This window comes from Oncorhynchus tshawytscha, linkage group LG25 (assembly GCF_018296145.1).
Source record: "Oncorhynchus tshawytscha isolate Ot180627B linkage group LG25, Otsh_v2.0, whole genome shotgun sequence".
NCBI classification, from domain to species: domain Eukaryota; kingdom Metazoa; phylum Chordata; class Actinopteri; order Salmoniformes; family Salmonidae; genus Oncorhynchus; species Oncorhynchus tshawytscha.
In genome coordinates, this window is record NC_056453.1 from 27,668,429 (window position 1) to 28,245,144 (window position 576,716).

Below are 576,716 nucleotides of genomic sequence, written 5' to 3' on the forward strand. Positions count from 1 at the left end.
GCCGGCTCTGCCCACTGGATCATCAGTTCCAGCACTTCCATCTGTATCATTTGTACCAATTCTACCCTCTCTGCATCTGGACCTTCTATAGAAAGCCTTCCAACATTGCTGGCCATGGCTAGCCTGCCAACTGTGCCAGATGTTCGAGCTGTAAGCCCCAGGCTAAATGAATGTAGTTCTCTGCTCATTATTCAGGACAGGTAAATTGCAAGCGCCCCTGTTTGTAGGTTTCTCCCCAACAAACCATCCATCAGTGGGAAGACTTCAGTTTATGTTAGTGGTTGAAGGCATTTAGGAAGGGGGTGGGAGGCAGATGTGGCTTTCATGAGGCCTTAGATTTCAACCTCAGATGTGTTAGAGTGGGTTTGCAAGGACAAATATATGAAACTTATATAATAAACATTTAGTAAACATGAGACATGGCCATTTGTGGAAAAACATGTTAATGGCATAAACAGAGTCGAAAAATGAGCTTCATCATCTGCATCGTTTAGGTATTGGGCGGATTGGGGTATGTTTTGCTGTGGTGCCCACTAAGATGGCATCTGCCAGGGTTTATCAGCATGGCCTCCATGTGCAGGGCTGCACGCGGCTTAGAGCCTCCTGACAGATGGTGAGAACCTCCTGGTCTGGACATCCTGCATGGGACTATCTTCTACTGCATGGCAACCATTGTCCACTGTCCAATGACACCAACGTAAACAACAACTGGACATGGGTTGTTTTTGATTATCCAAAATGTGGCGTGGGTTAGTGATATAATCAAAAATAATAATAATTTGCAAATTCAGGTCCTTTGCAAATGATTACAAAACAATGACACTAAAATGTGTCTAATTTCTAAATCTACATTTGAATGAGAATAATAAAAACACTCAAAAAAATATAATCCACTGTTCCATTTCGCAAGCATATTTCTGAGAGAATTGCCAAGAGACATGCTCTCAATCACGCTGTCGATTCCACATGGCATTTTTCTGTGACACTGGTGGAACTTACTGTAAATACCCTCTCAGTGGGTTATACTGTGAAGGCTCTTCCCAAAGGTACCTCCAGAGAGGTCAGACCTCAACAGTGTGCTAATTCCATGAAAGCTGATGACCATATGGAGGGCATATACCCTCTGCTTTCTAACCACACCTGCAGCATTAAACATACCTCCTCTACATGATCTTAATTTGATCACCCTTTTGGAGGAGAAATAAAACACTAGTTTGAGTTTTAAAAGGCTTCTGAAGTTTGTAGTTTCCACTTGGAAATTTCAGACTTGATTTTCCTTACGAAAAATGTATCAACCCCTACGAAAATGTCCATTAATTATAATCCACATAATTATTCACATTTCCTGTTGCTGCAGGATTATTTTCCTGCTGAAGTAAACTGGCTCAAAAAAATAATATCTGTAGACATGTTCTCAAAAAACATAGTGATGCTTCAACTAATGTGCAACATGAAGAAAGTTTTCCATTTAAATACTTGGATACAATGCTTTCGGGAAGTATTCAGACCCCTTGACTTTTCCCACATTTTGTTACGTTACAGCCTTGCTCTGAAATGGATTAAATCGTTCCCCCCCCCTCATCAGTCTACACACAATACCCCAATAATGATGATGCAAGAACAGGGTTTTAGAAAAATTTGCAAATGTAATAAAAAATAAAAACTGAAAAATCACATTTACATAAGTATTTAGACCCTTTAATCAGTACTTTGTTGAAGCACCTTTGGCAACGATTACAGCCTTGAGTCTTCTTTGGTATGGCTTGGCACACCTGTATTTGGGGAGTTTATCCTATTCTTCTATGCTCTCAAGCTCTGTCAGGTTGGATAGGGAGTGTCGCTGCACAGCTATTTCCAGGTCTCTCCAGATATGTTCAATCGGGTTCATGTCCGGGTTCTGGCTGGGTCACTCAAGGACATTCAGAGGCTTGTCCTGAATCCACTCCTGCATTGTCTTGGCTTTGTGCTTAGGGTAGTTGTCCTGTTGGAAGGTGAATCTTCGCCCCAGTCTGAGGTCCTGAGCGCTATGGAGAAGGTTTTCAACAAGGATCTCTCTGTACTTTGCTCCGTTCATCTTTCCCTCAATCCTGACTATTCTCCCAGTCCCTGCCACTGAAAAATATCCACACAGCATGATGCTGTCACCACCATGCTTCACCGCAGGAATCGTGTCAGGCTTCCTCCAGATGTAACGCTTGGCATTCAGGCCAAAGAGTTCAATCTTGGTTTCATCAGACCAGAGAATCTTGTTTCTTATGTCTGAGAGTACTTTAGGTGCCTTTTGGCAAACTCCAATCAGGCAGTCATGTATCTTTTAATGAGGTGTGGCTTCCATCTGGGCATTCTACTAGATCAATGGAAACAGGATGCACCTGAGCTCATTTTAAATTCTCATAGCAAAGGGTGTGAATACTTATGTAAATAAGGTATTTCTGTTTTTTATTTGTAATACATTTGCTAAACCTTCTAAAACCTGTTTTTGCTTTGTCATTATGTGTCATTATTTATTGTGTGTAGATTGAAGAGGGACATTAATACATTTTAAAATAAGGTTGTAGCGTAACAAAACGTGGAAAAATGGAAGGGGTCTAAATACTTTCGGAATGCACTAAATAACAACTGAAAAATATATATAGTGTTTAAATATGTTGAATCTACAACAGTATTTTGTGGCTTTGCGTCGTGGTCATATCGTCCATCTACATCAACCAATGGATGGCCTACATCTTTTCTCTTGTCTCTCTCTATACCACAATCACAGTGTAAAAGGTAGTGCCACTATTGTCAATATTGTTCTTTGGGAAATCAACATTTTGATTAAAGTTTTATTTGACTCAAGAGAGGTTATAACACAGACAAATTGTTGTCTGGCAACTGTGCTCCCTCACGCCTCATGCATAGGAAAACAGATATTTGTTTCCAAGTTTGCAGTAAGACTTTGGGAAGATTCCCCTAGCTTCCCTAAGGACACTGTGGGCCATAGGAAGAATGCCTTGAGGGGGACCAAAGACAAACAATGCAGGCTTCAAGACAGAGACAGAACCACCACAGAGGCGAGTGGTGGTGGTGGTGGGAGGAACGGATGTTATCCAGTTGTTGAAAACTAAACACAGTCTGGATGTCCAGATGTGTGCACCACAGCCACTATTCCCCAGTGAGAGGTCATGATGGCCCCACCGGAACCGCAAAGTCAACAATGTTCCCAAAAAACAACACATGATAATAAAGTATTGAGGATGTGAGGGACTCTGGGGCGTTCCAGCTGTGTGTTAGTGTATAGGGAGTCTTATCCAGCCGTGTTGACTCAGGAGACTGACGGAGGTCCCACAGCGGTGCCGAGGCAGCTGGGAGACCCAGGGGACTGGGAGTCGGGACAGCACAGTTCTCCCTAGTGACCCCCCACATGTCCCTAAAGAGTGGAAACTGTTCATTTTGCTCTGCCAGGGGTGGCGGTGGAGGACACATACCCTTTAAAGTGTCCATGAAAGATAGAAAGGTCAGAGCCGGTGTCATTATAAAAAGCAGCGATGTGGACATACCATCTTTCAAAAATCTCACTCACTAGGTTGGCCTTATGTTTTCCTCTGTTGTCATTATCATAGCATTATGGAGTCTTTAGCTCTGGATCAAGCCCCCATGGTGAGGATATGCAATACAGTTCATTTATCTTCATTCTCTTCCAGAGAAGAAGGTATGCCTGCCTGTGCCCGCCATCACCCAAGTATAACCTTGACACATGGCTTGGTTCCCAGACGTTGCACCATTGACTAGAGGACCAATGTGTGATGAGATTTGATGGCACCCAGTGGCACAACAGCATGTAGCTGAAAGCAGTGAAAACGGGAGTCACGGGGAGAGCATACAGCAGCCCGCTGCCTCAGGATCTTTGTGGCACCACTGGCAAGATGACACTCCAAATGCCTCCTTCATGTAACAGCTGCATTGGCCAGAGGCAGACACAGAGAGGTCGACCCTCTGGTTTGTCCAGAAGACCTGCCGCGGGCCACTTTGTCTGGAAACGACTCCGTTAATGGAAGTTAGGTAACATTTATAATATGTCAAGATTGGTGTAGTTTAGCAATACATCTATCTTTCATTGATTGGTGTCTCCCCACAATCATATTGTGCTGATATGCACCATATGCAGTGGCTATATGATTTGTTATGTTTGATTTGATGTGTCAGTGTGCCATGTGAGAAATAGGGAGTATGTAATATGCCAGGCTTACTAACAGACGCTGTCTTACATTGTAAAGCTCACGTCATAGCAAACATATAGAGCACAGCAATCTGTGGTGAACGTAGTAATAACAGACACAAACATATGTTTAGATGTTTTAGACAAGTACTTACTGTATGTATGGGTTTAATCTCAAACCTAAATGATGTAACTAAATCATTACTCTCATTTATGATCATCCAAAAGATAGGACGTTTGAACGTTTGCCATCTGAAAGTATTTGAACCGTTCCAACACGGAACTAAATTGAGGGCAGAACAGAGGAGAGGGGGCTGCAGCTGCAGTCAGACCCAACCTGTGAAGGCCAGATTGTGCTGGCCTTGGGGAGAGCAGGGGGATGCAGGAGGACAGGGACAGCTTGAAAAGGAATAGAGACTCTCTGCAGTGGAGACCTGAACCCTTCTGTTTCTCTGGCTCTGGCCAGAAGTGTCCCTGTCATGTACAGCGTGTGTGCACACACACACACACACACACACACACACACACACACACACACACACACACACACACACACACACACACACACACACACACACACACCCTGGAGTTACCTTCCTGAGATGTCCATCTCTCCATCTCTTTTCTCTCTTGTCATCTAGCTAGATCTGAGCTTTCTGATTAATGAGTATCTTGGACAATCATTAGTCTTAATTAATGCCTTTAAAAGTGATCTCACGGCCTGAATACTCAGGTCTGACGTTCAAGGGGGATTTAATGTCTAAGGAGGTTGGCTTGTTCTTACCTGTGCCAATAAACAACCCTGGGCAGCTACTGCATTTCAAAACAATATACAAGAGTTAATTACAACGTGTACTTGAATTGTCACAAGTGGAAAGAATCACATCCCCTCTTTACCTATACTGTATGTATTTGCATCATAGGTCGGTATCAAAACACCTCTAAAGAACCTCAAGGGCTGGTATTCTGAGAGAAGTACTTCATGTTTCAGAAAATAACCAACTAGTTAACCATTTTAAAGAAATTAAGCTATAAGCTACATTCCATATTCTATGAGAAAAAACATGTTAGGAAAACAAGTGGAATTCTCCTGGTGCTGTCTGTTCATTAAAGCATGCTGTCAAATGTGTCCCACATGGTCCTTATCTCTACCTCCAACCCAGCCATGACACAAACATACACACACACTACCCAGCTAGCACATTTGGTTCCTTGGAAGTTGTGAGAACTGTTTTTGGTTTCCCATTGGTTCTGGGAACGAAGCCATACATTTCCTGACTGGTAAAACAGATGATGTTGTTTTCTCTATACATGGATTGTCACACCAGAGGCTTTTATTCTCTATTTTGGTTAGGCCAGGGTGTGACTAGGGTGGGCATTCTGTTCCTTTTTCTATGTTTTTGTATTTCTTTGTTTTTGGCCGGGTGTGGTTCTCAATCAGGGACAGCTGTCTATCGTTGTCTCTGATTGAGAACCATAGTTAGGTAGCTCTTGCCCACATGGGTTTGGTGGGTAGTTGCTTTCTGTTTTGCACCTGACGGAGCTGTTTCGGGTGTTCTTTTTGTTACTTTGTACTTAGTGTTCAGTTCTATTTAATAAATGAACACTTACCATGCTGCGCCTTGGTCCTCACCTTCTTCCACCAACGATCGTTACAATTAGTCCACTGCGCCTCCAGGATGGAGCAAGCATGCCATGTCATTTTTTTTAACTCATAGAAAGCTGTTCATTTTTGTCTATTCAAACAGACCCCATTTCAAAGGAAACAAGAGCTAATTAAGGCACAGCCAACACACCTAAACACATGATAGAGGATAGAGTTTTGTTGATGCTGTTCTTTGAACGTTACAAGTGTTTTCTTATGGTTTTTATGGAAAGTTTTATTCTTAGTGTTCTGAGAACATGACTTTTGTAACGGTCGTCGTATGAAGGAGAAGAGGACCAAGGTGCAGCGTGGTATGTGTCCATATCTTTTAATAAAGAACTTGAACACTGAACAAAAACAATAAACTGACAACCTAAAACAGTTCTGGCTGGCGCAGACACACAACAGAAAACAGAAATTAATCACCCATGAAACACAATAGAAAACAGGCTACCTAAATATGGTTCTCAATCAGGGACAACGATTGACAGCTGCCTCTGATTGAGAACCATACCAGGCCAAACACAGAAATAGCAAATCATAGAAAAACTAACATAGACAACCCACCCAACTCACACCCTGACTAGACTAAAACAAAGACATAACAAAAGAACTAAGGTCAGAACGTGACAACTTTAAATAGAACAATGAGGAAACCTGCAGAAAACGTTATGCTAAAGTACTGAAATTCCTACAGCACAACATTGTTTCTTAATGTTCTGAGAACATTACTTTAAATATAATCATGAAGAAGCCTGCAGAAAACGTTATAATGAAGTACTGAAATTCCACAGAATGTTGTTTCTTAAAGTTCTCTGAACGTTCTGGAAATATGACTTTAAATAGAACCATGAAGAAACTGAAACTGAAAGTACTGAAATTCCCCCCAGAACGTTATCCCCTCTCAGAACGTTATGTGCTAGCTGGGTAGGGTTTAATAGCGGGAACTGGGTTACTGAGATATACAGAGATTTCCCGCCCAAACCCATTCTCGTTTCCCGGGATAAATAATGGCGAGAAACTGGTAAATTATAGGCTGATAAATTATTTCAATGAACAGCATGACGGGAAATGGAACTGTCTATACAGATCAGTGCTCAGAAAGATGGCCATAGCCTACCCTTCTCAACAATCTCTTGAATATATCACAACTGGTGAGAGGATATGCCGAGAAAGAGAACGGTAAATTAGCCAAGATGCAAAAATACAAAATATGCACGTGCAACATATCAACTCTCTGGCTTCATTCATTTACCTTGACATTTTAGTCATTTAGCAGAAGCTCTTCTCCAGAACGATTACAGTTAGTGAATTCATCTTAAGATTGCTAGGTGGGACAACCACATCTCAGTCATGGTAGGTACATTTTACCTCAAAGTAGCTATCAACAAAGTCAGTGCTAGTAAGGGGGAAAAAGTGTTAGTTCACAACGAGCTTCTTTTTTTATAGGGTGAGGGGTGAGGAGGAGGTGCGAGGGGGGAGCTGTGAGGTTATTTAAGACACTCTTTGAAGGACCTGTGCTGTTTCCTGTGTGAGGTAGGGTCGTATTCTACGGATGTTGTAGATCATGAACCTTCATGAGTGAGTCACTGCAATGTTTGCAGAGAACTACCAGGTGTTAACCAGTGTCACGCCAAGGTTCTTTGCACTCTGGGACGGGGACACTGTGGCGTTGTCAAATGTGGTGAAGAGGTCTTGGGAGGGAGGAAGAGCAGCTCCATCTTGTTGAGGTTGAGCTTGAGGTGGTGGATCGACATCCAAACTGGGATATCTGCCAGGCACACAGAGATGCATGTCGCCACCTGGGTGTCAGAAGGGGGAAGGAGAAAGGTAGTGAGTGTCATCCGCATAGCAATGAAAGGAGAGACCATGTGAGGATATGACGGAGCTGAGTGCATTGGTGTATAGAGAGCCCTGGGGGACACCAGTAGTGAGAGTACGTGGTGCAGAACCAGCTCCTCTCCACGTCACCTGGTAGGAGCAGCTTGCAATCCAAGAATGTGTAGGACAGAAGAATGGGCAGGACTTTACTAGTCACAGGATTTCATCTGGAGAGAGAGGGGAGAAAAAGGTCAAGGTGTAGGGTAGTTCTGTGTGAGTGGGAACAGTCGGCTCATTAGGTTGAGTGAATGAGAAGCGGATGTTGTCAACCTTCTTTTCAAAGTAGTTGACAAAGTCGTCTGAGGGAGGAGGGAGATTTTATTTTATTTTATTAGGATCTCTTTTAGTCCTCATTTGGACTAATCTTCCAAGAGTCCTTAAACATTAAAATACAATTTATAATACGATCACATTTTCACATAAAACACACGGTTACAAACAGACATAATACACTGACATATTCACCAGATAAATACTTTAACAGTCTAAAAAGAGATATTGATTCTTCATCTACTTTAGTCCAGCACAACTTGGCTATGTATTATATTTAAATGGTTTTAAAGTATTGTTTAAATTTATATTTTGAAAGGTTTCTGGTTTGAACAGATAAATTATTCAATTTCTTTATTGCTCTAAATCAAAATGTTATATTGCCTATTTCTCTTTTCTGTCTGGATAACGCATAGACGGTGGACAATCCATTCCTGGTATTTACTGAATGTCTGTCTCTTACCAACTAAATATTGTTGTGAATAGAGTTTGGCCGTTTTAAATGGTGTATATTTTGAAATCAAATTAGCATGTTCTTTTCAATTATCTTGTTGATTGATGACCAACCAAGAGCATTGAACATGACTACAACAGAAGAACCATATCTCCACCTTAAAACAATCCTTGCTGCTTTGTTCTGTTCAATTGATATAGGTGGACTGTTTCCTGTCAGTTAGATATGACTGTACCCAATTCAAAAATGATTGCATTATGGTTTTAAGGAGGTAGCATGGAATTTTTCTTAGGGAAAGATTTACATGCCCTACGAGTCGTCATGACGTAGGGAAATGTGGGCTATCCCTATCCCGACCATTTTTCATTTTGTCGAGTCTACAGGCCTATGTAAAACTATATGAAATGTATTTGAATGTCTTTATGAATAGGCTATTGCTATTTTAGATGACTTGAGAGCCATTTGTCTGTCTAAATCAAATGTGGAATTTCCTGCACAGCCAAACCTCAGGACGTTGCTCCAATCGGCAGGCTACACTGTACGGAACTTCCAATGAAATGTTCCTGAAACCGCCATTAGACCCGCCTGCTACAAACGTTTACTGTCAGTAGGAAAACTCCCGTGCGGTGATACCATATCGGCTTGTGCCGTAGTGAAGTCTACTGACACCATTTGTAGACTAAAAGAGCAGCTTGTTTGGAAGAATGGGTGTTTACATTATCGCTCAGTAAATTCATTTGCTTTGTAAAAAAATCTGCAAAATGATTGGCAATATCAGCATAGGCATAGGCATAGGCTGAGATGAACTTGGCGCTCTTGACCACGTATTGGCAGTTCCAAACGCTGACAGAGACCAAGAATTCCACATGGGTTGTACGAGCAGGGCACACTAAATTAGAAGGGTTGCAGCCAGGGGATGTTGAGTGTCTGTAAAGCTTACAGGGAGAGGAGCGAACAGGTATAGAAAACACATAGTTGACAAAGCTGCAAAAGAGCAAAACGAGATTATCTGAAAATTACTAGGTAAAATACTCAAGGGAGAGAGTGGTGTTGAGCCTTCCTCTCTTTGCTTCCTTGAATAACTCCGCAGAACAACTTGGCAGAACTGTCTTTGTTTTGGCGATAGTCTTAATTTTGAAGACGAAACTGCTGCTGACACTGCTGCCGCTGAGAAAACAGGGGAGACTGAAGTACTAATACTAATTGCTCATTTCCTAGCAAAGGTTGAGAGCACACCTTCCATAGTCTCCCTCCAAGACAGCCAATGATTACTAAAACAACAACAGTCACAAATTGCCCTGCCCCTTATTCCTGGTTGATGTCCCAACAATCAACTGCAAGTTATGAGCACTCAGAAATTCACACACCAGGACCAGGAAGATAGACAGCAATTCAAGTAGCTGGCCCTAGCTAGCAAAAAGGCAGTACTAGACAACAACAGAATAAGACAAAAATTATTCTTATTACTCCTGGAGATATCAGGAGTCCTCTAGTTATAGATTCAAACGTTAGAGCAGTCATCACAACGCTAGCAGTCTACCATTTATTCAACATAATGTCCCCTATAGAAAACATCCCTTCGGCTACGTGCATGGCTTCTATAAATATAATTGCTTACTATACAGTGCATTCGGAAAGTGTTCAGACCCCCGGACTTTTTCCAGCCTTATTCTAAAATGGATTAAATAGTTTTTTTCCCTCATCAATCTACACACAATACCCCACAATTCGCCTCAGTCTGAGGTCCTGAGCGCTCTGGAGCAATTTAAAAAAAAATCAAGGATCTCTCTGTATTTTTCTCCACTATAGACCACCAAGTGCTAACAATCAGTATCTGGATAATATGTGTGAAATGTGTGAAATGCTTGATAATATATGTGATATCAACTGAGAGGTACATTTTCTGGATGCTTTAAATATTGACTGGCTTTCATAAATCTGCCCACTCATGAAAAAGCTTTAAACTGTAACCAGTGCCTGCAACCTGGTTCAGGTTATCAGTCAATCTTCCAGGGTAGTTACAAACAGCACATGAAGGAAATCATCAACATGTATTGATCATATATTTACTAACGGTGCAGAATTTAGCTTGAAAGCAGTATCTAGATCCATCGGATGTAGTGATCACAATATAGCAGCCATATCTAGGAAAACTAAAGGTTTTGTAGTGATTCCTATGTAGTTGACGTAAATAATATTTGTTGGTATGTAATAAGGAGCAAACAGACACTTTACTTGACACATTTATGAAATAGCTTTTTCCAGTTACTATTAAGCATGCACCCATTAAGAACATGACTGTCAAACCTGTTCAGTCCTTGTGGATTGATGAGGAATTTAAAAATTGTATGGTTGAGAGGGATGAGGCAAAAGGAATGGCAAATAAGTCTGGCTGCACAACCGATGGGCAAACATATTGCAAATTGAGAAATCATGTGACTAAACTGAATAAAAAGAAATACAAATCTACACTATGAAACAAAGATAAATAACATAAAGAATGATGGTAAAAAAAAAGCTTTGTAGCACCTTAAATTATATTTTGGGAAAAAAGGCTAACTCAGCCCCATCATTAATTTAATCAGATGGCTCATTCATAACAAAACTGACTGACATTGCCTACTACTTTAATGACTTTTTCATTGACAAGATTAGCAAACTTTGGCATGACATGCCAGCAACAAACGCTGACACTACATATCCAAGTATATCTGACCAAATTATGAAAGACATGCATTGTAATTTTGAATTCCGTAAAGTGAGTTTGGAAGAGGTGAAACAAATATTATTGTCTATCTACAATGACAAGTGACCTCGGTCTGACAACTTTGATGGGAAATTACTGAGGGTAATAGCAAACAATATTGCCATTCCTATTTGCCATATTTTCAATATAAGCCTACTAGAAAGTGTGTGCAACCAGGCCTGGAGGGAAGAAAAAGTAATTCCGCTACCTAAGAATAGTTAAGCCCTCTTTACTGGCACAAATAGCTGACCAATCAGCCTGTTACCAATACTTAGTAAACTTTTGGAAATAATTGTGTTTGACCAGATACAATCATATTTTACAGTCAACAAATTGACAACAGACTTTCATTACGCTTATAGGGAGGGACATTCAACAAGCACAGCACTTACACAAATGACTGATGATTGGCTGAGAGAAATTGATGATAAAAAGATTAGGGGGCTGTTTTGTTAGAGTTCAGTGCGGCTTTTGACATTATCGATCATAGTCTGCTGCTGAAAAAACGTATGTGTTATGGCTCTACACCCCCTGCTATATTGTGAATAAAGAGTTACCTGTCTAGCAGAACACAGAGGGTGTTCTTTAATGGAAGCCTCTCCAACATAATCCAGGTAGAATCAGGTATTCCCCAGGGCAGCTGTCTAAGCCCCTTACTTTTAACAATCTTTACTAACGACATGCAACTGGCTTTGAGTAAAGCCAGTGTGTCTATGTTTGCGGATGACTGAACACTATAAACGTCAGCTACTACAGTGACTGAAATGACTGCAACACTTAACAAAGAGCTGCAGTTAGTTTCAGAGTGGGTGGCAAGGAATAAGTTAGTCCTAAACAGTGCCTGATTTTAGCATGTTGGTGGGGCAAAAAAATAAAAAAGTGGGATGCATGCCGGCAGAGCCAATACACAAAACAACACTAAACTATACATTAATTGCACTATAAAAGTGACAAACGGTGCCCACAAACTGTTAGGGCCTACATAAAGTTGCCCCAACAGCAGTCCCAACATCTTACCACTGCTACACCTGGCTATCAGCGGAGCCTTGTCTGGCAGCGAAACAGTTAATTCAGCCTCATTTACTGCCTTTAAAAAAACCATAGCTGATACGGCTGACTTGCTTATACAAATGTGGTTTCTAATGACAATTGAGATGTACAACTATGGCATAAGGGGAAAACAAGCAGATAAGAGGCAATCTGTCATTTCGATTAAGACATTAATGAGCGAGCTAGGACGGACATAGTCAATATAACTATTTGTTTAGCACTTTTGAAATGTACAGCGACAGAATTCAGAACATAGGCCGTTCTTACAGTGTTTTCCCTGTACACTAAGTCAGAAGCTTAGGATAAATAAAGGGGGCATATAAGCAGACAATGAAAGCTCTGACAATATTTGATGATTATATTTCTCTAAAACAGGTTATAGGCTACATGTGCAGCACCAAGTCAGAACAGTAGGCAAAATTAAGAGGGGTAAATAGACCAAATTATTAGGGTGAGGCATATGGGCTACTAACATCTTACTACACAACATACACTTAGTATTACTTTCTTAGCTACAGTATACACATCTCCCTGGCATATTACATAATTTATTCAGCAGCATACAATACATTTTTGGACTCACCTTGTTGGGCTGTGCTCACTTGAACAGGAAGGTGGCACGTCGGTCCTTCTTAGGCAAGTTTTGTCATCAAAGTTTGTCATTCTCTGGATTTATGGTGCTTTCAAGACAACTGGGAACTCAGAAAAAACAAGTTTGAATCATGATGACTTCATTGATCTTCAGGTCGTGGCTCTAGAAAGATGGCCGGATTTACAATTCCAATTTGAATGACCATTCAAAACGTATTTTCCAAGTCGGAGCTCATTTATTCCCGACTTCCCAGTTGTCTTGAACTCACTGATGTCAAGTTTTCGCAGTTCCGAGTTAACAGTTGAATGTTTATAATTTTAAACTTGGAAAAGAGCCCCTTAATCCCAGATTTGGGACCACACAGCCACTCCACTGAATAGCAGGCTAGAGATTACTTTGCAATGCTTGCATTGCAGTTGCCACTGTCACTGATTCCTTCCAAACCACTCATTGTTGAATTTGCGATTTCCAACTTGTTGTGTAAAGTTTATGTCCAATGGACGATGAGCACCGATAGGTTTTATCTATAATTTCTCTTCATTATTTCTCTTCATATGACAAGGATTAAAAAGGATATGCCAGTAGATTGTTGACTTGATTCATAATGATCACTGCTAGCTAAGATTTTGAAAGTATGATGTTGACAATCAAAGCTACTGTACATACTGTATAACGTGATTCAACGTAATTTTATCTGTGGCCAATGACCTTGTGTCACGCCCTGGCCATAGAGAGGCTTTTATTCTCTATTTTGGTTAGGCCAGGGTGTGACTAGGGTGGGCATTCTAGTTTCTTTATTTCTATGTTTTCTGTTTCTATGTTTAGGCCGGGTACGGTTCTCAATCAGGGACAGCTGTCTATCGTTGTCTCTGATTGGGAATCATTCTTAGGCAGCCTGTTTTTCTACCTTAGTTGTAGGTAGTTGACTTTGTTTGTGTCCTGTATAGCCCTAGTAAGCTTCACGTTCGTTTTTGTTGCTTCTTGTTTTTGTTGGCGACATTATAATAAAAAAGAAATGTACACTCACCACGATGCACCTTGGTCCAGTCATTTCCCTGACGACGTTCGTGACACCTTGAGCCTTCTTGGATGGGTACTTCTAATGTAACTGTATGGCAGCACCCAAGGGGCTAGATCTTTCTAGCTCTACCCTTAGACTTGGCGGTGATGTGGTGTTCCCCATGCCAAAATAATATGCAAAACAGGCAACTGCTCCAACTGCCCTGAATGAGGGGTCACTACTTGTCCTAAATATTTCTAAAACTAAAAGCATTGTATATGGGACAAATCCTTCACTAAACCCTAAACCTCACCTAAATATTGTAATAAATAATGTGGAAATTGAGCAAGTTGTCATGGTCAAAACATATTGATACAGTAGGTAAGATGGGGAGAAGACTGTCCATAATAACGCACTGCTCTACCTTCTTAACAGCACTATCAACAAGGCAGGTCCTACAAGCCCTAGTTTTGTCACACCTGGACTACTGTTCAGTCATGTGGTCAGGTTCCATAAAAAGGGACTTAGGAAAATTGCAATTGGCTCAGAACAGGGCAGCCCGGCTGGCCCTTGGATGTACACAGAGAGCTAAAATTAATAATATGCATGTCAATCTCTCCTGCCTTAAAGTGGAGGAGAGATTGACTTCCTCATTACTTGTATTTATGAGAGGAATTGACATGTTGAATGCACTGAGCTGTCTGAACTACTACTCTATTCCATATCAAGAAACTGATGGAAGCAGTAAAATTGTATTTAAATAAACAGATAAAATTACACCTCATTGAACAGCGGGACAGTGAAGCAACACAAACATAGGCACAGAGACATACATATACACACACACAACAACATACACACGTGAACACATTCATTTTGTATTGTAGATATGTGGTAGTGGTGGAGTAGGGGTCTGAGGCCACACAGTGAATATATTGTAATGTTTTTAAAATTGAACAACTGCCTTAATTTTGCTGGACCCCAGGAAGAGTAGCTATGGGGATCCATAATAAATACAAACACAAATACAAATCTTTCCCTCAATCCTCACTAGTCTCCCAGTCCCTAGTCCTGAAAAACATCCCCACAGCATGATGCTGCCACCACCATGCTTCACCGTAGGGATGGTGCCAGGTTTCCTCCAGACGTGAAGCTTGGCATTCAGGCCGAAGAGTTCAATCTTGGTTTCATCAGACTAGAGAATCTTGTTTCTCATGGTCTCATGCTCCAAGAGGGCTGTCATGTGCCTTTTACTGAGGAGTGGCTTCTGTCTGGCCACAGTACCATAAAGGCCTGATTGGTGGAGTGCTGCAGAGATGGTTGTCCTTCTGGAAGGTTCTCCCATCTCTACAGTGGCACTCTGGAGCTCTGTCAGAGTGACCATCGAGTTCATGGTCACCTTCCTGACCAAGGACCTTCTCCCCCGATTGCTCAGTCTGGCCGGGCGGCCAGCTCTAAGAAGGATCTTGGTGATTCCAAACTTCATCCATTTAAGAATGATGGAAGCCAATGTGTTCTTGGGGACCTTCAAAGCTGCAGAAATGTTTTGGTACCCTTCCCCAGATCTGTGCCTCAACATAATCCTGTCTTGGAGCTCTACGGACAAATCGTTCAACCTCATGGCTTGGTTTATTTTCTGACATGCACTGTCAACTGTGGGACCTTTCCAAATCATGTCCAATCAATTCAATTTACCACAGGTGGACTCCAATCAAGTTGTAGAAATATTTCAAGGAGGATCAATGGAAACAGGATGCACCTGAGCTCAATTTCGAGTCTCATAGCGAAGGGTCTGAATACTTATGTAAATAATATTATTATTTTTTAATACATTTGCTGAACATCCAAAAACCTGTTTTTTTATTTTACCCCTTTTTCTCCCCAATTTCGTGGTATCCAATTGTTTTAGTAGCTACTATCTTGTCTCATCGCTACAACTCCCGTACGGGCTCAGGAGAGACGTGCATCCTCTGGAAAGTCATGCATCCTCTGATACACAACCCAACCAAGCCGCGCTGCTTCTTAACACAGTGCGCATCCAACCCGGAAGCCAGCCGCACCAATGTGTCGGAGGAAACACCGTGCACCTGGCAACCTTGGTTAGCGTGCACTGCGCCCGGCGTCACTGTTGCGCGATGAGACAAGGATATCCCTACCGGCCAAGCCCTCCCTAACCCAGATGACGCTAGGCCAATTGTGCGTCGCCCCACAGACCTCCCGGTTGCAGCCGGTTACGACAGAGCCTGGGCGAGAACCCAGAGTCTCTGGTGGCACAGCTGGCGCTGCAGTACAGCGCCCTTAACCACTGCGCCACCCGGGAGGCCCCAAAAACCTGTTTTTGCTTTGTCATTCTGGGGTATTGTGTGTAGATTGATGAGATTTTTTAATACATTTTAGAGTAAGGCTGTAACATAACAAAACATGGAAAAATCAAGGGGTTTGCATACTTTCCGAAGGCAGTGTATGTGCAGGCTACACACAGGCTCTCGACGCAGTTATGGTAGACAATGTCCAATCTCAATTTCCATCTCACATTCAAATCTCCACTAACATGTATTATGTGGCACTGGCAGTGGCTCAAATATGAACTGTTTCTAATCACAAAATGGCTGATACACTGTTCCCACAAAAAAAACGCTTCAGGAAATAGACATTTGCAACATTGTTTCATGATATTATGCTAACAAAAGTGGGAGCACGGTGGGATACTGGTCAGATTCGTCGGCAATTGATCAACTGTTGAATCTCCGCTAACCTAGGCTTGTTTGTTTAGCAGAGAATCTGATGTTCCCTGTGACAGTCACCACAATAAGCAGGTTATCATGAAGTAAAAACAGCCACAACCTTCCCAAATTCCCCCAATAACCAGGTGCAAATGGAGAGAAAAGGGTCAACAAGCTGCCTGACATCTTTCAGTCCAAGGTCGACTAAAACACATTTTCACTAGACATCATAAAATTTTACCAGTCGGCCAACAGTGTTTCATAGGCCTAGGCTATCTACGCTACATGAACGAAATTAGCCCAAAGGCCAGCAGATGTTGATATTGAGTCATTTCATCTTACTGTCCAAAGGAAATATATGCAGCCGACAATATACTAATTTCCCCCGTGGACCGGTTCGTACATAAAACATTCTCCATTCAGGATGCAAAGGCGTCGATTTCCTCCTTAACTCGATTTAATGTTGAAAAGGAGGGAAAAAAACAAATGTTCCACCGTCATGGTAGGGTGGCTAATGCTACCCTAGCATTCTAATGCTACCCTAGTTCAGACCAAGGGTGCTGCAACCTGATTGGCTGAACGCGAACAGCCACATTCGTGACTAGCAATTAGGTGGTGGAAAACGATGTTCCATAAAGAAAGTACGCATATTTTCCAGTTTTTTTAAACACTTTATTGACAATAAATCGAGTTAAGGAGGTAATCGACGCCTTTGCAGTCTGAATGGAGAATGTTTTATGTATGAACCGGTCCAGGGGGGATACGAGTGCATAGCTGGCTCCATACGTTCCCTTTGGACGGTAAGATTAAACAGCTCAATATCACCATCTGCCGGCCTTTGGGCAACAACAAAATAGTGTGGTGAATTTCCACTTACAATATTATAATGTCCAATTTTTTTTGCTGGTATTATATGCTTTTAAATAGCACTTCTGGTTTGAACAGGAATACCGGGATGCCCGGTAATTTCATGCAATTTTCTCAGGAAGCAAAATTGGTAGACTCTCGGGAAAATATTAAACTCTAACACACACACTCTGCTGTCCCATTACCACGCCAATGCCGTGGCCCACCGGGACGATGCCCAACTTCGACCTATGGCCCACTGTGCCCACTTTGCTCTCACCAACCTGGACCCCCGTTTCCCTGTGGGTGGGAGGGCACTCTGCCAGCTGAACCCCTCAACATTCCACAACAACAGCAGAGCTAGAGCTCAGGCGGTCTGCCAGCCAAGGGGCCCCAGTCCAGCCATGCCCAGGGAAGCTTTATCTCTCTGCCCTTTCATGTCTGTCCAATAGAGGGGTCACTGGGGCCCATGTGGCCCTGGATAGAGGGAGGGAGGGACCCGGTGAGAAGGGGGACAGCTGCAGACAGACAGGCAGAGGGAGCAGAGCAGCTGTAGCCACAGTTAAAGGTGTGCAGCAGGAGAGCTTTCTCAGAGGGGAGAAAATATGGTCAGAATTGTCAATTCTGGGTCAGCTAACAACAGCATTCAAGTGATAAATGTGGCCCCAGAGTGATAGAGGACAAGATGAAAATCTAAGTAAAGTGTTGGGCAATTCTACAAAAATGGAATTGCGCTGAGACAAAAAAAAATCACTTTAATATGTACTGTATCCCAAACAAAAAACACTGATTTCAAAGTTTAACAAACCATGCAACTCTATGCACAAGGACTACTTTTAACATGTTTTTATTTTACAAAAACACATTTACTGGAAGAACTTTGCCAATGCAAAATTTGGTAACAGAATTTTAGTAAAATCTCCCTCAGTTTTTTATGTGACCACGTTTTCCAAAAATATCTGCTCTAAAATTCTAAGATGTCTGCTGAAATAATTGGCTGTCAGCTATGACACGACACCTTAACTTTGAAAACATCTATTTTGGTTATTGAATTACAATAAGCGAAGTGGATTTACACCCGGTAACTGAATTGCGGTAACAGATTTCATCATGGGTCCCTGCTCTGAACTATACAGAAATGCATAATTATGGATATGAATGTCATTCTCTTCATGGTGATGTATCCTAAAAAGGTGCACAAAGGTAGAAATATGCAACATCCTCCTTTGCATATTCGGGTATTATTCTACACCCTGGCTATTATTTTATTAAGTAGTACTTTCAAGTATTTTTACTCAAGTAATTTACACCACTGTCTACAGTACAGTACAGGACTGTACTGTACTGTACTTTACTGTACTGAGCAACACTCTACGCAACTTTTTAAAACTTTACTTTGCTGTACTGTGCTCTACTGTACTGTACCATGCTCTCCAAACTTGTGAAACATAGACGTCTATGATTGGTTCAGATTCGTACCAAAAAACGATGTCTGTGGGACGTTGAAATCAAGGCCAGGACCAAATGACAATTTTTCAACTACTTTTCAACGTCCATGGACATCTGGTGTTGGTCGGTGCTCAGTGGGTAAGGATGCTGGTTACAGGAAATGGAAAGTGAGGGGGCTCATGGGCAGGTCAATAAGAGCCTGGAAAGGTGACATTTACTGGAGAGAGAGAAGAGAGAGAGGCAAATAGAGAGAGGCAGGGCTTGTCCAGGCTTGCTTTGACCACCAGATGACAGAAAGAGAAAGAAAACAGTTATGAGCAGAACATGCCAGGGAGGACAGTAGCAGGTGACCCTAAGAGCTGAACATAACAGTTTGGCAGTGGAAGGGAGGACTTTAACAGGTGACCCAACTGTGTTTTGTGACTACTGTGATATCCTATTGTATCCAATTTAATTTGAATAATTCCATTAATGATTTTTTCTGAAATTCTATTACCAATATCGTAACATAATTCATGTTTGAATCACTTAATAACTCATAAAATTAAATAGATACCAGCAAAAAAACTAGAACTAATTGGTATGTCTACCTTTACTTGTGTCACGTTCTGACCATAGTTCTTTTGTGTTTTCTTTGTTTTAGTGTTGGTCAGGACGTGAGCTGAGTGGGAATTCTATGTTGTATGCCTAGTTTGTCTATTTCTATGTTTGGCCTGATATGGCTCTCAATCAGAGGCAGGTGTTAGTCATTGTCTCTGATTGGGAACCATATTTAGGTAGCCTGTTTTGTGTTGGGTTTTGTGGGTGGTTGTTTTCTGTCTTTGTGTCTATGCACCAGATAGGACTGTTTCGTATATTGGAAGATATTGGAAGGTGTAAAAAAAAGTGTACCAATAGGGTTTAACAATAATATGATAAATCTACTCCATTTCAAATATGCTACATGTCCCAAAATATTGCACAACGTCTCTCTATATGCACAGAGAGAAAAGTGTATAAAAACAGAATTATGTTTCATTTACGCACACTTATCTCGGGTCAACAAGAATTTACAATTTGGTGTAATTTGTGTGTTTGTGTGAAAAAGATTCCCTTTTGAGTGGATGAGGTATTATGAATTTATGTGTGTAAACATGTTTGTGTATGTGTGTGTGTGTCAGCATTTTCATGTGTGTGCACGTTCTTGTGTGTGCACGTCTCTGTGTGTGCGGGTTAGTGTGAGAATGTGTTCACATCACATGTCTGTTTGTGTGTAAGTGTGTGCAGGGAGGAACACCCTTAGCCCCTGTGTGGTGGTCAGGTTGAGCTCCCCCCTGAGCAGACGGATGGCAGAGGGAGGGCGTCTGTTGAGCCCATAGCCCTGTGAACACACAATACAGTGTGGCACGCTCGCCTCCAGCTCCACCTGTGTAACAGCAGAGCCCCAGCAGGCCTCTGCCCCCTATACTACCTCTGTGTCCTTCCCTCTGCCATCTGGGTCAGTCAGGGAGCCTGGGCCTAAGCCACAGTCTGACCCCCCACACCCCAGGCCTCACGTGGAGTTGTGAGGGGATGGAGTCAGCCTCTGGGACCCAGTGCCCACAAGGCTTCCTCTAGCGTACCTGACTGGGACAGTTCTAGAGCAGCTGCTGTCTGTAGCCTATATCAAGCTCATCATCACCACCTGAAAACAAAATTGTTGGACCAAATCATTCAACTTACATGGTCTCATCTACATATGAGATTGAGCAGAAACTTTGTTTGAATAAAAATATTTAGAATATACAAATAAGACAACCAAGTGTGGATTGTAAATATAAATATATTACATTTTTTGACAGTTTCTATTCATCTATGAATCATTGCTATTAATGGATGAAATATGTCAGGAGAGAAAATAATTACAGACTGATAAAACATTGAATGAGAGATTAAGCACCTACCATATCATCTAAGTTAACTTAGTTTTCTATACATCCCCTCTATGAATGAAATCAAGCCTTCATAATATTACAGAATAATAGGCACTAATTTAGGCATGACACATCAGTAGTAACTGTAATAAGTAACTGTAACTGTAATAACAATATAGTAGTACTATGTAATGACATGGTAATATGTGATTACGCATCTTAAACTTGCTTTCTAGTAGAGTGATAGATCTATAACCCACATTTCTATGTGAATTTAGTGGGGCCACACAAAAAGTTACATATTGGCACTTTAACTCTAAGCATGGTGCAGTTCAATCTTTCACCACATGGGTGGCTGGTGTACTAGTTTGCACTAATCTGAATAGAATTGTATTAGAGAGAAATCAGATATGAACTGCAGGCAGCTAAGGTTATAATATCATGATGAAACTGAGACAGAACAGCAATAGTGATTACATCCAAATGAAAAATATGTTATTGTACATGTTAAATATGAAACAAAAAGACAGAAAACAAAAACCAATGTACTTCTTGAAGAAAATAATAATAAATAAAAAACTGGGATATAAATTAATGAATGAATGAATCAGCTATAAGCTATAGTTACTACTCTTCTAACCTTAGAAATACCCCCTCAAGCTACAATGGTAAACTATAGCAAAATATACCAAAAGAGACAACCACACAGTCGGTGCAACACAATGTAGAACTTCAACAGAGCTATTTCCAGATGTTAAGGTGAAACAGATTGATCATCTGTTATTGTGAATCAGATCAGTTTATGTTGTTTTCACTTCCTCTATGATGTCTCCTCACATGCAGGCACGGAAACCTCCACTACAGAAACAGCAGAGATAAATATAATATAATTGAATAGCTCTATAGTAACATTCTATTATATTATTATATTACTTATGGCAATTGCAAAATCGTTGTTGTAGATTTTGTCGCACTTTGTGAAAACTATGTGTCCAACTTTCTAACTACGTCCAACAAGCGAGTATCAGATGCATATTAACAATGCATATTAACATTACATTATATTTCAGGCAAAGCAATGATCATCATTCATGATTTCACATATTCTTTCACTTACCCTATGTACCTTAGGCTACACGACACATTACATAATGATGGAATTGCATAATCCTGTATGAAATGTTGGGGATTACACTACAGCATAGTAAAAGGAAAATAAATAACTCAGTATGTGTGTGTGATATGGGCTGTGTTGGAAATATACAGAGGGATGCGCCTCTTATCCAAGTACCTGATTCTCGCGAGGGTTGGCTTAGCAGAGAGAAACACGGAGGAGAGTGAGCAAAATAAGGAACAGACAACCACCCAGCCTGCCTGGTGTACAGAGCAGACGGGGACAGGGATAGACAGAGCCAGGAAAGCCGTCCGAGAAGTGGCTGGGCGTGACGTCACGAGTTTTCGGAACGTCAACAACAACCTGCAGCATCAGAACCTGCCAGCGGCGGTTCCCATTGGGCGGTTCCTGGGGTAAGAGGAGTTGCTGTCGCTTTTTTTCTGCCACCACAACATCTCTGTATTGTTTGAAGCCATTCCAGCAGCGACACAGTTCATCCTCTCGTTGTGTTTCCGGCCAAAGCGGCTTCTCTCTCATTTATTCACACGCGCACAAGAAAAGCGCGAGCTTAAAAAAGTACAGGCACGATAGGGGAACCCATTGCTCTCCCCACGACTTCCCGCGCCAGTCAGGTAATATCATTATGACAACAACCATAGTTATGCTACAAAACGGTTGAAAATATACTTCTGATACTGTGTTTATGTGAAGTTAGTAGTATTCAAGAATGGTGGAAGCTATGTCCACTGACAGCTAACGTTAGCCAGAGAGTGTTTGTAGTGCTTGCTACGTGAAGATGATGCTGATGCTGCAACGAGGCTGGGAGTGCGAGACAGTAGACAGGAGGGAGGTGGAGTGGTCTGGGTCGGGATCTGGCCTAGAGTGTGTGCTTTTTCTCAGCATTGCTTTCTGCCCCCCCTCCAATTAAAACAAAAAAACTATAAATCTCGAGGGAATAAATTGTTTACGTCAGGCATTAAATATTATATACAGTCAAGTATCTGAATAGTTTGGAATAATGTATGCATGCCTGTAAAGTCGATTCTTAATTCTTTAGCTCATCTGCTAGCAAGCTATTGGCGTCATGCGTTTGCTTGACAGCTCTTGAGGTGAGATGATGCAGTTGCTACTGTTGTGCTGGCAGGCAATCATTGGGCGCGTTCAAGGAGATTTGTGAAGTTGGTGTCACCGCCTTTCAAAGTGTGTTGCATTATGGGGATACAAATAGTCTGACTTGCGCCTACATGTTGACTGCATTGCAGTTGCTCCTCACCAACTTCAACCTGGAGCAATCGCCTGGGTTGTAAGGAGGATCTATTTTCAACCAATCGTTATGGTGTTTTTGTTTGAGCCAGCGACGAAACGGGAACAAACTTTTCCGTGATTCATATATACAGTGGATATATACAAATAAATAATATTTAAGACCTCTCATCAATTGATTGTACAGACATATGATTTCAGTTTGAGTGTGTGATATGGGGGTTAGAGACATGTTTATTTTGAGAACTACGTTGACACTGCCATGCATCTGAGCCTTGCTGTTGGAAAACCACAACAGTGTCCGACTTTCCACTGTCGCAGATGCACCTCCCCCGACCTCACTCATCGACTTTCGTCTACAGTGGGCTGCATCAGCCTAAACAACTGGAACATGCTAATTTTCAAAAAGCAGCCACATTGTTTCCATGAACCCTATGTCAATTTGATACTTTGTGTGCAAACAATGTTTACTAAAGCTTTTGTTTGTTTGTCTGCATTTCTGCAGCACTCTATAATAATTCAGACTGATATAATTCAGGATGTCTTGACCCACTCAACTATGTGACACTGTCACTTTATAAGGAGGACTAACACTGCTGCCTGCTCCTGTTTTTACATAAACATTTGGAGTGAAGATGGCTTCCCCTAGAGCCCTCATATACCCCTACCACTGCCCATAACTACTGGTACAGTGATAGGCTTTGTCATTTTATGACAACTAGGATTCTAATGCAGCCTCCGTGTAAATCATACAGTAGGCTATATGAGTTGACAAGTGATACTGAGGTAATTCAGTATCTGACAAGATAAGAGGAACTCCTGGAATCCATCAGACATCAGCATCCTCCAGCGTTCAATCACACCTTTTCATTTCCTTAATTTCAAACCAAAACACCGGTCTCGCTCTCTCTTGTTACTCTCTGTGTGATCCTTATGAATTTTCATTCTCCGTTCAGGCACTGTTCTGCTCCTTTGGTATTATCCTAATCCATGTCTAATTCAAAAGGCACAAATACAATAGTATGTTTAGTCTTGTGGGCTAGTCTGTGCAGATGATAATGGCAATAGATTTGTATTTGATAGACAACTAATTTTGACTTGGCTTTACTTCCATATCAGTTTTTTTTTTCTCCAGAGTTTCTTAGGAGGGTAAATGCCTTTGGACAACAGCTGCTGTCCTGGGTCTGTTCTAAGATGCTTGATGCTAAAGGAAGTGGAAGTTAGGAAGTGTGTGGCTAGGCTTAATGTACTAAGTGCTTCCAGAAGCCATCTTGGGTTACAGAGCAGTAGGCCTAGTTTTTATCTGGATTCTTAAGTGCGCTGCAGGAGTCGTGTAGAGCAACATGATATCCCTCCGCTAAGGAATCACTTGTACCCTTGACCAGGGTCTTGTTCATTAGGCAGAAATGGGAGCATCATTTAAATGCATTTCAGAACCACTTCAAAAACTATTTGATGCATCTTAAGGAGCTTATGCAGTCTGTTGATAAACAAATTAAAAACATGCCAGCCAGGGCATGTGTATACTGTTTGTTTAGATTATACTTTCTACAGAATACAATAATTCTAATCAAGGCTTTTAGACATAGGTCAGCAATTTGCATCTTTCTATAATTTCAGCTGTCTGTCATGTTCTGTATTACATTAGTGATGGGGAAAAATGTATACGGTTACATATCGAAATATTGTTGGGGACGATATATCCTATAGTTTTGACTAAAGGTCGACTGATTAATCGGAATGGCCGATTAATTAGGGCCGATTTTCAAGTTTTCATATCAATTGGAAATCGGTATTTTTGGGCGCCCGATTTGCAGATTTGTATTTATTTATATATATATATATGTATATATATATATTTTTTACACCTTTATCTAATCTTTATTTAACTAGGCAAGTCAGTTAAGAACACATTCTTATACGGCCTAGGAACAGTGGGTTAACTGCCTTGTTCAGGGGCAGATCGACAGATTTTCACATTGTCAGCTCGGGGGATCCAATCTTGCAACCTTAACTAGTCCAACGCAATAACGACCTGCCTCGCTCTCGTTGCACTCCACAAGGAGACTGCCTGTTACGCAAATGCAGTAAGCCAAGGTAAGTTGCTAGCTAGCATTAAACTTATCTTATAAAAAACAATCAATCATAATCACTAGTTAACTACACTTGGTTGATGATATTACTAGATATTATCTAGCGTGTCCTGCGTTGCATATAATCTGACTGAGCATACAAGTATCTGACTGAGCGGTGGTAGGCAGAAGCAGGCGCGTAAACATTCATTCAAACAGCACTTTCGTGCGTTTTGCCAGCAGCTCTTCGCTGTGCGCCAAGCATTGCGCTGTTTATGACTGCAAGCCTATCAACTCCCGAGATGAGGCTCGTGTAACCAAAGTGAAATGGCTAGCTAGTTAGAGCGCGCTAATTGTCATTGTGTTGCTGTTTTGAGCCCAGGGAGGAGCGAGGAGAGGGACGGAACCTATACTGTTACACTGGCAATACTAAAGTGCCTATAAGAACATCCAATAGTCAAAGGTTAATGAAATACAAATGGTATAGAGGGAAATAGTCCTATAATTCCTATAATAACTACAACCTAAAACTTCTTACCTGGGAATATTGAAGACTCATGTTTAAAGGAACCACCAGCTTTCATATATTCTCATGTTCTGAGCAAGGAACTGAAACGTTAGCTTTCTTACATGGCACATATTGCACTTTTACTTTCTTCTCCAATACTTTGTTTTTGCATTATTTAAACCAAATTGAACATGTTTCATTATTTATTTGAGGCTAAATTTATTTTATTGATGTATTATATTAAGTTAAAATAAGTGTTCATTCAGTATTGTTGTAATTGTCATTATTACAAATGCATTTTTTTAAAAAATCGGCCAATTAATCAGTATCGACTTTTTTTTGTCCTCCAATAATCGGTATCGGTATTGAAAAATCATAATCGGTCGACCTCTACTACATGCTATCCATTTTAGGGACACAATGACATCAGTGCTCTCACTTCACTAGAAGATCTCCCTTCCTGGCATATGACAAGATTCCAACAGCGATTTCATTTCGGAGAACTGCCCAGATGTATGAGTAGTACTGTGGTGGTGGGTTCCTCCAACAGCAGACAAAGGGTGGCTCTGGTTCTGGGGGCCGGCAGCCACAGGCAGATTGAGTGGGGCGCCCAGGGGACCCTGGCTTTCTTATATGGCACATATTTTACATGGAACATATTGGACTTTTACTTTCTTCTCCAACACTTTGTTTTTGCATTATTTAAACCAAATTGAACATGTTTCATTATTTACTTGAGGCTAAATTGATTTTATTGATGTATTATATTAAGTTAAAATAAGTGTTCATTCAGTATTGTTGTAATTGGCATTATTACAAAAAAAAACAAAAAAAAAACGGCAGATTAATCGGTATCGGCTTTTATGATCCTCCAATAATCGGTATCGGCGTTGAAAAATCGGTCAACCTCTAGTTTTGACAATATCACAATATTATTTGTGCGCTTAGTTAGCTGTACCTGCACCAAAACTCCAGTATTTCTCCTTCATAGTTTGTTCTTCATCTAATTTTTAGATATGGAGCCAATTTGTTTTCAGGTCTTTTATTTCCACGACTGATTAAAACATTGTTCTCCTGGTTCTCTCTTGTCCCTCTGCAGCAGACATATGGTGAGCAACGTGTTTGGAACATCGAAGCGCAATACATACTGTATCGGCACCAAAGTATTGTGATATTATTGTATCGTGAGGTCACTGGCAATTCCCAGCCCTATATAACACCATGACTTTTCTTTTATGTAGGCTATGGGAATGTGGATGGTCTGTCTGGGATAGTAGGCTATTTGCTTAATAGGCTCTCAATGGGAGGAGGCTGCGGGCAATTCCACTGTAACAGAGTGATGCTGAGACAGTGCAGATGCAAAATTTGGTAACAGAATGACTGTACAAACCATCATTCTATTACCCAACTTTGCATTTGCACTGTTCTTCAGGTAGGCTAAATGTGTTTTTGTAAAATGTTCTGTGGAAATTGTTAAAAGTAGTCCTTGTGAATAAAGTTGAACTTTGCAATCATTGTTTTTTGTTTGACATATATTTTAAAGTGAAAACGTAAGTCTCAGCATCACTCTGTTACTGTGGAATTGCCCATTTGGCTCCTGAAATAGATTTAGGCTACTTAATCCTTCTGTAGTGATTCTTGGGGGAACAAGGCCTGTCATAGTTAGGGTTGCAAAATTCTGGGATGTTCAATACATTCCCTGGTTTTCCCAAAATCCCGGTTGGAGGATTCCCGGAATCAGGAGAGAATAGGCAGGAAATCCCCAGCCGGGATTTTGTGAAAACCAGGGAATTCCCAGAATTTTGCAACACTAGTCAGTGTTTGCATGATGAAGCATTATGTTTTTGCACACTATCTATCTAGTTTAGAGAAAGAAAACATTTGAGTAAATTCAATGTTGTTGTAAATCCCCCAAAACGGAATCAAGCCAGGCATTAGCCAAATAAGTGTTTTTTGTCCAGAAATGCTTGGGTGCTTGTATCATTCTAGATATTCTTTATTTCCTACATTTCAGCAGCTGTGAATTAATTTACGTGTACCTAGCCTATATTCTTGCTGCTGTACGCTCCAGCCTCCAGGGCTGAGGGAATTGTAAATGCTTCATGGTGTATTTTTGAATGGAATGAGGCGTTTCAGATTCTTTTTCTGCTTGTATCCTCTAGGTCCACCCCCACAGTGAGAGTCAGGTCAGCCTCTCACTCTATAGTTTACTTAGTAGCTCTGATTTGAAAGTGTTTTATTTGTAAATGTGTTGATGGGCAGTGGGCACTAATTGGCCTTTCATATTGCTATGGGAACTAAGTACAACCCAGTGTTGGAGGTTACATAGTCACTATTGGCTCCATGTGTATGGCTCCATGTGTTCAGTGCCTTGTGAAGATAATTTAAGTAATTTTTTTACTAGTACAGGGCACCCTGCAGCCTGTAATAATAATATACTGTACTTCTAGAGATTCTGGGCCTATATGTCTACAGAATCTCTAGGAAATTAAATGTCTTCTGTCTGCTATTACCATGTCTACAAACTGGCCTGTTCCTCAGGATATCATTGATAGTCATTCATGGTGTATAATGTCTGTTTGATTCCCTTGTGGCAAGTGTGTCTAGTAGTTCACACTGGCCTTATCTGATGCTCACTGCATGCTCTGCAGGCATGTGCTTCATGAGTTGATTTTGCTGTCATCTCACTCATTGGCTGATTCCTTTGTTTTCTTCAGTGGATAGGACCTGTAGTGTGAGTGTTGCCTATAAAGATAGGCTAGGTATGGATTAGTCTAGTGGGTGACAGTACAGTATTGCCCATTGGAGAGTGATCACAATCAACTGGAGTTCAGTGAATTTCCCTAATATTGGTGTGCTGTTCATTTGGATTCAGGGCTGTTCCCTGACATGGCGAGATTGATTAATGGTGTATGGCTGGCTGATACCGCATACTACTGCAAATTTATCAAGTACTGATACTCCCTTCAAAAACTATTTGATGTAGTGCCATTCTTACGTATTTTATTCCTGTTGTTACTATTTTTTAATATTTTTTACTCTGCATTGTTGGGAAGGGCTTGTAAGCGAGCATTTCACAGTAAAGTCTACACTCGTATTCAGCACAATGCAATTGGATTTGAGTTGATTTGGCTGGCTCTTTCTGGACCCTCCCTCCGCTCCCCTCTCCACCAGGGCTGCGAATTGGCAGGGACCTCACAATACAATATAATCACGATTCTATAGATATTGTGATTCAATACTGAGATTTTATTGCGATTCGACGTTCCAAATATATTGCTCTCTATATGTCTGCTGCAGAGAGACGAGAGCCATGAGAAAACGAGTTTTGATCAGTCATGGAAATAAAAGTGCTGAAAAGATGTTGGCTCACTATTTACAAAGAAGATGGAGAACAAGCTATGGAGGAAAAATACTGGAGTTTTGGTGTAGGTACACCACACTATCTCAACGTTCTCCCTCTGACTACATTAAGACATTGAATTCAGCGTTGTTGGTTTTAGCAGAGCTGAAGACTGTTCTGCGGTGACAGGCTTACAACAGCAGGGCTGGGGCTTCGTCACACTGGATCTCAGCTCGCCACCGTGTCTGTCACTCAATCTGTCTGAGGCGGAGGGAGGGTGCAGGGGAACATAGTGGAATGGTGGCCAGCAGCACACAATGCTGCCTCTGCCACACATGAAGAGCCAGGCATGATATCGACAGTCAGCTCTCGGTCCTTCTTCCGCCTCTCTACTACTATAGACTAGTACTACACAGACTTGAGCTATCAGACAGGCTGAGTCACCACATCCTCTATGACTCCTTTTATTATTTTATGTGCTCTGTCCTTTATACTATAGTCATTCATTGACAGTCATATGAAATCCAGCAGCGTTCTGTGCAATGCAATGATTGGGAAGCTCCGTAACCCATAAGGCTGTGGCTGAAACCCCCTCCAGCCCCATCATATACCCATTGTGTACACCCCAGTGATTTTATAGGCTTCAATGTGAGACACAGCCAGCCAATAACAGATCTTTCTGGGAGGCTCCATCTCCAAGTTCACTTTTATGTTTGGGTGATGCCAGGGTGGGTTCATCTTTTATAAAACACGGCACACAATTTGATCTGTTTTTCTCCCTATAGGACTGCTGTTATCTGGTGTGCTGCTTTCACAGCTCAGTCCAAAATACATTTAGAATTCTAACCTCACTCATTACGATGCTAACAAACGTTCCCTAAGCAATAGGCTATTACTTCAAGTGTTCAGCACAGCAATTCGGAGACAATGAAATTGAAATATGATCTATTGTCTTGAAATGCAATCTATACATTTTCACGGATTAAAGAGCCTCTAAGGCCCCTTTGATTATTATAAGGAGGCATTATTTGATATTGATCTCAGGATAATAGATTCTGTTATACCACCTAGGAATTTGAAATGAGGCATGCATGCCTTGCTGCCCCTCACTGAACATTTTCTTATGATATATTTTGGTGGAGGATGTTGGCAGTTGTAAAGTACTCTAAGGATACAGTACTCTGGTTGCATGGTGCTACAGTATGGTGCTACAGTATGGTGTTACAGTATGGTGCTACAGTAGGATTCTAACACTCTGATCACAAGGTTTCAGTTCACCATCTGTACAATATGAAGTATAAAGTTACCTGTGTGATTTTCACCTGTAAGAGATTCTGTCAACCAACAGCTACTGCCAAGCGGCTAACGTTAGTACTGCGCGGACCCTGTTAGCCTAGTACACAGTGTCTTTACAAATGACTGACATTTTAAAGGTTATCTTCATTGATGCCTCCCCTCCCTTGCCTGTCCCGTCAACACTCAGCCAGAATCTGGACCATATCAACAGGATAATAACGTAAATATCTGGACGAGGTGAGCAGGGTTCTCACTAATGATTATAACACCCTGCATGTACTGTACATTGTATTCAATAAGGAGGTTCATTTCACTCACCTCGTCAACTCATTGTCCACTCAGTTAGTCGGGTTCATTCATACAATTGGGGTCAAAAGCACCTTTAGTAAGACACAAAGTCAGATACAAGACATTTGCTATCTGGTTTGTCCGGTTTGGTTTTCCAAGAAAAAAGGGACGTTCAAGGGAAGTGCTGGCCTGGGTCTTAGAACATACAGTGCCAAGAACACAAGATTGGGGACAGTATATTAAATCATGCCAGTACTTGTGATAACCCGAGGCCTGCATATCTCCACTCCAGCCAGTGTTCACTTTGAGGACTACATAATGTGTATGTTACTCATGCTGCTGTAGACTGTCTCGTACACACACTTCCAGGTCAAATGTTAGGCTATATTGTAATGTACTTGGTGGCTTCAGTAGTTTTAAAGAGACTGTAATTGTTAGTCGGCAAAGTATTGTGCATTATACAGTGGGGCAAAAAAGTATTTAGTCAGCCACCAATTGTGCAAGTTCTCCCACTTAAAAAGATGAGAGGCCTGTAATTTTCATCATAGGTACACTTCAACTATGACAGACAAAATGAGAATAAAAAATCCAGAAAATCACATTGTAGGATTTTTAATGAAATTATTTGCAAATTATGGTGGAAAATAAGTATTTGGTCACCTACAAACAAGCAAGATTTCTGGCTCTCACAGACCTGTAACTTCTTCTTTAAGAGGCTCCTCTGTCCTCCACTCGTTACCTGTATTAATGGCACCTGTTTGAACTTGTTATCAGTATAAAAGACACCTGTCCACAACCTCAAACAGTCACACTCCAAACTCCACTATGGCCAAGACCAAAGAGCTGTCAAAGGACACCAGAAACAAAATTGTAGACCTGCACCAGACTGGGAAGACTGAATCTGCAATAGGTAAGCAGCTTGGGTTGAAGAAATCAACTGTGGGAGCAATTATTAGGAAATGGAAGACATACAAGACCACTGATAATCTCCCTCGATCTGGGGCTCCACACAAGATCTCACCCCCGTGGGGTCAAAATAATCACAAGAACGGTGAGCAAAAATCCCAGAACCACACTGGGGGACCTAGTGAATGACCTGCAGAGAGCTGGGACCAAAGTAACAAAGCCTACCATCAGTAACACAATACGCCGCCAGGGACTCAAATCCTGCAGTGCCAGACGTGTACCCCTGCTTAAGCCAGTAAATGTCCAGGTCCGTCTGAAGTTTGCTAGAGAGCATTTGGATGATCCAGACGAAGATTGGGAGAATGTCATATGGTCAGATGAAACCAAAATATAACTTTTTGGTAAAAACTCAACTCGTCGTGTTTGGAGGACAAAGAATGCTGAGTTGCATCCAAAGAACACCATACCTACTGTGAAGCATGGGGGTGGAAACATCATGCTTTGGGGCTGTTTTTCTGCAAAGGGACCAGGACGACTGATCCGTGTAAAGGAAAGAATGAATGGGGCCATGTATCGTGAGATTTTGAGTGAAAACCTCCTTCCATCAGCAAGGGCATTGAAGATGAAACGTGGCTGGGTCTTTCAGCATGACAATGATCCCAAACACACCGCCCGGGCAGCGAAGGAGTGGCTTCGTAAGAAGCATTTCAAGGTCCTGGAGTGGCCTAGCCAGTGTCCAGATCTCAACCCCATAGAAAATCTTTGGAGGGAGTTGAAAGTCCGTGTTGCCCAGCAACAGCCCCAAAACATCACTGCTCTAGAGGAGATCTGCATGGAGGAATGGGCCAAAATAACAGCAACAGTGTGTGAAAACCTTGTGAAGACTTACAGAAAACGTTTGACCTCTGTCATTGCCAACAAAGGGTGTACAACAAAGTATTGAGATAAACTTTTGTTATTGACCAAATACTTATTTTCCACCATAATTTGCAAATAAATTCATTAAAAATCCTACAATGTGATTTTCTGGATTTTTTTTTTCATTTTGTCTGTCACAGTTGAAGTGTACCTATGATGAAAATTACAGGCCTCTCTCATCTTTTTAAGTGGGAGAACTTACACAATTGGTGGCTGACTAAATACTTTTTTGCCCCACTGTAAATGCATATCGCGTTATATAGGCTACAGAACCTTGGAAACCAGGGTGACATTTCATTAAGTTAGCATCATTTGCACTGCCAATACCACGGTAGCTCTCTCAATGGGCATCTTTGGTCAAATTGACTTAACTAGATACCTAAAGACCTGTTGTGTGACTGTACATCTAAAAATGTCACTGAAGAAAACGAGAGCCAAAACAAATAGCAAATGCATCTGCAGAGGAATTCTGCCAAACAGTTTAGCTCTACTGTTTCCTGTAGCATGTGTCAGTAATCCTGTGTGATTTTGCGATGTAGTGAAGGTGTGAGTTACTCTACTGTGACAGACAGTCAGGTGTGGGAGAGAGAGTATTGGGTGGATTGTGCATACACCGGCTCTGTGGTAGACACTCGGTGGATCATGTTGATGCGGCTCTAGCTTAATAAATGACTGTGGGTCTTCCGAGTGTTCACCACAAACTGCCGTCAGGAGATTTGCTCTAAAAACCATTGCTTGACTTGGATTGAAATCGGTTCCGGTGCTCATTTTGGGTGCCGGTACTGTTTACATTTAGGTGCAGGAACTCCACAATACTTTTTGAGCTAAGAGGAACAGGAGCTCAAGCAGTAGAACATTTTTAGGTGCTGGTACTCAGCTTGGGTGAGCTCCTACCTAAGTCAAGCACTGCTGATAACTGGCACTTTTGTGGAGTTGTGTGTCATTTATTCCCCAGCCTGATATGACAAGGCTTTTCTTAGATGTGTCAGCAGGTCTGATCTGAATGCTGATGCTAGGCAGAGCTCCACAGTGGAATACACTAACTTTGATTTATTAAGCTAGCCTAAGGTGAGTCTTTACACAGTACAATGTGGCAAGGCAAGGTTCTATGGCACCACAATTGAAATGCTTGCAGGTTTGATTCTCTCTGGACTGGCTATCGGATTTGGTTGAATTCCTTGTACATTTCACAGTACTCTTCTGGTCCTTGATGTAACATAGACATTCAAAAAACTATTGTCTGTCAAATCCTTTCTTTGCAAATTAAGTAAACAGGAAGTAACAGGAGACCATGATACATTGATGCATTGTTGCACATTTTGGGGAATATTCAGAGGTGGAAACTTTCCGTGGGAATTAACGGGAATACATGGAAATTAACTGAAATATATCTATACAAATTAATATTAATACCATTTAAATTGAGATGTTTTTTTTATATTGGATACATTTACCATATCATATGGAGACAGAAACATAAACCTTTTACCTTATCATAAGTAGACATAATAGAAATTTAAAAAAACAATTTGACTCTTCACATGGGATGATTTCACTGAACAACAAAAGAAAGGGAATATTGAATGATTCCCAATGATCCACCGCATCTCCCAAAAACGTTTTCAACATACATCTGTAAAATGATAGTCTAGAAACTAAAGCTTTGGTTGTCTTCCTTTCAGGCTTCCATGTCTTCTTCCTGGACCTCCTCAATGTCCCCCTCTTGAACATCAGACTCTGAGGCCTCATCTTCACTGTCACTTTCCAACCCTGTTGAGGATGGCTCGTGGTCAGGCTCAAAAAGCCTCAAATTTGCCCGGTTGGCCACCAATTTTTTAACCCTTGTATTGGTCAGCCTGTTGCGTGCTTTGATGTGTGTATGTTCCCAAACAAGGACCAGTTGCGATCTGAGGCAGCTGATGTTGGTGAGATTTGGAGTTTGATGGTGGCAACAGGGGAAAGAGCCTCAGATCCACAAAGTCCTTTCCAGCAGGTGGCTGATGAGCTATGTTGGCACGACTGCCATATTGCATCTCCATCCCAAAGCCCTTGCTTGGAAGTGTCCTTCGCCAGACTGCCAAGAACCTTGCCCTCATCCAGGCCAAGGTGGCGAGACACGGTAGTGATGACACCATAGGCCTTGTTGATCTCTGCACCAGACAGGATGCTCTTGCCAGCATACTTGGGGTCCAACATGTACGCTGCGGCGTCTATGGGCTTCAGGCAAAAGTCTTCACACGTTTTGATATATTTCAGAACTGCAGTTCCTCTGCTTGTAGCAACAGTGAAGTGGGCAGGGCTGTACGGATTTCTTCACTTACATCTGCAAGCAGAGTCTGAACAAAATACATAATCCGGGAGGATTCTCTTGATGGGGCTGTCCATATTGGCAGACTGTGATATGGCCATTTCTTGGAGAGACACTTTCCCCTCCAGGAGACTGTCAAACATGATGACAACACCACCCCAACAGGTGTTGCTGGGCAGCTTCAATGTGGTGCTCTTATTCTTCTCACTTTGCTTGGTGAGGTAGATTGCTGCTTTAACTTGATGACCCTTCACATACCTAACCATTTACTAGGCTCTCTTGTAGAGTCTATCCATTGTTTACAGTGCTATGATGTCCTTGAGGAGCAGATTCAATGCATGAGCAGCACAGCCAATTGGTGTGAAGTGAGTGTAGGACTCCTCCACTTTAGACCAAGCAGCCTTCATGTTCACAGCATTGTCTGTCACCAGTGCAAATACCTTCTGTGGTCCAAGGTCATTGATGACTGCCTTTAGCTCATCTGCAATGTAGAGACCGGTGTAACTGTTGTCCCTTGTGTCTGTGCTCTTGTAGAATACTGGTTGAGGGGTGGAGATGATCTAGTTAATTATTCCTTGCCCACGAACATTCGACCACCCATCAGAGATGATTGCAATACAGTCTGCTTTCTCTATGATTTGCTTGACCTTCACTTGAACTCTGTTGAATTCTTCATCCAGCAAATTAGTAGATAAAGCATGTCTGGTTGGAGGGGTATATGCTGGTGAAGAACATTCAGAAATCTCTTCCAATACACATTGCCTGTGAGCATCAGGGGTGAGCCAGTTGCATACACAGCTCGAGCAAGACATTCATCAGCATTTCTCTGACTACGTTCCACCATTGTGTAAAAAAACCCATCTTCAGAAGGACCATGAACTGTTGCTTTGTCTGTCACCAGTGCAAATACCTTCTGTGGTCCAAGGTCATTGATGACTGCCTTTAGGTGTCTGATTCATAATTTTCACCCTGAATAGTAGTAGAGGGACTTTTGTCAGAGGTTGCTTGTTGTGAGCGCTGAGGGAATTTTATGCACTTGGCCAGATGATTCTGCATCTTTGTTGCATTCTTCACATATGATTTGGCACAGTATTTCCAAATGTACACAGCCTTAACTTCTACATTAGCTGCAGTGAAATGTCTCCACACATCAGATAGTGCCCGTGGCATTTTCCTGTAAAGATTAGGAAAAAAATCGTAAAAATCCCCAAAAACAATTCTATGTACAGATAAATAGTTAAGCAGTTAGATTAAACAACTCCTTTGTAAGATAAATGTTTTACAAATAAAATATGTATGGAAACGGGTGAATTAATACTCCTCAGTTAGCAGGCTAAGGAATGCTAAAACCCACATGGTAGCAAAAACTAACTAGCAGAAATTGTTAACAAGTTCAAAATGATTTAAACACACTTTGCTGTAGGCTACTATTTACAAAAAATCATGTCATGAAAAATATGTTCACCCCACCCAGTATTGTAATGAAAATTTACCATAAAGCATGTAATCCTTGGCTCAGACAGTGTAGTAGTGTGGGCTCAATAGCATCTCATTAGTGTGCAAGATCTTGAGAATACATGTGATGGAAGAATGCACTGTGCATGCAGAGCGTTGCAATTCCATTGAATTGGGGATAGTTTAACAAAAATATGCCACAAGACCTAGAATTGCCTTGTGTGTATCCCACAAAAAAAGGTTCACTGTTATAAGCTTTTTTGATGAATTTAAGCAAAATTCCCCATATTCCCTGGCTTAACGTCCCATTGTTCTTAACTGACTTGCCTAGTTAAATAAAAGTAAAATAAAAATAAAATAAAAAAATGCAAAATTTCCAGAAGAATTCCGCGAATTTACCAGAAAGTTTCCGACCCTTTGCAACCCTAGTTATGACACACACATAAAATAGCATTTGTGTATAGTTTAAGGCTATGACATACTGTCCTGTGTATTATGTAGCCTACGTTTACAGTACAGTAATCCAATGAATTAATATTGTCTACTGGTCAGACACTTCTGAATCCTTGAACGTCAGAGTGACCACTGCTTCTAATACTGTTTGGAACAATGGTTATGTTGCGCCTCCAGTGAAGACCAGGCACACTACTGTAGCAGTACTAGAGATCGTCACGTGACTCTCTGAGGCTTCTGTTGTAGCTGGTCATTAGGTCGATAGGTTAACTGGCGCTTTGAACTCCTCGGTGTCGAACAAATTTGATTGAACAATTTAGTGGGTCTGTAACGTTTTGAGAACATGCTGTTTTCAGAAGTAGTAAGTAAGTAACCACTCTGGCAAAATCAATACTGCTCTAGTGGTCTTGGGAAATCAACTCCTGCTGTTGAACATTAAACACATAACCTAGTTAAAGGGATACTTCAGGAATTTGGCAATGAAGCCCTTTACTTCTCCAGAGTTAGATGAACTCATGGATATAATTTATATGTCTCTACATGCAGTTTGAAGGAAGTTGCTAACTAGCATTAGTGCAATTGCTAACTAGTGTTAGCACAATGACTGGAAGTCTATGGTAACTGCTAGCATGCTAGACTTCCAGTCATTCTGCTAACCCTAGTTAGCATTGGCTTACGAATCGAAGTTCCTTTTCGATAAGATGATAGCTTAGATAAATCAGACTTGAGTCTCCAGCTGGAGACTTGAAGAAGAGGCTCACTCAACAGCCTATTCGATGGAAGTTTTGAAAGGTAGCATAGGGTCATTGACAACAGTGTTATTTTTAGGAATGGCATATCGTATCCTAGAGTTTCAGGTCAGTGATGTGCCCCCACAGCCCACACAAGCCTCTCCCCGGCCACTACAGCCTCCATCCTGTTCTCCTGGCTTCTCACCAGAGGCTCCAGCTGCCCACCCACCACCCCCTCCAATACTACCACCGTTTATGAATGAATCCTCAGGCCTTCGCTCAGATCAGATGAGAGATGAAGTAACTGAGTGTCGTACTGTTTTACTCAGGTTTTTAATTTAGCCCTCTAGTTAAGGTGCGGGGGGATTTGAACTCTAATAAGGAAGAATGTTTCCTCTGAGTGTGCTTACTAGTCTAGTCATTAGTGGAGTAAAGTCAGCAAGGTATTAGATTAGATAGCATAGGTGAAAAGAGACACTTTGTTTGTCTTTCCTGTTTGTCTGTTTCATCAAATCCAGGGTCAGCTTGATCTTCACCCTGTTAATCCTTGAGTCTAAGCTGGGTGAGGGGGGGATTGTTTTAAGATGGTCATACCAAGGATCATTTAGCTATTTGATTTTGAATTGTAGGACCCACTTAAGGTATAAAACATTTATATCTATTTTTTGGGGGGAGGAAACATATTGAATTTGGCCTTACTGCTATTTGCCCATAGAAACGCATTGAATAACAGCTTCCTACATGGATAAATAGATAGTCCAAAAAAGGATCAAAAGTAAGTTTTGTTCTGAAGTGTCTGTCCTATACCTGAGAGATAAGAAAGATCAGGAAACTATTTTTATGTATTTATTACATGTATTTAACCCCTTGTACTTCCATACATCTTTTTAACAGGTACTTGGCTACCTTCAGATTGTGTTCGTGAGAGTCTCATCTTTCATTAGAGGGGTCATTAATAGTTTGTAGGCAAAACCGTTCGTTTGCTACAGATGTTTCCTTGAGAATACCTTTTTTAAATGTTATCATGGTCTGACAAACACGGTGGATTGAGATGCAGCCCAGGCCAAACAACTGATCATCTTAAACTGATGGATTTTGATGGGGATTTTTTTATTATACCAATTATATTTCTGCAGGGGCGCGGACATCGACTCTATGGGGTTAATAGCATAATCAATACCTTTTTTGATGCTTGATTGACTTTGTTTTATCTTATTGGCCATTTAGACTAGAGGGGACATTTAGGTTAGATGTTTGTCACTTTCTTTTATCCTGTTTTGAAAGAATATACGGATATAAAAAGACCAATAAAGACAGGAACATTGCAATATAGCTATTTAATAATAAACAGCATAGGAATGTGGTCCAGGGAAGAATAGGAAGTATCAACAGGAGAGTCCAACTGCTGAGGGGAAAACAATGCAACAAGGGAAAAGCAGCTTTGGTGGGATGGAGGGATGTTATTTGGCTTCACAATGACTGCTGTTTGTCATGTCAGATTGTGTAAGAATGAAGGGGGAACGACAAGGAGAGAGAGAGAGAGAAAATAATCCATGTATTATTTCCCCCCTGTTACTTCCTTCCAGGCTGAGTCACCACTGGAGAGTGGGAAGGTCTGGAGAGAGAGAACGAGAGAGAGAGGGGAGGGGAGGGAGAGAAGAAACAACCACGAGAGGAAGAGAAGACGCGACACACCACTTGTATGTGAGTGTGTGAGAGAGAGCGAGAGCAACTGAGCGAGCTGCCGGGAGAGCGCGAGTAAGGGAGGGCGAGAAACACCGCCGGCGTCGAGGCTGGGAGGCACCATGAGCGATGTCACCATCGTCAAAGAAGGCTGGGTGCAAAAAAGGGGTAAGTAGTACCTCTCCTCTTATGGGCTGTTTTGTAACCGACTGGGATGAGTGAGAGTGAGAGAGAACATGGAGATGTGTGTTTGAGAGTGAGAGAGAGAAAATGAGTAAACACATGGATGGGTGATTATTCTGTGTGTCTCCCCAGAGACAAGTCTCTTTATTATGGTTGGCTGGCTGCATTACGCCAGGGCATGGCTTCAGTCTGATTGTGTCTGAAGAGAACAGTGTGTGTGGGTGTATGAGAGGAGGGGAAGTGGGAGCACACAGCATGTGTCTGTAGTATGTACATGGTTTTCTGAGTGTCTGTCTGAGCTTAGCTTGCTGTGGTTGCGTGTGTGTGCGTGTGTGTGCGTGCGTGTGGTTGCGTGCGTGTGTGTGTGTGCGTGTGTGCGTGCGTGCGTGTGTGTGTGTGTGCGTGCGTGTGTGTGTGCGTGCGTGTGTGTGCGTGTGGTTGCGTGTGTGTGTGCGTGTGGTTGCGTGCGTGTGCGTGCGTGTGGGTGTGCGTGTGGTTGCGTGTGTGTGTGCGTTTGGTTGCGTGCGTGTGCGTGCGTGTGTGTGTGCGCGTGGTTGCGTGTGTGTGTGCGTGTGGTTGCGTGCGTGTGTGTGTGTGTGCGTGTGGTTGCGTGCGTGTGTGTGCGTGCGTGTTTGGCTGCTGTTGTTAAATGAAGGGGAAGGAGTGCCCCAGTGTTGATGTTGCAAGGCTGTTTTACTCCGATTTGACTTGGTCTCCCCTACTGTGTGTGGAATAGAGGCAAAATTGTATTTGCCTTAAGCTGTTGTCTGCTGCCGGCTTCTGCTTCTACTAGACATGAAACAACCTCCCTTGTCCCTGACTCAATGCTGGTGTCCCTTTCTGGTCCTAGTCCTTTAGGGGTGCTGTGCTGAATCTGACATAAACCCTGAGGAGAGGAGAGAGAATTAATTTAATACAGTTCATTAATTAATCAGTTAATTTAATAAAGTTTGTGTTAGATTTAGTTTTTAAATATTTCAGCTTTTATTTTCATTGTTTTTTATGATCTTTTTCCTGTGAAGCACATTGCGTTGTATTCCATGTCTGAAATGTGCTGTAGAAATAAAGCTTGATTTGATGTTATGCACTTGGCCTGTTGCACAACAGCTCTGACATGTGAGGAGCATGTCATCTCAGGGTCGTGGGTCACTGGCCGGTTTCTCTGTTGAGATCTTTTGATGAAGATGGACAAGACATCACCCTTGGTCTACACTGGTCTTGGTGCCTTGCTCACTCTCTGTCTCGGTCTCTGTCTGTTTGATGGCCTTCTATTTCCCCTCAGTCTGTGCCCTGGGTGGGTGCCCTCTCTGACAGATTGTGAGTGTTCAACATTTTTCTCGAACCACCTAACAATTCTCAGTGCTGTACTAAATTAGAGACAGCCTTAGTTTGCCTTACATCCTTAGTTTGTGTGTGTGTGTGTGTGTGTGTCTATCCAAGCATGTGAGCAGCAATGGCACTGGCTGGCTCCAGTCACTCTTGCCACCCCATTTGGTTGAATTATGAGCCCCTAGTCCATGTCTGACACACTTGAGTTGATTTAGAAGACTCCAGGTACACTCCTCCAGCTCCTGCTCTCTCATTGAGCTGCTGCCTAAATAGATTTTTATGGACAAAATACAAGTGGTGAAGTGGATGGTCAGTGGACCTTAATGTCTGATGTGATTTGTGGGGTTTCTGACCCCTAGGGCTTCTGCTACAGACTACAGACTTATTATAATAGCATCTCTAGCTGTCTTGGTCCTCTGTAGCTTAGTTGGTAGAGCATGGCGCTTGCAACGCAAGGATAGTGAGTTTGATTCCCGGAACCACCTGTATGTAAAATGTATACACACATGACTGTAAGTCACTTTGGATAAAAGCGTCTGTTAAATGGCATCTATTCTAGATGTGATGAGACACAGTCTGTTCTGGGGTTTTAGGCCTGCAGCACAGTCACATTGTGTTCTGTCTCTAAAGCTCCCAGAGCTCATGTCTGTCTATCAAAATGGAATGCAGCTTTTTAGGAGGCGTCTGCATGCAATTTTCCAGACCATAGTACAGAACCATTATTTCAATGCTTTTGTGGTCTTACACAGTGTCAAGGCTTGCAGTTTAAGTGCTATTTGATGGTATTGAAGTATTGATTCACTCAAAGCAGAATTAGCCTAAACCAAGAAATTAGCTTAAGGACAAAGCTTGTTTTTCATCAGACATGATTGAATCAAGGCTTTAAGCTCTGCAAGGGATTCCAGTGAAATGCATTGGGGGGGGGGGCAACCAGAGGCACGGGTGGGAGCGAGAGTACTGTTGAGTTATCTGGGAAATGTCTGAACCTTAGAGCTTTATAATGCTAGCTGTGCAGAGGTCATGTGAGTGTGCAGCCATTGCATCGGTTTCAATGCAAATCACACGGGTAGGTGAGTGAAAAATAATGCAGTGTATGACACAACACCGTTTGAGCACACTAGTAAGATTAAGCATAATCACACCGTGTGTGTGTGTGTGTGTGAGTCAACTTCTCGGGGCCTCCCAGATGTGCACATGCTCCAGCGCTGTCCATTCCATCCCATATAAAGCCATGTGGGAACCTGGGGGATCCGTTCAAACTTCCCTCCCTCCCTCCCTAGGAGGGGAGGGGCCACGCCTTCCTCCAGCCATGCAGCCTGCAGATGGGGAGACGAGAGGAGCCTCGGCCCTAAGCTGCCTGGGAAACAGAGCACGTTTTGTTGGGCTTGGACTCCGGCCAACATGACCTTGTTCACCCTCTCTTTCTCTGCCCCTCCCTCTCCTCTCTCCATCCTTCGCTCATCTATTTTCCCTCCGCGCTCTGTCCCACTCCATTCTAACCGCCTGCCTTCCTGCTTGTGTTTCCCTTGCTGCAGTAAAGTTATTTTGTCCCTGGCCTGACACAGGCTGTGTCTACTGGGTGAGTTTGTGAAAACAGAGCTGTGATACAAGGGGAAAGGGGGGCGTCTGGCGGTGACATAATTTCCTGTTTACGGACCAGCTGAATGGGTCTCTCTGAGAGGGGGCCAGCTGAAGAGAGGATGATTGACCAGCTCCTCTGTCCTCCTCCCTGCATTACATCCCTCCATCCATCCATGCTCTCACACTCAATTCACTAAGTGCTGATTGAACTCTGGGCCAATGATGTCCTCATCCCCTGGAAGCAGCAGATCGGAGACGAAGGTAGAACAATACACTACTAGGCTCTATTCAGTCCAAATCTGTAAACGGGTTTCCCTGTTCAATCAAAAGCAGCATTCTTCCATGTGTGTATTATTGCAACCCAAAGTGAATTGTTTTCAGCTACTTCCTGAAATCCGGTCACTGGGTTTGATGGAATAAGTCCAACTGCTTCTGGGGCTCACTTAAAGACATGTATTAATATAATTTGATTGCTTTTGCAGTGTGGATCTCCTAGATATCTTCCTCACAGATCTACATGGATTCTCTCTAGCATATGGTGAAGCACAGAGGGAAATGGATGGCATCTGCACCATTCAGATAAGCATCCCACATGGCCCCCTTGGATTGGTTCTGGATGGCGTGTCTGTGTCATCATCTCTGGTTAAGAGCAGACCTCCCTGTCCCTGTGTGTGTGTGTTGTGTGTGTGTGTGCATAATGAGTGCTCTGGGGCTGCTGGGATCACATGGCTGCTCTGCTGCGGTCTCAGTCAGAACAGTGATGGAACACTGTGTACTGCAGGGGTTATGACTGGGGAAAAATGGGAGTGGGGGTGGAAGCTGTGCGGAGGCATGAATGAAGCTCTGTCTCACGCTCTCTCTATCTCTCTGACTCTGACCTTGGTGGTACCAGCTCTGCTGACTGTGCTGTACCTTCAGTCACCTCTGGCAGGGAGAACCCATCTAACCCCACACAGAGCAACACTTCAGTGGCCATTGCACCACTCCTCTGGCTCCCCTCTCTCCCCCTCCGCCCAGGCCTCATGGTGGGGTGTGGTGCGGTGGGGGCTGCTAGTGGGAACTCCCTGGAAATCTCCTCCATGACTCAGAAGAAAGTGAGACACAGACAGCAGCCAATGTGATGTGACCTGTCTGGTCTGTTTCCATAATTTGCTATCAACTTATCACACTTATGGTACATGTCTAGCTGCTCCTCCCCTCTCCAAGAGCACTAGTAGATAATACAGTGTGGCTTCACTACTATCAGACCTGTCTGCCTCCAGTCTTCTCCTCATGATGGGCCCCAGCGTGTGTCTGCCTGCCTGGTAGCGCGTTCCATCTACGCATATTAAGTGGAGGAGTGCAGCCTCCACAGTCACGACTCAGCCTTTCGTGCGTGTCTGTGTTATGCATCAAGGACACACACGCACACAGACAGACTTACTGTATATACAGAAAATTGTCTGTCTGGCTGTCTCTCTAGCTGGCTGGCTGTCTGTCTGGCTGGGAGAGGTCTTGCTTGCTGACTGGCTGGGTGGCTTGCTGGCAGTCTGGTACGTGACTAGCTGGCTGGGAGAGATCTTGCTTGCTCACTGTCTTTCTGGTTGGCTAGCTGTCTGGGTGGCTGTCTGGTAGAGTTCTTACTTGCTTGCTGTCTGGAGAGGTCTTACTTGCTAGCTGACTGGGAGAGGTCTTGTTTGCTGGCTTTCTCTGATTAGCTGGCTGACTGGCTGGGAGAGGTCTTGCTTGCTGACTGGCTGGCTGGCAGTCTTGTCTGACTAGCTGTCTGGGAGAGGTCATGCTTGCTCACTGTCTTTCTGGCTGGCTGGGAGTGGTCTTACTTGCTGGCTGACTGGGAGAGATCTTGATGCTGGCTGTCTGTCTGACTAGCTGGCTGACTGGGTGAGGTTTTGCTGGCTGTCTGTCTGACTGGCTGGGAGAGTTCTTGTTTGCTGCTGTCCAGGGAGGGGTGCAGGCCAGAGGAACAGGGTTAGGGTGCTGCTGACTCACGGCCCAATCCAGAACCATGACTGCTGTGTGTGTGTGTGTGTGTGTGTGTGTGTGTGTGTGTGTGTGTGTGTGTGTGTGTGTGTGTGTGTGTGTGTGTGTGTGTGTGTGTGTGTGTGTGTGTGTGTGTGTGTGTGTGTGTGTGTGTGTGTCTGGATGGCCCAGGGCCGGCCTTCTCTAATGATTGTGCTGCATTATTATTAGTCATCAGCCTGCTGACTGATGTGGTCCATGTGTTCTGATCCTCAGATAGTGGATCACATAGTACTAGACTCAGTGCTCTTCATGTTGCTCTACCCTCATCCATCCCTCAGTCCAAACTGCACTCTGTGTGTGTAAACGTCTGCTGCGTGTCTTGTCTGTGTGTTGAGCCCTGTCTGAGCAGGAGAGAGGAGGACTAGGGAGGTTGGGGTGTGATGCATTTAGACTCTAAATGCTATTGCCATGTCTGTGTTGAGGGTTGAAGTGCTTGATCTTTACCAAATGTGATGAAAATGCCCAGCATGTGTTTACTCTTACTTTGTACTTGTAACCTGTAGCAGGTTACAGGATCAATATCAATATGACATGTAATTTAATGTCTGTAGGCTACATGTTTCAAACAGACCACCATAGTCCCTGTGCCCAAGAAAGCGAAGGTAACCTGCCTAAATGACTGCCGCTCGTTGCACTCACGTCGGTAGCCATGAAGTGCTTTGAAAGCCTGGTCATGGCTCAGATCAACACCATCATGCCGGAAACCCTAGACCCACTCCGCTTCAGATACCGCCCCAACAGATCCACAGAGGACCCGATCTCAATCGCACTCCACACTGCCCTTTTCCACCTGGGCAAAAGGAACAGCTATGTGAGAATGCTGTTAATTGACTACAGCACAGCGTTCAACACCAGAGTGCCCACAAAGCTCATTACTAAGCTAAGGATCCTGGGACTAAACATCTCCCTCTGCGACTGGATCCTGGACTTCTTGATGGGCCGCCCCCAAGTGGTAAGGGTAGGCAACAACACAGCTGCCACGCTGATCCTAAACATTGGGGCCCCTCAGGGGTGTGTGCTTAGTCCCCTCCTGTACTCCCTGTTCACCCATGACTGCGTGACCAAGCACGACTCCAACACCATCATTAAGTTTGCTGACGACACAACAGTGGTAGGCCTGATCACCGACAACGATGAGACAGCCTATAGGGAGGAGGTCGGAGAACTGGATGTGTGGCCAGACCAACAACCTCTCCCTCAATGTAAGCGAGACAAAGGATCTCCCTGTTCAATCCATGACTGCGTGACCAAGCACGACTCCAACACCATCATTAAGTTTGCTGACGACACAACAGTGGTAGGCCTGATCACCGACAACGATAAGACAGCCTATAGAGAGGAGGTCGGAGAACTGGAAGTGTGGCCACACCAACAACCTTTCCCTCAATGTGAGTAAGACAAAGGATCTGATCGTGGACTACAGGAAAAGGAGGGCTGGACAGGCCCCCATTCACATCGACGGGGCTGTAGTGGACTGGGTTGACAGTTTCAAGTTCCTTGGTGTCCACATCACCAACAAACTATCATGGTCCAAACACACCAAGCCAGTTGTGAAGAGGGCACGACAATACCTTTTCCCCCTCACGAGACTAAAAAGATTTGGCACGGGTCCCCAGATCCTCAAAAAGTTGCACCATCGAGAGCACCTTGACTGGTTGCATCACCGCCTGGTATGGCAACTGCTCGGCATCTGACCGTAAGGCACTACAGAGGGTAGTGTGTACGGCCCAGTACATCACTGGGGCCAAGTTTCCTGACATCCAGGACCTATATCCTGGATGTCAGGAAGCTTGGCCCCAGTGATGTACTAGGCTGTGTCAGAGGAATGCCCAAAAAATTGTCAAAGACTCCACAATCACCCAAGTCATAGACTGTTGTCTCTGCTACCGCACGGCAAGCGGTACCGGAGCGCCAAGTCTAGGACCAAAAGGCTCCTTAACGCTTCTACCCCCAAGCCATAAGACTGCTGAAAGCCATACATTGACCCCACCCCCACCCCACCCCTTTGTTTTTACACTGCTGCTACTCTCTGTTTTATATTTATGCATAGTCACTTTACCTCGACTAACCTGTACCCCCGCACATTGACTCGGTACCGGTACCCCTTGTATATAGCCTCGTTATTGTTATGTAATTTTCTTATGTTACTTTAAAAAAAGAAATCACTTTAGTTTATTAAGTAGATATTCTTCTTAACTCTGTTTCTTGAACTGCATTGTTGGTTAAGGGCTTGTAAGTAAGCATTTCAAGGTAAGGTCTACACTTGTTGTATTCGGCGCATGTGACAAATAAAATGAGATTTTTGATTTGATTGATTAAGGCTTACTGAATGAAAAGCATGCTTTGATAAAGTTGGCTTTATTAGTTGTAACAGTCTAATGATAATGGAAGAGTTATTACTGGCCATACACGAGATAAGTAACAGAGCATTCCTCCCAAAAGGAGCCTCAAAGTTAGTTTTTTCAGAGAAACACTCTCTACTTTTTAATTAGCAAATGGTTGTTTTCATCTAGATAGTCAACATAATTTCCCATTATCTCCTTTCTCTCCTCTCTGAATGAGACTGTAACTCTCACTGAAGACATATTTCACTGTCTGCAGTCAACACATTTATCAAAGTAGTCAGAACAACAACAGGGACGCATCGAGCAGCTTAAATTACTTCATTAGAACATTCCTCTCCCTCATTAAACATTCCTGGAATGTTCTGTCTGCTTGCTATCATCACTGGCACTCAATCATCTTCCGCCTTCCGTCATACCATCCAGAGAGTCTTCTCACTCATTCTCTAGATCCAGTATCCCCCTGCAAGGCTAACATCCACAGCAAAGACCAGCTTAAATTTCAAGATGGTACATGCTGGTCTATGCTGGTCATGCTGGTGTGACCAACATGGCCTAGCTAGTTAGGCTGGCTGACCAGCTGGTGATGCTGGTGACCAGCTCATGCTGGTATGCTTGTGACCAGCTCATGCTGGTACTGGATGCTGTTGATGCTAGTATGCTGTTGACCAGTTTATGCTGGTATGCTGTTGACCAAGCTGGTCTATACTGGTCCAACATAGTCTAGCTCAGGGATGGGCAACTTTGATGGGAGTGGGGCCACAAAAAAGTGAACTCATGAGGGGCCGCAGTGGCTTACGTGTCTGAAAACCCGCATCCATACCCACACATGCAGTCAGAACCGGCCCTAGCCTTTTGGGGGCCCTAAGCAAAATTTTGTTGTCCCCCCCCATTTGACCATGATTACTACAAATGGATATGGTCTAGTGGCCAGCTAACATACCAATCTAAAAATGTTTTGCTTTAATGGGCTAATTGAGTGACAGTCAGTGACTGACATAACGTAACTGCTGATGCACAAACAAATTTCGAAATTGTGCCTTGTGTATCCTACTATTCTAACTCTAAACAGTAAGTTGAGAGCAAGACTGAGTTCCCTTTTGTTCCGTGGGCCTACAAAAGGGGGGGCTGCCAGTTACCCATCCCAGGACTAGCTGGTCAAGCTGGTCTGGCAAAACCACACCTATTATCATATTTCCCAGCATGCTCTATTGCAGTTAGATTTTTTAAAATTGTTTGTTTCAATATCTTTTTGGTTTGTTGTGTTTTTGCATGTACATTGATTTGATGAATTATTCTTATTCCACACAAAGATAAATAACATACATTTTGGTGGACTTATTAGTTGGACTTATTGCACACGGTACTGAAATGGTTGTTCCCATTTTGATGGTTTAGGTAGTCTTATTTACTCCTCTTTCTAACGCTGGCAGTCATTCTGAATACAGATTGTGGGCGAATAAACGTTTAAATAGTTGGATAACAACATTTAATAGGAATAAAACATCACTTTGCAAGCCAGCAGAATGTGACTTGCAGGCCTGTTTTGGCCACTGTATTAGGGAAAAACGAAGCCCTCAAATGAAGGCCTTATGATATGTCATGTACTGTCTTTAAATAATAAAGCACTTTGATGCTGGTCACCAATGTCCAAAACCCATCGAAGTCACCAGCTTCGGAACCAGCAAAGGCACCAGCAAAAACACAAGGCACCAGCGAAAACCCAGCGAAGGCAGGTGACCAGCATAATCAGCCTATTCTGGTCTATGCTGTTTTTTTCAGCAGGGATGTTCTATAGCAGGGCTGCCCAACCGTCTTCCTGGAGATCTACCGTTCTGTGGGTTTTCAGTCCAACCCTAATTTAACACACCTGATTCTACTAATTAGCTGCTCAACAAGATCTTAACTAACTGAATCAGATATGCTAAATTAGGGTTGGACTGAAAACCTACAGGAAAGTAGATCTCCAGGAAGAGGGTTGGACAGCCTGGTTCTATAGGGTTTCATTGGTATGTCTTACCAGGCCCTTGTTTCTCTGCTCATATGCTGGCTCAAACTTGGTGTTTGGTGTGAAGAGTTGCAGGATCATAGAGTTCACTCCTGTAATGATGAGCTCAATGTCAAGAGTCTGATGACTCAAGAGTCAGGAGGAAAGAGAAGGAGTGAGTGGGGGAGAGAGACCACTCAGCCATGTCTGTCTGTGCTCTTTCCCCGTCCAGTGCTCAGGTTTCAGGGCAGACAGGACAGGACCTCTGTTCAGGGTCTTATCAGGGACGGACATCTTGGCTAGTGTGACCGTGTCAGCTGCCACCCGCTTGAATGTTGCCATTGAAGGGGAAAAGGAGCAGGGGGTGGCCCATACCTATGGCACTGTTAGGCTGATCCTCGGTCTGGGGGGCAAGGCTTAGAGGCGAGCTTTAGGAATGGAGGCTGGTTTGACTCAAGATGTTATTACTTTTTTGGTTCAACCTCTGAGAAACACTCTTGGTATTGATTGGCTTTGGCTAAACTCATGGGTGTCGATCTGAGAGAACACGTTATACCCCGGAACGGGTCTCTTGCTTGAAACTGCCTTTTACACAAAGCTCAATGACTTCAAATGGAACCATGAGTAAACCTGTAGGAAATGTTTTACTGAAGCAGAGAGGGAATGTTTTTTACTGTTCAACAACGTACAACTGTCAACTGTGTTAAAATATGCTTAAAATGATTAAAAGGCAAACAAGTGATTGCGTTGAGTTGTTTTTGGGAAATTAACATAGACATGGTTTTAAAAAGGTAGTGGTAATATTAAATTCAGTTTCGAAATTTGTAGGCGCCTTAACTTAACAGCTCAACTTAACTTACCCTGTCCTGCAGCTCAACTTAACTTACCCTGTCCTGCGGCTCAATTTAACTTACCCTGTCCTGCGGCTCAACTTAATAACTTACCCTGTCCTGCAGCTTACCCTGTCCTGCGGCTCAACTTAACTTACCCTGTCCTGCGGCTCAACTTAACTTACCCTGTCCTGCGGCTCAACTTAACTTACCCTGTCCTGCGGCTCAACTTAACTTACCCTGTCCTGCGGCTCAACTTAACACCCTGTCCTGCAGCTAACTTACCCTGTCCTGCAGCTCAACTTAACTTACCCTGTCCTGCTGCTCAACTTAATAACTTACCCTGTCCTGCGGCTCAACTTAACTTACCCTGTCCTGCGGCTCAACTTAACTTACCCTGTCCTGCGGCTCAACTTAATAAATTACCCTGTCCTGCGGCTCAACTTAATAACTTACCCTGTCCTGCGGCTCAACTTAACTTACCCTGTCCTGCTGCTCAACTTAATAACTTACCCTGTCCTGCGGCTCAACTTAACTTACCCTGTCCTGCTGCTCAACTTAATAACTTACCCTGTCCTGCGGCTCAACTTAACTTACCCTGTCCTGCGGCTCAAGTTACCCCATACCCGGGTTGTGCCAAGATACTTTTTTTGCAGAAGCTATGTGTTCAAAACTGCGATGTTTACATGAATTTGTATTATTTTCAGGGATACACAGCATCCTGAAATATATGTAGATCTTTGTCAGAAATAAAATGATATTTCCCTTGATACAGTGATGCTGCCACTAGGCACCATGGCAACTATAGAACCATACAGTATAGAAGTACTGACATTTCCCAAAATGAATGTTGGTTCTTAAAGTTCTCAGAACTTTCCCAATGTCAAACCATTTGGAGAACATTCCTAGAATATTGTAATTAAATGTAACCATGTGGGAAACATTCTGTTAAAGTAATGAAATGTTTTTTTGTCAAGTTCTTTAAATGTGGTGAGAGTATTCCAAAGCTAAGCAAATATCCTGCACCATTCCCAGAAAGTTGTGGGAAGGTTCCATGCAACATGTAACATTTGACATTGTCGTCATTTAGCAGACACTCTTATCCAGAGTGATGTGCAGTTAGTGCATTCATCTTAAGGTACCTAGGTAAGACAACCATATATCACAGTCATAGTAAGTACAACATAGAAGTGTTTTAAATACTCATAGGACAACAACACTCTCACCAACCTCTAAGAAACATATGGTTCTTAGAACATTTTGTGCTAGCTGGGTTGTAGAGCATTTGGACTCTGCCGGTTTATGCTGCATTGACATACGTATGGTGTCTTCCATAAGCCTATCCCTACCTAGCCAATCAGAGCTGTTGTGTTGTAGACTCACTCTGTGTTGTGGGTGTGTAGGACCTCCTTTGTTTTTCATCCGAGGATATAGTGGCCATGCTCATAAATATGTAATCAGCTGTGAGCCATTAGGAACATTGGGATACCATGCTAGAAGTCTTCATGGTTGATGCCACACACGCATGCAGTATCTGCTGACCTGAACTATCAGTTTAGGCAACAGATACTGATCAGTCGTGGTGATGACGCGTTTGCCTTTATCAGTGGAACATCCGAACTATACGCTCACTTTTCATTAAGTGTTCAATGAATCTTTCATGGGAAAGTGTCCCACTCCGGCATCAGTATGGAAGAGTCAGACGTGTGCACGCTGTTCTGTGAGGAGCAGTTGGTTGGGATCATACAGTATACTGAACAAAAATATAAACACAACATGCAACAATTTCAACTATTTTACTGTGTTAAAGTTCACATAAATAAATCAGTCAATGCTATTCTGTGTTGAATGGTTAACAAAGAAACAGGTCCTCCTCATACGCTTAATTTAGAGTAATTAATGTAACTTTAGTTGTTCTACAAATTTTGGGCTATATGTTTTGATTTTTTTAATACATTCTAATTCTGCATGATACGACTCTAACAATGATTTGAAAAAAGTTGCATGAAAGGCGTGAGCTCTGTTTTTTTGTGCAGGCTTTACACACTTCATCAGCCTCTCATTCACAATTTGACAAGCACTTGATAATGCCTCAAACTTTCTGGCGTCATCCCCTTTGTGTGGCCATAATGCCCCTTAAAAAAAATCCATGTCTTTTGCTGCCAGTGGCTGTTGTGCCCTTGGGCTGAATATAATAATTATAATTCACTTCTCCCTGAGTGCTGTGTGCTCCAAAGCACCTCTCACTCATATGGCTCTCCATCACGTGATCGGGTCTTTCTCACAGGCTACAAGTGGAGACCGACACATTGGGGATGCAACTGCACGCATCTTTATCCAATTCTGAGGTGCATATTGAAGATATTGGAAGAACCGTCCACATTTACTTTTCGTCAGCCAACAAGATGAGTAGGCCTAACGAACAGCAAAAGCACTAGCCTACATTAATCTACTATCCCCATAGTATAAAAGTTGACCTATTGTGTGCAATAAATAAATATTTCAAACATAATCTGGGACAGTTGTGGAATGCGATAGATCCCAAATTAATACAACCACTAGCATCAAAAAACCTAATTTACGCAATGAGGCTGACGCACCAGATCAGAACGTTAGTTGTGATACAAACCTTATCAAAACATATAGGCCTATGGGCTAGACTACATGAGGTGTGCGACTATGATTTGAAAAAGTCACAAAAAAAGGCATTGTTTCTTTCCTTACGCTGGGCATCATTCACAAGTGGTAATATATCATTCACAAGCGATAGGCTAATATTGTCACCCATCAGACTATTCTTTATTTAATCTTTACATATACTATTTAGTATATGTGCAAAATTTGTTTTGATTTAGAATGGACCATTATCAGGCACCTGTCTCGAAACAGGGTTATGGGAAAAAATACAGGTCATCTATGCACGTAAATAGCGAATGGAGGATGCTTTTTCCATGATCATTTTTACTCCTGTTGTAAAGAGAAGCAATGTGCTTAATATTAGGAAAGTTGAGAAATAAATATTGTAGGCCTAGCTCATAGAAAGCTGATGGGATCTTTCTCTTTTTAATAGAGGCCACCATTGTTTTCTCACGCAATTGCCTATTCTATAGAAATGTTGCACATCATGAGTTTATGGGCTCTCATGAAGTGTTTCATGAGATTTTCGATTACGTTTGCATTGATGTCAGGGTGGTTAGAGGGACAATAGAATGCTGAGTACCAGGCAGTTAGCACATTTGGTAGGCTACTAATGACCAACAGCAACAGAAACCTAATTGATCACGTGGAATTTGACTGCCTTCATGACTTGTGACCACTGGTGTTTTGTGGTAATATGGTCACCGTAATAGCCCTAGTTACATGTGGTCTGCGGTTGTGAGGCCGGTTGGACGTATTGCCAAATTCTCTAAAACAACATTGGAGGCGGCTTAAAAAAAGGGCCCGACAGACAGGGCTGCCGTGCTTCTAGCTCTTAGGAAACTTTGCAGTATTTCGTTTTTTTATGTGTTATTTCTTACAATATTAGCCCAGGAAATGTTTCATGTTATTACATACAGCCTGGAAGAACTCTTGGATATCAGAGCGGATCAGATCCTTTGTTCATACCCTCCAGTGCATTGTAACTGATTCCAGAGGCTGTTCCAAAACACCGCCGGTGGAAAAGAGGTACTCGGAGCGGACTTTTAGTCTGACTCAGGAGGTGTGCACACCACCTACCGATCTGAGCATATTACTCGCTAATGTTCAGTCTCTGGATAATAAAGTTGACGAGCTCAGAGCGAGGATTTCCTTCCAGATCGATATCAGGGATTGTAACATACTCTGTTTCATGGAAACAGATGGCTCTCTCGGGATATACTGTCTGAGTCCGTTCAGCCAGTTGGGTTCTCAGTTCATTGTGCAGACAGGAATACATATCTCTCCGGGAAGAAAAAGGGCAGGGCTGTATGTTTCATGGTGTGATTGTGATTAGAAGTAGACCGATTATGATTTTTCAACGGCGATACCGATTATTTGTGGACCAAAAAAAGCCGATTCTGATTAATCGGGCGATTGTTATATATATGTATATGTATGTATATATGTGTATACCTATATATATATATATATATATATATATATATATATATATATATATATATATATATATATATATATATATATATATATAATATATTTGTAATAATGACAATTACAACAGTGCAGAATGAACAATGAACACTTATTTTAACTTAATATAATAAATCAAATAAATCAAATAAATTTTGTCTCAAATAAATAGTGTGTCTCCTTCCTGAGCGGTATGTCGGCTGCGTGGTCCCATGGTGTTTATACTTGCATACTATTGTTTGTACAGATGAACATGGTACCTTCAGGCGTTTGGAAATTGCTCCCAAAGATGAATCAAACTTGTGGAGGTCTACAATTTTTTTCTGAGGTATTTGGCTGATTTTCTTTTGATTTTCCCATGATGTCAAGCAAAGAGGCACTGAGTTTGAAGGTAGGCCTTGAAATACATCCACAGGTACACCTACAATTGACTCAAATTATGTAAATTAGCCTATCAGAAGCTTCTAAAGCCATGACATCATTTTCTGGAATTTTCCAAGCTGTTTAAAGGCATAGTCTACTTACTGTATGTAAACTTCTGACCCACTGGAATTGTGATATGTTGAATTATAAGTGAAATCATCTGTCTGTAAACAATTGTTGGGAAAATGACCTACCTACCTACCTACCTACCTAGAGGGACAATAGAATGCTGAGTACCAGGCAGTTAGCACATTTGGTAGGCTACTAATGACCAACAGCAGCGTCAGAGCTTGGAGAAACCTAATTGATCACGTGGAATTTGACTGCCTTCCTACCTACCTACCTACCTACCTAAATACATTATTTTTTAATATACCTTTATTATTCCCCGCAAATCCTACCACCCCTCCCCCAATTGGAGTAAACTAAGAAACAATAACAATAACACTTACGCTTCTACCTTCACTTTACACATATTATACAGATTTTACTGGCACAATCTATTTTACAATAGTTATATTATATTTTTGTTCAGTATTTGAACTGGAGACAGCATCCAAGATGGCCAACAGTTGTTTTCAAAGTGTGCTTCTATTACTTAACCCTGGGGTCTTGGTTGGGACCCTGGGGCCTTGGCCCTCACTCACATTCATCATAGTTAGGCTGTCAGATGACTGCCATGTATGTAGCACATCTGACTACCGTATGATGCTGGACTACATTCGACTAGGCAGGCAGGCAGGCAGGCTGTACTGCTAACAGCCCAATGAGAATATGCAAAGTCAACTAAGTCTTCAGCGGATGTCATATGAGGAAGAAGGGAAGAAAAAATATCCTGTCATCTTTCCCTTGTTTCATGTGTTCTAACTTTCTGTGTGAAGGTAGTCCTTTCTGTGTGAAGGTAGTCCTTTCTGTGTGAAGGTAGTCCTTTCTGTGTGAAGGTAGTCCTTTCTGTGTGAAGGTAGTCCTTTCTGTGTGAAAACAGCTATGCATCTCAAGCTTCCCCTCAACTGCTAATCTTCCGGCAGCAGACCGGAGAAAAGCCACATTTTCAATGGCAGAGAGCTGCTGCTCATTTCTATTTGGAAGAAGGCAGGGCAGAGAAGTGTTTGCATCTGGCAGGTAGGCACTGGAACTGGAACCCCAGAAAGACCAGTCATTTCTAAAGGAAGGAAGGAAGGCATTTAGGCTCCTGTTTAATTCAACTTTTTTTTTTAAACCATAGATTTTCGTCTGGGACGAGTTAGGATGGGACATTGATACACCAGGTATATGATTCGATATGATTTTAGAATGGTAACCCAGGAGATTAATGGCTGTGAGGGTTGAGGTGAGGCTTCCTGTCGAAGGTCACATCCACACTTTCCCACATTAGCACTTAGGCTACACAGAGTTCTAAACTGTATAGGCCTAGTATCTCAGAAAAGGAAATCCTAGATGCATATTATCGATGTCTCTAAGACATGCTATAATGAGAGGCAGTAGGATGTTAAAATACATAAACCAAAATGATGATCCATACTTCTCTTTAATCATGGCCAGAAGATGCACTATAGCATGTGTAGAATAAATGGATGTGTGGGTGGGTGTGTCTATGCATGGGAATGCCACTGAGCTTGCCTGTCAGTACAAACCCCTCAGCAGTGTTGAGACATCAGTGATGAGCGAGTGGGTATTGGGCTGCTGTGCACCCATCCCCTCGCTTCCAGCTGGACGGCCATCTTGGCTCGGTGAGTTCAGTGAGTTCAGTGCTGCTGGAGCCGAGTGGATCAGGTGGCAGTGCCAGACCGCTCTGATATCAATCACCCGCCGCCGCTGTCTTTGTGTCGCCCATTTCTCTCCCTCTCGGCTGCAGCACAGAGTAGACAGTCAAAACACTCGTCTCTTTCTCCTCTTTCCTTACCTCTCTGACTTTCTTCCTCCCTTTCTTCTTTTGCATCTCTCTTTTATTCTCTTCCTCTCTCATTTACATACAACAGTGATAAACATGCGCACTCACAGCCAGCTTGCGCCAGCCACACTGACAGACACTGGGGGCTTTTGTAGTGAATGACATCCACACCCACATCCAGGAAGGGATACAGTGCGGTTTAACAAACTGTGTACATTGTTGAGCAGTGACTCACTCACTTCCAACTGTGTGGAGGCAGTCACCAACAGAATGTTGTATCCTTCTATCTGTGACAATCACAACAAGGCCCATACCCATCTATGTAGGCCCTTGTGACAGACCTACATTAAAATGTTCCTGTAAATTGAGTTCCTGGCCAGTACGTTCTGAAGATTTGGTTCTGGGTGCCAAAACTACCTCTATACTGTCTGTGATGGTTAGGGACACATTTTGAACCACACATAATGTGCATTTTAAGCTGCATCTTCACAACCCTCACAAACTCTTTTTAAGATGTCAAAAGGGCAAAGCTTAGACTTAAAGCCCTGACAGGTCAAAGGGACTGCCTACTGGTGACGTGATGACCACCTTCCATCCACTTCAGCTGCATTAGAAAGCTTCTTTTGACTGATCCCCTTGTTGTTCCCTGTTTTTTTGTACACAGCATTTTTAATCATCCTCTCACCAGCTCCATTCCAGAGGTGATGCTCTCTCAGGTACATCTAGGGGAGGTATGTAGGTAGGAAACCAGGTAACCTGGCGGTCACAGCTTTGGGCCAGTAGCCTAAAGGTCACTGGTTCGAATACCTGAGCCGACAAGGTGAAAAATCTGTTGAAATGCCTTTGAACAAGGCACTTAACCCTAATTTACTCCAGGGGTGCTGTACTACTATGTCTGACCCTGTAAAACAACACAATTCACCGCACCTATCTGGTGTATGGAACAATAAAACATATTTAAAAAAAACTTTGAACCTTATACAGTCAGTGCATGTGGCAGTAAAGCAGCCGAATCCCTCATTACCTAGTTAATGTTCCTAAAGGCCACAGAGCCCAGGATGTTAATGTGATTATGTGGAGCTCAGGGCTAGTAATCTAAGATTGTGACGTTATTGAGGCTGCTTACCCTGTGTGTGTGCTTTACGCAAGACAAGCTTTCTCCCTGCAGCCCATCCCCAGCCCTGCCGACGCAGCACAGCTTCCAGCCACTCCAGACGTCTCAGTCACAGCTTCCACAAGCCATGTTGCCTCTGTCATCATGCCACCAGCCACACTAAATAATGTTTAGCCCCCACTCCTCTTCTACTAACTGGTAATAGAACTTAGATATTGTTCTTGACATATGTAGAATTGAATAATCACAGAAGGCTGTGGGAGAAAAATGCCTACAACTGGCTGACATTAAGTGTCATCCCTTTAACGACAGTGGAGGATTCAGGTCACTGTATTCCTGCTGGTCTCTCTCTCTCTCCTGTATCAGCCTCTGGCATTAAATCTACATGGCGGGTGCTCTAAAAGGTTAGTGCTCCATAAAAGCAGCAGGGAAGGCCTCTCTTTTTAAAGGGCGACAGAGAGGGACAGGCTGGCCCGGCCGTCGTCATCAACATGCAGACAGTGGTGGGCCACATCGATTGATGGTGTTGCTCGGCTCGCTGCCGGCTGGAAGGGTGGATGAGCGAGACAGTGGTAGCAGAGGCTGCCGGGGAGGGTGGGAGGACAGAGGAGACGAGAGGGGAGGAATGGGGAGAGTGCAGGGCTGGATACGCGCCCCACCACCAACCAGCGGGCCTGTCAACTTGTTTACGCACCAGCTGAACTGATGACCAGAAGCAAAAGGACTGGCTGGGCTGAGACCACTGCTGCTTTAACGTGACGGGAAAACACTGGGAGTCTAGCAGGCAGGCACACACACGGACGCTACGTACACACACACACACACACACACACACACACACACACACACACACACACACACACACACACACACACACACACACACACACACACACACACACACACACACACACACACACACACACACACACACACACACACACACACAGGTCTGCCATACATCATCAGTCAGGCCTGGTGGGGGTTGTTTGGAGATCTTTCAGGGTCACCCAGGATGGAAGCACCTGTCAAAATAGGGATGTTTTCTCATGTTTCTTCAGCCAAGCGTCACCTGAAGTATGAAGGGGATTGGGGACCTTGGACATGACTGGTATTCACACAAACTCTGCATTGGTGCAATGTCATCAAGCTTTGCCTTTACAGCCAATGTACAAAGTAAACATTTCCTTGGTAATACTTTGTTGGTTACATTTCTTTGTGTCTCCCAGTATACTGAAAGCTGCAAAGAGGGTGTTTCAGTGTTGTCTGACAGTTTGGAGAATCCATAAAGGGACCCGATATACAACCCAGGGATGTTGAAGCTAGAGTCCTCAATTGAAACAATAATAAAGTGGACACCCTGCCTGTGTTTTGGTGAAAAGCTGAGGAGAAAGCCTGGAGAAATGGAACCACTCTTAAATTCCGAGACCAAGCTATGGATGCAAGGGCTGTTATATCAAATGCAAGGACTGTGATATCAAAATTATAGATATAACCATGTTTTGAGGCTATACAGGGTTTGTTTACATATACATTGTTTACATTAACATTAAAACAAGCTTATATTTTGAGTTCTGATGGGGTACGACAGTTGAACTAAGCTCCTATGGCATTTATATGTTATATTATTCAAGAATAAATTGATGTATATCACTAATTTAACAAAAAATTGATGTAGTAACTATGGATTTTAATGAGTTATAGCTGTTCTGTCTCCTCTGTGTAGGAAGTGCTGCTGGACAGGAGTTACAGCTGTCAGTGACATGCTTTACAGCCATAGCCCAGCCTAGAGCATAGCCACCTGCATCTCTGTAAGCCTTAAGGGAACATGTGATCTCATTATGTTGAACATATTTACCCTCACATCCCTTCCTGCACTACAACATTATGCAATATGTAGACTACTAGATTAGTGTGTGGCAGTGTATCACAACCCCCCCATCGTTGTTTACCTACAGTCATTGTAAGTCAGTTATTGTGAAGGCTGTCTCATGTTCTGTGAAATTGGGTCTTGAGTGACCTTTAGAGAAATTGCCTTTGTGTTTTAAGCTGGTCGCATCAGAATTAGCTAAACTGGCTACCAAGCTCTGACCCATCTCCCGCTAAGACAAAATGGGGGGTTTCCCCCACACTTTTCTCACCTCCGTTGAGGTGTCATTTCCTCACCCAGCTCACCCCTCAACTCAGCTAGCCTTCCCCTCCATTCCCACACCCTCCTGGAAAACCCATCAGAGAAGGGGAACGCTGTGACATTACTGCTGATGAAGCTTCCTCCGGTCTGTACATTAATAGTATCACAGTATCAGCATCACATTACATGCTTTACATTATTCAGTATCAAGGGGAAATGGAGGGACGGTATCCTGCTGGGATGTGACCAGGAAATGACAGTGTTAACTGTCTTAGCCTGTGGTGCTGAAATGTTCTGAACACTACTCCCTCTGCCAACAATAGAGGGGGAGGAGAGAGCAGAGCTGTCACTCTTCACTTCCTGTTAAGCAGGAAAGCCTGTATTTGTTCCCTCGGCCAGTAAGCCCTAGCTAATGAAAATGAATGGCTGATTATGAAGGCAAATGATTCTGTACAGACAGAGGGATTGTATGTGCTCGCCTTTGAGTGTTTCACATCTTGTTCTATCTTTTCATAGACAGTTTCTTTATTTCCCCTTTTAATTTAATTATCCATGTACTTTCATACTTATGCAAGTTATTTTAGAGAGGATATTTGAGTTTATGATGTTGTCGAGGAAACCCATTGAGATTGTCCTCCGTTGCAGAATAAATTCCTAATCTTTTCTGTCCGTGATGCCTTCCGGAAGTAGCCATACAACAAATGACCACGCTCATTATTTATTTCATGGGGCCTAGTGAATAGATAGGGCTACAGCAAAACTTGAAATACATAGCCTATGCGATCCCATAGGCAGCGTGGTTTATAACAGCCAAATTCAACAGGTGAACAGACAGTTGATCTTTTACATTGTGTTCTGTATGCAACTACTGTAAGTATCCTAATCTAATGTCAATGTTTTTCAGTAGGCTAGTCAATGTTTCAGAATTTGCAGGTAGTCCAGCATATATGAAGGTTGTAGGTAATGTCAATGCAAAGCATTGTTGAATACAAACATTCTGCTGACAGGTCCACAACAATTAGCCATGGTTTTCTTTCAGAAACTGGCAGTCTTTCGCCAAATATGGCATGCATTTTTACCTCAGGTCTGATTTATAACAGGAAACATGCATATGTATGGCGTGTGCCAAGTTTTATAAATCTCAATCCTTTTAGACGTACAGTACCAGTCAATAGTTTGGACACATCTACTCATTCCAAGGTTTTTCTATTTGTGTCCAAACGTTTGACTGGTACTGTACGTTAGTGGGGGCTCCTCAGAGGAATTTCCTAAAAATAAAACCAGTGAAACATTAAAAGTCAGTCTTTTTAGATAAAACTATACTGAATATATTCACATCACCAAATGATGGATTAAAATAGGTCTACAGTAGCCTCAACAGCACTCTCTGGAATAGCACCTTGGTGTAGATTGAGGGCAGCTAGTTTCCATCCTCCTCTGGGTACATTGACTTCAATACAAAACCTAGGAGGCTCATGGTTCTCACCCCGTTCCATAGACTTACAAAGTAAGAGTAACTACTTCCAGAGGACGTCCTCCACCATATCAGAGCTCTTGCAGCAGTATACCATATTGTACTATATACTGATATTGATGCATGGAACTGTTTGTTTTATTTTACCTTCTAGAATTGTATTTCAATGTTTGGTTTGTTAAATGTGAGCCGCAACTCCGGCGTGTATAATGTCAGTTTGTATAGTTCACTCTGTTTTCTACTTGAGTCATTTCCCTTTCCTCCTGCTGCTGCATGCCAACAACCACACCAAGCCCTTCCCACTTTCGCCCAAGGAGTTAGCAGTTGCTCGACCACGGAGTCACGAGCACTTTCTTGATGTTCACTCTGCATGGTCAGGTTGATGCTCCAATGTTGGTGTTACGAATCCCTTTTGGCCCGACAGTCTAGGGGGGATGGTAATGAGACCCGTAACATAACTCATGCAAATTATTATTGTGACAAAGTAAGTGTGAACGAAATAACCACGACAACAGAAATCTACCGTCAAACTCCAGGTTTATTTATAAACACACGGTAATGGGGGAGCAGGAAAAGGGGCTGAGCTGGACCCAAGGAAAGAAACAATAAATATACAAAAACACCCCTAAGCTAGACTAGCCTAATTTAACAGCTAACTAACTAACCAAAAATACAGTGGGTGGTCCGCCCAGTTCTAACTAGTGTATTTAACAAAGTTCACCTACGGGTAGTGTATGCCCATGGGCGACTTGTCTTGGTTTCCCCCTTTTCCCACCAGCAACAAACAAACACCATAAACAATACTCACAGGTGATGACAAAGTGCTATGGAGGTGCTCAAAGTGAGAGTGAAACAGAGACCTACAGACATGGCATTTACAGAGAGATTGAGCTCTAGAGCAAACAACTGATGGGGTTTTTAAACCAAGGGAAAGGAACTGTGATAGGGTAGGAAACAGGAGGAGGTGTGTCTTCTGATTGATGATTGATTGTTGTCTGATTGGGGAGTGATGATTTTCACCTGTGAGGGGAGAAGGAGAGAAAAGAAACACAGGATACACACACAGGATACTTGTATCTGTAACACTCCCACCCTTAAAAGAGCAACCCTAGGGGGGGGGATTGCGACCACAGTATTAATGAATACTCACAACAACAAAGCAACAACCTTGCAAAACATACAACAATTATTACACACGTCTCCAAAGCATCTGCCAACACATTATCTGAACCCTTTTTGTGACGGATCTCCAAATGATAATTTTGTATAATCAGCGCCCAACGCATAAGGCGCTGGTTCTGGTTGTACATTCGGTGGAGAAAAACTAAGAGGTTATGGTCAGTATATACAATCACGGGTAGGGCACTGGAACCAATATATACTTCAAAGTATTGCAGAGCCAACAACAAAGCAAGAGCTTCTTGTTCTATTGTCGCATAGTTTGTTTGACATTTATTAAATTTACGGGAAAAATAACAAACGGGATGATCCACTCCACTCTTGTCCTGCTGCAGTAGAACAGCACAAGCACCTCTGGCACTAGCATCTACCTCAAGTTTGAACGGTTGTTCAAAATCTGGAGCAGCAAGTACAGGTGTACTACATAAGAGTGCTTTCGCTGATTCAAAAGCTCTCTTACAATCAGGGGACCACACAAATGGTCTTGCCGGAATAAGCAAATCGGTCAATGGAGCAACTACCGCAGAGAAATTTTTACAGAAGCTACGGTAGTAGCCAACCATCCATAAAAAGCGGCGTAGCTCTCATCTGGTGGTAGGTGCAGGGAATGCAGTTATAGCCAAGACCTTGGCATCAACAGGGCGCACCTGTCCATGGCCAACCTCTTTACCAAGATAGGTAACAGTAGCCTTCCCAAACTCGCACTTTGCCAAGTTCAGGGTTAGAGAAGCAGCTGCCAACCGTTCACATACTACCCTTAGCGAGTCAACATGATCTGACCACTCAGACGAATAAATCACTAGGTCATCAAGGTATGCACTACAATTAGGAACGCCAGCTAATACGGAGTTAACCAGTCGTTGGAAGGTGGCTGGTGCATTTCGCATCCCAAAAGCCATGACTGAGTACTGTAGGAAGTTGTCTGGGGTCACAAAGGCAGAAATCTCAGAAGCACGTGAAGTTAACGGAACCTGCCAGTAACCTTTTAAGAGGTCTAACTTAGTTACATACTTAGCAGCACCAATAGTGTCGATACAGTCATCCAGTCGGGGTAACGGGAACGAATCTGGCATTGTGACAGAATTTACCTTTCGATAATCTGTACATAACCTGGACGTACCATCAGGTTTAGGAACTAGAATGCAAGGAGAACTCCAAGGGCTTGAACTTGGCTTAGCCAGGTCATTCTCCAACAAATATCTCACCTCATCCCTCATTATCTTCCTCTTGGAAGCGTTGATACGATATGGGTGTTGCTTGATAGGTGTAGCATTTCCAACATTAATGTCATGTTCCAACACATTGGTGCGAGTAGGAACGTCATTAAAGAGACATGGAAAACTGTGTAGTAGCCTCACAATATCATTAGCCTGTCCATCCGTTAAATGAACCAGACCTGACTGGATAGGCAGCAGCATTTCTGAGTTGGGTAATCTAACACACTGCTGTTGAGTGTTGCGCAACTCCAATCCATCATCATCATCATCAATATGACAGTCCACTATGATAGCAGTAGTAGCAGAGGAGACAGCAGTACCTTCCTCTGTTTTTGAACTATCTAACTGTGTGATTGGTCGGGTGTGATAAGCTTTCAACATGTTAATGTGACACACACGAGATTGGCGTTGTCTATCAGGAGTTTGAAGCACATAGTCAGTTTAACTTATTTTCTTTTCAATTAAATAAGGACCAGAGAAACGAGCTGACAGTGAAGATCCTGGAACAGGTAAGAACACCAGTACTTGGTCACCTGGCTGTAGTGGACGAGAAACAGCCTCTTTATCATAGTGTCTTTTCATGCTCCTCTGTGAGGAAGACAGAGCTTCCTTTGCGAGAGCACAAGCTTGGTGTAGGCACTCACGAAAGCGACTAACGTAGTCCAACACATTCTCATCTCTGGTACACAACTCTTGGGACAAGAACTGTTCTTTAAGGACTTTCATTGGTCCTCTCACTGTGTGACCAAACACCAGTTCAGCCGGGCTGAAACCTAGAGACTCCTGCACAGTTTCACGAGCAGCAAACAAAACTAGAGGAACTCCCTCATCCCAATCTTTCTCAGATTCCAAACAATATTTACGTAGCATAGACTTCAGTGTCTGATGCCATCTTTCAAGCGCACCCTGAGACTCTGGGTGATAGGCGCTTGACACACGGTGCGTAATTGACAAGGATTTTAACACCTACTTGAGGAGCTTGGATAGGAAATTGGTACCTTGATCGCTTTGTACCACCTTAGGTAACCCGAATGTCGTGAAGAATTTTATTAAGGCTTTACTCACTACCGGGGCTGTAATCCTTCTCAGAGGAATGGCCTTGGGGTATCTTGTAGCCATACACATTATCGTTAACAAAAACTGGTTACCCGATTTTGTCTTCGGTAACGGTCCGACACAATCAACCACCACATGCTCGAATGGTTCACCTATGACAGGTATGGGACAAAGAGGAGCGGGAGGAATAACCTGATTTGGTTTTCCTGTTATCTGACATGTGTGGCATGTCCGACAGAACTGAGCCACATCTTGTTTTAAACCCGGCCAAAAGAAATGTCGAAGGATCCGATCATAAGTTTTTGTGATTCCTAAATGACCAGACCACTGGTGATCATGAGCAAGGGATAACACATTTTGTCGAAAGGCTGTAGGAATCACTATTTGGTAAACAGCATTCCAATCTCCATCCGCGTCAACATGGGATTTCCATTTACGCATGAGGAGATTACCATCAATGAAGTAAGCCACGTTCTTCATCTTTACATCTTCCAATGAGACAACACTAGAAAAACATTTAGCAAGCTTGTCATCAACCTTTTGGTTAGCAATCAGCTGCTCACGAGTGACTGGTAACTGTATTGCCTCAGCAATAAGTTCAACGTTCTTTGATTCTTTCCTGGGCTGTTTGTCAGAGGTGATCAGCTTCTCAGAGGTATCACACAATCCATCCTCTTGATCATCCTCTTTGAACAGAACAGTGTTTGACAAATCTATCACGTCACCCTCTTGTAGTGCCTGAGCACGAGTGACAGCACAAGCGTGGAACACATGTGGATAACTCTGTGCCAACTCATTGGAGAGAAAGTGGTCACCTTTATCCAATACTTCCAATATGGGTACTACCTTTCCTCCGGCAATATCGTTACCCATTATAAAAGTCACACCTTTCACTGGCAACAGGACGTACCCCCACTCTGAATATTCCACTGATTAACTCAGAGTGTACTTTCACAAAGTGCAATGGCACTGGGACAAAACCCATTTCAATACCCTGCACTAACACACTGGAACCACAGTATGTATCGTCAGATAAGGGCAACACATCAGACAATATAAACGACTGCGCCGCACCAGTATCTCTAAGGATTTTAACCGGACGCTGAGACGCTTCGTCATTCGTTAGGGACACAAACCCATTGAAAATTAATGGTTCATAACTGAGGTCGGGGACTGAGACTTTCAAACTACAGTTACCCTGAGGCACCTGTTTTGTTGCAGACCTCACAACCGTACGAATTAGAGCAACACCTGTTGGTGGCTTGGCATGAAGAGGCATCCCTTGTTTGCGTTTAAGCAGGAAGCAATCATTAATCATATGTCCTACTTTATGACAATAGAAACAGGGACGCTCATTCTTCTGGCGTGCTTGATATACTACTGCTGGCCGACTAGGGCTAAAGGTAGGAAACTCAGTGGCTCTACTTTCAGTTTGAGCCGAAAACAAACTCTTGTGCGTCAACACAAACTCGTCTGCCAACACAGACGCTTCTGCCAGGGAGGATACTTTCTGTTCGTTTAGGTAAACTACAATGCGGAGAGAGTTGAAATCAGTTACCTTACTAGCAGCATGCCATTTATCAAACAGATTTCCCTTGTCTCTAGCAAATTCCACATAAGTCTTACTAGAAGACTTTCTATGAGACCTAAATCTCTGTCGGTATGCCTCAGGCACAAGCTCATAGGCACGAAGAACAGTAGCTTTGACCACTTCATAATTCAAACTGTCCTCCAGAGGTAGCGCTGACAAAACCTCTTGGGCTTTACCAGTTAATTTACACTGAAGTAATAGGCACCATACCTCTTCAGGCCATTTCAATGCTACGGCTATACGCTCAAATACACAAAAATAGGAGTCAACCTCTGACTCTCTGAACAAAGGTACTAAGGCAATCTGCCTACTAATGTCAAACGTGTTTGAGGACACAGCAGGTGAGGACGGCTCACAAACAGGCACAGTAGGAACGAAGGCTAGCCTTGCTGTCTCCAGTTCCATCTGGCGCATTTTGAACTCCAACTGCCTTTGTTCTCGTTCTTTTTCTGCCTCAATTTTACACATCTCCAAATGCCGTTGTTCTCGTTCTTTTTCTGCCTCAATTTTACACATCTCCAACTGGAGAGTCTCGCCTAATTTGGGCTCTCTTCCACCTCCAGTTGGAACTGTGCTAAACGGACATCCCTCCTGGCATCACCATTTGACAGTGGGGAGAGTGGATCAAAACGGGAGAATGTGGCTGGTGTTTTAGCCTCTCCCTCATTATCAGACACCAATGGGCTTACAGGAGCAGCAACATCCCCTACAGGGGTAGTAGACTCAGGCAGCGGTAACACAAGCACCTGCTCTTCCAACAATTCATTTAATACTAGCTGTTTAACCTCCGCCTTAACTAAACTCTGCGGAATCGATACTGAATAATGGTCAGCCAAGGTCATTAAATCAACTCTACGACATTTATCAAAAACCTCCCACGAAGGGTTATCCAAAAAGGATTTCAAATCAAAAGTAGCCATCTTAAACTACTTCACAAGAGCCAAAGAAAATAGCAAACACTAATGCTACTTCAGCTATGACGCTCAACACTGAACTATACCACTACAACAATCTACATGAGTGGCATGGGTGTCAGTTATGACAGATCCCGGATGAGCCCCCACTTATGTTACGAATCCCTTTTGGCCCGACAGTCTAGGGGGATGGTAATGAGACCCGTAACATAACTCATGCAAATTATTATTGTGACAAAGTAAAAGTGTGAACGAAATAACCACGACAACAGAAATCTACCGTCAAACTCCAGGTTTATTTATAAACACACGGTAATGGGGGGTGAGCAGGAAAAGGGGCTGAGCTGGACCCAAGGAAAGAAACAATAAATATACAAAAACACCCCTAAGCTAGACTAGCCTACTTTAACAACAGCTAACTAACTAACCAAAAATACAGTGGGTGGTCCGCCCAGTTCTAACTAGTGTATTTAACAAAGTTCACCTACGGGTAGTGTATGCCCATGGGCGACTTGTCTTGGTTTCCCCCTTTTCCCACCAGCAACAAACAAACACCATAACCAAAAACAATACTCACAGGTGATGACAAAGTGCTATGGAGGTGCTCAAACAAAAGAGAGGTTAAGACACAAAGAGAGAGTGAAACACAGAGACCTACAGACATGGCATTTACAGAGAGATTGAGCTCTAGAGCAAACAACTGATGGGGTTTTTAAACCAAGGGAAAGGAACTGTGATAGGGTAGGAAACAGGAGGAGGTGTGTCTTCTGATTGATGATTGATTGTTGTCTGATTGGGGAGTGATGATTTTCACCTGTGAGGGGAGAAGGAGAGAAAAGAAACACAGGATACACACACAGGATACTTGTATCTGTAACAGTTGGTGACATGCTGATTTCCACAAGCGTTCAATACACTATTAGTTTGTGTATCTTACTGTCTGCAAACTACTATCCTGTAGTTTGTCTTTACTTAGCAAGGTGTTGCTAATGCTAATTGCTAGTTAGATGGCTAGCTACCATGCTAAATGTATTAAGAGTCAAAGCAAACATAGCTAGCTAGCTAATACTGACTGGTACCAGTGCTGGCGTAGGCCTAGATAATCATGTTTGTGCAACGGTATCTTATCAGAGAGGAATAGGCAAAGCATGAATATGTTGGCCAACTAGCTAGCTACATGAAGTGAGAAAACATGTAATGTAACATCTAATTAGTGACACCTGGAAACACTGACCAACACTTGGGTTCCTACCCTGTCAATTATTCCTCCTTGGTTTATTAATTCATTGTCATGTCAAACAAGAATCTATTCAAGGTGCTGCCCACTATGTTCCAACTATAGAATTAGCATACTCGTTATATTTCCATGATTCCAACAGTTCATCAATTAACTAAGCCTATATTTTTTGGCCCATATCATGCTGTGTGGCACAGTGTGGAAATAGTAATAAAAGTGCAGGAAATGCAGAAATAGTTGAAAATGGTGAAGGTGATTTTTGCTTGGAGTTGGATTGAACAGTATAAATGGAGAAAGCCCCTTTGAAATAACTTATAGGGTCATGAACATTTAGAACATTAAAATACCGTAATTCCGTCAAAAATGTTAAAATATCGTGATACGATATTTTGTCAATTTCGCCCAGCCCTATGTCCGCCCAATCAAAGGATCAGAGAATGAACTTATACTGAAAGCCTAAGCTACAGCTAGCTAGCACTGCATTGCATAAAATGTGGTGGGTAGTTGACTCAAAGAGTGAGAAAGAAAATAGTTGAACAGTTTTAAACAAATTAATTTCTTAAATGAAGGAGCGAGAGAGGGAGGGAGGGAGAGAGCTAGTTTTATTTCATTGTATTTAAAAAAAAAACGTACTTAGCTAGCGAATGCAGCTAGCTATTTTAGCCTACTCAAACACCTCAAACAAAGAGGGATGCTATGTTAGCTATCTGGTTAAGGCTATCCAAAACTGGAACTCTTCCAATTCAAGTTAAGCTTATGGTTTTATAAAATTATTGCCACCAGGGCCCACCGGTGTAACTGCTGAACTGCTTACTGTACTGCATGATTGTAGCAGGTTTACTAGCGCGTTAGTTATAGTAGCTGTGTTGACTATGACATAAGCTAATATGGTGACAACGATGTAGGCTGTCTGTAGCTGTTAGCGAGTGATCAGGGGTGTATTTATTCCTCCGATTCTGTTGAAAAACCTTTCTTAAATGGAGGCAAACAGAACGAAAACAGGGATAAACATACTTGAATTTGTCCAATAGAAACACTTGTTTGCAATTGTTGGACTAATGATCACACCCTAGATCAGCTAGATTCTTCTCTCAAACTGTGCACCTATGTTGTAAACTTTAATTTATATGCTAGGTTGTAGCAACCTCATGATGGGCATATGGAAAATTTGAGTATAATGTAATAGCCTAAACCCATCGATGTTACATTGAACTGGGTGAATGGAATATGAATGACAGTCATCCAATATGCTGTAATAGAAATAAGGCCATGCTCATATTTTCTTTTTGGGTCCTCCCTAATTTTAAACATCACCGACTGCCACTGAAGTACGTATTCTTTTCAGAAATGGCACAGGCAGATATTTAGTGTGAAATTTACGCAACGGTTATAAACGAGGCCCCAGGGGTGGTGATTGTCACTGTAGCGTGAGCTAGAAGAGGTGCGGCGTGTCCCGGATTCACCCTGCTGTATTCCCCAGCCAGTCTGAGTCGACAGCGGCAGAGGGAGGCAGACGCACAGCGCGGGGACAGTGGCGTGAGGCACGGACTGCACCGTGCACGACTTTCCCTTGCCAGTCCCCTCAGAGCCAGACAGACGGCACTTGGTAGCCGAGCAGGGACCTAGCTGGGATTGTTATTGTCCTTGAGGTGTGTTTCACAGACAGAAAACAAAACAATCCTCACGTCTGCTGTTGTAGCGCAGGATGGGAGTGTTGCGGCAGAGGCAGTGGCACCTGAATGTGAATGAGACCTCAGAATAGTAGCTACCTGGCACTCACCCTTTCTCACAGAAATCTGTCACTAGGTATACAGTCTGGCAAAACGTTTAACAAGGCAGCATTTTACAGACAAACTGTAGTTCATCAGTGGTTCCCTGTGTGACTTATCCACACCCCTCTTTGTGTTCTAAGCCTTAGTGACAGTACATAAAGGACATGAAACTACTGTACATAGTATCCAAAACCACTTCCAGTACTGTCAACATTGACAGTGGCACATATTGATGGACCCACCCTCTATTGGCAGTATGTTTTGAACCTTTCACCTCATTGAACACAAGTCATTAGATTGGATTGTCTTTAGTTTGTTGATAGCTTTTGGGCACAGGGAGCTCCTGGCCAGGTTACCGCCACCCCTCAGACACTCCAGAAATTCCTAGTCAAAGGGGGTGAAGCGGGAGGAAGCGGGTCCATTAAGCAGCTAGAGAGGGCAACAGGGCCACCACCAAATCCATCCCACAGAACGATGCTCTGGGGAGCCCCACCTCCCTGCACTCTACCACTCTACCAATTTCATATCTTGGACAGAGGGAGAGAGGGTGGGAGAGAGATGTAGAGGAAATGAAATGCACTCAAGCCATCTCATCTGTAGGAGGGAGGGAGGGAGGGAGGGAGGGGGGGAGAGGGAGATAGGAAAGCATGTGAGAGAGGGATAGAGAGGAGAGAAGTCTAGAGAGAGGCGGAGGAAGTGCACTCATTCTGAAAGCTATCAGGAAACTGTTTTCCCCCTTGCTGCCGGAGATGAGACGGAAGCTTTCAAAAAACATTTTACTATGTCTGTTTGAGTGGAGGATGTTTTTTTCCCCAGCTCCTTTGTCTGGCGTTTAGACAGCATGTTTCTATTTTCTTGTTTACTCGCTAGGCAAAGCCATTGTAAGGTTTGCCACACTGCTTTTGCGTTTCTGTAACAGAACTGATTTTCAGGCTAAGTAAAGCTAGGGTTTGTCTTCTAAAAAGGCTTTCCCTCAATTGTACCTGTCTCCTAGTGTATACTGTGCCTATGTACCTGTCTCCTAGTGTATACTGTGCCTATGTACCTGTCTCCTAGTGTATACTGTGCCTATGTACCTGTCTCCTAGTGTATACTGTGCCTAACTATTCATCCTCAACTCACATGTCTTCTTCCATCACACATTTATTGAAGTCCATTCATTTGTTTAGGGGGAACTGGCCTATGCTAATTTTACAATGAAAAGTAGTAGGCCTAGCGTTTGCCAATCACATTGAGCTTATCTTAGATTCAACACTGACACCAACCATTCCCCAGTACAGTAATGGTAAACCAATACCACCCTCTCTCTTGCCGTTTGAGTTACTAGTCCCAGCATATTAACCCTGCAGCGCTTACAGTATAGTACAGTGTAGCGTTGACCCTGACTATCCCTGACCAGGCAACATGTTTCCATCCCAGCAGGTAGTGGGCCCTCACACAGCGTCAGGTAGCCCCCCCCCCGAGAGTGTTAAACTCACTCCACCGTAGGGCTGTGACGCTCTTGGAATTTGAGGTTACGGTAATTGGCCAGGCCAATGTACATGGTCACTGACATAACTGTTCAGGAGGAGGTCACAAGGATGCTTGTTCTCTTATTTACATGGATATGCTTCTTAATAAAAACCTCCTTGAAACAAGCCATTGTACTTCGTTATTATCATGGCATTTCATTAGGATTATTCAGGTTATTACTTAGAAATATAAAATCAACCAATGAAGAAATACCAGGTTGGAGAGCATTTGTCCCATTTTTGTATTGACACATATAACGGAGCATAAAGAACAATTCAACACAGATCCTATTTCGACACACAAAGCCATTCAAATGAAGTCCGATGGGTTTCCCCAAAATATTTGCATAACGTCCCAAACCCCTAATGATGCGGTCATTCGATGTCAGTGGCATTGACATCTGCTCTTCAAAGAGAGAACAGCGTAATGAGGGAATGTAGCCTAAGCTACTGAAAACAGACCTTTTGTAAAATGACATCATGACCTTAACATGTGATTCGTTTTAAAGAGATGGAGTCCAGACAGGATAATTTAGGAAACTTTCTGAATGCACATGCCCATAAAACCACCCGTCAATCAAAGCCACCAGTGTATGTCAGACACGAGCAAATATTTCTCCTTTCCTTAAAACATATTGAAATATCTTGGCCTACCTTAGGCTTTCCTGAAAGTAGGCTATAAAATAATGAATTGACAAGGAATGTATGAAGGGGACAGCTATGCTATAGTATGAAGATGAAATTGACAATTATTAAAATACACACAAACCATGTCCATAGCCTATTTATCAGCGACGCTGATTATTGACGGAGATGTTTTTTCAAAATACTGTGAGGAACTATTATAATTTGAATGAATGTAAAACCACTTAAAGGACTTTGTTGACTTACTGTGTGAGGTGAACAAAAAATGACTGAGAAGCCCAGCTGGGCACTTTCCTACATTTGACATTCGCAAAGCAGGACAGGAGCTTCTATGCAGGCTGGTTTCTTTGTCAACATTTAACAGGACAGAGAAACCAGACACCTGCTCATTGCTCACATGGAGCGTGTAGGTCTAGATGATGGTATGAAATAAACCAAATCTTGTTTCTCACAAGTGTAAGAGGTTGGTTTACTAAGAGAATGGGAAAGTACTGTAATTAATACATGCAATTAACCAAATATAATGTAACCAAATGAAAGGGATTAACTGTAAATTGCCTGTTTTACAAATAGTAGGCTAACACATGGGCATTCATAAAAGGGCATTGCGGGCCGACACTGTATTAGGGTTGGGCGGTATACCGTATTTTACGATTGATGCACAGACCGGTTTGGGTTTTTACTTTACCTTCTATAATGGTATTTGAATGTTTTTAGTTTGTTAAATGTGATAGGCTGTGTGTAGTAGTTTACTTAATGGAGGTGTACCTGTGGATGTATTTCAATGCCTATCTTCAAACTCAGTGAAATCTCCCTGTCACAAAGTCCCTCCCTGTCACACAGTCCCTCCCTGTCACACAGTCCCTCCCTGTCACACAGTCCCTCTCTGTCACACAGTCCCTCTCTGTCACACAGTCCCTCCCTGTCACACAGTCCCTCCCTGTCAAACAGTCCCTCCCTACTCCACAGTCCCTCCCTGTCACACAGTCCCTCCCTGTCACACAGTCCCTCCCTGTCACACAGTCCCTCTCTGTCACACAGCCATCTCTGTCACACAGTCCCTCCCTACTCCACAGTCCCTCCCTGTCACACAGTCCCTCCCTACTCCACAGTCCCTCTCTACTCCACAGTCCCTCCCTGTCACACAGTCCCTCTCTACTCCACAGTCCCTCCCTGTCACACAGTCCCTCCCTGTCACACAGTCCCTCCCTGTCAAACAGTCCCTCCCTGTCACACAGTCCCTCCCTGTCAAACAGTCCCTCCCTGTCAAACAGTCCCTCCCTACTCCACAGTCCCTCCCTGTCACACAGTCCCTCCCTGTCACACAGTCCCTCCCTGTCACACAGTCCCTCTCTGTCACACAGCCATCTCTGTCACACAGTCCCTCCCTACTCCACAGTCCCTCCCTGTCACACAGTCCCTCTCTGTCACACAGCCATCTCTGTCACACAGTCCCTCCCTACTCCACAGTCCCTCCCTGTCACACAGTCCCTCTCTACTCCACAGTCCCTCCCTGTCACACAGCCCTCTCTGCTCAAGGTTAATCACCACATGTGCCCCTCCGCCTCAATTTGTATGTTTTTATATTTCCTCCTATAGCGTGACATTGTCATGTACAGAGACTGTGAAGTGTCCGAGGGCAAGAGGGCAGGCAGGGAATATATTTTTAGTCCTAGCAGCCCACCAACAGGGCCCAGGCTGCTGTAACTAGTTGTATCTGTAGCTGGGTATATGTGCATTTGGCTGCAAGGCTGACAGAACTAATAATGTCTCTGTAAGCAGCCCTCTCATCATCATACCTCTCCTCAGACACTGATGGGCCTTCTGCCCACAGAGTCTCCCAGCACCACTCCTTCCCTCACCCATAATGCAGCACTCCCAGCCCTGGCTTGTCCCTTTTATTACATTTTGTCTATTGGCCAGGCTTGACTCTTCTGTGATGGCCAAAGCCATTCGACTCATTCATTTATGGTGCTTTGGCAGGGCCTGACCCGCACTCAAACAAGGATCAATTCATGGATTCTCATCGCCCACATAAACAGTATTGTGCTAGTTAGTGAACCTGACATTCTAATCTCAAGTTGTCGTTGCCTATAATGTCATACATATGTTTGAATATACATTGGCCTGGCCAATGGCTGCAAACACCTATTTCTGTGAAATAAAACAGTCCCTGCTTAGAAATAGAAATGTGTACTGTAGTACCCTACAGTATCTAAGGGTGTGTGTGGTGTACAATAAGGTTTCTGTTCTCTCCTGACATTGTGCCGAGAACGGATCTATATTTTCTGGTTTCTGTGCTGTGCTTGTCAGGGAGTCAGCTTCATGATAGGGACAGTAACCCTAGTCACAGCCTCTATAGGCCAGAGGTCATGTTGGGTCATAGGCTGAGGACAGGGAGGAACGGAGCAGGGAAGGAGAGAGGACAGGAAGGGGTAGATGTAGGAGTGAGGGGGAGATGACGGGGAGGGAGAGATGGAGCAGGGAGAGGGCAGGGAGGGAGAGAGGACAGGGAGGGATGGAGGAGGGGGAGAGAAGACAGGGAGGGAGAGATGGAGAGGGCAGGGAGGGAGAGATGGAGCAGGGAGAGGGCAGGGAGGGAGAGAGGACAGGGAGGGATGGAGGAGGGGGAGAGAAGACAGGGAGGGAGGGAGAGAGGACAGGGAAGGAGGGATGGAGGAGGGGGAGAGAGATGACATGGAGGGAGGGGAGAGAGGACAGGGAAGGAGGGATGGAGGAGGGGGAGAGAGGACAGGGAGAGACGGATGTAGCAGGGACGGAGAGAGGACAGGGAGGGAGGGAGAGAGGACAGGGAAGGAGGGATGGAGGAGGGGGGAGAGAGATGACATGGAGGGAGAGATGGAGCATGGAGAGATACGTTCATGCTCTCAGGTTCCCTGAAGAAGTTGTTTCAGAGACCACAGATGTTTGCAGTGTAGCAAACAGTGTAGTGGAGCAAAAATCTCCGTTTTTTTGGACCACAGGAGGCTGCTGGAACAGAGCGAATAGAATGGTATAAAACACATGGATACCAACTAATTCTGCTCAAGCCATTACCATGAGCCCGTCCTCCCCTTATTAAGCTGCCACCAACTTCCTCTGTTCTGGACATCCAGTAAGTTAACATTTTAGAACAACACAGTCATAAAACATTCACCACCAAGCGAGTGCACTGGTCCCCTTTTAGAAAGAGAGGAATGCCACAAGATGTCATGTAAAACATCCTACCTTCTCTCAATGAATAGTGTAACAAGATGGGATACTCAGAATTGTAGATTCACATAATTGTAGGACATACTCTAAAACATTCTTACTGTCTCTCATACTGTAGCAAAGAGTTATTTTCCTCTGTGTTTTCACGCACCATAAGCAGATCCTCCCTTCTGGGTTTTAGGAGGGTGAAGTGGCACACTCTTCTCAGGTGAGAGGAGCTAACTCTTTGCTATGAGTAGCTCACTGTCTGCAGGCTGCTATTTTTAGCTGGGATTATTACTACTTACTCCATGACTCTTTCCCAGGCAGCCGCTCACCCAGTGCTGAGATTGAAGTGTGTAGCATCTCGTTCTAACCGGCTCTGCCTCCGTGTGTGTACATCCTTAATCAGGAAGTCTCTAGGAGGAAGACGGCATTATGGATTAACACAAGGGGAATGCTGCGACATAAGCTGTCCTCCCCTCGTCGGCTAGCACAGCATTTCCACTACCCCCTGTTTCCACTGCCTCGTCAGAGCAGCGCGTCGACTGCTAAAAGATTATCTTGATGATAGACAGCCAAGGCCGCCCGCTCATTCAACAGACACAACAAAAGCTATAGAAAGCTAGCCCACGACTAATCTTGCAAACCCAGTATGAGAATCTTGCGTATTTGCGTTGGATCCTCAATTAAATTCTGGGGGCAGATGTTAAGATAAATATACTAATGCGACTTGTGAAGTATCAACCCCCCTAAACTTTCTGTAAGTTTCAGGCAATTCTATGGCAAAATGCCCCCTCTCCTTCCAAAATTCGAAAGATGCAGGCACCTGCAGAATTGTGATTTGTCCAAATGATCAGTGATGAAAAAGCAGCATACCTAAACAAAGATCCTTGTTAGTTGTCGCATCACACAGTCTGTTGACAGACGCTATTACCATTGATATGTTACGTGTGTCTGTCCACGAGAGCCATAACAGATGCCATAACCACTGACGACTTGGTTTCCTCAATCAGTTGTTCTTTTATCCTCTAGCTAGCTAGCGAACTTGCCCCTCTAATCCTCCTGCTTTACTAAACCTTAGATTATTCAGTCAGGGTGGGGGAAGTCGCCCTCCTCTCTGACCCTGGGGGCCCACCACCCCGCATGGTGTCCCCAGCTGCAGTACAGGGGGACTGGCTGTTTATCTGGGTCCCCAGCATCCAGCACTGGTTTTGGCAGCGAGTGCGGCAGCTGCACAGCTGTGGCGGGCTGTGGGGAGGTGAGTGTGGTGAGGGAGGGCAGGCGGATGGTAGTCGTGCGCTGGTCAGTTGCTTATTCACCCGTCCGCAATTGCTAGTAACCCATCCGCAACCGCCCGACTATATGCGATAAAGATCTGAGGCCCGCACCCGACCTTAACCCTTTAATATAGAAAAAAAAACACTCTAGGCTACAGTCAGATTTTTTGGAAGAGGGTAGAGGAATTTTCTTTTGCCTGATTTAGATATATTTATGCTTATAATTTCCAACATTTTGGTAGACTATTTGTTAGCCTACAATTAGCTACATGCAGCTTCACTTCTGTCACGTTGCCCTAGAAGACTAAATAAACCCTTGCTCACCAGAATAGTCATACAGTTTTTTACAATCACTTTGGCACTAATATCAGAACCTTGTGGTCATTTTTAAAAACTCTAGACCCAAAACTCAAAACGGTCATCACTCGTAACACAGGCTGTCCAATGTTTAAAACCTTGCACATTGCATTGTGCATTCATATATTTAAAGAAACCTTGCACATTGCATTGTGCATTCATATATTTAAAGAAACCTTGCACATTGCATTGTGCATTCATATATTTAAAGAAACCTTGCACATTGCATTGTGCATTCATATATTTAAAGAAACCTTGCACATTGCATTGTGCATTCATATATTTAAAGAAACCTTGCACATTGCATTGTGCATTCATATATTTAAAGAAACCTTGCACATTGCATTGTGCATTCATATATTTAAAGAAACCTTGCACATTGCATTGTGCATTCATATATTTAAAGAAACCTTGCACATTGCATTGTGCATTCATATATTTAAAGAAACCTTGCACATTGCATTGTGCATTCATATATTTAAAGAAACCTTGCACATTGCATTGTGCATTCATATATTTAAAGAAACCTTGCACTTGCAGAATCATTAGTTCAAATAACTCATTTATTATGAAATACCATAGAAACGTGAATTCAGATCACCCACACACAAGATACCGATAGTTTCACTGTGTAGTTGTTCGTACATTCATTAAATATTGTAGTATGCGCTGGCCAATAAAATTCCGACCTCACCTCATTGTCTTGGCCAGGTTGAAGCCTGCCTCATCCAAAAAGAGGAATTTGTGATGGTTTTCATCAGCATCCAGCTCCATCACCCTCTAAAAATACATTTTGGAAAGAGAATTACTGATTACAATGATGTAGAATTTTTGGGCAATTTTTTTCACAACAGGCATCTTGAAACTGAACACGCCTGAATATACTCAGTCCTCAGTTGCGTCACTCTGTCTGCATTTCTTTCTAAAGTCACACGGTATAGCTGTTCTTGAGACACCTGGTGCCTTTTCAGCATGTGGGCAATAGTCAGCAAACTGATGGCTTCCACATTGTTCAACATGTCGTCATTGTCCAAGATGTGCTGGTGAATTTCTGTAAGGCGAATATCATTTTGGCCCGAACCAAATTGACCACAGCCATTTCTTGTTGGTCAGTCAGAATTTTACAACTGCCTCCCCTAAATGGCCTAGTCTCAATTCTGTTGGGAAAATTACAGTCGGAACACATTTAGTCACATCACACACTCTGTGGTACACATTGGCATGCAGTATATAGTAATTTGACAATTGAGAGTAACCTAAAGTTTAGTGCATTCTGAAGACTTACCGGTTCTCATTGCGGAAAGTTCTGATGATTGAGGTCACGGTTGATCATCTGAGGTTTGGTTGAATCATTGTAGCTGCCTCAGTCATTATCATGTCATGATTTACAACATTACATGGTCTACAACTATTGCTTGGATTTCATAGGACATTCTTTGCTGTCGCTGCCTCTGTCTTGATCCATGGCCTTGTCCTCTACCACATTTCCCCACAACTCTCAAACGACGCACACGACCACCTCTCAGAAGGGGTGCTTGTCCCCTGCCATTTCTTTGACCACCATGTCTTCCTCATCTTCCTCCTTCCACTGCTTGACCTCTTGTGACCTGGATCACCTGCTGGCTCTCTGTTATTGCTATGTTGTTGTAGGTGGATACCACTCATTTCACTATATACTCGTACCACAATATGATTTCAATCATCAGTGGCCACTTTATTAGGTACACCTGCATGTTAACACAAATAGTCTGCTCCTTCGAACAGCGAATCATGTGGCTGCCTGCAACTCAATATATAGAGTATATAGAGTAGAGAGCTTTAGTTGTTTTTCGACCAAACAGAACGGGCAAGATGCGTAATCTAAGCAAGTTTGACCATGGTATGATTGTTGGTGCCACACATGGTGGTTCCAGCATCTCAGAAACAGCTGCCCTCCTGAGATTTTTGCGCACTACAGTCTCTAGAGTTTACAGAGAATGGTGCGATAAACAAAACACATTCAGTGAGCGGCGGTTCTGTGGACAAAACACCTTGTTAATGAGAGAGGTCAGAGGGCAATGTCCAGACTCATTCAAGCTGACAGAAAGGCCACAAATGCTCAAATAACAGCCATTTAAAACAGTGGTGTGCAGAAGGGCATCTCTTAACGTACAACACCCGTGAATAATTCAGGCTGTTGTGGAGGCAAAAGGGGGTCCTACCCAGTACTAGATAGGTGTAGCTAATAAAGTTGCCGGTGAGTGTACAGTAATGTCAAATCTGAAAACATGGTCTGGAAAAGTGGTACATGGGACCATGGAAACAGTGTCTGATAAAGAATGATGATGAAATATCCATAGATAATGTGGACCAATTGGTTCATGTTCCACAGTAATTGGTGTCAGTGGATCTCATTATCCTGAAACTTTCATGATCTAAACATGGAATATTGTTTGTCAGATTCCATAAAACTCTGCATTAAGAGTAACGCAACAGTTACTTATCATTTTGAACAGTTGCGTCAATTGATAGTTAGATCGTTGTAATGAAATGAATAGACAGTCATCTCAGATGTAATGTGTGAATTGCATTTTGAAATGGTAATACTTTGATGTTCAGTTTTCATTTTGAACAGGTGATTTTAGTTCAATGAACAAATTATGTTAGCTTTATGTGTATTGTATCCAAGCAATTGGAAAAAGTGTTAAGAGTTTTTTGAAAAGTTTTGTGTCTAGAGTTTTGAAAAATGACAGCAAGGTTCTGAAGTTAGTGCCAAGGTGATTGTAAAAATGTGTAACTCGATAGAATGAATGCTTCAGTCTAGTTTACATCTGGAAGGTTCTCTGTCATCTCTGCTTCCTTCACGGCGCAAAGACGTTTAGGTGACAAGGGAGAAAATGAAATAACTCTTTTCTTTTTTCTTTTCTTTTACGGGAAGATTTTCTGTGCAACATTTCCAAATGACATCAGTTTGACCAGTTGTAAGGAAATGGAAAGCTCTGAAAATGACCCAACATATTTCTGATAAGATTTAAGCTTGGCTTGGATGCATATTTTATCTAGTTGAAATACTATCAGGTTTTATGATGCTGATAGATACCGTCTGTAGAGGTGCTGTCTTTAACTGCACATTCACATTCTCCCAAGAGGCTGAAAGAAAGAAATCATATTCCTCCACTGCTGTTCCAGAGTCAAAATGTAGCCTTCATTTTACTGCAAGAAATGCTGAATTCTGTAGGAGTTAATATTAAGGCTATGTGAGAGGTTACACTCCGTGTCCAGATTTCAGTTTCTCTTTAACCCATTTGAACAGTAGACTATAGTTCCCTTTACGTGCCATAGGCCTATTTGAAGTCACCGTTTTGTAACTGTCGAATTTGTATAGAATTAGACATTTATTTTTTGAAGGTATTAATTTCTCTTTATTCAACCCGCTCAGGTATATAACCATGGGGAATGCGGGTTATGAGTCAACGCGCGCATCACTAGCGGTGGAGTATGGAGTCCCAGAGGGGATAGAGAGAGGGCAGGGCACAGCCCCCTTTAGGAGCTGAAGGGTCTCCACTGCTCCCTACTCCTCTCAACCAGGCCCCCTTCCCCATTGTAACAGAGCTCCTCCTGGTAACAAAGCTGGCCGCAGGGCACACAAAGCCCCCAGATGGCACTCAGAGATGGGGACATATCAATAATAATGGAAACCAAACAAAAAGGCTGGCCAAGCCAGTGTGAGGATTAGGGCGCTACTTGGCCCTCCTTTACCCTGCCCAGTGTGACTGCGTCTGGAAGGGTGTTAACCCCCCTTTGAGTGGGTGGCAATACATCTGCACTCAGCCATGTCCTCATGCCAAGTGTATGGATGAAATGCCTGGTACAGTATGTGTGCATTAACAGGGGGGGGCACTCATAATCCGGGCAGACATTTGATCCATTTAACAATTGAATACTTGGATAAACAGTTTAGTTAAAAACAGGCAGATTATGAAAATGAAGGAAGTGTTTTTGACACCATTAGCTTTGATCCATTCTTCATCATCCATCCTTTGTTCTGTTGATGCAGATGGTACCAAGTCAGAAGTGAGGGAGGCGCCTCCTCCAAGTTGAAAACACACAGTCAGAAAGGAAAGATGAAAACACACAAATGTGACCGGATCTTCTGTCACCATAGAGGGGACACAAAGGGGGACCAAGAGGGGCGGGGTGAGGGCTGGCCAGGTGGCAGGTGGAGCTCCCTGGGGACGTGAAGCCGATCTCGTCGCAGCACGGAGGGGCCTCACCCCTCTCCCTCTCTTTGTCTCTGAGAGATAGGTTATTTTCTTCCTTCTCTTTCTTCTCTTGTCTTCCAGTGGATTTGTTTCATACAGCTGGTCTGGCCCTCATCGTTAATGAGGGAGTGACTGGAGCCACACAGCTGCCCCACTCCCACACCACAACGACAGGTCTTATCTGGTATAACTAGCACCAATCAAAGAGCATGTAGCATCTATGAGGGGCACATTCATATCTGTCTCTATAACCCCACAGCAGAGAGAGGCTGGTAAATAGACTAACATCTCACCGGTTTAATAGAAATTGACAATGAGCAATAGTTCATATTCCCTTGACGGAAATTCTTTTTTTTGTTTGTAATTATCTTAGTATTCATATGAATGCTAATGTCAATGCTAAGGTACTGTAAGGTTAATGTACCTTAGCTGATGTGCTTAGTGTGTCTAGTACGCTATGTTAGACTTTACTTGACAAACCTCTCTCAAATAAGCTCTGCTTTCCCATCTGGTCTAACATCTACTGGCTGGCTGACTGGCTATCACCAAGTCCATTAATCATCGCCCAATCTCAGGGGAAATATTTCACTTAAGTGACTGAGCCCAGAGTACATTCATATGCAGACAGACAGTCACACATGGCAACTGTACTTGCACACGTATCATCTCCTAGCCATACAATTATTGGAACAGTGACCAATGAGATTGTGCGTGAAGCAAAACAGTAAACTAACTTTGTATATTGCTTGTGTCTAGGGCTGGCAAAATTACTGTAGAACCATGTAACCGACAGTTATGGATGAAGACTATGAAAATAAAATAACCCTCAACCATTTAAAAATGTACAGTACCAGTGAAAGGTTTGGACACACCTACTCATTCAAGGGTTTTTCTTTATTTTTCTACATTGTTGAATAATAGTGAAGACATCAAAACTATGAAATAATACATATGGAATCATGTAGTAACCAAAAAAGTGTTCAACAAATGAAAATATATTTGATACTTTAGATTCTTCAAATAGCCACCCTTTGCCTTGATGACAGCTTTGCACACTATTGGCATTCTCTCAACCAGCTTCACCTGGAATGCTTTTCCAACAGTCTTGAAGGAGTTCCCACATATGTTGAGCACTTGTTGGCCGCTTTTCCTTCACTCTGCGGTCCAACTCATCCCAAACCATCTCAATTGGGTCGAGGTCGGGTGATTGTAGAGGCCAGGTCAACTGATGCAGCACTCCATCACTCTTCTTCTTGGTCAAATAGCCCTTACACAACCTGGAGGTGTGTCACCAGCAAAGCATCATCACACCACCTCCTCCATGCTTCACGGTGGGAACCACACATGTGGAGACCATCCGTTCACCTACTCAGCATCTCACAAAGACACAGCAGCTGCAAACAAAAATACAAACATTATCAACTCATCAGACTAAAGGACAGATTTCCACCGGTCAAATGTCAATTTCTCGTGTTTCTTGACCCAAGCAAGTCTCTTCTTACTGGTGTCCTTTAGTAGTGGTTTCTTTGTAGTAATTTGACCATGAATGCCTGATTCACACAGTCTCCTCTGAAAGGTTGCTGTTGAGATGTGTCTGTTACTTGAACTCTGTGAAGCATTTATTTGGGCTGCAATTTCTGAGACTGGTAACTCTAATGAACTTATCCTCTGCAGCAGAGGTAACTCTGGGTCTTCCTTTCCTGTGGCGGTTCTCATGAGAGCCAGTTTCATCAAGCGCTTGATGGTTTTCGCGACTGCACTTGAAGAAACTTTCAAAGTTCTTGCAATGTTCCATATTGACTGACCTTCATGTCTTAAAGTAATGATGGACTGTCGTTTCTCTTTGCTTATTTGAGCTGTTCTTGCCATAATATGGACTTGGTCTTTTACCAAATAGGGCTATCTTCTGTATACCCACCCCTACCTTGTCACAACACAATTAATTGCTTCAAATGCATTAAAAAGGAAAGAAATTCCACAAATTAACTTTTAACAATGCACACCTGTTAATTGAAATGCATTCCAGGTGACTACATCATGAAGCTGGTTGAGAGAATGTCAAGAGTGTAAAGCTGTCATCAAGGCAAAGGGTGGCTACTTTGAAGAATCTAAAATCTAAAATATATATATAACAACAAAAGAATTTGTTTACTACATGATTCCATATGTGTTATTTCATAGTTGTGATGTGTTCACTATTATTCTACAATGTAGAAAATAGTACAAATAAAGAAAAACCCTAGAATGAGTAGGTGTGTCCAGGCTTTTGACTGGTACTGTATATCTTTATTTTTTATTTTTTATGAACCGCTGACTGAAGACAGGACTGCTGGGCATTTGTGCGGTTGAGTCAGTTTCTGAGAACACATGGACTCTTACCAACGTGATTAAGCGTTGTTGCCCTTGCTAAAACAAATGGAATGTATTTTATGTTATGACAGTTGAGTTGAATCAACAAATCAACCAACTTCCTGCTTTTACTTTTTTTACTTTTACTTTTGCTTTGCTCCTATGGGTATACTCGCAATGGCCGCCAGTCCACCCATTATGGCATCATTGACTTGAATGGGGACGGCCGTTCTATTCATTATATTTCTATGGCAGCACATACAAGAAATTAGAAAATGTGCGTCTTTAAATGTATATATTTTCTATTTGAACGGTTATTACGGAGACAGCAGACATTTGGCTGGCCAATTACAATCATCCACAATTCCATGACCATCACAGCCCTACTTGTGTCATACTCCTAAAGAGGTAATTTTGACATTACCAACGGCTTTATGGCTCAATGACTTCTCTTCCGTGTACATGACAGAGAACCGGAACCAACGGTTGAGTGGTGTAATGTTGAAATGTGTTGTTGCAACCAAGACACTCCTTGCCTCTTGTTTCTCTCTCTTCCCACTTCCTACTCGAGCGGTCTCTTCTGGGCACGCTCCCCAGACCTGAACCCAGAACTTCACTGGCTGATAGACAGGAAGTGAAAGTGCCATGGGAATACCAGCCTTTCAGGAGCGCTGAGGAGGAAGTCAGGACTAAGTAATAGCAACAAAACACAACAAAGCCTTTTGTACAACACTAGGGAGGTGACAGGAGAACTAATGTCAAGGTAGTAACATGGTGCTGTTCAACTGACCAAATGTTGTTATGACACCTAGGCACATTGTTGGTCCTCATCCATGTTTGTATCTTCCTGCTTGTAGGATGTGTCCTTGCTGTGCTAGATTAAGTGGAGGACTGAAAGATAGTTTGAAAGCATCTTAATGGTTCAAGCTTCCTGGTAGCACAACTGTCCTGACATCAGGGCTTAGACAGAATTGTAAAGTGTAAATAAGGACTGTTTTATGTTTGTGTACAAGTGTGTACCCTTCTGACGACCCTCCCACTCTGTCTGCCGTATTCTCTCTTTGTTCTTGTTTCCTTATTAGGATGCCGGTGGGCGGAGTTGGGAGGGTCGTCAGCTACATGGGAAACACCTGGGCCCGGTGTGAAAGTGACTTAACAGATCAGACAGGTCATGATGTGACCCAGGAGACAGGACAAGGGACAGTCAGTTCTATTAATAGGGAAAACCTGATCATCCTGACTGGATTAAGTCAGTGTAATGATTCTACCTACAATGATGGAACTGCCGGAGCAAGGAGGTACATGATAGTTCATACAGTGGGGCAAAAAAGTATTTAGTCAGCCACCAATTGTGCAAGTTCTCCCACTTAAAAAGATGAGAGAGGCCTGTAATTTTCATCATAGGTACACTTCAACTATGACAGACAAAATGAGGAAAAAAAATCCAGAAAATCACATTGTAGGATTTTTAATGAATTTATTTGAAAATTATGGTGGAAAAAAAGTACTTGGTCACCTACAAACAAGCAAGATTTCTGGCTCTCACAGATCTGTAACTTCTTCTTTAAGAGGCTCCTCTGTCCTCCACTCGTTACCTGTATTAATGGCACCTGTTTGAACTTGTTATCAGTATAAAAGACACCTGTCCACAACCTCAAACAGTCACACTCCAAACTCCACTATGGCCAAGACCAAAGAGCTGTCAAAGGACACCAGAAACAAAATTGTAGACCTGCACCAGGCTGGGAAGACTGAATCTGCAATAGGTAAGCAGCTTGGTTTGAAGAAATCAACTGTGGGAGCAATTATTAGGAAATGGAAGACATACAAGACCACTGATAATCTCCCTCGATCTGGGGCTCCACGCAAGATCTCACCCTGTGGGGTCAAAATGATCACAAGAACGGTGAGCAAAAATCCCAGAACCACACGGGGGGACCTAGTGAATGACCTGCAGAGAGCAGGGACCAAAGTAACAAAGCCTACCATCAGTAACACACTACTCCACCAGGGACTCAAATCTTGCAGTGCCAGACGTGTCCCCCTGCTTAAGCCAGTACATGTCCAGGCCCGTCTGAAGTTTGCCAGAGAACATTTGGATGATCCAGAAGAAGATTGGGAGAATGTCATATGGTCAGATGAAACCAAAATATAACTTTTTGGTAAAAACTCAACTCGTCGTGTTTGGAGGACAAAGAATGCTGAGTTGCATCCAAAGAACACCATACCTACTGTGAAGCATGGGGGTGGAAACATCATGCTTTGGGGCTGTTTTTCTGCAAAGGTACCAGGACGACTGATCCGTGTAAAGGAAAGAATGAATGGGGCCATGTATCGTGAGATTTTGAGAGAAAACCTCCTTCCATCAGCAAGGGCATTGAAGATGAAACATGGCTGGTTCTTTCAGCATGACAATGATCCCAAACACACCATCCGGGCAACGAAGGAGTGGCTTCGTAAGAAGCATTTCAAGGTCCTGGAGTGGCCTAGCCAGTCTCCAGATCTCAACCCCATAGAAAATCTTTGGAGGGAGTTGAAAGTCCGTGTTGCCCAGCAACAGCCCCATAACATCACTGCTCTAGAGGAGATCTGCATGGAGGAATGGGCCAAAATACCAGCAACAGTGTGTGAAAACCTTGTAAAGACTTACAGAAAACGTTTGACCTCTGTCATTGCCAACAAAGGGTATATAACAAAGTATTGAGAAACTTTTGTTATTGACCAAATACTTATTTTCCACCATAATTTGCAAATAAATTCATATAAAATCCTTCAATGTGATTTTCTGGATTTTTTTTCTCAATTTGTCTGTCATAGTTGAAGTGTACCTATGATGAAAATTACAGGCCTCTCTCATCTTTTTAAGTGGGAGAACTTGCACAATTGGTGGCTGACTAAATACTTTTTTTGCCCCACTGTATATATAGCCTACTGTTGGTCATTTGTTGGTTTGTTTTCCATACCCTGCTAAACAACAGTAAGTTTACATGGTGCCAGGACAACAACCTCTCCCTCATCATCAGAAAGACATAGACCACAGGAAATGGAGGGCCGAGCACGCCTCCACATCACTAACAATCTATCATGGTCCACACATACCAGCACTGTCATGAAGAGGGCACGATAATGCCTCTTCCCCCTCAGGACACAGAAAACATTTGGCATGGGCCCTCAGATCCTCAACAAGTTATACAGGTGCACCGTTGAGTGCATCTTGACTGGCTGCATCACTGCTCGGCATCCGACCGCAAGGTGCTTACCGCCCAGTACATCACTGGGGCCGAGCTCCCTGCCATCCAGGACCTCTATACCAGGTGGTGTCGGAGAAAGGCCCTAAAAATGGTCGAAGACTCCAGCCACCCAAGTCATTCTTTTTCAATAAGGCCAATCAACAGTTGTAGTAATGAGTCTTCTTGAATAAGACAGGATGAGTTGAATACACTCTTAGGTTCTAGATAGTACCTTGTCATTTCTAACAGGATTGTTTGGCTTTCCCCATAGGAGAACCCTTTGAAGAACGCCATTTTGGTCATCTTTTTCGAAACCCTGGGTTCTACCAGGAACCAAAAAGGGTTATCTTATGGGGACAGCCAAAGAACCCTTTTGGAACCCTTTTTTCTAAGAGTGTAGATTCAGTATGAGCTAAGGTAAACGGTCATGTTGAGGACAGGACACCACACTGATGTACAATGTATCCCGATGCTCTCCACTCTTCCTTTGCTTTTTCATACAGTAGGCTGTCAAAAAATGACACTATACAAGACTAGCCAGCTCAATGAAAAAATAGTGCCTTCAAGGAAAGAGGAAGTCTCTTCAGAGCAGTATGTTGTAGGTTGAACGAGGGGGTGTGTTTATTTAATGTGTCTCAATGTGAGAGTTTGTGGCTGGGGATTGGGAAAGGAAGGATGTGTGTCTGGCAGGCTCTAGCTTGTGTTCCAAATGGTACCTTATTCCCTATATAGTAAACTACTTTTATCACAGCCCATAAGGCTCTGGTCAAAAGTAATGCACAATGTAGGGAATAGGGTGCAATTTGGGATGTAGTGCTAGACTCGGGCCCCCGATGTGTCTGTAAACGGCCCAGACAGTGACCTTTTGAGTCTCGGGCTTGTCTGATAGTGAGTCAAGGCTTCACTAATTGGTATGCTGGGTGCTGGGCCGGAGCACAGTTAAGCATTTTTCTAGCAGGACAAAGGCAAGGATTGTTTGGGTCCGAAGCAAGTCTTCATTGTGACCCCCCTTCTCTTCTCTCATCCAATCCCCCTTAAAAAAAAGACAACTGTCTTAGTGTTCGGAGAGTTTCACCATTGGGATGCAAATTTGGAAGTCTATGGTGCCACTAACCCGATAAAACAAACATTTCTTTATAGGCTTCCGTCATCGCTTCCTGTTTTCACCCGGTTGCTTCAGTACTAGGCAACGACTGCCTACTGTAACAACCAAGAACAACAGCGACAACAAACTCGTGACTTTCTATTTTTCTTTATGGTTTGAAGTGTCTGTCCAACTGTATTGTCACATTCGCTGCTTCTGCCAAGACGATGCACTCTCTTGTGTCATTGCTCTTGCTTTTACTTTATGGTTTGAATAAGTGTGAAGTCCTGTGATATATTGGTCCAAAGTCTAAAGGGCTTGTCTAAGATTCACCTCTGTGTCAGGCCATTGAGGGCAGGTTGGGTAGTTGGCACTTGCCTACTGCCTACCAGCAATGTCAGAATTGGATGGACACAGTATTTATCCATCCCATTCACAGACAAGCTTTAAAGAGGGATCAGATATGGACATGTGTTGCGGGAACCACAAAGTGCACAGCTGTTTGAGTCTCACAAACAGGACAGCCCCATCTGAAGCAAAGGAAGTAGGACAGACTTTATTCCACCATATCCCACTGAGACTGTAGTTCCTAGAAGGAGGTAGATGTCCTGAATGACTTGGAACATTTAGTCTGGGTTGATTCTTGGGCTGTGGCAGTCATGACATTTTGTTCGCCGGTAATGCAAATGACTGCCGGTCTCACAGTAATTGACTGATAATTAACAAACATGTTTAGCATCTCTGTGCCTCCACTCATATAAGCTGCTGATGTTTGATTTAAAAAATAACCTTTATTTAACTAGGCAAATCAGTTAAGAAGAAATTCTTATTTACAATATTGGCCTACCCCTGCCAAACCCGGACGACGGCCTAACCCTGCCAAACCCGGACGACGGCCTACCCCTGCCAAACCCGGACGACGGCCTGCCCCTGCCAAACCCGGACGGCGGCCTACCCCTGCCAAACCCGGACGATGCAATTGTGCTCCGCCCTATGGGACTCCCAATCACGGCCGGATGTGATACAGCCTGGTCTTGAACCAGTGCCTTAGACCACTGCGCCACTCAGGAGCCCATTTATGATGTGTGCCTTTAGAACATCTACATTTTAAAAAGTCTAATAAATCCATTTAATATACACCATCACAACACATCCATTATTTTTAAAATCGTTATTTAACTAGGCAAGTCAGTTAAGAACAAATTCTTATTTTCAATGACGGCCTAGGAACAGCGGGTTAACTGCCTTGTTCAGGGGTAGAACGACAGATTTGTACCTTGTCAGCTGGGGGATTTGAACTTGCAGCCTTTCGGTTACTAGCCCAATGCTCTAACCACTAGGCTACCTGCCACCCCATTATATAGTTAATTTAGCAGAGAAGAGATGTTTATCCATCCCATTCCTGTCACAACTTCTACCGACGGTAACTCCTCTCCCTGTTCGGGCGGCGCTCGGCACTCGGCGTCGCTGGCTTACTAGCCGCTACCGATCCCTTTTTCCTTTTCTAGTTTTGTCTGTGTTCCTTTTCACACCTGGTTTCAATTGCGTTTATTTCTGTGTGTATATAGGGCACCTGTTACCAGCCTTAATTCGTGCAGGATTAGACTTGTGTGTATTGCGCTCGATTGTATTTGATGTTTGTTGTTTTTCACTATTACGCACGTGTATGTAAAGTGTCGGAACTGCGTTTGTTCCTCCGTGCATTTGCACGAGTTTCTGAGTATTCGAGAGCGTAGTTTTGGGATTTTTGTCTGTGCGTTTTGTATTGGTGGACTATATTATTAAACACGCTTCTCAGACATCCCTGCTCTCCTGCGCCTGACTCCTACACCTCTCACCGAGACGCATTTTATCACAGAATCCTGAACCAAGATAATTATGGAGTCAGCAGGAGCGGACGCACTCCCAGGGTCCGTGGAGGAGCGAGTTCAACACCACACGGCAGTGTTACACCAACTGGGGACCGCCATGGATCAGGTGATGGCGACGATGGAGAGATGGGAGAGAGGTGGCCTTCCCACACCGTTATCAGCCACACCCCAACCAGTACCACTACCCTCTCCTTCATTGCCTGAACACAGTGGGATTCGACTCGCCCTCCCGAGGGAGTACGATGGGACGGCGGCCGGGTGCCAGGGCTTCTTACTCCAGATGGACCTATACCTGGCGACCGTTCGTCCGGCTCCTTCGGGGGGTGAGAGCGTGAACGCCCTCGTCTCCTGCCTCGCAGGTAAAGCCCTGGAGTGGGCCAACGCGGTATGGAACGATCCTGACTCGGCGAGGGACCACTACCCAGAGTTCACCTGCCGCTTTCGGGCCGTGTTCGATCACCCACCTGAGGGTCTGAGGGTCTGAGGGTGAACGGCTGTTCCATCTGAGGCAGGAATGGAGGAGTGCTCAGGATGGAACGACAGGGCCTTGATCGATCACTATAGGTGTAGTTTGCGTGAGGACGTCCGTAGGGAGCTGGCCTGTAGAGACACCACCCTGTCCTTGGACCAATTGATCGACATGTCCATTCGGTTGGACAACTTGCTGGCGACCCGCGGACGTCCAGATCGGGCTCTGTCAGTTCCATCCCCCAGCTCCACCACTCCAACACCCATGGAGCTAGGAGGTGCTTCAGCGAGGGCGACCGGAGGAGGGGGCCTTTCCTGTGCCAGCTGTGGTCGCAGAGGGCACACTGCTGACCGGTGCTGGGGGGGTCCCCCCGGGAGTCGAGACGCCAGGCCGAGCACTGCCCGGACACCTCAGGTGAGTCGGCACCAGGCTCACCCAGAGCCCCCTGTTGGTCACATGTATGTATGGATTGTTTTTCCTGAATTGTCCCCTCTTTCCCGGCATAAGGCGCTAGTAGATTCAGGCGCGTCGGGGAATTTTATTCACCGCGGTTTAGCGAACAGGTTAGGGATTCCCCCTGTTCAGCTTGACAAACCCTTCCCAGTGCACGCCTTAGATAGCCGACCATTAGGGTCAGGGCTAGTCAGGGAGGCCACGGCTCCACTGGGTATGGTTACGCAGGAGGGTCATGAGGAGAGAATTAGTCTCTTCCTCATTGATTCTCCTGCGTTTCCGGTGGTGTTGGGGATCCCCTGGTTGGCCCGTCACAACCCCAGGATTTCGTGGCAACAGAGGGCTCTACAGGGGTGGTCGGAGGAGTGCTCAGGCAGGTGTGTAGGAGTTTCCATCGGTGCTACAACGGTGGAGAGTCCAGACCAAGTCTCCACCGTGCACATTCCCTCAGAATATGCCGATTTGGCTATCACTTTCTGTAAAAAGAAGGCGACCCAATTACCACCTCATCGACGAGGGGATTGTGCGATAAATCTCCTGGTAGGTGCTGCACTTCCCAGGAGTCACGTGTATCCCCTGTCACAGGAGGAGATGGTGGCTATGGAGACATACATATCGGAATCTCTGGGGCAGGGGTTCATTCGGCCCTCCATCTCACCTGCCTCCTCGAGTTTCTTTTTTGTGAAGAAGAAGGAGGGAGGTCTGCGTCCGTGCATTGACTATAGAGGTCTAAATTCCAACACGGTGGGGTATAGTTACCCGCTACCTCTCATTGCCACGGCGATTGAGTCATTTCACAGAGCACGCTTTTTCACAAAACTGGATCTCAGGAGTGCATATAACTTGGTGCGTATCCGGGAGGGAGATGAGTGGAAGACAGCGTTTAGTACCACATCTGGCCATTATGAGTACCTCGTCATGCCGTACGGGTTGAAGAATGCTCCAGCAGTCTTCCAATCTTTTGTGGATGAGATTCTCAGGGACCTGCACGGTCAGGGTGTGGTGGTTTACATCGATGATATTCTGGTCTATTCCGCTACACGTGCCGCGCATGTGTCTCTGGTACTTGGGCGACTGTTGGAGCATGACCTGTACGTCAAGGCTGAGAAATGCTCGTTCTTCCAACAGGCCGTCTCCTTCCTTGGGTATCGCATTTCCACATCGGGGTTGGTGATGGAGGATGACCGCATTGCAGCCGTGCGTAATTGGCCGACTCCAACCACGGTAAAGGAGGTGCAGCGGTTCTTAGGGTTTGCCAACTACTACCGGAGGTCTATCCGGGGTTTTGGGCAGGTGGCTGCTCCCATTACGTCACTGCTGAAGGGGGGCCCGACGCGTCTGGGATGGTCGGCTGAGGCGGACAGGGCTTTTGGTCGCCTGAAGGCTCTGTTTACTTCGGCTCCTGTGCTGGCGCATCCGGACCCCTCTTTGGCATTCATAGTGGAGGTGGACGCACCCGAGGCTGGGGTTGGAGCCGTGCTCTCCCAGCGCTCGGGTGCGCCACCGAAGCTCCGCCCCTGTGCTTTCTTTTCTCGGAAGCTCAGCCCGGCGGAGCGAAACTATGACGTGGGGGATCGGGAGCTGCTAGCTGTTGTCAGAGCCCTGAAGGTGTGGAGACATTGGCTTGAGGGGGCCCAACACCCTTTTCTCATCTGGACTGACCATCGTAATCTAGAGTAGATTCGGGCAGCGAGGAGACTGAACCCTCGTCAGGCAAGGTGGGCCATGTTTTTCACCCGATTTAGGTTCACCATCTCCTATAGACCAGGCTCCCAGAACACTAAGGCAGACGCACTGTCCCGACTATATGATACGGAGGAGCGGGCCATTGATCCTGCGCCCATCCTCCCGGCTTCGTGTCTAGTGGCACCTGTGAGGTGGGAGGTGGACGCAGACATTGAGCGAGCATTGCGTGTTGAGCCTACTCCACCATAGTGTCCAGCGGGACGGGTGTATGTTCCGCTGGAGATTAGAGACAGGTTAATTTGGTGGGCTCACACGTCCCCCTCCTCTGGTCACCCGAGGATCGGTAGGACGGTGCGATGTCTTAGTGGGAAGTACTGGTGGTCCACTTTAGCCAAGGACGTGAGGGTTTATGTGTCCTCCTGCTCAGTGTGCGCTCAGTGCAAGGCTCCTAGGCACCTGCCCAGAGGGAAGTTACAATCCCTTCCCGTTCCACAGCGGCCTTGGTCACACCTGTCGGTTGACTTCTTGACCGATCTGCCACCATCACAGGGCAACACCACGATCCTGGTCGTTGTGGATCGGTTTTCTAAGTCCTGTCGTCTCCTCCCTTTGCCCGGTCTCCCTACAGACTGCGGAGGACCTGTTTACTCACGTCTTCCGGCACTACAGGGTGCCTGCGGATATTGTTTCTGATCGGGGTCCCCAGTTCACGTCCAGGGTGTGGAAGGCGTTCATGGAACGTTTGGGGGTCTCGGTCAGCCTAACCTCTGGGTTTCACCCGGAGAGTAATGGGCAGGTGGAAAGAGTGAACCAGGATGTGGGTAGGTTTCTGCGGTCGTATTGCCAGGACCGGCCACGGGAGTGGGCGAAGTACATCCCCTGGGCAGAGATGGCCCAGAACTCACTCCGCCACTCCTCTACAAACCTGTCGCCCTTCCAATGTGTGTTGGGCTATCAGCCGGTCCTGGTACCATGGCATCAGAGCCAGACCGAGGCTCCTGTGGTGGACGATTGGGTGAGATGCTCAAGGGAAACCTGGGAGGCCCCCACGGGTACCTTAAACGGGCTGAAGGGCGGCAGAAGGCCAGTGCTGACCGCCACCGCAGCGAGGCCCCGGTGTGTGGGTCTGGCTCTCGACCGAAACCTGCCCCTCCACCTGCCCTGCCGGAAGCTGGGTCCGCGGTTTGTGGGGCCATTCAAAGTCCTGAGGAGAATAAACGAGGTGTGTTATAGGTTACAGCTCCCCCCGTATTACCGTATGAACCCCTCGTTTCATGTGTCTCTCCTCAGGCCGGTGGTGGCTGGTCCGCTTCAAGAAGATGAGGTGCGGGAGGTCCCTCTGCCCCCCCTGGACATCGGGGGGGCGCCGGCGTATGCAGTTCGGTCCATACTGGACTCGAGGCGTCGGGTGGGGGGTCTTCAGTACCTCGTGGACTGGGAGGGGTACGGTCCGGAGGAGAGATGCTGTGTGCCGGTGGAGGACGTACTGGATCCACCTATGCTAAGGGAGTTTCAGCGCCTCCATCCGGATCGCCCTGCGCCTCGTCCTCCGGGTCGTCCTCGAGGCCAGCGTCGTCGCGTCGTCGCGTCGTGTTTGTTGTTTTTCACTATTACGCACGTGTATGTAAAGTGTCGGAACTGCGTTTGTTCCTCCGTGCGTTTGCACGAGTTTCTGAGTATTCGAGAGCGTAGTTTTGGGATTTTTGTCTGTGCCGTTTTGTATTGGTGGACTATATTATTAAACACGCTTCTCAGACATCCCTGCTCTCCTGCGCCTGACTCCTACACCTCTCACCGAGACGCATTTTATCACAATTCCATTATTTTCTATTCTATGATTTTATAGTAAGAAGAATCCGTAGCGGTGTATGGGTACTGGGGAAGCCAAGCCTCTGATAATTGCGTTGTTTACTCTATAACCTGTTAATTCATATGCCCTGCGACTGTGAAATATAGACTTAAAGGCTGAGACAATAAGAAGACAGTGGCAGAATAAATCGAACCACACCTTTTGTTTTATGACAAAACCAGATAGCAAGCTCTGTCCAGTGAAGTCCAAAATACATATTGCATGTACAGTAACACAGTTACATGACCTACAGCATGGTCAAGCAAGTTAATGTTTCCAACATTTTCGGACTACTAAACAACTATTGATTTAGAACCTCGGCTTAGTCTAGTACAGTGACCACTGAAAGATACGAAAAACAATTTAGTCCAATCAACATAAGCTAAATATGATGTGGCTGTCCAGATTTCTGTATGCGTGTGTGTGCACGTTCATGCAAGTAGAAAAACATGTTGACTCACCTTACTTGTAGAGAAACACAAATGCCATCCTCTCTTTCATGCTCACTCTTGTCATACAATGCACGCTTTAATTTGTTGTTGTCCTAGGTTACCTGGCTAAAATGCTTGCTCACTAGCCTGACTTCCATTCATGGGCAACGTTAGCTAGTTAACATTAGCCTTCTACATCTAGATACATATCAAACTTCCATCTTCTCAGGCCAGTGGCATGATGTATGAATGTATGGTTGGATCAGAATCGCTGTTTTAATCATTGGCCAGTATGGAGGTTTAAGTAAAACCATAAGTCCAAATCCCTCTCTCCTTCCATTAATAATTAAGGGAACGTCCCATTTTAGCTAGCTGGCTAGCGAAAACACCAAGAGATGCAACAATTCACGTTTTTCTGTCAATGACGTATGCTCTCAATGGGATTTGATAGGATGCTCGCTGGCTTCCCTTGCCTTCAATGCTACGGTTGGCAACAATGTCATACTCGTTTGGACCAGACAGCATCAGATAGATGGTCTACAAGTAGAGAGACAGAGGGGCGCTGTTTCGCTCGCTCGGATGCTTTCTCCTGTGAGATGCATTCAGCCTCTTTTGAATTGATGGAAAATTATGGAACACCGAGAGACGAAAGCTAATTTATTGGTACATTTTTGGGGGAAGCTTGGCTTCCCTTGGCATCCATGAATACACAGAGAAGAATACAATTCGAGTGTGCATATGAAGTGGCTATGTTGAGCGTGAAACTATAATTAGAAATAGATTCTATACACTAGATTTAAAGTTATTTGGCAACTTTAGTTGTGAATGATGCAAACCTTAGACTGTCAAAACATATATGGCCTGCATGATGCAGCTGCAGTGCATTCGAAAAGTATTCAGACCCCTAGACTTTCTCCACATTTTGTTAAGTTACTGCCTTATTCTAAAATGGTTTCAATTGTTTTTTTTACCTCACCAATCTACATACAATACCCCATAATGACAAAGCAAAAACAGGTTTGGGGGAATTTTTGCAAAAAATTATCAACTGAAATATTACATTTACGTAAGTATTCAGACCTTTTACTCAGTACTTTGTTGAAGCACCTTTGGCAGTGATTACAGCCTCGAGTCTTCTTGGGTATGACGCTCCAAGGTTGGTACATCTGTATTTGGGGAGTTTTTCCCATTCTTCTCTGCAGATCCTCTCAAGCTCTGTCAGGTTGGATGGGGAGTGTCGCAGCACAGCCTTTTTCAGGTCTCTCCAGAAATGTTAGATTGGGTTCAAGTCCGGGCTCTGGCTGGGCCACTCAAGGACATTCAGAGACTTGTCCTGAAGCCACTTCTGCATTGTCTTGTGTTGGAAGGTGAACCTTCGCCCCAGTCTGAGGTCCTGAGCTCTCTGGAGCAGGTTTTCATCAAGGATCTCTCTGTACTTTGCTCCGTTCATCTTTCCCTTGATCCTGACTAGTCTCACAGTCGCTGCCGCTGAAAATCACTGTGTTCTTGGGGACCTTCAATGTCGCAGACATTTTTTTGGTACCCTTCCCCAGATCTGTGCCTCGACACAATCCTGTCTCGGAGCTCTACAGACAATTCCTTTGACCTCATGCATTGGTTTTTGCTCTGACATGCACTGTCAACTGTGGGACCTTATATAGACAGGTGTGTGCCTTTTCAAAATCATGTCCAATCAATTGAATTTACCACAAGTTGTAGAAACATCTCAAGGATGATCAATGGAAACAGGATGCGCCTGAGCTCAATTTCAGATCTTATAGCAAAGGGTATGAATAGTTATGTAAATAAGGTATTTCTGTGTTTTATTTTTAGTAAATTTACACACACATAAAAAACTGTTCAGTATGGGGTAATGTGTTTATAGAGATGAGGAGAAAAAAATATTTAATCAATTTTAGAATAAGGCTGTAACGTTAAAAAAATGTGGAAAAGGGGAAGGGGGCCAAATTTGTGAAACCAAATGAAATCTGTTCGGGAACATCAATAGTAACATGCTTTCATAACAAAACATATTTAATTAAACTGTTGACAGTCCTCTCTCTGCGTGCTCCAGAAAGGAATGGAGAAAGGAGGAGATGGAAGCACACAGTGGTGAGATATTCTGTAGCTAAATGTAATGTCAGCCTATTTAATTATGAAAATATAATATAAAATACAAATTCACTATAATTGTAGGCTTGCTAGCCTACTCTGCAAGCCGTCCTGCAAAATCAATGAACCAACCGCATCGCCTAGGCCTATATGTTCTCTCCTTGCCAGAAGATACCGACGCTACCGATACGCTTGTGTAAACTGAGCTGTACTGGGATCAGAAAGCTATCATGATTACATTAAGTTAATGTACAAAACGGAAGCGTTTATCCCGCTTATACCACAGTTACCAAAGAAAACAATACTAAAGCACACATTTACTGGTTTAATTCTTATAATTTTTAAATATTTTTATAAGCAAATTCATACTTCATCTCATCTTCTCATCTTTGGTTGCTAGAGACGCGACCCAGTCATTTGTTCGATTAGTTCTATATTTAAGGACGCGACCCAGTCATTTGTTCGATTAGTTCTATATTTAAGGACGCGACCCAGTCATTTGTTCGATTAGTTCTATATTTAAGGACGCGACCCAGTCATTTGTTCGATTAGTTCTATATTTAAGGACCCAGTTGCTCGTTCTATATGTTCCGTTGCCATGCTCACCAGCAACGTTCTTATCCCTTGCTTGCTTGCTAGGTAGAAGACTAGCTACGGCTAACACAGTCACAGCCTCTGCAGACAGATTAACAGCAAAGTAGCTGCATTTGCATTTGTTTAAACTGTTTTCTATTGATATTCATTTGGATACATCCATGACAATGAGCTAATGATGCCCAATTTTGCCTGGCAAAGTGCCTTCTCGTCAGGACACTTGCCGTCACTGTTCATTATGAGATCACATTGCATATCAAACACTAGGCTAGAAGCTAGCTAAATAGTTTGTTGCCAATATGACAACCAAATAAAACATTTCAATTGCTGGAAATAGCTGGTCAAACTAGAAATGTGGGAGGATTTGACATCATAGCGCCACTTACGTCATGACTACAGTAGGGCCCAGAGAAATACATTTTCATCACTCACTACGTTAGGTCATCAGATGTTCCAAAAAATTATGTTTATGAAAAAAACAAATCAGTAGCTAGCTAGCTACGTTTTATTCGTTGGACCTGCGCTTATCCAATTTTGGTTTGTGGGATTGTTGGTTTAGCTTTCTGTAACTTTGTTGCAAGTACGGTCTGCATGTGCATGTGCACATGCATATTGCGTCATGATTGCAAGGTTTCCAGGTATCTTTTCCAACTGTCCCATCATCTGGTTTTAATGTCCATTCTAGAATCACCTTCTAGCCAATCATAAACGAGTATTCAACAATGCTGTGGTGTAATTGTTGTATAATGGCACAATCATTATTTTAATTCAGGCTTGTTTTTCAGGCTTGGGCTCATATAAAGGCCTATGCGTATGCATAAGCTCTAATATGCATATGGGTGTTCTACATGCAACCTCTTAAATGCTTTGAATGAATCATCACCTTAGAAAGCACTGTCCATTTCCTTGTGTTTGGCTCTGAAACAATATCCACTACGTCTATGCTTTCTACTCAGTTTCAACCTGTTATTGACTCATGACTGCTGGTGTAGCGATAATACGGTCACCCCAACAGGCCTAGTTGATTCCATCCTGTTTGACTTTAGATCTCCTTAGGCCACCAAGCGTTAGCAGGGGGGGGATGCTTAAATTGTAGCTCCTTGGCAAATTACAATTATGTCTATAGTACACCACAAAAAGTCCAAACATGGTTCTCTTTTATATAGGCCTATATGCACAGGCTATATGATTTCTCTGTGCATTACTGGACTATTTACATCAACACAATCTCTGTTTGTGACAGTTGTTATCAGAAAGCTCTTTTCCATCTGACACTTGTAGTTATGCCTCCAGGATATACCAATGTACAGTTATTTTAGAAGTGGGAAAGACCCAAGACCAATCAATCAATCAGTCAATTTATCATGTAGAAATCCCCTTCCATGCCCTTATTTTATAAGCCATGACTGGACTAACTTGTGTAGGCTGTCAGAATCTTTTAACATGGTGGATTAATTATTTAATGGCTTTTTGGGCAAGAGGGCAGTGGACGCAAGAGAGGCACTGAAGGGCTCAGCAAACACTTGCGCACGCCCCGAGTGTGTGGCCATTGAGGCAGCACGCCAAGCGCACGTACGTCAGGACACAGGGTCAATGTGCTTTTAATGGCTCTTAAGTGTAAGGAGACAAGCAGGCTTTTGTGGGGAGAGGGCCTGAACAACACACTTGCCTCTTTTCTTCAGGAGCTTTGTCAGGAGCTTTGTCTGTCATGGTCGGGTGGATGTGGAGAGAAGTGTGTGTGTGTGAAGGAGAGATGAGTGTGACTGTGGAAAATGGGCACTGGGCAGTTTGCTCACCTACCTACGGACACACAAACACGCACTGATTTGTTCTCCCATGTATGTACTGTATATAGTTTCCAGTTCTATGATGATTCTTTACATTTCTCTAAGCATCTCTCTCTTTCTCTTCTTTCTCCGGCGCTGCCTCTTCACCCTCACCAACTCTGGGCCTGTTCATAAAGGTAAGTGATATGAACATATATATTTCTGGGTGAAGGTGATTTCCCCTGGTGCACCTAAAACCCCTTCATAGCCTAGCAACCCGTCACAGAGATGTATCCATTCACATCCAGTCCACAGCTCATCTGTTGTAGTCCACAGCTCCTCTGTTGTAGTCCACAGCTCCCCTGTTGCAGTATCATCCAGTCCACAGCTCCTCTGTTGCAGTCCACAGCTCCTCTGTTGCAGTATCATCCAGTCCACAGCTCCTCTGTTGCAGTATCATCCAGTCCACAGCTCCTCTGTTGCAGTCCACAGCTCCTCTGTTGCAGTCCACAGATCCTCTGTTGCAGTATCATCCAGTCCACAGCTACTCTGTTGCAGTCCACAGATCCTCTGTTGCAGTATCATCCAGTCCACAGCTACTCTGTTCATTCAAATGTGCTGAGGGACTTTTTAAAAATAGTTTCCTCGTGTTATTGCCTCGTTCTTACTGCTTTGTCTCATCTTGAGTAGGGCTCAGTTCAGTAATAGCTGTGGAATGGGGACAAGCTGAGGTGTATTGTGGAGAGAACAGGCTGTTCTGTGCAACAGAGGTGATGGCTGTGCTCTGTGAATAAGATAGGAAGACTATGTTCCTGATCAGACACTGCATGGTGGTGTTGAGGTGCCTTGCCCTGGGAATATAATGGCACGACAAAATGCCTCACTTCTCCACCACTAAATCTTGTCCCAACTCATGTCAGCAAGAACTATAGGCAGAGAGGAAAGGTATTATGTTTCACGCTATGGGTACTCTTACTTCAGCCCACTATTGATTCCTCTGTCATACAATTCTCTACTGATTCACACATATACACACATTCACCACATAGTCACACATGGCTTTCCGTTGTCAGCCGGGGAGAGATGACTGTGTAGTAGACTGACCCCTATTGGTTGCCAATCATATGAGGGAACCAATAGGTAGACAAGTCAATTTGACACATATTTCGTTGCAGGGCTCTTTGACACATAGATGGAGGGGTAATCAGCAATCAAACATAGTTCTGTCAATACACATTTTAACTTTGGAGCGACAGAATGTAAGGAAATAGGAATTATGGTCTGCCATAATCATTGCTCCACAATCACCTCGTATCTGGTTTAATGTAAACCATGCTAAATATTATCGGTATAGTACAGTCGATATGACATAACTGAATACAGGCAGGCTCACTGGGCAGGTTCCCTGAGGTTGTCCCCTTTTCCTCCTCCACTCTCCCGTTAGTATCACCATCAGCACATAGACAGAAGCAGGCTTTCCTCTGAGCACGATCCCCCATCCATAATTCATACATCCCCCCTGACTGCACGTCTCAACTCCTAACACAACTTTATACAATGGCAACAGGAGCGCTCTCCTCTCTGCAGCAGCAGCCGCCGCCGCCGTGGCCCACTGGCTAATTATAGCTGCCGCAGCTGCTTTCAGAGCAGAAAGGCCTCCCTAACAGTTTGCACTAGGGTGGGGGAGAGAGGGAGGAGAGAGGAGGGGGAGGAGGTTGTGAAACGGAACACCTGTTTGTTATGGGGAGAGAGGGCCTCCAGATGACTGCTGTCAAAGCCCCTGGATCCAGGGAGTGGGGGAGGAGAGAGAGAAGGGGGAGTGGGGGAGAAGGATGGTGTTTACTCTGGCTTCCTGGTGAGTCTGATGAGGTCTTTATTTATTACAACTGCACACTCATCTACAGTGTTGGACTAGTAACCGGAAGGTTGCAAGTTCAAACCCCTGAGCTGACAAGGTACAAATCTGTCGCTCTGCCCCTGAACAGGCAGTTAACCCACAGTTCCTAGGCCGTCATTGAAAATAAGAATTTGTTCTTAACTGACTTGCCTAGTAAAATAAAGGTAAAATAAAACTAAATAAATAAATAAACATTATAGCTTGTTGTATTTGACTTCTTGAGTCTTTCTCTCTTTCTCTCTTCCTCTTTCTCCCCCCTCTAATTCTCTCCCCCCCTCTCGCTCTTTCTCTGTCTCCATTTCTCTTGCACTCACATCCCCTGATAGTATAGGCCAAAGCACTTGAGTGTGTGTAGTACCAGTCAGTGGCTGTATTTGGGTGGGGTTGGTTTTAGGCTTGGGAGAGGTGTATTAGTCTTATCCCTCCCTCTGTGGTTCACACTGCCCTCTTGCTGTGGCTGGGGGTGGTGGTGGGGTTGTCCCTACCCCCTCTGATGGCAGGCTGTCTGTGTGAGGAGGGGCGGGCCAGGGGAGTGGACAGGTTGATTAGCACAGGCGCCCCCTGGGGGTCAGGCCTCCTCAGTAGTGGAGCATCTCTCCCGGTCGGTCTGCCCTCACCAGCCCCCCCCCCACCCCCACACCCCAACTGGCAGCAGCACAAGGCAGTGCAGCTGTGGAGGTATGCACAGTTAGAGAGCCTCCCCCTGAATGAGCCAGGTGGTATATTATAACAGGCACTCTGTGAGGTCTCTGAGATCTAGCCTAGTCTAGGCTATTACAGTTACCACTGCTGTGTTCAGGCCATATAAAACCACCAGCACTGGTGAAAAAGGTGGGATCATCTAGCAGGATTTTAAGGTGCAGGCGCAAGGCCTATAACATAGAGATTTAGTTGTTTAGCTGACTAGTTGTAGAGTGCTGTCACATCTGTTTTTATGGGTCATATCCAGTCAGAGAGGAAAGGTTGAACAGAGTGTCACCAATGATCAGAGGAAGTAGAACCCTGAAACAGCCAGTGAAAAATAACTAGCTCACAGTAACATCCAGACAGACAAGTCATCTGACATTCATAGTTCTGTAACTTTTCAGGAAACATGCTGTACAGCTGAGCATATCTACTGTCTCAATATTGGATATACTGTACAGTACACCAACCACTCCAGGAAGTACAGTACACCAACCACTCCAGGAAGTACAGTACACCAACCACTCCAGGACGTACAGTATACCAACCACTCCGGGAAGTACAGTATACCAACCACTCCAGGAAGTACAGTACACCAACCACTCCAAGAAGTACAGTATACCAACCACTCCAGGATGTACAGTACATTAACCACTACAGGAAGTACAGTACACTCACCACTACAGGAAGTACAGTATACCAACCACTCCAGGATGTACAGTACACTCACCACTACATGAAGGACAGTACACTCACCACTCCAGGAAGGACAGTACACTCACCACTCCAGGAAGGACAGTACACTCACCACTCCAGGAAGGACAGTACACTCACCACTCCAGGAAGGACAGTACACTAACCACTCCAGGAAGGACAGTACACTCACCACTCCAGGAAGGACAGTACACTCACCACTCCAGGAAGGACAGTACACTCACCACTCCAGGAAGGACAGTACACTAACCACTCCAGGAAGGACAGTACACTCACCACTACAGGAAGGACAGTACACTCACCACTACAGGAAGGACAGTACACTAACCACTACAGGAATGGCCAGTCAGTATTGTACTAGTGTCTGTAGAAAGCTCTCCCCTACCGTCTCCACAGCAGTGGAACATGTCTGGAGAAGAGCTAGACTAATATTAGGATTAGAGAGGATGGTTTGTGTGGGCTAGATTAGGAGAGTAGAATTTGTTTTTAACCTGCTATAAAGTGGCCCACCACATTGAGCAGCACAAGCCTTGGCTTGTGTGACCCGGAACAGCTCATTGGGACGGGTCATTGGCTTATGCGAGCCAGAACGGGTCATAGTGCGAGCCGGACCGGCTGGAGCAGCAGAGCCACACTGGTAATCCCCCATGAATTTCAGCATGCTAATCACAGGCCGGCCTGGCGGAGAGTAAATGCCAGAGGCCAATCAGTGAGACCGCTGGGGTGAGGGGGCAGGGCCGCGGAGTCTGGGGCCAGAGGACTACTAAGCCTTAGCTAGGGGCAAGGGGTTTGAAGGGTTCTGGGGATTTCAGGGGTCTTAAGAGTATTGCTGGGGAGCATGTGGCTGGGTTTTTCAGGCATAGGGGAAAGCTAGGAGAGAGAGATGGAGAGAGAGAGATGGAGAGAGAGAGATGTAGAGAGATACTCTGCACTTTGAGCCCCGGGGTGGGCAGGTGGATAATGGAAAAGTGTCATGGGCGGATGAAGCTACGGCTTTCCAATTACCATGCTATTGTGGGCACAAATACAATTACATTTACCATATGCCTGTGCAGCAGCGAATTAGGACCTGTTCCTTACCACGGTGGTGTGCGGTTGTGGCCCTAATTCCACCACCAGCAAAATATTGACTTTGACCCCCCTCCCTACCCTCGGTCCCAGCTTTCATTTTGATTTGATTCAGTTGGAAGGTAGATGGGGTGTTTCATGATGACATAGTACACTAAAGGGGCAATCTGGGATTCAAACAACAACAGAGGCCACCAACCACATTTTTGGTAAACAGAGATGGGGCTGGAGGAATGCAACCACTCTCAAATTCATAGATGGAGCAATGATTGCAAGGACTAATCATCCATGAGATCAGAATGATAGTTTAACCATGTTGTCTACAATCACATTGTTTAGAGACGATGGAGTAAAACAAGGCTATTTTGGGGTTCTGATGGAGTAAGACAATTGAACTAAGCTCATGAGGCATTTCTAAGATACAGTACCCTCCGTAATTATTGGGACAGTGAAGCATTTTTTGGGTCTCTATACGCCAAAAGTTTTGATTTGAAATGAAACAATGACTAAGAGGTTAAAGTGTAGACTGACAGCTTTCATTTGTGGGTATTTTCATCCATATCGGATGTATCGTTTAGAATTTTACGGGAGATATTGGAACAAATTCACTTATGTGTATAACAGTTGTAAAACGTTAAGTATTTGGTCCCATATTTATACCACACAATGACTACATCAAGCTTGTGATTAAAAATAAGTGTTGTCACTTTTATTGTAACCAAGAATTTAAACACTTCTACATTAATGTGGAATTCTAAACACTTCTACATTAATGTGGAATTCTAAACACTTCTACATTAATGTGGAATTCTAAACACTTCTACATTAATGTGGAATTCTAAATACTTCTACATTAATGTGGATGCTACCATGATAACGGATGATCCGGAATGAATCATAAATAATGATGAGTGAGAAGGTTACAGATGCACAAATATCATACCTCCAAGACATGTTAACCTCTCACAACTACAAAAACAGGGGAAGTTAGCATTTTTTGGAGGAATGATATTTTTGCGTCTAACTTTCTCACTGATCATAATTCACGATTCATTCAGGATTATCCGTAATCATGGTAGCATCAACATTCATGTAGAAGTGTTTCGAAATATATTCTATTATTATTTACAATAAAAGTGACTCCAAAATGACACCAATATTTACCATTAATTTCTATTGGGCACAAAATCATCTGAAACACAACCAAAACAAACAGGAAATGCATATTTGTAGAGTCACAAGCTTGATGTAGTCATTGTGTGGTATAAATATGGGACTAATAGTACACATATAAGTGAATTTGTCCCAATAGTTTTGCTCCCCTAAAATGGGGGGGGGGCAATGCACAAAAAGTGATGTAATTTCTCAACGATACACCTGATATGGATGAAAATATCCTCAAATTAAAGCTGACAGTCTGCACTTTAACCAAACTTTTGGAGTATACAGCCAAAACAAGAAAAGAAAATTCGCTTTCCAAATAATTATGGAGGGCAATAATCAATTGCTATATATCATTCATTTAAAAATAAAATAAAATGTATGTACCAATTGCAGATTGCCCCCTTTAAAAGGATAAGCTGAAAACATCTAACAAACTTACATTTTGGAGTTTGCCAAACCAATGGTAGGTAGAGCAAACAGGCTGCTGAGATCTAGAATAGGGTGCTATGATTGTCTTTGAGGCGAGATTGTACTGTATGAGTGTATTAGGGGACCCAATTCTCTATCTGCTACGGTTTTGTTCCAGCCTGCCTCTGCTCTCCTGCCATTACAGCCCTTTCAGATCAGACAGCCGCAGCGGCAGTCACCGGTCACCCTGACATACAGTATCTCTCTGACCGCTCAGCCTGCCACTGTAGGTAGCCAGCGCTGAAAGGGTGCTCTCACTCTCCCCATAATGGCCTTATTGGTTCCTGTGAAGAGGAGGAAGTTATTAATAATGTGCTCCTGCCTACCAGAGAAATGGTTTTCACAGGGGTTCTGGTAACTGAGCTCCCTGACAATTCACACTCAGAGCCCTAATAGTACGTAGTATGAGCTGTTCTGAAGACATGGATGGACCGAGTCTAATCCAGTTCTGATTTATCTGTCTGCACAAGATGACATTGTAGTTGGAAATGTGTTCTATGCTCTGACATTTCACACAAAGGTAAATGGAGCCTGAGTGTAGTCTCATACAGCAACAGGTGGTCGTAGTACCTCTCCTGTCTATACAAGGGCAGAGATTGCTCATGCACCTATAGAATGATAGCATCTGGCAAACAATGGACTTCTTGTCTACTGTGCCAGTGCTTCTGGCTCATATGCAGAGGGTGTATTTGATTACAGCCAAATTAGTGCCATATTATCTTATCCTTTGCTGAAGTATTTGTCTGACGCTAACCTTACGTTACTCTTTAACAATGATACATTCTTCACAGGGGACTACAATATGCCGTCCGCTGTGCCAGCCAGGCTGCTGCACGCTGTCGTGGGCAGAGTTGGAATCTACATCCACAGCTTGTGCTCATAATGTCACTTTGACCAATGTACAGTAAAGTGACCTGAGATTCAGAAAGCATTAATAATGTTTTCCTAGAGAACCAGCTGGTCCTCACTCTACATACAGCCAACGGAGCCTCTGTTGAAACGGTCTCTTGATCTCAGAAATGATCATGTCCCACTAATGATAAACCCTACCTTCAACATCAACCCCTCTCAACCCCGTCTCTGCACGCCTCTCTCTGTCTCTCTCTGCACCTCTCTCTCTCTCTGCACGCCTCTCTCTGTCTCTCTCTGCACCTCTCTCTCTCTCTCTCTCTCTCTGTACCGCTCTCTCTCTCTCTCTCTCTCTGCACCTCTCTCTCTCTCTGCACCTCTCTCTCTCTCTCTCTGCACTCTCTCTCTCTCTCTCTCTGCACTCTCTCTCTCTCTCTCTCTGCACCTCTCTTCTCTCTCTCTGCACCTCTCTCTCTCTCTCTCTCTGCACCTCTCTCTCTCTCTCTCTTTCTCTCTCTGCACCTCTCTCTCTGCACCTCTCTCTCTCTCTCTCTCTCCTTTACTCCCTCTCTTTTAACATATATGCCTGCTAGCTGCTGGGCTACAGCTGTCTCCTGCTTTGTAAATGATTTGTTTAAAGGTCTATCTGCTCTTTTGGCATTTGCAGTATGCAACAGTGGTTCTGGTGGCTATAGCAGATGCCACCATGTGTCCATGTGTTTGAACACAGTCAACTCCTACTTCACACACAACTCCCAAGCAACTTTTCAGAACTTTGTATCTGAGAGAGTAGTGGAATCTACTTCAGAAATTAGAACAGCTCATAGCCTGGTATGTGGAACACCTTTCAGTCACATTTGCAGTAATTAGGCCTACTGAAAATGCATGTCTTTTTTTTTTTTGAACGTAAAGAGAATTTTGAATCTGGAGACCTTGGACAGAGAAAGAAAATAAATAAGTGAAATTCACGCTTCTCCATCTCAGTCACCACCATACTCTCCAGTTGCCAATCAGACACTTATTCATTTGCTTTCCAGGAAAAAGCCCTGACAAAAATCATGTAAGTGACGGTTAGCATGGCTTTCAGAAGGGATAAATGCCTCCCATATGGTCCACTGGCAGGGTCCAAGTTTTACAATTAGCAGCGCTCATCCCCCTCATTACTGGTGTTCTTAATGGGGGGGCTGTGCTCTGTGCTGTGGCGTAAGGTAGAGACAGACACACCGCACACAACTAATGACTGGCCCAGGCCCACACTTTCTGAAAGAGAGGAATAGAGAGAGCGAGAGAAGGATGGGGGTTGAGAGAGCGAGAGGGGGGGAGAATGCTGAGCACATGCAATAAATGACTAGATAAGCTGCCCTGGCTCTTATTCACACTGGATGCTCCAGAGATTCTGGCTGGCAGACTTCCTCTCCTCTGCCTCCCTCGCCGCCTCCTCTCTCCTTCTGTTTAAATTGGAGTTATGGCAATCAGATGAGATGGGTTCACTTCAAATATACACCATGTGAAAGTAAATGGAACTCAAACTGTATACTGTAGATGTGGCGAGTGAGGGTATGACTGGGGTCTACAGTTCTACAGTATTCTGCAGTGGGGTGTTGCGCAGCTGCCTCTTCAGGTACCAGATAACAGCCTGTCACTGTAGAGATATGTAGGAGAGGATTGTAGGGTATTCACAGAGGTGTTATGAGCAGGTACTGTAGAGCACACACACACACACACACACACACACACGCGCACACACACTCTCTCCCGATCACTCAATGAAGTTGCTGTCTCTGTCATACTCCATAAACCCGGAAGCATAAAGGCCAAAACCCAGATTAGATCAGATTAGCAGAGGAAGAGAGGATAGAGCAAGAACAAGACTTTAGATCATCCTATAATTTGCCAGATTATGTATTTGTTAAATATTTTAAAGTACAGGAATAAATAGTAAATTGGCTTTGAGTATATAAAAATAAATATATAATAGAAATCTCAACTTTCTCCTTTTTTTTTACAGTACCATTTTATACTGTACTGCCCTCCATGCAGGGTAGCTCAGAAATGTGCTTCAGGTCCCTCATGGTTTCACTTCATGCTGCTGTGAATGAAAACCCAGTTGAGCTCCTGAGCAAAATTACAGTGAGATGAGCTCTCAGGCTGCAGAACTGTCTGTCTGCTAGTGCTGCTGCAGCTTTGGGTGGCCCTGTCACCCTGCCTGTCACCCTGCCTGCCTGTCACCCTGCCTGCCTGTCACCCTGCCTGCCTGTCACCCTGCCTGTCACCCTGCCTGTCACCCTGCCTGCCTGTCACCCTGCCTGTCACCCTGCCTGCCTGTCACCCTGCCTTTCACCATGCCTGCCTTTCACCATGCCTACCTGTCACCCTGCCTGCCTGTCACCTTGCCTGCCTACCTGTCACTCTGCCTGCCTGTCACCATGCCTGCCTGCCTCCCTGCCTGTCACCTTGCCTGCCTCCCTGCCTACTTGTCACCCTGCCTGCCTGCCTGTCACCCTGCCTACCTGTCACTCTGCCCGCCTGTCACCCTGCCTGTCTGTCACCATGCCTGCCTGTCACCCTGCCTGCCTGTCACCCTGCCTGCCTGTCACCTTGCCTGCCTGTCACCATGCCTGCCTGCCTGCCTGCCTGCCTCCCTGCCTGCCTGTCACCTTGCCTGCCTTGCTGTCTCCCTGACTGCCTGTTTGTCTGCTTCACAGTCTGGGGTCAGGCATTAACATCCTCCCTGCAGCTACACCCCTACCCACCACAACCATCAACACCACAGCACCCAGCCTCACCTTCTACATCTCTCCTCCTCATCCTCCCTGCTGGGAGCCTGCTGCTCTGCCCCTGGGTGGAGTGAGTGTTTTTAGGGTGTGGTGGGGTGGGGTGGGGGGCTGTTAGGGGTGGTAGACAGACAGACAGAGAGACATTGGAGATGTGGAAACTGGATGGATAGAGTTGTGACATCCAAACAGACCAAAGAGGTCAGACAATGGAAGCAGATGAACAGTAGGACATGACCATTAGGCTATGTGCCCTGACTCTAACACCATATTCCCACAAACCTAACACATAGCAGTGTGCCTTGTGCTGGTCTCATGGGAATATAACCCCAGCACTATACCCACAGCACTACACCCACAATAACGTCTGCTAAATATGTGTATGTGACCAATACAATATTATTAGATTTTTTAGTAACACCTCTGTCTGGTTTAATTCAGTCTGAGTTAAGCAGAGCTGACCGTTAAGTTGTAAACGGATAAATCCACACACAGACGAGGACACTTAAGTTAAATGGTGAGCTGGACACCTGCCACTGGCAATAAAAAGAGCAGGGGGCAGAAAGAGAGTCCGCTTCAAGAAGGTTTAGATTGTGTCCTTCTTATTTTTTTGTCTGATTTAGCAATGATGGAGTGTTATTGAATGCAGAAACAGTTGGGTCACCAAGGAGGCCATCATGAGGACATAACACACAACCCACTGTACCTACCACTCTACCCTGTTAGTGTTCTACCACTCTACCCTGTTAGTGTTCTACCACTCTACCCTGTTAGTGTTCGACCATTCTACCCTGTTAGTGTTCTACCACTCTACCCTGTTAGTGTTCTACCACTCTACCTTGTTAGTGTTCTACCACTCTACCTTGTTAGTGTGCTACCACTCTACCCTGTTAGTGTTCTACCACTCTACCTTGTTAGTGTTCTACCACTCTACCATGTTAGTGTTCTACCATTCTACCCTGTTAGTGTGCTACCACTCTACCCTGTTAGTGTTCTACCACTCTACCTTGTTAGTGTTCTACCACTCTACCCTGTTAGTGTTCTACCACTCTACCCTGTTAGTGTGTTCCACCAATCTACCCTGTTAGTGTTCTACCACCCTGTTAGTGTTCTACCACTCTACCCTGTTAGTGTTCTACCCTGTTAAGTGTTCCACCAATCTACCCTGTTAGTGTTCTACCCTGTTAATGTTCTACCACTCTACCTTGTTAGTGTTCTACCAATCTACCCTGTTAGTGTTCTACCAATCTACCCTGTTAGTGTTTTACCATCTACCCTGTTAGTGTGCTACCACTCTACCCTGTTAGTGTTCTACCAATCTACCCTGTTAGTGTTCTACCACTCTACCCTGTTAGTGTTCTACCACTCTACCCTGTTAGAGTTCTACCACTCTACCCTGTTAGGGTTCTACCATTCTACCCTGTTAGTGTGCTACCACTCTACCCTGTTAGTGTTCTACCACTCTACCCTGTTAGTGTTCTACCACTCTACCCTGTTAGTGTTCTCCCAATCTACCCTGTTAGTGTTCTACCATTCTACCCTGTTAGTGTGCTACCACTCTACCCTGTTAGTGTTCTACCCTGTCAGAGTTCTACCACTCTACCCTGTTAGTGTTCTACCACTCTACCCTGTTAGTGTTCTACCAATCTACCCTGTTAGTGTTCTACCATTCTACCCTGTTAGTGTTCTACCACTCTACCCTGTTAGTGTTCTACCCTGTTAGAGTTCTACCACTCTACCCTGTTAGGGTTCTACCACTCTATCCTGTTAGTCTTCTACCAATCTACCTTGTTAGTGGTCTACCACTCTACCCTGTTAGTGTTCGACCACTCTACCCTGTTAAGTGTTCTACCAATCTACCCTGTTAGTGTTCTACCCTGTTAGTGTTCTACCACTCTACCCTGTTAGTGTTCTACCACTCTACCCTGTTAGTGTTCTACCACTCTACCCTGTTAGAGTTCTACCACTCTACCCTGTTAATGTTCTACCACTCTACCTTGTTAGTGTTCTACCACTCTACCCTGTTAGTGTTCTACCACTCTACTCTGTTAGTGTTCTACCACTCTACCCTGTTAGTGTTCTACCACTCTACCCTGTTAGTGTTCTACCACTCTACCCTGTTAAGTGTTCTACCAATCTACCCTGTTAGTGTTCTATCCTGTTAGTGTTCTACCACTCTACCCTGTTAGTGTTCTACCACTCTACCCTGTTAGTGTTCGACCACTCTACCCTGTTAAGTGTTCTACCAATCTACCCTGTTAGTGTTCTACCCTGTTAGAGTTCTACCACTCTACCCTGTTAATGTTCTACCACTCTACCTTGTTAGTGTTCTACCAATCTACCCTGTTAGTGTTCTACCAATCTACCCTGTTAGTGTTTTACCACTCTACCCTGTTAGTGTGCTACCACTCTACCCTGTTAGTGTTCTACCAATCTACCCTGTTAGTGTTCTACCACTCTACCCTGTTAGTGTTCTACCACTACCCTGTTAGTGTTCTACCCTGTTAGTGTTCTACCACTCTACCCTGTTACCCTGGGTTCTACCATTCTACCCTGTTAGTGTGCTACCACTCTACCCTGTTAGTGTTCTACCACTCTACCCTGTTAGTGTTCTACCACTCTACCCTGTTAGTGTTTATCCCAATCTACCCTGTTAGTGTTCTACCATTCTACCCTGTTAGTGTGCTACCACTCTACCCTGTTAGTGTTCTACCATTCTACCCTGTCAGAGTTCTACCACTCTACCCTGTTAGTGTTCTACCACTCTACCCTGTTAGTGTTCTACCAATCTACCCTGTTAGTGTTCTACCATTCTACCCTGTTAGTGTTCTACCACTCTACCCTGTTAGTGTTCTACCCTGTTAGAGTTCTACCACTCTACCCTGTTAGGGTTCTACCACTCTACCCTGTTAGTCTTCTACCAATCTACCTTGTTAGTGGTCTACCACTCTACCCTGTTAGTGTTCGACCACTCTACCCTGTTAAGTGTTCTACCAATCTACCCTGTTAGTGTTCTACCCTGTTAGTGTTCTACCACTCTACCCTGTTAGTGTTCTACCACTCTACCCTGTTAGTGTTCTACCACTCTACCCTGTTAGTGTTCTACCACTCTACCCTGTTAGAGTTCTACCACTCTACCCTGTTAGTGTTCTACCACTCTACCCTGTTAGTGTTCTACCACTCTACCCTGTTAGTGTTCTACCACTCTACCCTGTTAGTGTTCTACCACTCTACCCTGTTAGTCTTCTACCAATCTACCTTGTTAGTGGTCTACCACTCTACCCTGTTAGTGTTCTACCACTCTACCCTGTTAGTGTTCTACCAATCTACCCTGTTAGTGTTCTACCCTGTTAGTGTTCTACCACTCTACCCTGTTAGTGTTTCTACCAGTGTTCTACCACTCTACCCTGTTAGTGTTCTACCACTCTACCCTGTTAGTGTTCTACCACTCTACCCTGTTAGTGTTCTACCACTCTACCCTGTTAGTGTTCTACCACTCTACCCTGTTAGTGTTCTACCACTCTACCCTGTTAGTGTTCTACCACTCTACCCTGTTAGTGTTCTACCCTGTTAGAGTTCTACCACTCTACCCTGTTAGGGTTCTACCACTCTATCCTGTTAGTGTTCTACCACTCTACCCTGTTAGTGTTCTACCCTGTTAGAGTTCTACCACTCTACCCTGTTAGGGTTCTACCACTCTATCCTGTTAGTCTTCTACCAATCTACCTTGTTAGTGGTCTACCACTCTACCCTGTTAGTGTTCGACCACTCTACCCTGTTAGTGTTCTACCAATCTACCCTGTTAGTGTTCTACCACTCCTGTTAGTGTTCTACCACTCTACCCTGTTAGTGTTCTACCACTCTACCCTGTTAGTGTTCTACCACTCTACCTTGTTAGTGTTCTACCATTCTATCCTGTTAGTGTTCTACCACTCTACCCTGTTAGTGTTCTACCACTCTACCTTGTTAGTGTTCTACCACTCTACCCTGTTAGTGTTCTACCACTCTACCCTGTTAGTGTTCTACCACTCTAACCTGTTAGTGTTCTACCACTCTACCCTGTTAGTGTTCTACATATCTACCATGTTAGTGTTCTACCCTGTTAGAGTTCTACCACTATACCCTGTTAGTGTTCTACCACTCTACCCTGTTAGTGTTCGACCACTCTACCCTGTTAAGTGTTCTACCAATCTACCCTGTTAGTGTTCTACCCTGTTAGAGTTCTACCACTCTACCCTGTTAATGTTCTACCACTCTACCTTGTTAGTGTTCTACCAATCTACCCTGTTAGTGTTCTACCAATCTACCCTGTTAGTGTTTTACCATCTACCCTGTTAGTGTGCTACCACTCTACCCTGTTAGTGTTCTACCAATCTACCCTGTTAGTGTTCTACCACTCTACCCTGTTAGTGTTCTACCACTCTACCCTGTTAGAGTTCTACCACTCTACCCTGTTAGGGTTCTACCATTCTACCCTGTTAGTGTGCTACCACTCTACCCTGTTAGTGTTCTACCACTCTACCCTGTTAATGTTCTACCACTCTACCCTGTTAGTGTTATCCCAATCTACCCTGTTAGTGTTCTACCATTCTACCCTGTTAGTGTGCTACCACTCTACCCTGTTAGTGTTCTACCATTCTACCCTGTCAGAGTTCTACCACTCTACCCTGTTAGTGTTCTACCACTCTACCCTGTTAGTGTTCTACCAATCTACCCTGTTAGTGTTCTACCATTCTACCCTGTTAGTGTTCTACCACTCTACCCTGTTAGTGTTCTACCCTGTTAGAGTTCTACCACTCTACCCTGTTAGGTTCTACCACTCTACCCTGTTAGTCTTCTACCAATCTACCTTGTTAGTGGTCTACCACTCTACCCTGTTAGTGTTCTACCACTCTACCCTGTTAGTGTTCTACCAATCTACCCTGTTAGTGTTCTACCCTGTTAGTGTTCTACCACTCTACCCTGTTAGTGTTCTACCACTCTACCCTGTTAGTGTTCTACCACCACTCTACCCTGTTAGTGTTCTACCACTCTACCCTGTTAGTGTTCTACCACTCTACCCTGTTAGTGTTCTACCACTCTACCCTGTTAGTGTTCTACCACTCTACCCTGTTAGTGTTCTACCACTCTACCCTGTTAGTGTTTGCTACCACTCTACCCTGTTAGTGTTCTACCACTCTACCCTGTTAGTGTTCTACCCTGTTAAGTGTTCTACCAATCTACCATGTTAGTGTTCTACCCTGTTAGAGTTCTACCACTCTACCCTGTTAGTGTTCTACCAATCTACCCTGTTAGTGTTCTACCATTCTACCCTGTTAGTGTTCTACCACTCTACCCTGTTAGTGTTCTACCCTGTTAGAGTTCTACCACTCTACCCTGTTAGGGTTCTACCACTCTATCCTGTTAGTCTTCTACCAATCTACCTTGTTAGTGGTCTACCACTCTACCCTGTTAGTGTTCGACCACTCTACCCTGTTAAGTGTTCTACCAATCTACCCTGTTAGTGTTCTACCCTGTTAGTGTTCTACCACTCTACCCTGTTAGTGTTCTACCACTCTACCCTGTTAGTGTTCTACCACTCTACCCTGTTAGAGTTCTACCACTCTACCCTGTTAATGTTCTACCACTCTACCTTGTTAGTGTTCTACCACTCTACCCTGTTAGTGTTCTACCACTCTACCTGTTAGTGTTCTACCACTCTACCCTGTTAGTGTTCTACCACTCTACCCTGTTAGTGTTCTACCACTCTACCCTGTTAAGTGTTCTACCAATCTACCCTGTTGTTAGTGTTCTACCCTGTTAGTGTTCTACCACTCTACCCTGTTAGTGTTCTACCACTCTACCCTGTTAGTGTTCTACCACTCTACCCTGTTAGTGTTCTACCAATCTACCCTGTTAGTGTTCTACCCTGTTAGTGTTCTACCACTCTACCCTGTTAGTGTTCTACCACTCTACCCTGTTAGTGTTCTACCAATCTACCCTGTTAGTGTGTTTTACCATCTACCCTGTTAGTGTGCTACCACTCTACCCTGTTAGTGTTCTACCAATCTACCCTGTTAGTGTTCTACCACTCTACCCTGTTAGTGTTCTACCACTCTACCCTGTTAGAGTTCTACCACTCTACCCTGTTAGGGTTCTACCATTCTACCCTGTTAGTGTGCTACCACTCTACCCTGTTAGTGTTCTACCACTCTACCCTGTTAATGTTCTACCACTCTACCCTGTTAGTGTTATCCCAATCTACCCTGTTAGTGTTCTACCATTCTACCCTGTTAGTGTGCTACCACTCTACCCTGTTAGTGTTCTACCATTCTACCCTGTCAGAGTTCTACCACTCTACCCTGTTAGTGTTCTACCACTCTACCCTGTTAGTGTTCTACCAATCTACCCTGTTAGTGTTCTACCATTCTACCCTGTTAGTGTTCTACCACTCTACCCTGTTAGTGTTCTACCCTGTTAGTGTTCTACCACTCTACCCTGTTAGGGTTCTACCACTCTACCCTGTTAGTCTTCTACCAATCTACCTTGTTAGTGTTCTACCACTCTACCCTGTTAGTGTTCGACCACTCTACCCTGTTAAGTGTTCTACCACTCTACCCTGTTAGTGTTCTACCCTGTTAGTGTTCTACCACTCTACCCTGTTAGTGTTCTACCACTCTACCCTGTTAGTGTTCTACCACTCTACCCTGTTAGTGTTCTACCACTCTACCCTGTTAGTGTTCTACCACTCTACCCTGTTAGTGTTCTACCACTCTACCCTGTTAGTGTTCTACCACTCTACCCTGTTAGTGTTCTACCACTCTACCCTGTTAGTGTTCTACCACTCTACCCTGTTAGTGTTCTACCACTCTACCCTGTTAGTGTTCTACCACTCTACCCTGTTAGTGTTCTACCCTGTTAGTGTTCTACCAATCTACCATGTTAGTGTTCTACCCTGCCTGTTAGAGTTCTACCACTCTACCCTGTTAGTGTTCTACCACTCTACCCTGTTAGTGTTCTACCACTCTACCCTGTTAGTGTTCTACCACTCTACCCTGTTAGTGTTCTACCACTCTACCCTGTTAGTGTTCCACCATCTACCCTGTTAGTGTTAGTGTTCTACCACTCTACCCTGTTAGTGTTCTACCACTCTACCCTGTTAGTGTTCTACCACTCTACCCTGTTAGTGTTCTACCACTCTACCCTGTTAGTGTTTCTACCCTGTTAGTGTTCTACCAATCTACCATGTTAGTGTTCTACCCTGTTAGAGTTCTACCACTACCCTACCCTACCACTCTACCCTGTTAGTGTTCTACCACTCTACCCTGTTAGTGTTCTACCACTCTACTCTGTTAGTGTTCTACCAATCTACCCTGTTAGTGTTCTACCACTCTACCCTGTTAGTGTTCTACCCTGTTAGAGTTCTACCACTCTACCCTGTTAGGGTTCTACCACTCTACCCTGTTAGTCTTCTACCAATCTACTTTGTTAGTGGTCTACCACTCTACCCTGTTAGTGTTCTACCACTCTACCCTGTTAAGTGTTCTACCAATCTACCCTGTTAGTGTTCTTCTACCCTGTTAGTGTTCTACCACTCTACCCTGTTAGTGTTCTACCACTCTACCCTGTTAGTGTTCTACCACTCTACCCTGTTAGTGTTCTACCACTCTACCCTGTTAGTGTTCTACCACTCTACCCTGTTAATGTTCTACCACTGTTAATGTTCTACCCTGTTAGTGTTCTACCACTCTACCCTGTTAGTGTTCTACCACTCTACTCTGTTAGTGTTCTACCACTCTACCCTGTTAGTTTGCTACCACTCTACCCTGTTAGTGTTCTACCACTCTACCCTGTTAGTGTTCTACCCTGTTAAGTGTTCTACCAATCTACCATGTTAGTGTTCTACCCTGTTAGAGTTCTACCACTCTACCCTGTTAGTGTTCTACCACTCTACCCTGTTAGTGTTCTACCACTCTACTCTGTTAGTGTTCTACCACTCTACCCTGTTAGTGTGCTACCACTCTACCCTGTTAGTGTTCCACCTATCTACCCTGTTAGTGTTCTACCACTCTACCCTGTTAGTGTTCTACCACTCTACCCTGTTAGTGTTCTACCCTGTTAGAGTTCTACCACTCTGCCCTGTTAGTGTTCTACCACTCTACCCTGTTAGTGTTCTACCCTGTTAGAGTTCTACCACTCTACCCTCTTAGTGTTCTACCCTGTTAGTGTTCTACCACTCTACCCTGTTAGTGTTCTACCACTCTACCCTGTTAGTGTTCTACCACTCACCCTGTTAGTGTTCTACCACTCTACCCTGTTAGTGTTCTACCACTCTACCCTGTTAGTGTTCTACCACTCTACCCTGTTAGTGTTCTACCACTCTACCCTGTTAGTGTTCTACCACTCTACCCTGTTAGTGTTCTACCACTCTACCCTGTTAGTGTTCTACCACTCTACCCTGTTAGTGTTCTACCACCCTACCCTGTTAGTGTTCTACAACTCTACCTTGTGAGTGTTCTACCACTCTACCCTGTTAGTGTTCTACCACTCTACCCTGTTAGTGTTCCACCATTCTACCCTGTTAGTGTTCTACCACTCTAGCCTGTTAGTGTTCTACCACTCTACCCTGTTAGTGTTCTACCACTCTACCCTGTTAGTGTTCTACCCTGTTAGTGTTCTACCCTGTTAGTGTGCTACCAATCTACCATGTTAGTGTTCTACCCTGTTAGAGTTCTACCACTCTACCCTGTTAGTGTTCTACCAATCTACCCTGTTAGTGTTCTACCACTCTACCCTGTTGGTGTTCTACCACTCTACCCTGTTAGTGTTCTACCACTACCCTGTTAGTGTTCTACCCTGTTAAGTGTTCTACCAATCTACCATGTTAGTGTTCTACCCTGTTAGAGTTCTACCACTCTACCCTGTTAGTGTTCTACCAATCTACCCTGTTAGTGTTCTACCACTCTACCCTGTTAGTGTTCTACCACTCTACCCTGTTAGTGTTCTACCACTACCCTGTTAGTGTTCTACCCTGTTAAGTGTTCTACCTGTTAGTGTTCTACCATGTTAGTGTTCTACCACCCTGTTAGAGTTCTACCACTCTACCCTGTTAGTGTTCTACCAATCTACCCTGTTAGTGTTCTACCACTCTACCCTGTTAGTGTTCTACCACTCTACCCTGTTAGTGTTCTACCACTCTACCATGTTAGTGTTCTACCACTCTACCCTGTTAGTGTTCGACCACTCTACCCTGTTAAGTGTTCTACCACTCTACCCTGTTAGTGTTCTACCCTGTTAGTGTTCTACCACTCTACCCTGTTAGTGTTTTACCATCTACCCTGTTAGTGTTCTTCCACTCTACCCTGTTAGTGTTCTACCACTCTACCCTGTTAGAGTTCTACCACTCTACCCTGTTAGGGTTCTACCATTCTACCCTGTTAGTGTGCTACCACTCTACCCTGTTAGTGTTCTTCCACTCTACCCTGTTATTGTTCTACCACTCTACCTTGTTAGTGTTCTACCAATCTACCCTGTTAGTGTTCTACCAATCTACCCTGTTAGTGTGCTACCACTCTACCCTGTTAGTGTTCTACCCTGTTAGAGTTCTACCACTCTACCCTGTTAGTGTTCTACCACTCTACCCTGTTAGTGTTCTACCAATCTATCCTGTTAGTGTTCTACCATTCTACCCTGTTAGTGTTCTACCACTCTACCCTGTTAGTGTTCTACCCTGTTAGTGTTCTACCAACCTACCCTGTTAGTGTTCTTCCACTCTACCCTGTTAGTCTTCTACCAATCTACCTTGTTAGTGGTCTACCACTCTACCCTGTTAGTGTTCGACCACTCTACCCTGTTAAGTGTTCTACCACTCTACCCTGTTAGTGTTCTACCCTGTTAGTGTTCTACCACTCTACCCTGTTAGTGTTCTACCACTCTACCCTGTTAGTGTTCTACCACTCTACCCTGTTAGTGTTCTACCACTCTACCCTGTTAGAGTTCTACCACTCTACCCTGTTAATGTTCTACCACTCTACCCTGTTAGTGTTCTACCACTCTACCCTGTTAGTGTTCTACCACTCTACTCTGTTAGTGTTCTACCACTCTACCCTGTTAGTGTGCTACCACTCTACCCTGTTAGTGTTCTACCACTCTACCCTGTTAGTGTTCCACCTATCTACCCTGTTAGTGTTCTACCACTCTACCCTGTTAGTGTTCTACCACTCTACCCTGTTAGTGTTCTACCCTGTTAAGTGTTCCACCAATCTACCCTGTTAGTGTTCTACCCTGTTAGTGTTCTACCACTCTACCCTGTTAGTGTTCTACCACTCTACCCTGTTAGTGTTCTACCACTCTACCCTGTTAAGTGTTCTACCAATCTACCCTGTTAGTGTTCTACCCTTTTAGAGTTCTACCACTCTACCCTGTTAATGTTCTACCATTCTACCTTGTTGGTGTTCTACCAATCTACCCTGTTAGTGTTCTACCAATCTACCCTGTTAGTGTTTTACCATCTACCCTGTTAGTGTGCTACCACTCTACCCTGTTAGTGTTCTACCGTTCTACCCTGTTAGTGTTCTACCACTCTACCCTGTTAGTGTTCTACCCTGTTAGAGTTCTACCACTCTACCCTGTTAGTGTTCTTCCACTCTACCCTGTTAGTCTTCTACCAATCTACCCTGTTAGTGGTCTACCACTCTACCCTGTTAGTGTTCTACCACTCTACCCTGTTAGTGTTCTACCCTGTTAGAGTTCTACCACTCTACCCTGTTAGTGTTCTACCACTCTACCCTGTTAGTGTTCTACCCTGTTAGAGTTCTACCACTCTACCCTGTTAAGTGTTCTACCACTCTACCCTGTTAGTGTTCTACCACTCTACCCTCTTAGTTAGTTCTACCACTCTACCCTGTTAGTGTGTTCTACCACTCTACCCTGTTAGTGTTCTACCACTCTACCCTGTTAGTGTTCTACCACTCTACCCTGTTAGTGTTCTACCACTCTACCCTGTTAGAGTTCTACCACTCTACCCTGTTAATGTTCTACCACTCTACCCTGTTAGTGTTCTACCACTCTACCCTGTTAGTGTTCTACCACCTACTCTGTTAGTGTTCTACCACTCTACCCTGTTAGTTTTTCTACCACTCTACCCTGTTAGTGTTCTACCACTCTACCCTGTTAGTGTTCTACCCTGTTAAGTGTTCTACCAATCTACCATGTTAGTGTTCTACCCTGTTAGAGTTCTACCACTCTACCCTGTTAGTGTTCTACCACTCTACCCTGTTAGTGTTCTACCACTCTACTCTGTTAGTGTTCTACCACTCTACCCTGTTAGTGTGCTACCACTCTACCCTGTTAGTGTTCCACCTATCTACCCTGTTAGTGTTCTACCACTCTACCCTGTTAGTGTTCTACCACTCTACCCTGTTAGTGTTCTACCCTGTTAGAGTTCTACCACTCTACCCTGTTAGTGTTCTACCACTCTACCCTGTTAGTGTTCTACCCTGTTAGAGTTCTACCACTCTACCCTGTTAAGTGTTCTACCACTCTACCCTGTTAGTGTTCTACCACTCTACCCTCTTAGTGTTCTACCCTGTTAGTGTTCTACCACTCTACCCTGTTAGTGTTCTACCACTCTACCCTGTTAGTGTTCTACCACTCTACCCTGTTAGTGTTCTACCACTCTACCCTGTTAGTGTTCTACCACTCTACCCTGTTAGTGTTCTACCACTCTACCCTGTTAGTGTTCTACCACTCTACCTTGTTAGTGTTCTACCACTCTACCCTGTTAGTGTTCTACCACTCTACCCTGTTAGAGTTCTACCATCTACCCTGTTAGTGTTCTACCACTCTACCCTGTTAGTGTTCTACCACTCTACCCTGTTGGTGTTCTACCACTCTACCCTGTTAGTGTTCTACCACTCTACCCTGTTAGTGTTCTACCCTGTTAAGTGTTCTACCAATCTACCATGTTAGTGTTCTACCCTGTTAGAGTTCTACCACTCTACCCTGTTAGTGTTCTACCAATCTACCCTGTTAGTGTTCTACCACTCTACCCTGTTAGTGTTCTACCACTCTACCCTGTTAGTGTTCTACCACTCTACCATGTTAGTGTTCTACCACTCTACCCTGTTAGTGTTCGACCACTCTACCCTGTTAAGTGTTCTACCACTCTACCCTGTTAGTGTTCTACCCTGTTAGTGTTCTACCACTCTACCCTGTTAGTGTTTTACCATCTACCCTGTTAGTGTGCTACCACTCTACCCTGTTAGTGTTCTACCAATCTACCCTGTTAGTGTTCTTCCACTCTACCCTGTTAGTGTTCTACCACTCTACCCTGTTAGAGTTCTACCACTCTACCCTGTTAGGGTTCTACCATTCTACCCTGTTAGTGTTCTACCACTCTACCCTGTTAGTGTTCCACCCTGTTAGAGTTCTACCACTCTACCCTGTTAGTGTTCTACCACTCTACCCTGTTAGTGTTCTACCCTGTTAGTGTTCTACCACTCTACCCTGTTAGTGTTCTACCACTCTACCCTGTTAGTGTTCTACCACTCTACCCTGTTAGTGTTCTACCCTGTTAGTGTTCTACCACTCTACCCTGTTAGTGTTCTACCACTCTACCCTGTTAGTGTTCTACCACTCTACCCTGTTAGTGTTCTACCACTCTACCCTGTTAGTGTTCTACCACTCTACCATGTTAGTGTTCTACCACTCTACCCTGTTAGTGTTCTACCACTCTACCTTGTTAGTGTTCTACCACTCTTCCCTGTTAGTGTTCTACCACTCTACCCTGTTAGAGTTCTACCATCTACCCTGTTAGTGTTCTACCACTCTACCCTGTTAGTGTTCTACCACTCTACCCTGTTGGTGTTCTACCACTCTACCCTGTTAGTGTTCTACCACTCTACCCTGTTAGTGTTCTCTACCCTGTTAGTGTTCTACCAATCTACCATGTTAGTGTTCTACCCTGTTAGTGTTCTACCACTCTAGTGTTCTACCCCTGTTAGTGTTCTACCACTCTACCCTGTTAGTGTTCTACCACTCTACCCTGTTAGTGTTCTACCACTCTACCCTGTTAGTGTTCTACCACTCTACCCTGTTAGTGTTCTACCACTCTACCCTGTTAGTGTTCTACCACTCTACCCTGTTAGTGTTCTACCACTCTACCCTGTTAGTGTTCTACCCTGTTAGTGTTCTACCACTCTACCCTGTTAGTGTTTTACCATCTACCCTGTTAGTGTCTACCACTCTACCCTGTTAGTGTTCTACCATCTACCCTGTTAGTGTTCTCCACTCTACCCTGTTAGTGTTCTACCACTCTACCCTGTTAGAGTTCTACCACTCTACCCTGTTAGGGTTCTACCATTCTACCCTGTTAGTGTGCTACCACTCTACCCTGTTAGTGTTCTACCACTCTACCCTGTTATTGTTCTACCACTCTACCTTGTTAGTGTTCTACCAATCTACCCTGTTAGTTTTCTACCAATCTACCCTGTTAGTGTGCTACCACTCTACCCTGTTAGTGTTCTACCCTGTTAGAGTTCTACCACTCTACCCTGTTAGTGTTCTACCAATCTATCCTGTTAGTGTTCTACCATTCTACCCTGTTAGTGTTCTACCACTCTACCCTGTTAGTGTCCTACCCTGTTAGAGTTCTACCACTCTACCCTGTTAGTGTTCTTCCACTCTACCCTGTTAGTCTTCTACCAATCTACCTTGTTAAGTGTTCTACCACTCTACCCTGTTAGTGTTCTACCCTGTTAGTGTTCTACCACTCTACCCTGTTAGTGTTCTACCACTCTACCCTGTTAGTGTTCTTCCACTCTACCCTGTTAGTGTTCTACCACTCTACCCTGTTAGAGTTCTACCACTCTACCCTGTTAGGGTTCTACCATTCTACCCTGTTAGTGTTCTACCACTCTACCCTGTTATTGTTCTACCACTCTACCTTGTTAGTGTTCTACCAATCTACCCTGTTAGTGTTCTACCAATCTACCCTGTTAGTGTGCTACCACTCTACCCTGTTAGTGTTCTACCCTGTTAGAGTTCTACCACTCTACCCTGTTAGTGTTCTACCACTCTACCCTGTTAGTGTTCTACCAATCTATCCTGTTAGTGTTCTACCATTCTACCCTGTTAGTGTTCTACCACTCTACCCTGTTAGTGTCCTACCCTGTTAGAGTTCTACCACTCTACCCTGTTAGTGTTCTTCCACTCTACCCTGTTAGTCTTCTACCAATCTACCTTGTTAGTGGTCTACCACTCTACCCTGTTAGTGTTCGACCACTCTACCCTGTTATGTGTTCTACCACTCTACCCTGTTAGTGTTCTACCCTGTTAGTGTTCTACCACTCTACCCTGTTAGTGTTCTACCACTCTACCCTGTTAGTGTTCTACCACTCTACCCTGTTAGTGTTCTACCACTCTACCCTGTTAGTGTGCTACCACTCTACCCTGTTAGTGTTCCACCATTCTACCCTGTTAGTGTTCTACCACTCTACCCTGTTAGTGTTCTACCACTCTACCCTGTTAGTGTTCTACCCTGTTCGAGTTCTACCACTCTACCCTGTTAGTGTTCTACCACTCTACCCTGTTAGTGTTCTACCCTGTTAGTGTTCTACCACTCTACCCTGTTAGTGTTCTACCACTCTACCCTGTTAGTGTTCTACCACTCTACCCTGTTAGTGTTCTACCACTCTACCCTGTTAGTGTTCTACCACTCTACCATGTTAGTGTTCTACCACTCTACCCTGTTAGTGTTCTACCACTCTACCTTGTTAGTGTTCTACCACTCTACCCTGTTAGTGTTCTACCACTCTACCCTGTTAGTGTTCTACCACCCTACCCTGTTAGTGTTCTACAACTCTACCTTGTGAGTGTTCTACCACTCTACCCTGTTAGTGTTCTACCACTCTACCCTGTTAGTGTTCCACCATTCTACCCTGTTAGTGTTCTACCACTCTACCCTGTTAGTGTTCTACCACTCTACCCTGTTAGTGTTCTACCACTCTACCCTGTTAGTGTTCTACCCTGTTAGTGTTCTACCCTGTTAGTGTGCTACCACTATACCCTGTTAGTGTTCTACCACTCTACCCTGTTAGTGTGCTACCACTCTACCCTGTTAGTGTTCTACCACTCTACCCTGTTAGTGTTCTACCACTCTACCATGTTAGTGTTCTACCAATCTACCATGTTAGTGTTCTACCCTGTTAGAGTTCTACCATCTACCCTGTTAGTGTTCTACCACTCTACCCTGTTAGTGTTCTACCACTCTACCCTGTTAGTGTTCTACCACTCTACTCTGTTAGTGTTCTACCACTCTACCCTGTTAGTTTGCTACCACTCTACCCTGTTAGTGTTCTACCACTCTACCCTGTTAGTGTTCTACCCTGTTAGTGTTCTACCACTCTACCCTGTTAGAGTTCTACCACTCTACCCTGTTAGTGTTCTACCACTCTACCCTGTTAGTGTTCTACCACTCTACCCTGTTAGTGTTCTACCACTCTACCCTGTTAGTGTTCTACCACTCTACCCTGTTAGTGTTCCACCATCTACCCTGTTAGTGTTCTACCACTCTACCCTGTTAGTGTTCTACCACTCTACCCTGTTAGTGTTCTACCCTGTTAGAGTTCTACCACTCTACCCTGTTAGTGTTCTACCACTCTACCCTGTTAGTGTTCTACCCTGTTAGAGTTCTACCACTCTACCCTGTTAAGTGTTCTACCACTCTACCCTCTTAGTGTTCTACCACTCTACCCTCTTAGTGTTCTACCCTGTTAGTGTTCTACCTCTCTACCCTGTTAGTGTTCTACCACTCTACCCTGTTAGTGTTTTACCACTCTACCCTGTTAATGTTCTACCACTCTACCCTGTTAGTGTGCTACCACCCTACCCTGTTAGTGTTCTACCCTGTCAGAGTTCTACCACTCTACCCTGTTAGTGTTCTACCACTCTACCCTGTTAGTGTTCTACCAATCTACCCTGTTAGTGTTCTACCATTCTACCCTGTTAGTGTTCTACCACTCTACCCTGTTAGTGTTCTACCCTGTTAGAGTTCTACCACTCTACCCTGTTAGTGTTCTACCACTCTACCCTGTTAGTGTTCTACCATCTACCTTGTTAGTGTCTACCACTCTACCCTGTTAGTGTTACCACTCTACCCTGTTAGTGTTCTACCATCTACCCTGTTAGTGTTCTACCCTGTTAGTGTTCTACCACTCTACCCTGTTAGTGTTCTACCACTCTACCCTGTTAGTGTTCTACCACTCTACCCTGTTAATGTTCTACCACTCTACCTTGTTAGTGTTCTACCACTCTACCCTGTTAGTGTTCTACCACTCTACTCTGTTAGTGTTCTACCACTCTACCCTGTTAGTGTTCTACCACTCTACCCTGTTAGTGTTCTACCACTCTACCCTGTTAGTGTTCTACCCTGTTAAGTGTTCCACCAATCTACCCTGTTAGTGTTCTACCCTGTTAATGTTCTACCACTCTACCCTGTTAGTGTTCTACCACTCTACTCTGTTAGTGTTCTACCACTCTACCCTGTTAGTGTGCTACCACTCTACCCTGTTAGTGTTCCACCATCTACCCTGTTAGTGTTCTACCACTCTACCCTGTTAGTGTTCTACAACTCTACCCTGTTAGTGTTCTACCCTGTTAGAGTTCTACCACTCTACCCTGTTAGTGTTCTACCACTCTACCCTGTTAGTGTTCTACCCTGTTAGAGTTCTACCACTCTACCCTGTTAAGTGTTCTACCACTCTACCCTGTTAGTGTTCTACCACTCTACCCTGTTAGTGTTCTACCACTCTACCCTGTTAGTGTGCTACCACTCTACCCTGTTAGTGTTCTACCAATCTACCCTGTTAGTGTTCTACCACTCTACCCTGTTAGTGTTCCACCCAGCTACCCTGTTAGTGTTCTACCACTCTACCCTGTTAGTGTTCTACCATTCTACACTGTTAGTGTGCTACCACTCTACCTTGTTAGTGTTCTACCATTCTACCCTGGTAGTGTTCTACCCTGTTAGGTTCTACCCTGTTAGTGTTCTACCACTCTACCCTGTTAGAGTTCTACCACTCTACCCTGTTAGTATTCTACCAATCTACCCTGTTAGTGTCCTACCAATCTACCCTGTTAGTGTTCTACCACTCTACCCTGTTAGTGTTCCACCTATCTACCCTGTTAGTGTTCTACCACTCTACCCTGTTAGTGTTCTACCATTCTACACTGTTAGTGCGCTACCACTCTACCTTGTTAGTGTGCTACCATTCCACCCTGTTAGTGTTCTACCCTGTTAGTGTTCTACCCTGTTAGTGTTCTACCACTCTACCCTGTTAGAGTTCTACCACTCTACCCTGTTATTGTTCTACCAATCTACCCTGTTAGTGTTCTACCAATCTACCCTGTTAGTGTTCTACCACTCTACCCTGTTAGTGTTCTACCCTGTTAGAGTTCTACCACTCTACCCTGTTAGTGTTCTACCACTCTACCCTGTTAGTGTTCTACCAATTTACCTTGTTAGTGGTCTACCACTCTACCCTGTTAGAGTTCTACCACTCTACCCTGTTAATGTTCTACCACTCTACCTTGTTAGTGTTCTACCACTCTACCCTGTTAGTGTTCTACCACTCTACTCTGTTAGTGTTCTACCACTCTACCCTGTTAGTGTGCTACCACTCTACCCTGTTAGTGTTCTACCAATCTACCCTGTTAGTGTTCTACCACTCTACCCTGTTAGTGTTCTACCATTCTACACTGTTAGTGTGCTACCACTCTACCTTGTTAGTGTGCTACCATTCCGCCCTGGTAGTGTTCTACCCTGTTAGGGTTCTACCCTGTTAGTGTTCTACCACTCTACCCTGGTAGAGTTCTACCACTCTACCCTGTTAGTATTCTACCACTCTACCCTGTTAGTGTTCTACCCTGTTAGAGTTCTACCACTCTACCCTGTTAGTGTTCTACCACTCTACCCTGTTAGTGTTCTACCACTCTACCCTGTTAGTGTTCTACCACTCTACCCTGTTAGAGTTCTACCACTCTACCCTGTTAATGTTCTACCACTCTACCTTGTTAGTGTTCTACCACTCTACCCTGTTAGTGTTCTACCACTCTACTCTGTTAGTGTTCTACCACTCTACCCTGTTAGTGTGCTACCACTCTACCCTGTTAGTGTTCTACCACTCTACCCTGTTAGTGTTCCACCTATCTACCCTGTTAGTGTTCTACCACTCTACCCTGTTAGTGTTCTACCAATCTACCCTGTTAGTGTTCTACCCTGTTAGTGTTCTACCACTCTACCCTGTTAGTGTTCTACCACTCTACCCTGTTAGTGTTCTACCACTCTACCCTGTTAAGTCTTCTACCAATCTACCCTGTTAGTGTTCTACCCTGTTAGAGTTCTACCACTCTACCCTGTTAATGTTCTACCAATCTACCCTGTTAGTGTTCTTCCACTCTACCCTGTTAGTGTTCTACCACTCTACCCTGTTAGAGTTCTACCACTCTACCCTGTTAGTGTTCTACCCATCTACCCTGTTAGTGTTCTACCACTCTACCCTGTTAGTGTTCTACCACTCTACCCTGTTAGAGTTCTACCACTCTACCCTGTTAGGGTTCTACCATTCTACCCTGTTAGTGTTTTACCACTCTACCCTGTTAATGTTCTACCACTCTACCCTGTTAGTGTGCTACCACCCTACCCTGTTAGTGTTCTACCCTGTCAGAGTTCTACCACTCTACCCTGTTAGTGTTCTACCACTCTACCCTGTTAGTGTTCTACCAATCTACCCTGTTAGTGTTCTACCATTCTACCCTGTTAGTGTTCTACCACTCTACCCTGTTAGTGTTCTACCCTGTTAGAGTTCTACCACTCTACCCTGTTAGGGTTCTACCACTCTACCCTGTTAGTCTTCTACCAATCTACCTTGTTAGTGGTCTACCACTCTACCCTGTTAGTGTTCGACCACTCTACCCTGTTAAGTGTTCTACCAATCTACCCTGTTAGTGTTCTACCCTGTTAGTGTTCTACCACTCTACCCTGTTAGTGTTCTACCACTCTACCCTGTTAGAGTTCTACCACTCTACCCTGTTAATGTTCTACCACTCTACCCTGTTAGTGTTCTACCACTCTACCCTGTTAGTGTTCTACCACTCTACTCTGTTAGTGTTCTACCACTCTACCCTGTTAGTTTGCTACCACTCTACCCTGTTAGTGTTCTACCACTCTACCCTGTTAGTGTTCTACCCTGTTAAGTGTTCTACCAATCTACCATGTTAGTGTTCTACCCTGTTAGAGTTCTACCACTCTACCCTGTTAGTGTTCTACCACTCTACCCTGTTAGTGTTCTACCACTCTACTCTGTTAGTGTTCTACCACTCTACCCTGTTAGTGTGCTACCACTCTACCCTGTTAGTGTTCCACCTATCTACCCTGTTAGTGTTCTACCACTCTACCCTGTTAGTGTTCTACCACTCTACCCTGTTAGTGTTCTACCCTGTTAGAGTTCTACCACTCTACCCTGTTAGTGTTCTACCACTCTACCCTGTTAGTGTTACCCTGTTCGAGTTCTACCACTCTACCCTGTTAAGTGTTCTACCACTCTACCCTGTTAGTGTTCTACCACTCTACCCTGTTAGTGTTCTACCACTCTACCCTGTTAGTGTGCTACCACTCTACCCTGTTAGTGTTCTACCAATCTACCCTGTTAGTGTTCTACCACTCTACCCTGTTAGTGTTCCACCCAGCTACCCTGTTAGTGTTCTACCACTCTACCCTGTTAGTGTTCTACCATTCTACACTGTTAGTGTGCTACCACTCTACCTTGTTAGTGTGCTACCATTCCGCCCTGGTAGTGTTCTACCCTGTTAGGGTTCTACCCTGTTAGTGTTCTACCACTCTACCCTGGTAGAGTTCTACCACTCTACCCTGTTAGTATTCTACCAATCTACCCTGTTAGTGTCCTACCAATCTACCCTGTTAGTGTTCTACCACTCTACCCTGTTAGTGTTCCACCTATCTACCCTGTTAGTGTTCTACCACTCTACCCTGTTAGTGTTCTACCATTCTACACTGTTAGTGCGCTACCACTCTACCTTGTTAGTGTGCTACCATTCCACCCTGGTAGTGTTCTACCCTGTTAGTGTTCTACCCTGTTAGTGTTCTACCACTCTACCCTGGTAGAGTTCTACCACTCTACCCGGTTATTGTTCTACCAATCTACCCTGTTAGTGTTCTACCAATCTACCCTGTTAGTGTTCTACCACTCTACCCTGTTAGTGTTCTACCCTGTTAGAGTTCTACCACTCTACCCTGTTAGTGTTCTACCACTCTACCCTGTTAGTGTTCTACCAATTTACCTTGTTAGTGGTCTACCACTCTACCCTGTTAGTGTTCGACCACTCTACCCTGTTAGTGTTCTACCACTCTATCCTGTTAGTGTTCTACCATTCTACCCTGTTAGAGTTCTACCCTGTTAGTGTTCTACCACTCTACCCTTTTAGTGATCTACCACTAACCTAGGTCCTGTATATTTTTCTCTACAAACAACAGGCATCTGACCAATCAAAGTTCCACAGCAGCAGAAGTCCAACCCTTTTCTCCTTGTGCTCAGTCATACCTCCTATAGGGTTAATATGCAAGCCTGCCTGCCTGCCTGCCACCCTCCGCTATGCAGCTGTGCCTCTGCCTCTTCAACACAGCACCTTTTCTTTAAACCCACTCGACAGCAGCGATCGGAGAGTGTGTAGGAGTGCTCCTGTGTGTGTTTTAGAGTGCATGTGTTTTAACAAGAGAGAGGCTCTCGTACCCGCAAATGGTTTATGCAGCTGTATTGTGGGGAGAGACAAACAAAGGGGTCATTATTGTGTCTGTGAAGAGATGGGAGATGGGGGAAGAGGGACGAAAGAAATGGGCAAATAGAGAGGGGGAGGAGGAGGATAGGGGAGGGGGTGTATGTATGCTTGTGTTTTGGGGGCCGCCGATTGGGCGATGAGGCACCGCTGCTGTTGGTTGGGCGATTGTTGACTTGCCATCTGCCGGCAAGAAAAGCAACTCCAGTGGGTGTGTGTGTGTGTGTGTGTGTGTGTGTGTGTGTGTGTGTGTGTGTGTGTGTGTGTGTGTGTGTGTGTGCATGGAGGAGAGAGAGATGGAGAGCTTGTGAGGGAGGGGGTGGGAGGGAGGGAGGGAGACAGAGACAGAGAGAGACAGACACATAAACATGTGCAGATGTCGTGCAGCATAATGACTGGAACTTGAGACGCACTCAGTGCCAGGCTGCTGCTGTGGGTGGGGACAGTCTGAGTGTGGTTTGGAGTAGGGAGGTGGAAGTGAGGGGGGAGGGTGTTTGGGTTAGGTAGACAGTAGTACACACTCTCACCTCATCTCTGTCTCAGATCACATCCACAGTTCCCGCTGGGTTGGCTCATCCCTGAGCTCCAAGGCTGAATCTGACAGGACAGGAGCAGTCGTGACTGGGAGAAACTCCCCTGTAGAAACCACTCTGTCATCCAACTCTGGGTCTTGTTATTGGGGTGTTGAGGGATAGGGGGCAGCTGTGGTCTCTTCCAGGTCACGTCACCCCCTAACACCCCCCAGTAGTGTCCTCACAAAGCGGCTGGGCTGGGCTGACCGACAGAGCCCATCCTCGCTCACTGTCTACCCCCAGGGAGAGCAGTTTATCAGGGTCAAGTCAGGATGCGCTTGGGTTGGCAACCTGTCAAGACGCTGCAATAACTTATTAATCAGGGGCAATAAAAGGGATCACAAGCTGGATCGTTGATGATTCTCCTCATCATTTCTTTCTTCTCTAAAAAAAAATGTAGTTCAATGTCCTCTTATGCTCCTCTTACCTACTCAGTGGCTTTGTGGTTAGAGTGTCCGCCCTGAGATTGGAAGGTTGAGAGTTCGATCCCCGGCCGAGTCATACCAAACACTGTAAAAAGCGTCTCTGCTTGGCACTCAGCATTAAGGAGATAGATTGTGGTTAAGGCCCTGTGATAGACTAGCGTCCTGTTTAGGGGGTGTACTTGTACATCAAGCTGCCTCACGCTACAGAAACAGGAGAAGGCTCCTGCTCCTACAGTATGAGCCTTTGCGTCTCAAACAAGCCAGGGTTCGTGCAAGGCTACTTATGTAATGGAAGAAAATGAATAGGGAGCTCTGTTGTAAGAAGACTTGTTGATGTATTTTTCATAGCTTCCTGAAAAAGCAGTAGAGTGTGCTAAGTTGTAATGGTGTGATATTATTTGTCTTAAGTGTGTATGAATTATGGTTTGATGAATTCTGAAGTGGTTCTGCTACGGTGGATGGAAAGTCAATGACAGACAGTGTTTGTCTTTCTGCTCTATCTTCTTTGCTTGCCAAGAGCAATTAAGGGAGAAAGAGAGGCATCTTGGTCTGGGCCAAACTGCTCGTCTTCCTGACAGCACTGCTGTATTGATCTTTTACTCAAGGCAGGATGGAACAAAGGACAGTGCACAGATATACATCCACCACAGCCCAGCTGGCAATATTAGCATCCTTTCTACTCATTCATCTGGGCAAGCTATTAACAATACAGCAAAAATCAATGCAGATTTGCTGCAGATCAACACAGAAGTTGGTTAAGGAGAGGGAGACATATCTCTCTGTCTTTTTAGCTCTGTTTAAAGGTCTCCAGAGGCTGCACGGGGTTCGCCAACTCCAAAAAGACGTTGGACACCCACTACATCATAAACACCAGCTCCACTTTACACACAGCAGTTTGTGAGCTCAAGTGCTCTAACTGTCTGGGCTTCAATGAGCTCTCTGAATGGGCCCATTTAAATGAGTTTGGCTAGGGTTGGTGGCACTGTTAGTCTCAATTCATTAGTGTTGAGTACAGGGGTGTGGCGTGGGAATATGGGTGGTAGTGGATTTGGTGTGTGTGAGTGTGGGGGGACGCATATGACAGTCCCTGGTTGTTTACTCTGCGGTGTGCTGGGGTACAGGGGATTATCAGCTGCTGTGTGTGTGTGTGTGTGTGTTTAGGGTTCGGGGGGTTAGTTTACTGGAAGAGAAGGACAGGACACAGCACAAAAGCGGTGGTGAAGGAGTGGGGTGAGGAGTGGGGCGTTGTTGGGGTATGAGGGGTGGTGGACAATGGGGCAGGGGGGATCCTGTATTGTCCCCCCTTCACCAGCTGCCTCCCAGAGCCCTGGTACTGCTCAGCACAGCACTGCTGAATAAATAATAGAATATAGCCCCATCCATCCACTCTGGATATAATGGCCATTCAGGGCCTCTACCAAATGCACAGAGCCAGGCAGACAGGCACGGCCACAGCACAGCAGCACAGAGCCCTGAGTCCTGCACCTGTCCACCGCTGCTGTGCCTGGCCTGTACTGTACAAACTCCGCTCAGACGTTTGGTTCTGCCTTACACTGCACTGTGGTTACAATTTGTGTGATTCTGTTGTTCTGTTATGAACAACGTCCACTTTCCTTTCTGCTCTTTAATAGAAGATTTAGTCCAACATAACCGACGTGTTTGAGTTAGCCTGAAGTTAGCCCAAGTATAGCATATTTGTTACGTACAACTTTGTATTGAGTTTTAGCACTCATTCACACCGCACATTTAATTGCCTAATTGTTTGACTGTATCAGTTCCTGTTAGTAACATATTGAAGGTGACTCCAGGTCCTCTCCATAATACATGGCTGTGTCCAGTCCAGGGGCCCAGTGGAACATGTGGGAGTCACCCTGTGACTGGGATGAATTAATAATGACAGTTGTGGTGATGGTGACAGTCTCAGCACACTGACACCCTTTGACCCCGTCAGTTCTCTAACCCCTGAGTTGGCTCTCTAACCCCCGAACATCCGGGCCGGTCACCTTCTGAATATCTGAAATGGCTTCTAGGCCTGTACCACCAAGTGTGCCCATTAGAAGAGATGACCATTAGAATATACTCATTCAGGCTAGCTAATTCACCTCTACTACTGCGTCTGTCAGGATAACTCATTATTGAAATGTAGGCTAAATCATGATACTTTTGGTATTGATGTTCAGGTTCCCTGTCAGAGGAATGCAATCCGCTACTTTAAATACTATGAGCAGCAGCAGCAGTGCACTCTGACCTTAAACAACCCCTTTGTCTAATACCCTTCCTCACTGTTTTCTGGGAATTCTGACTTCCACTCAGGGAAGCTCCCCATCAGTCCTTAACTAAAAGTGAATTCCCTGACCTCTGTCTGTGTCCTCTCCTCCCCCTGTCAGTCCTATTGACAGCGTTAGTCTACCCTGGCCTCTACGCGCTGTTTGGTTCAACCATGTGGTCTCTGAAGAACAGGAGGATTATCGTGTTAAATGAAGGGAGGAGCTTGTATGAATTTCACACTATGAATGAGACCACTGTTGAAATATTAACACGGTGGTTCTTACAACAGTGCTGAGGCATAAAAGTGATGAACTGCTGTCCGAACTGTTATTAAGAGATGTTAGGTGTTTCACAGGACTGTGTTTCTGTATAGTATGGCATTTATTATGTATTCTTCATTACTGTCACTATCTAGCAGACACCCATGTAAAGACTGGTTTCAGTGGTAGTTTCAAATCATTCCCCAAACTTTTACTTAGTTTCATGATTTATTTTAATTGTAATTTATTCTCAACAAAGAGAAGGCTGGTCAAGGTTATTTATGCAGTGACATCCAGTGAAGGATAACGTCAAAAGGACAGCAAAGGCAAGGACATTTAAAATGCCAACCGTGTGTACATCAGATCCAATCTGGTGAAATAAGTAAGCATATCATCAACCATCACATGGTGCTTATTGATGTGGAACATTATGCCTACACATTACACCTTTAAATGACGCAGTGACCTTCCATTACATACAGCACGGCTCAAGTCTATCTACACAAGTCAATTAATTAGATTGCAAAACAGATCGAGGCAATAACAGCAATTGAGGCTATTTGATTATGAGCTCTAATTGGGTCACAGTTCCTTAGATAATCATATTAATTATCCGTGTTTTCATAGCAAACACAATCACAGGCTTACAGACAAAATACAACAGGTTAACACAATGTAGCACAACACCAACTCAATTAGCCTATTACATTGGTCATTGAATGTGTCAAGTCGTGAATTTAACCCATTTTCTGTGTGAATTTGTATTTGTGTTGTGAATTTGAGGGCATTAGGTTGCACTGGCACATTGTTTTGAGTAATGTCTTCAGACATTGTCTGTCACTCAATACAGTGGGTACGTACGGGACATTGAGCTGAGCATTGTGTATTTGAGGATATCGGGGCATTACTAGTCTATAATGTCCTGTGTAGGGTACAGAAAAGGCTCATTCGGAGGACCAACGTTACCCATGTGACCAAACTTTACCCCCTCGCTTATTGAAGGCCTGTCTGCAGAATCTTCTAGAATCAGTATAGAGAGCAGGAGATCAGTAGGTACAGTAGCTCAACGAACCCCTGTCCTCTGTCCTTCATCCATCTCCCCCGGGGTCTCGGGGACGGACCCGCCTCTCCATAATTCAGGTTGGGATTAGGAAAGTGGGTGTTTGCATTTTAGCTGGAGGGGTGGTGCACTCCATAGCCAAGGTGCCACCTGTGCCAGTTGGGAGGATCCCCCCCACACACACACACATACACACACCCCTCGTGCTCCAAAGAGGGAAAGGGGATTAGGGAGAGAGGGCCTCTTGGCTGCAGTGTCTCTGTCACTCACCGACTACTGTGGCCCTCTGTGCTGAGTGTGAAGCCAGCCAGGCAGGCAGCCGGGGAGACAGTGAGCTTGCTCTAGGGAGCCAGCGCCATCTAGTGAGCACTGCCAGTTTTACAGGGACTGACCAATAGGAGAGGGGAGGCGGGGAAGGGGAGGGGAGAGGCGCTGTGTGGCAGACAGGGAATGTGATTACATAGTCATTAGTCTCTCAGTCAGATCTAGCTAAAGGTCTAATGATGGAGCTTCTTAAGATTTTGAATGTGGACATTTGTGACAGCTGCTTTGTTACACATGAGAAGATTTCTGTAATATAGCCTATTTCAATCAAAATCAGAAGTTGTACATAAGACGAATGATCCATCATTGCTTGGTAATACACAGTAGGGCTGCACAATTAAACATTCAAATCTGAATCGCAATATTGACATGTGCAATATCTATATCACAAAAGATCCATATCGCATGCAATATTTTGAAATGCATCTCAGCCGCCTGTAATGTCAGTTTTTATAGTTTACTCAGTTCCTCCTTCTCACTGTTAGAGTCACGTTAAAGATGCACTCCAGGATCTTAAGCACAAGAAATTCGTAAAATAGCATACGAAATGGATGATGTAGTACACAATTGGATGATGTAGGACATTAAAACGTTACCCATTTTGGCTCATGGACACCACTTTCAAAATGACTGGATGTAATTATACAAAAGTGTGAGAGTGCATCTAATAGTTGAAAGTCATCCTTACTCTCATCCTTTACTACCAGTTGAAAGTATCATCCTTACTCTCATCCTTTACTACCAGTTGAAAGTATCATCCTTACTCTCATCCTTTACTACCAGTTGAAAGTCTCATTAAGTCTCACTAAAAAGTTTCACTAATCTAAACCTTTTTTCAGAAGTCAATACTTATCCCCATTGCTCCTGTTGCGTATACAAACAATGTCATGAGAGTAATCATCCTTACTCTCACACTGTACTACCAGCTGTACTATCTATCAGCCTGAAAGCTAGTATGTGTAATGCCAGTGTTGATCTGAGCTGTATTGCTGGGCTACAGTGACTGTTGTTTTTGTATCCGGCCGCCTGTGTATGTGTCTCTGTACACGTATGTGTGGGTGAGTGTGTGGCTATGGTGGCCCATGATCTGACCTCTCTATCCGCAGCACGCTGCACCAGCTGGGGGGGTAGAGAGGGGCACCAGGAGGGCGAGCTGTGTGCAGCTGGCGGGGCTGAAATCCCCCTGGGCCCCAGGGGACCACCAGGGTCCCCTGGGCGCCCCACTCAATCTGCCTGTGGCTGCCGGCCCCCAGAACCAGAGCCACCCTTTGTCTGCTGTTGGAGGAACCCACCACCACAGTACTAGTGGTGTGGGGGCTGTGCTTTGGCAAAGTGGGTGGGGTTATATCCTTCCTGTTTGGCCCTGTCCGGGGGTGTCCTCGGATGGGTTCACAGTGTCTCCTGACCCCTCCTGTCTCAGCCTCCAGTATTTATGCTGCAGTAGTTTGTGTCGGGGGCTAGGGTCAGTTTGTTATATCTGGAGTACTTCTCCTGTCCTATTCGGTGTCCTGTGTGAATCTAAGTGTGCGTTCTCTAATTCTCTCCTTCTCTCTCTCGGAGGACCTGAGCCCTAGGACCATGCCCCAGGATTACCTGACATGATGACTCCTTGCTGTCCCCAGTCCACCTGGCCGTGCTGCTGCTCCAGTTTCAACTGTTCTGCCTTCTTATTATTCGAACATGCTGACCATTTATGAACATTTGAACATCTTGGCCATGTTCTGTTATAATCTCCACCCGGCACAGCCAGAAGAGGACTGGCCACCCCACATAAGCTCTCTCTAATTCTCTCTTTTTTTCTCTCTCTCGGAGGACCTGAGCCCTAGGACCATGCCCCAGGACTACCTGACATGATGACTCCTTGCTGTCCCCAGTCCATCTGACCGTGCTGCTGCTCCAGTTTCAACTGTTCTGCCTTATTATTATACGACCATGCTGGCCATTTATGAACATTTGAACATCTTGGCCATGTTCTGTTATAATCTCCACCCGGCACAGCCAGAAGAGGACTGGCCACCCCACATAGCCTGGTTCCTCTCTAGGTTTCTTCCTAGGTTTTGGCCTTTCTAGGGAGTTTTTCCTAGCCACCGTGCTTCTACACCTGCATTGCTTGCTGTTTGGGGTTTTAGGCTGGGTTTCTGTACAGCACTTTGAGATATCAGCTGATGTACAAAGGGCTATATAAATAAATTTGATTTGATTTTGATTTGATTTGAGTACTACTCATCATGACAGTACTACTCATACATCTGGGCTGTTCTCGGAAATGAAATCGCCGTTGGAATCTTGTCATATGCCAGGAAGGGAGATCTTCTAGTGAAGTGAGAGCACTGATGTCATTGTGTCCCTAGAATGGATAGCATGTAGTAGAGGTCGACCGATTATGATTTTTCAACGCCGATACCGATTATTGGCCGATTTACAAATATGTATTTGTAATAATGACAATTACAACAATACTGAATGAACACTTATTTTAACTTAATATAATACATCAATAAAATCAATTTAGCCTCAAATAAATAATGAAACATGTTCAATTTGGTTTAAATAATGCAAAAACTAAGTGTTGGAGAAGAAAGTAAAAGTGCAATATGTGCCATGTAAGAAAGCTAACGTTTAAGTTCCTTGCTCAGAACATGAGAATATATGAAAGCTGGTGGTTCCTTTTAACATTAGTCTTCAATATTCCCAGGTTTAAAAATATATACTTCTCTGCATTGATTTTAAGAAAGGCATTGATGTTTATGGTTAGGTACACGTTGGAGCAACAACAGTCCTTTTTCGAGAATGCGCACTGCATCGATTTATATGCAACGCAGGACATGCTAGATAAACTAGTAACATCAACCATGTGTAGTTATAACTAGTGATTATGATTGATTAAGTTTAATGCTAGCTAGCAACTTACCGTGGCTTCTTACTGCATTCGCGTAACACGTTGGACTAGTTAACCGTAAGGTTGCAAGATTGAATCCCTGAGCTGACAAGGTAAAAATCTGTTGTTCTGCCCCTGAACAAGACACTTAACCCACCGTTCCTAGAATGTGGGTTAAGAATGTGTTCTTAACTGACTTGCCTAGTTAAATAAAGGTGTAAACGGCAAATTCGGCGTCCAAAATGACCGATTTCCGATTGTTATGAAAACTTGAAATCGGCCCTAATTAATCGGCCATTCTGATTAATCGGTCGACCTCTAGCATGTAATGCAGTGGACTTATGTGCTTTTAGTCAATCTCTATGATTAATACCACTGCTGCTATTACTACACTTAACGAGCCTAATAATCTTGAGTCGATATTCACGTCATAAGAAGGTATCGACCATGCCCACAAATTGGGGAGAACAAACATTGTTTCCCATTGACCCAGAGGGCTCAATTTTCGGCTGGCGTTAAGGCGGCTCTAGTGTCAAAAGCACATTAGTTTGCCATTTAGTCATGTAAAAACTGGCGCACTGGCATTTTGCAGCCCTAACGCCAGGTTTGACATTTTACCTGTCTAACATCAGCGAGCTTGCACTCATTTGGGAGGGGTCGGAAATATTTTAGGAGTGTCCTTAAAAACATGATCCAAAGTGCTAATTTTAGGCAGCGGAAACGCAACCTATCCAGCGCTGTTTAGATTGGTTTATTTGTTCTCTTTTTAGGCCTTATCAATAATGAATTTAATCTTGCTTATTGACAATGTTTGGCATGTCCATGCACATCCATAATGCAATTTACAGTAGGCCTAGACCCTATATCATTGTGAATGCTATTGAAGCCATGTAATTATACTGAACAAAAATATAAACATGCAGCGCGACACATCTCCTTCGCATATAGTTGATTTGGCTGTTGATTGTTGCCTGAGGAATGTTGTCCCACTACTCTTCAATGGCTGTGCGAAATTGCTGTATATTGGCGGGAACTGGAACACGCTGTCGTACACATCGATCCAGAGCATCCCAAACAGGCTCAATGGAGGCGGCTAATGGTAGAGAAATTAACATTCAATTCTCTGGCAACAGCTCTGGTGGACATTCCTGCAGTCAGCATGCCAATTGCATGCTCCCTTAAATGTTGTGTGAATTGGAATTGATATCAAGGCAATACATAGAATACCGTAAATACACAACTTGAAGCAACCACATAACCATCTCTGCAGCACTCCACCAATCAGGCCTTAATGGTAGAGTGGCCGGATGGAAGCCACTCTTCAATAAAAGGCACATGACAGCCCACTTGGAGTTTGCCAAAAGGCACCTACAGACTATCAGACCATAAGAAACAAGATTCTCTGGTCTGATGAAACCAAGATTGAACTCTTACGCCTGAATGCCAAGCGTCAAGTCTGGAGGAAATCTGGCACCATCCCTACTACGGTGAAGCATGGTCGTGGCAGCATGATGCTGTGGGGATGTTTTTCAGCAGCAGGGACTGGGAGACTAGTCTGGATCGAGGCAAAATGAACGGAGCAAAGTACAGAGAGATCTAGCAGCATTGTAAAAACAAAGGGTGGGTGTCAATGGAAATAGTCAGGGTGGCCATTGATTAATTGTTCAGCAGTCTTATGGCTTGGGGGTAGACGCTGTTAACAAGCCTTTGGACCTAGATTTGGCGCTCTGGTACCGCATGCCGAGAACAGTCTATGACTTGGTTGACTGGAGTCTTTGACAATTTTTTGGGCCTTCCTCTGACACCGCCTAGTATATAGGTCCTGGATGGCAGGAAGCTTGACCCAAGTGCCAATTCTTTTCAGTCTCCTAAGGGGGAATAGGCATTGCCATCGACGGGGCTGAAGTGGAGCGGGTTGAGAGTTTCAAGATCCTTGGTGTCCACATCACCAACAATCTATCATGGTCCAAACACACCAAGACAGTGGTGAAGAGGGCATGGCAATGCCTATTCCCCCTTAGGAGACTGAAAAGAATTGGCACTTGGGTCAAGCTTCCTGCCATCCAGGACCTATAGTCCACGATCAGCTCCTTTGTCTTGATCATGTTGAGGGAGAGGTTGTTGTCCTGGAACCACACTGCCAGGTCTCTGAAGTCTTCCCTATCGGCTGTCTCATCGTTGTCGGTGATCAGGCCTACCACTGTTGTGTCGTCAGCAAACTTAATGACGGTGTTGGAGTCGTGCTTGGCCACACAGTCATGCGTGAACAGGGAGTACATGAGTGGACTAAGTACGCACCCCTGAGGTTTCCGGGAAGATGGTGTTGATGTGAGCCATGACCAGCTTTTCAAAGCACTTCATGACTGCTGAAGTGAGTGCTACAGGGTGGTAGTCATAAGGCAGGTTACATTTGCTTTCTTGGGCACAGGGAGACTCGGTCAGGGAGAGGTTGAAGATGTCAGTGAAGACACTTGCCAAATGGTCCGCACATGCATTGAGTACACGTCTTGGTAATCCATTTGGCCCCGCGGCCTTGTCAATGTTGACCTGTTTAAAGGTATTGCTCACATCGACTACAGAGAGCGTGGTCACACAGTCATCCGGAACAGCTGGTGCTCTCGTGCATGCCTCCATGTTGCTTGCCTCGAAGTGAGCATAAAAGGCATTAATCCCATCTGGTAGGCTCCCTTCACTGAGTAGCTCACTGCTGGGTTTACCTTTGTAGTCCATTAATAGTTGGCAAGCCCTGCCACATCCGACGAGAGTCAGAGCCACTTGGAAGACCCACTTGCGACCAAGCTTTAACTTCCTGACTGATGTTGCTTCAATATAGCCACATAATTTTCCTACCTCATGATGCCATCTATTTTGTGAAGTGCACCAGTCCCTCCTGCTGCAAAGCACCCCTACAACATGATGCTGCCACCCCTGTACTTCACGGTTGGGATGGTGTTCTTTGGCTTGCAAGCCTCCCCCTTTTTCCTCCAAACATAATGATGGTCATTATGGCCAAACATGGCTGCATGGTCCTATGGTGTTTATACTTGCGTAGTATTGTTTGTACAGATGAACGTGGTACCTTCAGGCATTTGGAAATTGCTCCCAAGGATGAACCAGACTTGTGGAGGTCTACCACTTCTTTTTCTGAGGTCTTGGCTGATTTCTTTTGATTTTCCCATGATGTCAAACAAAGAGGCACTGGGTTTGAAGGTAGACCTTTAAATACATCCACAGGTACACCTCCAATTGACTCAAATGATGTCAATTAGCCTATCAGAAGCTTCTAAAGCCATGACATAATTTTCTGGAATTTTCCAAGCTGTTTAAAGGCACAGTCAACTTATTATATGTAAACTTCTGACCCACTGGAATTGTGATACAGTGAATTATAAGTTGAATAATCTGTCTGTCAACAATTGTTGGAAAAATAACCGACTTGCCAAACTATAATTTGTTAACAAGACATTTGTGGAGTGGTTGAAAACCGAGTTTTAATGACTCCGACCTAAGTGTATGTAAACTTCCGACTTCAACTGTATACCTAAATGGGCAATCTGAGATTGGTATATCAACTGGGGATGACGTCGTCGAGGCACTTATTAATAAAGCCGGTGACTGAGGTGGTGTACTCCTCAATGCCATTGGATGCATCCCGGAACATATTCCAATCTCTGCTAGCCAAACAGTCCTGTAGCGTAGCACCTCATCATCTGACCACTTCCGTATTGAGCGAGTCACTGTACTTATGGTTAGATTTACGAAATGGAGCCTCCCGAGTGGCTCAGCAGTATAAGGTACTGCTTCACAGTTCAGACCCGGGTTCAATCCAAAGCTGTGTCACATTTGTGCGGCTGGCTTCTGGGTGAAGCGAGCAGTGTGTCAAGAAGCAGTGCGGCTTGGCAGGGTCATGTTTCGGGGGACGCATGGCTCTCAACCTTCACCTCTCCCGACCCCTTAGGGGAGTTGCAGCAATGGGACAAGACTGTAACTACCAATTGGGGAGAGAAAGGGGTCAAAGTTCCCCCTAAAAAATGATTTGACAAATGGAGGGTGAGGGAGAGCATTGTATGAGTCTCTGTGTGTGGAGTAAAGGTGGTCTAGAGTTTGTTTTCTCCCCCTCTGGTTGCACGTGACATGCTGATAGAAATGAGGTAAAATGGATTTAAATTTGCCTTCATTAAAGTCCCCGGCCACTAGAAGTGCCACTCACAACTTGTAGCTGTATAGTCCGTTTGTTTTTTTGATGCTAGCACTCACTCATGTGGCTGCTAGCACCATCATGAAAAGGGGCATGAGGGAAGCCCTACAATATTACGTCACAGAGTTTCTAAACCCAGAGGCGCAACATCCCGAGACTTCCGGGAACGCTTGTGAAACAGACCAAACAGACCAACCCGGAGTTTGAGGTATTGAAAAGTCAATGAGAGAATTCATTTTCTTGAAATCGAAAGGTACTAAATGGATTTGTGTCAATGTCTTTAGTAGTTGAACATGTCATTACTCCAACCTCGTGAAAGTGACTACCTAACACATATTAATTTTCATGAGAAACTACTTTTTATCGAAGGGGTGCTTTTGATTTGATGGCCTGCACATGCGCATTTTGGCGCAAGACGACAGACGCAATAACTTGTTTCTACGCATGAGCTCAGTTAGCCAACATTGCAATGACCTACAAGTGTGATCGGCAATTTCTATTGGAGAAGCAGTTTTAGCCTATCTTCATACTGTACTGTCTTTTGATGACGTTTTTCTAAGTAGTGAGAAAGCTCGGGAGCAGGCAATGATGACAAATCATCTTTAGACATGTTGCACTTTTCTTAAATGTAGTTTGTAATTGAGTAAAACAAGCAGACAACAAGTACATTGCATTATGAAAAAAAGTTTGTGCTGTGAGCTAATGGGCTAATCTAGGTAACCACTGGTTGTTTTCCCCACTGGTTGTTTTCCCCACTGGTTGTTTTGCCCACTGGTTGTTTTCCCCACTGGTTGTTTTCCCCACTGGTTGTTTTCCCCACTGGTTGTTTTGCCCACTGGTTGTTTTCCCCACTGGTTGTTTTCCCCACTGGTTGTTTTCCCCACTGGTTGTTTTCCCCACTGGTTGTTTTCCCCACTGGTTGTTTCCCCCACTGGTTGTTTTCCCCACTGGTTGTTTTGCCCACTGGTTGTTTTCCCCACTGGTTGTTTTGCCCACTGGTTGGTGGGGAAGTTAAATCAAATCAAATCAAATGTATTTATATAGCCCTTCGTACATCAGCTGATATCTAAAAAGTGCTGTACAGAAACCCAGCCTAAAACCCCAAACAGCAAGCAATGCAGGTGTAGAAGCACGGTGGCTAGGAAAAACTCCCTAGAAAGGCCAAAACCTAGGAAGAAACCTAGAGAGGAACCAGGCTATGTGGGGTGGCCAGTCCTCTTCTGGCTGTGCCGGGTGGAGATTATAACAGAACATGGCCAAGATGTTCAAATGTTCATAAATGACCAGCATGGTCCAATAATAATATAAGGCAGAACAGTTGAAACTGGAGCAGCAGCACGGCCAGGTGGACTGGGGACAGCAAGGAGTCATCATGTCAGGTAGTCCTGAGGCATGGTCCTAGGGCTCAGGTCCTCTGAGAGAGAGAAAGAAAGAGAGAAAGAGAGAATTAGAGAGAGCACACTTAAATCACACAGGACACCGAATAGGACAGGAGAAGTACTCCAGATATAACAAACTGACCCTAGCCCCCCGACACATAAACTACTGCAGCATAAATACTGGAGGGGGAAGTGTTCTTCTGATCATTCACTGTAGTTCACTGTGGGAGGAACAGTTAAACAGAGGGCATACAGAGTCAGTCTGGCTTTCACTCCTGTACTACCACTGTCACCAGCCACCACCCCCGCGTCCATTCCCAGAAGCCAAGTAGTCTCCTGGCCACCCCTCCCTTCTGGGCAGCCTGGTAATGACACTAATACACTGTAAGTGGATTGGCTTGAGCCAGCCCTGGATTTCACATAAGATGTCTGAGAGCCTCTGGGTTGGAGCAGCAGGGCAGCTGTGCCTGGGGTTACTTCCCGGTCACAAGCCTATGGCAGGGGGCATGGGAACACAATACACACACACACACCGAGTCTGAACTAAATAAAAATAGAGAATGTCTTTCATGGTCTGGAAGAACTGAACGGTGTACAGGATCTCTTTCTAATGGCCATGATCGTTTTAGTGCCCTCCTCTTATAACTTCACTTCTTCTTCATTTTCACACGTAGAGGAGTAAAGGATGCACCTTCCTCCCTACCCCTGCATTTACCCTGCGTGGATTAGCTGGGCATCCCAGGTTGATGGTAGGGGAATCTGTCCATGCAGGAAGTAGCCCACTGTTTACTCCCAGCTATCTAGGCATTCCAGAGGATCAGAGCTCAGACCACCTTGTTGTGTCTGAGTGTCTTAACTGGGGACATGACCGTCATCTCTAAGGGATCAACTCCTAAGTCTTTCTGGGCAATTCAGGTAGAAAATACAGCAAATCCCTGCAGCTTTGCATCACTAAAGGATCACCCCTTGACTTCTCTGGCCTCTATTGATTTAGTCACCCTTATTCTTGGCAGCCATTGTGGTCAGGGAGAAATTCAAACCAGTCTAATTGGAATCACCCATTGACTGAATGAATGGCAGTAGAGGCACAACCCTGATTTTACTTATGCAGGAAAATAAAAGTAAGGCGTGATATATCAGAAATGATGTAATATAATTATTTTCAACCTAAAATATTGTCATATAATTATAAATACAGTACAGTTTATACAGGTTTTATACACATTGAATAAATAGCCTCTAAATAGTAAGCTAAATTATGTATAATTTGGTCATATATTTATTAGTGTCTCCATTCTCAGTTAAACAGTGTAAAAAGAAGATAACTTGAGGTACTTTTGTGCTATTGTCAGAGAGCTTCCTCTCCTGTCAGCTTGGCCAAATTGACAAAGTGGGTCCAGCCGCTCTCCCTCAGCAAGCTGCCATGGTACACAACCTACATGGTGAGGAGAAACAGCAGATCCAGGTACAGACAGATTTCTCTCTCTCTATCCTCCCTCTCTTAATCTCTCTCTCCATCTCTCTCTCCTTCCATCCATCCCTCCCTCCGTCTGGCCAGGTCTGGTGCTGCCCAAGTCTCTGTGCTCATGTCGGTGCCTGGGCTGAGGGCTGGGGGCTGGGGCACCGTTTGCCGGAGCGGCTGTCTCTGTCTCTGGCGGTGCCCAGACAAGCTGGTTGGAGGTTTGGAGCGCCCAGCCCTGTGTGCTGGAACGTGGCAGCCCGCCGGTCCCAGGGCTCCCGTCACAAGCCCATCTGCAAATCAGGCCGGCTCCGGCCAAAGCATTAAATTAAATACTTGTTTGGGCTGATTAACAAATGAGCTGTGTTTTTTTTCTTCTTCTGAAAACTAAAAACCTGATTGCGTCAAATGAACAAGAAGATGGAGGTGTGGGTTCTTAGAATGGTCTCAGGAGCTGTGACGGTGTTGGGCCGCTGAAAGTTTTTTGGTGAAGAGCTCATCTGTCGGTGGAAGTGGCCCATCGAAGTCCATTCCCAGATTCATACAGCCACCTGCCTGTCTCAGTCCACTGACAAATGAACAATTAATCTGGTCTTGTAATTGAGTGGCATACAGTATGTTGCTTTAATTGTGCAATTGGATCTGTTGGAACAGTCTCTCTCAGAACTGATTCTGTGGGTGGCTGAGCTGAATTTTTATTTCAACTGTTTGCATCGTACTGCAAAAAAACAGTATTGTGTTGAATGCAGGACATTTTCTCAATCTGCCCAAAATATAACATGGAGTATCTGCCTATAGCAGCCCATTCAAGATGTTCAGAATTTGAGCTAGCAGAGTCATTATGAGCAGGGCCAGCGTTGAGAGTTTGATGGAACACTATTGGATCAGTTGAGACTGAGAGTTGGAACTATATGTGGGTGTAACTGTCCATCCCCTTCTGTTCCACCTCTGGCTACCCCCTCTACATAGTCTGGTTCCCAGTTTGGGTTAACCCCCAGTCCAGGATATTGGACCATTTGCCTCACTGCAAACCCAGCACCACAGACTGAATATTGCATTGACCAAATACAGCTACACTCACACACTAAGTGCAATCTGGTGGGACACCTATTTGTAGCATTCATTAAAGACCACCCTGTCGGTCTTAACACTCTGTTACCTTCTGGCTTAAATCCAGTACATTTGATTAATTCAAAAGCTAGACATCTCCCTCTCAGTGACTTCATGCAATTAACTGTGTCACGCCCACTCTTCCGTCTGGTAGCAAATGTCTATACTTACATTTATGTCTTGTTTTGATCAGGAATAATTTATAGGCCTAATTTATTTATCTACCAAGTGTTAGTGGTGAGATCCTGTGACAGGCTGTGTGAGCGAGTCGGAGAAGAGACCTTGCTACCTATGGTGGCTCCTGTCCCCACGGCGTACTGCATTGCGTTCAGCTGCTCTCCTCCCCTCCTGCCTCCCCCCCCCCCCACAGACCCCAGCCTCACAGAGGCATACCGGCAAAGACCTCCGTCTCCTCAAATTAACATGAGCAGGTGTTTTTCTCTGATGTGTTAATTAAGAAAAGCTGCTGTCATTATGCTTTAAGTGGATGTTACAAATAGAACATGTTGTTTATTTTCTCTTCCCGGTGTAAAAAAAGAAGTGATCAGAGCTGTCAGAGGCGTGCGTGTCAGCCATCGGGATGGTGGGCTAATTACCAGGAGTTAAAAAACACAAAGTGCACGTTTTAGGATTTTCACGTCTCGTCCATTATAGAGGATTTCAGTGTGTCCATCCACATGAATGAGGCTGGAGCAGAAATGGCCTGATGCTGAAACTAAATGGAACTGAATATTGAACATAATGCTTATATTAGTATTATATGTGGAAGTGGAAGGACTTAAGAATGGTACTTTTTAGATCGTTGTTTGACTGTCGGTCTCATTGAAAATGTCAATCTTCTTGCCTACAGTAAAAATCTATTATAAAATGGAAAATATCAACAAGAAGAAACTAACAAGAAGAAGCACATTTGCATATGATTGTTTGCTACTTTTCAAAAACTCCAGTCAAGTACTATGACTTGTATCTTGGCAGACAGCAGTGTAGTACCTTCCCTCTCAAGTCAAATTCCAAACTTCTTCCATTAACAGTTACCATAGCTTCTAGTATGCACCTTACACAGTAGTTGTAATACTACAGAACAATACACTGAGTATACCAAACATTAGTAACACCTTCCTAATATTTAGTAGCACCCCCCCCCCTTTTTTTTGTCATCAGAACAGCCTCAATTCGTCAGGCAAGGACACCGCAAGGTGTCAAAGCGTTCCACAGGGATGCTGGCCCAAGTTGACCCCAATGCTTCCCACAGTTATGTCAAGTTGGCTGGATGTCCTTTGGGTGGTGGACCATCCTTGATACACACGGGAAACTGTTGAGTGTGAAAAATCCAACAGCGTTGCAGTTCTTGACACAAACCGGTGTGCCTGGCACCTACTACCATGCCCCGTTCAAAGGCACTTAAGTGCTTTGTCTTGCCCATTCACCCCCTGAATAGCACACATACACAATCCTTGTCTCAAGGCTTAACAATCCTTCTTTAACCTGTCTCCCCCCCTTCATCTACATTGATTGAAGTGGATTTAACAGGTGACATCAATAAGGGATCATAGCATTCATCTGGATTCACCTGGTCAGTCTATGTCATGGAAAGAGCAGGGTGTTCTTAATGTTTTGTACACTCAGTGTATGTTAAAAAAGCAGATGTGCTGCCTATGCTCTCCAGTATCCTGTGTTGAACCCGGTGCTGTGCGTATGATGTAGCGCTGTGAGCTGAGATGTTGACACCCTTGTAATCCTGCTGTTGGTTATTAGATGGAGCAGGCTGTTGCACCAGAAGTTTTGTTTGGTAATGCGGGATAACCAGCTGCTTAGCAGATGTTGTTTTTCAGCTGCTGCCGCCCGGGAGGGTTAAAGGTGTCCACTCTGGCCCCCTGATAGAGATTTGACCTCCCTCTCTACAGGGCTAGCCTAATCCTGGGGCAGGAGGTTAGGGGTCCCCCAGTCTAACCCAAAATGAGGCAGATGATCGTTGGGGAGTGATTTCAGCCCTGAGATTGTAAACATGTTTTTGTCATTTTGATCATGTTAATCCCAAAACATATCAAAGCCATATGATGAGAGTCTAAAAGCTATTGGTGTGAATGGATATTGAAACAGTAGCCACTTTAGAATGATACTGATTATAGGGGTAAGCTGTGTTACTGCACTTTAATGTAAAAACAATCATGTCTGCACTAAAAACAATTGCGCATAGAGCTCAAAGAGCCAACAACTTTTAAACCTGTTCCATAAAACCATTTCAAAATGTAATAAGTGGTTTTAACTGCTTTATGAGTGCCTACCTTACGGTTTTTGAATCTATGGACTGGCAGGTGAAATGCACTAACAAAGAAACTCTCTCTCTCTCTCTCTCTCTCTCATATTCTACAGGAGAATATATCAAGAACTGGAGACCACGCTACTTCCTGCTGAAAACGGACGGTTCGTTCATAGGTTACAAAGAGAAACCACAGGACGCAGACCTACCTTATCCCCTTAATAACTTCTCTGTTGCAAGTGAGTCATCCACTGTGCTGTTTTCTAGTATGTTAATTATTTTAAATCAATATTATGCCACAGTGATAAGTAGGCAATGAGGACTCTTTTCCAAGGGATACCTACAGTTGAAGTTTACATACACCTTAGCCAAATATATTTAAACTCAGTTTTTCACAATTCCTGACATTTAATCCTAGTAAAAATCCCCTGTCTTAGGTCAGTTGGGATCCTCACTTTGTTTTAAGAATGTGAAATGTCAGAATAATAGTAGAGAGAATGATTTATTTCAGGTTTTATTTCTTTCATCACATTCCCAGTGGGTCATACGTTTACATACACTCAATTAGTATTTGGTATCATTGCCTTTAAATTGTTTAACTTGGGTCAAATATTTTGGGTAGCCTTCCCCAAGCTTCCCATAATAAGTTGGGTAAATTTTGGCCCATTCCTCCTGACAGAGCTGGTGTAACTGAGTCAGGTTTGTAGGCCTCCTTGCTCGCACATGTTTTTTCAGTTCTGCCCAAAATGTTTCCATAGGATTGAGGTCAGGGCTTTGTGATGGCCACTCCAATACCTTGACTTTGTTGTCCTTAAGCCATTTTGCCACAACTTTGGAAGTATGCTTGGTGTCATTGTCCATTTGGAAGTCCCATTTGCGACCAAACTTTAACTTCCTGACTGATGTCTTGAGATGTTACTTCAAAATATCCATACAATTCTCCTACCTCATGATGCCATCTATTTTGTGAAGTGCACCAGTCCCTCCTGCAGCAAAGCACCCCCACAACATGATGCTGCCACCCCCGTGCTTCACGGTTGGGATGGTGTTCTTCGGGCTTGCAACCCTCCCCCTTTTTCTTCCAAACATAACGATGGTCATTATGGCCAAACAGTTCTATTTTCGTTTCGTCAGACCAGAAAGTACGATCTTTGTCCCCATGTGCAGTTGCAAACCGTAGTCTGGCTTTTTTATAGCGGTTTTGGAGCAGTGGCTTCTTCCTTGCTGAGCGGCCTTTCATGTTATGTCGATATAGGACTCGTTTTACTGTGGATATAGATACTTTTGTACCTGTTTCCTCCAGCATCTTCACAAGGTCCTTTGCTGCTGTTCTGGGATTGATTTGCACTTTTTGCACCAAAGTACATTCAACTCTAGGAGACAGAACGCGTCTCCTTCCTGAGCGGTATGGCGGCTGCGTGGTCCCATGGTGTTTATACTTGCGTACTATTGTTTATACAGATGAACGTGGTACCTTCAGGCATTTGGAAATAGCTCCCAAGGATGAACCAGACTTGTGGAGGCCTACAATTTTTTTTCTGAGGTCTTGGCTGATTTCTTTTGATTTTCCCATGATGTCAAGCAAAGAGGCACTGAGTTTGAAGGTAGACCTTGAAATACATCCACAGGTACGCCTCCAATTGATTCAAATGATGTCAATTAGCCTATCAGAAGCTTCTAAAGCCATGACATTGTTTTCTGGAATTTTCCAAGCCGTTTAAAGGCACAGTCATCTTAGTGTATGTAAACTTCTGACCCACTGGAATTGTGATACAGTGAATTATAAGTGAAATAATCGGTTTGTAAACAATTGTTGGGAAAATGACTTGTGTCATGCACAAAGTAGATGTCCTAACTGACTTGCCAAAACTACAGTTTGTTAACAAGAAATGTGTGGAGTGGTTGAAAAACAAGTTTTAATGACTCCAACATAAGTGTATGTAAACTTCCGACTTCAACTGTATACTTAAAGGGGCAATCTGAGATTGGTATATCAACTGGACTTTTAAATTAATGATATACATGTACACCCATTGATTCTTGAAGAGGATAAATTATAAATGACATCAAAACCCTAAATATAAGCTTGTATAAGCTTGCTCCACCTCAAAGCCTCAAAACATGGTCAAAAGTATCATTTAGATCTCATGGATAGTTCATCCTTGCATCCATATCTTTGTCTATGAATTTGAAAGTGGTTACATTTCTCTAGCCCCATCCCTCAGCTGTTTACCAAAACAACTAGACATACGCTGATAGCCACTAAGCTGGTGGAAACATTTGACTCCTTGGCACAGTTCCTACAACAAAGGCCACAGTAATTACATGGACATGAAACAACTACAACAGTTTCCTATTGTTCCAACACACATCAGAACTGACAATGGCCTCAGATTTTCCTTATGATTGGCTGCTGGATAGTTTTTTTAGGGGAAAGAAAGGACAGTTTAAGGGGGTGGATCCATCCATCAATCCATCCGGCCTTGCTGTGTTACCACTTGGACACATGGAGGGAGCTTTCTTTCTCACTCTCACTCTCACTCTCTCCTCTCTCACTTTCTCCCTCTCCCCTCTCGCTTTCTCTCACTCCATCCGTCAGGAAGCTAGTGCGGCCAGGTTTTAATCTAAAGGCTGGGGGAGAGAGGGTGGCCATACATCCGGCCCCGGCTGGCTTGGCAGCACTACAGTATTGCCACATCTGTTGTCCAAAGCTGGGAGGCCAGGTGGTGCTGGGACGCTGGCTGCTGTAGTCAAATGGGCCAGTGAAATGGAATGGTGCAGCCCCGCCTGCCTGCCTGCCTGTCTGTCCGTCCCAAGCGTGGGGAGAGATACTGTCACTGACAGACAGACAGACAGACAGACAGACAGACAGACAGACAGACAGACAGACAGACAGACAGACAGACAGACAGACAGACAGACAGACAGACAGACAGACAGACAGACAGACAGACAGAGACACAGACAGAGACACAGACAGAGACACAGACAGACAGACAGTCAGACATAGCCTGAGACACTCCCTGCCTGCCTACTTGCCTGCCTGACCAACAGGCTACAGTCTAATGTCAAACACTAAGTATGTCTCAGATAACTCACCTAAATGACTAGGAAACAATGCTATGGTACCTGATGAATATTTTTCCTTCTCCAGAGCCCCATAATTCTAATATATAGCGTTTGTTAATTACATTTCAATATAGTTTGGAAAATTGAAGTACATGAATTACGTGGAGAGTTCAAATGAAGATATAATGTTATATAACAAGAATGCAAACTGATGAACTAATAGATACAGTAGGTGGTGGCCCTATCCCACTAGGGATTTCAGAATAGGGAAATGAATGCATATTACAGTAAACACTCCAATATAAATGCCTATTGATTGATGGCAGGACAGTTGCTGGAGCTCTCTCCTAGTATGTTTAGCTGAAGCAAAACAATCTCCTCTGTCTGTATTCCCCCTAAAATGACTATGTTGTGTCCAGCGCTACTACCTACTGGAACTCCGTCATGACCTTGTTTTCTCTGCGCTCAGTGGGAGACTCCATTTTATTAGCGGAGCAGGAAGAAAGAGGTAGAGTGCGCCTGCGACCTTAGCCGCGTCGTCATTAACCTTCCCGCCTATATTTAGGCCGTCCCGCCGTTTGGTGGCGGCAGAGATGAGGCCAGCTGAGGGAGGGAAGTCATTACCTACTGGCACGTACAGGCTCAACACTCTGTTTCAGCTGTCATCTGACTGAACATTGTCCCCAATAGCTGCTGTAGCGGTGACAGTGGAGCACACTGCAAAACTTTTCCACAGTTGGCTTGAAGCCCCATCTGGCTGTGTCTGTTCCTGGATGGAATGAGCTTGGTGAACTTGGTGCGAAGTGTTGTGTTTTCTGCAGTACAGTCTGACTGTGTACACTGACTGTACAAAACATTAGGACAACACCTGCTCTTTCCATTACATAGACTGACCAGGTGTATCCAGGTGAAACCTATGATCCCTTATTGATGTCACTGGTAAATCCACTTCAATAGATGAAGGGGAAAAGACAGGTTAAAGAAGGATTTTTAAGCCTTGAGACAAATGAGACATGGATTGCGTATGTGTCATTCAGAGGGTGAATAGAGAAGATAAAATATTGAAGTGCCTTTGAACACGGTATGGTAGTAGGTGCCAGGCGCACCGGTTTGTGTCAAGAACTGCAACACTGCTGGGTTTTTCACGCTCAACAGTTTCCCGTGTGGTTCAAGGATGGTCCACCACCCAAAGGACATCCAGTCAACTTGACAACTGTGGGAAGCATTGGAGTCAACATGGGCCAGCATCCCTGTGGAACGCTTTCAACACCATGTAGAGTCCATGCCCTGACGAATTGAGGCTGTTCTGAGAGCAAAGGTGGGGTGGAACTCAATATTAGGAAGGTGTTCTTAATGTTTGGTATACTCAGTGTATGTACATACTCAATAACAAAGCTAACCTACTCTTTCATCACAATTAACTAGTATCAACAGCAACTAGTGATCTTTACAGTTACATAATGCAATATTATTTTTGGATGATATTATATTAATATTTGACTCCAAGTATTGATTTGTAAATGTTTTTATTTAGTTTTAGTTTTATTAGCTACTGTAGGTAGCGCTAGCTAACGGTAATCGGCTGTACCTATGCCAAACCTCCTGTATTTCTCATCCTATAACTTGTTCCCCATCTTAAAAAAAAAAATTGTGAGCCAACATATTATTTGCACTTTTATTTCAAAACTAATTTCCTCATGGCTCTCTATTGTCCCTTTACAGCAGACACTATAGTGAGCAATATGTTTGGAACATCAAATCGCAATAAGATCGCAGTATCAAATTGCTATACATTGAGAATTGTGAGAATCACAGTACATATCATATCGGCACCTAAGTATCGTGATAATATCGTATCATGAAGTCCCTGGCAATTCCCAGCCCTATCAGCAACTGAAGCTCAGACACAAGATTTGACATCTAGTAAATCTGAATATTCACAGACACTTCTCTATCTGTCCTCTCTCTGTCTCAGAATGCCAACTGATGAAGACAGAACGACCAAAGCCCAACACATTCATCATCAGATGTCTACAATGGACCACCGTCATAGAGAGGACCTTCCATGTGGACACGCCAGAGGAAAGGTAGGCTCAGTCCTTAGTCTGCTTATCTATGGCCAACTGACTGCTTTTCCTCTACCCAGTACCCAGTACATCTATGAAAACAGTACGTCTATGAAAACAGTACATCTATGAAAAGTCATAGTGTAGCTCTCAAGTCAGGAGGTCATGTGAAACTGAGATAAATTGTTAACTAGTTCCATTTTAAATGATGGTTTACTATGATAATCTATAAGAGGGATGGTCAACTTTGATGGGAGTGGGGCCACAAAACAATCTGAACTCATCATGAGGGGCTGCAGTGGCTCGTGGGTCTGTGTACCCACATCCATACCTACACATGTAGCCAGAGTCGGCCTTAGCCTTTGGGGGCCCTCCTGCCAACGGATAGAAGACATTTAAGTTAATTACCTGCAATTCTACACATTTTGTCATTGGGTGGATAGAAATGTTTGAGGAATATGATATCTGAGTGAGAATGACTAAGAAAATCAATGGGGTTCCCCGGTCCAAAATTTGACCATGATTACTACATGTTTAGATAGCAGGGTAGACTAACTTACCAATCTAAAAATGTTTAGCTGACATGGCTAATTGACTGACATAATAAGAGTAAAACTGCTGATGCACAACCATTTTTCGAAATTGCACCTTGTGTATTCTACCTCACAACATTAAGTTGAGACCCCGACTGAGTTCCCTCCTCCCAACAATGAAATTGATCTGCGGTGGCGGGCCGCCAGTTGCCCATCACTGGCCTATAATATGACTATGAAATGACTTTATACTCAATGGTATTCCAGAGATAATGTTGTGTGAACGTTTTCTGCGACAAACATATTTGTCCTCAGTTTCAAATCCATTTGAAATTAGAGCAGTGTGTCATTTAACAAAGATGAATAGAAAACACAGATCATACATGCTCCGTTCCAGTAAAACCAACCAGGTGATCAGCAGAGAGGGTTGTGGGGGGTTTGTATGTAGGCTAGAAAAGAGACCTTTCAAGTATAGTAGCACTGGCATAAATTCTCCAGCTGTCCTTCTTCTAGGAAATGGAGATGTTTATCTCTCTCCAGAAAGAACAGTGTTTGCCCATAAGACTTAAGATAATAAGCTGTGCCTGTTCACAGTTGGCACACATACAGACGATCCTCTCTTCTGTCTCTGGGGAACAGGCAACTGCAAGCAGCGACCTGTGAGAGTGAGCTACGGAGCAGAGCTGGGTAGAGGAAGCAGCGCTGGCAGATGTTATGGTCTTAAACTCTACTTTCTGCTGGGGAAGTGAAGAGAATTTGAGTTCGAGCTGTAGCCTCACTAGACAGGCCAGGGGGTCGAGGGGAAGTGCAGCCAGCGGTTAAGAGGAAAGGTTAAACGTATTTTCCAGTTCCTGTCTTAAACCTTACAGCCACTGTACTGTACTGTGTCTCTGGCTGGCTGGCAGCAGCATTTACTGTACTGTACCCGCCTGGCACGGGCCCAGCATCGGCAGGCCCACGAGTGAGGAGAGGGGAGGCACCAGCTGGCATGTCGCCCGACTGTAGTCAGGCCCATTATCTCTCATTAGCGAAAAAATCTCATTATACGTTAAAAAAAATACAAAAATGGAGGGGGTAGGGAGAGATGGCTCGGCTCGCATTCATCTGCACGACCTTGAGAGGATTCCCGGTGCTTTTTATGTGTACACTGTGCCGTTTGATTGTTCAAATGGAACACAACTTTTCTTTGCCCTTGTTCGGAGTCACATCCGATATATTCAGAAACCTGAGTGAAGCTGGGAAAAGGTGTTCAGAAAGAGTCTTTTTGTGTTGGTATGGATTTGCATCTTATTCAATCCCTCATTGTAACATATGGGCCTCTCAAAGTCCAAACAAAACATGGAACCAAAAACCCCACACTGATGCTACTTTGTGAGTCAAATGTTCTGTTTGTTTTATCACGTTACCACATGTGCTAGATGTCCTGTTTTACTTCTGGGGGGAATGCCATTAACAATTGTGTTTACGTTTGTGTAAAGGAAGGAAGCGAAGTCTCCTCCCTCGCAAACGGAAACTCTAGTTCAAACCCCTCCCTTCTGCTAATTTCACCTGTATTTATCATGGCCCAAAAGGACATTTTTGGTTTCATGAATTTTTACAATATAGCCAATTTTGACTGCGGATGTGGAATCTAGTGGAAACCGTTTATCATCTGCACACGGGCTTGAAAATCACTACACGAGTTTAAGCATCGCCTTCTCCCCAATCCGGATTCGTCCAAATAATCAAAACCAGGAACTACTACTGCTGCCTGTAATCATATAATTCTACGTGAACCGTGACAGATTCTCACCGTTTCATTTGTCCACAAGAATCGGTCCATGAGAGATTAACGTACTGTAAATGAAAGTTTCCAAATGCTAACGATCCCCTCCTGTGGAATGTTGATGTAGCAGCAGTACAACCCAGAGGGAAGCACAAACCACACACGGATATATTCATCATCATTAAATACACACGTGCTCACAAATCCAAATGCATCACTCTTTTAATGCAACAGATGTTGTATTGCACAACAAATGAAAACCCAATGGGGGGTAAAGCCATTTGCAAACACGCAGTAGTTCCCATTGACATAAACTCATTTGTGAACATTTGTTTTCTTTTAAAGTGACTGATCATTGACGATTACATAGATGATTGCATAGATTAGCCTTTGTTGAAAGTTCTAGTTTTACCCCATTGTGAAGGTGTAATGAATAGATTGCACTGTCTAAAGATCATTCTTAACTTAGCAGAATGTCATTGATTATGCATAATGGTGTCACATTAGACATCAAACAAGTAGCTACATTTCATTGTGAAATATCACTGTTACCATGCAGAAGTTTGTTCATGTGTCTGTGTTACAGCTGCTGTATGGTATGAGTTAAAATAGGCTATCCATACTCCAGACTGTTGTTATACTGTATATGCACCTTTACAGGTGTACATATCCTGACAGGGACAAGTGGACAGGGCTAACCAGACTATAGACTGTTGTTATACTGTATATGCACCTTTACAGGTGTACATATCCTGACAGGGACAAGTGGACAGGGCTAACCAGACTATAGACTGTTGTTATACTGTATATGACAGGGACAAGTGGACAGGGCTAACCAGACTATAGACTGTTGTTATACTGTATATGCACCTTTACAGGTGTACATATCCTGACAGGGACAAGTGGACAGGGCTAACCAGACTATAGACTGTTGTTATACTGTATATGCACCTTTACAGGTGTACATATCCTGACAGGGACAAGTGGACAGGGCTAACCAGACTATAGACTGTTAAGACACTATACCTACAGTTGCGGTCAAATATATTAGTACCCTTGCAAGATTCATTATTCCTTTTAAAATCAGTTGAAATGGAAAACACTTTTGGTGTTCACACGTGTATTTGTTTGATTTCCAACTTCACAGGACAAAAATATATATAAATAAATTCAAATTAACTTGGTTGGAGGCAAGTCATTTACTGTGTAATTTATCACATGTGGTAAGTTGCAGCTGCCTACTGGGTAAATATTGCCATTCAACCAGTTTTGAAAAGAGAAACAGAACATTCTGCTCCATCACAAGCCATAGTAAAGTGCAAGGGTGCCAATATATTTGACCCCATCTGTAACTAGAGGTTTGTGTTCTGCTCTGTTTTGCAAACAGGGATGAGTGGACGGAGGCGATCCAGATAGTAGCAGACAAACTCCAAAGACAGGAGGAAGAGAGGATCCAATGCAGTCCCACGTCTCAGATGGACAACATCGGAGAGCTGGAGGAGATGGACACCTCTACCAGCCACCATAAACGGAAGGTAAGAGATACATCTGGACCACTGACTTTTTTTGTGATAATAATTGTCAGCAAACATGAATAGATACATACAAAATGAAGTTACATCCCAATCCCATCCCGCCCGAGGACCTAAGGGATGAAATGAAATAAACATACAAATTCTAAGCAACACGTTGTGAAGTATTTCAGTGGCAAGAAGCCATTGGTTCAAAGTGTCTTCTTTAGCTCCACTGACTAAAGGATGACCACACCACAGGAGACATATCCTGATTGACTGATACAGAAACACTGATAGAATCATTTTGCGGAGCCGTTAAATGATGTGTTAAGTTTCCCATCAGTCCTCTAAAATCAGACACAAATTGTGCTTTCTACAACTATTATAACTGCACTGACTTGACCTACGGTTTCTTTCAGACAATGAATGACTTTGACTACTTAAAACTACTGGGAAAAGGCACATTTGGTAAAGTGATTCTAGTGAGAGAGAAGGCTAACGGGAAATATTATGCAATGAAGATTTTGAAGAAAGAAGTAATTATTGCAAAGGTATGTTTCACTCCATGTTAATTACTTCATCAAACTAAACCTAACTGGTAGCAAGTTGAATGAGGTTCTATAAAGAAATTACTGTTATATTCATATGCTGCGCTGTCTAAGAAGCACTGTTCTATTCTCTACCTTATATACCACAGGATGAAGTGGCACACACACTCACAGAGAGCAGAGTATTAAAAAACACCAGGCACCCTTTCCTAACTGTGAGTACGCATCCCTACACACACACACACTCACACACTCACAGAGTATTAAAAAACACCAGGCACCCTTTCCTAACTGTGAGTACGCATCCCTACACACACACACTCACACAAAGGCATGCATGCACGCACGCTCACATGTACCCATGCATACAATAGACAAAAGCAGTTAGCAGCACATTGAGCCTATATGTACCTGAACCCCCAGAGACTCATTATAATGCAGTGGATAAACTGTTAGAAATGAACAGCCCGAGTCTTGCTTTACATCTGTCGACAAGACACCACTGAGAGGTCATTTCAGTGATACTCCAGATGCTGTTGTTCGCTGCAAAACACACACAAGCAAAAACACACACACACACACATGCAGCAAAACAATTAAGGTTCATATGACATCACGGTAACGTTCCACCTGGTTCACTTCTCTCACATCTGCAATCAAGGCTTAAGAGAGTCAAAGAGCAACTGTTATTTTGTTTTATGTGTACTCCCTGGATAGAAAACGTACTTCTCTCTGAATAACAACAATAATATACATATGTGCTAGGTGTGAAAACCATCCTCAGGTTGTGGAGCTGATGGTTGTGTTTCTGTTCCTCCTGTTTCAGTCTTTGAAGTATTCCTTCCAGACTAAAGACCGCCTGTGCTTTGTAATGGAATATGTGAATGGAGGAGAGGTAAGCCCTGACTAGTATCTATGTCTCTCTCTCTGTCTGTCTATCTATGGCTCTCTGTCTGTGGCTCTCTCTCTCTCTGTCTGTCTGTGGCTCTGTCTTTCTCTCGCTCTGTCTCTCTCTCTCGAAAGTTACCCATACACTCACACTCAGAGGAGTACAGCACACGGTCAGTCCTGTGTAGGTCCTGTCTGTGGAATGTAAGATTCATGTTGTACTTTTGAGTTTGCAGGATCATTCTATACTGAAATAATTCAGATTGACCAATGAGCATTGTATGAATGTATCATGGTATAATACATTCCTTCTGTCGCTTCCACAGTATTTCTCTCTGGTAAAGTTAGATATTTTCTGCTTCCAGAAAACTGGTCTCCACCTGTCACCATTCCAAACCTTTTCCCAATTTATGTCCATTTGAACACACCTATGGGTGATATTACTGAAATGACATTCTGAAATGATTTTTGATTCGCAAAAATTTCGATTTACGGCATTTTTAATCGGGATGCTTTGCAATCTTGCGTTCATTCCCTCAGTCTAAACATCACCTGCTCCCTCCATCAGTCCAGCCAGCTCCAACCCAGAACCCCCTCACCTTAGTGGGCCGATCTGTCTGCCTGCCTCCCTCCCTCATCTTTACAAACCTGCCTGCCGCATTCACAGCTGCCAGTGCTCTGATGAAGGCCCACCTGTCCTCACCCATAGCCCCCCTCTACCCCACACCTCCCCTCTCCTCCCCACCTGTCAGGCTGGTCAGGCTGATCAGGCAGGCCGTTAGCACCGCCCCAGCGGCCATATGCAAACCTCCCTCAACAATTAATGGAAGATGTGCCGCCCCGTGTCCTCCTGGGTAATTTGTACAAGAGGAGCTCGGGCAGGGAGACAGGAGGGGGAGAGGGATGGCAGAGAAATTACAGAGAGCCTTGACATCTGACAGAGAGAGAGAGAGAGAGAATGGAGGAGAGGGTATTCCCATACTCACTCTTTCAAAAATGAAAAGATGATTGCAGAAAAGGGCGCCGGCCTCTTTAATGGGATGTTAGCCCATGAGCGGCGCCGATTGCCTTTAACAAGATTGGTGTATTGATTAAAAGGCTGATTTAACAGGCCGCACCGGCTACCCGGTGGAGAGATGGGGATGATGCGCCAGCTGCTGTCTAAGTTCGCCGGGCGTCCTCCAAGGGCCCCACCATCCATCATCTCAATATGGCGATGGGAGGCAGTTTATGTTGTGTTAATTTCCTCCAATAAATCAGTAATTATTGCAATCCTGTCCCTGCTGTTTATCCTGCAGCTGTTTTTCCATTTGTCGAGAGAGCGGGTGTTCTCTGAGGACCGCACACGCTTCTACGGTGCCGAAATAGTCTCCGCTCTGGACTACCTGCACTCCGCCAAGATTGTGTACCGGGATCTCAAGGTAAACAAAAAAAGCGGGAAAGTAATCAGATATTTGGGAAGTTGTTGTTTCCCTCACCTAATGTGGCCCATTATCCTGTGCGAGTGGCACGGGATGTGGGGAATGTATTAAAAGCTCCAGAGTTTTCAGTTTTGGGAGAGAGGGGCTTTTTGAAAAACATCAAAATTCTCTCGGGTGTGTGAAAGATGACACAGCGTTTCGCTTACAGCCTTGGCCCAAGCCTGCCTGAAAGGAGCCAAGAAACATGAAAAAAGAAGCGTTTGCCATTAAAATTAAAAGGTTGAACGGCTTGACTAGCTTGAGGTTTCTTTCCCTTCATCTGCTAGGAACTGTGAACAAGAAGGAGACTCGTTTACTGTCCTCCTTGTTATTAACGGGACTCTGGTCAGACCAACTTCCCTCACAATGTAAAGTGAAGTGTCTCCACCACACATTTTACTGGCTGAGACATGAGTAGCGGCAGAGGCAGACAGTACATTTTCTTGTGTACTTGAAATGATCAAATAAACTTGGGGGACATCACAGACTGCCTTCTCTTGTGCAGCTCAGCAGTGCAGTATGTGTTGTCAGAGTCGTTGAGTTTGCTGAACATCCCTGGGCTTTTATAAGCCTGTTTTTTCTAACTGTGTTGCACTGCAGTGCTTGTCTGTCCTTGTGGCATTGTTCTGCCCACACACTGGCTCGGCATTCAGTGCTTTCAAAGTCATTTCCTGTTCCCCTGCAGCTGGAGAACCTAATGCTAGACAAAGACGGACACGTCAAAATCACAGACTTCGGGCTCTGCAAGGAAGGAATCACAGATGCTGCTACAATGAAGACTTTCTGTGGAACGCCGGAGTACCTAGCTCCAGAGGTACAGTACTGTCCCTTCTAAACCCACATTCCCTGTCTGGTATATTCACCCCTTCAAACCCCTGACATACAGTACAAAACTCACCCGAGCTTTAGAACTCAATTGTATTAAGTCTACATCCTTATTATAGTTGTGTACCCCAGTTCACTTGGATTTAGAACTAAACATCATAAACCCACTACAATAACCAGTCTATTGAGATACTGTAGCCTATTTATGGCCAAGACTTTAAGATTCATCTGCCAAATAATGCTTGCAGCTATGGCAGCAGGTTTACATCATCCTCATGGCAGAGTCCCATAGCTAATGACGCCATTGGGACTCACACTGCCTCTCACAGTGAGCATAATGTAAACCCCCTCACATGCTCTATAGGAGACACTGTCCCTGGCGCCAGGCTGACAAACAAGTGGATGTGTGAAGTTGTAAGATTGAAATTGAGGAATCTAGTTATATCAAACACCGTTCTGCTGTGATTTCTCATTGGCCAATTTGTTTGATCTTCTCTCTTTATTTAAAGCTAGAATGTTTAGTTGTTATATCCATTTTTGGACTTATAAATGAATGATGTATGCTCTTTGATTCTTGAACAATATAACTTATAAATGGCTCATGAACTTTTAAGTTAAATTGTCAAACCCCATCAGAACCCAAAATATAAACTGTTTTTACTCCAATGTTTGTAAACAATGTAAATGTAAACAAACACTGTATATCCTCATAACCTCAAGGAGGGTACCTTGCATCCATAGCTCTGTGTATGGATTTTAGAATGGTTACATCTTTCCTGACACATCTCTCAGCTTTTCACCAAAACGGAGGTGGTGTACTGCAGATTCTAGCTTTAAGTAGTCACTTTCATTTTCAATAATGAACTGCTATATTCTGGTCATTAACAACAGTAAAGTACATGTACAATATTTTACAACTCAATAACAAGTATTTGGTGTCCTTTCTAGATGACCAAAAAAAAAACATTTAAAAACTTACCACATTGCAAACCATTTTTTTCCCTTTAACCAATGCTTAAATAACCAACGTTATGGTGTCAGGTTTTTACTACAATGCATATTTATGAAGTGCAGAGGAGTGAGGACTGTGGGTCGGGTGGGGGAAGAAAGGCATGGGATAGAGGGGGGCATAGATCCCACTTAAAAAAGTATGGAGGACAATTTGGCGCTGGATTTTGTTTTGCTAAGGCCCTCCGCTGTGCCAGGAGATGATTTGAGTGTTGGTTATTTTTCACAAGAGTATGTGATTGCACAAAAAAGTACATGCTAAATAGAGGCAGATGGTGGCAGATGGGGGAGGTTGGAAGAAGGTGGCTGGGAAACCTGGAAATCTATACCGCCGCACTGGTGTAAAAATAACAGAACACACTCAGCGCCAAGTTCCAGAGATGCAAAGTAGCTGGGATTTAAAAGAGGGAAGTTAAAATATTCCAATGCTTTGGGGTTATAAAAATTACATTTAGATAGTTTTTCTTTTTATTTATATGTAAAATATATTTGATTTGCCTTGTTTAGAAAGGGCAAATGAGAATACCAAAAATATTTTTTCTTAATAATACATTTTGTACAAATACTCTCCTAGTTTTGGTTACTTTATCCTTATTGAAATAACTCAGTGATATCTTTCTCATTTTGATATGCATGTATTTTTTACAAAGTAAAAAAATGTGCAGGTTAAATACTTTTGGGAAGATATAACCAAATGATTTGTAACAAAAGTAAAACAAATGTGCAGGTTAAATACTTTTGGGAAGATATAACCAAATGATTTGTAACAAAAGTAAAACAAATGTGCAGGTTAAATACTTTTGGGAAGATATATCCAAATGATTTGGTAACTCAGTAAAAATATATTAAATTGTTTATATTGTAGTGTTTCAATGCACATTTATGCACCATGTGTATATGTACATTTAGACTAGTATGTTTCTTTATGTGTGTGTGTACACAAGCTAGGGCAGGCTGGGCGGGCGGAGCTGTGTGTTTGTTCCCTGTGCCCCGCTGGGTAACTGGGCTGGTGGAGCCAAAGGCTCTCTCTCTCTGTCCCTGCCCAGCCTGCCAAGGGCCCCAGTCAGTCCTGGGAGCAGCAGCCCCGCCACATGGCTGTCCGAACGGGGCCTGTTCCTCCCCTCCAGGCTTGCCTCTCTGCCTGTGGCTCTGGAACAGGGGGGACCCCAACTGGCTCTGTGTGTATTAATCGCATCCCTGCCTGCACCCGAGCTGCTCCTGTTACAGTCCCAGGACAAACTCCCAGTCCCAGCTCTCCTTGCACACACACATGCATATGTACAGACACACAAACACACACACACACACACACACACACCTCTGGCCCTAGGTGATGAAATGGCATTAAACATGTAACTATTTTTTTCTCCTAACTTTTGGTTTGATGAGGGGGGAAGGATATTCCATCTGCTGTGCGTGGTAGCATTCCTCCTCAGGTTTTTACTTGGTAATCCAGTGTTATCCCTTCAGCATTATGTTCAAACCCATGAATAGTTCATCTTTGACTGTACCACTGTTTCTCTCAGTGATGCTGATTTCCATCCAGCCGGTTGCCCGTCTTGATAAGCTCAATACGTGTTATTACCAGCAATTTGCTTCCAGTGTTATTTAGTTTTATAATTCTCAGCTTTTTGGGATTACATGTAGTGTACAAACACAGTAACTTGTTTCAGTCATTTAAAGTTCAGTCTAACTGAATTCTTAGTGATTAGGGCCTGTATTCATAAAGCGTCTTGAGTAGGAGTGCTGATCTAGGATCAGGTCCTCCTTGTCTTCTTCAATATAATCTAAATGGCAAAACGTATCCTTGATCAGCACTCCTACTCTGAGATGCTTTATGAATACAGGCCCAGAAATTCAGAATGTTTTTTTGGAGGTTTTCATGATGTCTTGGTTTATATTTTCTGGTTAGGACTACTCTTTAAGACAGCGGAGGAGGATCATTGCGTTGACACGTCCAGGTTCTACTTCCCATTAAGATTAGAGACAAGACATTATTATTCTAGAGATTCAGAGCATATGCTTAACTGGCCTCTCTCCAGCGCCACTTGTCGTTAGGTAGTCATATTAATTAGGCCTTTCCTCAGCGACGGTCTGAAATGGAGCCTGTACTCCCTCCATCTCTCTTCCTCCCTCGCTTTTTCAACAAGGTGAACGGCAGCACACCTGAGACGATGTAAGAGACGGGGAAGGAGAAGAGCAGGTTGATTGTGTATTAGGACAGCAGCCCAGATAGAAGGCTTTGATTCAGCCGTGGCTCCTCTGGCTCCATGCTTCCCGTAGCCAGGTATCCACCTCTCTTTCTCTGGTGGGGCTGCCCTTGAACCAGCGGGTCACATCATGATGGCGAGGCCCTCTATGTCCATCCAGGAGCGTTTCCTGTCTGCCCGTGCCAGGTAGGGCCTCCAGCGCCAGCCACTTGGCTTGGCCAACAGGGGCATCTGTGACACGCAGCAGCAGCAGAGTGACAGCCATCGCAGTCTATGTAGTGATGCCACTGCATGATGCTGTTGGGTTCTCATGTCACAGGAACACTGTACCGTGGAATAGGGCTTTGTGTTAGTCATAGTAAACCAGCTGGACCTGGAAACAGAAACTCGCAAGGGTCAAATGTCCACCAGGTCGTTTGTTAACCAACTCTGCGTCAAAAGTCGGTTGTATGTAAAACGCTTGGCGAAATAACAAAGTTGATGTGCTTCGTGTGTGTGTTGTTGGCAGGGGTGATTGGACCACTTTGCAGCAGTTTGTTCCTCTGAACTGCAATGTTGAATAGAGGAGTTAGTGCCTGTCTCATAGGGATACCATACAGTTCATATTAATAATATGTTCTTATTCCATGATCTGTGTGTCTGTCCAGGTGCTGGAGGACAATGACTACGGCCGGGCAGTGGACTGGTGGGGCCTGGGCGTGGTCATGTATGAGATGATGTGCGGTCGGCTGCCCTTCTACAACCAGGACCACGAGAAGCTGTTTGAGCTCATCCTCATGGAGGACATCAAGTTCCCCCGCACGCTGTCGTCAGACGCCAAGTCACTGCTGTCAGGACTACTCATCAAGGACCCCAACAAAAGGTATAGGCCAGCTATACTGTACACACCCTGGACAGCCATACACACCCTGGACAGCCAGACTCCAAGCAGCACTGCTCACCATCCAATAATGCCCCATTGGAAGTGACTATACGCTAGTGCTATTTAAACTAACTATCAGTTTGAGGTCAATTCAATTTTACACTCAGTTAACCCCAACCCTGCTAACTTTAAAAAGCTTCAAGTCAATAATATCTATTCATCAAATTCAAAGTACTGTAACACTAATGTCTTGGTGGCAGACAAACCTTTGAATAATTTGTGACGTTCTTACTTTTCACAGACTTGGAGGAGGTCCAGATGATGCTAAAGAAATCATGGGACATAGTTTCTTTACTGGAATCGAGTGGCAAGATGTTTATGATAAGAAGGTAATGCCTGTAATACCAGTTCTATAATACAGTGGGGCAAAAAAGTATTTAGTCAGCCACCAATTGTGCAAGTTCTCCCACTTAAAAAAGATGAGAGAGGCCTGTAATTTTCATCATCGGTACACTTCAACTATGACAGACAAAATGAGAGAAAAAAATCCAGAAAATCACATTGTAGGATTTTTTATAAATTTATTAGCAAATTATGGTGGAAAATAAGTATTTGGTCAATAACAAAAGTTTATCTCAATACTTTGTTATATACCCTTTGTTGGCAATGACAGAGGTCAAATGTTTTCTGTAAGTCTTCACAAGGTTTTCACACACTGTTGCTGGTATTTTGGCCCATTCCTCCATCTCCTCTAGAGCAGTGATGTTTTGGGGCTGTTGCTGGGCAACACGGACTTTCAACTCCCTCCAAAGATTTTCTATGGGGTTGAGATCTGGAGACTGGCAAGGCCACTCCAGGACCTTGAAATGCTTCTTACGAAGGCACTCCTTCGTTGCCCGGGCGGTGTGTTTGGGATCATTGTCATGCTGAAAGACCCAGCCACGTTTCATCTTCAATGCCCTTGCTGATGGAAGGAGGTTTTCACTCAAAATCTCACGATACATGGCCCCATTCATTCTTTCCTTTACACGGATCAGTCGTCCTGGTACCTTTGCAGAAAAATAGCCCCAAAGCATGATGTTTCCACCCCCATGCTTCACAGTAGGTATGGTGTTCTTTGGATGCAACTCAGCATTCTTTGTCCTCCAATCACGACGAGTTGAGTTTTTACCAAAAAGTTATATTTTGGTTTCATCTGACCATATGACATTCTCCCAATCTTCTTCTGGATCATCCAAATGCTCTCTAGCAAACTTCAGACGGGCCTGGACATGTACTGGCTTAAGCAGGGGGACACTGCAGGATTTGAGTCCCTGGCGGCGTACTGTGTTACTGATGGTAGGCTTTGTTACTTTGGTCCCAGCTCTCTGCAGGTCATTCACTAGGTCCCCGTGTGGTTCTGGGATTTTTGCTCACCTTTGTGATCATTTTGACCCCACGGGTGAGATCTTGCGTGGAGCCCCAGATCGAGGGAGATTATCAGTGGTCTTGTATGTCTTCCATTTCCTAATAATTGCTCCCACAGTTGATTTTTTTCAAACCAAGCTGCTTACCTATTGCAGATTCAGTCTTCACAGCCTGGTGCAGGTCTACAATTTTGTTTCTGGTGTCCTTTGACAGCTCTTTGGTCTTGGCCATAGTGGAGTTTGGAGTGTGGCTGTTTGAGGTTGTGGACAGGTGTCTTTTATACTGATAACAAGTTCAAACAGGTGCCATTAATACAGGTAACGAGTGGAGGACAGAGGAGCCTCTTAAAGAAGTAGTTACAGGTCTGTGAGAGCCAGAAATCTTGCTTGTTTGTAGGTGACCAAATACTTATTTTCCACCATAATTTGCAAATAAATTCATAAATCCTACAATGTGATCTTTTTCTCATTTTGTCTGTCATAGTTGAAGTGTACCTATGATGAAAATTATAGGACTCTCTCGTCTTTTTAAGTGGGAGAACTTGCACTGGTGGCTGACTAAATACTTTTTTGCCCCACTGTATGTACACATTCATATTGTAGAATCATGTTGAGAGTCCTACAGGACTCCTACTCTTTCCTCCCCTCCCCAGTATGCATTCCTGATCATAGTTTGCTAACTCACTGTCTAGATAGAGGAAAGTTATCCTTGTTCTGTCAGTGCTTTACCATCACAGACACAGTGCACACCTAAGATGATGCAACCCTGGTAGCAGAGGGAGGTGAAATGCATTGTGGGAGGTGTAAACTCGTTGCCTCCAGTCCTGCCTGTGTGCTGCAACACCTCTGTGACACAAGTGCTGTGTGTTTCCCTCCCCTCCTACCTAGCTGATACCGCCCTTCAAACCTCAGGTGTCGTCAGAGACAGATACCAGGTATTTTGACGAAGAATTCACGGCACAGACAATTACAATAACTCCCCCTGAAAAATGTGAGTGAAACTTTTTCTTATTCTTTTTTGCTAATGTTTAAAAGGTGAGACACTGTCACTCGACACTTTACTCAGGCTATGTTAGATGTGCAAGTGGTATAACAGCGTCGTTCCATATGTTAGACGATCATGTCTTATTTTGGGTCTAGATTGTATCAGGGCCACGCTAGCCGACAGCCGCATAGCAGTGTTGGAGGTGGAACTGCTGCGTTAGGGCTGTCAAATACACAAGCGGCTCCTGGTATTCGACCTAAAATTAAACTTCAATCAGTATAGATGAAGGGGAGGAGACATGTCAAATAAGGATTTTTGGCCTTGAAACAATTGATACATAGATTGTGTGCCAATCAGAGGGTGAATGGACAAGACAAAACATTTATTGTGCATTCGTAAAGTATTTAGATCCCTAGTCTTTTTCCACATTTTGTTACATTACAGCCTTATACTAAAATTGATTAAATAAAATCAATCTACACACAATACCCCATAATGACCAATCAAAAACTGTTTTTTAGAAATGTTTGCAAATGTAAACACAGTTGAAAGTGACAAGTCATTTTTCCAAGAATTGTTTACAGACAGATTATTTCACTTATTCACTGTATCACAATTCCAGTGGGTCAGAGGTTTACATGCACTAAGTTGACTGTGCCTTTAAACAGCTTGGAAAATACCAGAAAATTATGTCATGGCTTTAGAAGCTTCTGATAGGCTAATTGACATCATTTGAGTCAATTGGAGGTGTACCTGTGGATGTATTTCAAGGCCTACCTTAAAACTCAGTGCCTCTTTGCTTGACATAATGGAAAAATCTAAAGAAATCAGCTAAGTCCTCAGAAAAAAAATGGTAGACCTCCTCCACAAGTCTGGTTCATCCTTGGGGGCAATTTCCAAACGCCAGAAGGTTTTTTATTTTATTTTTTATTTCACCAGGTAGGCTAGTTGAGAACAAGTTCTCATTTACAACTGCGACCTGGCCAAGATAAAGCAAAGCAGTGTGACACAAACAACAACACAGAGTTACACATGGAATAAACAAACATACAGTCAATAATACAATATAAGAAGTCTATATACAGTGTGTGCAAATGAGGTAGGATAAATGAGGGAAGGCAATAAATAGACCATAGTGGCAAAATAATTACAATATAGCAATTAAACACGAGTAATAGATGTGCAAGTAGAGATACTGGGGTGCAAAGGAGCAAAATAAATCAAATAAATAACAGTATGGGGATAAGGTAGTTGGATGGGCTATTTACAGATGGCCTATGTACAGGTGCAGTGATCTGTGAGCTGCTCTGACAGCTGGTGCTTAAAGTTAGTGAGGGAGATATGACTCTCCAGCTTCAGTGATTTTTGCAGGTACTTTGTAGGTACCACATTCATCCGTATAAACAATAGTACACAAGTATAAACACCATGGGACCACAGACCTGTCATACCGCTCAGGAAGAAGACGCGTTCTGTCTCCTAGAGATGAATGTATTTTGGTACAAAAGGTGCAAATCCCAGAACAACAGCAAAGGACCTTGTGAAGATGCTGGAGGAAATAGGTACAAAAGTATCTATATCCACAGTAAAACAAGGCCTATATCGACAAAACCTGAAAGGCTGTTCAGCCACTGCGGCAACTCAATATTAGTAAGGGTGTTCCTAATGTTTGGTATACTCAGTGAAGGTTGTAATCTCATTGATCAACGGCTCAGCCAAATATTACCCAATAATCCACATTGAAATGATGCGTTGTGCCCAGTGGGTCGTTTACAAATTCGAACACTGAAATATGATGTAATCTACACCTCATTTGGCTGATATAAATCCTCATTATTTTGTTTAATGATTTTCAATTTGAGCATCATTATTTCTATATAGCCTACACCTTCTCATTATGAACTTCTAACGCCAGTGGGATGGGTGTGGCTTCGTGACAACGATCACAAGAGCAGCTGCTCACTGATTTGACAGCTCCAGCGCAGTTACACCTCCGACACCGCCAAAACATCAGCGACGAGGGTGTCGGCTATTGCCAGTTAACGCTTGATCTAAATGACTCTAGGCCTTAAACATGCTCACTAGAGCATCAGAGGCTTAAATATAATCACTGTAAAAAGGTTGAATTACATGATTGAAGTGAGTAATGTCCTGTTTGTCCCTCCCAGTTGATGAAGACGGGATGGATTGCATGGACAACGAGCGGAGACCACACTTCCCCCAGTTCTCCTACTCGGCCAGTGGGAGAGAATGACCGCTGTATCCAGACTGTACTGCACCACCATCAGTACCAATGGAAGGTTACAGTATAAAACCACCCTAGCCTGAGCTAACCCCTCCTCTCTCCATTTGGGTCATTCCATAGTGAGCATGGAGATCCATCACTGTATGTTTTATGTGTCTGTTTTTTCATGGGGATTTTGCATGTGTGGTCAGACAGAAGTTCAGCCCTGTTGGTAGTTCCCAACAGTTAAAGGTGCATTTCTTATGGAATGCTCCTTTTAAAGCCTTGAAACTGACTCGAGGGCAAACGGGTTTGTTGTGTTATGTGGTGTGTTAGATCCCTTGGTCATTGACTTCTGCGATCCAGTTCTATCTACTGTAGGAGACTGACATTCCTGGTAGGGAGAGCTGCTGTCTTTAGCATTCTCATTTCACATAGGACAGTATACTATAACTCGAGATTCACAGGAGATTCTCCATTTGTTTGCTGTGTCATAATCTGCAACGGTCCTCATTCTTCTCTTGATGATGTTTGGTTAGCTAACATCTGTGTTGTGTGTATAGAAATATGTTATACTATAGGATTAGAGATTTTTGCTTTCAGAAGTCAAAAACTGCCAGAAAACGGTTCACTCAGGCTACACAGAGACCAATCTGTCTTCACCTCAGTATACAGGTCACCGGTACTGCTATCTTTACTCTGCAGGTCAAGCTACAAGCGCTAACTATACAAACCACCTCCACCACTTCTCATGGACACTATGACTGTAGTCTCACATATTATACTGTTACGTCATTTTGTCCCTTATTTAAAGTGTGCAACAGTAAAACTCTAGTCTCGTCTGCTATTTGTTGATAAGCTGTGATTTTTACTTTCTCCTCTCGCCTGTGAAATCAGTCATTCGAATAGTGTGAACGCTTTGGGATGTTGCTCTGCCAATGTTATGTATGAATGGGAGTAAATGTTTGTGTACTGTGTAGAGATTTTAAGGAGCCTAAAGGCACAGCATTGTTGGCTGTAACCTCCTGTGAATCCGAGCTTTGCGTTAGCTGTCAGGAACAGCAAGGTTCACCTCAACCTGTCTTAACAGTGAGGATGAGAGGAAGAGCATTCTAGGTATGTGTGTCAGGGTTATCTGGCTGAAGGTAGATGCTTCCCACAACTGAAATTATGAAAAGCTTTATTTCAGACATATCATCATAGAAAATAAAAGCATTCAAAAACTAAAATGTATAAATGGAAATGAGAAATGCAAGATGGTGGCTGTTTACTGTCTAATGGGGTTTGGGGGTGGGGCTAAACCTGTAAGAAGGGTGAAGGAATTTGAATTATCTGACCGGGGTGGGGGACATACTGTATAACTATGATTCAATGGGGACAAGAGGGAGGTATTGGCATTGTTTGATTTGGACCACAGCAATGGCTTCCTGTTTTATTTATTTGTTCTTCTTTTGTATAACGGTTCTTGTTATAGGATTAATGTCCAGTCTTTTGTTCTGGATGAAAAAGGCACCTCGAATAATGGCTTAAGAATGTAGAAGCAAAGCCTTCATGTTTTTGTTTTTGCTCAATTTTTTTTTTTTTTTGTTTTGTTGGTTTGTTTCTTTGTTCTCTTACCAAAATATGACGACAATGAAAAAGACAGAGCAGACCGCATAGTAAAGAGTTTTATCAGTACCAAGGTATTATTATTATTAAATATTTTCCATAAGACTTTTACATTTCACGGGCATCTAACCTGGAATGTCTAAGTGGTATTAAAACCTTTAAGTTCTCTTCTCCTCATACAGTATATAAGGGCTGCATAAGCTTCAACTCCCTTTCCAACTGGTATGACTCTACTGTTGTCTTCTAGCATCTGATCAGTCCTGGAATACATGTAAATACATGAGAATGGCACAGAACAAACTTCCTCAGTCTAATTCACTACATTTTAGTTGCTTAATAACACACTGCATGTTTAGGCCTTTTTCTTTAGCGCTGCTTTTTAGAACAAGAAAAATATGACATTAGAATGAATAACTTAAGCATTTACAAAGGGAATATATTCATTGGCTCTACGGTTTTAAAGTCAAGAGATTGTAAGAATAGGCGTAGATGGAGAAGTAATGAGTATTATAGACTCAGTGACCAATGTTCCCAGGGTATACACACTGTATAATTCACTTTATCTTGTGGCTGACTACTTTGGGATCTTGTAACAGCCTTCAATGCTACATAGAATGTAGTTAACTTAACATTATGGTGTTGTATTACCGTTTTACCATAGCTAATAGTCAATGACCAATCATTTTTTGGGGGTCATCATTTTATTGAAGTGTACCACAGTCAGCATAGGAATCTTCAAGTGATACTCAAGTCAACCACCTACTCTATGCTGACTGGCATCATTTGATTTATTCTAAAAGTGTACAACATTCAGTAACTTTAGCTCTGTGGATGAAGAGCCATAGTATTCAATGGTACGTAACACACCATTCTGTATATCTATATATTTTTTTGATATTTTAAAGCTAGTTTCCTTCAATTCTACACATTCTGCCATGTCTTGTGTGTGTTCATGTCATATGAGTGACTCAAACATTACAACATAATCAATGGGCTAAATCAACATTTCTGACAAGTTATAAATAGGTCTCTAAGGTCTAACAATGACAAGAGGAAAACTACTGATGTACTACCCAATTTTTAATTGCACCTTGTGCATTCTACTATTACAACTTTCAAAAGTTGAAAGCCCGACTAAGTTCCTAGGGGAACCACTAAGGCACAAGTCCTATCCACTAGTCATAAGTTAGCCTTGCTTAGCATCAATGTGACCTACGATTATCCATTGAAAGGACAATCAGAGTTTACACATTCCTGATTTACAGGTTACATTCAAGTTCCATTTCAGATGTTTGTGATATAATTTAGGTTCAGTATATTCCACCAGTGGTTTGCAAAGCAAGGAGGACGTAGCCTATCATGCTAATGTCAGAGCAGAAGACAAACCATTTTTGTAGCAAGAGATATCCTGTCTGTGAAGGTATGAAAAGAGTTAGAGTGAATGTAGTGATGTGGACCAAAAAGACCAAAGCAGATGTAGTGACATTTCTCAGATTATTACACATTCCCAAAGGATGAATGATTGGTCTTATATTCATTGTAGTTGATGGGGTCCAATAAGAGGGAAAAGAGGAAGTTGAGCAAGAGAGAAGTATATTTTGTATGAGTACAATATACTTGTACATTACTAGTTCAGAAAGTGACTGTGGTATGGCTTTGATAGGAGGACGAGTAGTCGTTTGGTAGAACTAATTTTGAGGTGGCTCGATATAGTGAGTCTATTGAAAAGGTATGATGGCCATAACTTCAAAAAGTGTGCCATGATTGGTCCATATTTAAGCCACTAGAGAAAGTATATATTTTTTTGCCTGGAACAAGTGTGGTTTTGAGATTATATTGCAAAATGAGCAATGGTGAATCTTGTTCAGTTGTGATACAAGTAGGAAGTTAACTCTTCTCATAAGAGAAGACTGAAATATGAGAAAGACATTATTTGTCTTAGCAGTTAATTGTTCATGATTGAATGTCAGTCTGTTGTTTTATTAATATGGCCAATGTATCGTAGAAGAATGTGGAGAGAAACTGAACAACTGTGCTGTGATCACTAACCCCCCTAGGCTTTCAATTGTGTGGTTGTCTGTTATGGCTGAGTTTTCCTCTTTGTCTTCCAAGATGCATTCCTTTTTTTGTTTTTGCTGGTATGTGTTTTGACTAAAAAAGAAACATTTCACCATGTATGATTAATAGAGGCTTTTATTGCTTAATGTGATTTTGAATCATTTTTATTTAAACATTTTTTATTTTATTTTTATCAATGGACAACTTGAATTTGTTTTGTTTATTTGATTTTTGAATTGAATATGGTTGAGTAATGTTTTGTTTATTTGATTTTTGAATTGAATATGGTTGAGTAATGTTTTGTGGTATTTAGCAGTCATGTTATGGTCTTTAGTACTGCAGCTGATTATGGACGTCGGGGAAGGAAGGGAGAGTTACTGTCTTTCTCCTTTTCGGCATTACTATTCTTTTTTCTGTGAAATTCTGTTTTCTCCACCATTTGTCAAAGTCACACAAAGAAATAAAATCTTGCATTATTATGTCAAATGCTTGATTATGTCCCTGGGGGAGAAGATCTGCGTTAAAGCTTGATTTTAAATGTAAAGGCAATGTTCCCGCATTGCGGAAACTGCATTCATGTTAAATGCTGCATATGTTGGCCCAATCGGAAATTGTATTTACATTTTAACGCAGATCTTCCACGATACGGATTGAATCCAACCCTTAACGGAAACTCCCATTCCAAATTGTAAAAAAAAATGCAAACTGAGAAATCGTGATCAGTGGGGAAAATATTGTTAGTCGTCGCATCCCGCGGTATGTTGACAGACGCTACGATACCATCCTATGTTATGTGCATCTAACAACGAGAGATTAGTGGTACTGCTTCAGACACAGAAGACTTCACATTTCGCTTGGCTGAACTGTGACTATTGCTGGCTTCACGTGCTTGTGGGAAATAGGAAACTGGGATGTCCAACATGACTGTGTTCAAGAGAAGTGCTTTTGAAGTTGGAACAATTCTTCAACCAATAAGCTCACCTACATTAAATAATAAAGTTGGCTAGCTTGCTTTATATTGACAATATGGTCAGACTTGCTACATTATTCACATTGATAAGGTTATTGTAAAAAAACGTATGTTGTCATCTTTTGGTTGAAAAGGTCAGTGGTAAGACGTGGCAACTCGGAACAACCTTTTCTCTGATTTCCCCACTTGTAATTCCGACTTGGAGGGTCATTCAAGTGAATTTTCCCACTGGGAATTAGGAGCTTCTGATTGCATGTGAACGCGGCAATACTTCCATTTCATCCATATGAATATGCACTTATAAAAACAGTCCTTTTTTACAAGGACATATTTGAGAACAGGGAATTTCAAGGGGGAAGCTAATGTCCTTCTTGACGTTGCAGTGCACTCTACCAAGGGCAATTGGCAGTACGGGCCAAAACGAAAATACGCTTGTTTTTATTACATAAAAACTGCTTTCATGTAAATTGCTCCTTTTATGATTTCAGAGAACTGAAAATTGCCCTTATTTTATTTATTTTTACTTTTAAAGAAAAATAAGAGAATTACTTGAAAGCACAGTCCCCTCATGCAGTCCCCTCATGCAGTCCATGCTTAAATGAGTTTATTGTTAAAATATTGTCATAATGAAGTGTGATAATAACAAGGCCAGGAGAGGCTGCTGGGAGACAACTTCAGCAGAGTGACACTGACGAGGTCTTACCTTTCTACTGGACATGTCTTACCTGTTATTCTAAGAGAGCTCAGTTCCACAGGAAGGTTGGACCTTGGCAGTTGCACTCAGTCTCAACGATTCAATTTAGAACTCGCAGATTTAAAAAAATAATGTAGCTATATGTGAGGAGGATACGTAGAACATCCACCTAGGAATCCCAGATGTTTGTTTCTGCGGGTCATTAACATAGTGATGTTCAGTTCCACTGGGTGAAGCATTCTAGTGCCGTTGGCCATCTCCAGGGTCAAAGGTCTGGGGTGAGCTGTGTGATCACCTCGAATCCGACCAACGACAATGTGGGTTCTATCCTTACTAACTGCAGGGTCTATATATAAATCTATTTTACACCTCAGTGTACACACTTTGCTGCTACTGTTTGTAATGTCTACAACAGATTTTCTTGTCATCTTGCTCCTGGTAGTGTTATGAACGAGCATGAATTGTAAAGTATTTATTGAATAACAAATCGCTGTCAGATGAAAACCTCATCTCCAAAACTAAAAACTGCCATATTTTCCCATTAACAAACATACAATTATGAACTTTCAGAAGCTATTTTAAATACATTTTATTGGTCCTAGAGTCAATGTTTAGAGTACATTGAGTGGACTTACTGCTTTCAATACATGTAAAAAAAAAAATTTAAAAAGGCAAAAAGTGGAGTTACGAGGTTTTCATCCAACAGCAACGTAATAATAACTTGTAATTAATTTGATGTCCATGTAGTTTCAGTTTGACATTTTCCTGACCTTGCTAGCTCTGTCATTAGATCCACGTTAAGAGATAGTCGTGTGGTTAAGGATTTGAAGCAGAAGGGATGAAGCATCAGTAAAGAGAACAGTTGTAGTACTCCCTGTCATTAAAGAATACAAAACCTTTTCTTTCCCCTTGTGAATAGGACCCATAAGGATGTGAAAATTATATGATCTGCAAGAAAGTGTTTTTGTACACTGTACGTCCTTAGTATTTTTACACGTAAATGTATATGATAGGGATACACATTATTTTCCTTCTTACAGACCGCTTAAATAAAGCACCTTGTCAATCTGCTATCTTTGTCACTTACTTCTGACTACTCGTCATACCGTATTTCTCAATGAGAAAAAAAAGATAGTTATCACACTCAATAACTCAGATTGAGCAATATTTTCAACACTGTATGCAAAATATTTATTGGAATTTTAAGTTTATCAAGTATTGAAATTACATTCTACAACATGCAGCTTTTACCATGTAAGAACCTCATCTCTATATAAAAACATTAAACATTACAAAAACGGTCAAATCTGTAATTCCAAATGCAAATTTTGTCTATAGAAATAGAAAACCCTCATATTAATCTAAGCACACACTCAGCAGGGCTGTGGAGCTGTGCTGCTGCTGTTTCTGCATGGCTGAGGCAGTGTGTTTGACCATGAGTATCCATGACATGAGGCATTCTCCACTGTGGTGCTCTCAGTCAGAGATGCTCCCCACACTGAGTCCTGAGATCACCCAGACCTGCTCTCTGCCATCAGCACCATCATTAACCCTACCTCTACTGCTGCCCATTACACACATACAGGGCATTCAGAAAGTATTCAGACCCCTTGACGTTTTCCACATTTTGTTACAGCCTTATTCTAAAATGTATTAAATTAACATGTTCCTCGTCAATCTACACACATTATGACAAGGTGAAAACAGGTTTTTATAAATGTTTACACATTTAAAATAAAAAAACTGATACCATATTTACATAAGTATTCAGACCCTTTGCTATGAGACTCGAAGTTGAGCTCAGGTGAATCCTGTTTCCATTGATCATCCTTGAGATGTTTCTACAACTTGATTGGAGTCCACCTGTGGTAAATTCAATTTAGTGTACATGATTTGAAAAGGCACATACCTGTCTATATAAAGGTCCCACAGTTGACAGAGCAAAAAAACCAAGCCATGAGGTCAAAGGAATTGTTCGTAGAGCTCCGAGACAGGATTGTGTCGAGGCACAGATCTGGGCAATGGTACCAAAAAATGTCTGCAGCATTGAAGGTCCCCAAGAACACAGTGGCCTCCATCATTCTTAAATGGAAGAAGTTTGGAACCACCAAGCTCTTCCTAGAGCTGGCCGCTCTGCCAAACTGAGCAATCGGGGGAGAAGGGCCTTAGTCTTTTGGTGACAAAGAACCCGATGGTCACTCTGACAGGGCTCCAGAGTTCCTCTGTGAACATGAGAAAACCTTCAAGAAGGACAACCATTTCTGCAGCACTCCACCAATCAGGCCTTTATGGTAGAGTGGCCAGACGGAAGCCACTCCTCAGTAAAAGACACATGACAGCCCACTTGGAGTTTGCCAAAAGGCACCTAAAGGACTCACATACCATGAGAAACAGATTCTCTGGTCTGATGAAACCAAGATTGAACTCTTTGGCCTGAATGCCAAGTGTCATGTCTGGCGGAAACCTGACACCAACCCTAAGGTGAAGCATGGTGGTGGCAGCATCATGCTGTGGGGATATTTTCAGGGACTGGGAGACCAGTCAGGATCGAGGAAAAGATGAACGGAGCAATATACAGCGAGATCCTTGATTAAAACCTACTCCAGTGCACTCAGCCCCAGTATGAGGTCCTAAGGTTCACCGTCCAACAGGACAACGAACCTAACCACACAGCCAAGACAACGCAGGAATGACTTTGGGACAAGTCTCAACGTCCTTGAGTGGCCCAGCCAGAGCCCGGACTTGAACCCAATCGAACATCTCTAGAGAGACCTGAAAATAGCTGTGCAGCGACGCTCCCCATCCAACCTGACAGAGCTTGAGAGGATGTGCAGAGAAGAATGGGAGAAACTCCCCAAATGGGCCAAGCTTGTAGCATCATACCCAAGAAGGCTGTAATCGCTGCCAAAGGTGCTTCAACAAAGTGCTGAGTAAAGGGTCTGAATACTTAAGTAAATGTGATATATAAACTCAGCAAAAAAATAAACATCCCTTTTTCAGAACCCTGTCTTTCAAAGATCATTTGTAAAAATTCAAATAACTTCACAGATCGTCATTGTAAAGGGTTTAAACACTGTTTCCCATGCTTGTTCAATAAACAATTAACGACCGTTCCACAGGTGCATGTTCATTAAGACACTAACAGCTTACAGACGGTAGGCAATTAAGGTCACACTTCATTATGAAAACTTAGGACACTAAAGAGGCCTTTCTACGGACTCAAAAACAGGATCCTTGCTAATCTGCATGAACGTGCCTTAGGCATGCTGCAAGGAGGCATGAGGACTGCAGATGTGGCCAGGGCAATAAATTGCCATGTCCGTACTGTGAGAAGCCTAAAACAGCGCTACAGGGAGACAGGACAGACAGCTGATCATCCTCGCAGTGGCAGACCACGTGTAACAACACCTGCACAGGATCGTTACATCCGAACATCACACCTGCGGGACAGGTACAGGATGGCAACAACAACTACACCAGTTACACCAGGAATGCACAATCCCTCCATCAGTGCTCAGACTGTCCGCAATAGGCTGAGAGAGGCCGGACTGAGGGCTTGTAGGCCTGTTGTAGTAAGGCATGTCCTCACCAGACATCATCGGCAACAACGTCGCCTATGGGCACAAACCCACAGTCGCTGGACCGTACTGGTAAAAAGTGCTCTTCACTGACGAGTCACGGTTTTGTCTCACCAGGGGTTATGGTCGGCGTTGCGTTTATCGTCGAAGGAATGAGCGTTACACCAAGGCCTGTACTCTGGAGCGGGATTGATTTGGAGGTGGAGGGTCCATCATGGTCTGGGGTGGTGTGTCACAGCATCATCGGACTGAGCTTGTTGTCATTGCAGGCAATCTCAACGCTGTGCGTTACAGGGAAGACATTCTCCTCCATCGTGGTACCCTTCCTGCATGGCTCATCCTGACATGACCCTCCAGCATGACAATGCCACCAGCCATACTGCTCGTTCTGTGCGTGATTTCCTGCATGACAGGATTGTCAGTGTTCTGCCATGGCCAGTGAAGAGCCCGGATCTCAAACCCATTGAGCACGTCTGGGACCTGTTGGACCGGAGGGTGAGGGCTAGGGCCATTCCGACCCCAGAAATGTCCGGGAACTTGCAGGTGCCTCGGTGGAAGAGTGGGGTAACATCTCACAGCAAGAACTGACAAATCTGGTGCAGTTCATGAGGAGGAGATGCACTGCAGTACTTAATGCAGCTGGTGACTTACTTTTTATTTTGACCCCCCCTTTGTTCAGGGACACATTATTACATTTCTGTTAGTCACATGTCTGTGGAACTTGTTCAGTTTGTCTCAGTTGTTGAATCTTGTTATGTTCATACAAATATTTACACATGTTAAGTTAGTTTGCTGAAAATAAACACAGTTGACAGTGAGAGGATTTCTTTTTTTGTTGATATAGAGTTGATATAGATATATAGAGATAGATATTTATTTATTTTTGTACCCATTTTTGCTTTGTCATTATGTGGTATTGTGTGTAGATTTGAGGAAAAATAACAATTTAATCAATTTTAGAACAGGGCTGTAATGTGAAAAGTCAAGGGGTCTGAATACTTTCTGCATGTACAAATAATACACAGGATGTGGCCCAAAACCAACCCAAGGGAGGCATGCGTCTTCGCTCACACATTCATTTTTATACAATAACTGAATTGGTCATATACCCTATTTCTACAGTAGGAAACCACCATTATAAGGAAAGTAGGATACCTAGTCAGTTGGACAACTGAATGCATTGAACTGAAATGTGTCTTACGCATTTAGAGGTGCAGGGGGCTGCCTTAACATCCACGGCGCCCGGGGAACAGTGGGTTAAAACTGCCTTTCTCAGGGGCAGAACGACAGATTTTTACTGTCACTGTGCTTCAGTCAAGATGAAGAGGATGTCATGTGGACAAGGTGTCAGGTCTCCTCGAACCAGCAGGTAACTGGGGAAACAAAGAGGAAATTAAAGAGCAAAAACACACCTGGACACAGGCCTCTAAATTGGGACTATTTTGTCTGCATATGCTCCTAAATATTTGGCTGTGCGACCTGGAATTTGAATTTGGGAGGACCAGTGCCTCGAAAAAAAGTAACTGGCCAGATAATTACTGTTGTAATGATTAGGCTTCACTGTACTGCTGTTTCCGAGTGCCCAAGAGAAAAAAATATTTATTACCGTTGTGGTTGCACCATTACTATAGACAAAAGGGCTTGTTTCTTTCCCAAACCGTTCAGAAGTTACCCCATAGTACCGCCACTACTTTTCTTTATTTCCCTGAAGCAATGGCAGGCCGCATTTGACATTTTAGTAGACGCGCTTATCCAGAGAGACTAACAGAAGCAATTATGGTTAAGTGCCTTTCTCAAGGGCACGTCAACAGATATTTCACCTGGTCAGCTCGGGGATTCGAACCAGCAACCTTTCATTTACTTGCCCTTAAGCGCTAGGTTTAACCTTAAACTGTCACAGGGCATTAATCATTTGTTTACACATTGTTCAGTCATGTTACCTCATTAACAACCTGGTAACTTCAGTATATCCAAACATTTGGGAGCACAGAAAAAGGGAAAAGGGACAGCTTCTTCAGGAGAGCAATGAATGAATGACAGATCTCTTGCATGTCATCACTCATAAAACGTGACTTTCAATGTAAAAACCTAATATTACCAAAATGACTCATTTCAATAACAGGCATTTGTATCAACATTGTAGATTTTATCATCAAAAATGTCTTCACAGGTTTGCATATTAGTCTCTAGGGTACAACATTTGTTTCAACAGTAGCTAGACTTCATAATATAGGCCCAAGAATACAGGCTGTATCTCAAATCGATTTTTTTTATTTTTTTATCTGATTTTCTGGGGCTCCTGGATTTTATGTTGCTCCTAACTAACTAAGTTGGGAGCACCAGTGATACAATTTGTTTAAAAAATGTAGAGCCATGACTGGACACATTGCTGGAGTTCACATATTACTAGAGCCTCAGCCAGTATTGATTCAGTTTTTCGCCCTCAGTTAAGATTGACTCAAATGGCACTATCCTGGAATGACTGTGCGGTTCTGTTCAGCAACACATTGGTGGTTCTTAGAGTAATGCTCAGAGGGGAATCCAGAAGTGCTAACGCTGATAAAAACAACAGCCTGGCAGCATTAGAGCAGCTGAGAACAGAGGCACTCGGCAGGGCTCTCCTCCATCTCCTTAAGCTCTTAAGAATGTCAGCCTCTGTCTCTCCCTCTCGGTCTGACACGCCTTTAGCAGCAATCTGGAAGAGCATCTGTGGAGCGCCTAGTCTTGCGTGATGTGCGGCCCTGGCTACCAGCTGTTGTGGCGCTTGTGTGCCTTCTTCTTCTCTCTTTCTCTCACTCTCTCTCACTCACTCACTCTCGCCCTCTCTCTGAGTGATAGTGTGGCCTCGTCTCTGTGGTTCGGGTGCAGGGGTGAGCTGTACCCAGCACCATCTATAGAGATGAACAGTAAATTCAGTGTAGATGACAACCATGGTTCTGACTGTACCTGTATGCGTAGGTTCTGCATCTCTCCAGTGAGAAGGTGGCGCTCCTGCATCAACAGGTTCTGTTTGGCAAGCAGCTCCATCACCTGCTGGGCACTGGACTGACTGTGCTGGTCCAACTGCTGCAGTCTACAGGATACACACAGTACAGACACAGTGAACACACAGCACAGTAGTCAATGCAACACCTTGTATAATGTACAATTCAACACAATCTTTTCCGACACGTATGATGAACAAGATTAATATGATAGACAAAGTAGATTGATAAAAATAATAGAATTGAGCAACAGATCCAGTTATTTTATTTTTATTAAACTAGGCAAGTCCGTTAAGAACAAATTCGTATTTACAATGACAGCCTACCAGAAGGCAAAAGGCCTCTTGCGGGGACAGGGGGGGGCTAGGATTAAAAATAAAAATATAGGACAGCACACACATCATGACGAGAGACACCACAACACTACATAAAGCGAGACTAAGACAACACAACATTGTAGCAACACCACATGACAACAGCACAAAATGGAGGACTCATATTGCTTCTCACCCACAAAAAAAGATTGCAAATATATTTGATGATCTTTGTCATCAGAGGTATATGATGTATAGTTATAAAACTAAGGGGAAAGACAATGCCAAATACCCCTCAGAAGAAGAGGCCTCCCTCTTCCCAGTGTGTCCCAATACAAAGGGTCCATTCAGCTGAGGCTGGGGAGGCCCTCAACGTCCAACAAACACATCAGATCAGCCCAACTAAACATGGCCCCTCCCCCATAACACAGAGCTAACTCACACGCGAGGAATGCCTTACATTAGCATAAGTGGACCGCTATACACAGGATAGGCTATCCGTAGAGTAGTGAGAATGGGATGGCTATAGCTTATTATTTGACTGTCCATGGGCTATAGTTTATCCACCATCATGGGTCCTTGGATCAGATGAGATCCAGGTCAGGTCCCAGTGTCCTAGATCCCACAGGAGGGCACGTCGCCAGGGCCATGGTGGAGCTGAGGAGGGGCCCGGGTGCCCAGGGAGGGGATGTACTCCTTGAGCACAGTAGGCGCCATGCGAGGGGAGGCCTCTAGCTGTTGCTGAAGGGGGGAGACAGATGCCCTTCTCCTTCTGGCTGGGGCAGTGCCGTCTGTGCAGTGGGAAGGAAGGCAGAGCAGGCGGCCCCCGCTTCCCCCCCGTGAGAGCTGGAGCACGCGGGCCCTCCTTGGCCCTCCCCGTCCCCGGCTGCACTGGCCAGCTTGTCCCGGGCTCAGGCCCTGCTGCGCTGGAGGCTGGAGCTGCTGCCTCCCCCTCGCCTGGCCTCCAGAGCCTGGCAACGAGCTGTCAGATCTGGGGATGCAGCCTGCGTCAGCCGGCCCCCGCCCCCACACGGACACACAGCAGGGAGGACACCGCCACGTTAGACACCCAGCTCCGGAGCCCCGCAGAGCCATGGATGGAAACACTCCACAGGACTGACGTGGGGGAGGAGAATGACTTTTCAGAGGTTTTCAAGAGGTTTGACGCAGTGAGATGTCTAGATGGTAAACTTTGAAAACGGGTACATTTTGTAATGAAAATCTCTTTTGTATGATGCATCTTGCTGCCATTTGAGTCGTGATGACGAGGCTATCAAATGGACATAAAAACATTCTTATTATGGATGACATTTGATGTTTTTGCATATCATTCAAATGAGTGCTGAACATAACGCTGGACTGGACTGTACTGCAAACGTACTATAGGAGTGTGAGGGACATTTTGAAATGCCACAAGACAAGCCAGTTAATAGGAGCACCTAAGAAATTGAACATAATTCTTGTAGAGACCTTGGTATTATTTTAAAGTGGTTAAAAAAAAAAATCCCATAAATATGATAAAGGATACATTTTGTTACATTTTCCAGAGGAATTTGAATTTCCTTCAGGTGATAAAAGGTCATGACCCTGTTATAACAGCACTCTTGTGAAAGGCCAACCTGCAGCAGCAGTCAAGAGTGGCAGCCAAGATGTATTTTAAGATGTCAGTGAAAATTCCATGCGTATTAAACCACTTAAACAGGTTGTGTAATTCTGTAACTAATGCTTTCACCAACACAACACCTTACCTCGCCACTTCAGGAACCCTGCTGTTTCAATCTGACACATTAGCCTATTAATTACACAATCCTCCTGACCTTAATCCAGCTCCAAAACCACCTTTGTCTTCACCCCCAAGCCCAGCCCCCTCAACCCCAACCCAGCCGCCTCAACCCCAAGCCCCACCGCCTCAACCCCAACCCAGGCGCCTCAACCCCAACCCAAGCGCCTCAACCCCCAGCCCCGCAGCCTCAACCCCAACCCAGGCGCCTCAACCCCAACCCAGAGCACTGGGGAGGGGTGAGGCAAGAGCTTGAAAGGGGGGGGGTTAAAGCTCAAACTGAAGAAAAAGGCGAACTCCTCCTCCGAAGAAGCAATCACAATGGGGGTCTGATTAAATTAGGGGCCCGTCCAGCAGCCAAAGCAGCAAATCCAATAACTGCCCTACATTTACTGGCACACAACTTAATTAGGTTTTTAATACAGCTTAGCGCTGGGCTCTCCCCCTGCCCAGGCTGGCTGGCTGGATGACTGGCTGGCCAGTGCCCACTGCTGCCTGTGCTCTGCCCACTGCTGGTTGGGTGGAGGGGCGGGTGGATGGATGGCAGAGATGGCCGAGCTCAGGCCTCCCCGCTGACCTGGTGAAAGGACACCATCTGCTGGCTCCCAGGCTAACTGAAGACAGGACGGATGCACTGAGAGACACACACACGCGCACACACACACTCCCTAAAAGCAACAGCAAATTATCAATCTGTCTTTTTACTTTTTAAATATGAAACCAAACTTTTTGAAGCTGATCTGCCAAATGTGCCTTGATTTACAAGCACCTTCCAATGTGTACACTTCCATCCAGCCAGCCAGGCAAAATCTGATTATCGCTCTTATGGACACTTAATCTCACACACACACACACACACACACACACACACACACACACACACACACACACACACACACCTCTGCAACAGAGACCTGCCGTCGCCCACAGCTTGTGCCTAAGTTCCCAGGTGATGCTGTTTGTTTGTTTGTTTACAGGATGGAGGCTAGCGGTGGAACAGAGGAGACTCTTCAGGTTTGTATAACAAAGTGTGGAGCAGCACTGCTGTGTGGCCTACAGCGATGTTCCAGGGGGGAACCTAGTGTCTGTGTCTCTGTGTGTACTGAGGAACCTGCAGACGGCACACCGGCTCAGCTCGAGGTGCGGGGAGCGTACGGTAAGCCCAGTCTCACAGGCTGAGCCTGGCCCTGCTGTGGCCTGGGGATGTGCGGCTGGCTCTAGTCTAGTCTCTTCATTTACCCGGCTCTAGTCTAGTCTCTTCATTTACCCGGCTCTAGTCTAGTCTCTTCATTTACCCGGCTCTAGTCTAGTCTCTTCATTTACCCGGCTCTAGTCTAGTCTCTTCATTTACCCATCTCTAGTCTACTCTCTTCATTTACCCATCTCTAGTCTACTCTCTTCATTTACCCATCTCTAGTCTACTCTCTTCATTTACCCATCTCTAGTCTACTCTCTTCATTTACCCATCTCTAGTCTATTCTCTTCATTTACCCATCTCTAGTCTACTCTCTTCATTTACCCATCTCTAGTCTACTCTCTTCATTTACCCATCTCTAGTCTACTCTCTTCATTTACCCATCTCTAGTCTAGTCTCTTCATTTACCCATCTCTAGTCTACTCTCTTCATTTACCCATCTCTAGTCTAGTCTCTTCATTTACCCATCTCTAGTCTAGTCTCTTCATTTACCCATCTCTAGTCTAGTCTCTTCATTTACCCATCTCTAGTCTACTCTTCATTTACCCATCTCTAGTCTACTCTTCATTTACCCATCTCTAGTCTAGTCTCTTCATTTACCAATCTCTAGTCTAGTCTCTTCATTTACCAATCTCTAGTCTATTCTCTTCATTTACCCAGCTCTAGTCTACTCTCTTCATTTACCCATCTCTAGTCTAGTCTCTTCATTTACCCAGCTCTAGTCTACTCTCTTCATTTACCCATCTCTAGTCTAGTCTCTTCATTTACCCAGCTCTAGTCTACCTCCTGCTTGGCAAACCCAATATCACCTGAGAAGGATGGTTTTTCAGAGGTGTGTTGGCTCGGCTTGTCCAACAGTTGAGAAAACAGGAATTGCCTAAGGCCGGTTTAGACAGCATTAATAAGAACACCACTCTTTCCCCATATCAGAGGAGTGTCCTGGAAATACATTATATCCTGGAAACTTCTTTGGAACTGAATACTATAGTATAACATTAGGACCATCCGAACAACTCCAGTTAAACCTATAGAATAAAACTTGGTGAAGATAGAAGTCTGAATCTGGCATCACTTTGCACTAACATAAGGGACATTATACGGTCACAGGAAAACACATATCTCCTTAGCAAGAGTCTGACCCATGTTCAATCTGTCATTATGCAATATTCATTTGAATGGGAGTAGATGAACCACCACTAACAACCCAGCCCAGATTGGGGATCATGGGGGATAGAGGGTGAGGAGAGGGGGTGAAGAATGAAGGCAGACTGCCTTGGCTTGCCTGGTTAAAACCATACCGCCAGGGGCAGCACGGCTACAGCTGCTCAGCACCCCACCTCACCCCCCTTAAAAGAAACCTTACCCACCCCAGCTCAGCCCGACCTACCCCGCCTAAGCCTAAACCTGGCATGGCACAGGGGTGGGTGGAGTGTATGCCCGGAGGCCATGATGAATATCATACCCTCAACCTGTTAGGAATAGACTGGCCCGTTGTTGATCATGGTACCCTTTATTAGTTTGATTTAATATCTTTAATCCATGTAATTATTGGCATGATGAATAGCTCACGTAGACAACAGAACAGTGGATTTGCTGACACAGTCCTGGTCTCCAATAGAACACAAGCTAAGCATAGCATCCAGTCTTCCTAAAAAGAAAAGACCTTAGACCTTTTTTAGATACTCCCAATAAAAACAATGTCTGGTGGTAAAAATGAGCCAAAATAACCACAGTAATGTAACGACAAACTGTTACACAAAACAAAACTCCAAAATAACAAACTAAACCAATGAAAGTCATAGTTCTAAAAGAGCTAATGTTGCTGTTTTAGTTGGTTTTGTGGACGGTGTGACGCTGAGAGGTCTGTTGATGTGATGCTCTGGTTAGTAACACAGCGCTCCAGCTTGCATGCCTCTGGGAAGCGGCCCGGCGTACAGCATCGGAGCTGTAAAGCCACCGTTTGACAATGCTATTTCAGCAGGCCGCCCAGCCTCAGCCCCAGGCTACACAGGCCAGCTGGGTGAGACAGAGAGGCAGAGCAAGGGATGGAAGGATGAAGAGAGAGAGAGGGAGCATCAGTGCCACCCAGAGGGAGAAAGGAGAACAACGAGCTCATACTGAAGAGTAAAGGGAACTCAGGCTGGAAGACTGTCCTGATATAGCCTCTGATATGCTGATTCCATTCCTATCTCATATTTTCACAAACGTGAACATTGTATGATTATTTCGATTAAGGAAAAACATGAAGGGTGAAAAAAACCACATGGTCTAAAACTGTCCTGCTGTACTGTACCCCCCCATTCTGCTCACAGCGTACTGTACCCCCCCATTCTGCTCACAGCGTACTGTACCCCCATTCTGCTCACAGCGTACTGTACCCCCATTCTGCTCACAGCGTACTGTACCCCCATTCTGCTCACAGCGTACTGTACCCCCATTCTGCTCACCGTACTGTACCCCCATTCTGCTCACACCGTACTGTACCCCCATTCTGCTCACACCGTACTGTACCCCCCCATTCTGCTCACACCGTACTGTACCCCCCATTCTGCTCACAGCGTACTGTACCCCCATTCTGCTCACAGCGTACTGTACCCCCATTCTGCTCACAGCGTACTGTACCCCCATTCTGCTCACAGCGTACTGTACCCCCATTCTGCTCACAGCGTACTGTACCCCCATTCTGCTCACAGCGTACTGTACCCCCATTCTGCTCACTGTACCCCCCATTCTGCTCACACCGTACTGTACCCCCATTCTGCTCACACCGTACTGTACCCCCCATTCTGCTCACACCCCCGTACCCCCCATTCTGCTCACACCGTACTGTACCCCCATTCTGCTCACACCGTACTGTACCCCCATTCTGCTCACAGCGTACTGTACCCCCATTCTGCTCACAGCGTACTGTACCCCCATTCTGCTCACAGCGTACTGTACCCCCATTCTGCTCACAGCGTACTGTACCCCCATTCTGCTCACACCGTACTGTACCCCCATTCTGCTCACACCGTACTGTACCCCCATTCTGCTCACACCGTACTGTACCCCCCATTCTGCTCACACCGTACTGTACCCCCATTCTGCTCACACCGTACTGTACCCCCCATTCTGCTCACACCGTACTGTACCCCCCATTCTGCTCACACCGTACTGTACCCCCCATTCTGCTCACACCGTACTGTACCCCCCATTCTGCTCACACCGTACTGTACCCCCCATTCTGCTCACACCGTACTGTACCCCCATTCTGCTCACACCGTACTGTACCCCCCATTCTGCTCACACCGTACACCCCCCCATTCTGCTCACACCTACTGTACCCCGCCATTCTGCTCACACCGTACTGTACCCCCCATTCTGCTCACACTGTACTGTACCCCCATTCTGCTCAAACCGTACTGTACCCCCCATTCTGCTCACACCGTACTGTACCCCCCATTCTGCTCACATATTAGTAAATTACTGAAATGGGGGTCAGATTAATCAAGTATAATAACCACTCCTCTAGGATCACCCCCCCCGCGCTTCTCTCTCTCTCACACGCAACCCCTTTTGCATCTTCCTTACCTCTGCCAACTTCATTTGCAAATGAAAAGTTTGAGGAGAGTCTTCTTGTTTTGGGGAGATGGCAGCACAGTGTGTGTTGGGGGGAGAAGATGGGATGGGGGAAGAAGATGGGGTGGGAGGAGAAGAGGAGGAGGGGGTGGGTGGCAGAGAACCAGATGAAGCAGCCCTCGCCTGGGGGCCTTCGGTCTCCCCCAGCAGCGGCAAGGCTGTTCCCGGACCGCCGTCCACCGTTTGTTCTATTATCCAATCTCCTGGAGCCTTTTGCCCAACACAGCTCCAACAACTGCCTGCACCTCTTCCACACATAGCCCTCCATCTCTCTCTCTCTTCTACTCCAGACACGCACACCACCTTTCTTTATGGGGCCATATGGCTGACAGAAGCCAGTAGATTTAGCGGCACATCTGCGTATACATTACTGCTCTCCTTAAAGGGCTGTGATGCAAGACGCCAGTGTGTGTTTGTCAGAGTGTTGGTGATAATTGCTGAAGGAGCATGCTGGCAGGGGGTGAAGGGACGGTGTGGCACTTGGTGCAGACGGGCAGAAGTGCGGTTAAAACAACTGAAGCGACAGGGCAGAGCAGTGGTGTACACACAACATTTTAAAGTGTTTTGGTGTACAACCTAAACCCTAAACAACTTTTCAATTCACTTATGTAGCTTAGTTTCTTGAAGATCATTTCTATACACATGTCAATGTAATGATAAATCTGTTTAGAGTTAGATAGATTACACAGTGCACAGGTGAGAAAGCGGTGTCAATAGGACTGGAGTGTGCTTGATTAAGCTACAGTTGTAACTCCCGGACTTAATTGCATTCCTGTTGAGGAAGGAAAAATCTGCCTGCTGCTGAATCTCTTCTATCATCCAATTATTGCTTTCTATAGACACTCAAAACATTAGGAACAGATTACATGACGATACTGAAACAATTCAAACATGTCATTATATTATTTACCCAATTACTTCATTACAAAGATGCTCACCAGGAACTTGTTTTTCTCTCTTGAAAGAATAATTCACAATTTGGCAATTTGATAACTGACTCCATACTGTGTAAACCTATCCAATTCAATAATCTATCTATTCATTGCATATAATTCAATTCAATATATTGATTGAATAATTTGATTCATCTTCAACTACACATCACACAAATGCTTCAGAAACAAGTTTTCCTTATGCAATTTATAGGATACATCCGCTGTCAGTTAAAGTCCAAGCCTTACACTAAAATATTGCTTTACATGAGAGTCCTTGGATCATAAGATAGTCATTTAGGAAAATTACATCTGGAATACTAACTAAATCAAATTCTCTGAATAGATAATACCTACTCTAATAAAATGTTTTAGTTTTAATTCAATGTGGTTAACCCTTTATCACAACAGTGTTTTAATTAGTTATACTATTCTATTCTTGATTAATCACTTTGATTATGGTATCATTTTCATCATAATTAAAAACAGAGCCTCAAATCAGGAGCTGTGTTTAAAATGTGTCTTGAATAAAATGACAGATCAAATATCAAGCCACAATGCAACATGTTAGTTCCTGATACATTCTCTGAACAAAATGTTGTTATAGCCAGATAACTAGGCTGTGTTTCAAATCATCCAATTGTGTTCCTTACAATATATATCATGTTGCATACTTTGTGTCTCGGACATCTCTCCCCAATCTCCGGGCAAAAAAACACAGAAATACTATAATAAATAAATAAATGCAGGAGCGAAAACATTGTGTGCTAAAACCCCTGTGTAGCTTGGCATTCTCTCCCCAAATGTAAAAATAAATCAAGCTGATTTTCCAAATGTTTCATACGCGCCACGCTGTTGCAGCTCTTCACAGCACAGATTGCGCTCAATGTAGAATATGTGAGAGCGGCAGAGCCTTGGTTATTTGCATGTTGGGTGAACCCATTTGCACCTGCTTGTTAACACGTACACCTTAACCCCGTGTGCCAGGGCAGCATGCCCGCTGTGCCACCTATTCCCAGAGCACTGAACACACAGGAGAATCACCCTTAGCATAGTGCTGCTGGGATTAGTGAGGAAGGGAACTTGGCAAAACACCAGAATCTCAAACGAAATGCCTCACGCGTCATAATGGTTCTCATAATTGTACGCAGCCACATCTCCACTTCTTTAACAACAGAGATCTTGTTTTACATTTGTGAGGTAGGTACATTAAAGATTAAACCAGGCTCCAGATTTCTCTCGATCCTTTCAATGCAATCACAACAGACAACAACTGCCATCACTGTAAATAAGTACCTATATGTCTTCGCAGTAAAAATTAAGCTCGCCTTCAAGGTTCAATTACAGTGCTCAAACAAGATTCACCAAACATAACTGATAGTACATCTCAATTGGAAAGAAAAAATTACACATTTTAAATTTCTACACACCTGTAGAAAACAGAACTCTATTCTCCCACTGTGTCTCCTGCAATATGGGGATTCACAACGTGAACAACGTCACAGACCGTACAGCTGCGATTCTCTCTCAACTTCTTTTTACCTATTGTTTTTCTTCCCGGCACGTTTTTGACAGTGGGTGTAGGACAATATGTAGTGCTACGTTGGGAGCGGGGGTGGGGGGCGGGCGGGGGATACAGGCTCCTAGAAGAATCCTCAGTGGAGCGCCGAAGCACGGAGCTGACGCCCACACACCCTCACCCACGTGGCACTGCCAGGCTGTGTGCCAAGCGGCCCTGGGCTCAGCGCTGTGGGCCGTATAGTAAGTTCTGTATACCCTCCCGAGTCAGATGGGAAGAGGCCCCCGCAACACAACAGTCTTTAAAAAGACTACTGTAGACCAGATACTGTGCTACTGTACTGACCACTAGTGCATGCACCGTACTGTATCTCTACCGCCGGGATGTTTAGACTTCAAATTCTTTTCACTCTTCATCTTCTCCTTTCAAAATGTCCTTTAATCGCTACAGTACTCCAACATGAGAGCGATTGATCCTAGATCCTAGAAAATCAATTCGCACTTCATGGCTCAGCAATATCCTTCCATAATCCATATCAGCTATCCCTGTGCTTGTGTAGACCAGGGTGTGTGTGTGTGTGTGTTCGAGTTAATACCTGTTCTTCATGCGCTGGTGCATCCTCCCATGTTGTACACACTGCTCCTCCATCTCTGTACAGCGAGCTCTCAGCTTCCCAACACTCTCTTCCAGATGATCCTTCTCCAGGGAAAGCTGCTCCACCTCACGCCTGTCAACCACACATACAAATACATTTTTACAATTGTTGCTTTTAACGGCATTGAGTGTTCAGCTATCAGTCTTGCCAGAGATGTAATTTTGTTGCCAACCAGGGGTGTGTTCAGTTTGTTTCAATAATCTGCCACGTTGCGTGACAGTTGGTATTGAATGACACGTTTCCCCAAAACAGTGTGCACTGTTCTTCAATAGCACGTGAAGTACGTTTGCTGTAGGCTGTAGTGGAGCAGGTGGAGAACTTCAAGTTCCTCAGTGTCCACATCACTAAGGAATGAACATGGTCCACACACACCAACACAGTCGTGAAAAAGGCACGACAATTTCTCTTCCCCCTCAGGAAGCTGAAAAGCTTTGGCATGGGTCCTCAGATCCTCAAAAAGTTCTACAGCTGCACCATTGAGAGCATCTTGACTTGGGTTGCAAAAATCCAGGAACTTTCAATAAATTCCCTGGTTTTCCAGAAATCCTGGTTGGAAGATTCCGGATTTCCTGTTTATTCCCTTCTGATTCTGGGAATCGTCCAACTGGGATTTCGGCCAAGTTATCATTGACTCAGTACTGGTACCCTGTGTATACAGCCAAGTTATCATTGTCTCAGTACTGGTACCCTGTGTATACAGCCAAGTTATCATTGACTCAGTACTGGTACCCTGTGTATAGCCAAGTTATCATTGACTCAGTACTGGTACCCTGTGTATACAGCCAAGTTATCATTGACTCAGTACTGGTACCCTGTGTATACAGCCAAGTTATCATTGACTCAGTACTGGTACCCTGTGTATACAGCCAGTAGTTATCATTGACTCAGTACTGGTACCCTGTGTATACAGCCAAGTTATCATTGACTCAGTACTGGTACCCTGTGTATAGCCAAGTTATCATTGACTCAGTACTGGTACCCTACGTATACAGCCAAGTTATCATTGACTCAGTACTGGTACCCTGTGTATACAGCCAAGTTATCATTGACTCAGTACTGGTACCCTGTGTATACAGCCAAGTTATCATTGACTCAGTACTGGTACCCTGTGTATAGCCAAGTTATCATTGACTCAGTACTGGTACCCTGTGTATACAGCCAAGTTATCATTGACTCAGTACTGGTACCCTGTGTATACAGCCAAGTTATCATTGACTCAGTACTGGTACCCTGTGTATACAGCCAAGTTATCATTGACTCAGTACTGGTACCCTGTGTATACAGCCAAGTTATAATTGACTCAGTACTGGTACCCTGTGTATACAGCCAAGTTATCATTGACTCAGTACTGGTACCCTGTGTATACAGCCAAGTTATCGTTATTCATTGTGTATTTATTCCTTGTGTTATTATCTTTCTATAACTGCTCTATTTTCTCTCTGCATTGTAGGGAAGGGCCCGTAAATAAGCATTTCACTGTTAGTCTACAACTATGAAGCATGTGACAAATACCATTTGATTTATACTGAACGCACACTAAGTGAATAAACGGTTTTACCACCATTTTTATTTTTTGCAAAGCTTCCAAAAGGTGAATAGCCAGGTTGTTGAAACCTTAAGGATTCTCTCATAAACAGCAACAACAGTGCTCCAACTGCCAAGTCTACCCCATTAGGTGATAGCGATAGCTCATTTCTCCAACTGTGTGATCCGAGAGAAGGTTGCTGCCATAGCTATGAATGACATTTAGCCAGTAGGTTGTTCTTTGAAAGATAGGAGCCATTGACACACTGCATTCCAAGTAAGAAATGAGAGGAGAGAATGAGATGAGCTGTAGTGTTAACCGACATCTACAGTTGAAGTCGGAAGTTTACATACACTTAGGTTGGAGTCATCAAATTATAATTTGTTTAACTCGTTTTTCAACCACTCCACAAATGTATTGTTAACAAGCTATAGTTTTGGCAAGTTGGTTAGGACATCTACTCTGTGCATGACACAAGTAATTTTTCCAACAATTGTTTACAGACAGATTATTTCCCTTATAATTCACTGTATCACAATTCCAGTGGGTCAGAAGTTTACATACACTAAGCCTTTACACAGCTTGGAAAATTCCAGAAAATTATGTCATGGCTTTAGAAGCTTCTGATAGGCTAATTGACATCATTTCTGTCAATTGGAGGTGTACCTGTTGATGTATTTCAAGGCCTTCCTTCAAACTTAGTGCCTCTTTGCTTGACATCATGAGGAAACAAAATTAAAAAGACCTCACAAAAAAAATGGTAGACCTCCACAAGTCTGGTTCATCATTGGGAAAAATGTCCAAATGCCTGAAGGTAGCACGTTCATCTGTACAAACAATAGTAAGCAAGTATAAACACCATGGGACCACGCAGCCGTTATACCGCTCAGGAAGGAGACGCGTTCTGTCTCCTAGAGATGAACGTACTTTGGTGCAAAAAGTGCAAATCAATCCCAGAACAGCAGCAAAGACTCTTGTGAAGATGCTGGAGGAAACAGGTACAAAAGTATCTATATCCACAGTAAAACCAGCCCTATATCGACATAACCTGAAAGGCCGCTCAGCAAGGAAGAAGCCACTGCTCCAAAACCACCATAAAAAATCCAGACTATGGTTTGAACTGCACATGGGGACAAAGATTGTACTTTTTGGAGAAAAAATATAACTTGGAGGAAAAGGGGGTAGGGTTGCAAGCCGTCCATCCCAACTGTGAAGCACGGGGGTGGCAGCATCATGTTGTGGGGGTGCTTTGCTGCAGGAGGGACTGGTGCACTTCACAAAATAGATGGCATCATGAGGGAGGAAGATTATGTGGATATATTGAAGCAACATCTCAAGACATCAGTCTGGAAGTTAAAGCTTGGTCACAAATGGGTCTTCCAAATGCACAATGACACCAAGCATACTTCCAAAGTTGTGGCAAAATGGCTTAAGGATAACAGAGTCAAGGCATTGGAGTGGCCATTACAAATCCCTGACTTCAAACCTATAGAAAATTTGTGGGCAGAACTGAAAAAACATGTGCGAGCAAGGAGGCCTACAAACCTGACACAGTTACACCAGCACTGTCAGGAGAAATAGGCCAAAATTCACCCAACTTATTGTGGGAAGCTTGTGGAAGGCCACCTGAAATATTAAACAATTTAAAAGGCAATGCTACCAAATACTGAGTGTATGTAAACTTCTGACCCACTGGGAATGTGATGAAAAAAATAAAAGTATGTAAACTTCAGACTTCAACTGTATGTACAGCAGTGGTTCTCAAACCTGGTCCTGGGGACCCAAAAACAGGTGCACATTTTAGTTTTTGCCTTAGCACTAACACCTGATTCAAATCATCAAAGCTTGATGATGAGTTGACCATTAGACCTTAGCTGTGTAATGCTATTGCAAAAAACTAAATATGCACCCCTTTGGGTCCCCAGGACCAGGATTGAGAACCACTGATGTACAGCTCTGTGGCAATCGAGACTTTCAGGTAAGGAGCTCCATCCTTTTCCCAAGTTGAGGTCTACTCATCCCACATTTGAGGAGCCCAAATTGGCCAGCAGGCTTTTGGCCTCCCCTCTTTCTCTTCTTCTCGCAACAGGCTGCACTTCCCCACTGTGGAGAAGGAGGAGGCCTTTGCCTTGTTTACTGTTGGGTGTAGTGGTGCAGATGAACGCAGTGCATTCATCTGGCTAGCAGGCCGGCAGCGCTTTAGCTGGCACATTGAGCATGAGGCATCGGGAGCTGAAACAGCCTGCAGACACACAACAAAAGGCCACCGCAGTGCAACACTGAATGAGGGCTACGCAGCGGATGTCGTGGTTTTACAATTGTGTGTATGTGTGTTTAGGAGAGAGAGAAAGCGAGAGCATTTAAACGTTGGCTTACAAGCTGCTGTCCTCTGTGTTAGAATTACTGAGTATGTATCTGCGTGTATGGGTGTATTCTCTTCTAAGATGAGAGTGTGTCGTCCTGTATATGGGGTTGGTAGGACCTAGGCAGGTTGGGCGGTCTGGCTGAGGCAGATTGGGGGCTGTGATGTGACTAATGTGCTTTACACTGTTTTAACAGCTGACTGGCCCAAAGGCCTGAGGTGACAAACGTGTGTGTGTGTGTGTGTGTGTCTGTCTGTGGACAGACTGGCGTGGCCCACTGCATAATGACAGCAGCTCTGATACAGCACAGTGTCGTGACAACATTGCAAAGAAACAGTGCCACGGAGAACAGATTTCACAATCTGGAGGTATGCGCAATGGTTCTTCTCATCCAATGTCATATCTGACATTATGGTCAAAGACAACAAAGGTCGAGGTCTTTCGCCGGCAACGCAATTCCAGGTTCCATCAGGCACTGAAGTCGGGCAGTGAAAATATGTCATGCTTTGAATTGCTTTTTGTTTTTTTAACTGCTGGTTATCATGACCGCATTAAAAAAAGTCTGACAGAGTGACATAAATAGTATTAAATAAGTGATAAACATGTCTGAAGAGGACTGGCCACTCTTCCGAGCCTGGTCCCTCTAGGTTTTTTCCCTGGTTCCTGTCTTTCTAAGTTTTTCCTAGCCACTGTGCTTCTGCATCTGCATTGCTTGTTCTTTTGGGGTTTTAGGCTGGGTAGCTGTAAAGCACTCTGTGACAACTGCTGAAGTAAAAAAGGCTTTGATTGACTGATAAATGTCCGGTAAATAAGTGTTAATGTCTAGTGTGGGTGTGTTACCTGCTAGTCTCTGTCAGAGTCTCCAGCTTGGTCCCCAGACTGAGACATTCATCCTTCAGTTTCCCTATCAGGGCATTCTGGGAGCTGAGGAGGGCCTCCAGCTCACCCACTGCAAGGGAACATGGGATAGCAGGATCAGTGACCACAGTCATGATACATACTGTACATTCACTCAACATCAAATATCTTGCATCCTGGACAGGTACAGGAAAAAGATGGTGAATTACATACAGTATGTTTATTTGTGCCTAAATTCATGCAATGAATGAAGTATAGTATCTTGGTGCAGATTCACCATGCAATAAAGTTGTTTACAGTTTTTAACCTTGTTGTCATGTAAAATAAATACAAATAATGACATGTTTTATTGCCACATACACCACACACAGTAGGTGCAGTGAAATGTGTTGTTTTACAGTGCCCATAGACTGACTCAACTCTTTTGGAACGATCCAACGCTCGACTTTGATCAGTCTTTGAAATGTTGTGCGGCGGTATCATCACCAACATATGTCTTTTTAAAACAATGCCGCAAGTTTGGAATGGTGTCCATTCCACCTGCTCTACCATTCTGTCACAATAGAACTCATGAAGGACTCCAGTCTTTTGAAAAGTACCTCAGATTTATAAAGAGCCTTTCAACTATTTACTATTCTGTGAAATAGCAGCCGAGTGGATATGCAGATGACTCTTCCAGGCTTAGATCTCAAGTGCTTCATGCAGGAGAGCTTATGAAGTGTTTTACCTCACCTGGCATTCACAGGGAAATTGGTAGAGCTAGACTTCAACATTGTACATTCTGGCTGAGTAAGGGTAGTTTACAGTAAAATGTTCTAGATTCTGCAGTGCTGAGACATGCTAGTCAGATTCCTTTAATTCAGAGGAAGCGAAAGAGGCTGCTATTCAGACGAGGTTGGATTCCACTGGTCGGGTTATTTACCACTAAACTAGGAGAGCGACTTAAGGGATGATGCTCAGGGGTGAAATGAACTGTGACTGTACATAAAGTAGGGAGCAATTACTAACTCCACACAGCTAATCTGGTCAAGAAAACAGAGCTGGTTTCATGTTCTCTCTAAAATGATTTTGTCATGGTGGCTTATCGACATAGTCTGCCAGTGTACAGAGGAAAAGACTCCAGAAAGCTCTGTGCTAGCCATTTGGACATAAATAGACAAAGTGCACAGCATGGACTCACAAAGCAAATACAGATATTTGGGACGTGGTGTGGAAATCTTTTTTTTTTATGTTGCGAAATTAAACTTTACAAAAAAAAGTTGGGTCGCAGGCTGGGAGCAGTAGAAAAAAACTTGCCCAAAAGAATGGTAATTAGCTAACAGGCTTTGAAAGCGGCTGGGCATGCGTAGGCCACAGAGACAAACAAGATACAAAGACAAACAAACTGGGAGTAAAAACAAACAGCGGAGAGAGAGAAAGAAAAAAAACATATCGTCTAGAGGCTATTCTGTCTACAACTACTAAAAACCAAACTGTTTAGAAAGCGAGGGAGGGGGAGGGAGGGAGGAAGAGAGGGATGGAGGGGGTGGTTGGGAGAGAGAGAAAACTAATTAGCTGGTGAGAGTGGCCATTATACGCTTTAGAGAAGGAAGTGGTCTGTGGTATTAAAGGACTAATTCCATAGGCCCAGAGAGCTTCCTGCTGAGCTTCTGATGCCATCTCTCTTTAGACAACATGTGTGCCGCCGAGCTGCGCCAAAAAGAAGCCCTTTGTTTTCCCGAGGCTTTGTTCTGGCAATCAGCATGCTTCAAGTTTCTCAAAACACAGGTAAATAAACTCGCTGGATCCAGATGGTGCAACAGATGTGAGAGCAGCACTCTGAAATCTACAGACAGTGGGCCCAGAACGCGGCCCATTTTTCCCTTTCTAAACGATAACTAATATGTAATGGCCAATCTCTGGAGTGCCAAGCATCTGCTCCCTTCGGCCAGCCAAAGGTTACAGGTGTTCCTGATGCCGTCCCTCACAGTGTGGCATGGGCCGGGTGCGGATGGGGGCATGGAGGGTGGAGAAAGGTGGGGGTGTTCTTTTGGCAGGCTGTGGCGGCGCCACCGGACACCCACCGCTCCGCTCGTGCTGCGCCTCCATTTGCTGGAGCCTCTGTGTCAGCTCCTGCTCGCGCTGCTGTGCAGAGAAGGTCAGAGCATCCATGTCCTCGCCCCGGCAGCGCTCCACACTCTCCTTCTCCTGCCTGAGCGAGAGAGACGGAGAAAAGATAGAAAGAGAGAGAAGATAGATAGAGAGGAGGGGAATAAAAAGACAGCTCATGAGGGGTGGAAGGGTAAAAGTGTCACGCCCCAGACAATAGGCCCCTGGGTGTTGAGGCAGCTGTCCACTACACAATGCAACAGAACACAGTGTACACTGAGGGGGTGAGAAGTACTGTACATGTGATGGACTAATGGTAAACAATAAAGCTGTATCGTGTGTTTCCCCTATATTAATTTAGCAGCGGCGGGATTTTTGTTTGTTTATATATAAACATATACATATACATATATAACATGTAGTTTAACATGTAGTTCAAAATAAGTTGCTAACTAGCATTAGCGCAATGCCTGGAAGTCTATGGGAACAGCTAGCAAGCTGGAAGTCTAGCTGCTCCCCTAGACTTCCAGTCATTGTGCTGACGCTAGTTAAACTGACACTAGTCAAACTGCATGCAGAGACATAAAAATGGTATCCATGAGTTCATCTGACTCTGGAGAAGTAGAAAAGGGGCTTAATTGCCAAAATCTCACGCTTTTAAAGGGATAGTGCATCTCGGCAGGATATATATTAGATACAGTACCAGTCAAAAGTTTGGACACACCTACTCATTCAAGGGTTTTTCTTTATTTTTTTACTATTTTTTATTTTTCTACATTATAGAATAATAGTGAAGACATCAAAACTAGGAAATAACACATATGGAATCATGTAGTAACCAAAAAAATGGTTAAACAAATAAAAATACATGTTATATTTGTGATTCTTCAAAGTAGCCACCCTTTCATGACAGCTTTGCACACTCTTGGCATTCTCTCAACCAGCTTCACCTGGAATGCATTGCAATTAACAGGTGTGCCTTGTTAAAAGTTCATTTGTGGAATTTCTTTCCTTCTTAATGCGTTTGAGCTAATCAGTTGTGTTGTGACAAGGTAGGGGTGGTATACAGAAGATAGCCCTATTTCGCAAAAGACCAAGTCCATATTATGGCAAGAACAGCTCAAATAAGCATAGAGAAACGACAGTCCACCATTACTTTAAGACGTGAAGGTCAGTCAATACGGAAAATTTCAAGAACTTTGAAAGTTTCTTCAAGTGCAGTCACAAAAACCAAGCGCTATGATTAAACTGGCTCTCATGAGGACCGCCACAGGAAAGGAAGACCCAAAGTTACCTCTGCTGCAGAGGAGATGTTCATTAGAGTTACCAGCCTCAGATTGCAGCCCAAATAAATGCTTCACAGAGTTCAACATCAACTGTTCAGAGGAGACTGCGTGAATCAGGCCTTAATGGATGAATTGCTACAAAGAAACCACTACTAAAGGACACCAATAAGAAGAAGAGACTTGCTTGGGCCAAGAAACACGAGCAATGGACATTAGACCGGTAGAAATCTGTCTTTTGGTCTGCTGAGTCTAAATGTGAGTCTTTGTGAGACGCCGAGTAGGTGAACGGATGATCTCTGCATGTGTAGTTCCCACCGTGAAGCATGGAGGTGGTTTTGCTGGTGATACTGTCTGTGATATATATAGAATGACAATACAGTAATGAAAATCGCAATCAAACTACTAATGTTGCTCATAGAATACAATGTCATGTTGTGCTTTTTACCGCCATCAAAAATGAGATCTCGTATCAAGACTTTTATCTTTACATTTCTAACAAAATAAACTAAAACAAATATCAATCAATCTATAGCAAATTCAACATGAACAAAACATCAATTTGAAATCTACCGACAACGGCAACCCCCCAAAAAATTGCACAAAAGTTTTTTTTAAAGTGTTAATTATGGGAGAGAACGAAAGAAAGCGACCAAACTTTTCTCCCACACTGGGTTTTGGAACAGGGCTCCAAAGTGACCGTCTCTCCAGGCCTGCTGTCGTCTGGAGTGTGAACGCAGGGGGGCGGGGTGTTGGGTTGTGGTGGTGCGCCTGCCTAGGAGACCAGGAGAGAGAGAGCGGCCACCCGCCCGGCCCCCTGCAGTGCTTGAACAGCGGCCTAAAACACCATCCATCCCCACACCAGCGCCCAGCGTGGGCTTGCAGAGCCCTCACAGCCAGCCATTTGTTACTGTTTGTTTCCAGGGGGGCCCCAGCCTCCCAGCCTCGCACCGGTGGTGTTTATCCACCAATTAGCATGAGACAGCCGGCCAGAAAGTTTCAGAGAGGACTGATGACGACTGACGAGAGTTGGAAGTTTTGAGCCAGAAGGCCAAGATGAGCCATGGTCAGAAGAGAGCGAAAGAGCGGAAGTTCGATTTGTTCTTTCTGAAGCTCTAGTGAAGATGCCCCTGAACCTTATTTCCATTTCTATAGTACAATATGATAGTAAATGATGATATATTGTAAGTAGTGCTTTTATATCGGAGATGCACTTCAGCACATAACATGTACATGTGGCCTAGGCGGCAGGTAAAGTAGCGGTTAGAGTGTTGGGCCAGTAACCAAAAAGTTGCTAGTTCGAATGCCCGAGCCGGCAAGATGAAACACCTGGCGATGATCCCTTGAGCAAGGCACTTAACCCGAATTGCTCCAGGGTCGCCGTTGATCATGGCTGACACTGGACGTGACCCCACTCTCCAAGGGTGTTTGAGGTGGAGCTGGGATATGCAAAAAAAACTAAATGTCCAATTCACAAATGCGTATAATACACACTTGTACATGTGTGAAATAGGACAGATATAAGCACCCACCTAATTAATAATAAATATCATTTACTATCTTTTGTTGTTTTTAAATATGTGATTTCATGTGTAAAATGAAATATTTTGCTGCAAAACAAATTGCCTCATTTTCTGAACCTGATTTAGGATGACTTGAGACCCATTCCATCGGTATTCCAACCCTACATAGAGAGCAACCGCCTAGAACTCCCCTAACAGAGATTTCTCACAGTTCCATATCTCTCAGTCCAGGGTCACTTTCTGTTTGCTCACTGGCTATAATTACGTGAGTGAGCGAGGCCTAATGGTCAGTGAGTCAGTCAGGAGGCAGGGCAGGGTCGACCAGCCTGATAGGGGGAACTACACTATCCCGTCCCAGCACCAGGCTCTGTGGCTAGGTCCTGGGTGCTAGAGCACTAAGTGAGGGCCCAGGGCTGCCTAAGTGGGTACTAGTCAAGCTGTTGCCCATTTGATTTGGAATACCACAGCCCATTCGAGCGCAGAGTTTGCAGCACCCCGCGGTGCTCCATGATCCACAGCCAGGAATGACCAAATGCTACGGTTCCTAAAACGAGCGCAAATTGGAGTCAGCTGCTTGGCAACACCAGCTACTGTTTAGTGTGATAATGCGTCAACCTCTCTCAAGACTAACTTTGTGAACATGTTGGTCAACTTAGATAACATCAAATTCTACACTTTTACAGTGAAAATCTAAACTGAAAAACATGGTATAGTACATGTGGAACTAGGATTGTTTTGAATAGGAGGAATAGAAGCAGTATTCAATGAGCACAGTAGGCCTGATGTTCCCACCCAGCCCAAAACAGAACAAATAAACAATATGTGATAACAGTAGCCATATAGCAGTGCTCAGTGCAACACAGATAGCATGTTCCCAAGCAAATTCATCCATTCAATGACTTACCCAACTCTGAAAACTGGAAATACTCATCACAACAATACTCTATTGCAATTACAATATACCTGGAAAACATATACTGAACCAGTTGCCATTCACTATTCTCATTCATCCCGTCATTCATACATTTACATTGATGTCAAATGATCTCTAAATAGATAGCTCCTGAGGCTAAGAATAACAGTATAAAGAGAACGAATGAATGCTGATTTGGTGTGGCACTGCCAACTGGGGGTATTTATGGCATATTGGGCGCTTGCAAGAAATGTGGTCTAATGACACCATGTACTCAGCTCAGGGAAGAATAAAGTTCAGAATCCACACACAGACACACTTTAAAGTACACCTTGTATATTTTAACACATTTATTCAGCCGCTGGTGTGTCAATTGCACTCCATTCACCCATGTCCTTCAATCTAACTAACACATCTCCCCCTCACTCTCTAAGATAGAGAAATATCAAAAGCAGCCCCTTCTAGCCTGGCTATCACTTACATAGCACAGCACAGTTTGCTCTGTGCATTATTCCGCTCTCTCCTCCGCTCTTCTCCGTCCTGGGGGCTCTTATCTCTGCTCCTATCCCTTTTTCTCTCATTCCCCTCCATTCCTCGCTCCCCCTTCCCTTGCTCTCCCTCCCACCCTTTTTCCTTTAACTAAACTGGCTCTGGCTCTCTCCATCTGGTCCCTCTTCCTTCAGCAGCCCTGCACCTGTTCACACCTCCTCTCCTGTTGGACCGCATTGAACATTTCCTCCGCTGCCAGGGCTATTCTGGCACCCGCAACCTCTCTGTCATTCAATCCATCTGTCAGAAGTGAACTTTGTTTACCGCCAGCTTCTGCTTTTCTTCTTCAAGGAGCAGCAAAGCCCCCTCAAGGTCACGGGCAGAGCGAAATGCAGTCGCCACCAATTTAACAAATACTCCCCTGATTCAGGACAGCTACACACACCCCCATACTCACAACCCACGGGGGGAGAGTGCACATTCTTTTGCAGAAACATATTTCACTCCTCTGCAAATGTAAAACTATTTTTCTTCTCACGGTTGTAAAGTTAAACAAATCTTAAAAGCTTAACCCAATGAGTCCCACCATAACGCTGGCACGTTTTGGACTTCCAGCCCCTTTAAAACATTGTGTTCGAGCTACAGACTTTGAACTACAGACTGATGGGTTGTACCATTGGATTATTCTATTTCTTCTGCATCTGTAGATACCATTAGTCTGTGTGATTAACGGGGCTGAGATAGAGCGGTGTTTGTGAGGCAAATCCCGAAAGGGCCCGGGGCGCTATGACACTCAAAAGCTACACAAGAGCCATTAGAAGGTAAGGGGTTCTTCTACATAGAAGATCATAGGAAATCCCAGGACATAGTGTTTATAATACTGTAGTAAGCTCACATACAGTTCCTTGACTTCTTCCACATTTTGTTGCATTATAGCCTGAATTAAAAATGGATTAAATTAAACAAAAAATGCCACTGGCCTACACACAATACCCCATTATGTCAAAGTGGAATTACAGTTGAAGTCAGAAGTTTACATACACATAGGTAGGAGTCATTAATTAAAACTCATTTTTCAACCACTCAACAAATTTCTTGTTAACAAACTATAGTTTTGGCAAGTCGGTTAGGACATCTACTTTGTGCATGACACAAGTCATTTTTCCAACAATTGTTTACAGACAGATTATTTAATTTATAATTCACTGTATCACAATTCCAGTGGGTCAGAAGTTTACATATACTAAGTTGACTGTGCCCTTAAACAGCTTGGAAAATTCCAGAAAATGATGTCATGGCTTTAGAAGCTTCTGTTAGGCTAATTGACATCATTTGAGTCAATTGGAGGTGTACCTGTGTATATATTTCAAGGCCTTCCTTCAAACTCAGTGCCTCTTTGCTTGACATCATGGGAAAATCAAAAGAAATCAGCAAAGACCTCAGGAAAAAAAATGGTAGACCTCCAAAAGTCTGGTTCATCATTGTGGCACCTGAAGGTGCCACGTTCATCTGTACAAAAAAAATGCTAATCAATCCCAGAACAACCTTGTGAAGATGCCGGAGGAAACATGTACAAAAGTATCTATATCCACTGTAAAACGAGTCCTATTCTGATGAAACAAAAATATAACTGTTTAGCCATAATGACCATCGTTATGTTTGGAAGAAAAAGGGGGAGGCTTGCAAGCCGAAGAACACCATCCCAACCGTGAAGCACGGGCGTGGCAGCATCATGTTGTGGGGGTGCTTTGCTGCAGGAGGAACTGGTGCACTTCACAAAATAGATGGCATCATGAGGCAGGAAAATTATGTGGACATTTTGAAGCAACATCTCAAGACATCAGTCAGGAAGTTAAAGCTTGGTCGCAAATGGGTCTTCCAAATGGACAATGACACCAAGCATACTTCTAAAGTTGTGGCAAAATGGCTTAAGGACAACAAAGTTGGAGTGGCCATCACAAAGCCCGGACCTCAATTCTATGGAAAACTCCACAATACTAACCTTATTGACAGAATGAAAAGGAAAAATATTCCAAAACATGCATCAAGACACTAAAGTAATATTGCAAAATGTGACAAAGCCGTTAACTTTTTGTCCTGAATACAAAGTGTTATGTTTGGGGCAAATCCAATACAACACATTACTGAATACCACTCTCCATATTTTCAAGCAGTGGAGGCTGCATCAAGTTATAGGTATGCTTGTAATCGTTAAGGACTAGGGAGTTTTTCAGGATAAAAAAAATAAACAGAATGTAGCTAAGCAAAGGCAAAGTCCTAGAGAAATCTGGTTCAGTCTGCTTTCCACCAGACACTGGGAGATGAATTCACCTTTCAGCAGGACAATAACCTAAAAATCTACAAGGGAGTTGCTTACCAAGACGGTGAATCAAATAAAATAAAAATGTATTTGTCACATAGACATGGTTAGCAGATGTTAATGCGAATGTTCCTGAGTGGCCGAGTTACAGTTTTGACTTAAATCTGCTTGAAAATCTATGGCAAGACCTGAAAATGGTTGTCTAGCAATGACCAACAACCAACTTGACAGACCATGAAGAATTTTGAAAAGAATCATGTGCAAATGTTGCACAATCCAGGTGTGCAAAGCTCTGAGACTTACCCAGAAAGACTCACAGCTAGAAATCGCTGCCAAAAGGTGATTCTAACATGTATTGAATTTGGGGGTTGAATACTTATCTAATCAAGACACAATATATTAGTGTTTAATCGTTCAGAAATGTTTTACAAAATGTTAACATTTTTCTTCCATGTATTTTGTGTAGATCGTTGACAAAAAAAATACAATTAAAAACATTTTAATCCCACTTTGTAACAACAAAATGTGGAAAAAGTCACCTCCAAACAGTTGTCACTGACTTTAAAAAATAAACATTCATATTTTTTTAAATCAGGTTTTTGCGGTGTCAACATTTGTCAATAAAACTAATGAATGCAACTGTTTATGTAAAATTGTTGTGTTCTACTTGTAGCCCTGGTTGTCCTGAAAAGAACATGGTAAAACACTTCATTTTGAGGCTAAATATAAAGGGCTGGATATGCAGATACAGCGCCTTGCAAAAGTATTCATTCCCCTTGGTGTTTTTCCTATTTTGTTGCATTACAACCTGTAATTTAAATGGATTTTATTTGGATTTCATGATGGACATGCACAAAATAGTCCAAATTGGTGAAGTGAAAAATAACTTCTTTAAATGTTTTCTTTTTTAAAACAGAAAAGTGGTGTGTGCATATGTATTCACCCCCTTTGCTATGAAGCCCCTAAATAAGATCTAGTGCAACCAATTACCTTCAGAAGTCACAATTAGTTAAATAGATAGCACACAGGTGGACTTTAAGTGTTACATGATCTCAGTGTGTATATATATATATATATATACACTGAGATCATGTAACACTTAAAGTCCATATATATATATATATAACACTTAAAGTCCATATATATATATATAACACTTAAAGTCCATATATATATATATATAACACTTAAAGTCCATATATATATATATATATATATATATGGACTTTAGTGTTACATGATCTCAGTATATATATATATATATATATATATATATATATATATATATATATATATATATATATATATATATATATATATCAAAAAAATACACACTGAGATCATGTAACACTTAAAGTCCATATATATATATATATATATCACTGCTCAAAAAAATAAAGGGAACATTAAAATAACACATCCTAGATCTGAATGAATGAAATATTAAATACTTTTTTCTTTACATAGTTGAATGTGCTGACAACAAAATCACAACCCATGGAGGTCTGGATTTGGAGTCACACTCAAAATTAAAGTGGAAAAACTCTCTACAGGCTGATCCAACTTTGATATAATGTCCTTAAAACAAGTCAAAATGAGGCTCAGTAGTGTGTGTGGCCTCCACGTGCCTGTATGACCTCCCTACAACGCCTGGGCATGCTCCTGATGAGGTGGCGGATGGTCTCCTGAGGGATCTCCTCCCAGACCTGGACTAAAGCATCCGCCAACTCCTGGACAGTCTGTGGTGCAACGTGGCGTTGGAGAATGGAGCGAGACATGATGTCCCAGATGTGCTCAATTGGATTCAGGTCTGGGAAACGGGCGGGCCAGTCCATAGCATCAATGCTTTCCTCTTGCAGGAACTGCTGACACACTCCAGCCACATGAGGTCTAGCATTGTCTTGCATTAGGAGGAACCCAGGGCCAACCGCACCAGCATATGGTCTCACAAGGGGTCTGAGGATCTCATCTCGGTACCTAATGGCAGTCAGGCTACCTCTGGCGAGCACATGGAGGGCTGTGCGGCCCCCCAAAGAAATGCCACCCCACACCATGACTGACTCACCGCCAAACCGGTCATGCTGGAGGATGTTGCAGGCAGCAGAATGTTCTCCACGGCGTCTCCGACTCCGTCACGTCTGTCACATGTGCTCAGTGTGAACCTGCTTTCATCTGTGAAGAGCACAGTGCGCCAGTGGCGAATTTGCCAATCTTGGTGTTCTCTGGCAAATGAAAAACGTCCTGCACGGTGTTGGGCTGTAAGCACAACCCCCACCTATGGACATCAGGCCCTCATACCACCCTCATGGAGTCTGTTTCTGACCGTTTGAGCAGACACATGCACATTTGTGGCCTGCTGGAGGTCATTTTGCAGGCCTCTGGCAGTGCTCCTCCTGCTCCTCCTTGCACAAAGGCGGAGGTAGCGGTCCTGCTGCTGGGTTGTTGCCCTCCTACGGCCTCCTCCACGTCTCCTGATGTACTGGCCTGTCTCCTGCTAGCCCCTCCATGCTCTGGACACTACGCTGACAGACACAGCAAACCTTCTTGCCACAGCTCGCATTGATGTGCCATCCTGGATGAGCTGCACTACCTGAGCCACTTGTGTGGGTTGTAGACTCGGTCTCATGCTACCACTAGAGTGAAAGCACCGCCAGCATTCAAAAGTGACCAAAACATCAGCCAGGAAGCATAGGAACTCAGAAGTGGTCTCTGGTCCCCACCTGCAGAACCACTCCTTTATTGGGGGTGTCTTGCTAATTGCCTATAATTTCCACCTCTATTCCAGTTGCACAACAGCATGTGAAATGTATTGTCAATCAGTGTTGCTTCCTAAGTGGACAGTTTGACTTCACAGAAGTGTGATTGACTTGGAGTTACATTGTGTTGTTTAAGTGTTCCCTTTATTTTTTGAGCATATATATACATATATATATATATATATATACACACACACACCTGTTCCGAAAGGCCCCCCCAGAGTCTGCAACACCACTAAGCAAGGGGCACCACCAAGCAAGCGGCACCATGAACACCAAGGAGCTCTCCAAACAGGTCAGGGACAAAGTTGTGGAGAAGTACAGATCAGGGCAGGGTTATAAAAAATATCCGAAACTTTGAACATCCCACTGAGCACCATTAAATCCATTATTAAAAAATAGAAAGAATACGGCACAACAACAAACCTGCCAAGAGAGGGCCGCACACCAGAACTGACGGACCAGGCAAGGAAGGCATTAATCAGAGAGGAAACTAAGAGACCAAAGATAACCCTGAAGGAGCTGCGTAGCTCCACAGCGGAGATGGAAGTATCTGTCCATAGGACCATTTTAAGCCGTACACTCCACATTGCTGGGCTTTATGGAAGAGTGGCCAGAAAAAAAGCCATTGCTTGATGAAAAAAAATAAGCAAACACGTTTGGTGTTCGGCAAAAGGCATGTGGGAGACATATGGAAGAAGGTACTCTGGTCAGATGAGACTAAAATTGAGCTTTTTGGAAAACACTATGTCTGGCACAAACCCAACACCGAGAACATCATCCCCACAGTGAAGCATGGTAGTAGTAGCATTATGATGTGGGTATGTTTTTCCCCATCGGCAGGGACTGGGAAACTGGTCAGAATTGAAGGAATGATGGATGGCACTAAATACAGGGAAATTCTTGAGGGAAACCTTTTTCAGTCTTCCAGAGATTTGAGACTGGGACGTAGGTTCACCTTCCAGCAGGACAATGACCCTAAAGCATACTGCTAAAGCAACACCCGAGTGGTTTAAGGGGAAACATTTACATGTCTTGGAATGGCCAAGTCAAAGCCCAGACCTCAATCCAATTGAGAATATGTTGTATGACTTAAAGATTGTTGTACACCAGCAGAACCCATCCAACTTGAAGGAGCTGGAGAAGTTTTAGTCCTAAATATTTCTACACACTACCCTCTGTAGCCCCTTACGGTCAAATGCCAAGCAGTTGCCATACCAAGCGGTGATGCAGCCAGTTAAGATGCTGTCAGTGATGCAGCTCTAGAACTTTTTGAGGATCTGACGGCCCATGCCAAATCTTTTCAGTGCCCTCCTCACTACCTTGTTGGTGTGTTTGGACCATGATAGGTCCTTAGTGATGTGGACACTGGGAATTTTAAGCTCACTACAGCCACGTCAATGTGAATGGGGCGTGCTCGGCCCCCGTTTCCTGTAGTCCACGATCAGCTCCTTTGTCTTGCTGACGTTGAAGGAGAGGCTGTTGTTCTGGAACCACACTGACAGGTCTCTAACCTCCTCCCTATAGGCCAGGAATGGGCAACTTTGATGGAGGTGGGGACCACAAAAAAATCACAACTCCTCATGACATGCAGCATCCTTTGCATACCCACATCCATACCCCCCACCCCTTACATTGCAAGCAAAACATTTTAGCGGCCCCCTTCTTGAGAGCAGAGATACGTTTTTTTGTGTGTTTTAGTGGTAATGTCATGAACGTCTACACACTTTTCCATGCGGCGTAGAGAAAATGTTGCAGTTTTAAAGCAAGTTTGCTGCAATTCTGCACATTTTGCCATGGGGTGGAGAGAAGATTTTCCAATTTTATAACTCATTTCGTGCAATTGTACTCCATTGCCATAGGGCAGAGAGGAAAATGAGCTGTAAATTTCTGAAAATTCTACACATTTTGCCATACAGTAGGGTGGAGAGAAATGTTTGCAGTTTTTTAATACGATACTGAGTGAGTAACAATAACAAAATCAATGTGGGCCCCCCGGCCAGTAATTTGACCAGGATTACTAAGTTTAGATAGCTAGACTAATTTACCAATCTAAAAAAATGTATCGATCATGTGTATATTGTGTATTCTACTATTGTAACTTGCAACAGTAAGTTAAGACTCAAATTTAGTTTTTATGGGGGGGGCTTGATCCGAGGGCCTTCAAAAGGGGGACCAATTGCCCACCCCTGCTATATATATATGCTGTCTTATTGTCTTTGGTGATCAGGTCTACCACCGTTGTGTCGTCTGCAAACTTAATGGCCTGCGTGGCCACCTAGTCATGGGTGAACAGAGAGTAACGGAGGGGACTAAGTACACATCCCTGAGGGGCCACCGTGTTGAGAGTCAGCTTGTCGGATGTGTTGTTGCCTATTCTCACCCCAGGCGGCCCATCAGGAAATATAGTTGCAGAGGGATACTATATGTCACACATTGGCCTCAAGTATGCTGGAATGCATAAGTGCCCCAGCTGTTTTTGGTTTGTGTGTGTACATATGTGCACGAGACAGAATGAGTTGAAAGATGAAATGGGGAGAGTGAGTGTATTTGAAAGACAGTCCAAGAGGTATCATCTTTGTGACTTCACATAGCCCTGTCTGTCTGTGTGGCAGGCAGCATCAGTGGCTCTCTCAGCCTTGCGGCCCAGTGGCCAGTGCTTTTATCCAGAGGAACAACCTCTCTCCCTCCCTCTCTCTCTTTCAATCTCTCCCTTTCTGTCCTGGCCTTGCCTGGGCTCCCCTCCATCAGCCCAGCGCCGGTACCACACAGAGCAGATGGCATCAGGAGTTGATCACAAAGAGAGGAGCCCACACAAAGAGGTGGTACTGAGAGGGATGAGTTGGGCACAGCCCCCGCGACCCTCCAGCTCCCATCTCCTGTCGCGTTTAAACACACTCTTTGTTTTCCTCCATTCAATGGCCACTGCTTCTGTAGAAGGTTTTTGATTCCTGACCATTAGAGCTGCGGCTGTGTTTTATGTTACAGAATGGTGTTGATTTGTGTGACGCTGAGGTGGGTTGAATGGCAACAACCCTCTATGTTAGCGTAGGGGGAACAGGTAGGGGGCACAGGTTGGGCTCTGACAGAGGCCCTCCAGTTTGGAATGGGGCGGGGGGGGTGGGGGTGCAGTGCGTCATGATGTGGGTGTAAGTCACAATACAGGTGTTACAAGCTCGTTTCACAGAGGGAGAAACTATATTATTTCTGTCTTTGGTCTCGCTCCCGCAATCTTTCACTCAGTAGCTTACTCGATGTGCTATTGTGCTAATTGTTTATCTTATCGTGCCATTTCAATGAATGAAATGGGATGTTTGTATAGATGGAGTAAAATTGTTACAGTTTTACATAACCCATAGTGGATTCCTATTATTTCCGAACCCAACGAAAATAAATAACATGATAAAAGGGCAAATGCATTTTCATGAGATGAGTTGCAATTAATATCAAAATTTAAAATGAACAGGCTTATTTATGCATGAGGTCGTCAACACTATCACCTTTTTGTTGAAATGAGACCACAGACATCCATACAGAAATTCTCTCCGCTTACAAGAAAGTGATCATAGGTGTCCTTTAACCCCATCGGTACTGAGACCCCAGCAAAAAAAAAAAGTGGCTTTTAATTTGACTTTCACTTACAGTGGCTTGTGAAAGTATTCACCCCCTTTGGCATTTTTCCTATTTTGTTGCCTTACAACCTGGAATTAAAATGGATTTTGGGGAGGTTTGTATCATTTTATTTGCACAACATGCCTCCCACTTTGAAGATGCAAAATATTTTTTATTGGGAAACAAACAAGAAATAAGACACACAAAAAAACTGAACACTTGAGTGTGCATAACTATTCACCCCCCCCCCAAAGTCAATACTTTGTAGAGCCACCTTTTGCAGCAATTACAGCTGTAAGTCTCTGGGGGTATGTCTCTATAAGCTTGGCACATCTAGCCACTGGGATTTTTGCCCATTCTTCAAGGCAAAACTGCTCCAGCTACAACAATCTTATACAACAATCTTTAAGTCATACAACAGATTCTCAATTGAATTGAGGTCTGGGCTTTGACTAGGCCATTCCAAGACATGTAAATGTTTCCCGTTAAACCACTCGAGTGTTGCTTTAGCAATATGCTTAGGGTCATTGTCCTGCTGGAAGGTGAACCTCTGTCCCAGTCTCAAATCTCTGGAACACTGAAAAAAGTTTCTCAAGAATTTCCCTGTATTTAGCACCATCCATCATTGTTTCAAATCTGACCAGTTTCCCAGTCCCTGCCGATGAAAAACATACCCACAGCATGCTGTTGCCACCACCATGCTTCACTGTGGGGATGTTATCCTCGGGGTGATGAGAGGTGTTGGGTTTGTGCCAGACATAGCTTTTTCTTTGATGGCCAAAAAGCTCAATCTAACCAAAGTACCTTCTTCCATATGTTTGGGGAGTCTCCCACATGCTTTTTGGCGAACACCAAACGTGTTTGCTTATTTTTTTCTTCTAGCAATGGCTTTTTTCTGGCCACTCTTCCGTAAAGCCCAGCTCTGGCTTAAAGTGGTTCTATGGACAGATAGTCCAGTCCAATCTCCACTGTGGAGCTTTGCAGCTCCTTCAGGGTTATCTTTGGTCTCTTTGTTGCCTCTCTGATTAATGCCCTCTTGCCTGGTCCGTGAGTTTTGGTGGGCGGCCCTCTCTTGGCAGGTTTGTTTGCCCTATTTTTTTGTACTGACGCTCTTGCACCGGCTCTATGCACACTGACTGGACTTTACCCACACATACTACACTGACACTCCAGCACACACACGCATATTGATGCCACACACGCTGCTGCTACTCTGTTTATTATCTATCCTGATTGCTTAGTCACTTTTACCCCTACCTACATGTACATATTACCTTAATGACTCGGTACCGGTACTCCTTGTATATAGCCTCGTTATTCTATTGTGTTACTATTTCATCTTTGTATTTTGCAAATTTTTCTTTAACTCTGCATTGTTAGGAAAGGGTTCGTACAAGTAAGCATTTCACGGTACCATCTACTCTTGTTGTATTCAGCGCATGTGACAAGGCAAATGTTGAGGAAAATGGATCTAAAAATGGCAAAACTTGCATCACATAACTTGCTTGCTCTCTATTAAACCTTTAGGATCTGATGCATAATATTGCATATTTATAACATATTCTGAGGAATTTCAACTGTGGGGTTAGAGTGTAACCGTTAGATGTACACTAACAACAAAATCATGTAAATAATTGAACTAAATAAGTGTATTCTAGCTGTATTTAAAGAGTATGTAGCGAATAGCTGTACCTGTAACAACGCAGATTCTATCTACCTGCTCCACATGATAGAAGAGAGATATTGACCAGGGAGTAAATGGAAGGAAGACTGTGCCTGTGTCTTGGTGAGAGGAGGGAAGCAGGGATGGTAACCCATCTTCCAGAAACAGTAAGTAGGGCACTCTCTCTGGACAGAGTTGGCCCGAGCGGGAACAGTTGCACCCGACAGATTTGCCTCCATTTTGCCTGAGGACTCTCAGCGTTCTATTATGTACCACCCGGCAACATGAAGAGATGGAGGAATGGGGAATGGAGAGACGGTGGCATAGAAACACAGGAAAGGGACTGTTGCCCTATCTGCTGAGGAAGAGTGGTACTGTTCATTGATACTTTGTCACTAGAAGATGCATGTGTTTGGTCAAAAGAAAGTCTGGGCCTGAATGGAGGCTGCCTGCCATGAAATGCTTCCTAAAAATGTATTTTAAACATTTAAAGAATTAAAGTAGGTATGGTTATGTCAGCACCAATTTCAAGACGTGTGTGTTAATTACAATGTATATGTTTTATAGAAACACTCTGAAATGTAAGATAAGGCTGTGATTGGAATTTCCTTGCTCGATTCTGAAAGAATAGCCAATTATTTTGTGACGAGAAAAAAAAAACAAGGGAAAAAAAGCATCGTCACCAAACCCCATAAAATACCATATTCAATATACTCCATCTGCATTCAGTGACCAGTACAGAAGTCAAATAATACAAGGAAAATGGAAATGGAAATATGAATCTTCCATTTCTATTTGTGGTTATACTGTAGCACCTATAAACAGTTGACTTGACATGAGGCACATCCTAAAACCTGACTCAATATCCCAACAAATAGCTGTGATGCCCTCTGTACCTTCCTCGCAAAGGTTATAAAAAGAGAGGGGGGAAGAGACACGTTCTCTGGAGCAGGTTGGTCTCTGTACCTTGACACGTGAGAGGGCCGGGCTGGCCGAGGCACGGTGGCAGGGAGAGGGGCACCCAACAGCGAGGCGAGAAGACACGGCAAGGTCTCATCCCAGGCCAATGGGCACACCACTGTCAACATCATGACACTCTGCGGTTCCCCTGCACACTCCCGCCTGGCCGCCAGCCTTCCCAGCTGCCCTATCCGTTACTGTCTGATTAGTTCTGCTAAGCAGCCCCTCCCCTGCCAGCCTTGCCGCCATCTGCTACCGAACAAGATGGCTGCCGCCCAGCTCCCGCTCAGTGCCTGCCCTCCTACCTGGCAGCGCCGGCGCCTGCGCTTACCCCAAAGTGCTAACACAGGTTCTCTCGGCTGGCAGCAGGCTCAGCGGACGAGATTTCATTACTACTACTTTGACAAGAGCGAGGCCTGTGTGCCACTGGCTCTTTTATCCTGCCTCTGATTGTACAACCACCTCCCACTGACTTGGTTTGCAGCAGTTTGATTCTCCACATAAATCTCCCTCTGGCATCTAGCTGCATCTGCTCACTATTTTATTCATTTTCAGATTCCCACCCTTTCAGGGCCTGTTTCCCCCTCTCTGCACTAACAGGAGAGAGAGCAAGAGTGAAAAACAGAAATAGGGAGGGCAGAGAAGCGTGTCGTGTTTAATGGAATTTTGAGATCAAATGATAAACTTTTGATCCCAGGCACAGTGGTGGTCGCAGCTTTGTTTCTGTAGCCCAAATGGTTCCCTGCTGCTGTGTGGGTGAAAGGCCACATGAAGGAGAGGGGGGACTCTCAGACAGTTCATAGTGTATCGAAGGTGTCTGTCATATCAATTGCCACATCCAACTCAATGGAAAAGGTCATTGAAAATATCAGAACCAAACCGAGCCAGCGAATGAATGTCCTTGCAATGCCTGTGGGTTCAAATGTCTATGTTATTCTCACTACTGTAGCGTTAATTTGAACAGGACCCAGGTACAGTCAGCCATCTGAAATAGGTGAATACTATCGCTATGTCTGTGGCAGACTGGCAGCAAAGGAACAGAATGGTCAAGGTACACGGAACCACACAGTCACGTAGTTGCCTCATCAATTCATCCACACAAACACTGATCTACCAAGTGAACTGGCCAGATGACCATTCCTTCTTTGGGAGTATTGTGATGTATCTAGAATGTTCTGTCCATCCGTTCACCACAAACAGATGGAAGGCTTGTCTGGGTTTGCTTTGACAGAGGCATCATTAGTATTTGGGAGTTTGATGTGTATGTCTACGCCTGCAGGTTCCTCCTTCGAGCAGGGACATGCTTATCAATCTATCCAAACTTTGGGCCCCACATTGCCAACGACAGTTCTCAAACACCATCATTAAAATGGATGCAGAATTTCATGTGGATGAAATGTGGATGAAAGCCTATTTCCCTTCCAAGCCTCAGTATAGAGCATTGCCACCAAACACAAAGTGGACATTTTGAGGTTTTGAATATCTGGCAAGTGATGGGAATGAAAGAATGCTGTTTAATTTTTAGGCATGTTTTTTTGTTTCGCCCTATTGGGTCCCCTGAGTAGAGCAGAGGAGGGAAGGGGAGAGGGAGGGGAACGACAAAAAGACAGGAGCAAACAAACCAACAAACAATGGGACTAAAGCCCGGGCTCAAAGGCGTCAGAAGGAGCTGAACAGAGTGGGGGGGATTAGGACATATCCTCAGCTGCCCAACGCACAGCTGGCTGATGATCCAATGCTGGAGCTGACGGGGGGCTCATTTTCAGTGCCATCCACCACAGGGCCTGGGGGGTGCTCTCTGTGTGTGTGTGTGTGTGTGTGTGTGTGTGTGTGTGTGTGTGTGTGGAAAGAAGAGAGCTCCCAAAAAACAAACAAAAGGCAAAAAGTGCTTCATGTCCCCCCCCATTTCAAGGGGAGCTGTGATCATTCAGCCCGTGAGATGAAGACACACAAAAAGCATGAATCAAAGGCCCGTCTCAGAAGCCTGGTCACACAGATGCCTGCCTTCCAGCCCCCTCTTCCCCTGGAAGTGACACAGAGAGGGCGTCCCCCTCTACAAAGGCCCCGTACCTCCCAAAGTGAACAGCGGGGGCGCCGCACTGACTGACACTCACAGAGACCACCCCCGAAAGGGATTTAGATGGATTTGTGTCTGTAGTGTGGTAGAGTTTGCGTTAGGGGAGAAAGAGAGAGCGGCCTGTTAGATTGGCCTGAAGGAGGAGTGTGGCCATGGACAGATGTCTGCTGCATCTGTGCTCCGTTGCTGGCCCTCTCTCGCCAACCTCCCCCTGTAGTTCACATAAACACCCCCTGCCTAACAAAAAGCCCTCCACTGCCAACGGCTGGCTGCACTGGTCACTGGCTCACTTAAAGGGCCAGTTCAATGAAAAGCAACAATGTTGAATGTTGTTCTTCCTCATAAGAAGAGTAGAATGGAGGCTTTCGTTGCCTTCAGTGTTCTGTGTTTAGGCCTCTCCTTGAGCAGACTAGTGAGCCAAAGTAAGGCCAGACTGGAGAATACCAACCATCCTTCTTGTTCAGGTCATCTCAGCTTTTACAACAGAAGGAAGGAGCTAACAGGAAACTCTGATAGATGGAGCACAGGTTGACCGTACTTCTCGCTAGATCACAGAAGCTTGCTGTATGACAGAGGAAAGCACCAGAGGTCTCAGTGCACCACCGTACAGTAGTCAGAAAGACACACATGGTGGAGCATCACGTCCATCTCCACAGCTGTCTGGATTAGACAAGCCCACTTAAAGACAGATCAGAGCTCCACAGCGTCGGACAGGGGATGAGACCACGGTTCACTCTGTACCACTCTGTCTCTCCTCTGCATGGCAGCGGGGCACATCTGTGCCTGGCTCTGATCTAACACCTCGGCCGGGGGTGAGGAGGTGGCGGGAGGAGGAGACTGAACTGAGCGGCTGGCAGGCCATCGGAAGGAGAGAGAGGCGCTGATCCTACCCGCCGTGTGCTGGGCGGACGGGCACAGGGCACAGGCAGGTGCCAGCAGGGCCAATCTGCCGCTGACCGCCAGCCGACCCAGTGCCACACGGAGGAGAAACAAAGGAAGCAGAAACTGTCGGCTGCTGCTATCCACTGCTACACGCCATTTTGAGCTAACGAAAAGACTTGTAAATCTTCTAGTCTATTGTAAAGAGGATGGAATGTAGCATACTGTATGTAGGTGGAGCTGGAACGATGAGCAAATGCTCCAAAAATACTTTATGGTGGTCCAAGGAAAGTTGCATTTAAAAAACTAGATGTCACGATGACAGCAGCTGCTAGAATATTCCCCCCAAAATATTTTTAACACATTTTTGTATTAACTTGTAAATTGGCTTATAGTTTTTGGAATGCAGAAATAGAAAGAACATACTGTAGCTACAGCCTGATTCCTTTTATGAGCTGGTAAAACATCTAGACAGTGTGTGTGCCATTGCCAATGTAAGACAAACATCAGTTGCTATTGAAACAGGTTTATTTTTATCAACATCATCGATAGATTGCTACACATTGTGAATGAAGAGAAAACAGCATATCCCTTTCCATACTGCTATCTCTGTCCCCCGTCTCTGTCCCTACTGCTATTCCTGTCCCCGTCCCTACCTCTGTCCCTACTGCTATCCCTGTCCCTACTGCTATCCCTGTCCCTACTGCTATCCCTGTCCCCCGTCTGTCCTTACTGCTATCCCTGTCCCCATCCCTACCTCTGTCCATACTGCTATCCCTGTCCCTACTGCTATCCCTGTCCCCTACCTCTGTCCATACTGCTATCCCTGTCCCCGTCCCTACCTCTGTCCCTACTGCTATCCCTGTCCCCTGTATCCCTGTCCCTACTGCTATCCCTGTCCCCTGTTTCTGTCCATACTGCTATCCCTGTCCCCCTACCTCTGTCCATACTGCTATCCCTGTCCCTACTGCTATCCCTGTCCCCAGTCTCCCTGTCCCTACTGCTATCCTGTCCATACTGCTATCCTATTCCTGTCCCCAGTCCCTACCTCTGTCCCTACCTATCCCTGTCCCTCCTGCTATCCCTGTCCCTACTGCTATCCCTGTCCCCAGTCTGTCCTTACTGCTATCCCTGTCCCCGTCCCTACCTCTGTCCATACTGCTATCCTTACCTCTGTCCATACTGCTATCCCTGTCCCCCGTCTCTGTCCCTACCTCTGTCCATAATGCTATTCCTGTCCCTACCTCTGTCCATAATGCTATTCCTGTCCCTACCTCTGTCCCTACTGCGATCCCTGTTCCCCGTCTCTCTCCATACTGCTATCCCTGTCCCCTGTCTCTCTCCATACTGCTATCCCTGTCCCCAGTATCCATACTGCTATCACCCTGTCCCTACCTCCGTCCATACTGCTATCCCTATCCCTGTCCCTACCTCCGTCCATACGGCTATCCCTGTCCCTACCTCCGTCCATACGGCTATCCCTGTCCCTACCTCCGTCCATACGGCTATCCCTGTCCCTACCTCCGTCCCTGCTATCCCTGTCCATCCGTCCCGTCCGTCCTATACCCTGTCCCTACCTCCGTCCATACGGCTATCCCTGTCCCTACCTCCGTCCATACGGCTATCCCTGTCCCTACCTCCGTCCATACGGCTATCCCTGTCCCTACCTCCGTCCATACGGCTATCCCTGTCCCATACCTCCGTCCATACGGCTATCCCTGTCCCCCTACCTATCCCTGTCCATCCGTCCATACGGCTATCCCTGTCCCTACCTCCGTCCATACGGCTATCCCTGTCCCTATCCCTGTCCCTACCTCTGTCCATACGGCTATCCCTGTCCATAATGCTATTCCTGTCCCTCTCTGTCCATACTGCTATCCCTGTCCCCTATCCCTGTCCCCGTCCATACTGCTATCCCTGTCCCGTTTCTGTCCATACTGCTATCCCTGTCCCCTGTCTCCTCCACTACCTCCGTCCATACGGCTATCCCTGTCCCCTGTCTCGGTCCCTACCCCAAGCCCCTGTCCCTTGGCACATAAGGAGAAACGAAGGTCTGTATGAGAGGAGACAGCAGCCGGTCTGAGTGAGTTTAATATAAGGTACGGTGCTTCCTGACTGTGGAGCTGGCGCAGACTGGTGCCCGGGCTGGGCGCTGAGGGGCTGAGCACTGGCGCAGTGGCGGGCGGCAGCGGAACAGAACAGGGCAGGGTGGTGCGGGCACGGTGGTGTTGTGGCATGTATAATAGGATTAGGGGTTACCTGGTGAGGTGCAGTTGGTGCTCAGCTCGGCCCAGCCGCTCCGTCAGGCTCAGAGCCTCCGCCTGCAGTCGGCCCGCGTCCCTCTGGGCCTGGTCCAAACGCTGCCGGCAGACGCTCAGCTCCACACCCAGCTTCTCCACTTCCTGCCCCCAGCGAGAGAGAGACGGAGGGAGTTATATGCAATACTTCACCCGCGCCCTTTTCCGCTATAATATTTGCCTGTAAATAATAGAGGCAACACCATGCAACCTCAAATATGCTACGTTCTCCAACCTGAAAAAAGGAATAGTATTCCCATGTTTTCAACGTGGCAAATATGGATGAATAATAAATCAATCTCAAAAAAGAACAAACATACTGAGACTCAGAGTTGCTTGAGAGGGGCTGCCTATCTTTTACACAAATACCTGAGAAAAGTACATTTTCTAAAACGTTCCTGCATAAAAAGTGACACCAGCACACAGTCAATAAAAAGATTGTGGCTTTTTTCACTATCCCTGCCATGCCCGGCCTCCTCACCTGTTCAGTCATCTGGAGCTGCCGTGTTGTCTTGGAGCTGCAGTCTCGGAGCTCCCTCTCTGCCTCCTCTCTCTTCAGCTGAGCCTGGCTGAGGCGGTAACGCAGCTCCCCACACACCTGGACACACAGGAGACAGGACAGGATAAGGGGTCACAGTAGAAATTGACCATGTGTCTGCTTCTAGTTGTGTTCTATTATAGCCCTTTCATTAGAATCAGAATAACCTTACCAAATACATTTGCATGTACAGGAATTTGAAATATAGTACTAAATGTTGTTGGTCAGTAATAATAAACAGAATTAAGATGAAGTTGACCTAAATAAAGCTCAATGCACAGTCAGATTCAGAATCAGTAGCTAATGATTGGTTGTAATGACATACCCCTAAATGCACTCAACTGCAAGCCATGACACTCGCCATCTCAGTTTGTTCCGAAATTGTTTCGGTAGTTAGAAACAGATATTAGCATTCCTGTAACAATGTTTTGTTGAAATGTAATTTGATCTCTGAAAAGTTAAGCTAATTGATTGCACCCAAATTGGCCATTATAATTTATAATATTCATATAATATTATCCATTTTGGACCAAACTTTTTATAACAATCAGTAAGAGGTGATGAATCCAAAGAAACTGTCAAAAGCCACCTACAGACCCCCCACACCAACCAGTGTACAGTATCAGTTCTCTAGTTCACCCAAAAGCCACCTACAGACCCCCACACCAACCAGTGTACAGTATCAGTTCTCTAGTTCACCCAAAAGCCACCTACAGACCCCCCACACCAACCAGTGTACAGTATCAGTTCTCTAGTTCACCCAAAAGCCACCTACAGACCCCCACACCAACCAGTGTACAGTATCAGTTCTCTAGTTCACCCAAAAGCCACCTACAGACCCCCCACACCAACCAGTGTACAGTATCAGTTCTCTAGTTCACCCAAAAGCCACCTACAGAACCCCCACACCAAACAGTGTACAGTATCAGTTCTCTAGTTCACCCAAATGACATTGGGTTCCTTACCTGTAAGCAGCCTATTGACAAGATGACTGCAGCCCATGGTTTGGTTTTATAGGCCACGGTTTCATCAAATGTATACAAATTACATTTTACTTTATCTGAAACAGAACAGTCTCTGACATTTATTTGACTAATGTTTGACACATGGTGCTGTATCAGGATTAAAAGTGAATTGGGAGAAAACTGAAATAATTCCCATTTGTAATCATGACAAATCAAGCTTATAAAGTAGATTTCAGTGGAAATGGACAAAGACATGAAATACCTGGGTCTATTAATACCATGCAATCTGGAGGCATATAAAATAAATGACTCTCCTTTCATAGATTGAATCTGATGTTCAGAGACAGAAATAGGGCGAGTTCTCCATCTTAGGTAGGGTCAACATAATCAAAATTAATATATTACAGAGGTTGATGTAATTATTCCAGGCCATTTTCAATTCCATCCAACAGTTTAAATAAAATAAATGGTCTGCTCTTCCAACTTTATTTGGAATGGAAAGCCCTTAAGAGTCAAATGGACTGTTCTCTACTTAAACCATAAAGCTAGAGTACCTCATATGAAGATGTATTATTGGGCTGCACAACTGTGCTCACTTAAACAATGGACAGCAAACTATCCTTGTGCATGGAGGTGTATTGAAGCCTAAAATATAATACCTTATGATCTAAAATATATATTCACTACTTCAGGTCCAAGACATGGAAGAAAAAAATCTGACAATCCAATGATTCTCAATCCCATTCATGTTTGGGAAAATGTACATAAATTCACGAGGTAGAAATGGGGCTGTTGTGGTGACGTATTACCGCCACACCGGCGGTCACGAGTCATGAAGGCAGTCAAATTCCACATGACTGTTTAGTCAGTGTAATTAGGCTTCTCCAAGCTCTGATGCTACTGCTGGTCATTAGTAGCCTACCAAACATGCACTCTATAGTCCCTCTAATCAGTCTGACATCAATGCAAATGTATTTGAAAATCTAATCAAACACTTCATGAGAGCTCATGTTGCTCAACATTTCTATAGGCCATGCAATTGCGGGAGAAAACAGAGTGATGGCCGCTAATAAAAAGACGAGGATCCCATCAGCTTTCTGTAGGCTAGACCTACTATATTTATTTCTCAACTTTCCTAATATTAAGCACATTGCTTCTCTTTACAGCAGGAGTATAGCCTACCTGGCTGGCATGAAAATAAACCACGGGGAATAGCATCCTCAGTTCACTGTTTAAGTGCATAGATGATATGCATTTTTTCCCGCTTCCCCATTTCGATACAGGTGCGTGATAATGGTCCATTCTAAATTAAAACAAATGTCACACATATATTATTTAGTATATGTAAAGGCAAGATTAAATCAAGAATAGTCTGATGGGTGACAATATTAGGGGAATAGCATCCTCAGTTCACTGTTTATCAGTGCATAGATGATATGAATTATATACATCACTTTTTTACTATCCTTGTGAATTATATACTTCCCCATTTCGAATTATATATATCAGGTGCGTGATAATGGTCCATTCTACTTGTGAATTAAAACAAATGTCACACATATTATTATTTAGTATATGTAATCACTTGTGCTAAGATTATAAATCAAGAATAGTCTGATGGGTGAACAATATATCACTTGTGAATTATATACTATCACTTGTGAATGATGTCCAGTGTAAGAAACAATGCCTTTAAAAAAATAAAAATAATAATTAATTAAACTTTTTCTAAATCATAGTCAAACACCTCAGGTAGCCTAGCCCATGGGCCTATATGTTCTAATAAGGTATCACAACTAAAGTGGCCAGATAACTTCTTAAAATTAAGCACATTATTCAAACTGCTTTGCTTTATCTTGGCCAGGTCGCAATTGTAAATGAGAACTTGTTCTCAACTTGCCTACCTGGTTAAATAAAGGTGAAATAAATAAATTCCACTTTACAAGGTGTATAGAGCCTAACTGGCATATATAAGAAGCATGTGAGTTTCAAGTTTGGGGAAGGTAATTTTCACCATAAAAATGCACCCTTATAATAAAAGCATTACATGCATAAATCACATTTGCCGTATCTTTTGATAACAGTGTTTTCCGCTAATGGAACATTCACGCTTCTAGCCTACTGCAGTGTGCTCACTGCTGCCCTTATAATGTGAAGAAATAGACTACCGGTAATAGTCTAACAACATAAACCTTCTGATCTGTTGCGTCAGCCACATTGCATACAAAAAGTTTTTTTTTTGCTAGTGGTTGTATTCATTTGGGATCTATCTTATCCCACAATGGAATATTTATTTCTCGCACAGAATAGGTCAACTTTTTTTTACTGATACTGTACACTGGGGATAGTAGATGGACATAGGCTAGTGCTTTTGCTGTTCGTTAGGCCTACTCATCTTGTTAGCTTACAAAAAGTAAAAATGTGGACAGTTTTTCCAATATCTTCAATATGCAACTCGGAATTGGATAAGGAAGGACGCAGTTGCATCCCCAAAGTGTCTGTCTTCAATTGATGCCTGTGAGAAAGACACAATAAAACATGATGGAGAACCAGCACACTCAGGGAGAAGGGCACACTCAGGGAGAAGGGCACACCGCAGCACTCAAGGCTGCAAAAGGTATGGATTTTTTTTAGGGTGCATTACGGCCACAAAGGGGATGCTGCCCTGAAATTTGAGGCATTATCAAGTGCTTGTCAAATTGTCAATGAGAGACTGTTGGATTGTGTACAGCCTGCGAAGAAAACAAAGCAGAGATCATGCCTTTCAAGAGACATTTTTAAATCATCATTAGTCTCATCATGTATTAAAAATCAAAACATACAGCCCAACGTTTGTAGAACTACTAAAGTTACATTAATAACTGTATATTAAGCATATAGGAGACCTATTTCTTTGTTAAATCGCTCAACACAGAAAAGCAGCATGTGCGTACTCCCTCAAATCGTTTGGAGAAAATATTCATATTTCATTCAGCTTTGTTCAATTGTATCCTTCATTCTATAAAATAATGCCACGGAATTATAAGCAAATTTTGTCTGCCAAATTAACTAGTGTCGCCCACAGCCTTTTGGCATAGCCACATAAGGACAACTCAGAGTTTGTGATTCTGTTCTTCTGAAATAGACTACATTTTCTTCATATCATGCTTCTTTAGACCGGTCTAAAATAAATAATGGATTTATTGTGAAGGTGTAGGCTATATTACATGGATGAATTATACTTTTTAAAAATGGCTTGTAGGCTATGTCTGGAAGCCAGGAGATGCTAAATGTGTTTATGTTAATTAAACGGTCAATTACCGTGAGGCCGAAAGTTATTTGTTTGACAATAACGACTGACCATTTTCAAGACCGCCACATGTGGAAAGAACCTATATCACCAGACACCCCTGTTTGGAATAACCCCACCTTACCTCCAGTGCTTCATGACAACACCTTTAAGTCCTGACTCCAAAGTGGCATTGTGATTTTTGAACTGTGTGTACTATGATGATCTCTACTGTCATTGAATCAATTACAGGAAAGATTTGGATTATTCGAGGCCCATTTCTTTCATTTCCTAAAACTCAGAAACCTTATTCAATCGCATCAACAGAGTAAGCATAGAAAAAATACTGAAAGACGTTTCTATGCCAAAGAAGTTGATTGCCAAGTTATATAAAAGGTTGATTGAAACATTACCTGATGGTTCAGAACCTATAAAGAAAAAATTACAAAACAGATCCAAAGGAAGAAATTGAGGAGAATCACTGGTCACAGATATGTGAAAATGTTCAAACCTGCTCTTAAAACCTAAGAGATAAACTACTGCAATTTAAGATCATTCATAAGCCTTACTACACTCCTGCCAAAATGCATGTACTGCACCCAGAAATGTCACATCTCTGTTGGAGAAGCAACAAGCACAAAGGAACCATATTACATATGCTGTGGTCTTATGATAAACTGACACCATTTTGGAATAATGTATGCGCTATCATTTCATTGAGTCCAGGAATGTATATCCTTCCATCTCCATGATTATGTCTGTTGGGAAATGTAAAATTTGGTGATGAGAGAAATTTTGCAATGTAGGTTTAAATTGCTGCAAAAACATATATAGCCATCAAATGGAAAGTCTCATATTTACCCTCAACAACAACTATCTATCTAGATACATACATCCTGTTAAATTTGGTATATTATAAAGTTAAACAGAAACTAGAAATATTTGACAGAATTTTGAAAAACATACTGTATGTTGATCACCTTAAAATATATGTTTTGTATAGTGGCCATTTTGTTTTTGTGAAGTCCTGTAGAAAAAAACACATTTTAAACAAATTTTCGAAAAATATATTAGGTTTATGTCCCATCCTACATCCTGTTAATATTACCAGATTCTGACCACTAGATGGTACTGTTCCTGCTATTAGGTGATACAAAAAAAATACAAAATGACATTGGTTCCTTACCCTGTAAACAGTCTATGGACCTGGTATGACAGAAATCCATGCTTTGATTTTGTTTACCTGGCCACTGTTTCAAATGCTAACTTTTTAGCATTTGTGCCACAAATCCAATGCAAGTCAATAATACCTATATTAAAATCTATAAGTACAAAATAAATTTGATCATTTTAACATGAAGCATGATACTGCTAACATAGGTACCATTGACTTGCATTGGATTTCTGCCACAAATGCTAAAAATGTTGTACGTGAAACAGTGGCCAACAAAACCAATGCATGGGTTGCTGTCATATCTTGTCAATAGACTGCTTACAGGGTAAGAAAAACAGCGAATTATCCCTTTAACATTGAGTGGAGATTAACAGCAGGAACAGCACCATCTAGTGGTCAGAATCGTGTAATATCAGGATGTAGGATGGGATATAAACCTAACAACTTCAATGACAAATTTCTCCAAACAGGGGGGAAAAAAACATCCTCAAGTTCACTGGGAACACATGACATAGGAAGAAGAAACAATACTCAGAGGCGCAGCTCCATAGTTGACAAACACAGAAAAACTGAACCTATATACTCGTTGTTGACATGGACTGTGTGTGTGTGGGGGGGGTGGAATGCTTTTGAGGTGGAATGACCCAACTGCCTCTTAGAACTGGAATGGTTAGATCTTGAAGCTTCCAAATAAAATGTTGATATAGACAAGGCTTTGGTGCCACCCAGTGGCTTTAAAATGCATTAAAAAGACAGGCTCAAACCTAGAACCTCTCTAGGTGTTGTACAGTAGTAAGGTGGCTCCAGTACCTTGCTGGTGTCCTGCTCCTGTGATGTGAGTTTGCGTAGGGTCTCATCCAGCTGGGTGCTCAGGGAGCCCCTCTCTCTTTCCTCCCTGGCCAGTTGACCCTCCAGCTCTGCTACCCTCTGGGATAGGCTGGCCACCTGGGAGTGGAGACGAAGAAATTGATCAAACTGAAATCCTACTGTGTGGAAGAACGCTCCATACGTTTTGCATGAGTGTAATTGTGTAGTTATTCCACTAGATGGTGGCAAGTATGAGAAATATGGCCTTTGTGTTCTGTGGTCAATATTCAAATGATTTTGTTTTTTGGCCCATCCCTTCTTCAGAGGACAAAAGTAAGGGTTTTAAATGTATACAGTGCCTTCAGAAAGTATTCAGACCCCTTGACAGTAGTTACATAGAAAATATAGTTTTTTAATGCTTAAATACTGCATCTTCAATATATTTTATGCTTGCTGCTATTGTACTACCTTAATAAAACATTTAATTAGTGACTAGGATAAATAGAGAAAGTTGAACATATCTCAATTTGAGCTTTAATGAAAGTTTCAAAAGGCAGAAGGACAGACCGTTTGGGCCAGTGTCTCCTTCTGCTTGAGGGCCTCGTTGCGTACCACCTCTCTGGCCTCAGAGATTTTCTCCTGCTCTGCAGCCATCTCAGTCTCCAGCCTCTCTCTCTGTCTGGCCAGCTCCCTGGCGAATGCCTCGCACTGCACCACCGCCTGTAGGAAGAACAAAACTAGTACACACAGACACGGGCGGGTACACACAAGTGTCAGAGGGAGGAGGATACAGCAAAAAATATCTTTCTTATGTTTACCACTTCTAGATCTTGAAAACATGTACAACATCATATAAACCTTTCAGATTCACTGTTCTAATAAGGTACTGTACTAGTCTCGAAAAGCCGACCCTAGGCAACAGCAGTGACTAGAGTCTGCTAGATATGACAGACTCGCTTGGTCAGTCTGATAAGAGAAAAAAAGGCAGACATGCCAGAACATTGCGATTCTAATCATACACACAGGGTAAAGGGGATACCTAGTCTTCCACAATTAACCCAACCCCTCAAAATCAGAGAGGTGCTGCCTTAAATCAATATCCTCAGCTCAGGGATTCGATCCAGCACGAAAGTGATTTTAGTGAAGGTAGCTCTTGTGAAATGCAGGAATTAAAAATAACCTCTGATCTCTATCTTGCTAGCTACTATTTTGTATTTTATTCAAGCAGATGAGATAGTGCGTAGCCAGTGACATAGTTACTCTATGCAAAACTGATGTTCTGTTATGTACAGACGTGTTAAGCCGGAACATTGGAACATTGTGGGAGGCAACCCGGATGTCTAGAGACTAATCACGTACAAAAGGGTCCAAGCAAAAACATTAAAACCAGTATAGCGATAACACTGATGTCATCCATTCCTATGGAAAACTCCAGATGTTGCATGAAGCCGGAAGTATTTGAAGTGGCCATAACTAGCAAAGGATCACGTCAATGTAGTCGTTTTCATCCTGACTAAGAGTCAACCTTAATGTCTATGGCGCCTCCTCGTAGCATGCTGGCCTGTGATTGGTCTGTTTCAGCATGTACTCCTGTGTGACGACAAATGTAGTAGTCAGAATGGATCACTATTTCATTAAATATCTTGATTTGTAGCCAACTTTAAAATAATTCACAGTGGGGATCAAACTTGATCATAATAAACACATTTTAGAATCTAAAACGGCCATCAACTATTCTACTTTGTTATAATTTGTAATTTACATAGGCTTTCTAGGGTAGACCAGGGCTTTTGGCACCAGTATGTTGCTATGCAGGTAGCCGACCAGCAGAGCTTGTGACTTCACGCTCCAGACACTGGGGGCCTGGGTCCAAGCCATTAAAGTGTGTAGTTGAGCAGCCTGACCAGTAGATGTCACTGCTGCTCAATAATGTTCCGCAAGTGAGTGGTTGTCTGATTCACCCTGGTCTTCTCCAGGTTGGCCTCCTCAGCCATCTCTACAGCCTGTTTGACCTGCTGGTAGGCTGCCCACTCTCTCTGCTGGGCCTCGCTCTGACTGGCCCTCAAAGAGCACAGCACACTCATCAGCTCATCACGCTCTCTGTGGGACACACACACACACAGATAAACACACATGCTCATTTCAATGTGGGCAAATAAAAGCTATGTTCATCAATAATCATTTTGGTGTAAGAATACTAATTTTCAGTCACTTTGCCCAAACAAAGCCAGATTTGTCATTTGTGATTGACATGGAGACTGAATTACTGACAACCTTGCTAAAGGGGATGGAAAATGGATTGCTTGTGTCAGAATATGCCAACTGGATTGATTGAGATGACATCTCAATGTGAACATTCTTCCTTTGACATAGCTCAGAGGCACTGACCAACCAATGAACAAGAGAATAAATAAAGTGTAATCAATGACAAAGCCTTAGGCATACTGGAAAGGAAAGATGTCCCTTGGTATGGTGTGGGGGGATGAGACCTTGTAGGGACCCAACTACTCTAATCAATACTGGACAAAATATCAGAACAAAAGGAGACAAATGCATGATCACTGACTTGGTGAGTCTCTCAATGGCCTGGATGTGCATGTTGGAGTGTGTCTCTGCCAGCACGGCCTCATTCTGGGCACACTTCAGACAGAGGCCGCCTACGCACTGCTTGGCACTGCCCGCCGCTGCCATTGCTTCCTTATGTCTCAGACGACCTTTGACTTCTTCACACTCCTTCTGACTGCTGGCCAGGTTCTTGCTGAATGGAGGTGATCAAAACAACAGAATATAAGGAAAAACAGGATGCAAGAGGATGAAAAATTCAACCCTGATTAATCACATATGCAAGATCTCTGTGAATTAATGCTGATCTATAAAGTTATACAGTTCACTTACTTCAGTGACCTTACTTGAGATTCCAGTGTCTCTGTCTGGGCTAGATAGAGGGATTTGAGCTGCTCCTGAGGCCAAGTTGATAATGTGATGTTGGAGAGGAGATTAGCTGTCAATATTACTCTCTAGTCACTTAAAAATGTCAAAGCTAGGGTAATAAAAGAATGCATCTACACGTAGAAATGCTGTCAGCTGCTGTACTCAGTACGGAAGGTTGGGTGACCATAGTCATACAAGCCTACCAGTTCTTTCTTCCACTTGTGTTCCTCTGCTTGTTGAAAGACAATATGAGCTGGTATGAAAGCTGTTCTTTGAGGATTGTCTTCTCTGGGTGGTTCAGAATTCACCTAGGAGAGAATACAATGATGAAAATTGGGTCCTTCTGTCATGTCTGCACTTATCTCCACAATGGAATTTTAACCCAGAACCATCATTGTGAAAACCCATTACCGTGCCATCTAAGAGAGTGTAGTCTTTCAGGGTGTCTTCCACCAGTTTGGACTTGATCTCTCCTTGTAGTTTCTCATTCTCTACCACCACCACCCTTATCCTCTGTTTCATCCCCAGAAGCTCCTCCTGCCAACAACATCAACGAGCAGTCACAAACAACAGATACACAGACATACACACAGTTGTGCTTAGGTCAGTAGATGCTGGTTGAATTTTTGCGGGTTACAAATGTCCAGCAAGATGAACATCTACCACTGTAATTCATTCCATGTAATGAATATTCATTGGTGAACAAATTGAATAAGAACTTTAATGAGTCATTGGTAACAAGACTCTGTGGGGTCATCATACAGACAAACCTTGCAGAACTTGACCTCAGCCTCCAGATGCTGGATGTACTCTGACTGGTTGTGGAGAATGGGCACCAGGTCTTTAACGGCAGGCATGCTAGAGCTCACATCATCTTGACACCTCTTGATAAAATGGATTAAAGAAGGATGGACTCTGTTAGTCATCAACAAACTTACAATCGGACAACAAAAGCGTTGCACCCAAACAAATTGTGCAAAAAAACAAACTAGTCTGCCACACCACACCACCAGTGTCAGAACTCAATAACTACATAGTTATTTCCAAGAGTTTTTTTGGTGATCAATCAATATATTGCCGTAGGATGGAATTGATGAAGTGGAGTTGATCTGAACTAAGTAGGCTGATGAAGGGAAAGGACATGTGTTGTGTTAATTGTCTTAAATCTTAACATAGATCCTTATGCACGGTCTTGAGGATAGTACCTTTGGAGAAGATTTTCTCTTTGAAGGAGAAGTGAGTGAAAGTGTCTCTTTTTGCTGCTTTTGCAGGAGTGATCGCAGCTGATTGACTGAAAAGCAAAATAACACATTAGCATATGTAGCAGTGCAAATACACAGGTAAAACTGATTGCAAAAAATATCCATGGGGATGATAATGAAGTGTGCATGTTATTTTGGGAAATCAGTGCTGATGCATGAAGATGTGTCTCTATGGCAGGGTTCTCCAACTTTAGCTGCTGATTGTACGCCAGATATGTGATAACTATGTTTCCACTTAGTATCTTATTAGAATCCACATTAGCTATTGCCAAGGCAGCAGCTACTCTTAGGGTTCAAACAGAAATAAAACATTACATCATACACATCTGTGTTGCTTCATTATTACATAACAAGTGTACATTGCTAAATTATTTCATTACAATTTTACATGACTAAGAATAATGTGTGTGTGTGTGTTGCAGGGAATTAAAGGTTAGCTTATACAAAACTCTGACCTGTTCTCAAGTTGGAGAAAAAGGCATCATATACAGTGCATTCAGAAAGTATTCAGACCCCTTGACTTTTTCCACATTTTGTTACATTACAGCCTTATTTTAAAATTGATTAAATATATATATTTTTCTAATAAATCTACACACACACACAATAACCCATAATGACAAAGAGAAAATACGTTAAGACATTTTTGCAAATGTATAAAAACATACCTTAATTATTTATATAAGTATTCAGACCCTTTGCTATGAGACTCAAAAATGAAATCAGGTGCATCCTGTTTCCATTGATCATCCTTGAGATGTTTCTACAACTTGATTAGAGTCCACCTGTGGTAAATTCAATTGGTTGGACATGATTTGGAAAATAACATGTTTACAGTTTACAGTGCATGTCAGAGCAAAAACCAAGCAATGAGGTCGAAGGAATTGGCCGTGGAGCTCCAAGGCAGGATTGTGTCGAGGGCACAGATCTGGAAAAGGGTAACAAAACATTTCTGCAGCATTGCAGGTCCCCAAGAACACAGTGGCCTCCATCATTCTTAAATGGAAGAAATTTAGAACCACCAAGACTCTTCCTAGAGCTGGCCGACAGGCCAAACTGAGCAATAGGGGGAGAAAAGCCTTGGTCAGGGTGGTGACGAAGAACCTGATGGTCACTGACAGAGCTCCAAATTTGTTCTGTGGAGATGGGAGAACCTTCCAGAAGGACAACCATCTCTGCAGTTCTCCACCAATCAGGACTTTATGGTAGAGTGGCCAGACGGAAGACACTCAGTAAAAGGCACCTAAAGGACTCTCAGACCATGAGAAACAAGATTCTTTGGTCTGATGAAACCAAGATTAAACTCTTTGTCCTGAATGCCTAGCATCTCATAACCTGGCGGCATCCCTACGGTGAAGCATGGTGGTGGAAGCATCATGCTGTGGGGATGTTTTTCAACGGCAGGAAGACTAGTCAGGATCGACGGAAAGATCAACGGAGCAAAGTAGAGAGATCCTCGATGAAAACCTGCTCCAGAGCGCTCAGGACCTCAGACTGAGGTGAAGGTCCATCTTCAAACAGGACAATGACCCTAAGCAGACAGCCAAGACAACACAGGAGTGGCTTCGGGATGAGTCTCTGAATGTACTTGAGTGGCCCAGCTAGAGCCCAGACTTGAACCCGATTGAACATCTCTGGAGAGACCTGAAAATAGATGTGCAATGACACTCCCCATCCAACCTAACAGAGCTTGAGAGGATCTGCAGAGAAGAATGTGACAAACTCCCCAAATACAGGTGTGCCAAGCATGTAGCATCATACCCAAGACGTCATGCTGTATTTGCTGCCAAAAGGTGCTTCAACAAAGTACTGACTAAAGGGCCTGAATACTTATGGAAATGTGATGTTTTTTTTATTATTATAAATTTGCACAAATTTCCAAATACCTGTTTTTCCGATGTCATTAAGGGGTATTGAGTGTAGATTGAGGGGGAAAAACAATTGAATCCATTTTAGAATAAAGTTGTAATGTAACAAAATGTGGAAAGTCAAAGGGTCTGAATACTTTCCGAATGCACTGTAAATGTCAGTGTACATTTGCAAGTAGCTCTACATAAACCAGAGAACTCAGAGAGATATTAAAACCATGTTTTGTATCGAGTGAGAAATGCCTCTTGCAAGTTGTTTTGAAGTTGTTTTGGTCGTACTGTGTGTCACGCTGTCATCTACTTCACGCGGCCGCATAGAAATTACTAATCCTTCAAATATGCTGGGAAACGCTAGATGTGTGGCAGCTAACATGGTGAGGAACCTCCTTGCGCAGTACAAGACATTGATTTAATATATTTCTGAGTTCTCCTTTTTTGGGGGAGGGGGGCAACAGCAAACGGACACAGACATTTATAAGAAACCCTTTTCCCCAAATCGAGAACGAAGACGGTATCACCAAGAGCAGGTTAGTTTCAACATCTATGGCTGTGTTTTATATAAACTAATCTGTAACGCCCTGTAATGGAAACATTGTTATCACACAACTGGCGTACAATTTATAGCTACTCCAACTCCAGTCCTGGACAGCAGCTAGTGGGGAGCAGGTTTCTGCTACAGCCCGTCTCTTATACGCCAAAGTATTCAACTAACCATAGTCCTGAGACTGGAGTATGAGAGTCCTCAATCTGGACTATAATTAGTCAAAATCAGGTGTGTTACTGCAGGGCTGGAATGAAAGCCTTCACACCCAGTAGCTTTCCAGGACTGGATTTTGAAAACCCTGGTCTATGGGACCCAAGTGATGACAGGCTCAAGTACCAGCTTCACTCTGTTGCCTTTGGTTCCACGAGTCCTCTCCAGTCGTGCTGTCTGTGTCTCCAGCCCTGACTGGTTCCATGCCCTCTGCATCTGAGCTGGGCTCTTCCAATGCACTGCTGAGCTGCTGGATGCTGCGGTTTGCTCTCTCTGGGGGTCAAATAATCACGTTGAAAGGTTTACTGTGTAACAGATATGACTGTATTTGTAAGGCTGAATAACAAACTAATGACAACGTATCTCTCTTTTGAGAAGAGACAGACTAGAGAGTAAACGTGGGTATGTTGTCTTGATTATTTAGCCAGGTCTTGTCCGGAACACTTGAAGTAGGTATATGGCTAATGTTAACTACAAAATAGAACAAAATAACAGCTAGCTAGCTAGTTATTGTGCATAATTGTCTGGCTAAACTCAACCCTTATCTTAAGCTAGCTAACTAGCCTAATGTCGTTACCTCTGAGTTTCTTTTGATATGCTCCCAACTCTTCTTCCTCCTCCTCATCAGAATCCAACAGTGGCTTCATGGATACCTTGTGAACGTATGTGTGTGTGTTCTTGATGTAGCTAGCTAGCTTCACATTTAAAAAAATATCACGCCAAAAACGTTGCTATCATGTACATAACAAAAGAGACCACATAGATGTATATGTAGCTATGCCTAGTTTCACCTCAGATGGCAACCGTTGAAACGAGCAGCTTTACAAATACTTCCGTAAACCAAGCAATGAGCCTTGGGACTTGTCGTTTCATTCTGGACGCGATGTCCAACTTTTGAATTGCACAGTTGAAAATAAAAACTGTAGCCACAAGATCGCGTTGGTAGGCCTATCAGATCGGTATGATCGCGAGATCAGCCTTCGTAATCACCTAAAGTTGCTTTTATTCGGCCAAAACAATGCACACTAATACATGTTAAGCGAATTTATTTTCAGAATTTCACAAAATTGTAGTACATATTTGGTTTTAATCGTTGCATTTATTTTATCCCATCCCCATTCGACCGCACATTTGCCAATCAATCTGGAAGAACACGCCCACTGGGTCGAGCTGGAACTGCAGACGCTGGCGTGGAGGATGTAGGCAACTCTCCGCTATTTGTAGTGGAATAGCGTTATTGCAGCGCAACTGAGGGAAAACCAAAGCGCATAAGGACAGGGCTGGGCACCGACATCAGCGTACAGTTCCATTGGATATAGCAAGCCTCCATAACAGCCAGCCGAAAAGAGCAGCAAAGAAAGGGTAAGAGAAATGCATGATAATAAAACGTTTTCCACAGCTGTGTGATTGTCTTGGGGAGAATGTTTTTATTGCAACCAAATCTTCCAAGTAAACCAACTGTACAAATGAATACATAAATGCAGTTTCTGTTTTTACTTTCTGTCAATGTAACTAGAAGATTTGGAACCATGATAAAATAGGTTACAACGTTTTAATTCCAGGGCATATTGGTAAATTATGAAATAATAGATGAAAGTAAGGCCTAAATTAGAAATCTCATAATTCACAATGGGCCAATGCAGAATGATTACCGTAGCCCATAAAGTCTGATGTCTTATTGGTTAACGATATATAGAGTGAGAGAAAGAGTAGTGAGACTGGCTTGGCTAGTGGCAGTGTATTGTAATGCTGCATGCATGACTACTTCTCCAGCCTTTGTGGGCTTGCTACATTGTTGCAAATATTCCTTGCCATGTAATCGGCTATTGTGTATCCGAGAAGCAATAAAGATAACGCTGTACTGTAGCTACAGTAGCGTTTGATTATTTGCTACATTTTCTTTAGTTGATACAATTTTGATAGTCTAATGCTCGCCTTTAGCTTTAGCCAACCAGGCTATGCTCAGGCTAGGCAGCGCTGGACCGGTCAGGATGTCCAGTTGTTCCCCGTTAATCAGTGGAGGCTACGGGCTTTCATCCGATTAGTTCCTCTATTTGTAATGTTTGGAGGGTTTTTTATGCGAAAAGCTATGTCTTTCGTTTTGGTTGAGCTGTTTTTTCTTTCCCGAAGATGTACCCCTTACCCGAAGATGGGGGGCTTTGTTGTGAAGCCAGACAGCTGGCCTGGTTTGCATCCGCTCTCTTTGTGTAATGTGCAGATTTTTTCACAACACAAGACTTTTATTTTAAAAAGTGCTGCCAGTACATCTGAATAATTTGATATGTTTGGTTTAATTGGGAATGCAGAGGCCTCTCAGTAGGGAGGTAATTAATGCTCGAATCTCTCAAGATGTCACCTAATGTCAAACTCTCATTAATTAATTAGAGCGGTGTTTTGCTTAGAGCTCTCTTTTTTTAATCAGAAAAGCTCGATATTCTGCTTTTTCCTTATGCTCATTAAAAGTTATAAACGAATGTGAATCAGGCATGCAGTGGTCAGTGCAATCATAAGTCTTTATTAAATATTTATAGTCAGGCAATTTTGCTTATAATAGCTAGAACATTAAACCTATGTATGTACATTAAACAGCCTTTTGTCTGTGTGAAAACAGACTGGTATTCTTTGAGAGCGGGCCAGTGTACTACATTGACCGTTTTCTTTTGGATAGTTGTCTCCTCCTCCTGCAGGAATTCAAGTTTTGGATCTGTGCCACTGATAATGATAGCCAGCACTCCTCCAACTGTAACCGCTGGCTGTAGGCAGCTGCTTATTGGGAAGTATGTCACAGTCATTGTATGACTGGACAGGCAGCACACAGAACTAGCCTACGCCTAAGTACTGACACATTTTATGATGCTGTAGTTAGAATACTTCAAATATAGTTCTGCATCAATTATACAGTATACTGTACCTTATTATCAAGGTCATGATGTCACTCATTAAGCTTTTTTTTTTGTCTAGTCTCAATGACCTCCTGGTACCAACAAGGTTTATGGAGGCAGGGTGTTTCCTTTGAATAATAACTTTTCTGTTTGTTTGAGGACTTTGTTGTACTGCCCTACCATTGTATCCCAACAGCCACTGGGAAGCTTGGGAAATGTGTTCACTTTACAATGGCATTTTGTATATTGTTCATCATGAGACCCTGCCTCCTTCACTCTAATACAGAGACTGCCATGAGGCCAGTATGAGGCCAGTTCCCTTTTCAGTGTTGTTATAATACTGTTATTATACACACATATAGAACTGAAGCTTCTACCAGGCCTGTTTTACTAGAGGTTTATGGTTTAATGGCCTGAAAGAATAATGGCCTCTTTTGTTTTCAAGGAGAGTGATCATTTTTGGCATACCATAGGTAGACAACTTTTCATCTATTTCATCAGCCAGTCCCATGTTATAAAAGAACATTGGTGTGTCAACTTTTTCAACATGTAGAATATGTGTCTCAAACAACATTTAATCTTCTTCACATCTGTTTTGGGGTGTGACCAGTAGTTTATATTTGTTCAATTGACTCCTATTATCTTTTCCAGTATGGATGATATTTTTCCAAGGGCCAGTCTCTGTTTCTGTGTGAGAGAGACATGGCTATTTTTATTGTGATGTGAAAATAGGAAGGTTATCTCTGGATAATATTAGAGGTGGTGTCATAGTCAACATGGCATAGCTAGTGCTAATGCCACTATTAAGGCCAGAGGTAGAGCCAATGTTTCAGCCTCACAGGCTATGGTCAGTGTATTTACTAAACCAGACATTTGCTTTACTTGCTCTATAATCTGTATGTTTTCTATAATCTGCTTTTCTAAAATAAAACATACTTTTATTTATGTGTCTGGAGAAATGTTGCCTCCTTTCCCTGCTACTGCCCTGAATGGAACAAATCCTAACTGGTGCATGACTGTAACCAATGCATTCAGTTTCCGTCTCATCTACATATTGATCAAATAAATTCTTGATGTCCAAATTTATCCTTGCCTGGCACAAGCCAGTAGGGTCACCATTAGTGCAGGGTCCCCATATCCATAGAGAATGTTATGGTTAAATCCAGCATGACAATGTTGCATGTGTGCTACATCACCTGTGACCTTTATCAATATATCTTAAAATAATCATTCTAATAATAATAATTCTAATATAATATATAGCTTATTATAAACTGGATGGTTCGAGCCCTGAATGATGATTGGACGACAGCCGTGGTATATCATACCACGGGTATGACAAAACATTTATTTTTACTTCTCTAATTACGTTGGTAACCAGTTTATAAGTCAATAAGGCACCTCGGGGGTTTGTGGTATATGGCCAATATACCACGGCTAAGAGCTGTATCCAGGCTAAGGGCTGTATCCTAAGAACAGCCCTTAGCTGTGGTGTATTGGCCATATACCACACCCCCTTGTGCCTTATTGCTTAAATATATAGCTGGAGGCCGTATGTTATGTTAAACAGTTGAATTAGGGATTTCTATGAAAATCTATCAATGACATTGTAAAAGGACAATGAGCATCTATTGTTTGATGTTGAATGAATGCAAATGGTTTCCCAAATGGGATTCACTTGAATATATGTTTTCATGGCTATTTGTAATGTAAACAATTAAGCCATGCTGTACCTAAAACATGTACTGTAAGATATTTTAGTATCAGTAGTACTACTGGCATCAGCTACAATCTATACAGTGAAGCCCATCTGAGTAAAAAACATATGGCCAGCATTGGGTGGCAAGTAACCTAGTGGTTGAGAGCATTGAGCCAGTAACCGAAAGGTCGCTGGTGTGAATCCCTGAGCCGACTAGGTGAAAAATCTGTCGGTGCCTTTGAGCAAGACACTTAACCCTAGTTGCTCTGGATAAATGTGTCTGCTATATGTAAATGTATTTACATATGTAGGTCCTATAGATCCTTATGTGCAGTACTTCTTAACTGTGGCTTTACATACTGATCACAATCAGACTTGATGTGGGATTTTTGCAGGGTTTTGTTTTTCAAACCAACTGCTCATGTGGTAAATGTGCTGACTATGTTTCCGGACCATATGGTATTTTTGCAGCACCTCCAAAAATATTTGACCCCTTTTTCTCCCCAATTGGTAGTTACAGTCTTGTCCCATCGCTGCAACTCCCGTACGGACTCGGAAGAGGCGAAGGTCGAGGGCCATGCGTCCTCCAAAACACGACCCTGCCAAGCTACACTGCTCGCTTAACCAGGAAGTCAGCCGCACCAATGTGTCGGAGGAAACACAGTACAACTGGCCAGTGTGCATGTGCCCGGCACCTGCCACAAGGAGTTGCTCGAGTGTGATGGGACAAGGACATCCCTGGCGGCCAAACCCTCCCCTAACCCAGATGACGCTGGGCCAATGGGTCTCCCAGTCTCGGCCGGCTGTGACACAGCTTGGGATCAAACCCAGGTCTGTAGTGACACCTCTAGTACTGCGATGTAGTGCCTTAGACCGCTGCGCCATTCAGGAGGCCCCTCTATGCATTTTTAACAAACCAATTTACCAAGCCTCAGAGATAACTTGCCCCAGTTGTGCCAAATTAAGGAAAGCCATTCATGATTTACAACAAAATACAGTATGCTGATATTTTTGTTGTATAGTTTCTGCTATCAGTACTTATTATTGGATATGTGCAGCCAAGGTAATAGAACAATGTCTGAATGGCAAATGCATTTGTCCCCTTGAATGTTCTTGGTCTGTCAGACTGACAAGGGCAGAGAACAATGCTTGTCACTTAACCTTCACTCAGAATGGCCTCATGTTCACATTAGGAATAGGAACTGCTAGTAAGAGCTAACTATTGAGTCGTTACAAAAACCATGACCTAATTCACACTGTGGGTGGTTAAGCTAGAGAGCAGTAGTTAAATCACTATTTTAGATTAGATTAACGTTGTATGTTTTAAGCCTAGTAAGAAAGAGAGTTTCCCAGACTGCTACCCAGACTGAGGCACACGACTACATGTAGAGAGGCTTTCCATCAACATAATCTGTCTGCTCTGTTGGTTTCAAGCATCCCTCAGTGGAGTTTACCATGTCAAACAAGGTTCATCACTAAAACTATGACAAAGCTTGACACAAGAGACCCCAACTACGACCTATTCAAGAGTTTAAAGGGTCTTCCAACCTCCACTTACAAGATAATGTTTTGTAGGGCTATGGGCTCTTTGAGTTTATTTAGTCAAACATAGTTGGTCTGTAGCCATTCTCCCTATATGTTTTTCTGTCCCCATAGTACCCAGCAATATGATTCAATAACAGAGGGAGACTGTTAGCTATTGTTAATCTTTGCAGTCAGCCCAGATAACCATCTCACCTAGACAACCATCTCCCCTAGACAACCATCTCAGTGCTGAGTCCTTGAAGATAATTATTTTGATCACCAAATTATTCTGTCACCAAATAATTATTATCAAATTAATTAATATAGATAACAATGTTATTATCAATCCATAGACAAACTGATATCATATAAGGATATGCAGATTACTAAATTATGTCAATACAAATACTAGCCTATTCTATTTGAGCAATTAGCATAGTGGCGCATTGTGGTTAGGTAAATGAGTGACACATCAATATCTTTTTCATTGATGTGCACAGGAAAAGTAGGCCATTCTGGTACAAACGTCAAAGTAAATTGTCTTCATACAGATTGACAGTCAGCATGAAACTGCAACACTCCCCTGGGAATAAGTCATTGAACCCTCAATGTATGCCCAGCACTTAAGTTTGAAGTTTTCCTATTGCATAGTCAAATTTCCCACCAACTGACCAGATAGTGTCTGCGATAGCTGTTAAAATTGTAATCAGGTCTAATACTAGCAAGGGATGTTGTCTGAGGCCATGACGCCTTCAAGCCTTCCCTGACGAAAGCCTATTTCTGGAGGAATGGATACACAAGATCAATCGATTGTGTGGTTATATCAAATGTTGCCTCCTAGTGATGAGTAACTACTCCTATACCAAAAACGTAAGATATTTAGATGGGAGCGCTATGCAGCCTAGCTGTAAGTCATTTAAAGAAAGAATCCTTGTGTCTGACCGCTCCTTTTGTGTAGGGTTAGATGTATAAACCTATGTAAACTCTCCTTCCAGACTCATATCAAACATCTCCAATCGAAAATCAAATCAAGAGTCGGCTTTCTATTCCGCAACAAAGCCTCCTTCACTCACGCCGCCAAACCTACCCTAGTAAAACTGACTATCCTACCGATCCTCGACTTCGGCGATGTCATCTACAAAATTGCTTCCAACACTCTACTCAGCAAACTGGATGCAGTTTATCACAGTGCCATCCGTTTTGTCACTAAAGCAACTTATACCACCCACCACTGCAACTTGTATGCTCTAGTCGGCTGGCCCTCGCTGCATATTCGTCGCCAGACCCACTGGCTCCAGGTCATCTACAAGTCCATGCTAGGTAAAGCTCCGCCTTATCTCAGTTCACTGGTCACGATGGCAACACCCATCCGTAGCACGCGCTCCAGCAGGTGTATCTCACTGATCATCCCTAAAGCCAACACCTCATTTGGCCGCCTTTCGTTCCAGTCACAGGCAGCAGAGAATTGCAAAAATCGCTGAAGTTGGAGACTTTTATCTCCCTCACCAACTTCAAACATCTGCTATCTGAGCAGCTAACCAATCACTGCCGCTGTACATAGTCTATCGGTAAATAGCCCACCCATTTTTAACTACCTCATCCCCATACTGTTTTTATTAATTTACTTTTCTGCTCTTTTGCACACCAATATCTCTACCTGTACATGACCATCTGATCATTTATCACTCCAGTGTTAATCTGCAAAATTGTAATTATTCGCCTACCTCCTCATGCCTTTTGCACACAATGTATATAGACTCCCCTTTTTTTCTACTGTGTTATTGACTTGTTAATTGTTTACTCCATGTGTAACTCTGTGTTGCCTGTTCACACTGCTATGCTTTATCTTGGCCAGGTCACAGTTGCAAATGAGAACTTGTTCTCAACTAGCCTACCTGGTTAAATAAAGGTGAAATAAAAAATAAATAAAATAAAAATGTCTGCTGGGCCTGGTCCGATCTGTCTGGCTGTAAATAATAGTGCAGTCATCTGGGACCAGAATACTACTGTCTTATCCTGGGTGATACAGACCTTTTTGTTGATTATTGCCCTGGGCTGTTGTCTTGCCTCCCTATGCTTTCTGACTGTCTGGATGCAGCCATGTATCAAAGTAATGGGCTCTCATTAGCTTTGGGCCATTGCCTGCTGAAGCAAAGAAGAAGATCAGACAAGCGTACTGTAATATGCCATTTACTTTATGAGGTTTTACAGCAAACAATCTAGTTAATTTAGGGCAAGTTGACAGTAGGCCACATTTTACATCACAGCCCAACCCTTTGCTGAAAACACTTGCCTCTACATCTTGAAAATAATGTGGGAGTGCTTGCACAGATTGCCTATGTGTAGGTGCATTTGTGCAGATGTGTGTTTGGTTGCAGTTTTGGTTGCAGTTGGCTGTGATAGGTGGGCTGAATCAGTAGCTCTGGCCTATGTTGGGATAAGGAGGCAGAGGGATGGGCACTTACACAGCTGTTGCATCATCTGGTCATGGCGCTACGTGGAGGATCCATGGTCACAGGAGGGAAACACATTAGAGACAGCCGGAAGGGAACGCCCGTTCATCTCTGTCACTTCCTTACAGAGGGAGCCTGGGATCTGATTGGCTTAGAGAGGAGGGAAGGATTTTGAATGGCTGGAATGAGAGCACCATATTAGTCATACTATTCGGTATGTTGTATTTAGACTAAGTAATGCTAAAGCTTAGAAGGGATTAGTCAAAGAGCTGATTATGCTAGATTCGCTTTAGCTTTCTCTCTAATTATTATTTTTCTCCTTTAACAGCTAATCATACACATTGTGAAATCTCATGAGAGTAACTGGCTCAGTGGAAAAGAGGCTTGTGTTGCCTTCAAGAAGCTACTGTGTCACGTTCTGACCTTTATTTCCTTTGTTTTGTCTTTATTTAGTATGGTCAGGGCGTGAGTTGGGGTGGGCAGTCTATGTTTGTTTTTCTATGTTTGGTTTCTGTTTCGGCCTCGGTTAGTTGTCTCTGATTGAGAATCATACTTACTGTAGGTAGCCTGGATTTCACTGTTGGGTTGTGGGTGTTTGTTTCCGTGTGAGTGTTTGTCACCACACGGTACTGTTTCGGTTTCGTTCCTTTTCACATTTATTGTTTTGTATTTCATAGTGTTCAGTTTATTTATTAAAGTAATCATCATGAACACTTACCACGCTGCTTCTTGTTCCGATCCTTACTCCTCTTCAGACGAAGAGGAGATCTGCCGTTACATACTGTTACTGTATGAGAATCTGTTTAAAACACAAAGCAGTTTTTCAAATCACACACGCAGTGTAACAATCTAACTTCCTGTCCAAGTGAATTCAAAGATGAGTGCAGGCCATCTTCAGAAAAGCATTGAGCTAACTTCCTGCTTTGCATGCCTTCACCTCCTCACAAAGCATGCACAGTCAGCTAAGAACAATCCAGCTCTTTGACCTAGTGGGGGTGGGGGTAAAGGGTCTCTGCCCAGCCAAAACCATGATGTCATCCCTTAACCCACAACAAGGATGTTAGAGGATGTTAGGGGGTAGAGATGAGGATTTTGCAATAACTCATCTGTTTTGAAATGGCATGAAATTGTTTACCAATCCACAGTCCTCACAGGACATTACAAACAAGACAAACATATTGTACAGTATCAGTGCCATAAGTTCTGCACTGTAGAGGAGTACTCTGCCAGAGATCCACCTGGCTTGCAGGCCTGCCTCATGACTCAACCTTTGAAACATTCTCCCCCTCAGATCCAACCATTTGAAGCCAATAACAAATGAACATTGGCATGCATGCGGTGGCTTGTGGGTTGTAGGTTAGTCGTTTAGCAGGGATTGAGTCCTGTCAGAGCTACATGTGTGCTGCAGGAGAAATACAGACAGACAGACCTAACCCAGTATATTCCCCAGCTGGGAATATGAAGACTGTGAAGACTCTTTTATGTGGGATTAATTGAAGGCTTTTTCTTTACACTGGTTGGCCTGTACTGAGACTCCTGGCTGTGCTGTGCCACGTTACGTTCTCCATATCCCTGGATTCTGCAGCGGTTTCTCCTGGACTAATAACTCCACTGTGGCTAGGCCTCTGATTCCTCTGATATCCTGCTACAGTCGTTCTATTCATGTACAGAAAATGCTCTTCCTTCATTCTTAATTGCAATTATTTTGTGATTTGAATCTTCTTTTTTTACCAAATAACTTTGAACATTGAAACATACACTAACAAGGATATACCTTTTATATGGTTTAAAGTTTCATGTTTTATTTTTCGTATGTACAGGATACACATGCTTACTTGGGCTGTTATTCAATAGATTTGGGGGGAAATTTCAGAAATTCATTCAAATGTTGTGAAATGGGAGACAACTGGCAAGCAGATGTGTGCACACAAATGTTCTACTTGATCCAAAGCCATGTGAAGGCCTCTTAATACAGAACAAAATGTTGAACGGCAGGTAATATTACAATAAAACACTTTCTTGTGCAGGATGTGCACCCAATAAGCTCTATGCCTTTGATACAGAAATTCAAAACCCATCCCAGATAAAACCTAGAACACTATTTCATTCTGTGGAATAATCAGTGTGTCCAGGGGTTTGTCTGTGAAACATGATCAAATATTAATGCCACTCTTTCATGAACACACCACCAAATAACAATACAATTTCAGAGGTCATGGGAGAGGCGTCATATACACTAGTGTCTGTGAGAGGCAGGGGGGGAGGGAGAATAGTTTACAGCAGGGGTCCTCAACTGGCGACCTGTGGAAGATTTTATTTGGCCCTCCAAGTTTTCTTTAAAAAATTATATTGTTAGACATAAAACTCTAAAAACACCAGCTATTACGCTCCAAGTGATTTTCATTTTGGAAATATGTTCCAAAGTATTACCACTCATAATAGAGAGATATACACTCAGTAGACAGTTTATTAGGTATGCCCATCTAGTACTGGGTCGGACCACCCTTTGCCTCCAGAACAGCCTGAATTATTCTGGGCATAGAAACATTGCTCAATTGGTATCAAGGGACCTTACGTGTGTCAGGAAAACATTCCTCACTCTATTACACTACCGCCACTAGCCTGTACCATTGTCACCAGGCAGGATGGGGCCATGGACTCATGCTGCTTACGCCAAATCCTGACTCTGCCATCAGCATGGCACAACAGGAACCGGGATTTGTTGGTCCAGGCAATATTTTTCCACTCGTCAATTGTCCAGTGTTGGTGACCACCTGCCCAATGGAGCTGCTTCTTCTTGTTTTTATCTGACAGGAGTGGAACCCGCTGTGGTCGTCTGCTTCAATAATAGCCCATCCGTGACAAGCACTGACGAGTTGTGCGTTCCGAGATGCCATTCTGCACACCACTTTTGTACTGCGCCGTTATTTGCCTATTTGTGGCCCACTTGTTAGCTTGCACGATTCTTGCCATTCTCCTTCGACCTCTCATCAATGAGCTGTTTTTTTGTTTATCGTTATTTGTTTATTGTCGCACCATTCTCGTAAACCCTAGACCCTGTCATGCAGGAAAGCCCAGAAGGCCGGCTGTTTCTGAGAAACTGGAACCGGCGCGCTTGGCACCGACGATCATACCACGCTCAAAGTCACTTAGGTCACTTGTTCTGCCCATTCTAGCGTTCAATCGATCAGTAACTGAATGCCTTGCTGCCTGTCTGTCTGATTAACATAGCAAGCCACGGCTACGTGACTCACTGTATGTAGGCGCAAGCAATTTTCGTTAACGGGCTGTTGTACCTATTAAACTGGTCACTGAGTGTATGTGATCGTATACAAATGTAGCCAAGGTTTTAAATTATTATGTTTTGGTAAAATATGATATTTGTTTGGCCTTCTTGCGGTCAATTGGCAAATTACTTCTAATTATGTTCTAGCCCTATGACCATCCTCTCAATAAAAAATGGTCCTGTGGCTGAATCTAGTTGATGGTCCCTGGTTTACAGGCTAATCTGTACGCGGACATAATATAATCTGTTCTCATGTTCTGCAGACACTCTGACGTGGGAGAGGCACTCATAACTCAGACACAATATGTTCTCATAATTATACACCATTAATGTGTGCACAGGGGACTGAGGGATTGTGAGGGAGAAATATCTACCAGTTTTAGCACCCAAGAACACAATAAAATATTTGGCAGAGCAGGGGAACAGTGTCTCTTCTCCAAGTCCTTTTTTTGTGTATGGCAACAAGCCATGTGTATCCAAAACATGAAGTGTGAAGAGAGACTGTCACGTTGTCACAGCCACTTGGCTCTTGTTTCAATGCCTTTGTTTATATGCATGTGTGCATGAAAAAAATAATTTTGGTCTTGCTGCGCTCATTGTATTAGTCCTTCGTGCAGCATTGCCTCATTGCCTACCACAAGAAATGTGTGTGCAAGTTTGTTGAATAGGCATTTATTAAGTATACTTACTTAAGAGATCAGAGAAATAACAGTTTAGCTCCTTAATCTGTGTTTAATCTATCCTCTGACGTTACTTAAAGGCTGCAAAATGGCACTGAGCTCTTCCAGTTTCTGGTGTCAGCATGCAACACTCTGTAGCCTCACATTTCTATTTAAACAAGCAGTTAAATGCAGCATATTGGAGTACGGAACTAACAGCGGTATGTAGGATACTTTTTCCATAGCCATGGTAAATTGAATTGAATGTGATTCACAGTGTTGTGACTTTTGTGACACTTTCAAGAGGTTATGGAGGAGCAGGTCTGTACGTCAGGCAGTTATGCAGCTTGATTATTTTCTCCAGCTCTGAGCAGTTGGAACTTGGAACTGCTCTGTCTGACCTCCTTTTTAGCCCAACAGAAGAAGAAGAAAAAAATATATTTTAGGGTGGGTTGCTCATGCTCAGCCAAGATTCTGACATCACTTCCTGTAGCATCTGGCAATGATCAGGGCCAGCCAGGGCAGACACAGCTAGGGAGGATGTAGCTTTCCCAGACTGTGTAAGCACCCGTTAACACACAGCTACTCCAAACCAGACAGCTACTCCAGATGCAAGAACATTTTCAAGAATAGCTGTTTTGTAAATACATTTAACTTCTTCTTTCTTAGTTCTTTCCTCAATCACTCTTTTTCCACCCCTCTGTCTCCCTTTCTCTTCCTCATCCACCTTTTCTTTCCTTCTCTCCCTCTCAGGATGACGTAGGGTTGGAGGTGGGAGTGAGTAGCATCGAGCCGTAGCAGAGCAGAGATGAGTCTCACATCATGGTTCCTGGTGAGCAGCGGGGGCACTCGCCACCGTCTGCCCCGGGAGATGATCTTTGTCGGCCGAGACGACTGCGAGCTCATGCTGCAGGTGAGCACACCTCCAACTGCTAGAACATAAATGTGATTCAACACAACACAAGCCCAGTCACTGTACTCACACTGTTAGACATAGAGCATACCTGAATTAATGACTACTTGGGATTCACAGACTGTTTGCCGAAAGTATCATAGTCTTCTATTATTTTTCTCAGTTATATGCTAGCTCCCAGGAGTGATCTGACCATTTTGATAAACGTTGATACATTGGGCGGGGGCTGTATCTAAGGAAACACCATGCAACATAATCAGATAATGGCAATATGATATATCCACAGGCAGCCTGGTTTAAATAGACAACTTCCTTTGTTTTTAGTGGAGCTGTTGGTGTTTCCAGAGGCTACGCCTGGCGCAGCTGAGCAGGCTGCTGCCGCTGTGAAAGTGATATGGCTGAGAGCACCTTCTTTATATCACACGCATGACCTTTAACCCCTGAGGATTAGGTCATGTGAACACAGCTAGTGACCCCTATGTTGCATGGTTTTAGGAGGAAGGGAATGCATCAAGCTCACTACCTTTTGGACAACCCTGTTGTTCAGTTTAAATGTGATATGTGCATTTTTATAATGCTATTTTACAAAGCTTGTATCTCCTGAGGATAATGTATCTGAGTTTTGAGACGGGTAAAATATTTAATTTATGCATGAATAGCTGTGTCATTCTTAGTACTATTTCATCTAGGGTCTCGTTTTACCACCTCATGGAGTACCAGGCCTGACATCTACGCAGGACTCAGCAGAGTACCAGCCCTGACATCTACGCAGGACTCAGCAGAGTACCATGCTTGACATCTGAGCAGGGCTCAGCAGAGTACCAGGTTTGACACCTGAGCAGGACTCAGCAGAGTACCAGGCTTGACACCTGAGCAGGACTCAGCAGAGTACCAGCCCTGACATCTATGCAGGTCTCAGCAGAATACCAGGCTTGACATCTGAGCAGGGCTCAGCAGAGTACCAGGCCTGACATCTGAGCAGGGCTCAGCAGAATACCAGGCTTGACATCTGAGCAGAGCTCAGCAGAGTACCAGGCCTGACATCTGAGCAGGGCTCAGCAGAGTACCAGGCCTGACATCTGAGCAGGGCTCAGCAGAGTACCAGGCTTGACAATTGAGCAGGACTCAGCAGAGTACCAGGCTTGACACCTGAGCAGAACTCAGCAGAGTACCAGGCTTGACACCTGAGCAGGACTCAGCAGAGTACCAGGCTTGACATCTAAGCAGGACTCAGCAGAGTACCAGGCTTGACATCTATGCAGGACTCAGCAGAGTACCAGGCTTGACATCTAAGCAGGACTCAGCAGAGTACCAGGCTAGACATCTAAGCAGGACTCAGCAGAGTACCAGGCTTGACACCTGAGCAGGACTCAGCAGAGTACCAGGCTTGACACCTTAGCAGGACTCAGCAGAGTACCAGGCCTGACATCTGAGCAGGGCTAAGCAGAGTACCAGGCTTGACAATTGAGCAGGATTCAGCAGAGTACCAGGCTTGATATCTGAGCAGGACTCAACAGAGTACCAGCCCTGACATCTATGCAGGACTCAGCAGGGGTGTCTTCTAAGGAGAAGCCCTCCCTGAAAACTCTCATAACCTGAATATTCACATGAAACCTGATTATATAACCTCTTATCCCCCTCTATTCTGCCTCTTTGGTTCTGTGTTGTTACATTGCCTCATGAGGTAATTCAGACAATTGGAGAATTGTGAACCACTAACCCCACACAGGCCTGCATTTGTTGTTATCACAGAAGTCAGGAGTAATAGTATAAAGACTGATAGTAACTGAATGGGCTTTGTTTAGGAGTACTCAGGGAAGGGAAGGCATGCTGCATGGGAATGGTAGTCTACCTCACTCTAGGCTGTGTGTGTGTGTGTGTGTGTGTGTGTGTGTGTGTGTGTGTGTGTGTGTGTGTGTGTGTGTGTGTGTGTGTGTGTGTGTGTGTGTGTGTGTGTGTGTGTGTGTGTGTGTGTGTGTGCGTGCGTGCGTGCGTGCGTGCGTGCGTGCGTGCGTGTGTGTGTGCGTGTCCACGCATGAAAGTGTGAGAGAGAAAGTCCCAGACAGAGATATTTATAGAAAGTGGGGCAGATACCTCCTGAGTTAGATCTATCCTGACTGAACAGGCTCCATAGGAAGTAGAGTGGCTGCTGCATTGCCAAGTGTAGCGCAGAGAATGGGTGTGGCGTAGTAACAGTATATCATATAATACTTATGAGAAAACAGCTCAATTCAATCTGTATCGCGGAAGATTCAATTCGCGGTATAGCGCAATTTAAATGTAAAAGCAATGTTCCCGCATTTGCGGAGACTGCATTCACAGTAAGCGCTGTATATGTTGGCTCAATTGGAAATTACTTTTAAATTTCAAGCGCACTTCAGCGCGGATCTTCAGCGCTACGGATTGAATCTAGGCCTTAGACATAGATTTTAAAGCAACATAGATTTCAAAGCAACGTCAATGGTTGTACAACTATTGGTTGTAGAACAATCCTTCAAAAAGTGTCACAGTACAATGATACAAATGTCCATTCTGTGCTCCTTGATGTCAACTCTGAGGCTAGGAAACACTATTACAACTGACAAATCCACTATAATTGAGAATTTCAATAAGCATTTCTCTACGGCTGGCCATGCTTTCCACCTGGCTACCCCTACCCCGGTCAACTGCCCTGCACCTTCCACAGCAACCCGCCCAAGCCCCCACCATTTCTCCTTCACCCATATCCAGATAGCTGATGTTCTGAAAGAGCTGCAAAATCTGGACCAAATCAGCCGGGCTAGACAATCTGGACCCTCTCTTTCTTAAATTATCTGCCGAAATTGTTGCAACCCCTATTACTAGCTTGTTCAACCTCTCTTTTGTATCGTCTGAGATTCCCAAAGATTGGAAAGCTGCCGTGGTCATCCCCCTCTTCAAAGGGGGAGACACTCTAGACCCAAACTGCTACAGACCTATATCTATCCTACCCTGCATCTCTAAGGTCTTCGAAAGCCAAGTTAACAAACAGATTACTGACCATTTTGAATTACATCGTACCTTCTCCGCTATGCAATCTGGTTTCCGAGCTGGTCATGGGTGCACCTCAGCCACGCTCAAGGTCCTTAACGATATCATAACCGCCATCGATAAGAGACTTTACTATGCAGCCGTATTCTTCAACGTGGCCAAGGCTTTCAACTCTGTCAATCACCACATTCTTATTGGCAGACTCAAGAGCCTTGGTTTCTCAAATGATTGCCTCGCCTGGTTCACCAACTACTTCTCTGATAGAGTTCAGTGTGTCAAATCGGAGGGTCTGCTGTCCGGACCTCTGGCAGTCTCTATGGGGGTGCCACAGGGTTCAGATCTCGGGCCGACTCTCTTCTCTGTATACATCAATGATGTCGCTCTTGCTGCTGGTGATTCTCTGATCCACCTCTACGCAGACGACACCATTCTGTATACTTCTGGCCCTTCTTTGGACACTGTGTTAACTAACCTCCAAACGAGCTTCAATGCCATACAACTCTCCTTCCGTGGCCTCCAACGGCTCTTAAACGCAAATAAAACTAAATGCATGCTATTCAACCGATCATTGCCCGCACATGCCCGCCCATCCAGCATCACTACTCTGGACGGCTCTGACTTAAAATACGTGGATAACTACAAATACCTAGGTGTCTGGCTAGACTGTAAACTCTCCTTCCAGACTCACATTAAGCATTTCCAATCAAAAATTAAATCTAGAATCGTAGAATCGTACTTCCTATTTCGCAACAGAGCTTCCTTCACTCATGCTGCCAAACATACCCTCGTAAAACTGACCATCCTACCAATCCTTGACTTCGGCGATGTCATCTATAAAATTGCCTCCAACACTCTACTCAGCAAACTGGATGTAGTCTATCACAGTGCCATCCGTTTTGTCACCAAAGCCCCATATACTACCCACCACTGCGACCTGTACGCTCTCGTTGGCTGGCCCTCGCTTCATACTCGTCGCCAAACCCACTGGCTACAGGTTATCTACAAGTCTCTGCTAGGTAAGGCCCCGCCCTATCTCAGCTCGCTGGTCACCATAGCAGCACCCACTCGTAGCACATGCTCCAGCAGGTATATCTCACTGGTCACCCCCAAAGCCAATTAATCCTTTGGTCGCCTTTCTTTCCAGTTCTCTGCTGCCACTGACTGGAACGAACTGCAAAAATTACTGAAGCTGGAGATTCCCATCTCCCTCACTAGCTTTAAGAACCATCTGTCAGAGCAGCTCACAGATCACTGCACCTGTTCATAGCCCATCTGTATACAGCCCATCTACAGTATCTACCTCATTCCCATACTGCATTTATTTATTTTGCTCCTTTTGCACCACAGTATCTCTGCTTGCACATCCATCTTTTGCACATCTACCATTCCAGTGTTTAATTGCCATATTGTAATTACTTCGCCACCATGGCCTATTTATTGCCTTAACTCCCTTATTTGACCTTATTTGCACTCATTGTATATAGACTTTGTTTTCTTTTTTTTTCTACTGTTATTATTCACTGTATGTTTTGTTCATTCCATGTATAACTCTGTGTTGTTGTATGTGTCGAACTGCTATGCTTTATCTTGGCCAGGTCGCAGTTGCAAATGAGAACTTGTTCTCAACTAGCCTACCTGGTTAAATAAAGGTGAAAAAAAAAAACTCTGTGAATCTAACTAAATTAGACTTTCCACACCAACTTAAGTAGTTTATTACTCACTGGCTAAGTTTACTTAGTGCCTGTCTCTTTTTCAGCCAGGACTCTGTACAACGAGTACATTGTCGAGTACATTTACAAGTAACTGAATTGCCTGTAGTGTATGCGTGGCAATACCGACAATGCTTCAGTCCTTAACAGTGATGTAGATAGTGGTAAAAAAAAATGGTGGGTAAACTCAGATCACCGGTCACGGTGAAAAAACTAACACTCCCTATACTTACAATGTATTTTTCTGCAAAAGGTGGGTAAACTGTTGGGCAAAAATAAAAGTTGGGTACCCTCCACTAGACCACTGCTCCTTAACTCTGAGACACTTGAAACCCAGGCTTCACTTCACTTTCTTCAACCTCCTTCAACCTCAGCAATCCTCAGTTTGTCCCTGTCTACTAATGAGTCTATAATTAAGCAGCAGGTCATTAATACATCAGCACATCCCCAATAGAAGTTAGAAGGTACCGTGCTAAACGGCTTCTAAAAAAACAAACAGTTCAGAGTGCCAGCAAGATACTTAAACGTTTTACTGCTGAAATCATCAGGGTTGGAATGAAGGGAACAAGGAGGCTGTCTTTTAAATAGGCATCGTCTTTTCTTGTGTGGGTCTCTCTGATGACCTGGAGGAAAGAGAGGAGAAGACTAGGTACATTGTTTAGTGTGAGTCTGCCAACGGAAAATACGCCTAGAGGTCTGGGCCATGTGACTGTTTTTACGGCCACAGTCTTGTTGTCACATGGGTATCTCAGCAATGTACGGGTTAAAGATCCATTGCATGGCTTCCCAACTCAAGGGTATCAGACTCAAATATGGACCACTCCCAACTAGGCCTCTTGTAGTTAGTAACAGTGAAATCAAAGCGTTATGTTTATGTTTGGAAAAAAAAAATTCACAAAGGAAACAGTCTCTCATGCTGTGTTCTCTACAATACTGTATATACAGTATATCTACAATAGGTTTATGTGAGTGTGAATGCTATGTTTTATTTCTCACTTATATATAACAAGTCATTTTCGTCATGACACTTAGTTATTTCAAATTCCTCAATGACATGCATGATTTTGTAGACAATCGCTCTCCCTTCCTTCTCCTGAATCACATAGAATGTTTTCATGCTCTGAACAGAGATGGAAAAGACGAGATTCCAGTATGCCTATGTGTGGGTGCTTTAGCTCTCTGTCTCTGTATGGATACTCGATATGGCTCGTCTCCTCTGTAGTGTGGGAACTGGGAGATATTGTTCTGTTGTAGGTGGGCTGTATCTCTACTACAGTGTCAAGCCAGATCAAACAAGCCCTGTTATAAGACATGCAGTGTGGCACACAGAGATTAGGTGCATGGGATTGGAGATGAAGCTCCCAGCAGGCCACCTCTCACTTTCACTCGCTTCAGGGGAGAATCTTCATTCGAGATCTGTGCACTTACAATAAGTTGACGATTGTGTAAATCATGCATTGATGTCAAATCAAATCAAATTGTATTGGACAAATGCACATGGTTAGCAGATGTTAATCAGAGTGTAGCGAAATGCTTCTAGTTCCAACAGTGCAGTAATATCTAACAAGTAATCTAACAATTTCACAACAACTACCTTATACACACAAGTGTAAAAGAATGAATAAGTACATATAAATATATGGATGAGCGATGGCCGAACGGCATAGGCAAGATCCTGTAGATGGTATAGAGTACAGTATATACAGTGGGGCAAAAATGTATTTAGTCAGCCACCAATTGTGCAAGTTCTCCCACTTCAAAAGATGAGAGGGGCCTGTAATTTTCATTGTAGGTACACTTCAACTATGACAGACAAAATGAGAAAAAAAATTCAGAAAATCACATTGTAGGATTTTTTATGAATTTATTTGCAAATTATGGTGGAAAATAAGTATTTGGTCACCTACAAACAAGCAAGATTTCTGGCTCTCACAGACCTGTAACTTCTTCTTTAAGAGGCTCCTCTGTCCTCCACTCGTTACCTGTATTAATGGCATCTGTTTGAACTTGTTATCAGTATAAAAGACACCTGTCCACAACCTTAAACAGTCACACTCCAAACTCCACTATGGCCAAGACCAACGAGCTGTCAAAGGACACCAGAAACAAAATTGTAGACCTGCACCAGGCTGGGAAGACTGAATCTGCAATAGGTAAGCAGCTTGGTTTGAAGAAATCAACTGTGGGAGCAATTATTAGGAAATGGAAGACATACAAGACCACTGATAATCTCCCTCGATCTGGGGCTCCACGCAAGATCTCACCCCGTCGGGTCAAAATAATAAAAAGAACGGTGAGCAAAAATCCCAGAACCACACGGGGGGACCTAGTGAATGACCTGCAGAGAGCTGGGACCAAAGTAACAAAGCCTACCATCAGTAACACACTACGCCGCCAGGGACTCAAATCCTGCAGTGCCAGACGTGTCCCCCTGCTTAAGCCAGTACATGTCCAGGCCCGTCTGAAGTTTGCTAGAGAGCATTCGGATGATCCAGAAGAAGATTGGGAGAATGTCATATGGTCAGATGAAACCAAAATAGAACTTTTTGGTAAAAACTCAACTCGTCGTGTTTGGAGGACAAAGAATGCTGAGTTGCATCCAAAGAACACCATACCTACTGTGAAGCATGGGGGTGGAAACATCATGCTTTGGGGCTGTTTTTCTGCAAAGGGACCAGGACGACTGATCCGGGTAAAGGAAAGAATGAATGGGGCCATGTATCATGAGATTTTGAGTGAAAAGCTCCTTCCATCAGCAAGGGCATTGAAGATGAAACGTGGCTGGGTCTTTCAGCATGACAATGATCCCAAACACACCGCCCGGGCAATGAAGGAGTGGCTTCGTAAGAAGCATTTCAAGGTCCTGGAGTGGCCTAACCAGTCTCCAGATCTCAACCCCATAGAAAATCTTTGGCGTGAGTTGAAAGTCCGTGTTGCCCAGCAACAGCCCCAAAACATCACTGCTCTAGAAGAGATCTGCATGGAGGAATGGGCCAAAATACCAGCAACAGTGTGTGAAAACCTTGTGAAGACTTACAGAAAACGTTTGACCTCTGTCATTGCCAACAAAGGGTATATAACAAAGTATTGAGATAAACTTTTGTTATTGACCAAATACTTATTTTCCACCATAATTTGCAAATAAATTCATTAAAAATCCTACAATGTGATTTTCTGGATTTTTTTTCTCATTTTGTCTGTCATAGTGGAAGTGTACCTATGATGAAAATTACAGGCCTCTCTCATCTTTTTAAGTGGGAGAGCTTGCACAATTGGTGGCTGACTAAATACTTTTTTGCCCCACTGTACATATGAGATGAGTAATGTAGGCTATGTAAACATATAAAGTGGCATTGTTTAAAGTGACTAGTGATACATTTATTACATCCAATTTTTAATTATTAAAGTGGCTAGAGATTTGAGTCAGTATGTTGGCAGCAGCCACTCAATGTTAGTGATGTCTGTTTAACAGTCTGGTGGCCTTGAGATAGAAGCTGTTTTTCAGTTTCTCGGTCCCAGCTTTGATGCACCTGTACTGACCTCGCCTCCTGGATGATAGCGGGGTGAACAGGCAGTGGCTCGAGTGGTTGTTGTCCTTGATCTTTTTGGCCTTCCTGTGACATTGGGTGGTGTAGGTGTCCTGGGGGGCAGGTAGTTTGCCCCCGGTGATGCGTTGTGCAGACCTCACTACCCTCTGGAGAGCCTTGCGGTTGTGGGCGGAGCAGTTGCTGTACCAGGCGGTGATACAGCCTGACAGGATGCTCTCGATTGTGCATCTGTTAAAGTTTGTGAGTGTTTTTTGGTTACAAGCCAAATTTTTGGTTACAAGCCATATACATCAATGTTGTTGTCTGAGGCTATCCGGGAACATATCCCAGTCCACGTGATTGAAGCAATCTTGAAGCGTGGAATCAGATTGGTTGGACCAGCGTTGAACAGACCTGAGCACGGGCGTTTCCTGTTTTAGTTTTTGTCTATAGGCTGGGAGCAACAAAATGGAGTCGTGGTCAGATTTGCCGAAAGGAGGGCTTGGTATGCATCTCGGAAGTTAGAGTAGCAATGATCCAGAATTTTTCCAGCCTGGGTCGCGCATTCGATATGGAAGATTTGTGTGAAGTTAGGATATGTGTCACACATCACTTAGCCATACCGGCAGTTAAACATACAGTGCCTTGCGAAAGTATTCGGCCCCCTTGAACTTTGCGACCTTTTGCCACATTTCAGGCTTCAAACATAAAGATATAAAACTGTATTTTTTGTGAAGAATCAACAACAACTGGGACACAATCATGAAGTGGAACGACATTTATTGGATGTTTCAAACTTTTTTAACAAATCAAAAACTGAAAAATTGGGCGTGCAAAATTATTCAGCCCCCTTAAGTTAATACTTTGTAGCGCCACCTTTTGCTGCGATTACAGCTGTAAGTCGCTTGGGGTATGTCTCTATCAGTTTTGCACATCGAGAGACTGAAATTTTTTCCCATTCCTCCTTGCAAAACAGCTCGAGCTCAGTGAGGTTGGATGGAGAGCATTTGTGAACAGCAGTTTTCAGTTCTTTCCACAGATTTTCGATTGGATTCAGGTCTGGACTTTGACTTGGCCATTCTAACACCTGGATATGTTTATTTTTGAACCATTCCATTGTAGATTTTGCTTTATGTTTTGGATCATTGTCTTGTTGGAAGACAAATCTCCGTCCCAGTCTCAGGTCTTTTGCAGACTCCATCAGGCTTTCTTCCAGAATGGTCCTGTATTTGGCTCCATCCATCTTCCCATCAATTTTAACCATCTTCCCTATCCCTGCTGAAGAAAAGCAGGCCCAAACCATGATGCTGCCACCACCATGTTTGACAGTGGGGGATGTTGTGTGTTCAGGGTGATGAGCTGTGTTGCTTTTACGCCAAACATAACGTTTTGCATTGTTGCCAAAAAGTTCAATTTTGGTTTCATCTGACCAGAGCACCTTCTTCCACATGTTTGGTGTGTCTCCCAGGTGGCTTGTGGCAAACTTTAAACGACACTTTTTATGGATATCTTTAAGAAATGGCTTTCTTCTTGCCACTCTTCCATAAAGGCCAGATTTGTGAAATATACGACTGATTGTTGTCCTATGGACAGAGTCTCCCACCTCAGCTGTAGATCTCTGCAGTTCATCCAGAGTGATCATGGGCCTCTTGGCTGCATCTCTGATCAGTCTTCTCCTTGTATGAGCTGAAAGTTTAGAGGGACGGCCAGGTCTTGGTAGATTTGCAGTGGTCTGATACTCCTTCCATTTCAATATTATCGCTTGCACAGTGGTCCTTGGGATGTTTAAAGCTTGGGAAATCTTTTTGTATCCAAATCAGGCTTTAAACTTCTTCACAACAGTATCTCAGACCTGCCTGGTGTGTTCCTTGTTCTTCATGATGCTCTCTGCGCTTTTAATGGACCTCTGAGACTATCACAGTGCAGGTGCATTTATACGGAGACTTGATTACACACAGGTGGATTGTATTTATCATCATTAGTCATTTAGGTCAACATTGGATCATTCAGAGATCCTCACTGAACTTCTGGAGAGTGTTTGCTGCACTGAAAGTAAAGGGGCTGAATAATTTTGCACGCCCAATTTTTCAGTTTTTGATTTGTTAAAAAAGTTTGAAATATCCAATAAATGTCGTTCCACTTCATGATTGTGTCCCACTTGTTGTTGATTCTTCACAAAAAAATACAGTTTTATATCTTTATGTTTGAAGCCTGAAATGTGGCAAAAGGTGGCAAAGTTCAAGGGGGCCGATTACTTTCGCAAGGCACTGTATAAACATGCAAACATACACACTTGTTCCCTTACAGCTTCGAAATGGACTGGTATTCAAAACAGACAATATTACTCAGACCTAGGTTACTTGGCTAGAGCGATATCAGAAATGTTTCGTCTCTATACTGTATTGTATGTGTCTAGTCCCTGTGCTGTCGTATGTACTGTGTCACAGACACTAGTCTCTTGGTCTAATCTGGTTTGATCTTGTTTGATCACAAACCTAATCTACAGGGGAAGGTTTGCCTTCAACAAATGTGTATATGGCATCAGAATACCGTATCTGCTCTTTGAAATAATTCCCCATGTGTCCTTTATCCATAGTCCGATCATGATAGTGCCATTTTATAAATGTCATCACTCATGACAATTAGAATTATGACTGGAATTTGGCATTGAATCCAGAGATGCTGAAAGTGTTATTTTGTTTAGTGTACATCCCTGATACATTCCATAAAGTTTGCAGTATCTAGATGTTTCAAATCAAACTCTATAGAGCTGAATAGGGTGCTCTCGGGAGATGGTAAAACATTGAAACTATCTATCTTGCTTCCTCCCTCCACACACCCCTACATATTGTGTTATATGTGTTTGTGCTTCCATTTCTGTCTGTTTGAGAATAATACAGGGCCTAACTGTCTTGTATTTTAAAAAGTAGATACGTAGATAATAGTAGATAAAAAATAAAAATAAGAATGTATTATGCATGGAAATATACAGTACATACCTCTGTGTTTCAAAAATGTAATCTGACTTTAACAATGCATGTTATTCCTCCTTCAAACACTGACATTGCTGCACGATTGGATGTTGATATGATAATGCACACTCTGTTATCTCATGTCAAAAACATTTCAAGATCAACATTGATGTGAAGTTATAATCTAACAATGTGTAACACCATTACTGTTGTGTTTGTGTTTACAGTCGCGGAGTGTTGACAAGCAGCATGCAGTCATCAACTACGAGTTAACCAGCGATGAGCACAAAGTCAAGGACCTTGGCAGCCTGAACGGGGTGAGTGAGAGGAGGGTGATGGGGTAGGGGAGGAATAGAGAAGAGATGTAAAGGGGTCAGGGGATAAAGGAACATTTCACTATATATGTCCATTAATGTGCTATTAACATATCATATATGTCATAAACATTTAGAATTTCCTCACTACACGCAAATACGAGCGTTTCTGCATCTCACCAGTAGAAACGGGCCAGCTACATTTCCGGGCTGTAAGCAAACCACAATATCCAGAATTCATATCGATTTCAGGACGTAGTACCACCCGTGGAGGTGTATCCAGTTGATGTGAGAAATATCAAAACATCTGTGTTTGTAGCCAGCACTTTCAGCCAGATGGTTTCGAAACGGAACTGAAGTCTCAACTAATGGGGTTGCCATGTCGACCGAATGTTGAAAAGTGATGCTATTCCATCGATTTTCCCCTTCGCTTCAAAGAGGAGGGCATCCGATCCGCCAACATCAGAGCAGCAGAAAAGAGGTCAAGCTGAGGTAATGTAGCTAACGATAACTAGCTAACTAGCTAGCATTGCACTTCATTTGTTTATCTAAACCAAACACTAGATGGCTAGCTTTCATAATACGCTGGCTAGACATTTCAAAATATATCACTGTCGTTAGCCAGCTGCTATCTGGTGATGTGATTCGTAACTTTGCAAGTAAACGTTAGCTTCGTTAGTTTACGTTAGCTAACCATTAGTTAACTAACTACCGCAGAGGCTAATGTGACTGTGTTCTATTTAGATTCCCATCAACATATGCAGAGGCGTCAACATCAAGCTCAGCACCCGGAACTAGTGTAAGTCACTTTCTAAAATCTACTAAATATTTCCATGACTCCATGATGTCGTCATAGTTGGTGCGTTTACAAGTACTGTAGGCTGAAACTTCTACTGTATGGTGTGAGTGACTGACTGGTGTCAGTTGGGAGTGGGTATTGTGTGTGAAGGCATGATCTATTGACATGAGGGGTGTGGGTGGATGTAGTACCTTGTTTAAGTGTGTATTGGTAAATAAACTGGTAAAGAAAATGTTGGCTAATCACTGACTACTGTGTGTTCTACACACTAATCCTGCTGCTGATGACAGACCTTGACACCAGCTTTAGTAGTACAGAGCCTGTAGACCCATTGGAAGAAAGATTTTAGCCTTGAAATAGCTCAAACTCATCATGATCTGACTTTAAAACAAGCCAGGACAGCCAAAGGTATTTATGAAAGCAAAATCACCAATACACTGAACTGTCTACAAAACAAGTGCTCTTAAAACGTTTCACACTCTTGCAGTCCGTTCTTTGGCATTGGGAGAGGGGCTGTTAGTATACTCTTCTAGCCTATTCACTCTATTGTTGACAGTGCTTTTCTACCCAATAGTACAACTGTAGGTGCTCATACACAACAATACACGACTAGACTGTCTACAAGTCAAGCCCCTCCCCTCCGTTTCACATATTTACTAACAGCCTATTTCAATGCCCCATTATTGACTCTGAGTGTAACAAATTTGATTCTATGGTTACACATCCCCATGATCAGTCTTCGTATCTTTCCAGGAGACTTAAACAAATCTTCTGCAAGAGGTGGAATCAGTGGGTGGTGAAGAAAGTGTATGAGAGGCTAGTCCACCTGGCTGTGGAGTGCAGGAAGAACCAGATGGTTGTCTACAAGGAGCCAGAGTCACAGCCCCACAAACCCAACATCGCCACAGCGCAAAAGCCTGCAAAACCAGCTGCCATTACCCTACACAAGAAGAGGTTCACCAGCTGAAGAACATTCTAGAACCTGCCTGGAACATTCAACCAACACAACATCCATATTCAGTTAGACTGATGTTGTAGTATAATATAGAATGCCCAGTATGCGCACAACTGCATTGTGGTATAGATATTGCTACAGTAGCTGTTGTACAGTATGTATATAATGGTGTTTTATATATTTTTTAAACTGTACTGACAAGTGACTAAATGATTCCAGCTGCATAAGAAACCAATAAAGAGTTGACTTCAACTTCTGGAGCAGTTCATTCTAATATTCATGAAATGTATTTGGATCAACTAGCTTCAGTCTTACTGCTAAAACATATTATGCAGGGAGTTGGTGTACCATTTGAACTTACATTCTTTGGCAAGTCAACATGTTTTAATAAAACAGTAGATTAGTCTGTCAATGTAGCAAATACTGTAAGTAGACATGGCTTGTATTCAAGACAAAGTTTATTTGCTCAGGAGACCGAGGTGAGTTTACATAGCAGTATGCAGGAACATTTATGGAAATGTATGACATATACAGTAGATATACTATATACTACAGTATATACTACAGTTCTACAAAGGGAATACATGCATATGGTGTGTTTGGGTGGTGCAGTGAGGTATTCGGAGTCACTTTGGTATAACGGGAGATTGTTGTCATGGGACCTTTCACATCTCTTCGGAGTCATCATCTTTGTATCCAAGCGGTATTGTCTTTGAGAAATAAGAAAATGCTATCACACATTCATGGGAAATCATTGTGCACTATCTATATTCCTATTGTAGCAGCATGGTGTAGAATATGAGACATCTCAAAAACAGATGTTAGCTAGCTAGCTACAACACACAGGTATAGTTACTCTAAGACTAACACGAGTCATAAAACCAATGTCATTCCTTTACCCTCCGCCATCATCAAAACATTTATCCAGTTTTGCTCCTAATGAGAGGCACTGAGGCTAGCTAGCAATAACATTAGACTACAATACATTTTAGGTATTGCAAATGCACAACTAGTTTGGCAAGCTTGCCTTGTAGTGGTACTAGCAAGCCGAAGCATGACCTGAAAAACATTGCCGCGTGTAAGAAGAGAGTTTATATTGCTAGCTAGCTACCGGCAGCAAAACAGCTTACTCGTTTGTCAATTGCCCTCATGAGTCCTGGTCTAGCGGGTCTAGGCTGCCACCGCTGCCATTTGGTCTTGCAATTATTTGTCTCACTGTCTCAACTCATCTTCAGTGTATTCCAGCTAAAATAAATAGGCATCTATGTTCCTATGTAAAATAACATTAAAACATGTTTTTGTCATCCTGCTCTTCTTGAAAGGAGGAATCATCAGAAGCAACCACTGTAGCTAATTATTTAGCAATCACGGATAGACGGTAACATAGCTCCTGTGAACCTGTAAACTATTACCGCTACCATTTGGAAAAGCCTGCCTTTAAGGGTGGGAACAAGGAAGTAGAGCTCCCGTTAGGCTGTTAATTGCTACAAAACATGAGTCCATTCATTTTTAGATCAGACAGCAGGCTCAAACAACCAATGACATCATTGGTTGAACTCTCCCAGTGCGAAAATAGAAAATACAGCTATAGTGCATAATTATGTCTGAAACACAGTCTTATCATTCATGATTATTTAGGGAGACTGGAAAAAACACCCCAAAGTGTTGAGCGGGGAAGTTTTTCTTTAAGTTCTTCATCTCTAGGCTAATAAAATTTGCTCCAGCTTTGACTTGAGAGGGCTGGGTTTATTACCTCATCTGTAAATGTGTGTCATATGGCATTAACAGAACGTATTCTCATATGATGTGCCCATATTCTACACCATGATCTTTTCACGGCAGAGTAAAACCATGTTGAAGTGCTCTTCCCGCCACATGGTGTGAGTAATGTGTTAGTTAGGCCTAGTTCTGCTGATGACTCAGTGTGTAAATCACTCAGTGTGTAGGCTAACCCACTAGCTTGGAACCACTGTGACACATTATCTCAGGCAGGAAGCTGAAGTCATAACCCCTTTCTCCTGAATCATGCTCCAGCATTCCTCCCCCACAGTCCAAGGCCCCGTAGCGACAGGAAGTAGCACTCCATCCCATGCTGGGCCAATCAGAGCCTGACTGCTGAATGACCTGCACATCTAGCTCATCTTTAGGATAGATCTTGAATCATAAGGAAAGTCAGCGGTATTACTTATTAGGTGTATACTCAATCTGTCTCTCCAGGACACTGTTCTGATAAATCCTGATAACAACAACAGCTAGTCTATAGTCATAACTGCATCTCCTAAATAGACATTGTAACAACCTCTAACCAAAGATTTCAATTACCCAATTTAACCCTGCTTCTCTTTTAGAGTGACATTAAATAGTGGCCTTCTGAGTGGTGCAGGGGTCTAAGGCACTGCATCTCAATGCTTGAGGCGTCACTACAGACCCGGATTCGATCCCAGGCTGTGTCACAGCCGGCCGTGACTAGGAGACCCATGAGGCGGTGCACAGTGTCATCTGGGTTAGGGAAGGGTTTGGCCGGCCGAGATTCCCTTGTCCCATCGTGCTCCAAAGACTCCTTGTGGCTGGCCTCCGGGTTAAGCAAGCAGTGCGGCTTGGCAGTGCCGTGTTTTGCATGGCTCTCGACCTTCGCCTCTCCGATTCCATATGGGAGTTGCAGCGATGGGACAAGAATGTAACTACCAATTGGGGTAAAAATAATAAAAGAGGGACTTAAAATAGAGAGCTTGTGAGGCGTCTGTTTATCAAACTAGGCTCTCTAATGTACTTGTCCTCTTGCTCAGTTGTGCACAGCATTGTACCAGATCTTCAGTTTCTTGGCAGTTTCTCACACGAAATAGCCTTCATTTCTCAGAACAAGAATAGACTGACGAATATCAGAAGAAATGTCTTTGTTTCTGGCCATTTTGAGCCTGTAATCGAACTCACACAGGCTGATGCTCCAGATACTCAATCAGTCAATCAATAAATCAATCAAATGTATTTATAAAGCCTTTCTTACATCAGCTGATGTCACAAAGTGCTGTACAGAAACCCAGCCTAAAACCCCAAACAGCAAGCAATGCAGGTGTAGAAACACGGTGGCTAGGAAAAACTCCCTAGAAAGGCCAGAACCTAGGAAGAAACCTAGAGAGGAACCAGGCTATAACAGGTGCCCAGCCCTCTTCTGGCTGTGCCGGGTGGAGATTATAACAGAAAATGGCCAAGATGTTAAAATGTTCATAGATGACCAGCAGGGTCAAATAATAATAATCACAGTGGTTGTAGAGGGTGCAACAGGTCAGCACCTCAGGAGTAAATGTCAGTTGGCTTTTCATAGCCGATCTTTCAGAGTATCTCTACCACTCCTGCTGTCTCTAGAGAGTTGAAAACAGCAGGTCTGTCCGGTGAATTGGTCAGGGTTCCATAGCCGCAGGCAGAACAGTTGAAACTGGAGCAGCAGCACGACAAGGTGGACTGGGGACAGCAAGGAGTCATCAGGCCAGGTAGTCCCGAGGCATGGTCCTAGGGCTCAGGTCCTCCGAGGGAGAGAAATAAAGAAAGAGAGAAAAAGCAGAGAGCAGTGAATTTACAATGCAAACCAAGTCCCAAAAGTTTTTCTCTCTTTACTCAATTAGTCTAAGGAAGGCCAGTTTTATTGCTTCTTTAATCAGAACAACAGTTTTCAGCTGTGCTAACATAATTGCAAAAGGGTTTTCTAATGATCAATTAGCCTTTTAAAATGCTAAACTTGGATTAGCTAACACAACGTGCCATTGGAACACAGGAGTGATGGTTGCTGATAATGGGTCTCTGTACGCCTATGTAGATATTCCATATAAAATCAGCCGTTTCCAGCTACAATAGTCATTTACAACATTAACAATGTCTACACTGTATTTCTGATCAATTTGATGTCGTTTTAATGGACAGAAAATGTGCTTTTCTTTCAAAAACAAGGACATTTCTATGTGAACCCAGACTTTTGAACGGTAGTGTATATTCAAAATATAAACACGCATACAAAAGAAAATTGAGTTGTCTTTCCTTTTACAATGTCACTTTGGCTGGTTCTTATGGGGGTAATGGAGAGACCTGCAAGAAAACCAGAAATGACATTTACTTATTATTTTTACTGTCCTGATCTAATACAACCCTGATCCAGCCATCACCCTTTTCCTTTACGTTTTTGATGATTTGTATCTGAGAATGAAAGGTGATATGATTGTATTCTGGGTTAAGTGTAGCCTGAAATTAAGTGTGCTGGGAACAGTTTCCCTAAATTCATTATGTATTTACCCTTGGGGGTTTTAAGCAATGAGAACTGAGCTAGCATGCCTGGCACTGGAGAGAGTCAGAGAGCAGTGAATTTGCAATCCATGTTCAAAAAGGTTTTCTCTCTTTTCTCTCCATACAGACATTTGTGAATGATGTTCGAATCCAAGAGCAGATGTATATCACTTTGAAGATCGATGACAAGTTAAGGTTTGGATATGATATCCTTTCAATCATTCTGTCATTACAACCTTAGTGACACAACAGTACTTCAATCCCTAAAAACATGTACCATCTGTTAATTTAATTGCTCTCGTCCCACTGATCATTTGTCAAGCTGTAGAGTTTTTAAGTGTCAAGCTGTCATTCACTCTATTGTGGTTTTGGCCTTGAATGACTGTTATGTTTGTATAATGAAGTGGCTGTAAGGATAGTTGCAAACAGTGATAGATACAAACAAGTGTCTTTCCTTAACCTGTCTCACATACCAACCTGTTCACGGTGGTGCGAGGCGAGATGACTGTCCCAGACGAGGCTCTGCAGGTAAGACACTTCCTGCCTTGCTGAACTCCAGACACAACACACACCACACAACCCTTTACATGTTGTGCGAGATGGCGTGTATGCAACCTTCACTAGACACAGACCTACATGTACAGTGCCCCCAGAAAGTATTCACACCCCTTTACTTTTTCCACATTTTGTTGTGTTACAGCCTGAATTTAAAATGGATTCAATTGAGATTTTTTTGTCACTGGCCTACACACACTAAACCATAATGTAAAAGTGGAATTATGTTATTCTTTTGACTAATTAATAAAAAATGTAAAGCTGAAATGTCTTGAGTCAATAAGTATTCAGCCCCTTTGTTATGGCAAGCCTAAATAAGTTTAGGAGTAAACATGTGCTTAACAAGTCACATAATAAGTTGCATGGACTCACTCTGTGTGCAATAATAGTGTTTAACATGATTTCTGAATGACTACCTCATCTCTGTACCCCACACATACATACATCTGTAAGGTCCCTCAGTCGGGCAGTGAATTTCAAACACAGATTCAACCACAAAGTCCAGGGAGGTTTTCCAATGCCTCGCAAAGAAAGGCACCTATTGATAGATTGGTAGAAATAAAAAGCTGACATTGAATATCCCTTTGAGAATGGTGAAGTTGTTAATTACACTTTAGATGGTGTAGCAATACACCCAGTCACTACAAAGATACAGGCGTCCTTTCTAACTCAGTTGCCGGAGAGGAAGGAAACCGCTCAGGGATTTCACGATAAGGCCAATGGTGACTTTAAAACAGTTACAGAGTTTAATGGCTGTGATAGGAGAAAACAGAGGATGAATCAACAACATTGTAGTTACTCCACAATACTAATCTAAATGACAGAGTGAAAAGAAGGAAGCTTGTACAGAATAAAAATATTCCAAAACATGCATCCTGTTTGCAACAAGGCACTAAAGTAATACTGCAAAAAGCAATTAACTTTTTATCGTAAATACAAAGTGTAAGGTTTGGGGCAAATCCAATACAACACATGACTTAGTACCACTCTCCATATTTTCAAGCATAGTGGTGGCTGCATCATGTTATGGGTATGCTTGTAATCGTTAAGGACTGGGGAGTTTTTCAGGATAAAAAATAAACAGAATGGAGCACAGCACAAGCAAAATCCCAAAGGAAAACCTGGTTCAGTCTGCTTTCCACCAGACACTGGAAGATGAATTCACCTTTCAGCAGGACAATAACTTAAAACACAAGAGTTGCTTACCAAGAAGACTCAGAGTTACAGTTTTGACTTAAATCTGCTTGAAAACCTGTGGAGAGACCTGAAAATAGTTGTCTAGCAATGATCAACTACCAATTTGACAGAGCTTGAAAAAATGTTCACGCCCTGACCTTAGAGAGCCTTTTTAATGATCTATTTGGTTGGGTCAGGGTGTGACTTTGGTGGGCAAATCTATGTTTCTATTTCTTTGTTGGCCTAGTATGGTTTCCAATCAGAGGCAGCTGTTTATCGTTGTCTCTGATTGGGGATTACACTTAGGCAGCCCTTTTTCCCACCTTCAGTTGTGGGATCTTGTTTTTGTACAGTTACTGTGTAGCCTGCAGAACGTTACGTTTGTTTATCTTCTTTTTTTGGTGTTCATCAAAATAAAGAAAGATGTACGCTTACCACGCTGCGCCTTGGTCTCATTCCAACAACGGACGTAACAATATGAAAAGAATAATGGGCAAATATTGTACAATCCAGGTGTGCTAAGCTCTTAGAGACTTACCCAGAAAGACTCACAGCTGTAATCGCTGCCAAATGTGATTCTAACATGTATTGACTCAGGGGGTTGAATACTTACAGTATCTAATCCAGATATATTAGTTGTTTATTTTCTTTTACATATGTTAGAATTGTTCTTCCATTTTGTGATTTGTGTAGATCGTTGACAATTAAATACATTTTACTCCCACTTTGTAACACAACAAAATGTGGAAAAAGTGAAGGGGTATGAATACTTTCTGAAGGCACTGTGCACGATATCTATTTTGTTCTCAATATTGTGCTAAATATCTAATTTCTGCTAAATAGGAAAATAGCACCGGTTATATCATAGTATAAAAAATGTGTTTGTATAGTCGTAGCCAAAAGTTTTGAGAATGACACAAATATAAATTTTGCTGCTTCAGTGTCTTTAGATATTTTTGTCAGATGTTACTATGGAATAGTGAAGTATAATTACAAGCATTTCATAAGTGTCAAAGGCTTTTATTGACAATTACATGAAGTTGATACAAAGAGTCAATATTTGCAGTGGTGACCCTTCTTTTTCAAGACCTCTGAAATCCGCCCTGGCATGCTGTCAATTAACTTCTGGGCCACATCCTGACTGATGGCAGCACATTCTTGCATAATCAATGATTGGAGTTTGTCAGAATTTGTGGGTTTTTGTTTGTCCACCCACCTCTTGAGGATTGACCACAAGTTCTCAATGGGATTCAGGTCTGGGGAGTTTCCTGGCCATGGACCCCTGAGCCACTTAGTTATCACTTTTGCCTTATGGCAAGGTGCTCCATCATGCTGGAAAAGGCATTGTTCATCACCAAACTGTTCCTGGATGGTTGGGAGAAGTTGGTCTCGGGGATGTGTTGGTACCATTCTTTATTCATGGCTGTGTTCTTAGGCAAAATTGTGAGTGAGCCCACTCCCTTGGCTGAGAAGCAACCCCACACATGAATGGTCTCAGGATGCTTTACTGTTGGCATGACACGGGGCTGGTGGTAGCGCTCACCTTGTCTTCTCAGGACAAGCTTTTTTCCGGATGCCCCAAACAATCAGAAAGGGGATTCATCAGAGAAAATGACTTTACCCCAGTTCTCAGCAGTCCAATCCCTGTACCTTTTGCAGAATATCAGTCTGTCCCTGATGTTTTTCCTGGAGAAAGGTGGCTTCTTTGCTGCCCTTCTTGACACCAGGCCATCCTCCAAAAGTCTTCGCCTCACTGTGCGTGCAGATGCACTCACACCTGCCTGCTACCATTCCTGAGCAAGCTCTGTACTGGTGGTGCCCCGATCCCGCACCTGAATCAACTTTAGGAGACGGTCCTGGAGCTTGCTGGACTTTCTTGGGCGCCCTGAAGTCTTCTTCACCACAATTGAACTGCTCTCCTTGAAGTTCTTGATGATTCGATAAATGGTTGATTTAGGTGCAATCTTACTGGCAGCAATATACTTGCCTGTGAAGCCCTTTTTGTGCAAAGCAATGATGACGGCACGTGTTTCCTTGCAGGTAACCATGGCTGACAGAGGAAGAACAATGATTCCAAGTACCACCCTCCTTTTGATGTTTCCAGTCTGTTTTTCAAACTCAATCAGCATGACAGAGTGATCTCCAGCCTTGTCCTCAACAACACCTGTGTTAACGAGAGAATCACTGACATGATGTCAGCTGGTCCTTTTGTGGCAGGGCTGAAATGCAGTGGAAATGTTTTTGGGGGATTCAGTTCATTTACATTTCAAAAAGGGACTTAAAAAGGGACTTTGCAATCTGATCACTCTTCATAACATTCTGGAGTATATGCAAATTGCCATCCTACAAACTGAGGCAGCAGACTTTGTGAAAATTAATATTCGTGTCATTCCCAAAATGTTTAGCCACGACTGTAAGTAGACTCATGAGCTCATAGCTTGCCCCATGCAAATATAACTTTGGGCTGTGTGTGTGTGTGTGTGTGTGTGTGTGTGTGTGTGTGTGTGTGTGTGTGTGTGTGTGTGTGTGTGTGTGTGTGTGTGTGTGTGTGTCAGCATTAGATTAAATATTATATTTTTGACCATGTACTCAAATCAAATCAAATCAAATTTATTTATATAGCCCTTCGTACATCAGCTGATATCTCAAAGTGCTGTACAGAAACCCAGCCTAAAACCCCAAACAGCAAGCAATGCAGGTGTAGAAGCACGGTGGCTAGGAAAAACTCCCTAGAAAGGCCAAAACCTAGGAAGAAACCTAGAGAGGAACCAGGCTATGTGGGGTGGCCAGTCCTCTTCTGGCTGTGCCGGGTGGAGATTATAACAGAACATGGCCAAGATGTTCAAATGTTCATAAATGACCAGCATGGTCGAATAATAATAAGGCAGAACAGTTGAAACTGGAGCAGCAGCACAGTCAGGTGGAAGTTGAAACTGGAGCAGCAGCATGGCCAGGTGGACTGGGGACAGCAAGGAGTCATCATGTCAGGTAGTCCTGGGGCATGGTCCTACTCTGTCTTCCCCTGCTGTGTCTCTTCCACTCTCTCTCTCCCTTGCCCCCTCGCCCCCTCACTGTCTCCCTCCCTCCCTCTTTTTCCCTCCATCAGCATGAGAAGTTCACCAGCCAGCTCCAGCTGAGTAAGAAGCCCTCCAATGGTGAGCCCACCAAGTCACCTGCCAAATCTCCTCCCAAGTCTCCTGCTAAGACCCCCAAGTCCTCCAGCTGCAGACCAGCCGAGAGCAAGGCAGCCGAGGGGACCATGGAGCCATCAGCCAAACCTGCCGAATCACACAAGGGAGATGACAAGATGGCAGGTGAGAGCAGGAAGCACATATAAGAGATGACATGTATGTTGTACATTACGGTATGATCCAGTCATTTCAGGAAATAACTTAATGGGATATTTCATTGTTGATCTTCAAGTAATTCAGTCATGACACAGTATTTGGAGATTTGGCCCTTTCTGCATCCAAGTTGTGACTAGATTCATAATTCCATTTTATACCGATAGCATTTTAGAATCAGTATTCTAAATGAGTAAGCAACGATTGTCACGATCCCACCGTAGATGATACAGTATAGATAGACATGTCATCTGAAAAGACTATTAAATCTCTACTTTTCACTGCCTGTCTCTTCTGGAGCTTTTTCTTTTCATTTATTGCCTATAATAAAAGAGTGAGTGCTTAGGGAGGATGTTTAAATAACACATTGTAAATCCAGCTGAATCTCATTAAAGCAACCTTAAAAACAACACAATAATCTGAACAACTGTCCCTGTACCACTGGAGGGTCTTATCTGATTGGCCAGCCTAGCATGCTCCTGGGCCCACTATCAGTAGCTGAATGAGTATTATTCCAATCAAATAGCTATAATTATCTACAGGAGGCAGTAGAGTGTCTGCAGCTGCTCCCGCTCTCCTCTCTCTCAGTTTCTGTTTCTGTCATCTCTCCCCTGTGCTTTTGGCAGGAGGAATGTCCGCTACACTTGCATCGTTTACACGCTCAATAGTCAATTCACTCAGCTGGAGTGGGAGCTTATGCTGGTGTTGGTGTAGGTAACAGTGGATATTTTACGGATGTTAGTGTCTCTTACAGTAGTTGGTACAGATACTGGATACTCTGTGGGAGGCTGAGGGGATGTCTTGAGTTGAATAGCTGCTGTATTACAGATGGCACAGTATATTTGTCTAGCTTTTAACAGGGGAACCATGACTTTTGAATTGTGACAGTACATGGTTCATTGTCATTACATTAGGAATCTCAGAGGGAGTTTTTGCTAAGCAATTGGCCTTTTACAGTAGGTTACCTGGGGCGGCAGGTAGCCTAGGCTATCGAAAGGTCGCTGGTTCGAATCCCTGTGCCGACTAGGTGAAAAATCTGTCTACATAACCTTGAGCAAGGCACTTAACCCCAATTGCTCCTGTAAGTTGCTCTGGATAAGAGTGTCTGCTGAATGACTTAAATGTTAAGCTGTTTGGTCCCTATGGATTGAGTAGTTAGTTCTGAAATATGAGAAGATGTCCTTAATGAATGGCTTTAGCTGTTGTCTATAGTCTCAGGATAAAAAAAAACAGATGTTCTAACACTGTCATATGGGGCATCAGGCTTAATCCATGAGTCCAGTGTACCAGCATTACATGCAACCCTGCTTGCCACCCACTATGTGTTTAATTACAACATCTGCAGTGGGGGCCTTCAGCAGAAGGCCTCCATTACCCGACGGCCCTTAAAAAATAGGAGGCAGGAAGCGTTTACATGTGTTTCTCCTTTGCTGCCACCTGGATATTTTAGCCTGTTAATTGTCAGTTTGATGCTAATGTGTTGGTCCCCCCTGACGACTCAGGGAATCACTGTATGTTCCCTTTCCTCTCTGCAACACACCACCATAGGTTCACTGGAGATATTATGCAAGCAGGCATAGCTCCTCACCAAGCTTGCAGCATTTATAGGCTCCTCACCAATCTTGCAGCAGTAATAGGCATTTATAGGCATTTTTAACACAAGCATCTGTAAGTATGTGCTGCAATTAATGCTTTCTCTGGGTTTTGTTCAACATATGTAGGATCTTCATTTGAGCTAGTTTGCCACAGCAGAAAAATTATCCTGCAGCAACAGGAAATTGGGGCGGCAGGGTAGTCTAGTGGTTAGAGCGTTGCACTAGTAACCGAAAGGTTACAAGTTCATATCCCTGAGCTGACAAGGTACAAATTTGTCATTCTGCCCCTGAACAGGCAGTTAACCCAGGCTGTCATTGAAAATAAGAATCTGTTCATTAACTGACTTGCCTAGTTAAATAAAGATAAAATAAATAAATAGAAATGTGGATTATAATTCATGGTGGTTTTTGTAGGGGTTGATCGGAAAAATCAAGTCTGAAATTTCGCAGTGGGATTTACAAACTTCAGAAGCCTTTTAAACCTCAAATATACAACAAGTTTTAAATGTCTTGCATTTCAGAAAAGTTGCCCTGCAACAGGGTGATCAAATTAAGATCCGGCATCTGCATGCAAAGTCAGTGCTTATTTAAACTTGAAGTGATTATGTTCCATTTAGCTATTGTGACTTTATTTGTAGTAAATTGGCCTACACATCATGTCCCGACCTGGGTTCAACTAGCAACATACTATTGGGCTTGACTTGGACTGAAATAGATGCTGGTACTCATTTTGGGTGCCGGTACGGTTTATATTTAGGTGCTGGCGCTCTACAATACTTTTGAGCTAATATTCTATAAGAGGAACAGGAGCTCAAGCAGTAGAACATTTTAGGTGCCGGTACTCAGCTCTATTGAACTCCTGCCCAAGTCAAGCACTGGTCATCTGTAACACAGAGAAATGTGTCCGTTGGTTCAAATGAGGATCAGACAAAGTCCAGGAAGAGATTCTCCTCTTAAACATTTCAACCGATAAACACAGCCAACCTCCAGCCAGTCTGTTTGAAGTCAGATCTGCCATATGTGTTGGTTGTGTGTTGACTTAAGCTCATTGGTGATAAGGGATCAGAGCATGGTGTTGATGGGTTTGTCCCTCTGTGTCCTACTGACTGGGTTATGTAGGTCAGTGGAATGGCTAAAGCCAAATCAGTGCTCCATGACCCATCATCCAGCTTTAAGACAGAGGGATTAAAAGACACTAGTGCAGCTGTGCTCAGGAAGTATTGCATGACCATCACAGTAACTACTGGCCTGTTACTGTGTCCATTGATTTCATTCATATACATGCATGTTTCACAAGCACAATGGGTAGATTATTCAATCTAAATCTAGTGAAACTTCTTGTGTTTGTGTTATAGGGGACATAGCAGCATTGCACCGGGGAACCCCTCTGTATGGACAGCCATCTTGGTGGGGGGATGGGGACGCAGACGATGAGAACTCCTTCAAGCAGGAGACCAAGACGTGTGGGAAGAAGCATGACAGCTCTGCAGCAGGTAAGAACCCCAAAAAATGACCTCATCATATCTCAAATAAAAACAAATGTGTACATGTCTAGATGTTCAGATACATGCATACTGTACAGTATACTCTAAGGCCTAAAGAACATGATCCAATGACATTCGTGATGGCTTGAGGTCAAGTCAAGATAAACTGATCTGCTGTCTTTTTACTTGTGTTCAGTTTTTATGAATTGGCAGGGAATTTGAGCTGGCAATTTTTTTGTAGACGTTCCTGGTTGATCATTGTACCCTATGCAATGTTTGTTCTGAAATATTCCTGTGGTTATAACAGAACTATAGCATGCCAACGTTGGAACATAAAGCACAGAATACTTTCTGTAAGTAGTGAAATGGTGGTTTTATGTTCATTCCCAGGCTTATCCTGTCTCTGTGTATTGAGGGTAATGGCCATCCGGACTCGCAGTACACAGTGTGTATATACACTGTGTGTGTGTCTGTGTTGGTCCGGAGGACTGGGATCCCATTAACTTGTGCTGGGCAGGAGTAACAGGATTAGAGATTAGACCAGGCTTGGACGCAGCAGGACACCCAATGGGTGCTGGGGAGGACTGGGGGAAGGCCGACCAGACCTCTTAGACTATTAGATCATAGAGCTGTCCTTACGCTATCAACAGTCAGAGCTGGACAATAGCACCAGTGCAGTGCATGTCCTTGGCAGCTCTTAGGAAAGCCAACATTTTGGGATAAACTGAGGCTTGTGATCGGAAAGCCTGGATGACTTTTATTTTAATTCAAGTATGGGAGAGGTTGCATCTATCATGGAACTCAGTAAGTTGAAGCAATTTAACAGATTCTTTGTGTGACCATGGACATGTGTAGAAAGTATAGTGTAGGCTACTTTTGAATTACAATTCTATTAAACAGCAGTCGATTAATGTAAGGATATTTGTATTATGACCATGTTCATTTTGGGGGGAAAATGTACAGTTGAAGTCGGAAGTTTACATACACCTTAGCCAAATACATTAAAGCTCAGTTTTTCACAATTCCTGACATAAAATCCTAGTGAAAATTTCAGAATAATAGTAGAGAGAGTGATTTATTTCAGCTTTTATTTCTTTCATCACATTCCCAGTGGATCAGAGGTTTACATACACTCAATTAGTATTTGGTAGCATTGCCTTTAAATTGTTTAACTTGGGTGAAATCTTTCGGGTAGCCTTCCACAAGCTTCCCACAATAAGCTGGGTGAATTTTGGCCCATTCCTCCTGACAGAGCTGGTGTAACTGAGTCAGGTTTGTAGGCCTTCTTGCTCGCACACACTCCTTGCTCGCACACACAAGTATTAAAACCATGGGACCATGGCACAAAGCCCTGACCTCAATCCTATAGAATTGTGACCTCAATCCTATAGAACAGTTCTGAAAAACAAAACAGAACTGAAAAACAAAGACCTGACCTCAATCCTATAGAACATTTGTGGGCAGAACTGAAAAACAGTTGTGGGCAGAACTGAAAAACAGTTCTGCCCACAAATGTTCTATAGGATTGAGGTCAGGGCTTTGTGATGGCCACTCCAATACCTTGACTTTGTTGTCCTTAAGCCATTTTGCCACAACTTTGGAAGTATGCTTGGGGTCATTGTCCATTTGGAAGACCCATTAACAACCAAGCTTTAACTTCCTGACTGATGTCTTGAGATGTTGCTTCAATATATCCACATAATTTTCCTCCCTCATGATGCCATCTATTTTGTGAAGTGCACCAGCCCCTCCTGCAGCAAAGCACCCCCACAACATGATGCTGCCACCCCTGTGCCTCATGGTTGGGATGGTGTTCTTCGGCTTGCAAGCCTCCCCCTTTTCCTCCAAACATAACGATGGTCATTATGGCCAAACAGTTCTATTTTTGTTTCATCAGACCAGAGGGCATTTCTGCAAAAAGTACGATCTTTGTCCCCATGCGCAGTTGCAAACCGTAGTCTGGATTTTTTTATGGTGGTTTTGGAGCAGTGGCTTCTTCCTTGCTGAGTGACCTTTCAGGTTGTGTTGATATAGGACTCATTTTACTGTGGATATAGATACTTTTGTCCTTGTTTCCTCCAGCATCTTCACATGGTCCTTTGCTATTTTTCTGGGATTGATTTTCTCTTTTTGCACCAAAGTACGTTCACCTCTAGGAGATAGAACTTGTCTCCTTCCTGAGCGGTATGATGGCTGCATGGTCCCATGGTTTTAATACTTGTGTACTATTGTTTGTACAGATGAATGTAGTACCTGAAGGTATACAGATGAATGTAGTACCTTCAGGCGTTTGGAAATTGCTCCCAAGGATTAACCAGACTTGTGGAGGTCTACAATTTTTGAAGGTATACCTTGAACTACATCCACAGGTACACCTCCAATTGCCTCAAATGATGGAAATTAGCCTATCAGAAGCCTCTAAAGCCATGACATAATTTTTTGGAATTTTACAAACTGTTTAAAGGCACTGTCAACTTCGTGTATGTAAACTTCTGACCCACTGGAATTGTGATACAGTGAAATATAAGTGGAATAATCTGTCTGTAAACAATTGTTGGAAAAATGACTTGTGTCATGCACAAACGACATGCCAAAACTATAGTTTGTTAACAAGAAATTTGTGGAGTGGTTGAAAAACGAGTTTTAATAACTCCAACCTAAGTGTATGTAAATGTCCAACTTCAACTGTAAAATCGCAATATTATTGTGAAAGCAGTGCTCTTATGTACAGTAGATGGTATGTAGTGACCACTGACCTGTCCTTATCTCTGTTATTGAGAGACCCACAGTAGAGGGCAGTTGACTGGTCTGTCAGCCGTTGTTAATATGGACAGCATCCCCAAGGAAAGTGTCACAAACAGTGGGCCTTCCTGACCAGTCTTTAGTGACAGCCCCAAGCTTCAACAGAATGCACTGCCGTGTTTTGTATGTAATTGTAAGCCATGTCTCTCCGGCGGCATAAAAACAGATCCGGGGTTATATTCATGGTCATTCAATGTAAGTGATACGTGTGCAGTATAGACAGCTTGCAGTGAGCGTGGGTGGTAGGCTGGTAGTGGGTGCTGAAGTCTATAGTGTGCCCATATAATGTTATGGAGTTCTATGTGATTATGTAGAAACTGCTCCTTCTTCTCATTCAAACTGGCCTGAATCTGAAAGCACTCACACCCTCCGCTTCAAATGCCACTTAAGGGAAGTCACTGAGGACAACACTCTCTCTGTTCAAAACAAGACACCATATCCACCCTCCTCTCCTCAGCGTCCAGCTACACTCTCCCTCTCTCTTTCTCTTTCTCTCGCAGGGGCATACATTGTAAGTTTATCTAGCCAAGGAGCCTTCAGCTTTGAATAGCATTATCTGCAGGCATTCTTTAGTCAACAAAGGGAACTTGGACTGGTGTGGAGGAGAGATAGAAAACCTTTTTAATGAATCAGCATTATTTTCCTGAAAGCCTAGAGTCTCTTGGGAGCCCAAAGAAGGCACATAATAAGGATACGCCAATAAGGTGTACACACAATACAGTTCCCCACATCAAAGAGCCAATTTATAATCTAATCTCCTCCCATAGCTATTTCTGTAGTGTGGAGAGGGCATACTACCCCCACTTGCCCTAGTAGAGAGAGGCTAACTAACAACAGAAGGTAGCAGTGGAGGGGAAGTGAGATAGTTTAGAGGAACGGTCTCATGTACTATTGAATAGATTCTGTTGTAGCCGCCCCCAGCCCCATCCTTATGTATTGTCACTCAGGGCTATTGGGTTACGCCATTGCACCAGCTCTCACAGAGCGCTGAAACAAATCGCTTTCTCCAACACTGAAACTCTTATTCGCTATCTAGTCTATAGTAACTTGCTAAAGTAGTAACTTGCTAAAGTCCTTATATATATATATTGTTTTGCTAATTACTCAATTTAAGGACATAGTTCACTGGGAATCCGAACTGAGGCTTTAATTTTGAAGAGGGAACCACCTCTGCCTGAACTTGCACTTTCTTTGGCCACCTGTGTCTTTTCAGGAGGATATTCAGTCAGTCAGGCTGTTTCAGCTATGAGGTATGTGTTCTCACTTTTAAAGGCACTCTGGTCACTTCAGGGTGGTGGATTAATGAATATAAAACACCTAAAGTCCTGCCAGATTAGATGTATTATATTGTTAAGTATACCTTTGGTTCCTGTCATGAATATGTAATGACATGGGTGTTGTTAGTAATGCTTTGTATGTCTCATGGACTCTAATGTACAGTACACTGAGTGTCCATGTTAAATGAATGGCCACCATGACCCTCAGTGCTTTTGAGTTGAGTTTTCACATCAGTCACATGAGTCTTAATGTGATCATTAGAGGAAGGGTGGTAGTATTTATAAAAACGGGAAGTTCTAGGCTTAAGTTCTGATTTTCTTGTTCGGGGAAGCAGTGGGTGTTATTGATGCTTGGATAGGATGAAACCACAGCCTTATTTACTGCCAGACTTGTTGGTGACTATAATCTAGGACCTGATGCAAGTGGTACCAGTTTGAATGTACAGTGCCTTCAGAAAGTATTCAGACCCCTTTAATTTAAAAACAATGTTGTTACGTTACAGCATTATTCTAAAATATATTAAATTGTTTGTTTTCCTCATCAATCTACACACAATAGCCCATAATGACAAAGCAAAAACAGGTTTTTAGAAGTGCTTGCTAACTTATAAAAAATTGGAGCAGGTTTTCATCAAGGGGCTCTCTGTACCTTGCTCTGTTCATCTTTGCCTCGATCCTGACTGGTCTCCCAGTTCCTGCCTCTGAAAAAAATCCACACAGCATGATGCTGCCACCACTATACTTCACCGTAGGGATGGTGCCAGGCTTCCTCCAGACATGACGCTTGGCATTCAGGCCAAAATGCTAAATCTTGGTTTCATTAGACCAGAGAATCTTGTTTCTCATAGTCCGAGAGACTTTACGTGCCTTTTGGCAAACTCCAAGCGCCCTGTCATGTGCCTTTTAATGATGAGCATTTTACTGGTTTACTCCCCCGATTGCTCAGTTTGGCCGGGCACCCAGCTCTAGGAAGAGTCTTGATGGTTCTCTACTTCTTCCATTCAAGAATGATGGAGGCCACTGTGGTCTTGGTGTTTTGGTACCCTTCCCCAGATCTGTGCCTCCACACACAATTATGTCTCGGAGCTCTAAGGACAATTCCTTCAACCTCATGGCTTGGTTTTTGCTCTGACATGCACTGTCAACTGTGGGACCTCTATATAGACAGGTGTGTGCCTTTCCAAATCATGTCCAATGAATTGAATTTACCACAGGTGGACTCCAATCAAGTTTTAGAAACGTCTCAAGGATGATCAATGGAAACAGGATTCACCTGAGCTCAGTTTAGAGTCTCATAGCAAATGGTCTGAATACTTATGTAAATAAGGTATTTCATTCAAAAACATTTCCAAAAGTGTCTATAAACTTGTTTTTGCTTTGTCGTTATGGGGTATTGTGTGTAGATTTTTTTATTTAATCAATTTTAGAGTAAGGCTGTAATGTAACAAAATGTGGAAAAAGTCAAGGGGTCTGAATACTTTCCAAAGGCACTGTAGTTCTCCATATGGACAACATTATGTCTCATTTCACTCAATGTTTTACTTTGTTGAAAGCCCCTGTTCGTTGCAGACATGGGGAGTTTATCTGTTTCAAAAAGAGACAAAAAGTACTTTTAAGTTGAAGTGAAATATATAACTTTCAAGAAAGATTTTGTTTTATAGGGGGTCGTAAATCCCTGTAAGTATTATATCTTCAATATTTGACTTTGATATAGTTCCTTTACTCTGTTAGGGAGGAAATGTGCAAAGCCAACTTTTTTGTATGTTACATGAACAACTCAGCTACTCACTTTGTCATACATATAAACCAGATGGTCTCTCCACTGTCCAATCAGATCATCCATCATCTCCACATCCCATAATGCCTTGCCACTTAATGTAATCAAATTAAGTTACACAATCATTATTAAGTAATAGCCTAAAGGGGTTTTGATTGGCTTCCTCATCAGTTATTGTCAAAGTGGACACTACATGGCTTTGTGCCTGTCTGCCTGGGCCCCAGCTCAGCCTGACCTGTTTTGTTTAGAGGGCTGTGTTCTGCCAGGGCCTCAGACACTGATTCAGACTAATGGTGAGACTCAGAACAGACACAGCTGAACGGCCCATGTGGGGCCCATGACCTCTGACCTCTAGATACTGATCCCCAGTGTTCTCCTCTCTGTGAACCTACAGACGGCAGAGAGCCTAAGAGGAGTGAGAGGCCTAGGGAGGACGGCCTGGGCCCCGAGCCGAGCTACTTTGAGATACCCACCAAGGAGGCTCAGATGGCCGAGGACAGCATTCATGAGATCCCCACCAAAGACACTGAGGGGGCTGCTGCTACCGCCAGCGCTCAGGGCCACGCCTCACCTCATGCCTTCACAATCGAGTTTGACGACACCTCCCCTGGCAAGGTCACGATCAAGGACCACGTGTCCAAGCTGACTCCGGACCACCGGTCCCGGCCTAAGAAGGCCTCCCATTCAGGCAGCAAGGACCTCAGCACCCTGCAGGTCGCCATGATGGTCTCTGAGAGCAAGGTGGCTGATTGGCTGGCCCAGAACGACCCCCCTACGGTGCGCAGTGAGTCCACGGAGGACAGCAAAAGCATCAAGAGTGATGTCCCTGTCCACTTCAAGAGGCTCAAAGGTGAGGGCCATAGCCTGCCTGCTCTCCTCCCTATATCCCTGCCTGTCTTTCTCTCTGTCCCCCATCTGTTGCCAGATCAGCGAATGCACTTATTCCTCCCTATAGCTACACTACAGTATCTTCTACTAACTGCTCTACATCTGGCCTTGCTAACCTCACAGTTAAGCTGATCAACATGTGTTTTACTGCTAAAATCCACGAGTGTTTGAGTGTTATTTTGGGAGGTTTTTGGGGAGATCCTGTAAAATGCATCCTCTTAACAAATCTCTTACTCTCTACTAACAGATCCTAAAATGTTGGTCAATCTGATCCTCTAAAATATGACTTGTGTTGGACCCAGAAACTCCTAGGGCGCTATTCAATCTGTATCGCTGAAGCGTTACAGATTGCCCGCTAGAAATGTAAAGGTAATTTCCTATTGAGCCGACATATGCAGCGTTTACTGTGAATGCAGTCTCCACTAACACGGGAACATTGCCTTTAAATTGCAATCACGCTGTAACGCCGAATTTCCGCAATACGGATTGACAACAATAACAATGATACAGTGGGGCAAAAAAAGTATTTAGTCAGCCACCAATTGTGCAAGTTCTCCCACTTAAAAAGATGAGAGAGGCCTGTAATTTTCATCATAGGTACACTTCAACTATGACAGACAAAATGAGAAAAGAAAATCCAGAAAATCACATTGTAGGATTTTTTATGAATTTATTTGCAAATTATGGTGGAAAATAAGTATTTGGTCAATAACAAAAGTCGCTGTCGTGCCTTTTTTAGCACGGTGTCCGCCTGGTTTGACCATTTCAGCTCCTCTGAGATGTGTACGCCAAGAATATTGATGTTTTTCGCCGTTTCCACGGCGGCCCAGTTGATAAGGATGGGGTCATGCCCAGCCTGGTTAATCCTGAAATTCATAATCAGCTCCTTTGTTTTGGCACCACATCTTCAGAGTGCCTACCTCATGTCCGTAGGCCGTCTCGTTGCCGTTGGCAATCAGGCCTACTACTGTCGTGTCGTCGGCGAGCTTGATGATGAAGTTGTAACTGTGTGAGGCCATGTAGTCGTGGGTATACAGGGAGTACAAGAGGGAACTGAAGTCGCACCTTTGTGGGGCCCCTCGTGTTGAGGATCAGTGTGGAGGAGGTAATGTTACCTTCCAGTAGAAGCATGTCTTCTACTTTGCTAATGCCGGTAGCAGCAGTCGTAATCTAAACTACAGTAGACGGGCAAAGAAAGGCCATTGCGTGTTTACTCCCCCTGTAGCCTGATCTGACTTTCATCCTGGGAGAAGGCTTTGCTCGCTACTCATCTTAGTGGTTTATCTAGCTGTATGATTATTCTCCTCCAGGAAACTCTGCTCAGACAAAATTCCCTATGAAGTCACACCATCTCCATGAAATGATAGGTGGCCGTCTGCACTCTTTAAAGGTCCTTTATCTCAAATAGTGTCTGATTATGTAATTCTATAAAGGTCATTTATCTCAAATAGTGTCTGATTATGTAATTCCATAAAGGTCCTTTATCTCAAATAGTGTCTGATTATGTAATTCTGTAAAGGTCCCCACCCTCAAGCAAATAGATGTTGAAGTCCTTTTGTGTACTTCATATCACTGACAGAGACACCCACTTATCAAATCAAATCAAATGGCTCTCAGACCCTGGCCATGACCCCACTCTCCGAGGGTGTCTCAGGGAGAGTTGGGATATGCAAAAAACACATTTCCGATTCACACATGCGAATAATACACACTTGTACAAATATACAGTAAATATAGGACAAATATAATCACCCTCCCACACACGGCTCTTTATGTAAAACCTATCACTCTGACTGGTGATTCTTCATACTTAAATCTCTCTGCCCTACATAATCCCAGAGACTACATACAGTATGACTCTCTGCTCTACATAAACCCAGAGACTACATACAGTATGACTCTCTGCTCTACATAAACCCAGAGACTACATACAGTATGACTCTCTGCCCTACATAATCCCAGAGACTACATACAGTATGACTCTCTGCTCTACATAAACCCAGAGACTACATACAGTATGTCTGCCCTACATAAACCCAGAGACTACATCAGTATGCTCTGCCCTACATAAACCCAGAGACTACATACAGTATGACTCTCTGCCCTACATAAACCCAGAGACTACATACAGTATGACTCTCTGCCCTACATAAACCCAGAGACTACATACAGTATGACTCTCTGCCCTACATAAACCCAGAGACTACATACAGTATGACTCTCTGCCCTAAACCCAGAGACTACATACAGTATGACTCTGCCCTACATAAACCCAGAGACTACATACAGTATGACTCTCTGCCCTACATAAACCCAGAGACTACATACAGTATGACTCTCTGCCCTACATAAACCCAGAGACTACATACAGTATGACTCTCTGCCCTACATAAACCCAGAGACTACATACAGTATGACTCTCTGCCCTACATAAACCCAGAGACTACATACAGTATGACTCTCTGCCTTACATAAACCCAGAGACTACATACAGTATGACTCTCTGCCCTACATAAACCCAGAGACTACATACAGTATGACTCTCTGCCCTACATAAACCCAGAGACTACATACAGTATGGCTCTGTTAATGGCAGTCAGAATATTTGCTATTTCCTCGGGATTAGTCACCAGTACTTCTAAATCCCCCAGCCGTCTCCCAGCTCTGACACCCATTGTCTGAGCTTAGCATGGATGGCACAGTGGGCTACCTGCCTGTCTACCTCCCCCATTCTCCATTCTCCCTGCCTAAGGCACTGATTTTCTGCTGAACACCAAGGAGCCAGGCCACATCATCCCATCTCCATGATGATTCATCCACATAGTGCTTTAGTTGTGCTTTCCCTTTGTTTCATATTTTAATTGGAGCCTGGACACTATCTCTGTCTGCATCTTTATTACCATCACTGGGCCCTTTGTAATGCACTTTTTGGGTACGACAACATGAATCTCTTTCTCTCTTGCTCTCTCTCTCTCTCTCTCTCTCTCCCTCTCTCTCTCTTTCTCCCTACCTCTTCTACCTGCTAACTGCTGAGTCGGGTTATTTTGCTGTGGGATGCTATTTGACAGGACTCAGGAGAGAGTGTGGGTTGGGCGCTAGCTACTCTTTGGAGCTGGCTAATTAAATGGCTGCTAATTTATGGTGTGCGATAGCTGTGTCTGGGGGTGGGGCGCAGATAGGATGGTATGAATAGAGATTTATGAAGCACATAGCATGTATGAAGGTGAAGTCAGAGGCTGAGCTGCTGAGTGCTACAATACATACAGTGCTGCTGGACAATGCAGTCTTTCCAGTTTTAGGTGTGGCTCCTGTACTCGGTTTCTGTGGTTTATTCTGAAGCTGTACCTTCCAGAGGCTGTGGTGAGAGTCTAGCTGTGGGACCGAGAGGAGGGAGGAACAGGGGTCGGTGTTGAGGTTGGAGTTGTCATGCTGCAGGCGGTCAGGACTGGGAGCTTAGCAGCCTGGTGTGTGTATAAACCGTACATGTGTGTCTGAGTCGTGCTCAATGGTGCTCAGTGCTGCCGTCAGCCCCAGGGACAGAGAGCTGTGTGTGTGCCTTCAAGCGTGAGGACGGGAAAGCGAGACGAGCCAGAGGCTGCTGTGTTAATATTCATGTTCTCAGGTGGGTCTCTGAAACACAATGGATGGAGAGGCAGGCGGTGCACGGGGTGCATGGGGATCGCCTGGAGATACTGTGTAGCTTTTACACTGCAAAGTAAGGGTTAACTTTGTTGTTTGTGATGTAAATTAACCAACAGTTTAATAATTATGTTACGTTTTGGTGGTTTTACCCACTTGCTGTAGAAGGTTGTGAATGTTCTTGTGTGTTTTTACACTGTGTGAGGTTTGGAGGTTTGACATTTGACATGTGTCCGTGTGTAGTAGGGTTAACGCTGCTGTGTAGTAGGGTTAACGCTGCTGTGTAGTAGGGTTAACGCTGCTGTGTAGTAGGGTTAACGCTGCTGTGTAGTAGGGTTAACGCTGCTGTGTAGTAGGGTTAATGCTGCTGTGTAGTAGGGTTAATGCTGCTGTGTAGTAGGGTTAATGCTGCTGTGTAGTAGGGTTAACGCTGCTGTGTAGTAGGGTTAATGCTGCTGTGGTGTGTAGTAGGGTTAACGCTGCTGTGTAGTAGGGTTAACGCTGCTGTGTAGTAGGGTTAACGCTGCTGTGTAGTAGGGTTAATGCTGCTGTGTAGTAGGGTTAACGCTGCTGTGTAGTAGGGTTAATGCTGCTGTGGTGTGTAGTAGGGTTAACGCTGCTGTGTAGTAGGGTTAATGCTGCTGTGGTGTGTAGTAGGGTTAACGCTGCTGTGTAGTAGGGTTAACGCTGCTGTGTAGTAGGGTTAATGCTGCTGTGTAGTAGGGTTAACGCTGCTGTGTAGTAGGGTTAATGCTGCTGTGTAGTAGGGTTAACGCTGCTGTGTAGTAGGGTTAATGCTGCTGTGTAGTAGGGTTAATGCTGCTGTGTAGTAGGGTTAACGCTGCTGTGTAGTAGGGTTAACGCTGCTGTGTAGTAGGGTTAATGCTGCTGTGTAGTAGGGTTAATGCTGCTGTGTAGTAGAGTTAATGCTGCTGTGTAGTAGGGTTAACGCTGCTGTGTAGTAGGGTTAATGCTGCTGTGTAGTAGGGTTAACGCTGCTGTGTAGTAGGGTTAATGCTGCTGTGTAGTAGGGTTAACGCTGCTGTGTAGTAGGGTTAATGCTGCTGTGTAGTAGGGTTAACGCTGTGTGTAGTAGGGTTAATGCTGCTGTGTAGTAGGGTTAACGCTGCTGTGTAGTAGGGTTAACGCTGCTGTGTAGTAGGGTTAACGCTGCTGTGTAGTAGGGTTAATGCTGCTGTGGTGTGTAGTAGGGTTAACGCTGCAAATAGTAGGGTTAACGCTGCTGTGGTGTGTAGTAGGGTTAACGCTGCTGTGTAGTAGGGTTAATGCTGCTGTGGTGTGTAGTAGGGTTAACGCTGCTGTGTAGTAGGGTTAACGCTGCTGTATAGTAGGGTTAACGCTGCTGTGTAGTAGGGTTAACGCTGCTGTGGTGTGTAGTAGGGTTAACGCTGCTGTGTAGTAGGGTTAATGCTGCTGTGGTGTGTAGTAGGGTTAACGCTGCTGTGTAGTAGGGTTAATGCTGCTGTGGTGTGTAGTAGGGTTAACGCAGCTGTGCTCTGTAGTAGGGTTAACGCTGCTGTGCTCTGTAGTAGGGTTAACGCTGCTGTATAGTAGGGTTAATGCTGCTGTGGTGTGTAGTAGGGTTAACGCAGCTGTGCTCTGTAGTAGGGTTAACGCTGCTGTGCTCTGTAGTAGGGTTAACGCTGCTGTGTAGTAGGGTTAATGCTGCTGTGGTGTGTAGTAGGGTTAACGCAGCTGTGCTCTGTAGTAGGGTTAACGCTGCTGTGCTCTGTAGTAGGGTTAACGCTGCTGTGCTCTGTAGTAGGGTTAACGCTGCTGTGCTCTGTAGTAGGGTTAACGCTGCTGTATAGTAGGGTTAACGCTGCTGTATAGTAGGGTTAACGCTGCTGTGCTCTGTAGTAGGGTTAACGCTGCTCTGTAGTAGGGTTAATGCTGCTGTGGTGTGTAGTAGGGTTAACGCAGCTGTGCTCTGTAGTAGGGTTAACGCTGCTGTGCTCTGTAGTAGGGTTAACGCTGCTGTATAGTAGGGTTAATGCTGCTGTGGTGTGTAGTAGGGTTAACGCAGCTGTGCTCTGTAGTAGGGTTAACGCTGCTGTGCTCTGTAGTAGGGTTAACGCTGCTGTGTAGTAGGGTTAATGCTGCTGTGGTGTGTAGTAGGGTTAACGCAGCTGTGCTCTGTAGTAGGGTTAACGCTGCTGTGCTCTGTAGTAGGGTTAACGCTGCTGTGCTCTGTAGTAGGGTTAACGCTGCTGTGCTCTGTAGTAGGGTTAACGCTGCTGTATAGTAGGGTTAACGCTGCTGTATAGTAGGGTTAACGCTGCTGTGCTCTGTAGTAGGGTTAACGCTGCTCTGTAGTAGGGTTAATGCTGCTGTGGTGTGTAGTAGGGTTAACGCTGCTGTGTAGTAGGGTTAACGCTGCTGTGTAGTAGGGTTAATGCTGCTGTGGTGTGTAGTAGGGTTAACGCTGCTGTGCTGTGTAGTAGGGTTAACTCTGCTGTGCTCTGTAGTAGGGTTAACTCTGCTGTGCTCTGTAGTAGGGTTAACTCTGCTGTGCTCTGTAGTAGGGTTAACGCTGCTGTGCTGTGTAGTAGGGTTAACGCTGCTGTGTAATAGGGTTAATGCTGCTGTGGTGTGTAGTAGGGTTAACGCTGCTGTGCTGTGTAGTAGGGTTAACTCTGCTGTGCTCTGTAGTAGGGTTAACTCTGCTGTGCTCTGTAGTAGGGTTAACTCTGCTGTGCTCTGTAGTAGGGTTAACGCTGCTGTGTAGTAGGGTTAATGCTGCTGTGCTGTGTAGTAGGGTTAACGCTGCTGTGCTGTGTAGTAGGGTTAACGCTGCTGTGCTGTGTAGTAGGGTTAACGCTGCTGTGCTGTGTAGTAGGGTTAACGCTGCTGTGGTGTGTAGTAGGGTTAACTGTGTTGTTTGTTCTGTGTAGTAGGGTTAACTGTGTTGTTTGTTCTGTACTGTGTAGTAGGGTTAACTGTGTTGTTTGTTCTGTACTGTGTAGTAGGGTTAACTGTGTTGTTTGTTCTGTACTGTGTAGTAGGGTTAACTGTGTTGTTTTGGCTAGATGTGTCTATGTGCTGTGTGTGATGAGGTGGAGGAGTTGCAGTCTGACTCATGTGGGGCCGGGGCCAGCCAGCTCTAGTCACTCAGAGACAGGCAGCGCTGTGAGGCTCCTAACAGTTCCTTTGTCTGGGGCTGCTGCATGAAAGGCCTCTGTCTCCAGAGCGGCCTGGTGATTTCTGCCTCTGAACCCACCACTGTCAGGTCTGATTTCATGCTATTTCCTGAGCCCCCGCTAAAGAATACCCACTTTCCCTCCACCCTTCCTGCTCCTGCTCCTTCCTCCAACCCCCTCCTCTCTCCCCCTCTGCCCACTGAGGAGGCAGGGCTGGTATTACTGTGGCTGGGTGAAGTCTGGAGTGCTGCCGCATATTGTATTGCATCATAGATGGCTATGGAGGCCTGTCCTTCTCGCTTTCTCACTCTAAGTCATAATTAGCAGTTGAATGGTCAGAGGTTAGATGTTTAGTGCTTCCTGTATGCACAGTAACTCAGGTATGTGCTCTCCTCTTTTGGCCCTCCCAGGCAGCAAGCATGAGGATGGCACCCAGAGCGACTCCGAGAACGGAATTGGTCTGCGCTTCGGCAACCGGAGGCTGGCTTTGGAGGAGAGGCTGAGGGTGGCGCAGGGAGGACAGGGGGGTCAGGGGGGCCGGACCACCAGCAACAGGACCTCGTTCATGATCGAGTTCTACGATGATGACAACTCCCGCAAGCGACGATCCTACTCATTCTCGCAGACTGCACCGTTGCTTGGGGGCGTGGCCGGGGAGGCTCTGTGCCCCACGCCCCCCTCCCACCCTAAGTCCCCCTCTACCACAACCACAGCCACAGACTTCAGCAAGGCCCCGTTATCAGCGGCCCTGATAGCGGGTGCCCCCACGGCCGCCCGGGTCCTGATGAAGCAGAGGTCTGAGGACCAGAGCATAGGAAGGAGCTCGGTCAGTACAGGTCACCAGACAATTGAGCCCAGCCCCAGTGAGGAGGGTTTGAGGACCCCTCGGTCTCAGGGGGACAGGGACAAGGAGCAGGAGGATGACCAGAGCGATAAGGGAACCTACACCATTGAGCTGGAGAACCGCAACCCTGAGGAGGAGGAGGCCAGGCGCATGATAGACAAGGTATGGTCAGCTTTCTGAAGTATTTTCACACACCTCAAGGATTTATCTTTATGGGTTGGGTTGCTGTGAATACGATTTTTATTTGAAAAATATATTTTCTGAATTGCAGGTAGGAAAGCTGACCTGGTTTGAATGTAAGAATGGCCAAGTTCTATGTGTCTTGAATTAACTGTATAAAAGGTCATGTTGTTTTTCTTCAGTTTTCTAAAATGTCCGCCATAAATAACATCAACTCAGCATGCTGAGCTTTTGAAGCTGTAATGACCTGTCATAATGAATTATTACATCGCTATTTCCCGAATGAAAAGCATTTTACTATGTCCTCTGATGCTCTGTGGCCCATGGGTAAAAGTACATTAGATTTAATTTTGTAATGTATTTTATTTCCAACTGAATGTGGTCGTTGCGAGTCCAATTTAAAATATTTACATTGTACAATATGTAGTCTAAAGCTTTTATACACTGAAGGTCTTGATCAGGCACTCACTAATATACACATTTTCAATGGTATATTAACAAAGAAATGTTACTGTCAGGAAATGGTATACCCAGCAGCATAGGTCTTTGCCCTGATGTGACGGTCAATTTCCCTTAAGTCTCTCTGTTCTAATTAGCTCATATAAACAGCCACACACAATGAGAGAGTGAGCTATATAACCTGCTGCATAACCTGGCTGTCACAATCCAGTGCAACAGCTGCCATAATAAAAACCACTCAATCATAAGACTCACGCACAAGCCTCAATCATAAGACTCACGCACAAGACTCAATCATAAGACTCACGCACAAGACTCAATTATAAGACTCACGCACAAGACTCAATCATAAGACTCACGCACAAGACTCAATCATAAGACTCACGCACAAGACTCAATCATAAGACTCACGCACAAGACTCAATCATAAGACTCACGCACAAGACTCACGCACAAGACTCAATCATAAGACTCACACACAAGACTCAATCATAAGACTCACGCACAAGACTCAATCATAAGACTCACGCACAAGACTCAATCATAAGACTCACGCACAAGACTCAATCATAAGACTCACGCACAAGACTCAATCATAAGACTCACGCACAAGACTCATTCATATAAGACTCACGCACAAGACTCATTCATAAGACTCACGCACAAGACTCATTCATAAGACTCACGCACAAGACTCAATCATAAGACTCACGCACAAGACTCATTCATAAGACTCACGCACAAGACTCAATCATAGGACTCACGCACAAGACTCATTCATAAGACTCACGCACAAGACTCAATCATAGGACTCACGCACAAGACTCATTCATAAGACTCACGCACAAGACTCATTCATAAGACTCACGCACACGTCTCATTCATAAGACTCACGCACAAGACTCATTCATAAGACTCATGCACAAGACTCAGTCATAAGACTCACGCACAAGACTCACTCATAAGACTCACGCACAAGACTCATTCATAAGACTCATGAGTAACTCCCTTAACCATACACAATTTAGAAAAGATGAGCAGAAGTGTCATCATCCATCCTCGCCTTCTTCCAAATGAACTGTTCTATTGACACCTAGGGACTAGTTTATGATCATAATACCTTTGCTGCAAAACAAGGTTAGCCTCTAAGCTAGCGCTCACTCTGAACACAGCATTCCACATGTTACATACCGCTGTAGAGCGAATCTAATGGGTTCACCATCGAGCTCTCTCCATTATTCCATCGTCCTCCAGGGAGTTTAGAAAACCACCGGTTTGCTTATGTGACAGCTGCCTGCGTGCTTTCTCATGCTGAATGAAAAGATTTCTCAAAGGGCGAGTCTCAGAAGTAGAGAAGTAAGGATTTACTGCCGGTTTAAGATTCCCCCCAAAAAGCTGTTTAAACTCTTAAACATATAGCCCTGAGATGTCATTTTTGACTCATTAAATATTTATATGGTACTTAAAAGATGGCAATTGGGGCATGGAGTAAGTGGAGAGGGGGTGGGGCATTGGTTGTCAGATTTATTTAGAGCATAGGCTGGGAAGTCTTCTCTAAACTAGAAGTGTGATGATGGTAATTCCTATAATTAGCTGACACAGTAATTGGCACACTGCTCTCTGTCTTTTTACATGGCCGTTATGGATGTGTGAAGTGTGTGGGGGCAGTGCTTTGATCCAACTGGCCCTCCTGTTGGTCCAATATCAGCCACCTTTGTCTATGTAGTAGACTACCGTGAGTGGCAGTGATGAGTCATCAAGCTCTTTATTTTCTTGATGCTCAGGTGTTTGGGGTGGAGCAGAACCAGGATCCGTCTGTCTCAGGACCAGTAGAACACCAACAGGGAGAAGCAGGGAAGGAGAAGAAGGAGAGGAAGAAGACCACAGAGACGGGAGAAACTGAAAAACCAAGCTGCCTTCCATCTGAGGTAAAACACCCCTTCCATGGAGACACACATTATTATACCCAATCTCTCACAGCTTTTAGTCATCATAGTCACCATAGCATCTACAGTTGAAGTCAGAAGTTTACATACACTTAAGTTGGAGTCATTAAAACTCGTTTTTCAACCACTCCACAAATTTCTTGTTAACAAACTATAGTCGGTTAGGACATCTACTTTGTGCATGACACAAGTAATTTTTCCAACAATTGTTTACAGACAGATTATTTCACTTATAATTCACTGTATCACAATTCCAGTGGATCAGAAGTTTACATACACTAAGTTGACTTTGCCTTTAAACAGCTTGGGAAATTCCAGAAAAGGATGTCATGGATTTAGAAGCTTCTGATAGGCTAATTGACATAATTTGAATCAATTCGAGGTATTTCAAGGCCTTCCTTCAAACTCAGTGCCTCTTTGCTTGACATCATGGGAAAATCAAAAGAAATCAGCCAAGACCTCAGAAAAAAATTCTGGTTCATCCTTGGGAGCAATTTCCAAACACCTGAAGGTACCATGTTCCTCTGTACAAACAATAGTACGCAAGTATAAACACCATGGGACCACGCAGCCGTCATACCGCTTAGGAAGGAGATGTGTTCTGTCTCCTAGAGATGAATGTACTTTGGTGCGAAAAGTGCAAATCAATCCCAGAACAACAGCAAAGGACCTTGTGAAGATGCTGGAGGAAACAGGTGCAAAAGTATCTATATCCACAGTAAAACGAGTCCTATATCGACATAACCTGAAAGGCCGCTCAGCAAGGAAGAAGCCACTGCTCCAAAACCACCATAAAAAAGCCAGACTACGGTTTGAACTGCACATGGGGACAAAGATTGTACCTTTTGGAGAAATGTCCTCTGGTCTGATGAAACCAGAATAGAACTGTTTGGCCATAATGACCATCGTTATGTTTGGAGGAAATAGGAGGAGGCTTGCAAGCCGAAGAACACCATCCCATCATGTTGTGGGGGTGCTTTGCTGCAGGAGGGACTGGTGTACTTCACAAAATAGATGGCGTCATGAGGGAGGAAAATTATGTGGATATATTGAAGCCACATCTCAAGGCATCAGTCAGGAAGTTAAAGCTTGGTCGTTAATGGGTCTTCCAAATGGACAATAACCCCAGCATACTTCCAAAGTTGTGACAAAATGGCTTAAGGACAGCAAAGTCTAGGTATTGGAGTGGCCATCACAAAGCCATAAACTCAATCCTATAGAAAATTTGTGGGCAGAACTGAAAAAGCATGTGCGAGCAAGGAGGCCTACTAACCTGACTCAGTTACATCAGCTCTGTCCGGAGGAATGTGCCAAAATTCACCAACTTATTGTGGGAAGCTTGTGGAAGGCTACCCGACACGTTTGACCCAAGTTAAACCATTTAAAGGCAATGCTGCCAAATACTAATTGAGTGTATGTGAACTTCTGACCCACTGGGAATGTGATGAAAGAAATAAAAGCTGAAATTAATCATTCTCTCTACTATTATTCTGACATTTCACATTCTTAATATAAAGTGGTGATCCTAACTGACCTAAAACAGGGAATTTTTACAAGGATTAAATGTCAGGAATTGGGAAAAACTGAGTAAATGTATTTGTCTAAGGTGTATGTAAACTTCAACTGTATCTCATTCAGTGATGTGATGCTTGAGAAATGTAAACATTACTGAGATTCATTACTATGACCCTGACGTACTTGGGTGGAGTCGCTCGCTGTCATTTTCTGTGACCCTCAGATTCCTTCTCAGGGACGGGACAGCCTCTGAAGACTGTTGAGTGTTAATATGCCAAAATAGCATTTATTTTCCAGTAGAACTCCCATTGTTTTCGCGTTCTGAGGGGAATGATGCACAAAACAGAAATGAGTGACAGAGGCCTGTCTAAAATGGCATATCTATTTACTCTAAATGGAGGAAAGCAGGAGCTCCTGATTGCATTAAGATGAGTCTGTTGGAAGGGGAGTAGTGGACTAGTTGTGTCAGCCAGGCACTCCCTGACTTGACCACTTCCTTGTTATTGACAGAGTAGGCCACTCAGGGCCTGACCTAGTTCATAGAGCGATGAGAAATGACACTTTCCCCCTCCAGGCAAGTTCCATTCAGGCACGAGGGGAGGACGGAGACTGTATATACAGTAGGCTACAATAGTCTATGTGGATCCCTGATCTCGATATTCAGTACTATTTCTGCTATTCTGTTCAGTTACTATTTCTGCTTTAGCTTGTGACTTTCTGATAGGACTCCATGCAAAGGAATACACTTTGGCTTTGTGAAAACAATATATTCTCCTCAGTAGCACTAGAGTGTACTAATAAAAACGGATATAGCCAGAGACCGATCATTGCTTAGACCATGCTTAGTTTAAAATATGAATCAGCTAATACATAATGAATATGATTTAACTCTTCAGGCTCATCACTGAAACATAAGACCATTCAGAGGTGAATGAATGGCAGCAGAGTTGTGGTCTGTGTCCTCCCTGCTACATGTGGATACTCCCTCCAGCTCTATGTGGCCAGTAGCAGGGATGTGTTGATTTGCTAGGTTAACTGTCTCTTCCCATAGCCGCTGTATCTCTGAATGGGGTGAAGTGCCATGAGTCTGTCAAGAGAGACTAGGATAACTGTCTCTCTCTCTCTCTCTCGCACTCTCTCTCGTCAGAGTGTGTCTGAGAACCCGGTGGCAGTGGGCAGTAGTCGCTGGGTGTCTCAGTGGGCCAGTCTATCTGCTAACCACACCAGGACTGACCCAGAAGGGTCTGGGGCTGAGTCACCTGCCTTCGTCCATCAGCAGAGAGGTACAGTAGGGCTCCTATATTTATCAAAACCAGGATCATGTGGATCTGCATCTGTATTTGTGAGGTGTATTTTCTTCACATAATAGCAGAAAACTAGAAATGTAGCTTTACTATTTTTGTTTATTTCTGCCAGAAGCGGATGCCTTTGAGTCGGGCGTGTCCATCCGAAGCGCCAGCTCTGCCACCTCCAGTCTCACAGAGCGCAAACGCAGGACCCTCCCCCAGCTCCCTATCGACGACCCCCGGGCTAAGCCAGGGAAGAGCTTGTCCGGCCTAGGCCTGCATCGCTCAGAGATCGGAGAGAAACAGGACACGGAGCCCCAGGAGAAGAGCCAGGTGGAGCATAAAGGAGACGGGGCGTGCTTTACCTCCATAGAGGAGGGGGATATGATGAAGGGCAAACAGAAACAGACCAAGGCCCCGCTACAGGCCTCCTCCAAGCCCCCTCTTAGACCTATGAGCAGCAGTGAGAAGAGGTCCGAGGAGAGAAGGAGGCGGGCGGAGGACAGGATTCAGCACCACATCAAAGAAGGAGTGGACGGGGGGGAGAAGTCAGGGGGCAAACCTTTGGTTCGCCAGGGCAGTTTCACCATCGAGAAGCCCAGTGGTGTGGTGCCAATTGAGCTGATCCCCCGGATCAAATGTGGTGCTGGTGTCCTGGGCCGCGAGCGCAGCGACTCTGTGGGCAGCATGGACACAGCCACCCTGCTGAAGGACACAGAGGCTGTCATGGCCTTCCTGGAGGCCAAGCTGAGGGACGAGAACAAGCTGGACAGAGCCAACCGGGCAGGTTCCATCTCCCCCGAGTCAGACGTGGACACGGCCAGCACCTATAGCCAGGTGGCAGGGGAGGGAGAGAAGAAAGCAGCCCACCAGAAACGCCGCTCCCTAAGCAGCCTGCACAAGGAGAAGAGCAACCTGAGCTCAACCTCCAAAACCGCTGCCAGCACCAACGCCCGCGAGCGCCTGGAGAGAAAGACCAAGACCAGAACTGATCCCAGCCAGCCAGATGTCCGCCGCTCCGTCCAGCCTGCCTCCTCGCGGTCACGCCAACCATCCCAGGACCTCACGGATGACGATCAGACCTCGTCTTTCCCCATCTCTGACATCCTCTCCTCTGACCAGGAGAGTTTGTATAGTCGCTCGTACGGCCGCAGCCACTTCACCTCTACGGATGACCTGCTACATTCAAAACTGGAGGCCAAATCCAGCAGCAAGACCAGCTCCAGTAAGTCCAGTAAGACCCTCCAGGCCGCCACAGCTTCCTCTCTGGGGAAACAGGCCTCTCTGCCCCAGCCACGGCCTACCAGAACGTCCCTGCTCCGCCGGGCCCGGCTGGGGGACACGTCCGACACGGACCTGCCTGATGCAGACAGGATGTCTGTGGCCTCCGAGGTGTCCACCACCAGTTCCACATCCAAGCCTCCGTCTGGTCGTAAAGGCCCCTCGCGGCTGGACATGCTGGCCCAGCCCAGGAGGACGCGGCTGGGCTCCATCTCGGCCCGTAGTGACTCAGAGTGTACTGTGGGCCGGAGCAGCACCTCCTCCCCTCGCCTGTCTGCAGAGACCGCCCTGCGTCTGGGACTCCGCTCCTCCACCCCCACCGACAACAAAATGGCTCCTCGCATGAGGGCCAACAGTGTGTCCAAGCTGACTGAGGCCAAGTCCAGAATCAGCCCCTCCATCCACAGCACTCCCTCAGGTGAGATCCTGCTCTCATCTCTGATACATTCCCTCTGATATAAGGTACAGCTTGAAACATTCAGTATTCTATTATTTAATGTAAAAAAAACAGTTAAGGGGTAAAGGAGCAAGTCAAATGCTATGTGTGTTCTTTTCCCAGCCCTTTGTTTCCCCCCCATTCTGGTGTAAAGGAATGTTTAGGATTTTTCCACGATTACATCATTGCAGTTTTTGGGTAGCTTCTTGTCCTTTCTTGGTCATTGTTTGTCCTTGTCCATGTGTGTGTTGTGATCAGTGTAAATCACTCTCATTGTCTGGCTGTCTGTCCTGTTCAGAGAGCCCTCAGCCTGAGCCTGAGCCTCAGCCTTCAGAGGAGGAGCTCATGGGTACTGTACCAGAGAGAGCTTTGTGTGTGTGTGTGTTTAGTGTGGTGTGTTTAGTGTGGTGCGTTCAGTGTGGTGTGTTTAGTGTGGTGTGTTAACCTGCCACTACAATGATAACCCTAATGCTCTACTCCAACCTTATATCTTATTGGAACTGTTTATGTCTGTTAGATGTAGAGGTACCCTAAATTACTATGGACACAAGTTTCAAATTGGATAGAAGTGAATTGTTATTTGCCCAAACCCTCTTATTGGCCAAAAGCTGACCAATCTTTTATTCAGTCTTAATTGCCAATAAGCTAAGAGTTACAAAGCCAAAATGATTACATCAAGTGTTACTGAGCCAACCTAACATCATTGCTGATGCAAGACGAGCAAATGTTGTGGGCAGCGCTGGATTGTGTTATAGGTGGCTGTACTCCGCCTAGTGGAAATATTAATTTAAGACATTGTCATAGCATTTTAGAACTTGTCATGTAGTTAAGTAAAATGTTATTGCAGTGAATCCAATTGATATATTTGAAATCTAGAGAGAGCATTAGGTCATCCATGTACAGGCTACATTAGGCCATTAGGCGCAGATGTAACATTGTGATCCCACTGGGTACAGACATCAGTTCAACATCTATTTTTAATTTGACATTTGATTGAGTTGTCAGCTAACGTGAATTCAATGTGAAATCAACAAACAAACAAAAAATCACTGTGTTATTGGATTTAGGTTCAAAGTTGGGGGAAAAAATACTTTTTGCAAATCTAATCAGTTTTCCATGTTGATTCAACATTATCACACCGATTTTTTGTTGTTTGAAATGATGAGGAAACAACGTTGATTCAACCAGTTTTTTGCCCAGTGGGATGGCTTAACACATTCCCTAAGATGAGTAACTAATCCACCATGAGTGTGGCAGTAACCTCACCTTCTAACAGAGCAGTACACTCTTAGGAGAACCCTTTTTGGTTCCAGGTAGAACTCTTTTTGGTTCCATGTACAATATAACCCTCTGTGGAAATGTTTCTACAAGGAACCCAAAATGGTTCTACCTGGAACCAAAAATGGCTCTTCAAAGGGTTCTCCTATGGGGACAGCTGAATAACCCTTTTAGGTTCTAGAGAGCAACTTTTTTTTAAAGAGTGTTGTCACTGGAAACAGGAAACTGAGACAGTCAAGCACTGGATTCAGGCCTACCTAGGAAGATACATTACAATCAATCAAATGTATTTATAAAGCCCTTTTTACATCAGCAGATTTCACAAAGTGCTTATACAGAAATTCAGCCTTAAACCCCGAACAGCAAGTAATGCAGATGTAGAACCACGGTGGCTAGGAAAAACTCCCCTAGAAAGACGGGTACCTAGGAAGAAACCTAGAGACTAACCAGGCTCTGAGGGATGGCCAGTCCTCTTCTGGCTATGCAGGTGGAGATTATAAGATTATAAGGGAGGGAGAGAGAAACAAAGAGATAATGATGAAGTATACTTAAATTCACACAGGACACCAGATAAAACAGGAGAATTACTGACCCTAGCCCCCTGGCACATAGACTATTACAGCATATATACTGGAGGCTGAGTCAAGGGGGTCGGGGGACACTGTGGCCACTTCCGACAATACCATAACTTACTATAACAATATATGTTAATATTGTCTAGCTAGAGGGAGAGAGCAAGTAGTATACCTTGATTATGTGCCACTGTTAAAACCATATACATTTCCACTATCAGACCACTTTCCACCAGCCTCATGTCAGGCTATCAGCCTACATTCCACCAGCCTTATGTCAGGGTATCAGCCTACATTCCACCAGCCTCATGTCAGGCTATCAGCCTACATTCCACCAGCCTTATGTCAGGGTATCAGCCTACATTCCACCAGCCTCATGTCAGGCTATCAGCCTACATTCCACCAGCCTCATGTCAGGCTATCAGCCTACATTCCACCAGCCTCATGTCAGGCTATCAGCCTACATTCCACCAGCCTCATGTCAGGCTATCAGCCTACATTCCACCAGCCTCATGTCAGGCTATCAGCCTACATTCCACCAGCCTCATGTCAGGGTATCAGCCTACATTCCACCAGCCCATGTCACGTCAGGCTATCAGCCTACATTCCACCAGCCTCATGTCAGGCTCCATCAGCCTACATTCCACCAGCCTCATGTCAGGCTATCAGCCTACATTCCACCAGCCTCATGTCAGGCTATCAGCCTACATTCCACCAGCCTCATGTCAGGCTATCAGCCTACATTCCACCAGCCTTATGTCAGGCTATCAGCCTACATTCCTCCAGCCTTATGTCAGGGTATCAGCCTACATTCCACCAGCCTCATGTCAGGCTATCAGCCTATATTCCACCAGCCTTATGTCAGGGTATCAGCCTACATTCCACCAGCCTCATGTCAGGCTATCAGCCTATAGAATATATTGTCTATGATTTGTCTAGAGGTCAGAGTTACAGAAATCTGCTTGGCTTTAACTTTAAGATAGAATGCTTTAGACACTGTGAGCATCCGGTGCTTCCTGAGTGAGTGAAATAACTTCAAACAAAACAGAAATGATCTCTTGATAACTATATCTTTCTCCCTGACCTTAGCCTCTAACAGGTGGAGACGGCTGCCCCCAGAGTACGGATCCACCTCAGAGGAGGAGTTTGGCTCCAACAGGAACTCCCCCAAACCTGGGCGCACCCTGCGCCCCCACTCGGTCCTGAGGGGTACCAGACTAGGGGGCTCCACCAGCAGCCTTAACTCTGGTCAGGTTGGCCCTGGAGGCATGGTCCTCAAACATCGCATGAGAGAGCAGGAGGAGTACATCAAGGACTGGACTGCTCACAGCGAGGAGATTGCCAGGTACTCATCTTCTCCGACTTACACATACTCACACATGCATACACAAGACTGCACGGGTACATACACAAACACATATACACACACCTCAGCTAGCGCATAATGTTCTAGGAGCCATATGTTTCTTAGAGCTTGGTGAGGGCGTGGCTGTCCTATGGTTATTTTGCATACAACCTTCCCACAACGTTCTGGGAATGGTACAGGATACCCAGCTAGTACATAATGTTCTGAGAACCATATGTTTCTTAGAAGATAGAAAGAGTTTTGTTGAAGCTGAGAGCGGAATGCATATTTTTAAATAACATTCTTAGAACGTTCTTTGAGCGTTACTAATGTTTTTTGTGTTCTGAGAAACTTGCAGAAAACATTATGCTGAAGAACTGAAATTCCCACAGAAGAAAGGTGTTTCTTAACATTCTCAGAACAATTTGAGAACATGACTTTAAATAGAACCATAAGGAAACCTGTAGAAAACGTTATGCTGAAGTACTGAAATTCCCATCTATGTTGTTAAGTGTGTTCAGGTGAGTTGGCTGCCCCCACTAATTGGCCACGCCTGATCTCAATGAGTGATTGTTTCCTTTAAAATGGGGTCTGTTTGAATAGACTAAAATGAACATCTTTGTATGAATTTAAAAAACATGACATGTGAGCTCCATCCTGGTGGCGCAGTGGACTAATTCCATGGATAGATAATAGAAGATCATAGGTTTGAATCTCACCGACACAGTGCCACAATAAAAAAATCAATATGACTGATGCCTAAGCAAATTCATTTCCATGTGCCCTATCTGTACATGGAGTTCAAAACAGTTAACCCAAACTAAGCTAACAGCATTATTAAAAGCATTATTGAAACATGTTTTCAGAACATTATTTAATTACCTTTTTCATTTTCGTTCTCAGAACGTAAACTTTCAGGGAACCATAGTAAATAGTTGTCAGAACCTCCCTGCAACCTAAAAATGTACACTCCCAGAACAGGCAAAATGTTCATTGAAAAAACGTTCAGTTTTACCGGTCTGGAAACTTATGGCTTCATTCCCAGAACTAATGGGAAACAAAAAACATAAGTTCCCACAACTTCCATGGAACCGAATGTGCTAGCTGGGGGACACACAAACACACACACAAGAATCCATCTACTTTTACTTATTCATATCACAAATATTTGTTATTTGAATCCACAAGGAAGTTCAGTTCACTTTATATGCCTCATGGACATGGCACAATTGGCAAATAAGAAACTATCTGTAGATAGGGCTGCCCAATGAATGGCTTAGTGTTTTCTCTCTGATCAAACAACGATCATCTTTAGTAAGTCCACTCTAACTGACTCTGTTCTGTGAAGCTGTAATAAATGGTTCCCGACTCAGCAGGGACTTTCACACAGTATGGTGGTCATGAGATAGAACCATACCATCTTAGACATAGAGCTCCTGTGTTCTCCTGCATGGAAAGGTTGGTTTATCATCCGTCACGGTCTCTCTCCTCTTCCCTGCACCCCTCCTCTTCCTGCATATCTTCCACTTGACCTAGTAGTCACAGGGAGACTGAACTGAGCAGACAGCAGTGAGAAAAGGATTGATTCAACCAGCCTCATAGAGCAAGCACAAGGACTTTCTTACGCATCAGACAAGGACATTTAAAGTAATGGAGGACAATATTAGGTTATCGTAAGCAGCTCTTAGTGAAGCATTTTTGAAGTTCAGGTTCCTTGCATAAAATGCTTGTAAAGGATGTGATCATTTACAAGTGAATATTGTTAATTCACATTGAAAATGGTCCTACCTCCATCTAGTGGACAGTATGTACAATTGTTCTATGAGTTGTGCTGTGTCAGTTAATTCTACATTAAACTAATTGCTTTTTGTTAAGCCTGATATGCAGCTGTTTCTCAATGTCTAATGAGTAGTCTTGGTTTATATCATTGTGAGACATCTGTTTGTGTGTACTGATTTATTGAAGTGTCACTCTCTGCCCAGTTCCAGCAGCCCGTCTGATGTATCATAGGTTATTTCCCTGTGTGCGTAGGATCAGTCAAGACCTGGCCAAGGACCTGGCCATCCTCGCCCGGGAGATCCACGACGTGGCCGGAGAGATCGACTCGGTCAGCTCCTCTGGAACGGCTCCCAGCACCACGGTCAGCACCGCCGCCACGACGCCCGGCTCCGCCATCGATACCCGCGAAGAGGTAGGCCGCACGCAGGAGGGCAAGCAAAAGGTGCTTGACATTTACTTTATTCTCTCCTAACTTCCTTCCTTCCTTTTCTAAACTACTAACGCTCAATGGCTTCTGCTTCAGCGTCGCCTTATCTTTGATCTGCTGCCGAAGTTGTGGACTGTGAACTGGCATTTCTTGTATCCCATTTTGAGTATACCTGCTGTATACTGATCAGATATGACTAAAAGGTGTATTTGCATTCTCTTAACAAGCTTTCATTGATCTTTCCCTGCCAACTTCTTTAATACCTAATTCATAACTATGTAACTCATAACTATGATAACCTAGTTAATCTGTAGCATGGCCATAGCATACATACATTCATACAGAGAAGATACAGTATAAATGTTCCATTCATGGTTAACAATCATATAGCTGCCCCATATAACTAACAAGGTCTTCCTCTGCCCCTCACAGCTGGTTGACCGTGTGTTTGACGAGAGCCTCAACTTCAGGAAGATCCCTCCCATGGTGCAGAACAAGGCCCCTGAGATAAACGGACGCCCTGTGGAGCTCCGTCCCCGCGCCCCAGACAGCCTGGACTCCCACTCTGCCCTCCGCAGACGCACATGGAACAGGGATGAGGCGGTGGTGGACAGTCTGCTGCTCACATCTGTCTCTCAGCTGTCAGCTAAAATCAGGCAGTCTGTTGACAAAACAGCAGGAAAAATACGGTAACAATCAAGCTCTTTAAGTTGTTTATATCTGTATATCTGACATTCACAAGAGATCAAGGAGATATTAAACAAAGCAACTTCATGGTCTATGATTTTTCCAGAATATTGTTCAAAGACAAGGACAGGAATTGGGATGAGATTGAGAGCAAACTCCGATCTGAGAGCGACATACCACTTCTCAAAACCTCTAACAAGGTAAGGAAGAAACGGGTTATAAATGTATTTTTTCCTTATTTATTTTTATAAATAAATTGTCATAATGAAGCAACCTTTTATTCCTCTCTCGTGTCCCTGCCTTCCCCTTTTCTCTCCTGGAACAGCAGATCTCCTCTATCCTCGTGGAGCTGAAGAGAGTGGAGAAGCAGCTACAAGGTAAGATAGCATGGTAGACTACCACTAAGAAGACTCTGTGGGCAGTAGTATTGCAAATAGATCCAGACTTATAAACACATTAGGTTTCACTATATACATTCCACTTGCTTTATCATATACTGTATGATCCCAATCGAACACAAGCTCCCCCATTTGAACCAATCTCCTGTATTTCTCATTCAGTGATAAATGTAATGGTGGACCCTGACGGCACCCTGGATGCCCTGAGCAGCCTTTGCCTGACCAGCCCCCTTACACCCAAGCCCACTCCTGGTTCTCAGGGGCCCCAGGAGGCCCTCCCAGGCCCCACAGCCTCAGCCAGGGGCAACACCGCCTCCTCAGCCCCCACTGAGGGGTCAGGGTCTGGGTCAGCCAGAGACCTGGGAGGCCTGCAATTCAACCGCATCCACCCCAGTGGAGAAGAGAGTGCCATCCCCCAGAAGTGACATTCACACCCTCTGCGCAGCTTCATATGTAGAACACCCGCCTCAAAGAACAATTTCCCCTCTTTCTGAATGAAGATCCACCACCCTATAGTCTACTGTATGTCAGAACCCAACAGGACAGGCCTTAAGCAGGATTTCTTCCCTTCTCTTTAGACGTACAGTCATGCACGCATGACTAAGTGTCTGCTAAATGGCATATTATTTATTAATGTCAATGGACATGAACAACACCACTAAGTCAAGCAGCTCGCATCAATCGATACACACAGAGGAGTGGCAGTCAGCAATGTGTGTGGTCGAACTCTAGCCAGGCATATTTGCATTCTGGAGTTTGGTTACCATCCTCCTCTATGCAAACTGGCCACAGACACACCCTGTGGTAAAGACAACTTCTAGAGTGCCTCCCCATCTTTCTTCTTACCCTTCGTACTGGCACCAGCTAAACAGTGAACACTTTGTATTTGTGTCGCAACAAGTAGCATTGACATTTAGGAACAAGATCGACTGAGTAGAGCGTTCTCTTTCGGAAAACTTGTTTGTGTCATCGTAATTAATCATACTAATTTAGTAGGAGTTGTCGATTGTATGAAAACAATTGCTTTCAGGAAACAAATGTTCTTCTTTTACTATAGTAATTCAAACTTACCAAAGCTAACAGTACAGATTTTTTTTTTATGTGAGCCAAGTTTCCTGAAGTGAAATAAGTGTACTGTGGAGCAAACTCAAGAAATGTTACATAATTGTATTTTGAATGGCAATTTATCTGTTTTGCTGGTAATATGTTTTCTATCTGTTTTCTGCACACATTTGACTAAAATACTGAATTTCAACTTTTCTGAGCAATTATGTACCCAGCGAATCAAATAGATTGTTATGGTGATATGCAATTCACACAAAACCATTTTGATACTGTTTGAAACGGTTTTAGACTATATTACAGTACAATTTTAAACTATGTTACAGTACAGTGCTGCTTGTATGCAGCCTAAGCCTGGGCCTTGACCTGAGTGACATATTTCATATGATTTGCATTACTTGATATGTGGTGTCTTTGCAAACTGGAAGTGGAAACGAAAATCTGACTATGTCCCTATTTGTTTCAGCTTTGGCTTTTTTGAATCAGCCTTATTTACTGTAACACTTCATACAGTAACATGCTCTTGTTCTGGACTCCATAATAGTTTACAAGATGTCCACCCTGAATGGCCTTGGTTGGAGAAAGCTGGTGGGTCTTCTTTCAAAGGGGCCTCTGTCTGTTTAGTGTTTATTTACAAGGACTTTTTGAAATTGTATCAGACAACATGACTGCAAAGAGCTTTACTGTCAAAGCGTCATTCGCTGTGGCCACTGTCATTACTTCACGTATGAATGATGATCATAAAGTCATTTGATTTCTTTGGCAAGCCTTTTACTGACATTGAATCGCTCACTCTTCTACATTTCCATAAGGGAGGATGTTTTTATGTACTCATACGGTATGTGTGTATAGACCTAGACCTCCTCGTTGAGTTTGCTGCTTCTCTGTAGTTCCTTTTTGGAGGGTTAGCCTGACCATTGTACAAGCCTTTCCATGTAAAGTTATGTGTTGTAGTATAAAATAATTCAAGATAGTGGAACAGTATTTAGACACTTAAGCAATAGTGAAGTTAGGTACCAGAAGACATGCTCTCCATCTTTTCTGCTTTGTATATAGACTTTTGATGTCACTAAGTGCCCAGTTTGAATAGTAGAATGGCATTCTTTTAAAATTATGAGTAATCATCAAGTAGTGGGCTGAAATTATATAATTTTGCACATATGAAATGTGTCAAAGGCTCTTCAAGTGTCACCACGAGTGGTTTTTGGATACAAAAGGACAAAACCAAAAACCTAAATTCAACAACAGATATCAGAAGTAGATGCCTTGCCTCTGTGTAGCTATTCTCAGTACACTATCTTAACCATAACCTTCATGTTTGTCAGTATATGACATTTAAAAAAAGAAAGCAATGGTAAGAATTAAGTGCTCAGTACACATTTTGGGGGGTTATTTTTAAAGTTTACACATCTGTTATCTTATCAGTGTTTTACTTTTCTGTTTCATGTTTTGTATAAACCACAACTTTATTTATTTTGTTGTTCATTCAATGTATTTTGTTGTTGCAATTCATGTGTTTTATGTTTTTGGTTATTTTACATATGTTACTTATTTTCAATAAAATAAAAAGTGTTGATCCATCCCCGATTGACATTTCTTTTAGCTGGAGAAACAAAACAGGTTGGTATCCAATTCATTAAGATAGAAATGCCATTCAAACTTTAAAACAGGCAGAGCGGTCTGGAATACTTGAGGTGTGGTTGTCCTTTAAAGGTCCTTTACAAACACCAAACCAACTTAGCATCTACAAACGGACTGAACATAGATTGTTTGTCAAAAGATTGTTGATACTGTTTTTACTTATTGAACTATTACCATTTTATTCCATGGACCCAGTTTTCCTTGAATGAAAATGAAGCAGTGACTAGGACTGGCCAAGGGGACCCCAAATAACATATTTATAAAATAAATAAACACACCTAGCAATAGTTATGCAATGTGACCTATATGTCACATCTGGTAGAAAGGGGAGCAAACAGTTTCAACAATTTGTATTTCTGCATTTTGAACTGTCATTAAGGCGGCTACTTAGAATAATATAAAATATATTTTGATGTGTTTAACACTTTTTTGGTTACTAGATAATTCCATATGTGTTATTTCATAGTTTTGATGTCTTCACTCTTTTTCTACAATGTAGAAAATAGTAAATTAAAGAAAAACTGGAATGAGTAGGTGTGTCCAAACTTTTGACTGGTACTGTATATTAATTTTACCCTTGCTGCCTGATAAAGCTAGCCAGTTGATAGTAAAACTAGGACGAATGTCAGAGAACAGCTTGTTAACACTGGTCTGAAGTTCGTCTGAAATGTACCATTATATTCGACATGATAAACAAACTACTGCCATGCCTTTTCACACACAAAAAATGGATGTACACAGATAAAAGAGACGAATACTTTCAAGTAGATAGTTTTCGTTTAATTTGCCTCATCCACTCTTGCACATATTTGGAGCTACTTCCTGAGATTTGATTGAAGGAACAATCCAGCCAATGGTTAGGCAGTTTCGGCAGAGGGGAGTGATTGGTCAGGAGTAAAAGATCCAGAGTACCAACCAATCACATTTCCACTTGCAAATATCTACAAATTTACAAAACATTTTACAAATTTAAATATCTCTTGGTAACGTGACAACAGTGACAGAACTCTGAGCGCTCGTAGATTCTAAATCTGCAAGTGTATTTTTGATTCACAGCAGAATATTCATACTCGTAAATGGATTTAATAATTCTGATTCTGAAAATAGATAATACTTGCAAATCTTATTTAATGTATTCAAATATCAGGTTACACCGTTGTTAAATCTTTCACACATCATGACACAAGCTTGCAAAAATGTAATTACACATTTGCGAATTGTACTTGCAACAACGCATCTCAATGTGGACCACGAAATTCTAAATACAAACTCAAGTAGTTCTGTCTTCATTCTAATCCCATACATTCCATCATGAAGTTGCATATTTCCATTAGGGAACGCCTACTCTGTGAAGTGCGCGTGTACAATAACTCAGTTCAGCCTTACACTCTTTAGACCGCAATTTTTTTGAAACTTGCAGATGAAGAAACCAGATTTGGGGATCCCGAGTGGCCGCAGCGGTCTAAGGCACTGCATCTCAGTGCTAGAGGCATCACCTCAAACCCTGATTCGATTCCAGGCTGTAGTTCAACCGGATGTGATTGGTGATTCCCATAGGGCGATGCACAATTGGCCCAGTCGTTAGGACAGAGAGCCGATCAACCCCTTCTCTGTTCCACTCCTGATTTTCGGCAGCAAGTTTAATATCTTTCAGGTGAGATGTGTTTTATACTTCTACCACTCAGCTTAAAGGCATTGAAAAACAATATTCACCCTGAAGAATCTAGTTGTTAAGATTTGTGTTTTCAATTGTCGGCTATTTCTATTGATTTCATGTTTTGTGAAAAGTGATCATATTGATGGATAAATACATCTTCATTGTAGGACTTTGACTCAGAGGAGAGGAAAGTGATCTGCAACACCCTTTGGTTTATTGCCCATTACTACGCAGCTTCTTTGATGGTAAGACCTGTAGGCCTAATAGTCATCAACCCCATTGCCAATGTGTCTTTGCATATCAGTATTTCACTGTAGGCTATATCAAACAAGTATCTCAAATGCAATGAGTATTTTGGTACAGTAAGTTTAATCACACAACGCTGTCTTTAAATCTACTGTTCATTGGTCTATTCTCTTTGCCTCAACATCTGTCCATCCTTCCACCTGCTGTTCAACAGTAGCAAGTCTGAGAGCTTCATGTCCAAAACTAAGAGCTTATTCACACAACTAGCATTTGGGACAGAAAATGGGTAAGATAACTTTATTTTTTATATTTTTTTTACCTCCGTCTATCAATGCCACAGTTGGTGAATGTTTCAGAACATTTGAGAGCACAATACTTAGGCCCAGTATATTGAATTACAACTGTCATTCAACATCAACACAGATTTATATGTTTCCTGCTATTCTGACAGGAAATCCATGTCCTCCGATCTCAGTAAGCCTCCGATCATTCCTGCTGGAATGGACTCATCAGCCAGATATGTGAACTGTGTTGTCTAGCCTCCCCTTGTGGTAACATTTAGTACTGCAGTGTTAGTGCTGTACTGTTCAAATAAAATTTTATTTTTATTTATTTTACATTTTTAGCAGATATTATTGCGGGTGTAGCGAAATGCTTGTATTCCTAGCTCCAACAGTGTTCATGATAGTTTCAAAGTTTGTTCGCCACATGCACGGGATACAACGGGTGTAAAACAGTACTGTGAAATTCTTACCTTGAGAGCTCTGTCCCAACAATTCAGTAATAGTGTTAATGATATAGATAAGAGAAAATAGGAGGGAAAAACATAAAAAAAATGTGAATATAGAGAGGTCGGAGCCAGTACCTTATTCAGTGTGCAGGGGTACTGGAGTGGTTGAGGTAGGTTTATACATAAAAAGTGACTGGTAGTAGGATATACATGTAAACAGGGCTGAAAAGTGACTGGTAGTGGGAATATATAAATACTTATGGTAATATAGTAATATATACATATAAACAGGAGTAATAGTGAACAGTAGCAGGAATGGCGCAGCGGTCACTGGCGCTGTGTGTGTGTGTGTGTGTGTGTGTGTTTGTGTGTGTGTGTGTGTGTGTGTGTGTGTGTGTGTGTGTGTGTGTGTGTCAGTGGGTAGAGACCTGTGAATGGGCATAGAGTCAGTGTGGATAGTCTGTGAGAGAGAGAAAGCAGTAGTTGTCAGCCATCTTATGGCCAGGGAATAGAAGTTGTATAGGAGTTGGTCTGAGCCTTGATGAACTAGCACAGGCTGCCGGACGGCAGCATGGAGAACGGTCCATGTCTGGGGTGGCTGGGGTCTTTGGCAATTTTTTGGGGCCTTTCTCACACACCGCCTGTCATGTACGTCCTGTATGGCTAGGAGCTCGCTCCCCAAGGACGCACTGGGCCGTCTGCATCACCCACTGTAGGGCCTTCCGGTTGAGGGCAGTGCAGTTGACATACCAAGTGGTGATAGAACCAGTCAGGATACTATCGATGGTGCAGCTGTAAAGGTTCCTGAGGATCTGAGGGACCATGCCAAATTGCGGCCCTGTTTGACGTGGATGGGGGTGTGCACCCCACGTAGTCCACGATCAGCTCCTTGGTCTTACTGTATCTGTTATTTTAATATGATACACTTGATCTCACTCTACTTCCCAGGTTCTCCCCCAATTAATGATGTTGACATTGGGACTCTGCATGCTAAAAACCCTCTAGATCTGTGGAAGAAAGTGTTCACGGTCGTTTTTCCTCCTGAGGTAATTTCTGCACTATGGACAAACACCCTCTCATTCACACATACACTCACTACTGCACACCCACACACAATCACGTTACAATGTGTGTGATGCTAATCCATTACTCCTGTCTTGCACCAGTGAGCACCACAGAGAGCTGAAGAACCCAGCCAAGGACCTACAGTACAGTGAACTACAGATTGTCTCCATGAGGGCCCAGAAAGACACGGTATGAACCTTGTCTCAACTCCAATGGCCCCTGTTAGCCTGGTGGTCCAGTCTGTTTGTGCTTTAGCCAACTTTCTGTGTTTGTTATGCTGCATTTACACAGGCAGCCCAATTCTGATCTTTTGCCCAATTATTGACAGAAGAGCTGATCTGATCGGTCAAAGGAGCAATTAAAGTGGAAAAAGATCAGAAAATGATCAACCTGTGTAAACGCAGCCCTAGGGTTAGAAGAGTTGGCTACAGCACACACTGTATGGGACCAGTCAAGGTCCATGGAGATTGTCAATTGAGCCAAACGATATATCGGTTCACCAATATTATAATTTTGTCCCCCAAATAATTGTATCAGACCACAAAAAACATATCGGTCGGGCTGTAATTGTCAAGATGATCATGTTCTTCTAATCTAGCTCAACCATCTCTACTTGTCTTCTAGTAACCCCAGTTACATTGCATTGTGGTTGCCCTGTAATAATCCATGTGTAATTGTCTGATTATAACTGTTTTAATGTGCAACGATAACCCTTGGAATGGCTGCAGCCAGATACACATGTGGCGCTTGAACTAAAATAACCTCTGGTGTGTTTCTGGCTCCAGCCAAGTGTCCACATGATGTTTTATTTATTGTCCCTCACCTGATTCAGCTCAGATAATACTCCTATTGGACAGGGATCATATGGTGGGTGGAGTCAGCCAATAGGAGTTGAGAGACTAGGGTACTGACTCCATGTCAATATAGAGAATGTGAATACTAAAGACTCAAACACGTGCCTTGATAGTCTAGAAATCCAGACAGAGCCATTAGCTGGAACTTGGTTCAGATGTACCCTTGATAGATGGATTTTTACGAGGTCAGAATTCCGTTCTGGCCCGGGTCACACTGAGCTTATATGTTTTTACCAGCACTACTGATTGAGTCTTTGTAATAAATGTCATACATGGCATGTGTCAAGTTTATCACCTAAATGAATCTGTGTCAGTTGGACCCTGAGCTCAGCATCCAGAACAGCGTTCTCTTATACCAGGTAACATCGTTTGACAGTCTTCTTGCATGGTATTGTTAGGTTCTGAACAAGCTGAGTAAAAACTCAACCGGACAACTAGAAAAAGCTCAAACCAAGTTTATTAACCCACTGGGTCATACAGCTGCAAAGACAAGACACGGTTACACAAGCACATATTTTTATAACCTTATAATAGGTGTGGTCAACCCCTTATCTAGACAACCAATATATCTCTGTTGCTAGGCAGGAATCGAATTGGTTCCTCTCACTGATGTAGCCACAGCGCTGCCTGTTACTTCAACCTTTGTGGGCGTGGAATGTACGTGTGAGATAATACTGCAGCAGGAGAGACATTGTGGTGGGCCTCTCTGGCCCCCCTCCAGAGATTTCTTCTCAATGTATCTATTGATTTGACCATGAGACGCATTCCTTACTCCTCCCCATTTCCGCAGCCTGCCTTGTCAGAGACTAACAAATGCCTTTCACCTCTCTTCTCAGAAACATGGAACAGAATATGAAGCTTCTACTCTCAGTAACTTTCCATATTCTTAGTCCAATCTATCTTTCATTGATTCCAACATATATACTTTCTTTATACAGTCATGAATGTGTTCTAGTATGGTACAGCTCAGCGTTCAACACCATAGTGCCCACAAAGCTCATCACTAAGCTAAGGACACTGGGACTAAACACATCCCTCTGCAACTGGATCCTGGACTTCCTGTTTGTTTTTACAATGCTGCTACTCACTGTTTTACATCTATGCATAGTCACTTTACCCATACCTACATGTACAAATTACCTTGAGTAACCTGTACCCCCGCACATTAACTCGGTACCAGTACCCCCTGTATATAGCCTCGTTGTTATTTTGTGTTACTTTTTAAAAATTATAATTTTTTGTTTATTTGGTAAATATTTTCTTAACTATTTATTGAACTGCAATGTTGGTTAAGAGCTTATAAGTAACCATTTCACGGCATATTCAGCACATGTGACAAATAGTTTGATTCGATTTGAATTAGTACATTTCAAGCTAGAGTCTAACAGTATCCTTACATGGTTTTAACACTATACAATCTATACAATTGTGTGAAAACCATTTAGGATGAAGCCAAAACAATGATAACATTGTCGCCCCTTTCTTGTCTAAAGAAACTGGACCAGTACAAGAGGAACGTGTCCAAGTCTTAGAACTGGACCCCTAACTTAGACTCATCACCTCTCAGCCAATGAGAACATCACAACAGAATGTTCTGGAGCTTAGACAGACTTTACCCTCTACTTCAGACTTGGCAGACACCTGTACGGTCATTTAATATACCCAGAGAAATGCTCTGATTACGATGTACTGTAGAACTTACTATTTAATACATGTTTCATATCAAATGTATTAGATTCAAACATTGATTTTCCTATTCACATACACAGCACAACAGTTTGTATTGTAAGTATGTTCATTAGAAACATTGATTTTCCTATTCACATACACAGCACAACAGTTTGTATTGTAAGTATGTTCATTAGAAACATTGATTTTCCTATTCACATACACAGCACAACAGTTTGTATTGTAAGTATGTTCATTAGAAACATTGATTTTCCTATTCACATACACAGCACAACAGTTTGTATTGTAAGTATGTTCATTAGAAACATTTATTTAGAAAAATACATTTACTTGGCATTTTTACAACAATATGGAGATCCAACACATCCCATCTTACTGGCATGTCACTTTCTGCAAACGTAGAAAACACAGATATCCAACAATACACCTTATTTCTAAAGTAAAAACAGTATTACAGTAGTATTACTTCTTTTCAGTGTGTCAGAGAATCATTCACTAGATTTGTTGCCATACCGACATCACACCAATCACTTTCTTTGCTCATGACACTCCTAGTAAATGTGATAGTCCAACTCAAGAACCACGTCCATGGCTGTCTTTACAGGGCAGACTTTACCACAGAAGTCCAGTATTCAATAACAGCAGAAATGCCCCAAATGGGCAGGGAATATAACTCCATTCCTTATTTGTGTTTCTTACTTTCAATTAGACAGTTTGAAGACAGATGGAAGGGGATGAACTACATAGAAAGTGGTGGACCAAGGGTTCGAATCCCTGCTATTGGGGAATGTACCTTCATTGGCCTGTCTACCTGCTTTATATAGCAAGCTACGTGACTCACTCTCTGTAAGAGCGAACCATTTTCGTGAATGTGGTGGTGTACCTAATAAACTGGCCACTGAGTGTATGTGGTATATTGCGCAGGTTTTGCTTACAGTACCACTAGACCAAACTACAGCACTCCCACACCCCTTTCTGTCTCCATGTTGGTGTCTGTTTCAGTGTTGGACGAGGCAGTCTCTGATCTTGTAGCTGATGACTCCCAGCAGCACCAGGGCAGGCAGGAAGGAGTAGAGCAGGAGGAAGTCCAGAGTGTAGCGGTCCAGGGCTCCTGGGTAACCCTGGTCTATGATGTCATCTCCATCTGTCAGACAGGCGCCTGGCAAAGGTATACTGCCTGTATCTGCATAGAACATAGACAGAAGTAATCAACCCCAGACTCATTGTAAAAATCAGCCGATATACAGTACTCATGAGTCTTGACATTGGCTTTTTAGAGCAACCTGATAGGGATGTTCCAAACTGTTACAATGCACTGATCACAGAATCTCCTGATTCATTTGGACACTGGTATCACTAGCTTTGTTAACTGGAGAAAGATTTGGTATGAGTCTTACTGCATGTGAAGTTGAGGCCATGGAACTCTGTGACGATGAGCAGCTCACATCCGTACTTCTGAAAGGTTAGGTAGCTGAGCCACTGGAACACCACAGGCATCTGCTGGTAACTCCTATGGAGGGAGAAAAACAGAACAGGACCATTAGTTACATTATGGTCCATAGTTTACAACTTTGAGAGTGGTTATGGGAGCCAATGCACAAACACATAACTTCACCAGTACCAATCATTTACAAAATGAATTGTTAGAGGGAATTGTTAAAGGATATGACAATTAGACACTGAAAACACAAGTCCATATTTCCTAGTAGTGGTCTGACCTGAGGAATCCGGAGCCCACCATGATTCCAGCTACGTTGAGCAGCGCCACTCCTGTGTTGACCATGTTGGGGTCCTGCACCACTCCCATCAGCACCAGGGTCAGCAGCTCACCCACCAGATGGGGCACCAGGATCACCGCCGAGAAAGACAGGAACCTCCACATCTCTGGGTTCATCCCCACCGTCCTGAGAGAGAGTGACACACCCATGCATGGACACACAGTCACCTGTGAGAGACTATGAATGCAAATCTACAGTGGGGAGAACAAGTATTTGATACATTGCCGATTTAGCAGGTTTTCCTACTTACAAAGCATGTAGAGGTCTGTAATTTTTTATCATAGGTACACTTCAACTGTGAGAGATGGAATCTAAAACAAATCTCTCTCTCTCTCTCTCTCTCTCTCTCTCTCTCTCTCTCTCTCTCTCTCTCTCTCTCTCTCTCTCTCTCTCTCTCTCTCTCTCTCTCTCTCTCTCTCTCTCTCTCTCTCTCTCTCTCTCTCTCTCTCTCTCTCTCTCTCTCTCTCTCTCTCTCTCTCTCTCTCTCTCTCTCTCTCTCTCTCACTCTCTCTCTCTCTCTCACTCTCACTCACTCACTCACACACACTCACTCACTCACTCACTCACTCACTCACTCACTCACTCACTCACTCACTCACTCACTCACTCACCAGTACAGGAAGGAGGAAAAGATGAACACGCTGATGATGCTGAAGGGGAGGATGTGGAAGATGTAGGCCAAGAACATCTGCCACTTTTGGTAGAGGCCATCCTTACTCTCCTGGTCAGCCATGGCCCTCAGAGCAGGAACTAGAGATGACAACATCATTAGGGCAGTGGTGATTATGATATGAACACAACCCCTGCTATTGCATCCAGGTAAATATTCCAAAGATTCCTTGAATTGTTTTACCATTAAACTATTACACTGATTGTATTCGTTTCTCTTGTATAATGTCATTTCAGCACAGAGATGTGTGTGCTAAAAGTAGCTTTGCCTATGGGCTACTAAATATCCCAAAGTTCAAGACAGATAAACGTTATAAACCCACTGCCGCTATCTACAGCTGTTTCGGTGCTTATTGACTTGTGGTTGCCCTTAAGTCGCTTGGCCTAGTCCCTTATCTCCTTCTATATCCCTTATCGCTACTCTGTGAGATAGGGGATGGAAGGAGACGGGGTAAAATAGGAGGGTTCATTGAACTTTCCATTGAGATCTGGAGAAAAGTTCCTAGTCAGGGTCCTCTCACCAAATAAGGTCCAAGAGACTTACTGAGTGATTATCTACTACTCTAGAGCCAGCAAACATAGTGCACTATTACAGGGAATAGGGTGCCATTTCAGACATGGACCATGCAGGAACAGCAAGTTAACTCACACAGAGTTAACTCACACAGAGTTAACTCACACAGAGTTAACTCACACAGAGCTACAGCGTTCAGCATGTCAGTGTAAGAAACAGCAAGTTAACTCACACAGAGTTAACTCACACAGAGCTACAGCGTTCAGCATGTCAGTGTAAGAAACAGCAAGTTAACTCACACAGAGTTAACTCACACAGAGTTAACTCACACAGAGCTACAGCGTTCAGCATGTCAGTGTAAGAAACAGCAAGTTAATTCACACAGAGTTAACTCACACAGAGTTAACTCACACAGAGTTAACTCACACAGAGCTACAGCGTTCAGCATGTCAGTGTAAGAAACAACAAGTTAACTCACACAGAGCTACAGCGTTCAGCATGTCAGTGTAAGAAACAACAAGTTAACTCACACAGAGCTACAGCGTTCAGCATGTCAGTGTAAGAAACAACAAGTTAACTCACACAGAGCTACAGCGTTCAGCATGTCAGTGTAAGAAACAACAAGTTAACTCACACAGAGCTACAGCGTCCATATGTCAGTGTAAGAAACAACAATCTGACTCACACAGAGCTACAGCGTTCAGTATGTCAGTGTAAGAAACAACAAGTTAACTCACACAGAGCTACAGCGTTCAGCATGTCAGTGTAAGAATCAACAAGCTAACTCACACAGAGCTACAGCGTTCAGCATGCCAGTGTAAGGCGACGCCCCCATTGCTTGGTAGATGATGCCAATCCGGTCCTGTACCGCTCCCTTGGTGATGTCATCATCCAGCCTCATGACAAAGAAGGCCACAAACAGGCCATAGATGAGGTTCTGTGACAGACGCATCAGGACACCCATCCTGTCTCGAGACAGGTTCCTCACAGTCCTCCTACAGAAAGAGAGAAAGGTTAGACCATTGTCTTCCTTCAGGTGGCGTCATTCTAACACGACACGCGTTGCCAGAAGCCAGATCAGTGCAGACAGCACTGGAGACGATAGAGGTCAGACAGGACTGAGTCCGACAGTAAATCAGGGGTAGTGGCATCATACTACCACGTCATAGGCTACTATACCCTTAGGAAAAAAACATAGACTTATTTTACCTTCATAATCAAACGCAGCACAGTAGTTTGACCTCTGACCTGAGAAGCACAGCCAGTTTGGCCAGGCCGCTGGGTGACTCTTTGCTCTTGAAGGGGATGCTGGGTTTGTCTGTTCGCTGGCAACTCTGCTCAATCTGTCTCAGCATGCTCTGATTGATCTCTGAGTCCTGATAGGACGAGGTGATCTTGTGCATGCGGCTGTAGGTGGTGGCCTCTCTCTCACTGCAGCGCGTGTCCACTGACGTCAGATCCACTGTTGGTCAATCCATTGGGCAGACCAGGTTCGAGGGTCAATAGAGAGATAGGGGTGGTACATGAAAACATTGTGTGAAGTTAATATATTACTGTACCATAGATATCAAAGGGGTTGCAGTATTCTGGACAGTTGTAGCCACATGCGCTGAAAAAGTCCACCATCTCTCCAGGCTGGCCACAGAACACCAGCTCGCCTTTACTCATTATGGCTATTCTACTGAAGACCTAGGAAACACACATAACAGAGAGTATAATGCATCAACAGACAAATCTCAGGGATGAAAATAATCTGTAAAATTGACATAATCACTGAACGTAAGGGAATAACACAAAGCAGCTTGGTTCTCTTTCCCTCACCCTGAAGAGTTCAGAGCGTGGCTGGTGGATGGTCACTATGACAATGCGGTCCCTTCTGGCCAGCTCAGACAGTAAAACAACAATCTGATTGGCCGTCATGCTGTCAAGGCCCGTGGTTGGCTCGTCCAGAAGGATGACCTCTGAAACGACATCACATGTCCCAAAGTAACACATCGGAATATTTAACATAGAAAAAACTTCCACATCAATTTTATTCTAACTTTTAAAAACAGAGTTGAACTTTTTTTAAATGGCACAGTCCCCCTCTAAGGGGCAACTCTTTGAGATAAGTGTGTTCTTTTCTGTTAATTTATCCAATTAGCACAATTAAAAGATTGCCTTTTTAAAAAGGATGAGTGGAATTAACAGATGCATTAATTGTGTGATGATTAATTCATTTCCTGGTTGATTGGCGAGGCAGCGGATGGGAACCCTTCATTAATGTGGCCTAGTGTTTGGGTGGAGAGTGCTCCCTCTAATCCGAATGAGGACTGAGACCCCCTCACCCCCTGTGGGTCCTCAGGCCCTGATAAACTCCACCTGGGACACCCCCACATGATTCACTCAGCTTAATACTGAGTGTGTAATAACCCTGTCTTTCATTACCGCCCCCCCCCACCTCTCCCAATCTCATCACCCCTCTGTCCATCCCTCTCTGTTTCTAGTCTATTATTAGTCACAGGTCTCATTGTTAGCCGCTCAGAAGTGGTTGAACTTTGTGATGATCAACTTTTTCCTTCGCCCAAGGTGACATACTCTTATTCTAACAAGGCACAGTATAATCCATGATATTGAAAATGTATTTTCTTGGTTTTGTAGAATAGCCTGTATTTTCCTACACATATTTTAGTAATGTATGTATGTGTTTAAGGGGTATTTACATGCTTGTCTCCTGAAATTCTGCACAGGCAATGACCAAAGACAGCTTCTTTGTACTCACTAGGGTCCTGAAGCAACTGCATGGCAATGGACACTCTCCTCCTCTCTCCCCCAGAGATCCCTGGGAAGATGCGTCCTCCGATCACACTGTGGGCCACTTGACCTAGACTCAGCTCTGCCATCACTGCCAACACCTGCAGGCCAGGCCAAGTGGTCAGGGGTCAACAACTTATCACAGTTGATACCAGATACCAGAAAATCAAAGATATCTTAATGTGTATCTGTTGTAGACCAGCCCTGGTCTAGAGGTTATCTATAGTCTGTACGATTCACACCTTCTTGTGGATGACGTCTGCTGAGTCTCGTCTCAGGGCCAACTGGGCTGTGTATGTCAGAGTCTCCTCCACTGTCAGGTAACTCAGCAGGTTGTCACTCTACAGAGGGAAGACAGAAAGCCAGGGATAAAGACAGATCGAAGGCATGAGATCAAAATATTAGTAGTCCATGTATTGTGTATGCACTGTATAGTGAACTCTATGTTTTCTACTCAGAGCACCATGTATCTTTTGTAAAATGGTCAACTGATGTCAAACAGTTGTAGCTGTTACCTACCTCTGCACAGACGTAGGGGACTGTCTGTTACCTACCTCTGCACAGACACAGGGGACTGTCTGTTACCTACCTCTGCACAGACATAGGGGACTGTCTGCTACCTACCTCTGCACAGACATAGGGGACTGTCTGTTACCTACCTCTGCACAGACATAGGGGACTGTCTGTTACCTACCTCTGCACAGACATAGGGGACTGTCTGTTACCTACCTCTGCACAGACATAGGGGACTGTCTGTTACCTACCTCTGCACAGACATAGGGACTGTCTGTTACCTACCTCTGCACAGACATAGGGACTGTCTGTTACCTACCTCTGCACAGACATAGGGGACTGTCTGTTACCTACCTCTGCACAGACATAGGGGACTGTCTGTTACCTACCTCTGCACAGACATAGGGGACTGTCTGTTACCTACCTCTGCACAGACATAGGGGACTGTCTGTTACCTACCTCTGCACAGACATAGGGGACTGTCTGTTACCTACCTCTGCACAGACATAGGGGACTGTCTGTTACCTACCTCTGCACAGACGTAGGGGACTGTCTGTTACCTACCTCTGCACAGACATAGGGGACTGTCTGTTACCTACCTCTGCACAGACGTAGGGGACTGTCCTAAGTGATCCGTGTTAAAGGTGAGGTGAACTGTGAGAGTTGTGTGTGTATGTATGGCAGCTGTATAATGCTGTCTCTCTCTTTCTGTTTACTGTGTGCCCCTAACATAGATTGAATGGTCTGAGCTTTAATGATTGACTGACAGCAGAGCCCTACTGGATTATGGAACTTTGATGTGCTCACGCACCATGGGTATGAGCGTGGATGCATGGGTGAGTGCGTGCGTGAATGAACTCTCCTGCTCCTCTTCTTAATTACTGTGCGATTTAATATCACCATCTCATCCAAGGCTTAGGAGGGAAATTTAATGACTGGATTAGTTTATGGCCCCGGTGAGCAGGGAGGATTTTATCTGCAGTAAAAGGAGAGATTATTTCAAAGGACTGGGTTCTAAACTCAGTGATTTAATTTAGCTGTGGATACACATGAACATCCCAGAGAAAGATTACTGTATGTAGAAACTATCTGTAACTCCTGTTAATTCCACCCTGGCTGACCACCCATCCCCTACTTGAAGTGAGTAGAGTTGATGGAGAGAGTGTATTTGTGGACTCTTATTTACCCAACGCCACATATTTCACCCACTCTCTCACTTTCTCATGCAGCAGTTTACGGACAAAGCTCAACGTCATGTCAGCCAGCTTGAACTTTATACTGCTAGCAAATATGATAAGCTAAGAACAATATTTATGGCGGTCTGTGAATAGTGAGTGAGAGGTGAGACAGTATTACTTTGTTTGTGTGTGTTTACCTGTAGCACATAGGAGAAACAATCCTGGTACTGCTCTCTTTTCAGCTTCCTCCCGTTGACAGACACATCTCCCAGAAGAATCCCTGAGTTCCCAATCCTCCCAGAGATAGCATCCAGGAGAGTGGTCTTCCCTGAGCCTGGCACACACAGAACGCAGCACAGGATGAGATAAATATGATTGTGCGGTAGTAGAATTACAGTATTTGACATAGATTGCATGGTAAGAGGAGGCATTGTACTATAAAATGTACTGTAGGCCTATGTCAGGTATAATTTGTGCATTTATGTTCCACTGTGGTAAATATTTTATGTTACTGATTATGTTAGAGGTCTCGGCACCCAGAAACAAATTACTCTGACAGTCTGGTCTCAGACCAAAACATATTATATGTTACTAAAATCTACGCCACTTCATTTAGTATAATATATGTTGCGTTATGTTACATTATTTGACACGTTTATTATGATTTACTGAACAAAAAATATAAATGCAATATGTAGTGTTGGTCCCATGTTTCATGAGCTGAAATAAAATATCCCAGAAATTGTCCATACGCACAAAAAGCTTGTTTCTCTCAAATATTAGTGAGCATTTCTCCTTTTCCAAGATAACCCATCCACCTGACAGGTGTGACATATCAAGAAGCTGATTAAACAGCATGATCATTACACACAGCATGATCATTACATAGGTGGACCGTGCTGGGGAAAATAAAAGGCCACTCTTAAATGTGCAGTTTTGTCACACAACACAATGCCACAGATGTCTACATTTTGAGGGAGCGTGCTGATATGCTGACTGCAGGAATGTCCACCAGAGCTGTTGCCAGATAATTCAATGTTCATTTCTCTACCATAAGCCACCTCCAAAGTGGTTTTAGAGAATTTGACAGCATGTCCAACCAGCCTCACAACTGCGTGTACCCACGCCAGCCCAGGACCTCCACATCCGGCTTCTTCACCTGCGGGATTGTCTGAGACCAGCCACCCGGACTGCTGATGAAACTGAGGAGTATTTCTGTCTGTAATAAAGCCCTAATTCTGATTGGCTGGGCCTATGCCCTCCCAGGCCCACCCATGGCTGCGCCCCTGCCCAGTCATGTGAAATCCATAGATTAGGGCCTAATGAATGTATTTCAATTCACTGATTTCCTTATATGAACTGTACCTCAGTAAAATCATTGACATTTTTCCATGTTATGTTTATATTTTTGTTCAGTATATATTATGTACGATAAGATGGTAGGTTACTTAAAGCTAAAATTAGAGGAGGGTGGTTGTGGGGTAGATGGGTGGGTGTACAACGCAAACGTCTAGCAACCCAAATGTTGTGAGTCAAATCTTATCACAGGCAACTTTAGCATTTTAGCACAAATTGCAATTTGTAACAAATCATCTGAATTGTAATTCGCAACATACAATATGTCTTACAATTCATATTATATTGTACGACTGCTATTACATTGGTAGGCCAATGTAACATAACCTAACATACATTGGCTTGTGAAAGTATTCACCCCCTTTGGCATTTTTCCTATTTTGTTGCCTTACAACCTGGAATTAAAATAGATTTTTTAGGGGGTTTGTATCATTTGATTTACACAACATGCCTACCACTTTGAAGATGCAAAATATTTTTTATTGTGAAACAAACAAGAAATAACACAAAAAAACTGAAAACTTGAGCGTGCTTAACTATTCACCAATTTGTAGAGCCACCTTTTGCAGCAATTACAGCTGCAAGTCTCTTGGGGTATGTCTCTATAATCTTGGCACATCTAGCCACTGGGATTTTTGCCCATTCTTCAATGCAAAACTGCTCCAGCTCCTTCAAGTTGGATGGGTTCTGCTGGTGTACTGCAATCTTTAAGTCATGTCACAGATTCTCAATTGGATTGATGTCTGGGCTTTGACTAGGCCATTCCCCTTAAACCACTCAAGTGTTGCTTTAGTAGTATGCTTAGGGTCATTGTCCTGATGGAAGGTGAACCTCGGTTCCAGTCTCATATCTCAGGTTTCCCTCAAGAACTTCCCTGTATTTAGCACCATCCATCATTCCTTCAATTCTGAATAGTTTCCCAGAACCTGCTGATGAAAACATTCCCAAAAACATCCCCCATGATGCTGCCACCACCATGCTTCACTGTGGGGATGTTGTGCTTGGGGTGATGAGAGGCGTTGGGTTTGTGCCAGACAGCATTTTCCTTGATGGTCAAAAAGCTTGATTTTAGTCTCATCTGACCAGAGTACCTTCTTGCATATGTTTGGGGAGTCTCCCACATGTCTTTTGGTGAACACCAAACGTGTTTGCTTATTTTTTCTTTAAGCAATGGCTTTTTTTCTGGACACTCTTCTGTAAAGCCCAGCTCTGTGGAGTGTACGACTTAAATTGGTCCTATGGACAGGACTCCAATCTCCGCTGTGGAGCTTTGCAGGTCCTTCATGGTTATCTTTGGTCTCTTTGTTGCCTCTCTGATTAATGCCCTCCTTGCCTGGTCCATAAGTTTAGGTGGGCGGCCCTCTCTTGGCAGGTTTGTTGTGTGGCCATAGTCTTTCAATTTTTATAATGGATTTAATTGTGCTCCATGGGGTGTTCAAAGTTTCTGATATTTTTTTATAACCCAACCCTGATCTGTACTTCTCCACAACTTTGTCCCTGACCTGTTTGGAGAACTCCTTGGTGCCGCTTTCTTGGTGGTGGCATTTGCTTAGTGGTGTTGCAGACTCTGGGGCCTAAATTTGACCTTTATTTAACTAGGCAAGTCAGTTAAGAACAAATTCTTATTTTCAATGCCGGCCTACAGTGGGTTAACTGCCTGTTCAGGGGCAGAATGACAGATTTGTACCTTGTCAGCTCGGGGGTTTGAACTTGCAACCTTCCGGTTACTAGTCCAATGCTCTTAACCACTAGGCTACCCTGCCGCCCTGTTTTAGCACCATACTGAGATCATGTGACAGATCATGTGACACTTAGATTGTACACAGGTGGACTTTATTTGACTAATTATGTGACTTCTGAAGGTAATTGGTTGCACCAGATATTATTGAGGGGCTTCATCGCAAAGGGGTGAATACATACGCACACATCACTTTACCATCTGTTTAAAAAAAAAAACATTTAACAAATCATTTCTTTCATTTCACTTCACCAATTTGGACGATTTTGTGTCTGTCCATTACCTGAAATCCAGATAAAAATCCATTTAAATGACAGGTTGTAATTTAACAAAATAGGAAAAACACCAATGGGGATGAATACTTTTGCAAGGCACTGTACCATACTAAACGGAGTGGCACAGATGTTAGTAGCATATAATACGTTTTGATCTGAGACCAGATTGACTGAGTATTTGGTTCTTCATTGGTGTGTTTGTGTTGCCCACCTGAGTTCCCCAGTATTCCCATGATCTGCCCACTGTTCACATGGAAGGAGACGCCATTGAGAATCTGTCTGGTCCATTTCTTTTTGAAGGTGGCGAGGTCCCACCAATGCCCCACGCGCTCACTGACAAGGGCGCATGCATGCACACACACAAAGTTGACTGAATCTGTGTTATGAGTATAATTGGCTCGTTCCACAAAATGTGTCCCTTTTGGACCCATTTAATATCATAAGTACAAATTGTGCACCAATAATGTATTTTAAAATATAATTTTATTATTAAATTAAGTACCTTTTAATATAGACCACATGGAACATTTAAGAAATAAGATTTTGAAATGAATAAAGGTGAATTATGGTTGATTAAAGATGCAATCACTTACTATAGTCATTTGAAATGGCAAAACATGTTTTTTATTAGGTTGAACATGTGCTCTTCGTTACAGAATGTAAAAATTAGGTGAAAACGACCCCAAACAAATCAAGTTAACACCACCCATTTCGTGGAACGACCCAATTCATGTAATGATCTGCACAGTAGATACAGAGATGCAGCTGCTCTGCTTTAGATGAGCAGACACAATGTTTCCATTTTTACCTCCCTGTTACTGTACCAGAATAGTATGTTCAAGTACAATATCTTGCCGCTTGATGCGATTACTGGTATAACAAGCCCTATCTTTTGTCGAGTAGGACCTAAATGTCATATTTAAAGGCACAATCCGTAAGATTGTTGTAACAGTTCATTCACAGTACCAAACAAAGGGACAGTGATATCATGCATCACATTCGTAACACATCTTTCCATCTTGTCAATAGCATTAGCTTACCTGACGCTGTAGGAGACGTGGCTAACGCTCAGGCAGCAGGAGGGTTGCGGTTGGTCAGAGGGTCCTGGTCCAGACCTCTTCACCACGCTCTTCTCCGACACAAACTTAAAAGATTCCTTAGACCTGCTCTCTGTCCCCTCTGGTGTTACTTCCATAGAGTAGGACCCATTCATCATGGTTTCCCAGCTCTGCTCATCCAAGCCACAAACATATGTTGTCTCTATGTGCGTCTTCTTTCTGTAGTCATCTGTTTGTGGCCATTCAGCATTACGTTGTGACAGTTGCGCCGGCACCATTAACACAGCGCTCTTATCAGTGGAACTTTGCTCTTGGGCTGTATAAAGAGAAAGGTAACAATAAGTCACAGGTCTCCTCTATGCTGTGCAGTCAGTCTATGTCAGCCTGGGAGAGGAGAGGAGAGGGAAGACCAGGGAGACATACAGACTCAGAACCAACCAGGCACATGGGGCACTGACCCCTATATCAGAACTTCCACCACTGCCTACAACTCCACAAATCATGTATACTGGAGGGACAGACAACAGGCCAGATCCAGAGACAGGGGTCGTTACCGGTGGCCCCCCACAGACGGTGAGTCAATGACGATCTACAGATCAGCTCTGACCTTCAACACAGGTATAGTGACATGGGACAGGACACACAGAGGCTGAGAAACAGACTGGGAAAAGATTAGTTCTTAGGTTCATTCACTTGTTTTTTTCTATATGTTTGGGTTTAGTTTGAGTTTCTATGATTTCCGTCATTGACTCAATGAGCTGTATAAGGCCATAAGCAAACAAGAAAATGCTCATCCAGAAGCAGTGTTCCTAGTGGTCGTTGACTTTAATGCAGGAAAACTTAAATCAGTTAAACCTAATTTCTACCAGCATGTCACATGTGCAACCAGAGCAAAAAAAACTCGAGACCACCTTTACTCCATGCAAAGAGATGTATACAAAGCTCTCCCTTGCCTTCCATCCGGACACTAATCCGGACGCTTATAAGAAATCCCGCTATGACTGCAGACGAACCATCAAACATGCAAAACGTCAATACAAGACTAAGACTGAATCCCACTATACCGACTCTGGCGCTCGTTGGATGTGGTAAAGCTTGCAAACTATTATGGACTACAAAGGGAAACCCAGCCACGAGCTACCCAGTGACGCAAGCCTACTAGATGGGCTAAATGCCTTTTATGCTCGCTTCGAGGCAAGCAACACCAGCTATTCCAGATGACTGTGTGATCACGCTCTCAGTAGCCAGTGTGAGTAAGACCTTTAAACAAGTCAACATTCACAGGGCCGCGGGTCCAGATGAATTACCAGGATGTGTACAACATTTTCAACCTCTCCCGGACCGGGTCTGTACATGTTTCAAGCAGACCACCATAGTAACTGTGCACAAGAATGCCAAGGTAACCTGCCTAAATGACTACTGCTCCATATCACTCACATCTGTAGCCATGAAGTGCTTTGGAAGGCTGGTCATGGCTCACATCAACACCATCATCCCGGAAACGCTAGACCCACTCCAATTCGCATACCACCCCAACAAATCCACAGATGACGCAATCTCAATCACACACTACACTGCCATTTCCCCCTGGACAAAAATAACACATATGTGAGAATGCTGTTCATTGACTACAGCTCAGCGTTTAACACCATAGTGACCACAAAGCTCATCATTAAGCTAAGGAGCCTGGGATTGAACACCTCCCTCTGCAACTGGATCCTGGACTTTGTGACGGGCCGACCCCATCTGGTAAGGGTAGGCAACATCTGCCACAAGGACCCTCTACACGGGGCCCCTCAGGGGTGCGTGCTTAGTCCCCTTCTGTACTCCCTGTTCACCCACGACTATGTGGCAAATCACGATTGCAACACCATCATTAAGTTTGCTGACGAAACAACGGTGGTAGGCCTGATTACCGACAACGATGAGACAGCCTACAGGGAGGATGTCAGAGACCTGGCATTGTGGTGCAAGGACAAGCACATCTCCCTCAACGGGAGCAAGACAAAGGAGCTGATGGTGCTACAAAGGAAAAGGAGGGCTGAACACATACCCATTCACATTGACGGGGCTGTAGTGGAGCGAGTCGAGAGCTTCAAGTTCCTTGGTGTCCACATCACCAACAAACTATCGTGGTCCAAACACACCAAGACAGTCGTCAAGAGGGCACGCCAACGCCTATTACCCCTCAGGAGACTGAAAAGATTTGTCATGGCTCCTCAAAAAGTTCTACAGCTGCACCATCGAGAGCATCGTGACTGGTTGCATCACCGCCTGGTATGGCAACTGCTCGGAATCCCACCGTAAGGCGCTACAGAGGGTAGTTTTGTACGGCCCAGTACATCACTAGGGCCATGCTTTCTGCCATTCGGGACCTCTATACTATACTAGGCAGTGTCAGAGGAAGGCCCCAAAAATGGTCAAAGACTCCAGCCACCCAAGTCATAGACTGTTTTCTCTGCTACCGCACGGCAAGCGGTACTGGAGCGCCAAGTTTAGGTCCAAAAGGCTCCTCAACAGCTTCTACCACCAAGCTATGAGACAGTTGAACAATTAATCAAATGGCTACACGGACTTTTTGCATTGAGGCCCACACACTGCTGCTACTGGCTGTTTATTGTCTATGCATAGTCACTTTACCCTTACCTAGATGCACATATGACCTCAATTACCTCGACTAACCTGTACCCCCGTACATTGACACGGTGCCGGTACCCCCTGTATATAGCCTTGTTTTTGTTATTTTATTGAGTTACTTTTTTAACTTTAGTTTAATTTATAAATATTTTCTCAACTCTATTTCTTAAAACGGCATTGTTGGTTAAGGGCTTGTAAGTAAGCATTTCACGGTAAAATAGTATTTGGATATTCATGCTACTCTAGAGAGGTGGCAAGCATCTGCCTATCTATCTCTAGGCTTTTTAAATGACATAATGGTGACATGTAGCTCTGTTTGGGTGGACCCTGGACAGGCTGGAGGTCTCCTACACGGTTTACCAGTATGCTATATAACCTTTTATCAAACACCGCTCAGTTTAGGATCCGTTTATCTGGAATTATAACTAATCACTTTTATACAGGAGTCTTCAGAACCGTCCGATAAAGTGGTGATTAAATCCATCGTACGATGCATTGGTGGCCAAAAAAATGAAGCCTCTAAAGATACACCAGTATTCTTAGATTTGCTGAGACAAATGTCTGGCAGAATATACTAAGAGAAATACAAGGGTTTATTACCATAGTAAATAAGGTAAATGGATGCCGGTGAAGATATAGTTATGATGTGTGAATGGCCCTCTGATAAGTGAATGGTATGTGTACACAGTACAAAACTGAGTAACTTCTCTACCACTTCCTCACTCTACTCTTTCCTTAGAGAGGAGACACTGAGCTGTTCTCCTCTTCTGAAGAGGACAGTAGCCTGTACTTCACCTACAGTGGAGGCCGCAATGAGATAGAGGTCAGCAACCTGCACTATGAGGTAACAACACCTTTCTCCCACTCTATTCCTTCTCTCTACTATTCCCAATTTCCCTATGCTCCTTATCTGACTGGATCAGTCTCAGTTTTGCCTGCCTTTCACATTCTGTCAGTATTGTAATAAAGCTCGCTAGACCACCTGAGAGGTGGGGCAAGTACTGGATAGAGCAGAGTAGCTGTGAAGCTGCCACCACCTTTGTTTGACCGGTATGGTCCGTCGTCAGAGGATAAGACACAACAAAACTCAACACAGATATAGCAAAAAATTATCTTTATTAAATATACAATTTCATATTTTTAAGAAATGCTAGGCTACCTGTTAAATTCCTGTAGTCTCTGTAACCCTATCAGGATTGCTGCAATGACCCTAATAAGGTGTAAGGCACACAGGCTATTAAGTGGGGAGGCAAGTAGCCTAGTGGTTAGAGAGTTGGACTAGTAACTGAAAGGTTGCTAGATTGAATCCCCGAGCTGATCGTTCTGAACAGGCAGTTAACCTACTGTTCCTAGGCTGTCATTGTAATTAAGAAGTTGTTCTTAACTGACTTGCCTAGTTAAATAAAGGTAATTTTTAAAAAAAGAATGTGCGATAACGCACTAAAACGTGACACTACACACACTAGTGAGATATATACGTTAAGGAGAACTGATTTAGTTACAAGGTTTTAGTACTACTTTACTGCAAACCGGGCCAAGTCCAATGAAATGTAATTGTACAAACATGCAAATTCTCTGCACACAGGGGCATAATAGCCTACACACAGTCCAGAGACCCAGAGTCACAGTCCAGAAACCCACACCTGATAATAAAGACATAGACAAACCCCCCCCCACACACACATTTTTGTAATTTAACGGACGCTCTTATCCAGAGTGGCTTATAGTGGTTCATGATTTAGTGATGTCCTCCTTACAAGCGGTCCCACAGCTTCACCACAGTATCAAAAAGTCTAATGTGTGTGTGTGTGTGTGTGTGTGTGTGTGTGTGTGTGTGTGTGTGTGTGTGTGCCTGTGTGTGTGTCAGGTGGACACAGCTGCTCAGATCCCGTGGTATGAGAAGCTCTCAGAGTTTAAGATGCCCTGGGAGATGAAGGGAGACAAGCAGACAGCCATAAACAAACTCAACCTGCGAGTCTGCAGTGGCCAGATGCTGGCCATCATCGGCAGCTCAGGTACATACACAGCTACTCTCCACAGGAGGCAGCACTAATCTTAGCTCTGTTTCGTCAACAACTGGCTGTACTTCTACATGAGAAAGATAGGATTCAAGATCATTTACTCCAAATGATAGACAGCACAGTAGGCCTAAAAAAAAGTGTTTTAGGTAAGGGGTTAATTGTTACAAATAGTACAATTTGCCCCAACTACAAACCTTGTGAGAAAACAATACTTATTGTCATCAACTGTACCAATCAAAATACCTCTTCTTACTGATAAAAATGATATATTATTAGATATATGGGGAATGTTCCACAGGTCAATATTCAAAAAAGAGAGGCGGCAAGAATATTTCGAATTCAGCCTGAAAAGCAACAGACATATTTATGGATTTAAGCAAAACTTCCTAGGCATGTAGATACACTAACCAAGCAGAAGCACATTGAATAAGAGCTTTCTAAGCGGTTTCTTATGTGAGTTATTTAGTTGCACAGCTTTGTGCACTGTGTTACTTTTTGCCCAGTCTCGCCTAGTTACAGTTTGTTCCAATATTCAAACTAGCATTTCACTTCGAATGCATTCCCAATACATAGCTTAATCTAGTGTGGATATTCCCCAAACAGTTATGGTCTGATGATGACTATGCAAAGATATCCTGTCCCTCCACAGGTTGTGGAAAGACCTCACTGCTGGACGTCATAACGTGTCGTGATGAGGGTGGCTCCATGACGTCTGGCCAAGTGCTTATCAACGGGCAACCTAGCAACCCAAAGCTGGTGAGGAAGACCATCGCCCATGTCCGCCAGGACGACCGCCTGCTGCCTCACCTTACTGTGAGGGAAACACTAGCCTTCGTGGCTAAGCTACGGCTACCCACAAACTTCAGCCAGAAACAGAGGGACCAGAGGGTAAGCATTGGTAAACCTCCCAGGTCATGTCACATGGGAAGTTATAGCAGTGTTCTTTCCAATCCCAGGGACTCAGAGGGTGTACAGGATTTTGTTCCAGTCCAGGACTAACAGACCTGATGTTCTGTTCCAGTCCAGGACTAACAGACCTGATGTTCTGTTCCAGCCCAGGACTAACAGACCTGATGTTCTGTTCTAGTCCAGGACTAACAGACCTGATGTTCTGTTCCAGTCTAGGACTAACAGACCTGATGTTCTGTTCCAGCCCAGGACTAACAGACCTGATGTTCTGTTCCAGTCCAGGACTAACAGACCTGATGTTCTGTTCCAGTCTAGGACTAACAGACCTGATGTTCTGTTCCAGCCCAGGACTAACAGACCTGATGTTCTGTTCCAGTCCAGGACTAACAGACCTGATGTTCTGTTCCAGCCCAGGACTAACAGACCTGATGTTCTGTTCCAGTCCAGGACTAACAGACCTGATGTTCTGTTCCAGTCCAGGACTAACAGACCTGATGTTCTGTTCCAGTCCAGGACTAACAGACCTGATGTTCTGTTCCAGTCCAGGACTAACAGACCTGATGTTCTGTTCCAGCTCAGGACTAACAGACCAGATGTTCTGTTCCAGCCCAGGACTAACAGACCAGATGTTCTGTTCCAGCCCAGGACTAACAGACCAGATGTTCTGTTGACTAACAGACCAGATGTTCTGTTCCAGCCCAGACTAACAGACCTGATGTTCTGTTCCATCCAGACTAACAGACCTGATGTTCTGTTCCAGTTCCATGTTCTGTTCCATCCAGGACTAACAGACCTGATGTTCTGTTCCAGTCAGACTAACAGACCATTCTGTTCCCAGGACTATGTTCTGTTCCAGTCCAGACCAGATGTTCTGTTCCAGCCCAGACTAACAGACTAACAGACCAGATGTTCTGTTCCAGCCCAGGACTAACAGACCTGATGTTCTGTTCCAGTCCAGTCCAGGACTAACAGACCAGATGTTCTGTTCCAGCCCAGGACTAACAGACCAGATGTTCTGTTCCAGCCCAGGACTAACAGACCAGATGTTCTGTTCCAGCCCAGGACTAACAGACCAGATGTTCTGTTCCAGCCCAGGACTAACAGACCAGATGTTCTGTTCCAGCCCAGGACTAACAGACCTGATGTTCTGTTCCAGTCCAGTCCAGGACTAACAGACCAGATGTTCTGTTCCAGCCCAGGACTAACAGACCAGATGTTCTGTTCCAGCCCAGGACTAACAGACCAGATGTTCTGTTCCAGTCCAGGACTAACAGACCAGATGTTCTGTTCCAGCCCAGGACTAACAGACCAGATGTTCTGTTCCAGTCCAGGACTAACAGACCAGATGTTCTGTTCCAGCCCAGGACTAACAGACCAGAACAAAAGCCTGCACACCATGAGGACCATCAACGTTATCCAACAATGTACACTGAACAAAATGAAACGCAACATGTAAAGCGTTGGTTCCATGTTTCATGACCTGCAATAAAAGATCACAGAAATGTTCAATACGCACAGAGCTTATTTATCTCAAATTTTGTGCACAATTTTGTTTACATCCCTGTAAGTGAGCATTTCTTATTTGCCAAGATATTTTATCCACCTGACAGGTGTGTGGCATATGAAGAAGCTGATTAAACAGCCAGATCATTACACAGGTGCACTTTGTGCTGGGGACAATAAAAGGCCACTCTAAAATGTTCCGTTTTGTCACATAACACAATGCCACAGATGTCAACATCGTTTTAGAAAATTTGACAGTAGGTGCAACCGTGCTTACAACTGCAGACCACGTGTAACCACGCCAGCCCAGGACCTCCACATCTGGCTTCTTAACCTTCGGGATCGTCTGAGACCAGCCACCTGGACAGCTGATGAAACTGTGGGCTTGCACAACCGGTGAATTTCTACACAAACTGTCAGAAACCATCTCAGGGAAGCTCATCTGCATTCTCGTTGTCCTCACCAGGGTCTTGACCTGACTGCAGTTCGGCATCGTAACCGACATCAGTGGGCAAATGCTCACCTTCGATGGCCACTGGCACACTGGAGAAGTGTGCTCTTCAAGGATGAATCTTGGTTTCAACTGTACCGGGCAGATAGCAGACAGAGTGTATGGCCGTCGTGTGGGCAATCGGTTTGCTGATGTCAACGTTGTGAACAGAGTGCCCCATGGTGGAGATGGGGTTGGTATGGGCAGGCATAAGTTATGGACAACGAACACAATTGCATTTAATCGATGGAAATGTGAATGGACAGAGATACCGTGATGAGATCCTGATGTTCATTGTCGTGCCATTCATCCGCCGCCATCACCTAATTTTTCAGCAGGATTATGCACAGCCCCAGCCCCAGTTCTTCCATGGCCTGCATACTCACTAGACATTTCACCCATTGAGCATGTTTGGGATGCTCTGGGTTGACGTGTACAAAAATGTTTTCCAGTTCCTGCCAATATCCAGCAACTTCGCACATCCATTGAAGAGGAGTGGGACAACATTCCATAGGCCACAATGAAAAGCCTGATCAACTCTATGCAAAGGAGATCTGCACGAGGCAAGTGGTGGTCACACCAGATACTGATTGGTTTTCTGATCCACGCCTCTTAAAAAAAAAAGGTATCTGCGACAGATGCATATCTGTATTCCCAGTCATGTGAAATCCATAGATTAGGGCCTAATTTATTTATTTTTATGACTGATTTCATCATATGAGCGATAACTCTTGTTGCATGTTGCTTTTATATTTTTGTTCAGTGTAGAACTTAAGTAAAATCATAAACAAGCTCCATACACTCTTAGAAAAAAGGGTTCTTCAGCTGTCCCCATAAGATAACCCTTTTTGGATAACCATGGGATAACCTCTGTGGAAAGGGTTCTACATGGAACCCAAAAGGGTTCTACTGGGAACCAAAAAGGGTTATTCAAAGGGTTCTCCTATGGGGACAGCCAATAAACCCTTTTAAGTTCTGGATAACACTTTTTTTTCCTCTAAAAGTGTAGGAATTATGTTAATAACACTTCAGCTGTTTGTCATGTGACTGTGGCTGCACTGCCTGTATAGGTGGATGACGTCATTGCAGAGCTGCGTCTGCGACAGTGTGCCCACACCCGGGTGGGCAATGACTTGGTGAGAGGGGTGTCTGGGGGAGAGAGGAGGAGGGTCAGCATCGCTGTGCAGCTGCTCTGGAACCCTGGTGAGATCTAGAATGAGGGAGGGCAAGTAATGAAGAATGCACCAATATGACTTATTTTGAAATTGGTGGCTATGCGTTGATATAATCCAAATGGAGATATTTGCTCCCCTCAGTACTGTAATTAACATAGGTACATTTCCTTTATGCAATGTTACTGTACCTGTACTTTTAACTACTTCAGAGTATCATTGTACCCAGATCCCTGTATTGAGCACAGTAAAAGGCACTAATCTTATCTCATTCTCTGTGTGCAGGTATCCTGATCCTAGATGAGCCCACGTCGGGGCTGGACAGCTTCACGGCCCATAACCTGGTGATCACTCTGTCCCGGTTGGCCCGGGGGAACCGCCTGGTACTGCTTTCCATCCACCAGCCACGCTCAGACATCTTCCAGCTCTTTGATCTGGTGGTCCTGCTCTCCTCTGGCTCAGCCGTCTACTGTGGGCCCGCTAAAGACATGGTTCCATACTTCACAGCCCTGGGACACCCCTGCCCCCGCTACTGCAACCCCTCCGACTTCTATGGTAGGTTAAGGTAAGGGATATACTGTGTGTTGGGTATACTGTATCAACGGGGCGGCCGTGGACACCTCAGCATACACATCTCCAAGGATCTGAAATGGTCAAACCACTCTGACACCATGGTGAATAAGGCTTGACAGCGACTCTTTAACCTCAGGAGGCTGAAGGAATTTGGCCTGTCCCAGAGGGCTCTCACAGTGTTGTACAGGAGCACCATCAAGAGCATACTGTTCTGTCGGGCTGTATCACAGCCTGGTATGGCAACTCCGCCGTTGACCGGAAGGCACAACAATGGTGCGTTGGACTGAGCATACCACTATGCTCAGTCCAACGCACCATTGGGTGCCTGTCCTCGAGGACACGTACAACACCAGGTGTTGCAGGAAGACCAAGAAGATCATCAAGGACCTCAGCCACCCGAGCCACGTTCATGTTCTCCCCGCTTCCATCACTCAGTATTGGAGCATCATAGCAAAAACTAACAGACTGGCCAATAGCTTGTACTCCCAGACCATCAGGCTGCTGAATAGTCAGCTATCTGTTCCCCATGTGCCTCCCCCTTTTGACACAGAGGTTTACCCGGCCAGAACCCCAATGGACATGTATCATGCTGAATAGCCACCACTACTCCCTTCTGATCTAGAAAGGGGAAATTGTGAAGTCAGTTGAGTATATCTGAATATGTGTGTGTACCTGTGATCATGCGTGTGTCCATCCCCTCAGTGGATCTGATCAGTATAGACCGGCGCAGCCCAGAGAGAGAGGCTGAGTGTCTGGAGAGGGCCAGGGTGCTGTCAGCCCAGTTTGTGGAGAAGGTGAGAGGGACAGATGACTTCATGTGGAAGCCAGAGGAGCCAAGCACAACCCTGGAGGCCATCACAACGTGAGTCTCGCTTATGAAGCCTTCTGAGACCTTCTCAGAGACCTTCTTAATGTGCTCTTTTTAATGCATTACATTAAACATCTTCTTTTGCTTTACATCATTGTAACAACCAAGTGATTATGTTTGTCTGTCCCCGACACAGCACTCAGTCCGCAACTCAGGAGGAAGTGATCACTATATCCAAACAAAAGGACCGCCTGCCAGGCCGACTACACCAGTTCACCATCCTCATCAGGTAAGATGATGATGCACTTGGGACATTCTGTCTCAGTTTTCTGAGAAATCTTCCATTCACATGAATGCATGATTTACGCAAATGGCCGATTTAAGTGCATACATCTTAAGATAGGATTAATCCCAGTGATCTGAGAGGAGAAACTGCAGTAACGGTGAAAGTGCTTCCTCCTCACAGGCGGCAGGTGCACAATGACTTCAGAGACCTGGTCACTTTGCTGGTGCACGGCTTCGAGGCTCTGCTCATGTCTCTGCTGATTGGATTCCTGTACTTCGGGGCGGGGGAGGAGCGTCTGTCGATCCAGGACACAGTCGCCCTGCTCTATATGATCGGAGCTCTCACCCCATTCGCCGTGGTCCTGGACGTCATAGCAAAGTGTGAGTGGCAGCCACAGTGACCAATCAGAGTGCTCAGTTGAGAGTGAAAGAATCCATCATGAGCCAATGAGTGTTGTTCCTTGTGTAATTTTGGACATCCGCAGGTCACACAGAGAGAGCCATGTTGTACCATGAGCTAGAGGACGGCATGTATAACGTCACATCCTACTTCTTTGCCAAGGTAACAGTTCACACCACTACCTCTTCACACTATGTCAGGGTTCCCAATTGGTGGCCCGTGGGAGATTTTATTTGGCCCCCCCAAGTTTTCTGAGCAAAAAATAATTACATGAAAAATATACTAATAAAATATAGATATATATATATAGTTTTCATTGTTGTAAAATCACCAGGAACTCAATTCAAAGTGATTTTAATGTATGACTTTTTATTTATTTTACTAGGCAAGTCAGTTAAGAACAAATTCTTATTTTCAATGATGGCCAAGGAACAGTAAGTTAACTGCCTGTTCAGGGGAAGAATGACAGATTTGTACCTGGTCAGCTCGGGGATTTGAACTTGCAACCTTCTAGTTATTAGTCCAACTCTCTAACCACTAGGCTAACCTGCTGCCCCTGGGATTGAATCTGTTCCCAACTATTCCCACGCATAAATAGAGAGGTGTGACCATATCCCACCCAATGTAGTCAAGGTTTGAAATTATTCCGCTTCTGTCAAATACACTATCTGTTTGGGCTTCTTGCAATTTACAAATGATTTATAACTATGTTCTGCCCCCTCACCATCCGCTCAAGAAAAGAATCGGCCTTCGGCTGTCCTGGTCCTCTGTAGCTCAGTTGGTAGGGCATGGTGCTTGCAACACCAGGATAGTGGGTTAGATTCCCGCTACCACCACATAAAAGATTTATGCTAAATGTCAAAGAAAGAAAGAAGAAATTACAGTGGTTCTCAAAATGTTGGTTTACACATGAACCAGTAGGGGTCAGTATAGGACCATGCTTGCCTGACCTCAGTGAGGATTTCATACTGTTGTGTAAAAACCCTGCAAACAGGACACACATTTTTCACAGTGACAAAAGCAATGTAGCCACAGTATTTACATGCTATGTAAACTGTGGTCCAGTGTAAGCAGTTGTTAGTGAGCATATCAGTTAATGTGAAGCAGAAACGTAAATGTGTGCGTATGTCTCACCCAGGTCCTGGGGGAGCTTCCGGAGCACTGTGTGTTCACGTTGGTCTACGGCCTACCCATCTACTGGCTGGCTGGCCTGAACCAGGCCCCAGACCGCTTCCTGCTCAACTTCCTGCTGGTGTGGCTCATGGTGTACTGTAGCCGCAGCATGGCTCTGTTTGTGGCTGCAGCCTTACCCACCCTGCAGACATCAGCCTTCATGGGCAATTCTCTGTTCACTGTGTTCTACCTTACTGGAGGCTTCGTCATTAGCCTGGAGAACATGTGGTTAGGTGAGGAGGCCACAAGTTTCTGCTCTGGTCCTCGTACATTTGCCGCATTCTAGGCCTTTTTTTAATGAATATTCTATAGGGCCACATGCAATACCAGCAATCCCAATCCCTTAGAAACATATGAGTTTACATGAGCATGACCATATGGGACCCTCTATCTTGTGTGTAACGTGTTCTCTGCAACATCTGTGACCTCTGACCTGTGTCTCTCCTCAGTGGCGTCCTGGTTCTCCCATGCCTCCTTCATGCGCTGGGGCTTTGAGGGCATGCTGCAAGTCCAGTTCAAGGGACTCAAGTACCCTGTCTCCATCGGCAACTTCACCTTCAACATCGATGGCATACATGTGAGTCATTAGATATATAGCTCTCTAGTGTGAAATGACTACACTTCCATCATGACTGTAGATACATAGATCGTACTGATCTGTTCTCATCATTACAACTCCCAACGGGAGTGACACAGCCTGGGATTGAATCCAGGTTGTAGTGACGCTGCAACACTGCGACGCAGTGCCTTAGACCGCTGTGCCACTCAGGTGGCCTTAGCAGATGCTTTCATCCAAAGCGACTAATAGTCTTTTTTTTAACCTTTATTTAACTAGGAAAGTCAGTTAAGAACAAATTCTTATTTACAATGATGACCTAACCCAGCCAAACCCTAACGACGCTGGGCCAATTGTGCGCCGCCCTATGGGACTCCCAATCAGGGCCGGTTGTAGTGATGCCTCTAGCACTGAGATGCAGTGCCTAAGACCACTGCACCACTCGGGAGTCCATAAGTGTACATGCACTTATGTATGAGTGGCCCTGGGAATCAAAGCCAATATCCTGGAATCGCAACAACATGCTCTACCACCTGAGCTACAGAGGACCAACCATATAGTATAATGAAATCTTTGACCTTTTTTTTCTGTCCAGGTGGTGGAAGCTATGGATATGAACCAGTACCCTCTCTACTCCTGCTACCTGGTTCTCATTGCTGTCGTAGTGGGCTTCATGCTGCTCTACTACCTATCACTCAAATTCATCAAGCAGAAGTCCAGCCAGGACTGGTGAAACCATGGTTACAGAAACCAGTCTCGGGCCTCATCCTAAACGGACTGTAAAACTAACCAATGCTCGTTTCAGTACCACCCTCTGCAATTGGATGGCAGCAAAGTACTGCATTCTGTGTAAATTAGTTTCAATGAGGGATTAAAAAAAAAATCTTGGCAAATGATTTGAACGCCACTCAAGCTTTCGCATGTTCCATTTTTTTCTCATTTTTGTTTTTACAGTGCTTAATCTTTTCTGTATATGTAAGGTTATTAAGCTTAACAATATGTGTACCAGTAGAAAGTCTAGTTAAAGCTAGTGAGAGGTTTAGTAAAGTCACACTGAAAAGGGGTTGGTGTTGTAGTTTGGTAGATTATGTAGGTTTTGCATGGGTGCAAAAGCCTGATAAATGTACAACGGCCATGTTTTAGATTGAAGGATTAAATCAACTGAAGTACATCCGCTTGAGGTATGTTCACATTGTGCCCCTTACTACGATTCCAGCCATGTAATCATACCCAGTCTAATACTGCCGTGGAATTAACCGGTCCTCCTTACATACATGTATGCAATTTAAGGGTCAAGAGTTGAGATCTGAGGGATATTGAAACTTGGCATAAGAAAAAAACTAATATTCTTAATGCAAGTTGATAAGAGGTCAGTGAGTATCTTAGACTAGTCATAACTGTGTGTGTGTGTAAGCTTTGCACATCTGGATTTGGGGATTTTCTCAAGCTCTGTTAAATTAGATGGGGAAGCGGCAGTGAACTGCAATCAAGTCTTTCCACAGATTTTCAATGGTATTCAAGTCTGGTCTTTGGCTGGGCCACTCAATGATTTTCACATTCTTGTTCTGAAGCCATTCCAGCATTGCTTTGGCTGTATGCTCAGAATTACTGTCATGTTGGAACCTAAATCTTCACCCTCCAGTCTAAGGTCGTTTGCACTCTGAAGCAGGTGCTCAAGGATTTGCCTATATTCAATGTTGCCTTTATCCGTACCAGTCTCCCAGTCCCTGCCACTGAAAAGCATCTCCATTGCAAGATGCTGCCAACACCATGCTTTTCGGTAGGTATTTGACAGGTGATGAGCTGTGCCTGGTTTTCTCCAGACATGGTACTTTGCATTCAGGCCAAATGGTACATTTGTCTCATCAGACCACAATCTTTCACCTTATGCTCAGTCTTTTACATACCTTTTAGAAAACTCCAGGCATGCTGTCATGTGCCTTTTTCTCAGGAGTGGCTTCAGTCTGGCCACTTTCCCATTAAGGCCAGATTGGTGAAGTGCTGTAGTCTTGTCCTTCTGGCAGCTTCTCCCATTTCAGCCAAGGAACTTTGTCAGTCTCTACAGCACTGGGTTCTTGGTCATTGGGTTCTTGGTCACCTCTTTGACCAAGGTCCTTGTTGCCCGGTTGCTCAGTTTGGTCAGATGGCCAGCCTGAGGGGGTCTGGGTAGTTCCACATTTTTTCAATTTTCCAATGATGGAGACCACGGTGCTCTTGGAAACTTTCAACAGTCTAGAAATGGTTTTATAATCTATAGTTTCTGCTCTTACATGCACATTCAACTGTGGGACCTTAGACCAGTGTTTCTAAATCATGTCCAAACAATTTCATTGGCCACATGTGGACTTCAAGTTGGAGTGAAATATCAAGGATGATCAAGGGAAATTGGATACACCTGAGCTCAATGTGGATTGTCATAGCAAAGGGGTGTGAACACCTATGTACATTTGATATGTCCTTTTCAACACATTAGCAAACATTTCTAAAAACATGTGTTCACTATGTCATTATGGGGTATTGTGTGTAGATGTTTGAGAAAAAAAGACTGTATTTTTTAATTCAGGCTGTAACAACCAAATGTGGAATAAGTAAGGAGTATGAATACTTTCTGAAGGAACTGTAGATGGATACCTACATGGACACCGTTTCCCTTTGAAAAGTGTCTCCAGAAAAAAAAGTGTCAGTCTAGTTCCTAACATTTATTGCATAAATACTTCTGTACATCAATTTTAATCATCATAAATCAACATAGAGGACAGACTAACATCCAGTAATACTTCCACAAGATCTGTTTTCACAGCTTATAAAAAAAAACCCAACAAAACAAAAAGGACAGAATGAAGAAGAGTAGCGACAGTCTTAGACAGTCTTATTCCTCCACTGCGGTGCTCGGATGTGATCCCTTGGATTTCTCCTTCAGCTTTTCTGCATAAAACTTAAACGTCTCCTGGAAAGAGGGAGTCAAAGAAGAAAGGTCACCCAATAGTTGCAGTTGAAGTCGGAAGTTTACATACAACTTAACCAAATACTTTTCAACTCCGTTTATCACAATTCCTGACATTTAATCCTAGTAAAAATTCCCTGTTTTAGGCCAGTTAGGATCACCACTTTATTTTAAGGATGTGGAATGTCAGAATAATAGTGGAGATAATGATTCATTTCAGCTTTTATTTCTTTTATCACATTCCCAGTGGGTCAGACGTTTACATTCACTCAATTAGTATTTGGTAGCATTGCCTTTAAATTGTTTAACTTGGGTCAAAAGTTTCAGGTAACCTTCCACAAGCTTCCCACAATAAGTTGGGTGAATTTTGGCCCATTCCACCTGACAGAGCTGGTGTAACTAAGTCAGGTTCGTAGGCCTCCTTACTTACACACACTTTTTCAGTTCTGCCCACACATTTTCTATAGGATTGAGGTCAAGGCTTTGTGATGGCCCCTCAAATACCTTGACTTTGTTGTCCTTAAGCCATTTTGCCACAACTTTGGAAGTATGCGTGGGGTCATTGTCCATTTGGAAGACCCATTTGCGACCAAGCTTTAACTTCCTGACTGATGTCTTGAGATGTTGCTTCAATATATCCACATCATTTCCACTCCCTCATGGTGCCATCTATTTTGTGAAGTGCAGCAAAGCACCCCCACAACATGACGCTGCCACCCCCGAGCTTCACGGTTGGGATGGTGTTCTTCGGCTTGCAAGTCTCCCCCTTTTCCTCCAAACATAACAATGGTCATTATGGCCAAACAGTTCTATTTTTGTTTCATCAGACCAGACGACATTTCTCCAAAATGTACGATCTTTGTCCCCATGTGCAGTTGCAAACCGTAGTCTGGCTTTTTTTATAGCAGTTTTGGAGCAGTGGCTTCTTCCTTGCTGAGCGGCCTTTCAGGTTATGTCAATATAGGACTCGTTTTACTGTGGCTATAGATACTTTTGTACCCGTTTCCTCCAGCATCTTCACAAGGTCCTTTACTGTTGTTCTGGGATTAATTTGCACTTTTCGCACCAAAGTACGTTAATCTCTGAGACAGAACGCGTCTCCTTCCTGAGCGGTATGACAGCTGAGTGGTCCCATGGTGTTTATACTTGCGTACTATTGTTTGTACAGATGAACGTGGTACCTTCAGGCATTTGGAAATTGCTCCCAAGGATGAACCAGACTTGTGGAGGTATACCATTTTTTTTCTGAGGTCTTGGCTGATTTCTTTTGATTTTCCCATGATGTCAAGCAAAGAGGCACATTTTTGAAGTTAGGCCTTGAAATACATCCACAGGTACACCTCCAATTGACTCAAATGATGTCAATTAGCCTTTCAGAAGCTTCTAAAGCCATGACATAATTTTCTGGAATTTTCCAAGCCGTTTAAAGGCAGAGTCAACTTAGTGTATGTAAACTTCTGACCCACTGGAATTGTGATACAGTGAATTATAAGTTAAATAATCTGTCTAAATAATTGTTGGAAAAATGACTTGTCATGCACAAAGTAGATGTCCTAACCGACTTGCCAAACTAACAAGAAATTTGTGTGATTGAAAAACGAGATTTAATGACTCCAACCTAAGTGTGTAAACTTCCGACTTCAACTGTATATGGCAATTTAGCAGACACAGTTCATAGTAACAGATATAGTCAGTATATGACAGGAAACAACCAAAACCAGAGTGGGTACAATCTACAAATTAACAGTGTGGGTGTGGACTGTGTATTTGTTTGTGTGTGTGTGTGTATCGCAATCGTAGCCAGGGCTCACTCCCCTTTCAACAAGTCCACCGCACCCCTGGGTCTAACTAATAGACTTCTCCATCCAATCACGGGCTCTTGTTTCATCTCCAAATCCTGATTAATACACAAATAAGGGATTTACACTTTTCCTCCCCTCCCACTAGTCTGCCTAATTAAGCCCTGCTTTCAGGCTGAAAAAAGTGGGGCTTTTTAGAGAAGGTGAGTGCTTTCAGGAGATTAACGTTGCCGTAACATTGTATATTCCCCTATTAACCGTGTAATTAAAGTCGATAAATAGCCGTGTTGGCGGGAGGGGCCTGACGCGGGCCGCGCTTCAAATCTCTCCTTATCTGCTCTCTCAGGAGACTGCTTTGTACTCCAGCTAGAACAGCAGTCTGAAAACAGAAGGGTGGAAGAGGGTGTAGAGAAGGGGGGCACTACCTGAGATTGGTTTGTTGAAACTTTAAAGGTGATTTGAGAGCTCTGAAGACTGTTCTCAAAAAAAAAAAAGAGAGGGGGGGGGTTTATGTTTGACCGCCCCCAGCTCTACTCTACTGTGGCAGTTTTGGAACGTGGCTGTACCTTTCCGACAGGTATTGAATAATACAGTGAGCCTGTTATGCGAGTTCTCTCTGCATCTCTATGGGTGGGGAGGGGGGGTACGGCATCGACAGAGCTTGCTCTGCAGGTGTGTGTGTGTGATTGCAAGGCAATGTAAACAGCTCAAGTGGTTGACCTAGTTAGTGAGAACTCCTGGAGTGCAGTGTGACTACTTTGGCTGATTGCCAATTTGCCGGTGTTGTGTTAATGTACTATATTGTCCGATGATTCAAGTGCTGTAAATCTCTACCTCTCTTACCAGCTCATTACAGCCTCATAGTACACAACTCACTGACATAATTCTGTGCCAAACAAACCTATAGACTTACATCTAAAAAACAAACAAGACCACTGTAATCAATACAGATATCACTGTAATACATAGTAATGTGTAGGTTATGACTGCAGGCATAATCTAATACAAGCCACAAAAACCCCAGATAAAAGCAGAAACATGTAGAGCATGGAGCAGAGGCCTTCTGAATGGAGGCTCCCAGAGCAGGCAGACTGTTGGCTCTGATTACACCCAGAGCTCCCATCAACACACACACCCTGACAGACATTAGGTCACCAGTGGAAAAGATGCCAACCCCAGTTAGGGCTGGGGTGTGTGGGGCCCGGTACACTGCATGTGTGTGTGTTTTTGTTTAGAGTGTGACTTGTTGTTCTGTAGCCCAGTAGACAACACAAGCCCTCAGGACTAGGACAGTCTGGTGGGCATGACATTGCTCAGGTTTGGATCTTCTTTCTAACAACCAAATTATATTTCTAGTCGAACACTCATGACAGACACACTGCTATACCATTGAGGTGGCAAGCAGAGCAAAGTGTGTGTGTGCGCGCGCTCACAGGTGGCTCAGTAAAGGGGACGGTCTCTCCTGCGTTCCTGTACAGCACGGCAAGTCTCTTCAGACACAGCTCATCAGCCTCCACTCCCTCCGTCTGCATCTGCTGGTACAGGGCTTTAGCCGACACCAGGTCGTTGTCCACACCTGGGTTTGTGTGTGGATGCATTTGCAAGAGTGAGACAATGTTGATGCATGAGGTCAAAGAAAAAAAGCAGAAGACAGAAACATGAAAACAGTGTTAATATTACCACTGGTACCTCTGACCTCTTCTTGACCAGCAGGAGAACAGTGTTAATAGTACCACTGGTACCTCTGACCTCTTCTTGACCAGGAGGAGAACAGTGTTAATAGTACCACTGGTACCTCTGACCTCTTCTTGACCAGGAGGAGAACAGTGTTAATAGTACCACTGGTACCTCTGACCTCTTCTTGACCAGGAGGAGAACAGTGTTAATATTACCACTGGTACCTCTGACCTCTTCTTGACCAGGAGGAGAACAGTGTTAATAGTACCACTGGTACCTCTGACCTCTTCTTGACCAGGAGGAGAACAGTGTTAATAGTACCACTGGTACCTCTGACCTCTTCTTGACCAGGAGGAGAACAGTGTTAATATTACCACTGGTACCTCTGACCTCTTCTTGACCAGGAGGAGAACAGTGTTAATAGTACCACTGGTACCTCTGACCTCTTCTTGACCAGGAGGAGAACAGTGTTAATAGTACCACTGGTACCTCTGACCTCTTCTTGACCAGGAGGAGAACAGTGTTAATATTACCACTGGTACCTCTGACCTCTTTTGACCAGGAGGAGAACAGTGTTAATATTACCACTGGTACCTCTGACCTCTTCTTGACCAGGAGGAGAACAGTGTTAATAGTACCACTGGTACCTCTGACCTCTTCTTGACCAGGAGGAGAACAGTGTTAATATTACCACTGGTACCTCTGACCTCTTTTTGACCAGGAGGAGAACAGTGTTAATAGTACCACTGGTACCTCTGACCTCTTCTTGACCAGGAGGAGAACAATGTTAATGAAATAGTCAGGTTCCCTGTAAGGCAGGCAGAACAACAGACCTGAAGTACTTCAGAATGTCGCGTTTAGCACGCCACACTGGCTGAAGCAGAACCAGTCATTAGTGAACATGTGTTCCTGTTCTCCAAAAACACCTCTCAGGTTCCAGCAGACACCGTCTGCTCCCTCTCGCCTGATGCATATTTGATTTGCTAGCTAATGACGACTTAGCTACAGGCCAGCAAGCTGAATGACGCACCCTGCTTAAGTTGCCTCACTACAGCCTGGACAGGCCAGGGAGCCGAGCACCTAACTGAAAAACCGAAGCTCATTATCCTGACCTCTTCACACAATGTGTGGCGTACTCTACCCAACGTCACTAAATTGTGTGATTGGACTGTATCGTACAAAAAAACAGTAAGCAAAATTACAGTAAAATACACAAGTTGGATCATTTATATGGAGTATTTCCTGAGTATGAGTGCATTATGTAAAATGCTCTAGCCCAGAGGTCGCCAGTATTATATATATATTTTTTAAACACTACATTTTGGAAATCTATTCCAAAGTATTCCCACGCATAATAGAGAGATATGTGATCGTATACAAACAAAAACAAGGTTTGAAATGATTGTGTTCAAGTCAATTATTATCTGTTTGGGCTTCTTGCGTTACATTTGCGCTCTACAAGCTATTTGTACTTATGTTCCAGCCCCCTGACCATTCATTCAAGAAAGAAAAAAAGGTCCCTCAGCTGAATCTAGTTGAGGATCTCTACTCTATTCCGAGCGTGGCTTTAAACAACGTTTTACCATAACACTTCATCAGGTAGGGATACAACGTCTCCTTCTCTGTGAAGTCAGGGATGAGAGTCATCAGGGTCTTGATCTTGCCCACCTATAACAGATAAACAGTTAGATAGATGCCACCAAGTCATAACACTCCTTAAAATGATAATACGATAGGGATTCAGGTAACCTAGCGAATAAGAACGTTGGGCCAGTAACCGAAAGGTCGCTGGTTAGAATCCCTTAGCAGACTAGGTGGAAAATCTGTCGATGTGCCCTGGAGCAAGACACTTAATCCTAATTGCTCCTGTAAGTCGCTCTGGATAAGTGTGTTTGCTAAATGACTCAAGTGTAATGATTATGCATTTCTCCAGGCACTTTAAATGAAGGCTAATAATAAACAAGCCTTTGGTTCAGATATGATATAGTGTGGTTGAAGGAGATGGTTGTACCTGGCCTGGTTTCTGGGCCAGCCTGGACATGTAAGAGACCAGAATCTCCTTCTGTTCAGCCACAGCATTACAGCGCTAGAGAAAGAGAAGAGGGGCAGGAGAGATCAGAGTCGTGACTAATCAGGTTTCCATCCAACCTTTTAATGAGAGTAAAGTACATGTGGAATAAAAAAAAGAATGTTACGACAGGAGTGATGGAAAATGATCATTTGCCGGTAAACTTTCCATATGTCAACAAAACCGAATACGCTAGACAAGGCGGGATCTTTTTGTGTTTGTAAAATGACTTATGCGAGAAATGGTGGTGGATATAATAGCCATCATATCGAAGTAAACTTCAGGTCATGCGATATGGCGTATAGTCCTCCCACTACTTGGGAGACCATGCAGTTTACTAGGCTACATATAACAAGTTATGATGAACTTGATGCTCCTTTCCAATAAATATCCAGGGTCTTATTCTGGTGACATGATGATCGATGCTCTTATCCATATTCTCATGTAGGGAGCCCACCCATACAGTCTGCAATATGTTGGATAGAGCACAAGTGCCAAGACCAGTGGGCACATTCGCTAGAACGCAACATTTGTGACAAAACCATCAGTAGAGTTGAAAATGCGATGGAAACCCATGTAACTTGCTTTTTTGGTGGGGTAAATTTAACCGCAAAAGTTATTTTTAAGTGCACTGCGTTGCCACACACAGCCTTTCCTCAACAACAAGCATATTTGATGGAAACATGTCTCTGGTTGGAAAATGCAGGATTTAGGAATATTCACCAATTGGATAGAAACTTAGCTAATGACTGTGCAGAAACAAATGCAGACATGCAAATGTGCAACCACACACAGCAATTCAGGGAATTGTAAAAAGGGTACATGTACTGTAGGAGAGCATCTCTGCAAGTGAACAGGGTTCTATTTGCTGTGCCGTGCGCGTTTTGTGTCTTAAGTGTTTTTGAATTGCTTTAGGCCTTTTATTATATGCTCTGCACTCCAGACAGCGCTCTGCAGTTCTAGGTTCATTACACCGCCAACAGGGTGTCAGCCAGATAACTACTTATTTCTTTATCAAATTTAAAAATGTACAGTGCCTGTTCACTTTAAAGTATAATTATCTACACTTAGCAACATAAAGGGGCTGATTGGAATCTGTACTGCGCTGTAGCATTCTAGGGGGTAATTTACTTCACCACCTTTACTTTCTGTCATTAGTCAATTACCAGAGGCAGGAAGTGAGGTAGGGGAAGTAGCTCTCATAACGAGGAGAGAATGAGTGAAACCAACCAGGGTTCAAACCTATGAAAGAATGTATGTAAACAGGCTCTTTATCACAAAGCAGCCATTTTAAATTCAGGGCTTCGATTTAGAAATACTTTCTTATTTAAAACAATTAAGAGGGATTTGCTTTGGGCTAAAGATGTAACCTTAAAAAAAATTGGTAAGAAGTAAAGACTATGAAAAGTGTGAGTGCCGCATTAAACCCTGCCGTGCTCTGAGTCTTCTCTGGGTTCAGTGGCAATGAGGTCACATTACAAGCCATTCGTGAACGGCGTGTTTCTTTCCTTGGGTGGAATTAAAAGCGGCGGCCTCGGAGGCTTTTAACCGCAGCGCGGAGTAGCAGCGTATTAAACAGAGGGCCAGAGTCACTCAGCGGCAGAATGGCTTTAGTACAATCAGGCAATTAGAACACTCCTCCACTCTCCTCTTTTCTCCAGTCGCTCGCTCTCTCCGCTAGGACCCGTTTTATCCAGAAGCCAGACTGGCCGTGACGCAACCCCCTGTATCCCTGATCCCAGACGAGCATACTCCCTCACGGCTGCTTAAAAGCTCTGGATAAGCAGGGAATGTCAGAATATCTCTACCCCCAGCACCCCACCTCCCAGAGCAGGTCTAGGAGGACCCTGCCTCACTGACTTCTGGTCCGACTCACTTCTTAAGGACTTCATTCAACACACTTGTCATCTGCCTGGTTAAAAGCTTTTCAGAGTTTAGCTAACAGTTTCTTATAGGATAGAATTGTTCCTCCGTTACAATAAACCTGGGAGAGGCCTGCAGAAATACCAGCCAAGCTGCTAAATATGCTCAAGTAGATGCATATTACACGAAACACGGATTCTTCTAATTTGGCTTTAATTTCTTATGAACTTAGAGTAGTATCTGTGTTCATTTTCATGTCTCCGTTGGAATCAAGCATCTTTGTTAATCATTGAGCAGCAGTATAATTACATGTGAATTCAAGGGGAACATGATCTGGAGGAGAGGGGCACCAGAAGGTCTCTTTTGATCCTTCTCCCTCTCAATGTTCATGTGGCTTGAGCTACATTTAAATGACATAACTGAGCAAACCGATCAATCTTGCATATGTTCAAAGTACATTATACTCATCGACCTTTTTGCTGCGAAGGTGATCTATATTTCAATGTGACTGAGGGTGATTTGAAGTCAAAGTATGCTAAATAACCTTTGCCTTTATCCAGATTGTGGATTTATCGATATGTGCATGGAAATCAAAATATAGTTATTAACACATTATTATACAACCCTTTTGCCTTCAGAACAACCTAAATTTGTCGGTTGTCAAAAGCCTTCCACAGGGATGCTGGTCCATGTTGACTCCAATGATTCCCACAGTTGTGTCAAGTTGGCTGGATGTCCTTTGGGTGGTGGACCATTCTTGATCCACACGGGAAACTGTTGATGTGAAAAACCCAGCAGCGTTGCAGTTCTTGGCACACTCAAACCAGTGCACCTGGCACCTACTACCATACCCCGTTCAAAGGCACTGTTCAAAAATTTTGTCCAGCCCATTCAATTGTCTCAAGGTTTCAAAATCCTTCTTTAACCTGCCTCCTCCCATTCATCTACACTGATTGAAGTGGATTTAACAAGTGACATCAATAAAGCTGGGTGTAGACTACACAACTTGATGCTAAAAATGGCTGAGCCTCTTACATTAAAGGACCAGCTTTCCTGTAGTGTTGCTCACACTAAACCACTTAACGTAGCTACAACAAGATCTGGCTTAAATCAGCCGCAAACATTTTCAGTCAGATATTCACGCTTTCCATACGGAGTTCAAATATATAGCCAACATTTTGAATGGAATAACATTGCTTGTGAAACGTTAGAACTGTAACGATTTGACACTTTGGCAAGAACAAAACGCACACTAGTAGTGGTCATCGCTCCTGCTCAAGAGTCTACACATTCTGGGTGATGAAAAACAACATCTCACTGGCTTCTTCTCTGGCAAGCTCTCATTGGCTATTGCTGATCATCATGCTCAAAACGTGTCATTGTACATCTCACACTACAAGAGCACTGTTTGAAAATATGGGGACGTCTGGGACTGCTCAAAGACGAGATCGGTAGCGCTCAGATTGAGTGTGACCCGCTCACATTAAAGGAGCGTTGGTGACGACCGCGCACCCCGAGTAGGCAACTACATGGGCATTTTGTCCAGGAGCTCAAAGACTTGTCTGGGACTGCTAAATCCAGGCAAAAATCGTGTTTGCGCACACATGAACAGACACACACAGAGAGAGAGAGAAATAGATAGAAAGCCAGCCACGAGAACAACACCCACAGACTTAATGGAAAGAGCAGGTGTTCCTAATGTTTACCCACACATGAACACACACACACAGACAGAGAAACAGACAGGCAAACAGACAGACAGGCAGCCAGCCATGAGAGCTACACACAGAGACAAATAACTCAAACTGATTGAATGTAGTGGCTGATGTCACTGGGTGAGTGGGATACGTACGGCCAGCATGAACTTGGCGTCCTCTACCATGTTAGCCTCCAGCAGCTGTAGGAAGAGGTCTGAAGCAGCTCTGTACGATGAAAAGTGATTTGCCAGCCTCTCTGCCATGGCACTTACTACACAGAGACACACAGACAGGATCACAATCAACATAGATCTCACTCAGCAAGGTTAATGAGAAGATTGATCTTATAGGGTATACAGGTTGGTACACTGCTTGCTGATAGTCTGTTCCAAGAGTATCAACTACTGCAGTAAATTCTATATGAAAGTGGGGACCATGTTGGACATTAAAGACACATTGTCTGAAGGTGGGCGGGTGAGGTTATACAGGTGTCTGTGTTCCTTACATTTATCCAGAGCAGCGCCATTGTTCTCCTCCAACACCTTCCTGAAGACAAAGGCCATGCTGGCAGCCGGACCCTGAGGCCCATCACCCTGTGTGTAGACAGCCTCCAAGCCCTCCACTGCAGAGTCCAGGTCTCCACTGACAGAGACAGAGAGAGAATATAGGCATTTCGCTAGGTCAAAAACAGAAGAAAAAAAAGGATCCAATCTCTTCAATGAGACCTCAATGTATCCGCTGGGGGAAGTAGCAGCAGAACTTTCTGGGAAAGAAATAACCAGTAAAACACGATAGTAACAGAGATAGAGAGGTCGATGAGGGCATACAGGGAGGTATGATTAAATATTCTCTAAATATACGAGGAGCGTCCCCCTCATCATTCATCCAAACACAGAAAGAGAAAAACAAAGTGCATCAAACTATTATCGGCCGCATTAGCATTCTCTCCGCTAACAGTGGCGTGGGGTGTCATCCCCACCTAGCTCCCAGGGCCAAGACGCAGGACGATAGGATAGCAGAAGTGAAAAGGCGCTCATGCCCGATTGGGCAGCACTCCCTGCTCTCTCGCCTGCCTGGGCCTGTCAGGAAGAACTCTGACCCCACCCCCACCACGATTGGCCTAAGCAGCTGTGACACGTGCGGGGCGGCACGATTTGAGCCGAGCTGACTGGTTAAGAGGGAAGGGTCCAGAAAGGAGCGCCACATTTAGAGATGGACCTCTGTAAATTATTCAGACTCAGTCAGAGCAGTCACAGTGGATTCAGACACAGATTAAATATTCATGTGGGCTGGTGGAGAAGGAGAGGGAAGGATGTAGAGGGGGGAGAACTAGAGGAAGGCAGGAGGGAGAAGGGTTAAGTGTTAGCTTGTTGGGGTCCCAGGTTAGGTTGTTCATATTTGGTGAGAGTTTAGACTATTTGGTAGTGGCAACCTCTTCATAAACATTCCTCTGTGTGACATTGTGTGTGCTGTATTCCCCTAGGGTATTGTTAACCCTCTGGGTAGTGGAGGCCAGGGTATTGTTAACCCACTGGGTATTGAGGCCAGGGTCATTCAAAATCCCATTCGTAAGATTAGGGGTTTTCACCCTGGTGTCATGGCCAAATTCCCAACCTGGCCACATTCCATCATGGTTACCTGATCATCCCCCTCATTCCTAATTGGCATACAGTGTATTCGGAAAACATTCAGACCATTTTACTTTTTCCACACTGTTACGTTACAGCCTTATTCTAAAATGGATTTAATCCGTTTTTTCCCTCATCAATCTACACACAATACCCCAACTGACAAAGCAAAAACAGGTTTAGACATTTTTGCAAATGTATTTAAAACAAAGAAAACTTAAATATCACATTTACATAAGTATTCAGACCCTTTACTCAGTACTTTGTTGAAGCACCTTTGGCAATGATTACATCCTTGAGTCTTCTTGGGTATGATGCTACAAGCTTGGCATACCTGTATGTGGGGAGTTTCTCCCATTCTTCTCTGCGGAGTGGCTGGGCCACTCAAGGACATTCAGAGACTTGTCCCAAAGCCACTCCTGCGTTGTCTTGGCTGTGTGCTTAGGGTCGTTGTACTGTTGGAAGGTGAACCGTCACCCCAATCTGAGGGTCCTGAACGCTCTGCAGCAGGTTTTCATTAAGAATCTCTGTGCTTTTCTCCGTTCATCTTTCCCTCGATCCTGATTCGTCTCCCAGTCCCTGCCGCTGAAAAATATCCCCACAGCATGATGCTGCCATCACTATGCTTCACCTTAGAGATGGTGCCGGGTTTTCTCCAGATGTGATGCTTGGCATTCAGCCAAAGAGTTCAATCTTGGTTTCATCAGACCAGATAATCTTGTTTCTCATGGTCTGAGTCCTTTAGGTGCCCTTTGGCAAACTCCAAGGGTCTGTCAGGTGCCTTTTACTGAGGAGTGAAATCTATCTGGCCTCTCTATCATAAAGGCCTGATTGGTGGAGTGCTGCAGAGAAATGGCGCCGACAGAGGGCTGCCTCGCTTCTAGCTCTTTTATGTATTACTACTTACATTATTAGCCCAGATTTGTTTAGTGATATTACATACAGCCGGGAAGCTATCAGAGCGGAGGTAACTCACCAGCACTACGACTTTCCCGAAGCGAATCCTTTGTTCACACCCCCCAGGGCAATATCCTGCTAAAACACTTGACCACTGATACTCCAACTTCCGGGATGCCTACAACGCCCTCCGCATCCTCCTTTCGGCAAATCTGACTTCGGCTCCATTTCGCTCTTCCTTCCCTATAGGTAGAAACACACAGGAAGTACCCGTGCTAAGGACTATTCAACGCTGGTCTGACCAATCAGAATCCACGCTTCAAGAATGTTTTGTTCACGCGGACTGGGATATGTTCCAGTTAGCTTTCGAGAATAATATTGACGAATATACTGATAATGTGACAGAGTTTATCAGGAAGTGTATAGGAGATGTTCTACCAACTGTGACTATTAAAACCTACCCTAACCAGAAACCATGGACAGATGGCAGCATTTGCGCAATCCTGAAAGCGCAAACCACCGCATTTAACCATGGCAAGGTGACTGGGAATATGGAATAATACAAACAGTGTCGTTGTTCCCTCCGCAAGGCAATCAAACAGGCAAAACGTCAGTATAGAGATGAAACAAAGTGAAGTTGCAATTCAACGGCTCAGTCTTCAGACAATTACAGACTACAAAAGGAAAACCAGATGTCTTGCTTACCGACAAGCTAAACACCTTCGCCCGCTTTGAGGATAACACAGCGCACCGACGCGGCCCGCTACCAAGGACTGTGGGCTCTCCTTCTCCATGGCCGACGTGAGTAAGACATTTAAGCGTGTTAACCATCGCAAGGCTGCAGGCCCAGACAGCATCACTAGCCGCGTCCTCAGAGCATGCCCAGACCAGCTGGCTGCTGTGTTAACAGACATATTCAATCTCTCCCGAACCCAGTCAGCTGTCCCCACATGCTTCAATATGGCCACCTTTGTTCCTGTACCCAAGAAGGCAAAGGTAAGTGAACTAAATGACTATCGCCCAGTAGCACTCACTTCTTTCATCATGAAGTGCTTTGAGAGACTAGTCAAGGATAATTTCACCTCTACCTTACACCCTAGACCAACTTTGCTTACTGCCCAAATAGATTCACAGACGATGCAATCGCCATCGCACTGCACACTGCCCTATCCCATCTGGACAAGAAGAAGACCTATGTAAGAATGCTGTTCATTGACTATAAGCTCAGCATTCAACACCATATTACGCTCCAAGGTCATCATTAAGCTTGAGGCCCTGGGACTGAACCCCGCCCTGTGCAACTGGGTCCTGGACGTCCTGATGGGCCGCTACCAATTGGTGAAGGTAGGAAACAAGACCTCCACTTCACTGATCCTGAAGACTGGAGCCCCACAAGGGAGCGTGCTCAGCCCTCTCCTGTACTCCCTGTTCACCAAGGACTGCATGGCGAGGCACATCTCCAACTGAAATCATTAAGTTTGCAGACTACACAACAGTAGTAGGCTTGATTACCAACAATGAGGGGACAGCCTACAGGGAGGAGGTGAGGGCTCTGGGAGTGTGGTGCCAGGAAAATAACCTCTAAATCAACATCAACAAAACTAAGTAGCTGATCGTGGACTTCAGGAAACAGCAGAGGGAGCACCCCCCTATCCACATCGACAGGACCGTGGTGGAGAAGGTGGAAAGCTTCAAGTTCCTTGGCGTACACGTCACTGACAAATTTAAATGGTCCACCCACACAGACAGTGTGAAGACAACAGCGCCTCTTGAACTTTAGGACGCTTGGCACCTAAAAGTCTCAAACTTTTACAGATGCAGAATTGCGAGCATCCTGTCGGGCTGTATACCACATGGTACGGCAACTGCACCGCCCGCAACCGCAGGGCTCTCCAGAGGATGGCGTGGTCTGCCCTCCATGACACCTACAGCACCAGATGTCACAGGAAGGCCAAAAAGATCAAGGACAACAACCACCCGAGCCACTGCTATCATCCAGAAGGCGAGGTCAGTATAGGTGCATCAAAGCTGGGATGTTTGTCCTTCTGGAAGGTTCTCCCATCTGGTCACCTCCCTTACCAAGGCCCTTCTCTCCCGGGCCGACAAGCTCTAGGAAGAGTCTTGGTGGTTTCAAACTTCTTCCATTTAAGAATGGGGACCTTCAATGCTGCAGGTACCCATCCCCAGATCTGTGCCCCCACACAATCCTGTCTCGGCGCTCTACGGACAATTCCTTCGACTTCATGACTTGGTTTTTGCTTTGACATGCACAGTAAACTGTGGGACTGGTGTGCATGCCTTTCCAAATCATGTCCAATTAATTGAATTTACCACAGGTGGACTCCAATCAAGTTGTAGAAACATCTCAGAAACTCCCCAAATACAGGTGTGCCAAGCTTGTAGCGTCATACCCAAGAAGACTCAAGGCTGTAATCGCTGCCAATGGAGCTTCAACAAAGTACTGAGTAAAGGGTCTGATTACTTCTGTAAATGTGATGTTTATTACAAATAAAAATTTTGCTAACATGTCTAAAAACCTATTTCTGCTTTGTCATTATGGGGTATACTCGGCCTTGTCTCAGGATGGTAAGTTTAGTGGTTGAAGATATCCATCTAATGGTGTGGGGGCTGTGCTTTGGCAAAGTGGGTGGGGTTATATCCTGCCTGTTTGGCCCTGTCCGGGGGTATCGTTCAGATGGGGCCACAGTGTCTCCCGACCCCTCCTGTCTCAGCCTCCAGTATTTATGCTGCAGTAGTTCATGTGTCAGTAGCTAGGATCAGTCTGTTATATCTGGAGTATTTCTCTTGTCTTATCTGGTGTCCTGTGTGAATTTTAGTATGCTCTCTCTAATTCTTTGTCTCTTTCTTTCTCTTTCGGAGGACCTGAGCCCTAGGACCATGCCTCAGGACTACCTGGCCTGATGACTCCTTGCTGTCCCCAGTCCACCTGGCCGTGCTGCTGCTCCAGTTTCAACTGTTCTGCCTGCGGCTATGGAACCCTGACCTGTTCACCGGACGTACTACCTGTCCCAGACCTGCTGTTTTCAACTCTCTAGAGACAGCAGGAGCTGTAGAGATACTCTGAATGATCGGCTATGAAAAGCCAACTGACATTTACTCCTGAGGTGCTGACCTGTTGCACCCTCTACAACCACTGTGATTATTAATATTTGACCCTGTTGGTCATCTATGAACATTTGAACATCTTGGCCATGTTCTGTTATCTCCACCCGGCACAGCCAGAAGAGGACTGGCCACCCCTCATAGCCTGGTTCCTCTAGGTTTCTTCCTAGGTTCTGGCCTTTCTAGGGAGTATTTCCTAGGCACCGTGCTTCTACACCTGCATTGCTTGCTGTTTGGGGTTTTAGGCTGGGTTTCTGTACAGCACTTTGTGACATCAGCTGATGTAAGAAGGGCTTTATAAATAAATTTGATTTTATTGTGTGTAGATTGAGAAGGGAACAAACGATGTAACAAATTGTAGAATAATGCTGTTGAAAAAGGGGTTGGAATACACTCCGAATGCACTGTACATAAAGCGCCAGTAGGCAGAAAAGTGCTATATAAATTCAATCAATTGTTATGAATTATTATTTGTATACAATCACCTCCATTATGCGTGGGAATACTTTGGAACAGATTTCCAAAATTAAAATGAATTGGAGCTGACTTCCTGGTGTTTTTACAGTGTTTATGTACAACAATGAACATTTTTGCTCAGGAAACTTGGGAGACCAAATAAAACCACCCGCAGGGTGCCAGTTGGGTAACCCTGCCGTGTATTGGAGGCCAGGAGATTTTTAACCCTGAGAGCATTGAGAAACAGGTTCACTGCAATGCTACTGAAACCCTTGATAACAGCATGACAATACCCCTTCATAAAGCTGGGCGCGATTGAGTGCTAAGTAGCTGAGTAGATGAACCTTACTTTTTGATGTGTGCCATGGCAGTGTTGTTGAGAAAGACCATGCTTGACAGGTTGAGGGGCGTGCCCAACCCCTTCATCAGAACCTCCACTTCCTGGATGCCTTGGACATCCCCATGGCTACCGAGGGATTGGACCAATCGTGTGACGGACAGTTTTGAGGGCACCTGGTCTCCCTGCAGCATGGACTTGAGTGTGGACATGCCATCTAAGGGTGGGATGAAGGCAACAGAATGTATGCACCAAAGAAACTCACTGTGTGTGTTTGAGCACGTATCACGCAAAAACCCACCTTTGGCTAGCCCTCTCTTGACCTGTGTAATGATGAGGAGGCTGTTGGCTATGTCATTCAGCTTGAACCCTGGGATACGGCCTACGGCACTGAGGAACAGACAGACAGAACAGACATAAGTCAACAATCTTCAACCTTACAGCAGAGGTGAACAACCCTCCACTCTACTGAAATGGGAATAGAGAGAAGAGGGAGAAAATAAGACTGAAACAGAGGGACAGAGTGAAAGTGAGTCCGACTGACAATCAAGTCTGGCCATAGAAGTATTACAAAACAACCGGGTGTTCAGACTACTCCCTCTGAGGTCCTCTCCAGCTCCGAGTGTGGGGGGCGGTGAGTCTCCTCTGGGGCTTGGCAGGGAGAGAACAGCTGCTGCAGTGATGAGACCCTAGGTAATGTCCCTTTCCCTCCATCCCTCAGTCTATCCCCTTGTCCTTTCAGACATCTTTTTTTTTCCATTTCAGAGCCACTAATACCTCAATCAATCTCCCTTTTATTATTACAGTCTCCGACCGGATTAATCTGGCTGCTCAATTGAGCGTTGGCCTCATGCTCCTTATCGCCGCGGCGACCAACCACCAGCCCTCTGCACACTCGGACAGATTGCTGCGGAAACCTTGGTCAGAGTGATTCTTATCAATCCCAAGGAAAGAAAATCCCTCCTGTCACTGCCCTCTAGCCTCCCCATCTCTTGCACTCTTTTCACCCTCTCTCTGGGGTCTCCCCCCTCCACCCAACTTCCACTCTGACCCTCCCACATTTCTCTCCATCCCAATCCCCTTAATCTCTGCTAAGCGCCCCACTGCTCAGTTATGATGCAGCCCCTCCTCTCCCCAACCCAGCCTTGGGCCCATCTGGCTCCAGCCCTGTCTAAGTCATCCACACGCAAGAGACTGGGCTTTATACACACTAGGGGAATTATTACTGCCGTCTTGATCATCTTAACCACATGATTAAACCAACCCCCACTGCATCCCTTCTCTGATAAATTCAAGGTCCCTCACAGGACTAAAAAACCCTGGGTTAAGTCATGCCCTATACTGGCCTGACGTTGGGGTACCTAAAGTTCTGGAGCGAAGGGGGACAGGTGGGGATGTGGTGTGTGTAATGTGGAAGGTATGCGGTGAGTCCTTGTGGTAATTCTACTAACGGTTCATAAACACACACACAGACACACACAGGGAACTTCAACAGCCACCCGAGGGCAGTGAGTGAGGGAAGAGGATTATACAAAGACTCTCCTGCTCGAAGGGGACAGATCATCAGTCATGTGTTATGAGCGATGAGAACCTAATTTCGCTCTCGTTTTTTAAAAGGGATAACTCCTGCTACTAAGATCCCAGGACAACCAAAAAACACACACACGATACATTACTAATCAGCAGAAGATTGTCATTTTTGTGCAAAGTCATCCGCTTCCCAGAAAACAAAATTAATCTGTGGCAATAGGAAGGGGCTCAAGCGCTTCCGAGGCTTACCAGACCACTGCTGTTCACATCCAGCAGGGTTAAGGGTCAATTCACAATCACTTGGTAATCTCAAACCTAATTCAAGAACCCTGGCTGCCCTGTATACTGTAAGCTTAACCTGTGACAAACCAGAATTTGACTCCAAGTGTGGAAGTAGCCCACTGCAAAAGTGTGTGGTTTCTTTGTCAGGACCACTGGCATATAGAGAGGGGGAGTGACGGAGAGGACACAGGACGTACTGACTGGTGAACACACACAGACAAACTCACATCTCTTTGACCACCATGGCGTTCTCCATACTACCCTCGGCCAGCAGAGCCCGGATCAGACTGTCGTAGGGGGCCGGGCCCAGGGTCACACCCTTCCTTTCAATATCCTTCAGCATATCATAGGCCTCTGGACAGACCAACAGAGGGAGATGGAGGGAGAGAGGATGAGAAATGTAGCAGGAGAGAGGGATTGATAGAGATCACCATCAGGAAACATATGAAAAGCATTCAACAATCCACCATGTCAACAGGACAACCAAACATGTTTCGTAAAACATGTCTCAGTGGTCATGGGACAGTCTGTATTAAGAGAAGCCCAGGAAATCCCCAATATTACCAATGGAGGTCTGGTAGCAATACCTTTAGCCTTGCCCTTCTTGCATAGGGTGAGCAGTCTGAACTGGTAGTCAGCAGGGTTGTTCTCTGCAGTAGCAGCCTGGGTGCTGGCTGACTTGGTGGCTTTGCCCTTTGACCCTTCAGGCTTGGTCTCTGACTGTGCTTCTCTGTCTGCAGCCTGCTCATACCACACCTATGGAAAGGTAGAGTACAACATACTGTGAATAACTACTATCAAAACAGTCACTGGTAAAATATGGGTCAATATTCACACGATACAAAAACAACGGCCCCTATGGTACACAAATGATAGGAACACAAGAGCATGCTTATCCCATAGAATAGTGTGTGCGTGCGCAAGTTAAATCGGTGTTTCATAATTCTACAAGGAAGCATAGAAACAGAGAGTTGCAAATTGCATATCACAACATATCTGGGTGATTGGTGCATGTCTGTCGAGTTCAATGTAAAACTGATTTTAGTACTTCACTTAATTTCACTATTTTTCTTTGTCGTGGCAATTCTGAATCATGAAAACACAAAATCACTCAAAGCAAAGTAGGTAGAATGTTTGTATTGAGAATGCTTGGTTAAGAGCCACAGCATTGATTTGCAACTCAGTTTTGGTTGCAACAACCCCAAGACTAGACTAGACGACTGCCATCGAAGATTCTACATTTTTCTAAAATGAGCTTTTACACCCAGCAATTTCATCAGTCCGGACCATGGATGGCACATCAATATCTCCTTGGAAGACCATCAAATATATTAACATGGGTAAGAATGAAATAGTGTATTCTCACCAGGATTTGGTTTATTGCCATTTGTGTATTTCTCAACATTCCATGTTTAGAATGCATTATGGTACATCTAGAACTGGTTGAACATGTGGCTTTGGGTCAGGTCCTCCTGAGTTTCTCAGAGATCTGGGATTGTGAGTGGTACTGGAAGTCTGTTCCACAAGCACATGGAAATGAAGCACAAGGTGGAGTTTCACAGGAGAGTGAGGAGGGAGCTTTATGAGCTCAGTTAACCAGTGGCTTTTCACTGACGGAGAGACAGAAACTGGATGCCATGTTTGTAGCCCAAAATGGTTTGGATGCTACAGACAGAAGCTGGCACATCAGCGTTACTGACTTATGGGGGTCTTCGAGCAAAACGGAGAACCGTGTTTGTGAGTGTCCTCATCTTTCCATATTAGTTTGTAGGCCAAACCGTTCGGACGTGTTGTGGAAATTCTTACACAGGGACACTCAAAGTCCATCTTAAATGGCTCATTGTTAATTATCCATACACTAGAGAGGTTCCAAAAAAAGAACCAATTATTATCCAAATATCAATCAGCTTATTATCCAAATCAGCTTCATATCTCACAATCACACAACTTCACATCCACTTAGTACCATTCCCAAACACACTCGGTAATCTCCCTTATTACCCATGTGCATCTTCAACTATTCTCTTGTTGTTACTTGCTATTAACCTTATGTAGCGTCAACAGTTCTCTTGCCACTACTTACTATACATATAAATAACACCTCGTATTAAAAAATACCTTGTGTTATTTTGTAGTGGTTGTAGACCACAGACATTTCTTCTAAATGCCTACAGACAGCTGTCAGCAAGGCTTTCCATGGTACCATTACACCCTTGACTAGTGAATAGTCTTCTCTCTATAAGACTGTAAAATATTTGTTACTTTTTAAATGATGAATTCTCTATCAGTGCGCTGGACAATTGTTTCTTCTTGAGTGGATGGTCGTGCAGCCGGTACATAATGAAAAAACAATGCCAGAATGTTTTAGTTATGTTCGATATCACCTCCTCTTGGTGAAACTTGGACGTGTTCTATGGCTACAAAGAGCAGGGAGGAAGGTGAGCCATGGTTGGCTTCGATGCAGTGGCACACAATCTATCTGTTCTTATTTCTAATAGCAGCCTTAAGTTCTGCGATGCGATGTTTCAATGCTCGCTTAGTTTGACCAATATAAACAGCAGCACAGAGGCATTTGAACATGTATAGGACTTTTGTGGTGCTACAATTAATGAAGCTTTAGATTTTATATTCTTTACCTGTTCTTGGGTGGAATTTTTGTTGTTGTATCGGTCATATTATCAATGTACAGTGGCCACACTTGTAGTTTCCATTGGGAGGGCCTGGGAGCCTAGCGTCACGCTTCTTGGTTTGCTGCATGCTGTGCGTAACGGAATCGGCAAGATTGTGCGCACGGCGAAAACAAATTAGAGGGGAACATGTTGTGAACTCTGGTAGATTTGGATCACATTTGAGGATGTTCCAGAGTTTCAATACAATGGATTTGACCCGACCGGCACATGGGCTGTACTCTGTGGAAAAACACAAACTTGGGGGTGTTTTGTACTGGTTTCTATTCGTGTTAGTGACTAGGCTTTGTCATTCAGTCTCTCTAGCACGGGTATAGGCCTGTTCAATGACACTAATTACAACCACGTTGCAGGAACCTTTTGCGCATGTCATGAAAAATTTCCCTTTAAGTATAAGAATTGCGATGCGTCTTTTTTGAGTGAGGTGTGTGTGTGTGTTAAGTAGACTGTTGTAGGGTCCCTCAATCTTCAGTCACCCGTTCAGCGACCGGGGGAGGGGGTTAAGCTACGCTGGCCTGGGGTAAATTAGGCTAGGCATACGGGCCGGGGAGGCTAAAAGGGGGTGTGGGGGTTGACAACTCCAGGGAGCCTCAGGTCACAAAGGTCATCTCCAAGGGCTAAAGCCATCACTTTGAGTCTCATCTCCCTCCAGGCCTCCCCAACAAGCATGGACACAACTGGAAGGAAGCTGGAAAATAATGTATTCCAATGGAGAAATAATGTATTTTGAATCAACAGAGGAAATGGGTGCAGTCAAGCAGAGGGAATGCTGGGTAATTTGGTCACATCTTTCCAGTAGCCTCTGCCAGAGTCCTCTAGAGACTTGTGCTAAAGTCCACTAAGCAGCAGAATACATGGTGTTATTTAGCAGTGGCTGAATTATTTGGGCATTAGGGGCTAGTATTAATTCCTGTCCCAATGATCATCCCAAATTCAAATTTACCCTAGCTGTAGCTAAAATACAACGATTTGAACATCAGCAGAGAGGATGAGCTTTAATGAAGCAAACACTGATTTGGGAAAATGACTGATTTGATGGAATAGAAATAAAAGGAGAGCTGTGCTTACTAGTGGTGGCAGAGCAGTAAGTGATTTCAGAAGGCTTTTTTACCTCAGGCACCTCGAAAGGCACCTCCTGTCCATTACTCTTGAGGATGTCAGCCAGTATGCGCAGGGTCCTCTCTCTTGGTATCACATTCTCCTCCTGCATCTTGGTCCAGGTGGCCTCCGCCTTGCGCCAGTCGTTTGTGTCCTCTGAGGGTGAGAAAGAGCATGATCACATGAACGCACACACACACACAAACTCTTCAAAAATATATTTTATAAACGAGACTACTTGGTTAAATAAAAGGTTAAATAAAAAACATAAAACATGCACACCAACATGTATACGCACACAGACATCAAGATTCCTTGTTGACACTCATGCTGCTTAATGCTGAGAGAGCAATCAAGGTAGGAAAGGCCTAATCTGCTCATCCTCCTCAGCCAGACACTTAACTCTGGGCTGATTTGATTTGTATCCGAGCAGGCTTTATCTGCCCCGGGCTGAACTGGGCAAACAGTTCCAAAAAAGCTCAATCTTCACGAGATGTAATCTAGTCATACACTATCTGTGGATACTGGGATTCTGAACCCATTCTCTCACACACAAAATGGCCCTGGGGTTACGCCACTGCTCACCCCACATTGCTGCCAGGGATTGGGGGGGGGGCAAAGGTTAAACGGTCACATGAGAAGAGGAGATGGAGGGAAGTAGTAGTGACTTCAGGGATAGTTGGGGGGGCTTAATATAACCAGTCAGGGGTAAAGTGAGGTTCATAAACTTGGAGAATGTAGATCCAGTCAGTCCATCCATACAGCGCTGGTGAGATACAGGAAAGACCTTAGAATTATGAATTAGAATCAGGGTTGGGCTCTATTCGAATTGAAGGGAGTCCAATTAGGAAGTGATTTGACATATATCATATCCTTTTCAGTTTATCGAGAAGCCATTAAAAATAGATGCCCCTTTTTCAATCATTTAGTTGAAATTTCAGTTTACTTCCTGAATTGACTGCCTTTGATTGGAATTGAGCACAACCCCGATTAGAATCCTAATTGAATAGTAACGTAATAGGATGTCGACAGGAAAGCCACCCAGTCAGAGAAGAGTAGGGATGGAGGTTGAGGGGGACTTACTGCAGAGCCGCAACACGTAGTGATACAGCTCATCGCGGTCACATTCAAACAGCTTGGCTGTCATATCCACCATGCTCTCCAACGACTCCATCTACACAGGGACACAATACTTTAGACGTGGTGCGTGTGCATGTGTGTGCGCGCGACTGTGTGTGGTCTCTCGCTCACCTGGTTGCCGTTGATGCACTTCTCAGCGTACCACTGCAGGCGTCCTGGTCTAGCCCTTAAACCTGGAGTCTGTGGGACCAACAGAAAGGACTTATTTAAAACAAATACAGCGTGGTTTATGTTAAATCAACTAGTGCCTGATAAACCTTTCTGTATTGCATACTGTACAGAGTACATCATTCCAACATGTTGAAACATACAGTGAGCTCCATTTCATACCTCATGATCGAGTACATGATTTAACACACATTAAACCCATACATTCCTGTAATTTCCCAGAAGTGAATATCTGAATATCTCAACTCTAGAACAATCCCCCTGTGAGTTATCCAAGAAAGTAATATCCAACAGGCTCAAAATGACCAGAAACAGAATCACATGAAAAAGATAGAAGATGAAGGGTGTATATGGATAATACCAGAGCCATATAATAATGGTTCTGGATAATACTATGGTATGATGCCCTTTGGACACGCACACTGAGAGGGTGGCATAAGCACACTGTATTTTTGGAGTGATATGTGTTCATAAAGGCTAGGGAGGGTGGGGTGGAAGGGGTTAGAGATGGGATAGCATTTCATCAGTGCTCCAGTCAATCAGAGTGAGATAGTCCCTTGGTTCTTCCACTCTGCCCTGACATGTTAATCTGTCTATGACCAAGATCTCTCAATCCCCCTGTGCTGCAGGACCATGGCTACTTGATCAAAAAAAGACTACGCATTATGGTCTTATACAACCAGCCAAAGGACAAATTACAATTTGTTCTGTTCTCCGCCACCGCGTCTAATCTGCTTAGTAAATAAGGCCGAGAGCAAGTGGTACATATTTTTTCTACAGCAAACAGGAAATCCCCCCGCCCCGCCCCCAGCCCAGCTTGCTACCCCCACCCCTCCAGCCAGGGATCTAAGCCCCCGAGGGCAAATCTTCCCGGGCATAAAATCCATGGTGATAAGTCCCTCTTCCTCCCGCTTCACACACACACACTCTCTACTTTTCACTTCCAGCACATATCCCAATCCCCAAAAGGACATCTAGGTCAGATTATTAAGACAATCTCCTGCCTGCTGCTTTGTGGTTTATGAAACTCAGCCCCTTTGACTATGCTGTCTGGACTAGAGTGCCACAACAAGCTCACATCACACACCCACAGCAAAGACAATGCAGTAGTGACTGTTGCACAAACTCACATAGCCTTTCTATACTCATCCTCATGTAGTCATACTACCCTCTCACAAATTATGCTCAACAATCTCAATTTCTTGTATTTGACACTTATAATTAATACTCCCCACTTACACAAAACCCACCTTACACCCCCCCACACACACCTACCTAATGGTGCCCACCCCTTAACAAAACCACCTAACCTTAACCATAACCAAAAAGTGGTACCCATTTCTATTGTATTTCATTTAATTACCTGCAATTAAACACCTTGCAATTATACAAAACAGAGTCAGCGGCGAGCCTCTCTGTTCTGACACTTGAAGCTCCACTGAAGAGGAAAGGTCTCTGTGATAGATCTCAGTCATCCATCTGACCTCCCAGATATCACTCATTTTAATTAGTGGGCAGATTTAGGGGGCAGAGTTCACATGGAGAGGATATCTGGCTGGGAGAACGAGAGCTTTTTCTGATTCTGACCTACCGGTCCGACATGAGACCACGTCGCAGCTATTTATACACACAGACCAGGTAGAGAGTTCTCTTCTACGTTTAGCCTCAATACAAAGTTCTGCACAATATGGAGACATTAAGCACAGTACACAACAACATGTAGTGAGTCACAAGTTCACAATAGACCAGAAAGGAGACCCCTTTTAGGCCTAAATCCAACTGCCCACATTTGGAACAGATTGTCACAAACATACAAAACCAGAAGAATGTCAATGGAACTGAAGGGCATTTCATGACAAAACAAAAAGCCAAAAGAAGATATTGAAGTTGAAATGAAAAACACTAAATGATGTGTTGGTCTGGTATCATCTGAAGCTTGTCGGAACCTCCCCTTCTAAGACGATATGGAACAGGGACTGTACGTTCCATTCTTAGAGGGGTATTAGTACACAATAATAGCATGTCAATATTTAAGAGGGTTTGCAAATCATAGTTCATGTCCTAAATCCTCCTTATAGAAACTCAGAGGGGACAAGCAGCTTTTGGCAAGCCCTGTCACAGGGCCAGGACACCATGATACATAGATGATCTGGTAAAGTTGAGAGAGAGAGAGAGAGAGAGTGCGAGAGCCACACAGTTCCAGCAGACAGCATTATTCTCATCCTGAAGAATCAGGATATTAAAAGGCGTTCAGGGCCACATAACTAAAGCTCCTGCTCCCCTCCTTATCGAGTGACCGTCCCTCTACTGTCGATCCATCCTCACCGACATCATTTTCATCTTATCCCCCCCGGACCAAAGCCTCCTCATCTGATGAGTTTTTAATAAGCAGGAAGAGGCTTAGGATGGGCGCTGCCAGCCAGCCTGCTGCAGCCCAGAACAACAATAACAACAACCACTACATCTACCTAGCTTTAATAAGGATCGTATGAGGACACAGTTCTGGAAATGGTTGTAATCCTAAACGGCATGGATTGTGTCTATGGTCAAATTAATATCTGCATTAAGACACACACATATGGTTATAGCATCTGCGTTCCAGCTTCCGCCCCACATACAACACACGGTACACAAATACCCCCATTTGACTTAAAACAAGAATACGCACAGACACACACCTCATGGCACTAATCCGTACTAACTGGTATCCATCCAGTCATGCAAGTGGACAGAGTAGACAGGGGAATTGAGCTGGGAGATTAGGATGGTTGGATAATTAAACATCTGAATGGTTTTGTCTAAATAAATGTTCAGTGAGGAAGAATAGACTCCTGAGCTGCAAGCGTTTGGAGTGTGTGTCGGGGGAACGGCCTGAAAGCAGAGACGGCGGATGGACTGACACGAACAAAAGACACAGAAAACGAATCAAGAAAACAGGACTTGTACGGAGCGCTTCTTCCCTAGGTACCTTCAGCTAATAGAAGCTCTTCTCCACTCCAGCCGCAAAACATCTTCAATATGCAGCTCTGCTGAACCCTAACCCTGCCCCCAGAATGATGTACCCCCTCAAACCTAACGAGTAACCACCTTACAGCCCAATTAGCATCCCTCTCCTGAAACGGTGTTCGCTGGCCATCTCAGAAGATGGCTATATCATAGTAATGTGGTTGCTGAGATGTTTAACACCTCCCCAGAGTTTTAGGCATTAACCTACCCCCCTTAACGCCACAGCGATATACAGCAATGTGTTCAGGAATGTGCCTGTCCTCTCTAGCCAGTTAATATGCAAATACAAAAACGCAGTCAATCCCTCAAATCAGAACTGTAGCTTAACCCCTGACCTGTTAGCTCCCAGGAAATTCACAGAGATAGGATTGGCTCCAATCTCTTAATAGAAATTGGAAATAAGTGACTGCTTTTCATATAAACCACTGGCCACATCCAGCACGGAACACGCACAAACACACTCCTCTGCTTCCCCCACCTGTTCCATTGTGTTGCTGGGGAATGGCATTAGTTCAGATTTAGACCCAATCTAATTTAAAAAGAGGGAACTTATTACTGCCGTCTAATTAAGTATCTTTAAAATAGCGGTGTACTGCATGCAAACACAATGGGAGGTTGGGTGGTGGTCCCACCTCAATGATTTTGCGGGCCTCCCGGTGGCGGCCAGTCTGCATGAAGGCGAAAAAGAGGTCGTACAGCATTGTCATCTCGCCTCGCTCCTGGCTCACAAAGTCCATCGCTGTGGGAAGAGGAGAGGGAGAGCGAGGAGAGAGAGGTATGAGAGGCTAAACAAAACAACACACACACACTTGCAGAAAGCTTTTCCCCACATTCTTCCAGTCCCATTAGAATGGCTATAAGCTGCTTGGCTTTCAGAGCTGAAACTTCTCAAAGAGCTGCTCTCAGCAGTCTGCTGCCAATCTCCCTCTATCAGGCACTGGCCAGGTGGAGATGTGGGGGCTCATCTGCATACACACCAGCACACACACACAGTCTATCCATAGAGACACTCAAAACTAATACCAATGCAAACCTCACACTCTTTAACAATCTGTACATTTGAAAAAAGGGACTGACACACAGAAAACTATTTCCATCCATCCATTCATAAGTTTGCTGAGGGATAGAAATTAAGTGAATTTTTGATAACCAACACAATATGTGGTTTCCAGGCAGGGTGAGAGGACAGAGCAGCACAGGGGTGTGTGTTTAAGGGGAGGCCCCGTCTGACCCTGGGCAGGGGCAGTGTCACTCACAGGGTGAGAGGACAGAGCAGCACAGGGGTGTGTGTTTAAGGGGAGGCCCCGTCTGACCCTGGGCAGGGGCAGTGTCACTCACAGGGTGAGAGGACAGAGCAGCACAGGGGTGTGTGTTTAAGGGGAGGCCCCGTCTGACCCTGGGCAGGGGCAGTGCCACTCACAGGGTGAGAGAAGAGGGCATAGGGCCAGGGGGTGTAGAGTGGTGCTCAACAGGGGGGGCCACTCAAACACACTCACCTACAGCACACAAAGGACTTAACCCCTTCACCAGCCATTTGTCAAGAGGAGGAGCCATTAAAATCATGATCGCCAGCATCCTCCACAGTGACCTGGGGCCCGTTGTCAATGGTGGGCTCTTAGTAGACACTACACAGTGACTACGGGCTGTCTTGGGAGAGTGCACATTGTACATCACACACACATTGTTGCACTACATGTCATGAATGTGAGGGTGTAGGGAGGAGGGATGGATGAAGAGTTGAGAGACAACCCAGGACAACACTGGGGACGAGCTCCCTGCCATCCAGGGCCTCTATATCTGAGGAAGGACGGAACATTTGCCCAAACTCCAGCCAGCCAAACCATAGACTGTTCACTCTGCTACCGTCTGGAAAACGGTACCGGAGCATCGACTCACAGACCAGCAGTCTTATGGCTTGGGGTTAGAAATAGTCAACTAATGATACCTGAACTATCTGCACTGACCTAGACTATAAGCAGGGACTGTGAAGTAACACAAACTATACACACACGATAACATACGCACTATACACACACGTAAGCATGGATTTTGCGTTGTAGATATGTGGTAGTGGAGTATGGGCCTGAGGACACACACTTTGTGTGTTGTGAAATCTGTTATGAATGTAATGTTTTTCAAATTGTATAACTGCCTTAATTTTGCTGGACCCAAGGAAGAGTGGGGATCCATAATAAATACAAATATGTACACATTCACTAGACACAGATACACACACAAACACAAAACCCTCACACATTCACAAACACATAATTTGCTGCTGCTACTGTTCTTTATTTTACTCGTATTATCTATCTTGATGCCTAGTCACTTTACCCTGCCTTCATCTACATATCTATCTGAAATACCTCGTACTCCTGCATATAGCTCCATTCTAGTGTATTCCTCGTGTTAGTTACTATTTCATTTTGTATTATTATTTTGAAACTGACTCGTTGGGAAAGGTACGTAAGCAAGCATTTCACTGTAACGTCTACACCAGTTGTATTTGGCGCATGTGATCAAGAAATTTGATTTGTGGTGGTGGCATTCACCTTTCTGTAGGAGCTCCGTGTCTCCCCTCTCCACCAGGCCACAGATGACGTCGTGGATACGTGGGAGTTGTCCATACTGCTTCTGACACTCCATAGCTGCCTCCAGAGCCCCGCCAAGGTCCTTACTGGTGAGACACACAGAGAGAGAAAGAGAACATTCATTTAAAATCAAATCTATATGACTGAGCGAAAACAAGACTACTCCAGGCCTTTGACCTCCGTCACAAATGACTGACCTCACAACAATGGAGCCGTTTTCAGCCCTGACAGGTCAACCAGGAGATGAGGCAATTGGCCACGTTCCTTTGACAAATCTCTCTGGTAGAACAAATGATTAAAAACATTGGGTTTTTCCAGGGTGAATGGATGAATAGACGGGAAACAACCTCTTTTGTGATCTTTAGCCTTCTCTCCTGTTCTCCAACGCTTTCAGCATCCCTCACCCCCCTCACCTCACCCCCAGCTGCGCAATTTAGAGGAATATGGCAACAAAATTAGAGCGCTCCCCGTGCCATCTCCACCCTCCTCCCGCTCCTCCCCCTGAACAAAGAGCCTGGGAGTGGGGCTGACAGAGGGCTGACGGAGAAGACAGAAAAACACCACTCCAATCCCTTCTATTGTGACTGCGCCGCCATCAATCTGTTGATTGGGTAATTACCATGCCAATCACACAGAGGTCACAGAGGATAGGGCACTGTTGGGAGGGGTCAGGTGGGGTGGGATAGCGAGCCAGAGAGCGGGGAGGGAGTGAGTAACAGGTATAATTTCTGTAGTGTTTTCTACTCTTGAAGATTATACAGCCGCCGGACAAGGAAATGTGCCTCCCACCCAAAAAAAGTCTGACCTTGGTATGGGCAGAATGGAGAGGAGGGGGAGGTGGGTACGGGCAAAACACAGGATGTGATTGAGCTTGGAACACAAACTGGGCTCAGGCAATCGGTTTTAATTGAAATGAAGAGCGACAACATTATTCATCAAGCAGGAGTCAAGAGGCAATTCAACCACTCGCTTCCTGATTGAACAGCCACTCTCCAGAGAATGAGAGAGCAGCAGAGAGAGGGAGAGAAGAGGTGTAATTTATTCCCAAAAAAGTGATGGAGAAACTTTTACTGGACAGGAATATAGTGACCTGTGATTTACCTGCCAGGCATGTGTGTATGAATCCTCAAACTGGAGTTAAGTTACAGCCATACATACACTCAGTCAGTGTTACCTCATTCCAAAGGTATTCTGTAAAATTCTACAGAATAATTTAATACCAAGACGGTCGATCAGACATTTACACCACCCTCCCTCCATTCGACGACACCTCCATTCCGCCCACCCAAATACCCCGAACCCCTTCTCACAGGAAAAAACGTCTTTAGAAACTCCCGACCAGCATCGCAATTACAGCGCCCTCTCCTCCCATCTCCAACCAAAAAGAGAATTAACCATGTTGAAGGCTTCATAATTTCCCTAGGTACAATTTAGCTGTCACTTGCGCTCCGATTTACTCAAACACGTTCCCCGTTAATGTCACCAACTTTGCATGTCAAGCACTTTCCAGCCAATTAAGTCCTGAAAAAAGATGGTGGCAGCAAGTGCTTTACGCACAGAACCTGAAGGATTAGACAAGAAAGATCACTTCTTTCCATCCTTTCATTATTTCTTTGCACGCCTCTCCTTCCCTCCTTCCTCTCCTCCGTCCCACTCTTTTGTTCCACAGAGATTGGCATTCACGTTATCACACCACTGTCCCCTGGAAGGAAGGGAGGGAGGGCCACGCAGAAGAGAGTGTGTGTAGGGGAGAGTGTGTGTGTGTGTGTGGGGGGGGTGGTGGTGTTTGATCGTGACACCTCTAGCCTGCTGTTATGAGTTACATTAGGACACAACTGCAAAGCCACAACATACAGTATAATCTGTACACACAGTGACAGACATATTGATTAATCTGTGGTCAAGTCCAACTTAATGGCTAGTCTGTCTCGGTTCCACATTTGTGTTGTACAGCTGCACTTACATACTCCACTCCCAATTTGTCCCTCACCCCCTCTCGTGCACACACTAAGAGTGAATCCAGTTCTCCATCTCAGGCTGGAGCCGCCTGACAGCTCTCCTCCGTCTCATCTCCAACTGTAATACACCACCCCCCCACCCCCTCTCCAAGACTGGTCTCTCCCACCTCCCATTGTTAGGCTCATTAGCATTGCAGGGGTGCTAATCAAGGATATGGATCCAGTAAGGCAGTTAGCTAGCGGTTAGCGTCTCAGAGAGCGAGCCAGTGTGTTGGAGCGGTGCTCGGCGGCTAACTGGCTAGGCTGACGGGCTGTCAGCGTTAATCTGGGGGAGAAGTGTTCATTAAGTCATTACTGCTGACACTGTGATGAGACAGCGTCGCCAGAATGACACGTAGCGCTTTGTCCTCCGCCGCCAACGCCTCCCTGACTGACGGCACCAACAGAGAGAAGAGAAAGAGGAGGGGATGAGATGGAGAGCGAAAAGGAGGGATGAATAGTGGAGGAGATGGGAAGGGATAAATATGGAGAAGAAAGGGGAAAGAGATAGATGTGGAAAAGATAAAGGGCAGAGACGTGAAGAGAACGGGAACCCTTATTCTGGGGATGGCAAAAAATAAGACAAAAATCCTTAACTTACGTCTCTAAACTTTGTCTTTGTGCCAAGAAGAGGTCTAGGCTATACTACGCCACAGAGAGACCTTTACAGGTCTAGAAATCCCTCTATAAAGCATTCCTCACCCTGGGTTTTGTATTGTGAGCCCAGTGAACCCCAGTGATTCAGTGGTGAACATGGCTCTGCTCTGTGCAGGGAGAAGAGAGATCCCTTGTTTTCACTGCTGCTAATGAACCTGGGGAAATTACCAAGCTAATCTCAGAGCAGGCAGCAATTAAGGCATGAACCTCCACGGTGTGTTTGTGTTGAGCACTGACTGACAGCAAACAAACAGCCCCAGGGGGGCGCTTGCACCACACTGTTGTGTGTGTCAAACGTCCATGTGTGTAAAGGTACACCCTTGGTACACCCTCTCCCAGAGCATGTTGGGGGAAAAGGGTGTGTGTGTGTGTGAGCGAAGGGGGGTTGTTTCGAACAGTGCGCCGCATGGCTGTGGCAAATCCAGCAATTAGTGCTCTGTACATAATTAACATGCAAATGAGCTGATCTACTTAAAAGCTGTTCTCACAAATAGACCTGAACAGGGGCTGAGGGGTGGGGCCATGGGGCCGCGGCTCCCAGAAACACAGGTTTTTTTCCCCCGGACTGATTTGCATATTACATTTTTAGCGAGAAGGCATCGATAGCCATCTCAGAGACGCGGAGCGTGAGTCAGAGTTATGTAAATAGGGGTCAGGAGGGGGAGGCTAGGGTTGTTAGGGGTACAGCAGCTGGCCGATCCCCAAACACACAAAGCCTCGCAATCTACCCCCCCCCACCTCTGTTAGAAAGACACACAAACACAAAAATGCATGCACAGCCCAGCCCCAGATCCAAACCCTCCCTGACTGAACCAATTCCCCAGAATGCTCCTTCAAGCATGATCAGGAACTCTGGCTCACATGACCCACCACAGCCAATGACGAACAATGAAGCAGTGAGACACAGGAAGTCCTTTTCCCAGAGAAAATGTTCAGGTACCCTGTTGGGCGTTATCATCTGGGCTCTGTTCCATTCCACCACTTAGAATGAAGGATTATTATGGGACACACACACACAATGTAAATAGTCTGGGTAGCCATTTGATGACCTGTTCAGGAGTCTTATGGCTTGGGGGTAAAAGCTGTCGAGAAGCCTTTTGGTCCTAGACTTGGCGCTCCAGTACCGCTTGCTATGCGGTAGCAGAGAGAACAGTCTATGACTGGGGTGGCTGGGGTCTGACAATTTTTAAGGCCTTTCTCTGACACTGCCTGGTGTTGAGGTCCTGAATGGCAGGCAGCTTAGCCCCAGTGATCTACTGGGCCGTACGCACTACCCTCTGTAGTGTCTTGCGGTTGGAGACCGAGCAGTTGCCATACCAGACAGTGATTATAGCTAATCAAACCTGGGTTCAAATACTACTTCAAAGTAAATATTGAGATGTACCCAAATACAAATAAATACTCCCATGCATTTGAACCCAGGTCCTAGGACTATTTAAAATATTTTCAAATACCATAAAACAGTCTCAAATAGCCGCTTGTCCCTGTGCCTGGCAACAGCACACATATCAGCAAATAAACAGCTGTTTCAAATAAAACACAGGGTCTAAATGAATTGTTACATTAAATAATTCAGTAATGACTCGAAAAAATTGCTATTATCAGTATTTAAATCGGCAGTAAGAACTACTAGCCAATGGCTGCTAACAGCGGAGAACTGCTAGCTAACTGGCGAGTTCAAACAGTCAACAACTTCAGAGTACAGACACCTAGACAATTGGGAAATCGCCATCTATTCACAAAACTAAGAACTGCCAAAAATGGACAGTCAAAGTGGAGAATAATAATAATAATAATATACAGTAGCAGTCAAAAGTTGACACACCTACTCATTCAACCTACTCTACATTGAAGAATAACAGTGAAGACATCAAAACTATGAAATAACACATATGGAATCATGTCGTAACCAAAAAAGTTAAAACAAATCAAAATATACTTTATATTTGAGATTCTTTAAAGTAGCCACCCTTTGCCTTGATGACAGCTTTGCACACTTGGCATTCTCTCAACCACACTTGGCATTCTCTCATGAAGGTAGTCACCTGGAATGCATTTCAATTAACAGGTGTGCCTTGTTAAAAGTACAGGAATTTCTTTCCTTCTTAATGTGTTTGAGCCAATCAGTTGTGTTGTGACAAGGTAGGGGTGGTATACAGAATATAGTCCTATTTGGTAAAAGACCATAATATGGCAAGAACAGCTCAAATAAGCAAAGAGATGACATGAAGGTCAGTGCAGTCGCAAAAACCATCAAGCGCTATGATGAAACTGGCTCTCATGAGGAGAGGAAAGGAAGACCAGAGTTACCTCTACCGCAGAGGATAAGTTCATTAGAGTTACCAGCCTCAGATTACAGCCCAAATAACTGCTTCACAAAGTTCAAGTAAGAGACACATGTCAACAACATCAACTGTTCAGAGGAGACTGCGTGAATCAGGCCTTCATGGTCGAATTGCTGCAAAGAAACCACTACTAAAGGACGCCAATAAGAAGAAGACACTTGGTTGGGCCTAGAAACACGAACAATGGACATTAGACCGGTGGAAATCTGTCCTGATTGAGTCCAAATTTTAGTTTTTGGGTTCCAACTGCCGTGTCTTTGTTAAACACAGAGTAGGTGAACGGATGATCTCCGCATGTGTGGTTCCCACCGTGAAGCATGGAGGTGGTGTGATGGTGCTTTGCTGGTGGCGCTGTCAGTGATTTGTTTAGAATTGAAGGCACACTTAACCAGCATTGCTAACACAGCATTCTGCAGCAATATGCCATCTCATCTGGTTTGCACTTAGTGGGACTATATATTTTTTTCAACAGGACAATGACCCAACACACCTCCAGGCTGTGTAAGGGGTATATGACCAAGAAGGAGAGTGATGGAGTGCTGCATCAGATGACCTGGCCTCCACAATCACCCGACCTCAACCCAATTGAGATGGTTTGGGATGAGTTGGAGTGCAGAGTGAAGGAAAAGCAGCCAACAAGTGCTCATTATATGTGGGAACTCCTTCAAGACTGTTGGAAAAGAATTCCAGGTGAAGCTAGTTGACAGAATGCCAAGAGTGTGCAGAGCTGTCATCAAGGCAAAGGGAGGCTACTTTGAAGAAACTCAAATATAAATCTAATTATATTTTAACACATTTCATGTGTTATTTCATAGTTTTGATGTCTGCACTACTAAAACCCTGGAATGAGTTGGTGTCTAAACTTTTGACTGGTACAGTATAATATATATATATATATATATATATATATATTTTTTTATAGAGGCATACTAAGACAAAAATAAAAGTGACAATGTGTAAATAATAACACATTGCATGAAATGAAGAAATTCATTAAAAATGTTGGAAGTGAAAACTGAAAATAAACAATTAACTATGCAACTGAGCCAAAGCTGTGTGCATTATGGAAAAAGACACCTGGCTCAAATAGAAGCCCGTCTCTAATAAGTGCCTGTTGTAATCAGTGATTTAAACAAATAAACGCCCAAGTTATTAATTGAAGGACATGTTTTAAAGGACATCATTTAAAAATGGCCACATTATTTGAAAATACACTAGAAGTTATAGTCAGTTGTCTGCAGGTTTTCTATAGTGTAAATACATGTATTTGAACACAGGTCTGATGCTAGACTGGAGTCTAGCCCACAAGTCCTATAGAGTACCTGACAGCTGTTAGGACAGGAGGAGGGAGTACTACTCACGTCTCCAGGTGGGCTGAGACCAGGGGGGAGCAGAGGTTGGCGGTGGGAGTGGCCAGGCCCAGGGTGAAGATGGTGTCTTGGAGCCTACGGACAGCTACCACGTCCCCCTTCATGGCCGCAGCATTGAGGACATGGAAGAGCAGGGTAACTGTGGTGTCCCTCACAACCACCTCCTTCTCCTTCATTTCCTTCAGCATGTCCACCGCCTCTGTGATTTGGGGGGAGAGATGGAAAAGAGAGAGGGGGGAGATGGATGGAGGGAGGGGGAGAAGAGAGAGAGGGGTGGAGAGAGATAAAGTCAACATTGGAGCTGGCCAAATGCATGTTGATAAAACTACAATGCCAACATCTGACACAATTACTCAATAAATGTCAGCTAGTATTACAGTCAGTTACTTGTGGTTTAACTGCCTTGCCCTAGAGAGACTTAGGGGGCCAGGAACTACAATGGGGTGGTTTAAATAAGTAGTCAGCGCCCAATCTCACTTGATGGGAAGACTCCAAATGAAAGAGGGAGGGAAGGAGGAGACAATGTGAGAGAGAATGAGAGCGAGATGGGGAGAAGGTGATAAAAGGCCCCTTAGATAATTTCATGTGGGGAAAACAAACCGCTATTAAAACAGCATTTTACACCCAGCAGGAATGCAAATCGGCCCGTATAATGCCAATTTCCTGCTAATTGCTACTTGCATTTCTAAACGAGACTACAATTACCGGGCCGCTTTTTCCCCGTCCCTGTGCCGAAAGCGATGGGGCTAAATTATAGGTGTGCGGCGAGTGCCCGGCGTGCCCTGGCCCCGGGTCCTACAGAGGTAATAATGGAGGCTTTTCAGCAGGCCGGGCACCCATCTGGCTGACTGGGCCGTGCGGAGTGAACACTCTCCTCTTCTCATCTCTCTCCCCCGGCAGCAGTCAGCTGCTCTGTGGCAGGGCCAGACAATTAAGATGTGTTTACACTGTGTTTAGAAGCGTGCTAATGGGCTGATACCGATAGGGTCTGTTTACACCGGTGATACTAATCATCACAGCCTGGTCAGAGATAGAAAACATCTAGCTCGCCAGTACCCACCCCATGTAAACACACACAAACAAACTAACTTTTATTGGCTTTGGCCCTCAACTACCACGCATATGTGAGTTCTGGCCTCATTTGGGCTCAAACCTCAATTGCTACTCACAGTGTGAGTGCTGTGGCTAGCAGACTCCATAACAGCCAGAATAGAAAGGACCCTGTGTTGACCACTACAGGTGAGTGTATTTGGGTCCCACCATCCCTTCAGTTCTGGCAGTCTAGTTCTCTGGCTAGCTATTATACCTCTTCAACCCGAGTGTTCTCTCAGGGATGAACACTCCAGTGACACGACAGCACACACACACACACTGGTGTGTGCTTTGGCATCCAAATTCCAGTCTGCCTCTCAATCTCTCCCTCCCCCCTCATTTTCATGCGTTGTTATGCAAATGAAGCACAGTCTGTGACTGTCACAGATTTAATGAAGCAAAAAGGGAAATTGGAAAGGGGAAGAGGGGTGGGGGTTCATGTGGGTCACACTGAGTTTCTAAGAGGCAGCTTTTGTTTTGTGTCTGGGGCTCATTCTGTTCTCTCCCCGGGGCGTCAGGACGGGGTGGATATGGATCTGAACAGGGCCCAGTTGGGCCATGTCCCTCTGGGGTTGGGGTGACCCTACATGTACCTGTGGACATCCCCTTCACTGGATCTCTGAATATATTTCTCTGTAGGATGATACTGTGGAGAGGAATCAAAGCCTTGGCTAATGACAAAGAAAGCCTTGGATGCTGTTCCCCAGAATGGTTGGGTTTTCTGCCTTCAGGCTACGGCCTCATTGTGATTGAATGGTATTGGATGAAAACCTGCAGACAACTGACGAAAAAAACATGGAAAACCAGCTGTGTGGTTCTATGAAATCAAGTACCAAGTACCAAGGGGTAGGACACCAGCAAACACTGCAGCCCTTGTGAACTAGACTAAGAGGCTAGAGTTTAATTCATTAGCTGTAGGTGTGAACTCACTGGGCCAGGGATATTTTTTATTTTATTTCACCTTTATTTAACCAGGTAGGACAGTTGAGAACAAGTTCTCATTTACAACTGCGACCTGGCCAAGATAAAGCAAAGCAGTGCGACAAAAAAAAAAAACAGTTACACATGGGATAAACAAACGTACAGTCAATAACACAAAATAAAAATCTATATACAGTGTTCCAATGCAGTAAGATTAGAGAGGTAAGACAATAAATAGCCCATAGTGGCAAAATAATTACAATTTAGTATTAACACTGGAGTGATAGATGTGCAGACAATGTGCAAGTAGTGATACTGGGGTGCAAAAGAGCAAAAACAAATAACAATATGGGGATGAGGTAGTTGGGTGTGCTATTTACAGATGGGCTCTGTACAGGTGTAGTGATCGGTAAGCTGCTCTGACAGCTGATGCTTAAAGTTAGTGAGGGAGATATAAGTCTCCAACTGCAGTGATCTTTGCAATTCGTTCCAGTCATTGGCAGCAGAGAACTGAAAGGAAAGGCAGCCAAAGGAGGAGTTGGCTTTGGGGATGACCAGTGAAATATACCTGCTGGAGTGCGTGCTACGGGTGGGTGTTGCTATGGTGACCAGTGAGCTGAAATAAGGCAGGGCTTTACCTAACAAAGACTTATAGATGACCTGGAGCCAGTGGGTTTGGCGACGAATATGAAGCGAGGGCCAACCAACGAGAGCATACAGGATGCAGTAGTGGGGAGTATATGGAGCTTTGGTGACAAAACAGATGGCACTGTGATAGACTACATCCAATTTGCAGAGTAGAGTGTTGGAAGTCAAAGTCAAGGATCGGTAGGATAGTCAGTTTGACGAGGGTGTGTTTAGCAGCATGAGTGAAGGAGGCTTTGTTGCGAAATAGGAAGACGATTCTAGATATAATTTTGGATTGGAGATGCTTAATGTGAGTCTGGAAGGAGAGTTTACAGTCTAACCAGACACCTAGGTATTTGTAGTTGTCCACATATTCTAAGTCAGAACCGTCCAGAGTAGTAATGCTAGTCGGGCGGGCGGGTGTGGGCAGCGATCGGTTGAAGAGCATGCATTTAATTTACTTGCATTTAAGAGCAGTTGGAGGCCACGGAAGGAGTGTTGTATGGCATTAAAGCTTGTCTGGAGGTTTGTTAACACACAGTGTCCAAAGATGGGCCATAAGTATACAGAATGGTGTTGTCTGCATAGAGGTGGATCAGAGAATCACCAGCAGCAAGAGCGACAATTTGTATTTACAGAGAAAAGAGTCGGTCCGAGAATTGAACCTTGCAGCAACCCCATAGAGACTGCCAGAGGTCCGGACAACAGATTTGACACACTGAGCTCTATCAGAGAAGTAGTTGGTGAAACAGGCGAGGCAGTCATTTGAGAAACCAAGGATATTGAGTCTGCCGATAAGAATGTGGTGATTGACAGAGTCGAAAGCCTTGGCCAGGTCGAAGAAGACTGCTGCACAGTACTGTCTTTTAATAGATGGCTGTTATGATATCGTTTAGTACCTTGAGCGTGGCTGAGGTGCACCCATGACCAGCTCGGAAACCAGATTGCATAGCGGAGAAGGTTCGGTGGTATTCGAAATGGTCGGTGATCTGTTTGTTAACTTGGCTTTCAAAGACTTTAGAAAGGCAGGGTAGGATAGATATAAGTCTGTAGCAATTTGGGTCTAGAGTGTCTCCCCCTTTGAAGAGGGGGATGACCGCAGCAGCTTTCCAATCTTTAGGTACCTCAGATGATACGAAAGAGGTTGAATAGGCCAGTAATAGGGGTTGCAACAATTTCGGCAGATAATTTTAGAAAGAGGTTCCAAATTGTCTCGCTGATTTGTTGGGGTCCAGATTTTGCAGCTCTTTCGGAACCTCCGCTATCTGGATTTGGGTGAAGGAGAAGCTGGGGAGGGACTTTGGCTTGCTGCAGGGGGTGCAGTTGCTGCAGGGGGTGCAGTTGCTGTTGGCCGGGGTAGGGGGTAGCCAGGTGGAAAGCATGACCAGCCGTAGAAAAATGCTAATTGAAATTCTCGATTATCATGGATTTATCGGTGGTGATAGTGTTTCCTACCCTCAGTGCACTGGGCAGCTGGGAAGAGGTACTCTTATTCACCATGACTTTACAGTGTCACACAACTTTTGGGAATTTGGGATGCAATTTTTTGTTTGAAAAAGCTAGCCTTTGCCTCCCTAACTGACTGTGTATATTGGTTCCTAACTTCCCTGAAAAGTTGCATATCGCAGGGGCTATTTGATGCTAAAGCAGTACGCCACAGGATGTTTTTGTGCTGGTCAAGGGCAGTCAAGTCTGGAGTGAACCAAGGGCTATATCTGTATTTAGTTCTCCATTTTTTGAACGAGGCATGCTTATTTAAGACTGTGAGGAAAGCACTTTTAAAGAATAACCAGGCATCCTCTACTGACGGGATGAGGACAATATCCTTCCAGGATACCCGGGCCAGGTCGATTAGATAAGGCCTGCTCGCTGAAGTGTTTTAGGGAGGGTTTGAAAGTGATGAGGGGTGGTCGTTTGACGGCGGACCCATTACATACGCGAGCAATGAGGCAGTGATCGCTGAGATCCTGGTTGAAGACAGCAGAGGTGTACAGTGCCTTGCGAAAGTATTCGGCCCCCTTGAACTTTGCGACCTTTTGCCACATTTCAGGCTTCAAACATAAAGATATACAACTGTATTTTTTTGTGAAGAATCAACAACAAGTGGGACACAATCATGAAGTAGAACGACATTTATTGGATATTTCAAACTTTTTTAACAATTCAAAAACTGAAAAATTGGGCGTGCAAAATTATTCAGCCCCCTTAAGTTAATACTTTGTAGCGCCACCTTTTGCTGCGATTACAGCTGTAAGTCGCTTGGGGTATGTCTCTATCAGTTTTGCACATCGAGAGACTGAAATTTTTTCCCATTCCTCCTTGCAAAACAGCTCAAGCTCAGTGAGGTTGGATGGAGAGCATTTGTGAACAGCAGTTTTCAGTTCTTTCCACAGATTCTCGATTGGATTCAGGTCTGGACTTTGACTTGGCCATTCTAACACCTGGATATGTTTATTTTTGAACCATTCCATTGTAGATTTTGCTTTATGGTTTGGATCATTGTCTTGTTGGAAGACAAATCTCTGTTCCAGTCTCAGGTCTTTTGCAGACTCCATCAGGTTTTCTTCTAGAATGGTCCTGTATTTGGCTCCATCCATCTTCCCATCAATTTTAACCATCTTCCCTGTCCCTGCTGAAGAAAAGCAGGCCCAAACCATGATGCTGCCACCACCATGTTTGACAGTGGGGATGGTGTGTTCAGGGTGATGATCTGTGTTGCTTTTACGCCAAACATAACGTTTAGCATTGTTGCCAAAAAGTTCAATTTTGGTTTCATCTGACCAGAGCACCTTCTTCCACATGTTTGGTGTGTCTCCCAGGTGGCTTGTGGCAAACTTTAAACAACACTTTTTATGGATATCTTTAAGAAATGGCTTTCTTCTTGCCACTCTTCCATAAAGGCCAGATTTGTGCAATATACGACTGATTGTTGTCCTATGGACAGAGTCTCCCACCTCAGCTGTAGATCTCTGCAGTTCATCCAGAGTGATCATGGGCCTCTTGGCTGCATCTCTGATCAGTCTTCTCCTTGTATGAGCTGAAAGTTTAGAGGGACGGCCAGGTCTTGGTAGATTTGCAGTGGTCTGATACTCCTTCCATTTCAATATTATCGCTTGCACAGTGCTCCTTGGGATGTTTAAAGCTTGGGAAATCTTTTTGTATCCAAATCCGGCATTAAACTTCTTCACAACAGTATCTCGGACCTGCCTGGTGTGTTCCTTGTTCTTCATGATGCTCTCTGCGCTTTTAACGGACCTCTGAGACTATCACAGTGCAGGTGCATTTATACGGAGACTTGATTACACACAGGTGGATTGTATTTATCATCATTAGTCATTTAGGTCAACATTGGATCATTCAGAGATCCTCACTGAACTTCTGGAGACAGTTTGCAGCACTGACAGTAAAGGGGCTGAATAATTTTGCACGCCCAATTTTTCAGTTTTTCGTTTGTTAAAAAAGTTTGAAATATCCAATAAATGTCATTCCACTTCATGATTGTGTCCCAATTGTTGTTGATTCTTCACAAAAAAATACAGTTTTATATCTTTATGTTTGAAGCCTGAAATGTGGCAAAATGTGGCAAAGTTCAAGGGGGCCTAATACTTTCGCAAGGCACTGTATTTAGAGGGCAGGTTTGTCAGGATGATATCTATGAGGGTGCCCGTGTTAACAGATTTAGGGTTGTACCTGGTTGGTTCCTTGATAATTTGTGTGAGATTGAGGGCATCTAGCTTAGACTGTAGAACGGCCGGGGTGTTAAGCATATCCCAGTTTAAGTCACCTAACAGTACAAATTCTGAAGATTGAAGGGGGGCATTCAATTCACATATGGTGTCCAGGGCACAGCTGGGGGCTGAGGGGGGTCTATAACAAGCAGCAACGGTGAGACTTATTTCTGGAAAGGTGGATTTTTAAAAAGTAGAAGCTTTAACTGTTTGGGCACAGACCTGGATAGTATGACAGAACTCTGCAGGCTATCTCTGCAGTAGATTGCGACTCTGCCCCCATTGGCAGTTCTATCTTGGCGGAAAATGTTGTAGTTAAGGATGGAAATTTCAGAATATTTGGTGGGGGTAATCTGACATTAGGATAAAACCCAAGTTAACGAGAGAGAGTGTGTGTGTGGGGGGGTTATGGGGAAAAAAGGTTACCCACTCCCCGACTGTCCATCAGCACGTTACACACACTAGCAGAGTCGTACTGGGGGAAGGAACATGTTAGCTAGCCTGCGAGGGTATGAGCACCCATCAGAGGAGAGAGACAGCTCATCTCTTCTTCTCTCCTTCCTGACGGCACCACTAATCACCACGACCAGTGGCTCGGCGCTAACATGACCAAATGGAGGCTAGGCGTCCAAGCAGACGGAGTGGTATGTATATCAGCCAAGTCAGGCAGCCAGCCAGCGATCTGAAACTCATCCAGCCACATACTGCCACGGCCAGGTAAACAAATATCACACAGGCCATTAATCCCTCTAATTTCCCTGCCTTGTGTTCCACTAGGCTCCTGCACACCCAGGGCTGTGTTTACCGGAGGACCCCACAGAGGCTTTAGCTATCCCTACGCAGGGGGATGAAGGGAAAGGTGGAGAGGTGAAGGTGGAGGTAAAGGAAGGAAGTAAGGAAAACAACAAAGCCATTAAAAGCGGGGAGCCAGTGAGCGGTCCTGCCACAAGTCATGATCTTCAGTGCGGGCCTAGCTGTCTGTAGCGCGGCCCGGTAGACCGGGGCAGTGAGGTGTGCTAATGTGGATGACAAGCCGCCGCCGCACTCACTGGGGCTAATGGCCAGCGAACCCCCCTCCCTCCCTCCCTTCACAGCACCTCTGCTTGAATTCACATGCAAATTTGTGTGTGTGAAATGTTCAAGCACTTTCCCGGACATGATATGCCATTAGTATCAGGACGGATTTCTGTAATTCTGTTAAAGTAGCGAGAGTCCTGTAATTTTCTCTCGCTCTCTCTCTGTGACGGGGGGAGACAAGGCGGACAGAAGGGGGGGGGTGAGAGTGACACACATCTTGAAGGAAAGAGAGAGAGGTAGCGTGAGAGAGACGGGGCACACATTTACGCTGTCACTGTGTGCACAAAGCAAAGAAGAAACACTTTTATTGTAATTGGGTCTTACATGGGCAGGCAGAAACCCACCGTGGCATTCAGATAATGGCTGGTTAATGTGGGCGTCCTGAGAGTGAGAAAAAGGCGGCTGCTGCCTGCTCCTCGCCACATGCATACAGCCTGCTCTCTGAGAAAATAATTACTCCTTCAGCAGACATTTAACTGCATCAAACACTTCCTTCACTCAGGAGTTGAACTTTGCTGTTCTTTCATATGGCGTATGGATATAGGCATCTTGTAAAGAAAGATATACAGTTGAAGTTGTAAGTTTACATACATTTAGGTTGAAGTCGTTGAAACTCGTTTTTCAACCACTCCACAAATTTCTTGTTAACAAACTATAGTTTTGCATGACAAGTAATTTTTCCAAACAACTATTTACAGACAGATTATTTCATTGTATCACAATTCCAGTCGGTCAGAAGTTTACATCCACCAAAATTCCAGAAAATGATGTCATGTCTTTAGAAGCTTCTAATAGGCTAATTGACATTGTGTCAATTGGAGGTGTACCTGTGGATGTATTTCAAGGCCTACCTCCAAACTCAGTGCCTCTTTGCTTGACATCATGGGAAAATCAAAAGAAATCAGCCAAGACCTCAGAAAGAACATTGTAGACCACCACAAGTCTGGTTCATCCTTGGGAGCAATTTCCAAACGTCTGAAGGTACCACGTTCATCAGTACCAACAATAGTACGCAAGTATAAACACCCTGGGACCACGCAGTCGTCATACTGCTCAGGAAGGAGATGCGTTCTGTCTCAGAGATTAACGTACTTTGGTGCGAAAAGTGAAAATCAATCTCAGAACAGCAGCAAAGGACCGTGTGAAGATGCTGGAGGAAACAGGTACAAAAGTATCTATATCAACAGTAAAATGAGTCCTATATCAACATAGCCTGAAAGGCCGCTCTTTCAGGAGGAATGGGCAGAAATTCACATAACTTATTGTGTGAAGCTTGTTGAAGGCTACCCGAAACGTTTGACCCAAGTTAAACAATTTAAAGGCAATACATTCAATTAGTATTTGGTTGCATGTAAACTTCTGACCCACTGGGAATGTGATGAAAGAAATAAAAAGCTGAAATGAATCACTCTACTATTATCCTGACATTTCACATTCTTAATATAAAGTGGTGATCCTACTAGGATAAAATGTCAGAAAAACTGAGTTTAAATGTATTTGGCTAAGGTGTATGTAAACTTCTGACTTCAACTGTAGATGTACAGGCTTAACCAAACCACACATTTATCCCTAAAATATGACTGACCAGGAACAAGTCTGGTGTTAGCCTGCTGAGCTAAAGCCAAAGCATTAGCTCGGGAGCTAACGGAAGTCTTCAGGTCTCAAGCATGGTGACTTTTCAGGCAAGGTTTCTAAGCAGTCTGGACAAGGAACCCTGAAAGCTTTTCTTTAACAGAAAGCAACTTCCCTCAACTATGTTGCCCTGACAGTGTCTTGTGCCCACTCACCTTCCAGTCTGCCCTGCTTGGTCAGGACCTTGACTAGAGCCACATACTTGCTGGAATCCAGAGACACAGAGGAATCCTTACGGCTCCTAAACATGGGGGGTTGAGAGAGTTAGACCATAGATTAGAGAAATATACATTTAAAAAAAAAATGTAATTTGTGTGTGAAAGATCTCGAACGTGGCTGATGCAGTTCATGTCACAATTGTAACTCCCATCAATTCAGATTCCTCTACCCCCCTCTGATGAAGCAGCGCATGGGAAAGGGAGACAGAGATTGGAGCTGAAGTTGAGTGCAGCACCGATGCCTTTCTGTTACTGAAAGGTTACAGATGCAGGGTGTGGGGCAAGGAGAAGAGATGGGGTTACGTACGCACCGGATTCATCAGAACACCCCTGTCCACTGCTCTGCCCCGGCCAGTGCATTAACGTCTCTCCTAATCCAGCTCATGTTCAACTTTAATGCTTAGCTGGACCGAGTATAGGGGAATGTGTGTGTGTTTCACCAATCCACTTACAGCTCTCTTTTCAAGTTCAGTGCCTCTTCCACATTGTCATGGCGACAGCAGAGGTGGATGAGGGCGGCGTAGCTACCGGCAACCATGTCTGCCTCATGTTGTTTCTTCAGCTCCAGAGCCCTGTCCAGTTTCTGTCAGAAAGACAAGACGTCTTTCAAAATCAACCTTCATCTCAAATGCTTAATCTCTCATAGCTCACAACTGCAGAGCCGCAATAGTCAGCCGGCCCAGTAGGACATTAACGACCCTCATTTAATTGTCTCTTACTGTTGAGCAGCAGACTATCACTCTGGATCTGAACCAGGTTTAGGCTTAGCAAACATTACCCAAGAGAGAGGGCATGTGTGATGAGACTGTACCTCCTCGGCACACAGAGTGAGGATGAGTTGTTTCAGGGTAGCTCCTACTGGTTTACTGTCAGCCTTCAGCTCAGCCAGCCTGCTCTCCAGCGCCAAAACCTTACCATCCAGAATCTGAAAGGTAGACAGGAAAACGTTACACGCACTCTCCCTAAATGACCATCACCTACAGTGGGGCAAAAAGGTATTTAGTCAGCCACCAATTGTGCAAGTTCTCCCACTTAAAAAAATGAGAGAGGCCTGTAATTTTCATCATAGGTACACTTCAACTATGACAGACAAAATGAGAGAAAAAAATCCAGAAAATCACATTGTAGGATTTTTTATGAATTTATTTGCAAATTATGGTGGAAAATAAGTATTTGGTCACCTACAAACAAGCAAGATTTCTGGCTCTCACAGACCTGTAACTTCTTCTTTAAGAGGCTCCTCTGTCCTCCACTCGTTACCTGTATTAATGGCACTTGTTTGAACTTGTTATCAGTATAAAAGACACCTGTCCACAACCTCAAACAGTCACACTCCAAACTCCACTATGGCCAAGACCAAAGAGCTGTCAAAGGACACCAGAAACAAAATTGTAGACCTGCACCAGGCTGTGAAGACTGAATCTGCAATAGGTAAGCAGCTTGGTTTGAAAAAATCAACTGTGGGAGCAATTATTAGGAAATGGAAGACATACAAGACCACTGATAATCTCCCTCGATCTGGGGCTCCACGCAAGATCTCACCCCGTGGGGTCAAAATGATCACAAGAACCGTGAGCAAAAATCCTAGAACCACACGGGGGGACCTAGTGAATGACCTGCAGAGAGCTGGGACCAAAGTAACAAAGCCTACCATCAGTGACACACTACGCCGCCAGGGACTCAAATCCTGCAGTGCCAGACGTGTCCCCCTGCTTAAGCCCGTACATGTCCAGGCCCGTCTGAAGTTTGCTAGAGAGCATTTGGATGATCCAGAAGAAGATTGGGAGAATGTCATATGGTCAGATGAAACCAAAATAACTTTTTGGTAAAAATTCAACTCGTCGTGTTTGGAGGACAAAGAATGCTGAGTTGCATCCAAAGAACGCCATACCTACTTTGAAGCATGGGGGTGGAAACATCATGCTTTGGGGCTGTTTTTCTGCAAAGGGACCAGGACGACTGATCCGTGTAAAAGAAAGAATGAATGGGGCCATGTATCGTGAGATTTTGAGTGAAAATCTCCTTCATACTGGACCCTATTCCAACTAAACTACTGAAAGAGCTGCTTCCTGTGCTTGGCCCTCCTATGTTGAACATAATAAACGGCTCTCTATCCACCGGATGTGTACCAAACTCACTAAAAGTGGCAGTAATAAAGCCTCTCTTGAAAAAGCCAAACCTTGACCCAGAAAATATAAAAAACTATCGGCCTATATCAAATCTTCCATCCCTCTCAAAATTTTACTGCCTTCCTGAAGACAAACAATGTATACGAAATGCTTCAGTCTGGTTTTAGACCCCATCAAATGTCATTTTAATGGCATCGGACTGAGGCTCTGCATCTGTCCTCGTGCTCCTAGCCCTTAGTGCTGCTTTTGATACCATCGATCACCACATTCTTTTGGATATATTGGAAACCCAAATTGGTCTACACGGACAAGTTCTGGCCTGGTTTAGATCTTATCTGATCTGTCGGAAAGATATCAGTTTGTCTCTGTGAATGGTTTGTCCTCTGACAAATCAACTGTAAATTTCGGTGTTCCTCAAGGTTCCGTTTTAGGACCACTATTGTTTTCACTATATATTTTACCTCTTGGGGATGTTATTCTAAAACATAATGTTAACTTTCACTGCTATGCGGATGACACACAGCTGTACATTTCAATGAAACATGGTGAAGCCCCAAAATTGCCCTTGCTAGAAGCATGTGTTTCAGACATAAGGAAGTGGATGGCTGCAAACTTTCTACTTTTAAACTCAGACAAAACAGAGATGCTTGCTCTAGGTCCCAAGAAACAAAGAGATCTTCTGTTGAATCTGACAATTAATCTTAATGGTTGTACAGTCGTCTCAAATAAAACTGTAAAGGACCTCGGCGTTACTCTGGACCCTGATCTCTCTTTTGAAGAACATATCAAGACCATTTCAAGGACAGCTTTTTTCCATCTACGTAACATTGCAAAAATCAGAAACTTTCTGTCCAAAAATGATGCAGAAAAATTAATCCATACTTTTGTCACTTCTAGGTTAGACTACTGCAATGCTCTACTTTCCGGCTACCCGGATAAAGCACTAAATAAACTTCAGTTGGTGCTAAATACGGCTGCTAGAATCCTGACTAGAACCAAAACATTTGATCATATTACTCCAGTGCTAGCCTCTCTACACTGGCTTCCTGTCAAAGCAAGGGCTGATTTCAAGGTTTTACTGCTAACCTACAAAGCATTACATTGGCTTGCTCCTACCTATCTCTCTGATTTGGTCCTGCCATACATACCTACACGTACGTACATACCTACACGCTACGGTCACAAGACGCAGGCCTCCTAATTGTCCCTAGAATTTCTAAGCAAACAGCTGGAGGCAGGGCTTTCTCCTATAGAGCTCCATTTTTATGGAATGGTCTGCCTACCCATGTCAGAGACGCAAACTCGGTCTCAACCTTTAAGTCTTTATTGAAGACTCATCTCTTCAGTGGGTCATATGATTGAGTGTAGTCTGGCCCAGGAGTGGGAAGGTGAACGGAAAGGCTCTGGAGCAACGAACCGCCCTTGCTGTCTCTGCCTGGCCGGTTCCCCTCTTTCCACTGGGATTCTCTGCCTCTAACCCTATTACAGGGGCTGGGTCACTGGCTTACTGGGGCTCTCTCATGCCGTCCCTGGAAGGGTCATCCTGTCTGGGTTGGCGCCCCCCCTTGGGTTGTGCCATAGCAGAGATCTTTGTGGGCTATACTCAGCCTTGTCTCAGGATGGTAAGTTGGTGGTTGAAGATATCCCTCTAGTGGTGTGGGGGCTGTGCTTTGGCAAAGTGGGTGGGGTTATATCCTTCCTGTTTGGCCCTGTCCGGGGGTGTCCTCGGATGGGGCCACAGTGTCTCCTGACCCCTCCTGTCTCAAACTACTGCAGCATAAATACTGGAGGCTATGTGTCGGGGGGCTAGGGTCAGTTTGTTATATCTGGAGTACTTCTCCTGTCCTATTCGGTGTCCTGTGTGAATTCTCTAATTCTCTCTTTCTTTCTCTCAGAGGAGGACCTGAGCCCTAGGACCATGCCCCAGGACTACCTGACATGATGACTCCTTGCTGTCCCCAGTCCATCTGACCGTGCTGTTGGCTCCAGTTTCAACTGTTCTGCCTTATTATTATACGACCATGCTGGTCATTTATGAACATTTGAATATCTTGGCCATGTTCTGTTATAATCTCCACCCAGCACAGCCAGAAGAGGACTGGCCACCCCACAGAGCCTGGTTCCTCTCTAGGTTTCTTCCTAGGTTTTGGCCTTTCTAGGGAGTTTTTCCTAGCCACCGTGCTTCTACACCTGCATTGCTTGCTGTTGGGGGTTTTAGGCTGGGTTTCTGTACAGCACTTTGAGATATCAGCTGATGTACGAAGGGCTATATAAATAAATTTGATTTGATTTTGATTTGATTCCATCAGCAAGGGCATTGAAGATGAAACGTGGCTGGATCTTTCAGCATGACAATGATCCCAAACACACCGCCCGGGCAATGAAGGAGAGGCTTCGTAAGAAGCATTTCAAGGTCCTGGAGTGGCCTAGCCAGTCTCCAGATCTCAACCCCATAGATAATCTTTGGAGGGAGTTGAAAGTCCGTGTTGCCCAGCAACAGCCCCAAAACATCACTGCTCTAGAGGAGATCTGCATGGAGGAATGGGCAAAATACCAGCAACAGTGTGTGAAAACCTTGTGAAGACTTACAGAAAACGTTTGACCTCTGTCATTGCCAACAAAGGGTATATAACAAAGTATTGAGATAAACTTTTGTTATTGACCAAATACTTATTTTCCACCATCATTTGCAAATAAAATTCATTAAAAATCCTACAATGTGGTTTTCTGGATTTTTTTCTTCCCATTTTGTCTGTCATAGTTGAAGTGTACCTATGATGAAAATTTTAGGCCTCTCATCTTTTTGAGTGGGAGAACTTGCACAATTGGTGGCTGACTAAATACTTTTTTGCCCCACTGTACATCTCTAAAACCCAATGAATACACTCACAACAACTCTGTTGTCTGAGAAGTTCAGAGGTTCTTGGGAGTCCACCAGGGCGATGACATCCTAAAAGAAACCAAAAGAACCACGTAAGAAAGAAACCAAAACTGCATCATTAAGAACACCTTCACATACAGTAGCTGTGAGTCAGTGATTTAGGACAGATACCTTGATGAGTTCAGGCACGTGATAGGAGTCTAGCAGGTTTCTGATCCCTCTGTAGATGTTCCCTGGGATGATGATACCCTGCAGGTCAAACACAGGAGAACAGGATTAAAATAAATTCTTTCACCTGGGGTTGTCCATTTTAGGATGGGGCAGATTGCTAATCTGAAATTTGAGATTTGGGACATGGGTAATCTGAATCTCATTATCCGCATAGACAACTCTTAATCTGAGATCAATGGGTGTAAGCCTGTCAGAGAGGTTGTATTTATGAATGGGATGAGTCAAATATCTGTGTGTGTGTGTACCATGCTCTTCAGCTGGTTGAAGTACTGCCTGAGCTTGTCCTCCTGAGCCTGCACCTCTGCCTCAGTCATGCTGTCCATCAGGTTATAGAGAAAGTAGGACACAGCCTCTGTAGAGAAGGAAGAGAGGAGTGATGTTATACGTGCACACACACACAGAACGTGGTCCCAGGATAATGGCTGTGTGTGTGTGAGAGAGAGAGAGAGTAGTGCTGACGGTATTCTTTGAGTGAAGCGAACAGTAATGTGTGTCAGGCGGGTGGCAGTGGGTGACAGCCTCGCACTCTGGGGCGGCCGTGCGGAGGACACAACGGGAAGTGACACGGATAACTGTCTCCATCTCTCCCACCAGCACTCCAGCCCGGTCAGACCACACACACACACACAAACTGACACGGAGAGACACAGCCGTGCCACACACACCGAAAGACACGCATTCCTAACAAACTAGACTGAGACGCAGGCTGTTTGTTCAGCACTGTGTCAGCAGCCTGGGCCCATTTTCCCTGACAGACAGGCTGTCCCTCTGGCCAGGTCTCACACCCACCCTGTATCTAGGGCAGGACATGAACGTGCAAACCGTCTTCATAACGCAGAGTGAGCGCATCAGCAGACTCCTGCAACGGAGACTGCAGATATATACACAGTGAAAGCATAGACAGAGACACAGATACAGTGCCTTCAGAAAGTAGTTATACCCCTTGGGCACCCACCCCCTTTTGTTTGTTACAGCCTGAATTTAAAAAGGATTCAATTGAGATGTGCTACTGATCTACACACAATACTCCACAATGTCAAAGTGGAATTTTGTTTAAGAAATGATTACAAATTTATGAAAAATTTAAAGCAGAAATGTCTTTAGTCAATAACCTTCAACACCTCTGTTAAAGAAAGCCTAAATAGATTCAGGAGTAAACATTTGCTTAACAATTCCCATAATAAGTTGCAAGTACTCACTGTGTGCAATAATAGTGGTTGACAATTTTTTTATGAGTACTCCATCTCTACCCCACACATTCAATTATATGTAAGGTTCCTCAGTCGAGTAGTGAATTTCAAGCACAGATTCAACCACAAGGGAGGTTTTCCAATGTCTCGCAAAGAAGCGCACCTATTGGTAGATGGGTAAAAAAAAAAAAAAAAAAGCAGACATGGAATATCCCTTTGAGCATGGTGAAGTTATTAATTACGCTTTGGATGGTGCATCAATACATCCAGTCACTACAAAGTCACCGGTAACTGAGTTAGGAAGGACGCCTGAGAGGAAGGAAACCACGCAGGGTTTTCACCATGAGGCCAATAGTGATTTTAATGGCTGAGAGAGGATGGAACAACATTGAAGTTGGTCCACAATACTAACCTAAAATGACAGTGAAAATGAAGTATGTACAGAATAAAAAATATTAAAAAATATGCATCCTGTTTGCATTAAGGCACTAAAGTAATACTGCAAACAAAATGAAAATTGCAAAGAAATGTACGTTTTGTTCTAAATACCCTTCATGATGTTTAGGGCAAATCCAACACATCACAGAGTACTACACTTCATATGTTCAATCATGGTGGTGGCTGTATCATGTAATCGATATTCTCGTCATCGGCAAGGACTTGTTCAAAAAAACGTAATCAAGATACGCACAGCGAAACTCCTAGAGGAAAACCTGTTTCAGTCTGCTTTCCAACAGACACTGAGTGACAAATTCACCTTTCAGCAGGACAATAAACAAAAACACAAGGCCACATCTACACTGGACTTGCTTACCAAGAGGACATTGAATGTTCCTGAGTGGCCTAGTTACAGTTTTGACTTAAATTGGGATGAAAATCTATGTCAAGACTTGAAAATGTCTAGCAATGATCAACAACCAACTTGACAGAGCTTGAATAAAAATGGGCAAATATTGTACAATTCAGGTGTGCAAAGCTCTCAGAGACAGACCCAAAAAGATTCACAGCTGTAAATCGCTGCCAAAAGGTAATTCTAACATGTATTGACTCAGGGGGTTGAATATCTAATAAAGATAGTGTTATCATTTTTCATGAATCTTTAAAAAATGTAAAACATTTTCTTCCACTGACAGAATTGTGTAGATCGTTGAAAAACAATTCAATCCCAATTTGTAACAACAAAATGTGGAAAAAGCCAAGGAGTGTGAATACTTTCTGAAGGCACTGTACAGACATGCACACAAACACCTGACTGTCCCGTGTGGCTCAGTTGGTAGAGAATGGAACTTGCAACGCCAGAGTTATGGGGCACCAGCACCAATAAATAAGAGTATAAGAGTATGATAAATGACTCCAATGTAAAAATAAATAAAAAATAGATTGTGTTATGGCCACATTTTCATCCATTCACAAATGATCTTACCAGCAGATCCTGTAGCTCCCTGAGAGAAACGCTCATCTTTGTACAGCAGCTCAGTGATCTGAAAACAATGATAACCTTAAGAGATGCATCTCATACAAAGACACACCTACATACAAATCGCACAGCATCACACCTGAATAGTGAAAACTCATGCCCCAGAATTATATAGCAGTCATATTGTTGCCTTTTAAAATGCATCAATACAATCTACAGGGGAACGTTAAGAAAAAAACATTGCAGAAATAAATATCTATAAAACTGGTAATAGTCTATAGGTCATCCAAATTACAAATCAAGATTTTATTTGTCATATATTTCTACCTGCAAATATTCTGAACCTTCCACCCGCCTCAATAAACCCCTGACAGTTTCACCCAGCCGATTATGAACAGAGCTGAAACCAAGAAGCAGTGCTGTGCATCGTCTTACCTTGGCCATGCTCTCCAGATCGTCAGACCTGTAGGGGGCAGCAGAGGACAAGACATCAGGATACAAGGACACCGACAGAAATCGGCACACAGAATCAGGATACTTCACAGAGGCAGCCCAATTCTGAATTTTCTTTACCCAATTCTCAAAACATATCTCTGATGTGATTGGTCAAAGACCAATTAGTGGAATTTTTAAAATCAGAATTAGGTTGCCTGTGTAAACACAGCCATATACAGTACCAGTCAAAAGTTTAGACACCTACTCATTCATGTGTTTTTCTTTATTTTTACTATTTTCTACATTGTAGAATAATAGTGAGGACATAACTATGACATAACAAATATGGAATTATGTAGTATCCAAAAACGTGTTAAACATATCAAAATATATTTTATATTTGAGATTCTTCAAAGTAGCCACCCTTTGCCTTGACAGCTTTGCACACTCTTGGAATCCTCTCAACCAGCGTCATGAGGTAGTCACCTGGAATGCATTTCAATTAACAGGTGTGCATTATTAAAAGTACATTTATGGAATTTCTTTCCTTCTTAATGCGTTTGAGCAAATCAGTTGTGTTGTGACATTGTAGGGTTGGTATACAGAATATAGTCCTATTTGGTAAAAGACCAAGTCGATATTATGGCAATAACAGTTCAAAAAAGCAAAGAGGAACGATAGTCCATCATTACTTTAAGACATGAAGGTAGTCATCTTCAAACACCCAGAAAAGGCTACTCTCCTCGATGTTATCCTCACAAATAATTCTGATGTGTATCAGTCTGGTGTTTTCTGTAATGACCTTAGTGATCACTGTTTTACAGCGTGTGTTCGTAATGGCTGCTCAGTGAAAAGACCTGTCCTGATTTGTCATAGACGCTTGCTAAACATCTTTAATGAGCAAGTCTTCGTTCATGACCTGGCCTCTGTAAATTGGTATAGAATCAGCTTGATCCCTTCTGTCGAAGACGCTTGGACCTTCATTTTTGATATTTTCAATGATATTGTTAACAAACACACCCCCCCAAGAAAATGACAATTAAAAACAGGTTCAGCCCCTGGTTCGACCGTGATCTTGTGGAGTTACTCCACCTCAAGTTGCATTTGGCGAAAGGCTCGGCACACTCATATTCAGGCTATCCGGAAGGCCAAAGTTAGTTACTTTAAGGAGCAGTTCTCTCTCAGTGGGTCTAACCCCAAGAAGTTCTGGAGAACGGTTAAAGATCTCCTCCTCACAGCTGCCCATGTCCTTAAGGTTGATGATGTGGTTGTTCCTGACAAATACATGGCTGAGCTCTTTAATTATCACTTCATTAAGTCAGGATTCAAATTTGACTCAGCCATGCCTCCCTGCCCATCCAACATTTCCTCATCTCCCACCCCTTCTAATGTGACAATCCCCGATGCTTCTCCCTCTTTTAGTTTACCCCTGCAGGCAGTCACTGAGTCCGAGGTGCTAAAGGAGCACCTTAAACTTTACACCAAAAAAACATCTGGGTCAGATGGTTTAAACCCTTCTTCTTTAAAAAGTTTATTTTTTACCTTTATTTAACTAGGCAAGTCAGTTAAGAAAAAAAATCTTATTTACATTGACAGCCTACCCCGGACTCCCAATCACGGCCTACCCCGGACTCCCAATCACGGCCTACCCCGGACTCCCAATCACGGCCTACCCCGGACTCCCAATCATGGCCAGATGTGATAAACCGCCAAGCCTGTCTCTCCTTTCTGGGGAGGTTCCCATTGCTTGGAAGGCAGCCACAGCTCGTCCTTTATTTAAAGGGGGAGATCAAGCTGATCCTAACTGTTATATGCCTATTTCTATTTTGCCCTGTTTATCAAAAAAGTGTTAGAAAAACTTGAAAATAATCAACAGACTGGCATTCTTGATGTCTATAGCATTCTCTCTGGTATGCAATCTGTTCTCTGCTCAGGTTATGGATGTGTCACCGCAACCTTAACGGTCCTCAATGATGTCATCATTGCCCTCAATTCTAAGCAATATTGTGCTGCTATTTTTCTTGACATGGCCAAAGCTTTTGATACGGTAGACAATTCCATTCTTGTGGTCTGGCTAAGGAGTATTGGTGTCTTTGAGGGTCTTTGGCCTGGTTTGCTAACTACCTCTCTCAAAGAGTGTAGTGTATAAAGTGAGAAAATCTGCTGTCTCAGCCATTGCCTGTCACCAAGGGAGTAGCCCAAGGCTCAAACCTAGGACCCACACTCTTCTCAATTCACATCAACAACATAGCTCAGGCAGTAGGATGCTCTCTCATCCATTTATATGCAGATGATACAGTCTTATACTCAGCTGGCCCTTCCCTGGATTTTGTGTTAAATGCTCTACAACAAAGTTTTCCTAGTGTCCAACAAGCTTTCTCTACCCTTAACCTTGTTCTGAACACCTCCAAAACAAAGGTTATGTGGTTTGGTAAGAAGAATGCCCCTCTCCCCACAGGTGTGATTACTACCTCTGAGGGTTTAGAGCTGGAGGTAGTCACCTCATACAAGTACTTGGGAATATGGCTAGACGGTGCACTGTCCTTCTCTCAGCACATATCAAAGCTGCAGGCTAAAGTTTAATCTAGACTTGGTTTCCTCTATCGTAATCGTTCCACTTTCACCCCAGCTGCCAAACTAACCCTGATTCAGATGACCCTCCTACCCATGCTAGATTACGGAGACAAAATGTATAGATCGGCAGGTAAGGGTGCTCTCGAGCGGCTAGATGTTCTTTACCATTCAGCCATCAGATTTTCCACCAATGCTTCTTATAGAACACATCACTGCGCTCTATACTCCTCTGTAAACAGGTCATCTCTGTATACCCGTCACAAGACCCACTGGTTGATGCTTATTTATAAAACCCTCTTAGGCCTCACTCCCCCCTATCTTAGATATCTAGTGCAGCCCTCATCCTCCACAAACAACACCTGTTCTGCCAGTCACATTCTGTTAAAAGTCCCCAAAGCACACACATCCCTGGGTCGCTCTTCTTTTCAGTTTGCTGCAGCTAGCGACTGGAACGAGCTGCAACAAACACTCAAACTGGACAGTTTAATATTAATCTCTTCATTCAAAGACTCATTCATGGTCACTCTTACTGACAGTTGTGGCTGCTTTGTGTGATGTATTGTTGTCTCTACCTTCTTACCCTTTGTGCTGTTGTCTGTGCCCAATAATGTTTGTACCATGTTTTGTGCTGCTACCATGCTGTGTTGTCATGTGTTGCTTTGTTCTGAACGGATGATCTCTGTATGTGTGGTTCCCACCGTGAAGCATGGTGGTGGTGTGATGGTGCTTTGCTGGTGAGACTGTCATTGATTTATTTAGAATTCAAGGCACACTTAACCAGCATGGCTACCACAGCATTCTGCAGTGATATGCCATCCCATCTGATTTGAGCTTAGTGGGACTATCATTTGTTTTTCAATGACCCAACACACCTCTAGGCTGTGTAAGGGCTATTTGACCAAGGAGAGTGATGGAGTGCTGCATCAGAGGAGCTGGCCTCCACAAATCACCCGACCTCAACCCAATTGAGATGGTTTGGGATGAGTTGGACTGAGTGAAGGAAAAGCATCCAGCAAGTGCTCAGCATATGTGGGAACTCCTTCAAGACTCATGAAACTTGTTGAGAGAATGCCAAGAGTGTGCACAGCTATCATCAAGGCAAAGGGTGGCTACTTTGAAGAATCTCAAATATGTTTTGTTTTTTGCACTTTTTTGGTTACTACGTGATTCCATATGTGTTATTCTATAGTTGATGTCTTCACTATTATTCTACAAAGTAGAACACAGTAGAAATAAAAGAAAAACCCTTGAATGAGTAGGTGTCCAAACTTTTGACTGGTATTGTACATACACACAGGAATCAGCACTAAGACATACAGCAAGCTTCTATAAGAACAATATGACAGATTACTGACATATGAGTCCCAATGGAACATGACAACTCTGTTAATGTCATATGGCAAACCACCAGTAAACGGACAGGGATGACAAGAGCCTGGGACTTCTGAAGGAGCAAACTATCAATTCTGAATGCTCTAACAGAGATACATGATCACTGAAAACAATGCAACAGGGATATATATATATATACACACACACACATACACACACACAGAAGACTGCCACTTTGCCTTGAAAAATCATCTGAGGAAAAGAGAGGAACTTGACTGAAGGAAAGAAGAGGCACCCTACACAATATTTAGATGAATAGTCACCCGAAAACCATGTCAGACACACGCACCCACACAAAATGATTCCTAAATTATGATGACACAGCCGTGCGTATGTGGCGTTGTCAGCTGGTTTAAGAGAGGCACAGAGACGAGAAGAGGGTGGAGGGGGAGTGGGGGTCTTTAATGATTAAATTATCCCTTGACCTTGCTCTGACAGAAGCAGGTTGTGGAGTGTAGTGACATGGCTCTGACACAGCACACCCTCCCCAGTGACACCCCCCTCTTCTTTGGCGTCAACCCCAATTATGGGCGTAACAGGCCGCCTGGCAACGACAACACCGCAAGGCTCACAGCTGAATCTATAGCAGACGGCCATTCTACCAGGAACATCATCCAGAGACCAGTGAGAAACGAGTGCAGATGTAGTCAAAATCTTTCACATGACATTCATCTAGAAACATATCAATCTTCCTCCTGAGGAGGTGATGATGTTTCTGACATGTGCAATATCAGCCCCTTGAATTATGATTTTATAGTCATAACTAACAAGTGTGTGTATATTGCTGTGAGGGGAGGACAGTACAACAGTACAAAAACACCAGTAAGTATGCCAGGACCTCTGGGCTCCCTGGGGGGGTCAAGTCAGATGAGGGCAGGAGGAGTGGGTGTACAGCATACAAATTTACATCATTGCCCTCCTGCCTGTAGCCTGCCTACAGACCTCAGGCTGGGTAGGGTCAGGGCAGAGCCTTAGGGGAAGGGCTCAGAGTACCCTCATTAACATATATCCCAGGGTGCTCCTGGGCCAGGGCTGCAGGTCAGGACCACTGACTGACTGTGTCCACATGCATGAGGCAGCCAGGGCCCGGAACTGGGTGACCTGTTACAGGGAGAACAACATTGCAGTGTAACTCAGTCACTGACAGTGAGGGGGGGGAGCACTCTTACTCTATAAACAGTTACCATGTAAGAGAACTCACCGTCTGAAGCCCTGGATGAGACTTCCTCTGAAGGTACTCAGGTCCAGGGCAGGGAAGGAGGGAGCAGACACTGGAGAGGGAGTGAGAAACAGACACATTCTGAGGAGTACACTAAGGATGTTTGGTTTCCCAAAGCCTTTATAGATAGAAGTGACATGTCAAAGTGGTCTGAAAGACCAATAAGACTAAAGAGAAATATCCAAGCAACCAGATGGACAAAAAAAGAGGTGTGTGACAGATTAAGTGAATGAGAGCAAACGGGTAGAGCGAACAAGCATCCATTATTAAACACCCCTCCACCTCATCCCCTCCCCTCGCTCTTCACCTCCACCAGTTTAGACGCGTTGCTCCCTCGATCTCCCGCTCCTCCAAACATATTCACACACACTAATCACTTAAAAGCCCTGATGAGCTAGGAGTGTACGCGGAGCATAGAGAGAGCGAAAGAGAGAGAAGAGAGGGCGAGAGACCGCTCTCTGATGGGGCAATTAGGCTCCAGGCAAAACAGAGGCCAGATGCTGATGACGAGAGTCAACTCCCCGGTGCATCCTCCAGAACCCAACCCTGGGCCCAGAGAGTTACGCTCGCTAGATAGTGCCTCTTGGACGTCTCTGAACTATGAGTGACTAGGAATGGGGCCATCATGAATGTATGTTGGTGTACATAAGTGAACAAAGAAGGTGCATTAGACATGATTACGGGCATAACGACCTGTAATAGATGTATGTTGGTGTAAATGATTGAGGATAACAACTAATACAGTAAAGATAGTGATGAAAACAAGGGAAGTGCATTAGACATGATTATCGGCATAATGACCTGTAATAGATGTGTGTTTTGACATGATGAATGGACAGAGGAAGCCATTAAGACGGAGTTGAAATACAGGTAGATACTCACTCATAACCAACAGTCCTGCCAGGTTCCCACTACTAGCCTCAGAGCGCATCTCAGAGGACAAGAAACCCTCAGACTCCAAGGAGCAGCCCATTTCCTTCAACAAATACATACCATTCACATGAACACAGAAAATATATCAAATGCAACCGCACACACACACACACACACACACACACACACACACACACACACACACACACACACACACACACACACACACACACACACACACACACACACACACACACACACACACACACACACACACACACACACACACACACACACACACACACACACACACACACCAAGACAATCAGAAATGAGCAACGCACATACACATCTCATCTTGGCTGTCCATTGAAGACAATGAGGAATGCTCCTCTTGTGCATGGGTGGGGTAGCGCTTCAGGCGCTGGTGCCACTTCATGTGGAGGCCACCCACCCACCCACCCTACACACCCACCCTACACACCCACCCACCCACCCAACCACCCACCCTACACACCGTACCTTGAATGCATCCCGGGCAGCGTCTATGTTCGGGAAAGCAGGCAGAACGTAGAAGGACATTGTCTCTACATCAGCTGGTACATCCAATTCCTGCATGCCCTTCAACACCTCCATGATCCCTGGAGGAACATCAGCACAGACTAGCATACCCAGCTCTGCTACAGCACAGACTAGCATACCCAGCTCTGCTACAGCACAGACTAGCATACCCAGCTCTGCTACAGCACAGTACTAGCATACCCAGCTCTGCTACAGCACAGTACAACACAGCACAACAGTGGACATCAGGGATGGGGTCAATCCCATTTCCAATTCCAGTCAATTCAGGAAGCACACTGAAATTCCAATAACAATTTCCTTTAATGCATTTGAGTGAGGGACATTTGGAATTGGGTTTACTTTCGGAGTTGACGGGAATTTAAATAGAAATGGACCCCAACCCTGCAGCATCCAGGGGTTGAGGGGCCGGGCTCCAAACCTATTACCACCACCCTGCTCTCCTCGCAAGCCTCCGCCCCAGGTACACCCACCCCGGGAGCAGCCACATGCATATGGAACAGGCACCCTGCTGCCTAGGCCTGGACGGACATATGAGGCCAAGAGTGGAATGAACCAGTGTGACTGTGTGCACGCTTTTCTTAGGGTGAGAAATACCTAGCTATGTTTTCATGTACGTTTCCATGCAGACTTCAGCAAAAGGGTAGGCTAAGTGTTTCAGTGCTGTATGTGAGCGCACAGACACATCCTGGCTCCCTCACTCTCTGTGTGTGTGTGTTTACACTCCACTCAGGCCCACACAGCTCTCTGTATCTCAATCCTCTTGAGAGGGTCTCTGTTCACCTGGTAATACCCTCCACCGCCCCAAAACACACCTGAATAAAAGATAAGGACCTGCTTTTATCCACCATTAAAACCCAACTTAGGAGCCCCAGCTGGGGGTGGAGGTGGAGAAGGAGAGAGGGAGAGGGGTAGCATTAACCAGGTAGGCACCTGGCTCACTCAGGCCACTCCATCATATGTGTCCTTCATTCACCTCTCTCTACCTCACAGCTCACTGCCCTCACTGCTTTCAAGAAAGAAAAAAAAGTAGATCTGATGCGTTCTTCTCAATGGAGCCTGTGAGTGTCCTCTCATCCTTTCTTCATTTTTTTATGAAAGGAGAAGAGCACCTGTTTTCCTGTTGAATAATCTATGATCCATTTCTGGGCGAGCCAGACTGATAGAAAACATGTCAATGGAGCTGGTAAGTGTCGGTCCCATGTTTTATGAGCTGAAATTTAAAAAAGCCCAGAAATGTTCCATACGCACAAAAAGCTTCTCGCTCTCAAATGTTATGAATACATTTGTTTACATCCCTGTTAGTGAGCATTTCTCCTTTGCCAAGATAATACATCCACCTGACAGTTGTAGCAATTGGCATGTTGACTGCAGGAATGTCCACTTTCTCTACCATAAGCCACCTCCGTCATTTTCAAGAATTTGGCAGTACGTCCAACCAGCCTCACGTATACCCACACCAGCCCACTCCCGGCTTCTTCACCTGCAGGATCATCTGAGACCAGCCACCCGGACAGCTGACGAAACTGAGGAGTATCTCTGTCTATAATAAAGCCCTTTGGTGGGGAAAAACTCATTCTGATTAGCTGGGCCTGGCTCCCCAGTAGGTGGGCCAGTCATGTAAAATCCATAGGTTAGGGCCCTATTAAAATGATTTAAATTGACTGAATTCCTTATATCAACTAACTCAGTCAAATTGTTGCATTGATATTTATATATTCAGTATATACTGCATATGACCTGGTTCTCACATGAGATTCTAGAATCAGCACTTTTTCACTAATGCAAGTGTGCGAGGGAGTGAGTTGCTTTTAAAAGCAGCAGGGTGGGCGCTGGTTCAGTGGTTACTTGGTGAACGCTAAACATCGGGGTTTCAAACAGGCTTCATATACATGGTTCATAAACTCACTGCATAAACTCACTGCATAAACTCACTGCATAAAGTAGAACAAATGATCATTTTAATATTTAGGTAAAAGGTGTTAAGACAGGTTAGCTAAGTTTTCTTTTTAGCTTTTTCCAAGTGCACTTCATCTTACAATTGAAGCAGGTGTATCTAGCCCTCTAATATTAAACAGGTGAGGCATGAGGCTGGCTGGAGCACAGCAGAGGAACTTCACAGTGACTGACAAGACTGACTCATTGGGACTGAAGGCTTAATCCTCACCTTAGACATCCTGGTACATGCGCAGGCCAGACTATAACTACATGTCCACTGAGGCAGAGGTGACTAGATGAGAAGCCCTCTGAGTCAAGCGATTGACAAATAGAAAGGGAAAATGAAAGAAGACAATAGCAAGGAGAGGACCAGAATTAACTGGTTGCCATTTCTTACACTCCTCCTCTGTCCTTGAAATGAGTACCTGTACCTTCTGCCTCGCTCTACCCCTCCCTCCCTCCGCCCGGCGCTCTCGGTTTTTGTCTCTAGGAGTACAGGTGGCTGTGACGATGTCAGATGGAATCACTTCTTGTTCCATTAATTACCACACTAACTCTCACAGGGTGGACTGAGGGATGGCAGGAGAGGAAGTGGTGAGAGCTGGGTTAGATGGAAAGGGGGCATTTGTTGAAGAGGTCGAGGAGAGTTGGTTGGGGGGGGTAGACTGGATGCCTGGTGGCAGACAGGGGGCTTTAATCTGCACCTCACAAAACATAAAAGCCTCTTCGTAAAGCAGAGGCGGCTCGCCGCACCACTTTCTCGCTCTCTCTCTCCCACCGTTGTCACAAGTGATAAGCGAGCTCTCCCCGCTCGGGAGTGACAAGCCGGCCGTGGCTCACGGCTGGTGGGAACAAAAGCAGAGCATATGCTTCCTCAAACTCGCCTGCCCAAATCCACACCTCATCAAAATGCTAAGTTTTTTTGCCCCCGCTCCTGCCCGCCAGTGACACCTGTGGACAGAAAGTGACATGGCGCTTAATATTTCATGCCGGTGCACAGTGGTGCGGGTAATCCAAAGTGAATTCCCTCAGAGCGCTCGCATTTACATGAAATCAAGTCACTCCGCATCAGTCACATCACCTCCACCACGCTGACCCCGAACGCTTTTACACACACACACGGATGGACACAAACACGCCCCTCCTGCAGCCAAACAGCGGCTGCATCATTCATGAGGGTTAACGCTAACAACACAGGGACAACCAGAGTATAAAAGAAAGAGAAGTTTCTTTGTTTCCGCTAAGCGGTCTGACAACTAAATGGATGTCCGATATGTTCAAACCAGGGTGGAGTCTGCTAGCACGCTACTCTGAACCTCCTGAAGCAGCCGTTCTCACCTATAACTAAGACTCCAAAAACAAAAAGACTATGTATCGCTTCTCAAAGGCAGAACATTTTGTGACATGACAATGTCCAAATACGGTAATTATGACACGAGTTTGAACTCACCTTGAACCATTTATAGCCATTATCTTTCTGAAATAAAGTAGCAACACAATTAATCGTTTTCTATATCAGAATATGAAAACAGGAAGGATGAACTGCTCCTAAACCCCTTCTCCCATGAGGCCCTGTAGTTTCTTCAGGGCTGAAACTGGACTATAGGAAACTAGAGGCTTCCACAGCCACTGTAGCAGAATGACCTGTGACCCCTACGCCCACAGGAGTAGGTAGGGGGTGGGGGATTAAACCTCAGGCTACCGGTAGTCCCCCAATCCCCACCAAAAAGGGGGGCCCCATCCTTTCCCCCTCAGGGCAGGGTAGAGGTCAAATCAGCCTGCTCCTCATATGAGAGAGAAGAGCATCGCTTAGATAAACCTGCCATTATGCTAATTCACTGAGGGACGTTGAAAAGGAGTGAGGTAGCAAGAAAGCTGGAGAACAGCAGAGCAACAAAAGGGGAAGAAAGGAAAGTACAGTTTGACAGTCAGACAACCAAAACAACTTCCAGTCCTGGGCCTGTTTTAGTCTAGGAGAATAAGAACGTACAGTAGTTATCCTGCGACCTTCCTTGACCTTTACTAAGATCTATTCCGAGAGGTCCCCTGAGAGAAACGGGGGGGGGGGGTCATCATCTGTTCCATTCTGCCTGGAGTGCCCTCTCTCCATCTCAGGCTCAGATCCGACCTCTTTCCCCCCACTTGCCCCCAAACTAGTGAAATCGTTCCAGGGTGGACCACTCTGGCCCATAAATATTTGACAGGCCCTGCTACTTTAAAAGCCCCTTACAAAGGAGTGGTCTGGAGATGTCATAACCTGGCCAAGGCCTGAGTATGCTGTGGGCTCCGAGAGTCTCTCTATCCAGAGAGTACTACATAAAGCCTATATCTCTAGAGTAGACAGACACACAGCAGCATTGGCCCTCAGGGCATCACATTAGGCTCTCACATACACATATGCCTTTCTACCATAGTGACTTCAAACCAATACCTTAACTATCTTCAATCCCTTCTAAAAAAATGCACACATTTTAGAACTATTTCAAGCATCAGAGCATCTAGTTCCAGGAGTGCCTCTCTCATAAAATATATTTATGGTATTGGAGCGAGAGAGAAGTCTGTGGGTGTACGTCATGTGAGTGACCTCTCAGACAGTGACATCAGACAGGTCCCATCATGCCCTGTGGTGGGTTAGGGATCAGACCCGGCGCCCACCAGGGAGTGGCATGGAGGCGTCACCGTCCACAAAGCCGTGACGGACAGCTTCCTCACTCATTCTGAACCCTGTCACTCTCTGTGTTAGCCCCGTGAAGAGGGGAGAGTGACCCAGGGACACCCTGGCAAGTGAAGCGAACATGGGTGGTCAACTTGGAACGTCAATCTACTACAATGGCTAGCCCAGAGGGTGGTACTGGTTCATATCTGAATCTCCAACCACAAAGCATGAATGGGCTAAACAAATGGAGATGGAGGGTTCTATCGAGAGAACACTGGAGCTGAAATTACCCATTCAATCCCGATTTATCAGTATTTTATATCAAATGGTTTCGTGTTTGTAGGTTTTAATCACATTTCCATACCTGTTGTGTTCTGGTCCTTGGCATGTTGTGTGAGGAGGGGCCAGAAGTAGTGAGGTCTGATGGGTTGCCCCTGTTCCTTCATCATCTTCATCACCTCCACTGCAGTAGCTGGAGAAAAGGAGGGAATATTAGAGAGATGAAGAACTCCCTGGGCTGTGTTGCCTCCTACTCCTTCCTGTGCATTTCTCAGAAGGATGTAGCGTACCAGTCTTCTTGGCCTCCAGGCAGCAGTAGAGGGTGAACTGCAGGGGAGTAGCGTGGTAGCTGGAGTCCTGCAGCTCCTTGCAGTAGCGCGCCACCTTATCCACTGGCTAAAAACACAGACAGATGGACATTTCATTTGTAGAATCCGGTGTAGTAGATAAGGGTTGGAACTAATGTGTATAGAAGGGTAGCTCTCCAGGAGGGGAGTTTGGGCAATCCTGGTCTAGAACCATTGTTTCCCCTAAGTGGCGGCCGTGGCCAAGGGTGCGGTTTTAGAGGCCCCCCTCTTGATTGCAGAGGCAATTTTGTTGTTAAAGCTAATTTCCTGCAATTCCACGCATATAGCCATGGGGCAGAGACAAAAATTGCAGTTTCAAAGATTCTCCCCGACTGTCTAATTTTCATTTAGGTAATTGTTCTCAAAGTATATAGCTCCATTAACCTTTGCACATATATGGTTGAAATTGTTTAAGTTTACACTAAAAATGTTATACCATCATGAAATTGATTTAAAACTTTTTGTTGTATTTTCTGCCGTGGAAACACTAAAGCCTTACCTTGTCCATGTTGACACAGTGACGCAGGAAGAAGTTGCCCAGGGTGGGGGAGTCTCCACTCTGGGTCTCTTGCTGCAGGGTGGGGAAGGTCTTCAGCACGGTGAAGGCTGTGTCTTCCTGGCCCTGGGTGATCAGGCTCAGACACAAGTTCATAGCATCTACAGGGGGGAGAGGACAAGAAAGATGGGTTGACTCATCCAATATCATAATATTTGTTATCTCAACAACGCATTACCAGAATGTTCAGGGGTAGTTTCAGTCCCTGCACCGTCTAGTACAGGACTCCTCAACAATAAAGTGTTAAACCTTCACTTGCATTGCAAGTACCTGAATTTTAAAAAAATGTAATCACTGTAAAAAGTGCTCGTCCTCCAGAGCTGATCATACCTGGAACATATCCTCTCTCGTGTCTCATACGCTCCACTATCTCTGGTACGTGCTGCTGATGGCCTGCCTTGGACAGGCTAAATACCACCTGCATCAGGTCTCTGTCCATCAGACTGGTGTCTGTGTTCTCCACAGCCTCCAGAGTCTGGGGATGGGACACACGGGAGGGTCAGTTCACACACACACACACACACACTAGGGTTTCTGTTGACCGACAACATTTTAATTTATCGGACCCATGGTTCTCAGAATGACAAATCCCAGTTAGAATATGGTAATTAACAGAACATGCAAGTCGAGGATGAAAACGATGTGCGGTCCTTCTTATTGAATTCTTATGTGCACTTTAAAACATGTTAGACTGTCCACATGGACTTTTCCTCAGTCAACAAGATGAGTAATGAACAGCAAAATCACTAGCCTGTCAATCTACTATAGTAGAAAAGTTAAGGTAATTATTCTATTGGTCAGCTTGTCAAGAAAGAAATAGCCTATTCCAAACAGCTTCTGGGACAGTTTTGGTAAGACACGTCTCATAATATATATTAATTGTTCAGGTTTCAAACAATTAAGTATATAGGTTTTAAAAATGCATACTGCCTCCAGCTCATTGCAAAGTGATGTGTGACGCGCTGATGAAGCCGCCTTCCATTGCCGTTTGATGCCGCGTTCAATACAACTGGGAGCTCGGAAATCTCAGACTTCTGACTTCAGTGTGTCCAAGAACACCGGGGGGGGGGCTCCGACTGGGAAAAATCATTTTGAACGGTCATCCAACTCGGGATTCCAACTCGAGAACTCAGGCCTCTTTCTATAGCTCGGACTTTCCGACAAATAATCACTGACGTCATGATTTGACCGAATATTTTTCAGAGTTCCCAGTTGTCCAGAAAGCCTCATTCTAAAATGGATTGAATCGTTTCTCCCCCCCCAAATCAATCTACACACATAATGACAAAGCAAAAAGGGAAATATCACATTTACATAAGAATTTAGACCCTTTACTCAGTACTTTGTTGAAGCACCTTTGGCAGCGACTACAGCCTCAAGTCGTCTTGGGTATGACGCTACAAGCTTGGCACACCTGTATTTGGGGAGGTTCTCACATTCTTCTCTGCAGATCCTCTCAAGCTGTCAGGTTGGATAGTATCGCAGCACAGTGTCGCTGCACAGCTATTTTCAGGTCTCTCCAGATGTGTTCGATCGGGTTCAAGTCCAGGCTCTAGCTGGCCCACTCAAGGACATTCAGAGACTTGTCCCCAAGCCACTCCGTTGTCTTTGCTGTGTGCTTAGGGTCATTGTCCTGTTGGAAGGTGAACCTTCACCCCAATCTGAGGTCATGAGAGCTCTGGAGCAGATTCTCATCAAGGGTCTCTGTACTTTGCTCTGTTCATCTTTTCCTCAATGCTGAGTCTCCGAGTCCCTACCGCTTGAAAATATCCCCACAGCATGATGCTGCCACCACACTTCACCGTAGGGATGGTGCCAGGTTTCTTCCAGACGTGAAGAATGACATTCAGGCCAAATAGTTCAAGCTTGGTTTCATCAGACCAGAGAATCTTGTTTCTCATGGTCAGAGACTTTAGGTGCCTCTTGGAAAACTCTAAGCAGGCTGTGCCTTTTTACTGAGGAGTGGCTTCTGTCTGGGAACTCTAACATAAAGACCGGATTGGTGGAGTGCTGCAGAGATGGTTGTCCTTCTGGAAGGTTCTCCCTTCTCCACAGAGGGACTCTGGAGCGCTGTCAGAGTGACCATCGGGTGCTTAGTCACCTCCCTGACCGGGCCCTTCTCCCCCGATTGCTCAGTTTGGCCGGGTGGCAGCTCTAGGAAGAGTCTTGATGGTTCCTAACTTCTTCCATTTAAGAATGATGGAAGAATGTGTTCTTGGGGACCGCCAATGCTGCAGAATGTTTGTGGTACCCTTCCCCAGATATGTAATTATGTAAATATGGTATTTGTTATTTATTTTTAATACATTTGCAAAAAAAAAACACCAGAAACAGGTTTTGCCTTGTCATAATGGGGATTGATAAGATTTCTATCAATTTTAGAATAAGGCTGCAACGTCACAAAATGTGGAAACGAGTCAAGGGGTCTGAATACTTTCCTAATGCACTGTACATAATGAAAATACTCCACACACGCGCCAACTTAATTCCACTAAATTATGCTAATTAACCTATAGACCGATAAGCATGATCAGTCAAATCTATTTCCATCAATGAATAGGCTAAAAAGCATTATTTCACAAAAGGATTTTTTCTTCTCCTGGATAATTGTCAGGCTACAATTTTCTTTATCGATTTTTTAATTTATTTTTTACAAAAAGCCGGCCATTACTGGCTAATGGAAACCCCGACATGCACACTACAAGGTGTCACTTACCTACTAGATCTTATCCACTCACACAAACCCAATGGTCCACTCACCTGTTTGATCTTGTCCATATCCCCCCTCTCTGCATAGGCGTTGAGCAGTGCCACATATGTGTCAGGGCCCGGCTCGATGCCTGCCCCCTTCATGACTTGCAGGATGCTCTCTGAACTCTCCATGTCACTGTATGGGCACGAGAGACACACAAGTCAACACAATAAGACTGATGGGTTCAGATTTGTAAACGTGACAATTTTGTTAATCACTAGTTATACTAGAGACATGAGGGGTGGCATAGTCTAGGGCAGTGGTGCTCAACAGGTTTTGCCTGGGGACCCAAATTTGACAATGACAATTGAGCCGCGACCCAATATTACATTTTGTAATGTATTGCAGCTGCATTCTTCACTTGCAAAATAGACTGTCTCAATGGCCTACTATTATGGTATTAAAGAAAGTAATTACACAGCCATATTAACTGAGAAAACATACATTCAAGAGAATAAGCCATTTTAATTAGGAGAACCGTTCAGGAGTGGGGTGTAATACATTATCAGACTCAGAACACGACATTAAAACCAGTCCAATAATGTTAAGAGTAACACACACCAGTCCAATAATGTTAATGAACAGTATCACATACCAGTCCAATAATGTTAATGAACAGTATCACATACCAGTCCAATAATGTTAATGAACAGTATCACATACCAGTCCAATAATGTTAATGAACAGTATCACATACCAGTCCAATAATGTTAATGAACAGTATCACATACCAGTCCAATAATGTTAATGAACAGTATCACATACCAGTCCAATAATGTTAATGAACAGTATCACATACCAGTCCAATAATGTTAATGAACAGTATCACATACCAGTCCAATAATGTTAATGAACAGTATCACATACCAGTCCAATAATGTTAATGAACAGTATCACATACCAGTCCAATAATGTTAATGAACAGTATCACATACCAGTCCAATAATGTTAATGAACAGTATCACATACCAGTCCAATAATGTTAATGAACAGTATCACATACCAGTCCAATAATGTTAATGAACAGTATCACATACCAGTCCAATAATGTTAATGAACAGTATGACATACCAGTCCAATAATGTTAATGAACAGTATCACATACCGGTCCAATAATGTTAATGAACAGTATCACATACCAGTCCAATAATGTTAAGAGTAACACACACCAGTCCAATAATGTTAATGAACAGTATCACATACCGGTCCAATAATGTTAATGAACAGTATCACATACCAGTCCAATAATGTTAATGAACAGTATCACATACCAGTCCAATAATGTTAATGAACAGTATCACATACCAGTTCAAATAGAAAAACAATCATTAGGAATTCTTAATCATCAATTATCATGTGAATAGTTTAACAACCTTAAAGTTTGTTTCTTTAAAAGGTGTAAGTTTAACCAGTTCAATAACATGTAATATGAATGTCAGGATGAGTTAATAATAATTACCCTAGTGAACAATAACTCATGAACCTGTTTATTTATTGTGTGTGTGTGTGTGTGGCCTATCAGTGGGAAAGCTGGGGGTGTTTCTTCAGTTTGATACATTTATTGAAGTCTGGTGTTGACAGGGCAGCTCGGAGGTCATGCTGGCTGTCCAGTTTATTTCTGCTTTTAGTTTTCAGCACGGCCATAGCAGTGAACACACTTTCACACAGATAGGTAGTGCTGAACTGTAGCATGATTCTGATTGCATGACAGGTGAGAGCAGGATACTCTCCCACTAAGCTGCACCAGAACTGTGGCAGTGTCATTTCCAGGTTGCGCATGCTCAGTCCGCAATCAAATGACAGCTCCACCAGCAGATCCTCTTCATTGCTGGGCAATGTGACGCTTCCCACCTCTACTTGAAATGGGTCCCCGTATCCAGACGTCGTCTCATGTTCTCCTTCGGGAAGTAGTCACACAATTTTCCCTGCAGCCTGACAAGACGCTGTTCAACATCCCCCCCCAGTGTGTCACCGTGCGCTTTGTTGATTAGATTGTGGGCGTTGGGAAACATGTCAATACTCCCATTAAAAATATGATTTGCCCAAACGGTAAGCTTCATCTTGAAGGCATCCACTTTGTCTCTCTGTTCAAATCGATTGTGCCCCCCTACCTTGCATTGACACATTGAGCGAATTCAAATGATCAAAATTATCTGCCAGGTGGGCAACCTATGTGAGCCATTCCTAACAATCAAAATGTTCGGGCAGAGATGACTTATTTTCCAAAATAAACACAAAAATAAATGCATTTTCCAAAATTGGCTCATAAAAGCAACCCGGCACTTTACTCCTGGAAAGCCAGCAAATCAAATCAAATTTTATTTGTCACATACACATGGTTAGCAGATGTTAATGCGAGTGTAGCGAAATGCTTGTGCTTCTAGTTCCGACAATGCAGTAATAACCAACAAGTAATCTAACTAACAATTCCAAAACTACTGTCTTATACACAGTGTAAGGGGATAAAGAATATGTACATAAGGATATATGAATGAGTGATGGTACAGAGCAGCATAGGCAAGATACAGTAGATGGTATCGAGTACAGTATATACATATGAGATGAGTATGTAAACAAAGTGGCATAGTTAAAGTGGCTAGTGATACATGTATTACATAAGGATACAGTCGATGATATAGAGTACAGTATATACGTATGCATATGAGATGAATAATGTAGGGTAAGTAACATTATATAAGGTAGCATTGTTTAAAGTGGCTAGTGATATATTTACATCATTTCCCATCAATTCCCATTATTAAAGTGGCTGGAGTTGAGTCAGTGTCAGTGTGTTGGCAGCAGCCACTCAATGTTAGTGGTGGCTGTTTAACAGTCTGATGGCCTTGAGATAGAAGCTGTTTTTCAGTCTCTCGGTCCCAGCTTTGATGCACCTGTACTGACCTCGCCTTCTGGATGATAGCGGGGTGAACAGGCAGTGGCTCGGGTGGTTGATGTCCTTGATGATCTTTATGGCCTTCCTGTAACATCGGGTGGTGTAGGTGTCCTGGAGGGCAGGTAGTTTGCCCCCGGTGATGCGTTGTGCAGACCTCACTACCCTCTGGAGAGCCTTACGGTTGAGGGCGGAGCAGTTGCCGTACCAGGCGGTGATACAGCCCGCCAGGATGCTCTCGATTGTGCATCTGTAGAAGTTTGTGAGTGCTTTTGGTGACAAGCCGAATTTCTTCAGCCTCCTGAGGTTGAAGAGGCGCTGCTGCGCCTTCTTCACGATGCTGTCTGTGTGAGTGGACCAATTCAGTTTGTCTGTGATGTGTATGCAGAGGAACTTAAAACTTGCTACCCTCTCCACTACTGTTCCATCGATGTGGATAGGGGGGTGTTCCCTCTGCTGTTTCCTGAAGTCCACAATCATCTCCTTAGTTTTGTTGACGTTGAGTGTGAGGTTATTTTCCTGACACCACACTCCGAGGGCCCTCACCTCCTCCCTGTAGGCCGTCTCGTCGTTATTGGTAATCAAGCCTACCACTGTTGTGTCGTCCGCAAACTTGAGGATTGAGTTGGAGGCGTGCGTGGCCACGCAGTCGTGGGTGAACAGGGAGTACAGGAGAGGGCTCAGAACGCACCCTTGTGGGGCCCCAGTGTTGAGGATCAGCGGGGAGGAGATGTTGTTGCCTACCCTCACCACCTGGCGGCGGCCCGTCAGGAAGTCCAGTACCCAGTTGCACAGGGCGGGGTCGAGACCCAGGGTCTCGAGCTTGATGACGAGCTTGGAGGGTACTATGGTGTTGAATGCCGAGCTGTAGTCGATGAACAGCATTCTCACATAGGTATTCCTCTTGTCCAGATGGGTTAGGGCAGTGTGCAGTGTGGTTGAGATTGCATCGTCTGTGGACCTATTTGGGCGGTAAGCAAATTGGAGTGGGTCTAGGGTGTCAGGTAGGGTGGAGGTGATATGGTCCTTGACTAGTCTCTCAAAGCACTTCATGATGACGGAAGTGAGTGCTACGGGGCGGTAGTCGTTTAGCTCAGTTCCCTTAGCTTTCTTGGGAACAGGAACAATGGTGGCCCTCTTGAAGCATGTGGGAACAGCAGACTGGTATAGGGATTGATTGAATATGTCCGTAAACACACCGGCCAGCTGGTCTGCGCATGCTTTGAGGGAGCGGCTGGGGATGCCGTCTGGGCCTGCAGCCTTGCGAGGGTTAACACGTTTAAATGTCTTACTCACCTCGGCTGCAGTGAAGGAGAGACCGCATGTTTTCGTTGCAGGCCGTGTCAGTGGCACTGTATTGTCCTCAAAGCGGGCAAAAAAGTTTAGTCTGCCTGGGAGCAAGACATCCTGGTCCGTGACTGGGCTTGATTTCTTCCTGTAGTCCGTGATTGACTGTAGACCCTGCCACATGCCTCTTGTGTCTGAGCCGTTGAATTGAGCAGACCTCTGCATGGCGCCCACTCCCCACAGAAGGCCTGGAAACACCTTTTATTTTTGATATAGTTGACACACATCTTGGATAGTGTCGTGGAGCTCAGGCACCATGTCCTTCGCTGCCAATGCCTCCCTGTGTAGGAAGCAGTGGTTCCACATTGCACTCTGTGCTTCCTCCAGGATCTGCTTTACTACTCCTAAGTGCTATCCTGTCATGGCAGCTGCCCTATCAGTGGTCACACCGACGCACCCATCCCAGACCAGTCCCTCTGAGCCCAGGTGCATATCAATTGTGTTAAAGACAGCCTTTGCAGTGGTATGCAAATCAGCACTAAAAAGGAACTGCTCCTCAAAAGTTATTATCCCACACGTGTCTGACATAGAACATTAGAATTGCATGGTTAGCTACATCTGTGGATTCATCAAGCTGCAGTGTGTAATTGCCATTTACACTGAAGCACTCGGATGTCCTCAGACACGTCCTGGATTCTCCTCCTCATGGTGTCATTGGATAGGGGTATAGTTTTAAGTTGTTGGCGGCTGACTCTTCCAAGATTTCAGTGAACAAATCAATCGCAGCAGGGAGTATGAGATCCTCTGCATTGCAATATTTATTTATTTTTTAAGTCAGTTGTCTTATCTTTGACTTGGATGCTTGGTGTCCAGATGCCTTTTCATTTTGGAGGGTTTCATTAGCTGACAGTCTGTCTTCTAAAACCATAATTGATGAAGTCGGGGTCGTATTTTCTCTTCTTGACAGGGACCGGGTTATCTGCCTTGTTGTTGACATTGGAAGCAGAAGTAGATGAAGAGGGAGCTGAATGTTTTAAAAACGTGTCCATGATTAAACTCTGACAGCTAGCCTACATGAGTTAAATGACAGCTAACTATCCACATGTGCAATGCCTGCAGAACACATCTGCATAGTTAGCTGGTCATTTCAACACTGCTGACGCACTGTACGTGTAAAGTCAGCAACAATAAGTGGTGCAGTGCACGCACACCAGTGTGTCGCGGTAACGTTGTGAAAGTCAGCAACAATATGCGGCGAGGCCGTATCCTTTCAATATAAAAGTTTCAGTGCGGCGGTTACCTTTCTAAATATGAATTACATTTTTTTTATTCTTGCAAAAGTCCCATGACCCTTTAAAATCATCCTACGACCCCCATGGGGAGGGGTTGCGACCCACCAGTTGGGAATCCCTGGTCTAGGGTCTACACCAGAAGTTAATGGTTATCTGTAGTAGGAAGATGATCACATGTTGGCAGGCACTGATAAGGGTGGAGAGATGTGGATTAGTGAGGAAGGGGGTTCGAGGTAAGGTCACATGAAGGAAGAAGGAACAGTTTATTGACCGTATCACTTAACTTCCTGCCTAGCAATAAAGATGTAATGTTTAGAGGAGAGACTACCCAAATTGGGGTATATACATACTATCACTGGTGGAACCATGTCTTTGTCTTATGCAGCTGTATTGACCCAATGGGTGAATAAACTTGGTTGGAGCTTTCATACTGTGTCTGTCAACTTCTTACTCTGATATTTACAACCTAACAAGACCAAAACACATTAAGAATTAGGCGGTAGGGGCACATTTATACTTATCATTGACATGCATTATAAATACATAACCTACAACACAAGCAAGGATTCAAATATGACACTCACCCTGCACGTGCATGACCTGTCACTAAGGAGTTGAAAACAGCCTCTGTGATTGGCAGGTCCTTGCTCTTCATGAAACCCAGGATTGTACTGAAAGGGAGTGTGATGAGGACACAATAAACAGTCCTTCACTTCACATTACTCCGATATCAAGTCTCTGTCTTAATAAACTGGTAAAAGTCTGTCTTACCTGGCACCCTCAATGTCCCCATCATGGCAGTAGGCTGCAATCAGTCTCTGAAAGGTCACCTAAACAGGAGGAGAGCTGTCATCTCAAGCTTTCATCTATATCGAAGACCATCTTATCATGACGTAAGTGCTAAGTTACAATATACAAAGAAAGACAGCTAAAAAAGAAAAGCAAGAAAAAGTTCCAGTTCATTTTCCCCCGTAAAAGTCATAAAGAACATCAAGATAATAGATAAGATGCAGTGAATCTACTCACTCGGTTGGGCTGCACGCCGGCTGCCTCCATCTTGGCCAGGAACTCTGTGGGGGAGAACTTGAACTCGTTCTGCAGGTATACCTTGAGCAGTGCGTTGTAATGACTGGCATCGTATGAGGCACCTTGACAGTAAAAAAGGAACATTTACTAATCACCAACATGACCACAAACTAGTCAGCCAATTAACTTTGTCATCTCAATACCCCATTTTTTTTCCTACAGCACTGTAGGAAGACCTCCATCCACCCTCCATTTTCATTGTCTTCTGACCCTCCTACATCCACTGATAATTTTTTCCCCAGTGCCCTGTCCCAATAATGCCCTCTGGGTTTGGGTTCTATGCCCGCAGCCTTATACCCAGCTCCTGTAGCTTGTCCCAGATTCGGTGGGCCAGCTCAGTGCGTTCCGCCAGGGGCATCTCAGGCAGTAGAGAGCCACAGCTCCGCAGGAGGAGCAGGGCCTGGTTCCCACTAGGGTAGCCTTGAGAAAGAGAGAAAAAAATATAGAAGTACAAGCCATGTGTTAGTTGGAGGGTAAGCATGTCAAGACGTAGAAGAAGAAAAAAATTCAACAAAAAAAGGAGTGAGGTGCTAGTCTGAGATTCTCAAAGGAAGGAGGAAAGTGGTCAAGTTGCTTAACCTGTTGAGTGTAAGGGGCAGTATTTTGATGTTTGGATGAAAAACGTACCCAAATGAAACTGCCTATTTCTCAGGCCCAGAATCTAGAATATGCATATAATTGTCCGATTAGGATAGAAAACACTCTAAAGTTTCCAAAACTGTCAAAATATTGTCTGCGAGTATAACAGAACTGATATTGCAGGCGAAAACCTGAGGAAAATCCAACCAGGAAGTGCTGTTTTTACCGAAAGCTCTCTGTTCCATTGCCTGCCTTCGCTCCATTTAAAGGGATATCAACCAGATTCCTTTTCCTATTGCTTCCACATGTTGTAAACAGTCTTTAGACATAGTTTCAGGCTTTTATTTTGAAAAATGAGCGAGAAAGATCACATCGTGTCATTGTATGGCTGGGTGCCAGCAGCGTTTTGCATGCGCGGCAGCTTGGAGCAGACGTTTTCTCTCTCCCTCTTTCTTATTGAAAAAGCTACGGTCTTGTTGAAATATTATCGATTATTTATTGTAAAAACAAACTGAGGATTGATTATAAAAAACGTTTGACATGTTTCTACGAACTTTACGGATACTATTTGGAATTTGTCTACCCCGTCGTGACCGCTCGAGCCTGTGGAATTCTGAACATAACGCGCCAACCAAATGGAGGTATTTTGGATATAAAAATAATCTTTATGGAACAAAAGGAACATTTATTGTGTAACTGGGAGTCTCGTGAGTGCAAACATCCGAAGATCATCACAGGTAAGCGATTCATTTTATTGCTTTTCTGACTTTCGTGACCAATCTACTTGGCTGCTAGCTGTTTGTAATGTTTTGTCTGCACTGAGAGATGTCCTTACATAAACGCTTGGTATGCTTTCGCCGAAAAGCTTTTTTTTGAAATCTGACAAGCCAGGTGGATTAACAACAAGCTACGCTGTGTTTTGCTATATTGCACTTGTGATTTCATGAAAATTAAATATTTTTAGTAATTGAATTTGAATTTGGCGCTCTGCAATTCAGCGAATATTGACAAAAATTATCCTGCTAACGGGATGGGTGCATCAAGAAGTTAACCATTTACCTGTCCGGCAGATGTCGTGGAAGATGCGCAGCAGCAAGGTCTTGGTGATGCGCCCCGTCCTCCTCACTGAACTGTCAAGCTTTGCCAGGGCCCAGTCAAACTGCTGGGCCTGCTTAGATCGCACACCCAAACTGGACTCATCAGTGTGTGGCCCCCGCTGCTCTGTAACCATGGCGTAGTGACGTACCCCTGCATAGGGCCACACACACCTAGCAGAGGGAAGACCGGGCAATGGGTTATATATGGTTTATGGCAATAGGCTATAAGGTTTACAGCAAAGATAACGTTTTGGATCTCCCATTAAAGGCCACGGTGCCACAAGAATGACCTTGACCTGAGCACCCCTGCTTCCTTGCCTGATCCGAAAGGCACTCATCACCCTATACAGGCCTGTGGGCCTAAGTGTAGTCACCAACTCCTTCAAATCACATAATCGAACCCCTCCCGGGCAAGTTAACGTTATTTTAACGGAGCAGAAGATGGCGTCAAGCCCTCAGATTGTAGCCATCAGTTCTTTGTATATTCATTGTGCAGAAACAGGGTTACTAGTTTAAATACAATTAGTTAATAGTCGTCCCATACAACATAGATAGCTAGCAAACGTTACATGATTTTGTTATAATTAGCTATGTGATTTGAACGTCATTAGGACTTATGCAAGGAGGCCATATTTGTATTACATATTAGATTGTTGACTAAATAATACAGGCTAATACCAGTATATAACATACACCAATACATTTGCTCTCATGATAACAGGTCATATTAGTGTTTAGGCACATTACTATGACTGTCATTGAAGCTCAATGACAACCGTAGGATGCCAATCCAGCATGGACCGGCTAGCCAGCATTACGCTACCTGTGTACACTGTATGGGCCTGGGACGATTTGTCTTGAACAGACTCCGGAGCCTTTACCACCGATCGCTCCACTGTACAGTCGACTGAGCTGCGGTCCATTTCTGTTCGTCCCTGTTCTTTGAAGAAAGCCCGATGGCGAAAATTTCAGAAGTCGTGCAGATCTCAAGAGCGCAGCCATGTTTAACCTAAAGTGCGAGGAATGGAAGGGCATCCGCACCACGTGACGGGTTCAAAGGCTAACGGTCGAGAACAAGAGATCAGTAGAGGGGTTTTTGCTTATTGTCGGGTTATATTATTCCCCCAGTTTTAACCAATCTGAGAAGTGTTATAATTTTACATGATAGACATTTGTAAATGTACATATTATGACCATTACTTGCCTATTTTCTATCGTACATTGCATTTTCTGGATTTATTATACGGCAACACCCCAACGATACAGTTATTCACCTCCGTTTCGTTACATGAGCACAAGCACGAAGCGTCTTAGTCTAGTCATGAATGTATACTGAACAAAAATATAAATGCAATAATTTAAAGACTTTACCGAGTTACAGTTAATAGATGTTAATCAGTCGATTGAAATTAATCAATTAGGCCCCTATGGATTTCGCATGAATGGGAATACAAATATGCATCTGTTGGTCACAGATAGTTAAAAAAAAAAAAAAAGTAGGGATATAGATCAGAAAACCAGTCGGTCTCTGGTTTGACCACCATTTTGTCTCATGCAGCACAACGCATCTCCTTCGCATAGAGTTGTTGATTGTGGCATGTTGTCCCACTCATGGCTGTGAGAAGTTAAAGGATATTAACGGGAACTGGAACACACATCGATCCAGAGCATACCCAAATGTTTTTATTTAACCAGACAAGTCAGTTAAAGAACGAATTCTTATTTACAACGACAGCCTACCAGGGAACAGTGGGTTAACTGCCTTGTTCAGGGGCAGAACGACACATTTTTCCTTGTCAGCTCGGGGATTCAATCCAGCAACCATTCAGTTACTGGCCCAACGCTCTAACCACTAGTCTACCTGGCGCCCCAAACGTGCTCAATAGGTGACATGTCTGATGAGTATGCAGAACTGGGCCATTTTCAACTTCCAGGAATTGTGTACAGATCCTTGCAACATGGGCCTGTGCACTATCATGCTGAAACATGAGATGAAGGCGACGGATGAATGGCACAAAAATGGGCCTCAGGATCTTGTCACGGTATCTCTGTGCATTCAAATTGCCATTAATAAAAAAGCAATTGTGTTCATGTCCGTAGCTTATGTCTGCCCATAACCTCACCGCCACCTTGGGGCACTCTGTTCACAACGTTGACATCAGCAAACTGCTCGCCCACACGATGCCATGAACGTGGTCTGCGGTTGGGAGGCCGGTTAGACATACTACCAAATTCTCTAAAATGACATTGGTTCATTTCTCGTATTGTAGAGAAATGAACATTCAATTATCTGACAACAGCGCTGGTGGACATTAGTGCAGTCAGCATGCCAATTGCATGGCCCCTCAAAACTTGAGACATCTGTGGCATTGTGTTGTGTGACAAAATGACACATTTTAGAGTAGCCTTTTTTTGTCCCCAGCACAAGGTACACCTGTGTAATGATCATGCTGTTTAATCAGCTTCTTGGTATGCCACACTTATCAGGTGGATGGATTATCTTGGCAAAGAAGAAATGCTCCCTAACTGGGATAAAAACAAATGTGTGCTCAAAATTGGAGAGAAATAAGCTCATTGTGCGTATAGAGCATTTCTGAGATATTTTATTTCAGCTCATGAAACATGGGACCAACGCTTTACATGTTGTTTATATTTTTGCTCAGTGAAAACTGGGAGTTTATACATAAGTGTATATGGAGTGTGCGACTCTTTGTTTTGTAGCTAAAAGTATACTTGAAACACATTATAAATACACTTTTTTTTGTAAAGAAAATACAGGAATTCTAATTCAAATACCATTTTAGTATACAGTATTTCTAATTTATGAGAAATATACATAAAAATATATATTTTATATATACTAAGAATATACTCAAGTAAATAAAAAGTGTCCCAATTTAGATCATTTTAATAACTGTAAATGTATTTAATATACTTCATGCTAATAAAATACAAATAAAATTGACATAAATACATTAAATGTAAAATATGTTACTGAAGTATGATTTTTTTTCATCCACTTGGGTGGGGTGACAGAGTTCCATTTGGTCATGGCTCTATTTAATACTGTGTGTTTCCCAGCCTCTGTTCTGGCCATGGGTACTGTGAAGAGATCTCTGGTTGCTTGTCATGTGTGATACCGATGAGTGTCCGAACTGTGTGCTAAATGCTTGAACAGACAGTTCGGTACCTTCAACACCTCGCACCTCAACTGAGCCCGGAGAGATTGACATGCATGTCATTGACATTCGCCCTCCATGTACATCTAAGTGCAATATGGCGCCGGCGCCGACAGAGATGGCCGCCTCGCTTCGCGTTCCTAGGAAACTATGCAGTTTTTTGTTTTTTTTACGTGTTATTTCTTACATTAGTACCCCAGGTCATCTTAGGTTTCATTACATACAGCCGAGAAGAACTACTGAATATAAGATCAGCGTCAACTCACCATCAGTACGACCAAGAATATGTTTTTCGCGATGCGGATCCTGTGTTCTGCCTTACAACCAGTGTGTGGATCACATGCAGCGACCCAAAAAAACGACTCAGAAAAAGAGGGAAACGAAGCGGTCTTCTGGTCAGACTCCGGAGACGGGCACATTGTGCACCACTCCCTAGCATTCTTCTTGCCAATGTCCAGTCTCTTGACAACAAGGTTGATGAAATCCGAGCAAGGGTAGCATTCCAGAGGGACATCAGAGACTGTAACGTTCTCTGCTTCACGGAAACATGGCTAACTGGAGAGACGCAATCCGAAGCGGTGCAGCCAGCGGGTTTCTCCACGCATCGCGCCGACAGGAACAAACATCTTTCTGGTAAGAAGACGGGCGGGGGCGTATGCCTTATGGCCAACGTGACATGGTGTGATGAAAGAAACATACAGGAACTCAAATCCTTCTGTTCACCTGATTTAGAATTCCTCACAATCAAATGTAGACCGCATTATCTACCAAGAGAATTCTCTTCGATTATAATCACAGCCGTATATATCCCCCCCAAGCAGACACATCGATGGCTCTGAACGAACTTTATTTAACTCTCTGCAAACTGGAAACGATTTATCCGGAGGCTGCATTCATTGTAGCTGGGGATTTTAACAAGGCTAATCTGAGAACAAGACTCCCTAAATTTTATCAGCATATCGATTGCGCAACCAGGGGTGGAAAGACCCTGGATCATTGTTACTCTAACTTCCGCGACGCATATAAGGCCCTGCCCCGCCCCCTTTCGGAAAAGCTGACCACGACTCCATTTTGTTGATCCCTGCCTACAGACAGAAACTAAAACAAGAAGCTCCCACGCTGAGGTCTGTCCAACGCTGGTCCGACCAAGCTGACTCCACACTCCAAGACTGCTTCCATCACGTGGACTGGGAGATGTTTCGTATTGCGTCAGACAACAACATTGACGAATACGCTGATACGGTGTGCGAGTTCATTAGAACGTGCGTTGAAGATGTCGTTCCCATAGCAACGATTAAAACATTCCCTAACCAGAAACCGTGGATTGATGGCAGCATTCGTGTGAAACTGAAGGCGCGAACCACTGCTTTTAATCAGGGCAAGGTGTCTGGTAACATGACTGAATACAAACAGTGCAGCTATTCCCTCCGCAAGGCTATCAAACAAGCTAAGCGCCAGTACAGAGACAAAATAGAATCTCAATTCAACGGCTCAGACACAAGAGGCATGTGGCAGGGTCTACAGTCAATCACGGACTACAGGAAGAAACCCAGCCCAGTCACGGACCAGGATGTCTTGCTGCCAGGCAGACTAAATAACTTTTTGCCCGCTTTGAGGACAATACAGTGCCACTGACACGGCCTGCAACGAAAACATGTGGTCTCTCCTTCACTGCAGCCGAAGTGAGTAAGACACTTAAACGTGTTAACTCTCGCAAGGCTGCAGGCCCAGACGGCATCCCCAGCCGCGCCCTCAGAGCATGCGCAGACCAGCTGGCCGGTGTGTTTACGGACATATTCAATCAATCCCTATACCAGTCTGCTGTTCCCACATGCTTCAAGAGGGCCACCATTGTTCCTGTTCCCAAGAAAGCTAAGGTAACTGAGCTAAACGACTACCGCCCGTAGCACTCACATCCGTCATCATGAAGTGCTTTGAGAGACTAGTCAAGGACCATATCACCTCCACCCTACCTGACACCCTTGACCCACTCCAATTTGCTTACCGCCCAAATAGGTCCACAGACGATGCAATCTCAACCACACTGCACACTGCCCTAACCCATCTGGACAAGAGGAATACCTATGTGAGAATGCTGTTCATCGACTACAGCTCGGCATTCAACACCATAGTACCCTCCAAGCTCGTCATCAAGCTCGAGACCCTGGGTCTCGACCCCGCCCTGTGCAACTGGGTACTGGACTTCCTGACGGGCCGCCCCCAGGTGGTGAGGGTAGGCAACAACATCTCCTCCCCGCTGATCCTCAACACTGGGGCCCCACAAGGGTGCGTTCTGAGCCCTCTCCTGTACTCCCTGTTCACCCACGACTGCGTGGCCATGCACGCCTCCAACTCAATCATCAAGTTTGCGGACGACACAACAGTGGTAGGCTTGATTACCAACAACGACGAGACAGCCTACAGGGAGGAGGTGAGGGCCCTCGGAGTGTGGTGTCAGGAAAATAACCTCACACTCAACGTCAACAAAACTAAGGAGATGATTGTGGACTTCAGGAAACAGCAGAGGGAACACCCCCCCATCCACATCGATGGAACAGTAGTGGAGAGGGTAGCAAGTTTTAAGTTCCTCGGCATACACATCACAGACAAACTGAACTGGTCCACTCACACAGACAGCATCGTGAGGAAGGCGCAGCAGCGCCTCTTCAACCTCAGGAGGCTGAAGAAATTCGGCTTGTCACCAAAAGCACTCACAAACTTCTACAGATGCACAATCGAGAGCATCCTGGCGGGCTGTATCACCGCCTGGTATGGCAACTGCACCGCCCTCAACCGTAAGGCTCTCCAGAGGGTAGTGAGGTCTGCACAACGCATCACCGGGGGCAAACTACCTGCCCTCCAGGACACCTACACCACCCGATGCTACAGGAAGGCCATAAAGATCATCAAGGACATCAACCACCCGAGCCACTGCCTGTTCACCCCGCTGTCATCCAGAAGGCGAGGTCAGTACAGGTGCATCAAAGCTGGGACCGAGAGACTGAAAAACAGCTTCTATCTCAAGGCCATCAGACTGTTAAACAGCCACCACTAACATTGAGTGGCTACTGCCAACACACTGTCAATGACACTGACTCTACTCCAGCCACTTTAATCATGGGAATTGATGGGAAATGATGTAAATATATCACTAGCCACTGTAAACAATGCTACCTTATATAATGTTACTTACCCTACATTATTCATCTCATATGCATACGTTGATACTGTACTCTATATCATCGACTGCATCCTTATGTAATACATGTATCACTAGCCACTTTAACTATGCCACTTGGTTTACATACTCATCTCATATGTATATACTGTACTCAATATCATCTACTGTATCTTGCCTATGCTGCTCTGTACCATCACTCATTCATATATCCTTATGTACATATTCTTTATCCCCTTAAACTGTGTATAAGACAGTAGTTTTTTTTTTATTACTGCATTGTCGGAACTAGAAGCACAAGCATTTCGCTACACTCGCATTAACATCTGCTAACCATGTGTATGTGACAAATAAAATTTGATTGATTTGATTTGATTTGTGCTGCTCTGTTTTGGACCAACTATGTCCTTCTTTGCCGCACCTGACAACACAACTGGACAGTAGTCCAGGTGCGACAAAACTATGGCCTGTAGCACCTATATGGCTGACTGAGATATCAAAAAAGCAGAGCAACACCTTATCATGGACAGACCTCTTCCCATTTTAGTAACCATTGAGTCTATATGTTTTGACCATGATAGCTTGCTATCTAGGGTGAAACCCAGCAGTTTAGTCTTCAACTTGCTCAATAGCCACATTATTCAAAAATAGATCCAGATGAGGTTTAGGGTTCAGCGAGTGATTTGTTTAAAAAATTATGCTTTTATTTTTTGAGATATTTAGCACCAGCCTATTGCTAATTTCCCATTCTAAAACTGACTGGAGATCTATGTTAAGGGTATCAGTTATTTATTTGACTGTTGCACACAGGCTTTATTAAAGGTCAGTGGAAGGTCATTAGTAAACACAGAAAATAATAATGGTCCAAGCCGGCTGCCCTGCGGTACACCACACTCAACCGAATTTGCATTACAGAGGCTTCCATTACAGAAAACCCTCTGTGTTCTATTTGATAGGTAACTGTACATTCATGAGGGTGTTAATCCATAAGACCTACGTTTTGTCAGCAATAAGTTATAATTAATGATATCAAAGGCTGCACTGAAGTCTACCAAAACAGCTTCCACAATCTTCTTATTATCAATTTATTTCAGCCAATCATTGTGTAAGTGTTGAGCATGCATAGCATGTTGAGTGCCCTTCCCTGTAAGCACGCTGAAAGTCTGTTGTTAAATTGTTTTCTATAAAATCTAATTTATTTGGTCGAACACGATTTTTCCCAAAAGTTAATTAAGCTCCGGTAACAGGCTGATTTATCTGCTGTTTGAACCATTAAAAGGTGCTCTGCTATTCTTGGGCAGTGGAATTACACTTGCCTCCATCCAGACCTCAGGGCACACTCCGTCTTCTAGACTTGGATTGAAGATGTGGCAAATAAGAGTCGCAATGTATTCCCCTACCAACCTCAGTAATTTACCATCCAGGTTGTCGGTTCCAGGTAGTTTGTCCTTATTTATAGATAGCAATCAGTTTTTCACCTCTTCCACACAAACTTTGCGGAATTCCAAGCAGTGCTTGCCTTTCATTATTTGGTCCGTTATACATGAATATGAAGGCTCAGCATTTGTTGTTTGCATGTCATGCCTAAGTTTGCTAATCTTGTCAACAAAAAAGTAGTAAAGTGGTTGGCATCATCAAAAGGTTTTGTTATGAATGAGCCATTCGCCTCAGTGAAAGATGGAGCTGAGTTAGCTTTTCTCCCTAGAATTTCATTTAAGGTACTCCAGAGCTTTTTACTATAATTCTTTATATAATTTATCTTTGTTCCATAGTATAGTTTCTTCTTCTTTTTGTTTAGTTTAGTTATGTGATTTCTCAATTGACTGTATGTTTGCCAATTTACTGTGTTGCCAGACTTATTGGTCATTCCAATAAGACAAAGTTTTTCAATTCATCATCTCTCCATGGGGATTTGGAGGTTTTAACAGTCAGTTTATTTATGGGCCCATCGCATGCTTGTCAGTAACTGGAAGAAGCAATTTCCTAAATGCTTCAAGTGCAGTGTCAGGATGTTCCTCACTACAGACATCAGACCAACAAATATTTTTCATATCTTCAACATAGAAATCATTTTTTATTTGTTTTTTCTTGTGAAGCACATTGCGTCGCAATCCATGTCTGAAATGTGCTGTATAAATAAAGCTTGATTTGATTGTAAAATCCTCTTGTATGATTGCTTATATACTATTTTAGGTCCAGTCTTTGGAACTTTGGAACTTTCCTAGATATGTCTATTATATTATGATCATTACATCCGATGGGCATGGATACTGCTTTAGAGCAGATTTCTGCAGCATTAGTTATGATGGGGTCAATACAAGTGGATGATTTAGTTCCTGTTATGTTTGTATGTACCGTGGTAGGTTGACTGATAACCTGAACCAAGTTGCAGGCACTGGTTACAGTCTGAAGCTTTTTTTTTGAGTGGACAGCTTGACGAATATAACCTACTGTCGCATTTCCAGGGAACTCCAGTTGGGGACGCTCTTGCCCCATAGAATTGGGTGAGGTGAGTGATAAGACAGAGGCCCTTCAGTGAGACCAAACTACAAGGTTGGCAGTGAACAATGACAAGTTACAATTCCTAAATTACAATTGTAAACAAAAGTTATTGTTCCTTGTGTAAAAATGGCCTCAAATAATAATATTTATTAAAGTAATACATGTTGAAAACGTTGCTCTTACAACCCTCCCCTAGTTTTATTTAACCTTTGTATAGTCAGGGAGTCATGTGGAAACCACAGTCTCTTTTGTAGATGAGCCCTGCATGAACACATCAATAAACAATAATTACACCATAAATATCTATACAAAATTCATTTGCAATGACTTGTTTGAACGGTACAGAAATTGAGCGAGTTCCTTCCTACAAATATCTTAGTATCTGGCTTGATGACAAACTGTCATTTAAAAAACATGTCACTGAGCTGGTGAATAAGTTGAAGTTCAAGGTTGGTTTTGTTTACAGAAACAAGGTGTGTCTGACTTTTGTTAATAGGAAGGAAATTGTCCAGGCCACATTTAGGTCTATTTTATCTTTATGCGTGCAGCAGAATCTACACATAACTAGATGCTGTTTTCAATTGTGCCCTTAGGTTTATTACTGGTGATGGTTATAGAACTCACAATTGTGTTTTGTATCAAAAAGTGGGTTGGGCCTCTTTGTATGTAAGGAGAGAGCAGCATTCTCTTATGTTTATTTACAATGCACTCATGCAGAAACAGTATCAATCATCATTAATTAAATGTACACTTACAAATGACCAAACACAGTCACAGGTTTGGATAACACTGGAGGCCCCTTCGGTCTCCCCTTACACTGAGCAAAAATATTAACGCAACATGTAAAGGGTTGGTCCCATGTTTCATGAGCTGAAATAAAATATCCCAGAAATGTTCCATATGCACAAAAAGCTTATTTCTCTAAAATGTTGTGCACAAATTTGTTTAAATCCATGTTAGTGAGAATTTCTCCTTTGCCAAGATAATCCGTCCACCTGACAGGTGTGGCATATGAAGAAGCTGATTAAACAGCATGATCATTACACAGGTGCACCTTGTGCTCGGAACTCGAAAAGGCCACTTTAAAATGTGCAATTTTGTCACACAACACAATGCCACAGATGTCTCAAGTTTTGAGGGAACGTGCAGTTGGCATGCTGACTGCAGGAATGTCCAGCAGAGCTGTTGCCAGAGAATTTAATGTTAATTTCTCTACCATAAGCCGCCTCCAATGTCATTTTAGAGAATTTGGCTATATGTCTAACTGGCTTCACTTCACAACCACAGACCATGTGTATGGCGTCATGTGGGCGAGCAGTTTGCTGATGTCAACGTTGAAAACAGAGTGCCCCATGGTGGCGGTGGGGTTATGGTATGGGCAGGCATAAGCTACGGACAATGAACACAACTGCATTTTATCAATGGCAATTTCAATGCCTAGAGATACCGTGATGTGATCCTGAGGCCATTCAGCTGCCGCCATCACCTCATGTTTCAGGATGATAATGCACGGCCCCATGTCTCAAGTCTCTGTACACAATTCCTGTAATCTGAAAAAGTCCCTGTTCTTTCATGGCCTGCATACTCATCAGATATGTCATCTATTGAGCAAGTTTGGGATGCTCTGGATCGACGTATATGACAACATGTTCCAGTTCCCGACAATATCCAGCAACCTCTCACAGCCATTGAAGAGGAGTGGGACAACATTCCACAGATCACAATCAACTTTATGCGAAGGAGATGTGTTGTGCTGTATGAGGATGGTGGTCACACCAGATACTCACTGGTTTTCTGATCTACCCCCATACCTTTTTTTTAAGGTACAGTGGGGCAAAAAGGTATTTAGTCAGCCACCAATTGTGCAAGTTCTCCCACTTAAAAAGATGAGAGAGGCCTGTAATTTTCATTATAGGTACACTTCAACAATGACAGACAAAATGAGAAAAAAAATCCAGAAAATCACATTGTAGGATTTTAATGAATTTATTTGCAAATTATGGTGGAAAATAAGTATTTGGTCAATAACAAAAGTTTATCTCAATACCTTGTTATATACCCTTTGTTGGCAATGACAGAGGTCAAACGTTTTCTGTAAGTCTTCACAAGGTTTTCACACACTGTTGCTGGTATTTTGGCCCATTCCTCCATGCAGATCTCTTCTAGAGCAGTGATGTTTTGGGGCTGTTGCTGGGCAACACGGACTTTCAACTCCCTCCAAAGATTATCTATGGGGTTGAGATCTGGAGACTGGCTAGGCCACTCCAGGACCTTGAAATGTTTCTTACGAAGCCACTTCTTCGTTGCCCAGGCAGTGTGTTTGGGATCATTGTCATGCTGAAAGACCCAGCCACGTTTCATCTTCAATGCCCTTGCTGATGGAAGGAGGTTTTCACTCAAAATCTCACGATACATGGCCCCATTCATTCTTTCCTTTACACGGATCAGTTGTCCTGGTCCCTTAGCAGAAAAACAGCCCCAAAGCATGATGTTTCCACCCCCATGCTTCACAGTAGGTATAGTGTTCTTTGGATGCAACTCAGCATTCTTTGTCCTCCAAACACAACGAGTTTTTACCAATAAGTTCTATTTTGGTTTCATCTGACCATATGACATTCTCCCAATCTTCTTCTGGATCATCCAAATGCTCTCTAGCAAACTTCAGATGGGCCTGGACATGTACTGGCTTAAGCAGGGGGACACGTCTGGCACTGCAGGATTTGAGTCCCTGGCGGCGTAGTGTGTTACTGATGGTAGACTTTGTTACTTTGGTCCCAGCTCTCTGCAGGTCATTCACTAGGTCCCCCCGTGTGGTTCTGGGATTTTTGCTCACCGTTCTTGTGATCATTTTGACCCCACGGGGTGAGATCTTGCGTGGAGCCCCAGACCGAGGGAGATTATCAGTGGTCTTGTATGTCTTCCATTTCCTAATAATTGCTCCCACAGATTTCTTCAAACCAAGCTGCTTACCTATTGCAGATTCAGTTTTCCCAGCCTGGTGCAGGTCTACAATTTTGTTTCTGGTGTCCTTTGACAGCTCTTTGGTCTTGGCCATAGTGGAGTTTGGAGTGTGACTGTTTGAGGTTGTGGACAGGTGTCTTTTATACTGATAACAAGTTCAAACAGGTGCCATTAATACAGGTAACGAGTGGAGGACAGAGGAGCCTCTTAAAGAAGAAGTTACAGGTCTGTGAGAGCCAGAAATCTTGCTTGTTTGTAGGTGACCGAATACTTATTTTCCACCATAATTTGCAAATAAATTCATTAAAAATCCTACAATGTTTTTTCTAATTTTGTCTGTCATAGTTGAAGTGTACCTATGATGAAAATTACAGGCCTCTCTCATCTTTTTAAGTGGGAGAACTTGCACAATTGGTGGCTGACTAAATACTTTTTTGCCCCACTGTATCTGTGACCAACAGATGCATATCTGATGCATATATCATACCCTCCTCTCTCAGCCTCCAGTATTTATGCTGCAGTAGTTTGTGTCGGGGGGCTAGGGTCAGTTTGTTATCTCTGGAGTACTTCTCCTGTCCTATCCGGTGTCCTGTGTGAATTTAAGTATGCTCTCTCTAATTCTCTCTTTCTCTCTTTCTTTCTCTCTCTCGGAGGACCTGAGCCCTAGGACCATGCCTCAGGACTACCTGACATGATGACTCCTTGCTGTCCCCAGTCCACCTGGCTGTGCTGCTGCTCCAGTTTCAACTGTTCTGCCTGTGATTATTATTATTTGACCATGCTGGTCATTTATGAACATTTGAACATCTTGGCCATGTTCTGTTATAATCTCCACCCGGCACAGCCAGAAGAGGACTCGCCACCCCACATAACCTGGTTCCTCTCTAGGTTTCTTCCTAGGTTTTGGCCTTTCTAGGGAGTTTTTCTGAGTTTTTCCTAGCCACCGAGCTTCTACACCTGCATTGCTTGCTGTTTGGGGTTTTAGGCTGGGTTTCTGTACAGCACTTTGAGATATCAGCTGATGTACGAAGGGCTATATAAATAAATGTGATTTGATTTGATGCATATCTGTATTCCCAGTCATGTGAAATTCATAGATTCGGGCCTAATTCACTTATTTCAATTGACTGATTTATGAACTGTAACTCAGTAAAATCTTTGAAATTGTTGCATTTTGAGTTGTTCAGTATGGTTGGATAAAGCTGCTCTGACTTTATGTGGAAGATCTCACATAGATATCTGACAGGAGATGATCTGGTCCCCCTTGGTCAATTCAGAGAAATGATCAGAGACCAATATGTTGAGAAATGTGTCTGTTTGTCTTAATATGTTTTGTAATTTTGTATATTGTATATTGTATGTTGTATATGTGTTTGATGTATTTATGCAAGGCTCATCTGAAAAAGAGACCCTAGTCTCAGGATAACTTCCCTGTCAAAATAAAGGTTTAACAATACAGATCAATTACACAATACATGAAAAGCAAACACGAGAGTTATGGAGATCATTCCACATGAGGCGCAAAAAAACAAAAAGCAGATTTACCTAAGTGGGTGGTGATTGAAGGGATCTCCAGGGTCAGCAATCCCTGAGTCCGGGTCTGGAAACTTATACGTCTGAAGGTTAACAATGAGGTAAGGTATGGCAAAAGTTTATGCAAGAGGCCTTTATAGACAAAAAGAGCGCAATGCATCTATCTATGAGACTTCAAAGAGGGCCCGCCTACTTTCAGATACAAAATGCAATGATGTGTTCTGAACCTATCACCTGAAATAAAGCGCAATGCGCTTTGAAAAACTGAATGTCAATTTCTTCTATACAGCTGCATTCATATAGATGAGATCAACACATCACCAGGGGCACACTGTCTGCCCTCCAGGACACCAACAGCACCCGATGTCACAGGAAGGCCAAAAAGATCATCAAGGACATCAACCACCCAAACCATGGCCTGTTCACCCCACTATCATCCAGAAGGTGAGGTCAGTACAGGTGCATCAAAGCTGGGACCGAGAGACTGAAAAACAGCTTCTATCTCAAGGCCATCAGACTGTTAAATAGCCATCACTTGCTGACTACGACCCAGTTACTCGACCTGCACCTTATAGGCTGCTGCCCTATATACATAGACATGGAATCACTGGTCACTTTAATAATGTTTACATACTGTTTTACTAATTTCACATGTATATACTGTATTCTACTCAATGCCACTCCAACATTGCTCATCCTAATATTTATATATTTCCTAATTCCTTTCTTTTACTTTGAAATTGGTGTGTATTGTTGTGAACTGTTAGATCCTAATGCACTGTTGGAGTAAGGAACACAAGCATTTTGCCACACCAGCAATAACAGCTGCTAGATATGTGTATGTGATCAATAACATTTGAAATTATTTGATCACCATAGTCAGTAACCAGAATGAATGTTGTCTGAATGATTTGTTTTCTGCTATATTTAACGCAAGACAACCTGTTCCTATAGAATAAGCCTATTTGAATTCTTCATTTCTTAACTAACTCATCAGGCTTTTTGAAAGATAGCTTTTCATCAATCCAGGAGGTTGGTGGCACCTTAATTGGAGAGGACGGGCTCATGGTAATGGCTGGAGAGGAATGAGTGGAATGGTCAAATACGTCAAACACCTGGTTTCCATGTGTTAAATGCCGTTTCATTCGCGCCATACCAGCCATTATTATGAGCCGTCCTCCCCTCAGCAGCCTCCTGTGTTCCAGATATTTATAAGCGGGGACGCGGTCAATGAGGCTATGCATTGGAGCCTTCTACATAGAAAATATGTGTCAACAGCATAGAGCATTCTCAAGTCAGATTGTCATTACCGATACGATTTACCACAATACCCCCTCAGTGGTAAATGCTCAACCTGTCAGACGTCAGCCGCAAGCTGCTGCTGTTTGTTTTTAAAGTGGCATGTTTACCATGGGGCTGTGAGCAGAGGCTAATTGGCTTCTACTAGGGGTCAAGTTGGGTAAAGGTCACCCAGGTGGTGTGTTGGCAGGCGTGGGCCGACGCCCTGTGGGTCGCTGTGGAGCGTCAGAGCCGGTGGAGGTCCGGTGAGGTTGACGTGTGCCATGCCTTCCCCGGCTCACCAGGGTGACATTTGCCCCCGGTAGTCACAGCCCCCATCTCCCCCCACCCCATGCTGTATGGCATGCCACCTCGCATGGTGTTACCCAATTGACAGGTGACAGTAAACAGGCTCTGCCTGCCAGGCACGTCCACCCCTGCTGGAGCTGTCCTCTCTCTGTCTGAGCCTCTGCCCGTCTAGACCCACCCGTCTGCCCACCCAGAGAAGGCCAGGGGGAAGAGGAGGAGGGCGCTTTGGCAAGGCATGGTGAGGCAGCTCAAACTGATGGCACAAATACCAACCAACACACAGCCTTAGTCACCATGCCTTGTCTTGAGAGGGATTAAACCAGAGTCACACCATGGACAGGTCTAGTCGTAGAGGGAAATTGAACTCTTTTGAATGATGAATGTGTTTCCTAATGGCCCAGTGAGTGTAAGTGATGCTGCTGTGTGCCATGTGGTGACATGAGCATATTAGAACATTTGAGCTGCCTGTATTTCCCCTCTAGCAACTAGAGCACATCTTTCCCCCAGGATAAGTGAAGCTCCTATTCTTCAGTTTGTTTATGCTCACTGTGTTTTGCCGTATTCCCTGTGTATCCCCTATCAGTGCTGTACTGTGAGATAACAGAGAACAGCCTCAAACATACACCACCGGCTTCCTTGTCTCTCCTAGATCACACCGCCTCACTCTTTTATAATTTAGCCAAAGAAAATATTCCTCCTGATCATGCATTAAAGATACACTGGTTTTTAACTGGCGGGTGAGAACAGTACAGTATGTGCGAGGGAGCTTTTTCTCTCTCGTCTCTTGAAACTGTCTTCCTGTCTGATGGCAGTAAGCATGACAGGCAGCTACTGTACCACAGACAGGGGGATGGAAAGATTTTGGCAGAACCATAATAGATTATGTTATTAATGTTAGTTCACCAGTAAGGTGCTACAGATGTAGGATCTTAATATGATCACCCTGTTGCAGGAGAACTTTGCTGCAATGCAGGAAATGTAACACGTGTAGTGTATTTGAGGTTTTAAAAGGCTTCTGAAGATTGTAATATTTCAGACTTGATTTTCCTTTCACACAGAAATGTATCAAACCCTACAAAAATGTCCATTAATTATGATCCACATAATAATTCACATTTCCTGTTGCTGCGGTATTGTTTTCCTGCTGCAGCAAAATGGCTCAAATTAACCCTTGTGTTGTCTTAAGGGTAAAAAATGACCCGCCACTATGTTTAACAGCAGAGAAAACCCCCTAAATTATATTTTTTTAACTTGAAATTTTATGACTTTTTCTAGAGTGATCCCAACATTAGAAAAAGTGAAACATCGCTTTTGTTAATATTTCCATGAAAGCTGTACACCAGCAGGGTACAAAGATTGTCTTAGGGTCCTTTTTGACCCAGCAGTTATAAAATAATTTACACACCACAAAACAACAAAGACACACACACACACACACACACACACACACACACACACACAATGAGAAATTAAGATTGTGTGCTACTGATTGAACTCAGACAAAACTAAAACATTCTTGTGCATGTGCAGCATCTCCTCTCTTACGATCCCACACATGAATGACTCAAGTTCACATACAAAATAAAAACTATTTCAGACAAAATAAACAACATTTCAGACAATGCCCAACAGGTCGTAGATCTGATTTTTTCAGATGTCCAGGAGGAACAAGAGAAAATGATTTAGAAGAGGAGGAGGTATCTGAAGAATACAACCCAGAACACGATGCATCAACTTTACATGAAGAAGAAATCCCCAAAGCTGAAAGCCATTTTTGTCAAAGAACAGCAAAATAACATGGTCCCTGTCACCATGACAACCAGGGAATAATGGCAGCACAAAATGTCATAAGGATGACCTCAGGGCCCACAAGACATGCAGTTGCCCATGCCCAGGACATCGCCTCATCATTCTACATGTTCATCACACTAGCCATCGAATAAATCATCCTGGAGATGACAAATTTGGAGAGTTTCCGTAAATATGGAGACAACTGGAAAAGGATGGATGAGATTGACCTGCATGCCTACACAGGGCTGCTAATCTTAGCGGGTGTGTATATGTCCCAAGACGAGGCTACATGTAGTCTCTGGGATGCAGAGAGTGAAAGGGTGATTTTCTGTGCCACAATGCCACTGAAAGTCTTTCTCACTTTCTCAAGAATGACATGATTTGGTAATTGTGAGTCAAGACCTGCAAGATGTGTGAGAGACAAACTGGCGGCCATAAGAGAGGTCTGGGAGAAGTGGGTGGAGCATCTGACGGTCATAAGAAAGGTCTGGGAGAAGTGGGTGGAGCCATACCTCTACAACCCTGGGCCTGAAGTAACAGTGGATGAGCATCTGGATGAGCATCTCCGCTCAGAGGTACATTTTTATTTTCATATCTGTAATGTAAGTGATTTTCACTGTTAATTTTATTATGTATTGCTGTAATATCATTGATTTATGTGATTGTTTTCTGTGACACTGATACTAATTACTGATAGTAATCTCTTTTGTCAAAAGGTCGCTGTCCTTTCCGGCAGTATGTGCCCAGCATGTGATGCACAATCCAGCTACGCATGGAAGATGCCAGTCTACACAGGGAAGCCGACCGGTGGAGGCCCAGAGAAGAACCAGGGGATGCGGGTTGTGCTTGATGTGACCGATGGACTGAAGGGGCACAATGTCACGTGTGACAATTTCTTCACCTCTTATGAACTTATGAGCTCCCCCCTGCACTCCACGCAACAAGGGTGGAGAGGCCTTCTCATCAAAGTGTGATGAGTTTCTTACCTCCCAAAGAGGAACAAGAACGTGGTCCTCCTGAGCACACTGCACAAAACGACTGATATCGTGAGGACAGGAAGCCAGCCGTCATCCTGGACTACAACCACAACAGAGGAGGAGTGGACAACCTGGACAAGGTGATTTGAACTTACAGCTGCAGGAGGATGACTGCCCGCTGGCCCTGGTCATCTTCCATAACATCATTGACGTGCCCTCATACAATGCCTTTGTGATATGTAACAATATCAACCCTACCTGGATGCCTGATAAGTGGAACAAGAGGAGGGTGTTCCTGGAACAGCTGAGAAAGGGAGCGCCTCCCCCGTACAGCAGCATCTGCAGAGCTTGTGAAAGCTGTTCAGGGGCTGAATCTTGATCCACCCGAGGCTGCAGCTGGGGCAGGCAAGAGGAGGAGATTCCAATTCTGCCCCCCAAAGAAGGACTGTAAAACAAACACTATGTGCTGCACATGTGAGAAATACATCTGCAAAGTCCATGCACACACACTTGCATACTGTCCTACATGTGCTAATCAGAGTTGATCGATTTATGTTCTTCATGTTTTTGTTTTGTATCTATTATCTTATTTTATTCTTATTTATTGTTGTTGTTTATACACCTTGTGGGTGAGGGCAATGGTTAAAAAAATGGGAGAAGACTAGTATTTTGTAGTTTAGTTCCTCATTGTACAGTACATAAGAATATATCACTATGTTGCCAAAAAAGTTCAAGATATTGATTCCCTTCAATAAAATGCATTCAGAACTACGTTCTGCACATTTCTGCTACTTTCTTAGGCAATACAAGTGCTATCTCATGCTAAAAAATGTATGTTTACACCTATACCTTTAGCAATAACAATAATAATAAAACTCTACTTTAGTAAAGAAAACCATTACGACAGGTGTGTTGTAATAAAAATGAGTGGTGTCCACTAATTAAATGCAGTCTTTCTGCATTGTGAAGAGGGAAATCCCAGATATTCACAAAGTTTGTGATGAATAACAGGTTGTTTCTTCATGCAAAAAAAGATTTGGGGCTTAACATTCAATTAAGCTGCTTTATTTTAGGGGTTTAGTGAAGGCGGGTCATTTTTGACACTTAGGACAAGGGGAGTATACAGAATGCCCTCCAGGACACCTACACCACCCGATGTTACAGGAAGGCCATAAAGATCATCAAGGACAACAACCACCCGAGCCACTGCCTGTTCACCCCGCTATCATCCAGAAGGCGAGGTCAGTACAGGTGCATCAAAGCAGGGACCGACAGACTGAAAAACAGCTTCTATCTCAAGTCCATCAGACTGCTAAACAGCCACCACTAACATTGAGTGGCTGCTGCCAACACACTGACTCAACTCCAGCCACTTTAATAATGGGAATTGATGGGAAATGATGTAAAATATATCACTAGCCACTTTAAACAATGCTACCTAATATAATTTTTACATACCCTACATTATTCATCTCATATGTATATGTATATACTGTACTCTATATCATCTACTGCATCTTTATGTAATACATGCATCACTAGCCACTTTAACTATGCCACTTTGTTTACATACTCATCTCATATGTATATACTATACTCGATACCATCTACTGTATCTTGCCTATGCCGCTCTGTACCATCACTCATTCATATATCTTTATGTACATATTCTTTATCCCCCTACACTTGTGTGTATAAGACAGTAGTTTTGGATTTGTTAGTTAGATTACTTGTTGGTTATTACTGCATTGTCGGAACTAGAAGCACAAGCATTTCGCTACACTTGCATTAACATCTGCTAACCATGTGTATGTGACAAATAAAATTTGATTTGATTTGATTTGAATGTTAAGACTACACAAGGGTAAAGATCATACATCTGTAACTGTGGGACTGAAGTAGTAGCTCATCCTGTCCTGTAGGAGCATCTCTCTATTTACTCGTGTTTTTACTGGCCTGCTTAAGAATTGATTGCTGCCACCACCACCTGCCCTTCTCCTGCTTCAGAACGACGAATGAGCGTGTGCAACGGCTCCAAAGTGAACATGCCAGGCAGGCTCCAGGGTCCAAAGGGCCATGTGAGCTAAAAGTATGATGCAGAGGGGGAGAAGGAGGATATCTCAAGGTCACTGAATAATGAAGGAGGGAGGGCACCACAGAGTAAAGCCCCCACTCTACTCTCCTCCTTTCTTTTTTTTCGCTGAATGAACTTGGGAAAGGCCTGTTCTATTTTTCCACAGCATGAATGCATTTGTGTAAGTGATCTATAATTCATCACTATTATCCATTATTTACTGATTATTTTATTTTATTTTCTAAAAGAGTTTTGCCCTTAGTCTTACTTTTGCCCGGCTGTCCCCTAATTGATAACCTGGGCCAGTCGATTCATATAAACAAACCCCTTTCCCTCCTGCCCAGGACCGGATATTTTCCCATCTGTGTAGTGCAGCGTGAACTGTGCTAAAACACAGGTAGATGGAGCACTACCCTCTAAGTGACCTAAAGTATGTGTTGACAGGCTCTCCTGTTCAGGTGAGGTCCCAGCACTCTGCTGCTTGTCGGTTATATCCAAAAGGATTCAGCGCCCCTGTTTCTGTCCTGTGCCTACGCCAGCGCTTTCCTGCCTGGTGGTGGCAGGTGTCTGAGAGTATCCATCCACCATCACACCATCCCCTCGAGATCAAACCTTGACACTACTATATCACATGACTCAATGTCACCCCCGCACTGCGTCCCCCCCCACCCCCAAGAGTGGGAGATGGAGATATGGAGAGATGGAAGGAGGGAGAGAGACATGGAGCACAAACAGAAATGGAAAGAGAGAAGTGTGTCTCCCTAAGGAGTGGTTGCTGTCCATCTGCATCAGGAAGTGTGAATGTGAAGGCAGCAGGAGAACTTTCCCCAGTGTGAGGACAGTTGTTATCCTCAAACCCCAGAGAGCTCAAGTGTCACATATGTGAAGATCGCAGGTTGAGCTGGTGGCAAATCAGACACTACAAGCAGAGTGTGTGTGTGTGTGTGTGTGTGTGTGTGTGTGTGTGTGTGTGTGTGTGTGTGTGTGCTTGAGTGTGTGTGTGTGCGTGAGTGCATTTATGTGTCCTATGAGACATTATTGGGGTACAGTCAGTATTCTTGTTTTTCTATGGTGATTGTGGAAATTGAGATTGTAACAAGTGCTGTGGGTGGACCAAAAAATGGACAGCTGTGCCATATAGATTAGTTGGGAAGATTTTCTTTATATAGTTGGGAAGAGATTTTCAATGTACAGATTCCATGGCACTTGGTTTATGAACTATATGCAAAATGACACCGGATTCAAAACGTTGAATTTTTCAATTTAAATTGTTATACAACATTCTTGCAACCAATAGAATGTTATATACATGGGGGGATACAACCTTCCCAGCTCTGCAGATTTTGCTGTGAAGAGACAGAGTCATTAGATCATTTATTTTGGTACTGTCCATATGTAGCTTGTTTTTGTTCACAGGTCCAGGAATGGCAGAATAATTGTAACATTTACATGGAGCTAACGCTGCAGATAGCAATACTGGGTGATTTGAAAAGTTGTAGTCAATCGATCAATAATATTATAATACTTTTAGCAAAAACGTTTATCTTTAATTTCTAATCTGTAGAAACTATGAGAATAGAAAGGTTCAGAACTTTTGTGAAGTATCACAGCACAGTTGAAAAATATATGGCAAATAGAAATCCAATATGAATGGTGTTAAGAGATAGATGGGAGGAGATTAATTGAGCTGAAGGGAAGGATGGGACTAATAACAACAAGATGACAATTTTAAAATATACTATGTCCGTAAAATGTATATAGTTTCAGAGCTTTTGTGAAACAGCACAGTTAGAAATATATGGTTGTTGTTCATTAGTTCACTCCAATTAGGGGAGGTTGGGTTAGTGGAAAATAATAAAGGAAAATATATTTTTAAAAGATAAATATATATAGTACCAGTCAAAAGATCAGAAACACCTACTCATTCTAGGGTTTTTCTTTCTTTTTTTTTCTTTTTTTTACAATTTTCTACATTCTAGAATAATAGTGAAGACATCAAAACTATGAAATAACACATATGGAATCATGTAGTAACCAAAAAAGTGTAAAACAAATCAAAATATATGTTATATTTGAGATTCTTCAAAGTAGCCTCCCTTTGCCTTGATGACAGCTTTGCACACTGTTGGCATTCTCTCAACCTGCTTCAGCTGGAATGCTTTTCCAACAGTCTTGAAGGAGTTCCCACATATGCTGTGCACTTGTTGGCTGCTTTTCCTTCACTCTGCGGTCCAACTCATCCCAAACCATCTCAACTTGGTTGAGGTTGGGTGATTGTGGAGGCCAGGTCATCTGATGCAGCAAATAGCCCATACACAGCCTGGAGGTGTGTTGGATCATTGTCCTGTTGAAAAACAAGTGATAGTCCCACTCAGCGCAACCAGATGGGATGGCGTAGTTTTGATATCTTCACTATTATTCTACAATGTAGAAAATGATCAAAATAAAGAAAATCCCTAGAATGAGTAGATATATAAATGTACAAAAAATTGATATGAGGGCCTCCCGGGTGGCGCGTTGTCCAGGTTAGGGAGGGTTTGGCCGGTAGGGATATCCTTGCCTCATCGCGCACTAGCGACTCCTGTGGCATGCCGGGCGCAGTGCACGCTGACCAGGTCGCTAGGTGCACAGTGTTTCCTCTGACACATTGGTGCGGCTGGCTTCCGGGTTGGATGCGCGCTGTGTTAAGAAGCAGTGCAGTTGGGTTGTGTTTCAGAGGACTCGTGACTCTCGACCTTTGTCTATCCCGAGCCCGTAGGGGAGTTGTAGCGATGAGACAAGATAGTAACTACTAAAAACAATTGGATACTATAAAATTGTGGCGAAAAAAGGGGGTAAATAAAAATAAAATATATATATATGTGGGATTGGAAATTATGCAGACAATTACATTGATGGAAGCTACAATCTATCTGCAATATGAAAGCTGATCTACCCCCCACCCCCCAAAAATGTATTTAAAAAAATAATAAAGTGCTGTGGGTGTGATATCTTTGTGAGGATCCTCATGGCAAATGCATTTGTACAGTAACTCCCCCTTGCCCAAGGCCCAGCAAAGCCATACTGACAAATGTATCAATTCCTCTATTATAAATATACTGAATACAGTATATACTGAATATAGTATATTTGAGACAGGCACATGTATCTCACTGTTTCTCCTGTTTCCCTCTAGAACATGCTATCTTTTCCTCTCTCAAGTACATTTTCTTTACATGCACATTCTAAACCATATATTTATATTTATCCTGTGGATTTCTACTTTTTATTCTCCCTCATCTCCCTCTGTGTGCTCCTATGTGAAGAGTGACTCACATCTCTGTCTCGGTGGAGCGGAGGTGGAGATGTCCATCCTCCACTGATCCCAAAACACAGTGACATTCAGCCCCATGCAAGTATCATTAGCACCATCATTATATCAATATTAGCCCAGTGGATCAGTTCACGCTCCACCACCTAGCATCCTCACCGCGTGGCGTCCGCGCTGTCTATGTCACCACTCATCAGGGTCCTCAGAGACTGCACTTCTCTCCCGCCCTGCGGAGCGTGATGGAAGGATGGCAGAGGGGAGATATGTTTTATCCACACCTCTGTCTTATAGCCGTGCCAGCCCTGTGCCATCTTGGGGATCGTGTAACCCTGGGTTGTTCTCCTTATTAACTCAGCAGAAGGGGTGGTTAAGTCGATCTTGAGTGTGGGAGAGGGAATCAAAGGAGGATGGAGTGAGGCTGGAGGGGGCAGTGTATGACCATTCCAATGATGCCCCAGGGCCCAGGCCTGGCTATAATCACCTGAGGATTAAATCTGCCTCCCTGGTCAGCGGCTCTCGCTCGTCTCGCTCCCAGTGCTATATCCATCTCACTTTTGATATTCTGTGAGGCAATCCAGCATGAAGGAATTCCTACACACACTTCCTCGCCATCTCACCTTAGTCTCTCTCCGTGTGTGCAGCTGTTGTGAGCAAATACAGTTCATGGTTGTTACACTACGGGAGAAGTGAGTTGTAGTGGTGTTAAGCACTTGTCAAACTCCTTCCATGGAGGGCCGAGTGTCTGACTGAACCAGCCAAAAGAGGATTGGCTTCCCTTCAAGGGAGTTTTTTTCCTTGCCACCGTCGCTTCTGCTTGCTCTTCTGTGCTCTAAGGTTGGTTCACTCCGTGGGTATCTCGTCCGTATGCCTGTACTACCTCAACTATATCGCCAAGCCTTCAGCACCTGCAGCTCACTTCTTCTCAAGGGTCCAACTAACTTACCGTTCTTTTTGGGGGTGGATTTGCCTTCACCGCAGCAGTGATGTCTACCTTAGTCTCCAAGCTAAACCCTACAGCACGTAAAACTCATTCCACAGAGGTCTGTGGGTTTTTTGCTCCTCCTTTGTACTTGATTAATTGAATTAAGGTCACTAATTACACTGAACAAAAATAGTTACAGATCATATAAGGAAATCAGTCAATTTAAATAAATAAATGAGGCTATATTTATGGATTTCATATTACTGGAAATACAGATATGCATCTGGTCACAGATGCCTTTAAAAAAGAAAGGTAGGGGCGTGGATCAGAAAACCAGTCAGTATCTGGTCTGACCACCATTTCCCATTTCTCCTTCACATAGAGTTGATCAGGCTGATTGTGGCCTATGGAATGTTGTCCGACTCCCCTTCAATGGCTGAGAAGTATTGTATTTATTTAGCAAAATGAAGGCAGTTATACCATTTTTTAAACATTACAATACATTCACAACACATTAAGTGTTTGCCCTCAGGCCCCTACTCTACTACCACATCTTCAACACAAAATCTGTGTGTATAGTGCATATGTTATTGTGTGTGTGCCTATGTTGTCTGCTTCACAGTCCCCACTGTTCCATAAGGTGTATTTGTATCTTTTTTTAAATCTAATTTTACTGCTTGCATGAGTTACTTGATATGGAATACAGTTATCAAGGCACAAGGCGAGACCCAAATGCAGACACAGGACATAGATGTTTGGAGTCTTACAATGTTTATTAATCCAAAGGGGTAGGCAAGAGAATGGTTGTGGACAAAACCAGATCAGAGTCCAGGAGGTACAGATTGGCAGACCGGCTCGTGGTCAAGGCAGGCAGAATGGTCGGGCAGGCAGGTACAAAGTCCAGGAGGTACAGATTGGTAGACAGGCTCGTGGTCAAGGCAGGCAGAATGGCCGGGCAGGCAGGTACAAAGTCCAGAAACGGGCAAGGGTCAAAACCGGGAGGACTAGAAAAAGAAGAATACAAAAGGCAGGAGAACAGTAAAAACGCCGGTTGACTTGGAAACAGACAAGACAAACTGGCACAGAGAGACAGGAAACACAGGGATAAATACATTGGGGAAAATAAGCGAAACCTGGAGGGGGTGGAGACAATAACAGGAACAGGTGAAACAGATCAGGGAGTGACAACAGTTCCATTTAGCCATGGCTCTATGTAGTACTGTGTCCTCCCATAGTCTGTTCTGGACATGTCTTGTGGAGTGTGCATGGGTGTCCGAGCTGTGTGCCAGTAATTTAAACAGAAAGCTTGGTGCATTCAACATGTCAATACCTCTCACAAATACAAGTAGTGATGAAGTCAATCTCTCCTTCACTTTGAGCCAGGAAAGACTGACATACATATTATTCTTATTTCACTGTGTACATCCAAGTGCCAGCCGTGCTGCCCTGTTCTGAGCCAATTGCAATTTTCCTAAATCCCTCTTTGTGGCACCTGACCTCACAATTAAGCAGTAGTCCAGGTGCGACAAAACTAGGGCCTGTAGGACCTGCCTTGTTGATAGTGCTGTTAAGGCAGAGTAGCGCTTTATTATGGACAGACTTCTCACCATCTTAAAACTTATGTTGTATCAATATGTTTTGACCATGACCATTTACAATCTAGGGTTACTCCAACAGTTTAGTCACCTCAACTTGCTCAATTTCCACATTATTCATAACAAGATTTAGTTGAGGTTTAGTGAATGATTTGTCCCAAATACAATGCTTTTAGTTTTTTAAATATTTAGGACTAACTTATTACTTGCCACCCATTCACAAACTAACTTGTTAAGCATTGCAGTCAATTCAGTTGCTGTAGTAGCTGACATGTATAGTGTTGAGTCATCCGCATACATAGACACACTGGCTTTACTCAAAGCCAGTGGCATGTCATTAGTAAAGATTTTAAAAAGTAAGGGGCCTAGTCAGCTGCCCTGGGGAATTCCTAATTCGACCTGGATTACGTTGCGGAGGCTTCCATTAAAGAACACCCTTTGTGTTCTGTTAGACAGGTAACAAGTAACACATGTTATCCAGACACTGACTGATAGCACTTGGTGGTCTATTGCAGTTTCACACCAGAATGGGCTTTAGGTAAGGCAGATGAACCTGTAGGCATATTACTTCAACAGTATTTAACATGAAATCCTCTCTAAGCTTTACAGGAATGTGGTTCTGAATACAAATCGCCACACCTCCACCTTTGGGATTTTTGTATTTTCTGTAGAGCTTATTAGCATGTATTGCTACCACTGTATCATCAAATGTATTATCTAAGTGAGTTTCAGAGATTTCCAGGAATAGGTATTCCTTATGTCAATCTGCTCCGAACCTCTCGCAGTCACTCCCGTCCCCTTTCACCATGTTGCTAGATATTGGCGGGAACTGGAACATTCTGTCATACATGTTGATCCAGAGCATCCCGAACATGCTCAATGGGTGACGTCTGGTGAGTATGCAGGTCACTGAAGTATTGGGGCATTTTCGGCTTCCAGGAATTGTGTACAGATCCTTGCGACATGGGGCTGTGCATTATCATGCTGAAACATGAGGTGATAGCGGCAGATGCACAACAATGGGCCTTAAGGTCTTGTCACAAATTGCCATCGATAAAATGCAATTGGGTTCATTGTCTGTAGCTCATCCCTGCCCATACCATAACCCCATGATCATGCTGTTTAATAAGGTTCTTTATATGCCACACCTGTCAGCTGGATGCATTATCTTGGCAAAGGAGAAATGCTCACTAACAGGGATGTAAACAAACGTATTCATAACATATTTCAGCTCATAAAACATGGGACCAACACTTCACAGGTTGCATTTATATTTTTGTTAAGTGTAGTAAAGAACTCCCCTCACCTGGTCTTAATTGAAAGGAAAAAACAAAAACCCACAGACACGAGGTCCTTCATGGAATGAGTTTGACACCCCTGCCCTACAGAGTCAACCCCCTAGATCTTCATCTGTAGCCCTCGGCTTCATCCGGTCCATTCTCATTCCCCCTGAATCCTCATTCTCACATCCATTTAATTTCCTCAATAAATATTGTAAACCCATGTAATGTCTGATCCTTAAACTTGTGAAATGGTGTTAAGGATTAACAAAAATTCAGGAGAGCTGACCAGACTCGAACGTAACACTTAAATTGTTGCCTTGAACGCAGCTCCATAGCAACTCAACAAGCACCAGCTACTTACCATTGCCAATTACCCTCCACTACTGTTTGCAACACTTAACTAGTTCCCTGGAACGCAACTCTTCAAACAATCTCCAGTTGCTACAAACTGCTAATCAGCCTCCACACCTCACTCTCCTTTATCACCACTTCTACCCTTAGACCACTCCCAAGTGCTGCAGCGGTCCAAGGCACTGCATCGCAGTGCTAGAGGCGTCACTACAGCCGGGATCGTGAGTCCCATAGGGTGGCGCACAATTGGCCCAGCGTCGTTCGGTTTAGGGGAGGGTTTGGCCGGGGTAGGACATCATTGTAAATAAGAATTTGTTCTTAAAGGATTTCAATTTTCGCCTAAAATGTCATACCCAAGTCTAACTGCCTGTAGTTCAGGACCTGAAGCAAAGATATGCATATTCTTGATGTTATATGAAAGGAAACACTTTGAAGTTTGAGGAAATGTGAAATGAATATAGGAGAATGTAACACATTAGAACTGGTAAAAGACAATACAAATATATATATATATTTTCATCATCTTTGAAATGCAAGAGAAAGGCCAATATAAACTCAGCAAAAAAAGAAAACGTCCCTTTTTCAGGACACTGTCTTTCAAAGATAATTTGGAACAATCCAAATAACTTCACAGATCATCATTGTAAAGGTTTTAAACCCTGTTTCCCATGCTTGTTTAATGAACCATAAATAATTAATGAACATGCACCTGTGGAACGGTCGTTAAGATACTAACAGCTTAGAGACGGTAGGCAATTAAGGTCACAGTTATGAAAACTTAGGACACTAAAGAGGCCTTTCTACTGACTCTGAGAAACACCTAAAGAAAGATGCCCAGGGTTCCTTCTCATCTGTGTAAAGGTGCCTTAGGCATTCTGCAATGAGGCATGAGGACTGCAGATGTGGCCGGGGCAATAAATTGCAATATCCGTTTTGTGAGACGCCTAAGACAGCGCTACAGGGAGACAGGACAGACAGCTGATCATCCTCGCAGTGGTAGACCATATGTAACAACACCTGCACAGGAAAGGGTACATCCGAACATCACACCTGCGGGGCAGGTACAGGATGGCAACAACAACTGTCTGAGTTACACCAGGAACGCACAATCCCTCCATCAGTGCTCAGACTGTCCGCAATAGGCTGAGAGAGGTTGGACTGAGGGCTTGTAGGCCTGTTGTAAGGCAGGTCCTCACTAGACATCACCGGCAACAACGTTGCCTATGGGCACAAACCCACCATCGCTGGACCAGACAGGACTGGCAAAAAGTGCTCTTCACTGACGAGTCTCACAAGGGGTGATGGTCGGATTTGCGTTTCTCGTCAAAGGAACGAACGTTACACAGAGGCCTGTACTCTGGAGCGGGATCGATTTGGAGGTGGAGGGTCCGTCATGGTCTGGGGCGGTGTGTCACAGCTTCATCGGACTGAGCTTGTTGTCATTGCAGGCAATCTCAACGCTGTGCGTTACAGGGAAGAGATCCTCCTCCCTCATGTGGTACCCTTCCTGCAAGCTCATCCTGACATCCTGCAGGCTCCAGCATGACAATGCCACCAGCCATACTGCTCGTTCTGTGCGTGATTTCCTGCAAGACAGGAATGTCAGTGTTCTGCCATGGCCAGCGAAGAGCCCGGATCTCTATCACATTGAGCATGTCTGGGACCTGTTGGACCGGAGGGTGAAGGCTAGGGCCATTCCCCCTAGAAATGTCCGAGAACTTGCAGGTGCCTTGGTGGAAGAGTGGGGTAGCATCTCACAGCAAGAACTGGCAAATCTGGTGCAGTCCATGAGGAGGAGATGCACTGCAGTACTTAATGCAACTGGTGGCCGCACCAGATACTGACTGTTTCTTTTGATTTTGACCCCTCCCCCCTTGTTCAGGGACACATTACTCCATTTCTGTTCGTCACATGTCTTTGGAATTTGTTCAGTTTATGTCTCAGTTTTTGAATTTTTGTTATGTTCATACAAATATTTGCACATGTTAAGTTTGCTGAAAATAAACTCATTTGACAGTGAGAGGACATTTCTTTTTTTGCTGTTTATGACTTAAGAATCTAGGCACAATTGTGATTTTGGCCACTAGATGGCAGCAGTGCATGTGCAACGTTTTAGACTGATCCAAAGAACCATTGCATTTCTGTTCAAAATGTTGTATCAAGACTGCCCAAATGTGACTAATTGGTTTATTAATACCTTTTCAAGTTCATAACTGTGCACTCTCCTCAAACAATAGCATGGTATTATTTCACTGTAATAGCTACTGTAAATTGGACAGTGCAGCTAAGATTAACAAGAATTTAAGCTTTCTGCCCATATCAGATATGTCTATGTCCTGGGAAATGTTCTTGTTACTTAAAACATCACGCTAATCACATTAACACACGCTAGCTCAACCATCCCGTGGGGGGGACACTGATCCCGTAGAAGTTTTAACTGACCTGCCTAGTTAAATAAAGGTTACATCAATTTATTTTTTAAACCTGACCAAACAGTCATTCATCCTCTCTAGGGGGGTATTGTCTTCACCACAGCAGCCTAACTACCTCACCCTGACAGTGATGTTTACCTGAGACTCCAAGCCAAACCTTACAGACTCCACCCCCCAAGTCCTTCATCTGCAGCCCGCGGCTTCCTCTGGTCCATTCTCATTCTCACAGCCATTCCATTTCCTCAATAAATATACTAAACCCATTTCATGTCTGGTCCTTACCCGTTAACTGCCAAACACAAAAACGACATTCACTCATTACTTTAATGCACAAGTGACATAAGACCACGTCGACAGTGGTTAGGGAATATTGTTGATTTATTATAAACTCTATGAGGACAAGCGCAATGTAAATCCTGGATGGCTGTTGCAGACAGAGAGAGGGGTGTACTTGTATTTTGGGGCTCTGGAATGCACACACACATACACACAGTGTTCCTCTCACAATATGTTAGTGGGAGCTGGAAAAGGTTGTGGGGAAGCTGGTGTGACAGCAGTAGCGCCCTGGCTGTGCCCCTGACACAGGAGGTATGGGGCACATCCAGACAGGTTTGGGGAAGGAATTAGGAGGTGTGATATTGGGTATTGCCCCAAGCTCTGCAGGTGAGAGGGCTGGTGTGTGTGTGTTGTGGGGGTTGGTTCTTCTATCCTTGCCAGGACCTAAAATCCCCCAAAGTCCCCACAAGGATAGTAAAACACATCCCCATGAGAACAAAGGCTATTTGAAGTTTGGGAAGTTTAGTTAAGGTTTAGGGTTTGGGTTAGGGTTATGTGTTATGTGTTAAGGTTAGGGTTAAGGTTAGGGGTTAGAGAAAATAGAATTTTGAATGGAAATACATTTTTGGTCCAAATGAGGATACAAGAGATAAATGTGTGTGTGTCACTTTACCCTAGTCACTTTACCCTGTCTTCATGTACATATATATATCAAATACCTCATAGCCCTGCACATTTATCTGGTACTGGTACTCCCTGTATATAGCTCCACGTTGATCTGGTATTTGTACTCCCTGTATATAGCCTCACAGTGATCTGGTACTGGTACTCCCTGTATATAGCTCCACATTGATCTGGTACTGGTACTCCCTGTATATAGTTGCACATTGATCTGGTACTGGTACCCCCTGTATATAGCTCCACATTGATCTGGTACTGGTACTCCCTGTATATAGCTCCACATTGATCTGGTACTGGTACTCCCTGTATATAGCTCCACATTGATCTGGTACTGATACTCCCTGTATATAGCTCCACATTGATCTGGTACTGGTACTCCCTGTATATAGCTCCACATTGATCTGGTACTGGTACTCCCTGTATATAGCTCCACATTGATCTGGTGCTGGTACTCCCTGTATATAGCTCCACATTGATCTGGTTCTGATACTCCCTGTATATAGCTCCACATTGATCTGGTACTGGTACTCCCTGTATATAGCTGCACATTGATCTGGTACTGGTACTCCCTGTATATAGCTCCACATTGATCTGGTATTGGTACTCCCTGTATATAACTCCACATTGATCTGGCTCTGATACTCCCTGTATATAACTCCACATTGATCTGGTACTGGTACTCCCTGTATATAGCTTCACATTGATCTGGTACTGGTACTCCCTGTATATAGCTCCACATTGATCTGGTACTGGTACTCCCTGTATATAGGTCCACATTGATCTGGTACTGGTACTCCCTGTATATAGCTCCACATTGATCTGGTACTGGTACTCCCTGTATATAGCTCCACATTGATCTGGTACTGGTACTCCCTGTATATTGCTGCACATTGATCTGGTACTGGTACTCCCTGTATATAGCTCCACATTGATCTGGTACTGGTACTCCTGTATATTGCTGCACATTGATCTGGTACTGGTACTCCCTGTATATTGCTGCACATTGATCTGGTACTGGTACTCCCTGTATATAACTCCACATTGATCTGGTATTGGTACTCCCTGTATATTGCTGCACATTGATCTGGTACTGGTACTCCCTGTATATTGCTCCACATTGATCTGGTACTGATACTCCCTGTATATAGCTCCACATTGATCTGGTACTGGTACTCCCTGTATATAACTCCACATTGATCTGGTACTGGTACTCCCTGTATATTGCTCCACATTGATCTGGTACTGGTACTCCCTGTATATAGCTCCACATTGATCTGGTACTGGTACTCCCTGTATATTGCTCCACATTGATCTGGTACTGGTACTCCCTGTATATAGCTCCACATTGATCTGGTACTGGTACTCCCTGTATATTGCTGCACATTGATCTGGTACTGGTACTCCCTGTATATAGCTCCACATTGATCTGGTACTGGTACTCCCTGTATATTGCTGCACATTGATCTGGTACTGGTACTCCCTGTATATTGCTGCACATTGATCTGGTACTGGTACTCCCTGTATATAGCTCCACATTGATCTGGTACTGGTACTCCCTGTATATAACTCCATTCTAGTGTATTGTATTCCTCTTGTGTTACTATTTGTATTTTTTATTACATAATTGTTTTACTCTGCATCGTTGGGAAGCATTGTTGTTTTCGGCACAATTTGATTTGTCTGTATGTTGCAGGGAAGGAGGATAAGGTCGTCCTTATGGACATTGACAACGTCTTGATGCCCCTCCTGTCTGTATGATGGCCAATATCACTATGAGGATATCTCTTCTATTGAGAACCATTAAATATATTAGACAAATAAAACCTTATGACACAGAACAGAGATAATCAATAGAGGAAAATAAACTGTAAGCAATATGATAATGCAATAATGTGAGATATTGAGTTTGGCTCATTATTTTTACTGTTTACTGAATAGTATGAATCAGGTTAATTCAAATGATTGTACCTCAATGTTTATTGCCACGAGAGGAGCAGGTTATTCTCAATTATTGATTGTGTACATGTACAAGTTGTTTATAATGGATGTACATATCTAGTGTGTAGCCTATGTGTGTATAGCTATAGTATTGGTGTGTTGCTGGGTTTGTGCATTATACAGTGTATGTTACACACACACGCATGCACAAACACACACGCACACAAACACAGGCTCACAAATATACATTCATTCCTACCTCCAGCCTTTCCCACCCTGCATTAGCATAATATTTTAATGGTGTTGATTACTAATAAGTAATTAAAGGGAGTAGTGGAAGGGAGTGAAGAATGTAAAAGAGGGAGAGAGGGAGAAAGGAAGGATAGGCCAGGGGGAGATGAGTGTTCAGTCATGCACAGGCAACAGAGTGTCTGACATCAGTGTGAAAAAGCCCTGTGAGCAAAAACACACACACACACACACACACACACACACACACACACACACACACACACACACACACACACACACACACACACACACACGCACGCACACACACACACACACACACACACACACACACACACACACACACACACACACACACACACACACACACACACAGAGAGAGTCTCACAAGACCCTGAAAGTCCTCCTCTGGCAAGGCCTGGAAACACTACACACATTTGCATACACACACACACTCATCAGCATACATACCCACACAACCACTCATGTCCATCTGCTTAATGTACAATGTGCATTCACTTTGATACCACAGTACTATTTACGGTACGGTTGACACCCTATCCAGGGTCTGTTGACACCCATTTGTTCGATGGCTGACTTTTGGCAGCCATTTTACCTGTACAGCTAAAAACCTGCAGGTCTCAAAGGGTTCTCTTTCTCAGGTGACAAGGTGACGTTCCTCAGACAGTATCCTCACCTCCCCATCTCCCTCGCTTTTTTCTACCTCTTCTTCCCTATCACAGATTTCCCTCTATCTCAAACACAGTTCCACAAATGTTCCACACGTCTCTCGGCACCTTTGACCCACACAGCCCTGAGCTAAATGACATTTGGAAAACTGTCCCTTTATGTTCCTTTTTCAATTTCACTATTTCGGCTTTTGCCTTTGTCCTTTTCTCCCCCTCCATATCTTGACAACATTTTGGGAAGGTGAGGATCGCCACCTGATCTGACCTTTTCTCACCTTCCACCACAGCCAATAGCAGCAAGGCTTCTTGTTCTGTCCTGCGCCATTAGAAAGCGTGACCTTTAGAACTTCACCACCAGGATGGCATTTCTGTTAATCCATCTCTCCAGCTTCATAAATTGGTAATGTCTAGAAATATGTGGGGTAAATTCTTCAATTGAATTAGAATCACAGGTGGCTCTTCAAATGGATGAACATACAATATACTGTAAGTAGTATCTGAACATTCCCCCACAGTGAATGAAAGATCCTGTTTGGTTGCTGTTTATTCTGCATCCATATTCAACTCCAACTACCTCTAATCTCTAAGTCACTCTGTGCTCTGATAGGCTTGAGGATGGAGGAAAAATAATAGTAAACAAACAAACAAACAAATAAATCATTGAACACAGCTATAGCCATTATAATCCAAGGAACAATCGGGCGCATATAATCAAATTGCCCCACTGAGAAACGAAAAAGCAAACAAAAATAAATTGGGAAAGATGAGAGAGAGAATGTACCCTTGACCTGTACAATCTTTGTGGCCCCTGGCCCCTTGAACTGTACCCTGTCTGTGGCCCCTGGAGAAGGATAGGTGCATTTCGATATTCCCACTGAGGCCTCTCTTTCCCTCTCTCTTTCTTTCTCTTCCTCTACCTCCCTCTCGCTCTGCAGTCAGACTGTGAAGTCCTCTCTGTGATTTGTGGCGGTGTGTAATGTCAGTCGTGTCGCCTCGCATTACTTTTCTGCGCTGTGAGGAGACGCCGCGTGCCATCGCGCTCCGCTGAAGACGCCCCTGACAGAATCAGTCCCCCCGCTCTGTGGCACTTATCAGTTAGAGTCTGCGTTCCCGGGGGGAGGGAGATTACTGTTGCGCTGCTTCTGCATTCTGCTGCGTTGTGAAAACAGGGCCCTGGGGGCATTTAGCGGCGGAGGTGGGGGGTCGGGGGGGGGTTGTGTTTTTAGGAGCTCATGGAGAGATACCTTTATTTTTTGGAGGCAGAGGAGGCGAGGATAAAACCCATTGTTCTGTGATCTGGCTCATAAAAAACACCACATCTACATCTCCTGCTTCGAAATGGTCAACACATTGGCCCCAGAATAACCCTGATCATCACTGTACCCATCTCTCGCATAATCTTAGTTAACCAAGAAGTAAAATATCTAGTAATCACACATACTATGTCCTCGTGAGATTAATGTATGAAAATCCCCCCTTTCTTTTTCTCTCTCTGTCAGATTGTTGCCCTTACTTTACACAATGTCCATCCCCTCTTTATTTTTCAACATCTGTCAAATAGTTCCTCTGCTCTTGTTTTCTCCCCTCCCTGTCTCTCCCTTCCACCTTCTCTTCCTTTATCCCCTCCCCTCAGACTTTGGAGTGTTCACTGAGTCTCATTAGCTAGAGATTGAACCCTCTACTCATGTCATCTGTCTCGTCTGTCAGAGTAGAGCACTCACTCCCTCACTCAGCCTCTCCTAAGGGACGTCTCAAACTTAATCAGCACTCCTCTCGTCCTATTCTTCTCTTCCTCTTCCTGTGTTTCTCTTACAACTCTGAGGTGATTTACATTCCACAACACAGCAGACCTGTCCAAAATGGCCACCGCCATCTACACCCTCCACCTGGCCTTAGGTGCCTTGTCCAACTCTGTATCTGTCTGCCCTTTAGCCTCAAGTCAATCTCTCTGTCCCTCACTCATTTCATCCATCCATCCACCCATCCATCTATTCCTCCATCCCTCCATCCATGGGCCCAGTGGCCAGACAGTGTTAGGCCCCTGACAGGATGGCTGTCACTCAGGGTGTGGTGGGGGTGTGAAGGGAGCCGTCACGCTCTTTCAGGATCATATGCTGGGTGTCAGCCACATCGCAAGGGAACCCAGACCCCCCTCTCATGACCCCTGCTGCATCATATCCCCTATGCCTACACACACATGCGCGTGAACACACACACGCGATCACACCCACGAACTCACTCACACACACATGCACCCACCCACCCACCCACACACACACACACACACACACACACACACACACACACACACACACACACACACACACACACACACACACACACACACCCACCCACACACACACACACACACACACACACACACACACACACACACACACACACACACACACACACACACACACACACACACACACACACAGGCTATACACTCTCTGACACGTTCACACCCCCACACACACCCAGAGAAACCCTCACACCCCAGTTCCCTGAAGAAGAACTTTCACACTGATACTCCCCTGGTGGAGAAGCTCCATGTGAATGATGGGACAGTGGTTCACTCCATTACAGTGTGGGAGTGTGAATGATGGAACAGCGGTACACTCCATTACAGTGAGGGAGTGGGTCTGTGAATGATGGAACAGTGGTACACTCCATTACAGAGGGTAAGTGGATCTTGTTTTTGTCTCCAGTCTGTGAGGTCTCTCTCTAGAGATGGTCAATGTCCCTGGTCTCAGACGTCTGGGTAAAGAAGGCCATAACAGATTCACACTCCAGTGATCAAGGCATCGATCCCTCTCCCTCATCAACACACCCCCACCTCCCTCCCTCCCTCCCACCCCCCCTGCCAACCAGCCAAACCATACATCCCATGGGGGCTGTGTGTGTTATGACTGCACATCAACATTTGAAGAGAGGGTTTAGGGTGTGTGTGTGTGTGTGTGTGTGTGTGTGTATGTGTGTGTGTGTGTGCCCACGTGTATGTGTGTGTTTGCCAACGTGTGCATGCATAGTGTTTTTATAGATTTTTGGGGGGTGTGGGGGGGTCTAGGTTTAGTCCAAGGAGACAGACGAGATGGAGAGGTCCTCGTCAGACGGCCAACTGTCGTTTCGGGTTAGCCTGGGTGAGAGGCGGACAGAGCAGAAGACAGAGCAGAGGATGAATAAGTAAAGAAGCAGCAGACTTGGCTCATGTTAAATGTAGAAGTGGTAACAGATCAGACTGCTGCCCAGGTTGCTGAGCCTGTCTCTGGGTGAGTATTAGACAGTCCGGGGGCAGGTTGTGGTAGCGGTGGCCAGGGCCTGCTCTAGTGGCGTGTGTGCTAATTGGGAGCTCAGCGGGACAGGGAGCAGTTCTGGCGTAATGCAGCGTAGAGTGCTCCAGCCTCCGCCCTCCACACTGGGCCAGGACCCCAGAGAGTGCCCTCAAACCTGCCTGTCAGCTGCTGTTAGATCACAGCTGTGATCGCAGCTATGCACCGCCACCACACACACACACACACACACACACACACACACACACACACACACACACACACACACACACACACACACACACACACACACACACACAGGTTCATTTAGACACATGGAAAACTCCATAAAATTTGCATAACCCTCTGATGAAATACCTTTACATGTTCACTCACCCATAAATTCCCATATACATGTTGGCAAACTCACTAAGAGTCATCCCTCCCTCACAGAAACTCTCTCATAGACATCACTCCCTCACAGAAACTCTCTCATAGACATCACTCCCTCACAGAAACTCTCTCATAGACATCACTCCCTCACAGAAACTCTCTCATAGACATCACTCCCTCACAGAAATTCTCTCATAGACATCACTCCCTCACAGAAATTCTCTCATAGACATCACTCCCTCACAGAAACTCTCTCATAGACATCACTCCCTCACAGAAATTCTCTCATAGACATCACTCCCTCACAGAACTCCCTCATAGACTTCACACTCTCACAGAAACTCCCTCATAGACTTCACTCTCTCACAGAAACTCACTCAGATCAACAAGTGTACAGTAACACACTGACTGCACCTTAAACAAACAAAGAACTACAGCATGTGAACAGTAGTAACTTACAGCAGTTCACAATGTTTTGTCAATTATAGAGAAATTATAATTGTGTTGGAGCAGAATTTATAAGAAGAAGTTTCAGTGTCTCTCATCCTCTCTTATTTCAGTTCTCACCTTTTTGGGAATGAGAAGGGAAGGAGTGCTAGTGACACAGCGGGTGAAACATGCTCTGCCGCCTTGCCTGTTTTGTCCTTGTGCATATTTAAATGACATCATCAATAATGGACGGGCCCTATCAGTGGCTGTGCAGTTTGAGATCAGAATGGGAAGGGTTCATCTCAGAATCCGCTCTATGTAGGTCAGACTGCAGTCTGAATCTTTAATTAAACCTACAGCTCATTAGGCCTTGTCTGCCTCACCGGCCATGGACCCTCAGAGGGCTCCAACTCACTCACCACTCTGCATTTAAGGGAGTTGTGACGCATGACAAGATGCCAACTCTTTGCATGTTTTATGCAATCATGAAGAATGCACAAAGAGAGCATGTGTCCATTTGCATTTCTGTCTGTATATCTCAAAAAAAGCAGCACATATCTTATAATGTTAACTGAGATTACCTAAGTGATTATTATGAGAATAAATAGTGTGAATATTTTTTTCAGTTTTGCGCAACTACTTTCACATAGTTTAACATACTTTACAAACTGTCCCTTTCCACCCACTGCTCCCATTCCACCCAAGGGTCAATGTTACTGCTGCTCACTGCTATGAGGTGGATGAGAGAAGACAGAACCTGTAGCTATTCCTTGGAGATCACTCTCTGTATCGGTCTTTGCCATCCCATTACTCCTGGTCCTCCCTGGATCTTTACTCCTCTCTCTGTCATTCCCCCTCTTCGTCTCCAACGGCTCTCCTGAACTCTCCCTGGTGCTCCATCCCCATGCAGACAAACAAATACGCTGTGTTTTCCTATCCAGATCAATACACAGTGAAATGTCATGGTGAGACAGTCAGAGGTGGCCCTGTGCATGCTTAGGCAAAAAGGCTGCCCATGCTTTGTTAAATTATTTCTTCCGGCTGAACCATTTTCAGTCGGAGAGGCCTAGATACTGTAGGTGCAGGTTAGAGGTTAGAGTTCCCCAGAGTTCCCAGGTCACCTTGGCATCCTACTCCTGGTCATCACTTCACCTGCCTGTCATTCCTGTCCTAGTCATCTCCTTCCGTCAACCCTGTTCTGATAATACTCTTAAAACATAATTAGAACCGTTAGGTAACCATTACACTACCGTGCTGGTATACATGGCAGTACTACCTAGTACCACTAGATGGTGCTGTAATGCTGCTGATAGATACTGTAAAACAGATTCTATTACAGCAGGTCAGACCAACATTCAGCATGCCATTGTGGACTATTTTACTTTTATTTAACTAGGCAAGTCAGTTAAGAACAAATTCTTATTTACAATGATGGCCTAGGAACAGTGGGTTAACTGCCTTGTTCAGGGGCAGAACGACAGATTTTTACCTTGTCGGCTTGGGGATTCAATCTAGCAACCTTTTGGTTACTGGCCCAATGCTCTAACCACTAGGCTACCTGCCGCCCCATGTCCCACACTTTAGGTAAATGTATCCTTGTGTAAGTTACTTCTAGTAAGATTGACTGTAAAAATAGATACACTTTCCCATTGGGGTTTGTCTTTCAGGGTCTGGTTGGTTTCATTGAAAGACCCACAACTGAAACAATGGGAGTCACCATGACAATGGCATTCAGTCAGATCATAGTCACACCATGACAGTGATTGGTGACATCCTCATTTTGTAAAGTTCTGTCATGATTTTGATAGCTGTGCTGCTTATAGGAAAAACAGAGCTTATGGCACACACATATAGGCCACTCTGTTAACGCAATCTTTATAAACCTTTCCCAGTTTAACACGTTATGAGAGTGGGTGTGTCAGAACATATGTCGGGGAATGTGACATACAAGCAAGTGGTTTTTCGTGGGGAGCCCGTGCTCTCAGAGTAATCCTCTCGCCTTGGGAAGCTGTGCTCACTCCTATTCAACCCCACAGAACTAACCCAGGCCCGCTGATTACGGATCAAAAAGGTCTGGAAAAATCCTGGGAATGACACAGAGAGGTCCACTGCCATTTAACAAACAGCTGTTTAATGAGTGTAATCCCATTATGGAGGGGAAGCAGCCGTGAACCAATGGAATCAAAAAAGGCCCAACATCAGACATCCACCACCTTGTTTTAACATGGGTATGAGGTACTTTTATGCATATGCTTCTGTTTTTCAATGACAAACCCCACTATTGGTGTGTGTGGCCAAAGAGCTCTATCATCATGTCATCTGACCATAGCACAAGTTCCAGCATATGCAGCATATGCAGAATTTGCACTAAAGTACCTCATACCTACAGTAAAATATGGTGGTGGATCTTTGATGTTATGGGGCTATTTTGCTTCCACTGGTCCTTGTTAAGGTCAACGGCATAATGAACTTTATCAAGTAACAGGACATTTTAGTCAAAAACCCAGTTGACTCTGCCAGGAGGCTGACACTTGGCCACAAGTGACTCTTCCAGCAAGACCACTAATCAAAATCCACATAGAAATTGTTAATTGACCACAAAATCAACAGCTTCTAGATTTGAACCCCATTGAAAACCTGTGGACGAAAAACAGATGAAGGATATCAAGCATCTGGAAATATTCTGTATGGAGGAATGGTCAAAGATCCTTCCCAATGTGTTCTTCAATCTCATGAAACATTTTAGAAAAAGGCTGTGTCCTTATCCTCGCAAATGGAGGGTGCTAGAGTATTGAAAACAAGGGCGCCAAAATCTATTTTTGAAATCTCTTTCTCTGAGCAATTGTATTCGTGAAAATAATATAATTTCCACATTTTTTGGATCATACAATATAGTTTTTGTTCATCTTTATCAAGGGTGCCAATAATTATGGACCTGACTGTACATACATGTAAAGAGTCTTCACCCTATATAACTAATAAGAATGTACACTGAGTGTATGAAACATTAAGCCTCAATTCGTCAGGGCACGGACTCTACAAAGTGTGGAAAGTGTTCCACAGGCATACTGGCCAATGTTGACTTCAATGCTTCCCACAGTTGTGACAAGTTGGCTGGATGTCCTTTGGGTGGTGGAACATTCTTAATACACATGCGAAACTGTTGAACGTGAAAAACCCAGCAGCGTTGTAGGTCTTGACACACTCAAACCGATGCTCCTGGCATTACCATACCCCGTTCAAAGACACTTCAATATTTTGTCTTGTCCATTCACCCTCTGAAAGGCACACATACACAATCCATGTCTCAATTGTCTCACGGCTTAAACAATCCTTCTTTAACCGGTGTCTTCCCCTTCATCTACACTGATAGAAGTGGATGTAACTGATGACATCAAGAAGGTATCATAGCATTCAGCTGGATTCACCTGGTTAGTCTATGCCATGGAAAGAGCAGGTGTTCTTAATATTTTGTACACTCAGATTAAAGTGATTATATATATGCAATGCAGATAGTCTGGGCAATCATTTAATTAACTATTTAGCAGTCTTATAAAGCAGTCTCATGGCTTGGGAGTGGAAGCTTCCTCGTAGCCTGTTGGTCCGGTACCGTTTGCAGACAGTAGCAGAGTGAATAGTCTATGACTTGGATGGCTGAAGTCTTTTTCTGCCCTTCCTCTGACACCACCTGACATAGAGGTCCTGGATGTCAGGGATCTCAGTCTCAGTGATGTACTGGGCCGTCCGCACCACTCTCTGTAGCGCTTCGCGGATGAGGGTAGTGCATTTTCCATACCAGGCGGTTATGCAGCCAGTCAAGATGCTCCCTATGGTGCAGCTGTCTAACTTTTTGAGGATCTGAGGGCCCATGCCAAATATCAGACTCTTGAGGGGATAGAGGAGCTGTTGTGTCCTCTTCCTGACTGTGTGGGTGGGTGTGGACCATGTAAAGTTCTTAGCGATGTGGACACCAAAGAATGTGAAGCTCTCGACCTGCTCCACTACAGCCCCGTCGATGTATTTGAATGTGTATTTATTATGGATCCCCATTAGCTGCAGCCAAAGCAGCAGCTACTCTTCCTGGGGTCCAGCAAAATTTAGACAGTTTATACAATTTTAAAAACATTACAATACATTCACAGATTTCACAACACACTGTGTGCCCTCAGGCCCCTACTCCACCACTACCACATATCTACAGTATTAAATCCATGTGTATGTATAGTGCATACAGTGGGGCAAAAAAGTATTTAGTCAGCCACCAATTATGCAAGTTCTCCCACTTAAAAAGATGAGAGAGGCCTGTAATTTTCATCATAGGTACACTTCAACTATGACAGACAAAATGAGGGAAAAAAATCTAAAAAATCACATTGTATGATTTTTAATGAATTTATTTGCAAATTATGGTGGAAAATAAGTATTTGGTCAATGACAAAAGTTTATCTCAATACTTTGTTATATACCCTTTGTTGGCAATGACAGAGGTCAAACGTTTTCTGTAAGTCTTCACAAGGTTTTCACACACTGTTGCTGGTATTTTGGCCCATTCCTCCATGCAGATCCTACATGCAGATGGTGTTCTTTGGATGCAACTCAGCATTCTTTGTCCACCAAACAAGATAAGTTGAGTTTTTACCAAAAAGTTCTATTTTGGTTTCATCTGACCATATGACATTCTCCCAATCTTCTTCTGGATCATTCAAATGCTCTCTAGCAAACTTCAGACGGGCCTGGCCATGTACTGGCTTAAGCAGGGGAACACGTCTGGCACTGCAGGATTTGAGTCCCTGGCGGCGTAGTGTGTTACTGATGGTAGGCTTTGTTACTTTGGTCCCAGCTCTCTGCAGGTCATTCACTAGGTCCTCCCATGTGGTTCTGGGATTTTTGCTCACCGTTCTTGTGATCATTTTGACCCCATGGGGTGAGATCTTGCATGGAGCCCCAGTCCGAGGGACATTATCAGTGGTCTTGTATGTCTTCCATTTCCTAATAATTGCTCCCACAGTTGATTTCTTCAAACCAAGCTGCTTACCTATTGCAGATTCAGTCTTCCCAGCCTGGTGCAGGTCTACAATTTTGTTTCTGGTGTCCTTTGACAGCTCTTTGGTCTTGGCCATAGTGAAGTTTGGAGTGTGACTGTTTGAGGTTGTGGACAGGTGTCTTTTATACTGATAACAAGTTCAAACAGGTGCCATTAATACAGGTAACGAGTGGAGGACAGAGGGGCCCCACAGCATGATCCCCACAGCATGGTGATCCCCACAGCATGATGCTGCCACCACCATGCTTCACCGTAGGGATGGTGCCAGGTCGCCTCCAGGCATGACACTTGGCATTCAGGCCAAAGAGTTCAATTTTGGTGTCATCCGATCAGAGAATCTTGTTTCTCATGGTCTGAGAGTCTTTAGGCGCCTTTTGGCAAACTCCAAGCGAGCTGTCATGTGCCTTTCACTGAGTGGCTTCCGTTTGGGCACTCTACCATATAGGCTGATTGGTGGAATTCTGCAGAGATGGTTGTTCTTTTGGAAGGTTCTACAGAGGAATTCTGGAGCTCTGGGTGACCATTGGGTTCTTGGTCACCTCCCTGACCAAGGCCCTTCTCCCTCGATTGCTCAGTTTGGCCAGGGCCCAGCTCTAGGAAGAGTATTGATGGTTCCAAACTTCTTCCATTTATGAATGATGGAAGCCACCGCATTCTTGGGGACCTTCAATGCTGCAGACATTTTTTGGCACCCTTCCCTCGACATAATCCTTTTCGGAGCTCTACGGACATTTCCTCATGGCTTGATTTTTGCTCTGACATGCACTGTCAACTGTGGTACCTTATATAGACAGGTATGTGCCTTTCCAAATAATTTCCAATCAATTGAATTTACCACAGGTGGACTCCAATCAAGTTGTCGAAACATCTCAAGGATGATCATTGGAAACAGGATTCACCTAAGCTCAATTTTGAGACTCATAGCAAAGGGTCTGAATACGTGTGTAAATAAGGTGTTTCTGTTTTTTATTTTTAATACTTCTGCAAACATTTATTACAACCTGCTTTCACTTTGTCATTATGGGGTGTTGTGTGTAGATTGATGAGGAAATAAATGATTGAATACATTTTAGAATAAAGCTGTAACATATCAAAATGTGGAACAAGTCAAATACTTTCCAAATGCACTGTATCCCCAAACCCAGCATTGGTTCCAAGGCATCTTGTCAATTGTCAAGCTCTTGATTGTGCCTGTATTGTATGGCTAAGTGAAGGGCAGGTAATGTGGATTTAACCCTTACGCTCTCATTCCATAGGAAAGTAGGTCTCAATGTAATATGTATGCCTGTCTCTCTTGTATGATGCTCTCCACTTTCCTCCTTCTACAGCTAGATGGACAGCATACACTGTGGGGTCCATTAGTGACTGCCATTAAACAGACATTGCTATGGAGACCATGGAGTGAGAGCCTTTCATTGCTATGGAAACTGTGAAATGCAGTCTCTCTAGATCTTTATTTTTCACAAAACCCTCTGCTCTCCACAGCAGCCTAAACTCTGTAGCTCTGACTGCCTGTCCCTCCTCATGCATACTATTCTTTCAGATAGAAGTTCTTTTTTTTCTGAATTTTGCAGGAAATCAGTGCATGAAAATGTGAACACAGTAGGGAGAGTGGAGTAAGTTGGTCATAAAGTCAGTCTCATCTAAAACTGAGTTTGGAGCCTCAGTGTGTCACAACGAGTGAATAAAGACTGGTTTTGAATTACAATTACATTATGTCAACAAATCATGCCCCCTTTTTCCAAGCTCCACGTGCAAAGATCCACATATAATATCGCCCCTCCGCCCACTTCGCTTCCCATCATTGAGTGGGCGAAGGTTGTTTCATGTTTTCAAGCAACACGTTCAAAGAATCTGATTGACCATGCAATGCATTCGTCCGGCAGGATGCACAGCCAACAACTATGGTTTGCATGCCCTGACGAATGACCCTATAATGCAAAATAGGTGGTTGGAGTTTGTTGGTCCCCAGTAGTGGTGAGTATAACGGTAGCTAGACCATAGACTGCTGGTTATCTATCTGGTTATGTATATTTTGATAATCATTATCACTATCATCGCTAGCCTAGCTGATGTTTGCAAGCTAGCTACCAACTATCAAGCTAGCTAGCTATCAACCAAACTAGCTAGCTAACATTAGTCTATCTCAATATAATTCGGATTTGGCTTGGAAACATGACAACATTTCAAAAGAAAGCAAATAACAACAGTGTACTAACTAGCAGCAACAAACTCAAGCAAACCCAGGGCCATAGCAAAACGGCAGAATGGCGTCACTTGCCTGAATCAAATGCAATCTGGAGCCATTCAGTCTGTAAAGCATAGAATTAGCTTCCAAACGATTAAGTTATTTCTCAAGCTATGTTTATAATTGAGGGATTATTAGAATCGTTGACCCTGTTTTTCTGTTAGATAACGTGCACAGTTGGGTGCCAGACTGAACCCCTGGTCAGGAACGGATGCCGGGACCTCCCAGGAGGAGCAGCAGTGAGTATCGTAACATGTCCAGCAATGTGATCGTTCAGCAACCTCCAAAAATTATTTAATTCACTGTTCACTTGCAATTTTCACAGCTTTTCAGGCATGACAAAGGAATAAAAGTTTGTATTACGACACAAGTACCCTTGTGACACCTCCTCCTTTCTTGCCCAAGTCTCCCTTGAGTCCTATGAAAAGCACACTCCACTCTGATAGTGACCCGAGTTTTATTGCCCTGATGAAATTTATTTTTGTGTTTTAGTGCGCAATGGAACAAGGACAACAAATGATACAAAAACAAAAAGATCACATTTTATACACATACTCCCAATACATGTAACCTATATTTCTAGACTTGTGTATGACATATGAGGACTCAACAATTCATTGGAAACTTGACCCTGTCTCTCACCAATAAGCTTTGTCAATCTTAGGGGCAGTGTGGCAACAGCAGCGATCAGGCTTTTTTCCAAGTCGAGAAAGTTCCTGTGCTTGATCTTGATTAGGGCCATGGATGAAAATGTCACTTCACATAAGTACAGTATATAGGTCCAAAGGGCAGCAGTTCATTCAGTGAATGTTTCCCCAGGATACGTATCCTCGGGATATTCCTTCTCCACATCACACCACAACACATTCTTGTTTCTGAGTACCTCATCTTCAGGCCACAGTCAGAGTACATATCCATATCCAGAATGTTGTTGTTGGTACTGTCAGTCATGAAAGGACAGAACGAGCAGTATGGCTGAACCAGACAGGACTGGCAAAAAGTGCTCTTCACTGACGAGTCGCGGTTTTGTCTCACCAGGGGTGATGGTTGGATTCACGTTTATCATCGAAGGAATGAGCGTTACACCGAGGCCTGTACTCGGGATCGATTTGGAGGTGGATGGTCCGTCATGGTCTGGGGCGGTGTGTCACAGCATCATCGGACTGAGCTTGTTGTCATTGGCAATCTCAACGTTGTGCGTTACAGGGAAGACATCATCCTCATTCATGTGGTACCCTTCCTGCAGGCTCACCCTGACATGACCCTCCAGCATAACAATGCCACCAGAATCCTCGGGAATTCGATCCAGCAACCTTTTGGTTATTAGCCCAACGCTCTAACCACTACTTTTCCATGTTATCAGAACTCAGGATAAGACCCAGATGCAAAAAGCTAGAGTCACAGATGTTTGAGAAGGTAAATATCTGTAGATGTGGATGTCGATTAAGGCAGCACCCCACACCCCTCTGATTCAGAGGTTTAATGCGGAAGACACATTTTGGTTGAAGGCATTCAGTTGTACAACTGACTAGGTATCCCCCTTTCCCTTATAAATATATATATATATGTATACAGTACCAGTCAAGTCTGGACACATCTACTCAAGGTTTTTCTTTATTTGTAAAATGTCCCACATGCAGAATAATAGTGAAGACATCAAAACTATGAAATGACACATATAATCATGTAGTAGGAAATGCTTCAGAGTTCAAGTAACAGACATATCTCAAAATCAACTGTTCAGAGGAGACTGCGTGAATCAGGCATTCATGGTCAATTTGCTAAAAAGAAACCACTACTAAAGGACACCAATAAGAAGAAGAGACTTGCTTGGGCCAAGAAGCATGAGCAATGGACATTAGACCTGTTGAAATCTGTCCTTTGGTCTGATGAGTCCAAATTTGAGATTTTTGGTTCCAACTGCTGTGTCTTTGTGAGATGCAAAGTTGGTGAACGAATGATCTTCTCATGTGTGGTTCCCACTGTGAAGCATGGAGGAGGAGGTGTGATGGTGTGGGTTGTTTTTTTTTTGCTGGTGACACTGTCAGTGATTTATTTAGAATTCAAGGCACACCTAACCAGCATTGCTACCACAGCATTCTGCAGCAATACTCAGTCCGGTTTGCGCTTAGTGGGACTTCCATTTGTTTTTCAACAGGACAATGATCCAACACACCTCCAGGCTGTGTAAGGGTTATTTGACCAAGAAGGTGGACCTGACCTTCACAATCACCCGACCTCAACCCAATTGGGATGAGTTGGACCGCAGAGTGAAGGAAAAGCAGCCAACAAGTGTTCAGCATATGTGGGAATTCCTTCAAAACTCATGAAGCTGGTTGAGGGAATGCCAAGAGTGTGCAAAGCTGTCATCAAGGCAAAGGGTGGCTACTGTGAAGAATCTCATATATAAAATATATTGGAGATTTGTCTAACACTTTTTTGGTTACTACATGATTCCATATATGTTATTTCAGAATTTTGATGTCTTCACTATTTATTATTCTACAATGTAGAAATAGTCAAAATAAAGAAAAACCCTGGAATGAGTAGGTGTGTCCAAACTTTTGACTGGTACTGTATATATATATATGTATTTTTGTTGTTGTTGTTGCCTGTTTACATGTTATATTGGCAATAATACGTGTCACATATCAGTTTGCAAACAATGTAAACAAAACAAAAATTGTGTTATTAAAGCCGCATACAAACATGGTCTCTTTTTTTGCTTTCTTTAGTAAGGCAGCTCCAAAATGCAGATGTTTCAGTGTCACGATCGTCGTATGGAGTAGACCAAAGTGCAGCGTGGTGTGAATGCATACTTTAATGATTGACGAAAAAACACGAAGTACACTAAACAAAACAAACTAACTAACAAGACGAACGTGACTGCTATAGAAACACTGTGCTAACATGCAACATAACATAGACAATAACCCACGAACCACAAAACAAAACAGGCTACCTAAATATGGTTCCCAATCAGAGACAACGACAAACACCTGCCACTGATTGAGAACCATATCAAGCCAAAACACATAGAAACAGACTAACTAGACATGCAACATAGAATGCCCACTCATATCACACCCTGACCAAACAAAACATAGAAACAAACAATGCAAATAATTGTCAGAGTGGGACAGTACCCCCCCCCTAAGGTGCGGACTCCAGCCGCAAAACCTAAACCTATAGGGGAGGGTCTGGGTGGGCATCTGACCGTGGTGGCGGCTCTGGCGCGGGACGTGGACCCCACTCCACCATAGTCATTTCCCTCTTCAAGTGCCTCTATAGAGTGGCGACCCTCGCCCCCGACCTTGGGTCTAAGACCCTAATTAAAGACCCCACTGGACTGAGGAGCAGCTCCGGACTGAGAGGCTGCTCCGGACTGGCTGACGGCTTTGGCAGCTCCTGGCTGGCTGACGGCTCTGGCAGCTCCTGGTTGGCTGACAGCTCTGGCAGCACCTGGCTGGTTGACGGCTCTGGCAGCTCCTGGCTGGCTGACGGCTCTGGCGGCTCCTGGCTGGCTGACGGCTCTGGCAGCTCCTGGCTGGCTGGCGGCTCCTGGCTGGCTGACGGCTCTGGCAGGTCCTGGCTGGCTGACGGCTCCTGGCTGACTGGCGGCTCCTGGCTGACTGGCGGCTCAGGACAGATGGGAGACTCTAGCAGCTCAGGACAGACAGGAGACTAGCAGCTCAGGACAGACAGGAGACTCTGGCGGCACAGGACAGACGGGAGACTCTGGCGGCTCAGGACAGACGGGAGACTCTGGCGGCTCAGAACAGATGGGAGACTCTGGCAGCGCTGGGCAGGAGGACGGCTCTGGCAACGCTGGACAGGCGGGAGCACCTGTAGGGATGAGTAGGAGAGACAGCCTGGTGCGGGGGTCTGCCACCAGAGGGCTGGTGCGTGGAGGTGGCACCGGATAGACCGGACCGTGAAGGCATACTGGAGATCTTGAGAGCAGGGCTGGCACCATCCGCCTTTGCTGGATCCTCACCCTAGCCCGGCAGATGCGGGGAGCTGGGATGTAGCGCACACCGGTCTAAGCACGCGTACTGGGGACACCGTGCGCTCCACTGCAGAACACGGTGCCTGACCAGTACAACGCCCGCCACGGTAAGCACGGCTCGGAGAACTGTAACGCCGTGCTGGCACAGGATGTGCAGGGCTAGGGAGGCGCACAGGAGACCTGGTGCGTGGGGCTGGCACAGTCTTCACCAGACGGCTAGCACGCACCTCAGGACGAGTATGGAGAGCTGACCCAGGTGACATCAAATCCCCGACACGCTCCGTCGGGCGGATGTCGTGCCTCAGCCACCAACACAGCACCTCCCTCATAACTCTCTCCTTGGCTCCTTACGGTAAGCAGGGGGAGTTGGCTCAGGTCTGACTCCTGACTCTGCCACACTCCCCCTGTGCCTCCCCCCCAATACATTTTTGGGGCTGCCTCTCGGGCTTCCAGCTGCGCTGCCGTGCTGCCTCCTCATACTGGCGCCTCTCTGCTTTCGCTGCCTCCAGCTCTGCTTTGGGACAGCGATATTCCCCTGGCTGTGCCCAGGGTCCTTCTCCGTCCAGAATCTCCTCCCAAATCCATGAGTCCTGCGTTCTTTGCCGCTGCTGCTGCTGGCCATTGTTGGTGGGTTATTCTGTCACGATCGTCGTATGGAGTAGACCAAAGCGCAGCGTGGTGTGAATGCATACTGTAATGATTGACGAAAAAACACGAGGTACACTAAACAAAACAAACTAACTAACAAGATGAACGTGACTGCTATAGAAACACTGTGCTAACATGCAACATAACATAGACAATAACCCACGAACCATAATACAAAACAGGCTACCCAAATATGGTTCCCAATCAGAGACAACGACAAATACCTGCCACTGATTGAGAACCATATCAAGCCAAAACACATAGAAACAGACTAACTAGACATGCAACATAGAATGCCCACTCATATCACACCCTGACCAAACAAAACATAGAAACAAACAACGCAAATAATGGTCAGAATGTGACATTCAGCCTAGCTCAGTGCTTTCTGTGGTGGTGGGGCAGCCAGCGGAAAATATGGAGGGGTTGGTAATGTTCTCTAGTTGCGCCGTGATTGGCTCAGTGTTCTGCCACTCATGGGAACACTACATCACTGCAAAATCTACAGGTAGAGCTTGAAAATTCAAACACCTTGGGTGCTGCCATAGAGTTACATTAGAAGTGCCCATCCAAGAAGGCTCAAGGTCATTGGCAACAGAAAAAACAAGATAGTAACTTCTGGCCCATGGCGTTGCATGTGAATGTTTCACAAAATATATATATTTATTTTTTTGAATACATTGGCCATTTTGTCAATCCAGCATGACTTCAGAACAATTGGAAACTCGGAATTGGGAAATCTCAGAGTTCAGTGAGTTCAAGACAACTAGCTCCGATTGGGAAAATACAGAATATTTTTTTGAACGGTCATCCAACTCGGATTTCCAAGTCGGGAACTCGGGCCTCTTTCCTCTTCAAGTGAGCACAGCACAACAAGGTGAGTCCAAAAATATCTTGTATGCTGCTGCATAAATTATGTAATATGCCAAGGAGATATGTATACTGTAGCCAAGAAAGTAATACTAAGTGTATGCTGTGTAGTAAGCTGTTAGTAGCCCATGTGCCTCACCCTAATAATTTGGTCCCTTTCCCCCCTCATAATTTAGCTTACTGTTCTGACTTGGTGGTGCACATGTAGCCTATAGCCTGTTTTAGAGAAATGTCATCATTGAATATTGTAAGAGCTTTCATTGTCAGCTTATATAACCCTTTTATTTATCCTTCAGTTCTGACTTGGTGTACAGGGAGAATACTATAAGAATGGCCCATGTTCTGAATTCTGTCGCTGTAAATTTCACAATTTAACAAATAACAAATCAACGCCCATGTTATCATATTGACTACGTCCGTTCTTGCTCGCTCATTAAAATGACGGATTGCCTCTTATCCGCTCGTCATTCCCAGCTCTGCTGTCGGGACAGCTTTATGTAGGCCCTAACAGTTTGCGGGCACCACTTAATTAATTTATTGTTTAGTGTTGTGTTGTGTAGGGGCTTTGCTGGAATGCATCCCCCATTTTTTTAAATGTTTGCCCGACCAAGATTTACATGCTAAAATCGCCACTGGTGCTCAGACAGAAAATCACTTACTTCGGTGAGCAGATCAAAAAGCATCTGTGGTGGTTTCCCTCTGGATAGCCATCGGATGTCAGTGTGAAGCTGTAGCTGACTGGATAAAGTTAATCACTTTCACTGCATCATTCAAAACATAATGCAACTCAGAACTCATTCTCTTGAAGGCCAATGTGTCCATGTGAATGATACAATAATTCCATTCAACGTCGGGATTTAACTTCTTTATATGGGCAATTAATCCTTTCAATCTCCAAGTCATGAATTCTGCACCATCAGTAGCAAACATGAACACAGGATTTCCAATCCAGATTGTGCTCTAAGAAAAAGCTGTCAATAACGTGAAACACATCTTTACCTGTAGCTCTCACCGTTAGCTTCTTTCAGAACGGAATGTGCTAATTCATTTCCAACATGTCTATATATCGCACAAAAGCAATCAATTGGGCTTCCCCACTGACATCAGTCGATTCGTCCAAATGCAGAGCAAATGGACCACAATTTTTTTTTACTTTTCCACCACTTGATCAACAATATCAACGCACATGTTATCAATTCTAAGACACAGTGTTTTCTGATAATGGTACAGTCTTCAGTGTATCATCTGCTGTTTTATCAATCATACTTCCTGCTAAGATAACAGCGGAAGGCAAAATGAGTTCTCAGTTATAGTGAATGGCTTTTTTGCTAGAGCCACACGTAACAGTGCAGCATATGAAGCTTCCAATGCTTTTGTTGACACCGTAGTCACTTTCTTTAATTTCTCTTGACTTTAATTTCTGACAGCTTTCTTACCTGTCTTACCCACACAGGAAAGATGCTTGATACTGAGGTACTGTTTTAAATGGGCTGGTTTCATGCTATTATTTGATAACTATTATTTGCTGCAGAGGAAACACATTGGCTTAGGTGGCTCCGTAGGTGTTGAGGTGAAACCGAAAACAACATACTGTTCATGAAATTGACAGTACTTTGACTTGTTAAACTTTCTTTTTTCCATGGGTTCACTTGAGCTGGTGCTAATGCTGTTACTGCTGCTTGGAACAGTGCGTTTCAGCCATGGATCCATAGCTAGTTTCTACTGAAAGCTAATTGAAATGGTGAGCCACTCTAGCTCACGGAGCAGAGGATCATGTGCACATGGCACAAGCAGAGGATCAATGGGGGGAGGCCAGAGGGACAGAGCAATACGCACGCACTGAAACTAAAGTAAAAAAGCAGGCCTATAAATATAAATAAACTGGAAATTTCACACCAGTGACCTAGGTAAATGTTTACCTGCCTATTAAGATAGAAATAATATGAACATATAAATATATATTTTTTGTACATTTTGGACCCTCTGGGGACTGCCCACATACCTCTATGCGTACCCCCAGTTGGGAAACACTGGCCTATTATCTTACCCTATCACAGTGCTCTCCCAGTCAACTCCACCTCATAAGATTGCTTGCTGCTGCAGTTGTTTGAGAGATTTTCATTTTGCAGCCCAACATGCAGCGTAGAGAAGACCAGCAAGATGAGCATTCCCATGAATATAACAAACAGCCACATGTTGGCAAGTATCCGGCCAGCAACCTTCACCTGTCAGTAGCAACAGCTTTCACAGGCTCATCATTTGTACAAATACAGAAGCTAACCCACTTCATTAATTTGGTACATTTGATAAACCAATTGTGAAACATCATTTATGTAGTCTGACAGTAGGGCTCCCAAGAGGCGCAGCAGTCTAAGGCACTGCATTTCAGATGTGTCACTACAGCCTCTGGTTTGGACCTTTATTTAACTAGGCAAGTCAGTTAAGAACAAATTCTTATTTACAATGATGGCCTAACCCTAGAAAAACCCTAACCCGGACGACGCTGGGTCAATTGTGCGCCGTCCTATGGGACTCTCAATCATGGCCGGTTGTGATACAGCCTGGAATCAAACCAGGGGCTGTAGTGACACCTATAGCACTGCGATGCAGTGCCTTAGACTGCTGCGCCTCTCGGGAGCCCTAATGTCATACTAGAGTGGCTCACGTGCCTTAGATCACTGCACCACTCGGGAGCCCCCTAGGGCACTGGCAAAGACCTCACCACTTGTCTGCTCACCAACGATCGTTGATGGGGAGAACAGAATTAGGTAGGGTTAGTCTGACTTGTTTAAAATTCAATATAAGATAGTTAATATCTGACACAAACATACACTAACTTCCATTGGTAATAGAACAGCGACTATGTGTATCTGTCTTAACAGAAACATGTATGGAGCCAGCAAATGGAGACATGCAAGATGATGTGATGAAGTCCAGACTGACAGAAGGGCTTGATACTATCACGTTTCAGGAGAAGACCCAAGGCAGACAGTGTCGAAGTAACAAAAGTTTATTACTAGAACAGAGGGCAGGCAAAACGACAGGTCAAGGGCAGGCAGAGGTCAGTAATCCAGATCAGAGTCCATAAGGTACAGAACAGCAGGCAGTCTCGGGGGCAGGGCAGAAAGAGGTCAATAATCCAGGGTGGTGTGACAAGGTACAGAACGGCAGGCAGGGTCAGGGAAGGCAGAATGGTCAAAACCGGGAACACTAGAAAACAGGAACTAGAAAAAGACAGGAGCAAGGAGTGAACTGGAGGTAGGCTTGACGAACAAAATGAACTGGCAACAGACAAACAAAGAACACAGGTCTAAATACACTGGGGATAATGGGGAAGATGGGCGACACCTGGAGGGGGTGGAGACAAGCACAAAGACAGGTGAAACAGATCAGGGTGTGACAGATACTGATGTCGTTGAATGGAGAGAGACCTGGCATTCGGCATAAACATTTGACTAGACACAACTTTTACTTGTATTGCCTTTTTTTATTATTGAATTTGTTGGTGTCATTCAATATCGGGAGGGAGAAACTGCACCAGGATCAGGGAACTCCTGTTGTATATGGGACACCCACAGGAAGGTATGACCTCTGACATGTTTGCCAAGGTACAGTGCCTTCAGAAAGTATTTACACCACTTTACTTTTTTCTAATTTTGTTGTATTACAGCCTGAATTGAAAATGTATTCAATTGAGATTTTTTTTGTCACCAGCCTACACACAATACCCCATAATGTCAAAGTGGAATTATGTTTTTCAAATGGTTTACAAATTAATAAAAGATGACAAGCTGAAATGTCTTTAGTCAATAATTATTCAACCCCTTTGTTATGGCAAGCCTAAATAAGTAAACAGGAGTAAATATTTGCATAATAAGTTACATGGACGCACTCTGTGTGTAATAATAGTGTTTAACATGATTTCTGAATGACGACCTCATCTCTCTACCCCACACATACAATTATCTGTTAGGTCCCTCAGTCCCACAGATTCAACCACAAAGACTAGGGGCATTTTCCAATGCCTCGCAAAGAAGGGCACCTATTGGCAGATGGGTATAAAAAGCAGACATTGAATATCCCTTTGAGCACGGTGAAGTTATAAATTAAACTTTGGATGGTGTATCAATACACTCAGTCATTCCAAAGATACAGGTGGCCTTCCTAACTCTGTTGCCGGAGAGGATTCGCCAAGAGACCAATGGTGACATTAAAAACAGTTATAAAAACAGAGTTTAATAACGGCTGTAATAGGAGAAAACTGAGGATGGACAACAACAATGTAGTTACTCCACAATACTAACCTAATTGACAATGAAAAGAAGGAAGCATATACAGAATACAACTATTCCAAAGCATGCATCCTGTTTGCAACAAGGCACTAAAGTAATACTGCAAAAAAATGTGCAAAGAAATTAACTTCTTGTCCTCAATACAAAGTGTTATGCTTGGAACAATTCCAATACAACACATTACATTACAGTACCACTCTATTTTCAAGCATAGTGGTGGCTGCATCATGTTATGGGCATGATTGTAATCGTTGTAAAAGCAAGGACAGGGGAGTTTTTCAGGATAAAAAAAGAAACGGAATGGTGCTAAGCAAAGCAAAATCCTAGAGGAAATCCTGGTTCAGTCTGCTTTCCACCAGACTCAGGGGGTTGAATACTTATCTAATGATGATTCCTGAGTGGCGCAGCAGTCTAAGGCACTGCATCTCAGTGCTCGAGGTGTCACTCCAGACCGTGGTTTGATTAAAATCAAATCATATTATATTTGTCACATACACATGGTTAGCAGATGTTAATGCGAGTGTAGCGAAATGCTTGTGCTTCTAGTTCCGACTATGCAGTAATATCTAACAAGTAATCTAACCTAACAATTTCACAACAACTACCTTATACACACAAGTGTAAAGGAATTAATAAGAATATGTACATACAAATATATGAATGAGCGAGGGCCGAACGGCATAGGCAAGATGCAGTAGATGGTATAGAGTACAGTATAAACATATGAGATGAGTAATGTAGGGTATGTAAACATTATATAAAGTGGCATTGTTTAAAGTTAAACTTGTAGCTGTGTGGGCTAATATAGTCCAAATGTTTACCTTGAGGTAATGTGAACCAATGGCCATGGGGTAAGTTGAGCCAATGGCAAGTTGAGCAAATTGAAGTGTTTTCTTCCCAGGCGTAATGCAAGGCATTATCGCTGGTATATGAGGTACCAACAGGACCTGGCCTATGTTAAAAGTTTGTTTTAAAAACTACAAAGAGTTTGTTAGGTGTTAAGCCTGTGTTAAAAGATACTTTAAAGTATTAAAAGACCAAAAATTATTGTGATTGTGTTGAATTACGTTTGGGAATACAGATAGATGTGGTTTTAAAAAAGGTAGTGGGAATATTTAATTTAGTACAGAAATTTGTAGGCGGCTTAATTTACCCTGTCCTGCGGCTCAACTTACTCCATACCCGGGATATGTTGTGCCAAGTAACTACGTTTTTGGGACAAGCTATGTTTAAAAAATTTTATGTTTACATGAATTCAGATTTTTTACAGGGATACACAACATCCTGAAATATATGTAGAAAGAATACTATATGGTGTCCCGAGCAGCGCAGAAGTCGATCCCAGGTCTGTAATGAGGTGTCACCACAGACCCCGGTTCGTTCCCATGCGGTGTCACAACCGGCCATGACCGAGAGTCCCATAAGATGGAGCACAATTGGCCCAACGTCGTCCGGGTTGGGGGAGGGTTTGCCCGGGGAGGCTTTACTTGGCTCATCGCGCTCTAGCGACTCCTTGTGGCGGGCCGGCCGCCTGAAGGCTGACTCCAGTCGTCAGTTGAACAATGTTTCTTCCGACACATGTGCAGCTGGCTTCTGGGTTAAGCGGGCGTGTGTTAAGAAGCGTGGTTTGGCAGGTCATGTTTCGGAGGACACATGACTCGACCTTCGCCTCTCCCGAGCCCGTTGGGGAGTTGCAGCAATGAGACTGGATCACAATTGGAAATCACGAAATTGGGGCGGAAAAGGGGGGTAAAAAAACAACATTATTATAATAATAAAGAATACTATATTTCCCTTCACAGAGTGATGCTGAATGTATAAAATTACTCAACTTACCCCACTCTCCCCTGTTATCTTGGACCAATTGGATTGCTGATTGAAATACAGTGGAATCTGTGAAGAATTTCCTGCTCCTCAGGAGCTTGGAGGCATGTCACTCCTACACCATTAAACCATTATTTAGTTATTGTGGGACCTGACCCACTAACCATTGATTGAAAGCATGTCATTATTATACAGTCAAATCCTTAAGATTTGCTACAAGCACATACTCAAATATTCAGAAGTGAGTTGAGTTGTTTCGAAGCAGAGAGGTTTTAATAATCAATCCTTTTACTTATTCGTATTATTCACTCTTCAGCCCTCCGACGAAGGATGTCATCTCCCTTTCCCATTGGTGACCAGCCCTCAGCAAATCAAATCAAATCAAATGTATTTATATAGCCCTTCGTACATCAGCTGATATCTCAAAGTGCTGTACAGAAACCCAGCCTAAAACCCCAAACAGCAAGCAATGCAGGTGTAGAAGCACGGTGGCTAGGAAAAACTCCCTAGTAAGACCAAAACCTAGGAAGAAACCTAAAGAGGAACCAGGCTATGTGGGGTGGCCAGTCCTCTTCTGGCTGTGCCGGGTGGAGATTATAACAGAACATGGCCAAAAAGCTTATTGATCATTAAAAAACCCTTTTGCAATTATGTTAGCACAGCTGAAAACTGTTTTCCTGATTAAAGAAGCAATAAAACTGTCTTTCTTTAGACTCTGGCGCATCAGCATTTGTGGGTTCGTTTACAGGCTCAAAATGGCCAGAAACAAAGAACTTTCTTCTGAAACTCGTCAGTCTATTCTTGTTCTGAGAAAGGAAGGCTATTCCATGCGAGAAATTGCCAAGAAACTGAAGATCTTGTACAACGCTGTGTACTACTCCCTTCACAGAACAGCGCAAACTGGCTTTAACCAGAATAGGAAAAGGAATGGGAGGCCCCAGTGCACAACAAGTACATTAGAGTGTCTGGTTTGAGAAACAGACGCCTCAACTGGCAGATTCATTAAATAGTGCCCACAAAGCACCAGTCTCAATGTCAACAGTGAAGAGGCGACTCTGGGATGCTGGCCCTCTAGGCAGAGTTCCTCTGTCCAGTGTCTGTTTTCTTTTTCCCATCTTAATCTTATCTTTTTATTGGCCAGTCTGAGATTTGGCTTTTTCTTTGCAACTCTGCCTAGAAGGCCAGCACCCCGGAGCCACCTCTTCACTGTTGACGAATTTCAGAAGAAAGTTCTTTGTTTCTGGCCATTTTGAGCCTGTAATTGAACCCACAAATGCTGATGCTCCAGATACTCAACTAGTCTAAAGAAGGCCAGTTTTATTGCTTCTTTAATGAGCACAACAGTTTTCAGCTGTGCTAACATAATTGCAAAATGGTTTTCCAATGATCAATTAGCCTTTTAAAATGATAAACTTGGATTAGCTAACACAACGTGCCATTGGAACAGGAGTGATGGTTGCTGACAATGGGCCTCTGTACGCCCATGTAGATATTCCATTAAAAATCAGCCTTTTCCAGCTACAATAGTCATTTACAACATTAACAATGTCGACACTGTATTTCTGATCAATTTGATGTTATTTTAATGGACAAAAAAACAGCTTTTCCTTCAAAAACGAGGACATTTCTAAGTGACCACAAACTTTTGAACAGTAGTGTATGTTTCTAATGGTGTCTTCACCCAAAATATGAATGACCATAGTGACCATTGCCCAGTTGTTTGTGTTAGATGTGAGAAAACAAAAATGTAAGCCTCGTGTCATCACAAAGAGGAACTTAAAACAATTCAGTGAACAGGCTTTTTTACATGATCTTTATTTTAGTGGCCTTGATTGTTTTTCAGCAATCCCTGAAACTCATTTAGCTTTTCAACCTTTTTGCAGATGTCTTCAATACTATTGCGGATAATCATGCTCCCTTAAATAAATTAAGGGTTAAAGGTAGATTGAATGCCTGGTACATTCTGAAATGATCAGAAGTCATTCATAAAAGAGATGATGCTTGGGTCGAAGCCAGGAACACAGGCTTAGGCCCGGACTGCCAAGCTTTTAAGCAATCGAGGAATCCTTGTGTAAGACAAATCAGAAAGGCTAAATCTGATTATTATGTAACCGCTCTTTCGGATTGTAATGGGAACCCGGCTAAATTCGGGAAAACTGTCAAATCCCTGAAGGGTTTTACTTCCTCCTCTCTGCCACAACAAATTAATTCAAACACGGGTCTCATTACAGAAAGCTTTCCATCATTGATGCATTTAATCACCATTTTATTTCAGCGGGCTATCTATTTGAAATGACTTCTAAGCCTATTTACAATGATATTGGGCTGGATACTGATATGGGAAACTTGCTGAAGGATCAGAGAAACTATATTCAAACCATTTATTTTAGGCTATTATCAGAAAAATATGTCCTGGTTGCTTTGCTAACAATAGATAATAGATAAAAAGAAATCCACATATAGGACAAAACACACATCACAACAAGAGAGACAACACAAAACTACATAAAGAGAGACCTAAGACAGCAACATAACATGGTAGCAACACAACATGACAACAACATGGCAGCAGCACAACATGGTAGTAGCACAAAACATGGTACAAATATTATTGGGCACAGACAACAGCACAAAGGCAAGAAGGTAGAAACAGCAATACAACGTGTGAAGCAGCCACAACTGTCAGTTAAAGAGTTAAAGAGTCTTTGAATGAAGAGAGGGATATAAAACTGTCCAGTTTGAGTGTTTTTTGTTGCTCGTTCCAGTCGCTAGCTGCAGCGAACTGAAAAGAGGAGATGTGTGTGCTTTAGGGACCTTTAACAGAATGTGACTGGCAGAACAGGTGTTGTTTGTGGAGGATGAGGGCTGCAGTAGGTATCTCAGATAGGGGGAGTGAGGCCTTAGAGGGTTTTATAAATAAGCATCAACCAGTGGGTTTTGCGATTGGTAAACAGATATTACCAGTTTACAGATGAGTATAGAGTGCAGTGATGTGACCTATAAGGAGCATTGGTGGCAAATCTGATGGCCGAACGGTAAAGAACATCTAGCCGCTCGAGAGCACCCTTACCTGCTGATCTATATATTACATCTCCGTAATCTAGCATGGTCAACTGAATCAGGGTTAGTTTGGCAGCTGGGGTGAAAGAGGAGCAACTATGATAGAGGAAACTAAGTATAGATTTAACCTGAGCCTGCCGCTAAGGGAGGAGGACAGTGTAGCCATACTTCCAAGTACTTATATGAGGTGACTACCTAGAGCTCTAAACCCTCAGAGGTAGTAATCACACCGGTGGGGAGAGGGGCATTCTTCTTATCAAACCACATGACCTTTGTTTCTGAGGTGTTCAGAACAAGGTTACGGGCAGAGAAAGCTTGTTGGACACTAAGAAAGCTTTGTTGTAGAGTGTTTAACACAAAATCCGAGGAGGAGCCAGCTGAGTATAAGACTGTGTCATCTGCCTTCTAAATGGATGAGATACAGTGCCTTGCAAAAGTATTCATCCCCGTTTGCATTGCAACATGTAATTTAAATAGATTTTTATCTGGATTTCATGCAATGGACATATACACAAAATAGTCCATATTGGTGAAGTAAAATGAAAAAAACTACTTGTTTCAAAAAAATTCAAAAAAATAACAACCGGAAAAGTGGTGCATACATATATATTCACCCCCTTTTCTATGAAGCCCCTAAATAAGATCTGGTGCAATCAATTACCTTCAGAAGTCACATAATTAGTTCAATAAATTCCACCTGTGTACAATCTAAGTGTCACATGATCTGTCACATGATCTCAGTATATATACACCTGTTTTGAAAGGCCCCAGAGTCTGCAACACCACTAAGCAAGCGGCACCATGAAGACCAAGGAGCTCTCCAAGCAGGTCAGGGACAAAGTTGTGGAGAAGTACAGATCAGGGTTGGGTTATAAAAAAATATACGAAACTTTGAACATCCCACGGAACACCATTAAATCCATTATTAACAAATGGAAAGAATATGTCATCACAATAAACCTGTCAAGAGAGGGCCGCCCACCAAAATCCACGGACCAGGCAAGGAGGGCATTAATTAGAGAGGCAACAAAGAGACCAAAGATAACCCTGAAGGAGCTGCAAAGCTCCACAGAGGAGATTGGAGTAGCTGTCCATAGGACCACTTTAAGCCATACACTCCACAGAGCTGGGCTTTACAGGAAGACTGGCCAGAAAAAAGCCATTGCTTAACGAAGAATATAAGCAAACACGTTTAGTGTCGATTTTGCAGGTTTTCCTACTTACAAAGCATGTAGAGGTCTGTAATTTTTATCATAGGTACACTTCAACTGTGAGAGAGAGAATCTAACACAAAAATCCAAAAAATCACATTACAAATCAACTTTTGATACTGTTGATCATCTTATTTTATTGAATAAGTGGTCCTCATAGGCTTTGGCTCTGACGCCAGTTGATTATGTTAGTGACAGAACTCAGGCCAGTGCAAATTTCTTGAAGTACATAAAGCTGTTCCTCAGGGGTTGATACTAGGACCTGTTCTTTTCACTACATATCCCAACCATAAGCCATGGATTACAGGCAACATCCGCACTAAGGTAAAGAGTAGAGCTGCCATTTTCAAAGAGCGGGACTCTAACCCGGAAGTTTATAAGAAATCTCGCTATGCCCTCTGATGAACCATCAAATAGGCAACGAGTCAATACAGGACTAATATTGAATCGTACTACACTGGCTACGACACTCGTCGGATGTGGCAGGGCTTGCAAACTATTACAGACTACAAAAGGAAGCACAGCCGTGAGCTGCCCAGGGACACAAGCCTACCAGACGAGCTAAATTACTCCTATGCTCGCTTCGAAAAGCAAGCAACACTGAAGCATGCATGAGAGCATCAGCTGTCCCGGACGACTATGTGATCATGCTCCCCGTAGCTGATGTGAGTAAAACCTATAAAACAGGTCAACATTCACAAGGCTGCAGGGCCAGATGGATAACCAGGACGTGTACTCTGAGCATGTGCTGACCAACTGACAAGTGTCTTCACTGACATTTTCAAACTATCCCTGACTGAGTCTGTCATACCAACATGTTTCAAGCAGACCACCATAGTCCCTGTGCTCAAGAACACTAAGGTAACCTGCCTAAATGACTACTGACCCGTAGCACTCACGTCTGTAGCCATGCTTTGAAAGGCTGGTCATGGCTCACATCAACACCATTATCCCAGAAACCCTAGACCCACTCCAATTTGCATAACACCCCAACAGATCCACAGATGATGCCATCTCTATTGCACTCCATACTGCCCTTTCCCACCTGGACAAGAGGAACACCGATGTGAGAATGCTATTCATTGACGACAGCTCAGCATTCAACACCATAGTGACCTCAAACCACATCACTCAGCTAAGGACCCTGAGACTAAACACCTCCCTCTGCAACTGGATCCTGGACTTCCTGACGGGCCGCCCCCCAGGTAGTAAAGGTAGGTAACAACACGCTGATCCTCAACACGGAGGCCCCTCAGGGGTGCGTGCTCAGTCCCCTCCTGCACTCCCTGTTCACTCATGACTGTATGGCCAGGCATGACTCCAACACTATCATTAAGTTTGCTGACAACAAAACAGTGGTAGGCGTGATCACCAACAATGATGAGATAGCCTATAGGGAGGTCAGAGACCTGGCTGTGTGGTGCCAGGATAACAACCTCTCCCTCAATGTGACCAAGACAAAGGAGATGATTGTGGACTACAGGAAAAGGAGGACCGAGAACTCCCCCATTCTCATTGACGGGGCTGTAGTGGAGCAGATTGAGAGCTTCAAGTTCCTTGGTGTCCACATCACCAACAAATTATTATGGTCCAAACACACCAAGACAGTCGTGAAGAGGGCATGACAAAGCCTATTCCCCCTCAGGAGACCGAAAAGATTTGGCATGGGTCCTCAGATCCTCAAAAGTTCTACAGTTGCACCATCGCCAGCATCCTAACTGGTTGCATCACTGCCTAGTATGGCAACTGCTCAGCCTCCGACCGCATGGCACTACAGAGGGTAGTGTGTACGGCCCAGCACATCACTGGGGCCAAGCTTCCTGCCATCCAGGACCTCTATACCAGGCGGCGTCAGAAGGCCCTAAAAATTGTCAAAGACTTAAGCCACTCTAGCCATAGACTGTTGTCTCTGCTACCGCACGGCAAGCGGTACTGGAGCGCCAAGTCTAGGTCCAAAAGGCTTCTCAACAGCTTCTACCCCCAAGCCATAAGACACCTGAACAGAATAAAAGTAAGATAATAAGGTTTTAAAATATACTGTTCTGTAGATTGTAATGCAGCCGATCTTTCCAAACCCAACTATTTATATTTGGAAAATGTTAAATAACATATAAGGGGGGGTATATACAGTTAATAGCCTAGGCAATCAATGAAACAATGAAACAATGTTTATATAATATTTTGCCTCAAAGGGTAGGTCACAATGTAATTTGACTGACAAATTTAAATACCAATCTCAGCTCAAATTTGTAGTAGACTTTGACCAATGACTGTAAAGAGTGGAGAGAATGTCACTCCCCTGGAGCTGGACATCGAGCAGAGCTCTTCTGTGCTTTGGCCCATCAATGGAGGAAAGAACGTCATCTGTTTCATACATTTAGCTGGCTGCCAAATCAGTTCAGTTCTTCCACAAACTAGTATTTTTATCCCACAACACATTGTTTTCATAGCGCTGTCTCTTTTGTGTGCCAAATATGCATAAAAAAGACAACAGTCAGTGCCAAGAAATGTTGAAAAGGGAATTCGTGTAAAGGCAAGTGCTAGCCTTGCTATCTTGGTTAGCTAGATAGCTACAATTCTGATCAGCTAGCTAGTTCAAGAAACCGAATTAAAACCCCAAATTAATATCCAAGTAAAGAAATATTCAATTGCAACCAGACGAGGGGCTATTTGAAGCAAACTCAATTTCTGCTAAAACGTAAGTAGAGAACTATTTCACTTTTAGGTGTATTGGATTTAGCCAACTTGCTAGCTAGCATGTTAGGTAACTAGCTAAGTTAACCAGCTAGCTAACGTTAGCTAGCTAGTAACGTTCACTAGTCAAATTGAAGTCACACTCAATCATGACTTTCAGGCTAATTATGTGCTAGTTATGTGTGTAGTTAGTTATGGCTACCATAGTTAATTTCATTTATGTAGAGAAAACAATAAATGGCCATTGATTGAAGTCGACCGTTGCTTGTAGGTAACATACCGGTATTTGGCTAGCTGTTGTTGTTGACAACATAGAAAATGTCCCAACAGTACATTAGTTAGATAGATAACTAGCCCATTGCCACAGGAGCCACACTGGTCCAGTATTTGCTTGTTGTTGGCTACACAAAGCTAGCCAGCTAAAAATACACGCTAATTTGGTCGCCATCCATGTTGGACATAGACAGCCAGCAAGCTAGCTTTAATTGTGGTTACCGTTACACTAACTTACTCTGTATATAGCTGTATGTAAGTGACAGTAGTTGGTAGTGTGCTATAACATAACTCAAATAAACAACATTAGCCAACTACAAACATTGGTCGACTGCAATTCTCCTGGTAATTTAGCGGAACCACCCCGCCTAAACTATAAATAGGGGTTTAAACCCTAAATGTAACACTAAACCTCTGAGATTTAGCCTCTGGCAAGTTGTTTAACATCAGGAACAATCGTGATTTTATTGTTCCTCATTAGCTATCCCAGGATCAACAGCGCCAGGACAGGTGAATATAGCTAGCTAAGCTAGGACTACAACCAAATGCAAACGGACATGGTGTGTTCTGTATCCTTGACTAACTTGTTGACCTTTGTAACTTGTGTGAAAGCAGTGGCCTTCAGTGGAACTCCTGTTGCCGGGGATGTATTTATTAGTTGGACACCATTGCTAAACGTTTTACTCCAATCTGTTTGGTTCCAGGTGAATACACCCCATTTATGCAACAATTGTGAACTGCACTTGTTGTCACACAGGTGTCGTCCCTTCATTCCATCTCAGAGAGAAAGTATTATTTCTAAAAACAAACAGGTGCAACTAAATACATAGTTTATGCTTTACTGGTAGTTATATATATTGTACAACTATTAGGCTAAGTGCAAGTACTGGCAGGACCAGAAATGTTTAATTGTAGGCTAACTCTTCTCCACCACGTAAGATCTGAATGGTCACACCTGCTTAGATTATGGCTGTGTGCACCATATGGTTCCCCCCTTCAGGTTTCAGTGGAGGTGACAAGGGCTGTTGCGGTGACCGTATTACCGCCACACCGGGCCATCACGAGTCATGAAGGCAGTCAAATTCCACAGCTGTTCATTAGTAGTCTACCAAACTTGCTTAACTGCCTGGTACTCAGCACTCGATTCTCCCTCAAATCACTCTGATACCAATGCGAATGTATTTGAAAATCGAATCAAACACTTAATGAGAGCTCATGTTGCTCAACACTTCTTTTGGCTATGCAAGAAAACAGAGTGATGGCCGCTAATAAAAAGACGAGGATCCCATCAGCTTTCTGTAGGCTAGACCGACTATTTATTTCTCAATTTTCCTAATATTAAGCAAATTGCTTATATTTACAACAGGAATATAGCCTTTCTAGTCTGGCTACGGGGAAAAACGCACTCCGTTTGCTATTTAAGTGCATAGATGACATGTATTTTTTCCCACTGCCCCGTTTTGATACAGGTGCATGATAATGGTAAGTTCTAAATACATTTTAAAAAGGCGCACATATGATTTAGTGTATGTGAAGACAATATTCCATCGAAAATAGTCTGATGGGTGACACAATTAGCCTATCACTTGTGAATTATATACTATCACTTGTGAATGATGTCCAGCGTAAGAAACGATGCCTGTTTTTTGCAACTTGTTTGAATATTATTATTATTTTTTTTCATCTTTATTTAACCAGGCAGGTCAGTTGAGAACAAGTTCTCATTTACAACTGCGACCTGGCCAAGATAAAGCAAAGCAGTGTGACACAAACAACAACACAGAGTTACACATGGAATAAACAAATGTTCAGTCAATAACACAATAGAAAAAATAATCATCGTCGAACACCTCATGTAGCCTAGCCCATAGGCCTATATGTTTTAATAAGGTTTGTATCGGAATTGGATAAGGACTCACGCAGTTGCGTCTGGATTGCGCAGCATGCTCAGGGAGATGGTCACAATGTAACTCCAGGCTGCAAAAGGCATGGATTTTTTTAGTGTGCTTTGCGGTCACGAAGGGGATGCCACCGTGAGATGCGAGGCATTATCAAGACCTTGTCAAATTGTGAATGAGAGGCTGATAAAGTGTGTAAAGTCTGCGCCAAAAAACAGAGCATGTGTCTTTCAAGTTACTTTTTTAAAATCATCATTACTCATCATGCAGCCTCACAATGTATTATAAAATCAAAACATATAGCCCAAAGTTTGTAGAACTACTGAAGTTACATTAATAACTCTAAGTTAAGCTTATAGGAGTACCTATTTCTTTGTTTACCTCTCAGCACAGAATAGCCACATGTGCGCACTCCCTCAAATCATTTGGAGAAAATATGTGATTCAGCTTTCTTCAATTGTATTGTTCTTTCTATAAATTAATGCCACGGAATTATAAGCAAATCTTGCCTGCTAAATGAACTCGTGTCACCCACAGCCATTTGGCACATCAGGACCTAACGTAAGGACAACTCAGAGTATGCTATTCTTTTCTTCTGAAATAGACTACATTTTCTTCATATCAGCTTTAGACCTGTCTAAAATAAATAATGGATTTATTGTGATGGTGTAGGCTACATTACATGGATGTATTAGACTTTTTAAAATGGGTTTGAAGGCTATGTGTGGAAGCCAGGAGATGCTAAATGTTTTTATGTTAATTAACGGTCAATTACCGTGAGATTGTTAAGCAAATAACTGTCAATCACCGGCTGATGAAATTTCGTGACCGCAACAGTCCTAGAGGTGACAATGACTTATTGTGTTGTTGGTACTGGCCACCAACACCCTGGGGGAGGATCAGCTTTGTGGATGAAATTGAATCATCATTGACATGTTTATATTGACACTTTGGTGCAAAATGCTGCCCCTGTCCCACTGTAAACATCACTTCTCTCAGCTAGAGGGGAAAGGGATGTTTGTTGGTCAGAAGCTCTCAACATCCTTGTGCTAGATGTAAACGTGACTGACCAGTGCCATCCTGTCACTGCCAACACAACAACCAAGTAGAATTCTGTTTGGTCTGCCAGTGTCAACTGTTAAATGTGTTGATGTAGCCTGAACCTTTCCCAGACAAAGCTGGGACATTGGCAGACTTTCATGTGTGTCAGATGGGAGCTATTACATTGATTATTATTCTGTTGTATCCACTTGCCTTTACATGAGTCAATAAATAGGCCTAGTCTATTGTAATATCCTTTATACAGAGGTCACTGACAAGAAGAGGGAGGAGAAAGGAAAGTAGCCCACATAGTTGCTGACAGTGATAAGTAAGTGGTGCGATCATGGTCTGGAATGAAGGGAGAGAGCGAAGTCTGATGTTCACATCAATGACATCTTTTGAAATGCCATAAGCCTGCAGTTCAAGAGGGCCAGAGGCCTCATTCATTCTGCTGTCCTGTAAAGTGAACTGAGCACTGCAGGTCTTTCTGTTGTAGCCCATGAATATGTACACTGCTCAAAAAAATAAAGGGAACACTTAAACAACACAATGTAACTCCAAGTCAATCACACTTCTGTGAAATCAAACTGTCCACTTAGGAAGCAACACTGATTGACAATACATTTCACATGCTGTTGTGCAAATGGAATAGACAACAGGTGGAAATTATAGGCAATTAGCAAGACACCCCCAATAAAGGAGTGGTTCTGCAGGTGGTGACCACAGACCACTTCTCAGTTCCTATGCTTCCTGGCTGATGTTTTGGTCACTTTTGAATGCTGGCAGTGCTTTCACTCTAGTGGTAGCATGAGACGGAGTCTACAACCCACACAAGTGGCTCAGGTAGTGGAGCTCATCCAGAATGGCACATCAATGCGAGCTGTGGCAAGAAGGTTTGCTGTGTCTGTCAGCGTAGTGTCCAGAGCATGGAGGCGCTACCAGGAGACAGGCCAGTACATCAGGAGACGTGAAGGAGGCCGTAGGAGGGCAGCAACAGGACCGCTACCTCTGCCTTTGTGCAAGGAGGAGCAGGAGGAGCACTGCCAGAGCCCTGCAAAATGACCTCCAGCAGGCCACAAATGTGCATTTGTCTGCTCAAACGGTCAGAAACAGACTCCATGAGGGTGGTATGAGGGCCCGACGTCCACAGGTGGGGGTTGTGCTTACAGTCCAACACCGTGCAGGATGTTTGGCATTTGCCAGAGAATACCAAGATTGGCAAATTCGCCACTGGCGCCCTGTGCTCTTCACAGATGAAAGCAGGTTCACACTGAGCACACGTGACAGAGGTGACAGAGTCTGGAGACACCGTGGAGAACTTTCTGCTGCCTGCAACATCCTCCAGCATGACCGGTTTGGCGGTGGGTCAGTCATGGTGTGGGGTGGCATTTATTTGGGGGGCCGCACAGCCCTCCATGTGCTCGCCAGAGGTAGCCTGACTGCCATTAGGTACCGAGATGAGATCCTCAGACCCCTTGTGAGACCATATGCTGGTGCGGTTGGCCCTGGGTTCCTCCTAATGCAAGACAATGCTAGACCTCATGTGGCTGGAGTGTGTCAGCAGTTCCTGCAAGAGGAAGGCATTGATGCTATGGACTGGCCTGCCCGTTCCCCAGACCTGAATCCAATTGAGCACATCTGGGACATCATGTCTCGCTCCATCCACCAACGCCACGTTGCACCACAGACTGTCCGGGAGTTGGCAGATGCTTTAGTCCAGGTCTGGGAGGAGATCCCTCAGGAGACCATCCGCCACCTCATCAGGAGCATGCCCAGGCGTTGTAGGGAGGTCATACAGACACGTGGAGGCCACACACACTACTGAGCCTCATTTTGACTTGTTTTAAGGACATTACATCAAAGTTGGATCAGCCTGTAGTGTGGTTTTCCACTTTAATTTTGAGTGTGACTCCAAATCCAGACCTCCATGGGTTGATAAATTTGATTTCCATTGATCATTTTTGTGTGATTTTGGTGTCAGCACATTCAACTATGTAAAGAAAAAAGTATTAAATAAGAATTATTTAATTAATTCAGATCTAGGATGTGTTATTTTAGTGTTCCCTTTCTTTTTTTGAGCAGTGTATATTTTTATGTTGGTGTAGATGGGCCACACTCATGATGACTGAGATTCTCTATGATTTAAATTTTTTTATTTTACCTTTATTTAACTAGGCAAGTCAGTTAAGAACAAATTCTTATTTTCAATGATGGCCTAGGAACAGTGGGTTAACTGCCTGTTCAGGGGCAGAACGACAGATTTGTACCTTGTCAGCTCAGGGGTTTGAACTTGCAACCTTCTGGTTACTAGTCCAACGCTCTAACCACTAGGGTGAACGTGATTAGGCCTTAATAGCCCTAGGGCTTCAGATGACCTCAGGTGAGGTGGTGATGGAGTCAAAACAAACAGTGATGTCTACTTCCAAGAAAGAGCCTTTCACATTCTTGGAAGGAAGGTAGCTCTCTGTTTGTTTTGATCCTGTCACCTCAATAGAGATGAGAATGTCATAGAGAATTAGTGGAAAGGGCAAGGGTATGCCTAGTCAGCTGCACAATTGAATGCATTAAACCCAAATGGGTCTTCTGCATTTAACCCAACCCTCTTAATCCGAGAGATGCAGGGGGCTGCCTTAATCGGCGTCATCGGTGCCAATGGAGCAGTTGTTGTTGTTGGGTTTAACGGCTTTGCAGAGGGGCAGAACAGCAGATTTTTCTACCTTGCCGGCTTGGGTATTCAAACACTCTTAACCTCTAGGCTACCTGAGGCCTCAAGGTGTCGTAACATCCTGTTATCCTTGGTCTCAGTAGTCCCTCATGAGGGGTGGAGGTGGGGCTGATAGCCCAAATAGAGAGGATGGGACGTGGGAGATATTTTTTTTGCTGGCCTCTACTGATGGAGGAGAGGTTCATTGTTGATGCTCTTGACTCCTGGTCCTGGTTCTTATTGTTTAAGATGAAGTAGCCTAGTAGGTCTAGGCTTGTTCTCTTTTCACTGTATTTCAAAACATGTCATCCTTTTTTGTTGTTGCACAGATCCAAACACAACCCAGCTGCTGATTCAGTCTGTTATTCCCACTTAGCTGTAGAGCTGGTGTTTATGCTGGACGCGCACACATTTGGTCTCATTAATGGGATATGGAAAGCCAACCTGTAGGTCTGACATGTTCATTGAACAGTATGGTTATTACCAGTGGTGTAACGTTTCTCAGTGTAGACTCTCGTTAGTTTTTTATCTTCTGAAAAATGTAGGGATATGGGCCCCAGTCTTACCAACTGTGTGAGTGTGGGTTTATGGGTGTGTGCATAATGCAAAGAAAGTAATCAAATCAAATTCATTTAAAGCCCTTTAAATCAGCAGATGTCACAAAATGCTTATACAGAAACAAAACCTAAAACCCCGAACAGCAAGCAATGCAGATGTAGGAGCATGGTGGCTAGGAAAAACTCCCTAGAAAGGCAGGAGCCTAGGAAGAAACCTAGAGAGGAACCAGGCTCTGAGGGGTGGCCAGTCCTCTTCTGGTAGTGCTAACCTAATCAGTGATGTCTGTGTGTCACTAATTAAGTCATAGCGTGTTGAGAGTAGAGGTCGACCGATTAATCGGAATGGCTGATTTATTAGGGCCGATTTCAAGTTTTCATAACAATCGGAAATCGGTAGTTTTGGGCTCCGATTTTTTTACATTTTATTTTAATTATTATTATAATATATATTTTTTATATACCTTTATTTAACTAGGCAAGTCAGTTAAGAACACATTCTTATTTTCAATGATGGCCTAGGAACGGTGGGTTAACTGCCTCGTTCAGGGGCAGAACGACAGATTTTCACCTTGTCAGCTCGGGGGATCCACTCTTGCAACCTTACAGTTAACTAGTCCAACGCTATAACGACCTGCCTCTCTCTCGTTGCACTCCACAAGGAGACTGCCTGTTACGCGAATGCAGTTAGCCAAGGTAAGTTGCTAGCTAGCATTAAACTTATCTTATAAAAAACAATCAATCATAATCACTAGTTAACTACACATGGTTGATGATATTACGAGATATTATTTAGCGTGTCCTGCGTTGCATAATCTGACTGTGCATACAAGTATCTAAGTATCTGACTGAGCGGTGGTAAGCAGAAGCAGGCACGTAAACATTCATTCAAACAGCACTTTTGTGTGTTTTGCCAGCAGCTCTTCGTTGTGCGTCAAGCATTGCGCTGTTTATGACTTCAAGCCTATCAACTCCCGAGATGAGGCTGGTGTAACCGAAGTGAAATGGTTACACCAGCCTCAATGAAACATGTTCAATTTGGTTTAAATAATGGAAAAACAAAGTGTTGGAGAAGAAAGTAAAAGTGCAATATGTGGCATGTAAAAAAGCTAACGTTTAAGTTCCTTGCGCAGAACATGAGAACATATGAAAGCTGGTGGCTCCTTTTAACATGAGTCTTCAATATTCCCAGGTAAGAAGTTTTAGGTTGTAGTTATTATAGGACTATTTCTCTTTCTACCATTTGTATTTCATATACCTTTGACTATTGGATGTTCTTATAGTCACTTTAGTATTGCCAGCCTAATCTCGGGAGTTGATAGGCTTGAAGTCATATACAGCGCAATGCTTGAAGCACAGCGAAGAGCTGCTGGCAGATGCAGGAAAGTGCTGTTTGAATGAATGCTTACGAGCCTGCTGCTGCCTACCACCGCTCAGTCAGACTGCTCTATCAAATATCAAATCATAGACTTAATTATAATATAATAACACACAGAAATATGAGCCTTAGGTCATTAATATGGTCAAATCCGGAAACTATCATTTCGAAAACAAAACGTTTATTCTTTCAGTGAAATACCGAATTGTTCCGTATTTGATCTAACGGGTGGCATCCTTATGTCTAAATATTGCTGTTACATTGCACAACATTCAAAGGTATGTCATAATTATGTACAATTCTGGCAAATTAATTACGGTCTTTGTTGGGAAGAAATGGTCTTCACACAGTTTGCAACGAGCCAGGCAGCCCAAACTGTTGCATATACCCTGACTCTGCTTGCACAGAACGCAAGAGAAATGACACAATTTTCCTAGTTAAAAGAAATTCATGTTAGCAGGCAATATTAACTAAATATGCAGGTTTAAAAATATATACTTGTGTATTGATTTTAAGAAAGACATTGATGTTTATGGTTAGGTTCACATTGGTGCAACGACAGTGCTTTTTTCGCAAATGCGCTTGGTAAATCATCACCCATTTGGCAAAGTAGGCTGTGATTCGATGATAAATTAACAGGCACTGTGTCGATTATATGCAACGCAGGACAAGCTAGATAACTACACATGGTTGATGGTATTAGTTTAACTAGTGATTGTTAAGATTGATTGTTTTTTTTATATGACAAGTTTAATGCCTGCTAGCTACTTACCTTGGCTCCTTGATGCATTCGCGTAACAGGTAGTCAGCCTACCACGCAGTCTCCTCGTGGAGTGCAATGTAATTGGCCATAATCGGTGTCCAAAAATGCAAATTACCGATTTTTATGAAAACTTGAAATCGACCCTAATTAATCGGCCATTCTGATTAATCGGCCGACCTCTAGTAGCAATATAAGGATATAACATCTATAGAAGAGACAGAAATGCTTATGGGGGAGGTGTTGCTGTATATATTCAGAGCCAAATCTCTGTAATGCTTAGAGAATATCTTATGTCAAGTGTTATTGAAGTGTTGTGGTTGCAGGTTCACCTGACACATCTAAAGCCTTTTCTTTTGGGGTGTTGCTATAGGCCACCAAGTGCTAACAGTCAGTATCTAAATAAGGTGTGAAAGGCTTGATAGTGTATGTGATGTAAACAGAGAGGTCTACATTCTTAGTGACCTAAATATTGACTGGTTTTCATCGAGCTGTCCACTCAAGAGGAAGCTTTTTACTGTAACCAGTGCATGTAATCTGGTTCAGGTTATTAATCAACCTACCAGGATGTTTACAAACACTACAGGAACAAGATCATCTACATGTATTTTTGTGTTTTTTTATTATATATATTTTTCTATCCCCTGTTTCTCCCCAATTTGTCTTGGTATCCAATTGGTAGTTATTCTTGTCCTATTGTTGCAACTCCCGTACGGACTTGGGAGAGACGAAGGTCGAGAGCCGTGCGTCCTCCGAAACCCAGCCAAGCCGCACTGCTCCTTAACACAATGCCCGCTTAACCCGGAAGCCGTATCAGCATGCTTTGCACCCGCACCTGCCACAGGAGTCGCTAGTACGCGATGGAACAAGAACATCCCTGCTGGCAAGACCCTCCCCTAACCCGGACGATGCTGGGCCAATTGTGCGCCGCCCCATGGGTCTCCCGGTTGCGGCCGACTGCGACAGAGCCTGGACTCAAACCAGGATCTCTAGTGGCACAGTTAGAATTGCGATGCAGTGTCGATCATATTTTTACGAATACTGTAGAACTTTGTTTTAAAGCTGTATCCGTGCCCATTGAATGCAGTGATCCAAAATAGTGGCTATATCCAGGAAAGTCAAAGTTCCAACAGCTGGGCCTAAAATAGTGTATAAGAGATCATACAAAAGATTTTGCTGTGACTCTTATGTGGATGATGTTAAAAATATTTGTTGGTCTGATGTGATTAATGAGGAGCATTGCTGCACTTGATCAATTTATGAAATTACTTCAAATTATTGATAAACATAGGCTCCATGGATTGATGAGGAATTGAAAAACTGTGTGGATGAAAGAGATGGGGGAAAAGGGAGTGGCTAATAAGTCTGGCTGCACATCAGACTAGCTGATTTACTGCAAATTGAGAAATTGTGACTAAATTCAACAAAAATAAGAAACTGTTTCATGAAGCCAAGATCAATGATATAAAGAATGATGGAAAATAACTTTGGAGTAGTTTAAATTAAATTATGGGCAGAAAGACAAATTCAACTCCGTCTTTCATCAAATCAGATGGCTTATTCATCACAAAACCATTTGATGTTGCTAAATTACTTGGCGTTACCTTCGATTGTAAACTGTCATGGTCAAAACATATAGATTCAATGGTTTTAAAGATGATGAGAGGTCTGTCCGTAATTAAGAGAGACTCTGCTTTTTTGACACCACACTCCAAAAAGCAAGTTCTGCAGGCTCTAGTTTAGTCTAATCTTGATCATTGTCCAGTTGTGTGATCCAGTGCTGCAAGGAAAGACCTAGATAAGCTGCAGCTGGCCCAGAACACAATGGCATGTCTTACTCTTCATTCTAATCAGCTGATATAAATACTATGCATGCCAGTTTTTATTGGCTAAGTGTTGAGGAGAGACTGACTGCATCACTTCTTTTTATAAGAAAATTGTTTGCATAGTCAACTTACATACAGCTCTGACACACACACTTACCCTACCAGACATGACACCAGGGGTCTTTTCACAGTCCCCAAATCCAGAACAAATTCAAGAAAGCGTACAATATTATATAGAGCCCTTATTGCATGGAACTCTGATCCATCTACTATTGCTCAAATAATCAGTAAACCCGGTTTCAAAAAACCAATAAATCAACACCTCACAGCACAACGCCTCTCCCCTATTTGACCTAGATAGTGTGTGTGTGTATGTATTGATATGTAGGCTACGTGTGCCTTTTTAAAAACAAATGTATGTAGTTTTGTTGTCTATTTAATGTTCTGTATTATGTCATGTTTCATAGTTTCTGTGGACCCGATGCTTTTGCAACAGCTAATGCTTATCCTAAAATACCCCCAAAATACAATGTCCATGACACTGTCACACAGACAGTCCTTTGGAGTTGAGTTTATTCAGGCAGTCTGCAAATCCATTTTTGGTCGTGCCAAAAATATAATGTTTGTTTATTGTATGGTTCACAAGAAAATATGAATGGCTTCTACCGGGTCACGATGCAACAATGTTTGTCAAACAATTACTAGTTGACGTGATCGTTGATGAGGTCACCAACGGAAATGGTGTCAACTGTGAGTAACTCCGCTCTGGATGGCTCTCTATCCTCCGAATCTGATAGACCCTGTCTTCTCTGCCCAGACGTGTCGGCACACGGAGTGTTGACTGGTGGGCTCAGAATAACTCTCAGATAAGTGTCAAGTGCTGGGTTACTTATAATGTTGAACAGGGTGTCTTTGTAAAGAGTGTTGTGTATCTGTGGGGAAAGAGATGAACGGGTCGAGAGGTCAGATAAGTGAACTCAAAATCAATATAAAGTGAAGCCCTAACTTAACACATATAAAAAAATATTTCACCTTTATTTACCAGGTAGGCCAGTTGAGAACAAGTTCTCGTTTACAACTGCGACCTGGCCAAGATAAAGCAAAGCAGTGCGACACAAACAACAACACAGAGTTACACATGGAATAAACAAACATGCAGTCAATAATACAATAGAGAAAGTCTATATACAGTTTGTGCAAATGAGGTAGGATAAGGAGGGTGAAGCAATAAATGGGCCATAGTGGCGAAATTATTACAGTATGGCAAATTAAACACTGGGGTGATAGATGTGCAGAAGATGAGTGTGCAAGTAGCTGTACTGGGGTGCAAAATAAATAACAATATGGTGATGAGGTAGTTGGATGGGCTATTTACAGATTGGCTATGTACAGGTGCAACTTGTTCATTTGCTTTGAGGGTTGTGCACCATCTATGAGTGTGTGCTGGTGTATGTGCAATGTTGGGTGTTTTTGTGTGGAGAACCCGGGGAGTCACTCTGATATTCACACCATATCACAATGAAGCCCCTGAGGACCCAGGTTCTTCCAAAGAGGATAATTATTTATCCTGGTAAAAGTGTTGATTTAACTTTTTGCCCTCTGAAAAACATTCCATCTAGCCTAATATTCAAGCCAGTTGAAGCGGTTCCAGCTTTCTGCATGGGAGAGAGTCCTGCCTCTGGCCCGGTCATTCCTGGGAACACTTTTTACTGGACCATTGGGAGCAGTTCACTTATTACTGTGTAAGAATGTGAAGTTTTCATGGGCTTGACTGTAGATTTGTTTGTGCGTGTGTGTGTATAGGCCTATATTTGGATGATGAAATTAGGATCTGGTCTTCATCTAAGGCCAGACTGTGATTTCATGATTAGGCTAGTTAGTGCCCTGCAGGGGTGTTTGTTCTGAAGGAGTGACTGAGGATTTAGAAATAGCTTTCTTCATCTTACCATGAAGATGTCTACTTTGTTGGGGGGGGGAAAGGGCTGTGATTCACCTCAAATAAGCTAACGTTGACTGCCGTTCAACATCATAGTGCCTTCCAAGTTCATCACTAAGCTAAGGACCCTGGGACTGAACACCTCTCTCTGCAACTGGATCCTGGACTTCCTGGCGGGCCGCCCCAGGCTGTGAGGGTAGGCAACAACACATCCGCCACGCTGACCATCAACAAGAAGGCCCCTCAGGGGTCAGTGCTTAGTCCTCCTGCACTACCTGTTCACCCACGACTGCGTGGCCACACAAGACTCCAACACCATCATTAACTTTGCCGATCACACAACGGTGGTCGGCCTGATCACAGACAACTATGAGACAGCCTATAGGGAGGAGGTCAGAAACCTGGCAGTGTGGTGCCAGCACAACAACCTCTCCCTCAACGTCAGCAAGACAAAGGAGCTGATCTTAGACCACAGGAAACAGAGGCCCGAGTACACCCCCATTCACATCAACGGGACCGTACTGGAGTGGGTCTAGAGCTTCAAGGTCCCCGGTGTCCACATCACTAAGGATTTATCATGCTCCACACACCAACACACTTTTGTGAAGAGGACACGACAATGCCTCTTCCCCTTCAGGAGGCTGAAAATATTTGGCATGGGCCCTCAGATCCTCAAAGTTCTACAGCTGCACCATTGAGAATATCTTGACTGGTTGTATCACCTCTTGTATCAACTGCTTGGCATCCGAACTCAAGGCGCTACTGATGGTAGTGCATACGGCCCAGTACATCACTGAGGCTGATCTACCTGCCATCCAGGACCTTTTATACCAGACGGTGTCAGAGGAAGGCCTTAAAAATTGTCAGACTCCACCCATCCTAGTCATAAACTGTTCTACCGTACGGCAAGCGGTACCGATGCACCAAGTCTGGAACCAACAGGACCCTGAACAGCTTTTACCCCAAGCCAAAACTGATAAATAGTTAGTTAACCGGACTATCTGACCCTTCTTAACACTACATTTGACTTATCACATATCCTGCTGCTATTGTTTTATCTGTCACCTTAATTCCTAGTTATGTGGACATATCTACTTCAATTAGCACGTAACCCTGCACAAATTTACTCTCAAATTGACTGGTACCCTGTGTATACGGTGCGTTCGGAAAGTATTCAGACCCCTTCCCTATTTCCATATTTTGTTACGTTACAGCCTTATTCTAAAATGGATTAAATAAAAATGATGTTCCCTCATTAATCTACACACAAAACCCCATAAATGTATCAAAAAAAACCTGAAAGGTTTGTAAATGTATTACAAATAATGTGTTCTTGCAGTCATCTTTGCAGGACGGCCAGTACTAGGGAGAGTAGCAACAGTGCTGAACTTTGTTAATTTATAGACATTTGTAGATTTGTCTTACTGATGAACATCAAGGCTTTTAGAGATACTTTTGTTACCCTTTCCAGCTTTATGCAAGTCAACCATTCTTAATCTTAGGTCTTCTGAGATCTCGTTTGTTTGAGGCATGGTTCACATCAGGCAATGCTTCTTGTGAATAGCAAACTCAAATTTTGTGATTTTTTAAAAAGAATTTATAGGGCAGGGCAGCTCTAACCAACATCTCTAATCTCATCTCATTGATTGGACTCCAGGTTAGCTGACTCCTGACTCCAATTAGCTTTTGGAGAAGTCATTAGCCTAGGGGTTCATATACTTTTCCCAACCTACACTGTCAATGTTTAAAGGATGTATTTAAATGATGTATTCAATATAGACAAGAAAAATACAATTTGTGTTATTAGTTTAAGCACACTATGTTTGTCTATTGTTGTGACTTAGATGAAGATCAGATCAAATTCTATGACCAATTTATGCAGAAATCCAGGTAATTCCAAAGGGTTCACATACTTTTTCTTGCCACTGTATATCTGCCCACCTGTAGATATAGGTGACAAACTAAAGGTTACGTTTGTCTAGGCTTTACTTCTCCTTAGTTTCTCTGCTGCTCTCCGTGGTCTTCTATGGTGGTTCTGAATACATCATGGGGCCAGTCCTAAATCACATTTTTTGTTAGGCTAGTCTCCCATTGACCTCAATGCATGAATAAGTGAAATTTCATTTAAGTCAAAGTTATGATTTCCCCCCATGAGAGCTAGAGAAAAGCAGTGCCATGCATCCCTCCCTTTGGGCCGGCCACTGTTCAGAGGCTAATTTCGCACTGCATGGATCCAATGAGTAGATTACCAAATCTAGTTACCTTGTTAAAAGACACTCTGAAGTCCCCCTGGCCAGATAATTCTGCTTCTCCCAGTTAGAGTGAGGAAGTGGACATTTTAAAGCTGGTCCTTCTTATAGGTTCCTGGAGAACCAGGGAGGAGGTCTGCCGTCAAGGTCACAAGGGTGTGTATCTGTCTTTGTGTTGGCTGTGTGTGTTTGTGTGTCTGTGTTGGCTGGGTGCAGGAAAACAACACAGATGTGATGGTATGAAAGGAAATAGTAGGGGATTGAGCTGTCCCACATGCTGTGAATTTAGAATGTCTCTCAGTAGTCCAGTGAGAATCCATACTACTGACAGAGAGGGGATAAACAATTCCAGTAGTCCAGCGAGAATCCATACGACTGACAGAGAGGGGATAAACAATTCCAGGTCTACGTTCTGTTCTATGTCTGGTCTAGACTACCCCAGTCCACAGGCCGTGAGATGGGCCTGTACCAAGGACATGGACTGGAACTCTACCTCTTGGAGAGGGACCAGAAAGTCATGGACAATGGACCGCAGCTCAAACACAAAGTCCGGGATATCAATTTCAAATCAATTTTGTTGAAATTCTATACAGAGAAATGAAATGTGATTTAATTATACCTCCATTTGAGGGACATGGACAATATCTACTTTGAAGACTACAATAAGCCACTGAGTATCATGAAAATAGCAGTGTAGCATGACATAACTTGGGGGCATTGTTAATTATGAGGCACTTCTCTGTATCTTGGCACCCTTCGAGTGGCTGCCTGCCCCTGGGGGGTGGGTGTGGTCTGGGGCTGCATGGCGGTCACTTGTGGCCTTGTCCTGTTATGGGATACCCTCACCATCTTATCACATGGTGTTCATGGGACAGCTGGTCTGGATGATGCCATGCAGGCTTTAAAGAGGGGATCTCTGAGTAGCTTGGAAACGCCTCTGTTTATCTTTTATTTAGAATGGATTCCCCCTGGCATGGCCCATTTTTAATATGGTATAGAACTGAACTGAAGTCACCAGTGAGATGCTGTCTGGCTGCTAGCTAACGCTTAGATCTGCATGACCCTGGTGGGGATGTGATGAGCATATGAATGGGCTCAGATTAGAGTGTGGTAATGGGAATGAAAGGGCCAAATCAACGTTTATTTGTCACATATGCAGAATACAGCAGGTGTAAACCGTACAGCGGAATGCTCTTAGTCAACAAATGCGGAGTTTAGTATTGGTGTGTATAGAAGAGGATGAGAATACTTCATGACTTCATAATCCTATGAAAGGTCCTCTCAGCACCCAAACCCAGTCCAAATCCCTCAGCAGGTCCTCAGTTCTGGGTCTCCAGGGGGGACCCTGTGCTGTAGCCAGCCCAAGTCTGACTCACCCTGCCATAGCCCAACCCCGGGGGCCAAGCCCCATCTACCCAGCAATGAAATAAAGAGCGGGCATGTACACTAAGAGATCACAGCTCTGCTGAGCGGCAGCTGGGCCCGCTCTGCCAATACCCTGCCCTCACTGACTGACTGACTCTGACCTTATGATTGACTGACTGATGCCTAGGAGATTAAATCAGCTCTTCAGTGGCAGCGCTCATCACTGTAGGAATTGCCCTAAGGAAAAGAGGTATATCTGAATCTAAAAACCCATCTTTGGTAATAAATCCCACCGAGCAGGCTATTCCTTATATTCATGGGGACATTTAATTGAACGTGTTGTGATTAATTTAATTAAATTAAACAGTGCTGTGATTAAATGAATTGATATCCAGGTGACTCACTGAGAGCTGTTTAATATGTTTGGGGGAGGTGGGACATGAATCCAAGCTGAGAGGTGTTATTACCTTACACTTGTTGTTGTTGTTGAAATACACTGGCTTACACTTAAACACGAGGATTCAGGGGGAGATAGGGTGACGACTGAAGTGTGTGTGTGTGTTGTTTATTTCCACAACACTCCTGTCATTTCAGCAAAGGAACAGTGCATGGTCAGGGGTTTGCTATGCAGCACTGCTGGAGCTCTCTGTCGAAACCACTTGGCTGCCACTCCAAGCCCTGTAACCATAGAGATGGAACACATGACATCAGCCCCAGAGCTGAAGCAGTTGTGTGGTTACATCACTGCAGTGCCACTGAAGGGCTTTCTGTAGTATTGTGTGGGAGAGCGAGAGAAAGGAAACATCTTGTAGTATGGGAACAGCTTTCAATTCATACACCATTTTATATCATATGTTTAGCAAGATAGGAATAACTTAATCAGGACAGTATGATCTACTTTTTGAGATAGTAGCCTGTTCTTGTCTGATTTGAGCTTACATGTTTCAAGGATGCCTTGCAGCAGAGCTCAATGCTGACCTTTTTTTTGTTGAAAAATGTAGGCGCGCACAGAAATTTAGGAGCACAATGCAAAATATTAAAAGTAATAAAGCTAGAATCCTTTAAAAAATGTTGGCGCACTGGTGCTCCTAAATAAAAATTCCAGGTCAACATTTTTAGGTGCATATGTGAGTTAAATGGCCGCACTGTAGAGTGCTGTTTGCAGCCATTTACAGTACTGTACAGCCTGTTTGCATTAGTCTTGTAACTGTATCCAGTCTACCTGCTGTGCAAGCAAAGGCTGATTGGAGAGTAATAGTAATCTATATTAGAGTATTATATCAGTGACTCTATTCACTGCTCTGATTCAACAGGGCTTGAGGCTTTGTTGTCATTGCCGTAACAACCAGGGAAAAAAAGAACAAGCTATAAATGGACAAACATGAGAGGATGAAAGTCAGAGTGGGTGTTTGCTGTGGAACAAAGCCCTGTGCTGCTGGCCCCAGACATCAGAGGTTTGTAAAGCCCAACCGTTTTGTCCCTGCGATGCCCGTCGTCAAAGAAACACACTTCAAACGGACAACACCGTCGCTCACTACCTCCCCTTGACATTGCCTGATTAAGCAGTGTGTGTTTGGTGTTTGTCACACCACACATACACCTTATCATACTCGTGCACACACACACACATCCATAAGCAATGAGCAGAGCTGGGTTATCAAATCCAATTTTTTCGTCACATGCTTCGTCACATGCTTCGTAAAGAACAGGTGTAGCTTTCTTACGAGCCCTTTCCAACAACGCAGAGAATTAAAATCAAATAAAAGTAATAACACATAATAATACACAATGAGTAATGAAAACTTAGCTATATACACGGGATACCATTACCAAGTCTGCAAAGGTACGAGGTCATTCGGAATTTTACATACAAATCCCAAATCAAATCAAATTTTATTTGTCACATACACATGGTTAGCAGATGTTAATGCGAGTGTAGCGAAATGCTTGTGCTTCTAGTTCCGACAATGCAGTAATAACGAACAAGTAATCTAACAATTCCCCCCCAAAAAACTACTGTCTTATACACAGTGTAAGGGGATAAAGAATATGTACATAAGGATATATGAATGAGTGATGGTACAGAGCAGCATAGGCAAGATACAGTAGATGATATCGAGTACAGTATATACATATGAGATAAGTATGTAAACCAAGTGGCATAGTTAAAGTGGCTAGTGATACATGTATTACATAAGGATGCAGTCGATGATATAGAGTACAGTATCTCCGTATGCATATGAGATGAATAATGTAGGGTAAGTAACATTATATAAGGTAGCATTGTTTAAAGTGGCTAGTGATATATTTACATCATTTCCCATCAATTCCCATGATTAAAGTGGCTGGAGTAGGGTCAGTGTCATTGACAGTGTGTTGGCAGTAGCCACTCAATGTTAGTGGTGGCTGTTTAACAGTCTGATGGCCTTGAGATAGAAGCTGTTTTTCAGTCTCTCGGTCCCAGCTTTGATGCACCTGTACTGACCTCGCCTTCTGGATGACAGCGGGGTGAACAGGCAGTGGCTCGGGTGGTTGATGTCCTTGATGATCTTTATGGCCTTCCTGTAGCATCGGGTGGTGTAGGTGTCCTGGAGGGCAGGTAGTTTGCCCCGGTGATGCGTTGTGCAGACCTCACTACCCTCTGGAGAGCCTTACGGTTGAGGGCGGTGCAGTTGCCATACCAGGCGGTGATACAGCCCGCCAGGATGCTCTCGATTGTGCATCTGTAGAAGTTTGTGAGTGCTTTTGGTGACAAGCCGAATTTCTTCAGCCTCCTGAGGTTGAAGAGGCGCTGCTGCGCCTTCCTCACGATGCTGTCTGTGTGAGTGGACCAATTCAGTTTGTCTGTGATGTGTATGCCGAGGAACTTAAAACTTGCTACCGCTCTCCACTACTGTTCCATCGATGTGGATGGGGGTGTTCCCTCTGCTGTTTCCTGAAGTCCACAATCATCTCCTTAGTTTTGTTGACGTTGAGTGTGAGGTTATTTTCCTGACACCACACTCCGAGGGCCCTCACCTCCTCCCTGTAGGCCGTCTCGTCGTTGTTGGTAATCAAGCCTACCACTGTTGTGTCGTCCGCAAACTTGATGATTGAGTTGGAGGCGTGCGTGGCCACGCAGTCGTGGGTGAACAGGGAGTACAGGAGAGGGCTCAGAACGCACCCTTGTGGGGCCCCAGTGTTGAGGATCAGCGGGGAGAAGATGTTGTTGCCTACCCTCACCACCTGGGGGCGGCCCGTCAGGAAGTCCAGTACCCAGTTGCACAGGGCCTTAGCCAAATACATTTAAACTCTTTTTCACAATTCCTGACATTTAATCATAGTAAAAATTGCTTGTCTTAGGTCAGTTAAGATCACCACTTTTATTTTAAGAAGGTGAAATGTCAGAATAATATTAGAGAGTGAGTTATTTCAGCTTTTATTTCTTTCATCACATTCCCAGTGGGTCAGAAGTTTACATACACTCAATTAGTACTTGGTAGCATTGCCTTTAAATTGTTTAACTTGGGTCAAATGTTTCAGGTAGCCTTCCACAAGCTTCCCACAATAAGTTGGGTGAATTTTGGCCAATTCCTCCTGACAGAGCTGGTGTAACTAAGTCAGGTTTGTAGGCCTCCTTGCTCGCACACGTTTTTTCAGTTCTGCTAACAAATGTTCTATAGGATTGAGGTCAGGGCTTTGTGATGGCCACTCCAATACCTTGACTTTGTTGTCCTTAAGCATGTATGCAAGTATGCTTGGGGTCATTGTCCATTTGGAAGACCCATTTGCGACCAAGCTTTAACTTCCTGACTGAGATGTTGCTTCATCCCTCATGATGCCATCTATTTTGTGAAGTGCACCAGTCCCTCCTGCAGCAAAGCACCCCCACAACATGATGCTGCCACCCTCGTGCTTCACGGTTGGGATGGGGTTCTTTGGCTTGCAAGCCTCCCCCTTTTTCCTCCAAACATAACGATGGTCATTATGGCCAAACAGTTTTATTTTTGTTTCATCAGACCAGAGGACATTTCTCTAAAAAGTACGATCTTCGTCCCCATGTGCAGTTGCAAACCGTAGTCTGGCTTTTTTATGGCAGTTTTGGAGCAGTGGCTTCTTCCTTGCTGAGCGGCCTTTCAGGTTATGTTTATATAGGACTACTTTTACTGTGGATATAGATACTTGTGTACCTGTTTCCTTCAGCATCTTCACAAGGTCCTTTGCTGTTGTTCCGGGATTGATTTGCACTTTTCGCACCAAAATACGTTCATCTCTAGGAGACAGAACGCGTCTGCTTCCTGAGCGGTATGACGGCTGTGTGGTCCCATGGTGTTTATACTTGCGTACTATTGTTTGTACAGATGAACGGGGTACCTTCAGGCGCTTGGAAATTGCTCCCAAGGATGAACCAGACTTGTAGAAGTCTACAATTTTTCTTCTGAGGTCTTGGCTGATTTATTTTGGTTTTCCCATGATGTCAAGCAAGGAGGCACTGAGTTTGAAGGTAGGCCTTGAAATACATCCACAGGTACACCTTCAATTGACTCAAATAATGTCAATTAGCCTATCAGAATCTTCTAAAGCAATGACATCATTTTCTGGAATTTTCAAGCTGTTTAAAAGCACAGTCAACTTAGTGTATGTAAATTTCAGACCCACTGGAATTGTGATACAGTAGGTTATAAGTGAAATAATCTGTCTAAACAATTGTTAGAAAAATTACTTGTCATGCACAAAGTAGATGTCCTAACCGACTTGCCAAAACTATAGTTTGTTAACAAGAAACTTGTCAGCGCATGCTCTTAGTACGAGTCCTGGTAATCCATCTGGCTCTTGCTTAAAGGTCTTTCTCACATCGTCTATGGAGAGCGTGATTTTCTGGAACATTTGGTGCTCTCATGCATAATTCAGTGTTGCTTGCCTCGAAACGATCATCGAGTGCATTTAGATTGTCTGGTAGGCTTGCGTCACTGGGTGGCTCGCGGCTGGGTTTCACTTTGTAATCCATGTTAGTATGCAAGACCTGCCACATCTGACGTGCTTCAGAGCTGGCATGTTAGGATTCGATCATAGTCCTGTATTGATGCTTTGCCTGTTTAATGGCTCGTTGGAGGTCCTAGTGGGATTTATTACAAGCGTCCTGATTAGTGTCCTGCTCCTTGAAGCGGCAGCTCTAGCCTTTAGCTCTTGGCGGATGTTGCCTGTAATCCATGGCTTCTCTTTGAGATATGTATGTACAGTCACTATGGGGACGACGTTGCCGGTGCACCTTTTTAATGAAGCCAGTGATTGATGTGGTAATCTCCTCAATGCCATCGGATGTATCCTGGAACATATTCCAGTCTGTGCTTGTAAAACAGTCCTGTAGCTTAGCATCTGCTTCATCGGACTACTTCCGAATTGAGCACATCACTGGTACTTCCTGTTTGAGTGTTTGCTTGTAAGCAGGAATCAAGAGGATATAATTATGGTCAGATTTGCCAAAAGGAGGGCGAGGGAGAGCTTTGTATGCATTTCTGTGTGTGGAGTAAAGGGGATCTAGAGTTTTGTCTCCAGTTGCACAGGTAACATGATTTGTTTTGGGGGGGATAATGTTCTGTCATCAAAATGTCAGCATGGGATCAAAGCAGGCAGAGGAGGATGGAGTCAAGGACCAGGTGTGTGAAGTAGCAGGTGTTATTCTTTTTTTAAATGTATTTTTTCTCCCATTTTTTTCCCCAATTTCGTGGTATCCAATTGTTAGTAGTTACTATCTTGTCTCATCGCTACAACTCCCGTACGGGCTCAGGAGAGACGAAGGCCAAAAGCCATGCGTCCTCCGAAACACAACCCAACCAAGCCGCACTGCTTCTTATCCTCTTGAGTGTAGGTGGCAGTATTTTGATGTTTGGATGAAAAACGTACCCAAATGAAACTGCCTATTTCTCATGCCCAGAATCTAGAATATGCATATAATTGTCAGATTAGGATAGAAAACACTAAAGTTTCCAAAACTGTAAAAAAAACTGTATTGTCTGAGTCTAACAGAACTGATATTGCAGGCGAAAACCAGAGGAAAATCCAACCAGGAAGTGCTGTTTTTCCATTGCATGCCTTCCCTCCATTTAAAGGGATATCAACCAGATTCCTTTTCCTATGGCTTCCACATGGTGTGAACAGTCTTTAGACATATTTTCAGGCTTTTATTCAGAAAAATTAGCGAGAAAGATCACATCGCGTCATTGGATGGCTGGGTGCCAGCAGAGTTTTGCATTCGTGAGCAGCTTGGAGCAGACATTTTCTCTCTCACTGCTATTGAAAAAGCTACGGTCTTGTTGAAATATTATAGATTATTTGTTGTAAAAACAAGCTGAGGATTGATTATAAAAAACGTTTGACATGTTTCTACGAACTTTACGGATACTATTTGGAATTTTCGTCTACCCCGTCGTGACAGCTCGAGCCTGTGGATTTCTGAACATAACGCGCCAACCAAATGGAGGTATTTTGGATATAAAAATAATCTTTATGGAACAAAAGGAACATTTATTGTGTAACTGGGAGTCTCGTGAGTGCAAACATCCGAAGATCATCAAAAGTAAGCGATTCATTTTATTGCTTTTCTGACTTTCATGACCAATCTACTTGGCTGCTAGCTGTTTGTAATGTTTTGTCTGCACTGAGAGATGTCCTTACATAAACGCTTGGGTAGCTTTCGCCTAAAAGCTTTTTTGAAATCTGACACACCAGGTGGATTAACAACAAGCTAAGCTGTGTTTTGCTATATTGCACTTGTGATTTCATCAAAATTAAATATAGTAATTTAATTTGAATTTGGTGCTCTGCAATTCAGCGGATGTTGACGAAAATGATCCTGCTAACGGGATGGGTGCGCCAAGAAGTTTTTTAACACAGCGCGCATCCAACCCAGAAGCCAGCCGCACCAATGTGTCGGAGGAAACACCTTGTACTTGGCGACCTGGTTAGTGCGCACTGCGCCCGGTCCACCACAGGAGTCGCTAGTGCGCGATGAGACAAGGATATCCCTACCGGCCAAACCATCCCTAACCCTGACGACGCTAGGCCAATTGTGCGTCGTCCCATGGACCTCCCGGTCGCGGCCGGCTGTGACAGAGCCTGGGCTCGAACCCAGAGTCTCTGGTGCCTTAGACCACTGCGCCACCCGGGAGGCCCTAGCAGGTGTTATTCTGTGAGCCTGGAAGAAGAATTGGGAAAAGCCACAATTCATAGTAAAAAAAAAAAGGTTTGGACAAGCAGGTCATAGCTGCTATACAAACAGAATACCTTGAATGTGCCTCTTGCACGTGGCACCCCTCTTGGAGTTAGGTAATACAGGGAGGTTGAGGGAGGGCTCTGAGCTACCTTGAACATAACTGTTGCTTTTTTAACTACAGTGTCAGTGATGTAATTTCTAAGCCAGTCACAGTCTCCTCCCTAGGTACCCCAGCTTCAGGGTTAATGTCTCTGCCTTGGCACACGGCTCTGCTGGGGGACCGGGGATGTTGCAGTAAGTGTCTTCCTCTGGGCCTGTCTGTCGGTACACTGGGTGAAGGGGACATGAGTGTGGAGTGTAACCCAAACCCTGTGGTATTAATAGCCTTGTGTTAGTGAGGCGTTGTGGACACAGACAGGCACGGTGCTCCCTCTGTGACACCATAAGACAGACCACAGACAGGACAGGCACGGTGCTCCCTCTGTGACACCATAAGACAGACCACAGACAGGACAGGCACGGTGTTCCCTTTGTGACACCATAGGACAGACCACAGACAGGACAGGCACGGTGTTCCCTTTGTGACACCATAGGACAGACCACAGACGGGCACGGTGCTCCCTCTGTGACACCATAGGACAGACCACAGACAGGACAGGCTAGAATTGGCTCAGCCTTGCCCACTCAACTCAACTAATACCCTTTTTCACACTATCATGCTGACCTGAACTGTACTCGCTCATATAGCCTATTTTTTTCCCACATTGTACTGCTTGTTATTAAACTGGTACAGTGAGGGGAAAAAAGTATTTGATCCCCTGCTGATTTTGTATGTTTGCCCACTGACAAAGAAATGATCAGTCTATAATTTTAATGGTAGGTTTATTTGAACAGTGAGAGACAGAATAACAACAAAAAGATCCAGAAAAACGTATGTCAAAAATGTTATAAATTGATTGTTATAAATGTAATAGTAGTAAAGTAGGTGTGTTACTGTGTAGGGGAACTAGTAGCCTAGCTTACGCTCAAGTATGCAATGCCATTTGTGAACATAATGTTCTTCTACCCGTGTGAGTAGAATAAACCCGTCTTCTGCAGTGGATGGCAAGTTTTCATTTCAGCCTCAGATACACCAAGGATACTGACAGCTGAGAGATACTTGGCACCTCTGCCCAGGATGTCGGGAGTACTTTTTCTGTTCATCACATAGCACAGTTCATCAGCCTCGTTAAAATACTCCAGACCAGAAGGTGGCAGTAACGTTTCTTTCTTAAGCTATGTTTGACTTGTGCCTGCTTTCGAAATGTGTAGGTAGCCAATGTTCGCTAACTAGCAAGCTGTGCTAATATTTTTGCTAGCTAGCAATAATTTGTAGTAAGCCCATGTTTATATCAGTCAGATGGCCACAACTAGTTAGCTAGTTAACAATGTTGTAGCTAGCTAACTATGTTGTGCTAACTGGCAAATGGTGATACTAACCGTTTAGCTAACTTTAGCTAGCAAGTGAACTGGCACTGGCAGTATGGGATAATGGAGACTGAATTAGATGATATATTTATCATCTTGCTAGATAGCTAGCTTGCTAAAACATTTAGTGCTGTGTGCATTTTTTGCACTTACCAGCCCATTAATTTCAAATGAAGTTTGTTTGTGACTGCCTGGCTCAGTTGGCAAGCTAACATTAGCTAGCTAACTAATGAGCAAGTGCACATTTATCAAATCTAACAAAAAAACTTCTTTAAGAGCACAACTCCATAGCTAGATGTATAGACTTGTTCCAGAAAAATATGTATTAGGCAGCTTTGTTTTAGTTAGAACAATTCTGATGAAAATGGGGTGAATTACACAGGGAAAAGTGCCTTAACCTTTTTGTTGTCACTCCTTTTGGCTCCCCTCTCGCGGCGGTCCTTGCTTTCTGATTTTCCTTAAGTCAAGTTGTCGGCCACTGTTGGGCAGGCCGATTCTACATGTAGAAACGGCCGGCTCGACCCTACCAGTTAGGTACCCAGCAGGCGGTGTCTTTTTTTTTGTTTTAGCAAGAGAAGGAACCGCCTGCCACTTTGCTAATTACCTCTCGGCCATTAGTTTTCTCGTGTCTGACCTCTTAAGCCTAGCTTATACATAATTTTGGAAGGAAGGCTAGTTCACAAGTCTATTCTTGGTGTGTGTAATGTTCTTACCGGTCAGGTTTCGCCAAAGGAGCTTAAAGCTGCTCCATTCATAATCTTGGAGTAGGCCTGTGACTGTCTCTGGATATCACTAACTTGGAGAGAGGACCATATGTTTTTTACAACAATGGGTCTACACTATATTGTAGTGGTAGAGACCTGGAACTGCTGCTGTATGCCCACAGTAATGCAGGTCCAGTCAAAGATGGCCTACTCTCCTGACAGGCATAATGTCTAGTCTTCTGAAAAGAACATTCAGGCAAAACTACAATTGGAGGCACTGCTATGGTCCTCTAATTCAGATGGAAGGATTTAGATAGTTTGGCCTTGTTGCCCCTCCAACAACATCATTGCCTCCAAAACAGAATCGTTTTGACAATCGCATATATTTTTTTTGCGCTAGTTGGTTGTATCTGAGACCATTTGTTTTCAGCAGTTATTTCCATGACTGATTAAGACGTGTTTTCTCATGACTCTCTCTTGTCCCTCTGCAGCAGACATATGGTGTGCAATATGTTTGGAACATCGAATCGCAATAAAATCGATGTTGCATCTTTATTTATTTATATTTAACTAGGCAAGTCAGTTAAGAACAAATTCTTATTTACTATGACGACCTACACCGGCCAAACCCGGACGACGCTGGGCCAATTGTGCACCACCCTATGGGACTCCTAATCACGGCCGGTTGTGATACAGCCTGGAATCGAACCAGGGTGTCTGCAGTGATGCCTCTAGCACTGAGATGCAGTGCCTTAGACCGCTGCGCCACTCGGGAGCCCATCGCAATACATTGTGAGAATTGCAATATATATTGTATTGGTACCATTATCATGATAATATTGTGAGTTCCCTGGCAATTCACAGTCCTATTACATACCCAACTTCAGTGTGTAGGTACAATTTTTATTTGAATTCAAAACAGCATTTATAAAGGACAACAGATGAGTAGCAGGTGGTTCTAATCAGGGTTGCTACTCACCTGCCAATCAGGCATGTGGCTTTTCTGGCCTACCTGTATGCAAATGACTCAAACAGAAATACAGAATTATAGGATATGGGAGCGGGCACAAAGAGAAATTCACGAATCAACCACCCCAGGTGTCCGCTCAACTAAATACATCATATCAATTCACGAGAGAGGACATCAAGCAAAGCCGTTCATAAACGTGGGGCCAACCCATAAATGATATGTAAAATCTGATATGGACAGTGTTCTTGTATAACAGCCTAAATGTGGCTTATAGGAAGGAGGTTAGATCTAGTTCTTTGTTTAAACCGTGTGGAGATACACAATTGAATTGATATATCCACATGGCTTCTCTTTGAAAAATGCTTTTGTCATAGTCACCAACTTTACGTGGTGGATTAACTTTTTAGATATCATCGCAACTCAGTTCATTAATAGAATGTTGTTCTATAAAGTGTCTCTGATCTGGTGAGGTGATATCTCGACGTCTAATGGTGGATTCACGTTCTCCAAGTCTTTCAAGGTGCAGGATGTTTTTCCTTTTCACACTATCATATTTTATCAATGGCAATTTGAATGCACAGAGTTACTGTGACGAGATCCCGAGGCCCATTGTCGTGCCATTCGTCCGCCGCCATCACTTCATGTTTCAGCATGATAATGCACGACCCATGTCACAAGGATCTGTACACAATTCCTGGAAGCTGAAAATGGCGCAGTTCTTCCATGGCCTGCATGCTCACCAGACATGTCATCCATTGAGCAAGTTTGGGGTGCTCCGGATCGACGTGAACATCAGCGTGTTCCAGTTCCCGCCAATATCCAGCAACTTCTCACAGCCATTGAAGAGGAGGGGGACAACATTCCACAGACCACAATCAACAGCCTGGTCAACTCTATGGCAGGAGATTTTGCGCTGCATGAGGCAAATGGAAGTCACGTCAGATACTGACTGGTTTTCTGATCCAGTCCCCTACCTTTTAAAAAAGTTTTCTGTGACCAAAAAATGCATATCTGTATTCCCAGTCATGTGGAATCCATAGATTAGGGCCTAGTGAATTTATTTCAACGGACTGATTTCCTTATGAACTGTAACTCAGTAAAATCTTAAATTGTTGCATGTTTATTTTTGTTCCATATAGAAATCAGATTTCTACATGATAAGGGTATATTTCTGACTTTTCCTCATTCATTTTTTATTTAATTTAAATTTAATACTGAGAGTAACACTGAATGCAGTCTGGCATCAATGCCAACTAAGTCAATGTGTTGTAATCTCATTGTGTGGGTTTAGTTGTTGGTTGCTATAAAGACGTGTTCTGTTCTGAAAAGACATTCTCCGTAGACACCACAGCAGATGCAATGTGAGAGGCATCAGGAAATAAACTCTTAACTCCTATAGTGGTGTTTTCGTCTTTCACTTACTGTTGCCATTTAACTTTTATCAACATGAATTGAATACAATCTGTTTTCAGTTGCTCTGTTTGGATAGGCCCATCTCAGAATTGAAATGAATTATGTATTAATATTTTTGCAAACTAACCAGTCTCATCATTCCCTCCCCCTTTCTCCTCCTTCTCCTGTCCCCAGGTGGTGGCCTAAGCCATGGGGGCGTTCCTGGACAAGCCCAAGACGGAGAAGCACAATGCCCACGGTGAGGGCAACAACCTCCGCTATGGCCTGAGCAGCATGCAGGGATGGCGGGTGGAGATGGAGGACGCCCACACCGCTACGGTGGGTCTACCCCATGGCCTGGATGACTGGTCCTTCTTCGCTGTCTATGACGGCCACGCCGGCTCCCGCGTGGCTAACTATGCCTCTAAACACCTGCTGGGGCACATCATTACCCACAGCATGGGTTCCCCGGGCCCTGAAGGTGTCACCCCAGCCCCCACCGTGGATGTGGTCAAGACGGGGATCCGCACCGGTTTCCTGAACATCGACGAGCACATGAGGAACTTCTCAGACCTGCGTAACGGCATGGACCGCAGCGGCTCGACAGCCGTAGCCGTACTGCTCTCGCCAGAGCACCTCTACTTCATCAACTGTGGTGACTCACGGGCCGTGCTCTACCGCAATGCGCATGTCTGCTTCTCCACGCTTGACCACAAGCCCTGCAACCCACGGGAGAAAGAGAGGATCCAGAACGCAGGTGGCTCTGTAATGATCCAGAGGGTGAATGGTTCCCTGGCCGTGTCCCGGGCCCTGGGAGACTACGACTACAAGTGTGTGGATGGGAGGGGTGCCACGGAGCAGCTGGTGTCCCCAGAGCCCGAGGTGTTTGAGATTGAGAGGGCCCCAGAGGACGAGTTTGTGGTGCTGGCCTGCGACGGTATCTGGGACGTGATGAGCAACGAGGAGCTGTGCGAGTTTGTCAAGTCCCGTCTGGAGGTGTCCCACGACCTGGAGAAGGTCTGCAACCAGGTGCTGGACACCTGCCTGCACAAGGTACAGTGAGGCTAGTGTGGGTGTTTGTGTATGTCCGTGTGTGTGTTTTAACATGTAGAAATGTAAATGATTGTGTAGCGTGTTTTGTTGCACTAATTAAGGAAGTTAATTTGGAAGCTCTTTCTCTCGTTTTGGCATCAGCGTTAAGAGCCCCCCACATGTAATGATTCTCTCTCCATCCCTCTCCCCCCTCCACCACAGGGAAGTCGGGATAACATGAGTGTTGTGTTGGTGTGTTTGCCAAACTGCCCTAAAGTATCAGAGGAGGCGGTGAAGAAAGATACAGAGCTGGATAAGTTCCTGGAGTCTCGCGTGGAAGGTGAGAATGATTGTACACATGACTCCCTTCCCCTCCATCCTGTTGTCTTCATCCAGGCTGCCGTCTCATTCTCTAGTATCATTCTGTAGTACCATTCTCTACAACTGTGCACTCGTTTCCTCCCCCTTACGGCTTTAAAAAGCATAGATTTAGGATTGGAGGGCGTTTACAGCATATTTCAGACTTGCTTTTAAATCCATGTGGGGAAGTGAAGGAGTGAACACACACGGGAGAAGACTGGAGAATCCGACCGCAGCCCCAGTCTAAATGTATTACACTCCCATCCGGGACACAATTCCAATCAGTGTTGTAGTACTCGAGTCCGGTCTCGAGACCGCATATTGGGTGTCTCATTCTCATTCTTGTCTCGGTGTTGGATACATTTGTACTCCGTCTTGACTCTGTTTCGGACAGTGAAGACTTGTAATTTCTTCCCGAGACCAGCTGAGTAAAAAACATAATTATCAGCTTACATTCACTCACTGCTTCGCCAGGCCAAATATATCCACTCCTTTCTTAAAACATAAATACAGTATCTTAACAGCCTTTATATATATTATAGACAGGTTAGTACAGTGGTGAACCTATAGACCTTCAGTCTATCATAATACCAGCGCACTCATGTAGGAGAGTGCACTTGTAAAACACAAAGGGCCAGTGGTGTAGAGGAGGGTATACAAAGGTATAAACCGTATACCCACTTTTTTTTCAGTGGGCATTGCTTATACTCACTACTTAATCTCTACTGATGCGTATCAAAATAGTGTAGTTGAGGTATACGACTTATCGTTTATGTAGTACAATAGAGAAATCACTCGCAAAGTAGCCTACACAATTGCAAAGCACGTGAAACATATTCACCTGTACGCTGCACACACAACCTAGTTTCAGCAGAATATCATACGCAGACAGCAAGAGTGTGCAGTTCTCAACTGGTTATTTTATGGAGCAGCTCACAGAAGAATGACATCAATAGCCGGTAAAGTAGGAAAGACGTTTCAACTTGTATCTACCAGTCAATTGCTAACTAAGGCAACAATGGGTATGCTAAGGTGTCATTGTACGCTGATGATTGTTTTATTTTAAATCCACATTTTGGATCCCTCCAGCCTCATAGAGGATCTAGATACTTTTTCTCACCTCTCTGGATTACAACCAAATTATGATATATGTACTAAACTCAGCAAAAAAAAGTTGGCCCTGTTTTACAAAGATAATTTGTAAAAATCCAAATAACTACACAGATCTTCATTGTAAAGGGTTTAAACACTGTTTCCCATGCTTGTTCAATGAACCATAAACAATTAATTAACATGCACCTGTGGAACAGTCGTTAAGACACTAACAGCTTACAGACGGTAGGCAATTAAGGTCACAGTTATGAAAACGTAGGACACTAAAGAGGCCTTTCTACTGACTCTGAAAAACACCAAAAGAAAGATGCCCAGGGTACCTGCTCATCTGCGTGAACATGCCTTAGGTATGCTGCAAGGAGGCATGAGGACTGCAGATGTGGCCAAGGCAATAAATTGCAATGTCCGTACTGTGAGACGCCTAAGACAGCGCTACAGGGAGACGGGACGGACAGCTGACCACGTGTAACAACACCTGCACAGGATCGGTACATCCAAACATCACACCTGCGGGACAGGTACAGGATTGCAACAACAACTACCCGAGTTACACCAGGAACGCACAATCCCTCCATCAGTGCTCAGACTGTCTGCAATAGGCTGAGAGAGGCTGGACTGAGGGCTTGCAGGCCTGTTTTAAGGCAGGTCCTCACCGGACATCACCAGCAACAATGTGTCCTATGGGCACAAACCCACTGTCGCTGGACCAGACAGGACTGAAAAAAAGTGCTCTTCACTGACTAGTGGAGGTTTTGTCTCACCAGGGGTGATGGCTGGATTCGTGTTTATCGTTGAAGGAATGAGCATTACACCGAGGCCTGTACTCTGGAGCGGGATCAACTTGGAGGTGGAGGGTCCGTCATGGTCTGGGGCGGTGTGTCACAGCATCATCGGACTGAGCTTGTTGTCATTGCAGGCAATCTCAACACTGTGCGTTACAGGGAAGACATCCTTCCTGCAGGCTCATCCTGACATGACTCTCCAGCATGACAATGCCACCAGCCATACTGCTCTTTCTTTGCTTGATTTCCTGCAAGACAGGAATGTCAGTGTTCTGCCATAGCCATCGAAGAGCCCGGATCTCAATCCCATTGAGCACGTCTGGGACCTGTTGGACCTGTTGAAGGCTAGGGCCATTCCCCCCAGAAGTGTCTGGGAACTTGCAGGTGCCTTGGTGGAAGAGTGGGGTAACATCTCACAGCAAAATGGGCAAATATGGTCCAGTCCATGAGGAGGAGATGCACTGCAGTACTTAATGTAGCTGGTGGCCACACCAGATACTGACTGTTATTGACCCCCCCCTTTTGTTCAGGGACACATTATTCAATTTCTGTTAGTCACATGTCTGTGGAACTTGTTCAGTTTATGTCTCAGTTTTTGAATCTTATATTCATACAAATATTTACACGTTAAGTTTGCTGAAAATAAACGCAGTTGACAGTGAGAGGACGTTTCTTTTTTTGCTGAGTTTATAATATGTATTGGAAAATGGTCTGGTGACGTGGACATACTCGGTATATCCCGAAATAAATAAATAATTTCACTTCATTTTAATAGAAAGTTAGCAAAAATAGATATTGCTACCATGGAAAGGAAAATACATGTCTGTTTGTTGAAAAACTCTTCAGTCATATCAGAGTTTATGAGAAAGAAATATTCAATTTGATTTTGAACGGCAAACCTGAATAAAATAAACGGGCCTACTTATTTAATGAATATGAATTCGGAGGGCAGAAATGACTAAATATTAAAGCGTTAGACCTCACACTAAAGGCTTCAGTCATACAAAAGTTATACTTGAAGAGAATGCCAAGAGTGTGCAAAGCTGTCATCAAGGCAAAGGGTGGCTTCTTTGAATAATCTCATATAACATTTACTTGTTTAACAATTTTTTGGTTACTACATGATTCCATATGTGTTTTTTCTTAGTGTTGATGTCTTCACTATTATTCTACAATGTAGAAAATAGTCAAAGTAAAGAAAAACCCTTTAATGAGTAGGTGTGTCCAAACTTTTGACTGGTACTGTATCTCGCTAGCAAGCCTGCCAAGTTTAGCCAGTTAGCTTGGGTGCTTGGTTGGGACAAACATGCATTGGCAGGCAAGCTGCAGAAGGACGAGGAGGCTCCAATTCCCCATTGTTTATCAGTGCAAGTTTGACGGCTGAAAAAGATGAGGTTTTTTGTAATGTTTCTTTGTTAGATTTTAGCTCATCTTGCTCTGGCTAGCATTAGTTGTTGATCTTGTTGTTGTTGAGGTGCAACTGAGGGAGAGAGAGCCTACCTTTTCATGGTTGTTTGATCAATAGGACTGTAACGTTCCGAAGTGTAAGCGGACTCCTGTGGTGTTTACATATTTGCAGAAATACATTCAGGTGTATTTTGTGGCATTTGACAAATGCGTTCTAATGATCTAAAGTCACACTGTTGCAACTGCCTGTAAACACACAATCCAGTTCAAAGGGAATGATGGCAGGTCCTTGTGGCAAATGGCTCGTTTGTATAAAGGCCTACTGTAGCTCTGATTGGCTACAGCGCCCCGGTCTGTGTAGACTCCGGTCCTGGACAAGACAGATGTTTATGTGTTTGGTTTTGTTTACTGGAGTGTCTCTTCATTTTCCAAAAGCACGGCCGTTTCCCAAGATATATTTCTATAGAATTTTCTCAAATGGCTTAGAATACAGTGCATTCTGAAAGTATTCAGACCCCTTGACTTAAAATTGCTTCATGTTTTTATTGTCATCAATCTACACAGAATACCCAATAATCCAAAGTAAAAACGTGTTTTTAGAAATATCACATTTACATAAGTGTTTAGATCTTTTACTCAGTACTTTGTTGATGCAGCCTTGAGTCTTCTGGGGTATCACGCTACAAGCTTGGCACACCTGTATTTGGGGAGTTTCTCCCATAATTCTCTGCAGATCCTCTCAAGCTCTGTCAGGTTGGATGGGGAGCGTCGCTGCCTGACTTGTCCTGAAGCCACTCCTGTCTTGTCTTGGCTGTGTGCTTAGGGTCGCTGTCTTGTTTGAAGATGAACCTTCACCCCAGTCTGAGGTCCTGAGCGCTCTGGAGCAGGTTTTCATCTCTCTCTGTACTTTCCCTCAAACCTGACTAGTCTTCCTGCCGCTGATAAACATCCCCACAGCATGATGCTGCCACCACCATGCTTCACCGTAGGGATGGTGCCAGGTTTCTTCCAGATGTGACGCTTGGCATTCAGGCCAAAGAGTTCCATCTTTGTTTCATCAGAACAGAGAATCTTGTTTCTGGTTTGAGGTTTGAGAGTCCTTTAAGTGCCTTTTGTTAAACTCCAAGCGGGCTGTCATGTGCCTTTTCCTGAGGAGTGGCTTCCGCCTGGCCACTCTACCATAAAGGCCTGATTGGTGGAGTGCTGCAGACATGGTTGTCCTTCTGGAAGGTTCTCATCTCCACAGAGGAACTCTGGAGCTCTGTCAGAGTGACCATTTGGGTTCTTGGTCACCTCCCTGACCAATCCTCTACTCCCCTGATTGCTCAGTTTGGCCGGGTGGCAGCTCTAGGAAGAATCTTGGTGGTTCCCAACTTCTTCCATTTAAGAATGATGGAGACCACTGTGTTCTCGGGGACCTTCAATGCTGCAGAAATGTTTTGTTACCCGTCACCAGATCTGTGCCTTGACACAATCCTGTCTCGGAGCTCTACGCACAATTCCTTCGACCTCGTGGCTTGGTTTTTGCTCTGACATGCACTGTCAACTGTGGGACCTTTATCTATCTTCTGATGGCTTTGCTTATGGCTGACTTAGCTAGCTAGATTTGTCTCCCCAGAAACCAGCAAAGAAAAATCCTGATTGGATATTTTTTTCTCTTCAGTGTTAACCCTTTCCTTTCTAACAAAAACTGAAGAAATTAAATCCGAACATCATTGAAAATAATATAATTATCATTGTTCTATTATTATATATTTTTTCTAAATCCTTAGGCCTTCTCTGAAGGTGTAGAAGGCCCATTGTTCCCTACTGTGTTTGGTTTAGTAATAATTTGTAGATTGGCTCTATTTTCCCTCAGCCTTCCTTTATTCACTATTCTGAATGTCTAATGAATCCATATGTTATGAAATATTATTATGGTGGTGATATCATGTTCTTGAATTGGACTCGCATCTTTCTTGACTCTGTCTCGGACCAATTGTCTCCCTCCCGGTCTTGACTCGGGCTCGATTTGTCTCCGGTCTTGAATCAGTCTCGCTTTAGGTGGTCTCAAACACAACACTGCCTCCAATCCATCACACACACTTAATAAACCTCAATCCGCCTAGTCCAAGACAGGCCAGGTAGACTGACTGACTGGCTGGCTGACTTAGGCCAGCTGGAGCTGAAGCGAACACCTATCAACTCCCACTGAAGCACGTTAATGTCCTGACCCTCTTTCCCACTCCACATTCCCTCTCTTCCTCTCCTTCACTCGCTGCTTTTCTTCCAACAGTCTCCCTCTCCCTTCTCCTCCTGTATCCATCATTCTTCTCTTCACCCCGTTTTAGAATACTCTCTGTCTCTCCGTCTGTCTCTCCGTCTGTCTCTCCGTCTGTCTCTCCGTCTGTCTCTCCGTCTGTCTCTCCGTCTGTCTCTCCGTCTGTCTCTCCGTCTGTCTCTCCGTCTGTCTCTCCGTCTGTATCTCTCTCCCTCTCTCTTGCAGTCTTGACAAATTACCAACTCTGTTTCTCTCTTATCTTTTTTGATTGTCTTTTGGACATTTGACATACTCTAGCAAGCAGGCGAGAGTTTTCTAAAGTCTTCGGGGGTTATGTAAACTCTTCTCCCTGGAGTTGGCCCGGAGCGCTGTTTGGCTGGAAGTGCAGGCGGGAGCTGCTGCCAAGCAGAGAGGAATGCTCTGCTTAAGAGAGGAATGCTCTGGCGGAACATCTAACTGGCACCTGGCCTAACCAGTCCAACTGGGCTGCAAGGGTTTCCTTCTCCCGCCTCTTCTCTCCTCTTGTCTGCCTCCCCCTCTCTCTCTCTGACCTTTGTTCCTTTGTCTCATGCACACACACACACACTAAACATTCTCAAACTCACTCGTCTCACAGCAGTTGTGTTTTTTTGTTGTAGCAATCTTAAATTAATCCCAACTTATCACACCCCTCATATCTCTAACTCCCCTCTCTCTCTCTCTCTCTCTCTCTCTCTCTCTCTCTCTCTCTCTCTGTCTCTTTGTCTGTCTCTCCCTGTCTTCTCCTCTCAGAGATCTTAGAGAAGGCAGGAGAGGAGGGTATTCCCGACCTGGTGACGGTCATGAGGAACCTGTCCTCAGAGAGCATCCCTAACCTGCCACCAGGGGGAGGCCTCGCCAGCAAGTAAGAGCCCCTCACTTTACTCTTGTCTCTCTGCCTTCCCTGTAATCACACACAGTCCTTAGACTCACATGGTGAATAGCTCCTGTGTAAATGTCATCCTTGGGTAAATGGTTTAGTAAAAAAAAAAATCTAAAGTTAGACAATGAACGTATGGGCCATGTCAAGGAGTAAGAGGGATAGATTTAATGGGTTAGTCCTAAACCTGTTAGGTTAGTCCTAAACCTGTCATTTGTACTTCTTGACTTCTAGAGGGTGTGTTTACTTCTCTCACTGTGTGTGTGTGTGTTCACCACTCAGACGCAGTGTTATCGAAGTAGTGTACAACCGGCTGAACCCACACAGGGAAGTGGATGGGGTGAGTATCAGGGTGCTCTTTTCTTTTCTCAAATGTATTCTAGAACATATATTCCACTAATATTCCACTAGATATTTGAACCTCTTTCATACCCCTGTCTTTCCTACAGTATGTTTCCCCTCTCATCAGACTGCCTTAGCCCTACACTAGGCCTAGCCCTGCTGGATACTCCACTTTTTACTCCTTTTGCTCTGTCACTGAGATTGTTTTGTTGTCTAGCAGTCTTTAATAGATTTTTTTTTATTCATAGAGCACAAGCTACACACAAAAGTCTTATCCATTCTGGAGCTCGGGGATGTCACAGCCACAGAACTAGAATGATCACTATTTCTATGGGCACAGCCCATCATTCTATACATGTGCTGGTACTGAAATTTGGAAAACACGTTTGTTTTCATAATATTATTTTGAATAGTGTTGCACCATTTTTCTAGCACACTATAGGCTAACCTTATACAATGTAACCGTCAAAACCTCCTTTCAACGCACAGCATTTAAATCAAATCAAATTGTATTTGTCATTTATTTGCTTCAACCACCGGCGTTTGTTAGAGACTGGTGTTTATTTGCTCAAATGTGGAATTCTGTTTTCTTATACCATGATAAAGGCATTAAAGTTGTGGCCCGGTTGTTGTGGCCAAATAATAACATATTCTGTAGATTAGAACCAGCAGGGCAGAAATGGGACAGTCAACGAAAGCCAGCAAGACACGTCGGGGACAGGTTTTTTTCTTCTGCTTATGTCTTTATACAGTCTAAGATGAAGTTGTCCCTACACAGACTGAGAATCAATCAAATGTATTTTATAAAGCCCTTTTTACATCAGCAGTTATTGTTGATAGATACCCAGACTAAAAGCCCAAATTGCAAGCAATGCAGAGGCAGAAGCACAGTAGCTAGGAAAAAAACAACCCTCCAGGTGTGATATAGGGGCAACATTATTCTACATCCAGAAACTCAAAAGAACTATCTATTTCTATGGGAATCTGTTACACCCCATTTCCAAACCCAAACCTCTTCATATAATCATTTCCACATGCATGCAATGCTGTGATACTAACACATAGTAGCAGTCCTCTCCATGGATGACACCCAGTTCCATCAATTAACACCTAACATCTATAACCCATTATCTTATGCATGACTAGTAGATTCTGTCCAGCTGCCAAAATGCTACTGGCTGTGCTGTGTGCAGATGTTTGACTCATGATGATGATGTCATGTCCTCTGATGGTTTGGTTGATATAGAGCAGCTGCATGGTGGTGGGGAAGGTTCATGACATGCTGTGGCCTTGCTGTATAACAGTCTGACCGTATGTATTCTGGCACACTGAGACCCCTAGGACCTTGTGTGGGCTGAAGTCTATGATGGGGATGCCTGTGTGAGGACATGAACTGGATACATAACTATTGATTTGCGTGTGTGTTGGAGTTATGACAACTAATCCAGGGTTTGGGTTCTGAAACGGGACCCTCCAGACCGTGTGTGTTTCTGTGTGCATCCTGTTGGATAGTGTGCTGTACTAGGTGCATGGGATTGGCCCTTTGACTCTCCTGTGATATGTTGTGGTGTCTTGGTTTGTCTTGTGTAAAGAGAGCTTGCGGTCTTTGCGCGCCCTTAGCAAAGAATGGGTGTTTGTGTGTCTGTTTAAATCTTATACACACACACACACACACACACAACTGCTCTCCCTCTCTTCCTTGTTGCCCCTGCTTCTTTCTCTGATACTGACATCATAGAAAACAACTTAAGACTTGTCTGTGTAACGTAGCAAGACGTCCACACACACACACTTTTATATGGAGGCACACACATTCAAAGCAAGTGTGCGCATGTCCTCAGAGAATGTCATACTTTACACACTCTTGATAGACACTGAGGGTTAGCTGGTGCGTACTTGTAGATCTAACTGTGTGTTCACTCTGATTAATGCAGCCCTCCTGTATCATTTGGTAAGTTCACACATACAAATACATTCCTACAGTACTCACGCCACCTTTACCCTTAACTCTTTGCTCAGTAGTGTCGCCTTCAGGTAAAGTGTTCAAATTGGCACATTCTTAATCTGACTTGTTTTATAGGCTACCTCCTTTGGGGATGTACCAGATGTGATTGTCGAGCACTTCAGGAGAGGTGCTTATCTCTGAGATCTGGGGAGCGATCCCTGCTTGTCTCCTTGGAGTGGAGTTGGTTTTGTTGTGTAGGGGGCCATTTTGGATTGGTGTGACGTAAACAAGCCAGGACTGTATGATGAGGAGTCTGTCATTAGGTAATATGGATTTACTTGTCATGCTGTTTCTAACAATGTATTTTCTCTTCTTTCACTTTGCCTCTCCTCTACTCCATCTCTCTCTCTTGCCGTCCCACAGACTGGAGCAGACCTTGAGGACCCCTGGTAACTGGCCATCAGAACTGCCTGTTCCTACAACGGGACTCCTTTATACACAAGACATCTTTACTCACTTTATTCCTTTTTATTTTTCCTACGATACCAAGAGATCGATTGGACCATAAATGACGATTTAAAAAAATCACACAAAAAATCAGTTAACACACAACACAAAGGATTGCAAAACATTTTTGATTAAAAAAGGGTGTTCAAAAAGCACTCGCACATCTGAGCTGTCTTTGCTGCAGGTGCATGCTAACAATTGAATAACATGAGAAAAAAGAAGAACCGCGCACACGTTAGAGCTTTGTTGAAGGCCTTGAGGCCGATACGTAAAGCTTCATAAAGAACAGCGATACTAGCAAGAGTAGTGTGCAGGTTTCTTCTTTTTTCTCATATTAAAAAAGAGGGGAAAGAAAGACTGCGATGGTAGTATAAACGATGTATACAAAATATATATACTAGACAAATTAAGACTTGTTGTTTTTTTTTTCCTTTTTATAGCTTTTTTGTGGTTTTTCTTTTTGTGCTGATGAAGAGACACGAGGGCCATAGTTGGGACATTTTGTGGCCCATCCCTGTGCAGTCTGGGGTGCCTTTTTCCCCATCGCTGAGGATGGAGGAGCTAGCAACCAGCTGTAAACTGACCAGGCCCCAAGTCCCTGCTTCCAGACACAAGGGGCCCTACAGAGGACCACCACTGGGTCAGGGACTCACTGGCCTGTGGCTGCCTGGCTGGACATTACTACTGGGATTTCAGATAGACAAACCCAAATGTGTGGACAGGATAGGAGTGACTGGCTGCATTCTATGGCATTACTTGTGTGGAAGGGTTTGGAGACTGACCGCTTTTTGCACCTTTTCCCCTCACTTTTTCTCTCCAACCAACAACAAATTAACAACGGAGACCCAGCTAATGTTTGCATTGACAGACACTGCCTCAACTTCAACCATTTCACTTCCATAAGCTTTCTAGCCTGCTGTTGATCAAGAAAAATTTAAAATATATATAAAATCCATATATTTTTGATTTATGTAAAAAAAAAAGAAGAAAAAAAAGTGTCATGTGGCCTACTGTGTGTGTGTAAAGATGAGGAAGTTGCTGGTTTGTTGACTTTAGGAGTCAAACAGAGATCTTGATTGACACATGAGGAGATCTACGTGGGTGTGTACAAACCAGCGACCCAAGGACTCTGGGTTTTTGGGCTAAAGGGATTCTAACTGTCCACCAAAGCCTCACTACTCGTTTCTCCTTGCACTTCTCTCTCTTTCTTATTAGTTTATCCTATGTTCTGTCTTTCCTCACCCTCTCCTTAAAATGCAGAAACGGACTCTTGCAACAACTTGCCTTTTGTTTAGATTTTTCTCAGATAATAAGTGTTCTTTTTTTCCGTTTAGCAATTAGAAATTTCTAGGCAATGATGATGTTCACCTTTAGTTTATTTTTCAAATGCTGTGTTAATAGTGTAATATGGTTGTTCCATTGCGTTCTCTAAATTTCAATAGAAATTGCTTGTATGAAAAAATGAAACCGATGAAATGTGTTAAAAGGAGAAGTCAAGCGTGATTTAGTGTGCCGGAGAGGGGTGAGGTGGCTCTCGGCCCAGGTTTCTGGCTTGGCTATGATCTGGTACACAAGCCTTGGTGCCATGTGACTTAGGTACTTGAATGTTGGGTGTGGTTCTATTTTTGCAATATTGATTTTCATGAGATTATTAAAAAAATAATTGTGGGGGTGTTTAATAATTTTTTAGCTGTGCATGTTTTGTGTTGGAGGAATGTGTGGTGTGGGATGGGGGTCAGACTGGTGGGGTGGAGGTGATGGTCCTGGTTAATGGGTATGTTTAAGCTATAGTAGACACTGGGTTAAGAGGGTGTGGGGCTGCTTTGAATGTAATTCACCTTCACACTACACTGCACAGGCTGAGCGGAGGCTACAGATGCTTTCCTCCCCCTGGTTATTTGATGACAGAACTTACCCTGGCATTTAGTTTTCATTGTTTCATTGGAATATATAGGCTATAGAGTCCCACGTGGGGTTATATTAATACAATCTTTATTCTCACTCATCTTCCTCCCTAACTGGAGCAATTTGCTGGTCCCGCCCCCTATTACTAACTGTAATGATTGAAAAATGAGAATGTTTGTGATGTTTTGGGGGCTGGAAATGAACTTGGTGATTTAGTGCCCATGTTATTCATCCTGATTTTCCTTTTATCTTTTTTTGTGTATCTACAAGTATTGATATATAGAATGGTGATCATTTCCACATTTTATTTATTCCTGATTTTAGCCTTTAACATGAGAGGTGCTGTATTTGAGAATGGCATACGGTTATGATGTAGGTGTGGCAGGGTTTGCCCCGCCCCCTCTGCAGGGTCACCTGAGTGATGAGGGGGTCAGGGGTCAATTGTGAGTTTTCACCATACCTCCTGATAGTTCCCAGTATAACATTGTGATGTTTCAGACCATACCGTGAGCATAATCTTCAATAAAGGATTGATACATTTAGATGAAATGATGTTCTGTGTGTTCTTGTTCAGTCCTGCATGGGTGTATACACACACACACACACAATTTAGTGTTGGGATTTTGGGTTGTCCTGTTATCAAACTGATAAAATTGTGACTTTATATGAAGGACATCTGTTTTGTCATAGTGTTTATAGTACAGTTGTGCCAGAAGAAATTGCACATAAATCATAATCTAAAGATCTATCACTCACAATTCTAATCTTCTGATTCTAGGGAAATGTGGCTGCATTCAGTCTTAAAGTTAACTCGATGTATTCAAGCCCATTGCCTTCAAACCAACAAATAGAGCAAGAGGATAATCTCTGACCACACGTTTACAACTCTCCAATTTCCCACATTCCGGGGGAGTTGTACTATGGACCCTGTGACTAGTGCTACCTTTTATAGAGTGTTGTTTGAACGAATGATTACAAGGAGTCAGTTAATCTCAGCAAAGGATTTAGAAGTAGACGGGTGCATGTTCCTAGACATGAGCTCCGGTACAGCCAACGGTAGCAGTATGGAACTGGGGGAGTGCATCCAAAACACGGGCTTCCATGAGGATGATGAGACAGAGGATGCTGTTGGTGGAGACGAAGAGAACAGGACTTCGACGGTCAAGATGTCCCCGGGCAGAGAGGAGGATACTTATACCCAAATCAAACCTTACGCGGGCATGCCTAAAGAGGTCCTGCTTTTATATTCAGTCCAAGCTCGCTACCGACTGCCCCGGGAGATCCTGTTCTGGCTGACCATTGTGTGCACCTTGGCGCTGGTCGCACTGACCATCACGGTGATCGTTATGTCGCCCCGTTGCCTCAGCTGGTGGCAGTCGTCTCCTGTGTACCAGATATACCCACGTTCCTTCAAGGACTCAGACAGCGATGGTATCGGAGACCTCAAAGGTAGTATATTCCTAATTATTTAGATTAGTATATTTTCTTGTAGCCTACTTGGTGTTCGTATTCATTCCTAATTCATAAAACTTTGGTTAGCACCGTGAGCACTATCCAACTCCTATGAATTATGGTGCATATTACTAGGCCTATGGCTACACCATTCTATTTGATGAGTCTATTTAAGAGCATAATGAGTGCTTTCATGGAGTCATTACCACCGGGTATTGAAGTCAGAGGATTGTTGTTCCTGCCTTGAATTGCACTTGTTTTACGCATCACTTGTTTTACAGGCTTACATTAGGTGGTCATTAACATCAGTCTCCAAACATCCCCTCATATTTCCCGTAATCAAGGATACATAACATCCTGAGCAACAAACCCGTTACAGGCCCAATACTCTTACTGTAGCCTTCCTCTATTAGAACTACCACAGCTCCAGCTAAGAGGTCTGGTCCTTTATGGTACAGTAGATATTGGGCTCCTGAGTGGCGCAGCGGTCTAAGGCACTGCATCTCCGTGCTAGAGGCATCACCACAGACACCCTGGTTCGAATCCAGGCTGTATAACAACCGGCCGTGATTGGGAGTCTCGTAGGGCGGCGCACAATTGGCCTAGCGTCGTCCGTGTTTGGCCGGTGTAGGCCGTCATTGTAAATAAGAATTTGACTTGTTAAATAGTTTAAAATACATCAAAATATATTGGCTTTCCCCCTTAGCTAGAGAGTTAATGGTTCAAGCCAAACCTTGAATATTGCACAATAACTATATAGATAGTTAGTGTCAAATTTCAGAAAGCTAAGAATGATGTGTGTCAGAGTTCTAAGGTTCATGCACGGACATTTAGTTTAGCCACTGTTGATTAACATAGCTGCACCTTATGTTCAGGCATCTTGGATAAACTGGATCACTTTCAGTACCTGAACATCAAGGCCATCTGGATCAGTCCGTTCTACAAGTCTCCCATGAAAGACTTTGGCTATGATGTGGAAGACTTTAGAGACATCGATCCACTCTTTGGCTCCATGCAAGACTTTGATGACCTCCTCGCTGCCATGCATGACAAAGGTGAGCAATTTGGACACAATACATAATTTTTAATAACTGTAATAGTAGTACAATTCCTCACTTATTTTCCACTGCTCTCCTAAGTGTCACCTTTGACCTCTCTTCCCCCAGGGTTGAAGCTGATCATGGATTTTATCCCTAACCATACCAGTGACACGCACCAGTGGTTCAACCTCAGCAGTAGTGGACATGCACAGTACAAAGACTACTATATCTGGGCCAACTGCAATACTACCCACGCCCCCAACAACTGGGTGAGGATCATTTTCACTCTGTCATTGATTATTATTATTTAAGTTCTATTTGTAGAGGGATGACCAGAACAGAGTATTAACCAAATAACTGTACTCCCCTGTGTGTGTGTGTCTTCGACCCAGGTGAGTGTGTTTGGGAACTCCTCCTGGACGTATGTTGAGGAGAGGCAGCAGTGTTACTACCACCAGTTCCTCAAGGAGCAACCCGACCTCAACTTCCGCAACCCACATGTTCGGAGAGAGATGACTGTAAGATATTACTCATGCACACACACACAATATGTGGCCGATCTAAAGACATGTTCTGAACTTTGGCGACTAGTAAGTATTTTTGAAACCTCTCGCTTTGGGCTGGATGTGTCTGTGTAGTTTATACATGCATAATCTATGAGCACAATTACTGTGTTACCTCAATTAGCCAGCCCTAGAACCCAAACAATTCCAGTTGTAGACAATGAGCTTCAGCCCCTTGCCATTTAAGTGACAGCTAGCAAGACACAAACAGCAGAGTGAGAGCAATGACACGGTGCACGTATCTGCACATATGTGACGTAGTACGCAAATTTCGGGGACCACTTTTGGCTCATGAGCGCTACTTTCAGAACTACTGGCAAAAAGTATACAAAAGAATCTCTTTCATCAAAGAATTATAAATTTATCATGCTATATACATTATTTATTTCCTAGCTATAAGACCCAGTATCCAAAGGAATGATAAAGAGTGAGAGGGGCTGAGTGATGAATGAGAGTGAGAGTGGCCTAGCCCTGTTTTAGGCGATGATTGACATGCTGTGTGAATGAGAAACAGAGAGGAGTTGTTTTCAGCCCCATTCACCCCCTCTAGTCTCTTCTCACTTGAGTCTACCTAGGCTGGAGGAAGAGGGAGTCTGGTGTCCCTCTCATGTCACAGAGAAGCCTTTATACTCAGTTAGCTGGCATAGTAAGGTTTACCCGAGAGAAAATAATCCAGGCCATCTTCTATGGTCACCTATGCAAGTATAAAAACCTGGGATCTCAGCAGCCTTTACCAATGTGTTGTTACATTTGCTGTGGTTATTGATTGATGTTTTATCCTCTGCTTTAGTGGCCAGGTTACTCATTATCTCTGAGTAGTTACTATGGTTTTTACAACTGGAGACAGTCAGAGAGCCCAAAGTGCAGGACACGGACCATGTATAACCAGTGTATACCTGTGTTTTATCTATTGATGAGTGACTAGGTGTGTCAAGTGACATCTGTGGACCTTAGTTATGAAAACAAGCAGACATTATACTGGACATGAGTTACAATGAGTTACAATCAATACATTCATGTTGAAATAACTATCATATGTACACTGAAGAAAAATATAAATGCAACATGCAACAATTTCAAAGATTTTTACTGAGTTACAGTTCATATATGGAAATTATATGTAAATTAGTCAATTGAAATAAATGCCATACATACTGTCTCCCATTTGCCCGGTACAGTTGAAACCGTAATTAATCCTTGAAGAGCACACTTCTCCAGCGTGCCAGTGGCCATAGAAGGTGAGCATTTGCCCACTGAAGTTGGTTATGATGCAGAACTGCAGTCAGGTCAAGACCCTGGTGAGTATAACGAGAATGCAGATGAGCTTCCCTGAGATGGGTTTCAGAAATTCTTTGGTTGTGCAGACCCACAGTTTCATCAGCTGACTGGTCTCAGATGATCCAGCAGGTGAAGATGCCAGATGTGGAGGTCCTGGGCTAGTGTGGTTGTATTTATGTGGTCTGCATTTGTAAGGCTGGTTGGACATACTGCTAAATTCTCTAAAACGGTATTGGAGAGGCTGCTTATGGTATAGAAATAAATATTAAATTCTCTGGCAACAGCTCTGGTGGACATTCCTGCAGTCAGCATGCCAATTGCATGCTTCCTCAAAACTTGAAACATCTGTGGCATTGTGTTGTGACAAAACTGCACATTTGAGTGACCTTTTATTGTCCCAGCACAAGGTGCACAAGTGTAATGATCATGCTGTTTAATCAGCTTCTTCATATGCCACACCTGTCAGGTGGATGGATTATCTTGGAAAAGGAGAAATGCTCACGAACATTGATGTGAGTTTGCACAATTTCTGCTGTGTTTTATTTCAACTCATGAAACATGGGAACAACACTTTACATGTTGCATTTATATTTTTTGTTCAGTATATACACTTGAAGTCGGAAATGTACATACACTTATGTTGGAGTCACTAAAACTTGTTTTTCAACCTCTCCACAAATTTCTTGTTAACAAACTATAGTTTTGGCAAGTTGGTTAGGACATCTACTTTGTGCATGACAAGTAATTTTTCCAACAATTGTTTACAGACAGATTATTTCAATTATAATTTACTGTATCACAATTCCAGTGGGTCAGAAGTTTACATACACTAAGTTGACTATGCCTTTCAACAGCTTGGAAAATTCCAGAAAGTTATGTCATGGATTTAGAAGCTTCTGATAGGCTAATTGACATAATTTGAGTCAATTGGAGGTATTTCAAGGCCTTCCTTCACACTCAGTGCCTCTTTGCTTGACATCATGGGAAAATCAAAAGAAATCAGCCAAGACCTCAGAAGAAAAATTGTCTGGTTCATCCTTGGGAGCAATTTCCAAATGCCTGAAGGTATCACGTTCATCTGTACAAACAATAGTATAAACACCATGCACCCACGCAGCCGTCATACCGCTCAGGAAGGAGATGCGTTCTGTCTCTTAGAGATGAATGTACTTTGGTGCGGAAAGTGCAAATCAATCCCAGAACAGTAAAGGACCTTGTGAAGATGTTGGAGGAAACAGGTACAAAGTATCTATATCCACAGTAAAATGAGTCCTATATCGACATAACCTGAAAGGCCGCTCAGCAAGGAAGAAGCCACTGCTCCAAAACTGCCATGTACAGTTGCAAACTACGGTTTGCAACTGTACATGGGGACAAAGATCATACTTTTTGGAGAAATGTCCTCTGGTCTGATGAAACAAAAATAGAACTGTTTGGCCATAATGACCATCGTTATTTTTGGAGGAAAAAGGGGGAGGCTTGCAAGCCGAAGAAAACACCATCCCAACCGTGAAGTACGGGGGTGGCAGCATCATGTTGTGGGGGTACTTTGCTGCAGGAGGGCCAGGTGAACTTCACAAAATAGATGGCATCATGAGGGAGGAAAATTATATGGATATATTGAAGCAAGACATCAGTCAGGAAGTTAAAGCTTGGTCGCAAATGGGTCTTCCAAATGGACAATGACCCCAAGCAAACTTCCAAAGTTGTGGCAAAATGGCTTAAGGACAACAAAGTCAAGGTATTGGAGTGGCCATCACAAAGCCCTGACCTAAATCCTATAGAACATTTGTGGGCAGAAATGAAAAAGCATGTGCAAGCAAGGAGGCCTACAAACCTGACTCCGTTACACCAGCTCTGTCAGGAGGAATGGGCCAAAATTCACCCAATTTATTGTGGGAAGCTTGTGGAAGGCTACCCGAAACATTTGACCTAAGTTAAACAATTTAAAGGCAATGCTACCAAATACTAATTGAGTGTATGTAAACTTCTGACCCACTGGGAATGTGATGAAAGAAATAAAAGCTGAACTAAATCATTCTCTCTACTATTATTCTGACATTTCATATTCTTAGGATCACTACTTTATTTTAACTGACCTAAGACAGGGAATTTTTCTAGGATTAAATATCAGGAAATGTGAATAAAAAAAACTGAGCCCTGCTTTCTTCACGCTGCAGATTTTCTATGTGATTTTAAAAGCCATAGGCCCTGTATAACTGCTTCCGTTCATCTCTCTCTTCAGGAGATCCTTCGTTTCTGGCTGGAGAAGGGAGTGGATGGGTTCCGTATGGACGCTGTGAAGCACATCCTAGAGGCCAAGCACCTGAGGGATGAGCCCCAAGTGGACCCACAACAAGATCCTGTAAGCCTCATTTCAGCCCATATACCTCTGATCGTGGGATAGGCTGTTCCAGATTTTCCCCCTAATCCCTCTTGTGAATTAGATACAGAGAACAAGTCTAAGGAAGGCACTCAAAGGCCTGACAAAATGAGTATGTTTTAATGTAAAGTGACGCCTAACAACATTACTTCATCACAGAGTAATAGCATGGGCATACTATAACAGGCTACCAGATTGTTCAGCAAAGGGGAATGAACTTTCCCCTGGAGAGAACGAGAGGCCAGGCTTTCTGATAGGCTACGTTCTCACAGGGAAGGGATTACTAGGAGCATATTTCTCTGGATTTGAGAGTCACCGTTATTTTCCTCATTCGGCACAATTACACCAAGCCTCAGCGGTAGCACAGTAACTAGAGAAGGATTGTGGAGGAAGTAACCTCCACTGATACCATCTCTCCCGTCTTCTCTCTCCCCCCTCTGGCCCTGGTTTTCCTCTTTCTTCCCCTCTCTCACCCATTTCAGGATACAATTGACACAGAGTTTGAGCTCCACCATGACTACACCACCACTCAGTTAGGGCTGCATGATATCCTGCAGGCCTGGAGGGGAGAAATGGACGTCTACAGTAGAGAGCCAGGCCGATACAGGTATCCCACTATCCATTTCACCTTCCATAATTTGTCAGTAACCCTTTATACATGTGTAATACTGCTGTTATTACTCCAGTAACATTGTTATAAACATGTTGTACATTGTACTACCTAGGTATAATGGAAACTTAATATCAAGTGCTACAGATTTTTCATATTCTGACTCACCTTGAAGTTAGCGGTATATTTCAATTTGTATTGTCCTAATAGGTTTATGGTAGCTGAGTCCTATGACTATGAGGAGACTGACAAGACCATGATGTACTATGGGACACCCTACGTTAAAGAGAGCGACTTCCCTTTCAACTTCTATCTGATGGACCTGCCAACTAATCTGACTGGAACTGGGGCTCAAGGCCTGGTCAATCTGTGGATGGCCAACATGCCAGTAGGGAAATGGCCAAACTGGGTGGTAAGTGGTTAGAAAAACAGAACTTGTCAACATCAGACATGTAAAAATGCAGTGTAACATTGAGATAGCAGATACAAAGCTGTATTGATAAGAATTGCACATCAAAAACAGCATTTCCCCCTGAGGAATGGTTCCATTCTGTCTTTAGGTTGGGAACCACGATAAACCTCGTATCTCATCCAGTGTTGGCCAGGAGTACATTAAAGTGATCAACATGCTACTGCTCACCCTGCCCGGCACACCCACCACTTACTATGGAGAGGAGATAGGCATGATGAACATCAATGTGACCATTGACGAGATCCAGGACCCCTTTGGAAAGTTTAACCCTGTAAGTGTACCGAACCTAGAATGCATCCACTGAAGTCAAATGTTTTGAACGTTGATAGAAATTTCATGGCTGACATGATTCCATATTCTACATGACAGACCATTGTAGCTCTTTCTACACAATATATTTATATCTGAACATTCTGTAACAGTTGAACAATTTATTGAACAAGCCCTTGGTCTACAGTAGGATCAGCACTCAACCTGTTCTGGGCCTGCTTGTACAACAGTCAACATCCAGGACTCTAATGCTGACACATGTGCCTGTCCCATACTGTAGAATGCCAGTCGTGACCCTCAGAGGTCCCCCATGCAGTGGAGTGATGGGCCGAATTCTGGCTTCAGTGATGCCAATCATACCTGGCTGCCTTTGCACCCACACCACACAACAGTTAATGTGGAGGTAGAGTACACTCCTCTTTTAGTGATGAGATCTGGGTTATACTTCTGAGTAAAACAGTCATGAGCGCAGTGGAACATTGAAACAACAGTCTCGCCAGGATTCCGTGTTCCGTGTAAAATCAACAATTCCCTGCATATTATTACCATTTTATATTTTAGTCATTTAGCACAGGGTTTCCCAAAGTCGGTCCTGGGGCCTCAGCTTTCGGTTTTTGCCCTAGCTCTTACACAGCTCATTCAAGAAACCAACTCATCAACAAGCTTTGATGATTTGAATCAGCTGTGTAGTGCTAGGGCAAAAACCAAAACGTGCACCTGGGGGAACCGAGTTTGGGAACGTTGATTTAGCAGACGCTCTTATCCAGAGCGACTTACAGAAGTAGTTAGAGGTAAGTGCCTTAAGGGCACAGACATATGTTTCACCTAGTTGGCTCAGGGATTCGAACCAACAAACCTTTGGTTACTGGCCCAACGCTCTTAACCGCTAGGCTACCTGCCACCCCTATTATGAAAGGTCATGCTAATTTGACCAATCACTGCACCATTTCTGCCTTAAACAGGCAAATCGTCACAATATCGTCTCATAAAAATGACCCATTACCGCAGTACAAAAAGAGGCCTCGCAATTTCAACTAATCATTGCACATTTACTGCATGGTATGGTTCAATCAAGCCACACATCAACAAACCTTTCCCCTCGTCAGCGCATTTTCGCGACAAATTGGACAAAATCATTGCATATCACCATGCAAAATGTCAGAATTGCTGCAGCAAAATCAAGCAGTTTTACACACAAATACAGTATCATGAAAACCTGGTGGGACTGAAAAGAACAGTATTATGAGGTTGTCTGTATAGTAATTCACTGTCAACGGATTGATACAATCAATTCTCTGTTCTATTCTCCATGCCCTCTCCAGGCTCAGCAGAAAGACAGCGGGTCGGTTCTGTCTCAGTACCGGGCCCTGAGTCTCCTGCGACAGGCCCAGCTGCCTCTCCATCGGGGTTGGATGTGCTACATCTGGAGCGATGCGGATGTCTTTGCCTTTCTGAGGGAGATAGACGGCTTGGACAAGGCCTTCCTCGTGGTGCTCAACTTTGGAGCGGACTCTGTTATAAACCTCTCGGCCATAACAGAGTTGCCGGAGCAGCTAACACTTCATATGAGTACCAAGCAGGAAAACTATGGGATGCCGGTGATTAAATCTTCAATTGCCACGGCGCGAGGGGAGGGGCTGCTACTTGAGTACTCCACCCACATGCGGTTCAACCCTGGCCACGCCTCCCAGTGTTTTGTCTCAGAGAAGGCCTGCTACCTGGGAGTCTTGGACATTCTGTATAAGTGCTGAGTACTGCAGCCTCAGAGTGGGAGGAGAAATCACCATGTCCTCGACAATCAAATGTGTTATGATGAGACTGGCTGTGATTGAGTCAGTGTATGTTCAAATAAGTTGACTGTTTGTTCAAAAAGTTTATTTGTTCTCATTAAAAACGGCATTCATTTTCCAAATGTCATTCTCTTCTCACCACAAATATGCAGATGAAACAACTTACTTGCAGTTCTCACCCCTCTAATGTCACGACTGTCATACTGCAGATCAGGGGTGTCACTCATTTGTCCCCGGGGGCCACATTCGGTCTTCACGAGGTCCGGGTGCTGCATTGAAAATGTGTTATTTCCTCACTGTCAAAATGAGCAAAAGATAGTCCTCTATCCATTTTTTGGGGTATTTTAATTTGTGTGATTATTAGTGAGTTGGACACAGTCCAGAAACTGTATAAATGTAGGTCTGTTATCATTACTACACTGTTTTGATTTGGTTTTAGTCATTTTAAAGTATACTGAACAAAAATATAAACGCAACATATAAAGTGTTAAAAGATCCCAGAAATGTTCCATATGTACAAAAAGCTTATTTCTCCACAATGTTGGGCACAAATTTGTTTAAATCCCTGTTAGTGAGCATTTCTCTTTTGCCAAGATAATCCATCCACATGACAGGTGTGGCATATCAAGAAGCTGATTAAACACCATGATCATTATACAGATGCACCTTGTGCTGGGGACAATAAAAGGCTTTTGTTACACAACGCCACAGATGTCTCAAGTTGAGGAAGCATGCAATTGGCATGCTGACTGCATGAATGTCCACCAGAGTGTTTAAATGTTAATTTCTCTACCATAAGCCACCAACATCATTTTAGAAAATTTTGCAGTGTGAACAGCTGATAAAACTGTGGGTTTGCACAACCAAAGAATTCCTGCAAACTTTCAGAAATCGTCTTAGGGAAGCTCATCTGCATGCTCCTCGTCCTCACAAGGGTCTGTAACCGACTTCAGTGGGCAAATGCTCACCGTTGATGGCCACTGGCTTACTGGTGAAGTGTGCTCTTCACGGATAAATCTTGGTTTTAACTGTACCAGGTAGATGGCAGACATCGTTATGGCTTTTTTGTGGGTGAGCAGTTTGCTGATGTCATCGTTGTGAACAAAGTGCCCCATGGTGGGGTTATGGTATGGGCAGGCATAAGCTACAGACAATGAACACAATTGCATTTTGAATGCACAAGGATACAGTGACGAGATCCTGAGGCCCATTTTTGTGCCATTCATCCTCCGCCATCACATGTTTCAGCATGATTATGCACAGGCCAATGTTGCAAGGATCTGTACACAATTCCTGGAAACTGAAAATGGCCCAGTTCTTCCATGGCCTGCATACTCACCAGACATGTCACCCATTGAGCAAGTTTGGGACGCTCTGGATCGACGTGTACGACAGCATGTTCCAGTTCCTGACAATATCCAGCAACTTCTCACAGCCACTGAAGAGGGGGACAACATTCCACAGGCCAAAATCAACAGCCTGATCAACTCTATACGAAGACGATGTGTCACGCTGCATGAGGCAAATGGTGGGTACTGACTGGTTTTCTGATATACCCCCTAATTTTTTAAATGTATCTGTGACCAACAGATGCATATCTGTATTCCCAGTCATGTGAAATCCATAGATTAGGGCCTAATTAATTCATTTCAATTTACTAATATGAACTGTAACTCAGTAAAACATTTTTTTAATCTTTATATTTTGAGTTCGTACCCCCAAAATGTTTATTTTATTTTACTCAATCCCCCATGGGTCAACCACACATGTATCTCTATATGGCTCTGATGAGTTCTCCTACTTCCGCCTGTTTTTGGTCTTCTGCTGGTTCAGGCCCAGCTCTGTGTGGAGAAAGGCCAGCTGTCGAGCACTCTGAGTGGGGGAGGGAGAGAGACAGGAGTGGGCTGTCAGGTCAGCCTGAGAACAGCAGTGTATAATAGTGTAATCCTCTTACCTGAGTCCATATCAACATGTTTTAGAACTCCACAACCTTGGTTGGCAGGTTAGTGAGGCTTATTACAGTGTTTATGATTGTATTGTTCATAAATCTACACTAACTCATGCACTATATATGGAATAGGGTGCCACTCAGATGGTCTATGGGTCAGAGATTGATCAGTTCATATTGTCGTGGACTCTATAAAAGAAGGGATATCATGAGAGAACCCATAGATACCTCAGTCAGAGACAGTTCAAAGTCCCCTGGGCCAAAGTGGTCTGCTCCCGGTTGAAGGTCCAGAATGACACTGGGTGTGGGCTCAGATTCTGGATACAGAGATGACAACACACACACAACAAATTAGCAAACAATTCAGCATGGTTCATCATGTCCAATACAAGTGGCCGATCTCTGTCAACATGACCACATCAGAGGTTGTCATTAGGGATGAAGGGTTCTGATCGGAATGTGCCATCAGTGGCTGCAGTCAGGCGCAACAATATCCAGTCCCTCTAGTAGCAAAATGGTAATTTAATCAATAGTAGCGAAGATCTTTTAGGCTGGGTACAACAGCAATAGATGTTTCCCCTATAATGTAGTGAGTGTCTGGTTGTGTTCTGTAGTGTTTCCTCCTGTGATCACAGCTTGATGAGAAGAGCAAAGGAAACAAGAGGAGCTCTAATTCTGAAAAGTCCTCAGTCATTTCTCTCTAATCTGACTACTGCTCTCCTAGGCTCCCTACCTCCCTCTTGTCCTCCCTCCCTCTCTCCTCAATGTGCTGTGTTTCACAAGCCTCCTCCTGACCTTGCCAGAGCCCAGTGTATTGTTCCTTATCTCTCCTGCTGATACACTATCTCATAAACATGCTAATGAACCCGGCTGTGGGTGTGCGATCAGCACTTTATCAATGACAGAGGAGAGCGGTAGAGATTAGTGAGAGACCCTCTCTGCCTGTGCACACAAGTGTGTGTATGTCTGTGAGTGACAGAAAATTAGACCGAGTGAATGTGTGAGTGAGCAACAGAGTAGGAGACAGTGTGTGGTTGAGAGAAAGATGTACAACCACAACCCACATTTATGTCTATTTATTTTCCCTTTTGCACGTTAACTATTTGCACACCGTTACAACACTGTATATAGACATATGACTTTGGAAATTCTGTGAGTGTAATGTTTACTATTCATTTATTTATTTCACATGTTTATCATCTACTTCACTTGCTTTGGCAATGTTAACATATGTTTCCCATGCCAATAAAGGCCTGATGTGAGATTATTAAGGAGCGGGTAAAGAGCTAGAGTAAGTCCCTCACTGTGGGAATCAGTATGATTTGCTGACTCACATACAGCTGCTGTGCTACAAGGTGACTTCTGCTCTGTACTTGAAATAAACTCCTACACTTCTAGCAATGATCTATTACAGCAGTCTCCTGAGGAACACACACTCCTCTAGTGGGACATGAATCTGACCACACTGCTGCTCTTCAGGAAGAACAAAACTATGGACAATTCTGGGATAATGAGCCTTCATTGGAATGTGCTTTAGGTAGAGGAACTGTTTCATGTCCATCTACTCACCAGATACAGGGTGACCATTGAGGTGGGAGTGAATTGCTTCCTGAAGTCTCTCCTCGTACTTGTGTACTCCGGCTACAGGCACTCTGTTGTCTTCTATGTAGGCTGTGAGCAGCATGGAGGGGTAGTGCTGTGGAATACACACATACGAAACCACTAATTTATATTATGAAGCCCTTTTTATCTCAGCAGTTGTCACAAACTGCTATACCGATACGCAGCCTAAAACCCCAAAGAGAAAAAGCACAGAGTTTAAAAGTTGTTTAGGCAATGTTTGCATATTATTTTATGGTTTTGTGCTGTGTACAGTAAGGTTTATAAGCAAACCTGAGGTGTAATGTTATGACAGGGGCAGTAGGAGGCGATAGTGTCCCTTTGGCAGGAGTCTGACAGGGGGTCCCCCCATTCCCCCCTCTCCTCCAGCGTCAGGGGCAGACTGGGCTCCTGCATAGTGCCCAGCACATCAAGGAAAGGTGCCTGGAGATCGAAGAGAACAAGTTACTTGTGAGGGTGAAGGCCTAATCCTTACTCAAGATATGTGGCCATACTGTAACTTGAACTATTTTTATCCTTTATTTAACTAGGCAAGTCAGTTAAGAACAAATTATTTTTAACAATGACGGCCTCCTGGGGAACAGTGGGTTAACTGTCTTGTTCAGGGGCAGATCAACAGATTTTTAACTTGTCAGCTCAGGGACTCGATCCAGCAACCTTTCGGTTACTGGCCCATTGCTCTAACCACTAGGCGACTCCGAGATGCTAGCCTTCTAGACAGAGTTCTTCTGTTCAGTGTCTGTGTTCTTTTTCCCATCTTAATCTTTTATTTTTATTGGCCAGTCTGAGATATGGCTTTTCTTTGCAACTCTGCCTAGAAGGCCAGCATCTCTGAGTCGCCTCTTCACTGTTGACGTTGAGACTGGTGTTTTGTGGGTATTATTTAATGAAGCTGCCAGTTGAGGACTTGTGATGCGTCTGTTTCTCAAACTAGACACTAATGTACTTGTCCTCTTGCTCAGTTGTGCACTGGGGCCTCCCACTCCTCTTTCTATTCTGGTTAAAGACCGTTTGCGCTGTTCTGTGAAGGGAGTAGTACACAGCTTTGTGCGAGATCTTCAGTTTCTTGGCAATTTCTCACACTGAATAGCCTTCATTTCTCTGAACAAGAATAGACTGACGAGTTTAAGAAGAAAGGTCTTTGTTTCTGGCCATTCTGAGCCATTTACAACATTAACAATGTCTACACTGTATTTCTGATTATTTGATATTTTTTTAATGGACAGTAAATGTGCCTTTCTTTCAAAAACAAGGACATTTCTAAGTGACCCCAAAATTCTGAACGGTAGTGCATATATATATTTTTTACATTATTTGCAAACTGTGACACAGGCAAAACAGGCAAGTCCCCCCAAAAATGATATTAAAATATATATACATACAGTTGAAGTCGGAAGTTTACATACACTTAGGTTGGAGTCATTAAAACTTGTTTTTCAACCACTCCACACATTTCTTGTTAAAAAACTATAGTTTTGGCAAGTCGGTTAGGACATCTACTCTGTGCATGACACAAGTAATTTTTCCAACAATTGTTTACAGACAGATTATTTCACTTATAATTCACTGTATCGCAATTGCAGTGGGTCAGACATTTACATACACTAAGTTGACTGTGCCTTTAAACAGCTTGAAAAATTCCAGAAAATTGTGTCATGGCTTTAGAAGCTCCTGAAAGGCTAATTCACATTATTTGAGTCAATTGGAGGTGGACCCGTGGATGTATTTCAAGGCCTACCATCAAACTCAGTGCCTCTTTGCTTGACATCGTGGGAAATTCAAAATAAATCAGCCAAGACCTCAGAAAAAACATTGTAGACCTCCACAAGTCTGGTTCATCCTTGGGAGCAATTTCCAAACGCCTGAAGGTACCACGTTCATCTGTACAAACAATAGTACGCATACTGCTCAGGAAGGAGAAGCGTTCCTAGAGATGAAAGTACTTTGGTGTGAAAAGAGCAAATCATTCCCAGAACAACAGAAAAGGACCTTGTGAAGATACTGGAGGAAACAGGTACAAAAGTATCTATATCCACAGTAAAACAAGTCCTATATCGACATAACCTGAAAGGCCGCTCAGCAAGGAAGAAGCCACTGCTCCAAATCCGTCATAAAAAAGCCAGACTACAGTTTGCAACTGCACATGGGGACAAAGATTGTACTTTTTAGAGAAATGTCCTCTGGTCTGATGAAACAAAAATAGTACTGATTGGCCATAATGACCAGCGTTATGTTTGGAGGAAAAAGGGGAGGCTTGCAAGCCAAAGATCACCATACCAACCATGAAGCACGGGGGTGGCAGCATCATGTTGTGGGGTGCTTTGCTGCAGGAGGGACTGGTGCACTTCACAAAATAGATGACATCATGAGGGAGGAAAATTATGTGGATATATTGAAGCAAGACATCAAGACATCAAGACATCAGTCAGGAAGTTAAAGCTTGGTCGCACATGGGTCTTCCAAATAGACAATGACCCCAAGCATACTTCCAAAGTTGTGGCAAAATGGCTTAAGGACAACAAAGTCAAGGTATTAGAGAGGCCATCACAAAGCCCTGACCTTAATCCCATAGAAAATATGTGTGCAGAACTGAAAAAGTGTGTGCGAGCAAGGAGGCCTACAAACCTGATTCAGTTACACCAGCTCTGTCAGGAGGAATGGGCCAAAATTCACCCAACTTATTGTGGGAAGCTTGTGGAAGGCTCCCTGAAATGTTTGACCCAAGTTAAACAATTTAAAGGCAATGCTACCAAATACTAATTGAGTGTATGTAAACTTCTGACTCACTGGGAATGTGTTGAAAGAAATAAAAGCTGAAAGAAATAATTCCCTTTACTATTATACTGACATTTAACATTCTTAAAATAAAGTGGTGATTCTAACTGACCTAAGACAGGGAATTTTTACTAGGATTAAATGTCAGGAATTGTAAAAAACTGAGTTTAAATATACTTTGCTAAGGTGTATGTAAACTTCCGACTTCAACTGTATATATCTATATATATATATATCTATATATATATATATATATATATATATATATAACATTTAATTAATTAATTAATTAATTTCTACTCAAAATGTGGGGCTCAAAACCCCACCGGCTCTACCCCACCTGCCCTGAATTACGGGTCGCCACTGTATTTCAATGGGGTATTTGCACGGAAAGTTAAGTTACACACATGTTTGACAAGTAAAGATTCAGGCCTGAGAGAGCAGAGAAAATAGGGGTGGAAATGTGTGTGTGTGTGTTTTTGAAGGCTGCAGGTAGGTTTTACCTGTAGTGTGACAGCTCGTATGAGGTGGGGGTGTAGGTTGCAGAGCGCCCCCACCAGTACGGCCCCAGCGCTGCGAGCGGTGAGGGCGGTCAGAGAGGGTCTCGACACCCCCAGGTCATAGAGCCTTTGGATACAGGCAGCCAGGTCCTCCACTCCTCTTGGTTTGCCCTCCATACGACCCTGTCTATGCCAGCCCAGGCCACGCTCACCTCCACCCCTACAACCACACATGTAGTCTGAGTGGTAAAACATTCAGAAGTGCTGCAAACTCCTTTTTTTACAAGACAGATAATAATATACAGTACCAGTAAAGTTTGGACACACCTACTCAATCAAGGGTTTTTCTTCATTTGAACTATTTTCTACATTGTAGAATAATAGTGAAGACATCAAAACTATGAAATAACATATATGGAATCATGTAATGACCAAAAAATATATTTTAGATTCTTCAAAGTAGCCACCCTTTGCCTTGATGACAGCTTTGCACACTTGGCATTCACTCAAACAGCTTCATGAGTCTTGAAGGAGTTCCCACATATGCTGAGCACTTGTTGGCTGCTTTTCCTTCACTCTGCAAATCCAACTCATCCCAAACCATCTTAATTGGGTTGAGGTAAAGTGATTGTGGAGGCCAAGTCCTCTGGTGCAGCACTCCATCACTCTCCTTGGTCAAATAGCCCTTACACAGCCTATAGGTGTGTTTTGGGACATTGTCCTGTTGAAAAACAAATGATAGTCCCAATAAGCTCAAACCAGATGGGATGGCATATTTGCTGCAGAATGCTGTGGTAGCCATGCTGGTTTAGTGTGCCTTGAATTCTAAATAAATCACTGACAGTCTCACCAGCAAAGCACCATCACACCTCCTCCTCCATGCTTCATGGTGGGAACCACACATGTGAAGATCATCAATTCACCTACTCTGCATCTCACAAAGACAGAGGTTGGAACCAAAAATGTCAAATTTGGACTCTGTCCAAAGGACAGATTTCCACCGGTCTAATGTCCATTGCTCGTGTTTCTTGGCCCAAGCAAGTCTATTCTTCTTCCTGGTGTCCTTTAGTGGTTTCTTTGCAGCAATTAGACCATGAAGGCCTGATTAACAACGTCTCCCCTGAACAGTTGATGTTGAAATGTGTCTGTTAATTGAACTCTGTGAGGTGCAGTTGCCGATTTCTGAGGCTGGTAATTCTAAAGAACGTATTCTCTGAAGCAGAGGTAACTCTGGTATTTCCTTTCCTGTGGCGGTCCTCATGAGAGACAGTTTTATCATAGCGCTTGATGGTTTTTTCAACTGCACATGAAGAAACTTTCAAAGTTCTTGAAATTTGCCAGATTGACTGACCTTCATGTCTTAAAGTAATGATGGACTGTCGTTTCTCTTTGCTTATTTGAGCTCTTTTTGCCATAATGTCTTGGTCTTTTACCACATATGGCTATCTTCTGTATACCACCCCTACCGTCACAACACAACTGATTGGCTCAAACGCATTAAGGAAAGAAATTCCACAAATTAACTTTTAACAAGGCAGCCTGTTAATTGAAATGCATTCCAGGTGACTACCTCATGAAGCTGGTTGAGAGAATGCCAAGAGTGTGCAAAGCTGTCATCAAGGCAAAGGGTGGCTACTTTGAAGAATCTCAAATATAAAATATATTTTGATTTGTTTAACACCTTTTTTAGTTACGACATGATTCCATAGGTGTTATTTCATAGTTTATGTCTTCACTATTATTCTACAATGCAGAAAATAGTAAAAATAAAGAAAAACCCTTGAATGAGTAGGTGTGTCCACATTTCTGACTGTTACTATATGTTCTACAGAAAACATTACAATGAGAGCACTAACAATTAATATAGCCACCCACAAAAACAGACTTTATCCTGTAGGAACAGTTTTTGGGAGTTGTAGCGCTACCTGACATGGCAGTAGGCCAGAGCCCAGCCATCCTCAAGCAGCAGTCTTCTGTCTGGGCTGAAGTCCATGTTAAGGTCCATGCCATAGGCCCCATACACATGCACCAGCAATGGAGCACCCCTCAGCTTCTCCAACATAGGTCTGTGGAAGAGAGTCAGTGGCACCATGGTACCGTCCTACAGGCCGAGAGAGAGAGAGTGTAGTAATCACTATACACACACAAAATATTACATACTGTTTTCGGGAAAAAAACTGTGCTTGTGTGTGAGGGAATGTAACGTGTGTGTGAGCTCCTAGACTATGGTGTTTCATGAGCCTATGGTGAACCCTTACTGCAGACTGGTAGGTCATCAGTGGAATACCAAAATAGAGTCCACACCCATCATTTCGGCATTGTATTCTTGAGGCTTTCCTCTCTGAGTGTGTGTGTGTACGATTCGGATCCAGTCTACCTGGCTGGGGGCCTCTAGTCGGGTGGTTTGATACTCCTGGGGGGTTCTGTGTTCCTCTGTGTCCTCCTGTAAGAGGAGCCTGTACTCCCTGGGGGAGTAGCGGTACAGGACAGGGGGGTGGACTGGAGACGACAGGAGGAACTCCAACCAGCCACTGTCCGTCAGCCCAGCCCTCTTGGTCTCTATGGCACATGCCCACGGTGGCAGCTGAGAGAGGGAGGACAGTTCTGGTTAAAGGGATACTGCTAGATTCTAGAAATTAAGTTGTGGATGTCATTTTTATGTCTATGCGTGCAGTATGAAGGAAGTTAGAGGTCGTTGCATGGCTTTGCCGGAATTTCAGTATTAGTTTGAGGCCTAGCTTTCATGGTACAGTATACTACCAGTACACCTGGCTAGGCAGTGCAGTGTTAAACATAGTCATGGCCATCAGAATGATAATCAACTGCCTTAGCAGGAGGAGAAATAGAGTAGCCTGTTAAAGGACCACAATGGAAACAAGTCTCTTGACTTGTATCCTCTGTCTGGTGTAACATTTTATGTATTTTAAAACTGTGGAATAAAAATGATACAAATCAAATAAGAGAGATGTCTTCATATAGCTCTTTCTGTCACCTGCAGGGTGGATGTGGTTGCTGGCTGAGATAGTGGGACCACCTGGAGTGCTAGCAGGCCTAAGGGGTCCTTGGTGGCCAACACACAGTGGTCCTGGAGCACCTCCATGTCCTTTACAGCTGTCCCAGGACCAGGGCTACACACTGGGACCCAGTGTTTGATGGAGGGGGATGAGAGAGGTGCCCTCAACACCTGGGACAGCATAGAATAGAATCATATATTGTATTGATAACACATGCATTTATCACATCATGTACACACACAAACACAGTGTGCAACTGTGGTTGCTGTTTGTTTGAATGCAGATCCACTGGTTTGTCCATAGAGAATATTTTTCCTTCAATGTTTATGGTGTTGTCTGAGGCAGTAAGCTACCTGGTACTCTATCAATGTATATGGGGTTGTCTGAGGCAGTAGGCTACCTGGTACTCTATCAATATATATGGGGAGCCTACTGCCTGGTACTCTATCAATATATATGGGGTTGTCTGAGGCAGTAGGCTACCTGGTACTCTATCAATGTATATGGGGTTGTCTGAGGCACTAGGCTACCTGGTACTCTTGTCCAGGTCCAGTGTTGGCCAAGATGTACAGCTGGCCGTGGGAGTGCTCTACATGGTACAGCAGCTCAGGGAGGCGGGCCTGGACCAGGGTGGGCTCCATAAGGGGCTTGGCACTGTCAATCACCCACACCTCAGAGCTCCTCTTACTGCTGCAGTTAACAAGCACCAGCCTCCGGTCTCTGGAGAGACTCACCTCAACAAACACACTGTGGACAAAAGAAAACTTAAGAAAACAGAGCACTTTAACACATGTTCTCTGTGTTTTAATGGCTCGTGTCCTAACATGGCCTCTTCCAAACATTACAGTACATGATGCACACACACACAGGTGTGACAAAGGGAGGTGTGTGTTAGTCTTACTCAGGCTGCTGTTCCTGGTAGACCAGGGTGCTTCTGGTCCCAGTGGCAGTCAGGTCCAGACGGAACACATGGTGACACTGGAGTTTCTGCTGACTGCTGTAGAATAGGATGTCATCTGTAGCCCATTCTATACACACACACACACACACCTTATTTTCTGTGTAGAAGAGTCCATACTAAACACAGTGCCTTTGGAAAGTATTCAGACCCCTTGACTTTTCCACATTTTGTTAAGTTACAGCCTTATTCTAAAATGGATTAATAAAAAATAAAAATCCTCAGCAATCTACACACAATAACCATAATGACAAAGCAAAAACAGGTTTTTAGAAAGGTTTGTAAATGTATTACCAATAAAAAAACAGAAATAGCTTATTTACATAAGTATTCTGCCCCTTTGCTATGAGACTCACAATTCTGCCCAGGTGCATCCTGTTTCCATTGATCATCCTTGAATTGTTTCTACAACTTGATTAGAGTCCACCAGTGGTAAATTCAATTGATTGGACATGAGTTGGAAAGGCACACACCTGTCTATATAAGATCCCACAGTTGACAGTGCATGTCAGAGCAAAAACCAAGCCATGAGGTCGAAGGAATTGTCTGTGGCACAGATCTGGGGAAGGGTACCAAAACATTTCTGCAGCTTTGAAGGTACCCAAGAATACAGTGGCCTCCATCATTATTAAATGGAACAAGTTTGGAACCACCAAGACTCTTCCTTGAGCTGGCCGCCTGACTAAACTGAGCAATCGGGGGAGAAGAGCCTTGGTCAGGGAGGTGACTAAGAACCCGACGGTCAGTCTGACAGAACTCCAGAGTTCCTCTGTGGTGATGGGAGAACCTTCCAGAAGGACAATCATTTCTGCAACACTCCACCAATCAGGCCTTTATGGTAGAGTGACCAGACCAAGCCACTCATTAAAAGGCACATGACAACCCGCTTGGAGTTTGCCAGAAGGCACCTAAAGACTCTCAGATGATGAGAAACAAGAATCTCTGGTCTGATGAAACCAAGATTGAACTCTTTGGCCTGAATGCCAAGCGTCACGTCTAGAAGAAACCTGGCACCATCCCTACGGTGAAGCATGGTGGTGGCAGCATCATGCTGTGGGGATGTTTTTCAATGGCAGGGATTGGGAGACTCCTCAGGATCGAGGCAAAGATGAACGGAGCAAAGTACAGAGAGATCCTTGATGAAAACCTACTCCAGAGCACTCAGGACCTCAGATTGTGGCGAAGGTTCACCTTCCAACAGGACTACAACAATAAGCACACAGCCAAGACAATGCAAAAGTGGCTTAGGGACAAGTCTCAATGTCCTTGAGTGGCCCAGCCAGAGCCCGGCCTTGAACCTGATCTAACATCTCTGGAAAGACCTGAAAATAGCTGTGCCGCAAAGCTCCACATCCAACCTGACAGAGCTTGAGGATCTGCAGAGAAGAATGGGAGAAACTCCCCAAATACAGGTGTACCAAGCGTGTAGCGTCATAAACCAAGAAGAATCACGGCTGTAATTGCTGCCTAAGGTGCTTAGACAAAGTACTGAGTAAAGGGTCTGAATACTTATGTAAATGTAATATTTCACTTTTTTATTTTTGAATAAATTTTCAATAATTTCTAAACCTGATTTTGCTTTGTCATTATGGGGTATGTAGATTTGAGGAAAATATATATTTAATACATTTTATAATAAGGCTGAAAAGTTTCCGAAGGCACAGTATAACACTACATTGTTTATCTCCATGTTATTAACCCTCTCTCTCACCGATGCTGAAAACCTTGTCAATGGTGAGTAGAGGTTGAGGTGGGTCCAGGGTAGGTTCTCTGTCTCCTAGCTTGACCAGGACACACCTGGCCTCCTCTCTGTGGGGGGTCTTCACTGTGGCTGCCAGGGCATGCTCACTGGGGGAGAGACGCAACCTCTGGAGGCTCCAATCTCCCTTCCCCACGGAGTCCAGACACAACACCTTTTCTGGCTCTGGGTCACCTGCAGCCAGTCAGTCACAAACCCACACCTTACATTGTTTAATGTAATTTACCTCTCTTCAGCTCTGGACAGTAGTAGAAAGTGGTGTGATTAGGGAAAGGTCTGTCCAGAAAATTGTGCTTACCCTGCCTGGTGTCCATTCTATAGATGCCATCCCCCTCCATGAAGTACACGTGGTTAAGCCCCTGGATCTGGAGAGACAGCTGTTTGTCAGTAAAATGACTACTTTATTAAACCAGTGCTAGTTGTTTAGACACCTTTGCCAAAACATCAGGCACAACTTTACCGTTGTATTGTCTGGGCCTCCGGAGAACCTCTGGTATATGGCCCTTAATCTTCTCTTGAAAGACCTCTCCAGACTTCTGTATTTCTTATTACGAGAGTTGAATTCCACAGTGGAGCTGGAAGGGTCCTGAAGGACATTAACATATTAGGTGAAATATATGCACAAATGCTCACAGTGTGACTGTCATCTGAATATATGTGCCTTTATACATTTGGATTGACCGTTTGAGAGTACATTTCCTACAACAAAAACAAGACCCCATTGCCTATCAGATTCTAACAACAGGATCAGTTTCTCTACGATATCCACTTCATCTTTGGTTACTACAATGCTAGCATGTTTGTCAGTAACAGATCCCTAGAAACATTCCTTAAATATTAGATGAGGACAGTAATCAGAAGTAAAGGTCTGCGGTGTAACTAGCACCAATAGAGAGCGAGTTACAGCACCTTTACTATTGTGAAACGACGTGTATCCGTTAGGTAGATCAATCCTCTAGGTTTGCAGGTGAAAAGGCTCCAGACTTGATTAAATTTACCTCCCCGAATCAGAGGACTGAGCCACGAATGTAGACTGGTCATGGAACACATAGTCGCTGTCACTGTAACTGACCGACCAAGCTATAATTTCATGTCAATCATTGTTTTGAAAGTGACCCCCACCCCAAGTTTGAACACATTTTTTTTTTAAATAACATTATCAGGTATGTCTTCTTATGTCGCTTTAATAGTCCATAGTTAGTTACTGTAATTAAATGTAGTTTGATTGCCTTTGCCGTTGGGCAACCTCCAGGATACTAGCAGAACATTTTCAAAACATTGATTTGAGCGCTGTTTGATGGCGTATAAACTAGGCAGAACTAATCAATCCCAGACGGCATATGAGTTGTAACTCAATACTGCGTTCGATGATGTTGGTAATAAATTGCTATGTCTTGCTGTCATAAGTGTCCGGAAGTAGCATGCTTTCTCCAGCAGCACCGGAGCAGTAAGGGTTTTACCGGTTGATGTCACGCTACCACTGTACTACTTGTCCTATTCTGTGAACAAACAGAGCCATACTCGCTTTATTAGACCGTGTGTTTTACACTGTAAATCATTTAGAATTGTATTTATTTTTGCCCAAAACACTGAAGACAGGATGGAAGGGAAGTTGACAGGTGAACCAGAAAAATGTAAATATCACGAATCGCCTTCGCCATCCTTGCCAGAAAATAAAGAAAAAGAGCTAATTACCAACCACCAATCCAATCGAGACCCTAATTGTGGAACCGACGTAGCTCGTGCAAGATGGACTCTCCTACGACAGGTAAAACAAGCGTCACATTTCCAATGGGTTTGTTATCAACTGACAGAATCAATGTTGCATTACGCCTAACGTTAGCTAAGCTAGCTAATATAATTGCGCCATTAGCTAGCTAGATATATACTGGCTTTAGCTAAGCTACATTTATCATCGATTTACCATTCATAGACCTGTATATCTGTATTTACAGTAACATGTGTAAGTGAGATTATATACAGCTCTCCAGTCCTCTGTCCCAGTTGGGCTGTAACCATAACAGTGTGAGGGCATGACCTGAGAGGGAGGTTTTGTCCTTACATGGGCATTTCACTGATACACAAAATGCTTCCAGAAATATCTTCTTGCATTTCAAATACTGTAAAGTATAAAAAATACAAATAAAACATCACTAATTCATATTGCACTATGCAAGTGCTAGTAATAAACTAAAGGTGTCCTGTGACAAGTTAATGACCACACTACTACAGGAACTGTGGGGATCAGTTTCAAGGAGGAACAATAGAGCCTGGAGCCATATCAGATCTTCATCACTAGGCTAGATAGAAGGTTCTAATTCCTCCATGTCACTCTAATTTGATCAGTACATGTGTTTTGAGGTTGTGTTTTTAAAGCAGGTCAGGTTGTGTGGTTTGACAGTTGCTATATCTCCCACTCCCTCAGGTGCTGAGACAGAAACAGCTGGACAGTGCAGACTCGGAGGTCAAGCAGGTGTCTGTCCGGAGATTCTCCTCCTTCAACCTGTTCAACAAAACCAGTGTCATGCACCAAGAGACCGATGACCCCTCCGAAGGCCAGTGGGTGGAATACACAAGTGCTTCCTTCCCAGAGTTCAGTGCCTTTCTCAGGTGGGTTTGAGATCCTTGTCCTGTGTTTAAGCTGAGCACCGTGCAGCTTACACACACACTGTATAATCATATTTCTCTCTCATTCATTTCCAGAGATAACCTCGGGCCCATCAGAGTGAATGAGGTTCTCAACAGTTTTGACAATACAGGGAATGTCTGTGAGTACATCCTCCATATACATGTTTAAGAGTGTGTGTTCATTTAACCTACTACTACCTCCCTATGATGACCTCCGGTAACACACTGTTTTCCCACTTACATCGATTGCTCTTCTGGTGAGTCACTCAGCCTGTTGGAAAGACAGAGTGAGAAAAGGCTATTTTTACCATTATCGCTGAGGGCAGATTGAGGATCACCTTTTCGTAAGGACTTAACACAGTCTCATGCAAAACAAATGATCTGATGTTAAGCTGTGGAAGCCAATCAAATCAGTATCCTGAGGAGATGGTGATGAGGTGAGAAGGTCATGCAGCTGTTTTTCCATGGTAATGGAAACATTGTTTTCTGTTCTGCTGCCACGGTGACAGCTGTCCTATACTGTCTTATATAACGCTGAGTAACAGTTTGGTCAGTAAATCAGAGGTTGTTTGTAGAAGAGGGAACCCCTCAGGGAAGGCTGCATCTCTCTGTACTCCCACTAGCAGGCAGCGCTGATCAGCAGCATTCACTCAGCAGAGCCAGAGAGAGCCTGGGAGCTGCCTCTCTCTTTCTATGCCTGCCTGACAGCCAGGTCATGTGATCATGTGATCCCCACCAGCCTGGCCTTTAGCAGGCCCACATACCTGCTACCCAGTGGGGTGAGCATTCCACAAATGTGATGAAAGGAACAGATTGGCTAAAGCTGTTATCTGTGTTCTAGCTCCCTCTCAAGTGAGCCCAAACTCGGGTGTTTAGTTATTATAGCTGAGGACTGTGGTCAAACAACACTGGTGGTCTGGGCTTTTCATTCTGTGTTCCTGTGTGTTCACTTTTCCTCTTCCAGAAAATGGGTCCACAGAGAAAATACAAATAATTTGTCACCCAGGATATACACTGAGTATACAAAACATTAGGTACACCTTCCTAATATTGAGTTCCACCCCCCTTGTGTCCTCAGAACTGCCTCAATTCGTTGTGGCATGGACTCTACAAGGTGTCGATAGCATTCCACTGGGATGCTGGCCCATGTTGATCCCAAATGGTCCCACAGTTGTGTCAAGTTTGCTGGATGTCTTTTGGGTGGTGAACCATTCTTGATACACAGGGGAAACTGTTGAGCATGAAAAACCAAGCAGTGTTGCAGTTCTTGACACCCTCAAACCGGTGCGCCTGGCACCTACTACTGTACCCCGTTCAAAGGCACTTAAATCTTTTGTCTTGCCCATTCACCCTCTGAATGGGACACATACACAGTCCATGTCTCAATTGTATCAAGGATCAAAAATCCTTATTTAACCCATCTCCCCTTCATACACCGATTGAAGTTGATTTAACAAGTGACATCAATAAGGGATCATAGCTTTCACCTGGATTCACCTGGTCAGTCTGTCATGAAAAGAGCAGGTATCCCTAATGTTTGCGCCACGCAGTGTATGTTCTGATGTAACAGTACACACGGTAATCATTGTATGTAGACCTATGCATAGATGAATCCTTATTTGAATCAATAAGATAATAAGGACCGCTTGTGTTTGAGTGGATGACTTAGCACCCCATAGTGTATGTTGAGCCTTCTTTACAGTCACCTGATTGGTACCGGTTATTCCTGTGTCTTCATAGCTATGGGAATCAGAGGGTCATCTGTGAGCCAGATGGCTACACAGGGGTCTAGGGTCGTAGTAGAGGTCAAAACTGGACTGTACTCAGTCATCCCACATTATCAGGTCACACAGCACAGCATATACCATCACCTCAGCTAATCCTGAAGGACCTGAAAACAGCCAGAAATAATAAGCCGTGTGTCCCCTTGCCCTTATTAGCATATCTGGGTTACATGTAGGCCTAGCTGGTGTAAACTAGGGGTCATAGATAATACTAAAATGCACTCTGACCCTTCAGTATAATAGAGTAATTATTCAGATGTATTGTGGCATTATACCAAACAAGGATCTTTACTTCTGAAAGATCTTTACATCTAACTATTAGAGGTTCTACAGAATATTGTCTAAATAGAGGTTGATGTGGTATGAAATAGACAGCTGTAGGCTAGATGATGTTGTTATTTGTCAGGAGAGCTGATGATCCTATCTGCTTAACCTTGTCTGACCTGCAGCTAATCTGGTGTCCAGTTGGTTGACTGAGGGATGAGAGAGGTGACCCTATCACCAGGACCAGGGTCTGGGGTTAAGAGGGTACAAGCGAACCCATCTGGTAGGAATGTGGTGCTTCCAGCTCTGTTCGTTCTCCTCAATGACCACAGCAGGATGCTCGTCTTCTCCACCTCCCTCGTACCATCCCAGCTAGAGGAGCTATTCACTGGCTCAGATAGATAGATATCTGGCTCCTTGACCCACATCTGGTCTGGATTTTCCTGGGGAGGGAGAGGGAGGTGGAGGTAGAGATAGAGATTCTAGATGTAGGGGGCCCTGGGTCCTCACCGCTAGGCAGGGCCTTTCAAACCCTCCTCTCAACCACTTCTAATTGATCTCACGCATTGCTAGGCCCAAACATCTCACCCCAAATACCCCTGTCAGAAAGGCTGGAGGGGGAGCTCAGGAGCTCATTGTCTGAAGAGGGGGTGCCCCTTGCCCCTGTGTTAGCTGCCCCCTGCCCCCCTCCAGTCCCCCTCAACTTTGCACATCCCTAAATCCTCCCCTGAGGAGAGTACATGCCACAATCCTTGGGCTCCTTCTCTTCCTGAATGGGAGTCCAAAACGCTGGGGGTGGATTAGTCCTGCAAATGTGTGCTTCGGTGCTCTATGCTGCATTGGCCATAGGAGGAGGGCTTGTAGGGGGGCTTGTTTTAGGATTTAACTGGCCTTGTTTCCTGTGAGGACCAATGTTTCCAGGCACAATGGGGATAGGTGGGGCTGAAGAGGTTTTAGCTGGGTACATGAGAGCCTTGTTGACACAGGGTTTGGACTGGAGAGGAGCGGCTGGTTTGGGGGGGGGTGTATGCTAGGCTAGGTCACACGTTGGGTTCAGATAGTCATGTGTCTTCGAGAGCTCCTCCATTGTAGGTTTCACTCTGTGCTGTCATAAGACTCTACAGGGAGGTGTTGTAAGACATGCTGTGGGATGAGCTGGGTGAATCAGGGCTATAGGGGCATCCATATGCTGTGGGATGAGCTGTGTGAATCAGGGCTATAGGGGCCATCCATATGCTGTGGGATGAGCTGTGTGAATCAGGGCTATAGGGGCCATCCATATGCTGTGGGATGAGCTGTGTGAATCAGGGCTATAGGGGCATCGATATGCTGTGGGATGAGCTGTGTGAATCAGGGCTATAGGGGCCATCCATATGCTGTGGGATGAGCTGGGTGAATCAGGGCTATAGGGGCATCCATATGCTGTGGGATGAGCTGGGTGAATCAGGGCTATAGGGGCATCCATATGCTGTGGGATGAGCTGTGTGAATCAGGGCTATAGGGGCATCCATATGCTGTGGGATGAGCTGTGTGAATCAGGGCTATAGGGGCATCCATATGCTGTGGGATGAGCTGTGTGAATCAGGGCTATAGGGGCCATCCATATGCTGTGGGATGAGCTGTGTGAATCAGGGCTATAGGGGCCATCCATATGCTGTGGGATGAGCTGTGTGAATCAGGGCTATAGGGGCATCGATATGCTGTGGGATGAGCTGTGTGAATCAGGGCTATAGGGGCCATCCATATGCTGTGGGATGAGCTGGGTGAATCAGGGCTATAGGGGCATCCATATGCTGTGGGATGAGCTGGGTGAATCAGGGCTATAGGGGCATCCATATGCTGTGGGATGAGCTGTGTGAATCAGGGCTATAGGGGCATCCATATGCTGTGGGATGAGCTGTGTGAATCAGGGCTATAGGGGCATCCATATGCTGTGGGATGAGCTGTGTGAATCAGGGCTATAGGGGCATCCATATGCTGTGGGATGAGCTGTGTGAATCAGGGCTATAGGGGCCATCCATATGCTGTGGGATGAGCTGTGTGAATCAGGGCTATAGGGGCCATCCATATGCTGTGGGAAGAGCTGTGTGAATCAGGGCTATAGGGGCATCGATATGCTGTGGGATGAGCTGTGTGAATCAGGGCTATAGGGGCATCCATATGCTGTGGGATGAGCTGTGTGAATCAGGGCTATAGGGGCATCGATATGCTGTGGGATGAGCTGTGTGAATCAGGGCTATAGGGGCATCCATATGCTGTGGGATGAGCTGTGTGAATCAGGGCTATAGGGGCATCGATATGCTGTGGGATGAGCTGTGTGAATCAGGGCTATAGGGGCATCCATATGCTGTGGGATGAGCTGTGTGAATCAGGGCTATAGGGGCCATCCATATGCTGTGGGATGAGCTGTGTGAATCAGGGCTATAGGGGCCATCCATATGCTGTGGGATGAGCTGTGTGAATCAGGGCTATAGGGGCCATCCATATGCTGTGGGATGAGCTGTGTGAATCGGGGCTATAGGGGCATCCATATGCTGTGGGATGAGCTGTGTGAATCGGGGCTATAGGGGCCATCCATATGCTGTGGGATGAGCTGTGTGAATCGGGGCTATAGGGGCCATCCATATGCTGTGGGATGAGCTGGGTGAATCAGGGCTATAGGGGCCATCCATATGCTGTGGGATGAGCTGGGTGAATCAGGGCTATAGGGGCCATCCATATGCTGTGGGATGAGCTGGGTGAATCAGGGCTATAGGGGCCATCCATATGCTGTGGGTGAGCTGGGTGAATCAGGGCTATAGGGGCCATCCATATGCTGTGGGATGAGCTGGGTGAATCAGGGCTATAGGGGCCATCCATATGCTGTGGGATGAGCTGTGTGAATCAGGGCTATAGGGGCCATCCATATGCTGTGGGATGAGCTGGGTGAATCAGGGCTATAGGGGCCATCCATATGCTGTGGGATGAGCTGTGTGAATCGGGGCTATAGGGGCCATCCATATGCTGTGGGATGAGCTGTGTGAATCGGGGCTATAGGGGCCATCCATATGCTGTGGGATGAGCTGGGTGAATCAGGGCTATAGGGGCCATCCATATGCTGTGGGATGAGCTGGGTGAATCAGGGCTATAGGGGCCATCCATATGCTGTGGGATGAGCTGGGTGAATCAGGGCTATAGGGGCCATCCATATGCTGTGGGATGAGCTGGGTGAATCAGGGCTATAGGGGCCATCCATATGCTGTGGGATGAGCTGTGTGAATCAGGGCTATAGGGGCCATCCATATGCTGTGGGATGAGCTGTGTGAATCAGGGCTATAGGGGCCATCCATATGCTGTGGGATGAGCTGGGTGAATCAGGGCTATAGGGGCCATCCATATGCTGTGGGATGAGCTGGGTGAATCAGGGCTATAGGGGCCATCCATATGCTGTGGGATGAGCTGGGTGAATCAGGGCTATAGGGGCCATCCATATGCTGTGGGATGAGCTGGGTGAATCAGGGCTATAGGGGCCATCCATATGCTGTGGGATGAGCTGGGTGAATCAGGGCTATAGGGGCCATCCATATGCTGTGGGATGAGCTGTGTGAATCAGGGCTATAGGGGCCATCCATATGCTGTGGGATGAGCTGTGTGAATCAGGGCTATAGGGGCCATCCATATGCTGTGGGATGAGCTGGGTGAATCAGGGCTATAGGGGCCATCCATATGCTGTGGGATGAGCTGGGTGAATCAGGGCTATAGGGGCCATCCATATGCTGTGGGATGAGCTGGGTGAATCAGGGCTATAGGGGCCATCCATATGCTGTGGGATGAGCTGGGTGAATCAGGGCTATAGGGGCCATCCATATGCTGTGGGATGAGCTGGGTGAATCAGGGCTATAGGGGCCATCCATATGCTGTGGGATGAGCTGTGTCCATTCAGACCTCTGTTCGGGCCCAGCAGGTCTCTGGAAACAGGCTTTATAATGTGGCTCCTTTACAAAACCTCTCATTGTCACTTTGGTTACAACTCTTTTTAGTCTTCTAATCATCCTCATTACCCGGTGACACGACCCCTCCTGCTGTCTCGTAGGCCCGAGAGCTTACATACATCACCGTGTGTGTGTCTTTGTGTGTGTTCAGATACCATAGCTCTATAATGGATGATCCTGCCTTAATGCAGAAAGTGTTCGAGCATGAATATGTACGCCTGTGTGAGTGTGTGTGCACATTTGTGTATGTGTGAGTGTATTGCATACTGTGTGTGCTTTAAGAGGTTCCCCCTGTGGCCCTCCCTTGTGCCAACCCTTTAGCAGCCCCTGTTTGCATAATTATGCTAATTCACTCTGCCAGAATGCTATCTAATTATATCCCGTTAGACAATGGCGGAGGGCTGGGGCCCTGGGTACTACATGCAGGTCTGGGGGCTGTAACTCTGACACACTGTGACACTGCAACTCTTAACTCTTGTGTTGGTGACAGTTAATTAGTGCTCCCCTGTGTGTGTTTACAGGCCAGGCTCTGTGACGAGCCTATGTGCCCCTCAGTGTAACACTATACTGGTGGAGCGACCAGCACTGCTACACACAACCACTGTTACAGTGGAGTCATTGGCTTAGTTAGAGAGCGTGGTGCTGCTAGCACCACTAGGGTTGTGGGTTAGATTCCTGCATGGCCCACATTACGGCTACTGGGTGTGTCACTATGAATCCTAAGTTGCTTTGGATGAAGGTGTCTGCTACTACATGACAACTGCATTTATTTACCCAATTATATTATATTTACAGTCTTGAGTTAATCTAGTAAATTGTAAAAAGCAAAGTAAATGGTTTGTGAGTGTGATGTGAGTGTACCCTTGGGCCTGTCTGTTTGCTAGGGGGAGGTGTTGGATGTGATGATTAGCTTTTGGGCCCCGTGTGGCTCAGGGGATGAGAAGTGGGGAAGAGTTGCCAGTTGACTTAATTTAAGGTAATTGGTTTGGTTCCATATCTTGAGGAAATGGCTTTGCCTTCTACAAGGGTTAGGCTGTTAAGAGCTCAGGGGTTCGTGTCCAGGGCAGGCAACTGTCTTAGCCCTGAATAGAAGAAAAAAACGTTCTCAGAGAAAGAAAACACACACACAAACAATAGATGTACCCCTGTGGTAAATAGCCAATGAATACAAGGGCTAGTGAAATAAAGCCCCTGGCGAAGTGTATGGTTGGTTGGGCATTGGTCAGTATAGGTGGTAGGAGATGGGGGTGGTGAAACCTGAGCGTTGCCAATGAGCAGGAGGATTAGAGAGGAAATGATGGTGGCCCAGTCAGAGCTGCCCTTCATTGTTAGACCAGTAATACTGTGGTAATTACAAAGACTACATACTTTAGCAGCCAGCCAGCCAGCTCTCTCTCTCTCTCGTCCTCTCTCTCTCTCTCTCTCGTCCTCTCTCTCTTGTCCTCTCTCTCATCCTCTCTCTCTCATCCTCTCTCTCTCTCGTCTTCTTTTCTTCTGTTGCAAAGGTATTAGAGGGAAAATGAAAGAGGGAGAATGAAAGAGTAATACCACACCCCAGAATGGCACAATTATTGGATTTTTCACCACTTTAGTCACCCTCCCCAGAAGCCAACCCTCCCTCCTCCCCTCCTTCTAATCAGGTTTTTAATTCCAACCTGGCCCGGTGTGTTAACCTACACCTAAAACACTCTGTGAACCCTACGCTTCCGATTCTACAGAGATCCATAGTAAGTCAAATGATTTGCTAAGGCCACTAGATGCCAAGCATGAACATGAATGGAATGAAATTGTGGATAGGTGCAGAGCTGTTCTCCCTATTATATGTGATGCCTGCAAATGTCAGCCTGCACATTGTGAGTGTGTATGTCTGCACATTGTGTTTGTAATGTGTATATGCACATTGTGTGTGTGTGTGAGTGTCCTCCCATTAGAGAGATAAGTGATTAGTGCATGGTGGTTAATTAGTGGCTCTTCGCTCTGCGTCCGTGGAGTGCCAAGCCGCATCATCCTATTGGTCCTTTCCTTCCACCCTTTTCACCTCACAAAACCCTTCGCCGCTGTTTGCCTAGCAACGGCTACACGGCTGGTGAGGAGTCCTCCGGGCCTAATGTAGGCTACTTGATGATGTTTTAAAACAAATAGATGATTATCCGATTAGCGTCTTTGTTGAGAGTGCAGTTTATAAATGGCCACCCTGCAACATGCTTGAAACATCCCTCCAAAACCCGCATCAGGAGAAGGGACCACTGATCATGTGTTAGTGTAAATGATGTTTGTGTATAATGTTTGTGTACTTGTTTCATGTGTTCTTTTTGTGTCAGTTGCATTTGTTTGTGTAGATTAATTGCTACGGTGCACTTGGTGTTGTGTGGTCTTTTGATTTGTGTGTTTTATGATTTATTTATGTTTGTTTTATGTGCTGTAAATATTCATATAAATTCATGAAAAATTCAAACTGTTCGTAAAAAGGCATGTCATCAGCATACTTGTCCCTTCTACATTTGAGTGAATTTTGACATCAGTTTATTACCATGTCTTTGACGTTGTTGTTGATGTGTTTGTCAGTGAGGTACTCGACCATTAGCTAGCATCCAAACCCCATTCCCTTACTTTAGTGTGGTTGTGTTCACACTTGCAAACCCCAGAGTGGCCCTGTCAGTCAATCACTGTTGTGACGCTAATGGAGATGCTAACGCTAATGTAGCTTGTGCAGGCCCTAATGTAGCCTACAGTTGCGCATGTATTTAAGTGGCCCTCTGAGGGAGCTGTGCTACTGGAGGATCCCTGGGCTCTGGGCCTGCAGGGACCATTTTCCTGTGACTTTAGTGGCAGCCAAGGGAGCCAGTCACTCTGTCAACCCCAGGAGAACACACTCACAGCCTGGCAAGTGACAGAATGCACAGTGGCGGTGTTCATTTAGTGACTGACTTGTATGTGGATGGTAAGTGGGCCCTTTAGGGCTGTTTGTTTTTGTCAGGGAAACATGGAAATGTGCTGCTGGCTGACAACAATTAACATAGTCTTTTTGTTTGTCTCTCTCTTTTCATTTGGTCTTTCTCTCTGTCTCTTGCTCTGTCTGTCTCTGTCTGTGTATTTATCTCTCTGTCCTTCTCCCCTTCTCCATCTCCATCTCCATCTCCATCTCTCTCTCTCTCTCTCTCTCTCTCTCTCTCTCTCTCTCTCTCTCTCTCTGTCTCTGTAATAACTTGGCCAGGATGAGTACAGGCTGTGGGGCCCCTTCAGCAGTGTTTTAAGGTCATAGCGCGCTCTCTCAATAGTGCTGACTGGGCCAGTGTCTCACTGACAGCTGATCCAACAGCCCTAGCAGGCTGGAGACAGTCCATTTCTCACCCTCCTCCCTTTCTTCTCCTCCTCTCTCTCTCCCCCTCTCTCCACAGCGGGTGATGGCTGGGCCAGCCTTTGTGTTTGGCCAGTCAGGCCTAAACCCGGGCCCCAGGGGCTGCTCGCCGGGGAGAGCCCAGGCCGCAGAAAGGAAGAGAAGAAAAGGAGAGAAGTAATTATGTTCAGTCATTGAGTTCTGAAGATCCCCGTGTTAATTACGGGGCCGCTCGCTACAAAACACCACCAATTCAAGTGAAAAATGAGGAATGTTTGCGAGGGTGGATTGGAACATGACACCTCTGGGCTCCAGCCTTGCCATGAGAAGCCAGATTAAGATGGCCGAGCCCCCTGTCTTTCCTCCCTCGTCCTCCCTCCTTCTCTCACTCTTTTCTTTTGTGACGGAGAGATTACGCACACGGGGTCCGGTTACAGACCCGGGTCCATTGTCCTGCTCACTGTTTCATATGTGCTGATGCGGCTCCGCATCACTGGCTTTTCAGGACAGGGGCCCGCTCTCGCTTTCTTTCTCTTTCTCTCTTCTTCGATGTCGCTCTCTAACTCCTTCCCCTCCTTATTCATCTCTCTCTGCTTCTGTCGCTTGCTCTTTCTCTGTAACAACTCGCTGGTATTTCCCCTCTTCCTTCATCTCTCTCCTCCTCTTCTTCAACCTTTTCTATGTCCTATATTTTACTCTCAGCCCCTCTTTCTCCATCTTGTTCCCCGTCTGATTTCCTCCACAAGTAGCTCCAGTGGATCAGCTTTGTAGATGTTGCTTTGTCTTGTATAATTTGTGACTTAGTTCTATGGGGTAGCAACCTGTTTGTTGTGTGGTCTGGTCTGATGTGTTCCAAACCCACCTGTTCCCTGGCCCTGGGGGGGAGGGGACAGAAGAGGGGACTGAAGGGAGAGGACAGAAGAGGGGACTGAAGGGAGAGGACAGAAGAGGGGACTGAAGGGAGAGGACAGAAGAGGGGACTGAAGGGAGAGGACAGAAGAGGGGACTGAAGGGAGAGGACAGAAGAGGGGACTGAAGGGAGAGGACAGAGAGGACAGGGGTAGACTGAAGGGAGAGGACAGAGGGGTAGACTGAAGGGAGAGGACAGAGGGGTAGACTGAAGGGAGAGGACAGAGGGGTAGACTGAAGGGAGAGGACAGAGGGGTAGACTGAGGGAGGGAGAGGGGGACAGAGGACAGGGGTAGACTGAAGGGAGAGGACAGAGGGGTAGACTGAAGGGAGAGGACAGAGGGGTAGACTGAAGGGAGAGGACAGAGGGGTAGACTGAAGGGAGAGGACAGAGGGGTAGACTGAAGGGAGAGGACAGAAGAGGGGACTGAAGGAAGAGGACAGAAGAGGGGTAGACTGAAGGAAGAGGACAGAAGAGGGGTAGACTGAAGGGAGAGGACAGAGGGGTAGACTGAAGGGAGAGGACAGAGGGGTAGACTGAAGGGAGGGGACAGAGGGGTAGACTGAAGGGAGGGGACAGAGGGGTAGACTGAAGGGAGGGGACAGAGGGGGACAGGGAGGGGACAGGGTAGACTGGAGGGAGAGGACAGAGGGGTAGACTGGAGGGAGAGGACAGAGGGGTAGACTGAAGGGAAGGGAGAGGACAGAGGGGTAGACTGAAGGGAGGGGACAGAGGGGTAGACTGAAGGGAGGGGACAGAATACATTGTGGCAGGCTCCTTGCTGGGGCCAGAACACCCCCTATCTGCCTCCCTCCCTCTTTTCTCTCTCTCTGTCTCCCAATGTGATAACAGGTTTGTTCCTGCTCCATTGTGGTAGTAATGATGGGGAGTCATCTGGGCCGTTAAAAAGTAGAAGTGTATGTGTGTGTGTGTGTGTGTGTGTGTGTGTGTGTATAGTGGGGATTACAAGAACATTACTGTGTAACCAGGTTCAGACAGAACGTACCCCAACCTCCATAGGCCACCCCACTGAGTCTTTCACCGTGTGTGAGTGTGTGTTTGGGGCCTTAGACAGGGGCGTATCCGGGCGCCAGAAGGCCACAGGGAAGGAGGCTCCCAGATGGAGACATTTTGTTTGCAGGGTTTCTATAACAATACTGTTCTCCGCTCTACTACACACTACCCCCTAACACTAGTTTGCCACCCCCCACAACCAACACTAGTCTACTACCCCACCACAACCAACACTAGTCTACTATTACCCCACCACAACCAACACTAGTCTACTACCCCCCCACAACCAACACTAGTCTACTACCCCCCACAACCAACACTAGTCTACTACCCCCCACAACCAACACTAGTCTACCCCCCCCACAACCAACACTAGTCTACTACCCCCACAACCAACACTAGTCTACTACCCCCACAACCCCCACAACCAACACTAGTCTACTACCCCCCACAACCAACACTAGTCTGCTATCCCCCCACAACCAACACTAGTCTGCTATCCCCCCACAACCAACACTAGTCTGCTATCCCCCCCACAACCAACACTAGTCTACTACCCCCACAACCAACGCTAGTCTACCTCGCCCCCACAACCAACACTAGTCTACCTCGCCTCCCACAACCAACGCTAGTCTACCTCGCCCCCCCCCCAACCAACACTAGTCTAGCTCTCCCCCACAACCAACACTAGTCTACCTCGCCTCCCACAACCAACGCTAGTCTACCTCGCCCCCACAACCAACGCTAGTCTACCTCGCCCCCACAACCAACGCTAGTCTAGCTCGCCCCGCACAACCAACACTAGTCTAGCTCTCCCCACAACCAACACTAGTCTACCTCGCCCCCACAACCAACGCTAGTCTACCTCGCCCCACACAACCAACACTAGTTTACCCCCACCAACACTAGTCTACCACCCCACACAACCAAAACTGGTTTACCCCCCACAACCAACACTAGTCTACCTCGCCTTCCACAACCAACGCTAGTCTACCTCGCCCCCACAACTAAAACTGGTTTACCCCCACAACCAACACTAGTCTACCTCACCTCCCACAACCAACGCTAGTCTACCTCGCCCCACACAACCAAAACTGGTTTAACCCCCACAACCAACACTAGTCTACCTCGCACCCAACAACCAAAGCTAGTCTACCTCGCCCCCCACAACCAAAGCTAGTCTACCACGCCCCGAACAACCAACATTAGTCTTCCTCGCCCCCGACAACCAACACTAGTCTACCTCGCCCGGAACAACCAACATTAGTCGACCTCGCCCCCACAACCAACACTAGTCGACCTCGCCCCCACAACCAACGCTAGTCTACCTCGCCCCCACAACCAACGCTAGTCTAGCTCGCCCCCACAACCAACGCTAGTCTAGCTCGCCCCCACAACCAACGCTAGTCTACCTTTTCCCCACAACCAACCCTAGTCTACCTCGCCCCACACAACCAACACTAGTTTACCCCCCACCATCACTAGTCTACCACCCCACACAACCAAAACTGGTTTACCCCCCACAACCAACACTAGTCTACCTCGCCTTCCACAACCAACGCTAGTCTACCTCGCCCCCACAACTAAAACTGGTTTACCCCCACAACCAACACTAGTCTACCTCACCTCCCACAACCAACGCTAGTCTACCTCGCCCCACACAACCAAAACTGGTTTAACCCCCACAACCAACACTAGTCTACCTCGCCCCAACAACCAAAGCTAGTCTACCTCGCCCCCACAACCAAAGCTAGTCTACCACGCCCCGAACAACCAACATTAGTCTTCCCTCGCCCCCGACAACCAACACTAGTCTACCTCCCCGGAACAACCAACATTAGTCTTCCTCGCCCCCCACAACCAACACTAGTCTACCTCGCCCCCACAACCAACGCTAGTCTAGCTCGCCCCCACAACCAACGCTAGTCTAGCTCGCCCCCACAACCAACATTAGTCTAGCTCGCCCCCACAACCAACGCTAGTCTAGCTCCCCCACAACCAACGCTAGTCTAGCTCGCCCCCACAACCAACGCTAGTCTACCACCTCCCCACAACCAACGCTAGTCTAGCTCTCCCCACAACCAACATTAGTCTTCCTCGCCCCCACAACCAACGCTAGTCTAGCTCGCCCCCCACAACCAACACTAGTCTAGCTCTCCCCCACAACCAACACTAGTCTAGCTCTCCCCACAACCAACATTAGTCTTCCTCGCCCCCACAACCAACGCTAGTCTAGCTCGCACCCAACAACCAAAGCTAGTCTACCTCGCCCCCCACAACCAAAGCTAGTCTACCACGCCCCCGAACAACCAACATTAGTCTTCCTCGCCGCCCCGACAACCAACACTAGTCTACCTCGCCCGGAACAACCAACATTAGTCGACCTCCCCCCCACAACCAACACTAGTCGACCTCGCCCCCCCACAACCAACGCTAGTCTACCTCGCCCCCACAACCAACGCTAGTCTAGCTCCCCCCACAACCAACATTAGTCTAGCTCGCCCCCACAACCAACGCTAGTCTAGCTCTCCCCACAACCAACGCTAGTCTAGCTCGCCCCCACAACCAACGCTAGTCTACCACCTCCCCACAACCAACGCTAGTCTAGCTCTCCCCACAACCAACATTAGTCTTCCTCGCCCCCACAACCAACGCTAGTCTAGCTCGCCCCCACAACCAACACTAGTCTAGCTCTCCCCACAACCAACGCTAGTCTAGCTCTCCCCACAACCAACATTAGTCTTCCTCACCCCCACAACCAACGCTAGTCTAGCTCTCCCCCACAACCAACGCAGTCTAGCTTCCCCCCACAACCAACGCTAGTCTAGCTCTCCCCCACAACCAACGCTAGTCTACCACCTCCCCACAACCAACGCTAGTCTAGCTCTCCCCCACAACCAACATTAGCTCGCCCCCACAACCTACGCTAGTCTAGCTCCCCCACAACCAACGCTAGTCTAGCTCTCCCCCACAACCAACGCTAGTCTAGCTCTCCCCACAACCAACGCTAGTCTAGCTCGCCCCCACAACCAACGCTAGTCTAGCTCGCCCCCACAACCAACGCTAGTCTACCACCTCCCCACAACCAACACTAGTCTACCACCTCCCCACAACCAACGCTAGTCTACCACCTCCCCACAACCAACGCTAGTCTACCACCTCCCCACAACCAACACTAGTCTACCCCCACCAACACTGTTCTTCCCCCACACAACCAACGCTAGTCTAGCTCGCCCCCACAACCAACGCTAGTCTACCACCTCCCCACAACCAACACTAGTCTACCCCCCACCAACACTGTTCTCCCCCCACACAACCAATGCTAATCTGCCTCACCCAACCAACGCTATTTTACCACCCACCAACACTGGTCTACCACCATTATAGATAGACCTGACTATGTGCCAATGTGGTGCTGCTGCTGCCAACACTCACCCAACTGCCACACACACACACCACACACAGAGGGGGGCTGCACACACCCCCGTGTACCCTGAGAACTATACAGCAGCTTTTCCAAGTGGCTTTTTACACAATGAGGACACTAATGTCTTTTTATTTGGAGAGCTGGTTAATTGATCTGGCGTAACGTCCTAATTGTGTCTCTCTTACTGGACGGCTCCAAACCCCCGGTGCGTACATTTCACATCACCTTTGTTTAGACACTGTGTGGAAAACATTTACTCTAAATACAAATATGAGTGTGTGAACAGTGCCTGTGTGTAGTAGTCTATAAACACGTTTGAGAGATGGCAGAGGACCATTCACTATGACATGGTGGTATTAGAAATCTCCTTTCAATGGAAATGTGTTTAAAAAATACTATTTCAGATATTCATTTATTTATTTAGTTATTTGTTAGGGCTTGTTTCTTTGTGTGTATCAAGTACAGTATGTCTACACAGTATAGTATGTCTATACAGTACAGTATGTCTACACAGTGCAGTATGTCTATACAGTGCAGTATGTCTACACAGTGCAGTATGTCTACACAGTGCAGTATGTCTACACAGTGCAGTGCAGTATGTCTACACAGTACAGTATGCCTACACAGTACACTGCAGTATGTCTACACAGTACAGTGTAGTTTGCATACACAGTGCAGTATGTATTTACAGTGCAGTATATCTACACAATACAGTATATTAACACTACAGTATGCCTACACAGTGCATTTCAGTATGCCTACACAGTGCATTTCAGTATGCCTACACAGTGCATTTCAGTATGTCTACACAGTGCATTTCAGTATGTCTACACAGTACAGTGCAGTATGTCTACACAGTGCATTTCAGTATGCCTACACAGTGCATTTCAGTATGCCTACACAGTGCATTTCAGTATGCCTACACAGTGCATTTCAGTATGTCTACACAGTGCATTTCAGTATGTCTACACAGTACAGTGCAGTATGTCTACACAATACAGTGCAGTATGTCTACACAGCACAGTATGTCTACACAGTACAGCATGTTAACACTACATTATGTCTACACAGTGCAGTATGTCAGTGCAGTATATCTACACAGTACCGTGCAGCATGTTAACACAGTACAGTGCAGCATGTTAACACTACATTATGTCTACACAGTGCAGTATGTTAGTGCAGTATATCTACACAGTGCAGCATGTTAACACAGTACAGTTTGTCTACACGTTAAGGGAAAGGGGGATACCTAGTCAGTTGTCCAACTGAATGTATTTAACTGAAATATGTCTTCCACATTTAACCCATCCCCTCTGAATCAGAGAGGTGCGGGGGGCTGCCTTAATCGACATACATGTCTTCGGCACCCAGGGAACAGGTACAGTATGTCTACACAGTGCAGTATGTCTACACAGTGCAGTACAGTATGTCTACACAATGCAGTATCTTTGCACAGTGCAGTACAGTATGTATATATATATAGCCCTTGGTTCTCCCCAGACCTGACTGCCCTTAACCAACACAAAAACATCCTAAGGCGTTCTGTATTAGCATCGAACAGCCCCCGTGATATGCAGCTGTTCAGGGAAGCTAGAAACCATTATACACAGGCAGTTAGAAAAGCCAAGGCTAGCTTTTTCAAGCAGAAATTTGCTTCCTGCAACACTAACGCAACACTAACTCAAAAAAGTTATGGGACACTGTAAAGTCCATTGAGAATAAGAGCACCTCCTCCCAGCTGCCCACTGCACTGAAAATTGGAAACACTGTCACCACTGATAAATCCACCATAATTGAGAATTTCAATAAGCATTTTTCTACGGCTGGCCATGCTTTCCACCTGGCTACTACCCCAGTCAACAGTACTGCACCCCCAACAGCAACTCGCCCAAGCCTTCCCCATTTCTCCTTCTCCCAAATCCGTTCAGCTGATGTTCTGAAAGAGCTGCAAAATCTGGACCCCTACAAATCAGCCGGGCTAGACAATCTGGACCCTTTCTTTCTAAAAATTATCTGCCAAAATTGTTGCCACCCCTATTACTAGCCTGTTCAACCTCTCTTTCGTGTCGTCTGAGATTCCCAAAGATTGGAAAGCAGCTGCGGTCATCCCCCTCTTCAAAGGGGGGGACACTCTTGACCCAAACTGCTACAGACCTATATCTATCCTACCATGCCTTTCTAAGGTCTTCGAAAGCCAAGTCAACAAACAGATTACCTACCATTTCGAATCTCACCATACCTTCTCTGCTATGCAATCTGGTTTCAGAGCTGGTCATGGGTGCACCTCAGCCACGCTCAAGGTCCTAAACGATATCTTAACCGCCATCGATAAGAAACATTACTGTGCAGCTGTATTCATTGATCTGGCCAAGGCTTTCGACTCTGTCAATCACCACATCCTCATCGGCAGACTCGACAGCCTTGGTTTCTCAAATGATTGCCTCGCCTGGTTCACCAACTACTTCTCTGATAGTTCAGTGTGTCAAATCGGAGGGTCTGCTCTCCGGACCTCTGGCAGTCTCTATGGGGGTGCCACAGGGTTCAATTCTTGGACCGACTCTCTTCTCTGTATACATCAATGAGGTCGCTCTTGCTGCTGGTGAGTCTCTGATCCACCTCTACACAGACGACACCATTCTGTATACTTCTGGCCCTTCTTTGGACACTGTGTTAACAACCCTCCAGGCAAGCTTCAATGCCATACAACTCTCCTTCCGTGACCTCCAATTGCTCTTAAATACAAGTAAAACTAAATGCATGCTCTTCAACCGATCGCTACCTGCACCTACCCGTCTGTCCAACATCAGTACTCTGGACGGCTCTGACTTAGAATACGTGGACAACTACAAATACTTAGGTGTCTGGTTAGACTGTAAACTCTCCTTCCAGACCCATATCAAACATCTCCAATCCAAAGTTAAATCTAGAATTGGCTTCCTATTTCGCAACAAAGCATCCTTCACTCATGCTGCCAAACATACCCATGTAAAACTGACCATCCTACCAATCCTCGACTTTGGCGATGTCATTTACAAAATAGCCTCCAATACCCTACTCAACAAATTGGATGCAGTCTATCACAGTGCAATCCGTTTTGTCACCAAAGCCCCATATACTACCCACCATTGCGACCTGTACGCTCTCGTTGGCTGGCCCTCGCTTCATACTCGTCGCCAAACCCACTGGCTCCATGTCATCTACAAGACCCTGCTAGGTAAAGTCCCCCTTATCTCAGCTCGCTGGTCACCATAGCATCTCCCACCTGTAGCACACGCTCCAGCAGGTATATCTCTCTAGTCACCCCCAAAACCAATTCTTTCTTTGGCCGCCTCTCCTTCCAGTTCTCTGCTGCCAATGACTGGAACGAACTACAAAAATCTCTGAAACTGGAAACACTTATCTCCCTCACTAGCTTTAAGCACCAACTGTCAGAGCAGCTCACAGATTACTGCACCTGTACATAGCCCACCTATAATTTAGCCCAAACAACTACCTCTTTCCCTACTGTATTTAATTAATTAATTTATTTTGCTCCTTTGCACCCCATTATTTTTATTTCTACTTTGCACATTCTTCCATTGCAAATCTACCATTCCAGTGTTTTACTTGCTATATTGTATTTACTTTGCCACCATGGCCTTTTTTTTTGCCTTTACCTCCCTTATCTCACCTCATTTGCTCACATCGTATATAGACTTGTTTATACTGTATTATTGACTGTATGTTTGTTTTACTCCATGTGTAACTCTGTGTCGTTGTATCTGTCGAACTGCTTTGCTTTATCTTGGCCAGGTCGCAATTGTAAATGAGAACTTCTCAACTTGCCTACCTGGTTAAATAAAGGTGAAAAAAAAATGTCTACACAGTGCAGTATGTCTACACAGTACAGTGCAGTATGTCTACGCAGTGCAGTGCAGTATGTCTACACAGTGCAGTGCAGTATGTCTACACAGTGCAGTGCAGTATGTCTACACAGTGCAGTGCAGTATGTCTACACAGTGCAGTGCAGTATGTCTACACAGTGCAGTAGCGTACGTTCACACAGTACAGTAGCGTATGTTCACACAGTGCAATATCGTATGGTCTCACAGTACAGTATGTCTTCACAGTGCAGTATGTCTACACAGTACAGTACCGTATGGTCTTACAGTACAGTATGTCTTCACAGTGCAGTATGTCTATACAGTGCAGTACCGTATGGTCTCACAGTGCAGTATGTCTACACAGTACAGTACCGTATGGTCTCACAGTGCAGTATGTCTACACAGTACAGTACCGTATGGTCTCACAGTGCAGTATGTCTACACAGTACAGTACCGTATGGTCTCACAGTGCAGTATGTCTACACAGTATCGTATGTTCACACTGCAGTATGTCTACACAGTACAGTACCGTATGGTCTCACAGTACAGTATGTCTATACAGTGCAGTATGTCTACACAGTACAGTATCGTATGTTCATACAGTACAGTATGTCTACACAGTGCAGTATGTCTACACAGTACAGTATCGTATGTTCACACAGTGCAGTATCGTCTGGTCTCACAGTACAGTATCGTATGTTCACACAGTACAGTATGTCTACACAGTGCAGTATGTCTACACAGTACAGTATCGTATGTCTACACAGTGCAGTATCGTATGGTCTCACAGTACAGTATCGTATGGTCTCACAGTACAGTATCGTATGTTCACACAGTACAGTATCGTATGGTCACACAGTATCGTATGTTCACAGTACAGTATCGTATGTTCACACAGTGCAGTATCGTATGTTCACACAATGCAGTATCGTATGTTCACACAGTGCAGTATCGTATGTTCACACAGTGCAGTATCGTATGTTCACACAGTGCAGTATCGTCTGGTCTCACAGTACAGTATCGTATGTTCACACAGTGCAGTATCGTTTGGTCACACAGTGCAGTATCGTATGTTCACACAGTGCAGTATCGTATGTTCACACAGTGCAGTATCGTCTGGTCTCACAGTACAGTATCGTATGTTCACACAGTGCAGTATCGTCTGGTCTCACAGTACAGTATTGTATGTTCACACAGTGCAGTATCGTATGTTCACACAGTGCAGTATCGTATGTTCACACAGTGCAGTACCGTAGGTCTCCACAGTACAGTATTGTCAGACAGTGTATATAGAAATATGATTGGATGTTTGTCTGCCTTGTCGTGTGAGTATGTTCGTGTGACGTGTGTGTCTGTAAAACGGTGCACAGTGTTTGTAAACGATCCTGGCACTCCTGCATCACACACACGCGCACATGCACACACAACCTCCTACTGTTGGACAGTAATGACAGTGGAAAGTGTGTGTGAAACTAGCAGCCTGTGTGTGACGGGCAGCAGGTTGCCTAGCGGTTAAGAGCATTGGCACAGTAACAGTCGATGGTTCGAATCCTTTAGCCGGCAAGGTGTAAACATCTGCCGTTCTGCCCTTGAGCAAGGCAGTTAACCCTCACCACAACTGCTCCCCGGGTGCCAATGATATCTGTTTGATTCAGAGGGTTTGTATTCAATGCAGAAAACATATTTCGGTAGGTATCTGTCTAGGTATCCCCTCTGCCTTTCCTTTCCCTGTTGTTCACCAGCTGGGGGTGCTGTCAGCCCTTGTAAAACAACAACAGGTAAACTCCACTTTGGCTCCCTGATCAACGACTCTCCTCAAGTCCTCTCCTCTTTCCACCAACTCCACTTTACATTCAGATATTAACCTCATTCCTATTAGCTTTCTCATTATGGAGAATTTTGTGATGAAAATATCTTTCCAATCTGCTGATATTGCATTATTAGATGGATATTTAAAGGGGCAATATGCAGTTCAAGCTGTAACAAAGTGGTCACCCTGCTGCAACTGTGTGATGGGGCTGGAGAAATCTAACCACTCTCAAATTCATAGACAGATCTATGGATGCAAGGACTGACCATCCATGATCTAAAAAGTATAGTTTTAACCATGTTTCGAGCCTATAAAGTGTTGGTTTACAATTGCATTGTTTACTAATAATTGCGTAAGACAAGGTTATATGTTAGGTTCTGATGTGGTACGACCACAGTTTAACTAATCTCATGAGGCAATTATAAATTACATTCTTCATGGGTCTGTATGTATGTACAGTGGGGCAAAAAAATATTTAGTCAGCCACCAATTGTGCAAGTTCTCCCACTTAAAAAGATGAGAGAGGCCTGTAATTTTTATCATAGGTACACTTCAACTATGACAGACAAAATGAGAAAAAAAGATGCAGAAAATCACTGTGGGATTTTTTAATGAATTTATTTGCAAATTATGGAGGAAAAACTTTTGTTTTTGAACAAATACTTATTATCTCAATAATTTCTTATATACCCTTTGTTGCCAATGACAGAGGTCAAATGTTTTCTGTAAGTCTTCACAAGGTTTTCACACACTGTTGCTGGTATTTTGGCCCATTCCTCCATGCAGATCTCCTCTAGAGCAGTGATGTTTTGGTGCTGTTGCTGGGCAACACAGACTTTCAACTCCCTCCAAAGATTTTCTATGGGGTTGAGATCTGGAGACTGGCTAGGCCACTCCAGGACCTTGAAATGCTTCTTACGAAGCCACTCCTTCGTTGCCCGGGCAGTGTGTTTGGGATCATTGTCATGCTGAAAGACCCAGCCACATTTCATCTTCAATGCCCTTGCTGATGGAAGGAGGTTTTCACTCAAAATCTCACGATACATGGCCCCATTCATTCTTTCCTTTACACGGATCAGTCGTCCTGGTCCCATTGCAGAAAAACAGCCCCAAAGCATGATGTTTCCACCCCCATGCTTCACAGTAGGTATGGCGTTCTTTGGATGCAACTCAGCATTCTTTGTCCTCTAAACACGACGAGTTGAGTTTTTACCAAAAAGTTATATTTTGGTTTCATCTGACCATATGACATTTTCCCAATCTTCTTCTGGATCATCCAAATGCTCTCTAGCAAACTTCAGACGGGCCTGGACATGTACTGGCTTAAGCAGGGGGACACGTCTGGCACTGCAGGATTTGAGTCCCTGGCGGCGTAGTGTGTTACTGATGGTAGGCTTTGTTACTTTGGTCCTAGCTCTCTGCAGGTCATTCACTAGGTCCCCCCGTGTGGTTCTGGGATTTTTGCTCACCGTTCTTGTAATCATTTTGACCCCACGCGGTGAGATCTTGCGTGGAGCCCCAGATCGAGGGAGATCAGTGGTCAGTGGTCTTGTATGTCTTCCATTTCCTAATAATTGCTCCCACAGTTGATTTCTTCAAACCAAGCTGCTTACCTATTGCAGATTCAGTCTTCCCAGCCTGGTGCAGGTCTACAATTTTGTTTCTGGTGTCCTTTGACAGCTCTTTGGTCTTGGCCATAGTGGAGTTTGGAGTGTGGCTGTTTGAGGTTGTGGACAGGTTTTTTTTATACTGATAACAAGTTCAAACAGGTGTCATTAATACAGGTAACGAGTGGAGGACAGAGGAGCCTCTTAAAGAAGTTGTTACAGGTCTGTGAGAGCCAGAAATCTTGCTTGTTTGTAGGTGACCAAATACTTATTTTCCACCATAATTTGCAAATAAATTCATTAAAAATCCTACAATGTGATTTTCTTTCTCATTTTGTCTGTCATAGTTGAAGTGTACCTATGATGAAAATTACAGGCCTCTCTCATCTTTTTAAGTGGGAGAACTTGCACAATTGGTGGCTGACTAAATACTTTTTTGCTCCACTGGTATGCATGCATGCAGTTGAAGTAGGAAGTTTACATACACCTTAGCCAACTACATTTAAACTCAGTTTTTCATAATTCCTGACATTTAATCCAAGTAAAAATGCCCTGTCTTAGGTCAGTTAGAATCACCACTTTATTTTAAGAATGTGAAATGTCAGAATAATAGTAGAGAGAATGATTTATTTCAGCTTTTATTTCTTTCATCACATTCCCAGTGGGTCAGAAGTTTACATTCACTCAATTAGTATTTGGTAGCATTGCCTTTAAATTGTTTAACTTGGGTCAAATGTTTCGGGTAGCCTTCCACAAGCTTCCCACAATAAGTTGGGTGAATATTGGCCCATTCCTCCTGACAGAGCTGGTGTAACTGAGTCAGGTTTGTAGGCCTCCTTGCTCGCACACGCTTTTTTAGTTCTGCCCACAAATGTTCTATAGGATTGAGGTCAGGGCTTTGTGATGGCCTCTCCAATACCTTGAATTTGTTGTCCTTTAGCCATTTTCCCACAACTTTGGAAGTATGCTTGGGGTTATTGTCCATTTGGAAGACCCATTTGCGACCAAGCTTTATCTTCCTGACTGACGTCTTGATGTCTTGCTTCAATATATCCACATAATTTTCCTCCTTCATGATGCCATCTATTTTGTGAAGTGCACCAGTCCCTCCTGCAGCAAAGCACCCCACAACATGATGCTGCCACCCCCGTGCTTCACGGTTGGGATGGTGTTCTTCGGTTTACAAGCCTCCCCCTTTTCCCTCCAAACACAACGCTGGTCATTATGGCCAATCAGTTCTACTTTTGTTTCATCAGACCAGACAACATTTCTCCAAAATGTACGATCTTTGTCCGCATGTGCAGTTGCAAACTGTAGTCTGGCTTTTTTTATGGCGGTTTTGGAGCAGTGGCTTCTTCCTTGTTGAGCGGCCTTTCAGGTTATGTCGATTTATAGGACTAGTTTTACTGTGGATATAGATACTTGTGTACCTGTTTCCTCCAGCATCTTCACAAGGTCCTTTGCTGTTGCTCTGGGATTGATTTGCACTTTTCGCACCAAAGTACTTCATCACTAGGAGACGGAATGCGTCTCCTTCCTGAGCGGTATGACGGCTACGTGGTCCCATGGTGTTAATACTTGTGTACTATTGTTTGTATAGATGAACGTGGTACCTTCAGGCATTTGGAAATTGCTCCCAAGGATGAACCAGACTTGTGGAGGTCTACAATGGTTTTTCTGAGGTCTTGGCTGATATCTTGATTTTCCCATGATGGCAAGCAAGAGGCAAGCAAGAGGCACTGAGTTTGAAGTTAGGCCTTGAAATACATCCACAGGTTCACCTCCAATTGACTCAAATAATGTCAATTAGCATAACAGAAGCTTCTAAAGCCATGACACAATATTCTGGAATTTTCATAGCTGTTTAAAGGCACAGTCAACTTAGTGTATGTAAACTTCTGACCCACTGGAATTGTGATAAAGTGAATTATAGGTGAAGTAATCTGTCTGTAAACAATTGTTGGAAAAATTACTTGGGTCATGCACAAAGTAGATGTCCTAACCGACTTGCCAAAACTATAGTTTGTTAACAGGAAATTTGTGGAGTGGTTGAAAAACGAGTTTTAATGACTCCAACCTAAGTTTACAGTGGGGCAAGAAAAGTATTTAGTCATCCACCAATTGTGCAAGTTCTCCCACTTAAAAAGATGAGAGGCCTGTAATTATACTTCAACTATGACAGACAAAATTAGAAAAAAATTCCAGAACATCACATTGTAAGATTTTTAATGAATTTATTTGCAAATTATGGTGGAAAATAAGTATTTGGTCAATAACAATGGCTTTATAATAACGGCTTTATTTGGTCCTCCAATAATCGGTATCGGCGTTGAAAAATCATAATCGGTCGACCTAGTGTGTGTGTGTGTGTGTGTGTGTGTGTGTGTGTGTGTGTGTGTGTGTGTGTACGTATATATAGATCTACTACATAATCTAGCAGGTAGAATCTACTACATAATCTAGCAGTTAAGATCTACCACATTATCTAGCAGGTTAGATCTACCACATTATCTAGCAGTTAAGATCTACCACATTATCTAGCAGGTTAGATCTACCACATTATCTAGCAGGTTAGATCTACCACATTATCTAGCAGGTTAGATCTACCACATTATCTAGCAGGTAAGATCTACCACATTATCTAGCAGGTAAGATCTACTACATTATCTAGCAGGTTAGATCTACTACATTATCTAGCAGGTTAGATCTACTACATTATCTAGCAGGTTAGATCTACTACATTATCTAGCAGGTAAGATCTACTACATTATCTAGCAGGTTAGATCTACTACATTATCCAGCTCCACCTGCTGAAACTGGAACTGTTCAACTACACAGTATGGAGACCTCTCTCTTCATCTCTCTCTCCCTCCCTCCATCTCTTTCTCTGTTATGATATGTTCTGTACTCTCTCTCTCTCTCTCTCTCTCTCTCTCTGGCTCTCTCTTTCTCCCTCTCTGCGTCTGTCTAGCCTCTGTGTGAGTTCACATGGCGTGATCCAAAGTGGGCCATCGCTAATCAATGGGAGTCATTTAAGCCCATTCTCTCCCCACACACAAACCCCAGCGTTTTGCTAATCAATTGAAAATAAGTGTAATTCTCTTTTCCAGTCTGCAGAAAAGGGACAGAGCAATGGGTTGGCGTGTGTCTTTTTTTGTATGAGATTGTTGTTGTTGGCCTGTGTGTGTGTGTTGGGGTGGGTAGAATGGTTGTGTGTGTGCGCGCGTGCGCGTGAAAGAGAGACTATGCCTTTTTGGCTATATAAGAGGTCTGCACTCCGCTCCATCCAGCCCTGTTCAGGCTTTGTGTGGACCTTGCTCAGGCAGGGAGCAGGGTCAGCCATCTAAATGGGGGATATATTAGTAGTAACCTTTCTAAGAACAGGCCCCAGTACTCCTCCAGTCCTCCAGCAAGGCAATCAGATCACTTAAGTGCCTCCTTGCCTCTGTGGCCTGCACTAGGAGACCTGGCAGAGAGAAAGGCCTTTATCTCACTCACTCTCTCACCTTCACGGAAGGAAAAGGACACGGTTGATCATAATTTAAAAAAATTAAATTCAAGTGAACCATCTAATTTAGACATTAGCCTCGGGCGGCCATAGAGAATGCTTCCAATCCCAGCGGATAATGCACATTGCCCAATTGTGTATGTGCATTATTTAGCTTCCGTTAATGTGCTGATTTGACCGCCTATTACTGAGGATAATCAAGAGCTGTCTCTCTCTCTGGCCAGGAGATATGGCCACTGACAGACAGACCAACTCAGACACATAGCTTGTGACATATAGCCTTACTCACTTACAAACCAATGGTACCTGTGTGAGTGTGTGTGTGTGACGCCCTCATCAAAGGGTGCTTCTTCCAGGCTCTTTGTCAGACCTCAGTGCTAAATGAACCATGGCCTTATGAAACAGGCCAGGAGCAGGAGGTCATTTCAATGACTCAATCACCTAACAGGGCTTTGACTTCTGACATTTTTGATAGTGAACTCCGTACAACGTGTATAGGTGGAACGTAAGGGCTACCTAAGTAGAAGTTTAGTGCAGAATGGAAGTGTGTGTGTGCGTGTGTGTGCGTGTGTGTGCGTGTGTGTGTGTGCGCGCGCAATGCAGGGCCAGTGGAGCAACGCGGGGACAGGGGAGACGAACAGACTGACATAAAGAGAGATAGACCGGGACAGAGGGATGTAGCTCCTGCCGAGCAGTAATGGAGGGTGTGGGTGTATTACTGTCTCCAGTCAGAGTGTTAAGTGCTGTCCTGGTGTCTGAGAGATCGATGACAGCCGGCCCGCCACTGAGAGCCCCGCTCTGACAAACAGCCTGGGGTCAGGGGTCACGCACGCACGTACACTCACACACACACACACACACACACACACACACAGAGGCAGGGCGGTCAGTGGTCACAGTGGGGTGGGAGGGTCTGCCCTGAGGGGGGTGGCAGTGCCACGGCATCACATCGATACCCAGCCAGAGCCATGGAGCACTAATGCCTAATGTTCCGCTGATGGAGCACAGCCCTGGCCCCAGGGACCTTCACACACACACTGGGAGAGGGGTCTGGAGACACACGCACAGACGCACGTGCGCACACACATATGCCAACATAGAATATATAGTAGAAATTCACCTAATTGATTGGTGTGGCTCAGATTGAGGCAAGTACAGATAGATAGAATTATTCATGGTTCACCCTCCACCCTCTCACACACATAGCATGGAGGGTACTCCAGTCTAGTGAGCATTATCAATTAGTCACAATACTACCACCTAGCCAGTCATTTTAGTGCACTAATGTAAATGTGTGTAGGGATAGGACATTTCCTTTGAATTTCTAATCGCCCTTTTCTCTTGTTGTGTTCAACCTAGTTTACACCGTCTTTCCTTCAGTTAACAAACCAAATGCTTTTCTTCTTCTTGATATAGACTGAGTCTCGGAGAGGGGTGCTGGGAATTGCATAGACAGTTAGGAGTGTGTGGCCTAAATGGTGTTCGACTGGCTGTTAACACCATTTCTCAATTCCCTTCTCTTGGTGTTGCCATGTGGACTGTACACAGTACACATTCATGTTCCCCTTCTGCGACCCCTTCTGCGACCACATTCCCAAACACCATCAAATTCACATGATCACACAGGCTGTGTCCGAATACCCATACTAGTGTACTACATACTTAAACTGCATACTATGTACTCGTTGTCGCTGACTATTTAGCATGTACCGTTGAGTAAAAGGTATACAGTATGCCACTGCCGCAACGCAGTAGTGGCTCCTGACTGGCTGAGTAGGTGGGGCTGGGCCGACTGTGGGGGGAGTCAACAGACATGCATGGCATTAACCAGCCTAATAGCTAATTTCCAATTCAATTAATTTCTCTAAAGTCTGAATAGAATAGGAATGGAGTTATAGGCCTACTCTGACTGGTTAGAGGCAGACTATAACATTCAACCTATACCATAGTCCACATAGCCCATCTATCCTGTTTAAAAAGAACTGAAGACAGAAACAGACAGTTCCATTCAACATATACCATATAGCCCATCTAACCTGTTTAAAAAGAACTGAAGACAGAAACAGACAATTTGGATCTATTTCAACATATGTATTAGTAAAACCAAAGTGCTGTAATATATATAAATGATATCAATTAGCCTTGTACACACACCAAAACCTTTCAAATGTTCAAATCAAAAAGCTATTGCACAGTTGGAAGCATCGCAAATTCAGAACCGCTGGAAAGCAACATAATAAACTAAAGCACTGATCATTGGGAATGAGATAAAAATGACTGCGAAGGCTTGATCCATACATTTAAACCAATCCATATGATTAACATGACATGAATAACGCTGCCACATCCCCGGTGCAGAGATGTAATAGCCTACTCCTGATCATTGTAAGGAGAACAAAAACTACATTTGAACACCACCGCAGAAGCTTCGCTATTATCCCAATTAAGTAACCTAGTTTTGTTGTTTGGTTACTTGAAGAGAACTAGGGCCTATCACTTGCAGCTCTTCCAATGCATTGTGGGAAAGTGTGCATCGAATTCTACAAGATGAAGAGCCGAAGTTAGAATAATAACCTGGCATTTAAACATACTATAACATTTTTTGCGTACTGAGACTGCATCATGGGCGATTGGGTTGTTTCCTGCTATTGGTTGATTTCGGGAGCACATCTCCATATCTAATTGATCAGCTGTTGTCAAAGCCCAAATCAGTATGACATCCAGGCATGTAAAGTATACTTCATATCCGAAATGTCGCATACTATTAAACTTTCTTTATTTCACATACTCAAACGGGGGGGAAGAGAGCGAGAGAGAGACTGTGTGTTGTTGTGTTTGCTGGGCGGCTAGTTGTGTTGGTTGAGAGTTGAACAGCAGCTGAGAGAGCTGAATGAGGGTCCACCTGAATTCACCATCTCAGAAACAAATAGCACAGCCACTACACACCACTTCAGATTACAGGGAAAACAAGTCCTTCACCCCTACACACTTCAAATAGACTGTCTCTATCCTATCCCCTACTAAATGTGAGAGGAGGAGGAGGTGTGTGTGCGCGCTTGTATTGGTGCACTGCACTCAGTACAGTATGGTACTGTGTGTAATAATAATAAATAATTTGGTGCGTGCTTATATTTGTCCTGTTTCAAGTGTGGAAATGTGTTTTATCCCAACTCCCCCTGAGACACCCTCGGAGAGGGGGATCACGGCCAGGGTCTGCACATGAGTTCAAGTGTATGTTTGTGTGTCCTCATTGTGTTCATTGTTCTACCCTCTCCTGGACAGTACGCTATAGGCTTATGTTTAGAGGTGTTTTGTCCCCGGTGGTGTTGTGTTGTCCTGGCTGGTTGGACTGCAGCAGCAACCACAGCGTGCCTGCCTGCCTTCCTCCCTGCCTGCCTCCCTCTCTGCCTGCCTCCCTGCCTGCCTCCCTCCCTCTCTGCCTGCCTCTCTGCCTGCCTCCCTGCCTGCCTGCCTGCCTTCCTCCCTGCCTGCCTTCCTGCCTCCCTGCCTGCCTCCCTGCCTGCCTCCCTGCCTGCCTCCCTGCCTGCCTGCCTCCCTGCCTGCCTTCCTCCCTGCCTGCCTCCCTGCCCAGTTGGCTGCCTGGGGAATAACAGGGGGTCCACCCATTCTCCGGCTGTAGTATCATTCCTGATTTGCATACTAATTACCAAAATGATGGAGGGTGTGTCATATGGCAAATAAAAGCATTGTTCAGGAGCACTCTTGAAAATGCGACCATAATCTCCCCCTACAGAGGCCTGTGCAACAGTGTTTTTCTGCGGAGAAGAAAAGGCAATATACAAACTTCCCATCAGGCCTATTTTCGATTTCCTTCTCCATTTCCATATGAAGTAGTAATCAGGGTTGGTGTGGGACAGGGCTTGATAGGGATCTGTAGCGTGTGGAGTTGTTGGCACGTCTTAAAGGTGCTGCGCCGCCCTGTGTACTACCTTGTAACACTGTGTACGGGACTGCACGGGGAGCACAGTCAATGTGAGCTACTGAGATATAGGCTACAGCCTGTACAGCCCAGCTAGCTAAATCTCACCACAACCCTTAATTTAGCTGTCCCTCCCTCCATACCCCCCTCCCTCCATACCCCCCTCCCTCCCTCCCTCTCTATTCTAGAATTTTTCCGAAAATCTTTCAGGAATTTTGCCTAAATTCATCAAAAAGTTAGCTTTTTTTTGTGGGATACACACAAGGCAATTCTAGGTCTTGTGGCATATTTTGTTTAAACTACCCCCAATTCAATGGAATTGCAACCCTCTGCATGCACAGTGCTTTCTTCCATCACATGTGCAGTGCACTCTTCCATCACTGTTTCTCAAGATTTTGCACACTAATGAGATGCTTTTGAGCCCTCTGTACTACACTGTCTGAGCCAAAGACTACATGCCTTCTGGTAAGTTTTGATTTACAATACTGGGTTGGGTGAATATATTTTACATGACATACATGCTTTTTTGTAAATAGTAGCCTACAGCAAAGTGTGTTTAAATCATTTTCAACTTGTTAACAATTTCTGCAAGTTAGTTTTTGCTACCATGTGGTTTTTAGCTTGCTTGAGCCTGCTATCTGAGTGTAAATTCACCTGTTTCCATACATGTTTAATTTAAAAAAAATGTTTTACAAAGAAGTTGTTTAATCTAACTGCTTAACTATTTATCTACATGGAATTGTGTTTATATTTATTTTTTACTCATAAAAAAAAAATCTTTACTGGAAAATGCCACGGGCACTATCTGATGTATGGAGACATTTCACTGCAGCTAATGTAGAAGGAAAAGCTGTGTACATTTGCAAATACTGTGCCAAATCATATGTGAAGAACGCAACAAAGATGCAGAATAATCTGGCCAAGTGCATAAAGTTCCCAACGAGCAACCTCTGACAAAAGTCCCTCTACTACTATTCAGGGTGAAAATGATGAATCAGACAGTTTATCGATAGCAACAGCTCAAGGTCCTCCTGGAATCAGAAGTTTTTTTGACTCAATGGTGGAATGTAGTCAGAGAAATGCTGATGAATCTCTTGCTCGAGCTGTGTATACAACTGGTTCACCACTGATGCTCACAGGCAATGTGTATTGGAATGTTCCCAGCATACACCCCTCTAACCAGACATGCTTTATCTACTAATTTGATGGATGCAGAGTTCAAGTGAAGTTTAAGCAAATCATAGAGAAAGCAGACTGTATTGCAATCATCTCTGATGGGTGTTCGAATGTTTGTGGGCAAGGAAAAATTAACTACATCATCTCCACCCCTCAACCAGTATTCTACAAGCGCACAGACACAAGGGGCAACAGACACACTGGTCTCTACATTGCAGATGAGCTGAAGGCAGTCATCAATGACCTTGGACCACAGAAGGTATTTGCACTGGTGACAGACAATGTTGTGAACATGAAGGCTGCTTGGTCTAAAGTGGAGGAGTCCTACCCTCACATCACATCCATTGGCTGTGCTGCTCATGCGTTAAATCTGCTCCTCAAGGACAACATGGCACTGTAAACAATGGATACACTTTCCAAGAGAGCCTAGTAAATGGTTAGGCATGTGAAGGGTCAACAAGTTATAGCAGCAATCTACCTCACCAAGCAAAGTGAAAAGAATAAGAACACCACAATGAAGGTGCCCAGCAACACCCGTTAGGGTGGTGTTGTCATCATATTTGACAGTCTTCTGGAGGGGGGGGGTCTCTCCATTAAATGGCCACATCACAGTCTGCTGAAATGGACAGCCCCAACTAGGATCCTCCTGGATGATGTATTTTGGGAGAGAGTGGTAAGCCTGAAACTCCTGAAACCTATAGCAGTGGCCATTGCACGGATTCAGGGAGACAATGCCATCCTGTCTGATGTTCAGACTCATCTGCTTGCAGATGTAAGAGAATAAATCTGTGCTGCCTTGCCCACTTCACTGTTGCTCCAAGCAGAACTGCAATTCTGAAATATATCAAAAAGCGTGAAGACTTCTGCCTGAAGCCCAAATCGGAGGGCCTGTTGTCCAGACCTCTGGCAGTCTCTATGGGGGTGCCACAGGGTTCAATTCTCAGGTCGACTCTTTTCTCTGTATACATCAATGATGTCGCTCTTGCTGCTGGTGATTTTCTGATACACATCTACGCAGACGACACCATTTTGTATACTTCTGGCCCTTCTTTGGACACTGTTAACTAACTTCCAGACAAGCTTCATTGCCTTATAACACTCCTTCGATGGCCTCCAACTGCTCTTAAATGCAAGTAAAACTAAATGCTCTTCAACCGATCGCTGCCCGCACCTGCCCGCCCGTCTAGCATCAGTACTCAGGACGGTTCTGACTTAAAATATGTGGACAACTACAAATACCTAGGTGTCTGGTTAGACTGTAAACTCCTTCCAGACTCACAATAAGCATCTCCAATCCAAAATGAAATCTAGAATCGGCTTCCTATTTCGCAACAAAGCATCCTTCACTCATGCTGCCAAATATACCCTCGTAAAACTGACCATCCTACCGATCCATGACTTCGATGATGTCATTTACAAAATAGCCTCCAACACTCTACTCAGCAAACTGGATGTAGTCTATCACAGTGCCATCCGTTTTGTCACCAAAGCCCCATATACTACCCACCACTGCAACCTGTGTGCTTTTGTTTGCTGGCCCTCGCTTCATATTCATCACCAAACCCACTGGCTCCAGGTCATCTATAAGTCTTTGCTAGGTAAAGCCCCGCCTTATCTCAGCTCACTGGTCACCATAGCAGCACCCACCCATAGCACATTCTCCAGCAGGTATATTTCACTGGTCACCCCCAAAGCCAATTCTTCCTTTGGCCGCCTTTCCTTCTAGTTCTCTGCTGCCAATGACTGGAACGAACTGCAAAAATCACTGAAGCTGGAGACTTATATCTTCCTCAATAACTTCAGCTGTCAGTGCAGCTTACAGATCATTGCACCTGTACATAGCCCATCTGTAAATAGCCCACCCAACTACCTCATCCCTATACTGTTTTTTTGTTGTTGTTCCTTTACACCCCAGTATAAACTTCTTGCACATTCATCTTCTGCACATCTATCACTCCAGTGTTTACTTGCTAAATTGTAATTATTTGGCCACTATGGCCTATTTATTAGCTTACCTCCCTAATCTTACTTAATTTGCACACACTGTATATAGACTTTTCTATTGTGTTATTGACTGTTCGTTTGTTTATTCGATGTGTAACTCTGTGTTGTTATTTGTGTCGCACTGCTTTGCTTTATTGTGACCAGGTCGCAGTTCTAAATGAGAACTTGTTCTTAACTGGCCTACCTGGTTAAATAAATACATAAAAAGAAAAAAATAATACATGCCGCAGCATACATGTTGGACCCCAAGTATGAAGGCAAGTATGAAGGCAAGTCAAAAAAAAAATACATTTAAATGGTATTAATATTCATTTGCACATATTTCTGGTAATTCCCATATATTCCCGTTAATTCCCATGGAAAGTTTCCACCTCTGAATATTTCCCAAAATGTGCAACCCTAGTCCAAACACACCAAGACAGTCGTGAAGAGGGCACGATAACACTTTTCCCCCCTCGGGAGACTGAAAATATTTGGCATGGATCCCCACATTGACACCCCCCCCACATTGACACTGCTGCTACTCAGTGTTTATTTTCTATGCATAGTCACTTTACCCCAACCTACATGTACAAATTACCTCAACTAACCTGTATCCCCACACATTGACTCGGTTCCGGTACCCCCTGTATATTCTGTGGCCTCGTTATTTTATTGTTACTTTTTATTTATTTATTTATTTTACTTTAGTTTGTTTAGTAAATATGTTCTTAACTCTATTTCTTGAACTGCATTGTTGATTTTTGGGGCTTGTAAGTAAGCGTGTCACAGTAAGGTGTGAGAGAGTATGCGTTGTTGGTTTTTGGGGCTTGTAAGTAAGTGTGTCACAGTAAGGTGTGAGAGAGTATGCATTGTTGGTTTTTGGGGCTTGTAAGTAAGCGTGTCACAGTAAGGTGTGAGAGAGTATGCATTGTTGGTTTTTGGGGCTTGTAAGTAAGCGTGTCACAGTAAGGTGTGAAAGAGTATGCATTGTTGGTTTTTGGGGCTTGTAAGTAAGTGTGTCACAGTAAGGTGTGAGAGAGTATGCATTGTTGGTTTTTGGGGCTTGTAAGTAAGTGTGTCATTGTTGGTTTTTGGGGCTTGTAAGGTGTCACAGTAAGGTGAGAGTATGCATTGTTGGTTTTTGGGGCTTGTAAGTAAGTGTGTCACAGTAAGGTGTGAAAGAGTATGCATTGTTGGTTTTTTTGGGGCTTGTATGCATTGTTGGTTTTTGGGGCTTGTAAGTGTGTCACAGTAAGGTTTGAAAGAGTATGCATTGTTGGTTTTTGGGGCTTGTAAGTAAGTGTGTCACAGTAAGGTGTGAGAGAGTATGCATTGTTGGTTTTTGGGGCTTGTAAGGTGCAGTAAGGTGTGAAAGAGTATGCATTGTTGGTTTTTGGGGCTTGTAAGTAAGTGTGTCACAGTAAGGTGTGTATGCATTGTTGGTTTTTGGGGCTTGTAAGTAAGTGTGTCACAGTAAGGTGTGAAAGAGTATGCATTGTTGGTTTTTGGGGCTTGTAAGTAAGTGTGTCACAGTAAGGTGTGAAAGAGTATGCATTGTTGGTTTTTGGGGCTTGTAAGTAAGTGTGTCACAGTAAGGTGTGAGAGAGTATGCATTGTTGGTTTTTGGGGCTTGTCACAGTAAGGTGTGAAAGAGTATGCATTGTTGGTCGTGTCACAGTAAGGTGTGAAAGAGTATGCATTGTTGGTTTTTGGGGCTTGTAAGTAAGTGTGTCACAGTAAGGTGTGAAGAGTATGCATTGTTGGTTTTTGGGGCTTGGGGTGTCACAGTAAGGTGTGAAAGAGTATGCATTGTTGGTTTTTGGGGCTTGTAAGTAAGTGTGTCACAGTAAGGTGTGAAAGAGTATGCATTGTTGGTTTTGGGGCTTGTAAGTAAGTGTGTCACAGTAAGGTGTGAGAGAGTATGCATTGTTGGTTTTTGGGGCTTGTACAAGTGTGTCACAGTAAGGTTGAGAGAGTATGCATTGTTAAGGTGTCACAGTAAGGTGTGAGAGAGTATGCATTGTTGGTTTTTGGGGCTTGTAAGTAAGTGTGTCACAGTAAGGTGTGAAAGAGTATGCATTGTTGGTTTTTTTTGTAAGGGCAGTTGTAAGTATGCATTGTTGGTTTTTGGGGCTTGTAAGTAAGCGTGTCACAGTAAGGTGTGAAAGAGTATGCATTGTTGGTTTTTGGGGCTTGTAAGTAAGTGTGTCACAGTAAGGTTTGAAAGAGTATGCATTGTTGGTTTTTGGGGCTTGTAAGTAAGTGTGTCACAGTAAGGTGTGAGAGAGTATGCATTGTTGGTTTTTGGGGCTTGTAAGTAAGTGTGTCACAGTAAGGTGTGAGAAAGAGTATGCATTGTTGGTTTTTGGGGCTTGTAAGTAAGTGTGTCACAGTAAGGTGTGAAAGAGTATGCATTGTTGGTTTTTGGGGCTTGTAAGTAAGTGTGTCACAGTAAGGTGTGAGAGAGTATGCATTGTTGGTTTTAAGGTGTGAAAGAGTATGCATTGTTGGTTTTTGGGGCTTGTAAGTAAGTGTGTCACAGTAAGGTGTGAAAGAGTATGCATTGTTGGTTTTTGGGGCTTGTAAGTAAGTGTGTCACAGTAAGGTGTGAAAGAGTATGCATTGTTGGTTTTTGGGGCTTGTAAGTAAGTGTGTCACAGTAAGGTGTGAAAGAGTATGCATTGTTGGTTTTTGGGGCTTCACAGTAAGGTATGCATTGTTGGTTTTTGTGTCACAGTAAGGTGTGAAAGAGTATGCATTGTTGGTTTTGGGGCTTGTAAGTAAGCGTGTCACAGTAAGGTGTGAGAGAGTATGCATTGTTGGTTTTTGGGGCTTGTAAGTAAGCGTGTCACAGTAAGGTGTGAGAGAGTATGCGAGAAAGAGAGTGAGAGAACCTTGGCTGATTCCTTCACACTTTTTGCTGCTTACAAAAACAAACAAAGGGAGATGGTTCCTGACAGAAGGCAGGACTGTCATCACGCTGTCTGCAAATATGCCAGTGTCAAAGCGGCTGCCTGGGAGAGCCTGCGGGCATCGCCACTCAGCGTGCATACACACACTGATAACCCATCAGGCCTGCCCGTTCGCCCGCCTGAGAACCCGCTTAATCCAACGTGACTACACTCGACAGAAAAAGCTAATTCACTTCCACTTGCATTCTGAGGAACTGGCCGCTCTTCAGATAAATAACAGCGCTGAGCACAGCGGAGTGTGTGTTTGTGGCTTTGTATGTCTCTCTCTGTGTGTGTGTGTGTGTGAACTAAGTTGAACCTGCAGTGCAAGGCCACAGGTTCCACTGTATGTTCTCAGTATATTCTCAGTATCAGGAAGGTTTCATATTACTGTACATATGTAAGTACTGTAAGCAGGGGTCAGTTGATGTTATTTAGAGCAAGTCTCTCCAGCATTGTGTAGATGCGGAGTACACAGTATGGTCTCTCTTGCAGAGAGTGATACACACTAGAGATTTGTATATCTCAATGGAGCTGTGTGGTAACTGTTCCTAATGCTGTTGAAGTATCCTTGAAGCACTGCATGAAGAGATGTATTTATCTCCTAAATTAGACAGTAGGACTCTTTACACAATCAATCATTCAGAGGCACATTGCTTGGCTGTTGCAGAGTGGTTCTGAAGCATGAGGAGTGATGAAGAATATTCATCTGTTTTACTTTACACTTGAATAACATTTCAAGTCGGAGTGCTTTGACCATGATGAAGGGACAGGATTTAGGAAGAGAATGGTATTGTTCTCGAAGCACAGCGATGTGATGATATTTGGTATAGTAGTTGTATTATGTGTGTGCAGTTGAAGTCGGAAGTTTACATACACCTTAGCCAAGTACATTTAAACTCAGTTTTTCACAATTCCTGACATTTAATCCTAGTAAAAATGCCCTGTCTTAGGTCAGTTAGGATTACCACTTTATTTTAAGAATGTGAAATGTCAGACAAATAGTAAAGATAATTATTTCTTTCAGCTTTTATGTCTTTCATCACATTCCCAGTGGGTCAGAAGTTTACATACACGCAATTAGTATTTGGTAGCATTGCCTTTAAATTGTTTAATAACTTGGGTCAAATGTTTTGGGTAGCCTTCCACAAGCTTCCCACAATAAGTTGGGTGAATTTTTTGGCCCATTCCTCCTGACAGAGCTGGCGTAACTGAGTCAGGTTTGTAGGCCTCCTGGCTGATGTCTTGATGTCTTGCTTCAATATAGCCACATAATTTTCCTCCCTCATGATGCCATCTATTTTGTGAAGTGCACCAGACCCTCCTGCAGCAAAGCGCCCCCACAACCTGATGCTGCCACCCCCGTACTTCACGGTTGGGATGGTGTTCTTTGGCTTGCAAGCCTCCCCCTTTTTCCTCCAAACATAACGATGGTCATTATGGCCAATCAGTTCTATTTTTGTTTCATCAGACTAGAGGACATTTCTCCAAAATGTACAATCTTTGTCCCCATGTGCAGTTTTTATGGCGGTTTTGGAGTAGTGGCTTCTTCCTTGCTGAGCGGCCTTTCAGGTTATGTCGATATTGGACTCGTTTTTACTGTGGATATAGAGATTTGTGTACCTATTTCCTCCAGCATCTTCACAAGGTCCTTTGCTGTTGTTCTGGGATTGTTTTGCACTTTCGCACCAAAGTACATTCATCTCTAGGAGACAGAACGCGTCTCCTTCCTGAGCGGTATGACGGGTGTGTGGTCCCATGGTGTTTATACTTGCATACTATTGTTTGTACAGATGAACGTGATACCTTCAGGTGTTTGGAAATTGCTCACAAGGATGAACCAGACTTGTGGAGGTCTACAATGTTTTTTCTGAGGTCTTAGCTTATTTATTTTTATT

The 576,716-nt window shown here is 44.0% G+C and overlaps 10 protein-coding genes and 2 long non-coding RNA genes across 23 annotated transcripts in view; 8 read left to right on the top strand and 4 right to left on the bottom strand.

Moving 5' to 3' along the window:
* Window positions 1-22,106: 22,106 nt before the first annotated feature.
* Window positions 22,107-174,990, top strand: akt3a (v-akt murine thymoma viral oncogene homolog 3a). Of its 2 annotated transcripts, none has more exons than XM_024388189.2 (14): window positions 22,107-22,492; window positions 38,988-39,252; window positions 147,340-147,465; window positions 152,271-152,382; window positions 156,047-156,194; window positions 156,593-156,724; window positions 156,871-156,936; window positions 157,548-157,616; window positions 158,908-159,030; window positions 159,755-159,883; window positions 163,760-163,974; window positions 164,276-164,363; window positions 166,269-166,371; window positions 168,534-174,990. In XM_024388189.2, the coding sequence occupies exons 2-14, from the start codon at window positions 39,207-39,209 to the stop codon at window positions 168,617-168,619; spliced, it is 1,443 nt and encodes a 480-aa protein (XP_024243957.1). In that variant the 5' UTR covers window positions 22,107-22,492; window positions 38,988-39,206; the 3' UTR covers window positions 168,620-174,990. The 2 variants fall into 2 exon arrangements, with proteins under 2 accessions (XP_024243957.1, XP_024243956.1); XM_024388188.2 differs by having other exon boundaries at window positions 22,107-22,273.
* Window positions 174,991-178,795: 3,805 nt separating this feature from the next.
* sdccag8 (SHH signaling and ciliogenesis regulator sdccag8) lies at window positions 178,796-232,648 on the bottom strand. Its single transcript, XM_024388201.2, has 18 exons — window positions 232,245-232,648; window positions 231,794-231,940; window positions 228,989-229,074; window positions 228,554-228,667; window positions 228,195-228,320; window positions 227,987-228,091; window positions 227,748-227,812; window positions 227,419-227,610; window positions 226,814-226,952; window positions 225,420-225,572; window positions 224,856-224,990; window positions 218,582-218,698; window positions 218,063-218,205; window positions 197,304-197,431; window positions 195,223-195,331; window positions 190,435-190,566; window positions 180,444-180,570; window positions 178,796-178,870 (listed from the first exon to the last, which is right to left on the bottom strand). The coding sequence occupies exons 1-18, from the start codon at window positions 232,312-232,314 to the stop codon at window positions 178,829-178,831; spliced, it is 2,130 nt and encodes a 709-aa protein (XP_024243969.1). The 5' UTR covers window positions 232,315-232,648; the 3' UTR covers window positions 178,796-178,828.
* A 191-nt stretch (window positions 232,649-232,839) lies between these two features.
* cep170aa (centrosomal protein 170Aa) lies at window positions 232,840-301,414 on the top strand. Of its 10 annotated transcripts, none has more exons than XM_024388190.2 (19): window positions 232,840-233,029; window positions 244,924-245,083; window positions 256,528-256,617; window positions 262,768-262,846; window positions 263,110-263,168; window positions 267,478-267,685; window positions 270,666-270,803; window positions 277,045-277,500; window positions 284,749-285,344; window positions 287,606-287,749; window positions 290,430-290,565; window positions 290,699-292,267; window positions 292,584-292,634; window positions 295,225-295,480; window positions 297,491-297,701; window positions 298,119-298,375; window positions 298,480-298,573; window positions 298,699-298,750; window positions 298,934-301,414. In XM_024388190.2, exons 2-19 carry the CDS (start codon window positions 244,979-244,981, stop codon window positions 299,194-299,196), a joined length of 4,764 nt encoding a protein of 1,587 aa, XP_024243958.1. In that variant the 5' UTR covers window positions 232,840-233,029; window positions 244,924-244,978; the 3' UTR covers window positions 299,197-301,414. The 10 variants fall into 10 exon arrangements, with proteins under 10 accessions (XP_024243958.1, XP_024243961.1, XP_024243962.1 ...); XM_024388193.2 differs by having other exon boundaries at window positions 298,702-298,750; XM_024388194.2 differs by having other exon boundaries at window positions 297,512-297,701.
* Window positions 256,651-258,620, top strand: LOC112224570. The gene is made up of 3 exons (XR_002949468.2): window positions 256,651-257,106; window positions 257,359-257,413; window positions 258,167-258,620. It is a non-coding gene; the product is annotated as an uncharacterized LOC112224570 (long non-coding RNA).
* A 1,456-nt stretch (window positions 301,415-302,870) lies between the features above and the next one.
* On the top strand, window positions 302,871-303,665 carry LOC112224019. The gene is made up of 3 exons (XR_002949408.1): window positions 302,871-303,128; window positions 303,299-303,376; window positions 303,592-303,665. It is a non-coding gene; the product is annotated as an uncharacterized LOC112224019 (long non-coding RNA).
* A 4,048-nt stretch (window positions 303,666-307,713) lies between these two features.
* Window positions 307,714-319,864, bottom strand: abcg5 (ATP-binding cassette, sub-family G (WHITE), member 5). The gene is made up of 13 exons (XM_024388203.2): window positions 319,570-319,864; window positions 318,741-318,862; window positions 315,358-315,494; window positions 313,712-313,810; window positions 313,438-313,570; window positions 312,498-312,637; window positions 312,236-312,365; window positions 311,925-312,138; window positions 311,466-311,671; window positions 310,105-310,243; window positions 309,434-309,619; window positions 309,113-309,225; window positions 307,714-308,898 (listed from the first exon to the last, which is right to left on the bottom strand). Exons 1-13 carry the CDS (start codon window positions 319,743-319,745, stop codon window positions 308,714-308,716), a joined length of 1,980 nt encoding a protein of 659 aa, XP_024243971.2. The 5' UTR covers window positions 319,746-319,864; the 3' UTR covers window positions 307,714-308,713.
* A 75-nt stretch (window positions 319,865-319,939) lies between these two features.
* Window positions 319,940-333,026, top strand: abcg8 (ATP-binding cassette, sub-family G (WHITE), member 8). Its single transcript, XM_024388202.2, has 13 exons — window positions 319,940-320,160; window positions 322,964-323,068; window positions 324,092-324,239; window positions 324,895-325,133; window positions 328,218-328,350; window positions 328,605-328,874; window positions 329,595-329,754; window positions 329,897-329,989; window positions 330,167-330,366; window positions 330,471-330,547; window positions 331,524-331,791; window positions 332,008-332,135; window positions 332,710-333,026. The coding sequence occupies exons 1-13, from the start codon at window positions 320,089-320,091 to the stop codon at window positions 332,845-332,847; spliced, it is 2,031 nt and encodes a 676-aa protein (XP_024243970.2). The 5' UTR covers window positions 319,940-320,088; the 3' UTR covers window positions 332,848-333,026.
* A 1,772-nt stretch (window positions 333,027-334,798) lies between these two features.
* lrpprc (leucine-rich pentatricopeptide repeat containing) lies at window positions 334,799-411,485 on the bottom strand. The gene is made up of 38 exons (XM_042306200.1): window positions 411,272-411,485; window positions 410,411-410,619; window positions 409,070-409,192; window positions 408,713-408,834; window positions 408,458-408,516; window positions 408,271-408,357; window positions 402,226-402,352; window positions 399,796-399,940; window positions 399,409-399,566; window positions 398,853-398,958; window positions 398,648-398,755; window positions 393,633-393,751; window positions 393,120-393,213; window positions 392,220-392,289; window positions 387,053-387,080; window positions 386,624-386,681; window positions 384,256-384,362; window positions 383,951-384,028; window positions 383,789-383,848; window positions 379,581-379,694; window positions 379,222-379,352; window positions 378,707-378,792; window positions 369,466-369,673; window positions 363,067-363,191; window positions 361,147-361,253; window positions 357,452-357,520; window positions 357,284-357,374; window positions 356,214-356,356; window positions 353,003-353,171; window positions 352,643-352,769; window positions 350,905-350,993; window positions 350,616-350,820; window positions 344,668-344,804; window positions 344,318-344,433; window positions 340,546-340,620; window positions 340,118-340,202; window positions 338,291-338,433; window positions 334,799-335,061 (listed from the first exon to the last, which is right to left on the bottom strand). The coding sequence occupies exons 1-38, from the start codon at window positions 411,481-411,483 to the stop codon at window positions 334,984-334,986; spliced, it is 4,368 nt and encodes a 1,455-aa protein (XP_042162134.1). The 5' UTR covers window positions 411,484-411,485; the 3' UTR covers window positions 334,799-334,983.
* Window positions 411,486-473,558: 62,073 nt separating this feature from the next.
* ppm1ba (protein phosphatase, Mg2+/Mn2+ dependent, 1Ba) lies at window positions 473,559-514,759 on the top strand. 2 transcript variants are annotated; one of them, XM_024388204.2, is made up of 7 exons: window positions 473,559-473,954; window positions 501,855-502,712; window positions 502,914-503,031; window positions 509,385-509,496; window positions 509,794-509,851; window positions 511,934-511,985; window positions 512,222-514,759. In XM_024388204.2, the coding sequence occupies exons 2-7, from the start codon at window positions 501,870-501,872 to the stop codon at window positions 512,236-512,238; spliced, it is 1,200 nt and encodes a 399-aa protein (XP_024243972.1). In that variant the 5' UTR covers window positions 473,559-473,954; window positions 501,855-501,869; the 3' UTR covers window positions 512,239-514,759. The 2 variants fall into 2 exon arrangements, with proteins under 2 accessions (XP_024243972.1, XP_024243974.1); XM_024388206.2 differs by lacking the exon at window positions 511,934-511,985 and having other exon boundaries at window positions 473,561-473,954.
* A 414-nt stretch (window positions 514,760-515,173) lies between these two features.
* Window positions 515,174-524,186, top strand: slc3a1 (solute carrier family 3 member 1). Its single transcript, XM_024388207.2, has 10 exons — window positions 515,174-515,659; window positions 516,538-516,717; window positions 516,829-516,971; window positions 517,095-517,220; window positions 520,789-520,908; window positions 521,409-521,533; window positions 521,747-521,948; window positions 522,097-522,279; window positions 522,559-522,681; window positions 523,601-524,186. Exons 1-10 carry the CDS (start codon window positions 515,179-515,181, stop codon window positions 524,027-524,029), a joined length of 2,112 nt encoding a protein of 703 aa, XP_024243975.1. The 5' UTR covers window positions 515,174-515,178; the 3' UTR covers window positions 524,030-524,186.
* Window positions 524,187-525,687: 1,501 nt separating this feature from the next.
* Window positions 525,688-537,936, bottom strand: prepl (prolyl endopeptidase like). Its single transcript, XM_024388208.2, has 14 exons — window positions 537,552-537,936; window positions 537,103-537,228; window positions 536,941-537,007; window positions 536,595-536,816; window positions 534,827-534,953; window positions 534,456-534,672; window positions 533,904-534,095; window positions 533,289-533,495; window positions 532,837-533,012; window positions 530,915-531,131; window positions 527,910-528,059; window positions 527,586-527,712; window positions 526,245-526,333; window positions 525,688-525,940 (listed from the first exon to the last, which is right to left on the bottom strand). The coding sequence occupies exons 1-14, from the start codon at window positions 537,690-537,692 to the stop codon at window positions 525,866-525,868; spliced, it is 2,133 nt and encodes a 710-aa protein (XP_024243976.1). The 5' UTR covers window positions 537,693-537,936; the 3' UTR covers window positions 525,688-525,865.
* A 104-nt stretch (window positions 537,937-538,040) lies between these two features.
* camkmt (calmodulin-lysine N-methyltransferase) overlaps window positions 538,041-576,716 on the top strand; it is a 187,350-nt gene continuing 148,674 nt past the window's right edge. Inside the window, exons 1-3 of the mRNA XM_042306201.1 lie at window positions 538,041-538,410; window positions 539,068-539,252; window positions 539,346-539,410. Coding sequence (XP_042162135.1) covers window positions 538,243-538,410; window positions 539,068-539,252; window positions 539,346-539,410 — 418 coding nt within the window. The 5' untranslated portion in view covers window positions 538,041-538,242. The remainder of the gene's footprint in view (window positions 538,411-539,067; window positions 539,253-539,345; window positions 539,411-576,716) is intronic.

Excerpts from the sequence above, each read along its gene's own strand:
- prepl (XM_024388208.2), bottom strand. The coding sequence starts at position 537,692 with ATGTGTTCCATGACCAGTCTACATTCGTGGCTCAGTCCTCTGATTCGG. Across the intron at positions 537,008-537,102 it reads GAGGCCCAGACAATACAACG|ATCCAGGGGCTTAACCACGT; the intron begins GTAAAGTTGTGC and ends CTGTCTCTCCAG. Across the intron at positions 536,817-536,940 it reads TAGAATGGACACCAGGCAGG|GTGACCCAGAGCCAGAAAAG; the intron begins GTAAGCACAATT and ends GACTGGCTGCAG.
- abcg8 (XM_024388202.2), top strand. The coding sequence starts at position 320,089 with ATGTATACTGGAGGGACAGACAACAGGCCAGATCCAGAGACAGGGGTC. Across the intron at positions 328,351-328,604 it reads GCAGCTGCTCTGGAACCCTG|GTATCCTGATCCTAGATGAG; the intron begins GTGAGATCTAGA and ends CTCTGTGTGCAG. Across the intron at positions 330,548-331,523 it reads CATCCTACTTCTTTGCCAAG|GTCCTGGGGGAGCTTCCGGA; the intron begins GTAACAGTTCAC and ends TGTCTCACCCAG.
- abcg5 (XM_024388203.2), bottom strand. The coding sequence starts at position 319,745 with ATGATGAATGGGTCCTACTCTATGGAAGTAACACCAGAGGGGACAGAG. Across the intron at positions 313,811-315,357 it reads GTTTCTCCTATGTGCTACAG|AGTGACAACCTGCTGAGTTA; the intron begins GTAAACACACAC and ends TTCCCTCTGTAG. Across the intron at positions 308,899-309,112 it reads TGGCCTCAACTTCACATGCA|ATACAGGCAGTATACCTTTG; the intron begins GTAAGACTCATA and ends TGTTCTATGCAG.
- ppm1ba (XM_024388204.2), top strand. The coding sequence starts at position 501,870 with ATGGGGGCGTTCCTGGACAAGCCCAAGACGGAGAAGCACAATGCCCAC. Across the intron at positions 503,032-509,384 it reads CCTGGAGTCTCGCGTGGAAG|AGATCTTAGAGAAGGCAGGA; the intron begins GTGAGAATGATT and ends TTCTCCTCTCAG. Across the intron at positions 509,852-511,933 it reads CACACAGGGAAGTGGATGGG|GCTACCTCCTTTGGGGATGT; the intron begins GTGAGTATCAGG and ends CTTGTTTTATAG.
- cep170aa (XM_024388190.2), top strand. The coding sequence starts at position 244,979 with ATGAGTCTCACATCATGGTTCCTGGTGAGCAGCGGGGGCACTCGCCAC. Across the intron at positions 245,084-256,527 it reads ACTGCGAGCTCATGCTGCAG|TCGCGGAGTGTTGACAAGCA; the intron begins GTGAGCACACCT and ends TTGTGTTTACAG. Across the intron at positions 262,847-263,109 it reads CAAGTTAAGGTTTGGATATG|ATACCAACCTGTTCACGGTG; the intron begins ATATCCTTTCAA and ends AACCTGTCTCAC.
- slc3a1 (XM_024388207.2), top strand. The coding sequence starts at position 515,179 with ATGATTACAAGGAGTCAGTTAATCTCAGCAAAGGATTTAGAAGTAGAC. Across the intron at positions 515,660-516,537 it reads TGGTATCGGAGACCTCAAAG|GCATCTTGGATAAACTGGAT; the intron begins GTAGTATATTCC and ends CCTTATGTTCAG. Across the intron at positions 521,534-521,746 it reads AGAGAGCCAGGCCGATACAG|GTTTATGGTAGCTGAGTCCT; the intron begins GTATCCCACTAT and ends TTGTCCTAATAG.
- lrpprc (XM_042306200.1), bottom strand. The coding sequence starts at position 411,483 with ATGCCCTTCCATTCCTCGCACTTTAGGTTAAACATGGCTGCGCTCTTG. Across the intron at positions 399,941-402,225 it reads ATATGGACAAGATCAAACAG|ACTCTGGAGGCTGTGGAGAA; the intron begins GTGAGTGGACCA and ends TCCCATCCCCAG. Across the intron at positions 344,805-350,615 it reads GCCATGGCACACATCAAAAA|TGGAGACCTGGACTCTGCAG; the intron begins GTAAGGTTCATC and ends TGTCTCTGTCAG.
- akt3a (XM_024388189.2), top strand. The coding sequence starts at position 39,207 with ATGAGCGATGTCACCATCGTCAAAGAAGGCTGGGTGCAAAAAAGGG. Across the intron at positions 152,383-156,046 it reads GTGGACACGCCAGAGGAAAG|GGATGAGTGGACGGAGGCGA; the intron begins GTAGGCTCAGTC and ends TTTTGCAAACAG. Across the intron at positions 166,372-168,533 it reads AATAACTCCCCCTGAAAAAT|TTGATGAAGACGGGATGGAT; the intron begins GTGAGTGAAACT and ends TGTCCCTCCCAG.
- sdccag8 (XM_024388201.2), bottom strand. The coding sequence starts at position 232,314 with ATGAAGCCACTGTTGGATTCTGATGAGGAGGAGGAAGAAGAGTTGGGA. Across the intron at positions 228,321-228,553 it reads CTGAGGTCAAGTTCTGCAAG|GAGGAGCTTCTGGGGATGAA; the intron begins GTTTGTCTGTAT and ends TGTTGTTGGCAG. Across the intron at positions 224,991-225,419 it reads AGGAGACACTGGCCCAAACG|GTGGCCAGCCTATCCCAGAG; the intron begins GTCTGTCCTTCT and ends CTCCACTCCCAG.